Genomic DNA, 413,509 nt, shown 5'->3' with positions numbered 1-413,509 from the left:
GAAGTAGGCTTAATTGGTTTGGGGTAGTAAAAGCCGTAACAAGCAAGCTACACCCCGCTTTTTGTGAATGCAAATCCTTTTTTCCACATTCATTCACATCCTCTAGACCAGGGGTCAGGAACCTTTTTGGCTGAGAGAGCCATAAACGCCACATATTTTAAAATGTAATTCCATGAGAGCCATACAATATGTTTAAAACTAAATACAAGTAAATGTGTGCATTTTATGTAAGATCACACTTTTAAAGTACAATAAGTCTCTGAAAATATTACACCAGGCCTTAAGACACCAATACATCTCCTATTAGGAAAACGGACCAAGTCAGGCTGCTATAGAGTCCTACACAGAAACTACACGCCAGCAGAAAACCTCACCTGAATCACGTGCTGTCCCTCACCTAACATAGAATAAAGAGACCAAAACGCATAACAAGAAGCATGCAGACAAAAACTGAATTGGAAACTGCAACAAGCCAGAGTCTCTGTATGCAGTGTAACAAAGGAAAAAAGAAACATCACACATCCTTATAAAACAAATCAAGAAATATAAAATCATCAGCAGTAAAACTGTACTAACAAAAAGAACATATTTCGAAACAGCTGATGAGTGGAATATCCAATAATTAAAAACTCATATAAAACATTTCCAGATACCAACAAAATATTTCAAAATAGCAGACACAAAGATCCAGTAATGAAAAATAATAAGGATACAAAAATTTTTTTGCTCTGCATACCTGGGAACGTTTGATATCCAGGTGTCCTGAGATTGTTCTGAATTAGCAGGAGGTGGGGTGGTTTGCTTGGAACTTTCTCCTCTCTGTCACATACCAGCGCTCTCTCTCACACTGGCTCTCAATGACACACCTATACACACATGCTCTCAGTCACTCACATATACAAATGTTTTTTCTCTCTCACTTATATAGGCTCTTAATTACACATTTACACACATGCTGTCTATCTTTTCACGCTTACACACACACAGGCTTTCAATCACATAAATACATGCTGTCTTTTTCTCTCACACACAGACTCTCATTCACATGCTTACAAACATGTCCTCTCTTTCTCTCATTTACACACAGGCTCTCAATCACATACTCACATGCTCCCTCACCTAAATCAGCTCTCAATCACACACAGACACACATGGTCTCTCTCTCTCATTTAAACACAGGCTCTCAATCACATACTCACATGCTCCCTCACCTAAATCAGCTCTCAATCACACAGACACACATGGTCTCTCTCTCTCATTTAAACACAGGCTCTCAATCACATACTCACATGCTCCATCACCTAAACCAGCTCTCAATCAGACACAGACACACATGATCTCTCTCTTACTTATACACACAGGCTCTTAATCATACATACACATGATCTCTCTCACACACAAAGGATCTCAATCATACACACATACTCTTTCAAACAAACAGGTTTTCAATTACAAACTTACACATACAGGTTCCCAATGGTAAACTTACATTCATGCTCTCTCTCTCACAGGCAGGATCTCAATCACAGACATACTCTCTTTCACATATACAGGCTCTCAATCATTCACATACATGCAATCTCACTCACACACATACACACACAGGATCTCACAGACACATGCTTGCTCGCTCATTCACTCTCTCTCTCCCCCTCCCCCGGGAACTCGCGGCAGCAGCAGCCACCTCCCAACGCTAACCTCCTTCATTTTCAGCCCTCGCGGAGGCGAAGGCGGAGTCCCATCGGCCGCGGTTGAAGATTTTCATTTTCCTCCGAGCCGCGCTGCAGTCTTCTTCCCGCGCAGGCACCCGATGCTCTCCACTTCCTCTTCCGGGCCGCGGGAAGAAGAGAGCACCGGCGTGCTCTCTTCTTCCCGCGGCCCGGAAGAGGAAGTGGAGAGCATCGGGTGCCTGCGCGGGAAGACCCGCGCAGGCACCCGATGACTCCAGCGCTGGCACCCGGCTGACACCCGATGACTCCCGCGCAGGCACCCGGATGACTCCAGTCGGCGTGCTCTCTTCTCCTCCCCCCCGCGGCCCGGAAGAGGAAGTGGTGAGCATCGGGTGCCTGCGCGGAAGAAGAGACCACGCTAGTGTGGTCTCTTCTTCCCGCGCAGGCACCCGATGCTCTCCACTTCCTCTTCCGGGCCGCGGGGGGGGGGGGAGGAGAAGAGAGCACGCCGGTGCCGCTGACTCCAGCTGTCCTGCCGCGTTCCGCCCGGGCTGACAGCATTTTAAGCCCGGGCGGCGGAGGACCGGGGAGCAGCTGGGTCAGCGGGGAACCGCGAAGTATGGCGACACGTGTCTGCGAGCCAGATGCAGCCCTCAAAAGAGCCATATCTGGCTCGCGAGCCATGGGTTCCCGACCCCTGCTCTAGACTTTATGGATCCACAGTGTTTATCCCACACCCCTTTGAAGTCCTTCACAGTTCTGGTCTTCACCACTTCCTCCGGAAGGGCATTCCAGGCATCCACCACCCTCTCCGTGAAGAAATACTTCCTGACATTGGTTCTGAATCTACCTCCCTGGAGCTTCAAATCGTGACCCCTGGTTCTGCTGATTTTTTTCCAACGGAAAAGGTTTGTCATTGTCTTTGGATCATTAAAACCTTTCAAAAATGACCCTTTCGGTGATCAGGTTGGAAATCCATTTGCCACACTGGGAGCAGGTTGCAACCACACCCAGCTGAACCTCTAAGAGGCTGAAACACTTCTGATTATTAATGCCCTGTTGCACCTTATGGACATGTAGCAATGCGGCTAAACCAGAACTGGATCAGCCTGGGAAGGGTGGAGCAGCGTCAAGTGGCAACCTGAAACACGAACGGAGGAGAGCATGGCAAATACAATGCTAACAATTTGAATGCTCCTGTTTTCCCTTCTTAGTTTTAGCTCCTGTTAGCCTAACCCAAAATGCACATAGCATTTAAGAGACAACCGTGGGAACTTGACTCTGGGGCTGTAAGGTTTTAGGATCTCAGATAGAAACCAGCCTTTTGGAATGAAGTTGCACAGAACAGACACAAGATGCTCCCTTCTGCCAGTCCTAGCCAGAATCGGGCGCAGCGCTTGCAGCTGAATACATCGCTTTCTTTCAGCGGGGGCTTCTCCAGCATAATTCCAGCAGGAGGAGCTCTGTAGTTGTCTATAGCAGCTTGAAGAATTATTTCTGAAACAGGCAAACAGGCAGCTCTGCTGAGTTCAGCTAAGATAATGTCCTGCACTGGAATCAGCCAGAGTGCAATGGGGGAGAGGTTTGCCTCAAAAGCAGGTTTTATCTGTTCTTCGGTGTGTATGTCAGTCACCCCCGAAGTACTCTTAATACAAGGTACAATAAGGGATCACATGCGGAGGGACAATCTGTGTGGACACCCAAGGAAAGGACCCCCGCCCCCGTTAGCTGCGTTAAGGGCAAGGTCTATGAGTCTGTGCCCGCTTTGAACATAGCTGTGCTAATGGTTATTTATTAATTGTTCACCTGTACTCTGCCTTGGTCTCATCAGCAGTCCAGAAATGCAGTCTATAAATTGTAAAATTAAATAAATATATGTAAATTAAGTAGCCCCCCCCTGAAGGTGTGTGATTATTGAGGGTCTGAACTCACTGCCCACCTGGGGATGTGTGGCCCGTGCTTTGGGAAGAGCCACAGTCACCGGCTTAGTGGTAAGAGGATTTCTTTTCATCAGACTTCCCATCATTGGATTCCTGCTCCTTGTTAAGCAGCCTTAGGCCAGCTAAACCAGGGCCTCCCTCCGACTGCAGCCAACATTGAAACTTTGCTGCAAGAAGAAAGCCAATCCTTAGTGCAGAGGAGAGGCAGAACTACAGAGGGATTTCACTTTCTAAAGCATTCGGTTTCAAAAAATGCAGGTAAAAATGTGATTTTTTTCAGTGGAATCCGTATCGGTGGCCAGGGGAATGCAAATTAGGGGATTAAGGACATTCAGGAACCTTTTTCTCCACTTCCAATTATACAAACTGTAAGCTCTTAACAAATAATAAAGAAAATGGGCTACTTTAGAACAACTAATCCCCGTGTTCTCCTTTATATGGGTGAGCGCTGCTCTCTGAATCATGACACAATTGTATCCTGTCATGAGTAGGAGACATTGCTGCTTTAACCATGGACGTTTGTTTCATCAAGTGAGAGTTGGTCACGTGCCTCCTCCCTCTCCCCAAATTACCTTGCAAGAAATACCTTGCCATGCTTTGATTGTAATTGGAAGATGCAGATAAAAAAGATAAACCAGCCATTATCAGAAGCCCTAATCAACACTCAAACTGGTATTAAACCACCTCATTTTATTCTATGACCTACCACTGATATTCTTCATCCTTCCAAGTTAATCTGAAAATTAAAAATGCACGATTCTTCAAAATTGCATATTAGAATATGTCCATCTATTTGCTGGCAAAGGCTGAAGAGAGTAATCGGCTATCTCTGGTGAATTAAACACTACAGACGCGGATCCTGTGAGAGCTTTGAGATCCTTTCTGAGTGGGTGCAAAGCCCCTGTAAAATGCTGCTGCGGAGAAGCAAAGACGAGACATTTTCTCTCTCCTCTCATTACTGTCTTCCAGTCTAACCACCAGGGAACCTCATATGCTGTTACATGTCATAGCTAGGCACAAGCAATATCCACAGTTATATTTAGGAGGAATAAGGCAGAGATTGCAGACTGTAGAGAAGTCTTCTTTTTTAAATCTTGTTTTAGTGGCTGCTTTTTCAGTGACTGATCACAGTAGGCAAGGTTTGGTTGTAACTGTAAATTAGCATAATCTGCCCTGAACTTGTATCTCCAAGCTGCACTGTACTTCAGTCTATGTCCTTTTTTATTACTGGAATTATATTTCATCTGCTCTGTGTCTATTTGCATTTTTCGGTGTCCTGTTTTTCTCATTTTGATTTGTTAAAGTTGCACTTCTGGGTGCCAGGACTTTTCAGTCCTTCATGACTAGATTAAGACTGCTTGATAATGTCAAGCTGACCTGTAGCACTGAGGAAGCTGCTGTGCCAAGGAGCTCAGTTCAGTAGCTGTTATACACAGCGTGGTTTGAGAACATTGGCTTTAAAGTGGCAATCTTTAATGGCTTTCACTTCAGGCTGGGAGGATGTCTGAGAATTGCTCTGTTCTGATAAGGGTTTGTGAGTTCTCATTTCATTTTTTTCCACCCTGGCATTCTCTCTGCTCCATAGGTGAGAGAGGGGCAGGGCATGTGTGCAAGTCTATAGTTGCAGACAGTTCAAACCCTTGCCGTGCAGGACAGTAGAGTCTGCTGTGCGTGTTAACATATTTTAATTAGTTTGCATTGCGTATTGCCATTTTGCTTGGTACTTGTTGCGTAGCACTGCTGAGTGCCACATGTGCGACTGTCTGTCTATTGGGGAGAGGTCCTATGTGTGCGCCCGGTGCAAAGACCTCCTGCTGTCGGAGAACAAGTGCGGTCTCTGAGGCAGGTAGAGAGGTAGAGAGAGGAAATCTTCAGAGGACACACAGCAGGGCGGTTCCGCTGCCACTCTGGCAACCCCCTTTCTGTTTTGGAGGATCAAGGGGATCAGGAAGGAGAGCATCATCTTGTACTTGAAGGAAGTGATCCTGTAGCTATAGGTGGGACCTGCTTTAGAAGCAATGGAATAAATGCACATTTCAAGCCCCCAAGCAAAGAAGGAAGCAGAACGGGGGTGTGTGTGTGGGGGGGGGGGAGGGGATCACCCTCTGATCTGAATCCAGGGAAGTCTAAAGATCCAGGAATGAGGGGGTCATCTTTTTTCCTCTTCCCATCGATATAGCAGTGACTGGAAAAGCACCAGGGACTGCTTGGTCAGAATTTACACTGTTGCACACGGTTAATTACTGACACGCTATGGCCTACTCCTGAGTCTTCTCCCTCCTATCCTTCCCGCTATGGCCCATTCCCTGATCTATCCTTGCTATCTCCCCACCCATGGCCCATTCCTGGGATCTCTTCCTCCTACCTTCCCGCCATGGCCCATTCACTGGTTCTATCTCTGCTAAATCTCGCCTCCCCTCCCCCCATGTCCCATTCCCACCATCTTCCTCACCCCACTATTCCATCCCCATTCCTTATCACATGGGCCTGGTCCCAAACCTGGTGGCAGCAGAAATCTCCAGGCTGTATAAAAAGCTATAAAGTGTTCCCTAAATTCAGCGTGTGGCAGCTGATCAGTGCCAGCCCCTGTTGTGACCTGCAGGTGGCAGTGAACAGCAATATCAGCAAAAATCGGCAGGGGGCTTGTGAACCGACCTGCGATCAAACTCCATGTGGCAGCCCTGCCAATTTCCCTCATTGGTTTCCTGTTACCAGCCTGGCCCTTATCCTAACCTGAGTGGGGAGGTGGGCCCTCGGACAACTTCTTACCTGGATCTCTCCTCTCCCCTGCAATGCCTAGATGTTTTATTTTTTTGTGGGCTAAAGTGTAAAATGTTAATAGTCGTATGGGTCACAGAGATTTTGTAGATTTGTGTGCCATCCATTAAGGCCATAGAGGCACAGGCGTCCGCATAACTGGGCTTATAGCTTCACTAGTTTTGGGCAGCAGCCTCATTTAGTTTTGGTAATTAATTTGACTATTGGAAAGTTTGGTGGTAAGATATGATGGGGTGAAGGGCCTGGGCGTGGGATTCAATGTGGGAATTTAGGTGCTTCTCTACCCAGGATGGGAAAACAACAAGAACGAACTTGGATAAGGAGCAAAATCCAACAAGCGGTCAAGCTTCCTCAGCTGGCAGCTGGGATATATTCTTAGCAGAGTTAAATAAAATAGCGGGCAGGCTGAATAGGTCAATTGCTCTTTGTCTGCTCTCATCATCTGTTATGTTGCTATGATACCTTTCAAAGTACCAACAAAAACAGATGTTCTAGTACACAAGCACTGGAGATCTTGCAGGCCTCTTCTTCGCACGCAGGCCGACTCCTCCAACCTATCCTTGTAGTCCACCAGGAACGTTAAATCATTTTATTGCTGTTCCCTGGACCTTCCCCGTGTCTTTTATGAAGTGTAGGGCTCAAAACTAGGGTCAGATTATGAGATGGCAAAGTGGCAACCTTTGTAGATCTAAATCTACTGAAAAGAGTGCGGCTACAGTAATGTTTTCCTTATGTATATTAACTTCCAGTGCGCGCTGCGCCTGAGCGATGCACGGACTCTGGTCGCTATTTCTGCAGGACTGACACAGAGCTGCCCGTGATCTCTCAAAAGCAGAATCCTAGAGAAAGAATGGCATCCAGTCTTAGGACACCATCATTTATCTCTTCTTACTAGTAAAAGGTGGGCATTGGGTTTGTCAGTTCAGTATTTTAACTTGTGTGTGACCAGGGGGAGGGGGTCTGGTCCATTACGCCATCATGTGTGTGATCATTTTTGTACGTTGAACCCACAGAGACTGCTGTGAGGTTCCAACACCACAATCAGACGCCCTTATTATTTATGTGTCCCAAAAGGGGGCTCTGTGTCTTTTGCGCTAATAGTATTTCAGCCTATATTATTGATGACTAGAATAACATGGATTACATGGAAATATTATAAATCCCAGACAAACCAAATAGGGTTATTGTCTCAAGAAGAAAATTATGTTTTTCTAGTCAGAGTAGCAAGCGATGCGTACTTTAGAAACAGATACTCGCTTCAGCGTCATTAAAACAGAGCATGAAAAAGGGAGGGGGAGGAGGATTTTACCACAGACCCAAACTAAAAGAAAGCCCTTTAGACAGATCAGGCCCCTGATGTGGGGAAGGGGGGGGGGGGCCCCCAATGTCTCAGCGTCAAGGTGCAGGTCAAACATTAGCTTCAAGGGCCACAGAAGTAAAGAGGTGCAGGTCATCGCCACCACTCTTGCATACATTTCCCTTAGGGGTGTGCACAGGACCTTTTTTTTGTTCTGGGGGTTTTGGTTTGTTTTCTTTTTTTTTGTTTCATTTTTTTAAAAACAAAAAAAAAAACCCAACATCAAACAAAATTAAAAAAGCAAAACAAAATGAAAAGAAAATATATCAGGTCTGGGCCTACCACCAAAACCATCCCCCTGCCCTTCCCTGGGCTCTCTTTCCATTACCTCCCCTTCCCCAGTTGGGGAAGAGCAATCCCCAGTCCCCAGTGCTGCCGGCTGACCCGAGGCTGCTGCTGCCATTTGCAGGGCTTGCCGTACCCAAGGCCAGCGCCATTTTATTGTATGGCAAGCGCTGAGACTGGCGCTGGCCTCAGGTTAGCTGGCGCCGTTAGAGTTTAGGCATCGGCAGAGCAGGGGCAACTGGGGGGGGGGGGGTTCGCTCCTGACCAGCTTGCATGGGGTAGGAGGGGCCAGGCGGTGGTGGGGGTGTAATGGGGACAGGGCCCTGAGCAGGGTTTGAGCTTTTTATGATGGCGACAGCAGCAGCAACAGGACCTTTTTTTTTTTCTTCAAAATGAACAAAAAAAAAAACAAAAACAAGCAAACAAAATTGAATTCATTTTCTTTCACTTCGTTTTCAAAGCAAATTGAAAGAAAACAAGAAACTTCATTAAAATTTCCCATTTCATTTGAAAGGAAAGCACATCTCTAATACCCCAAACCTTTCACAAACAGAATGGTTTTCTTATGTAACAGTTATCCTACAGAGCTGAAGTAGGATGAGGGGATATATAGTGCAGCTGTCACCAGATCTAAGCACAGACACTTCTATCTGCGCAGAAAACAAAAAACCCTGTTGAAATACATCATTCACTTCCAACAGTGCCCTTAGTTTAACTTCTTTAGCTTTGTATAGTGAGGGTAGCAATGAGGGGGAAGCGCCATTCTCCCTTTGAGGGAGCTGGGATGGCCGTCCCCTTGTGAAGAAGCAAAGGTCGTTCTCTCCTGAGAGCTTGGCGGGCAGTGGTTTTGGAGTTAGGAGGGAGTATAGGAGCTATTTGACCTGCCCTTGGACTCAGGTGTCACCTGCCTGCAGTTCCTGGGCAAGGTCGAGGAAGCTGCTTCTGCTGTCCTTGGCTGCTGGGTAGGCTTCTGGGTTGGTGGGGGGGGGGTTTTGGGGGGGGGCGGGATTTATGAAGTTTTTTTGTTGTTGTAAGAAGCCTGCAAGACCCCTGGGTGTTACCTGGAGGGAGATCACGGGGAAACCTCTGCCGGGGGGTGGGGGGAGGGGTGCATGGAGAGGGAAGATCTGCCCCCCCCTGTAACCTCCTGGAGGACAGCGCTATGGCGGTGACCCACTGCAAGGACCCGCTGGGGTTTTAACTTATTTTGGAGAAAGAGACTTTTTGGTTAAAAGATCTGGGAGGAGTCATTTGCACTGGTGGAGGAACATCAAGAGCTAAGTGTCCCAAGTGGATCCCTTCCATCTTGGGATTCGGAGGAAGAAAGATCGAGGGAGAGAGACTTTGGAGAACTGTGAGCAAGACCAAGCGTGAATTTCATTTGAGAACCCCCAGTTGGAGTCTTCACCCTGGGACAGAGGAATTTGGGATTCTGTGCATAGCCTGTGTTGTTTGCTTTCCTGGCCAGTTGGAAGGGGGTTTTTCTGCCCAAACAAGGGTACCCGTGCCCACTTGGGAACCTCACTTATTCAGGCCCTGGAGAGTGAGGGTGTCCCTTGCCCTAGCAGAGCTAGAGAGACCCTTGTACAGATCTCTCTCTCTCTTGTGAACTGCGCCATTTACTTTTCCGAGCTCGCCTTCAGTAAAATTTCATTTTGGACATTCATCCAGAGTCTCCTGCACTGTTTGGGAACGAGGCCAGGCATAACTCTCCCAGGGAAAAGTGAGGGTCTCCCCTGCTACCCAAGGCCTAGGAGGAGGAATCCCTCTCACCCCGCCAGTAAAAGGATCCCGCCCTGAGGTGAAAGAGAAAGTAAATCTGAGTCAGCCCCAAAGGAACTAAAAATACTTTAATGGCCCCATTGGTGTTAAGTTGTTACCAGAAGATGGGGGGTTACACATGAATGCATAAAAGCACTAAGATTTAAATATTACAAATGAGCTCTAATCATTTGAATAGTGGGAATCGAAGTTGTAGAACCCTGAAGCCCTGATTATAGTTGCGGTTTTATGAAGAAACATGCACTGAAAAGCGTTCCTGTCTATTGACCGTGCGCAGGTAATGTTGTGTTAGGCATGCGAACACATGATAGAAAATAGCCTGTGGGCGCAGGACCGGCCCTTAGGTGCACAATGGCTGCCAGGTGAGGAGGAGATCTTGCTAATCAATGAGGTGATCAAATATTAAAAAAAACAAACCTTGTTTGGCAAAGCCTGGGCCAAAGTTAATGCATACGAAAAGCAGAAAGTGTGGCAGAGCCCATGCCACTCGCCATAACAACTAGGACATAGAAGAAGTTTGAAAGAAATGGCGAGACCTCTGCAAGGCTAAACAGGTATCTCTCATCTCCCAGCCTCCTTCACGCCAGGAGTCGCCTTCTGAGATGGAGCACCCACGGGTGACGTCACCACTGCAGGGGTTAGCCGGAGTCACAGACAGTGAGCACGTTTGCCACTAGTAGTCATGGCTTGGCTTCCATACACGGTGCTCACGTTTCGCTTTCCCTCACAAGAAAACCTCCAATGCACAAGTCACCCTCAGCAATCTGAGCCAGCATAGCCTCAAGGTGACAAAAAAAAACAAACGTTGGCTCAGGTAGGGGAAGGGCAGGAGCTGCAATCCTCACACATGTCTAACCGTACCTGGAGGGGGGAACAGGGTGAGACTGCCGGAGCCAGGAAGGGGCGGAAAAAGGGAGCGTGAAGAGGGTACAGGAAGGGGACGAGCCTTGAAGTAGGTCCTGGAAAGAACATGTGTGTGAGAGAGGGGCTGTGGGGAAATAAAGTGGATGCCCCCTCCCCCCAATCCACAAACACTATGTGGCTGAGCACAGTTCCCAGGTATGACTTTTGCAGAGAGGTGGGTGCATGGGGGAAGGCTGTGCAAAGAGGAATTGCTTTGTCATCCTGCCTATAAAACTACTTGCACTAGAAAGGTAACAGCCCATGACAGTGTCCTGTCCTTCAAAGTGTGGTATTTTTTGCTGATCCTGTTCCTACAAAGCAAAAAAAAAAACCCAGCGAGCTAGAACAGTTTAGGGCTCCGAAGGAGAAGCATCCAGCTGACAAGACGTGTAAGACCAATGACAAAGGCAGAACAAAGTGTGACAAATACGCAGAAAAATTACCTTAGAAGCTGGCCCTGTGGGGTGAGGAACCTGTGGTGCAAACAGCTGTAGTTAGCAGCTGTGCCAGGTGCAGGAGTGGTAGGCCCGGCGACAAGGACGGCAGGAGGGAGGAAGACTAAGACACAGGTAGGGGAGGTTCAACGCACGCCACTCTCCTGCAGTCTCAGAGCTGGCTTCATGCTTAGGCTCCACACGTGCTCGGAGAATCCAGCTGTGTGGAAAACAGGATCAAGGCTGTGTGCGTACGTTTTCTTAAAGCTTTTCCTGCCCGCAGGAGACAAGAATGCTATGCCGTCTGAATTAGCTGCTGCTCTAAGCAGGCAGCCCACCGGGAGGGTCCAAAGGCAAGCGTGCCTGCAGACCCTCAGCTGGCTTCCATGTTGGCAGAAGATGTTAAGCCCAGCGCAGCTGTTGGATGACTTCAGGCAGAAGGAGGAGGAGGAGGAGGAGGAAGACATCTAAGCATCAGGATGAGCCCGCATGCAGCCTCGTGGATCCATTTAATTTTGAGGATGAGGGCAGAAGCCAGGACTATGCTCCAGTGGCAGTGCCTGATGTGAGTAATAAGATGGACCTGACCTATGGAAACAAAACTCGTGATGCAGACCCGCTGCAAGGTGTGGGCAGCATCAGATCTACCAGGCTGGGACTAAAATGGAGAAAGGGGCTGACGACATGGAGCAAGAGTTGGAGCACTTGTAGTCAGAGCCGAGTACCTCTCCCCACCCCCCACTCCTCCACCTCCTTGTTGACCCACATGGGCCACCATTTCCAGGACGTTTTCCCGTTCCGGAATGTGTACAAAGCCCTCTGCCCCTCCCACCAGGCAAATGTTAGCTCTGACCAAACCCCCTGTGCATCACAGCACGGTGAGGGAACCTTGTGCCAGGACTGCAATGCTGGGAGCAACCACGCAAAAGTAAAAAAAAAAAAAGCCTCTCTATCAATGTGTTTCTGATGCAGACTATCTGGATATGCGACGTGTTCTCTTCTGCAGTCTGGGGACTCTGGCTGAAGCCCTTCAGAAGGAGGCTGCCGATGGGTCTCGGCTAGATTATATAGGATGGAGCAGACCATAAATATGACACAGGTCTTACATATGCCGCAGACCTTGGCGGGATTATACAAGAGAACCCCACCTAATCTGTCCAGGTACCCAAAGCAGCACTTGAGAAGGCCAAAAGTCATAAGGAACATAAGAAATTGCCATACTGGGTCAGACCAAGGGTCCATCAAGCCCAGCATCCTGTTTCCAAGTCCTTTCTGTTAAGGGTCTGTGTGCCTGGTTGCAGCACCCTTCGGCTGGACTCTGGGGGAACGTGATGGGGGACCATGAGCCAGTTTCTCAATGGATCTCCTCTATCATCCATGGGGAAGAAGGCAGATAATATGAGTGTTAGGGAGGCAAAAGGGCAGTGCAATATGGCTGGCCCATTTCTGTTACTTCAATGGTCCTCCTTCCCTGGGCTTGCAAAACATGTTATAGGCATGTACAATAGAGAAGACACAGCAATGCTTAGGTAGAGTGATTGCCAGAGCTCCTGACTTACCTGTAAACCATTCCTCTAATTTCACCATGCTTCAAATGGTCGTGGATGCCTGACTATGAAAGAATATAGGCATCATGGCATGAGGTTTGTCCCCATGGCACAACTTCAGTGATGAGACCTGTGCCATTGAGGACCACCTACATATTCGGGGAGCGAAAGGCTTTGCAGTTGCAGTATCTGGGCTCCCTTCATGAAGATGCCCTGATTGCAATGTGTATGCAATCAATTGCCCCCAAAACTGATGGAAACTGAACAATGTCATAAAATGTTTGTCATTGTTTGCTGCTGGTGATGTATATTTTCAGGGAAAAAAAAAATATTCTCCTGAGAACAGCACTCAGAAACTGAGAAATACGGAGTAAAGTGATCTTGCTGTGACCTCCAGAGTGGTCTGGAAGCTGCCAGTTGGCAAAAGAAACCCCAGGGCTTTTGTGACTTGCCAGTGGCAAGGCATGACTTCTCTGTGCAGACGGACTGCAGGTCCCCTTCTAACTGCTGGCACAGGTATACTAAGGTTTTTTTTATCAAACCTGAACCTGCACAGCCCTTGCTCCTCTCCATGGGCTACCTCCTCCATCTCTATTTCTTCTCCCTCCGCAAATGCAGATTCCACAGAACCCACTCATTAGCAGCACTGTTACCTGCCTCCAGCTCACCCAGAACTTCTACCCAAATACCAGACCCACAGGCCCCCAAACAGCAGACACACACAGACTCACAAATAAAAAAGACAGGCAAACCAGCACACAGCTGACAAACACAAGCAATGAAAGAAAGAGCTGAACTAACAGTACAAAGTGACAATGAATCGCCAACAATCTCCATCACTAACCACCAATCCAACCACACAACGCAGGTAAGTTTTAAATTCTGCAGTTTAAAATCAGTTGTAAAAGTATGCATGGATGTTTGGCATATGCACAAATATCATTTAAAAAAAACTTTGCATACACCTTCAAACCCTGCCTCGGCATGCTCTTGAAATGCCCTGTTTTGGTGTGCAAAGTTTTACACAGGACATCGTAAGTATGAACAGCAAGCACATATTACCGACATTTTGAAAATCTGTTGATCCCGCATAAAGAATACTAGGGCATCCTGGTTCTGGTGTCCTCCAACAGCAGAGATATCCTGGATTATCTGTAGGAAGAACTGTTCTGGCAATTGGTAACAAAACCAACACATGAAAAAGCAATATTAGACCTGGTGCTCATAAAGGGGGAGCATGTTTCTGATGTCATATTAGGGGGGGGTCACCTGGGGTCCAGTGGTCACTGGTTCAGTATTGGAGTCCAGGCAGTGCTGGTTTATTCAAAGGTGAGGGCCTTTTCAGAAAACTAACTGGGTCATTTGTCAATTTGTGTTAGGGCCCTAATGTGTGCGATAACGCCCCAACATACGTGATAAATAATGCAGTGCAAAATGTGTATGCAAATTAGATGATGAGTATTACAGTGGGAGGAGTTTTGGTGTTTATGGAAATGAGGGGCTGCTAGCGCGGAATGCGATAGAGTAATGCACACTAATGTGGGATTTGATGCTGGAAATAGCTACACTTTTTTTTTTGTGGTATAGTGAAAAAAAACTTTTTATCGTGCTCCCATGACTGTTATTGCGGATCGCGGGGATTACGTGGCTATTATTGTACACGATAAAAAGTGGTATTCTATCAGACACACCTACCAGGCCCTCCTGGGCCAATAAAAACACCTTTTTTTATCTGGCCTAACTTCCTAAGACCATATTGTTTGTGGCAAGTTTATTTGTTGGGAGATACTGGATGCTTCAGGAGACTCACCCAGAAAGTAACAACAACCTCAACAACAGGCAAGGGCATTTTCAAGCCCTCCTAGGGAAGTCCCTGCACTGGAGGCTGAGCCTCTGGCCCCGCAGGGTCGGGAGCCCACAGCAGTGCCTGGCACACAAGCGGCCATGACAGGGAGCGCATCTTTCCTCCTGAGCATGATTGCTGGGCATGCTAGAGGACTATGTTGTTTGCAGGTATCACCTCATCTCTCGGGCTATCCTGGAATTATATGAAGAAATCTGAGGGGATTTGGATCTGGTCACATAAAGGTCCCACACTGTGCCTAGCCTTACCAAACTGTTAGCCACCCTGCATTTCATGGCAACCGGCTCCTTCCAAACCAAAGTATGGGTCATGAGATAATGTCCCAAACCATTTTTTCCCGCTGTCTGGACCAGATCATCAGCAGTCTCTGACCGCATTAATCGTTTCATAGCATTTCCTCGGGATAGGCAGGCCTTGATGGACTTGAAGAGAGGCTTTTATGCCTTCGTAAACTTTCCCAATGTTCAAGGAGCTATTGACTGCACTCATGTGGCCATCATTCCACCTCGTGACAGGGAGGAGATGTACCACAACAGGAAGCTCTTCCACTCCATCAACGTGCAAGTGGTCTGTGATGCTTGAATGTGCATCCTCGACGTGGTGGCCAAGTACCCGAGAGCCACACATGATTCCTTTATACTTAGGTAGTCGGGCCTGTGTGAACATTTTGAGGATGGCTTGCACGGTGACGGTTGGGTCATAGGTAAGAGACGCTTCTTTCTGTCTTCCATCTCTGGCTATGTGTTTGTGGCAAATGGCACAGACATGGGGGGGGAGGGGGCTGTGGAGGATGTAACAGCATCGCTTCCATGTCAAGTTTCTTGTACACCTATGTTTGTAGGCCATTGCTCCAGGGCCTGCCTTTGTCTCCCCATACTGCAAGGTCTGCTAATCTTGTGACGGCAAACAATGCACCGGCCCTAAAGCTTGGTGTGTGAGCAGGCACTATACACTTTCTACATGTTCACTTTCAAAAGTGGCCTGTTCCTATCCCCTCCCATTGGAAGCAGTTGAAATATTGCTGGTTAATCACAAACTTGAAGTGTCCACACTGCTGGTACTGCCAGATCATATGTGGCCTGTTAGTGATGGGTCAGCCAGGATGTCGGGCACAGTTTGTTTTGACCATCACACAGCTAAACCAGAAGCAGTGTCCTGTGCATTTTGGGGGCCAGGCATATTACCTGTGTCACGGCTCACAAATTAGTACCTCTGGAAGACATACTGCAGAGCAGACAAGGACTTGCCCAATCACACCATGAGGTAGCGTTTTTTTCTGCTAGGACAGGTGTGGCAGCTCTTATGTGTTTCTTCAAGGTTGGCTGACTGCTACACACCAGTAGCCTTAGCTTGGTTGTGAGGGCCTGACACGCATTTGTTGGAATCAGACATGATTTAGTAGCCCAGAAGGTCTGAGCTACATTTGGCTACTGCTTTCCTGAACATACACTGTCCCAGAACAATGTGGCATGCACTTAGATTAGGGAAATCGTCATTTAAGGCTCAGGCTAAGCTACAAGATACTGTCTTATAGCATGCTGTGGTTTGCCAGCCAGATCTTCAGGTGACTGTGCTATGATTGATGCCTTAAATCTGTCATTGCCGCAGGAGATTCTGGATATGGTTGCAGGACCTGGCTTCTCATCCCTGTTGCCATTCCCAACATGCTAGCCGAGATGAAGTACAATGAGGCCTTATGTGCTACCCGCTGTGTCATCGAATGCACCTTTGGAGTTCTCAAAATTCAATTTCGCTGTTTGGACAAAACGGGTGGAGCTTTAATGTATGCCCCACCCAAAGTTGAAGAGACTTTGGGAACTCCCCCAGGATTCCCCATGTGCCCCCACACAAGCCGAGGACACCACACTGAGTGGCAACCAGCTTTGGCAAAACCTTATACAAGGTTTGCCTGATAGGTGTCACCTACACCATCCCCTTTCAGGGAAGGGAGGCCGGTAGAGTGTTTGCTGCTGCTGCTCTCCTCTGTATTATCTTTCTTTCTCTCACTGCTTCTCTGCGTCAGTGTGTAACAGAAAACACGTATGCCTACTTAGGATTCTCCTTGACAATGGAGCAGTAGACCATACTTGAAAAGAAGGAATCAAAGTAAAGATAACATCAAATACATGTGGCTGCCATTATATGTTCTGCCTGATAGTGAGACTAAAAGAGGCACATGTGGCAAACAATGTACATAGCTTGGCCTAGCTAGCGGCAACTGGCTTGGAGGTCTTCCCTAACGAACCCCGACCTAGCCCTCACATGTGGGTGAGATAGTGCCATAGGTGTGATGGGACCCCAGCTGGGCCTTGAGCATGGAGAGCAACAGCTCTAGAAATGCTCTAAATCTCAATTAGCTCTGAAGCTTAAAGGCACAGCCTAAAGGTACAGGTAGACAGTTTAAGGTTTCAGTGATAGAGTTCCCATTTTACAGCCTCATTCCATAGCTGAGAAACGTGTGCATGTGAAGTTAGGCACCTGTACTGGGGATGCTTAGTGTCACATGGGCATGCCAAGACACAGCTGACAGCACTGCCTCAGCAGTTTCAGAGCCATTTCTGACTAGGGTTACCAAATTAGCTCTAGATTTACAGGACATGTTGATCCAGTCCTAGTCTTACTCCCCTGCATGTAGGTATTCATAGTCTTCGTTTTCCTAGGAAAAGGAATAGGGAAATCAGAACAAGTCCCAGCATGTAATGGGTTAAAACCAGGACTGGGTCAACCTGTCCTGAAAATCAGGAGGCAGTTGGCAACCCTACTGCTGACATCAGAGGGCTCATCTAGCAGGCCTTCACTTATAGCCTTGGCTAAAGCACCTATGCTACATGGTGCCATTCCCACAATGCTCATGGATTCTTCCAAGCTAGCATGCCTCTTTGTGGTTGCATGCACCCTACTACACCTACCTAGGCAAATTGTCAATTATCTTGTGCAGAAGGTGAGGGCCTTGGCTGTTGGGATGTCATATAGGTTTGTTTAGCTTCTCGGGGAGGCTACACAAGGATGCAGGTCCGGCTCTGTGAAGGCAGGATTGGGAATCAGATGGTTTTCTGCCTTCACTTGTATTTTCCAGTCACCTCTGAAATGTCACCATCACAGTATAGTTTCTAATGACTCTAAGAGCACCCACATCTCTCCTAAGCAAAGGTTTATGTCATAGAACCCAACGCTAAAGTGTGTTAGAAGCTCCTGGCTTTGACTGAGCCATCACAGGTAGCCTTAGTCATATATGGAGATGTCAGGGTGCTGCAAGGCCCTTGGCTGTTGTAGTTCACTTATAGTCATGTGGTGCTGCTGTATGTACGTACCCAGAAAATACAGAGAGTAGTTTGCTTTTAACGAGAGCTAGTATCACTTACAGTCCTAATGCAATCTGTGGCCACCCTTAAAGCACATAGGCTGAACACTCCTGGGCTGAACAACTTGCAGATTGTTCATTTTCCAACGTCACTCCCCACCTTTCTGTGGTTTTATGGTTTCAGGCCCTTGCTGATCCACATAGCTCGCAGGACTTGTGGACAATCTGGAAGAGCTGTTGTCCTCTAGGCTGTGCCTCATGTAGTGTTTGTCACTTTTACAGTTAGTGGTGAGCAGGCACGTGTGCTGATAGACTCTCAATGATCAGCTCTGTGTATAGCATAAAGGCTAGAGAAGGTATTGTCAGCAGATGACGTCAGGAGCCAACAAGCTGCTCCATAGTAAACTGGCCACAGTGCTGAATGTATAAGCCAACTGTTCTCAGAGGTCTCATGTGGTTGTCATGATGGCTTATGCCCTTTATGTGTTGGTCTCTTGATGACATGCAATTAGTGCTACCTGAGGCCTTGAGGAGCCCGTGTCAATACCTCAAAGTTAATTTCATATATGCCTCTGATAGATGTCTTTTATGTGGCCAGGTATAGAAAATCTTCTGTGCTGAGTAAAGACTCAGACTACCTCATTAGCAGTTAGAGACAAGCTGCTACAGACCAATGTTGTTTGATGACAAACAGTCCAGGAACATATGCATTGGCCATGTGTAGGTGCACGAAGTGCTACAGGTAGTCAGTACTCAATAGATATGTGTGTCGGTCTGTGTCTCGGTAAGTGACATGTTGTGTTAGCCTCTGTCAATCTCAGTGTCTGGGGGGTGCTGTTGTACGCGTAGGTCCTGCCCTTACCACACCAGTGCATACCCCAGAGCAGGCAGTGTGTGTGCATTCATTTTGTGCGCACTGGCTTTGGACACCAGTGATCCAATACTTCCACTCTTGAGAAGAGGAGCCTCAGAGAGTTGGCCATACGGGCCGCTGTATGAATGGGCTCACCTGCAGTAAGTACTCTTACATTCCCCCTAGGCCGCTCACTGTTTATACCTTGCATTGAGAGAGGGGCAGGGGTGTGAAACTTGCCAGCATCACCCCTTGAATATGCAGTCTAATGTTTCCGTATGAGTTGACATCTGCCTGTAAAGCATATCTTCCATCCCTGCCCCTGAGGCTTTTCCACCTAGTACTTGGAGTAGGCCTAACAGTCCTGTTATTTGGGGGTGTGCAGGGTTCCCAGAGCTCCGGTGCAACAGGAGCAGCTGCAGCTCGCATGGTGTCCAGCTACTCAGCCATACCCTCGAAGACATCTGGTTCCAGCCATTGCACGAGATGCTCCTCCATGGGTGAGAGGATGATGAGACTAGGGGCTCCTCCTCCAGTCCGGTGTATGTATTTATTTTGGCTCGCCACCTTTGCCTTCAACTGCGCTTTGATGTCCCGGTGCCTGTGGGTCACCTGTTCCCCACTGCATTGGACACCACTGTGCCTGGAGATGGCTTGGGCTTTGGTGCACCAGATCTGGCCCTAGACCTCCTTCGAGGTCTTGTCCGCACGGTTGCTGAACAGCATGGCATAATGCTCCAGGATCCCTCCAACGACCATCTCATTGTCCCGCACACTGAACTTGATAGCCCTGAGATGAGGGCGTCCTGCTGCCAGAAAGGGGTGCCACTTCCAGAGAGGTGTCCTCCCTTTCCTCACTCTCCCTCCCACTTCCCTCTCCCCTCCCTTCCTCCCCCTCCTGCCCTGTAAACTCCCTTCCCCTCTGCCTCTCTATATCCCTACCCTGTCATCCTCCTCCCTCCATCCTCACCTGCTTATCCCCTTCCCCAACTCCTTCTATCCCTTCCCTCCTGCCTGTCTCTACTTCTGACCCTGTCCTTACTCCTAATCCTCCTCCTAGCACTTCTGCCATCATCCTCCCCTCGTCCCCCTCCTCTCCCCATGCCTCTCACACTCCATCCTCCTCACTCTTCCACTACCTCCACTCCTCCTCACGCCTCCACCACCATCACTCCTCCACAAAAAAAGACTGACAGACAAATGTGACAAACTAACAAAAACTTTCACACACAGAAAAAATCAAAAGACAAAGGAAAAGAGAAATAGATGAGAAACACAAAACAAAGAACACAACACTCAGAAATCTCTAGCTAAACTCCTACTCCAACCACTGTCCAACAACTCACCTCCTCTTCTCTCTCTCGCATGCCTGACACACCCTCAAAGAGGCAGTTGCAGGAAGCCGGGATGTATAAACTGCAAAAAGTATGCGCCATGCACTAATCAACGCTAGCTACGTAAAATGACGTGCTGATGCAACGCACCACATGATAATGCAACGTGCCTTGCGTAACTTAGCCATGCAATGCGGTAGACAGGAAATTAGCCTAAACATGCCCCTTTTTTTTTTATCATGGGCGCTATTTTTGCTATATTTATAGCATTTTGATAAATCTAGGCCTAACTATAAGAAAGGGGAGTACCTCAGTTATTAACTGGATGGGTTAAGTTAGGGGAAGTAAACGAGCAGTGGGCAAAATTGGCAACAAACCATTTTGTTAGGAAAAGGAAATAAAGGTAAGAGAAAAAGGAGAACACTTTGGTTTCCTAAGGAAGTGGCTGATAAGGTAAGGAAAAGAAGCTTAGCATTCATAAGCTACCAGAGATCATAGAAAGAGGAAGACAAGAACATTATCTGGAAAAGCTAAGAGAAGCTGGGAAAGTAGTCAGGAGAGAAAAGGCACAAATGGAAGAAAAAAATGGCTAAAATGGTAAAAGGGGAGGAGGGATAAGACTTATTTTAGATATATTAATGACCAGAAGAAAATGCAAAAATGGATTTGTAAGACAAAAAAGTGAAAGTGGTGGTGGGAGGCAATGGGTAGAAGCTGATGAGGAAAATGAGGAACAAATTAACAAATATTTCTGTTCAGTGCTCACTGAGGAAGGAATACGATCATAAAAACTTCCACAAACAGGAATGGAAGTGAAGTAAACCTCAATCAATTTTAAGTAGACTATGTTCATGAGATGCTAGCAAAACTAAAAGTAGAAAAAGCAAAAGAGCAATGAAAATCATTTGAAACCCAGGTGGATTTTTCCCTCTTATAAGTTAAGGACCCACCTTTTTAATTCTGGAATTATCATATCATAGGCATTTCATCAACTTAACTTAACTTAACCATTCAGATGTTAAGCTTCTGAAATTTCTGGCGAACTAAAGAGTTTGCTGGCTACATATGTCAGGCTAAAAAATTATATTATCCAAGAAATGAGGTGTAGAAATAAAGAAATCTCACTATAATCTTAAAAAAATGTTATCAGAAAAAAATATTTATATTGTTCATTTTGCTATTTAAAAAAGCTGGTATCAGATATTAATTTGTGCTAAAAGAGGTAATCTATTGCCTTTTGCCTGCAATGGGCTTCAGGCAAAATCAGTTAGAAGAAGCTCATATGCTCTTATGATCAAATCATTTACTAGCTTCTGTATTTTAACTGTAATTGAACCTCCTATTAAAGTGAAAAATGTAGCAAAAAATCCCTCAATTTATCTTATATTTTTGCCGCTTGATTTTTTTCCTCAGATAGTGTTCCTTTCTGTGAATTACTCTTTCAATAATGCCATTATAATGTCCCCCGACAGGGTATTTCAACATGTCAAATGTCTTCATCTGGGATCAATCATTGATAGAGATCACGGAGGGGACGTCTGTCTTGTTCATACATTGAGGAGCAAAAGGATAAGGGTTTGTTTGAAGCAGGCTGCCCCCATCAGGTCAGCTTCACCATATGTATAACCTACTTTGAAAAACCCACACAAAAGATGGGATGACTCTTAAACAATAGAGAATGCTCACCCATCATTTTATGTACTCTGCTAGGGGATTGCATTTCTCATTAATGTATTCTTTCCAATAAAATTACAATGTTTGGCAACACGTATGTGCTAGGTCTTAGGAGATTTTATTACACATTGAAGTTAAGCATTGCATGCATCTATCCTGTTGAGAGGTTCATGTTCCAGGATGTTGATCTTTAGTCTTGTATTGCTAGCAAAACACAAAAACGAATATACACACATAGTTTCTGCCATGTAACTCTAGCTGAAAAACATAGCAGAGGCAAGTTATGTGAGTACTTCTATTCCCATGTAACATGAACAAACCACCTAGGTACTTTCTCTTTGAAAACGGGTTCAACTTACAAGGATATAAAAATAGCTGTGCAGCCAGCTGCAAGGCAGCTTATCGATGTGTAGAAAAGGGACACTGAACTGTTTCAGTTGTGGGTTCTCTGCTTTTCAGGAACTATAATATTCATTCCAATATCAGAAGAAAAATAGACTTCAAAACGCTCTCAGGCCATTATTATCAAGTAGTCAGGTCAGGTGAAACACAGGAGTCGGTGGATAAAGTCGTCTTTGCCTTTCACATGGAAGCCTACTTTTCTGATTGTTTGTCCATATCTCCTGGTTGCTGATGGAACTATAACATTCTTCGTCCAGGTAGTATGCTTAAGACACAAGGAGGTTTTTTGGAGGGATGGGAAGGTGCAACAGCTGCAAGCAGCCATGCATCAGGAAGGCTAGCCTGGGAAAGGAGGGACCACTTACCAGAGAAAATCATAGAAACATAGAAATGACGGCAGAAGAAGACCAATAGGCCCATCCAGTCTGCCCAGCAAGCTTTCATACTTATTTTCTCATACTTATCTGTTACTCCGACCGCTGAGTTCAGGGCCCCACCATTGATGCAGAGAGCAGTGTTGGAGCTGTATCAAAGTGAAGTATAAGGCTTAATGTTTGAGGGAAGTAACCGTTGTATCGAGCAAGTTACCCCAATGTTTATATACTCATAGGGTAGATTTTCAAAGGGTTACGTGCGTAATATATGTGCGTAACCCCCGAAAACCTACCCTTGCACGTGCCAAGCCCATTTTGCATAGGCTCAGCGGCGCGCACAAGCCCCAGGATACGCGTATGTCCCGGGGCTTTGAAAAAGGGGCAGGAAGGGGGCAGGGTGGGGGGCTGGGGGCGGTCCTGAGTCCTCCAGCACAGCGGCCGTGCCGGAGGTTATCATGCTGGCAGCTGGCCGGCGTGCGCAAGATACGCCTGCAAGAGGCAGGTGTAAAAAATAAAATAAGGTAGGGGGGGATCTAGGTAGGGCTGGGGGGTGGGTTAGATAGGGGAAGGGAGGGGAAGGTGGGGGGGACTGAAAGAAAAGTTCCCTCCAAGGCCGCTCCGATTTTGGAGCGGCCTTGGAGGGAACGGGGAAAGCCATCGGGGCTTCCCTTGGGCTCAGCACGCGCAAGGTGCACAAGTGTGCACCCCCTTGCGCACGCTGACCCTGGATTTTGTCATATACGTGCGGCAGCGCACACATGTCATAAAATCGGGTGTTCATTTGTGCGTGCCGGGTAGCGCACACAAATGTACCCCGCGCTTAAGATTTAAAATCTTGCCTATACTGCTCAGATCAATGCCTTGTTAGATGTTGGCTGGATGTAAATCCTATTTCTTCATTCCCCCTGCCATTGAAGCAGTGAGCTGCGCTGGATATGCATTCAAAGTGAAGTATCAGGCTTAATTTGTTAGGGGGAGTAATCACCGCAATAAGCAAGCTACTCCCACGCTTATTTGTTTACCCAGACTGTGCAATTCAGTCCTTTGTTGTCTGAATATTAATCCTCTTTTCTTCATTCCTCTGCCGTTGAAGCAGTGAGCTGCGCTGGATATGCTTTCCAAGTGAAGTAACAGGCTTAAATTGGTTCAGGGTAGTAACCGCCACAACAAGCAAGCTACTCCCACACTTATTTGTTTACCCAGACTGTGCAATTCAATCCTTGTTGGTTGTTGTCTGAATGTAAATCCTCTTATCTTCATTCCCCCCTGGCGTTGAAGCAGAGATAACTTTGAAGCAGAGATTTACACTGGATATGCATTGAAAGTGAAGTATCAGGCTTAATTGGTTTGGGGTAGTAACCGCCACAACAAGCAAGCTACTCCCACGCTTATTATTTACCCAGACTGTGCTACCTTGTTGGTTGTTGCCTGAAATCTGAAATTAATAGTCTCAAAAAGGTATTCCTTTTCAGTAAGTAGAAATGAAAATCTCATCAGAGTTGGATGACTGCTAAAGTCATTTAAAATAAAATTTTGCAAATCATTTTAACAAACATAAAAAATTACCCTGGGAGATAGCAATACATGCTATAAGCATATTGTTGCTTCTTCTCTGGTCATTTGAGATTTTTGTTAGCTCGTTTCGGAAATGTATATTATATATTAAAAATACTTATTTTCTCTTATAGTTTATCTGATGAACGTTTGCCAGATATTGCATGTTTACTTTGTTCTCTAATATATGACCAACTAAATTGACAGAGAATGCTGGTAGTGGGAGATGCTGTTCTCATTGCCATGGAAACCACTTCCACTGTCTAGTTAATAAGAAGCATCAACTGGGTGTAGAACTGGGCTCACAGAATGTTGTGGTTCCAAAAAATGGAGCAAAAAGGCTTAACATGACAATCGACATGTAAATATCCATACTGTAAATATATCTGCATAAAGACAGGAAAAAGGAGGCATATATTTATGAACTATTGAAGAAAAATCAGAAGTAATAGGAAAGCTATTATTTACTTATATCATGGGTTTATATATATATATATACATACTTGTCATTTGCAGTGTGCTTAATTTAACGTAGAAACTGTCCACAGATAAAAATCCTCCATGCCGGTCTAATCTGCTTATCGTCCATACTTGCAGCAGTACAGATCTTACTTGACCTTTGACTCTACCCTAACTTTCCCAATGCAAAGGATCTTCTGTGCTTGTCCTATGTTGCCTTCTTTTTATTTTTTTAATTATTTATTTCATAAACGTTTACAACACAGTAAGGAAAAGAAATCATGTTCTATTACAATGCAATTGTGTAATAGACCTTAATGGATCTAGTTGCACCTATGTTGCATTCTGATACCAAGTCCTAGATTTATCAAATAGAAATGTGTCTTTGCAGGAGATGTCCCTCTATTGCAGGGGGAGTGCCGCGATAGTGGTGCCCCATTCCCGAAAACACATCGCGGCTCCATGGCACATTCTTTTGTATCACGGCCAAACACCAGGACACAAAAGAACGCGGCGAGTAGCCCTTTAAGGCGATGGCGGCTCCAATCTCACACACTGCCATCGTCTTAAAGGGCCACTGGCCACACAAAAATTACCTGCGGAAAAATGGGGAGGTTGAGTGGGGGTCATTGCTGACCCCCGTTTCAACTTGAGGTCATCAGTCGAGATGGCCTTGACTCCCCAAAAATACAAATAAAGGGGTAGATTTTATAAATTTGCGCACACTCGTACTTTTGTTCGTGCACCAGGCACAAACAAGAGTACGCGGGATTTCAGTAGATACGCGCAAAGCCGCACATATCCATTAAAATCCGGGGTTGGCGTGTGCAAGGCTGCCGAAAATCGGCAGCCTGCACGCGCCAAGCCGCGCAGCCTGCCTCCGTTCCCTCCGAGGCCTGCTCCGAAATCGGAGCGGCCTCGGAGGGACCTTTCCTTCGGCCACCTCCCACCTTCCCCTCCCTTCCCCTACCTAACCCATTCCCCCGGCCCTATCTAAACCCCCCCTACCTTTGTTGTATAAGTTACGCCTGCTCGAAGCAGGCGTAACTTGCGCATGTTGGGCCGGCCGCCAGCGCGTCATGGTCCAGTCCGGGGGCTGGCCTGGAGGACTCAGCCACGCTCCCGGAAAGCCCCCGATGACGTGCCGGCCGCGACACGCCCCCGACACGCCCCCCAGGAAAGCCCCGGGACTTACGCGCATCCCAGGGCTTGCACGCGCTGCCGAGCCCACTCAATATAGGCTCGGCGTGCGCAGGGGGAGTTTGGGCCAGGTTTTCGGGGGGTACATGCTTATCATATGCACGTACCCCTTTGAAAATCTGGCCCAAAGTGTATAGCAAGCCACATGGCAGCGGTCCCCCACTCCCTGATATGCCATACCCCTCCTCCAGAAACCCCATTACTTTCTTTACGTGGCATGAGTCTGATCCCTGGACCTTACTCCAGTCACATTGCTAGGGTAGGGTGAGCTCTGTGCCATTTTGGAAAATGGCGCTGACCAGGACGGATGTGAGGGTGCACCCGTCGCCGCCACAGGATCAAGAATAAGGTAAGGGAGTCTCTGGAGGGGGATTATAGCTTTTTGCATGCATTTGCATTATTCAATCATGCAAATTGCACTATCGCAGCAATATTGTGTGATATACGCGATATAATGAGCATTAGAACCTTTTATCGTGCGTTATGGCCCTAATGCAGTTTGAGGAATGACTCTACAAGTTTGCTCCACCATCTTATCTGTGAGTCTGTATTGTTGTCCATAAAATGAGCATATTGTGTGCAGCCACCCCTTTTAAAATATATAATGATTACAGAAACAATAATATCATATGCAAGAAGGGCAAGCACGTTCCATCTTTTAGTTTTTGGCAAGATAAAGCTGTAGGGTTACATTGAGTTTGACTCCATCCGTAGCTTTCTAAGAATAGTGCAAACTGTGAATTTGGCAATATTTTCCACATGCAGGGCCCATCCTTGGGCGGGAGATGAATCGGGGGAAACTGCAGCAGGACCTGCAGTTTGGGGTCCCCCCCACCTCACAGCAGGAGCTCCACCCCTGCACTATATTTTTCAGTCAGCGCACGGGAGCAGCCGCACGTGTCGGCTCATCTGGGCTTCTTAGTTTGGGTGTGATGCTAGGTTATGGGGGGGCACTACAGAAGCCTCTCGATCCACTTAAGGGCCAGATGTACGAAAGCGTTTTTCCCGTAGATGCTATAAACCAGTAATGGCACCCTCATGCACTCAAAGCACGAGCACTTAATAACAGATGATGAGTGTCACCAGAGGAAGATATCTTTAGCCCAGGCCTCTGATTATCAGTGCAATAACGTGGCTAAACAGGAAAGGTATTAAAAATGCCATAGACATTATGGAAAACCCCTGCTAGTGCACCTGGCCCTTGTTTCGTACTGGATGTTTTGAAAAAGACCATTTTCTGCTCTCAAGCAAAATAAAATCTAAAATAAAAAAAGCATGTCTTAATCATTTTATTTAGTCTATGATTTATTTGAAAACCTATTGTTGGTCATAATACTGGTTTAAGGACAAAAGAAAATGTAAGGAAAAAAAAAATCAATTCAAGATCCAGTTGGCTCCACACTGGGATACACGCAGGTAAGTTTTTATTTCTAAAAGGCAGTTTACTTTGTCAAATGAGTATTTCACAAAATGGAGAAAAGAGGTGGCGTGTTCATACGTAACTATTTCCAGGGTTTTATTCCAGGGCTTTCTTACTTTTTGCTCAGAACCAAGTAACATATTGTAGTAGGACCCTTTCTCACTTGGAGACTGATGTACTAGCCCACAGTATTTTCCGTGGCTGTTTTGTGAAAGTTTGCTTCTTTTATGTGCACCCAGCCGTGACAACATGCAAAACATTTCTCTTAAAGGGGATGCAGGGCCAGGCTTGGTTTCAGGCATCAGCAACATATGCAGTTGCCGAAGGCATCAAATACCCAGGCCAAAAAGGAGTGTGCCAAGGAGGAGCCTGCTCTACAATCCACTGCAGGGGGACACTGCTATGGCACTCTGGGAACTTTGGTGGGTAGTAGGGAGAACAGGGCTCCCCCCCCCCACACACACACACATGCACTCTCATCTCCAAGTTCCCCTTCTCTCCCTCCACTGTTCTAATAGGCACAAAACTCTGAAATCCAGCCCTGCGCATTGACCCATCACCCCCTTCTCTGCCCCCTCCTCCTCTCAGCTCCTTTGTCATAAGGAGTGCATGGGGTTAGCCATTTAGCTGGCACAATTTTGAAAAATGGCACCAATAGGACAGGAGTGAATAGGCATCAGAACCCCCCCCAGCTAAGGGGTAAGCTTTGGGAGGTTAAGGAGGTTTGGGGTGCCCCAAGTATGAATGGTACATTTTAGGGGGGGGCAGGGTGTCAAGGGATGAGAGCTTAAGGGATGGAGTTTAACAAGCCCCTGTGTCTTTTTTTTTTTAATCCCATGAGGGAATCTGGGGTCAAGTGGGGGGGCCCCTAGCACTACCAGGTATTTATTACTATGGAGGGGTGGGGAGAAGGCAACAGGTTGCAAGGTACCTTTCAAACACATGCGCCAACTGGCGTAATGCGGACCTCCCTCAGGCTAGCTGCAAAGTATGACTATATCTCTTTGAGGTGTAGTCTTGTTGTTTTTTGCAAACTTGGGGCATAAAGCCTTTTTGCTTGCACATTTTCGCAAAATTGTCCAGTAATGTGCTTGTAGAACCTGAGCGGTGATCCCTCAGGCCTGGAGGCACAAATTTAGTCTGATTCCAGCCTGTTAAAAGCACTTCTATCTTTATTTGGGTAGTTACAGCAAATAAACATTAGTAGACTGTCTCATTTTCAGAACAGTGTACGTTCATTACTCTCAGTTTGTTACCACTTCCCTCAGTATTCACAGATTCGTTACAGCTCAGTGTTTGGATAGCATTATTCTGCAGGAGCTGCCTTCCTCCTGGAGACCCGGGCCTGGTCTGACTATCCCCACCTGGGTCGCAACTCTTATTCCTCCCTGCTGGGCCCCACCCACAGAGTTCTGTCTCATAAGGGGAATTAAGGTGGACCAGAAAACCTAGCCTGGTCCTGCACAGTTTTAAGGGGGAAAATAGGGCCAATGCATCATAGAGCTTCTTTGCATGATTTTGCAATGCTCATTATTGGACAATTTCAATACATTTTCACATGCAGTGGACTACACATAAGTTTACAACCACAAAACCCACTCTTAAGAAATTTCTTATCGCAAAAGAAGCTCGCAAAAAAAATGTATGTGAAATTTTTCACATAAAATCCTGTTTATCCAAAAAAATATTTCACTATTTAGTACATTCGTCTCTCTGTGAGACCATAGGACAAATCCACAGGCACTGAGGCTCATAGTGTTAATTTTTTTGTTTTAATTGGCATTTAATGACTAAGTTAGTATGAAAAGCTTTCACTACCTCTTTAAAGAGATTTCTGAGACATTTTTTGATGATCTTTCCAACTAGATTTGTCAGAGAGAAATTGGTGTTGCCACTTGATGGCTGGAAGTGATTTATTCTGGAATCTCTGTAACTCCCATCAGTAAAACTCCTGCCATTTTTTTTATTAAGTCTGTCCATGCTTGTCGTAAAAGCATTCTGACTCGGGGCACACCAGGTTTTTGTCAGGCAATGAATAAAAGCATACTTTCAGTCAGGCTTCAGGCCTTGGTGCTTTGATGGGTAAGTACAAATGAAGTGAACCATGATAAAGCACTGGGTTTCTGAGGCATTTAAAAAGAAGCAGGGCTTCTCACCCATCGGCACAATGATGCTTAGAGACCGACATCTCGCCCAGATACAAAATTTACGGCAGAGTTATTTTTTTTTCTTTAAGTCATTCATTAGCCGCTTTCCTGGCTTTTCTGCAAAAGCCACTCAAAGCAGTGTACAGCTTTACCAAATAAGAATATATTATTTTATTTCTGCAAGTAGGATGTCAGTGGCAGAGTAAATAAATCCTAAAATGTAAGCATACCTTTCCTTACATTCACATCTTTATTCCCTCCGTCTCACACATGCATTCATTCATGCCTCACCCCCTCACATTTTGTACAGGCATGGAAATGCATAACATCACAAACTGATAAATACTGGCGAATCAATGGGACATGCAATAGACATCCTTAGTACCTTGGCTAGTCCAAACATCACTATCTTCACTTACTGCACTGTGGGGGTCCCCAGGCATTTTATGGGAAGGACCACACTGAATATTTCAAATCACCAAGAGGACCAGGGAAGGGGTTCCCTCTCCGGGCATATCTGTTGAGTGGGTGGAGGCGGGGGCCTCTTGGTGATTTGAAATTCTGGGGAAGGGGGTGCAGAGGTCTCCTGGGTGAGACAAAGAGAGACTGTTAACAGCTTCTGAGAAATCTAGAAATATTATTACAGAAAGTCTGTCTTCCACAGCCCTAGGATCCCTGCCTCCTGCCCCCTCCACACCATCTCTGGCACCTGCCTCCTGCCTGTTCATGGCAGGGAAGTGAAGCAAACATGGGAGAGCTGCAATGAGGGGAGGATAAGGAGAAGTGAAGGATGGACAACAGAGGGCACAAGGGATGGGGTGAAAGTGTGGTGAAAGTTGACATTGGAGGTCTGTGAGAGGTAAAGGATAGGCAAAGATCCAGAGATAAAAAGGCCATATATTCTCTCTCCCCCTCATCTCAGTGCTTACCGCCTTACCCATCCCATGGCTCTTCCCCACCACTATGATCTTTCCATTCAGCTTCCCCCTTCCTTTCCACCCATCAGTCTCTAACTGGCCTCCCACTTGTAGGTTTGATCAGGCCAATGACATCTACAACTTTGGCCATGCTGCCAATCCAAGACCCCCATGGCCTACTTTTGGCTGCACAGGTTGACACAAAACTTGCTTTCTTTCTGTCTGCCGACCCGTAGAGTCTTCTCCTTTGTCTCATGCAGCCGACACCGACTTTTTTTTTTTTTTTTTTTTTTTATCTATGGGGCCTTGCCCCTCCCCCAAACTCTACCCAAAAGCAGTGAGAGCATGTTCAGACGCTACTGCCCGCTCTTAAACATGTGCAGAAATCATTGGTCACACTTTCTCTTGCTGCTGATCTCGTACATCATGAGATCAAGAGCAAAAGGAAGTGCCACCATGGGCTGGATGTGTCTCTAGGGCTGTAGTTTGGGACCCCCTGATATAACACATATTTAACACTCATATTTTAAGCACACATTCTACACTCACACAATAGCTAGTACTATCAGATACATACCAAATACTGTGTTGCACTTTAACACTAATGGTTTCATTTAGGCATTGTGATGAAGCTGGCGTTTGCCTGCTTTGTGATTTGTTGTTTTGTCCTGGGACTGCTTTTCCCCAGAGAGTTTATTTCCTATGAGTTGGCCTGAGGTGATGTTTGACTTCTACACAAAAATTAGGGTTTTCCAATCCATACATACTATATCCTAACCAAAATCTGACCACTGAAAAGCAGGTACAAAGGCTTTTGTATTCATGGACAATCTTCAAAAAGGAGATACTTTCTCCGTGAAAATTGGATACAGGCTCCTTTGCATGTAGGTGAACAGTCTGAAAATTAAATATTTTCAGACTGTTCACCTACATGTAAAGGAGCTATCATTTATTTATTTATTTTATTTTTTCTATACCGACATTCCTGTAAAAATATACAAATCATATCGGTTTACAATGAAACTTCAGCATTCGCTCAGGGGCGGTACAAGGAACATTGGTGCCAGTTAACAGTGGAAACAGGTCAAAAACACATCTTAACATATCATAAAAATAATATAACTCATCTTAACATGTCATAAAATAAAATCCTCTCAAATCATCTCGGTAACAGAAGAGATGGTAGCTAGAGCAAACAGAAGAACTGAGAAGTGGACTAAGGTAGAAGTGCATGTAGAAGTGCATGTATTGGGATATCCTGTTTTTTTAATTTTACTGAAGAATAATTTAATTTTCATATCAACAAGTCTAGTCTAGGAAAGCCAAGTGTGCTACTTTTTATGCAAGATTGTTCCATATTGTGAAGTTCGTGTCAGGATTTGTTTTGGGGCCCCCTCCCACAGGAATTTCGTGTTTCCCACAGTTCGGGGGCCCGATTTTCAGGTTAGTGTGCACTAACGTGGCAGAGTTAGCGTGCACTAACCCAAAAATGAATTTTTTCCAAAAGTTCGGAAAAAATTCAATCATTTTTCGGTTCTCCCAAACCATTCCGAATCAGGCACATTTCCTCAGGAGAAAGATACATCTTTTTAAAGTGCTTGCAGCTTCTAAAATTGTTGCAAGTGTGAGTAATTCAGATTCTGATTGCAGTGGGGGTGACTTTGGTTTTAGGTTTTGCCATCTCTTTCTAAGGCTGGAACCTTGGGGGATGGCCCCCTGCCTCTGCCTCAGACCAGGTGCTTACTGACCCAACCAGGCCTGAATTACAGACTTCTCATCTCACTTTGCTCTTGGTACCTGTAGCTTCAAATGATCACAATCTGATCACTCCAGTGGGAAGTATATTTCCCTAGGCTGCTTCCACCTCTTGTCTGGAGTCTGCATCCTGGCTTCTTATCTTTTGACTGTCGCCTCATGCTCTGTAGCTCTCTGCCTTTCCGAGGCCCCACAGTGTGGCCAGTTTGTGTGCCACTGGACTCCTCCCTCCCCCAGGGCTCCTTCTAGGGACACTCTTTCGTTTCCATGCAGGGTATGGGGGGTTATTCTCAATTTTATTCCAGTCTAGCCTCATTCCTGGGCTGCCATTCCTATCTTCATTCCTGGGTTCTATTCCTCCTGGTTGTTTGACTCTCTCACTGTTCTTACCATCTGTTCTTACCACCAAATGACAGTCCCTTTACAGCACTGAAAGCATAAACTACTGCTAATGACAGAAGCAGTGCTGGAACGCTGGAGTGGGTAAGTGCTGTACCTAGCTCCCGACAGGATGTTTTTGGTATCGGGGGAGGGCTCTGGGCGTGGAGAGTCTAGGGGGAGAGCCTTATTTTATATATATCTTTATTGAACTAGGAAAGGGGTGGAGGGGCCAATTTGTAGACCGAGATATAATTTCAAATTTAGGAGAGGTTTGGGGGGTGGCCCAACAAGGGCCTTTTTTTTTATTTTATTTTGAGGGAAAAGGATCAAGCCACAGGCTTGTTTCCATCTTTTCTCTCCTTGTGAACAAGGCAGTAATAATCATGCTGGATTCAAGGAGTGGTTTCCAACCCAGTTTTACTGATGGCTGATAGAAATTGATAGTCTCTATACAGCTTGTAATGGTTGCATTGTCCAGCTTCACAATTTATGGGTATAATAAATTTGACTCTTCTATTCTAAGTTATCTGATCGGATGATTAAAGCCAATTGTCCTCCTTTTGATCTAGTCCATTTCTTACTGTAAAGTAGTTTAAAGCTTCCGTCTCCATTATTAAATGGAAAAGGTGTGTTCCATGCTAGATGTAAATGACAAGTCCCCATTTCCTACATTTTACTCCTGTTGATCTGCTTTTCTCCTTTTGTCCCTACCGCAGTACCTGAAGGGTACTCTCCAGACGTCTCCTTCTCCTCCTCTGTGAACCTTCTTGAGAAGGCTCAACAACTCTTGTCTCAGACAGCCTCTCAGACAACCCCACACGCAAACAACCTTTCAGGACTCCAGCATCCACTCAACAACGCCTGACTCAACTACTCGACAACTGACTCATCCACTCAACAACTCTTGTCTCAGACAGCCTCTCAGACAACCCCACACGCAGACAACCTTTCAGGACTCCAGCATCCACTCAACAACGCCTGACTCAACTACTCGACAACTGACTCATCCACTCAACAACTCTTGTCTCAGACAGCCTCTCAGACAAACCCCACACGCAGACAACGTTTCAGGACTCCAGCATCCACTCAACAACGCCTGACTCAACTACTCGACAACTGACTCATCCACTCAACAACTCTTGTCTCAGACAGCCTCTCAGACAACCCCACACGCAGACAACCTTTCAGGACTTCAGCATCCACGCAACAACGCCTGACTCAGACAAACAAACTCCTCAGACAACCCCACCATCTTCGCAAATGATGCCAACATTCAATACAAATCAAGCTTCCAATATGCATCCTACCTTCCCAATCCCAATCCTATATCACTGCCTCTCTCAGAAAAGAACACCAACCAGTCAAACATACCATCGTAACCTAAAATCTCTCACACCAATCCTAATCACTCCGATAACCCAGCTCCTAGGACTTACTCTATTACCCTATCACTATTCAATGCGCAATCCTTAACCAAAAAATCACTAATCCTCAACGACTACCTCAATGACTCTAAGCCGGACATCTGCGCAATAACGGAAACCTGGCTGAAACCCTCAGACACCGCAATAATAAACCAACTTCCAACGCAAACGTACGACATATTCTCTCTTCCCAGACTGAAAAAGAGGGGAGGAGGAATCCTCCTTGCAACTAAAAAAGACCTCAGGTTCTCACACCATCCGGTCCACTCCGACACCAAGCTTGAAATCGGCTTCTTCACATCACACCAACTTCAAATCCTTCTCATCTATGCCCCCCCAGGACTATTAGAATCTGATGTCTCACCCTTCATCGAAATAACCACTACACTCATCAACCTAGACACTCCAGCAATAATATTAGGAGATTTCAATCTCCATATAGACAACCCTTCTCCCTCACCAAGCTGCCAAACACTGCTCCTAGCCCTCTCAGCGATGGGCTTCACCCAAACGGTCAACAGTCCTACACATAAAGCAGGTCATATGCTGGACCTGATCTTTATCAACAAAGGCATAAAATCGTCCTCCCCGCCAAAAAAATCTGAAGGTACCTTGGTCAGATCATTCCATGATCTCCACATCATTTCAGCTAGAAAATTCGAGTGCCCCTAACACCCCATCACCTTCCTTTCTCTACAGGAAAGCTTGCCAATCTGATGAACTCACCAAACAATTAACCAATCACCTCACAGATATAGTCCTCTCAGATCCCAACACGGCCCTACGCTCCTGGAATGCAATCACAGAAAACATAGCCAACAAACTTTGCCCTCTAACAACTAAAAAATCACACCCAAACTCCTCCAAAAAACAACCATGGTTCACTAACGAACTCAGAAGGCTCAAACTAAATTAAGACAAAAGGAATCCAACTGGAGAAAAAACCCCCAAACGCCAACACACTCTCAACTTACAAATTCACACTTCATCAGTACAAGCCTCCACATACAAATCAAAGAGAGACTTTTATGCTTCTAAAATCCACAACTTGGTCTTCGACGCCAAAGCCCTATTCAACTATGTATCCACCCTCACCCAAATACCCTCTCCAGAGTGCCCTAGTACCAAGCTCAATCTAAAGCTGAAGAACTTGCACTATTTTTCAAAATAAAATCACGAATCTTCTGACTCAACTTCCTTCCAAAATCGCCCCCCTTCCATCATCTCTACTGCCTCCCATCAAAAACAATCACCTCGTATTCTTGAACCTACCACAGCTGCCCGAAATCCAAACTATCCTTAGAAGAATGAAACCTTCTTCGCACCCAGCGGACCATATCCCTACCAAACTTCTTCTTTCAATCCCAGACACTATATCCAAAACACTGGCAGACATCATCAACTGTTCACTCTCTCAAGGTGCCTTCCCTGAAGACCTCAAACAGGCCCTCTCTCAAACCACTCTTAAAAAAACCAAACTTGGAACCAAATGACCCTAACAATTACCCGACCTATAGCCAATCTTCCTTTCATTGCCAAGATTATGGAAAGGCTGGTGAATTCCCAATTATCAGACTACATTGAAGATAACAAACTGCTATACGCCTCGCAATATGGATTCCGCAAGAACCTAGGCACAGAATCCCTCCTCACCTCCCTCACAGACCTCCTTACTCTTGGCATAGACAAAGGACAATCCTTCATATTGGTCCTTCTAGATCTTTCAGCAGCCTTTGATACCGTCAATCATTCTATTCTCTTAAACCAATTATCTACAATAGGAATTTCTGGATTGGCGCTCTCCTGGTTCAAATCGTTTCTCACTAACAGAGGTTATAAAGTTAAAATCCAAAATAAAGAATCATCACGTTTCGACTCGACCATTGGAGTCCCTCAAGGCTCCTCTTTATCCCCTACACTCTTTAACATTTACCTCATGCCTCTTTGTCAACTCCTCACCAACCTCAACTTAAATCACTTTCTTTATGCAGACGACATACAAATACTGATCCCCATCAAAGAATCTTACTCAAAAACACTTGATTTCTGGGAGTCCTGTCATCAAGAAATCAAAAACCTCCTCAACAGCCTAAATCTGGTTCTTAACTCCAATAAAACAGAACTATTACTCATTTCTCCGGAGAACAACAATCCTTCAACTTGTCTTCCAACCAACCTACAAACTACTCAAGTAAGAGATCTAGGTGTTCTAATTGACAATAAACTAAACTTCAAAGCCCACATAAACAAAACAACCAAAGACTGCTTCTATAAGCTGCATGTTTTAAAAAGAATAAGACCCCTCTTCCACACCAAAGACTTCAGAACCATCCTCCAAGCTCTCATATTCTCCAAATTAGACTATTGTAACTCTACGTTACTTGGCCTCCCCTCCTCCTACACCAAACCGCTCCAAATGGTCCAAAATGCAGCAGCCAGACTACTAACTAACACCAGGAAGAGAGACCATATCTCCCCAGTCCTAAAAGACCTCCACTGGTTACCAATTCATTTCAGAGTAATTTACAAATCTATCACCTTAATATACAAAATCATTCACCAACACACTACAATTGACCTACAAATTCCTTTACGTCCACACATATCCACAAGACCGACCAGAGAAGCTTACAAAGGATGCCTCATTGTTCCACCTACCAAAACCACTAACCACAGTACCTTAAGACACCGAGCCTTCTCCACAGCAGGCCCACAATTATGGAACACTATCCCACCAGATCTCAGAAGTGAGCCATGCCTCCTAACTTTTAGGAAAAGACTTAAGACATGGCTGTTTAGGCAAGCCTTCCCGAACTCCACTTAACACGCCAACCATTAAAGACTCCACTCAGCAACTATATATTTCGGATTATGTATATATACTGTACTATTGTATATAATTAACCTCCTCTCTCTCTCTCTATTTTTCCTCCTCCCAGTTTACAGCCCCTGTTAATTGTAACTGCATCTCTTCATCACGTTTAGTTATGTTCTTGGTTTGTTCTTCACACCCCTGTTTCATGTAAACCGGCATGATGTGAACGCTTTCATGAATGCCGGTATAGAAAAACCTTAAATAAATAAATAAATAAATAAAGGCTGTGGTCCCCCTTGGTGGTGCCACTGTCCTTCTCCTCATCCATGCTCCTCTTCTCCTTCCTAGGAATGAATGTGGATTCATTCCTTTTCTGAGAACATAAATGATCCTAGGGGGTCTTTCTCTGCAAAAGGCACCAGCTCCGCTGATGTTATGTGAGTCCCTGGGCCCCAGGGTAATCAGTTAACATAAACAGAAAAGTCTTACTCAAAAAGGGAACCCACAACAAAAGGAAGGAAAGGTGGAAAATAAAGAAAGGTTTCCAAAACCACGGTAAAGAAGTCGGCAAAAGTGCTCCGTCTCCTGTCTTTTCCCAGGTCTCAGTCCTTCAGATCCCAGAGTCCTTTCCTAGGGAAAACAACCAAAAAGGGAGCAGGAAAGGGACAGGTTGTCCCGAGAAGGGTCACCTAAAAAATCCACACAATAAAATGGTGGCATGGGCTTATATAGGCTAGGAGCTCATCATTTATAGCTCCCACATGGAGAAGCTAATCCCATGCTGAAGCTAACTCTGCCCCCCCCCCCCCCATTCTAAATGGATCATTCCTTCTGGTAGAGATGCTTTAGGTTCTCTTCACATAGAACAACCTCCCAGTGGAGATGACAGAAACAAAAACAACAACAGTTAAGAAAGCACGGGACAACCACAGAGGATCATTAATTGCAAAGAAATGAAGGGAGATTAACTGTGGTCAGTGGAACTATAACAGGGCGTAAAATGGGCAGACTCAATGGTCCTCATCTGTTATATTCTCTATTTCTGTGTTTTTCTAATGGTGAAGAGTGGCAATTATAAGTCGCTTGCGCATAAACACCATTGGCAAAGATATTAAACAGGATTTCCAAATGTTTGGAAAGTTGGTGACCCTGCTTGTGAACTGCTTCCATCTTTTCACATTCTGTATTCAAATTTAAATGAAACTTCACAGAGCAAAGAGTTTTGCATATGACTGCTGTATAAAATATGGAAGTCTGAATACCGAGTTGGCAGATAGCTCATAAACATACTGGTTATGTAAATATTATTCTAGCAACAAAGCTCAAAAGAAAATGTTTATAGAGGACAAATAGTTCTAAAGTAATGTACAGCCAGAGAAACTATTTCCAAATATTATTACACAGACTGAGTTTTGCAGTATTGCTTCCAGATACATTCATCTCTATCAGCCATTCTTCCAACTAACTCCATAACTTCTCCACCAATATTTAGCTAGAAATTAAAGAACCAATAATTATAGAAATTTTTAAGTGTAGTTGCTTCTTAAATTCCTAAAAAAATACAAGTACATTTTAAAGGGACTGTGTGTGCACCCATAAACGTGCATATTGGGCACGTGAGCAAAAATATGCTCGATTTTATATTGTGCGTGCAAGAACATATGTACTATTTAAAATATGATATCTCTCTACTACAAGGCCATCAACACTTGGGAATCCACCTTATCTGCAATTAACAATCTCCTATCCAATATACATCTTGCCCTTAACACTGCCAAAACAGAACTTATGCTCATCACACCACAACATAGCATTGATTTCTCTCACACACCCCCCCCCCCCCCCCACACACACACACGCCTCCCACAGCAATCGCGTTTACACAGCATGTTAGAGACCTTGGTGTCACCCTAGACAACCATATGAGCTTCAAAAAGTGCATCAATTCCACACTTAAAGAGTGCTTCTTCAAACTACATAACCTGAAAAAACTAAAACCCCTCCTCCAACTTTCCGATTTTCGTACAGTACTACAGGCAACCATCTTCTCGAAAATTGACTACTGCAAATTCCTCCTTCTAGGTCTCCCCAAGAATACCATCCACCCACTCCAAATCCTTCAAAATGCTACCGCCCGCATCCTCACCAACACCCATAAAAATGAACACATATCACCCGTTCTCAAGGACTTACACTGGCTCCCCACTGAACACTGTATCCAATACAAAACTCTCTCCATCATCCACAAAGCCCTCCATAACCCCGACATGAATTACTTCAAAGATTCATTAACATTCCACACCTCCGGAAGACCGACCAGAAATCAATACCTGGCAACCCTACGCACACCCTCGCCCAAACTCTACAACTTTGCATCAACAAAAGCTCGATCGCTGTCCATAGCCGGTCCTGCACTATGGAACTCTATGCCAGTTAATCTACACTAGGAATTCTGCCTAAAGAAATTCAAGCAGAAACTAAAGACCTGGCTATTTAAACAGGCATACACTGACACTGGCTGAATCCCCCTCAGGCCCTCTCCTCCTGCTCTCCCACCCCACTCTTTCCCTTCCAGGCCTCCTCCCTCCCACCTCCCACTCTTACAATTTCCTCTCTCCCTCCCATTAATCTTTATCACAGTTTCCTCCAGCCGCTCCTCCCCTCCCTCTCCCAGACCTCCTTACTCTCCATAAAACTCTTAAACTCCGTGCTCCCCCCACCTTCCCCCCTGTCCTAACCTCTAATAAGTCGCTCTTATAAAGAATCTTCTGTTAAATACTGTAAACCAAGCTCATGTAATTCACTTTAAGCTAAGTTCCTGTATTCACATTTATAATTTTTCAAGTTACTCGTATATATGAATAGTTCTCTGTAAAGCGTTATTAAGCCAAGTTCATGTTTTATGTAAACTGATGTGATACTCAAAGTGTATGTCGGTATATAAAAATCTTTAAGTAAATAAATAAATAAATAAATAAATAAATAAATAAATAACATGAGAAAAAGAAAGGCCACTCTGACACTCTATATATATCCCACTGAAAGAGGGGCACTCTCAGCTCAGGGTGGGTTTTGGGAGGGGCAGTGTTACATTGGTCTGCCTAGGGCACAGGGTCTATAGACTCTTGCAACACTACCCGCTCCCCAAAAAAAAACAACCCACCCTGAGTTGAAAATACCCCTCTTACAGTGGGAGATATATAGAGTGTCAGATTGCCCTTTTAAAAGTCTCTCTCTCTCTCACACACACCTTGATGCACACACAGTTTTGTATAGAGCTGTTTTTGCAAAAGCAATGCATTTAAAATCTATCTGATAACTAGAACCACGGGGGCTTACATACTAACTGACCTGAAGAGCCAATTAATGTGAAGTAACTTACCTCTAGCACCTGATCCCTTCAGAAAACCTTCTCTTCTCGCCCTCACTGCTAAACTGGGATGGTGAGGGGGTGGGAATCCCTTGAAGGGGGAGAGAGAAAGCACTCACTCTTTCTTGTCTCTTAAGGCCTCTGGGAACCCATCACAGGCACCATCCACAGGGATTGTTTCATTGAGGGCTTACGGGAGAAGCAAGCAGGATCAGTGGGGAGGAGCTGCTCAATACCTGGTTAGAGGCATCACTCAAGACTTTAGCCTGGGGCCTTTGCATTTAGTATGGTATGCATGTTTTTATTATAATTATGCTAAAGATGGTCTGCTGTTACACCTTCTCTGTCTGGATTTAATTCCTGCAGAATTGGTTTTGGTCCTCCTTGAGCTGAACAGTTCTCCACTATAGGGACGGTTGACACAGCACAGAAAATTAAAATTCTATGTGGAGAATATAGCCAGAGTTATTCAAGTCTGTTAGAATCTGACTGGAGAACATTTGCTTAATCTTTGGAAGCTGTATTCCTTCCAAATGAGAAAGTATTGGTACTATCATATATGTGAATGTGTTGTAAACATACGTGGGCCAAAACTTTCTATGCATGGGTTACTCCACCCTAGGGCACGTAAAATGATGGGAGGATTTTGCCTATTGGAGTAAGTGTCCATCTCCCAAATTTATTTAGCGGATTCAAAGTCATGGGTCTCACACACAGTGAAGTGGACTTGAACAGAGACAGTAGAAGTAGCTCACAACCCTTGAACTGATCAAGGAGAATACCACTCTCCTTCCCTCACTGAAACTCTGGCCCATAAAACCATCCTTCATTGCTGGCGCATTAGGTGGAATCACGCCACTTCTAGATAAACACAACTCTTAATTTTATTTCTGGTTTTAATCCAGCCACTATGGACAGGAAAAGAATAGGCTAGGCATATAAATAGTGAATGCTCAGAAGTCATGGGATACCCCAGTCAGAGCAAATCTTCTCTGAAGTACACCACATGGTACCCACAGGTACCCAAAGTACCATTCTATCAGCCTTCACTTGAATATCAACTAGATCTCCCAACTCCATTTTCCAATCGTTTTGCAGAAATATACATTCCTCATGCTACAGTTCTCTCATTTTAACACCATTAGGTACTCTTTTCTCTCCATATCTCAACCTCTTCACAACCCACTGGATAGATGCATTATTCCCAGATTTCTCTTCATTTTAAACAGCAGACTGAAACCCTTGTGGGAAATGAGGATCATGCTCTCGTGATTTACTCACAACTCCCTCTGCACTTGACATTCCACTCCAATCTCTCCACTTCTCCCTTCCATCCCATAATCCGTCACACTCTGGATCCCTCATGGGGCACTCCTCATCTCAGAATGACCACTCACTCCTTCCTCTTGGCCATTTCCTCAAAAGAAGGAAGCACCTCTTCTTCACCCTTAGCTCCTGGACATTTTCTGGGGGAGGAGGAAAACCTTCCATTCCTTGGCCTTGTGCCTCTTTCCTAGGTGCCCCTGGGTGCAGTCTGAGGGATCAAACGTCCTGCCCAGGTGTTATAGATGGTATGCTGCTCTGCTACTGTCCCATCTGCCTAGTCTCTCTGCCAAACACGCTTTAGTAGGGAACCCTGCAAGGCCCTACATGTTTTATTTTCCACCATAAGATTTACAATCTTTCCTAGGTTTTTTTTTTCCCATTTTGCTTTTCCTTATGTGTATCACATCTCCATCTCTCCCTGCCCTTCCACCTCTGCTGTCTTTTTTTTTTATGAACAAATGTAATGTATTTGATGTTTTAAATTGTGTGTGTCTGCTGTAAACCGTCTAGACGGCCAGACCCTGGCAAATTCGCGGTATATAAAAACTTTTAAAATAAATAATAAAAAAAAACAAACCATTTGTTTCTCTCATTTCATTTTCCTTTTCATTTCTATCTTTCTGCTCTCCAATGCCTCCACTACTATCTCTCTTTTTGTCTGTCTTACACTCTTCCATCATCCGTTTCAATCTCTAACCTCACCCCCTTCATCTCCTCTCCTTCCCCCTTTCTCTCTTGTGATGTCTTGCTTGCCTTTCCCACCTCTCCTCATCTGTCACCCCCTGCTGCTCCCAGCAAGTTCTCAATCTAATCTCGTCTTGGACTCTGAAATGTATCTAAACCCTCTAACTTTCTGCTCTGATTCTGAACCTTCTAGCTCATCCTCTCAGCAATCCCATTCTTAAAATTTACCTCTCAGCGAACACCTCTTCCCTTTTCAGTCCCCTGTTTCCATTTCCTGTTCAGTCTCTCTTCTTTATCTCCATCTCTCCACCCTCCCTGCACTCATCTTCCTCCTACACATACCCACCCTCCTGCCCCCTCCATGCACCCATCTCCATGTGAGCCCCATCTTTACAAGCTTGCTCTCCCCTTCTGCTCCCCACCACAGACCCATCTCTTTCTCTGTAACTCCCTCATCCCACCCTACACCAAACTCAGTTACTCAACTCCTACCCCATACCTCTCTCCCTTTCTGTAATCCCCCCCCCCCAAAGCTGAAGAACCAGCAGGCCAGAGCTGTAGGCCGCTGGGCTGGCAGTATGTACTGCAGAAGCATTGAAAGAGCATGCATGCCTTGCTGTCCCCATGGAGGTCCTGTCTCATCCTCTGCTTGCAGCACCGGGGCTGCATTTCAGAAGCCGGTGCTGTGAGGGAAGGAAGCTGCAGGGCTGCTGTAGGTAGAGTGGACTTGCAATGCTCTTTCCGCATCCCTACAGGGCACGCTGTCAGGCCTGCGGTTCCGCTATTGCAGGAAAACATAAAGTCAGGCCCCACTGCCGCCATTTCTGGTTCACTTGAATTGTTCCTGCCCACCAGGCCAGGCACCACCACCATTGCTATTTGAATAAGGGGAATGACTTCTTTTCTTTTTTTTTTCAACAAGAATAGCTTTCCTTTTTGTTTCCTTCAATTTGAGCTATGCCCCTCTAAATATTAGGGGTGCTCAAGCACTAAAGCACCTATGAAGCTGGCACCTATGTGACGTGATTAGGTATGATATACAGTTTTTAAAAACTTTCATATAGCATCAAAAATATGGGATCTATTTATGCAAGGACATCTTGGATGTTAAATTATGTGCAGCTCTTGAGCTGCTGTAGGGATGTGCTGTCTTCAAAACGGGCAAATCGCAACCTTCATTGTCTCATTTTGTGTCATTTTTTTCATCTGAAACAGCACAAAAAGCAAGAAACGTTTGTTTCATTTCTGCATCTTGGCATGTACTAAAACACAGAAACAAAATGAAAAATGTAGTAAATGAAATGAAAAACAAAACAGAAGCTTTTCCAATTCATAGCCCAAAGCTGCTATACACAAAGAGACCTCTGTACTTTGCAGTTTTTCATATGAGCTTTGTCTATACAGTTCAAGGCTTTAACTGTGAAGATTTAAAAAATGATTTTGAATCAGCCCTGGAATTAGAATGAGCTACAGAATTTTATTTTCCATGAAAGGGAAATAAAAGCTACTTCAGGATCTTTTCAAATATCAATAGAGCATTGAAGAACGCAAAGTAGTTCTGGTGCAGTGAGAGATAATATGGAGTGGTGGTAAAGAAGCAGAGTGGCAATTGTGTCTCTGAAGAGCTAGAATGTTTGCACAATTCATAGCAGCATGATGGCAGATAAAAGCCAAAATGGCCCGTCCAGTCTTCCCAGTTGAGATTCATTCTCTTTTTGGTAGATGTACATATAACATTCCAAAGTGCAACCCAGCACCGACTCCCCCCATGGGACTTCCACCGGATCTTTCCATCCTCCTCTAATAAATGTCTCTGACATGGTCAAGTCCATCATGGTTATCATACTGTTGAGCACCCTGTGCTTTCTTAGAGCTCTGATGAAGACGTTCCTCTGCTGTTTTGGGGTTGTAACTGCTGCTCCGTCCAGGTTTCCCTCCTTGCAAGTGTACCACAGCTGTTTTTAGTTGGAAGTGGAACTGTCACTCTGCACAGATTTTCACAACTTTTTTTTTTTTTGAGAGCCCTGATGCACTTGTACAACTGTAGTTTTGGGTTGTAACTGCTGCTCTGCGTCAGTTATCCCAATGTACTTCACTTCCATTCTTTTACCACTATGCATCCCCAATGCTTATCCCATGCATTTATTTTAATTTTGATACCATTTTTTACTCCTCTACATCTGGAAGGGCATTCCAAGCATCTAGCTCGCTTTCTATGAAAAAGTATTTTCTGACATTGTTCCTGAATCTCCTCCTTCAGAACTTCACATCATGACCTCTAGTTCCACAATTTCCCTTCCATTGAAATGTAGTTATGTTGTAGATGGAATCATTTTGTAAACCTTTCAAAAATGTCCATGTTGATGCACATGGAGGGGAAACAAAATGGCCGCATGACTGAGACACTGACTCCTACTGTTCCTGTCCTATTAGCTTTTTTTTGCCATTTTTTTATTTGTAATGGCTCCAAAGCATAAAGGGAAGGTGAAGGTGTATGCCCCGGGACCTCTTACCTTGAAGGACAGCAGCTTATTACTTCTTTCATGTCTCCTGTTCCTGGTTGGGAGGTGAAGGTTTCGATGTGAGAGTAGACAGAGGAGCATTGACTTCTCCTAGGGAAGAGGTTTCCCTCAGTCCCTGCTGGCAAGCTTCACTGCCGGCTCCCAGATGTGACTCTCTTCTGATGACTGCTGCAGTGTAGAAAGATGATGATCTGGGCATGCATGGAAGGGGGGCGTTAAAGGCTCCGTGTCTAGGGTTCTATCTGGAGGGAGACAAGATATGGTTTCACTGCTGGCTATTTTCTTGGATACTTCAAGGGCAGCAAAGTTGTTTGCAGTCCCAGATCCTGGTATTCTTATGCTCTAGCCATCAAGTGAAAGCTTTCCACCTCCTAAGAAACCAGCAGAGGTAACTTTGGATTCCCTGTGGCAACTGATGTCTAAATTTGACCAGGCCCTGGCTTTGTCAACTAGCAAGTTGGATTCCTTTGTGGAAAAATTGAACCCCTTGGTTAGTTTACATGAAGTTAAATTGGGTGACCATGAGAATAAGCTTACTTTAATACAGCAAGATCTGTCTCAGATGACTTCTATCCAAGCCAAATTAATTCAAGAGTGAAATACTATCTCTAGAAAGGTTGAGTTTCTGGAAATTTCTTCACATCATTTGAATCTCCGCTTTTTGAAAATTCCAAAGATAATTGGAGAACTTCCCATTATGACTTTGCAAAGATATTTTATGGACTTTTTGAAAATTGCTTCAGACTCTTTGCCATCAATTAATAAGGTTATTTTCTTGCCTTCTCCTTCTAGCTCTGCTCCTTCTCTGTCCTTAAATGTTACTCAACTTATTGAATCATCTGGTTATGAGATTATAGATCATGCCACCCTACTTGTTTCTTTTGTTACTGATGGGTACCTCAGCAAAATAATGACTTTATATTTTCATAATCTTAATACCAACTTTCATGGACAGGTCATGTATATTTTTCCAGATCTTTCAAGGACTACTCAGGAGTGGAGAACAGGTTTACTTCTTCTATGAAGGAGGTGTTGGATATAAGTGCTACCTTTATGCTTTACTACCCCTGTAAATGTTGTGTTACTTATCATTCCACTAATTATACTTTCTTTTCTCCTGAGCAGCTCAGAATTTTATTGATGCAAGGAAAGTTTTAATATCTTCCCCTGTCCCCTTAGTGGATCAGTAAAGCTTGCAATTGTTTAGACAGGAGCTAACTCATTGTTATAGTCTTTTCTTTAATATTACTTTGTAACTCCTCATTTTCTTTGCTTCTCCTCTTTTTTCTTGTTCTGAAATGGTTAATTTATGGAGATTATAAAACAAAAAGTACATGTTATTTAGAAGTGTATTAGATATTTTTTTATTGAGAAAGTTGGTTTTTTTTTTTTATAAATTCATTCATTCCTTTCACCACTTGCTATGTTTGTTAGTCTACAGAATAAAATTCAGCCGTAGTATTCTCTTCTATAGAACTCCATATCCTAATATGAAAGCAATTAATGTACACATAGTGGGTAGAGTACAAATATGTGAAACTAGAAACTGCTGGGATTTCCATAATTCAGCATTCACTGTATTATCTTGAGCAAACCACTGAATCTTCCTGTACTCAATTTTGTACCATAAGATCTTTATGGGAAGGCCAGGTTAATTCACCTATGTGAACCTGTTCCTTGTTGAAATACCTACACCATTTTTGACAATAACATTTTGGTCAGCAATACAGTGAAGTGACAGTAAATCTTATCTGATATGTGCATGCTAAAGGTAGACTTCAAAGAGGTTTGATTATTAGATGTACCAGAAGATTATCCTCAATGTATCTAAAATTCTGCAATATTCAAAGGTCTAGGTAACCTCTAGGGACCTTGATTTTATTTTCACCTGGAATATTTTATTTTCCACTGACTTCCTCCCATTTTTGTTCATTATAATAAATACTGATAAATTCCAAGGGAAAATAACACAAAACTGAAAATGAAGGACCCTAGTGTAATGACCCTTGGGGATTCATCAGGCCCCAAGTCTAAGTTCTTTTGAGCTAGGAGCATAGAACTTAGATAACAGAAAGTGAGGTGCACTATTTTGGAGCAGCTTCTCCACTGAGATTGCTGCAATGGCTAGCCTCCGGCTGTTTATAAAAGCATTCTGCAACATTACAAAACATGGCATTTGAATTAGAGGTCTGAGGAATAGGAGCGTTTTCTTAAAGCTTTGCTCCCCTTCTCTTTGTACTAGCCCTCATGCCCAGAACACCACCTGGAGTAGGAAAGGGACCTTCTGGTGCAGGATCCAGCATTTTGTTTAAGGATTTTTGGACTTATACTTTTGAGGTTTCCTTCTATCAGAGCCCTGGAACCCCTAACTGGAGGATGTCGGGGAGTCCAATAGCTAGGCTAGGTCATGAGGTAGGGAAGATTTTGCTGCTCCCCATCCCACAAAAAATGGCTTGGATTAGGGTGACTCGCTGCAGGAGGATTCCAGATGTTTCCATTTTTATGAAGATTTTAACCTTGAGTTACTGGGGAGGAGCTTTGTGGCCCAGCCTTCCTAGTTTAGGACTTTTTGAAAGAGGTTAGGACTTTTCAGCTTGGAGAAGAGATGGCTGAGGGGGGGATATGTTAGAGGTGTTTAAAATCATGAGAGGTCTAGAACGGGTAGATGTGAATCGGTTATTTACTCTTTTGAATATAGAAGGTCTAGGGGGCACTCCATGAAGTTAGCATGTGGCTCATTTAAAACTAATCGGAGAAAGTTCTTTTTCACTCAACGCACAATTAAACTCTGGAATTTGTTGGCAGAGGATGTGGTTAGTGCAGTTAGTATAGCTGTGTTTAAAAAAGGATTGGATAAGTTCTTGGAGGAGAAGTCCATTACCTGCTATTAATTAAGTTGACTTAGAAAATAGCCACTGCTATTACTAGCAACAGTAGCATGGGATAGACTTAGTTTTTGGGAACTTGCCAGGTTCTTATGGCCTGGATTGGCCACTCTTGGAGACAGGATGCTGGGCTTGACTGATTCAGTATGGTATGTTCTTATGTTCTTACCCTGAAGACGGGACATCTGCCATGTTTCTTGCTATCTGGATTTTTCCTGTTTGTCATCTGAAGAGAAGAACTGTGAGTAATACATCTGAGGACCCCTGTCTAGAGTCTTCACCCTGGGAGAGAGGGACTTTTGGGAAACTGAGTAAAGGCTGAGACAATATGGGACAGATTTTTAAAAAGTACGCGCGCTCGTACTTTTGTTCGCTCAACCGGCGCAAACAAAAGTACACCGGATTTTAAAAGATCCGCGCGTAGCTGCGCGCATCTTTTAAAATCCGGGGTCGGTGTGCGCAGCCTGCCTCGGAGGGAACTTTCTTTCCATCGCCCCCCACCTTCCCTTTCCTTCCCTTTCCTTCCCCTACTAGCCCGCCCCCCGGCCCTAACTAATTCCGCCCCCTACCTTTATTTCAAAAGTTATGCCTGCCCGTGCGCCGGCGCACCATGTTCCGGTCCGGGGGCTGGTCTGGAGGCTGCATCCACACCCCTGGAACACCCTGGGCCAGAACCTATGCAATATAGGCTTGGCGAGCGCAGGGGGTGGAAGGGGCAGCTTTTCGGGGGTTACATGCGTATCTTACGAGCGTACCCCTTTGAAAATCTGCCCCTATATTGTTCCACCAGTAATTTGGAAGGAGACATTTCTGCCCGTCTAGGATACCCCATGTCCATCTGGGAAGCCTTGCTTTTCCATACCTTCAGTGGAGGATAAGAGATTTTCCTGGCCCAGATATTGCACAGATAGAGAAAAGATTGGAAACCTGTGATTTCCATCTGTGGTGCCAAGAACTGATGGGAACTGTGCCAATTTTCCATTTAAGAACTTCTGCAGTAAATATTTCATTTGGACACTCATCCTGAGCCTCCAGAGTATTTTGTTGGCACTCACATCCTGCCACTCTGGGCCTTGGAGGATTTATTCCTCCCCCTGCTGCCACCTCCACAGAAGAAGAACCCTGCTGGGGACCACAGGGAACTGTGTGAGAGTGGGGAAAAGACCTGGAAAGTGGCCCCAGGTCCCCTATGTGCCCCTGTCTTCTAAGGCAACCCCCAAGCGAGGGTTTAAGAAAATGTTCAAGGCTGGGTTTTTTTTTCAGCAAGCTTTTAATTTGTAAGTAATGATTTTGGCAAAGGAAGTAGTCACTCTCAGTGCTTGTTATTGTTTGTTATTTTTTTTTATTGCGTGTATTTATTGTAATTGTCTAAAGGCTGAGTGTTTTTATGGAAATCGCCAAGCAATGTTGATAGGCGGTTTCTTAATTTGTAATAAATAAATAAGTCCTGGACATCTCCATCCCATTCCCAAGACTCTTTTTTTTTTACTTTGCTCCCCTCCTTAATGCTTTTACTGCCCCTCGTAAATGCAGAATCCAAGAGCCAGGCCAGGCAAGCGGCACCGCTGTTAAATGAGAAACCGATTTGGATAGATAATGCTGTCTTTCTTTGTCCTGTTCCACCACCTTTATCCCATGCTGAATTCAGTGTAAGTTCTGGAAGTGAAATGTTCTCCCGCTGCTCCATTCTGTGCGATGTTGCTGCAATACAGATTACAGTTTACAGGTTGAAGCTGTCCAGTATTTTTTTTTTTTTGTGATTGCAATGTGATTATAATTCAGAAGCTTTTAGCAAAATAGATCAATAGTTAATTTAGCTCACTGCAGCCTTGTGCACTGTACTTAGTATTTCATTAACATGGGGAGTGGATTACAGGACATGAGGATATCACAATTAATTCTAAATAAGCCAACAAAACCTCTTCATAGGAAATGCACCATTCTGGTTGACCTGTGGAGGGCAGCTGCCAGAGGATTTTACCCAGACAATGAGGGAGTTTCCTGGGTAAATGCCCCATTCCCTCCATCCCCCTCAAACCTCTCCGTGGCTAAATCTTGCTGAGGAATTTCATAAGGTAGCTGTCAGCGGAGAGGGAGGGATGTTCCTGTGAGCAGGATGGGGAGGGGAGGCAGGGCCAGTGCAAGGGTATTAGGAGCCTTAGGCGAACCTTCTGCCTTTTGCCCTCCCCCTCCACCCCCCTCCAGTCCAGGCCCGGCTCCGGCCCCAACCTTATTCAGTCAGACAGGCCCCCTCTCTTACACACACTTAGGTTCCTTGTCTCATTTACACACACGCACCCTTACACAGGCTCCCTCCCTCCCTCTCACTAACACTATTGCTCTCTCGTACACACACAATCCCTCTCACTCACACACACACACACAAAGGCACCGCTTGTGGCCTGCCGAGTTTTTACTCCTCTCGGCCACGAGCAGGATAGGCTCCGCTCGTGGCCCGTTAAGTCTCTACTCCTCTTGGCCGTGAGTAGGATGGGCTCTGCTTGCAGCCCCACATGGCTGATCTTTGCTGCCCCCTAATGGCTGGCGCCCTAGGAAACCGCCTAGTTTTCCTACTGGGATACATCGGCCCTGAGGGGAAGGGAGGAAAAGGAAAGTAGTATGCAGATTTGATTTTCAAAGCACGGCATGGGAGCAAAGCCTACGAGAACTTTTGTACCCACGGACCTTGTTCATGCTAATTGTAGTTTCCAGAGCACTTCCCACCTACCAGACCTGCTTAGAATTATCCCCTCCCCCCCCTTATGAACGCCACTGCTGAAACAATATTAAGCCTTATGCAGAGGGCCATATTCAGAAGCATTTTGGGCGGATAACTCATAGAAACATAGAAATGACAGCAGAAAAGGACCAAATGATCCACTCAGTCTGCCCAGCAAGCTTATGGTAGTATCTGCTGCACTGTGCAGATTACCCTCATGCTTATCAGTTTCCCAGACTGTAAAAGTCAGGGCCCTCGGATGCTGTCCAAATCCAAAAGTATCAGGCTTAATGATTAAGGGTAGTAAAAGCCGCATCAGCAAGTTACCCCCATATTTATTTGTTTCCCAGACGTAAAAGTCGTGGCCCTTGTTGGTTGCTGTCTGAATCCAATTCCCCTTTTCTCACTGCCGTTGAAGCAGAGAGCAATGATGGAGTTGCACTAAGCCTTGATACTGTTATTTGTTAAGGGTAGCAACTACCACTCCAGCAAGTTACCTCCAGTTACCCCCATGCACTCCTTTCTTTAATTCCATTCTCTAGTCCGAAGGGATCTACAGTGTTTATCCCATGCCCTTTTGAATTCCTTCACTGTTTCTGTCTTCACCACCTCCTCCGGAAGGGCATTCCAGGCATTCACCACCCTCTCCATGAAGAAATATTTCCTGACATTGGTTCTGAGTCATCCTCCCTGGAGTTTCACTTCATGACCTCTAGTTCTATTGATTTCTTTCCAATGGAAAAGGTTTGATGATTGTGCATCATTAAAACCTTTCAGGTATCTGAAGGTCTGTATCATATCTCCCCTGTACTTCCTCTCTTCCAGGGTGTACATATTCATATCCTTCAGCCTCTCCTCATAAATCTTCCAATGCTGAGCCCTCACCAATTTGATTGCTCTTCTTTGGACCACCTCTATCCTGTCTGAATTATTTTTGAGATACAGGCAGTACTGAATGCATACTCCAGAGGCCTCACCAAGGTCCTGTACAAGGGCATTATCACCTCTTTTTTTCTCTCTATGCAGCCAGGGCCGGAGGAACCACTAGGCGAGCTAGGCCTGTGCCTAGGGTGCCGCAATTTAGGGGGCGGTGCTGCAGGCGGCAAAATTTTGAAAGGGCAAAAAGTGCCCTTTCAAAATTCTGCCAGCCCTGCCTCACCGTGCCACCCTCCCGATGCCCCCCTTGTGGTCCAGCACAGGGCCCGGGAGCGATCTGCCACTCCCAGGGCCTTGGCTTTCACTAAGCAAAATGGCGCCAGTGGCCTTTAGCCCCTACATGTGACAGGGGCCAACCAATGGCACCAGTAGCCCCTGTCACATGGTTAGGGGCTAAAGGCCACCCGTGCCATTTTGGTTAGTGGCAGCCGAGGCCCCGGGAGCGGCAGATTGCTCCCGGGGCCCCACCTGGACCACCAGGTATTTTGTAAGTTTTCTTTTGGGGGAGGGGGGAGGAGGAGTTGGGGCTGCAGCTGGGGGTGGCGCAAGGCTGAAGGTGCCTAAGGCGCCCAATCCCCTTGCACCGGCCCTGTATGCAGCCCAGCATTCTTCTGGCTTTAGCTGTCGCTTTGTCACATTGCTTTGCCACCTTCAGATCATCAGACACTATCACACCAAGGTCTGCTTTCCAGTCCATGTGCATTAGTCTTTCACTGCCCATCAAATACATCTCTTTTGGATTGCCGCACCCCAGATGCATGACTCTGCACTTCTTGGCATTGAATCCCAGCTGCCAAATCTTCGACCAAGTTTTGTTAAATAACTTTTCATTCTCTCTACTCCTTCAGGCATATCCACTCTGTTGCAGATCTTAGTATCATCCACAAATAGACAAACTTTACCTCGTATCCCTTCCGCCAGGTCACTCACAAATACATTGAACAGAACCGGTCCCAAAACTGATCCCTGTGGCACTCCACTTCACTGTTCTTTTTTCAGAGTAGGTTCTATTTACAATTACACGCTGTCTCCTGTCAGTCAACCAGTTTGCAATCCATTCCTCTACCCTGGCGCCCACTCTCAAGCTTCTCATTGTGTTCATGAGTCTCCTAATTGGGCCGTATCAAAAGCTTTACTATAATCCAAGTAAATCACATCCCATGTTCTTCCCTAATCTAATTTTCTAGTCACCCAATCAAAAAAGTCAACCAGATTTGTCTGGTGAATCCATGCCTCTTCAGGTCAAGCAACCCACCGGATTGTAGATAGTTTATTGTAGGGATGTGAATTGTTTATCTGACGATTGAAAATATCGTCCAATATTTTCAATATTGTCAGATATCGGGGGGTCCCCGATAGCGATACGAAACCCCAAGATTAATTTAGTGGGTTTTCTTATCGTTATGGGGGGGGGGGGTGGGAAGAAAGGACATAACCTAAAAACACAACCTGACCCTTTAAAATGAGTTTGTTGGTATCCCCCCACCCCTCCGGACCCCCCCCCAAACTTTTTAAATACCTGGTGGTCCAGCGTGGGTCCCGGGAGCATTCTCCCGTGCTCGGGCTGTTGGCTGCCACTAATCAAAATGGCGCCAATGGCCCTTTGCTCTTACCATGTGACAGGGGCTATCGGTGCCATTGGTCGGCCCCTGTCACATGGTAGGTGCACTGGATGGCCCGCGCCATTTTTAAAGATGGCGCTGGCCGTCCATTGCTCCTACCATCGGCTCAGGCGCAGCCGATAAAAAAAAACCTGATCGGACTGCAAGATAAAAATTTCACGATGTGAATCGGAACCAGAATCCGAACCGATACTGGTTCTGATTCACATCTCTAGATCATTGGTTCTCAACCTTTTTTCAGCTGGGACACACCTGACAGATGGTTCTCAAGTGCGTGACACACTGAACATGTGACCGTCACGGGACAAAATGTAAATATACATTCTGCATCCTCAGGAACCACATCGACCCCCAAAAATGGGTGCAGAGCAGAACTAGGGCATTACCCGTACAGCTCACGATACAAAAAAAGATATTCTGGATCTGATGACATCTCAGTAAAAGCAAAACAAACTCTCTTTACTGACAAGCACAATACCCCTCCTTATGAAAAGACAATAATTTACCACTACAAATATTTAACCAGGACCTAAACACTAATACACCTCCTATTGGGAAAACAGAGCAAGCCAAGCTGATATAGATTCCCACTTAGAAATAATTGTAAAACTATACTAATAAATGTTACAAAACAGCTGAACAGAATAACATCCAACAATTACAAACTCATAAAAATTAATAAAAATAGTCTAAATATCAAAATATTTCAAACAGCAGACACATCACATAATACCCAATAATTAAAATGGCAGTCAATCAAGAAAAATAAACTTAAAAAGCTGCCTTTACTTACCCTCTCCAGCAACTCTCCTACTCCTTTCCCTTGCAGACCAATAGCACTCACCAGAAGCAGCAGTGGCTGCTGAAACTATGTCCTCACAGTCCTCTTCCTTAGGGCCCACAACCAGTCTCTTTCTCACACAGACCAATAACTTCCCTAACTAGTATCTCTTCCTCACACACACACACACACCAGTCACCTCCCTGACCAGTCTCTCTCAATCACACACATGCTCTGTCACTTACATGCAATCTCACACATACTCTGTCACTTACAACCACACACACTGCCACTCATGCACCCATTGTACCACACACACACACACAAGCTCTCACTCATGCACCCAGGCACCCATTCTACCACACACACACACAAAGCTGCCACTCACCACCCAGGCACCCATTCTACCACAGGCACCCATTCTAATACACACAAAAAGCTGCCACTCATGCACCCAGGCACCCATTCTAAACACACACACACACACACACACACAAAGCTGCCATTGATGCACCCATTCTACCACACACACAAGCTCTCATTCATGCACCCAGGCACCCATTCTACCACACACACACACACACACACAAGCTCTCACTCATGCACCCAGGCACCCATTCTACAACACACACACACACACACACAAGCTCTAACTCATGCACCCATTCTGCCACACACACACACACACACACACACACAAGCTCTCACTCATGCACCCATTCTGCCACACACACACACTCTCACTCATGCACCCAGGCACCCATTCTACCACACACATACAAGCTCTCACTCATGCACCCAGGCACCCATTCTACCACACACACACAAGCTCTCACTCATGCACCCAGGCACCCATTTTACCACACACACACAAGCTCTCACTCATGCACCCAGGCACCCATTCTACACCACACACACAAGCTCTCTCACTCATGCACCCAGGCACCCATTCTACCACACACACACACACACACAAGCTCTCACTCATGCACCCATTCTACCACACACACACACAAGCTCTCACTCATGCACCCATTCTACCACACACACACACAAGCTCTCACTCATGCACCCATTCTACCACACACACACACACAAGCTCTCACTCATGCACCCAGGCACCCATTCTACCACACACACACACACACACACACACAAGCTCTCACTCATGCACCCAGGCACCCATTCTACCACACACACACACACAAGCTCTCACTCATGCACCCAGGCACCCATTCTACCACACACACAAGCTCACATGAAGCCTCTTCTCATTGTTTGGCCCAATAAGACTGGCCTCCACTTCTCAGCCGCCTCTGGCCTGACCTCCCGCGGTGCACAGGGTCTCTCCACTCTTCAGCCGCCGGCAGCGGCGCACAGCGTCTCCTCGTTCTTCGGCCCCGTCGGCGGCAGCGCGCAGCGTCTCTTCCTCCTTCGGCCCCGCCAGCATCAGCGCGCAGGTCTCTCCACTCTTCAGCCGCCACTGGCGCATGCAGCGTCTCTTCCTCCTTCGGCCTCGCCGGCATCGGCGCGCAGGTCTCTCCACTCTTCAGCCGCCACTGGCGCATGCAGCGTCTCTTCCTCCTTCGGCCTCGCCGGCATCGGCGCGCAGGTCTCTCCACTCTTCAGGCCGCTGCTGGCGGCGCGCAGCGTCTCTTCATTCTTCGGCCCCCGCTGGCGTCGGCGCGCAGGTCTCTCTGCTCTTCAACCGCCGGCAGCGGCACACAGCGTCTCTCCATTCTTCAGCCCTGCCCCTGGGGAAAAGGGCAGCACAAGCGGGGCAGTGGAATACCGGGAGCCGCGACACACCTGCTGGTGCTTGGCGACACACTGGTGTGTCGCGACACACCGGTTGAGAACCACTGCTCTAGATGACTATCCTTTCCTTCAGCAGAGTCTCCATTAATTTTCCCACCATTGAGATGAGGCTAACCAGCTTGTAGTTTCCAGCTTCCTCTCTGCTCCCACTCTTGTGAAGTGGGACCACTACTGCTCTCCTCCAATCTTGCGGCACCTCTCCCGTTACCAGGGATCTATTTAACTGGTCCTTCAGCGGACGCACTAGCACACCTCTGAGCTCCCTCAGTATCCTGGGATGAACCTCATCCAGCCCCATGGCCTTGTCCACTTTCAGTTTTCCTAGTGCTTCCCATACATTCTCTTCTGTAAACCGAGTTTCGTCTACTCCACCCCCATCCACAGTCTTGTAGGCTAGCGATGGTCCTCCTCCAGGTGAACACCAAACTGAAGTATTTGTTTAATATTTCGGCCATTTCCTCGCCTCTCTCCACACATTGATTGTTGTCACCTTTCAATTTCACTATACCACTTTGGACCTCTATCCTTTCTCTGATATTTCTGACAAATGTTTTGTCACCTCACTTTTCCTCTTTGGAAATCCTTTCTTCCGCCTGACTTTTTGCTTTCTTGGTTTCTTTCTTCATCTCCCTTAGTTTCACTAGTTAGTCTTCCCTGTGTTCTTCTTTTTGGGATCCTTTATATTTCTTGAACACTGCTCAGAAGTTATCCACTTAGACAAATATTTGGGCACTTAGCTGGCTATATTTTAGCCTGCTAATAAGTTAGCTAGCTAGAATTTAGCCAGCTCAGTTAGGAGTATTTTGGGGATGTAACTGTGAATAGTTGATAGAGCTGGCTAAGTCTGGTTGGGCCAAAGAGCTGTCCTAAAGTTAGTTGGATAAAGTTAGTGCAACTGCACAATTGAATATACCTCCAAAGTTAGCCAGATAAGTTTATTTGGCTAACTATGCTATCCAGACATTGACTGAATATGGACCTCTCACTCTTTATATAGCATCATTCAAACAGTACTTAATAAACAGGAGACCTTATTCAGTACACATTTTTTACGATAGTCACAGAATGTGGGAAAAGTCCTTTTTAAATAAGACCTAGAGAAAGAACAGTCAACTTTGGAATGAGAAAATAGGCAGTGATCATTTGTACGTCACACTGGAAGGGGGGGGGGAGGGGGAAGGTGAGCAAGAGAAATTCAGAAGTGGCAAAAAATTATGCACAGCACAAAATATCCATCAGACAGAGGTGAAGGTCCCCAAACCAACCTGACCTGAGAAAATATAATGCTACAAAGATCATGCATTCTGCCGTACAGGAGAGATTTTATTTGCTTCGTAAAACCTTTTCCATAGAAATGCTCAAGGCAGTGAATACATGACAGTAATGAGATTTCTTGTTGGAAGTAAATCTAATCCTTTCCTTCCTGATGCCGACACATCTTTTTTTTTTTTTTTATGGAAGATTTTTGATTCTGTGCCAGGCACACTTTGGATGCACTGCGATCTGTATAATTCCGTCACTGGCTGTACAAAGCGAGATCTCCAAAGGGCTGGATATTCTAAGGGATTTCTTCTAGACACAAACTATGAGAAACCTCTCAGAAGATCAAGGTCTTAATATGGAGAAAAAAAGAAAGCATTTTTTGTTGTTGTTGTTGTTTATTGAACACTTCACAATCATAAAATAGTTAATTATTGTGCTTTCCAAAAAATGGCTCGAGAGCAATTTTCACATAAAAAAAGAGGCTTCTTTGCTTTTATCCACTGACAGAGAAAGACACTGACACAATCAGATAAGTACAGTTCTAAGCAAAATGGAGATTTTTAACAGGTGCTGTCACCAGAGCTCTCTAACTCCAAACAGATGGACAGAGAGAGAAACTGATTCGTAGTTTTGTCAGACTAGAATTTTAGTAGGGTATATTATAATCCTTATTGGTCCAACTTCAGAATAATCAAAAGATGCAGCACATGAACTTTAAAGAGCACACAGGTCCCTTTTTCAGATATTTAGTTCATTATGTTGGTCCAGCTGGTCTGCTTGGTTTCCTTCTTGTTGCAATACTGTAGACTCTGCTTGATCTCTGCCCTTCCCTTCTCTTCCTCACAACCAAACAGCCTCTGTGCTTACACCATTCTTTTCCGAATTCTATTCCCGTGTTTCTCACTGCTATGAACATTTCAGCTTTCTCCAGGATCAAGACTGCTGAAACTCTGCAATAGTTCTGTTCAGGGGCGTCTCAAGACAACCTGCTGCCTGAGGCAAGGGGTGAGATGGCACCAACCCCAAAGGATGGCATAGGTCAAATTACTGAGGGGGGGGGGGGGGGCAGAGGAGATGTTGCCCCTGGAGCCTGCCCTTTCAGTGTTTTGAAATGCTGGTGAAAGTGGGTGGGTCAGGGTTCCCAGACGTGTGGCAGACAAAGTGTCAGTGATAATATTTCTAGGGAACTGGTAAATCTACCACACTTCCGGGAACCCCACCAACTGCAGGTACAAGGGTATTAGGTGCTCTAGGCCAATCTTACAGCCTGCGCCAGCACACCCCTCCCCCCCCCACACACAATTAAAAATTAAGAGGTAGATCTTTAAAAAGTACACGCGCGCATACTTTTGTTCGCGCAACCGGCGCAACCAGCGCGAACAAAAGTATGCCGGATTTTATAAGATACGCGCGTAGCCACGTGTATCTTATAAAATCCGGGGTCGGTGCGCGCAAGGCTGCGCAAAATCAGCAGCCTGCGCGCGCCGCGCAGCCTGCTTCCGTTCCCTCCGAGGCCACTCCAAAATCGGAGCGGTCTCGGAGGGAACTTTCCTTTCACATCCCCCCCACCTTCCCCTCCCTTCCCCTACCTAACCCACCCCCCGGCCCTACCTAAATCCACCCCCCCCCCCCACCTTTGTTGGGCAAGTTACGCCTGCTTGAAGCAGGCGTAACTTGCGCGCGCCGCCTCGCATCCCCCGGCACAGGCCGCAGTGCCGGGGGACTCGGGACCGCCCTCCTGGCCCGCCCCCGAACCGTCGCCACGCCCCCGGACCCGCCCCGGACCACCCCCTGACAGCGGACATGCCCCTTGGACACGCCCCTCTTGCCCCTTTTACGAAGCCCCGGGACTTACGCGCGTCCCGGGGCTTTGCGCGCGCCTGCGGCCTATGCAAAATAGGCCGCAGGCGCGCAGGGCTTTTAAAATCTAGCCCTAAGCATTTATTTTAAAATGTCTTATTAACCACTTCCCTAACCCAAAAAGGGAGATTTTACATGAAAAATGGCTTTCAAAGTACAGTTTTCTGAGATAAAAATATCACTAATAACAGGTATATTATACTTATATGCACTGCTGTGATGCCAACCAGAAAATTCTGCAAAAAATACACTTGGAACACATAAAATATTAAGCCTAGTATTAAGCATGTTAGGGCAGACTTTCAAAGGGTTACGCATTTAACTTACGTATGTAACCCCGAAAACCTGCTCCTGCGCGCACCGACCCTATTTTGCATAGGCTCGGCGGCACGCGCAAGCCCCGGGATGCGCATATGTCCCGGGGCTTTGAAATAGGGGCGGGAAGGAGGCAGGGGTGTGGCGCTGGTCCAGGGACGGTCCAGAGGAGCTCCGGGGGCGGGACTGAGGCCTCCGGCACAGAGGCTGTGCCGGGGGATGGCGCACAGGCAGCTGGCCGGCGCACACAAGTTGGCAGGCATAAAAAGTGAAACAAGGTGGGGAGGATTTAGCTAGGGCTGGGGAGGTGGGTTAGATAGGGGAAGGGAATGGCCTCGGAGGGAACGGGGAAAGCCATCAGGGCTCCCCTAGGGCTCGGCGTGCACAAGTGTGTATCCCCTTGTGCGCGCCGCCCCTGGATTTTATAACATGTGCGCGGTAGCGCGCGCATGTTATAAAATCGGGTGTATATTTGTGCACGCTGGGTAGCGCCCACAAATGTACCCCGCGCGTGCTTCTTTAAAAATCTACCCCGTTGGGTGTAGGCTAAGCCCTCAGATAGCTAAGAGAAAATTAAATTACGATTACAATGTACTAAACCTCCCATACCAAAATAGCACCAGATGCAAGCACTCAAATAGTAACAACTCTGCCTATGAAAAGGCAACACTGCAAATATTACAACAGGTCCTACAACACCAATATACCTCCTATTAGGAAAATAAAATAAGCCATGCTGCTATAGATTCCTACCCATGAATTATATGCTAGCAGAATACCTCACCTTGATCACACATGTAAAACACAGATAGACCCTTGCCAGGTATAAATAAAAACAGGTTGACAAAAAATGAATTGAAAACTGCAACAAGCCAGGCTCTGTGTGCAGGCAACAATATTCCTTGTTAAACAACAAATATAATCGAGAAATATAAAACATCAACCATACCAATAAAAAGAATAAATATGTCAAATCAGCTGATGAATAATATAATATCCAATAATTAAAAATGTATACAAAAATTAAAAAAATGTACCAAACACCAAGTAAAATATTTCAAAACAGCAGACACATAAAATAACATTTATTTATTTATAACCCACATATTTCATTGCCATGCATGGCAGTTAACATCCGATTATTTAAAACTAATAGGGTTTTAAAAAATCCTCCACTCTCCATTCCTGGGAATTTTTGATTTCCAGTCACCCTGAGATTCCTCTGGATTAGTTGGGGCAGGTGGAGAATGCACAAGCTTTATGCTCTCTTTCTCATATACACATTCTAACATATTTTCATTCTCTCTCACACTTTCATTCTCTCTCACACTCCCACACACCTACATGCTCATTCACTGACTCTGTCCCCCTCATACACATGCACAAATTCTCACTTACGCACTCAGTGGTACTCTCTCCCTCACACTCACACATGCATCTCTCACATTCAGTGGCTGTCTCTGTCTCACACACACAGGCACTCTTTCACGCTAAGTGCTTTCTCTATGTCACACTCACAAGCACTCTCTCATACTTAATGGTTCCCTCTAACACTGCAGCTCTCTCTCTCCCTCACACACACAGGCAATCTCTCACACTCAGTGGCTCTCTCTCGCTCACACACACTCACATACAGATACCCAGGCACACACTCGCACTCAGTAATTTTCTCTCCCACATATACACAGGCACTCTTTCACATTCAGTGACTTTTTCTCCCTCACATTCAGGCACTCTCACACTCAGTGGCTCTCTATCCATCACACATACATTATCTCGTACTCAGTGATCTCTCCCACAACGACATACACACATACATCCTCTCACACTCAGTGGCTCCCTCTCTTTCTGTCATACACATTGGTTCTCTCTCTCTCTTTCTCTCTCCCTCTCTCTCACACACACACACACACACACACACACACACATATATTCAAGGTCTCCCCCTCTCTTATGGGCCTTTTCAGGAGGCCCCACCTGGCCTTTTCTGCAGCTGTCCCATCAAATTTCTTTTTTTGTTGCTGGGGCCATGTCACTGCACCATGGGGTGGGGGTGGGGGGTGGGGGGCTGCATCACTGAGGATGTGCCGCTTTTGATTCTTTCTTCTGCCCATGGTGGTTGGGAACCCCACAGGCACCTTAGAGAAACTGTGCTGCCGGCCCATTGAGGATTCTTTTTTCTGTTTATGGGAAGTAGAAACTCCGCAAGAAGCTCCCTGAAGCTATGCTCTGGTTTTGGACCGAATGCAGGATGAAGCAGCTGCAGCAGGAGTATTGGGGGGGGGGGGGGGGGCTTTTTTTTTTTTTTTGCCATCTCAAAATGTTTTCACCCGAGGTGGCCGCCTTAGCTTACCTCATGATAGAACCATCCAGCACTGTCCACAAAAAATGACAAGTTGGTTCCAAAGTCTCCTGGCAAACAGTGGAAATGGGAGTTGATGCCCAGGTTTCATAGTCCTTCCATCTACAGAGATCCCCTCCCTAAGTCTCCACTAGGTAGGAGTGAGGGTGCAGCAAACCATTGCTATCCAGCCCCTCAGGATACATTTTGGGTTTAGTTTTTGAAAAGAATATGCCGTGCCGGGTCAGACCAAGGCCCATCAAGCCCAGCATCCTGGCTCTGACAGTGGCCAATCCAGGTCGCAGGTACTTGGCAGATCCCATGTTATAGATCTATTTCCTGTTTCTCACTCCCTGGGATAGCAATAGATTTCCCTAGTCTACTGGGCTAATGTCTTATGACTTTTCCTTTAGGAACTTGTTCAAACCTCTCTGCTATGCTAGTTATTTGACCATGTCTTCTGGCAACAAATTCATACAACGTAGTTATGTGGTTGAATGAAAAAGTACTTTCTACCATGTTTTAAATCCATTGGTTGCTAGTTTCATGGCACGTCCCCTTGTTTTAGCATTTTTTGAAAGGGTAAATAGCTATTCTTTAGTTACTCATTCCACCCCATTCGTGATTTAATAAACTTCTATCATGTCCCCTCTCAGCCGTCTCGTTTCCTAGCCCATACAGCCTCTCATCACAGGAGAAATGTTCCACCCCCGTTATCATTTTAGTCGCCCTCTTCTGCACCTTTACTAGTTCCGCTACGTCTTTCGTGAGACGGTTTGACTAGGACGTCACACAATACTTAATGTGCGGTCACACCATGGCTCGATACAGAGGTAATATATTTTCTGTTTTATTTTCCATTCCTTTTCGAATCATTCCTGACAGTCTATTTGCTTTTTTTACTGCTGCCCTACACTGAGCCGAGGATTTCAATGTGTTATCCACCAGGGCGCAAAGGTCCTTTTCCAGGGTGATAACTCCCAATACAGAACCCAGCATTGTGTACCTGGAGTTGGGATTATTTTTACCTACGTGTATCACTTTGCATTTTTCCACATTAAATTTCATTTGCTGCTCAGTTGCCCCTTCTCCCAGTCTCATGAGGTCCCTCTGCAGTACCTCGCAATCTGCTGCTGTTTTGACTACTTTGGGTAATTTTGTGTCATCTGCAAATTTGATCTCACTCATTCCCTTTTCAAGATCATTTATGAACATGTTAAACACCTCACATCACAGTACTGATCCCCGTCGTAGTTTACTAGTGACCTCTCTCCATTTGTAAAACTGACCATTTAGTCCTACCCTCTGTTTCTGGCCTTTTAACTAGTTACCAGTCCACAGTAGGACACTGCCTCCTATCCCAAGACTTTGTAATTTCCTGAGGAATCTCTCAAGGGGGATTTTGTCAAATGCCTTCTAAAAATCTAAATACTCTATATCAACTTGATTCCCCTGGTTGTATCTCCCCCACAGCCAGATATCTGTAGGAGGGGAGAGATGCCTCCCTGATCCAGAACCCAACTGGCCTGGAGGGGTTGGTCTGAGGTCTCAGCTAAGTGAGAGATGTTGACTGAGTTGTTTTTTTTTTGTTTTTTTTTAAACAGCAGTTTGTGGATTCTTGGTCCTGCCTCTGGGAGACTATTTTTCCCATGTCTGGAGGAGATAAGGGAAAAGAGGATCTGTAGGAGGGATAACAATGACTGCCACAATAGAGGTTGTTTGCGTCTTTGAGAAGAGTTTTCTTTTCTTTTTGGAAGGAATATTTGTCCACAGAAGCAGAAACTATAAACAAATTGCAAGAGGAATAGTCAAAAACTGGATTGTCCACAGCAAATATTTTCAATTCCGTTTTATTAAGTCTCAGTAATGTGTCACAAACACAGAATCGCTGAAGTCCAAATAAACAGACCCCCGAACATGGACCATGATCTGAGATAACTGTGTTGGGAGGGACCCCAAATCGGTGCTCACATTCTTACAGGAATGAGTAAAATGACCACCATTCCTGCTCAGTAATCCTTTCATCTGTTTGCTTCATTCTGGACTTTCAAACTGAGAGATCTATTTCAAACATCTGAGAAAAATAATAGCAGACCCGGTACCCTACTAAGAGCCTGGTTTCCACCAATTGGAAGGAAAGGTTTCTTCCTAGTGCTGGCCACCTTGAGGGACATTCACTCAGAGGAGCAGGACTGAGACTGTGGTTAAAGCTTGGATGGGCTGAAGATCAAATGAATGGCTGCCAGGTGATAAACTCTGAAGACTGGTTGCAGTAACATTTTATTTTCGGAACATCCCACTCGCATGTCCACTGACTTATTGCCGCTGAAGCAAAGACATTGCAGCAAATTCAGCAAGCTGTGAGGTTGTCCCCTTGCAGCCTAGGCCCTGCACATGTAACAACCCCTTCCCCTCCCCGTTTTGTAGGATCCATGCCCTGGGATTGAACAGACCATGTGACTGATTACAGGCACTTAGTCCAGAGACTGAGTGTGATCCTGCGCCTTTCAGCTGAAAACCCTGAAGTAGGGGTTACGCATTTTTCATGTACTGCTGGTATACTGCACGATTTGCTTAATGAAAGCATAAATCCTATTATTCATTATGCCGCTGGATTTCAGCCATGAAGAATTTTGAAGCTAAGACCCATACTGTTTAAAAAAATAGAAGTTTTGCAATGGGATCCATCTGGTTACTAGATAAAAAGCATTTCAGCTACACTAATCCTTTAATAATAGACTCTAGGCTTTGGGAAATATGGCAAAGGCAAGAAAATATTATTTTCATTATGTTCCTTTTTACTTTGTAATATTAATTTAGGAAACTTCATTTCATAAAAACCAAAAATATGATGGCCAATAAAGACCTCAAGACCCATCTAGTTTGTCCATATCTTCTTGCCACTGTAATACTATTGACCAGGGGTGGCCAACTCTGGTCCTCAAGAGCCACAAACTGGCCAGGTTTTCAGGATGTCCACAATGCATGAGATGGATGTGCATACATTGACTCCATTGAATGCAAATCTCTCTCATGTATATTCTTTGTGGATAGCCTGAAAACCTGGCCTGTTTGTGGCTCTTGAGGACGAGAATTGCCACCCCTGTTCTAGAGCTCTAGATCACAATAAAAAAAAAAAGAGGCACTAACCACTGGATTCAAGTTTCAACATTATTCAAACAAAAAAATAGGGTTGGCCAGTCCGTTTTGAGCTCTTTTTTTCTGGTATTGCTGGCCTCAGTGCTTTTAATAAGTGATGGAGGTTGATTGCTTGGAGAAGTACCAGTTGATCATTGCTAGCGACTGCAGATAGATGGGTGGGAAGAGATGGCTACAGAGTGGTGGTAATGTTTCAATGAGTTTCTGGCTTGGTGTCTGGGCATCCTTTGATCTTCCCAATACTGGAGCTGCCACTTTGTCTCTGACTTTACCTCCTCTTCTCCTTTGTCAAGGATCCTCTGTGTTCATCCTATATTTTCTTGAATTCTGATATTGCTGCCACCACTGCCTCCCTCCAGCCTCACAACATTACCCTTATTCTCAGTTTTAACTGATCCTGGAAAAAGATTGCCGTAAGATAACTTTGCCTTAATTTTACAAAAGCCGTTCATTTTCCACAGCAGCTTGAGAAATAATTCAACAGCAAGGCTTATTGGAATCTGTGGCTGCAATATTTGAATTCTGTGGTTGATCTGAAGCAGATCTGCAGGGTAAAATCTACCAATATACTGAGTAAATAGTGGAAAATAACTGCGCATGGAGGAAAACATTTTATTTAATAATTTGATGTTGAAAACCATATTACTAACAGCTACTCCGCTGTTTATAGATGACCTAATCATGGATTACATTGGATTTATTTGAAATACTATTCCAGTTTTGGTTGGAGCAAAAGGTGTCTTGACCTGCCCACATTCATTCAACATTAAAAGATTGCAAATGCCGAATACATGTTGTTAAAACAGTACAGTGTATGCCGGATCCATTTGAATCCCAATATCAAAAATAAATTAGCAGAGAAAAGAATAAGGAGGCATTCGCTCATTAATAAGGGAAACGGCGCAAAATCAGTTTTCTACAAATAAATCGGCGCATATGCTTATCATAACAGAATCATAACTGAAAAGTAGACCAAATTTGAGTAAAACAGCTCTCCCAGACAATGGTAAAACTTGCACGCCCTTTCCACGGGTGAAAGTAGGCCGGCTCCGAGGCTGGATTAGGACGGGGAGTGAGAAAACAGCAATGCATGCAGCCTCGCATTTCCAAAACTACGAGCGTCATTTTGAAGGGGGGGGGGGAGGAACCGCAGAAAAGGCAGGTGCAAACCTGTGCTGGAGCTGTCGCCCCTAAGGCAGTTCTCAAAGGGAAATATGCTTGCACTTTCCCTTTATAAGTTAGCACAATGTCCGTAAGTACCTGGCGACTTTGCAAATCGGTAGACTGTTTTCAGAATTGCCCCCAGCAAAAGTAAACGGTTAGGGGTAGATTTTATAAAAGTACGCCGGATTTTAATAGATACGCGCGAAGCCGCGCGTATCTTTTAAACTCCGGGGTCAGCGTGCGCAAGGCTGCGCAAAATCGGCAGCCTGCGCGCGCCGAGCCGCGCAGCCTGCCTCCGTTCCCTCCGAGGCCGCTCCGAAATCGGAGCGGCCTCGGAGGGAACTTTCATTCCACCCCCCCGCACTTTCCCCTCCCTTCCCCTAACTAATCTGCCCCCCGGCCCTAACTAATCCCCCCCCTACCTTTATCACGAAAGTTACGCCTCCCAAGGCAGGCGCGCACTGGGCCGGCTGCCGGTGTGCCATGGTCCGGTCCGGGGGCTGGTCCGGAGGCTGCGGCCACGCCCCCGGAATGCCCCCGATGACGCACCGGCCCCCCAGGAAAGCCCTGGGACTTACGAGCGTCCCGGGGCTCGGCGCGCGCAGGGGGAGCTTGGGGCAGGTTTTCAGAGGGTACGCGCATATCTTACGCGCGTACCCCTTTGAAAATCTGCCCCTTAGTGAATAGAAAACTTTAAGGTTGTTCTATTTCCCTTGTAATAATGGAATATAACAAACGTCAGAATATCGGAAATCTTCACGGTCTTTATTTTTTTTTATGGTTTGTTTTCTGATGTCTGGTTTTGTGCGCTGCCATTGCAGTTCCACCAGCTCAACAAAAAAGCCTGCAGCTCAGATTAATGTTCTTAATCGTAGCCGATGATGCTCGAAGATGGGCTTCTTGATGCTATTCAGGCTGGATACTAGAAACAAAGGAACAATGTTTTTATCTTTTAATGAAGAATGTAAAATTTTTCCTGCGGGTCTGTTTATTGCTTCCAGCAAGTGACAGGGCTGAGACAGTACCAAAAGGTACAATTTACAACCATTTACAAGGGAAACAGTTTTAGGGCTGCAAATTACGAGCCGGATTTTAAAAAGGTTAAGCACGCCGGGCCTATTTTCAAAAGGCCCCGGCGACGCACGTAAAGCCCCAGGACGTGTGTAAGTCCCGGGGCTTTACTAAAGGGGCGGGGCAGTCCAGGGGCGGGGTCAGAGGCTCCAGGCACAGCAGCCATTTGTTGCTGTGCTTGGGTTCGGATGCCGGCAGTTGGCCGGCGCATGCAACTTGCGCCTGGCCAGAGGTAGGCGCAAAAGGTAAATTTTTTTTGGGGGGGGGGTTAGAGTAGGACTAGGGGGAGGAAAGGTTAGGGGAAGGAGTGGGAAGGTCAGGTTAGGGGGAGGGAACAGGGGAAGGCAGCGTGGCTCAGCATGCACAAGGTGCATAATTGTGCATCCCCTTGCGTGCGCCAACCCCCGATTTTATAAATGTATACGCTGGGTAGCGCGCGCACATGTAGGCCACACGTGCTTCTTTTCAAATCTACCCCTACATGCATGTTAATAGCACCAAAGCCACTTCACCCAAAGGCAGTCCTGAGTTTGTGCCTTTATGCATGTGTAACCTCTTTTTGGAGCATTGCTACTCCTCGGGGAACACCACTCATTTATATCCTTTAGGGCTGCTCCAGCTAGCATGTTACATCCCACGCTGACTCTCAGTCCCTGGGGGGATTCTTTTTACGGGGGGAAGCTTTTGTTTATGGTCCAGACGCTGAGAAAAAGGTTGCCTGTGAGTGTGTGTGTGTGTGTGTGTGTGTGTGTGTAGTAATTTGGCGCTTTCCATGAGGTGAGAAACTTTAAAAATGAGTCAGGACCAGGATTGGGTGTAAAATAATAGTTTACTGATTCATAAAGTTAAATAAAGTCCATTTGTCCAAAAAATGAGTGTACATCTGCCTGTTGATACAGGATTTTCATATGGGTAGGTAGGTGTCCTTATTACAGACATCTGGGTAGAGCCCATGGTGATTTTTAAATGTGCTTACTCTCCCAGCGGCTGTGCTGAGGGAATCCTAGTGTTAGGGTCCCCTCTGCATAGCAAATATCCTACGTTTAGTCATCTTCTTCCCCCCCTGGACACCCAGCCTGTGCTGGTCCCTTGCTGTGCAGAAATCCAGATGGGGTCTTCTCTGGTTCTTTCTTCCTTTGATTCAGCTGTTCCTTTATCCTTAACAGTTACTTCAGGGATTTCTCTTGTGGAAAAATCAAGGGATCAGGCTTCTTCTCAGCACTGCAATCCCAAAAACCCTCTCCACTTAACTCAAAGTCCAAAACCACACGTGACAGCATGACTACCACTAGATCTTCCTGGAGTGGTAGTCAAGCTGTCACAGGTGCTTGCCACTTTCAGGGTGTGAATGGGTTCACTGGTCATCAGCCCCTGTACTCTGAGTACGGCCAGCGAGGATGAGTTTCCCCAGAGAAACAGGGTGAATACAGTTCCTTCCACAAACAGAACTCTCCTGGCCTTCACAATCTCCCGCAGCAGGATCCATCACTGGTGCTTGACCACCTAGGGTTTAGAGTAGGCTCACAGGTCTTTGGTCCCATGGTGAGAGCCCTTTTGCTTCTAAAGGGTATCAGGCTGAACAGTCTATTTCTCTGTAACTTAAAATGAGAGGGACCCTCTGGCAGGGATTGCACTATGAGGTGTCTCTCCTAAAAGCTAAACAGAACTGCGGCATCCAATCCAGAGCCTCCAGGTGCGAGGGACTGAGGGGTACGGACGGCTCCTACGAAAAAGGTATGAAGGACAGGGATAGTGGCATCTAGCCAAACCGGGAGAGTCCGCCACATATTTATTCATTCATTTATTTATTTATTTATTTATTTATGTACATGCTTTTATAGACTGGTATTCATCGAAACATCATATCGGTTTACATGGAACAAAACAGCGAAAATACATTAAACAGGGAGTTAAGAACTTGGGGGTATAACTTGTACAGAATTAGCGGAATAAGGTATATACAATAAATACAAGTGTATAGTGATATATACAAGGATACAGTAATATTCATGTATGTTAGGGGTTAATAATTTGGGGGGGTTTAACTAGTGAAGGGGAATACAGGGTACAGTATAGGGGAGGTGGGTGGGCAATTTACAGGGGTACTAATACAAGTACAGTGATGGGGGAGATTTACAGAAGTAATAAAAACAGAACATTAAGGGGAGAGGTTTCAAGTTTTCTATGAGGGTCCAGAATAGAGGTGGGGGGGGGGGGCAGGGGGGTGGTGACTATTCAGGGAAAGCTTGTTTGAATAGCCATATCTTGAGTTTTTTTTTAAATGTTTGTGTGCTTGGCTCTAACCGAAGATCAGTCGGCATGGAGTTCCAGAGGGTGGGTCCAGCAAGAGAGCACGGTCTTTTGTGGTGCAGAGGTGCGTGGACTTGGGGGAGCGGGTATGAATGGTTCCCTTATAGGCGGATCTGGTTGGGCGGTTGGATGTGTGTAGGCGGAGGGAATTGTCAAGCCAGTGAATGTTGTTGTTGTGAATGGTTTTGTGAATGATAGATAGGCTTTTGTAGGTGATACGAAAGGCAATTGGGAGCCAATGAAGTTCCTTGAGGACAGGAGTAATGTGGTCTGTTTTACGGGCGCTTGTTAGAATTCTTGCAGTTGCGTTCTGTAACATTTGGAGGGGTTTAAGGGTTGAGGCGGGGAGGCCTAGTAACAAGGCGTTACAGTAATCAATTTTTGAAAAAATAGTGGATTGGAGGACTGTGTGATAGTCATTAAGGTGGAAAAGTGGTTTGAGCTTTTTGAGTACATGGAGCTTGTAGTAGCATTCTTTTATGGTTGTATTGATGAAGGTTTTTAGGTTGAGTTGGTTGTCGATAATGACACCAAGGTTTCGTACATTTTGCTGGCGGGAGGTAGAAAGGGGGTGGGGGTTGCCATTGGGAGGGGGTGAGGGGTCATTGATATGGATTTGTATTTCTCATTGCTTGGGGAAATCAATGGGAACATCAGAACTAGAAGTTCCTGTGTACAATGCGGTAAGACCAAGAGTGGATCCACCTGTTTGCATGACCTGGGGTGAGGTCGTAACCCTAAGTAATACCACTACATCTATCTACTTATCAGTTTACATTTGATAGCATGTACAATAAAATATTAAGTTCATACCTTGTAAAACTTCTCAACTAGCAACTATCAATGAATTACATTTATATGGATGTCTGGTGTGCATAAGAAAAAATATTCTAAAACTACAGCAGATATTGGAGAACTATTGTCAGCATGCTACCCTACTCCAGATATCTGTATGTATCGTTCTGACATGGTACCAAAGAACAACAGGCTGTGTGGCCACTATTCCCTCAGAATAAACAGTATGAAGAGGGAACCTCTTACCAGCCTGTCACCTTTTGCATGGAGAGTCTGGCAAGGAGATGCACCATGTGTGCCAGAGCAGAGAGGCTAGCATGACCTTTAGTTCCCTTGCCATTTTTCGGAGGCGGTTGCCACTCTTGGCAATGTGACAGGAAGTCATCTTGATTCCTACTACCTCCCATTAGTGTGGAAGAAATGCTAGCACTGGAAATTACTGCTAGCATCCTACACGTTCCTATTCCTTTTTGTATTTTCAATTTTGCAGTCTGGAAGCCTTCAATTTTATGTACATTTTGGGAGAATGGGCCAGGGACATGAAATGAGCTGTGCTTAAAGCAAGCAGACTTTCAATTCGAAGAAATCAGAGTGTGTTCCTTTGGCACTATCCTAATAAAAGTGTGAGATTTTCTTGTCCACTAGCAGGATGGCAGTACATAGGTAGTAAAAATATATGTTCTGTGGCCACTGTAAATACTGTCTAATGTCTTTGGTGCAGTGCCATAAATTTAAAGACAGAAAACACAAGTTATAGCCTGTCTGAACTTCCAAAGTCAGTGCAAGATCGTGTTGGCTAACTTTGAAGGACTTTTATTAAAGTAAGCTCAAAAGTATGAACAATTTATTCAGTCTTACATGCTGCTATGTAGCAAGAAATTCTCATTTTTAATCAACACAAGAACTTCTGCACCTGATAAGAGAGAATGATTTAGTCACAAAAAGACTTTAGAGAAAAACATAAATGTAAAGGTAACAATAGAGCCAGTTGGACACTGTCAAGGCATCAAGGGTCCTTGCATGATGAAAGGAACAATTATAATATCAGGAAAGAGGAGATGCTAGAAAAACTAAAAACGATATGGAATAGGAAGTTACAAGTAGGTAAGAGGATCTTATGTAGATTTACACAAGAAGCTATTTAAGGGAAACAGAAATGATGGGACTCTGAATAAATTTACTTTAAAACGGAGATCAACATTTATCTAGTCTCAATAACAAAGTTCCGGAATAATCTACCATCATAACTGAGGCATCTTTTAAGAGGTTTTTAAGTATAAACTAGACATTTTTAGCTGCTAGATTAAATATTTCGGTTGTCAATCAATGGACAAGTGTTTTGTCCTTTTGTTGGTACATATAGCAAGAGAGAGAGAGGGTACATGTCAGGGGTGACCTTTCGCTCCCTTGCTATGTGGGTTAAAATTTGAGCCAGTGGCTATACGTTCACCTGATATCAGGAGTTCTGTTTAGATCAATTGGAATAAGAGATCTTTCTGTTCGCTGATGATATTTTGTTATTTGTGTCTAATCCAGTAGAGTTCTTGCCTGTGATCTTGCAAATATTTTATGATTTTGGTTTTTTTGCAGGTCTTAGTATTAATTTTCATAAATCTGTGTTATGCTGGAGAAAATCCGGATGTGGATCCTTGAGCCGACCGGCCCGAAGGAACAGTCTGGTAGGCCAGAAACTTCCACTGGCAAAAGGATCTTCACCTGGAAACCCGAGACTCCTCCAGAGGAAGCTGTGGGAGCCCGGGTTGCTAGGACTTAGGAGGCTCCGCCCTGGAAGCCCGAGGTCCCCCAGGAGAAGCCCGTAGGGACCCGGACCGCTGGGACTTAGGTGAGAACGAAGAAACCCAGGAGTGGAATCCGGACTGGAGTCTGGGCAGACAACGAGCAAGCTGAAGTCGGGATCACGGTTCGAGGTCAAGGCAGGCTGAAGACAAGCAGGTCAAATACGAACCGGAGTCAAGGCAGGTAGTAGGCAAGCGGAAGTCAGGCAATCCGAGGTCAAGGCAGGTAGCAGGCAAGCGGAGTCAGGCAATCAGAGGTCAAGGCAGGTAGCAGGCAAGCGGAGTCAGGCAATCAGAGGTCAAGGCAGGTAGCAGGCAAGCGGAGTCAGGCAATCAGAGGTCAAGGCAGGTAGCAGGCAAGCGGAGTCAGGCAATCAGAGATCAAGGCAGGTAGCAGGCAAAGCAGGAGTGCAACTTAAGAACTACAGGAAGTAGAGAACCTCGTTGCAAGGCAAAGAAAGGAAGAGACTGCAGAGCTTTAAATAGCCCTGCAGCGTCTGACGTCAGAGGAGGGAGGAGCCGGGTTTTCCCGCGCTGGTTGCTTTAAAAGCAGAGATCAGTCGCTGCGCGCGGCCTGGGGGCGGGACTGGCCGCGAGGGTACGCCAGCGGCAGCGTGGGAGCCGGAGCATGGCGCCCGAAGACCCTGCAGGCCCGCGGAGGACCGGAACGGCTGAGGAACGCAGCGACCGGGGTCCTGAGGCCGCGGAACGCGGCAGCTCCCCGAGACCCGGGAAGAAGGTAAGGCCTCGGGCGCCAGCGTGGCGACCGAGACCGCAACAGTACCCCCCTCTTACGCCCCCTCCGCCGAGGCCAGGTTTCCCGGGATGGGCCAGATGAAATTGAGTGAGCAAGGATTTGTCCAAGATGTTCCGAGCTGGCTCCCAAGAGTCCTCCTCGGAGCCACACCCCTCCCAAGCCAGTAGGTATTCCCAGCGACGGGCGTGGAAGCGAACGTCCAAGACTTCTCGTACCTGATACGTAGGCTCTGAAGATGTAGGGGAGGATAGCGCATCCGTGGAGGGATGATGGTACCGGGACAGTACCACCGGTTTCACAGCAAAGAGACGTGGAACACGTTGTGGATGCGAAGTGAAGACGGAAGGCGAAGTCTGTAGGAAACGGTCCCAATACGCTCTGCAATCTGAAAAGGCCCACAGTATCGAGGGGGCCAACTTACGAGAACGGTTAGGTAGTTGGAGGTTCCGAGTGCTTAACCACACCTTGGTACTTGGCAGGAAAACTGGCGCTGGCCGTCGATGACGATTGGTAAACTGCTGGGACCTCTTTGCTGCGGTGGTCAGTTTGAGTTGAATCCTCCTCCAGAGATGATGTACTTGCTGCGCCGTGTTTAAGGCAGCAGGTGATGGAATGGAAATCGGAAGCGGCAAAGGAGGTCTTGGGTGACGTCCATACACAATCTGGAAAGGGGTTTGTCCAGTAGCAGCATGAGTATGGTTGTTGTAGGCGAACTCGGCCCAAGGCAGGAGAGAAGTCCAGTTATTCCCCTTTTTCGGAGATAAAACTGTGGAGGAAGGCTTTGAGAGTGCGGTTCGTGCGCTCCGTCTGACCATTAGTCTGGGGGGTAAAAGGCCGTGGATAAATTTAATTGGACCCCAAATTTTTTGCAAAGGGCACGCCAAAAACGAGCCGTAAACTGCGACCCACGATCCGAAACGATACTCTGTGGTAGACCGTGAGCCCGGAAGACGTGTTGTAGTAAACAGGAGTGCGAGTTCAGGTGCAGAGGGCAGCTTAGGCAAGGGTACCAGGCGAATCATCTTAGAGAAACGGTTCTACCGTTACCCAAATCACCGTATTGCCTTCCGAGGGAGGTAGGTCCACTACAAAGTCCGTGGCTATGTGGGACCATGGTTCCACGGGAATAGGCAGTGGCTGCAGGAGGGCCCCAGGGCCGACCACAAGGCGGTTTTTGCCGGGCACATACTGGGCATGAGTCAACATATACTCGGACATCTTGTCGCAGTCGAGGCCACCAATAATAGCGGCTAAGCAAGTCGAGCGTCCTCTCCCTGCCGGCGTGACCTCCTGAAAGCGAGTCATGGGCCCAAGCTAACACCCTTCTGCGATCCTTGTGGGAAACCACCACTCGTCCTAGGGTGGAAACCGTGGTGCTAGCTAACTGGATTTTTGCAGGATCTATAATGTGTTGAGGGAGGTCTTCCTTCTCCTCCTGAAGTTCATAACGGGAGAGTGCGTCAGCCCGTACATTCTTTAATGCGGGTCGGTATTTCAGAATGAAATTAAAGCGGTTAAAGAAAAGGGACCATCGTGCTTGTCGAGGATTAAGACGTTGGGCCTGGTTAAGGAACTCCAGGTTCTTGTGGTCTGTATAAATTATAACCGGATGGAGGGAGCCCTCCAACCACTGTCTCCATTCTTCCAGCGCAAGCCTGACCGCCAGCAGCTCCTTGTCCCCAATACCATAATTGCACTCGGCAGAGGAGAACTTCCTAGAGAAATAGGAGCAGGGTAGGAGATGACCGGAGTTAGAGACTTGTGAGAGGACCGCTCCCACAGCAATGTTGGAGGCATCGACTTCGACAAAGAATGGCCGCGTTGGATCTGGGTGGCGTAAACAGGTATCCTGGAGAAACGCCTCCTTTAACAGTTCGAAAGCCTCACAAGCTCCCTCAGGCCAAAGGCGAGTGTTTGCCCCTTTCCGAGTTAGCGCGGTTAAAGGTGCCACCAAGCGGGAGTACTGAGGAATAAAGTGTCTATAGAAATTGGCAAACCCCAAAAAGCGTTGTAATGCTTTCAACCCCTCAGGTCGGGGCCACTTCTTGATGGCGGATACCTTGCTGGGGTCCATCCGGAAACCTGTAGAAGACACAATAAACCCGAGGAAGGGTAACGACTCTTGTTCAAAGAGACATTTTTCGAATTTAGCGTACAAATGGTGGTCTCGTAGAATCTGGAGTACTTGTCTCACATGTTGCCGATGGGAGGCAAGATCCGGGGAGTGTATGAGAACGTCGTCCAAATAAACGATTACGCAGGAATGCAATAAGTCACGCAGAATCTCATTCATCAAGTGCTGGAAAACAGCGGGAGCGTTGCACAGTCCAAACGGCATTACTAGATATTCATAATGGCCGTCCCGGGTGTTGAACGCCGTCTTCCATTCGTCCCCGGGACGGATTCGAACCAGATTATATGCGCCGCGGAGGTCCAATTTCGTGAAGACTTGGGTTCCTTGGAGTCTGTCCAACAACTCCGGAAGGGGAAGCGGGTACCGGTTCTTCTTGGTGATAGCATTGAGACCACGGTAATCAATGCAAGGCCGCAGGCCTCCATCTTTTTTGGCAACAAAAAAGAAACCTGCTCCGGCGGGAGACTTGGAAGGGCGTATGAAGCCCTTAGCCAGATTCTCGGTGATATATGCGGACATAGCCCGAGTCTCTGGCTGAGACAAAGGATAAACTCGTCCCCGGGGGGGAGTAGTACCTGGAAGCAACTCTATTGCACAGTCAAAAGGTCGGTGTTGCGGCAACAATTCCGCTTTTTCCTTGGAAAAAACATCCTGAAAATCAGCATACGGAGCCGGTAATACCGGTACGGTGTGGGCCAGCGGAATTCGTTGGAATTTTTTCGCTTGGAGGCAGGATTGGAAACACTCCGAACTCCACTGGGTAATCTGAAAATCTTTCCAGCGAATCACAGGAGAGTGTTTCTGAAGCCAGGGTAACCCGAGAACCACCGGATGTACTGCTCTTTCCAACACTAGCAAGGAGATCTCCTCTGTGTGTAACAAGCCTGTCTGCAAAATGAACGGAACGGTCTCGGTGGAGATGCAGCCTGATAAAGGAGTACCCTGAATAGAGGTTATCCGCAAGGCAGGAGTCCTAGGTCGCGTAGGGAGATTCAACTGTTGCACCAATTCCTTGGTAATGAAGTTGCCCCCAGCCCCGGAGTCAACTAGGGCTTGCGTGAGGAAGGAACCACCTGGATATTCCAAAGTTACCGGCATGGTACATTGAGGAGCGGGATTTAGGCAGCCTAGGGGGCACTCCTCCTTTACACCTAGGCGCGGGAGTTTTCCGCCCGTTCCTTACACTGGGCAAGATAGTGGCCCTGTCCCCCACAGTACAGACAAAGTCTCAAGTCCCGGCGTCGCTGCCTTTCTTCGGGTGATAGCGACGAACGACCCACTTGCATGGGCTCGTCGGAGGCAGTTGCAGATGAAGAGGTAGTTCCACGCGACCCCGAACTCGAACTCGAATTTGAGGGCCTGGGAGTCACGGACGTCGAACGCCGGAAAGGACGCCCCTCTTTCGCCCTCTGCTGCAAACGTCGATCAATTCGACCCGCTAAGTCAATGAGGGAACTCAGGGTCTCCGGCAGGTCCCGAGCCGCTAGCTCGTCCTTAATACGACCGGCTAAGCCCTCCAGGAACACGCCCCGGAGAGCCCCATCCTGCCAGCCTACCTCGTGGGCGAGGGTGCGAAAATCCAATGCGTAGTCTGCTAAAGTCCGTGAGCCTTGCCGGAGCTGAAGTAACTCAGAAGTAGCGGAAGCCTGTCGGGCTGGCTCATCAAAGGCCGCTTTGAACTCCTCCACAAAGCGATTCAAGTCCCCCAATGCAGGATCATTATTCTCCCACATGGGGGAAGCCCAATTCAGGGCCCGACCGTCCAGAAGGGCAAAAATGTACGCCACCTTGGTGCCATCAGTAGGAAACTGGTTAGGCAGGAGTGCAAAACGCACATAACATTGATTTAAAAACCCTCGACATGCCTTGGGATCCCCGGCATAGCGAGAGGGCGCTGGAAGTTGCGTAGGGGTCTGGAGGGTTACCAGTGGTGCAGGAGCCGGTGCCGGTACTGGAACGGGCGCGGGTGGATCGGTATCCATGCGAGACGCCAGCCTCTCTACAGTAGCAGCCAGAGAATCCAGGACTTGCTGTTGCTGCACCAACCGCTGGGCCAACCCCGGGATGGCCTGAAGCCCGGCAAGGTCTGCCGGATCCATGGCCTTGCAAACTGTTATGCTGGAGAAAATCCAGATGTGGATCCTTGAGCCGACCGGCCCAAAGGAACAGTCGGTAGGCAGAACTCCCACTGGGCAAAAGGATCTTCACCTGGAAACCCGAGACTCCTCCAGAGGAGCTGTGGGAGCCCGGGTTGCTAGGACTTAGGAGGCTTCGCCCTGGAAGCCCGAGGTCCCCCCAGGAGAAGCCCGTAGGGACCTGGGCCGCTGGGACTTAGGTGAGAACGAAGAAACCCAGGAGTGGAATCCGGACTGGAGTCTGGGCAGACAACGAGCAAGCTGAAGTCGGGATCACGGTCCGAGGTCAAGGCAGGCTGAAGACAAGCAGGTCAAATACGAACCGGAGTCAAGGCAGGTAGTAGGCAAGCGGAGTCAGGCAATCCGAGGTCAAGGCAGGTAGCAGGCAAGCGGAGTCAGGCAATCAGAGGTCAAGGCAGGTAGCAGGCAAGCGGAGTCAGGCAATCAGAGGTCAAGGCAGGTAGCAGGCAAGCGGAGTCAGGCAATCAGAGGTCAAGGCAGGTAGCAGGCAAGCGGAGTCAGGCAATCAGAGGTCAAGGCAGGTAGCAGGCAAGCGGAGTCAGGCAATCAGAGGTCAAGGCAGGTAGTAGGCAAGCGGAGTCAGGCAATCCGAGGTCAAGGCAGGTAGCAGGCAAGCGGAGTCAGGCAATCAGAGGTCAAGGCAGGTAGCAGGCAAAGCAGGAGTGCAACTTAGAACTACAGGAAGTAGAGAACCTCGTTGCAAGGCAAAGAAAGGAAGAGACTGCAGAGCTTAAATAGCCCTGCAGCGTCTGATGTCAGAGGAGGGAGGAGCCGGGTTTTCCCGCGCTGGTTGCTTTAAAAGCAGAGATCAGTCGCGCGCGCGCCTGGGGGCGGGACTGGCCGTGAGGGTACGCCAGCGGCAGCGTGGGAGCCGGAGCATGGCGCCCGAAGACCCTGCAGGCCCGCGGAGGACCGGAACGGCTGAGGAACGCAGCGACCGGGGTCCTGAGGCCGCGGAACGCGGCAGCTCCCCGAGACCCGGGAAGAAGGTAAGGTCTCGGGCGCCAGCGTGGCGACCGAGACCGCAACAATCTGACCCCCTACCTTTAGAAAACTCTGTATGAGTTAATTGGCTAGGTAATATTTCCTTGCAATGGGCCATTACAGATATTACTTATTTAGGGTTGAAATTTTCTCCTTGTGAGACACATTTTTATAAGTTAAATATTATGCCGCTGATATCCTATTTTCAGAGAAAACCGCAAACCTAGATGGTTGGAGCTTCCCTTGTCTTTGTTTGGCAGTGCAGCATTATTGAAAGCTGGCCGTAGAGGCAAAAACTCATAATAACATTTTTTTTTAAATATTTATTTATTTAAAATTATTTTTATACAGCCTAAACAAAGGTTTGTAGAATCTAAGAGGTTTACAAATAAAAAATAGTAGCAATAGAATAATATGAAGCGGTCTTAAAAAAAGATAAGTGTACACACAACAGGGTAAGATTAAAAAAAACATCAAAGTAAACATTTATGAGTGCCAAAAATATAAATACATAATCTAAAAGTAGATATTGAAAGAAAATGATGTTAAAAATATATTTATGTAATCAAGGTCACAGCTTCTTAGAAGTTGATTTGAAACCGGAGGAACATAGGTGTGTTTTTATAGCCTTTTTGAACTCAGTTATATTTGACAGTAGCTGAATGGTGTAAGGGAGTGAGTTCCATAATAGAGGGCCTGCTACTGAAAAAGCGTGTTTTCTCGTTAAATAAAGTCTTGCCGATTTGATTGTGGGAACATCTAAGAGACATTTATCTTGCGAACACAGTTGTCGAGTTGGTTGATAAAGTCTTAGTGAGGAACAGAGCCAAATAGAGGAAGGGTTATAAATCAGGTTGTGAATAGTTGACAAGACCTTAAATTGGATACGTTGTTTAATTGGGAGCCAGTGCAAAGGTTGGAGAATAGGAGTGATATGATCTCTGCGATTTGATTTGAAAATGAGACGAGCAGCAGTATTTTGGATTAATTGGAGTGGGCGAAGTGCAATATCAGAGAGACCTAGATAAAGAGAATTACAGTAGTCTACTCCAGTTAGGATCAGTGCTTGGAGAACAGTATGGAAGTCTGTGGGATATAGCAAAGGTTTTAGTTTTTTTAAAAAGATGTATTTTATAGAAGGATTTTTTCACTACTGTAGAGATCATATTGGACATGGAAAGGTTAGAGTCTAAAATCACTCCAAGATTACGGGCATGATTTACAATTGGAATAGTACAGCTTTCATATATAAATTCTGAGGTTGGACAGCGTGAGGAGTAAGATAGAATAGATAAGTGAATCATTTCTGTCTTTCAGGATTTTAATTTCAAATGGTTATATGTTAGCCATGTATTGATGGCTTTACGGTATAAGGGAATTAGTGAAAAAGTGTTTGTCCATGAAGTTGTATAGGGGACTATGAACTGAATATCATCTACCTATATTTTAAAATTTAGCCATAAGCCGCCTAGTAGATGACAGAGGAAGTAAGTAAATATTAAAAAGGATAGCAGATAAAGAAAAGCCTTGGGGGACACCAGAGTTAGTGTAGTACTATTTAGCAGGAAGCCTGAGAGAGAATCGGTTGGACCATTAGATGATAGAGGGGTTAAAGGGGCATTTAGGGAAGATAAGGCCATCATGGAAGGACTAAATGAATTATTTGCTTCTGTGTTTATTAATAAAGATATTGGGAGATACCTATCCCAGAGATGGTTTTCAAGGTGATGATTCAGATGAACTGAACCAAATCACAGTGAATCTGGAAGATGTAGTGAACTAGATAGACAAATTGAAGAGCAGAAAATCACCTGGACAAATGGAATACACTCCAGGGTTCTAAAAAATGATTTTCATATCTATTACTAATAATTCATGTCCTATGATTAAAATTGTCCATTGTACCTGAAGACAGGAAGGTGGCCAATGTAACCCCGATATTTAAAAGGGGCTCCAGGGGTGATCCAGGAAACTATAGAGCAGTGAGCCAGACTTCAGTGCCAGGAAAAATCATGGAAACTATTATAAAGAACAAAATCACAGAACATACAGATAGACGTGGTTGAATGGGACACAGCCAGCATGGATAAATCCAAAGGAAGTCTTGCCTCATAAATCTGCTACAGTTTTTTTGAAGAGGTGAATAAACATGTGGATAAAGGTAAGCCGGTAGATGTAGTGTATTTGGATTTTCAGAAGGCGTTTGACAAAGTCGCCCATGAGAGGCTCCTAAGAAAATAAAAAAGTCATGGGATAGGAGGCAATGTACTTTTGTTGATTGCAAACTGGTTAAAAGATAGGAAATGGAGAGTAGGATCAGTTTTCTTAGTGGATAGAGGTAAACAGTGGAGTACCTCAGGGAGCTGTACTTGGACCAATGCTTTTTAATATATTTATAAGTGATCTGGAAAGGGGAACAACAAGTGAAGTGATCAAATTTACAGATGAAACAAAATTATTCAGAGTAGTTAAATCACAAGTGGATAGTGATAAATTGCAGGAGGACTTTGCGAGACTGGAAGATTGGGTGTCCAACTGGCAGATAAAATTTAATGTGGTCAAGTGCAAGGTGATGCATATAGGGAAAAATAACTCATGCTCTGGTTACACAATGCTAGGTTTCATGTTAGGAGTTACCACCCAGGAAAAATATCTATGCGTCATAGTGGACAATACATGAAATTGTCAGCACAGTGAGCTGCGGCAATCAAAAAAGCAAACAGAATATTAGGAATTATTAGGAAAGGAATGATGAATAAAACAGAGAATATCTTAATGCCTCTGTATTGCTCCATGGTGAGACCGCACCTTAAGTACTATGTACAATTCTGGTTGCTACATCTCAAAAAATATCTAGATGCACTGGAGAAGGTAAAGAGAAGGGCAACAAAAATAATAAAAGGCATGGAATAGCTCCCCTATGAGGAAAGGTTAAAAAGGTTAGGGCTGTCCAGCTTGGAGAAGAGATGGCTGAGGGGGGGATATAATGGACGGTACAAAATCATGAAAGGATTAGAATGGGTAAATGTGAATCTGTTTACTCTTTCAGATAATACAAGGACACTCCATGAAGTTATCAAGTAGCACATTTAAAACAAATTGGAGGAAATTCTTTTTTACTCAATGCACAAATAAACTCTGGAATTTGTTGCCAGAGGATGCAGTTAGGGCAGTTAGTTTAGCTGGGTTTAAAAAGGTTTTGGAGAAGTTCCTCAAGGAGAAGTCCATAAACTGCTATTAGTTAAGTTGACTTAGGTAACAGCATTAGTAGCTTGGGATCTATTTAATGCTTGGGTACTTGCCAGGTTCTTGTATCCTGAATTGGCCACTGTTGGAAACAGGATGCTGGACTTGATGGACCCTTGGTCTGATCCAGCATGGCAACTTCTTATGTTCTTAGAATACCTGTCCCCATGAGTGTGTATATGTCTCTGGATTGAGCAGGTCAAGGACTTTAATTGACATAATATTGACAAGCTGCTTTTAAGTTCCATGCAAAGATCTACCAGTGAATGCATTATAAATGTTTACTGCTCTTCGAGCCTCCCCCCTCCCCTCCTGAGGACAACCAAGTCTGATGTTGTAGGAAGTGTTTTGGACCAATGGGATCCTTGGAACCACCCAGGAAGCAAGGAGGGTTCTGGCCAATGAGATAGAGGAAAAGAAGAGAAATCCGGGTTTTCTGCTGAAAAGAAGAGATAGAAGCAACAGAGTTCTGGCAGTGAAAGGAGACCAACTTTTGTGTGACTCCATGCAAAACCTCATAGAGAGGTGCTACTCCAAGAGTAGCCCTCCTGAGCACCAGTGAAAAGAAAAGAATCTCTCAAAAGGGGACAAGGTCAAGCTGGGAATAAACTCCTCTCTTGCTGTCCTTCCCCATATCAGGAGGCACTGGCTGCAGTTTCTACTGGAAGAGCCAACAGAGGTAAGTAAACAACCAACAAAACAATCTAAATCCTAACCGTAATAGTGAGAACCAGAGGATTTTCCGTAAAGGTGTATTCTTTCATTGGATGCTACACTGCATGTACTGTGCTAGGAGTTTTAGCCCTACATGTGCAAATACTACAAGTGGGACAGACTGCAGGGGGGATTTCAATCCAGAGAAACCCTCTGTGCTGTAAACTCTGGGACCAAACAGTAGCTGCCTGCTCAAACAAACACGCAGTTTGAACAAGACCCATTTTCACAGGAGGGTCCATATCAACCTGCCACAGCAGCCTTGTGATTGAGGAACTCCAGAACCCTGCCACGTTTTTATTTTCTGGTTTTTCCCTTGTGCATGCACCACCAGGTCTAGGGAAACCATTTTTTATTTCTAGCAGCTTACACTGGGGTTTTGAGGCTGCTTGCATGCCTTGTGCAGTTTCTGGGATTGCCATTGTTATCAAAAGAGACATTCTGCTATTGTTAGAGAAATTTATACATATATATATATATATATATATATATTGCTGCTGTTTTGAATGTCATTGCACATATGTCTCTTTACCTTTGACAAAGAGTAAAATTGTGTTGAAAGTTTCAGTGTGTTGTGGTATATCCTGGGTCACCTGTTCAGGAACAGGGGTATTAACTGCATTGAAAATGGGGTGCCTGGGTCATTTTCCCAGTATCTAAAGAACCCGCAACCCCCATCTGGCCCTATTACACAGGGGCTGGAGGGATCTTCTGCTGCAGGACACCTCCAGCTATTGGTGGTAGGTTTCTTCCCACGTTGCCTAGTGGGGGCACTACACTCACATTTTATACAATCAATGGCAAAACTAGAGCTTGAGTGGGATAGACTAATATCTTTGCTCCATCAAAAATGATGCAACTATACATACAGAGGTCCATGTTCAAAGACATGTAACTGGATAAATCACAAGTTATCCAGCTAAATGACAAATATTTAAATACTGAGTCAGGCATTTCAGGCTTTTTCCAGGGTGGGGTAAAGTTATCTGGGTAACTTACCGGCTAATTCATCAAAATGAGTTATGGTGTTAATGTTGCGTGTCCCGTCTGCGGGCCTACTCACCTTCGCAGAGCTGTTCCTGGACCCGGACCATCCTCGCTCACGGCTGTGGGCAACCGCCTACGATCCCTAGCGCCTGCTGTCTCCTCGGCTGTTCCTGACTCTTCTGCGGACCTCCCCAGTGCCCGGTGGGTCCCCCGCCTGGGCCATGGGGAGACTCCGAAGTCCAGCCTCCTCTGGGCTCTGGCCTAGGCATGCACGCGCATGCCTCTCGCACCTGTAAAGGTGCCACGGCGGGAAACTAGCCCATGGTCCCGGATGATGACATCATCGGGCACTGCTATATAAGGCAAGGCCTGCCACTAGTTCCTTGCCTTGGCTTGTTCGTGTGCTCGTTGCCCTTCGTTCCTGGTTCCTGATCCTGACTTCGTTCCTGGTTCCTGTTCATGATCTGTATCTGGTCCCTTCCTTGCCTTGCTGGACTGACCTTTGGCTTTGACCTTTGCCTTCCAAGACCTTAAGAACGCCTTCCTTTCTGGCCCTTGTTTACACCATCCAGGCCTGAACTGCCCCTTCATTGTTCAGGTGGATGCCTCGGCTATAGGTCCTGGGTGGTTCTAAGCCAATATTCGACCCGCGGAGTTCTTCACCCATGCTTGTTCTACTCCCACAAGTTCTCCCATGCAGAACAAAACTATAGCATAGGGGATAGGGAGTTACTAGCGATCAAGCTTGCCCTTGAAGAGTGGCATCCCTGGTTGGAGGGCACCCAGTTTAAGTTCACCGTTTTTATGGATTATAAGAACCTCGAGCTCAGACATGCCCAGTTCTCAACGTCCACCAGACCCGCTGGGCATTATTCTTTTCGCGCTTCAATTTCGAGCTTTGTTACCATCTGGCGGAGAAGAACCTCCGAGCAGACGCTCTCTCTCATTCCTTCGACCCTGATGATGTTCAAGATGAGCCGAGTCACATCATAGACCCTGCCTGCATTTGTCTATCTACTACTGTCATGGTCCCAGCCGGGAAAACTGTCGTACCTCGCCGGCTCCGAGAAAAGGTCTTGCATTGGGCACCTGACTCCAAGCTAGCCGGTCATCCAGGAAGTGCCCAGACACTATGCCTACTTCAGCACTACTACTGGTGGCCCACCATAGTTTCTGATACTCATGTGTTAGGATTCGTAGGTTAGTGGGCCCTTGGCCCGAGGTGAGAGGTGGTACTGTCCACGGGGAGGAGCCCCGTTGAGCCTCACTGTCGGGAGGCGAGGTCAGAGCTATAGGTAGCACAGCCCAGCAAGTAGGAAGAGAGTAGGAGATTGGGCTGTGGGAGAAAGGAACCAGAAAGGGTTCCCCCTGGTGGTGGAGTGCAAACAGGCCCCGAGGAGCGGGGAGTGCAGAGTGGGTGACCCCGGGGGTGAAGCCACAGAGAGTGTCTGCACAGGAGGGATGACGTAGGTTACCCAAGACACGGGGAACCCAGGGGTCACTAACAATGCAAAGGAACAATAGCCCGAGGAGCAGGGAAGTGTGGTACAGTTTCGGAGTGTAGGCAGAATGCTACCCCAAGGAGTGGGGAGCAAGATGTAGTAGTAGAAACAAGGCGTCGGCCCGAGGAGCGGAAGAGCGCCAAGCAGTCACAGTTCACAAGCGCAGACCCGAGGAACGAGAGGCGCGGCTGGTCCCTAGCAATGGCCGTGGCCCGCGGAGCGGGGTACACCAGCGCTGGTTCTCCACGAAGCAGAATAGTACGGCAACGGTCCGCAGAGAGGGTTACACTGTAGTGGAGACTCACAGGCAGCGTAGTTTGGCAGTGGTCCGCGAAGCAGGGTACACCAAAGTAGAGGCTCATGAGTAGAGTAGTTCAGCAGTGGTCCACGGAGCAGGGAACACTGAAATGGAGGCTCACGAGCAGAGTAGTTCCTGAAACTGCCCCCAAGGAGTGGGGGAAGGTAGACAGCATCCGAGGCGCAAGGCCCTCCGAGGAGCAGATAGCCAGAGACAGGAGCAGGGCCCCCGAGGACTGGGTACCCGAGAGTGTCTCACGCCACGGGAAGCAGGAACCGACATCCGTAGAGAGAGCAGCAGGATTCAACAAGGAGGGAACTCGTTGCCAAGTCGATTAGAGCCAGGCCCCGATGGTGCTTAAGAGTCCAGGGCTAGTGAGGTCATCAAGGGGAGATACCTCTGAGGTTCCCGCCCTGGCGTCCTTAAAGGAGGGCCAAAGAGTGCGCGCACGCACCTAGAGAGGTCCAGGAGAAATATGGCGGTCGGTGGCGTCCTTGCTGCTCTGGAGAGTCCTGAAGCAGAGCCATGAGGGTTGGAGGCGGCTGGCCACAGCCACGAGTCTTCCCATAGGAGAGAGGGCAGTGAGGCACGAAGTGAGTAATAGTGGTCGCAGCTGTCTGCGACCGACGGTCATAACATCGTGCTTATGTGGACTCGTGTACAAATTGCGCCCAGCAAAAGACACCAGTAGGTCAACCTTGGGGTCTCCTTCAGCCATTGCCTGCACCAGAAGAGTCGTGGACTCATTTATCCACAGACTTTGTGGTGGATCTTCCACCGTCAAAGGAGAATATGGTCATCTGGGTCATTGTAGACTGATTCTCCAAAACGGCTCATTTTGTCCCTTTGCCTGCCTTACCATTGGCTCCAAAGCTAGCACGCCTCTTCTTCCAGCATGTGTTTCGCCTTCATGGCCTGCCCACGGATATTGCCTCAGACAGGGATCCCCAGTTTGTCGCCCGCTATTTGCGCTCCTTATGTAAGAAGTTTGGAATCACCAACAGTTTGACCACAGCTTACCATCCTCAGGCTAATGGCCAGGCCGAGTGCACAAATCGCTCACTTAAGAATTTCCTTCGTGCCTACTCAAATGACCAACAGGACAACTGGGCAGAATTATTAGCCTGGGCAGAATTTTCTCACAGCTCCCACACTGCAACAGCCACCGGAGTTTCTCCTTTCTCCATTGTATACGGCAGACAACCTCAGCTTCCACTACCAATTCCACTGTCGGTGCCCTCACCGGCAGCTCAGGCCACAGCAGATGCCCTCCAAGCGCTTTGGACCCAAACGAATCAACGTCTCTGCCAGGCTGCGGCGCGTGCTAAGAAATCTGCTGATGCCCACCGTCGACCGGCTCCAGAGTTCCAGCCAGGCCAAAAGGTTTGGCTAAGCACCCGTTAACATGCAACTTAAACTTCCTTCACAGAGGTTCGCGCCAAGCTATATTGGCCCATTTCCAGTCACCCGGCATGTCGGGCCAGTTACATACCAACTCCGGTTACTACCGAACTTATGAATATATAACTCCTTTCACATGTCTCTGCTCAAATCGGTGGTACTCTCTTGGCCCTCTCGTAAAGCTCCTGCACCTTCCAAGGTTTCCACTGAGACCGATACCATGTATTGTGTACAAGAAGTTCTTGACATCCAGAGAAGAGGCTGCAGTTGGGAGTACCTTCTCTCTTGGGAAGGTTACGGCCCTGAGGAGAACTCCTGGGAGCCTGAAAGTAACATCTTGGACAAGGGACTCCTCCTCCGATTCCATCGTGCCCATCTGGGCAACCAGGCATCCAAGAGAGGAGTGTAAAGGGGGGGGGGGTACTGTTGCGTGTCCCGTCCATGGTAGGCCTGCGACCGGGCCTACTCACCTTCACAGTGCTGCTCCCGGACCTGGACCATCCTCGCTTGCGGCTGTGGGCAGCCGCCTACGCTCCCGAGCACCTGCTGCCTCCTCGGCTGTTCCTGACTCCTCCGCGGACCTCCCCAGTGCCCGGTGGGTCTCCCCGCATGGACCTCGGGGAGACGCAGACGTCCAGCCTCCTCCAGGCCCTGGCCTAGGCGCACCTCTCGCACATTTAAAGGGGCCGTGGCAGGAAACTAGCCCACGGCCCCGGATGATGACATTACTAGTTCCTTGCCTTGGCAACAGGTCTCCATGTTTATTCGTGTGCTCATTGCCCTTCGTTCCTGGTTCCTGGTCCTGACTTCGTTCCTGGTTCTTGTTCCTGATCCATATCTGGTCCCTTCCTTGCCTTGCTGGACTGACCTTTGGCTTTGACCCTTGCTACGTTGGACTATGCTCAGGATTGCCCCTCTGGCTTTGACCCTTGCTACGTTGGACTACGCTCAGGATTGACCCTTTGGCTTTGACCCTTGTTCCATTGGACTCTGTACCTTGTCTTGCTCAGCCGCCTGCCCTGACACCAGCCTGCTTTTGACTACGCCTTCGGTATCTCCCTGGACTTGGCCTTTCAGGCTTCGGCCTCCTATTACCTGGGCGCCACCCGTCTCCACCCTGTTCCATTTGGCGTCCGGGTCTCTGGATCCCTGCCTCATAGAGACCTACGTCGGTCCCTTGAAACCTCTGCTGGTTCCCGGCAACCCTTGCATCTCATCTACTGGGAGTCACCACATGGAGACCCGCCTAAGACTTGCCGGCCCCGGCACCCAAGGGCTCAACCTGCGGGGAACGAGGGCTGGTTTTGGTGAAGCTCCAGTTGGCCTCCGTCTCCTAGTCAGCTCCACCTCCTGACAGTGGGGACCCATGGGGCTTGCCCTATGGGTAGCATCAACCCCACCTCGGGCCAAGGGTCCACCCTCAGTGCAACATTTAACGCACGAGATAACGCGTTAATGCCATAACGCATGGGATAATAGCGCTAGTGCACTGCACAAATGCAAATTTTTGGAAGGGGTGGGATCAGGCTGGATTTAGTAAAATGAGGGGCAATATCACATGGTTTTAACGCTGGAAATAACTACACCTTTTTTCTAGGTGTTAGGCTGTGCGATATTCCTGAAATGGTTCAGAATTGCATTTTGGCCAATTCTGGATGAGAGAGAGAGAGAGAAAGACAGACAAAGTTACCTCATGGTCGATTAGATCTTTTTCAAAGATTTAGAAACACATCTTGTTTACTCTAAATTGGGGTCAGCGTTTCTCTAAATTTCCCTTAAGCCTTCTTCGTTCTTCAATTAAATTTGCCTTTTAAAGGCTAGATTCTTCCCTAGCGCTGAGATCGGCTCATCCTTAGCCAACCTGTGGCTAGCGCCCAACTCACCAAAATAATTTAAATAACGCTTGATGTTTCTATTAGGGATGTGAATCGTGTGATCGATCGTCTTAACGATCGATTTTGGCTAGAGGGGGAGGGAAATCTGATCGTCATGTTGTTTTTTGTTTTTTTTAAATCGTAAAAAATCGTAAATCGGGGGAGGGCGGGAAAACCGGCACACCAAAACAACCCTAAAACCCACCCCGACCCTTTAAAACAAATCCCCCACCCTCCCGATCCCCCCCAAAATGTTTTAAATTACCTGGGGTCCAGTGGGAGGGTCCCAGCGCGATCTCCCGCGATCTCCCGCTCTCGGGCCACGGCTGCGTTAATAGAAATGGCGCCAGTGGCCCTTTGCCCTTACCATAAGACAGGGCAAAGGTAGCGCCGGCGCCATTTTGGTTCCTGTCACCCGACGTCGCTCCCGGACCCCAGCTGGACCCCCAGGGACTTTTGGCCAGCTTGGGGGGGCCTCCTGACCCCCACAAGACTTGCCAAAAGTCCAGCGGGGGTCCGGGAGCAACCTCCTGCACTCGCGCCATATTGCCAATATTCCAAATGGCGCCGGTGTTACTTTTGCCCTCACTATGTCATACGGGGTCAGGAGGCCCCCCCCAAGCTGGCCAAAAGTCCCTGGGGGTCCAGCGGGGGTCCGGGAGCGATCTCCTGCACTCGTGACGTCGGGTGACAGGAACCAAAATGGCGCCGGCGCTACCTTTGCCCTGTCATATGGTAAGGGCAAAGGGCCACCGGCGCCATTTCTATTAACGTAGCCGTAGCCCGAGAGCGGGAGATCGCGGGAGATCGCGGGAGATCGCGCCGGGACCCCCCCTCTGGACCCCAGGTAATTTAAAACATTTTGGGGGGGTTCGGGAGGGTGGGGGATTTGTTTTAAAGGGTCGGGGTGGGTTTTAGGGTTGTTTTGGTGTGCCGGTTTTCCCGCCCTCCCCCGATTTACGATTTTTTGACGATAAATCGGGGGAATTGTTATTGTATCGCGGCTCTAACGATTTTTGACGATTTAAAATATATCTGACGATTGTTTTAAATCGTCAAAAAATGATTCACATCCCTAGTTTCTATATTCCTTTGAACACTTCCCTTCAATAAGTATTTACACACCTGTTCCTTCCTTGATGCCACTACGAATCACACAAGAACAGTGAAGACCTCTCCCTACCATTTACAGTCATCTTTAAAGTTTAATTACATTTGAAGAGTCATCAATTTAAGACTTCCACAGTATCCGGTCCCCCTGACGCAGCTCTGATGTGAAGCACGGCCATGCCGGGGTCCTTGTATTCACACTATAAACCATGATATTTTTGATCAATGTATACCACTGAATTTTCTGTCTCTATAATAAAAAATTCTTCCTACCGAGATGAATTGGCCAGCGATTGATGTCCGCCATGCATTAGTTACATTGCATTAATATATCTGTGCCATAATTTAATGTTCTCAGAATATTCATTGTTTACTAAAAAAGTCTTTTAAAATTTAGCCACATAAAGGATTGCCACGGATGGTGTCATAGCAGTACCCATGGCCACGCCCTTTGATTGTAAAAAATAATCTCTCAAATTTGAAAACATTTTGTCAAAGTTATTTCTGCTGATTCCATAATCAGATGTGTTGGTACACGATTGTGCAAAGTATTAAGAATTCCCTCGATAACAATAAGTGCTTCAATCTGAGATTCTATGTCTAAGCTGACAATCAATGTATCTTCATCTGTAGTATTTAAATTTTCCAAAGTGTTGATTATATCAGCGGAATCCCTTTCATAAGATGGGATACTTGGCACAACGGGTCTAAGGAAATGATCGATAAACATAGAAAGGGGTTTGAGGAGAGAACCAACCGCTGAAATGATAGGCCTGCCTGGTGGATATGTAAGTGATTTATGGGTTTTTGGTAGTATATATATATGGTAGGCATAATTGGGAGGCATACAGTGAGGAAATCTATTTCTTTATCAACTATCCTGCTGTCTTTGCTATTTTAAGAAGAGAATCTATTTCTTGTTTAATCTGATTTGTTGGACCTTTACTCAGTTCTGTGTAAAAGGTGGTATCTGAAAGTTGTCTGTTAATCTCAGATATGTATTTCTTGTGATCCACCTTTATCCACTGGTTTAATCACAATATTGTTGTCTTGACATAATGTATTGATTGCTACCCTTTCTTCTTTACTAATGTTAAAGAATAAATTCCATCTCTGATGTTCTAATTTATTTAAATCTTTCAACACCAGAGTTTCATAGGTATGAATAACTGGATCTGTGGTACCTGTAGGTAACCAGTTACTGGGTCCCTTTACTATATGGTTTACTAAATTGCCTTTACTTTTATCTGAAAACAAAAACTCAATAATCTTAAGTTTCCTTACAAATTGAAAAAGCTCTATCTAGGTGTTGGTTCAAACATTTGATGGGGGGAAGGGCCATAAATCAAAAAATAAATAAAGCAAGAAAAATGGGGTAGCTCACTTAATCACCAACCCATAATTATATAGAAGCTGATACGCATATTAAGACAAGAAACAAAGTAAGAAAGAAATCATGTAGTATAAGAACGAACCTTACCAGATAAAAAAGTAGTCAGGTGGCTAAGTAAAAAGCAAAACAAAATATAATTAACATTATGATATCTGATTAAACACTTAGCAGGATACTTTAAATAGAACAAAGCACCAATCTGGAACACTTTAGGTTTTAACAATAAAAATTGTCTGTGTCTCACTTGTGCAGCACAGCTGTGCTATTTTGAACAAACTGTAGGCTGCGGAGTTGAGACTGGAGTCTGTTGAGCTAAACCTGTGTACAGTGAACCATAATAATCTAGGCAGCTTATAATAACTGCACGTATCACAATGGCAAGGTCATCATGAAAGAAATAAGAGCATAAATTTCTGACAAGATGTAGTTGTGCAAAGCAGGATTTACCTGCATTAGAAGTAGGTATTTATAGCTTCAATTCAGAGTCTAAAATCAACCCTACTGTATGAACCTCTAATTTCCTTGGCACGATAAGGTAATTCTCTTGGTCTCAGATAAGGAAACCTGAGGCAGGAAGCACTTACACATTTTTATAAGGCAACTAGTGCATCTTATCATATGTAATTTTTATTTTTCTCATTTTTATAGAGCACCTCTGGGAGAAACTGTGTTGGCAAAATGCAACAGATTTCAAAAACAATCCATAACTCAGCACAGAGATATAGAAGGTTACGGCTGTCTGGTTCAAAAAATGTTATAGAGTTTCTAATATTCATAAGTCCCAGTGTGCTTTATTCTGACATCTGGCCTTTCCAAAACTAATATGCTTGATGGATTCCCTTTCACAGGTTCTTCTTTGGAACCGAGGATTTTATCTATGTTAAAACATGTGTCTGCAAAATCCCTATAATATGCTCAGTAACATGTAAATCCCACTCGCACCGTGCAATAGCATGATGTCATGGAGTTCACCATACTACAACCCACCAGTGTCCACCCCATATCTGCTGCTAAACTATGCAATATTACATTATTCCCCACTCACTCTGCTGTAAATTTAGAGAAGGCAAGGTTAGTAGAAAATAATTAGTAGCAAAGTCTATTTACTGCTGTAGCTATCGTGATGTGGCTATCAGGTATTCACAGAATTATAATACAAACATCGCACCTCCTACATAAAAACCTCAGGTTCGGTGAATATTGCAGGGGTAACATTTATGGAGGATCCTTTTTCTTGCAAGTAAAGGTTTGGGCCTCCTCTCTCCTATCCTTTATCAAAAATGAAGAAATTGCTATAATGCCAGAAGCTCAGAATGACTTTAAATGTAGTTTGAAGCCAAAGTACAGCTTCCCTTGTGAGATTATAGTCTTATAACATGGTACATCTTTACAGTTAAAGAACGCTACATACATTTCTAAAGGATTATCATTATGGGGCAAGGGTAATGAAGTTCGCTAGGTTTTGCGTACTCTAGTATTTCCATTTTAGTGCACATTTTTGTATGTTAAACTTCCCGATATAAGAAGGGTTTTAGTGCACAATGTGCTTTTCCCATGCAAATGTATGCTAATGACCTGCACATTTTGTTCCTATCAATGCAGTAAAGTGTGCTGAAATTTACAGCACCTTTTTACTTTCCTTATAGTGCTAAAAATTTCAACTTCAAACTCAGTGGTGAAATAAAATTTTTACTTATATTTAACTTTTAATTGGAAGTAAATAGAATTTAAAGAATCAGCCACCCACAGACCTGCGATCCCTAAGTTGGGCACCCTCAAAATCTCTTTCCCTGGGACCTTGAACCTCCAGATCCCTCAGTCCAGGGCCTCCAAGTCTGAGTACATTGAGTCAGGGATCCCTGGGTCCACTATCCTTGAATCTGGGACACCCAAGACCAGGATGCCTGAGTTCTGGGCCTTTACATCTGGGGCCCCCATACCTGGGAAAAATAAGGTCAGGGCCCGCACATCTGGGGAAAAACCCCATCAGGACCCTTTCAACTAGGAAGCCTGAGTCTGAGGTCCCCAAGCCCTGGAGTCAGGTACCCAGGTGCAAGAGACACTGCCCTGGGACTGAGGGCCAGAGAGACTCTGCTTCAGACCCCTCAAGCCATGCTGTGACCAGTGACCCTAGACCTGAGCTAACCTGATACTATTCTGTGCATATGAGCGGTGTTACTGAGTGAGTGGGTAGGTAAAAGGGGATGTGCTGGTGGGTGAGTATTTGTTTATGTACTGCTTCCATTTCTTGCATTGCTCAATGTGATTTACAACATCAAATCATATTACAAAGCAGGAGAGTGGATGGTGTTGAATGGTGATGATTCTGTGACAATGGAGGATGTAAAAGATCAAACTGACAACCTAAAAAGTACCAAATCACTAGGACTGGATGGTATCCACCCCAGAGTCCTGAAAGAACTCAAACATGAAAATGCAAACCTATTACTAGTAATCTGCAACCTACCATTTAAAACAACCACAATACCTGAAGACTGGAGAGTGTCCAATGTAACACCGATCCAGGAATGGTTAGTCTGACATTGGTGCTGGGCAAAATGGTAGAAACTTTTCTTAAAAATAAAGAGGCCCATATTCAGCACCATTTCTCCGGCTAAGTTTGGACTTAGCCGTACAAATGCTGGGATTCAGCCACATGGTTTATTTTAGGGGAAAGTATGAGAGATCATATCACCCCCTGTATTATATGAGCTCACTGGTTGCTGGTTGAATGGTGAATTAAATATAAAGTGGCAATGCTGGTCCATAGAATGTTGGGTCTGGATTCCTTCCCTTGGGTAAATGGAGGGGAGGGGACAATATTCAGCTGCTGAGCAGCTCGGCTAGTTATCCAGATAAAGTTAGCTGCATATGTTTATGCGGCTACCTTTAGGACAGGTCGGTGGCATGACCTGAGTTAGCCGCATAAGTGGCTAACTCCGCTCCTCCCACCCGCCCCCGGAATGCTCCTGACTTATGTGGCTGAGTTCTAACCGCCTAACTCTTTATGAGGCTAGAATTTAGCCGCATACAGCTTTCAGTATTGCTGATTAGCCATTTACACAGATAACTTTTCAGCTATCCATCTAAATGTCTTTTTAATATTGACCTTCGGGTGTATAATCCAACATGCACTCTTCGATGGTCCCAGAGAGGTTTACATGATTTTCCCTCCTCAAAGTTAGTCTGTCTTGCTGAGACCAGGAAATGAATATTTTCGGCTGCTGTTCCGATATTCTGGAATTCCCTGCCAGAAAACTTGAGTTTACTGACATGTTTTGAAACTTTTAAGTTATTATTGAAGACTGTTTTTTAAGCAGGCCTTTTTGTGACTTTGGCTGTTCTGTTCTTTTGCTCATGCTGCTATGAAGAATGGATGTTTTATCTTGGGTTTAAATGATGTACTTACTATGTAAGTTTGTTTTATTATTGTTTTAATTATGTATGATTGGTTGTACGCCATCTGGAGCCTAGGCAGTAAGTGACATACATGCTCAATAAAAATAAAGGATTTGAAAATCCCACTACACTGATTAGCCCCAAGTTAGTTGAATATGTTTTCATGTGGTGTGTGAGAGAGAGTTTTTATGTGTGTGTGAGAGAAAGAGAGAAACTGCCTAGCTATAAGACCCTCATAGTAGTTAGGTATTTATACCTCTATAGGAGGCCCACCTAATTACTCGAGGTGAGGTTTAGGTATTAGTGTAGGGATTAGGGACCACTTTGACATTCAGTGTAAGATGTGCAAACAGAACAGTACACTCTTTTGAAGATTTGAAGTCCTTCGGAGTGAGGAAACTCACACAAAGATGAGATTTGTACATTGTTCTCTCAACCTAGCTTGATGGACTCTCTACTTGGGTAACAAGTAGGGGAATCCAAGATGGCCATACACTAAGGGTGGTGCTCTGTCGATTTTTCCCTTGCCCTTATTTTCTTCCTTTTCCTATTATTTTCTTACCTTTCTTGTTATGGGTAAGAGGACGGGCAAAGCTAGAGCATTACCCGATTTTTCAGCCCAATGGACCAGCATGTTATCCAGAGCCAAGATTCTCTTTCAGGCTCCATTGAAGCGTCCTTGGGCAGCCAGTTGAGAAGTGGTCTTTCGCTGGCAGCCCCCGACCTCGAGTCATTTCTAATTCCGGAGCAGCGACGTGTTCTTCCTCAACCTAGCCCCCCCGCAGGTGATATTGAAGTGATTGCCTTGCTCCTGTCACACCTAGATGACTACACACAGCCGACAGGCTCGGCATCAGGAGATGCCTGTATGGGGGAGACAAGCCTTGGAGATGGTTGTCGGTTGGTTGGGGGAGCTGAATTCCTGCCTGCTTTTTCTTCTTTCATTTTCATTTATTAAAATTTATTAATCGCTTAACGCAAAATAGGTCTAAGCAATTTACAATAAAATATACATAAAACAATTTAATTACATCATATACAAAACAATAAAAAAATAAACCTTCAAAAAACAGCATCAGGACAGAATTAAAAAAAAAAATAATAAATCCCAGGAGGTAGTCTGTATTAAACAAAAGTTATCAGGAACATAACTTAACCATCATCAATTATTCAGAACCCGTCATAGGCATATTGTAGGAGGAAGCTTTTTAATGAGCGCCTGAATTTTTTTAGGTTGTCTTTTCCAGGTAGAAGGAGCAGCTACAGAAAAAGCTGTTTCACGAGTTGAAGAAAGACGAGCAAGATGGACAGAAGGTATGTCAAGTAATCCACGTTGTGATGACCTCAACTCATGAGTAGGCTGATATATTTTTAATAAAGCGTTAGTCCATGGAGGAGAATCAGGACTAAGGAGTTTAAAAACCATCATGGCAATTTTGTAGCAAATACATTCAGAAATTGATAACCATTTTAAATTAAAAAGAGTAGGTGTAATATGATCAAATCATTTTGTATTCGAAACTAGTCTAGCAGCTGAATTAAGTAATAACTGCAAAGGTTGCAAAGTGGATTTAGGTAAACCTAAAAACAAACTATTACAGTAATCAAGATGTGGAAAAATAATGGTTCGTACAATGGTATGAAAGTCAGAATTGTAAAGTAAATGATGTAATCCTGAAATTAGACGTAATTTGAAAAATTCAGTTTCAATGAGTGCTTTAATTTGAGGTTTGAAAGATGACGTGGCGTCAAGAAAGTCGCCAAGACTTTTGATAGGTTTGTTGAGTGTAAACGAGAGTAATGATATCATTCTGAGGCTCAGAATGGGGTCGATGGAGCAGCAAAAGCTCAGTTTTTTTAGTATTAAGAGAAAGTTTATTCTGATGTAACCACTGTTTAATAGTTGTTAAACATAACTGAAGATGTTCTACTGTGTTTTGCCAGGAAGTTTGAACTTTGATGAAGAACTGAATATCGTCCGCATAAATTTTAAACCCGTTCGTAACACTGGCCAACAACTTGGTAATAGGCGCAAGATATACATTAAAAAGCATTGCGGATAACGCAGAATCTTGCTTACTTGACCGCTGAGAATGTTTCCAGAGAGGTAATTTGTACTCCTTTGGTAAATGCCCCTATTATTACATTGGATATAATTTGGGAAGCTAGCTATAGCCAATCTTTCTAATCAGGTTTCACAGTTTGCTTCACAACAGCATGAACTTTCAAATTCATTTCAAGTTTCCCAATCTCAGTTACTTGAAATTAAATCGCAAGTGGACTCTTTGGAGACCAAGGGGGTTGCTTTGCAAAATTCTGTTGACACTATTTTGTCTGGTCATCTGTTTTTACAGAATAAGCTGGAAAATTTGGAAAACATTGAACGTCATCGTAATATCAGGATTATTAACTTTCCAAAAAAAGGCTTACTACTCCAGTGGAGATGTTACGTAGGTATTTTATGGAAATACTATCCATTAAGGAAAATCTGCTTCCACCTTTTCCAAAGCCTATTATCTTCCAGCGAATCTGAAAAGTTTCTCAACCAAATGATATTTCTGCCGATGCTGGTCCTGTTGATTCTTCTCATCTTTCTTCTTTTCTTGAAAATTCAATGGATGAAGCCATTGTGCCTTCCACTTTACTTGTCACCTTCGCTTTGGACTCTGATCAGGACTTTATTTTAAAAAAAAATTTTCGTAAGAGAGATATTTCCTTTTTAGGGCTCAAGATTTGTATGTTCCCAGATGTGTCTAAAGCAACAGTTGCGCTCACTGCCCGCACTGCTTGTGCCAGCCCGGCCCCCTGCAGTCTCCCGCAACGCTGTCAGCTCAACCCCGGACCCTCCGTGCCTTCCGCCAATGGTCTTGTCTCCATGCCGGGCCTTCGGGGTGCAGGACGCTGCCAACCTCCAGGCCTGCCTGGCTTTCTTTCTAGGCACGTGACTTTGGCCTTCCTTTAAAGGGCCAGTGGCGGGAAATTCTCCCGGGACCCACAGGATGTCGTCATCCCACTTGGCCTATTGAGGCCTGCCTCTCCCACTCTTCCAAGGGTGGGTGGCAGGCAGCAATCAGGCATCGTGAGGTCCAGTCCAAAGGTCAAGCCAGGGAAGTCCATCCGAAGGAAGAGGAGGAGGCTGGGGTCAGGAGCAGGCGAAGGAAGGCAAGGCAGGAATAGGAACCGGGCTAGGAACAGGCAGCAAAGACAAAGCAGGAAGCAGGATCCAACGCTGGAGCAGCAAGAGGCTGCCTGCCATCGACCCTTGGAAGAGTGGGAGAGGCAGGCCTAAATAGGCCAAGTGTGATGACGGCATCCTGTGGGTCCCGGGAGAATTTCCCGCCACTGGCCCTTTAAAGGAAGGCCAAAGTCAAGTGCCTAGAAAGAAAGCCAGGCAGGCCCGGAGGTCGGCAGCGTCCTGCACCCCAAAGACCTGTTGCCTCTTGCTGCTCCAGCGTTGGATCCTGCTTCCTGCTTTGTCTTTGCTGCCTGTTCCTAGCCCGGTTCCTGTTCCTGCCTTGCCTTCCTTCGCCTGCTCCTGACCCCAGCCTCCTCCTCTTCCTTCGGATGGACTTCCCTGGCTTGACCTTTGGACCGGACCTCACGTTGCCTGATTGCTGCCTGCCACCGACCCTTGGACCATACCTCACGTTGCCTGATTGCTGCTTGCCACCGACCGTCGGACTGGACATCATGTTGCCTGATTGCCACTTGCCACCGACCACTGGACTAGATCTTGCATCCTCGGCTTCCCATGTCTCCGCAGGGTCCCTCCTAAGCCCAGTTGGTCCCGGCATCCAAAGGTTCAACCCACGGGGAACGGGATTGGTATCAGTGAAATTCCAGCTGGCCCCTGCCTTCTGTCAGCCTCACCTCCTGTCACTGGGAACCTGTGGCAGGCCTTCCTCCCAGGTAGCGTCAATCCCAGCACAGGCCAAGGGTCCACATTTCCCCCGAGGTCACAAGAGATTGCCAAGTCCATGGACCCAGTGGAGGACTCCGCCTTGCAGGCGATCCCCGGTCTGGCCCAGAAAATTCTAGAGCAACAAAGGGCACTGGAGGCTCTGGCGTCCGCGGTAGAGTGGCTCAACTCTTGCTTGGATTCTTCGGTTCCGGCGGCTCCTTCAGTCTCTTCTGCAAGGGGGGTCGTGGCAGTCATGCCCGCGAATTGGCCGGTTCTTCCTCTTACGGTTCCCCCTCGTTTCTCGGGGAATCCGGCGTCGTGTCAAGGATTCCTGAACCAGTGCAGCATGCACTTTATTCTTCAGTCTGCCCTCTTCCCCAACGACCTCACCAAGACCACCTACATCCTCTCCTTGCTGGATGGCAAGGCTCTGGCATGGGCTTCTCCCCTGTGGGAGTGGGTAGATCCGATACTCAGGGAGCTATCCAGCTTCCTTGTTCGGTTCCGTAATGTCTTCGAAGACCCCGGGCGATAGGCCACATCTAGCTCCTTGCTCCTACACCTACGCCAGGGTTCCCGGCCCCTGGTCGACTATGTGATTGAATTCCGGACCTTGGCCACGGAGCTTTACTGGGGCAAGGATTGCCTGTGCTCCATTTTCCTGGATGGTTTCACAGCCCACATAAAGGATGAATTGGCGGCCCGAGGGCTCCCGACTTCCCTCGATGCCCACATCGAATTGACGAGCCTCATCGACCATCATCTTCAGGAGCGGACTAGAGAACAGCAATCCTCTAGGAGATCTTCCTCCACTCTCCTGTGTCTGCAGTGTTCACCATCCCCTGGACAGGCTACTCCACCCAAATCCCCTCCGGAAGAACTGATGCAGTTAGGCCGAGGCAAGTTAGCTCCGGAGGAACGCCGCCGACATCTACGTGCGGGGCTATGTCTCTACTGTGGAGAAGCCGGACACGTCTTTTTTCCTTATTCCCGGTGCGGCCGGGAAATTTCCAGTCCTAGGTGGCAGAGGGGGACTCCTCCTGGGCCTGACACATCCCGATCCCCCTCTCACTCTTCCAGTTTTTCTCAAAGTGGATGCGCAGGAATTTCACACCCTGTCCCTGGGTGGACTCCAGATCTGGGGGCAATTTTATCCTCAAACACCTGGTACAACACATCAAGATTCCTACTCGCCTAACCTCGGTACCTCTTGTACTCTCCTCCATCTCCGGGGAGCCCCACCCGGGCAAAGTCACCCATACCACTGTCCCGCTGATTCTCCATACTGAAAAGACCATAACCTTCCACATCATCGACCGCTCCATCTATCTGGTGGTACTCGGACTGCCCTGATTAAGGAAACACTCGCCTCAATTTGACTGGGCATCTTTTTCAATGAAAAAGGAAATGATGCACAGGAAGCAAACCTTTTTCAGAGGAAACAAGTCATGGTTTGAAGCTGCAGGAAGGCAGACCTGGAAGCAACATCAGGAAGCATTTCTTCAAGGAAAGGTTGATGGCTACATGGCCACGGCTTTCCAGAAGAGGTGGTGGAGACGAAAAAAGATAATGGAATTCATGAAAGCCTGGAATTAACATAGATGATCTCCCTAGTTGTGAAGAAATGTAAACCAACTGTAGTTTATGGCATTGTGGCAGGAATGAGATTAGGCAGACTAGATGGGCCTTACTGCCCTTATCTGCCATCACGCTCCTCTGCACTGCCAGAGTTACAATAGATATTAGGCATGATCTTTCACACAACACTATAAAAACATCAAGCCTCACATATTATACTATGATTAATAGGTATTGGGCTTTGAGCTATTTTCTGGTACAGCTAAAACAGCTCCACTAATTTTTCCTTGGGATTAGCATATGGCCTGTTAACATAAAATGATCAGGATTGAAAGCTCGTAGCACTAACTGTTATTAGACCTCTGTACTCTGGAGACTAGTTGCTCCATTTCCTACAGCTAATCATCAGTTTCTCTAACATAACTCATTAAAACCTCTGGCTTTGTACCAGATGACTCCACACAAGGTCTGTGCTCTCTGCTCACAGGAGCTTTGACTGGATGATCAGCTGGTTTGCTGTAAAATTTCAGACTTAAGGCCATCAATAAAGCCAAACGTATTTGTATAAGCATTCTCAGTAAAAAAAAAATTTTAAAAATGGGTGAATGACCTAATATTCAGAGGATCTGAGTTCAGATCCTGGCCTATATTGTGCTTCTTGCTGGTGCTCGATCCCCGAGGAGGAGAGAGAGAAAACCCAAGCATCCCTTCAGAGTGACAGCTATGAACCAGCCAAAGGGCACTTTGCCAGGATCTCAGGGAAGCTCTGATTTGTGTGTTTCAGCAGGAGAATTGCTGCTATGATCCCTGTAATGCTGGAAGATTGAAGGTAAAGTTGGGTCAAACAATCCAGAAAGTCATGAAAAAAGACCCCACAGCAAGTGCTAAGGTGGTGGGGGAGGAACTTCACAGAAACGGCCCTTAATATCAGCGATGAATTTCATTATCTACAGTAGCGCACATGATTCAGCAATTTAGCCTGCAAAGCTGTCTTTGCCGAGTTGACCTCCTTCATAAAGAGTAAACTTTTGTGCGCAGCTTTGCTCATGCAAAACTTAAGTTCAGATTCATAGTTAATGAGTCGCTGCAATGTAAAATCATGCAAAGCAGTTCATTATTTACATGGAACAAAAGCGCACAAAATTGGCTTTGCAGGCCAGGTTTTGTGAAAAAAGCTACACCTTAATGAGTTGCATTTGCAATATATTGCATAGCTAATTTCTAATTGCTGTTTTTTAGAGATCTACTTCATTTGAAACAAATTGAAAGAAAAATGAATGAAATGTCGCAGATGTTTTATTTTGACACCATTAAAAAAAAAAAAAAACAACAAAAACCCTACTACCATTTTTATGTAGCCCTTCAGCAGGAATTCCCAAACCTGTCTTGGGAAACTCACAGCCAATTGGGTTTTCCGGAGATCCACAATGAATATGCATGAGATAAATTTGCACATATGGTCTCCATTGTATGCAAATATATCTCATACATATTCATTGAGGATCTCCTGAAAACCAGACTGGCTGTGAGATCCCCAGGTCAGGTTTGGGAAGCCCCTGTCTTACAGGCTTTCTCCCACTCCCCACGAGTCCCCTGGGCTCCCTACTGTGGGCCTGTACCTTAAACCAGGTAAGCCCCCACCCAGCATCCAAAGCGTTCCCACCTCCGTGGTGCCTCTTCTCACTCACCATTTGTTTGTAGAGCAAAGATCAGCGCTATTCAGAGAAATGGCACCGGCAGGGCAGGAGTGACGAGCGTTAACTCCTGCTCCCAGAGGATCCAGCTTAAAGTAAGGCAGGGGAAGCCGGGGAGGGCTCCACAAAGGCCTGTAGGAGGGAATCTGAGGAGCCAGTGGATGGTGAGAGAAAGTCAAGAGGGGCTATTTGAAAATAGCGGACGGGGTCTGGTTTTAGTGTGTGGGGAACAACATAAAGAAAGTACCTATGTCAAACAATTCAACACAAAATACAAGACAAACACATAACAAAAAAAATAAAACAAATTTACAAAGCATAAAAAGCACCCAAATTAATCAAGTCTCAGCATAAACTGTCTGGAACAAAAAAGATTTCCCCAGCTTAAGAAAAGCTAAATAACACTGTTGGGCTCTAGTGTGTGGAGGGAGATTGTTCCACAAGCGTGGACCATTACAGTTAAAAGCTCTGTCCTTCGCACAAGAAACAAAAGCACACACATGGATTTTGGTGCTACACTATCTCAGATGCATGCCTCTAAATGAAGGTGGTAGCAGGGAGGCTGCAGTGGGTTTCAGAATGGCTGGAGTAAAAAAAAGGTTTGGGGTTTTTTTTTCCTTTAAGAATTTCAAACATTTTAAAAAAATGTGAATGTTCAGGAGAAACTCTGGGGTCAATTTTTGAATTTAGGACCCTGAAATTGGCCCTTTTTGAAAATGTACTGGGGCTGTGTGTCTAAAGTTAGGCTTCTAGTTTTGTTAGGCTCCAAAACTTAGGGTCTTTAAAAAGCGGGTGGTTAATGGTTATAAGGGTAGAGATAGGCCCTGCAAACAAAGTTAGGAGCTTGGCACTGTTTTTCAGAGATAGGCACCTGAGGACCTAAATCTAGGCAAATGAATAGCAGGCCAACATTTAGGGAACTGAATTTAGGTGAATTTTCAGCTGAAAATCTGCTCCTAAATTTGGCTGATAATTGGGGCCAAATTTCAGCATGTAAATTTAGGAGCGCCGTTGTTTTCAAATATCGTCCCCTCCGTGTCTCAGAGTTCATCTTTATTTTCACCTGCAATATTTGCCGCCCACTCGAAGAATGTATGTGGCTTTTTTTTTTGCGCAGCCGACAGGTGCATTCGAGCAGTTCAACTAGCCCGAGTTATATGATCAGGGCAGTACAACACCTGGCATGAAAATCAAGCAGCCAGAGCTCAAATCAATTACCTGCTCATCTATCGCATGCAGCTCATTACCTGGTAAAACACTACCGGCTCAGTAAAAGAAAAGCAGCAAGCGTATGCATGCTTTGGCGGTGGCACTCGGTGAATGGGCGTCTGTAACCCAAGCAGCTGATGTGACCCCCCCCCCCAGGTTCCCCGTCTGAGGGATGCACGGATGACGCCTGTGGATGCTGAGTGACTCCCCTGCTTCAGACCAGTCCTGCCCTATGGAGCTGCAGCGTAACCGTAACCCGCAGCAGCAGCTCGAGGAATGCAGCAGAGCTCGCAGCCTGCGAGGCAAGAATTTGGCACCCGAGGATACCCCGAGCAGGCTGGGGAGCGCGCTGCCAGCAGCAGGCACTTGCGCGATCGCTGTCTCCCACTGAGCCCCCAGTCATGCTCCGGAGCTGGCAGCTGCCTCTTCACTTCACTCACTATTGCTTCAACTCCACCAGCCATTAGGAGTCGGAGCCTGCTGAGGAGGATGCAAATCAGTTCACAGTAAGGAATCTGGCTAAAGTGCTTTTGGTTTTTTGTTTGTTTTTTTTCTTCTCCCCCCACATTTCTGCCGGCAGCAGTTCCTCAGTGCAGCTGCAGTCCTGGGCAAAACTCGCCTTCGTGATCATGACAGGACTGAGAATGCGTGTCTGAAGAGTCCCGACCGCTGGCGGAATCTTTCACAGACTCTCTTAACAAACAGGAAAGGGCGATTCGATATTTCTTTCCGTTTCAAGGCTTCTCCGCTCGGCATTTCCCAGTCCCAGAGGGTGTGCGAGTCACATCTTGTGCAGTCTGCCTGCACTGATTTGAAATCTGCGACCCAAAGATGAGGGACATGACATTGCTGCCTGGCCAGGAAGGTGCAGCTTTCTGCTTTTAGAGCACTCCGTTCCCTGGATCTGTTTTCGTAAATATCAGCGATACCGCACTAAACGGTTCCAGTGCGAACCCAGGGCGCTCTGCTCTTCCGTTGATGCTAATCTCTTCACTTTATCCCCAGGACTCCTGATTCATTCCTTTACATCCTGCTGCAGACACTTTCCACTCCTTGGAACGGGCACTCCGAGAAAAAACCCCCCCAAAAAACAACCCCTCCAAGCTTTCAGAGAAGCACCGGAGAAGATTGCAGTGCTGGACTGGGAAATAAAGAGCTATTCAAGGAGCGATGCAAGTGTCCATAGCCTGCACGGAACATAACTTGAAGAGTCGCAATGGGGAGGACAGACATATCAGCAAGCAGAACTCCACCACCCCCAATGTGGTCAATGCTGCTCGCGCAAGATTCCGGACAGTGGCCATTATTGCTCGCAGCCTGGGAACATTCACACCTCAGCATCATATCTCCCTCAAAGAATCCACTGCAAAGCAGACTGGCATGAAATATAGGTAACGCAAATCACATTAACTCTCCATGATCTATCAGTTTGTATGTCTGTCCAGCTCCGGGTGCTTGCAAAGCAAGAACCCTGGCTTAAGCTGGCACTGTTTTTCACTGGGATGTTTGAAAGCATATGAAACTGCTGGCAAAGCACTAAAGTTTGAAAAATAAAAATGTTCTGTTGCTTTGGTCACAGTATTCATGTATGCCCAAATATGTATGATGCCAAGCGCATAAATGTTTTTCTTAAGCTAGATTTCCCTTGGGTTTGATCCTTTTATAATTCTATAATTTTAGGAAATATTAAGGGTCTTATTCAGTAAAGATTTTTTTTTTCCATAGGAAAGAATGATAAAAAAAAAAAAGTTCCTTTTGAATAAGGCGGTAAGTCTTTTGGTGAAGCCACAAAGCACACCCTCTCTCAATGCAGTACTTGTGGTCCTCTCTAGCCAGTGGCTGTGTGCCTGTCGTTCCGCTTTAGTGCAGGCGGCTCTGTGCCTATGTCGGGTGTGATAGGGGAAGGCTTTGCTGTGGGTCTGTGCAGAGTGTAGTCTGATGCCTGGGAGAACAGGCCTGCTCTCTGTTAACAGGTAGGGTTTCTAGCCTGGCTCCACTCTGGAAATGCCACCCCGGGCTTCAAAGCGTGTGTGTGCTCTCCATCAGTAAAACAATTTCTTGGTGTAGTTTTATCCCTTGCTCGCCTGGCAGCTCTCCGCTCTGGCCCCGTGCAGTACTTTAGAAAGTTGCTACCCATACCTTAAGTAAAACTATCATGGTATCTGTTTTGCGAAGTAAACGCCCCCACCTCCACCACTCTCTATTTTTTTTTTGTTTTTGTTTTTATAAAGTTTCAACTTGAAGGATGAAATCTACCCTTACTAATAATAACATAAATTGAATGAATGTGCCACACTGATGCAGGGGCTAGTGAAAACCATCCCAAGAGACAAACCCATGTTCAGCTAGAAGCTTCTTTGTGTACAAACCGGTATTACAATTTATATTGTGAGAAAAGTGAACTTTTGTGCTCTGCAAGGCTGTTTGGTGAAGTTTCTCTTCTACCCAATGTATTTTATAGGGCAGAGGGCACATTAGGATTATTCCATTAGGGCCTTTTTCTGTAGACATAAAGTATGCTTATCGGTATATTCATAGTGGGATCTAGTCGGGTTACTGTGGATCTAACTGGCTTGCTCCTAAGGGTAAAGATTTCACCCCCCCCCCCCCCCCCCCCCCCCAGAGTGTCTAAATCTAGCTGCCTGGTTTTACTAGATACAGTTGCTCCAAAAAAACTAGAGGCCCTGCAGGCGTTCTGGGCGGGATAGAGGAAGAATTAGCAAGCTGGCACTGCTTTTCAGTGTTAGTCGGATAGGTTTGCCACCTAACCCTGAGCACACTTAAATCTGGCAGGCTACGTTTTAGCTATTTACAAATGCAACTTGGCGAGCTAGGTGGCGGCTGAACATTATCCTAAAATAGCTGGCTAAAACTTACCTGATTACCTTAGGAGCTCAGAGGTCAGCTGCAAAGGAATCAGCGGCCCTGATATCACACCATGGGTGGTAGAGTTTACTGCTGCTACTATTGATAATTACTAAACCTCTACTAGACACATACAGCCCTGTACAGATACCACATAAGAGCAGACCTTGCCCCATAGAGCTTACAGTCCAGTCAAGACACACATGCAAGATAAGTAAGAGGCTTCAGGAAATGTATTCACTAAAGAAAACCTGCTTAACAAGGCTATGATCAGAGAGCTGCAGGGTGCATTTTTAGGCAGCATTTGAAGAGGGCTAGAGAGGGAGCAGGGCCCACCATGTCAAGAAGGCTGTTCCAAGCATATGGTGCCTGCTCCTTGTGACCTTGGGCAAGTCACTTCCACCTCCATTGCCTCAGGTAGGTTGTGAGCCCTCTGGGGATAAGGAAATATGTACAGGTTTGAAGAGCCAACTAACTTTAGGACAGTTCTCTGAATACCCGAATTAGCCAATTAACTTAAGCCGGCTATCTCAGCTCCTCCCAGTTATGCCCCCATAATGCCCCTAACGCAGCCGGCTAAATTCTTAACCAGCGATCTTATTAGCTGGCTAGATTTTAGCTGGATAAGTGGCCCGATATTTATTTAGCTGGCTAAATTCTGAGATAGCTGGCTAAATGCTTTTGAATATGATCCTCCAAATAAATAAATAAACAAACTGCAAGGTTGGGAGTTGGTAATGCAGGAGAAAGGAACAGATAAAAACAGTTTGTCCAATGAATGGGGTTCACAGGGAGGGGCCAGGTGATGAGATGACTTATTAGAATAAGTAGTGAAGAGTGCTTTTATAAATAATGAAGTATGGACACACAATTGTACCTGTAATTGTAAAGCTTAAGGCTTCTTACAAATGCCATTCATGGTAGAGCCATACACAAGTTAACGTAAAGAGCTCTCATTTCAGTCTCTCTCAAATAATTAATATGTCATGATCCCACAAATCATTTTCCTAATCATTTAAGCAATTAACGGATCATTTTCATTTCTGAATAAAAGCATATTACAACTACGTTCAAATACTCTTGCCTTGCTAGAGATTCATTTTGTGCCAGATATTGGCCATATCCCAAATGTAGCACTATAATTCCTGTGTACTAGGAAAGGGCAAGCTGAAGATTGGAGAAGGGAGGGATAAAAGATCTTTGCACCTATAAGTTTGTGGTTTGGTGGTGGCTCTGGAACTGTACATCGTTCTATAGTTCCAGATACCAGGTGTCAACAGTGATCAGGACTCCCTGTGTCTCCAGAGGCTATAAATGCTGGTTTCATATCAACCCCAGTCCTAACTGCCCTCCTAACTGACCTGGGGTGTGAGAGACCCAAAACAGAAAACAAACCGGGGGCTCTGCATGCAGCTGTTCCTTTGAGCCACTAGACTGGTCCAACACTGTTTTATGCTTGAGAAGGAAGGCTATACCAAGTAAGCTTGATGCATCATAATCGTCCTTATAATACCAAAGTGGTTAAAACAGCAATACTAGCAACTAGGGAGGTACATTTGTTTGAAGTGAATAGGTAAAACATGACAAATGTTGCCGTATTTGTTTCATTTGTGGTCCCCCAAAATGAATGGAGGGGGTCTCACAAATGAAACAAAATATATTCATCTCATTCGTTTCGTTCTCATTTACCTCTATGGCCCATTGAAGTCTATGGCTGTGTACTGCTGAGCAAAAAAACAACAACTGATAACTATAGCAACCAACTCTTGTCTGTGTGACCTCACAGCCTTGTCAGAGCCTTATTAGAGCTGAGGCAGGAAAAGCTGGCAAGGAAACCTCACAAGACAAATCGCAGTAAAACATCTTTCTAAGGGGCCGATGCAATAAAATTTGCGGAAAGCGGGTGCTGACTTTTCAGCGCCCGCTTTCTTAGTGCATGCGTGGCACCTGCAAAGGGGGGCGCCATGCAATAAACAAATGAGGGGTCGCACTAGCAAGGAGGCGCTAAGGTCGTGCTAGCTAATGCGACCCCGCGATTACCAGTGGTCTGCCGGTTATGAACACCGATGCTGATAAACTCGGCATGGGTTTTCATAACTGCAGCCAGCTGGTTATGAAAACGCCTTCAAAGCAGCCGGCAGAGGTTTGTTTTTTTTCTTTTTTTTTAACTTTAAAAAAAGTACAGAAAAGCAGTTTTTTCTGCTTTTCTGTACTTTTTCTCAGTGCGCTCCGCTACTAATGCCTATTGCATTAGGGGGTGGATTAGCGCCTATTTAACCCACGTCCGACAGCGGGTTAAACAGTGCACTCAGCTATGCGCACTGTATTGCATCGGCCCCTAATTTAGCCTATAGCTGCTATCCGGATCAACTGAGCAGGTGCAAGAAGTTCTGTATTTTAGTAGCAGTTTAGTAGCAGTTGCTAGAGAAAGATCCGTGCTGAGAAGTTTTCTCAGAGTTTTAAAAAAGCTTAACTTTTGGATTTGGCACTTATAAAGAGCTGTTTCTTCTCTGTGCTGCAGTGGTCTCTCACACTCACTGTACCAGAAAGAAAAGCAATGCACTGCTGTTGATTTTGATTTTTCTCTTCAATTGAGAGGGTCAGGGTGGGAGACAGTGTTGAAATTGCAGTTGCAGCAGTACTAGTGATTTTTTTTTTGTTTCTATCTGTCTTGACACCAGTGAGATGAGTAATGCACACTCAGAAACTAAACAGAGTCTTACCAGTCTTCCAGTCTTTTTGGTTCTGTTTAACAGTTTGTTGGGTTGTTTTTTTTGAGTGTGGAGTCAGCTCAGATATGCTTTGATAGTGTGGTATATAAATGATTTTAAATATAAATAAAATAAATACAAATAGAGCACACAACACATGTATGTATGTGTGTGTGTGTGTGTGTGTGTGTGTGTTATAGACAGTTCTCCATACAGTATGTGGTACTGTAAGTAGGGGTATAGTTACAGAATCAAATTCATTTGTAATATCCAAACCCGTAGTAAGCAGTGCATGTCAACAAATTCAAGTATATGAGGAAAAGAGAAAGAAGGGTATTTTGCCCGGGTTGGCAGCTTTGGCAGGGGTAGAGGAAGTGGTGCAGCTCCAACTCTCAGTGTATGTCTACAGCAACACTTGAAAAGACACGAGTCCTTTCCTGAAATTGAAGAGACACTTTTTTAGCTGTTGAATGGCAGGATTGGAAAGCACTGGCAGCTGAAGGCAGAAGTTGAAATCTGAAGCCCCTGTCCCACTGCCACCTGTTTATCTCCCTCTTATTTCGGAGCAAAGGAGAAAGGCAGGAGAACCTTCCAAGGCAGACAGTAACAGCGCAGGGGCACGGAAAGGGCGGCAGAAGTACAAGTGCCAAAACCAGCTGCATGCTCCTACACATTGGCTACTGAATCTGAGGCAATGGAGGCTGTATTTTCAACAACTGATTATGAGAAAGAATCTTGTTTGGAATTCCCTGAATCAGAACTTGAATAAAATTTGGGAGAATTAGTCAGTAGCATCTTAGCTTCCAGTTCAGTGATGGGAGAGAGAGAAGAATGAGAATGATGATGATGCTGAGATCAACTCCCAGGAAGAGCAGGCACTGCAGGTGGAGTGTGAGTGATGCCCCTGGCATTTTTCCTCAGGGTTCACCCTCGATTTCAACCTCAGTGCCAGCATCAGCCCCCAAGGATGTAGAGAAGAGATCATGAAAGACAACCCTGATCTGGAAGCATTCATTTTTTATTTATGCATTTTCAATTACATCTCAAGACAATACACTTGGTTTGAAATTCTGTGGCACAAAAGGAAAATATAATTTCACCCAAAATAATACATGATGCAAAAATAAATAGCCACTCTCAAGACCACAATAGAGGGGATATCAAGAACACAACTTACAGAAACAGTAAATTATTACTAATTAAGGTAAAACTGACTTAATGAGGGACATTATCCCATGGGCGGTCATTCGTTCTGCCCTTGACGATTATCAAGCAATGAAGTAGAAACTATTTTACTCATCAGAAAAGTGGACAATTGATGAGCTTGGTAGAAGACATAAGAGGCATTCTGAAATTTCACTATACATTTACAGGGAAACTTAAGTATGAAAAAGGCACCCAGTTCCAAAACCTTTGGCTTCAAAAGCAAGAATTGTTTTCTCCTTTTTTGGGTTTGCTTTGAAAAATCTGGAAATACTGAGACCTTCATATTCAGAAAAAGTTCCTGTCTATGGCGGAAATACATTCTTAGGACCCAGTCCTTATCCAACTCCATTAAAAAGGAAACTAGAAGTCTGGCAGGATTTACCAAATCTTTTTGTGTAGTTTCCAACAAAGCTGTTACATCCAGTGGGGAGCTGGCAATAGGAGATATTTCTACCACTTCGTCCATTTTTCCAATACCCTTCTTTTTTAAAAGAGGGAATATAATATATTTGTGATATAGGTGGTACCGTTTTCTCTGGTATCTTTAAACATTCAATTAAATATCTCCTCCACATTTCTATAGGAGTTACTGTTGGGTCCCTGGGGAAATTTATAAATCGAAGGTTTTTCCCCCTATGTTGATTCTCTTAAGTTTTCCAACCTAGATTGGAACATTTGATTTTCTTTTATTAAATTTAATTGCAAATTTAACACTTTCCCTGTCTCAGTTTCATTAAGTTCGCATTTCTTCTTTATTTCTACCACTTCAGTCTCCACAGATTTAATACGATTATCCAATGTAGAAAAGGTGTTTGAGGTAAATTTAAACTGGGAGACTAAATTCAGATTTAAAACCTGAATAGCTTCCCATAGGGAGTCCAACGTGATGGAAGTAGGTCTTACCAAGTCTATGGGCTGACAAATGACCTGGAGAGTCGATAGTTCCTCTCTTTGCTTGATCACTCCGTCGGCAGAAGAAACCTCCTCCTTTCCTGCCTTCAGATCCAACGTTGTATGGAAAAACACAGAGTCTGGCAGCACAGCAGCGTCTTCCTGGTCTCTCTCGGCCTGCTCTCCCTCGGGCAAGCCCACAGCATGTGCTTCAGCAGGGTTGGAGGGGGGCACCGCTCCTCCGGGGACAAGGTGATTGACAGCTCAGGGAGTGAACCGGCTTCCTCCGCTTGCCGGCTCAGCTCCAGCGAGCTCATTCCCAACTGTAGTCCTTCATGGCAAACGTGAAGATCCATCGGATCCCCAAGTCTCCACTGTCAGTAATTGTAAAGATAACCCCCACTCTCTGGCTCTTCTCTTCCTGCCAGAGTGGTCCATAAAACGACCGGGCTCCGTCTGGTGTCTCACGAGCGGCGAGTCAGAGCGGCCATCTTGATCCCCAGGATCAGCCAGCTGGAAGCATTTCAAAGTACGGGAGGACCTGCATTTTGCTTATTGTGTGCACTGCAGCAAGGATATCAGTCAAGGGATGCAGATAGTATATCTGACAAACGCATGTATACATCACCTGCAGAAGCAGCACCCACTAACATTGACATCAGGGGAAAGTTGCAGTAGTAGCCTGTGGACCCCTACTGCAACTCAAAGTAAAAGCCAGAATAATGGGGTTGAAAAGAGAAGAATTTTTCCCCAGGTTGATCTGATGCCCTCTTCCACCAGATAGGTGTGGATCGCCCCTGAGGCTTCATGATTGGGTAATGATGAGGCAGATGGGACAAATCCAGAAAACCTTCAAGGATACCACAGAGGATGAGAGTTCCAGAAGTGCCATCCTGGACAGAGTAATCCCTATAGTAAATGTTCTAGAGGAAACGTTAGAGGGCTTCCATGACCAAGAAGAAATGTAAGCAGAGATGATGCAGTTTCTGGACACCTTGCAGCAGCAGGTGCAAGAGAGACTGAAACCTCTCACAAAAAAGAATATATACATGCTTGCTACACTTTGTGATCCATGAGTGAAAGGGAGGCTCACCCTCCTGTTGCACCGGAGGTGGACCCTTGGCCTGAGGTTGGGTTGACGCTACCTGTAGGTGGAGCTGGCTGATTGATGGAGACCACCTAGAGCTTCACCAATACCAGCCCTCGTTCCCCGCAGGTTGAGCCCTTGGGTACCGGGGCCGGCTGGACTTAGGTGGGCCTCCGTCCGAGGACTTCCCGGGTATGATGGTGGGATCAGCCAGAGGTCAGCAATGGTAGATAGGATGAGTCCAGACGAGGCAGAGTTCCAGAGACCCAGGTGCCAATGGAGAACGGAAGGCAAGACAGGTGGCGCCTGAGTAAAAGAAGGCCGAAGCCTGAGAGGCCAAGTCCAGAATGAAATCAATAGAGGCGTAGAGGGAGCAGGCTGTGGTCGGGACAGGTGGCAAGCAAGGGCTGGCGATCAAACAAGCACAGGTCAAAACCAGGAGACAGTCTGAGAATGGCCAGACGAAGTAGGGGGTCAAGCCAGTAGTCAATCAGTAGCGTGGTCAGACGAAGCAGGGGTCAAGCCAGAAGTCAATCAGTAGCGTGGTCAGACGAAGCAGGGGTCAAGCCAGAAGTCAATCAGTAGCATAGACAAGCAGGGTAGACACAGAACATAGGAACAGGGACCGGAATGGATGCCAGGAACAAGGCAGGATCAGGAACAGGAACACAGACGAATCGGGAACAAACCGGGAACCAGGAACACAGACGAAGCACTGGAATGAGCAACTAAGCACACGACTAGCGTGGAGACCTGTTGCCAAGGCAAGGAAGCACTGGCTGGGCCCGGCCTTAAGGACCGGGACCCTGTGACATCATCATCCAGGGCCGCGGGGTGGTTTCCCGCCGCGGCCCCTTTAAAGGCAGAACAGATGCGTGCACGCGCGCCTAGGAGGTGGTGTGGCGCAAGATGGCAGCGTCTCCCCGCGGGCCATGCGGGGAGACTCGGCACGGAGCTGGGAGTGCTGGAGGCAGCTCAGGTGCGCAAGCGGCAGCCCACGGCCGGAAGAGAGGCAGAACCGGGAGCTGGAGCAGGCAAACGGGGGTAAGTGGGCCCGGCCGCGGGCCTGCCGCAGCCGGCACATGCAACACCTCCATTCCCAGCATTTCACATTCACGAAGGGAATGTTGGTAACTGGGGTGAAGAGGAGTGCTAGTGGCAGAGGTTAAGTGGGGATGTAGTGCAGGAAAGAGTGGTTACCTCAAGAGAGTAGTGCAAGAAGAAGCAGCATCCTATCAGCCACTACTTCCTCACCCACCTCAATACACCAAAGCCAGATTGCCTGCAAAGAACCATCTTTCCTGACACAGGCCATAGCTAAAGCAGCTGTCAAGAGAGACCTTTGGCCCATTCCAGCAAAGAACATCATAGCAGAAATTTCTGTGAAAAACTATTTCAGAGAGCCCATTGAGGATGTGGACACAGATATGCTGGCATGTTCAGCACACAGGTCTGCAGTCTGGCCTGACCTAGCTAAGGTGGCTCAGTCAGGGGCAGTTCTATAATGAGGCAGGGTGAGGCAGCCGCTTCAGATGGCAAACTTTGGAAGCGGCAAAAACTGCCCCCCCCCCCCCCCCCCAAACTCCTCTAGCGGCCTCCTCACCCTGCCGCCAAAACAGAGAACCGACGCAGAATTACTCCCTCTCTGCACAGCCAGGGTCTCCTCCAACTTTGCCATTTTCTGCGCAGAAAATGGCAATGATGGAGGAGACCCTCGCTCATGGGGAAGATCTCCTGGCATGTCACACAGCGAAGATCTCCCAGAGTGCCGTGCAGCAAAGATCAAGGCCCGGTGAGAGTGAGTGTGTGTAGAGGAATGTGTGTGTGTGTGAGAGATTGTGAGCCTGGGGGTATCAGAGCATGTGTAAGGTGCTTGGAGAGGTGTGAGAGAGAGAGCATGTGTGAGGGTGCTTGGGTGTGAGTGCTGGGAGGGGCGGGATGAGGGGGCACCATCTCATTCCTCACCTCAGGTGGTAGATTGGCTTGAGCTGTCCCTAGCCTCCGTGAGATTTTTTTCTGCGTTGAATGTGTTTTCTCAGTGGCAGGGGACATTGTAGCCCTCATCACTCAAGGCTGGTGCCAGAGTTGATGAAAAAGCTGGTCTTTTTGAAAATCAGCCTTTGCTTGGGTTTCAAGAATTTCCATGTGAATGGCAAGATGAGTGACAGCACCTTAAATGCCTTTCTGCCCCATGCCTGTCTGAAACGCTCCAGCTGTATATCCTTAGAGGTCTTGCTGCTTCTGCTCTGCCTACCTGCCTTGACCCTAATATACCACTTTGGGGGTCCTGCTGTTAATATGCCTTCTTGCCATGTATATTATGTACCAGCATAGGAGTTTTTGTGCCTTTGTGGTCTTGCTTTTTGGTTCACAGTCTGTTTCTTCCACCCTGAGTGTTTTGTCCCCAGAAAAAAAATTTTGAAAAAAGAAAAAAATGACGTTTTTCTTCCCACCCCACCTATGCTACAACGTTAGTCATTATGACATTTTAATAAAGATTAAGATTAGGCGGTCCATAGTCACAAGCCATTTAGATGGTTAACCTAATAGTTAGTTTAAATGGCTTATCCGGCTAAATTCTAGCTGGCTAGATAGAGTTTAGCCAGATAAGTTAGGGGCAGTCCAGAGGCGAAACTGGGAGAAGTTGACTTAGCCAGCTAAGTTAACCGGCTAACTCCAATATTCAGGGTTAGCTGGATGACTTAGCTGGCTAATTCTGGTCAAGCCAAAGAGCTGTCCTAAAGTTAGCTGGTATAGCTAGATGGCTAATTAATTAAGAAAGCCGGCTATATTCGATAGTGTGGCTGCACTGTTGCATATGCCTCCAAAGTTAGCCGGATAAGTTTATCCGGCTAACTTTGCTATCCTGACTGTGTCTGAATGTAGTCCTTAATAAAGATAAAAACCTATTTTATGGTTCTTCATTTTGTTCTACTCCTCTACAATCTCAACCTAGTTCTCCCATCCTGCTTGTTTCTTGGTTATACTGGGGTGTTTTGTCCCCAGGAAAAAATGTGAAAAAAGAAAAAAAATACAAATTTCTCTTCCTATCCCACCTCTTATGGTTTTACATCTTGCTATCGAGCCTGTCTAGGCCTTTTTGATCTGTGATTCCCCACACTGTACACCTTGGTAGTTTAGACATCTTTGTGCTATTTGCAATTCACTGCACTCCATGCTTTGGTGGTTTAGACATCTTTGTGCTGTTTGCGATTTACAGCACTCAATGGCTTAGTGGTTTAAATACCTTGAGCTGTTTATGATAGATTGCACTCCACACCTTGGAGGTATAGATATTTCTGTGCTGTATGCGATTCCCCACACTGTATACTGGGGGATTTGATGCTTTTATGCTGTTAGCGATTTCCTGAACTGTATGCCATGGGGATTTTGATGCCTTTGTGCTATTTGGAATTCCCCATTTTCTACATCCTGGGGGTCTTGCTGCCATTCTGCCTTGCTCCTGATGTACTATCTTGGGCGGGGGGGGGGGGGGGGGAGTCTTGTTGCCACTCTGCCTACCTACCATGCCACAGATGTACCACCATGGGGATTTTACTGCCACTATATCTTACTGCCATACCCCTAATTCTACAACCTGGGTGTCTTTGTGCCATCATGCCTTGCAGCCATGCCCCTGATGCTAAACCTTGGGGGTCTTGCTACCAATCAGCCTGGGTGCCGTACCCCATGCATTACACCTTGGGGGTCTTGCTGCCATACCCCAGGCCCAGACTGTGACTTGATTCTATACCCTTCATGCTAGTCCTTGGGAATTTTGCTGCCACTCAGCCTTGCTTCCATACCACACGCTTTATACCTTGGGGGTCCTGCTGCCGCTCTGTCTTGATGCTCTACCCCTGATATATCACCTTAGGGGGATCTTGCTGCCCATCAGCCTGGTTGCTGTACCCCATACCTTACACCTGAGGGTTCTTGCTACCATGCTGCCTGGATGCTATACTCGTCATGCTACACCTTGGGTTCTTTCTGTCATTCAGCCTTGCTGTCATAACCAGACTTTACACTTTGGGGGTCTTGCTGCATCTCTTCCTTGCTGCCATATCCCAAACTCTTCACTTTGAGGTGTTCTTGCCACTGTGGGTGGCTGCTTTGCTCCTCTCATCGTGCCTTGGAGTCTTCATGCCACTTTTAATGCTGCTTTGTTTCCTTTATCAATGCCTGTGTTTTATTTCTGGCACCTTGGCTGCTTTGTTTCCCTTTCATTGTGCCTTGGTTCATGCCACCTCTGGTGCCACTTTGCCCTCTTGTGCTGCCTTTGGGGGTTCATGCTACTCTTATCATGCACTCCTTTGAAGCCTTGAGGTATTCTTGACACTCTTGCTTTGCTCCAATGATGGTGCCTCTGAGAACTCCTGACACTGCTGGTACCCTTTTGCCTCTTTACTATGCTTTAGGCTATTCATGCCACTTTTTGTGCCATTTTGCCACAGTCTTAGTGCCTTGGAGTTCTCTTTTCCCTTCTGATGTTCTTGACCTGCAAGTTTCATTACGATAAATCTAGAAAGCCCTGGAGACTGTAAGGAGAGTGCATTTCATCTGCCGCCTGGAGCCCTGAACTGCTGGGAGCCTCGCTGAATAACTTTGCCCTGGAGAGGTTCCCTCCCTGGTTGTCACAGGCATCTGATGTCATCCACCTGGGACGCCAGGAGGGGCCATTAAATTTGGACATGCTGCGGCATTTACTGGGACTGTGAGGAGAGTGCATTTCATCTGCTGTCTGGAGCCCTGAACTGCCAGGCACCTCTGTGAACAACTTTGCCTTGGAGCAGTTCCCTCCCTGGTTGTCCTGGGCGTCCGACGTCAACCATGTGGGACACCAGGAGGGGCCTTTAAATTTGGATGTGGCTCTGTTTTATTTTGTGAACTGCAACAAAGATCTTTGGTGCAGTCCTCTTGCCCTTTAGGAGGACTTCTTCAAGTAAGCGCTCTCTCCTTGTTAATTTCTTCTGGTTGTCTCTCTGTTTGGTCCTATGGGGGAAGAAGAGAAAGGGAACTGTGTTGATGTCCCTCCCCCCCCCCCCCCCCCCCCCAATCTTCGAGCTCTCTCTTCAATGTCCGAGCCAACCATTCAAGGTTTTTTTCAACCTTTGAGCTGGAGTATTTCACTTCAGGGTTGGATCAGCTAGGCAAGAGTTCTCCTGTCGCTTCTGGAAATTCTAACTCCCTCACCTCTGACCTCCACCTGCGCTAGAGTCTGTGTTTCCATTTGGTTCTCAGGTGAATCAGGAACAAATGCAAGGTGTTCTGAATGATTCCCAGTGATGCTGTCTCCCCAAGATTTCAATTTGGTCTTCCAATGATTTTTTGGGATCCCCTATTTCTGGCAATTCAACTTCTGCTAATTTCTCTGGGAGACTGAGCAGATCACCATGGAGTCACTATGGACTGCCATTATGGGATTGGAACAATCGTTAGGGTCTAGATTTGATAATGTCACTGCAATTGTTGGTCAAATTCAAAATCAGATTTCTGAGCAAGACCAAGTTATAAAGGGAAATACGCAGTGTATTTCTCTTTTGAAGCAAAAATGTGAATCAGGTAAAAGTGATGTGACTTTGATTAAGGGTCAGGAAGTTTGTCAACATAGATTAGAAGTACTAGAGAATAATTCTAGGAGATTACATTTGAGAATATTAAATTTTCCTAAATCTGTTGAAGGACCTAAATATGTATACCCTGGAGGAGAGAAGGTGCCGGGGAGATATGATACAGACCTTCAGATACCTAAAGGTTTTAAGGATGCACATTTTACAAATCTTTTCCATGGGAAAGAAATCAGTAGAACTAGGGGTCACTAAATGAAACTCCAGGAAGTCAGACTCAGAACCAAAGTCAGGAAATATTTGGTGGATGCCTGGAATGCCCTTCTGGAGGAGGTGCTGAAGACAATAACAGTGAAAGATTTCAAAGGGGCATAGGATAAACACAGTGGATCCCTAAAGGCTAGAAATGAAGAAATGAGTGCATTGGGGGTAACTTGCTAGTGTGGCAGTTACTACCCTTAACTAATAAGCCTTCATACTGTTGATGCAATGTCATCATTGCTCTCTGCTTCAACGGCAGGGGAAAAGAGGAAAAGGGGAATTAGATTCAGATAGCAACCAATGAGGATATTGAATTTGGCAGTCTGTGAAAACAAATAAACATAGAGGTAGTAACTTGCTGATGCAGCTGTTACTACCCTTAAAAATAAGCCTGAAACTCTTGATGCAAATCTAACATTGCTCTCTGCTTCTATGGCAAAAGGTAACGGGGAATTGGACTCAGACAGCAAGCAACAAGGGCCCTGACTTTGACAGTCTGGGAAACTGATAAATATGGGGATGACTTCCATGAGCTTGCTGGGCAGACTGGATGGACAGTTGGTCCTTTTCTGCCATCATTTCTATGTTTCCATATATAATATATGTTTATATTTCTCCTATTGAGTTGCTCAGGAAGTTTTATATTGATGTTCTCAAAGTTCCTCAATCTTCAATCCCACCTATTACTAAAGCTTTCTATTTATCCATAGGCAGGTTCCCTCATCACTTAGTAGTCCTTCTTTACAACCTAATCCCATAGATAATTTGACAGCTATGTTACAGGATTCTCAGATTGAAATTTCTTGTTGTGTTACTTTACTTGTTGTATTTGCCCTTGAACCTGATAAGATACGGGCTTTGAAAATGTTTTTTTTTTTGCTACTGATAAATGTTTTTTAAGCCAACAACTTGCTATATTTCCTGACATCGCTAGAGCGACTCAACTGAGAAGGAAAGCTTTTTTGTTAAAAAGGCAACAAGTGATAGATTTGGGAGCATCATTTCTTCTCCCATTTCCTTGTAAGTGCATTGTTAAACTTGGTACTTTTAAGTATATTTCCTTTGATCCTGATCAATTAAAAGGTTTCTTGCAAAATAGGGAAAGGCTCTCGATTGTACCTCCATAGGCCTGGATTTTCTAAGGTTGCAGACCTTAGAAAATCCAGTGGTAACGGGGGGCGTGGCGAACTGGGGGGTGGGCCTGTGAAAGCCGGCAGCGATCGCACCTCCGCAGTGCTATCGCTGCCGGCTTTCGCAACCAATAGCGCCACCGTGAAAGGTGGTACTATTGGGCGCGATACTGGCAGCGATAACGTGGCCTACCTTATCGCCACCAGCGAAGTAGTCGCGGAGTCCGCCCCAAGGCTGCCCCGACTCCTCCCCTTCCGGAGCGGACTCCGCCCTGATTTATCGTGTGCGATATCGTTGGAAAATGATCCCCTTAATTGGTTATTTATTTCCACTGGTGTCTATGTTAAAACAGGAGTGTAAAGTATGATTGTAGAGCTCTTTTCTCCTTTATTTCTTTTTTCCTTTAGTCTCAGTCCCCTTTTATGGTCTTACTTGACAACCCATTTTATCTTTTTTTTTTTTTTTTGTGAAATTCATATTTTGCCTTTGTTTGGTTGTCATATTTCTTAAATGTCGTATTTATGACTGGAAATGTGTAAAAAACTTGAAAATAAAGAGTAAAAAAAAAAAAGAATTGATTAGAAAACCCCAATTTTGAAGATCAAAATAGGCTGCTTTACTCCCCCCACTGACTTTAATGGGAATCAAAAAACAAATGAAATGAAGAACCGAACATTTTTTTTTTCATTTCAAAAAAGAAATAGAGGCGACCTATAAAATGAATAGATGAACCAAAATGAATAATTTTCCTCTACACATTCCTACTAGCACTGGTGGGTTTAGACAATTCAGTTGGCTGTTAAAATTATTAACATCTGCTTTGACTCGATTTTCTAAAATTTCAGAATATGTAAGTGATTATATAAATTTCTGAGATTTCCTCTTACTTCGCCACTCACATGGTTAGAAAATGGGTATCGTCCTGTGCTGGCCCTGATCAGAACCACATGAATGTACCATGTTGTTATGTGGAAAACGTGAGTAACTGAGGGGGACTTGGGGAAGGAGACCATTTTTTTTTAAAGTGGGCAGCATGTCTAGGATTAATGATGCATAGCCTTATATTTGAGAAAATGCAAAAATGTAAGAAACAAAAATACATAAGAAAAAAAGAAGGGAGACCTAGTAGTAAATCCAAAGAAGGAAGCACTAGCATTTAGAAACAAGTATGCTGATAATTGGAAGAATCTAGCAACTAATCCTAAGGTCAGGTGGCGGGGCCTTAACATCTCTCCCTTCCACCATATTCTTCAGGTTTTCAGTCAGCCAAAAGGCCATGAAGGAAACATCCTCTTGCGTCTTCTTCAGACCTGATGCTGATCTTAGCCAAAAGGCTGAGAAGCACATCAGAGAGAATATGGCAATCTTTTTTTTCCGGCAATATCTCCACTGAATCTATCTATATAAATAAAAATGTAAATGTTCGTTTGTTCAAAATCTTAAATCTCCGAAAGTTCTTCACCGATTGCTTTAAAATTTTGACACAACGTTGCATTCGAATACGCGCGGTTTTATATACCTATATTATATAGATGTCACACCTGTGACAGGTAAAAACATGCTTTTTTGGAAAAAAAGCGCCATCTGTTGGACGTCCAAGCAACACACGATATCTACAATATAAATGGGCTCTGACCCACGGCCCGCAAATGTGCAGTAGAGAGCAGCTCTACCGCGCATGTGCAGACCATAGAGCTCTGCGCTACGTGCTGGGTGTCACAGAGGGGAGGATGAAAGGGCAGACGAGTCGCCACTCTGAGAAACAGCTCAGCCCATTCCTCCCCCGCTGGGGAAGGGGGGAGGGAGTAGGGACTGCTGGACAGTTACACACAGGAGGAGGAAAGGGTAGAAGAGTCGCCGATCCAGTCTATCCACCGCCGGGCAAGGGGGGGAGGGAATTGGGACGGCTGGAGCAGAGCAAATGCAGTAGAAAGCGGCTGTGAAGAGATCACAAGCAGCTGCAGCCTGCAGCAGCCAAAGCGCAAAGAGCTGAACAGAGAACAGCTCGCCCTCCTCCCCCGCCCCCTGAGTCCCGCAGATAAGGAGAAGCCAAGTAAATATCCCGCAACTGTGGGGGGGGGGGGGGAGGGGGAAGGCAGTGCTGTCAGCCCGCCTGTGGTCTCAGCCGCCAAGGGAAGAGTTTACATGGGCATCACTCCAACCCCACTCCCAGCAAAGCACCATGATGAAAGTGAAAGCCAGAGCCCTGCTTCCTCCTCCCTCTCAAGCCCCCGATCAGATTTCTTAAAGGCACAGGTCTGCCAGAAAGAGCAAAGTAAGCTAGGCAACGTGTCCCAAATCTGTTGCAGTGCCTGCCACCTGCCCTTTGCGAGGGGGATGGACGGAGTGTTTTCCTCATTCTCCCAGACACAACTGGCGTGGGAACTTTGCAAGCTCTTGCGAGTGCAGAGCAAAGACTTAGGTGGGGAAGGGACAAACATCCCGCCCATTTTAACTATGTGAGAGAGAAGTGTGGTAATGTGCGCTGAAGGCGAGTGTGAGTGTTAGAGAGAGAGGGAGACTACGTGAGGGATTGCGTATGTGTGTGAGAGGGATTGGGCGTGCGTGTGTGAGGGACAAAGGGAGAGTGCATGTGCAAGAGAGAGAGAGTGAGAGGAAGCCTATGTAGGGGGCTGTATGAGAGAGAGATTCTCTACCCCCCCCCCCCCAGTTCTCCACTTATAGGTTACAGTGGAAGGGATTCAGTGTAGAGGGGAATGGGAGAGCAAAGGAGTTGGGGCCTGTAAGGATAGAGTGAAAGGGATCTGAGCCTGTCCCTCCACTACCAGGGAAGGGGGGAGGAAGTTGGGATGGCAGGACCATTACGCCTCGCGAGATCCCCCTCGGCCACCGCTGCAGCTCCTACCACCACCGCCACCTCTGGCCCTTCATGGTGCGGGGGGGGGGGGGGGGGGGAGCGGAGCAGAGCAAAGACGTAGGAGGAGAGGGGACAAAAATCTTGCCCATTTTAACGGGCTTAACTGCTTGGACTAAATATTTTACGATTCCATTTCAGTGTTTCCGATTGCATTGTTAAATTGAATTTTCATAGATTTCGATTTATTTTCATTTTGATTTACTTATTTCGTGTGACATTGCGTTGGAATTGAGCTGTGTCGTTTACCATACTGTTCATTTAGTGAGTATAGTTTGTTTTTTCTTTTTTCATTCTTTTTCATTTCTACAATTATGCGGTTTACATCTAGACACGGATTGCTTCTCACATGGACAATTATATGTTGCGTGTTCTAGAGTCGGCAAACCAGACAATCTCTATATCTGCACAGACAATGGAACAACAAAAAATATTGTATACCCACAAGCATTGTGAAATTAACCATATTCGAAATGTGCGCTTTCTCTTTTCTTTCTTTTCCATTTAACCAGACTGAGCCACAGCAACGCGTGGCCGGGTACAGCTAGTAAGAAATAAAAGGACACCTCTTACCCCAGTACCTTGCATAGGTAATAGAAGGTATCTCCTGCCCCATGGAAGCTTTCAAACAGTACTCACGCTCCTTTGTTTCTGAGTTTATCCGGAGTTAAAGGTGTTGCGTGAAGTGAGCATGAGGACACTGTAACATGATGTGGCATCGAAAATGTTGATGGACTGCACCTGTAACGATTCTAGAAAGCACTGTCTTCCCAAATTGATATTTCTGCATGTTTTCCCTGAGTTCCAGTAAGCTCATGCATTTCTTCTTGTATTTAAACTGTGCTAGATGGTAGTTGGAAATTTTAGCTCTAGTGCTCATCATTAGGACCACCAAGAAATAGTAAATGGCTTGGGAAAAAACTGTCATCTTAATAGTTATTTATGACTCATTGTATTTCTGTCAGTTTTTAATGACAGATTTCTCTGAATGCTTAGGTGTCACTTTAATTCAGTCACACGTTATAATTTTTAATTTTGATTTTTAAATGCAGATGAACAAATGTGTATGCATGCTGGTAACAGGCAACCACATCTCTCTCTCTCTCTCTCTCTCTCTCACTCTTTCTGCAAACTTCATTTCCTGGTGCTTTTATACTGCTAAATACTTCATTCTCTTAGTTAATGAGTGGATACCAAGGTTAGTAACCAATCCTTTGCAATCATGCTCTGTTTTCAATGTGCCAATTATGTACTGTACATAATCAAATCCAATGACAATTGGAAAGAGAACTAAAAAATCATTGGATCCAGTAAAAAAAAAAAAAAATTCCCCATCCATCTGCTTTGAAGACATAATTTGAAGATTCCTACAGCCAGCTACAATATAAATGCAGCTAACTCCTCTCTAGACTGTATTTGATTATTACAAGCATGAGTCATTATACTGCTACAGCCCTACTGTTCAGATTCTTACATCATTCATATTCTTTAAAAATGCTATTGCTGAAAAATCTTAGATAAACATTTTGTTAACCCTCTTATTCCCTCTTCCATGCAAGCTTAGGCAAAGGGTTTTCATTTCCTTGCAAGCTCTGGACAGTCAGACCTGCTTTACGGCCTTGAAACGTGTTTCACTGGAGATTTTCTTGTGCTGCCTTGTGTTTTTCAGCTACAGTATTAGTGACAAGGTGTGCAGTAGAATTACAAATCTATAGGTAGTTAACAGGAGCACGAAGACTTCAATTATAGAATCCTGCGAACCATTGGTATCGCTTTAAGTCGTTCCACAGCATGTGCAGTGTGGGAACGATCTATCCATGCCAAGAAACTAGATCCTATTCTAAACGCCACCTATTGTAGGATAACATACTATCTAAAACTGCCACCACCAGATGTCTAAAACCACCACTAAGCCACCAGATACTTGGGGGATTGAGATTTTTTTAAAAGTGGGTGAAATGTCTAGGATCAACGATGCATAACCTTATATTTGAGAAAATGCAAAAATGTAAGAAACAAGATATAATAGGAAAAAAAAAGAAGATACCAGGAGGAAGGTAACAAGCTAAAAGAAAAATTCATAGCTGATGAACGACAAAAGGCTTCTGCTATATAGTCACACAGGAATAACCAAACATCTGAAATTGTGACAGTCTTATGGCCAGTGTTGCACCTTTAAAAACAATGGTTGCCAAGACTAGGCACAGGTGAATGCACTGAAATAGATCTGGAACCCCAGGAGGACATTTCTGGACAGGGGGATACAGACTGGTTTACTTGGCAATGCCTGCACCCAGACTGGTGGATCAAAGACTAACATGATCAGATGATGCAAATATACATAAATGCGGCAAAACAGAACATGGAGCACCTACTCATTTGCTGACTCCTGGGGAAACCTGTATGATGGAGGACCTTGCTGCAGCATTTTGGAAAAATATCTAGATATATCTATCTATATTTATTTTAGCAAGATCACAAGAAGAAGCCACAGTAATTTTTCTATAGCCCAGGAGAAGCAATGGACAGTTATAAAGCAGTTCTACACAGTGATGAGGAGAGAGAGAGAGAGAGAATATTAAGTGTTCAACAACAGTACTGTATTTTGCTCCACTCCAGGTTATAGATTAGTTTCTCCTAAAATGCAAGCCAATAGAATAGCAAAAGTAAGAAAATATAAGAAAAGTAGAATTTTAATTGAGTTTTGCTTAAGGAACAATGAGGTTGACACACTAGTTTTAAGGCCAGAAAGAAAGATGAGGAGAATAGTTGTTCGGGCAAGCCAGCAAATGAAAGCATTTGCTATTCAAAGCTGGAGCAGTGGCTGTATGAGACACCAAATAGGAGGGGGGAGGGGGTGAGGGGAAATGGCCATTTATTGTGCCCACCATACTTATCGCTCTATGCATGAGCCTCATTTTCCCTTATTGGACAAGCACAGTTGCTATGGTGACTTTGGTCCCCTATAAAAAAAAAAAAAGGGGGAAACCACACTGAGCATGCTCAGGCCATGATGTCAGTGCACACCTCTATCTCCACACCACCTCATTTTCATATTCTCTGCATATTTATTCATCTTGTATTCCCACATAGGGGAGAAAAACCATATTACAGTCAGAAAAAAAATCACCAATGCCTTAGCAAGCTGCAGGATATAAAAAGCTGCTGGCATGTAAGCTGCAGGGCATAAGGAGTTGCTGGCATATAAGGCCTGATTTGTCCAAATGAACCCCCCCCCCCCCCCCCACTTATTCCCATCTATAAAATATTTATTCTGCATCCTTTATTCATAGCTGTCTTCTCTATGGAGGATGGCACTAGCTCCTTTTCACATGCCATGCAATCCTCAACCCCTACATTCTGTCATGGTCTTAGTCTTGCAACCCCCTTCCACATAACCCAGAAAAACTGAGGGCACTGGACACTGGAGCCTCATATGACACACACAAGGGCTCCAGAACTTCATTACTCTCCATCCCCAGCAATCATGTCATACCAGAGGGAATTATGCCTTCAAAGATCCCCATCCTGCCACTTTCTACAACACAGCCATCATTTATATTGGCTGAGATAGTGCCTTTTAGGCTAGGATTCCCTGCACTCCTCCTGCTATCAGCACTCTGATATAAAATGAATGTTTCTATTTAGGAAGGCAACTCTATCATGAACAATAAATACACACATTTGGAGACCAAAGAATGATTATTACCATCATTTTCCTTGCCCCACTCTATAGCCTGCTATTTGAAATTACCAAAGAGAACAGGATACTTGTCAGCTGTTCCAAGGTGGCACAAACAGACTGGGGCCCTTTACATGCTTGTAATGTACTGGAATATAGTATGAAAATGCAGGCATCACACGCTCATGCTCCTTGTCTGACTGAGAGAACAAGATGGCAGCCAGGGTCAGCCCTTCCCCTGCAATTTCCAGCAGCTACTCACCATCATTCCTATATCATGTCCACTCGGACCACCAAAAATGGGATGAAGAAAACTAGCCTGGTGATTTATCTTCCCAAAACTGGTAGGTTTGGCATGTCTGGCCTCTAAGTTTTCTATGTGAGAAGGGTAGATTCACACATATTGTTTATGGGTCCAATATGTGCTACTAGACTGAGTGGATCTTTTCTATAGACCAACACTAATGAGTGGTCTCTTTTTTGAATGATTTTTCGACTGATTTGGAATCCATGAGGCAACTGTTCCTGGTCTGACAGTAAGAGTGGGGTACCCTGCCTCCCGCACACCAGCAGTGGAGGGGCCTATATTGCCCCATGAATTGATGGAAAATCCCCAGGAATATGAGGATCCAGAAGACCAGCTGTACCTTGTGGAGATGATCCACCCTAGCAGAAGTTGGTTCTGATTGAGCTGGAAGCCAAAAGGAACAGGAGGAAAAAAAATGTAAATGCTTTCACTTGCCTATTGAAAGAAGTACATAACCCACCAGTCAATATTCTAAAAACTGTTTCCAAAAATATGGGGAACCATCCAAGATGCTGAGAAGTTCCTGTGCTACAGTAAGAACATTCTCCACTTCACCACAAAACATCTCATGAACTGGATGGAGGCAATGTCCATACAGGCCTGATCCATATTGAAACATAATGGTAGAAAAAGATGCTACAGCCAATCAAGTCCACCCATCCATACCAACTACTCATCTTTGTAATCCTCTGTATTTATCCCATGCTTTCTTGAATTCACGTACTGTCCTTATCTTCACCACTTCCATAGGGAGGCTGTTGCTTGCATCCATTACCCTCTCTGTAAAGAAATATTTCCTTAGATTTCTCCTGAGTCTACCCCCTTTCACCCTCATTGCATAACACCTCGTTCTAGAGCCTCCTTTTCATTTCAAGAGGCCTGCCTTCTCTGCATGGAGGTATTTAAATGTTTCCATCATATCTCTCCATCCCACCTTTCCTCTTGCTTCGTAACCATATCATCACTGATGGACCCAAGAAGCAAGATAAAGTACATTTGTAAATCTTTAATTTGCAAATGTAAATGTTTGTTTCTATTTGTTAGGCATAAGTCATGTAACTTAATTCTTCTTTCATTCCAATGTATCTGATGCTATGATAATGTATCACAATATTTTTTATTAAATCTGTTGAAATTTTAGTTTAAAAATGTCTGTATATAAAACCTTGCATGAATCAAGATTGAATCAGCATTGTAAACCAATGCTATTATACTGATTGCTTTTGTAATATTTCTATTTTTTTTTATATAAAAAGAAATCAAATACATCTATTTCTCATCCTCTTTTGGCTAAAGCAAGTGTCAGTCCTGGGCTGTGCACTGAGGATGGTCTCTTCTATAGCATAGAAGTATTAATGCCTAACCACCTGATGAAGTCACAAAACAGTGTCAAACCAGGATGATTAAATCTCCCATTAAAAGAAAAAAATCAACAGATTTTCTTTTAAAGCAAGTATCTAATTGCATGTGCAGCTATAAAAATAAAGTCATTAGTTTATATATTTCCTGCAATTCTTAAACCAGTATAATAAATATTAAACTCCTGTATCTCACAAAAATATCATCTTTAAGCTCTCTCCAAACACATGCTTATTGGATAAGCGTTAATTAGGATGAGATGTTTTATCAACATAATTAAATTTCTGAATAGTATATATATATATATATATTTATAATATATACTATATATAATAATATATATATAATAATATAATATATATTATAATACATTATATATATATTATATATAGTAATTATGTATATGTATGTATGTATATATAATTACTATAATACCCCAAAGCTGAAAAAGCACTCGTGCACCAATCCTTAAATACTTAATAAAATATACAAATACTTTATTAGAAAAATAAATTTTATATAAATCTTAAAACATATACAAAACTATCCATGTATTTGTTAGGCTTGGCTCCTCAAGAGGGGAGGAGTTAGCAATCTGTTGTAGATTAGACTGCAGAGTTAGCAATCTGTTGTAGATCTGCTCCTCCAGAGAGGAGGAGTTAGCAATCTATTATAATTCTGCTGCTTGGAGTTAGCTATCTATTATCGAGCTCCTCCTGTAGGGGGGAGTAGTTAGCAGTCTGATATGGTTCTCCTCCTGGAGAGAGAGAGGAGTTAACAATCTGTTATCAGTCCCTGCTGCTATGGATAGCAATCTATTATAAGTCCGCCAGGGAGTTAGCAATTGATTATGGATCACCCTGCCAAAGGGAAGAGCTAACAATTGTAATACTCCGTAGGCGGAGTTAATGATTTGTAGTGGGTTGGCTTCCCACAGAGTGGCAGTCGTATAATACCGCTCTAGTAGTGTAAGGAATGAACACTTGAAGGGAACTGGTGAATCCCTGGGCCGATGGCAGAAGACAGCAATCCCAGGAGGATATCCTGAGAGGGACCACCGGCTAGGCTGGAGTAGGGAGACAAACACAGATAGTTCTTATTTAGACAGGAAGTAGAACCACCAGAGGTGGCAGTAGTGAGCTGATGTGCCCGGCAGAGCTGAAGTCCCTCAGATACTGGAATTGTGGTCTCTGGATTGCTGAGCTGTAGAGAGAGACTATAGGTAGTGAGTAGACAGGGTATGCTGGATACATAGCCAGTAGTAGATGATACACTCACAATGTAGAGATCTGTAATGGCTTGGCTTCTCTGCAACAAAGTCTTCAGTATATTCAGGAACAGGAGCTGTAGGCGAGTGCTGGTTCCTATAAGCAGTCTGAAATGAGAACTCACAGTATCTGTGTAGGAGATGGCTTATGGAAGAGAAGAGTGTCTTTGGAGGGTTTTAGGAACAAAGGCCCTCGTGGAGCAAGTACCGGTTCCTATCTGCAATCTATAATAGTAATGCACAAGATATAGGTATATAATAGCTTCTGAAGTAGAAGAGAGTTGAGAAAGGATTTAGGAACATGGGCCCTCATGGAGTGAGTACGGTTCCTATCTGTAATCCACAATAATGACTCACGATCTCCGTACCTGCGATAACGTCTTAGACTGAAGAGAGTCTTGGAGATTAGGAACATAGGCCCTTGTGGAGCGAGTACCGGTTCCTGTCTGTAATAGAACTCACTGTATTCACGTCTGCGAGCGCTTCCAGGTAGTCAGGAGTCTTCTGAGCATTCAGGAATGTAGGCCTTTGAGAAGCGAGTACCGGATCCCGTTTTAGCAATCTGAAATCAAGAAGAGAGAGAGCGGGGCCCCCGAGGAGCGGGTACCTCTGGTAAGGTGGTGGAGGCAGAGCAGCGGAGAAAGATTCCCCTTGCTAACTCGATTCATAGTTGCAAGCAAAGACCTTTTAAAGTGGAAGCGGATGACGTCACTACGGGGGGACACCCCCGAGGTTCGCGCCCTTGCCGGTACAAACTCTGGAGCACGCGCGCGCCTTTACGTCATCAGGAACATGGCGGATCCGCAGCGTCAGGCCAGCCCAGGGATTCCAGGAAATACGGCGAGGAGAAGCCGCGGCAGCATCTGTCCGTCAGACCTGAAGGGAGTCGCCACTAAGGTAGAGAGGGTGGAGCGAGGGCGAGAACAGGCACGAACGCAACAGTATTAAGGGTTGGTGCATGAGTGCTTTTTCATCTTTGGATTGTTGTAGTGTTATATCAACAGAGCACTTGCAAAATAGTAGGTAAGGTTGTCTGGAATCTTATTTCTCTCTCTCTCACTCACACACTCACACACTCACACACACACACACATGTTTAAAGTTATATTGAATAAAGCTAAATCATACAAAAAAATCAATGTACATTTTTTTCGGAAACATCGTAATCAGTAGACTTATTGTATGTTTACACTGTGTACAATGCTTTCTACATTTTTCCCACTTCAAACAACACCAAATAACATGAAAGCACGCTGTTCCTTTCTCTCCCCCCCTTCCTTCCCATCCCTATGCTGTTGGAGGTTCATGTGTTACTAAAGACAGTATAATAAAACAAACAGAATCCGGAAAACAGTCATTCCTTCGGCTTCTCAGGATATACAGTCTTTACATTATCCTCCCCTTTTCCCTTAAGCTCAAACAATAAATATCAGAGTACATATGAACCCCTCCTCTTAATCTGTAACCTTTACTACTCCCCTAAATCCGTTAATCCCCCAGCTCTGATGTCTGGACTAAGATCATATAACATGGGAATAAAGTAATATAAGGGGTACTACATAATTATAATTAACAGTTAAGGATCAGGCTGCAAGATCGCAACGACAGATTCTATATATATTAGTCCCAAGTATGCAGAAAGGACTTCCTCTGCAGGAAGTCATTTCTGGAGGCTAGATTTTCCATCTGCATCACATTGTTTAGTATATTATGCCAATGCCAAAAGGAAGGAGATGCTTCATCTCTCAAACAGATAATATGTATTTTTTACCGTACAGAAAGGTCTTTCTTTTTCAAATAACCTACCGCCCTTATCTCTCAGTTTCAACAGGGAAATAGTGTCAAATAAAACAATTTCTGCAGCAGCTTGATTACAATAGCTCAACATCTTCCTCCCCCCGCCCCCCCCCCCCCCATAGTCCATAAGCTTCTGCCAAAAGAGCTGAATCTGAAGGCATGCATTAAAGGACCAAGGTGTTGATGGCATTTCCCACAGATTGTGCAAGATTAGCATGGTAAGCACAAGTTTGCGAAATATAAGCTCTCCAATAACATTTATATTATAGATCTTGCAGGTACATGTTCCCTGAGTGCTATCTCTACCTCTTGAAATAACCTAACAATTTGTTTATTGGCAATAAGAAATCTACTGCTACCTGCATCTAGTCTCTGATAGCTGCATTGTACAAATCAACTCCTCTTCATCACTTATACGGTCAAAAATTTGTTAATGAGATCAATTTTACACTGGATTCCTCTGAATGTGTCTGTAATAACACCTCATTAATCAAACCCACCTCCCAAAAACTCACCTCAAATGAAAGTGCCCCCTTATAATGGTCTATATATAGAGAGTATCAGACTGATCCTTATAAACTCTCTCTCTCTCTCTTTGTCACCCACCTAAAAGGAGCAGTGGCACATGTGGAGAGTGCTTTTAAAATCTACCTTTAAGTCTTTAAGGGAAAGACCAATGTCTCCAATTTATCCTAAACCCTGAGATTTCCCCAAATAGGCAACAAAGTGAAGACTTAGGGTTAGTTAAATAAACTAGTATGTCATCTGCAAATGCTGCCATTTTAAAAGTTTGAGACCCAATGGGAATATACTCAACTACCCCCTCTAAATGTATGTATCATAATCTAGGCTCTAAAGAGATGTTTCCCATCCCCTTAGCAATGAGAAACACATGAGAAGTTGTTCCATTAACAGTGATTACAGCTTGGGGATCAGTATAAAGCAACTTGACTATCCTTAAGTTTTCTCCCCTAAATCCCATTTGTTCTACAGTAAAAATACAAGTATTGCCATTCCACGCTATCAAAAGCCTTTTCAGTATCAAAGGTAACCAGTAAAGATAGAATGTCCTGGCCTCTGCATATGTGCATAGCCACCAGAACAGAACAAATATTTGTCAATGCCTATCTACGGTAGATAAAGCCTACTTGACTATCTGAAATCATAGTTGGTAGGGTTGATGCCAGTCTATCTGCTGCTATTTTGGCCAAAAGTTAAAGATCAAAATTCAGGGGAGAGAGAGATTGTGTGAGTCAATGTGACATATATATATATATATAGATATATATGTAAAAGGGGACACTTTCAACTTGGGGTGGGTTTGGAGGGTTGGTTTTACATACACAGTCAGAGGAATTAACTTCAAAATTGATATGACTGATGAATTTCTATCATTTGGATAATGAAAAGGTACCAGCAAGAGGAGTTGATTACTACGAAGTAATCTCTACTGTGATATTTATCGCATGTATTAGGGCCCTAAAGCATTTTGATGAATGACCTGGATAGTTCTCAGCTAAGACCTTATAAAATTCAGCTTTAAACTCATCGGATCCGGGTCTCTTGACTAACTTAGACTTAGTAATTCCTAGAGATATCTCTTCCTTACTCATTGGCATATTTAATTTGTTTAATTGGTCATTTGTTAACTTTGGAAGAGTTGCCTTTTCCAGAAAAGGAGACAATGCTCCAGATTTGTCCTCTGTGAAGAATACAAACATTTATAACACATTTCTAAAATTGTAACTATGCCCTTGTTAGTATTACATATCTTCCTTTTCTCATTTTTTAGAGCAGTTATAAACTTCACTCCTGATGTGATTTTAATCAAGTTAGAAAGTAGCTTCCCAGTTTTATTTCCATACTGAAAGAGCTTACATTTATAATAAAACATTCTTTTTCGAACATTGATGTAGCAGAGAGGCAAGTTCTACCTGAGCAGCTAAAAATTGGTCCCTATTTTCTTTTGTCTGTTGTCATGTTAGATTCCGTTTCTCTTTCCCCAGTTGTTTTTCCAATTGTAAAATTCTTTTATCCAAATTTTTTCCCTTTTATGGTATGTTAATATGTCCACCCTTACAACTACTTTTGCTGTTTCCTAAAACAAAATTGAGTCATTGTAAGGGTAGCAGCAAGGGCAGTCAGAATTTCTGTTTCATAATATTGGTTTCAAGTTTTATGTTTTTTATGAGATATTTATCAATATTTTAAATGTTTTTATGATTTATGTATATTTTAATTTTGTAAGCTGCCACGATTGTGGGAGTGCAAAGTTGATACATATTTTATTTATTTACACTTATTTAACTCAAATTCATCCCATTTCTTTTTGAGAGAGTTATGAAAATCTGGATCATTCACTAAATAAATTGGGAACCTTCACAGTCGGGACTCTCTAGGCTCAGTACTCCAGTTTATCAGGCTCTAGGTCAGTGCATGATTAGAGATCACAATCTCACTGATACCAGAATCAACAATCTTAGAAAAATGGTGCCTGGGAGCCAAGAAATGATCAAACCTTGAAAACACGGCATGAGCTTTAGAAGGATGAGTAAAGTCTTTTTCAAGAAGATGTAGACCTCCCCAAGCACCTACATTCTGCAAGCTGTCTCACAGAAAGGATTTACCCCTCCTAGGATTCAGGTGATCTGTAGAGTGAGTGTTGGATTAATTTTTCTAGGGTTGAGTAATGAACACAGTTGAAGTCCCCACCCACTATCGTACCTCTATCAGCAATTGCTATAGAAAGCTTAACTATCTGAACAAAGAAAGAAAATTCATAATTATTTGAGGGATAAAAATTATGGTGAAACAATTCAGTTATTAGAATCACAAAAATTTCCTCTGGGGTCTTTGATTTCCTGACCGACCCCCAGTGGAATCGATTTATGAACCAATGTAGCAACCCTTGCCTTCTTAGTGTTAGCTGAAGCAGATCTCATTTCTCCTACCCACCAACACTTCAGTTTATTGTGTTCAGTGTCATTCAGATAGGTCTCATATACAGAAACACAATATCAGCCTTTTTTTTTTCTTTAAATAATTTTCTGTCTTTTAATTGCAGAGTTGATCTCTCCCATATTCCACAAGACAAGTTTAACATTACAGTAACTCATTTCCTCAAGGTAATATCAAGATCTTCTCTAGGATTATACCCAAGGCAAGAGTGGGAACCCTCCAACGAAGATTCTCCAGGTTTTAATTTGAACATATAACCACCCACTATTGTAAATGCCTAAACACAACCACTTGGTCATTTCCTGCTTCTTAATCTGAACTCCACCCTCCTCCCTCTCTCTCTCTGCTCCCCCTCCCCTCCGCAACGACACACACACACATTGCTATTGCAAAGAAAGGCCCCATACTTGTGCATTGGAACCTCCACCCCCATCCCTTCTGTATGTTGTGACATAGTGGAATTAATTCTGGCTTAGCTCGCAACAGAAACATCACAGTAATTAAACATTAAAAAAAAAAAGGAAAGGAAAATGGCCTGGTCTTCAGTGTACTGAATCAACTATTGTGCCAAGTAAAAAACAGAGATGGTCAACCCTTTACATAGTAATTTCCACAGAAAGCCAGATAGAAAGGAGTCCAAGAGGTATTTCCAGACCATGAAACCCAATAGCAATCAGAAGGAACACTAAAAGGTGAATTTTAAAAGTCCGACAAGTGCGTTAATTAGGGTATGTGCGAATGTCGGGCTCACCCGCGCCTAGCAGATTTTAAAAGCCGCATGGATATGCGCGCACATCTCGGACGTTTTCAAAAAGGGGCAGGGGAAGCTGAGATGTGCAGATAAATACTTGCGGGATCTGGTGCGCACCGAGGTCCCTTGCTGTGTAAATTTACTTTTGATACAGATATCATGTAAGTTATAAAATAAAGATAAGAACTTAAGAACATAAGAAAATGCCATACAGGGTCAGACCAAGGGTCCATCAAGCCCAGCATCCTGTTTCCAACAGTGGCCAATCCAGGCCATAAGAACCCGGCAAGTACCCAAAAACTAAGTCTATTCCATGTTACCATTGCTAATGGCAGTGGCTATACTCTAAGTGAACTTAATAGCAGGTAATGGACTTCTCCTCCAAGAACTTATCCAATCCTTTTTTAAACACAGCTATACTAACTGCACTAACCACATCCTCTGGCAACAAATTCCAGAGTTTAATTGTGCGTTGAGTAAAAAAGAACTTTCTCCGATTAGTTTTAAATGTGCCCCATGCTAATTTCATGGGGCACATTTAAATAGGCAGATTGGCGGTGTTTTAAGGGTCAGGGATAACTGGGGGGAGTGAAGGCTATCAATCGAGGGGGGGATTGGAAGACCTGTCTTTTAACTGGGAGAACTGGGGAAGAACTGGTAAAAGTGGAAATGGTATCGGCGCGCACCCCTTTTAAAATCACCTGATTTAGGTGGTAGAAGTGGCATTTGCGTGCACTTCCATGCACTCGCTTAAACTTTGGTGCACATGTGTGCACAGCCAGGCTATTTTATACACGTATGCATATACTCACGCAGGTTTTAAAATAGCCGCATCCCTGGGCTCTGGCCAACAAATGTGCACACAAGTGTGCCCGTGCACTGCTTTGAAATGTGATCAGTTTGAAATTTGAAATTTAACAGTACGGATGTCTATTTTTCAAAACGTCATTTCTAACCCTCAGAGAGGTCAATATGACCTCCACTCATCTTCAAATATCCAACGCAAACACTCAGAAATTGCATAAGTCAAGATGCAGCAAATTCAGCAAACTGCAAGGTTATGAGAAAGAGAGGTTCCTAACTCCAACCTGAGCATCTAAAACATTTTCTTAGTGGTGTAAATGAATAGGCATCAAGGAATATATGGAAATATTTCCATCTTTGCTTCTTGTGATACTTCCACCATAACTGAAGCAAGCAAATATATATAAAGAATCCATGTTTTAAAATGTGTTCCGCAAATGAAACCATCTGGTGATGCACAATAAATTGTTCAGAAGAGAACCGGGCCTCTGTGCTGTACTCCCCAAATCCTGGAGTGGAACAATGGACCAGAACCCAGCATTTATATGGAAAGAACAATTCCCCAGAAGTAAAAACAAAAATCAAGAATGAAGGCAACAGGCCTTATAATTATGTTTAATTGGGTGCTCCATTCGCCATATCCATATGCACTTCGTATACAGAGAAAATCTTTCTGAAAATAATAAAATTCACAAAGCATCCACATATATCTGAACATAAGAAGTTGCCATAATGGGTCAGACCAAGGGTCCATCAAGCCCAGTATCCCTTTTCCAACGGCCAATCCAGGCTTCAAGTACCTGGTAAGTACCCAAATAATTAAATTATCCCATGCTACTAATGCCAGTAACAGCAGTGGCTATTCCCTAAGTCAACTTGATTAATAGCAGTGAATGGACTTCTCCAAGAACTTATCCAAACCTTTTTTAAAACCCAGCTACACTAACTTCACTAACCATGACCTCTGGCAACAAATTCCAGAGCTTAATTGTGCGTTGAGTGAAAAAAAACTTTCTCCAATTACTTTCAAATGTGCTACTTGCTAACTTCTAGCAAGTCTTTCTATTATCTGAAAGTGTAAATAACCGATTCACATCTACTCGTTCAAGACCTCTCATGATCTTAAACATCTCTATCATATCCCCCTCAGCCATCTCTTCTCCAAGCTGAACAGCCCTAACCTCTTCAGCCTTTCCTCATAGGGGAGCTGTTCCATTCCCCTTATCATTTTGGTTGCCCTTCTCTGTACCTTCTCCATCGCAATTATATCTTTTTTTGAGATGCGGCGACCAGAATTGTACACAGTATTCAAGGTGCGGTCTCACCATGGAGCGATACAGAGGCATTATTACATTTTCCGTTTTATTCACCATTCCCTTTCTAATAATTCCCAACATTCTGTTTGCTTTTTTGACTGCCGCAGCCCACTGAACCGACGATTTCACTATGGTGCCTAGATCTTTTTCCTGGGTAGTAGCTCCTAATATGGAATTTAACATCGTGTAACTACAGCAAGGGTTATTTTTCCCCAATATGCATCACCTTGCACTTGTTCACATTAAATTTAATCTGCCATTTGGATGCCCAAACTTCCAGTTTCACAAGGTCCTTCTGCAATTTATCACAATCTGCTTGTGTTTTAACCACTGCCATGTGCACTGCAACTTACAATGGTTTTCCTGCCTCCAATCCACTCAAACACCTGGTCCTCGGTCATCGACTGAAACCATTTAGCACCTTTGCTGGAAATTATCCGGCGTTTGGCAGAGCACAGCAACAAATATCAGATTCCCAAACCATGCAGCTTTGAGCACATCTGTGCAAATTTGTGCCAACAGCTTAGCGGAGAGGTCCTGGAATAAGAGTATTTTCACGTCACAGCTGCTTACCTCCACGGATTGCATGCAGTACGACCATTTTTTGAGAAACATTGAAAATCCCGACTATTGCCATCCACAGCCTGTCCATCGAATCCTTGCAAAGGCCTAATGTATGGGCTTGCTTCACCAGTAGTCATCCACGTGCATCAGCAAGGCCCAATTCCTGAGTAAGCCATGTCTCCAAGAAGAGAGGATTCAGGTAAGTCAACGAACCTCAAGTTGTTCCTTCCTGACCTGTTTTCCTAATTGTCCAGCTTATCATCACATTTCTGCTTTTGACTTACTCAGCACCCACCCTCCCGGAGCCTTGCAATTCATTGACTCCACTTCTGACAAGCGTTTTTCACATGTTGTGATGGTAGTGGACCCCTCTTCCAATTAGCCATCTTCTTCTCCTTTTTTTTTTTTTTTTTTTTTTGCTACTCGGGTGGACATTTCTTGTAACTGATGCCTTTCTCGCATTGCTAAGAGATTTCTCTGCCTAAAATAGAAGCTGTCTTGTGAAAGCAAAGGCAGAAGGGGCAGATAGGGCAAGGCAGGCTCCTGAGCAGTGCAGATCACTGCACCATGTCATTTCACTTTTCCAATATTTAATAAATAGCAAAAGGTTATGCCTATTCTAAACTAATCTGACAGGTAAGAAAACTGTCAATATATATATTGTGGATAATTAAATTAATACTGTCAGCTAAATATCAAACATTGAATGTAGGTAGATATCAGTGCTAATGAATTTTTGAGCTCTAGAATCATGAAATGACTTATTAGTAGTCCCTCGACAAATTTTGAAATTGCTTCTCAATCGTTTTTCAACCTTCAACTTGGGTTCAGAAATCCTCAAAGATTCTTTTTTTATATCCTCGAACCCTGTCCTGTTGAATATTGTTTTATCCTCAGACTTTATCTGTAGTTTAGAATAGACATAATCTTTTGTTATGTATTAAATACTGAAAAAAATGAAATAAATAACAAAGAAATATGCTTTTTTTATTAACAGCTTTTGTTTAGGGAATTTTTTGATATAGTACATCATGAAGGCTCACTTTATTGATACACATGGACACTTAATTTGTTGTGCTTGGAGGTGGACCCTTGTCCTGGAGCAGTGGAGAATGGCTCCCTGGTAGGGACCAGGAAGCACCTGCCGACAGGGGGCGGAGCACAGGAGGTCAGATGATGTCACAAGGCAGACAGAGGTCAGGATGCAGGCAGCGGACAGGATGGTCGAGGAACAGGCCGAGGTCAGTACCAGAGAGACAGTCCAAGGGTACTACCTGGGAAGGCGGACAGACAGACGCAGGAACAGAAGGACGCTGGAACAGAAGGACACTGGAACAAGGCTGGAACAAGACTGTGAATGCGGAGGCAAACTAGTACACTTACAGTGCCGACCCGATTGCCAAGGCAAGGAAGTGCAGGCAGGGACTTCCTTATATCGTTCCATCAATCAGGGCTCTCCACGGAGCTAGGACCCGCCCCTGGCCCTACAAGAGGCCGGGTGGTCTGTGCGCGCGTGCGTAGGGGCATGGCCAATGCCACTGGAGATGCCGAACTCCAGCGTGAGGCCTGGTGTGCAGTGGAAGGCCCGGCGACCGCCGCCACGGGATGCCAAGGCCTAGAGGAGCTTGCGGCTGCCACTGGGGAGGCCGACCCTTGACCTGCAGAGGAGCTAGCAAGGTGAGTAGGCCCATGCGCGGGCTGGGCGTGGACGGGGCATGCAACATAATTCAAGTTTTTGTTAGGTTGCAGGTTTATTTATTAATCATGAGGCGGGTCAGACTTGGATACAAAAGGACACACAGTAGTTGCTATTTTGTAGGTTATTCACCTTATTTGTACACTGCTGCACCTAATTGGCTGGCATAAGTGAAATCTGATTTGTCTGTTTGAAGTTTTTGGGTGGGAGGTGGGGGTGAACTGGTGGGGATTTAGAGGGAAGTGCTAGAAGGTCTAGGAGAAATAGAGATGGACTGGGTGAACTGGTGGAGCTGTCGGTGAACTGGTGATTTCAAGTACATGCGTATTTTCAAAATGGTGTATGTGCATACTTTATAAACTACTTCCCTCTGCTTATAAAGTAGGGTTATCACGCATACATGTTATATTATTTTTGTGTCTAAAATATACGCATGCATTTTAATAAAACAGGTAGAGAAAATAAGCGTTTTCATTCCACATTCTGAAACATCGTGTGTACTTTCAGAGCAGAAATATCTGGTATTTTATAAACTGTGCAGTACAGTTTATTAAATACTAGGATAAATCACGGTGCGTCCACTTACACGCAACGCTGTTGGGCACTACATCCAGCACTTATTTTATAAATGCATCCCAGCGTGGTTTGTGCCACAAATAATGGCAGGAGAACCTCAAGGAAACTCATCTTGGGATAATTCTTATGTTAGTCTAATGAAAAAGTAAACAAACAAATAAATAAATAATAGTCTAATGAAATGCCTCAGAACTTGAAAAGAATCCAGATTTCTATGGGACCATTAGAGATCCTAGACATTTGTATTACACAGTAGAGACTGATGCAATAATTTAGCTTTCTAAACTACTTGCACACAATTTTGACAAATTTGTTCCATGAAATTGATGTAGTTTGAGCCACAAAGTTATCTTCTTTCAAGGCACTTGGATACTGGCCGAAATCTGAATTTCCTTTCTTTTCCAGTTTCTGCCATGTCTTCAAAGCAGTGCTGGGCAGACACTACCCCTGGGTGCTGTTAGTGCCAATGCCAAGCTGCCACCCCCCCCCCCCCCCCCAGCAAACCTTCAAGCCCAGCGCTATCATTCTGCCTCCTCCCAGACCTCTGCTCCAGCAATATCCTCCTCCTCACGGTGGCGTGAGTGCAAGGACTGAGCGTTCCGTGAAGGGGGCGGGGCCTGGGAATACCGGCTTAATCCCAGCACTCACTGCACAGTGAGGATCACATCGCGGGAGCAGAGGTCAGGAGGGAAGGGGTAATGGCAATGGCGGTGGGATGGGCACTTTCGAAGGTCCAAAGCGGGCAGTAGAGGGCATGAAATTTGCTGCCCTCCCAATGCAAATGGCGCCCTGAGTGAAAATTGTTGGTGGTGCCCCCCCTCCCCTGCCACACAAAATTGATAGTGCCCCAATCCCCCGGGGCTGACTAGAATTGCACCGGGGTATCATGTTCTTACATTGGCTATTTCTCCTTTCACCTCCAGGAAGCTGACTGGCTCCACTTGATCTGCTGAGGCAGAAGTCTTCCATCTCACCCCCTCCTTTCCTATAACTAAAGTTTGCCTTCCAGTACTCCCTCCCTCAGTTCTTTCTCGTTGGCGCTGTTCAAGCTGCAGTAGGATGGCGGCTGCCATGGCAATGCCAGGCCTGTCTTTGGCCATGGTGAGACGGTGTCTGATGTGGCTGCGCTGGGACTCTCGTTTGGCTGCGGTGCCCAGGGCGCCCCCTCAGTTCACAGCCACCCGGGCAAGTGGCCAGCTCACGCTACCCAAACACCATTTCTGTGACCTCAAAATTTGCCATTCTAGGCAAAGTCCTTGTAGACCTGCTTCAAAGAATGCAACTGAGTATTTTATTCTTCTGGATTTTGCTCTCTTTCCTTCCTACGAGCAAACTTCTTTGAGTGAAATGCTAACTTATCCAATCTTCAAAATCAGTTTTTCAACCTTTTGGTCATCTCTTTATGCATTATTAACAACGTAGCTATGTTTCTTTTATGAGATTATTAGCTATTGGCAGGTAGCTTGCCATGCAACGATTTTTGTCAATTTCTTCTTCGTAGTGCAGCTCTTTTCTGCCTGTGTCTAATGATTACTTGGAAGCGTTAGCTAACAGATTGGGCTGCAATGTGACAAAAATGTTAGACATTTTTTTCTTTTTGTCTTTGAACTGTTTCTTAGACTCTTTTAATGTTTTGGTTTTTTTTAAGAGTGTTAAATCTTGCATGCAAAAGAAAATTGTTACTTCCTAAAGAGAAGACAATGGCAGTGTGAATTTTTAGCAGGCTTCTTGGGAACCTGTGTACATCAGTAGCCAGATGTAACTTCTGCAAGTCTTTTGACGACTGTCTTTTATGGGAGAAACTGACAGCATCGTTGATTAAGAGATGCAAAGCCATAATTAGTAGTCTCTTTTTTTTCCAAAATAGAATGTGTTTGAGAAGTTAAAATTTACAGAGCATCTACATTTTTCTCATTGCATTTATCATCAGTAAGGATTGAGTTGTACAGTGATGGTCATCCCTGTTACGATCCCCCCTGTTGCTGCGCTACAGGTGGTCTCTCACCTTCCTCCGGAGGCCGCTCCGAAGCCAGGGCCTCGCCTGTGTTCCACCCGGGACTTGCTCCAGGGCCTGAGAGGCCTAACTGTGCCTGTGGCTTGCATGCCAGCGTTTGGACTTCCTGTTTGGCGACGCCCTTCTCCTAGGGGCCGGCCCGCAGCTCTCTACACCACTTATGGGGCCAGCGGTGGGCGGTCCTGGCAAGCTCCTCCTAGGGAGTTGCCTACTACCTCCAGTATTTAAGGACTTTCTTGTCATTTGCAACTTGCCTTCGATTGAGCATTACAGTCGCCTGTAACCTTGCCGATCCAGGTCCTCCATGTATTGTTGGCTCCTTGTCCTGACCTTGCTTTGATGTCTGTTCCTGACCTTGCTTTGATGTCTGTTCCTGAAGCTGCCTGATCCTGTTCCTGTTCCAGTTTCGGTTGTTCTGCCCTGTGTCTTCGTCTGGTTCCTGAGCCTTCTGTCCTGTTGGGCCCTGGAGTGGCCAACAGGAGGGATTCGTCCCCCGGGCTCTTGAGCTTCTGTTCCTGCCAGCCGAAGGGGCTTTGGATGTCAGTATCCCAGCATCGGAGTTCCTGCTCGCCTGGACCTTTCCTGCCCTCTTCTACAATGTCTCGCTTCAGCCTTGCCCTGATGTCTCCAACGTCTTGCTTCAGCCTGTCTTGGATGTCTGCTTCAGCCCCCGTCTGACGTCTTCAGTGTAAAGGACTCTGTCTGCCCTCGCCTCTGTCCGGCCTGCTGCCCATTGCCGTTCCCAGCGGCAGGTCCGAAGGGCCGGGAACAGTCGGAGGACCGTTCATCAGTCAACTTCCCCGCGTTGGCTACCATGGGCGTGCAGGTCCGGCTGAGGGTCGGACTCCCTGCTTCTGTACCCGCCTGGCTCACCATGCCTGCTCAGCTCACCTCCCACGGTGTGGCTGGGGCTCCTCCCTAGCTTTCGCCGTGGCCCAAGGGCTCACCACCAGCTCGAGACGACCGTGCCCGCGCGCGCTCGTAACAATCCCCTCTGTTTTGTGGATAAATATAAATGAGTGTTTCTTCATTTTAACACTGCTTATAAAGGACAATTGCTAAAACAAAGGGTATCATTTATGAAAGTCTTACCTGATTTATGGAAGGCATTGAACAGGAGTAAAATCATGGGCTACTGGCACTGAAAAAAATCTTTGTTTTGCTATTCATGCATCAACAATTCTTTCTAAGAACTAGAAGGCTCAGACAAGCCAAACAGATGTAGGAGCTGATGTGCGTGCTTAATACACAGTAAAATGAAGTGCCCTTGGTAAATGGGAGTTACTGTGACCACCAAAATATTTATCATGGTAGCCTATGTAAATATGGTAATGGCCATACTAATGAAGAATAATGAGCTAATTAAATATTCTACCATTATGTACTGAATTGTGATGGTAGTGCAGAATATATCACATGATATTTAAATTAGAAAATAACTTGCCACCTACCATTTGTGCAGATTGCATATGAGAGAAAGGTCCACACCTGATAGGATAATTTCTTTCACTGTCCTAGAGCCTCTTTTTGTGCTCTGGTTACAGTAGCAGAGGAAAATGGATGAAAGAGGGGGAAGGAGCCCAGGACAAGGGAGAAGGGGGGGGGGGGGGGGGGGGGGGGGAAGGTCTCAGCAAGAATTACTTTGATAGGAAGCCAGACAGCCAGTGCACAGCCTAAATTTTTAGGCCCTAGACCACTCCACTACTGGGCCTATTTTTAGGTGGTTTGGAGAAATTCAGGGCTTCATAAGCCAAGCCATTCATAATAAAGGCCCTAATGTTAGCCTAGTTTATGGGGTTAGGGAGGCATTTCCATTTTGTGGGCCCCCGTCTCTTAAATAACAAGAACATTCAATCAAACATATGACCTTCTACAATAAGGGGCAGATTTTTAAAATTACGCGCGGGGGAACATTTGTGAGCACTACCCGGCGCGCACAAATGTACACCCGATTTTATAACATGCGAGCGCTGCCATGTGCATGTTATAAAATCCGGGGTCGGCGCGCAGAAGGGGGTGCACACATGTGCATATCTTGCGCGCGCCGAGCCCTAGGGGAGGCCCGATGGCTTTCCCCGTTCCCACCAAGGCTGCACCGAAATCGGAGCGGCCTTGGAGGGAACTTTTTTTTTGTTTCCCCCCCCCCCCCACCTTTCCCTCCCTTCCCCTATCTAACCCACCCCCCAGCCCTACCTAAATCCCCCCCCCCTTATTTTGTTGAGTTATGCCTGCCTCTGGCAGGCGTAATTTGCGTGCGCTGGCTGTCTGCCAGTGCGGCAGGCCCCAACACAGGCCGCTGTGTCGTGGCGCTCGGCCACGCTCCCGGGCCACCCCCGGACCGTTGCCCCGCCCACGGCCCCGCCCATTTTTGCAAGTCACGGGACATATGCATGTCCCGGGGCTTATGCACGCCACCGAGCTTATACAAAATGGGCTCAGCCCATGCAGGGGGCGGTTTTAAGGGTTACGCACGTAACTTACGCTCGTAACCCTTTAAAAATCCGCCCCTAAGTGTTGTTACATAGCATGGATGGAAAATAGTGCCGACATTTGTAAAAATGAAATACTAAAATAATTGACCATCCTTTTTCATGCAGTATGTGCTCTTAGAAGTAAGATTTAAGACCCGCGTGCAGGCGGATGCGGCGATTTTATAACATACGCGCGTGTTATAAAATTGGCTATACACGCGTACATGTGCACTTGGTATTATATTGACGCGTGCAAGTAAGTGGGGGGAATTTTAGTTGCTACAGGTGCCGACGCAATTACCTCCTTCCCCAGTTTGTTCCCAGTTCGGCCCAGTAAAGGAGAGGACTTCCTAAACCCCCTAGCTAACTTGCCTCCCTTTTACCCTATTAGCCCTGAGCCTTAAAACCCCGCTGACTAGCCTAGTTTTTTTTTGCTACACGACTTAGACGCCGTTCATAGCAGAAGTAAAGTTACGCAGTAGGGGGCCCTGGCACTCATTTGGCGTGTAAATACTTACGTGCAGACTTCATGGTGCAGTTCCGGCCTACCTATGTCCCGTCCATGCCCTGCCCCGCTGCTTTTGGCGAAACATTTTTTTATGCGCATAGCGGGAGATATGCGCGTACCTGTGCGGGTTTTAAAATCCGCATGGCGTGCAGCGCACCAAGTCATGTGCATATCACCTGGCTCCTGTGCGCGTAGGGGTTTTAAAATCTACCAGTTCGTGTTCCCCAATCCTAGGGGGAGAACGAAGAGCATAAGCTGCCTCTTCTTGTGAGTGAACAGAATCTGTAAGTAACTGCAGTTCTTTGCAGGTTACCCCCCTCCCATGCCTTCTGTTACTCCTATGTCCTCATAAACGACTCATCAGGAACTTTAAAAGGCCATGGGATAGGAGGCAGTTTCCGATTATGGCTTGATATCTGGCTAAAGGATAGGAAACAGAGAGTAGGACTGAACAGTCATTTCTCTCAGTTGAAAAAGGTGAATAGTGGAGGGCCCCAGGGATCTGTACTGGGACCAGTGATTTTCATATATTTATAAATGATCTGGAAAAGGAATTGATGAGTGTGAGGGTCAAATTTGCAGTTGGCAAAATTATTCAAAGGTATTAGATTGCGAGCTGATTGTGAGGAACTGCAGGTAGTCTCTGGGAGACTGGGAGACTGGCTGTGTAAATGGTAGATGAAATTTAATGTAGACAAATGCAAACTGATGCAAATAGGAAAAAATAATCCAAACTATAAGGACTGGAAAACAAAGCAGAGGATGTCATAATGCCCCTGTAGTGATCCATGGTGCGACTGCACCTCGAGGATTGTGTGCAGTTCGGGTCAATCCATCTCAAGAAAGATACGGAGGAACTAGAAAAGCTGCAGAGGATGCAATCAATATGATAAAGGGGGTGGAAGGGCTTTCCCATGAGGATAGACTAATTGGGTTAGGTTTCTTCAGATTGGAGAAGAGATGACTAAGATTATTTATTATTTATTTATTTATTATTTATTTATTTATTTAAGATGACAGATCTATAAAATCTTGAGTGGGGTCAAATGGTTAAACAGGGAACAGTTAAGCAGGAAACACTTATTTACTCTTTCGAATAACACTAGGACTAGGGGACACTCCATAAAACTAATAGCACATTTAAAACAAATCAGAAAAAGTATTTTTTTTTTTACTCACCACACAATTAAACTGTGGAATCTGTTGCCAGAGGATGTGGTGAAAGCAGTTAGTGTAGCTGGGTTTGAAAAGGGTTTAGAAACTTTTCTGGAAGAATAGTTCATTAACCATTATTAGGCAGGTAGACTTGGGAAAGCTTCTGCTTATCCCTGATTATGAGCAAGAGGGATTGGGATCTATTCTTTGGAATCCTGCAAGAATTTGTGAGCTGAATTGGCCACTGTCGGAGACAGGATGCTGGGCCTGATGTCTTTGGTCTCACCCAGTATGGCATTTCTTATGCTCTTAAGTTCTTATAATTAGAATACAATGACACAAAATACCTAAAATATTCAAAATTCATGCAAGAACATCCAAATATCAAGAAGAATAATGTGTCCAAGGGAAAGGAGTGGCTCACATTATGAAAATTATCAGTTAATTCAATGACATTCCTAATTTTAATCATCGTCTCCTGGAGTCCATTAATGTGATATTTTTCAATTGTTTTTACTTGCACTTAAACAAATGTTCCATATTTTTCCTGCTATGACCCATGCATCCTGGGGGTGATTTTCAAAAGGCTTTGCAATTGCAAATGTAACTACTATTGTGGCAATTTTCAAAACCATTTACCCACGTAAAGTGCATTTACATAGCTAAAGCCTATGGACAATTTGATAACATGTATTGTAGCAATTTTCAAAAGCCCACTTACTCAGGTAAAGTGCATTTACATGTGGGAAAACCCATTACTATGCGTTTTCATGCCTTTGAAAATCAGGCCCTAGTGTTGGTCACAGCAGGGAATTATATGAAACTAAGAATTTACCTTACAGGACGAACCGTCTTCCTTCGGAACATTTTTCTTAACAGTTGAATGCTGTAGCATGAAGTTTGAATGTTTTTAGGATATTTTTGTCATACAAATGAATTGTACATTATGTGCAAAAAAGAAGGTGTAGAAAAAACAGGAACAAGGCGCGATCAACTGATGTACAGTCTTTTAGGCCTATTGTAGAGAACTGCTGCTGCAGGAAATGAGGAACATATGTTTCAAAGGACAAATGTGGCAATGCACGGCATGAGAGCTCCGAGTGGCAATGCACAGCATGAGAGCTCCGAGTGGTAGTGCACGGCATGAGAGCTCCGAGTGGTAGTGCACGGCATGAGAGCTCCGAGTGGCAATGCACGGCATGAGAGCTCCGAGTGGCAATGCACGGCATGAGAGCTCCGAGTGGCAATGCACGGCATGAGAGCTCCGAGTGGTAGTGCTCCCAACTGCAGTTCATGGCAAGTACTTCTAGGGAAGAAACTGTGTTTTGTCAAGGACTTGGCCTTTTCTTTCCTTAAGGGCTACCTTAGGGGTACTGATGCACCCAAACCACTGTATTTATTTATTTAAAACATTGATTGTCCATTGTAGCAGACTTCCCATGCTAAGCGGATTCCAAAGATAAAATATAATCACACTTAAATATACATAACAAGTTTATAATAAATTAATAACATCAGGCTCATGGATTCCAAAATCTTGTTCTGCTCCTTGGTATGAAACAGGTCTGTGTGGGTTTGTATATGGGTGGAGAAGGGGACTTCGATAGGTGCAGAGCCTCTGTGTCCTACCTCATCACATTGGCGAGGTCAAGCAAGTTGAAGATGCCTTGTTGTTCCCCATGGTCTGCAGGTGGTCAGACATTTGGCTGAGGATAATGTGGACCTGGGTTTAATTTTCATGCAAATGTCTTCCTTCACAAATACCAGATTTGTTTCTCAACCTTGCTTGCACTCCTTGCCTGTGTTTGTTCTATAAGAATCCCAAGTTGCTGGAGAGGCTGGGAGGCGACTGCCTGGGGTTCTAGAGGTGGTGCAGTTCCCATGGGAGGAATGGGCAGCAAATAACTACGAGGTGGAGCCTCCTCTCTTTTCCTCCTCCCCAGGTCCTCTCTTCCACCCTACTTACTCACAATTTTTTCAAACACACACTCGCACACAGATTCTCAACATCCTCACACTAGCGACACACTTGCACTCGGGGCTGTAACTCGGCATTTTAGAATCCAGGGCAGGCAAGTGTATTTGCACACCACTGCCCCCTACCTTGATCCCTGCTCTTTTCCCCCGCTGTCCTTTCTCTAATCTCCAGTCCATTTTTGGTCTCACCCCTCTTCCCACCCTCAACTCCAGAACCTGAATGGTAGGATCATAGTGGCACGCATCTGAACTTCTCATCTGCTTGCTTCCCCTCTCGTTCATCCCAAGTTACGACCCTGCCTAAGCTCCTTGATTACCCCAAAGCTGAAAAAAGGACAAAGACCTGTCCCTGACTTTCAGGCCGATTCAAAAAACGTGGGCTGGGCAGACCAAATGTGCCTTCCTGTCTTTATATGCTATCATATTCTACAGTATATTTCGTTTAAAAAAAAAACCAACCCATATTTTTGAAAGTCAAATGTTTCTATTGATTTTTGGATATTTTGTTTTGCAATTTTCCAAGTGAAGCTTGACTGAAGCCCTGCTCTGACTGTAACCTGATGACCGCTATGGAGAAATATAACACTAATGTGTGCTCTCGGGGATGTGAACAATAAACTGTAATGCTGCTGCCTCTCTTTCCTCTCTCGCACATGCATGCATACATTACCACATGTCAACAAGGAATACAAAGCAATGCAAGTTCAAGGGGCAAAGTGTGTTGGCGTTTATGAATGCATGGTTTTATAGGTGTTGAAAATCATGCTTTTTAATATCAAGATAGCGGCCCCCACCTTCTGTCACATTGCCTTGCCAGCAGCACTCTGCAGATCGTCAGTTTTTAACGTGCTATTTTTTTGTAACGTTACCTGCGGTAAGCGCGCAAAAGTAGTTCATACTAGTGACTCGGCCCTTAAGATGGTGTATTCGACATGTTGCTTCAAGCAGTGCTAGCCTTGCTTTTCATGTCATAATCTTAATGTTGTATGTAAGGTGACACTCATAAATAATAATCAGTGCATTGTAATGTATTTACCTGCTTCTCTTAAGCTATCTTGGGCCCCATTTACTAAGCATTTTTTCCCATAGACACAGAATGGGGAAAAGCGTTAGCAAATCAGAAGGAAGTGAACACCTTTTAGAAATATTTTGTCATTTAATGCTGAGAATGGATACAGCACTGTACAAGATCAGGGTAACTACATCAGTACAGGCATACAATGAAGGATCACCACAAGTCTTACACATAAGGGAGTCTCCAGTTCCAACTGTCTATGGAGCCATTGTATGACAAATAATGCACATAATCAAGGGGGTTATTTTCTAAACGTTGTCGCGTGCGTTAGGGCCTTATCGCATGCGATAAGGCCCTAACGCATGTGATAAACCCCTATCGCACGCGAAAAGGGGCTTTTCGCGTGCGATAGGATGTTAATTAGATGGAGAGGAGGATTCGGGGTGGGGAGGGGAGGAGTCGGGGCGGGGAGGGGGAGGAGTCTGCCACGGCACTGCTGCCGGCGATAATGTGAGGGGCATTATCACCGGCAGTAGCGCGGCAAATAGCGCCACCTTTTACGGTGGCGCTATTTGTGCGAAAGGCTGCAGCTGGCCGCACTGCGGCTGGCAAAATGGCACCGCTGGGGTGCAAACAGCTGCGGCCTTTCGCAGGCCCGCCCCCTTTTACGCTGGATTCCTCATTCTGCGAAGAATGAGGAATCCAGCCCCAAATTTGCTAATTTTTGTGCATGCAATTTTGCATTTTCTAAGGCATGTGTGAAAATCACGCACCGTCACCGATGAGCTGCAGAATCATGCAAATCAGCTCCTTAACTATTTTTGCATACCTACATTTTGCATGGAAAATTGAATAAATTGGCAATTTTCTGTTAAGCATTACTATACCTCTGGGCAGTATAATTAAGTCTTTTTTGCAATAAAATTTGCAATTCTGCATCAAATATGCCCATGAATGTGATTTGTATATCATGCACATTAATTTAATTACATTAAAAAAAAACAAACAACAAAATATTGTGTATTCCACCTTTTCCAACAGTCGGTACAAGGTGGATTCCAACATATGTTGTAAAGTATACTGCTAGCAAAATTACATTTGTACATCAAGTTTTACACATTTTGAAAAGAACATTGCACAGATTTAAAAACAATATGCCATAAGGAATAAATCTGTGAACAATCCATGCTGTAAACTAGCCATGGCAACATTAACATTAAAAAAAAATAAATTTGCAGTATCATAGTAGACCCTATCTCAGTCTCTGAACACCCCACTCACTTGCATAGCTACTAACCTTTCTAACTGCATCCAGTTAATAAGGTAAACCTAAAAAAATAAAAACTAAGGCTGATTGAATAACCAGGTTTCTGTATTGCAACAACAGTAAGCATAATTCTCTTGCCTAGCCCCTAGCAGGTCCAAACACTGCTTCCAGGTTACCAGGCACAGCTTAAAAAACTAGAACTGACTAAATAACCAGACGGCCAATATTCGGAGAGCCCAGTGAGCAGCAAACCTTTCTAGCTGAATATAGTAGTCAGATCGCGCTCTGCATGCAGCTTTATGCAAGGAAGCTTCAGGACTGCGATGTTTTCCAACGGGACTTGTGTGTATAACCTTTAACCAGAGAGTGCCCGATTATGTGCGCTCACTAGCTAAGATTTAGCCCTGCCCTCAGAACGCCTCTTTCGACAGCCTTTTTCGTAAAGATACATTTTTCTGCAGACAAAAATGTAGGCCGTCGGTGAGGAGGGTGGGGAAAGGAAATATCCAAAGCTTGATTTTTGTGTGCGCAACTCAAAAATTTAAAACGCATAAAGGGTTTTTCAATATTGATCTCAAACTGAACATAGCTCTCACTTGCCTTAAACTCCCAGCAGAGCAGATTCCAAAAACTGAATGCTGCTCCTGGAGAAGCCCTTGTCCTGGTTTTATTTGGCCAGAGCACTACAACAGAAGAGACAGCAGAATTCAACCACAATGGCTGGGGAGGCCGATATTTGATCATTTTTTTTCTCTGAGATAAGCTGGTCCTGACTTATGAAGAGCACACAAGACCAGGCATAATAGTTTAAATTGCACAATAAGAAGCCAATGGATCGTCAATAAAAGAGCCAAGGCTCTATACCGTCTAGAACTACAGGTCAACATCCTGGCTCCTGCATTCTGTACAGCTTGTAATCTAGCAATGGGTTGTTAAAGCAAGAAAAAATATCATGTGTTAACAGGCCATCTCTGCAATCTGCAGCACAGGTTAGTACATTCATAGTAACCTAGTAACTTAGGGTTGTATTTACTAATACCGCCTGGCTCTTTGAATCCCGCGGTAACGGGGGACAGGGGGACGAAACAGGGGGGGGCGGTCCTGCGATAGCCGGCAGCAATCGCACCAGATAACTACACCATAAAAGGTGTAGTTATTCGGCACGAAACTGGCAGCGAAAACGCAGCATACCTTTCGCTGTCGGCGGAGTCTTCGCGGCGTCAGCCCTGGTGCCGCCCCGACACCTCCTCTTCCGGGGCTGACGCCACCCCGACTCCGACCCGATCTTGGTATCGCGCGCGATCTGCTTGGAAAACGACCCCCTTAGTAATGATGTCAGAAAACAACTAAACAGTCCATCTAGTCTGCCCTGGAAGCTCCCCATGGCAGTATCCACTGCGCCGTGCAGGCCAGCCCTATGTTTCTCTTAAGGGTGGTAACTTTCACTCTGTGCAGTTCTCCCCAAACCTTATGATAAGGGTAGCAATATTTACAATCAAAACATGCAACTGTCAAACCCATAAAAAATTACTGCTGGTAGCATTTTTATTGGGTGAGGAGTCTTTTTGAAGATTCAGACAAAGCAGCTTGAATCCTTTGCTATGGGACTTGGCTGTAGAAGCAGTCCTGTGCTTTTTCCCTGCATATCAGTACCCCGGACTGTAAAGGTCAAGGCCCATGTTGGTTGTGGTCTGAATACAATTCCCCCTTTTTTCCCCCCGCCGTTGAAATGGAGAGTGATGTTGCCGTTGTGTCAAATGCATCAAGGCTTATTGATTAAGGGTAGTAACTGCCGTTCCGTGCAGGTTACCCCCCCATGCTTATTAGTACCCCAGACCGTAAAAGTCAGAGCCCTTGTTGGCTGTCATCTGGATCCAATTTCCCTCCCCCCCTCCCCTGCTGTTGAAGCGGAGAGCAGTGTTGCAGTTGCATTAAAAGCATCAAGGCTTATTGGTTAAGGGTAGTAATCCCCATGCCTCCTGCTCTGCCGCACCTCTATGTGGGAATACACAGAGACACACAGAGATTTCAGGATGGGTGCAGCTACAGCAGCTGTGTGCTGGTGGTGGTGGACTGAGAGGGGCTGTGAGTATAAGACCACTAATGGAAGAAGTACAACTTTAGACATAAGGACATGCATACTGGACGTTTCTCTTGTTATAAATCATTTCATAAGAATTTGCTATATTTTATGTTTGGCAAAAAAAAAAAAAAAGTCCTCACCATAGAATAAAACGGTGAAAGTATCTACCAAAGAGGGGAAAAGCAACAAAACTTTGCAGAATCAATACCATCTCGATGGCATAATCCTGTGAAATTCATGCAAAACTCTAAATTACACTTCTGTAAGCAGACCTGCAAAAGGCCCAAGTTTTGTTTTATGAATGGCCCACAAAGGCAAACTTACTTACATTTTGGCCCCAGGAAACTTGAAGATGGAAAAAGGGAAGGCCTGTTGAGCAGCCTTTAACACCTCCACCTGCATCATGAGTTTTAATGCACTATCAGCTTTATTGGTTGACTGTATAATTTTATGGTTGAAATGTGTTATGTGTATATGCTGTGCATGCACTAGTGGTTGTACAGGGGTGATTTTTGTTTACATAGTGCTTTTTCTCTTCATCTTGACTCTTGCTTTGTAAGTTTTTGACCTTATATTTCATTATTTCTATATTTAAATCATTGAATTTTGTGAGATTGTTTATGTAATTTATAAACATATCATCTGTTTTAGATATATATACATATTGTCATAGGCAATTTATAGGGCCACACTATGGCACAAAGTCATGTTGCATTTCATACTGGCCTGTATTCAGAATAAGGATAACTTTCAAACAATTCCACATGGCCCCATATATGCACATATATGGGGCCATGTGGAATCTCTGCCCGCCATATGGGGCAGGCGGGCAGAGATCTACTATAGTATTTTATAATCTGTGTATATTAGTCCACGTAGATTATATATGTGTATGTCCACCTAGAACATGTGTGTATGTTTCAATACATGTGAATATTTTGCAATACAATGAAGATGCATACTCTCTCTATTTTATAAATATACTCTCATATATTTTACACATTCTGAACTTCCCCAATTCACCCAGATCTCCCACCCCAAATCAGCAGACAATAGACGAGCTTGATATCAATTGTGCTAGTTAATTAGCAGGTATAAAAATGCGAGAATAAGTTGCCTAATATATTCACGTAAATCTCATAAAATATCAGCTTCCATGCGTACCTCTTGTCCCCTCCCCATTTTGGTACAGGTAAACGTGTGTGCGAAACCAAAAATACTCACATACCTTTGATGTTTATAAAATGGCTACTTATATGCATATATGTTAATTTTACAAGCATAAAACTCCTTTGAAAATGTATTCATATGTGCATAAATCACTGACAAATATATAACTGTTGATGATTTCAGCACATACAATTGTCAACTATTCTGACTGTCATACAATGAACTGGTGGTGGTATTCTAGTTCTCAGGTTATATATGTCCACATTACTCTAATATCCCCCATCTCTACTGGCAGTAATGAGTACCCCGGTGGGCATCCTTAGCAGAGGAAAAAAAGCACTAAATAAGCACAAAGACTGAATTATCCTTTCTCTACAAGAGAGGACTCCAGCACAGCGGCAGTGCAGTGTGTGGGAAGCTTGCACTGCCAGTGCCCGTGCTGTACTTGTTCTGTAAATCAGCAAAGAACTTCAGTTTCTAGTGCTGTCAGATTTGCTTTTAAAATAGACCAAAACAAAAGAAGAAACTTGACTGACATACATCCAAATACAATTAAACACTCCAAGGTCGATATTCAAAACATTTGTCCAGCTAACTTTTGAAGGCAGCCGGACAAAACACAGCCTTTAAAAATTCCCCCACCCATTCATCGACAAATTGTTATTGGGCTAGATCATTACCTACCTAAAATGTAGCCAGATAAAAAAAGGCAGTGGGGTGGGGGTTATCAGTGTTAGCCAGATAACTAAAAAAAAAAAAACCAAAACCTAATGGCCAAGCAGCATCCAATCCTCTGCCTTCTCCCTCCCTATATCTTTTAAAATTGTAGCATCAGCCAAATGCCTCCCCCCAATATCATAAACAATTCTTGGGCCTAGTAGCGCTGATCCCTTTCCCCATTAATAGCTTTATAAAATTGTGTTAAAAATCCCCTCTACCACCTCCCATCCCATCCCATCCCTAAATCCTCAAAAGTGTCTGCTGAATACTAAATGCTGATAGGTCTGACAGCTGCCTGGAATTAGTATTCATTTTTTCTCTTCACTACTGGGCAAAGCAGCTGATCACCATTTGGAGGTCAGTACTGAACAGGGATTGGCTGCTTCCCTCAGTGAGTGCTGAACAGGGATTGGCTGCTTCCCTGTCGCTGAATGTTGAACAGGGATTGGCTGTTTCCCTGTCGCTGAGTCAGGGATTGGATGCTTCCCTGTCGCTGAGTGCTGAACAGGGATTGGCTTTTTCCCTGTCGCTGATGGTTGAACAGGGATCAGTCTGGTACCTGTCAGTAAAGAGACCAATCCCTATTCAGCAAGCTATCAACACTTGATATTCAGCAGAGAGGAGGAGATAACAGCAATTTCCCTGTGCTGGGATTTAGGTTTTTGCTGCCCCCACTTATTCTTGGACTACAACAAAATCCTCTATCTGTCACAGTTCGGCTTCCGCAAATCCCGTAATACAGAATCCCTCCTAATTTCCTTAACAGACTCCATCCTTCTAAATCTCGACAAAAAACAACCATGTCTTCTAATTCTCCTCGACCTATCAGCGACATTTGACTCAGTGAACCACTCAATACTCTTAGATCGACTATCGGACATCGGCATCAAAAGTACCGCCCTCAGCTGGTTCAGATCGTTCCTTCAAAACAGATTCTATAAGGTTAAAATCAACAATAAAGAGTCACACCCCATCAGCTCTACCTTGGGAGTCCCACAAGGATCCTCATTATCGCCAACTCTTTTCAACATATACTTGCTCCCGCTTTGCCAGCTCCTTTCCAAACTAAATCTAACTCATTACTTATACGCAGATGACATCCAAATTCTCATACCGATTACCGACTCACTAGATAAAGCACTGGATTTCTGGAACACCTGCCTTCAATCCATAAACAACCTTCTTACAAGCCTCAATTTGATTCTGAATACTAACAAGACAGAGCTTCTCCTCGTCACCCAAGACGGAAATGACCTAGAGACCAACACACACCCCTCAATTCAACCAGTTTTCTCCCCTCAAGTCAGAAACCTAGGAGTCATCATGGATAACAATCTGAACCTCAAAAGTTTCATCAATAACACCACAAAGGATTGCTTCTTTAAACTTCAAGTCTTAAAACGAATGAGACCCCTCCTCCACTTCCAGGACTTCCGCACAGTTCTCCAGGCAATCATTTTTTCAAAAATCGATTGCTGCAATTCACTCCTCCTCGGCCTCCCTTCCAACACCATCAAACCTTTACAGATGCTGCAGAATGCAACGGCAAGAATTCTGACCAAGACCAACAGAAGAGACCATATTACTCCCATCCTGCGGAATCTCTACTGGCTCCCAATCAAATTCAGGATTTTATACAAAACTCTAACAATCATTCACAAAGCCATTCACAACATCACACCACTGGAACTCAAGATCCCACTTCGACCACGAATACCCTCTAGACTGGTGAGATCAGCGTATAGAGACACCCTCCATGCCCTCCTCATCAAAACATCAATAAGAAAGAGAGCGCTTTCCACATCTGGACCAACTCAATGGAACTCTCTCCCGCCAGATCTCCGGCTCGAAAGATGCACGATTACATTTAAAAAAAGACTCAAAACCTGGCTGTTCACCCAAGCCTTCTCTTGCTCAGACGAACAGTAAAGTCTTTTATACCTCAGAGTCAGTTATGCTGCTCGCCACTAGAACTACATCTCTAGCTTTCTGTTCTTTATGCAGTCGACCTCTTCCAGTTATCCACATGTTAATCCCCATGTTTAAACCATGTTACTTGATCCAAGTTTGCTCATCCTTGTTTTAATGTAATGCATTCTCTTGCAAAAGTTTTTTTGTTATAATGTAAACCGAAGTGATTTGTAACTTGTTACAAGAATATCAGTATATAAGAGTCCTAAATAAATAAACAAATATTTTATGACAGCCTCTTAAGTAGGTTTTTAAATAAAACAGTGGATCAGGGAAAAAGCCAAGATCTCAAATGTATCTTTTGTTTTATGTATCATACTAACAAAATTGAGAGGTGCACCTTCGAGCGTAAGAGCAAGCAACTTAGAGGGGATAGAAACTTCCATGAACTACAAAGCTTCTGTCTTTATTATTAAGAAACAGATTGTTGCGACGCAGCCAGAGATTGACATAGGCAGCCAGGAAGTGTCTCAGCAGTGACAGAGGGATCTGCACGGACTGAAAAAAAAATAGTTGTATGTCTTCGGCATAGATTCTGAATTGAGCCCCGTTAAGAAGAGAAGGCCGAACAGAGAGGGAAAGATTAAATAAGGTGGAAAAGAGTGCAGAGCCCTGAGTCACTCCCATTGTAACCTCATGCCAAGCCTCTCTGCAGGCTGCCTGGAAGGGGAGAGATTGGATTGGGAACAGATCGGCTTTTCTTTGCTCTATTCTGTCCCCTCCCGGCCTCCGCCCTCTCCTCCTGTACCCTGCAGTCTGCCTGGGTGGGGGAGGGGATGGAGCAGGATGCAGAGGCTGTGAATGTGAATGGCACCAACTTCTACCGCCTCCTCCCCCCAGATTTCTAGTACCACCCTAGGCACAGGCCCTAGTGTACCTGTTCCCAAATCCAGCTCTGGTATCTTCTCCTGCTTTGCTTTGGGGGCTATGGGGTGAGGATGGGGACTTTTGGCTACAATTGTTTTTTAAAAGGTAGGGGAGGGGGAGGAGATCCGTGCAGCTCAGGCTGACAATTTTTGTAAGATATTGGGCAGTGGAAGGGGGAGCTACTTGGCCCAATTTTAAAAGATATTGGGGGTGGTGGTGGAGGATGGAATCAGTCGCTGCTCTCTCTCTCTCTCTCTAAGCCAGTGAGTGGCTCTGTGTTACCCAGATAACTTTATCCGGGTAACTATAGCCGAGTATGTTTAGAGGACCCCTTATCGACGTTCTGGCTTACTGAGTATTAACCTCACATATTGCCAAACCAAAATAATGAATCTGATGTGAGATAACTCTGTCTGCAAGGCTGCATTCTGCTGCAGGGTGCCACAGTACTATACTGCCGTCATCTGACGCTGCCTCCCAGCATTTCTGACAACTCAGGAAGAAAGATATGAATGTTTTATGGTATTATAATGTAAACCGCTTGGTTTCTTATGGGATTACAAGCGGCATATGAAATCTAATACATAATAACAATATATGGTGGGGGGGGGGGTTTCCCCTAAAAGTACTTTCTTTTCAATTTTCAGTGGCACTGGTAAGTGTAGGAATGCCAAATGTGATACAGTATTTATTTAAGTGAGCAAGCTGTAGCCTATTCTCCTCCAGGCATTTTTAAGAAGTAAATTTTTATCGGCTCCTTTACAGCAACAAATATTAATGAAGACAGATGCTTTATTTCTTGTGCAGTTTGAGTTTATATTTCATTCCATACCAAGGTGACTGTCTTTGGGCATGAACAGTATGCTGCTGATTCTGCAAAAAAAAAATAAAATATATCAGAGAAGCAAAAAAATTGAACACAGAAGTCAATCCCTCAACCAGCTCCCAATATCGTTTTGTAGTGCGAGTAGAAACGCTGCAGGATGAGAAACTCACAGCATCGAGACCTTTATGAATTATGTGCCGATTAAATTCAAGAGCCGTGGCACTGGGCTGTCCAGAACAAGTGATAATAAAACAAAAAGTAAACAAATAAAAAAAAAATCATTCATGCTACCTCACCAAGAGAAAATGAAGCAAATAAAATAAAATAAACCAGAGATTCAAAGGCTGCACAGTTAGCAATGAAACATGCAAGATACAAAAGTAACAATAACCATAACAATGTGGTTGTAGCAATGTAGAAGTGAAACAATGCAAGTGAGGTGGGGAGGGAATGGCAGTCTCTGCTGGACAGCTTCTATAAATCCCCCGTCACTTTTTCTCCATAATGCTGATCTTTCAATTTTAAACGAGGTTGTTTCTTTCCAACCACTGCTGCTCTGCCTGCGTGTCTCCAAACCCTTCCCCTGTGCTGCTGCGCGCTCTCTCTATATTATTATTCCCATTGCTATTTGAAAATCTTCGGGAAGCCCTCTCCCCAGTGCGCTTAAACAAATACTCCGTGCTTAGCATTTTTAGGACCCGTCCGTCTGAGGTCCAGCTGGTTTTTTCTTCCTGTGCTCTCCAGCTTCCTGCTTTACAACCAGCACATCTATCCTTTTGCCTCCTGGGCAGTAGAAAAATAGCTAGCACAGAGAATATTTAATCAAATAAATATTTGGGATCTCCTTGGGATGTGGGTAAGCACAATCCTTTGAAAAAGAAAGGGCAGGAGAGCCTGGTGTGCAATAAATCAGCTGCCGGGGGCTGCCAGTCTTCCTCATTTTTATTTATTTATTTTTTTGCTGCTCCCATGGAACTGCATAGCTCTGTATCTACCACAGAGCATAAGATTAATCTCTGGCTCAGACAGCAATTAATAAACATAAGTACAGGGTTTTACTACAGATTTACCCCTGCTTAGATAGGCTTTTACACAATCCTCTAGGCAATCACTGCTGTACTTTTTGATAAGTGACTTATTTGCATTTTCTGAGCTAAATGTGGTGAGCCCGCTTCAGTGCAGTAAATGCCGCAGGCCAGAACCGAGGCAGCTTCCTGTCCTGAGCCATGCAAGATTGTGACTTTGGGCGTTTTGCAGCCACCTCGTCCGTCCGGGGAGGTTGATCCTTGCATTTCGTCTCCCACACTTTTTTGCTAATGTGATGGGGATGCTGCATGGGCAAAAAGCGGCCGGAAGGTACAGAGAATAGTGAGACTTTCCCCCGACCCCCTTCAAGATAACATGAAACTGTGAAGAAACTAGGAGACACTGCTGTGGGGTGGGAGGGTAATATGTTTTCCAGGCCAGACCAGCACCTCCCTGGCTGCATGATCAGCATGCTAAATGGGAACTGCAAAACTACCCCCCAAAAAACATAAGGACATTAAACACTGGGGCAAGGGAGGGGCCGTTCTGCAAGGCTCATTAGGCCTGACTGGAAAATTACCTTCCTTGAACGAGGCTGAAAGCAGGAGTGGAATTCCCTGCATTAGAAAAAGGGGCCCTCCCTGGGGCATCTACGTTGGTGGGCGGGAGAAAGCGCACGCGCAGCACGATCTTTTCAAAAAGCGCAAATCAGCAGGAGGAGCGAGCCACACGCAGGCGGGTTTAAGGCCCATGCCATAGTGCAAATTTTCAAAGCAGCCGAGCGATTTTTTTTTTTTTTTTTAATCAGGGTGCAGTAGGCGTCAGGGGCATCTCGCCAGCGATGAGGGGTGAGATGGGGCTCCCCTCCCCCCCAAAAGTATGGCACGGGTCAAATCACCACGATGGCCACCAAGTGGGGGATGGGGGTAGGGGGAGGATTGGAGTCTGCCCTTTCAATGATTTGAAATGCTGGGGAAGTGGGCAGGCAGAGGTCAGAGTTCTCAGAGGAGTGGCAGATAAGATAGGAAGCCGGGAACTCTACCATCTGCTTCCCAACTTTCCCCAGCATTTGTACCCTGGGGATGTGGGAGATGAGTGAATGGCGAGGGTCTGTGCACAGCACTCTCTCTCAGGAATACTGCAAAGGGTATGAGGCTGCTGGGCAAACCTTACAGCTTTGCACCCCTCCCCTCCAGCCCTGACCACACACACAATTAAAAATTATGAATTTATAATAGATTTTATACGAAAAGAGACATTCAAAGTACAGTTTTGTGATATAAAAATCATCACTACCAACAACATGGATATTGTATTTACATGCACTGCTGTGGTAACAATGAGGAAACCCTGCCAGAAAGACACGTAGAGCCCATATGCTATTAGGCCTTTGTAATGTGTGTTGGGTTTGGGCTTGGCCCTCAGAAAGCCATGAATGAAATGAACTACAATTACAATATATTTATTTATTTATTTAACATTTTTCTATACCGAACTTCATGACAAGATTCATATCAGACCGGTTTACATAGAACTTAGGGATTAATTAAACATAACCAAATAACAAGAAGGCCGAAGCGCAGTTACATATAACAGGGAGATGGAACTTGGGGGCAAGAGTAGCCTGGAAATAAAAGGACAGCAAAAAACTAGAGGTTGAGAACATATGTCTATACTGTGGCTGTAACGATATAGTAATATGTATATAGTAATATATATAATATATATATAATATATATAATATATAATAATTTTATTCTCAAAGTAATTGGCGAGTTCTGTGGCTTTGCTGAGTGCTTGGTCGTCTGGAATAGTCAGTGGGGTAGGTTTGGTGAGTGCCGAGACGTATGAGAACAGATAATAATAATAATAAGAGGTGTATTTGTGTTTTAGGGACTGATGTAATATTTGCAGTGCTGCATTTCATGGGTGCTGACATTTAGTGTCATTTTGGTATGGGATGTTTACTATATTACTATATATATATTACTATATAATATATATATATAATATATATATTACTATATAATATATATATAATATATATATATATAATATATATATAATATATATAATATATAATATATAGTAATATATATATAGTAATATAGTAAACATCCCATACCAAAATGACACTAAATGTCAGCACCCATGAAATGCAGCACTGCAAATATTACATCAGTCCCTAAAACACAAATACACCTCTTATTATTATTATTATCTGTTCTCATACGTCTCGGCGCTCACCAAACCTACCCCACTGACTATTCCAGACGACCAAGCACTCAGCAAAGCCACAGAACTCGCTAATTACTTCGAGAATAAAATTATCAAACTAATTAACCCCCTCTCCTCATCCAATTCCCCCCCCCTCTCATCTCCTTCTCAACGTAATGCTACCTTCGAAGTTTTCGAGCCCACTTCATCACTTGAGATAGAAAACATCCTCAAGAAACTCAAACCCTCTTCCCACCCTTCGGACACCATTCTCCCTGACCCACTCATCTCCATCCCGAACACCATTGCTCAGCCCATCTCGGAAATTATCAACTGCTCTCTAAAACAAGGACTAGTTCCAGACACTCTTAAGCTTGCCATTCTAAAACCTGTATTAAAAAAACCTAACTTGTCGACTGCAGACCCTGCGAATTTCCGCCCCATAGCCAACCTGCCTCTTATTGTTAAACTCATAGAAAAAATAGTCAATAAACAACTTTCGGAATACTTGGAGGAACACAAGATTCTAGCCCCATCTCCGGATTCCGCAAAGCACTAAATACAGAATCCCTACTAGTCTCTCACAGACACTCTCATCCTGAACATGGATAAAAGACAACCCTATCTACTGGCTCTCCTAGATCTATCTGCGGCCTTCGACATGGTCAACCATGCAATTCTCCTAGACTGTCTTGCAGACATAGGCATCACTGGAACCGCACTCAGTTGGTTTAAATCCTTCCTTTGCAACAGGTCTTTCAAGGTCAAAATAAACAACAAATTATCTCATCCGGTCAGCTCCAACCTGGGAGTCCCCCAAGGATCTTCCCTCTCACCAACCCTTTTTAACATCTACCTTCTCCCTCTCTGCCACCTTCTCACTAAGCTAAAGATTACACATTACCTCTATGCGGATGACGTACAAATTCTCATCCCGATCACGGAATCTCTACAGAAAACCCTAAGCTTCTGGAATAGCTGCCTCCAGTCAATCAACACTCTTCTCTCCAGTCTCAATCTAGTCCTCAATACCAATAAGACAGAGATCCTCATCATCTCCCAGGATGACAACAACCTTCCCCTCAACAATCTCTTCTCATTTCGCTAACTTTAACCACTCGCCTCATGCGAGAGAACTTGGTGTTCTCTTGGACAAGCAGCTGAACCTTAAAAATTTGTAAACACCACCACCAAGGAATGCTTTTTCAAACTTCAAATCCTAAAAAAGCTTAAACCCCTACTACACTTTCATGACTTCCGAATGGTACTCCAATCCATCATCTTCTCAAAAGTCGACTACTGTAACTCTCTTCTTCTCGGCCTTCCTGCCAATATCATCAAACCCCTACAGATGTTACAGAACTCGGCCGCCAGGATTCTAACTAAAACAAAAAAAAGGGATCACATCACTCCCATCCTCCATAACCTCCATTGGCTTCCTATTAAATTCAGAATCCTCTATAAAGTCCTTACCATAATTCACAAAGCCTTGCACAATCTTTCCCCTCTTGATCTGACCATCCAACTGCGTCCTCATACTTCCACCAGACCTATTAGAAATGCTTATCAAGGCACTTTGTACACCCCTCCAGCAAAATCATCCTTAAGGAAACGAGCCCTATCTACAGCTGGTCCCCCACAATGGAATGCACTCCCTTCGGACCCCCAACAAGAACCATGTCCCCTGTCATTCAAAAAAAAAACTTAAAACGTGGCTTTTCAGACTAGCATTTCCAGATTGATGTCATCCGCTCAGGATCTTGCCTGCTCAGGATCATGCCTGCTTGAACTATTCATTTTACCATACCTTTATTATGTTTCCTTCCACCCGAGACTCACTGTGCCTACCTAGCATCAGAATTTATGCAAGCTCTCCATTACATGAGTAGCTCTCACGAGACATTTTCGCTCCTTCAGTCCTTTATCATCAGATCTAGACCTCTGTCGAAGATCACTTTCAGATTCGCACTTCTACCCAAGTCCCATTGCCAATGGAAGTTCTCCTCCTCCCCCTTTCCCACTTGAACTGACATTTTTCCTCTGGTTCTGAAATTTGTTATTTTGTTATTTACTAAGTATTTATTAAGTATTTATTGAATTTTGTTCACTCCCAGGCTGTATCTCAATGGGCAATCTGGAGTCCTAGTTTCCTAGTTATTTGTATCCCTGCTTGTTCCATGTAACGCTCCCAGCGATGTTAAGTTTATTGTAAACCGGTGTGATTTGTATTCTATACAGGAATGTCGGTATATAAAAGTTAAAAATAAAATTAATAAGAAAATATATTAAGAAAACAGAACAAGACAGACTGCTATAGATCCCTTCATAGAAACTACACAGTAGCAGAATACCTCACCTTCATCACATACCAAAAACACAGACCCTCACCAAATACAGAATAGAGTGACCACAAAGTGTAGAGAAACATGCGAACAAAAACTGTACTGGAAACGGTGAAAAGCCAGACTCTCTATGTAGTGCATCAATGGAAAAACAGAAACATCACCATTCCTCATAAAACAATACAATCAGGAAATATAAAACATCAATCATAATAATAAAACCAAACTAATAAAAAAAATACATATTTCAAGACAGCTGATGAATAGAATAACATTATGTATTTAAATTCATATATAAATTTTTATAAAGTTCCCAAAAACCAATAACATTTTTCAAAATAGCAGACACATCAAATGGCATCCAATAATCATTAAAACTAATAAGGATTTTAAAAAAAAAATCCCAGTTTTCCATATCTGGGAACTTTTAGATTTATTCACCCTGAAATTGTCCTGGATTAGTGGGGGAAGGGGAGCTACACACAAACTTTGCCCACTCTCTCTCATGTACACGCACTTTCTAACACACATATGTTCATTCTCAAAACGCACACTCACCAGGCATACACACTCACATTCGCTCACATGCTCCTACACATGTGCAATTCATATGCTCCCTCTTGATCCACCTTCCCTTCTATTCCTTTGCACTCAACCCCTTCTCTTCCCTTCCTTCTCATCCACTTTCCCCACCATCTCCTCTCACTCAGCCCCTTTTGCGTCCCTTCCCTTCCCTCTCACATTCTTGCCCCTCCTTTTCATTTTTGCTCACCACCCTTTTCCTTCCATCCCACATCATTCACTTATCCCCCCCCCCTCCCAACTCACCCATTCTCTCTCACTCACCCCGCCCCCCCCCCTTCCCTCATACCTCAATCGTTGTGTCTCTTTCCTCCTGGCCATGGGGCCTGTGATCCCCTGCGGGCACATCATAATCCTGCGCCGCCGGCTCGGGCTTCTTTTCCTAACCTGCGGGCATGACTTAATACTGCGCCACCGTCGCTAATGATTTCTGCCCTCGGGATCGAGGAACACCCCCCCCCCCCCACACACACACACACACAGGCACGTCAGAATTCTGCGCCGCTGCCGGTGCTAAGTTTGCTTTCTGCCTGCGGGGCCTGCCACCTGGACTCCCGGAGCACCATTATTTGGGGTGGCTGGTGATTTTTTTTTTTTTTTTTTTGCCTGGGTGTGGATGCAGGTTGAGGCAGCTACCACAGGAGTGTTTTAATGTTTTCGGGGGCACTTTTTGCCCCTCTAAAATTTTGCTGCCTGAAGCCGCTGCCTCACCCTTCCTCATGATAGAACCGCCCCTGGTAGTTGTGTTGAAACTGCCCACATGCATTGCAGCAACCCGGGCTATTTGAAAACAGTCTGCAAAACGTTCAAACGCTTTGAGGTAAAAAGAAGGGGGACTTGGTTGAAACTTTGTCTTGCTTACACATTTTACCAAATCCTAGGACCTGATTCACTGAAGATCTTCTCCCATTCCATCTCTATGGAAAAAAAAAAATTTAAAGCTTCCTGATACGGGCCCATACGCTTCTTATAGTGTATATTTTATTCCTCTCCCTTCTCACGACACTCTCCTCGCCCTGCCACAGTTTTGAAATCAAACACTCATGCTGTGTAATCCAACCTGCAGTTTACTTCTGTATTCTGGCCACATCACCCATAATTCATTCTGCATTGACCTGAAGATAGGAGCATAACTCTCAAAGGCTGATTACAAACGGATCAAGTTAGTCCAATCAAATAGTATTACCTACAGCTAAAAATTGATATTGAAGAAAACTATGTGCCAGCAGAAAGCTCCATGGAGTCATTTGGCTGTCAATCACAGTCATGGCTGACTCCAGATTATGGCATCATGTTTCTGCTTTCTCTACCCCTCTGATGTTTATATGCATGGTCCCTGGTCTCCCATGAATCCACAGTTACTGCTATTAAACATTTATATAGTGCTACAAGACGCACGTAATGCTGTGCACGCAATACATATCAGCAGCTGTAGCAAGAGCCATAAAAGTATGACTTTTGTCAAAGAATTCTCCAGCCCCTGCTACATACCGAGAGACCTGAGGCTGTCTGGGACAAGAGGGTGCACCTCACTCTCCTTCCCCCAACCTGCACTGATCCAGCAGCAGAGGAGGTGAAAGCAGAGACACCTCAGGTCCTGCTGTCCATGGTCCTGCTGGCTCTTTGAATGGAACAGTACTATAGTGTCCTGCATGGTTCAAATTACAAGTCAGAGCCCAGGAAACAGAGGAGGAGAACACAACCTATGGCACTGCTGATCTCCTTTTTCTCCTACTGGCCTGGGGCAAGGGTAAATCATGAGGGATGAAAAGGATCAGCTGAGAGAGAGAGAGATGAGGATGGGGGGAAGATAAGGGATATTGGGAGAGAGAAAGAAGATAAAGGGGGAGGTAGAAAGAGAGGATAGAAGGGGGAAATAGTGGGTAAGGGAGGGATAGAGAGAGAGGATGAGAGAAAGAGGATCAGGGGGGGAATGGGAAAAGGCTACAGAAGGATAGTAGAGAAGGTGGAGAGGATGAGGGAGGGGAAGGGAGAGAACTAGAGAATGGTGGCAGAGAAAGGGGGAAAGGGAGAAGACCAAGGATGAGTGTAAAGAAGGGAGGTCCAGGGATGGGGGACACAGAAGGGGGACACAGAAGGGGAAAATGGGCTGGGATAGCCTGAGGATGAGGAGCAATGAGAAAGATGAGAAGTTGTTGGGGTGAGGCTGGGAGTGATGAGAAGTTGGTGGGGTGAGGCTGGGAGTGATGAGAGATTGGTGGGGTGAGGCTGGGAGTGATGAGAGATTAGTGGGGTGAGGCTGGGAGTTATGAGAAGTTGGTGGGATGAGGCTGGGAGTGATGAGAAGTTGATGGGGTGCGGCTGGGAGTGATGAGAAGTTGGTGGGGTGAGGCTGGGAGTGTTGAGAAATTGGTGGGGTGAGGCTGGGAGTGATGAGGGATTGGTGGGGTGAGGCTGGGAGTGATGAGAGATTAGTGGGGTGAGGCTGGGAGTGATGAGAAGTTGGTGAGGTGAGGCTGGGAGTGATGAGAGATTGTTGGGTGAGGCTGGGAGTGATGACAAGTTGGTGGGGTGAGGCTGGGAGTGATGAGAGATTGGTGGGGTGAAGCTGGGAGTGATGAGAGATTGGTGGGGTGAGGGTTGGATTAGAAGGGGGAAAGGCAAAAGGGATGAGAAGTTGGGGGATAAGGGCTGGATGAGAAGAAAGAATGAGAATGTAATTTAGAAACATAGAAACATAATGGCAGAAAAAGAGCAGATGGCTCATCCAGTCTGCCATCCATCCAATTACTTTAGCATTGTAATTCTCATCACTTCCTTAGAGATCTCCTGAATTTTTCTCATGCTTTCTTGAATTCAGATGCTGTTTTTGTCTTATGACCATATGAGTCCCTCTATGACTGCACTACCTGCTTTGGGCAGGTTGGTGTGCCTCACAACATTTTCATCATTGTAGGCTTGCCTTGGGATTGAGAAGGTTGGGAAACACTGAAATAAAATACCAGAAATATCAGATAGAGTAGAAAATGTATTTAGTCTTTAAAAAAAAAAAAAGTTAACATATTAAAAAATGAACATTGTATGCACATTTATGCAAATGAGTGGCAGAATTGCTGCGGAATTTACCCTTCAGTCACCTCAGGAAACTGGGGGCTGAGCTTTTAGGATAAAGAAAAAAGGAATGATCTCTCTTTCTCTCTCTGTTTCCCTGCACCTAGCCATTAATCAAATGCTATTTGAAGCAGATCCAGAAGGTACAAAATATAAAAGCTCACCAAGACTTTGATTTTCAATTTAAAAACACAGGACTAATGCTTTAAATAAAAGGTGCCTCAGTATTATTATAATAGCATAGTAAATAAATGGCAGGTAAAGACCAATGAGCTCATCTAGTGTGGCCAGCAGAGATTCTGCCTCTGGATTTCCACCATCCTGAGTACACAGATTCCCTTACAGAAACCAATATCAGCTTCCACACGTCCCCCCTCATTTTCCATTTCAGTCCTTCACATCATCCTTTGATTCTTACAACACCAGTACTTTTACCCAGGTCCTCTTTCCATGTTGTTTTGTGATAATCCATGCAGCCAACAAAATTAGTGAGACAATCGTCCCAAATATCTGACATCCCTGTGCTCATTCATGTTCGGGTTTTAACCATGGTCACTCCATCAGGTTACCCTGGATGCCTTGGAAGTCCACTGCAGCCATACCACTGCTGTTTTAGGACCTTAACCACTGCTCCATGCAGCTCACCCACAATTCCTTCTTGGGATTGTTTTGCTAGACCTGCCACCTGCTTCTAATTTATGGATACCCTGGTGGAACAGGTCTTGAAAGCAATGTCCCTTTTTTCTAATGGTTTATTATCCTTAGGAACACATGGACTCCCTTCTATGAGGAATCACCTTTTTTTTATTCTGCTCAGAGTTCATCTTCTCTATCTCATCTATTGTATCTTCCTTTTTTTCAGTGACAACAACTCTCTGCTAAGGATTTGTTTTATTCTGCTTTGAAAATGCTGACTCACATTTCTGCCCTATGTTAACATGAAGGTGTTCTTTAACTTTTTCTTAGAAGAGTTTAGAATGCACACATGCCATGCCCCAGATGTAACACTTTAGGTGTTTTGATTTTAATATGCCTACCTGCTATGCCTATTATGTACCAGCATGGAAATTTTGGTGCCTCCATGTTGTTTGCTGTTTGGATCTCTGCCTACTTCTCCCATCCTATTTGTTGGTTATACTGGGGTGTTTCGTTCCCCTAAAAAAAAAAAAAACAATTTGAGAAAAGGAAATAATACAAGTTTCTCCTCTCACCCTACATCTTTTAGGCTTGTTCTTTTTTGTTCTACCCCTCTACAAACACAGCCAAGTTCTTCCACCCTGTTTGTTTGTTCATTATACTAGGGTGTTTTGTCCCTGGAAAATAAACGTTTAAAAAGAAATAAAAATACAAGTTTTTCTGGTTCTGTTCCTTACTGTTTATTGTACATCTCTAGGATTCCATCCTAATTCTGCCACCCTTTTACTTTCTTGGTTAACCTCGGGTGTATTGTACTGAAAAACCTTCAGTCAGAAGAAAGAAATACAGGCTCAATAGAAAAGATGCACAGGAGAGACCTTTTACATGTTCTGAATGTGGTAAAGGTTTCAGTATTAAGAGAGAGCTAATGCAATAACAGAAAATCAACAAGGGGAAGAGACTGTATTCAGTTATAGACTATGGTAAAAGCTTTTGTAATAAAGCAAACCTCACAAATTACAAGAAAAGCCACACTGTTGAGAGACCATTATTATGTTCTGATTGTGACAAAAGTTGCAATCAAAAAGCAAAATTCACAAGCAACCGAAAATTCTACCCAGCAGCAAAATTTCATTTTCAAGCAGGGAATGTAATAAAATGCTTATGTCACAAAAATACTGGTGACAGATTATTCTCTTATACTAAATCTGACAATGGCAAGACATCATTTATGCCACTCTGCCATGCTGCTATATCCCTCATCCTACACCTTAGGGGTCCTTCTTTCACTCAACATTGCTGCCATAACCAGACTTTGCACCGAGGGTCTTGCTATCACTCTGCCTTGCTGTTATACCTTAGACTCTACACCTTGGTATGTTCTTGTCACTGAGGTGCCTTGATGTACTGATGCCACTTTGTGCAGCTTTGTCCCTCTATCAATGCCATTGGGTTTTTCCTGCTACTTTTCTCCTTTATTCCCCCTTCAAGATGCATTAGGATGTTGATGCCACTCTTGATGCCACTTTGCCTCTCATGCTGCCGTTGAGGCTTTGTGCTACTGATGTGAGTGCCCTTTTTTGAAGCCTTAGGTTGTTCTTCCCATTCTTGCTGTTTCTTTGCTCCTCTGACAGTGCCTTGAGAGCTCCTGCCATAGCTAGTGTCCCTTTTTAATGCCTTAGGCTTTTCATGCCACTTTTGATGCCAATTTGCCACAGTTTTGATGTGTTCCTTCCCCCTTTCTGTTGATGTCTACCCACCAGTTTCATTAGAATTGATAAGAAATGCCCAATTTTGGAGTCCAAAATAGACTGCAAAGCTTCTCCCATTGACTTCAATAGTAAATGAATGAACAAATAAAACAGGGAGAATTTTTTGTTTGTTTGGTAGACTATATTGATCTCATTGCTTACTTTATCATCTTGATCAAGATCCAGGGTGAAGCTGAACTGTGAAAATAGTCATTCCTTCTCAGATTTAAGAGAGATGTTCCTCCATACTGGCATTTGGAGTTTCTTTTTATCCTCAGGAGCACAAAAAGTCTTACATAAATAGGTTGAAAGAACCTTAAGAGGTCAGCTGAGTCCAATCTTCTTCCTATGCTTACTATTTGACCTTGTAATAATTATCCTTCTTATCAATAAGGAACAGCAAATGCATTCCTGCTTTTTAGTGTTGTACACTTTTTAAATAGTATAATTGTCAGTTGGCTGCAAATTGTTTTGCGCCCAAATTGCAATTTTCTCTAAAAGAGAATCCCAAGGAGCTGAGTCCTTCAAGATCTGAAAAGCTGTAAAAAATGTAGTTTTTCAACTTTTCTAATGCACAGCCTCCTTTTCCACAGATTACTGTTTATGGTATCTATAATGGTATTTTACTAGGTCAGATTGAAGCTTACCTTCTGCAGCTCTAGAGACATCATCATGTCATTGATGCAGCGCACTTTGCACTTCAATGAGTACAAAACCTTAACCATCAGTCACAAAATCCTCCACAATGACAAAACCAACTGGCTACCCTCCCCCCTTCTCCTCCATACTCCCACACGGAATCTTTGCTCCTCAAACTCTTCACTCCTACAAACGCCGCCCCCTAAAGCCACTCAATGGATATCTACAAGGGATCGAACTTTTAAAATTGCCGGCCCCACCCTTTGGAACAAACTCCCCACAGAACTAAGAATAGATCCATCCACCCAATCGTTCAAGAAAAATCTTAAGACATGGCTATTCCGCAAAGCTTTCCCAACAACACATGCAAACCAACCCCAAAAACTGGCCCTAACCCTGCAGTCAGGGTAAACACTGCCCTCCACCACCACACCAACAAATCATACCATGCTCCCCTCAACACATTTTCCTCTCCACCATGATCCGTCCAATATAAGTCCCTCATTACTGTCTTTGATACTACATATACTTAAGGTCTCATTACTATCTCTGATACAACATATATCTAATATTAATTATTATTATTCTGTTATTCTAATGTTAATTATTGTTGTTCTATTTTTACTCATGCTGCCTATTCCTTATCTAATATTATTACTCTAATGTTACTCTAATGCTAATTACTGTTACTCTATTTTAATTATGCTGTCCATTCCCCTATCAATATTGATTACTGCCATTACTAGCACTGTTTGTCACTCATGTTACCACTATAACATCATATTACTTTTCTCTAATTGTTTTTGTACCCGGCAAAAGGAAATACCTTTCCTCTTGCACCTTCAAGCTACATGTAAACCGATGTGATGTGTAAATCGAACACCGATATATAAAAACAAATAAAATAAATAAATAAAAATACAGTATTTCAATTTAAGAAGACTAAAGGAGAATAATCCCTCAGACTCTCAACAGGGGCGGCTCAAGGCCTGCGGTGAAGGATGAAATGGTGCCCCTCCCCCCCATGGCCTGGTGCAGGTGAAATCACCGAGGGCCAGGGCAGGGGGAAGGCAGTGGAGGGTGAAGTGACTTGCCCAAGGTCACAAGGAATGGCAATAGGATTTGAACCCTGGCTTCCCTTGTTTGCAGCTTACTGCTTTAACTACTTATTTTTTGGGTCTGTTATTTTTTTGTTCTCAGTTTTTAGTGTCTGTACTAGGGGGCGCCGGAGAAATATGTAATGGGGCAGGGCGGCCTTTGGCCGCCCCACCTCCTGGGTCCAGAAATAGGACTCCTCCATTCCCTATTGCCTGCCTCCCACCCTTCTCCAGGATTTGCCCCCTGGGGGTGTGAGAGGTTGGGGAATGGTGAGAGTCTGTGTGTGTGACTCACTCTCTCTTAGGGCTGATACAAGGGTAGTAGATGCCCTAGAGGCCTAGACAAACCTTACAGCCCTTCATTCCCCCTTCCTTCCCCTCCCCACATAATTAAAACTTATGCATTCTTTTCCATTTTAAAATTTATTAAATTCCCGAACCTAAAAAGGCAGATTGCCTATGGAAAATAGACATTCAAGGTACAATCTTCTGAAGTAAAAATATCACTTACAACATATATATTATATAGGCATACACTGCAAAAAAACACACTTTCAATAATAATAGTTTAATAGACTTAATAAATTACCTTTCTCATAATAATCAAAGCGGTTTACTGGATCCCATATCGTATTAGGCCTATGGTAAAGTGCACTGGGTATGGACTTGGCCCACAGAAAACCAGGAATAAACTGAACTACATTTCCAATATAGTAAGCCTTCCATATCATAATTACCAGTGCTCAACCTATGATAAAGCCATACTGCAAATATTACATCAGGACCTAAACACCAATACACCTCCTATTAGGAAAACAGATTAAAGCCAGGTTGTTGTAAATCCCTACACAGAAACTACATGCTAGCAGAATACCTAAAGCCTCAGTCACACAAGCAGAGCACAAACTCTCACCAAATACAGAATAAAGAGATCATAAAATATAAATTGAAGCATATGACAAAAATTGAACTGGAAATCACAAGAAGCCAAACTCTGTAAGCAATGCAAACACTATCAAGAAATATAAAACATTAAACATATCAATAAAAAAAATGTCAAATCTGCTGATAAATTCAGCCAATTAAAAACGCGTATAAAAATGTTTAAAATATTACCAAACACTAATAAAATATTTCAAAACAGCAGGTACATCACATCCAATAATTAAAACTAATAAGGATAAAAAAAAATCTCCCATTCTCCATACCTGGGAAAGGAAAATTAGTTCTACCTGCTAATTTTCGTTCCTGCAGTACAACAGATCAGTCCAGACTCCTGGGTTTTGCCTCCCTGCCAGCAGATGGAGACAGAGAATGTTTTACTGACACTGCCACTTAACCTCTTGTGCCATCTGCAACTCTTTAGTATTGAACTAAAGAGTTGAACCTCTTGTGCCATCTGCAACTCTTTAGTATTGAACTGTATTATTTAAAGCTTAAGTACAAAACTTACCCCAAAATTTCCAAAACCCAACAAAAAAAAAGTTTCCTCTCTGCATTATATACAACCAGAAATTAGACTGAGCGGACGACGTTCCTCCTCCATAGAAAGGGCGGGTTCTGGACTGATCTGTGCTGTGGTACTACAGGAATGAAAATTAGCAGTAAGAACCAATTTTCCTTTCCCTGTATGTACCCAGATCAGTCCAAACTCCTGGGACTTACCAAAGCTCCCTAAGCTGGGTGGGACCTGTTAAGTCTCATGCAATTCCATATATAAAATCAGTTCAAAAGCTTATAGTCACTTAAATCTGCTCACACTAAGGGGCAGATTTTCAAAGGGTTACGTGCATAACATACGCGCGTAACCCCCGAAAAGCTGCCCCAAGCTGCCCCTGCGCGCGCCGAGTCTATCATGCATAGGCTCGGTGGCGTGCGCAAGCCCTGGGACGTGCGTATGTCCCGGGGCTTCGAAAAAGGGGCGGCCCTGGAGCATTGCTGGGGGCATGACTGCGGTCCAGGGGCGGGGCCGAGTGCTCCAACACAGCGGCCTCTGCCAGGGCATGGCATGCCAGCAGCTGGCCAGTAGGCGTAACTTTTGGAACAAAGGTAAGTGGGGTTTAGGTAGGGCTGGGGGCAGGTTAGGTAGGGGAAGGGAGGGGAAGGTGGGGGGAGGCGGAGGGAATGGAAGAAGGCTGTGCGGCTTGGCGCGTGCAAGTTGCACAATTGTGCACCCCCTTGCACGTGCCGACCCTGGATTTTATAACATGCGCGCGCAGGTGCGCGCGCATGTTATAAAATCGGGCGTAGATTTGTTTGCGCCGGGTTGTGCGAACAAATCTACGCCTGCGCGCAGGTTTTAAGATCTGCCTCTCTGGGTTTATGCCCTGACCACCCCTTAACAAAGATACTCTTTGGAGAAGGACCCTGTCTAGGTTTTCCCCATATTGATACCTGAACTACTCCATGAGGACTCCCTGGTTAGCAAAAGACTTGAAAAATGTTTCCTGACAAATGCAGATGAGCTCCTACTGTGTTCTCTTCAGGCAGCAAGTCAGTACCTGCTCCACTGGTCTGAAAAGTCCTCTATCTGACTTCAGTCAGTAAGAACTACTCTTAAGGCAAATCTTCTCCCTAACTCCCTTTCATCGCTTTTTTACCTCTAGTCCTCTTAGTACCAGTCTTCCCTTGGAATCCTGCAGACTCCCACCTGCACTTCTCTCTCCTGGATGCCTGAGCGCTTTGCCCCTGTGCCTCGGCACAGCCCTAGGAAAGAGGAGGAGAAGAAGAAGAAACAAGAGCCAAAGTGGGCTCATGACTTTTATAGAAGCACAGTCCTCATAAGACGTCTCTCTCTGGGGAAGGTCTGATCACCGCTGCTCCCTCTTCACTACCTCATCATCAAGGGGCCCATGAAGACACCGATACAATTAGTAAGGGGCACGTTTTTGAGACACACAAAAGCTTAGGAAATCAGGAACTACGTAGGAAGTATGGCCCAATGGTTGCGGCATAGGACTATCATTTAAGCAAAGGACTGTGCTGCGGGTTCAAAAGTTGCCACCGACTCTCTGTGACTGTGGGCGAGTCATTTCCCTGTGCTGCTGAGGTCCAGTTGAAAACAAGGTATTTGACTTAACCCAGTCAATAAATGAAGAACTTATTATTATTTGCAATACTGCTATTACTACTATTTTATCATTTCTAAAGCGCTACTAGAAATACGCAGCGCTGTACAGTCCCTACTCCATGGATCTTACAGTCCAGTCAAGACAAACATTTCTTTCGATAAAATAATGTTCCTTGGCGCCTGTTATTGATTTGCTCCCCCAGAGGGGAGGAGCTAGCAATCTGTTATCGATTAGCTCCTCCCGAGGGGAGGAGTAGCAATCTGTTATGGATCTGCTTCCCCAGAGGGGATGAGTTAGCAGAGTGATAGTAATCAGCTCCTCCAGAGGAGAGGAGTTAGCCACCTGATGTAGATCTGTTCCTCCAGAGAGGAGGAGTAGCAGTCTGTTATGGAATCTGCTCTCCCGAGGAGAGTAGCCAGTAGTCCTGTGTACTCTGTAGATGGAATTAGTAATCTGTTGTGGGTTGGCTCCCCACAGAGTGGCAGTCTGTTATGATACTGCTCTAGTAGTGTAAGGAATGAACACTTTAATGTAAATTGGTGAATCCTTGGGCCAATAGCAGATGACAGCACCTCCAGGAGGATATCCTGAGAAGGACCACCGGCTAGGCTGGATTATGGAGACAAACAGACAGTTCTTTATTAGACAGGAAGTAGAACCACCAGAGGTGGCAGTAGTGAGCTGATGTGCACAGCAGGGCTGAAGTCCTTCAGATACTGGAATTTCGATCTCTGGGTGCTGAGCTGTAGAGAGAGACTATAGGTGGGGAGTAGACAAGGTATGCTGGATACATAACCAGTAGTAGATGATACACTCATGATTGTAGATATCTGTAATGGCTTCTATGCAACAGAGAGTCTTCAGTATATTCATGAACAGGAGCCGTAGGCGAATACTGGTTCCTATATGCAGTCTGGAATAAGAACTTACAATATCTGTGTATGAAATGGCTTCTGGAATAGAAGAGACTCTTTGGAGGGTTTTAGGAACATAGGCCCTCGTGGAACGAGTACCGATTCCTATCTGCAATCTGCAATAGTAATTCACAAGATATAGGTAGGTGATAGCTTCTGAGATAGAAGAGAGTTGGTGAAGAGTTTTAGGAACATGGGTCCTCATGGAGCGAGTACCGGTTCCTGTCTGCAATATGAAATAGTAATGCACCAGATATAGGTATGTGATAGCTTCTGAGATAGAAGAGAGTTTTTGAAGGGTTTTAGGAACATGGCCCTCATGGAGCGAGTACCGGTTCCTATCTGCAATAATAACTCACGATCTCCGTACCTGCGATAACGTCTTGGACAGAAGAGAGTCTTCAGAGATTAGGAACATAGGCCCTCGTGGAGCGAGTACCGGTTCCTATCTGTAATAGAACTCACTGTGTTCACGTCTGCGATCGCTTCCAGGCAGTAAGGAGTCTTCTGAGCATTCGGGGACGTAGGCCCTCGAGGAGCGAGTACTGGATCCCGTCTTAGCAGTCTGAAATCAAGACAAGAGAGCGGGGCCCCCGAGGAGCGGGTACACCTAGGTAAGTTTGTGGAGGCAGAACAGCAGAGAGAGATGTCCTCCTTCCCTTGCTAACTCGATTCGTAGTTGCAAGCAAAGACCTTTTAAGTTGGAAGCGGATGACGTCACTACAGGGGGACGCCCCCGAGGTTCGCACCCTTGCCGGTACAAACTCTGGAGCACATGCGCGCTCTTACGTCATCAGGAACATGGCGGATCCGCAGCGTCAGGCCAGCCCGGGGATTCCGGGGAGAATTAGCGAGGAGAAGCCACGGCAGCATCTGTCCGTCAGACCTGAAGGGAGTCGCCACCAAGGTAGAGAGGGTGGAGCGACAGCAAGAACAGGCACGAACGCAACAGCGCCTGGGTTGCGCACCATTAATCTCTTAACTTCATCACAGAATATGCTGATGGAGGGTCCTTGCGCTCATCATTGGAGGTTTTAAGTCTCCAATTGCCTTCTTCCAAAGCCAAAGACTAAGAATGATGGTGAACAGGCTGCTTTTGGAAGAGAAAGTGCTAGAGATGGCATCGGAGAGGGGGACAGGAGTGGTGACTGCAGAAGCTCTGGGCACTTCTGCTTGTGCAGCTGAGTCCCTGCCTGTGCATTCTATTAAAATATTCTGTGAGAGATCAACTTGAGCAATAAAATCTGCCCCAGAATTTTACTTCTTGGAGGGTCAGATGTATTCAAAGGTTTTCTCCACCTGGGGCCTGAATTACTAAGAAATTCTTTTCCCCTCCATTCTCTGTCTAGGCAGTTTCCTTTCTACTTCCAACTTAACTGGAACCAGGGCTGGGATCAAGTACTGTAAGCCTTCATTTGCATACAGAGTTTATTTTAACCCCCACCCAACTTTACCATACAGCAGGGCTTCCCAAACCAGTCTGGGTTTTCAGGATATCCACAATGAATATACATGAGATAGATTTGCCTATGCTGAGTCTCCATGGTATGTAAGAGTGTGTGCACGTGTGCTTGTTTTAAAATTGACCTTTCCGGTGCTAATTAGCCAGCAATATCACTGAGCATAAAATTCCGCCCTCCCCCCAGAATCAGCAGAGGGCCAAAGCAGGCCCATAAGAGTGCTAATCCCTTTCACGTGCTTGCTTATTATTTTCACAGAGCGTGCTGGGCGGGCGCCATAATTGATTTCAAGTCAACTAGCCAGACTTGCTTTTTCATTTCTCCCTGAGGTGCTCTGTTGTCAGATTCCCAATATTTCCCTCTCATTCCACTCCATGGTAGCTTATCACCGAGGTCAGACTTCTTGAAAATTATTGGTTATGATCTTGGCGGGTATATTTATGTATTTATTTTTAACGTAGATGCTGTAAATTGTACTTGACATTCTATCTGAAACACACAGGGCAGGCCACAGATTTTCAGCACATAATGGTTACCAGTCTAATAAATAAGGGTACAGGAATTCTTGTTTTTTGATCAGTAAGCTCTCAGAAATAGAAATGAAAAATCTCTGCCAGGTAAGTGATACTCAAGTAATAATGCACAAGAAGTCGTGGAATATTGTTCTTCTTCAGGAATACTTGGAGAATTCATGTATGATATATGAAATGTTTGCAGACCGGACTCACTCAAAGTATGTTAATATGGTAAGAATAACTGAATATCTCGCATATGGGGGTAGATCTAGCTGCAAATAGATTCCGATAAATCTGAGTCAGTTGCAGCTTCACTCAAAACTACGTATTCATCTAGCTAGGCTCTCTTTGAGTCTGACTCACTACATTTTCTCCCAAAGAAGAGGTAGGTAGATTGATAGTAGCAAGACCTCTAACATGATACATCTGGAGCATGGCAGGTAGGCAGAGCAGTGGTAGCAAAACCCCTAAGGTGGTACATTTGGGACGTGGCAGGTAAGCATGTGGCAGCAAGATCCCTAAGGTGGCACATCTAGGGCATGGAAGGTAGGCATGTGGCAGAAAGATCCCTAAGGTGGTATATCAGGGGCATGGCAGGTAGGAGTGTAGCAGCAACACCCTCAAGGTGATACATCTGGAGCATGGCAGGTTGGTAGAGCAATAGCTTCAAGGTGTATGGGACCAGGCATCTATCGTGGTCCACCTTAAAATCTATAGCGAGAAAGAAAGCTCAATGGGTGGGACCCTGCTGAGCCAGGATAAGAGGGTGAGCTCAGCTGGGAACAGGAAGCTCCATGTCCCCAACACCTTTCACCCATGGATCACAAAATGTAGCAAGCATATATGTATTGTTCTCCGTGAAAGGTTTTAGTCTCTCTTACACCTGCTGCTACAAGAGTCCAGAAACTGCAATACCTCTACTTCCATTCCCCCTTCCTTCAGAATAATTACTATAGGGATGACCCCAGCCAGGATGGTGCTTCTGGAACTCAAATCCTCCGTGGCATCCTTGAAGGGTTTCAGGATTTGTACCAGCTGCCTCATCACTATCCAATCATGATGCCCCAGGGGGGATAGTCCACACCTATCTCTGTTTCCAAAGACAAATCATGAAGGATTGCCTGCTGCTTCAGTAACCTCTGCAACATCATATAGATGAAATTCCAGTGAGTGGCAACATTTTGAATCAGATTCTTGTCAGGCATCCCAAATTCTTCCTGCTTCTTATGGAAAAGCTGCCCTGCCTTCACGCCTCTATGGAAATATCCTGCCATTTTCCTGAACCTCTCTATTAGATTCCTCAGGAATGTATTTCCCTCATCATTGGGCCCCAGCCCCAGGACATTCCTCATTGCCAGGTGTAGCAAGTGTGCAAAGCAACAGATACCATGAAAAACTCCAGTGTCTATTGCCTTTACCATATTTCTACCACGGTCTGTCACAAAGAAACCTGCCTGAAGACTCCTGCCTCTCCGGTCTAGCTGTCAATCCTCCAGCATCTTTCTTATGTCTGATAGAATATTGCATGAGGTATGGGAACTATGCATTAACTGGGTGTGCAGAAAAACCCACCTGCACCCCAATGCTCCATCCCACTATTGCTACTGCCTGTCTCTGCCTCAGCCAGGTCCCACCATTGTGCCATCGGGGAGAGGTAAGAGTGCATAACATTCATGCTGGTTTAGATATTACTGGCAAAATGCATGCTATTCCCCTCTGCTTTGGCCAGCCACACCTGCATACTAATATGGCACTGGTTGTACAGAGAGTGGATGACATTCCTACTAAATGTAGTCCTGGAGGGGACTTTGTAAATGTGGGCTAATTACCTGCAGGGGCTGCTTTTAAAGGGCATTCATTTCCCCAATGTTCCTCATTAGTATTTTAGATGCTGCCTGCCTCTTACCCCCAGACAATGCACCAGACCACCCCATTTCCTCTATGGTGGGTTGCCGCTTTGGACACATGGCTGGGAACTGCTGACCTGCCAACTGCTTGCTGGAAGGGGCCATGGTATCAGCTTGGGGAAAGTCTCTCCCCCTTTTCAATCCCTTTCCTCTAGCTTTTATTTGGTGTGGCAGAAGGGATCCACAGGCTAGTGTTGCCATCCTCCCCTTATGCCAATGCTAGCAGTTGTGAGATGCTGCACTTGCTTCCTTTGACTAATATAATTCCTACAGTGAATACACCAAACAAAATGTGGGTCCTCCCTCACTTTGAAGTGCATCCAGATCAGAGATTTCTTCTGTGAATTCTTCTCCACATCCTAGGGAGCTGATGCTGACACTGGAGTTGAGGTAGAGGGTTGAGCCTGCGGAAAATTTCCAGGGGCATCACTTACACTGCCTGTTCTTGCAGGGGATTGTTCTTATCACCATAGGTATCACCTCTCTCTCTCTCTCTCTCTCTCTCTCTCATTACTGAACTGGAGGCTAATCATCCCACATTTTCTTCAGCTACTAACTCTTCAAGTTCTGATTCAGGGAACTCCAGACAAGATTCTTCCTCAGAATCAGGTATTGAAAATATTGCCTCCATTGCTTCAGAAACAGTAACTGATATAGAGGAGCATGTTGTTGGTTTTGGCTGTTGCACTTTCCCTGTCTCTATCTGTAGCCCTGCCCTGCTGCTGTCTGCCTTGGATGACTCTTCCACCTTTTCCCTCTGCTCTAAAACAGGAGGAAGAGGGACAGACTTCATTGGCATATGCTCTCCAAATTTCAGTTTCTTCTGGGTTGAGTTGCCTTCATCACTTGTTATTCTTGACTGAAAAATATTCTTTTTCAATTTAGGTGCAGGACTGCCTTTTTTATTGCTGCCCTTACCAAAGCTGTAAACCCTGCCAACATGCCCTCCTTTCTCTTTTCCTGACATGATGGAATTTGTTGAAGTGCATTGCCTAGTGGGGGGTTTGGATATTACAAATGAGTTTATTGTCACTGTAACTGTACTCCCACTCACAGTATCACTCACTGTGTGAAGATCTGTCACATATACAAACACTATGTTGTGTATGTGTGTTGTGCTGTGTGCATTATGGCTGACTGACTCCACACACAAAAAACTGTTTAACACTAACAGACAAAAAAGACTGGCTGCCTGGTAAGACTCTTTTCTTCAGTCTCCAAGATCACCTCATTGGTGCCAAGACAGATAGGGACAAAAAAAATCATTAGTACTGCTGCAATCTCTACACTGTCTCCCACCCTGACTGTCTGCCAGTGAAAAGAAAAATCAAAACCTGCAGCAGTGCACCACCTCTTTTTCTGGCACAGTCAGTGTATGAAACCACTGTAGCACAGAGAATAGCAGAAGCAGCCCTTTACCAGTGTCAAATTCAAAAGCTAATCTTTTTTAAAACTTTGTGAGAGATTCTTCTAGCTTATCCTTCTCCAGGAAGAACTAGAGAGAAAATACAGTGATTATTGCATATGCTCAGATTTTATAGTGGGAGGATGTCAGCATTACATAGTCCAGATAGCAGCTATAGTCTAATTTTGAAAGTTGTTTCACTGTGATTTGTCTTATATATGGTTTCCTTGCCAACATGTCCTGCCTTGGCTCTGGAAAAGTGGTGAAGTCACACAGGCAAGAGCTAGTTGCTATAGTTACCATTTTCTTTCAGCAGTAGACATCTATTGTCCATAGAAACTTTTATTTATTTATTTATTTATTTTATTTAAATGTTTTATATACCACACTGTGGGGTAGGAATCTATCCATCTAGGCAGTTTACAAGAAAAACATACACAATATTATAACTTAAATCATTTAAAATACATCACATTTACATTAAGATGCCGAGTCGTGCTAGCAGTTTTAGAGTTCAGAGTAATTAGTTCGTTATTGTAAATTGTATGCACGTGTGAAAAGGTGAGTTTTTAACATTTTCTTAAATTCTCTACGATTTGCTATTAGTCAAATATAATCTAGGAGTGAGTTCCATAACGTCGGACCTGCAACTGAAAAAGCTCGTTTTCGGTCTAGTGCTAAGCTGACAGATTTTATTGAAGGAATTTCCAGGGTACATTTATCTAAGGAGCGGAGCTGTCTTGTGGACCTGTATATTCTCAGTAATGAACATAGCCAGATGGAGTTGGAGTTATATAATAAATTGTGAATAATGGACAAAATTTTATATGTCATATGATACGATATCGGAAGCCAGAGTAATTATTGTAATGTAGGTGTAATATGGTCTCTGCGTGATACATTACATAACATTTGAGCTGTCGCGTTTTGCCCAAGTTGTAGTGGTTGTATTGTCGATTGGGGTAGACGAAGATATAGTGAATTACAGTAATCTAGGGTTGTGAGAATCAAAGCTTGAGTAACTAAACGAAAATCGCTTAGTAATAATAATGGCTTGAGTTTTTTCAGCATATGTATTTTGAAAAAATATTTTTTTACTATTTCTGATATATTATCAGTCATTGATAGTCTGGAGTCAATGGTCACTCCTAAATTCTTTGCATGAGATTTTATAGGAATATGTTGATTCTCAAATGTGAAGGTTTGAGGTGGCTGATGGTTTGAGTCTGGTACTGTTGAAAGATATATTAACTCTGTTTTGTTTGTGTTTAATTTTAACCTGTTGTGAGATAACCATATTTTTATTGTTGTTAGGTAGAGTTGTAATAGAGAAAAGGTTTTAGACCAGGATTCGGTGAAAGGAACTGTAAACTGTATATCGTCTGCGTATATTTTAAAGTTTAAACTTAGACCAGCTAGGAAGCGGCATAGAGGTAGAAGGTATAAGTTGAACAGCAATACAGAAAGTGCCGAGCCTTGTGGTACACCTGTTTTTGTAGTGTACCAGTCAGATTTAAATTTGCCCATTGTGATTCTTTGTGGTTGATTTGCAATGAAAGAGGAGAACCATTGTAGAACTGATCTACTGATGCCAATCTGGGATAAGTTGGAGATTAAGATATCATGAAATGAATGATAAACAGAAACAAATGGGACAAAAAAATGTTTGTTTCATTTGTGGGACTCCTCCATTTGCTTTGGGGGGGTCCATGAATAAAACAAATATGGGCATATTTGTGCTGTTTTGCCCATTCAAACAATTGCACATTCCTACCAATTTATTAGATCAGAGTTTAATCCTTTCACTTTCTCCACATCATATGAATCCCTCTTACTTTCCTAAATAAGCTTTGATTTGAAATGCTTGCAGAATTACAGTGGCATGGCTTTCTGCCTAAAACAGTGGGATGGATTGGCAAAAATACAGCATTCAAGATGGGCAATTTTCTTCCATTTGTTAGCAAAATTGTCAAAAGCACTGATAGTATTAGAGAGAAACCAAGGATATCCATGTGCACTGATGACAGGGATATCTCTAGCTGGGTCCATTTCTATTTTACACAGTTCTTTGAAAGGCATCAATTTTAAACAAATAGTACGTAATATAAGAGACAGTGAGAGGGATTATTACTTGTGCAGGGAATATGATGACAGTGCAGTGCCATTCCACAGTCCTTCACAAGTGAGGAGTGAGAAGTGATGGCATGCAACATGTGCACAAATTCTTGTTATGAATGGTGCTGTAATTGCTCCATAGGAATATTAACAGTGAGATACTTAAAATAGTCATCGTGAGATTCAGTAAATTAGTCCATCTGGTAATTCCAGCAACAAATTAGACAAACACATCACAGGTAGGCATATGACTTTTCTTCACTTAAATTAATAATCTGATTTTTGTAACTAACTGCTAGATGTATGGGCCGTTTGCTCATTTTCTGAAGATTTGCAGACTTTTGATACACATAAGAATGACCATAAGAAAAGGCGTAACTGGGCAATCACACCATAATGTAATTTGCAAAAATGTATATCCCTTCTGCAAAGATCTATCTAAAACAGTGATAGAGAACTCCAATCCTCAAGTGCCACAGATAGGCCAGGTTTTCAGGATATCCACAATGAATATGCATGAGTTAGATTTGTATACAATGGAGGGAGTGCATGCAAATCTCTCTCATGCATATTCATTGTAGATATATTGAAAACCTTGCCTGTTTGTGGCACTCAAGGACTGGAGTTCGCCATCACTGATCTAGAATCAAGATCCGACTACAATGAGAAACTATTTTAGTGGATTCCATGAATTGTCAATCATCGTTATGTAATAATACTTTAATATGAGCATCAAATGATAAGGAAGACATGAAGCTATATTTAAAATATTGGTACAGCCAATTATTAGTACTTTATGATGTCTAGATGGATATTTTGGAAAAAAAATTGTAACTTTTAAAAAGGGAACAATTATTCATTCTAACGACTGACAATGCAATCTCGTTTGAAGTTTTCTAACTCTGTATCATACTTGTCATAGTTTTCCTGTGTTTTTGTTTCTTTTTAAATACTATGAATGCCCTATTACATTTTTTTTAGCTTTGCAAGCTTATGTAGACATTTTTTTGTATTTTTGTCTGTTACTTAATTCCTGGAATTTTGCCCATAATAACACAAACCGCTGCTGGGATTTCATGTGGTGCTGTCATTATCTTTCCCAGCTGAGTGTCTTCTGCTCCCATATTCTCATCGCTTGAAGCCGAGTCATTAAGCACTGTGTGTTAACATTGTGTGGCTAGCACTGAATGTGGTATTTGCTCTTGTATAAGGGCAAACACTAAATTAAGGACCAGATGAACTAAGTCTTTCTCCCGTAGATACAAAATGGGGTAAATACACTAGAACCTCTCAGTGTTTTCACACCCAGTCCTGGAGGTGCACCTAACCTGGTCTGGTTTTCTGCATAGCTATAGTGAATACACGTGAGTGATTTGCATGCACTAGGTCTCTAGTGTATGCAGATATGTCACATGCATATTTATCGTAGCTTTTCAGAAAACCCGACTGGTTAGGAAGGCCTCCACGATCCAGTCATGAACCACTGGCTCATCTGGACCTAAATGGCAAAACAGTTATGTAAGAGGGATCTGTCAAAATATTATATTATAATATCCTCTTGTTTGAGTTTAAGTACTGACTTGCCCCACAGTTTGTCTTTAGTAATAATGTAATTGGAAAGACAGATGCTTTGAAAATGTAATAGAGACATGACAAAACAAGCAATGCTTCACAAATTCAGGACATTACTCTTTCTAACACTTTGAGTACCTACAGTGCAAACATGATGGAGAAGTGCACATGATATGCTTTACATGTCCTCTGGGAACAGCTGTGTAACCCAATTTCATCAAATATGGTGCATATTCTGGTAAAATTGAACATGTCTGTTATGACTTGTAGGTGTGTGGGCCCTGAGCTGAGGTGAGAGATGGTACCGCCCACAGGGAGGAGCCCTGTGAGCCTCACCATTGGGAGATGCAGTCTCAGCGGACTTCAGACACAGCTGTGGAATAGAGTTTTATTATAAAAGTAGAAAAGGTACAGCCCACGGAACGGGGAGGTGCAGGAGGAGGAGATAAGGTCTGAGAAGGAGTACACCCAGTGGCCTGCAACTCAGGGTACACCGAGGGATTCCTCACTCAGAGATGATGTTGTAGTGGCCCGGGTACGGGTACACCGGCGAGGGACCTGTAACGATGAATTGGCAATGACCTGCAGCGCAGGGTATACCGAGGTGGCTCCTCACTAGTGCTGGCACGGTAATGGCCTGAGGTACGGTTTACACCGGAGAGGATCTCACAATAAAGCTGGTTCAATAGTAGTCCGTGGAGTCAAGTTACTCACAGAGTGATAGTTCCAGGAGGGGTCCCGGAGAATGGGAATAGACCACAGTCCAAGGCAGAAGGCCCTCCGAGGAGCGGATAGCCAGAGACGGGGAAGGGCCCCCGAGGAGTGGGTACCCAGAGCGTCTCACGCCGAAGTGCAGGAACTGGAACAGGAAGTCTGTACGAGAGAAGCGGATTTAGCAATGAGGGAACTCCTTGCTAACTCGTTGATAGGCAGGGCCAGGCAGCTTAAGTACAGCAGAGTGTAGGCGTCATCCGGAGGGGACACCCCCGAGGTTCCTGCCATGACGTGCTGAATACTGGCCCACGCGCGCGCACCTAAGTGATCCCATGAGCAAGATGGCGGTCGGCAGCGCCCACGCTGTCCCGGGAACGCGAGGGAGGTTGGTAGCTGGCAGAGGCCGCCACTTTCCCCAATGATGACAGGGTTGCATAAAAAGAGGTGAGCATTAGTGGTCGCAGCCGTCTGAGATCGGGCATAACAATGTCCTTTCTAAAGTAACAGCTTCATATCAGAATAAGATGAAATATCAAATGGTGTGTCACTCTAGTCTTTTGTACAGCATGGGAGGCATCTTCTAATTGTCTACACTGGCTAAAAAAAAAAAAAAAAAGAAGTACAGGGATACTTTTTACCCACTAACTTTAGTCCAGTTTGCAAAGTGAAAGTACTTCTGTAGTACTTTCACTTTGAAATTATCTCAGGAAAACTGCCCACACACACATTTACACTGCTATCATCTTATGTGAGTAGTTTTTCAGAGAAATAATGATGTGTATACCATTGTAGATGTCTCTTCTCACTTCAGGCAGCTACACATGTACTGGCGCAACGTGGACAAGTTTACCCTTACACAGAGACAGCAATGTTCAAAAAGTAGAAATGCCTTTCAAAGACATTGATGAACAATTGGTTAAGCAAATTCTAGGCAGTGAAAAGGAAAGTGATAGAGCTTGGATGCTGCATATTCCCATCTGCAACACCAGTGATCAAAGGGGGAATTTTCCAAAGTGTTTATGCATGTAGATTGTGGTTTTATACTCATAAATAGGTTTTTTGAACATTACCCCAGGGGTTTTATGTGTAAAAGTACACATGGAAGCAATTTGCAGGTACTTATTTACATACTATAAGGAGACATATAATGGAATTACATAGCCTGGGTCTGACTACTCTGGCTAAGTATCAGGCCAATTCAGTAAAGTCAGCGGGAGAGCAGGCAAACGCCTGCTCTTCCGGTGCGCGCACAGGCCACTTGCCTGTGCGCACGAAGCAGTATTTAAATTAGGCCCAGCGTTAAAAACGGGCAAAAGGAGGCGCTAGGGACACTAGCGCGTCCCTAGCTCCTCCTTTTTGACAGGAGCGGTGGCTGTTAGCGGGTTTGACAGCCGATGCTCAATTTTGCCGGTGTCGGTTCTCGAGCCCGCAGACAGCCACGGGCTTGGAAACTGGACGCCGGCAAAATTGAGCATCCAGTTTTCGACCCGAACACCTGCCGACTTCAAATTTATTTTTTTTTTTTTACTTTTTTTAGCCTTCGGGACCTCCAACTTAATATCGCCATGATATTAAGTCGGAGGGTGCACAGAAAAGCAGTTTTTACTTCTTTTCTGTGCACTTTCCCGGTGCCCGAAGAAATTAGCGCCTACCTTTGGGTAGGCGCTAATTTCTGAAAGTAAAATGTGCGGCTTGGCTGCACATTTTACTTACTGAATTGCGTGTGAATACCTAATAGGGCCTTCAACATGCATTTGCATGTTGAGGGCGCTATTAGGTTTGGTGGGTTGGAGGCACGTTTTCCGCCCCTTACTGAATAAGGGGTAAGGGAAAACACACGTCCAATCAAGGGTTAACAATGGGCTCCGTCAGAGCGCACTGTATTGTATCGGCCTGTATGTAATCAGAAGCTAGGCCTTAGTGGATTCAGAGTTCTCACACAGACACACATCACATGACTGTAACAAGATGTAAACACCAGGTTTGCAGGATATGTGGTGAGGGAGTTAGAATTGCAAGAGAAAGCCTTGACTATGTTTTGGGAAAACCACCTGTGTTGCTCACAACACAGTTTCAGATGCACAGACAAAGGGGCTGATGCAAAAAAAAACAAAAAACTGCACTGAAAGCAGCTGCTGAGTGTTCAGGGCCTGCTTTCCTAACATGCCCCCAGACACCTCTCCTGGGGGCACCATGCAATATTATTTATTTTAATTTATATTCTGCTTTTTGCACTTTTTTCAGTGCTTCAAAGTGGATTACATTCAGGTACTGTAGGTATTTCCCTATCCCCAGAGAGCTTACAATCTAAGTTTGTACCTGAGGCAATGGCAGGTAAAGTGACTTGCCCAAGGTCATAAGGAGCAACAGCAGGACACAAACCCTGGTCTCATGGTTCATAGCCCACTGCTTTAACCACTAGGCTATTCCTCCACTCCAACTCAATATTATAATTAGGGGTCATGTCAATGAGGCACTAGGAGTGCACAACCCTAGTGCCTCCTTGACAGCCAGCGCCTAGGAGTGGTTGGCTGTCCGCGGCTGTCCACTGGTTAAGAAAACGGACGCTGAATTTATCGCCGTCCATTTTCCTAATCGCTGCCCAGCCATGGGTTTAGAAAACGGACACTGGTTTACTGAGCATCTGTTTCCTGAACCTGACTGCTGGCACTTTTTTAAAAATTCTTTTTTTAAAATCTTTCGTTCCTCTGGCTTAATATCGCCATGATATTAAGTCAGAGAATGTACAGAAAAGCAGTATTTTATGCTTTCCTGTACAACCTTTTGGGGTGCTCGGAAATTATTGCCTGCTCCAGACAGGCGTTAATTTCTGAGCGCAAAAATGTGCGTATTGGATGCACATTTTTTTTTACTGCATGTGGAGTGAATAACAGCCTCATCGATATACATTTGCATGTAATGATCGCTATTAGTTTCGCCCAGCGTTGGACGCGCATTGAGGAGGTGCTAATCCCCTTATCGCATAAGGGGATTAGTTAGCACCTACACAACTGCGGGTTAAACAGGGCGCTCGGCTGAGCACACTGTATTGCATCGGCCCCAAAATGGGTATAACTAGCAGAGGCAGCGGGGGCAGACGATGAGAGAGAATCCTCACCAACAGAAGCAATTCAGCTGCCCTGATAACCATAAGAAAGTGTTTGTATTACATTATTAATAAAGAAAAAAGAGACCAACATATTCACCACAGGAACAAAAAACACACCACAAAAAAAAGGTGAACAGTCACAGATTTTAACAATTGTAACAATACAAAATACCCAAAACACTTGAAAAACTTCTAAATATACTTTTTAAAAGGCATGAAACAGGGTTTTCAAGCAATAGCAATGCAATCATCCCCACTCCTGTCATTTTCCAACACAGTTTTTTTTAAATGAAAACTTCACCAACATAATATGCTTAATATGACATTAACCCGAAAATTAAAGCTTGGAAAAAGGTGAAAATCAAATTGTCTTTTTATAAAAATACTTAGCTTATCTAATTGGCCAATGTATGACAGTAATGAGTTGGAAATATCGATGTTCAAAACAATACCACTGCCTCAAAATTTGTGACCATTCGCTTTTGTGGTATATTATTACATTATCATTGTAACTATTGTCTTTGCTATATCTGTGCATTCTGTCCTGCTTTCTGGAACGTAACTTAGCATTAATAATAAACATTGTTATCCTGATATTTATTGTGTGTTGACTCAGAGGAAGTGCTCAGATTGTAAGTATGGCATGTTGTGTTTCTGAGTAATGGTTCCCGTTAAGCTGGTAAGGGCCTATAAGATATTGGCTCTGTCTGGGGGTGGCCTGGGGGATACCAAACCATTGTATATTTGGCTTTTTTTCCCCTTTACCACACTCATACAGAGTGAACCTGCAACAAGGCATTCCCTGGAAGGGAGTTGGTGTGGGGAAAACATTTGCACATGTACTTTTGATTTTCGAAAGTATGCATGCAAATGTATACTTGGACATTTACACCTGCTCCCTATAAGGTGGAAATGCGTACACCTGTGACACGCAGATGTATGCACAGTCCTGCTAATTTTCAAAGCAGATTTATGCATACAGATTCGCTTTGAGAATTCAGGGCTGAAGTCTGCATGTACTGTGAACATGGGGGCTTCAGCCCTCAGAGAACTGGTATAAAATTGGGCTTATAATAAATATTAGCATCCTCTTGATGTCAAATCAGAGAAATCTATATGAAGTGATAGTGCCCATAGCAGCAGGCATCATTCTGAGAAAAGTGCCTATGCCAGAATAACATGGGCATAAAGAGGTCAGTTTTCGTTCAAATTTTTATTGCATCATCAGCATGTATTCTACAGTCATATAGCAAGTGCCAAATTTTCAAAGCGGTTGACCTGGTTTAAAAGGGTTTTCCCTCTGTTAATCGTCTGTCTCAAGCCTACCCTCTCCCTCCTTGTAGTAAAAGTGCAGTGTGTGTGTGCTTTACGCCTCACTGAGAGCAAGTGGTTCCTGGGGCCTGTGTTCAGGTCAGGGGAGGAAACGTCAGCGAGCTGGATTGCAGTTTCAAAGCTTTGTGCATACGTTTCCAGGAAAAATAAAAGAAAAAAACTACCTGCAGAACAAGCGGGTGCCAGTGGCCACGTCCTGCCTTGAACTCCCGTCAGGTTTCAAAGAGAGAGTACGTGTGGATTTACGCTTCGGAAACTGATGCCCAGTCTGCCGTGTGTGTGTGCCCCTGCAGTCTTTGTCCCAGTGCGGGCAGCCTGAACACTGCCACCATCACAGCGTGTGTGTGTGTTTGCGTGTAGGTGTGTGTTCATTGTCATCCGGATAATAAGGAAGAACTTTCAGCGCAAGAAATCACGATTGCACATTTTAATGCACCCATTCTAAAGTATTAGTAAGCAACTCTTGGGAGCAGGAAAGGGAAGGAGGGACTGTATAAGCCCTGTTAGTGCTGGCAGGCTGCCGAGATCTGCGGACGCCTGCAGTGCTATAGCAGCCTGTCACCAGCAGCACGGTTTGGGTTTCCATTTACTCAGGTCCAAGAAAAGTGTTTATTTCTCATAATAAATAATGCGGTAAATCGTGCTAAAGCAGAGTCTCAGCTTTTAGTGTTTGAAAGAAGAATGTTATTATAATTCGTGAGCCTGCTCTTCGTACTCCATCAAAAAACATCTTATGAAAGCAGAAGGCTCTTTGTAAGGCATCGAGTGTTCCATTCGCTCTCGGTTCCATGGTGAGAACAAGTTCAAAACCTATACAGATCATGTTCTTACACCAGGGACTCAGTGGCTTCTGTGCCTTTTAGAAACACCCGTGTCTTTATCTTTATTTCCTGTACTTATGAACTAAATGTACTTGACTTGAGCATATTCCCCATTCCACTGCTCACGAAACTGCTCAGTAGTCACTAAATTTCACTTTTGCTGTCACACAGCTCTCGGACCAGCAAATATCAGAAAAAGGACCTTTATATCAGCAGCACTTTTATCCATTTATACCAGACAGGTATATCCAAGCTTTAGTGCAAGTTGTAATCATAGGTTCAAAAAGCAGACTTATTTATACTACTTTTTTAAATATGCATTTTAAAACGTTTTCTTCTTGAACATAGTGTGGGAGTGAGCCCTTAGTGCTGTGGCATAGTTGATGCAGCCTTGTAGGCAAACCTATGAGGCCTACGCCAACAGCTGGCAAACACGCCCCAGCGCAGGAAAGACTGGACCTTCACCCCCGCAGGTTGAGCCCTTGCGTTCTGGCGGCCGGCAGGACTTCGGCGGGTCCCTAGGGCAGTAGTGAGAGCGAGGGTCCAAGAGCTTGCCGGGGTCAGGACAGGCCAAGGGTCGGGGCAGGTGGCAAGCAGCATAGTCAGGTCCAAGGCTGAAAGTCAGTACCAGGAGAACAGGCCGAAGGGCAGGACGAAGACAAGAGAGGAGACACTAGACAAGAAAAGCTGAGCACGGCAAGGCAGGATGAGACAGGCTGGGCAAGGCAAGGTTGGACAAGACGGGAAGACAGGAATGGCTGGAATGCAGGAACAACATGTAGGGCACAAGGCAAGAGACCCTTTGCTGAGGCGTCGGCTGCTCCACAGAAGCCTTAAACAGTGGAGAGCAGTGATGTCATCAAAGGGTGCCAGGGCTGCCTTCCTGCCAGGGGTCCTTTAAGTAGCAGGCAGTCGGGCAGCCCGGAAGAAAAGCCCCATGGCAGCGTCCCACGCCACTCACGGCAGCGATCAGCATCAGGCAGCGAGCAGACTGCAAAAGGATGCCGGGTAGTGTTGGGGTGAGTGCGGTGGTTCATGGGGCTTTCCCGCGAGCCGCGCCAAATGTAACACATAACATTATCTGAATGGTGGAAATGGACTTCACTTTTGAAATTCTGATCAGTCTTTCTATTATTATACATATAGAAATGACGGCAGAAAAGGCCCAAACGGTCCATCTAGTCTGCCCAGCAAACTTATGGGTAGCATCAGCTGCCCGATGGTAGCATCAACCGCCTAATAATGGCATCTGCTGTGCCGTACAAATTACTCCCATACTTGGGCCTGGATTTATCAAAATGCGGTACGTACCGCATGCGATAGCAAAAGGGGCGTGGTTTATGCAAAAATTCAGTTTAATTAGCTATGCTAAGTTAGTGCATATTATATATGAGAGAGAGAGAGCAAGAGAGCGAGAGCCTGGCCGTGATGTCATCCCCAGAGGTAGGTATTTGTATCCCTATGGTAGGCCCACCTAGTAACTCGAGGTGGGGTTTAGGTCTGAGTGTAGGGGGTTAGGGGCCACTTTGACATTCTATGTGACACATACGAACAGAACAGTGGTCTCTTGTGAAGATCTGATGGCCTTCAGAGTGAGGAAACTCACTCCAAGATGAGATTTGGGCAATATTCTCTCCATCTAGCTTGATGTTACCCAGGTAGAGAGTCCATCAAGCTAGGTTGAGAGAACACTGCACAAATCTCATCTTGGAGTGAGTTTCCTCACTCTGAAGGCCATCAGATCTTCACAAGAGACCACTGTTCTGTTCGTACGTGTCACATAGAATGTCAAAGTGGCCCCTAACCCCCTACACTCAGACCTAAACCCCACCTCGAGTTACTAGGTGGGCCTACCATAGGGATACAAATACCTACCTCTGGGGATGACATCACAGCCAGGCTCTCACTCTCTCGCTCTCTCTCTCTCTCCAATTCTCCTCAAATAGGCCTTACAGGAGACATTGCAAAAGGCAATGAAACCTTCACAGCCTAACAGGCATTATGGCTGTGCAATAGCTCTTCACAGACAGGCTAACCCAACTCACTCTCCACTCCTCCTATATTCTGAATTTGCATCACACCATACAATATGGTGCTATTGAATGCGTTAACGGGGCTTTTCGCATGCAATAAGCCCTTAATGCATGCAAAAACGCCTTATCGCATTTTGATAAATGGCCCCCTTAGTTTCCAAACCATCAAAGTCAGGGTTCTTGTTGGTTGCTGTCTAATTCCCCCGTTATCTCTTGCCGATGAAGCAGAGAGCAATATTGGAGTGACATCACAAGTATAAGGCTTATTGGTTAAGGGTAATAACAGCCGCATCAGCAAGTTACCCCCATGCTTATTTGTTTTCCCACACCATAAAATTCAATGTCCTTTTTGGTTGCTATCTGAATCTAATTCCCCTTTACCTATTTTCCCCCTGCTGTTAAAGCAGAGAGCAATAATGAAGTTGCATCAACAGTATGAAGGCTTATTGGTTAAGGGTAGTAACCCTCACACCAGCAAGTTACCCCATGCGCTCTTTTCCTTATCTCCATCCTCTAGCCTTTAGGGATCCACAGTGTTTATCCCATGCCCCTTTGAAATCTTTCACCATTTTTGTCTTCACCACCTTCTCCAGAAGGGCATTCCAGACATCCATCACCCTCTCTATGAAGAAATATTTCCTGACATTGGTTCTGAGTCGTCCTCCCTGGGTTTCATTTCATGACCCATAGTTCTACTGATTTTTTTCCAATGGAGGTTTGTCAATTGTGCATCATTAAAACCTTTTAGGTATCTGAAGGTCTGTATCATATCTCCCCTGCACCTCCTCTTCTCCAGGGTATACATATTTAGGTCCTTCAACCTCTCCTCATAAATCATTTGATAGAGACTCCCCACCATTTTTGTTGCCCTTCTCTGAACTGCCTCCATCCTGTCTCTGTCCCTTTTGAGATATGCTCTCCAGAACTGAACACAATACTCCAGGTGAGGCCTCACCAAGAACCTGTACAAGGGGATTATCACCTCCTTACAGGTTATTCCTATCTCTATGCAGCCCAGCATTCTTCTGGCTTTAGCTATCGCCTTGTCACATTGCTTCACTGTCTTTAGATTACTAGACACTATCACTCCAAGGTCCCTCTCTTAGTCCATGCACAACAGCCCTTCACCCCCCATCATATACAGCTCTTTTGGTTTACCACATCCCAGATGCATGACTCTGCACTTTTTGGCATTGAATCCCAGCTGCCATATCTTCAACCACTGTTCAAGCTTCCTTAAATCATGTCTCATTCTCTTTACTCCTTTCGGCGTGTCCTCTCTAATGCAGATCTTAGTATCATCTGCAGAAAGACAAACTTTACCTTCTATCCCTTCCGCAATGTTGCTCACAAAGATATTGAACAGGACTGGTCCAACACCATTCCTTGCGGCACTCCATTTAACAATGTTCTTTCTTCAGAGTAAGTCCCATTTACCATCACACATTGTCTTCTGTCCGTCAACCAGTTTGTAATCCAGGTCACCACCTTGGTGCTCACTCCCAAGCTTCTCATTTTATTCACAAACCTCCTTTGTGGGACCATATTAAAAACTTTGCTGAAATCCAAGTAGATCACATCAAGCACTCTTCCTCAATCCAATTCTTTAGACACTCAAACAAAAAAGTCAATCAGATTTGTCTGACAGGACCTTCCCTCTGCTGAATCCATGCTGCCTTGGGTCTAGAAGTCCTCCTGATTGTAGATAGTTCACTATTCTTTCCTTCAGCAGGGTCTCCATTACTTTTCCCACGAGCAGGGTGAGGCTAACCGGCCTGTAGTTTCCAGCCTCCTCTCTGCTCCCACTCTTTAGAAGCGGGACCACCACCGCTCTTCTCCACTCACTTGGCACCACTCCTGTTTCCAGGGATCTATTTAACAGGTCATGCAGCGGACCTGCCAGTGCATCTCTGAGCTCTCTCATTATTCTGGGATGAACCTCATCAGGCCCCATGACTTTGTCCACCTTCAGGTTTCCTAACTCTTCCCATACATTTTCTTCTGTAAACAGAGTTTTGTTTATTCCACACCCCTCCATTTTCTTGTTAACTAGCAATGGTCCTTCTCCAGGATCTTCTTTAGTGAACACCAAACTGAAGTATTTAATATTTCTTTGTCTCTCTCCACACATTGATCCTTTTCACCTTTCAATTTCACTGTACCACTTCGTACCTTTCTCCTTTCTCTGATGTATCTGAAAAATGTTTTGTCACCTCACTTTACCCCTTTGGCAATCCTTTCTTCTGCCTGACTTTTTGCTTTCTTGATTACTTTCTTTATCTCCCTCAGTTTCACCAGATATTCTTCCTTGTGTTCCTCTTTTTGGGATCCTTTGTATTTCTTGAACGCTGTTCTTTTTGCTTTTATTTTATCAGCCACCTCCTTTGAGAACCAGATAGGTTTCTTATTTCTCTTGCTTTTGTTTACTTTTCTAACATGTAGATTAGTTGTCTTTGTAATTGCTCCTTTTTAGTTTGACCCACTGTTGTTCCACCTCTCTCATTTTCTCCCCGTCTTCTAGTTCTCCCTCCAGGTACTTCCCCATTTCAACAAAGTCTGTATTTTTGAAATTCAAAACTCGGGTGTTTGTGTGACTTCTCTGTATCCTATTTGCTATATCAAACCATACCGTTTGATGATCACTGGTGCTGAGGTGGACACCCACCCGGACATTAGAGATGCTATCCCCGTTAGTGAGCACTAAGTCGAGTATAACTCCCTCCCTTGTGGGTTCTATTACCATTTGATTGAACAGAGCCCCTTGCAGGGCATCCACTATCCCTCTACTTCTGGTAAATTCCATGGAAGGGATTCTCCAGTCTATGTCTGGCAGATTAAAATCTCTAACAATCAACACTTCTCCCTTCTTTCCCACCTTTTGGATGACTTCAACCAGATCTCTGTCCAGTTTTTCCATTTGAGTCAGAGACCTGTAAACCACTCCAGTAAAAATGGATGTGTTGCGATCCCCCCTGCTGCTGTGCTACAGGAGGTCTCTTACCTTCCTCCAGAGGCCGCTCTGAAGCCAGGGCCTCGCCTACGTTCCATCCGGGACTTGCTCCAGGGCCTGAGAGGCCTAGCTGTGCCTGTGGCTTGCATGCCTCTGTGTTTGGACTTCCTGTCTGGCGACGCCCTTCTTCTAGGGGCTGGCCCGCAGCTCTCTTCCCCAGTTATAGGACCAGCAGTGGGCGGTTCTGGCAAGCTCCTCCCAGGGAGTTGCCTTCTACCTCCAGTATTTAAGGACTTTCTGTTCACTTGCAAAAGGTCTGCGGATTGTGCATTACAGTCGTCTGTAACCGTGCTGATCCAGGTCTTCCGTGATCTCATTTGCTTGATGGATCCCTGTCCAGTGTCTCTGCCTTGATGTCTGATCCTGTTCCTGCCAGCCGTAAGGACTTCGGATGTCAGTATCCCAGCATCGGAGTTCCTGTTCGCCTGGAGTTTCCCTGCACCCTCCTTCTCAGCGTGGTCCGCGACCAGCCTTCCTGGGCTGTGTAGGGCGCGTCTGGGACAGGGTGGTCCGCGACTCAGTCCCACGGGTGGGCTGAGTAGGGCGCCCTGATGGACAGTGCCATGTTTCCGTCCAGCCTTGTCTACAGTGTCTTGCTTCAGCCCTTGCCCGGATGTCTTCATGTCTCTGCCTTGACCTACGTCCTCATCTGGTTCCTGAGCCTTCTGTCCTGTTGGGCCCTGGAGTGGCCAACAGGAGGGATTCGTCCCACGGGCTCTTGAGCTTCTGCCAGCCGAAGGGGCTTCGGATGTGTGTATCCCAGCATCGGAGTTCCTGCTCGCCTGGACCTTTCCTTCTTGCTTCAGCCCTTGCCCTGATGTCTTCAGTGTCTTCCTTCAGCCTGTCTTGGATGTCTGCTTCAGCCCCCGTCTGACGTCTTCTGTATAAGGACTCTGTCTGCCCTTGCCTCTGTCCAGCCTGCTGCCCATTGCCGTTCCCTGCGGCAGGTCCGAAAGGGCCGGGAACAGTCGGAGGACCGTTCATTAGTTAACTTCCCCGTGTTGGCTACCATGGGCATGCAGGTCCGGCTGAGGGTCGGACTCCCTGCTTCTGTTCCTGCCTGCCTGGCTCACCATGCCTGCTCAGCTCACCTCCCACGGTGTGGCTGGGGCTCCTCCCTGGCTTTCGCCGTGGCCCAAGGGCTCACCACCCGCTTACGACGACCGTGCCCGCGCGCGCTCGTAACAGGATGTACCATCTTTTTTTTAGGACGGCCCATAATGCTTCTTCTCTACCCCACCTTCCTTGAATCTTCAATCCAGATTTTATGGCACACCATCAATTCCGAGAGAGGACAAAATTTAACTTAGCAGAGGAGAGTCTAAGAGGGAAGGAGGGGAGATGGGTGGGTGGACGGGAGGAGGGTAGATGGATGGGTGGAGGGAAGGGGGGTACCTGGGAAGATGTGGCAGAATTGTTGGGATTTGAAAGGGTTTAGTTTAATATATTTTTAGTCAGCTAGCTTTTGGTTTTAATGTATTTTAGTCATGTACCATGTTTTGTTTTTAGTATATATGTGTTTGAAGGTTGCTACTGCAACTTCAATCAATGTAAACCGCCTTGAAATGAACTTGAAAGCTGGTATATAAGATTGAATAAATAAATAAATAAATAAATGATTCAAATAGCTTTTTCGATTAAAGGCTGTTTTTCCACCGATCAGCTTGTTTTCCTTTGCTTGTCAGCTCTTTGGATCGGCTTCCGATTTGTTTCCTGGGTCCAATTCATATAAAATCAATGCAGTACCACATTTCAAGATCCACTTATCTCTGCATCAGGGAATAGTTGTGCAAGATCTGCTTATCACTGCTTCAAAAGGCCATCATCTTGAAACTTGCTTTCAGACATGCTCTCAAGCAAACACCATCAGTGGAAATCTGACATCTTTAAATGGACAATGGATTTCCTCTGATGGCATTTGTTTGAAAGCTAGTTTCAAGATGATGGCCTTTTGAAGCAGCAATAAGCAGATCTTGCACAACCTTGGCCCGATGCACAGATAAGTGGATCTCAAAACCTGGTACAGCATCAGTGTTTGATTTATGCATTTTGATCTACTAAGTTTCATTTCATTTCATGTATTATTATTTATCAATTGCTTTCCAGATAAAAATTACCCAAAGCGATATGCACCATAAAATATGAAAATCACATGAAATTCATAAAGCAATCAAAAACAATAAAACAAAATCAGAAAATGCCATATTCCATATACATACTACCCAATTTTTGTCTTCTCTGGATTGAAGACTCAGTAGAAAGACTGATCAGAATTTCAATAAGTGAAATCTATTTCCACCATTAAGATAATGCTATGTTTAAGAAGAAAAAGTTTTTAAATGCATATTTTAAAAAGTAGTATAAATAAGTCTTTTTGGACCTATGAGCACTAAAACTTGGATATATTTGTGGGGTATAAATGGTTAAGTACTGCTGATATGAAGGTCCTTTTTCTGATATTTGCTGATCTGAGAACTGTGTAAAAGCTAAGTCAAATTTTATGTGAATGTTCAGCAATTTCATTATTACATCCACTTGTTGGCTATTTTTTGTGGAATTCATTTGTTGACCCTATTTCAGTGTTACCAGTCCTATACCATGGATCCTGGATCCTATGTATAATTATTTATTTATGTATAAATATGTGTATTCCGCCAACCAATCTACAAATCTCAGCGGATAACAATAATAACATACATAATGTAAATCAACACAACACATAAACCAGTAAAAATATCAAAATACAACCTTTGGTCTGATCTAGTATGGCAGCTCTCATCAGTTTGCAGGCAGCCAACTATCCAGTCTTTTCCTTCATGTCCCAGGAATGGTCCCGGCTTCCCAGCAGTACGTGGCTCTCCTTGGAGGAGTCAGAACCTGTACATAGGCACGCGGAAGATGGGGTGATGGAAGGAACTAAATGGGGGGGGGAGGGTCTTACATGCCCAAGATGGTGGAGTACAAAGGATTCATTAGAATCCACCACAGGTGTAACAGGGAGAGAAAGCTCAAAGACATTCTAGAAAAAAAACCCCCACCTGAGATATGTTCTATTAAGCAACTGCGCTATAATCTGAGTGGGTGTTAAATTAGGGGTTGCTGGTAGTGGGAGCATTTAATCCCTGCCCTGTTCTAGTGTTGTCAAGATACTTGCATGGCGCATCCTGTGGCTGACTGTGCCTAGGAATCCCAGGCCAAAAGAAAATGTGCACCTAAGCTGTTTTCCTGACCTTGCTCCCCCTGTGCTGTACCAGCTAGGGTTAATGGCTAGAAAACAGCAGCTCTGCTCCATTGGTTTTTCCCAGTCTCTTTGCTTCAGCTTGACGCTAGCGCTAGGATCACACCTCCTCAGCTGCATCTGACAATGAATCAGCCTGGAAGGAGGGGTAGCCGGAGGCAGTAATCACCATCTTTAAAGTAAGTCTTGTGACAAGTTAAGAGTCAATTCAGAGGTGAAAACAGAAAACAATGGATAACAAGAGAAGGGAGGATGAGTAGACAATGGGGAAGGCGAGAAAATGAAAGATGGTTGAGGAGAAAAGAGTGAAATAAAATGGCATGCTAAAATTCTACATTTATATTGTAATTATCACTTGAACTTCTAATTTCACATCTGTCTAGTCAAACTGAACTTTTATATAATCACATTTTTAATTGCAAACCCACTATCTTATTCTTTCCTTCTGAGCTTAAGCAAAGAAAGCAGAATAATTAATTAGATTGTTTGGTTAATAGGGGACCTCAATTTAACATTCTTTCTTAGGGGGCCACTTCAATTGGGGGGAATGATTAGTGCTATTTATGAAATGTTTGTGAAAACGTCAGCATTGTGATTTGTCAGATGTCATTTAATCAGGAATTGAAATCTCTTGGGGGGGGGGGAATTGTGGAGTGGTCGTGGAGTTTCCATATAGCAGAGTCCATGGGTACAAATGTGCCAGACCTGTGGATTTTGCACCTACTCAATCACAGTTTAAAGTCCGAGAAGGAAAGGATCTGTGCTTTTCCCATCCCTGGCATCACAGCTTTCTGAGCGTTGCAAAACAGCATGTGCACTTTGTGGACCAGGCGAGGGAAGGGATATTTTCAAATGGGCAGTCTAGCCCCATTAATCATCTTAACGTGGCTAGATGCAGGCAAAACTTGTCCTCTCCATACATAATCGCCATTTCATGATGAACCAATCAATAGCAAGGCAGCCTTAATGATGGAGACATCACGAAGTGCTTTAATTCCTCTGGAATTTCAGCCAAGTTGCTGATTAAATATATATAGTAGGAAAGAAACAATAAGAACATTTTCTAGTTTGAAAGCACAATCAGGCTTTAGTTTTGCTATATCTTATAAGTCCAGTCGCACACTCCAGCGTGCTTGTCAGAATCCATTAATGCGCTGTCATGTGTTACTGGTTATGTACTGGAAGCCTACAAAGGCTTCGCCTGGGAGAAAAGCTGAATTGGGTAACGCTTGAAAAGTCTTTTGTGTTTGATATTTAGCTGCATGTACTTTGAAGCAAATAATTATATGCAAACTGTTTATGTTACCGAATTTCCCAATAACTGAAAACAGGTGCAGAGCGTTTGTGCAGTTCTCAGCCTCTGACGCTACAGCTTCTAATTCATGAGGGGCTGGAATCCACCTCCTACTTGGAGGGGAGAACACCTGACAGAGGAAATCAAAATGCTCAGTTAGATTGTCCATTCCAGCTCTTCCCAGCATGTCTGTCCACTCAGAGGAGATTAGCAAGGGAGCCAAGGTCGGAATCAGGCCCCCTTAGATTTATACTCCTGTTGCCATGTTTCTTTTGGAAGATTAGGCATAAGATGTCTAATGACCTGTACTTGCTTGCTTATTTCACTTTCTTTAATTGAAAAGAGTCCAAAAAATTATACATTTACAAAAGTAACTTCAAAGGAAACAAAGAACAAATAAATATAGTAAATTCTTTGACAGTTAAAAATGCACATCAGTTGCATGGAGACTCAAAGGCAGCTCTAAGAAATCTTCACACTAACGCTTATTGTGCCTTCAGAATAGCCTGCTTTGCATTTATGCCCTAACATGCATGCTAAACAGATCTCAGAAGATGTTAGTGTACACCTACACGCAAAAGAAGGCACATCAGATGCAAATTAGGATTTAGCAGGAACATACTAAGTAATGCATGCCTTTCTCCACATGCTATTTAGCATGTGCTCACTAAGACGGAAAATGTAACAGATACCTATAAGCAGTTAACTTTTTGTCATGCACACTGTGTCTATAAAAAGCTCAGCTACCAATGTAAATTGTGAGTTTCAGGATGAAGGTGATGTGGTTATTCTTGGGATAAGCAGCTTGGAATCTATCTACTCCTGGGGATCCTGCCAGGTACCTGTGACTTGGATCGGCCACTGTTGGAAACAGGATATTGGGCTTGATGGACCCTCGGTCTGACCCAGTAGGGCATGTTCTTATGTTCTTACAGTTGTGGGGTGCAGGAGGAGCTGTAGTATGAGTGGAGAAGGGACAGAGAGACCGGCACAGGTGAGAGACAGAGGAGAAGGTGAGAGCGAGACGGAGAAGGAAGAGGCCAGAGAGAGACAGAGGGAGAAGAGGATGAGTGGAGGGGACACAGAGAAAGAGAAGGAGGGGGAAAGCAAAGAGGGCCAGAGTCACAGGAGGAGGCCAGGAGGGTGACAGATCAGCCTTACTGGGCTGCTAAAGGAAGAGGATGTCCATAGGGATGTGCATTGCACGTTTTTTTTTTCTTCATCTTTTGCTTATTTATTTCAAACAGAAGAAAATTAACAGAAAAATAATCAAATACAAACTAAAAAAAAATGTTTCTAGGGTTTTGCTTCCTTCTTGCATCAACAAAAATATATTATAAAATCCCTGGCACCTTTCTCCCACCCTTCTCACCTACCGTAGTCCAGTTCCTCAGCATCGTGTCCCATTCGTCAGCTCCAAATGGAGCAGGACTATAACCCCTGCTGTTTTGTCGGAATGCTGCTGGCAACCTGAGTCCGCTGCCATTTTGCTGGACGAAATGCACCATGAAAGGGCGCCCACCGTGGGTGACTGGCGCCATTTGGGAAAAATAGCATTGGGGCAGGGGGAACCGACCCATTGACCAGATGGGATAAAGAAACTAGGGAAAGGTGCCAGGGAGGGGCAAAGGGGGTAGAGGAGAGGCGAGAAAAAATTTCATTTGTTTTTCTTTCATTTAGTTTTCAAAGCAAAAGGATATGAAGCAGGAAATTTCCATGAAATTTTATTAACATCTCCTGTTTCCATGGAAAGCGCACTTGAGCTCAAGGTCCATTAAGGCCCTAAATGAGGAGGTAAAGACCTGACCGATCCTCCATCAGGTCTCACGCCACACCTGGCCTTTCCAAACTTGTACCTTGATCGCAGGGATCTTGCTTCTGGGGCTTTTCAGTCCCCAGTGGTTGCAGTTTTCGATGTCTTGGTAGCACTGTCTGATGTGTTTGGTGCTGTGGGTGACTCGGAGCTTGCTGACAGCTGACTCTCTTCTTTGCCATATGCGCTCTTTGGCTGCCAGGGCTTTTTTTTTTTTTTTTCAGTGCAGTCTCCCCAAAGAATGCAATGCATGAGTATCAGCTGCAGGATCTTTGTGTTCTCTTGTTCAATGAAAGCGAAGCATCTGTCGGCGTTGTTGTGCCCCTGCTTCTGGAGCAACTTTTTCCAGCCTCCGGCTCCAATTCCTCCAGCACTTTCCTTCTCCTCATCCTCCCCCCTCATTTCCTGTGTCTCCTGAGACATCTATTCGGGTTGTTCTCTGTTTTCCTTTTATCTCACCTCCTGGGATCTAGTAGTTCTCCTAGGCAACCATCCCATGTGCCAGGCTTGCTTTCATACCAGTTTGAAACAAGAAGGCAAAGCCAAGAGGAAAAGAGGACTATGCATGCGCAGTTTAGCATGTATGTGCTATTTTGTGTAGCATCCACATGCTATCTATCATGCGTACTCTAGTAGCACATAGTGTAGACCCTATGAGGTCCATATTCAGAGGCATTCAGCCAGATAATTCAGAAGTTATCCAGCTAAATGAATATTTGGTCACTTATTTGGCTAAATGTTAGCTGTACATCTTATTATCTGGCTAAAATTTAGCTGGATAATTTAGCCAGAGGCATTTTGGGGAGGAGTTGTGTTAGCTGTATACATTATCTGACTAATTCAGATATCTGACTAATTCAGATATTTAAGTTAGCTGGAAAACTTATCCAGCTAAGTCTGGTTGTGCCGAGGGCTGTCCTAAAGTTAGCAGGATGAAGTTATCCGGCTAACTTTAAGATAGCCAATTATATTCAATAGTGCAGCTGCACTATTGCATATACCTTCAAAGTTAGTCAGATAAGTTTATCTGGCTAACTTTGCTATCCGGATAGTGACTGAATTTGTACCTCAATAATATTTTGGGGTCAGCATACACTTTAATTGTGTGTGCACACTACTGAGGTTAATTTTTAATGCATGTGCTGAACACACATTTTAAAGTTTATGTGCTTTTTTTAAACTCCCGATGCATTTGCATCGAATTAGCTTACTGCATCAGGTATGAAAAAGTAGTTTAAGCTGAGTGTTAAATCTGTGTGCTGAGGCTTCTGGTTATGACATGTGCCTGATCAGATGTCAGGATTGGATAAGTTCTTGGAGGATAAGTCCATTACCTGCTATTAAGTAAGTTGACTTAGAAATAGCCACTGCTATTACTAGAATCAGTAGCATGGGATAGACTTAGTTTTTGGGGTACTTGCCAGGTTCTTATGGCCTGGATTGGCCACTGTTGGAAACGGGATGCTGGGCTTGATGGACCCTTGGTCTGACCCAGTATGGCATGTTCTTATGTTCCCTAAATAAATGATTTAAATGCACTTTTAGGATCTGCCAACTGTTGACAGGTGATCCTAAATTTACTCCTATATAGCCGTATCACTGAAATTGCTGTTTGGAAAACTGATCGCTCAAGGTTATGAGCTCAAAGGTGACAAGGCTGGGCTGAGATAAGAAGCAAGCAGAGGTGAAAATGACGGGAAATGATGGCGCCGACAAAACTCAGGCCAGCATATCAGAAGGGGTTTTACAGAAAATTTCCAAAAGTGTGCAAACGGCATTGGACGAGCAGCTGATCAAAATACAAGCAGCAGTGGAGGACATAAAAGGAGGTTTGGAAGGACAATCAAAACACTTGGACCTAGCGGAGCAACGAATCTCATTGCTGAGTTCCGGGAACAAAATGCGGCACTGGGGGAAAGAATAGAAGACCAAGAAAACCGGAACAGACGAAACAATATTAAAATTGTGGGGCTGCCCGAATCGCTCCGTGAGGAAGAGTTATACAGTTTCGTGGAGAAATGGCTACCCGAACGTTTGGGCCTTACCTTCCCCAGAGATTGCCTGCGTTGCAAGTACGTGCACCGTCTGCGCCCACCTCGAGCAAAGAAGGTAAGCCATGACCAGTGATGGCGCAGATACTTAATTAGGCCTCACAAAACAAAAATCTTCCAGGCATACTGACAAGAGAAGACTGTTGAATATAGGGGCCAAAAATACTCCTTTTTAATGATTTCTCGGCACAAGTGGCTGCCCAGCGTAGGGAGATGAAGGGGCCTTGCTCGGAGCTGTATTGAAGGTGTGTCCGATTTTTGTTGTTATTCCCAGCTAAACTTCATGTCCAGCATGGAAATACAGTGCTCTATTTTTCAAAAAAAGATGAAGCTGAGAGATTTCTAGCATCATTGCCAGCATCAGATGGGGACTGCTAGTGCTTCCTACAATATGAAATAAAGCGTACATATGGGAGGGAAGCAACAGCCATACTCCTTCAAGCATGCCTTACTATGCAGTTCTTACAATTGAGTTATTGTATAGTTGTTTTGGAGGCTCATGATAATCAGTCTGCTGGTCCAATGCCCATCGAAATGGCAGATGAAATTTAATGTGGATAAGTGCAAGGTGATGCATACAGGGAAAAATAACCCATGCTATATTTATACAATGTTAGGTTCCATATTAGGTGCTACCACCCAAGAAAGAGATCTAGGCGTCATAGTGGATAACACATTGAAATCGTTGGTTCAGTGTGCTGCGGCAGTCAAAAAAGCAAACAGAATGTTGGGCATTATTAGAAAGAGAATGGTGAATAAAACGGAAAATGTCATAATGTCTCTGTATCGCTCCATGGTGAGACCGCACCTTGAAAACCGTGTACAATTCTGGTTGCCGCATCTCAAAAAAGTTATAATTGCGATGGAGAAGGTACAGAGAAGGGCGACCAAAATGATAAGGGGAATGGAACAGCTTCCCTATGAGGAAAAATTAAAGAGGTTAGGACTTTTCAGCTTGGAGAAGAGATGGCTGAGGGGGGATATGATAGAGGTGTTTAAAATCATGAGAAGTCTAGAACGGGTAGATGTGAATCGGTTATTTACTCTTTCAGATAATAGAAAGACTAGGGGCACTCCATGAAGTTAGCATGTGGCACATTTAAAACTAATCGGAGAAAGTTCTTTTTCACTCAACGCACAATTAAACTCTGGAATTTGTTGCCAGAAGATGTGGTTAGTGCAGTTAGTATAGTATAACGGTGCTTGTTGTGGTTAGTGCTTGTTAGTATAGTATATATTATAACATGCGTGCGCTGCCCTGCGCGCATGTTATAATATCCAGGGTCGGCATGCACAAGGGGGGTGCACACTTGTGCACCTTGTGCACACTGAGTCCAAGGGGAGCCCCGATGGCTTTCCCTGTTCCCTCCGAGGCCGCTCCGAAATTGGAGCGGCCTCAGAGGGAACTTTCCTTCCGCTCTCCCATTGTCCATTTAAAGATGTCAGATTTCCACTGATGGTGTTTGCTTGAGAGCATGTCTGAAAGCAAGTTTCAAGATGATGGCCTTTTGAAGCAGTGATAAGCAGATCTTGCACAACTATTCCCTGATGCAGAGATAAGTGGATCTTGAAATGTGGTACTGCATTGATTTTATATGAATTGGACCCAGGAAACAAATCGGAAGCCGATCCAAAGAGCTGACAAGCAAAGGAAAACAAGCTGATCGGTGAAAAAACAGCCTTTATTGGAATTGATGGTGTGCCATAAAATCTGGATTGAAGATTCAAGGAAGGTGGGGTAGAGAAGAAGCATTATGGGCCGTCCTAAAAAAAAGATGGTACATCCATTTTTACTGGAGTGGTTTACAGGTCTCTGACTCAAATGGAAAAACTAGACAGAGATCTGGTTGAAGTCATCCAAAAGGTGGGAAAGAAGGGAGAAGTGTTGATTGTTAGAGATTTTAATCTGCCAGACATAGACTGGAGAATCCCTTCCATGGAATTTACCAGAAGTAGAGGGATAGTGGATGCCCTGCAAGGGGCTCTATTCAATCAAATGGTAATAGAACCCACAAGGGAGGGAGTTATACTCGACTTAGTGCTCACTAACGGGGATAGCATCTCTAATGTCCGGGTGGGTGTCCACCTCAGCACCAGTGATCATCAAACGGTATGGTTTGATATAGCAAATAGGTCTTTACGTTCTTTTTAAAAGTCAGGAAGTCTTTTTGCAATCTTAAGTTAGTGGGGAGAGAATCCTACAATTTAGGGCCAGCAATCAAGATGGCTCTTTCTCTCAGTTCAGTCAAGTGTGCAGATCAGACAGATGGAACCGTTAACAAGCCTTTATTCGCTGACCTCAGGTTCTTTTGTAATGAGGCACTTAGCCATTTATTTTATCACTTTGGATTGATTTATTTATGTAATAAACATTACATTTTATAATCAATTCTAAACTTAACCAGGAGCCAATGTAGGGCCATCAAAGTAGGTGTATTGTGATCAAATTTACTTCCGCCAGTTAAAACTCTAGCAGTTGCAATCTGTAGTAACTGTAATGTTAAAGAACTAGCAGGTAAAACATGGAAAAACACGTTACATTAGTCAAGATTTGAGAAAATCAAAGTCTGGAGTACTGTCTGAAAGTCATCATGACATAAAAGGGGCTTCAATCGTTTTAGCATGTGTAGTTTACCATAGCCAGCTCTAATTTTATGCCTAATCTTGTTCTTCAAATTGAGATCGCTATCAATAATTATACCCAAATCTCAGGCTTGGCTTGCCATTTCAATCTGCAGCGTATCCGTTTTGAAAATAGTAATACTTAGTGATGATTTTCTATTAAGTAATAGGGATGTGAATCGTTTTCCATATCGTCTTAACGATAGAAATCGTGTGGCAGGGCAAGAAAATCGTCTTAGGCACGATTTTTTAGTTAAAAAATCGTTAAAAAATCGTTTTTTCCGATTAGTGCGCACTAACTGGGAGTTAGTGCGCACTAACTGAAAATGATACAATTTGACACTTTTCAGGTCAGTTAAGGTCAGTTTAGGAATGAATATGTATTCCTATTGGCTGCCCTCTTATTTATTCATGTTACCAAGTTTCCTACTGACAGTATATGGGGGATGGGAATGGAAACAGTTGGTAGCTTGACAAAACAAGTAATGTGATCAGTCAATGTGACTAGAACTTGTGCCCTAACCCTGATACCAGGGGTATTGTGATCTTCCTGCACACAGTGCCCTATCCCTATTAATACCAGGAGTGTTGTGATCTTCCTGCACACAGTGCCCTATCCCTAATACCAGGGGTGTTGTGATCTTCCTGCACACAGTGCCCTATTCCTGATACTGGGGGTGTTGTGATCTTCCTGCACACAGTGCCCTATTCCTGATACCGGGGGTGTTGTGATCTTCTTGCACACATCCCGATATCAGGGATAGGGCACTGCGTGCAGGAAGATCACAACACTCCTGGTATTAATAGGGATAGGGCACTGCATGCAGGAAGATCACAACACTCCTGGTATTAATAGGGATAGGGCACTGCATGCAGGAAGATCACAACACCCCTGGTATAAGGGATAGGGCACTGTGTGCAGGAAGATCACAATACCCCGGAGGAGTGAGGGTCAGGCAGCTCCCCCCTGTCTGTGAAGCCAGCCTCTCACTAGTAATGCAGGGAGGGAGCTGTCTCAGACTTCACCATCCTCCCCCCCCCCCTTACCCACACACCATTCACTAGCTGGGACATGGGGGAAGTCAGGAGTGAGGGTCAGGCAGCTCCCCCCTGTCTGTGAAGCCAGCCTCTCACTAGTAATGCAGGGAGGGAGCTGTCTCAGACTTCACCATCCACCCCCCCCCCCCCTCACCCACACACCATTCACTAGCTGGGACATGGGGGAAGTCAGGAGTGAGGGACAGGCAGCTCCCCCCTGTCTGTGAAGCCAGCCTCTCACTAGTAATGCAGGGAGGGAGCTGTCTCAGACTTCACCATCCTCCCCCCCCCCCCTCACCCACACACCATTCACTAGCTGGGACATGGGGGAAGTCAGGAGTGAGGGTCAGGCAGCTCCCCCCTGTCTGTGAAGCCAGCCTCTCACTAGTAATGCAGGGAGGGAGCTGTCTCAGACTTCACCATCCTCCCCCCCCCCCCTCACCCACACACCATTCACTATCTGGGACATGGGGGAAGTCAGGAGTGAGGGTCAGGCAGCTCCCCCCTGTCTGCGAAGCCAGCCTCTCACTAGTAATGCAGGGAGGGAGCTGTCTCAGACTTCACCATCCTCCCCCCCCTCACCCACACACCATTCACTAGCTGGGACATGGGGGAAGTCAGGAGTGAGGGTCAGGCAGCTCCCCCCTGTCTGTGAAGCCAGCCTCTCACTAGTAATGCAGGGAGGGAGCTGTCTCAGACTTCACCATCCTCCCCCCCCCCCCTCACCCACACACCATTCACTAGCTGGGACATGGGGGAAGTCAGGAGTGAGGGTCAGGCAGCTCCCCCCTGTCTGTGAAGCCAGCCTCTCACTAGTAATGCAGGGAGGGAGCTGTCTCAGACTTCACCATCCTCCCCCCCCCCCCCCTCACCCACACACCATTCACTAGCTGGGACATGGGGGAAGTCAGGAGTGAGGGTCAGGCAGCTCCCCCCTGTCTGTGAAGCCAGCCTCTCACTAGTAATGCAGGGAGGGAGCTGTCTCAGACTTCACCATCCACCCCCCCCCCCCTCACCCACACACCATTCACTAGCTGGGACATGGGGGAAGTCAGGAGTGAGGGTCAGGCAGCTCCCCCCTGTCTGTGAAGCCAGCCTCTCACTAGTAATGCAGGGAGGGAGCTGTCTCAGACTTCACCATCCTCCCCCCCCCCCCTCACCCACACACCATTCACTAGCTGGGACATGGGGGAAGTCAGGAGTGAGGGTCAGGCAGCTCCCCCCTGTCTGTGAAGCCAGCCTCTCACTAGTAATGCAGGGAGGGAGCTGTCTCAGACTTCACCATCCTCCCCCCCCCCCCCTCACCCACACACCATTCACTAGCTGGGACATGGGGGAAGTCAGGAGTGAGGGTCAGGCAGCTCCCCCCTGTCTGTGAAGCCAGCCTCTCACTAGTAATGCAGGGAGGGAGCTGTCTCAGACTTCACCATCCTCTCCCCCCCCCTCACCCACACACCATTCACTAGCTGGGACATGGGGGAAGTCAGGAGTGAGGGTCAGGCAGCTCCCCCCTGTCTGTGAAGCCAGCCTCTCACTAGTAATGCAGGGAGGGAGCTGTCTCAGACTTCACCATCCTCCCCCCCCCCCCTCACCCACACACCATTCACTAGCTGGGACATGGGGGAAGTCAGGAGTGAGGGTCAGGCAGCTCCCCCCTGTCTGTGAAGTCAGCCTCTCACTAGTAATGCAGGGAGGGAGCTGTCTCAGACTGGTATCAGGGTTAGGGCACTGTGTGCAGGAAGATCACAACACTCCTGGTATTAATAGGGATAGGGCACTGTAAGAGATGACTGTAGTAGATTGAATAAAGATCTGATGTTTCTGCTCTCCTCACACCAAACAAAAACAACACACAAGCAGAGAAGCCCTTCTTACAAAGCTGAGCTAGTGAGTTAAGTAGGAGGAAAAGTAAACATACTGGTGCCAGTGTGGCTACTTAAAAAATACACTTACCAACAATCAATTACATATATTTGAACTGTGTACAGTTCCAGCCAGGACCACCTTTCTAAAATGCACAGTGATTGGCAAATTCAACATGCACTAGCATTTCAGGTGCCTGCTAACAAAAATAATAAACAAACAAGTTCTAGTCACGTGAGTGCTGATCATTACATTACTTTTTTTGTCAAGCTTCCAACTGTTTCCATTTCACATCCCCCCAACCATATTGGTAACATCAATAGATAAGAGCACAGCCAGCCAATAGGAATACATACATACATATTCATTCCTACGTGACCTTTACTGACCTGGGAAGTGTGAACACTTTGTTTCATTTTCTGTTGGTGTTCGTTAGTTTCCAGTTCCATTTCCCATCCCCCCAACCATCACCTCAGTGGTAACCTTGGTAACATCAATAGATAAGAGGGCAGCCAGCCAATAGGAACACATATTCATTCCTAACTGACCTTCAGTGACCTGGAAAGTGTTTATTTGTATCATTTTCAGTTAGTGCGCACTAAATCGAGTTAGTGCGCACTAACGGGGAGTTAGTGCGCACTAACTCGATTTAGTGCGCACTAACACGATTTAACGATTTTTAACGATAAATCGTTAGAATTTCTATTGTATCGTGTTCTATAACGATTTAAGACGATATAAACATTATCGGACGATAATTTTAATTGTTGAAAAACGATTCACATCCCTATTAAGTAAGATAATCTCTGTTTTTTTATTATTCAAGACCAGTCTCGTATGAGACAACAGTTGCCCAATTGCAGAAAAATAGACTCCTATTAGTTTCAAGGTATCCTCAATGGAATCCTTTATAAGCACTAGGAATTGCACATTGTCTGCATAGATATAATGATTAATGAACAATGCCCAAGCCTGATAATAATTTATACAATGGTAACATGTAAATGTTAAAAAGGGTATTGGAAAGTAAAGACCCTTGTGGTACTCCAGAGTCCAATTTTATCTTTTCCTGAAAGAAGCGATCTTTAAGATTGGAGGTGAACCATAACAGGGTGGTGTCTCTAAGGTCGATATCACTTAATCTCTGGATAAGTATATCATGATCTACAGTATCGAATGTGGCTGATAAATAGAGAAAGATTAAAAAGTAAGCCTGGCCATTATCGAATCCTCTTAAAATTGTATCTGTCAATGCCAATAACAGAAATTCAGTATTATTAAACTTTTTAAAACCAAATTGAGAGGGGTAAAGGATGTTATTTATATCAAGGTTGCTAATTGTTTCTGTACTTCTTTATCAATAATCTTTGCAAGTAGTGTGAGGTTCGATATAGGTCTAAAATTATTTAAATCAATAACATCTGAGTTTTTATTTTTTGGAATGGGTCTAACAGAGGCACATTTTAATAAAACAAACACATTGCCTTCAGTAAGAGATAAATTTACAATTTTAACAATAGAACTGACAATTAAATCTATCACTGGTTTTAAAGACTTAATAGGAATAGTATCTAATGGATGATTATAAGGGTTCATCTTCATTAAAATTGAATAAATCTCCAAAGAAGAGGTAAGTTCAAAGGATGTCCATATCATTTGCAATATTGATTGGCAATAGAATTTTTTGTGTTGACGGTGCAGACAAACTGTCTAACAGATCTATAATTTTTTGTTTAAAATAATTAGCAAACTCATCGCACTTTTCTGAGATGCAGCAACCAGAATTGCACACAGAATTCCAGGTGCAGTTTCACCATGAAGCAATACAGAGACATTATGACATCCACTGTTTTATTCGCCATTCCCTTCCTAATAATTCCTAACATTCCCTTTGCTTTTTTGAATTCCACAGCACACTGAGCCAACAATTTCAATGTATTATCCACTTTGACGGCTAGATCTCTTTCCTGGGTGGTAGCTCCTAATATGGAGGGATTGACGGGCTCAGAACTGAATTTTTTAAGATCTTGCAGTGCTCTATACTTCTTTCTCTGGCCGCGTTTTTTAATACCATGATAGACTAAGATCCCTCCCAGCAGATATGAATCAATCAGTTATAGTTGTATTACCAAAGAAAGGAAAGGATCCCTTGGAGGTTAGGTCATACAGAGCCATATCTCTTATAAATGTGGACTTAAAGATCTTAGCTGTGGTTTTGGCTGGTAGAACTTAAGAAATTGCCATGCTGGGTCAGACCAAGGGTCCATCAAGCCCTGCATCCTGGTCTGATTTACGATGATCAAACTGGTTTTGTTAAAGGTCACCATAGTGTCAGGAATGTATGATGTCTCATAGCAGCCCTTACTAATCAATCAGACTTTGACGCCTTGGTCTTGAGTTCAGATGCAGAAAAGGCATTAGACTTGCTGGCCTGGGAGTTCATTTCTGGATATTAACCCAGTATGGCTTTGAGGGAACCTTGATTTTCTTGAATGGTGAATTGTCCCCTTCTTTCCCACTGCAATGTGGGGTAAGGCAAGGGTGCCCTCTTTCCCCCCCCCCCCCCCCACCTTTATTTATTTTGGCGGTTGAGCCACTGGCTATCTGTCTAAGAGAAGAGAAGAATTTTCATGGTCCGACAGTAGGAATCACCAATTAAAAATGGCTATGTTCACTAACGATATTTTACTATTTGTTAGTCAACCGAAAGCATACCTATAAAAGTAGATCTATTCTCTCAATTTCAGAAGATCGCAGGCTTAAAAATAAAATTTAGCAAGTCAGAGGCACTGGCACTTAATTCAAATATAGCGACCCTGTGGGATGATTCCTCCATATTTCCTTCTAAATGGGCTAAAAAAAAATTAAGTATCTGGGAGTGTGGATCCCACGTAAGCTTGCCACTCTCTACAAAGTTAATTTTGCAGATATTTTTTCAAATGTCCCAATTACAGCTCCAATCCTGGTAAACACTACCTCTATCTTTGCTGGGGAGGTATTCTCTGGTTAAGATGGTGATTCTTCCCAAACGTTTGTACAAAATGCAAATGCTTCCCTGCTGGCTTCGGGTGCAGGATTTTAAAAGACTGAGGTCGTCGTTTATTACTTTTATCTGGAATGGGAAGGGAAGGGAGCTCGCATTAGCTGTTCTAAAATATTGGGTGGAAAAGAATATGGGGGAATAGGCTTCTCTGATTTGAGATATTACAATGTAGCCTCTCAATTGTGTTTCCTGGGTGAGTGGATTTCAGATACATACAAATATTGTGAGCAGGGTTTAATTGAAAATATAGTAAGTCCATGGAGCCCTAAGTACCTACTCCACACCACGGATAAGTAAGTAGTTGCTGAAGCTAGTGAATACCAACACCTTGCTAAACCCAGTTGCACTAGCATGGAGATGGCTGAGAAAAGAATGGGGCCGACCGACACACTGCTCATTTTATTTGCCCCTTACTGGTAACAAAGACTTTATGCCAGGAATAGATTATGGGTCTAGTTTTTGTTACTGGAAGAAGTGTGGGATTTCCTGGATTTCTGATTTATATGTGGAAGATAGTCCTACCTGTGCTGCTTTCCTTGCCAGATTCCTCCCTCTCAATGTTTTGCTTTTCTGCAAATTTAGACATTATTTGTCATCAGTGGTTTGGCCCGAAGAGGTGTTTGCTTCCGAATCCTCTTTCGCAACAGATGTGCAAAAGGTACGGGTGAAAGGAAATTCGATCTCAGGATGGCATAAACTGTGTAAGGACCGTTTTTCAAATGCAACTCTTGGCTATGCTCAGCGCATATTGGTCTTCCTAATTTCCCCTGATGACATCAAGAAACGTTTTAAGGCAATTTATCAATATTTTGACTCAGATTTGAGGGAAATGAAATCTGAGTTGCTTCACCATGCATACATTGATGATGTCAAAAGACATAAGATGAAGATTACGGTACATCATCTCCCAAAAGCACCAAATGTGATATGGAAGCCGTTACCCTAATGCACCATTTTGGGTGGTGCCCAGTGCTGCATACTTCTTGGGACAGTTTCAGAAGTGTGCTGGGTCGGATGCACCTCGCCCTGGTGAAATGATCCTGCTGGGAAAATTTCCATACACTGTGAAACATCCGCCCGACGTCACTAAATTTGGCCACCTAGCTCTGGCACTAGCATGTAAATGCATTTTATTCCCCTGGGTGACTTGGGAGCTTCCCACTTTTGATCAATGGCACGGGAAAATGATCCAAGCGGTGCAGGGGGAATGGCTGGACACGAAGCATGCTACATGCTCTGTGACTTCACAATATGTTGGCATTTGAAGGAACTTTTATAGCCAGCTAGTCACCGAAATGAAAAACCATCTCCTGGTCCTGGGAAATTCGAATGACTGAGACACACTGTATGTATTCCTAGTTGCTCAGCAAAAACTGCTTCTTGAGTAATTGCTATTTCTGCTTTAAAAAAAAGAAAGAAAAAACTGTGTCTGCAAGGGACGATAAGGAATTTAAGACGAAAGGATGGGCAAACAAGAGTGTGAGTGTGGTATGTATGGAAGGTATGAATTGAATAATGTATGAAACGGGAACTGGTGTGCATTTGGAGTGAGAGAACCTGTTCAAAAGGATGGGAGGAAAACAACAAAGTACAACTGTAGTGACTTCTGTCCAAGATTTATGTTTCTATACATCATGACTGCTATTTATTATGTTACTGCTGCAATAAGAATTATTTTGGGAAAAAAAACCCCCGTGTGCTGAAATCACTGTGCATAGTGTTCTAACGCCCAGCTTCCTGCATGGGCCTGTGAGAGTGTAATAACTTAGTATTGATTCGACAGTGAAACGGCACTAATGCACGCTTCTTAGAGGTTCATGGAAGGTAATCGTCATCCTTGACTTTCAGAATGTCAGCCTGTGGGATATGAATAGAGATACAATAGTTTTGTTGCTCATTAACTCCTTTTCTTTGCAGGAACCGATAGTTTGAAACTCATTTCACTTGGAACCACCAGGAAGGCAGCTGAACTGCATATGGAATGATTGTGTGTTTTCTAGAATCTTTCAGACACACAAACCATTAGGAGGCCGATATGCAAAACGGTACTTAAGCCGGATAAGTACTACTTATCCGGCTAAGTATTTAACCGGACAATTCAGGGGCGAGGAGTGGGTGTAACAGGGAGGAGTTGTTAGCCAGATAAGATATCTGGCTAACTCCGATATTCAGAGTTAGCCGGTTAATTTAAACAGCTAACGCTGGCTGGCCACAGGACTGTCCTGAAGTTAGCCGGATAAACTGGCTATAACCAGCAGCACTGCTGTGCCACTGAATATACAGCTCTAGTTTATCCGGCTAACTAGCAGAGCTGCAGAGCAGCTGAATATGGTGAACTTTTTCCTATACTGTATATACTAATAGCGAGACTGAATTATTTACTGTCAGATTCTAAGTTCCATCTGAACTTTGTATGTTCTTAAGGGTTTGACATTCCATCCATATTATCAAAGCCATGTATCAGGGAGCATCCATATAACCTCATTAGTAGCTGTGGGCCACCCGCATGATGTGTTACAGTATTGGTATGATGTTCCACTATGGTCTTTTCATCTGAATACTATTTAAAGCAATACCAGCAACTCTCTTTACTGAAATATGCTCAGAGATTTGCTGCTTTTCAACTGATTGTCAAGCAAATCACAACTGCCAGCAATGCTAGAAAAGCATTTTTATCTTTCAATTACCGGGATAATTTATAGATTTACTTTGTTAAACACTCAAATTGTTGCTGATGAAAGAAGCCAGAACGAGTTGGAGAAGTGCATGCTGCCTGCGTAGCACAATCGAGGTACATTGTGTACTGTGGGGCAGTTCCAGGGGCTTCAGAGTCGCGACCGAAGCTGACAGGACCCACTCAAGAGCCCAGTGAGACTTCAGCGGTCTGGGCGGCAGCGAACGGAGCAAGAATGCAGCAAGCCGACAATGGGAGGACTGCGGGCCGTTGTGTACCCACAGAGTGAGATGGCACTTCCAGCTACAGCAGAGAAGGAGAGGGCAGAAACCGCATGCCTGTCACGGACTCCCAATATTGCCTCGAGGCAGCTGCTGTCTCAGAACCAAAGTGCTGCCTGGTGCAGTCCAGGAATCCCCTGTTGGAAGAAAGAGTTTTCACTGGGCCAGGACCTTTTAGTGAAACGTGGCAGCTTCCAAAGCTTTATTGGATCAGTGCTTGCTCTCTGTTTTCCTCCTGAGCTCTGCTCTCATTCACCAGTGGCTGTCCAGCAAGAGGAGGCCGAGTCCTCAGTACTGGCTGGCTTCACACTATTGTGTGCGGGTGTAGGGATGCAGACGCGGAAGGGGCAGCCAACACTTCAGGAAGTGTTAATATGTTTTGAGCCCTTTAGCTTTTTGGTGTTTATTTCAAGAAGGACTAGCAGTTTCACTTTTCATTTTTACAGTGCTTGATTTTTGTTTCAGCGGGGTTTATATTTCATACAGGGAATAGTGAGAGAGCCCCACATCATTGAACTGGGATAGAGTTCCGCATAAACTTGTAGTGAGAGTACGGTGAGAATCTTTTGTGGTCCATCCAATCACTGATAGTTTTTAATTATACCAATTCTTAGGGTAACACATTTATAAAGCACGCGATTCTCAGGTATTTTCTTCTGATCAGCTCTCATGGTTTAGTCTAAGAATTGTTATAATTAAGGACCATAAGTGATTTGATGGACTACATAAGTTTGGCTTATTTAACGAGCTCCGTCTTCCCTGAGTATTCTCGGTGGTATTCCACCCACGGGGGCCTGGCAGCAGGAATGACAGAAATATTTAGCTTGTTACATTTTGCATTAGTCTGATGTCTTCACTGAGGGGGGTGGATGGCAGAGTAAAACGGAGAGGTCGGGGATGCCTGTCAGCAGGACCCTTAGGATAAAGGTTAGTAGCGTTGTGTATGGCTGATGAGAGTAGGTCCTTCCCTGTGGTGGAAAAAGAGGTCCCCTGTGTCTCTTGGCTTTGGTGTGGTGCCCAGATCATGGAGTAGGTTTTGGGGCTGCTTATTGAAACGACTTTAAATCATTTTTCTGGGATATCTCTGTTTGCCTGTGTGCTGTACAATTTGTGTATTATGTTATAGATAATTAATTTTTCTTTAGTCTTTAGGGTGGAGCATTAATCTGAGAATTAATGTTCCATCCAAAGGAACAAATACTAGCTGCCAGGGGGGTTGCAGAATATAAGACCTTTCAAATAAATAAATAAATAAACAGTGTGCCTGTAGGCAGGTGCAGATCACAGTAATGGGTTTTGGTTGCTCTCCTCTATATGAACATGCGTCTATGAATTTTAGTTTGTTCTGTTGTATGTGATGTCATGTAAGTAAATTTGTGACTGCGTCTTGAATTTCATTTTATTAAAAAAAGGGGGAGAATGTAGACTGCCACTGGACCTCTGCTAAGCAGACTGTACCATTAGTGGAGGTGGAGGAAAAGCATGCCAAGTGGTCTCCAGGTCCCTGATGTGAGCTGCTGTGTTGGTTGCTTCTTGTGTCCATAAAAGGGGGGAGAGAATAGATTTCCAGTTTACTTTTCCAAGGAGAAAGAGTTTAGTTATGATGTTCCTGTTTTTTTTTCTCCTTTTAGTAAATCCTTTTTGGACAAAAGGAAAGAGTTTTGCCATCAGACAGTTAATATTTGTATTGAGGGCAGTTTCTTTCCACCCTTCCCTCTACGTTTTTGTTGGAGGAGTAAACTGGAGTTTCTATTGGAATCTCTTACCTCAGGGACTGAAGCTCCTCAGGAACAAGATTGCTCTCTTTCAGGAACCGTAGAGCTTTTTCCTCCTGGACCCTTCCTCTGGGCTCTCGGGTTTCTCAATTCCTGGAATCCTGAACCCCCCCTCTCCTCAGACCCATCCCTGTCCCATGGAGGGATACGGCCTCCAAGTGCCTGCTCTGCAAGGACAGCCACCTGCTTGCCTTCAGCTGGGAACTAAGGCTGATTCTTGACTCCCCCTGCATGACCTGGGCACAGGAATTTTGTTAACTCACAGCCGCCTCCCAGTGGGGAGTGATACACTACATTAACACATCTCCCTACACTTAGCTCACACATAGGAGCAGGGTCTGGATGGAGGCCTCTGACTCATACTGCTGGCAAGCAAACCTGGTGAGGCCACTGATGCCATATGACCAAAGGGCAAACACTGCTAATGAAGGGCAGAACTGGGCACCTGTCATGCTAAAAGGGCAGTTAGGGTTAAGCAGGGTACTGTTCTCTGGTCTTCATATCCCTAAACCTTGTTGGAAAATAGAGTTGCTGAGAATACTTATGTAGCAGGACCCTATTGGTTGGTGTGCTACATTTTGTGTTTGGTTTTTTTTTACTGCATTTATAAAACAATATGAAATGATACAGACTATGGTAAGGGTGATCAGCTCCGCTCCTCAAGAGCCACAAACCGGTCTGGTTTTCAGAATATCCACAATGAATATGCATGAGTTAGATTTGCATGCACTGCCCCCATTGTTTGCAGTAATATCTCATGCATATTCATTATGGATAGCCTGAAAACCAGGCCAATTATGGATAGCCTGAAAACCAGGCTCTTGAGGACCGGAGTTGGCCACCTTTGGACTATTTCACCGACATTTTCTATGTCATTTCAAATGAAAACACATCCCTAAAAAGTGTTTTATTTTGGTGCTGCTGTTATCTCCACTGCGGAATCCTGTGACTCATTCTTTTGTGATTTCGATTTACTTGAGTACTGGTAGCCCAGAAGAACAGAGTGTTTAATAATCTTGAATATAAACCATTATGTGAGGCTCTGAGAGATCCCAGGGTTCTAGATTTGAGGTTTTGGGTCTTTTAATGCATGGTAAAAGAGAAGATTTTGTGCAGGAGTAGAGTGTGATGGTCACAGAGGGCACAAGCAGTAGAAAATATCGCCCTTAAGCTTCTGAGTCAGATCCAAACCAACATCGACCTGACCAATGTATTTTTTGAACCCATAGAGCTGGTACCAGGACCACAAAAACCCAGCAGCGGACCTCTTGTATTTTATGTACATCAAGCTGGGGTTACACAACCTTGAGAGTTAAAAATAAGTAGCACTTAGTTCAATGATGTGGGACTCTCTCATCATTCTCTGTATGAAATATAAACCAGTTAAGTCAATCTTTACATATACATATATGCTTTGGTCCTTATCATGCAAAAGAAAAGATTATATGTATTACGCACAATAATCTCAGAACACAGCATGAAGTACAGTAGAAAAAAAGGGTGGTTAACCATATGATCTGGAAATGCTATCTTCGTCTACTTCTTCAAGGTTGCTCACAAATATATGCCTGGTTGTCCTCCAAAAAGAGCTTCATTTTTCTTCTTCTTTTGTTTCTTTTCTCTTCCCTATTAAGACAGCTAACAGTGGTTTTTATTTTTAATGGGATTCTCATAATGTTAAGCATTTTGATTGTGTGCTCCATAGCTAGAGGATCTAAACTGTTCTGCAGTTTAAACAATAAGAGGATTTAGAATTCCCTAACAAAGCTTTGGCCTATGTGCAGGATGTATATTGTTTCTGTTTTTATTGTTGATACCTATAATTATAAATTTCAAGTATATATTTAAGTGGTCAATGAGCCGAATCCAGATGGGCAGGCCCAGTTTTGGAGAATGAGTGTAAGACTGGCGTATGTGGTCCTTTGGCGTGGATTTTCGGTGGGGGTGTTTGGAGTGCATGCATGTGCTTGTATGTGGGTGTATATGTGTGTGTGAAGTATGGTAATAGCAAGAATTCTGAAATCAAAAGGAAGCAGGCAAAACATTCAAAATATAAAATCTTATCGGTATCATAACTTTGAATAGGGTAAACAGAAGTCAAAACCTTGAGGATAGCTGGATGTTTGGGCTGGGAAACATCCAGAAAACCAATTATTGGGCACAGACTCTGAGCTGACATGGGTCTGGTCCTGTAGGTTTGTTTCAAATAATTTTTTCCTTTCCTTTTTCTGATATAGCGAGGGTAAATATAGCCACATTAAATGCTGATGGCAGACACTCTCCAATATAATGGAAAAAACTATTGAATATGTGTAAGCAATTAAAAACACATACTGTGTTTATTTAAGAACCATTTCTGGCTGATGGGAAGCATTCTGAATTGAAGAGGGAATGGTTTTGGCCATTGAAGCTACTCATTCATGTAGGCAAAAAAGTATAGCTATTCTGATATACGAGTAACTCCCTTTTGTAGTTGACAAACAAATAAAAGATGAAGAAGGGTGCCTTACTATAATGCTGGGAAATCTCTTTATGAACGCAAAATCCTATTATGCAATTCATATGCACCAGACATCTATTGATCTGAGCTTTTTACTAAGATAATTTCAAAAGACCTTCAGTTCCCAGATAATCACTTCATAATAGGGGATGATTTCAAAGTCATTGCAGATCCTAGTAATGACTACAAACCTGCAAAACTTATCAAACCCAGTGAATGTTAACTTGGGAGTGAATCTTATCATATATGAACTAGTGTTGATTGACATATGGCACACACATAACTAAGGTGAATTAGATTTTGCCTTTTACTCACACCCACATAAAAGTTATTCAAAGACTGATTACTTGCTTTTGTAGGAATTGCTGTTTAAAGCAGCAGTAGCGGCAAAAAAAAAAAAAAAAAAAAAAAAAGTTTTTTTCACTCTCAGATCATGCTCCTGTGATGGTGAGCATAGAGCTCGGTGATAGGAGGAATAGGGCATTTAACTGGAAGATGAGCCCAAGTCTGCTTCAAGACTATGTTTTTGGTAAATATTTGAAAGAAAAGTGGGAGGTTTAAATGAGACATAGCAACCAACCCTGTGTTTCACCGCTGTTGGTTTGGGATGCGGGAAAAGCAGTATTTTGTGGAGACATCATCACATATGTAGCCCAGGAAGAACAAAATCCGGGATGTGGAGATCTTGAGATTGACAAAAGTAGTAAAACATACAGCGAGAACAAATGAGCAGGGAGAGAATGGGCTTACCTGATAATGCCTGGGCGGCTTTCAGTCACCTGTTATGCCAGAGGGCAGCAAAATCTATGCAATATTTTCAGTTCAAGCTGTACAAATATGGAAGTAAAGTAGGTAAACTTCTCTCTAGGTTAGTGAAGAGCAGAGGGTATTGCTCTTCTACTACAGGAACAGAAAACAAGAAAGTTAATATGAAATCGTTATCTGAGGAGATATAAAGCAGATTTATGGAGTACTGTGGAGGAAGATATAGCAAGAAATTGGAAGACATACTTTCTTCAATAATTTTGTCTGTCCTAAACTTAAAACAGAAAATAAGAGAGAGAGGTGTCCTGGAAAAGATTCAGAGATCTCTAGTGCAATTTGGAGCCTCAGTGTTGTGCCTGGAGGTGGTCCCTTGTCCTGAGGCAGTGAGGAGCAGTTCCCTGGTCGGGCCCAGGAAGCACCTGCCACCAGGAGGCGGAGCACAGAAGGAGACAGAGGCTCGCTGGAGCTTCACCACTGGGAGCCCGAGGTCTCCCCGGGTGGAGCCCTTTGGGAACCAGGCCACTTGGACTTAGGTGGGCCTCACAGGGTCTCCCAGAAAGGAAGTATAGAGGTGTGTCCACCAGGATCAAGGGTGCGTGGTTGATGTCAAGACTGGAGGCTTGGGGAATCAAGGAAGGCCAGAGCAGTGTCTGCAATGACAAGGCTAGGAGCAGGGCCAGGCTCAAGGAGGCATGGTCAGTGAAAGCAGGGGTCAAGTTCCAAAGGTCAGTCTGAGAGTAGTCAGCCAAAGCAGGGGTCAGGTTCCAGAGATCAGATGTGGTCAAGGAGGCAGGCAAAGGTCAGAATCCGGGCAATGATCAGCGTAGTCAAGAGCAGGCAGAGGTCAGTATCCAGGCGGTGATCAGCGTAGTCAAGAACAGGCAGAGGTCAGTACCAGAGAGTCAGTCCAAGAGGTACTACCTGAGGGAACTCAGGAACAGACAGACGCTGGAACAGAAGGACGCTGGAACAAGGCTGGAACAAGACTGGAACAAGCAATGAGACACTGAAGCAAACTAGTACACACACGGTGTTGACCCGATTGCCAAGGCAAGGAAGTGCAGGTAGGACCTTCTTGATATACTGTGCTCAATCAGGGCACGTTGCGGAGCTTGGACCCTCCCCTGGCACTTTAAGGGGCCAGGCAGTCTGCATGCGCGCTCCTAGGGGCAGGGCCAACATCACGGAGGATGCCGAGCTCCTTCGTGAGGCCTGGTGCGCTGAGGAAGACCCGGCGACCGCTGCCGCGAGACACCGAGGCCTCGAGGAGATAGCTGCAGCTGCGGGAGAGGCCGACCCGGGACCTGCAGAGGAGTTAGGAAGGTGAGCAGGCCCGTGTGTGGGCCGAGCGCGGACGGGACGTGCAACACTCAGGTTGGGGAAGGCCACAGGACTGGATGGTGTGGGGATTAGTGGACTTAAAGCTGATAAATCCTATGGTCAATTCCATAGCGTGCAATCTTCAAAAGTCACTTAACATGAGTAAAGTACATTTACAACTGTAAAATCCTGTAAAAGCTTTAAGGGTGTGAATGCCTTTGAAAATCCGTTCCTAGAGGTCCACGTGCTGGGGCCATTCAAGAATATGTACAATGAAGTACTGAAGCAGGGCTGATTTCCTCTTCCTGAGATGAATCAAGCACTGATTATACAGTTTTACCCAAAAAGAATAGGGACCATTCTGCCCAATTTCATTAATAAATGGCGGACATTTAGATTCTGGCGCCTGTGTTGGCAGCGTCTTAATATCTGAGCTGGTGGTATCAGATCAAACAGGCTTTGTGAAAGGTTGCCACGGTGTTTAAAATGTCAGAAAATTATAGCTGTATTAAACGAGAGCAATTATGATCAAAATAAAGGCATAGTTTTAAGTTTAGATGCCAAGAGCGTTTGACTCATTGATATGGAATGATATGTTTTGGGTCCTGGAAGAATTAGGTTTTGAAGGGCAAATCATAGAATGGCTTAGAGGGCTAAAGAAAACCTCAAGTGCAAGCCGTACTAATCAATGACAAGTTCACCCACAGTTTCAGGTTGCAAGGTGGTGTGCACCAAGGGTGCCCCTTTATCCCCATTGCTATTTATTTTGGCCACTGAGCCCTTGGCAATAAAATTAAGAAATTCTTAACATAGTCCAAGGGATAAAGTGGTAACAACATTTTTAAAATCTGTTTGTTCGCAGACGATATTCTACTATGTGCTGGCGACACACAAAGAGATGTTCCTGAAATGATACAAGTATTCTTCCACTTTGAAAGCTCGGCAAGTTTAAAGATTAACTTTGATAAATCGGAAGCTCTGCCACTGTCACATAAACTAGAGGCAGCATAGCAAGATGAATTCCCTTTTAAATGGGCTAAGGGGAGGATCAAGTACTTGGGAGTCTGGATTCCTAGGGACTTAGGTAAATTATACCCTTTGAACATAAGGGAAACTATTACATGGATTAAATTCTTACTTGCTCTATGGAAAGATCTTCCACGATCCCTTATGGATGCCCTTTTGAAAATGGTGAGAGTGCCAAAAAATACGATACCAACTGCAAATGTTACTCTGTTGCTCAGGGCAGCTTCTGGTGATTTCATTTGGAAAGGGAAAAAGAGCCAGGATAAGTTATGAAAAACTAACAAGACCCAGAGAGCTGGGGAATTAGAGTTGCCAGAGTTCAGAATTTATAATGTAGCGTGCCAGTTGAGTTTCATTTGAGACCGGCACCCAGGCGAGGTCCTTTTCTGCACATCTAGAATGTTAGAAGATATGATTAAGCCATGGTCCCTGCTATACATCATCTATATGAAAGATCCCAAAATGCTCCACAATGTATGGCATAATATGTTGCTTAGGCCAGCTGTGTTGGCATAGAGATGGCATCGAGGATGGAGGGGATTGGAGCACAGCTCATCCCTTTTTATGCCCTTTGCAGGGAATGCAAAGGGCCCCCAGTACAGAGCCCAAAGCGTTCCAGATGTGGGGGATCACTGCAAAGGATTTCAGCACAGAGGAGGACGTTTATTTTTCCTGGGAATTTCAGTAGAAAAATGACTTTTCCTCTGATTTTTCTACTGTTTGCTAGAACAGTTATTTTCCCATTGATTTTTTTTTTTATTAATATAACATTGAAATTCCCAGGAAAAAGAAAATAAAAACTGAAAATGAAGGTTTCTATTTATATACAAAGCTTCTTACAAATTCCGGCCAAATTCAGTGTGCCAAATTCACACTTTGTTGCTTTTTCTATAGAGGAGACATTTTTTGAAATCCTTCAACTGGGTGGAAACGAGAATAAAACTGAAGAGAAAATTTGCAGGTAGAATGCAATTAGCAGGAGAGGTTAAGAATTCAATATTGCACTGGCAATCATTGTGCAAACGAAATATATCAGAAACAAGTTAGGTAGTTCTATGCAAAGATATTTCAGAGAACTGCGCAAACTAAAGACAGATGTTTCTAGAAAGAAAGGAAATTCCGAACATTGCACCATTCTTGTATTGATAATGTTAAAAGGTAACAGAAGATACGGAAAAACTGAAATAAGTGTAAGACTGAACAAAGGAATTTAATGCACAGATTTTTGCTTTGTAACAGACTGGAAAATTTGGGGGATGGTGTATTAAAGAGGTTCCAAGAATGTGTAGGAGTGTCCATCCTATTTAAAGGAGTAATACTGTTATTTAGAGATTTGAACTGTGAAAAGAATGAGGAAAGGACAGAAGCTGTTGTCTATTTGGCTGTTCAAGCTGCATGTAAATGTCTGCTATTGAAGTGGACTGAAGAGGAGCCTTCGAATCTGAATACTTGGTATGACAAAACAATCTAATCGAAGATACTGAATGTGCAAATGTCTAAACGTAAGATGGATGTAGAATATGTAGAAATGTGGACAGGCTTATATGATATGTTACAAAAGGAGGAGAGAGAGAGCCTGCTTGAAGCGGGCACCCAGTAAAATGGCAAACTCCTGGCAAAGTTCAAGTGTGGTATGCAAGGGAATGTGTGTGAATGGATGATAGCTTTTCACGAAAAGGGTGGGCTATTGTTTTACTTTTATGTTAGACTGTTTTTGGCATTTTGATCTTGTTTTAGCATTATGTTTTACATTTATTTATTTATTTATTTATTTTTATATACCGACATTTGATCTCAATTGAGATATCACACCGGTTTACATTCAGGTACTGTAGGTATTTCTCTATCCCCAGAGGGCTTACAATCTAAGTTTTTGTACCTGAGGCAATGGAGGGTAAAGTGACTTGTCCAAGGTCACAAGGAGCGACAGCGAGGGAATGTGTGTGTGTGAATGTGTTACGTGAGCTGACTGAGGGTCGCCCCCGCTGTCAGCCGTCCTTACCTCTGACGCTGGGAGTCACCGGCAAGATGTCTTTCCGGACTGAGACGCGGCAGGCCACCACGCAATGCTGTCTATGCCACACGGGGCATGCTGCTCAGCTAAGTGGATGTGCCTAGGTGCGAGTGCACGGTGCCCAATTCTTAAAGGACCCACGGCGGGAACTCTCTACGACGCTTCTCCCACTGACCCTTTTTAAGCCAGCCTGAACCAGACTCTGATGCCTCTGCAATAGGTCTCCTCTCTTGCGAATAGCTGGTTGAGTTCCTGCGTCCTTGGTTCCTGTGTTCCTGGTTCCATCTTTGGTTCCTATGTTCCTGGCTCTTGCATCCTTGGTCCCTGTGTTCCTAGTTCTTGCAGTCTTTGTCTGGTCTTCTCCTGGTGTTCCTGCTCCCCTGTCTTCGGCTCCCTCCTCCCAGGACTGATTTTCTGGTTTGGGCCTTGGCTTGCTTTGACTCGTCTTCTTCCTAGACTGACTTCTGGCTGACCTCAATCTCCACTCGACTTCACTTGTTCTGCTGCCTGCCCTGACCATGGTTTGTCTTCTCAACTTTGCTTGTTCTGCTGCCTGCCCTGACCATGGTTCGTCTTCACGTGTGCTGTTCTTCTGCCTGCCCCAATCTCAGCCTGCTTGGACCTCCTCTTAGCTTGCTCCTTCTTCGAATACCACGCTTCTCAGAGGCTTGCGCCTAAGTCCAGCTGGTCCCGGAACCCAAGGGCTCAACCTGCAGAGAACGAGGACTGGGTAATGGTGAAGTTCCTGTTAAGCCTCTTTATCTTCCTACCTCCGCCTGCCAACAGCAGGGACCTTCAGGGCCCTGCCCTGTGGGTGGCACTAACTCCACTTCAGCTCAAGGGTCCACCGACATAACAGAATGGATGATAGCTTTTCACAAAAAGGGAAGGCAGGTGGGCTATTATTTTGATTTTATGTCAGACTGTTTTGGGCATTTTGTTCTTGTTTTGGTGAAATGTTTTACATTGAAAAATACTCTGCGGTAACGTGTTGAACACGTGATTTCTTTTGTCTTAGGCGTAACCATGTTCTTTCATGATCCATATATGCTGTCTATTGGGTTTTTTTTGGACCCAGAAACCAATATTTTCTATTTCTGCTGTATTTTACTGCAGTGATATAAAAATAAACTTAAAAAAAAAAGAATTGCTGAGTGCTGCATAATAGAAGGATCAGTGTAGGGAGCAGTGCAGAAAGCCGTGCAGAGGAGTGAGAGAGCTCTGTGACTTCCTAAGTGCTGCTCCTGTAATTGTAAAGAATGGACACCTTTTTCGTGTATTAAAAATTAAACTTGGAAGCTCGACAAGTTTCTGTGCTAGTAGCACAAAAGAAATAAAAGGAGAGGAAAGAAGCTACTTCAGCAAAAGATATTGCAAGTGCAAAGCAAGGAGGAATTAAAGTTATATTTCTTGCAGCATAAATTGCTACCATTTCCTACAAACTGGTCTCTAGCTTTCATGTAAAACAAGGAATGGAGAAATTACTTACCTGATAATTTCGTTTTCCTTAGTGTAGACAGATGTACTCAGGACTAATGGGTATAGTGTACTCCTGATAGCAGTTGGAGACGGATCAGATTTCAATCTGACATCAGCCCCTAGTACATATACCTCTGCAGGAAGTGCAGCTCTTCAGTATTCTCCTCGAAAAGCATTGTGGATATATGTGTGACTGACTAATTTGATTAACTTGATTAACTTTATAATTTGGTTAAACTTTATAACTTGATAAACTTGATCTGGTTGAATTGGCTATAGCTGCAGACCTCCAGAATACTCAACCGGAAAGCGTCGCCACCCGGTAGGGTGGGTGTCCTAGGTGAATGAAAACATGGCTTACCCTTGAATCATTCGAAGTTCCATGTGTAATGGCAGCCAAGAGTGGGATGCTGAGTCCATCTGTCTACACTAAGGAAAACAAAATTATCAGGTAAGTAATTTCTCCATTTCCCAGCGTGTAGCAGATGGACTCAGGACCAATGGGATGTATAAAAGCTACTCCCGAACCGGGTGGGAGGCTGCCCGTGACCCACTTAGTACTGCCCTTGCAAATGCCGTGTCCTCCAGAGCCTGAACATCCAGGTGGTAGAATCTGGAGAAGGTGTGGATGGAGGACCATGTCGCCGCCCTGCAAATCTCGGCGGGCGACAGCATTCTGGTTTCAGCCCAGGACACTGCCTGGGCTCTAGTAGAATGGGCTTTGACCTGTAAAGGCGGTGGCATGCCCGCTTCTACGTAGGCCGCCTTGATAACTTCCTTGATCCAGCGGGCTATGGTTGCCCGTGAGGCCGCTTCCCCTTGTCTTTTCCCACTGTGAAGGACGAATAGGTGGTCCATTTTTCGTATGGGTTCTAACATTTCCAGGTATCTGGATAGGAGTCTGCCGATGTTGAGGTGGCGAAGGCTACGAGCCTCTTCCGAATTCTTCAACTCATCCGGTGATGGTAGCAAGATGGTCTGGTTAAGATGGAAGTGTGACACCACTTTGGGAAGGAACGAAGGGACCGTGCATGGCTGGATGGTTCCTGGGGTGAGCCTGAGGAACGGTTCACGGCAGGACAGTGCTTGTAGTTCTGAGATGCGTCGGGCTGAACAAACCGACAGCAGGAATGCTGTCTTTAAGGTTAACAGGCGGAGGGACAGACCTCGGAGAGGCCTGAAGGAGGTTCCTGCTAGAAAATCCAAGACCAGGTTGAGATTCCAAAGAGGTACCGGCCACTTTAGTGGTGGGCAGATGTGTTTAATTCCTTTCAGGAAGCGTGAGACATCTGGGTGAGAAGCAATGCTGTCGCCCTCGCTCTTGGAGCTGTAGCTTGACAATGCGGCTACCTGTAGCTTGATGGAGTTGAGGGACAGACCCTTCTGTAGTCCGTTCTGCAGGAATTCCAGGATCACGGGAACTTTAATTGAGCGTGGTATGATGTCGTGGTCTTCGCACCAGGCTTCAAATACTCTCCAGATCCTTATGTATGTTAAAGATGTGGAGAACTTGTGAGCTCGGAGTAGGGTGTCAATTACAGCCCCCGAGTATCCGCTCTTTCTCAGGCGAGCCCTCTCAATGACCAGGCCGTAAGAGAGAATTGAGCTGGATCCTCGTGGAGGATCGGTCCTTGTTGAAGCAGGTCTCTGTGTGGAGGCAGTGGCAGGGGGGTCCCTGCTAGTAGTCTTCTCATGTCTGCGTACCACGGTCTTCTTGGCCAGTTCAAGGCCACCAGAAATACTAGTCCCCTGTGAAGCTGTATCTTGTGAATGATTGCCCCCAATAGGGGCCACGGCGGGAAGGCGTATAATAGGGTCCCCTGTGGCCAGGTCTGTACTAGGGCATCGATCCCCTGGGACTGAGGTTCCTGCCTGCGGCTGAAGTACCTGGGTACTTCGGCGTTGGACCGGTTTGCCAGGAGATCTATGTCTGGTGTCCCCCACTGGTTCACTATCATTTGGAACGCCGTGGGCGACAGCTTACATTCTCCTGGGTCTAGACTTTCTCTGCTGAGGTAGTCCGCCGTGATGAGGTCTTTCCCGGCGATGTGGGCGGCTGAGATCTCCTGGAGGTTTACTTCCGCCCACGACATTAGAGGGTCGATTTCCAGAGACACCTGTTGGCTTCTGGTTTCCCCCTGACGGTTGATGTAGGCCACTTTCGTGGCGTTTTCCGACATTACTCTGACCTCTTTGTCTCGGAGCCTGTGAGCGAGACAAGTCTGACCGCCCACGCTTCTAGGCGGTTGATGTTCCATCCCGACTCTTCTGCGTTCCACTGTCCTTGGGCGGTTAACTCCTTGCAGTGTGGTCCCCATCCATGTAGGCTGGCGTCTGTGGTGAGCAGGGTCCAGGTTGGTGAAGACAGCCTTGTCCCCTGGTTCAGGTGGCTGCCCTGCAGCCACCACCGTAACTGGGTCTGGACTCTGCCCAGGAGTGATAGACGGACGGCGTAGTTCCGGGACCGTGGATTCCATCATGTCAGAAGTGAGCGCTGTAGGGGTCTCATGTGAGCTGGCACCCATGGCACTACTTCCAATGTGGATGCCATCAGACCGAGGACTTGTAGGTAATCCCAAGCTGTGGGGCGAGGTTCGCTCAGCAGGGTTTGTAACCGGTTCCTCAGTTTTGATCTCCTTGTGGGGGTCAGGCTGACCTTGTCCTCTTTGGTGTCGAATCGGACTCCCAGGTATTCTAGCAACTGTGTGGGTTGCAAACAACTCTTATTTGTGTTGACCACCTATCCGAGGCTCTCCAGTAGAGATTTGACTCTGTTGGTTGCTTGGTGACTTTCCTCTGGTGATTTTGCCCTGATCAGCCAATCGTCTAGGTAAGGGTGTACGAGGATTCCTTCCTTCCTCAGTGTTGCTGCCACCACCACTATGATCTTGATGAACATCCGGGGTGCTGTGGCTAACCCGAAGGGTAGTGTCCGGAACTGGTCCAGGATTTTGAAGCGTAGGAAGCGCTGATGTTCCTGATGAATCAGGATGTGAAGGTAGGCCTCCAAAAGATCCAGGGATGTGAGGAACTCTCCCGGTTATATCGCCCTTATTACGGAGCATAGGGTTTCCATGCGAAAGCGGGGAATCCTCAGGTGGTGGTTGACCGACTTGAGGTCCAGGATGGGCCTGAATGTCCCCTCTTTCTTGGGGATGATAAATTAATGGAATAATGCCCAGTATTTATTTCTTGTGGGGGCACTGGAGTTATGGCCTTGAGGTCCAGTAGTCTGGTCAGTGTTGTTTCCACTGCCACCCTCTTGGAGGGGTCGTGGCAGTGGGATTCCACGAACTTGTCCGGGGGGGTTCATAGGAAATCCAGGTAGTATCCCTCTCAAATGATGGTTAGGACCCACTTGTCCGAAGTTATCTCGACCCATCTGTGGTAGAATACGGCTAGTCTGCCCCCTATGGCTTCTTCCCTTGAATGGATCGGCTGAATCTCATTGTGGGGTACGGCTGGGCCTGGACCCGAGTTGGTTCTCCTCTTGTTGTGCTTGTTCCGAAAGGACTGGTTCCTGCCCATAGGGCGGGGTGCTTGGTAGTTGCTTCTGTATGGATTGAAGCGCTGTGAACTTCTGCCCCTGGAAGATCGGGGGAAGGGTTGCTGGTTTTTCTTATTCCTGTCCTCCGGTAGTCGCGGTAACGGGGACTCGCCCCATTTGTTAGCCAGTTTCTCTAGTTCGCTGCCGAACAGAAGGGTTCCTTTGAAGGGCATCCTTGTGAGACGCGTCTTGGAAGATGCGTCGGCCGACCAGTTCCGGAGCCAGAGTTGTCTCCTGGCAGCCACAGCTGATGACACTCCTCTGGCCGCTGTGCGCACCAGATCGGAAGCATTGTCCGCAAGGAATGATACTGCTGGTTCCATGGCCTCCCCAGGGGTGTTGTTCCTGGTCTGAGATAGGCAGGCACGTGTCACTATGGTGCAGTAGGCCACTATTTGTAGGGACATAGTGGTGACATCAAAGGACTGTATAAGTATGGATTCAAGACGCCGGTCCTGAGCATCTTTGAGCGCTGCTCCTCCCTCCACTGGGATAGTAGTGCGCTTCGAGATCGCGCAGACCATGGCATCCACTTTTGGGCATGTCAGAAGGTCTTTGGCCGCCGGGTCCAGAGGTTACATGGCTGTCATAGCTCATCCCCCTTTGAATGTGGACTCTGGAGCACTCCATTCCAGGTCAATTAGCTGCTGGGCGGCTTATAAGAGAGGGAAATGGCGAGTGGTTTGGCGGAGTCCCTCTAGCAGGGGATTCGCCTTAGACTCCCCCGAAGCGCCTGTGTCCGGGATAGAGAACTCCTTCAGACTGTGGGTGACCAGGTCTGGGAGCTCGTCCTTGGTGAAGAAGCGTCTCATGGTTCGGTGAGGTTCTGTCCCCGGGGGGAGTTCCCCTTCCTCTAGGGGCTCTGTTTCCTCTTCATAGTTGTCCGTATCCCTATAGGCGGGGCTTCTGGGTGGTGGAAACATTTGTCTAGGCCTAGAGGGCCCTGCGGCATAAGGGTCTTCTGGTGGAGACTGTGGCTGTCTAGCCGGAGGCTCCATCTGCATGTGGATGAAGGTGTGTAGTCCTTTGAAGAATTCCACCAATGAGATAGACGCTGGATCAAAGCTAAGGGGCGTTGAGTCCCTGGGGGTCCCCGTCTGAGGGGGTGTCCTGCTGGAATTTGCGGGGTACACACTGAGGAGCTAGTACTCGGTCCTGGGTGGGACTGGCCCTGGCCTGGATCTCCCAGGACCTCCTCGCACTGGGCACCAGGGCATTGGCCTCTTCGCTTTGTGCGGCTCTGATATGGTATGCTGGGCAGAGGCCTTGAGCCTTGAGCTCCGTTCCCGGTGGTGCCATGGCTATAGGCGCGTTAACCCTTCTTTTTATGCGCTCCGGCACGTCTAAGATGTGCGTGCGGGTTGTGCGCGTAGATGTGCGTCTAAGTCGCAGATATGCGCTCAGCCCGATAAGCGCGCGAGGCGCGTATAACTTATGCACATGGCCCTTGTGCATGTACTTTATGCGCACATGTACCTTGTGTGTGTAACTTTATGTGCACATGTATTTTGTGCGCCTAGTTGGCCTTGTGTGCCCGGATCGAGACGGCGGACAGAACGGCGAATAGGGCCAATATGGTGACGGTGACCATGTGGGCAATATGGCGACTACCTCGGAGGGTCTCCATGTGGGAGGACCCTTGAAACTAACCGGGGCCTGGCCCTGCTAGGGTGGATCAACCTGGCGGTACAGGTCCCGGCCGGCGACCTGTGCGACTCCTCGAACCTCGGAGACTGGAGTCTATGCTGAAGATTTCTACCTTACCTTGTCTTCGGCGCTTCCCGGTTTCATCCCGGGCGGTCTCCAGCTGTGGGGGGTGAGGGCAAATACCTTCACCGCCACGGTCGAGGGTGCACCCGCTGTCTCTCAGCCGCGCCCGAGATCGGGGGCTAGGTCCTTGCTGCGATTCGGCCGCCGGACCGAGGCTCACCTCTGAGGGACCAAGGAAATCACCTCGGGAATTCTCAACTGGGGGAGGGATCCAAGGGTATCACCGCAGGAGAGCGGGGCTCGTCTTCAGAGGTAAGTTTTCTTCCGAATTTGGGTTTTCTTCTTTGAATTTGATCTAACGCTGTGAGAGCGTGCAGATAGTCCCTAACTGCTATGGAGACGGAAAGTACTGAAGAGCTGCACTTCCTGCAGGGGTATATGTACTAGGGGCTGACGTCAGATTGAAATCTGATCCGTCTCCAACTGCTAACAGGAGTACACTATACCCATTGGTCCTGAGTCCATCTGTCTACACTAAGGAAAACGAAATTATCAGGTAAGTAATTTCTCCATTCCTTGTTTTACATGAAAGCTAGAGACCAGTTTGTAGGAAATGGTAGCAATTTATGTTGCAAGAAATATAACTTTAATTCCTCCTTGCTTTGCACTTGCAATATCTTTTGCTGAAGTAGTTTCTTTCCTCTCCTTTTACTTCTTTTGTGCTACTAGCACAGAAACTTGAGCTCCCAGGTACACTATACCCATTGGTCCTGAGTCCATCTGCTACACGCTAGGAAAACCCATATTATGGATGGTTTAAAAAATCTGCAAAAAAAAAAAAAAAGTATTCCTTTACAGTCAAACAAAATCATTCTTGAGCCTGTACAAATAAGTTCAAATGCTTTTGCAGAATCAGAAATCTTTGCAGGCTGTGATATCTTTTACTAGAACAGTGTAAGAAGAGAGAACTTTCTGGAAGCAGCTCTGAATACCCACATTGCTACCTGGTTTGTGCACACTTCAGTACATATGTAGGGATCCTGTTAGTCCCCTACTTGAGACGGGTGAAATAATGTGTACCAATTGGTATGGAAAGAGACTAAGAAATCATATTGTGGGTACAGCTCCCCCTAGGCTTTACTTTCCTGGGTCCAAGAAAAAAGGTGGCAGAATGCTATTCTGCCAGAAATGAAGCCTTCGGTGCTGGTCTGAATTAGCACAAGCTCAAACGTTGTGAGCAGTAGTGCCATTCCTCAAGGCCAGGGTTGAAGCTGTGATAACTGGCAGTACTGCTCACAACTTTCAAACTCGTGCTAATTCAAAGCTTTTTTCGAGTCTGTTCTTCGCTCTGCAGTGTCCGCTTCAGTATTACCTCTTCCCTTCTGTTCCCTGGAGGAGAGGTGAGAGGGGCTGGATTAGGGAGCAGGGTGGCTGTTTTGTTCTCTGTGCGCTCCAGGCTCACCCCCTCTTCTTCTCTTCCTTGCGGGCTGCCTGGCGGGAAGGGGGCTGGAGCAGAAACCCCCCCCTCCCCTTCTGCTTTGCCTCTTAATCCTGAAAAGAAGTGCCTGAACTGCTTTCCAGGCCATTCCCCCCTGGTGGAAGCCTGTGAATGGTATGTCCCTCTGGCATTTATAGCCTGGGCACCATTTTACCTTGCGGATCCCGCTTTTGCTTTTGGAAAGGCAGCATGTCCTGGGCTGCTCTCTGATTTTTCTGTTGATTAACTTCTGTCACCATGGTGCATATTGTTTGGATGGGAGTTTCTTTCCACCCTCCCAAACCACCTTAGAGTCTTTAATTTAATTTTGGAGTTCCGTGGACTCAGTTAAGCTTAATCGAGTTTGCTCCTACTGTCAAATGGAGAGGTTGGTTCCCTTGCAGGAAGAGGAATTTGAGAGCACTGAGATCCAAGGTGAGGATGACTTCCAGCAGTCATCCTGTGTAAGAGGAAGAAGGAGAAAGGGGACAGAAGGAGAGGAGATGGGACCACCTCAATGGCCCATGAGTATGTATTGAAGATCTGGAGATGAGGCGAGAAAGACATCAGCAGTGATACTCCAAGAGGAGGAAGGAGATAGAAGACTAAATAATTTAAAGCACATATTTTATACTTCAAAGACTATGGGAGGGAAGCAGCAAAGCTTTATCTAGAACCCAATGGGATGGAAGAGATCAAATAACTAAAAAAAATTACATTATATGGAACAATATCTGAATTTAAGAAGGACTGTAAGAAGTCACAAACTCACTAAAAGCACTTGTAACAAACTGAAGTGAGGTACACAGCTGTAAAGACTGTAATAATTTACATCTTATCAGTAAAAAGAGAAAAGCTGGAAATCACTAAACAACTCTCCTGGTGTTTCATTGAGTAGTGACTTCATTATTCTCTAAAGCCGTTTTCATCACTGCTGTATACAAGTCTTAAGCAATATGAGGGCCTTAAAAGGAAACTTTCCTCCTGCACAGGAAACCTTGGAGTATAGCTTATGGCATAGGAACAGTGCTCCATCTAAAATAAAATGTGCGATACATCCTCCAGAACCGTTTTCCAGGTTCTACCATTACAGGGCTTACTCATATTTACCTTGCAGCTAATTTTCAAAAGGCGACTTAACAGGTAGTTTTCCTTTACAAAAACTGCCAATAGTGCCAATATACACGTGCGTTATACTCTGCAACCTAAACACACACCCGGGAATGATTCTTTTTAATCCAGCCAAAAGTGTGCCCGCTGTGAAAGTCAAAGTGTGCTTTTAACCGACCATTGGGCCAAAATGCTAATGACTCAATGGAGAGGCTGATCGCACCCTAGATGGGTGAAAAGAGACTAAAAGAAAATCAGAAAATGAGATCCTTTAACTCAGAAAGCCCTCTTCTCCATCTTTGCACACAGCCCCTACATTCAAAACTGACTGTTTTACAATTAGGGATGAAGTGCATAGCTTACATATCATCTTTGTCTCTTCTTTAAATTTAGAAAAGCAAATAACAGACATATCAAGAAAGGTTTTTGCAACTTAGATATCATGCAATAGTTATACCCTTTCTGGAGTCAAATGATTTAAAGTTGGTCACGTAATCTTTATGGGGGGTTAGGGATGTGCATTTGTTTAAAATGAATGTGCATTTTGATCCAAATAAGGACATTTTTGTTTTGTTTTAACACCAAAACAAGTAAAAAAAAAAAAAAAAGCCTTTGAAAATTTTCTAGTTTTTCATTTCAGCATCTAGCATGCACTATTTGCCAAAACTAAGAATCTGATTAAAATGAAAAAAAAAAAATCTCAAAACTAAATTCTGTCCAAAAAATGAGCCATAAACAAAAAAATCGAACCAAACTGAAAATATTGTGCCTGCACATCCCTAGTAATTTTGTAACAAACCGTATATATTTGCAGGCTATTATGCACTCATGTTACCCCGATTTTCAGAGCAAACTTAAGCCTCTCCTCTATGCTTGTAAAAGTCAACGCATACAGTGTGCGTGTGTGTAATTTTATGCACATATCGCTTGCACCATTTTCTAATGGGTCATTTCTATAGGTAAAACCCTACTTTACCCAAAGTCCCTTTGAAATTACCCTTCCTTTGGGTTTTCTTGCCAGATTGATTGCTAAGTTGCAATTAGTCCAAAACTATGCAGCAAGGGCGATAGCAGGAGCAAAATATATATATATATCACCAGTATTAGCTGCCAATCAGCCAATATAGCATTACCCTATAGGCAATTGAGAGGTTCCGGCATACCTAGCTCCTGAATTAGGTTGCTCAGTATACCCCTCTTCACTCTCTTTGATTGTTTTATGCAGCATTACTATAGGAGCCTAACTCTTCCAGTTTCTGCCTTGCGAAGACGAGCTATGGAATATGATTCCTAATTGCTTTATTTGGAGTTGGAGTATCTCCCATTTAGGTATAAACTGTATACTTGGGGTTTGTTAGATGAAAATTTCTCTAAGTGATTTTGGGTTCTATTAAGAAACTGAAATATTTGTACTTTGATTACTGTAATTTCTGTTCTATGTATTGCAAACACCACATTGAACTGTTTGGAGTTTGCGGGGCATATAAGAAAACAAACTGAAATTGAAAATGAATTGCTCTGAAGGGGACAATGTTCAACCAGAGCAATCTACCAGCTAGCTTTCTTTGAAAATTGTCCTCCATGTGTTCTGGGAAGTTTGTGACCTACAGCCACATTGGTTTATTCTCAAAGGAACTTAATGGAAGCTATGTGGCTGCAGCAGATGCATTGTGGTCTGGGCCTACAACCTTCTCAGGCAGGAGTCAATATATATTCAGGTTTGATAGCTGCCAGGCTAATTAAAAGCATATATATAATATATACATACATACATAGATATATAATATTTATATTTGGGGGTCTGGGTGAGGTATCTGTGGGTGGAGTGGAAGATGTTAATCTGCCTATGTACTCTGAATATCTTTTTTCAGTTCCAATGAATATTTTCTTTTATAGCCAACTTCTTTTACAACTGTTGTTATTTAGGATATTTTTTTCACTTTGTGCCGAACAGATGTGAAACATAATTTGGGTGAAATGAGCCCAGTATCGCAAAGGTTTCTGCTGGCTGTTGCCTTTGTATTGAAAATACTTTGTCAAAATCTTTCACACATAATCAACTTAAGGAAAGTCAATTTTAAGTTCCGAAATTAATTGTAATAGTAATGTCTCTCTTTAGGCAAAAGTAGCAGTAAATGATACCTGCCCTGTCTAACCAGTTACAATTCTTCCACTTTGGGTAGATGAGAACATAAATTCCCATACTCAACCCAATGCCAGTTCCCCACTTCCTTTCTTTTACCTCATTTTCCAGCCCTTTTCCTACCACTGCCCTCCATATCAGTCGTGTGTGCTCAATAACTAGGCCTTAAACCCTAAATCCAATTTCCCTCAAGTTGAAGAACCAGAACATAGCCAGGATAAGGAGGAACCAAAATTTTAAAATCCCAAAGCTGTAGCCTCAACAACCATTGTACCTAGGAAGAAGAGAGTAATGTGGCTGGTGGATCACTTCTAAGAGAGATGGAAGCATCCAGAATGTTGTCCTGGGAAGTGTGCTGTCTGCTGGGTGTCAAAACATGAGCCATGGAGAAATTGCAGAAAATCCTCAAACCTACTGACTATTATCCGATACTGCTCATCCATGTTGGCATGAATGATACTGCCAGATTCCATATAGAGCATATCAAAAGTGACCTTGTGGAAGAGAAGGTAAAGCAGACAGGTACCCAAGTGGTATTCTTCTCAGACATCCCAGTCAAGGATAGGCAGGGAAGGCTGTTTTCTGAAGATGAATGAATGGCTGAGTAGATGGAGTTGACAAGAACATTTCATCTTCTTGGATCATGAGATGATGTTTCAAGGACTGCTGAGCAGAGATGGGGTCCATCTGTTGAAGAAGGGGTGCAGCATCTTCCAGAACAGATCGGCTAACCTACTGTGGAGGGCTTTAAACTAGGATTGTTGGGAATAGGTGAACAAATCCCTCACATAAATAAATGTACTCAAGTAAATGAATCGCTAAACACATATGGAGAAATAGGAAAAAGGGCAACATCTAGAAAGCCATGTACACTAATGCTGATAATATGGGAAATAAAGTCCCAGGTCTAGAGGCAGTCAAGGAACAGGCGGACTATATGTAGTACCTATCATGGAGATGTGGCACATGGAAACCATGACCAGGCTACAATCTTTCCAGGAAGGACAGGAAAGGAAGGACGGGAGGAAGATTGACACTATATATAAAAAATAGTAAAGCAACAAAACTGCAGGGTTTTGAGTCACAGTGGGTTAATCTGGAAAGAGGAAATGAAACATCCACTTATATTTTGTTGTGATATACAGACCTCCATCGCAGGCAGAAGTAATGGATAGAGATTTAATAGAGGATACTCACAAAGTTGATATGAAAAGTGAGGTGCTATTGATAGGTAATTTCAATCTGCAGATGTTCATTGAGACATCCCAGTTGCAGTGTCATCTAGAAACAGGAAGATCCTGGATTTTCTGCAGGGAGAACTGTTTGTCAACTGGTAACAGAACCAGAGGCAGATTGGCCTATCGGGGGATTGGGCTTACCCCAGTGGGCCAGTCGCTCCCATCACATGTTTTTTTTGTTTTTTGTTTTTTTAATAAAACTTCCCACCAAAGAAAATGAGATGGGCTGCTACAGCCCTAAGACTGGTCTAAAAGGGTGCATAGAGCCAATGAAGCCGCACTGGAAGTGAGGCCTGTGGGTTGCAGCAGGACTCATTCTGCTGCACCTGAAGAGGTCCTGCAGGGCCACAGCATAGCCCATCCTGCCACGGCATAGAGAGATCCTGTCATGGCCTGAAGAGAGGCCTGCAAGGTCCCGTGGCCCTCCCCTCCTCCCAATGTTGCAGAAGCAACATGGTCTCCTTCCACCTTCCTTTAAGGAGTGAGGACCAGTGCTATGAATCAAAACCGGGAAAGAGAAGGCCCAGAATAAAGAGGGAGGCCTGAAAGGAGTATGTGTGTGAGAGAGATAGACTGCATGTGTAGGTGTGAGATAGAGCCTGTATGTGTGTGTCAGAGCCTGCATGTGTATGAGAGCAACAGAACCTGTATGTGTGTGGGAGAACCTGGTTGTGTATGAGAGCAAGAGTATGTATGAGAGTGAGAGAGCCTGCATATGTGTGAGAGACTGCATATTTATGAGAGAGCAAGTCAGCCTGCATGTGTCTGTGAGAGCGAGAGAGCCTATGTATCTGACAGCATATATGTGAGTGAGAGAGTACCTGTGTGTGTGTGTGTGTGTGTATGTGAGGGGGAAGAGAGGTTAAAGATTATGAGGCTCCCATGACTGGAAATCAAAAAATCCCAGGTATGGAGAGCTGGAGATTTTTAATGCAATTATTTTTAATTTGGAGATGTTATTTTATGTGTCTGCTGTTTGAAATATTTGGTGTTTGGGGAATATTAGAAAAAATTTGAGTAATTTTAATTATTGGATGTTCATTGGCTGTTGCCTGCTTAACATATTTATTCTTTTAATTAGTATGGTTTTAATATTATGAATAATGTTTGATAGCTCTTGAATTTATTGGTTAATGTTTTATGAGGAATGATGATGTTTCTGTTTTTCTATTGTTGCACTGCATAGGGCAGTCAGATTTACTGTGCTTTCCAGAGCATATGTGTGAGTGAAAATGAGTGAACCAGTGAGCAAGCAGGTGAGTGAAGAGAACGAGTGTGCCAGTGAGCATATGTGTGAGCAAGAGGACTATTTAAATCATTGAATATGTGTATGAGCAAGAACGAGTCAGTGAACATGTGTGTGAGCCATTTTGTGAGCCAGTCAGCATGTGTGTGAGAGAAAATATAAGGGAGTTTGTATAAGAATGAACATGTATGTCTGCTAGAGTGTGTGTATAAAATATATGAGAGACAGGAGAAAGTTTGTGCATACCTCCTATCCCTGACTAATCCATAACAATTTCAGGGTGACTGCAGTTTAAAGTTCCCAGGTATGGAGAGCAGGAGATAAATTTTCACCTTAGTTTTAATTATTTGGTATTATTTGATGTGTCTGCTGTTAAAATTAAAAATTTTTTAAAAAAACAACACAATATTGTATGTTTTTAATCCCTTGTTGTTCTATTCATCAGCTGCTTTAAAATATGTTTGAGAGAACGAGAGAGAGAGAGAGAGAGAGACTCGCTATAATGCCATCACACTAGATAGGTATTTATATTATAACACATGTTATAACCTTTGCTTAACAACAGTTTGAATATTGAAACCCTGTTTACCCCCTTATCCCTGTAACCTTATATTTTGTAAACCGTTATGATGGCGTTATTTTGACGTTTCCGAATGACGGCATATACAACTCGTTAAATAAATAAATAAATAAATGAATAAATAAATAGATATATCTCTATGGGAGGCCCACCTAGTAACGCGAGGTGAGGTTTAGGTATTAGTGTAGGGGTTAGGGCCACTTTGACATTCAAAGTGAGATGTACGAACAGAACAGTGCTCTCTTGTGAAGATTTGATGACCTTTGAAGAGAGGAAACTCACACAAAGATGAGATTTGTGCAATGTTCTCTCAACCTAGCTTGATGTTACCCAGGAACATATACAAAACTTTTTTAAACCCAGCTACACTAACTGCCTTAACCATATTCTCTGGCAATGAATTCCAGAGCTTAATTATGTATTGATTAGAAAATAATTTTCTACGATTTATTTTAAATATGTTCTAGTTGGTCTAGAGTTTGGCAGCTAAGATTTAATGCTAAAAAATGCAGAGTCATGCATGTAGGCTGCAAAATTCCAAGGGAGTGGTAAAGTATAGGAGATGAAATTCTTCTATGTACAAAACAAGAGCAGGACTAGGGTTGATTGTATCTGATGATCTTAAGGAGGCCAAGGTGAATAAGGGAATAACAAAAGCCAGACAGATGTGTAACACACTATTGGTTTAGATGTCTCTGATACAGGAGCTACAGCAAAGTTCCAGGGCCACAATTTCTTTCCCCTGATCTCTCAGTTGCACAACACCAGACTTCAGACTTGGGTGTTGGGATTCCACTAGCAGGGAGGAGGATCTAAGCCTCTGGGGCCCACGATGCAGTGGTGGGGATTCAGAATATAGTCTCCCAAATTCAGCCCCTCTCACTCACAGTTCAAGATGTGGCAAGATCTTCCAAAAGGGTGTCTCAGTCCCCATGAGCTTACCTAGTTCTGGGGCTATGCAGCATAACGAGGAAAGTCTGATAAATGCTGGAATGTTAGTAAATGTGTTCCAGACTTGAGCAATAAAGGAAGCTGTTTCAGTTAAATGCACACAATTTACTTATGACAGTTTCTAAAGGACACTGGCAGCTGTAGGGTTAACTGCATAAGGACGAAATATGAAAGCAGAATGCCAGGCTGCTATGTGATTGACTAAGAGGTCACCTGACAACTTTGGCCAATAAGGATCCAGCAGAACTGAGGGAGAAATTCTCCCTCAGTTCTGCTGGATCTCCGCCAATAAAAAAAAGGAAAAGCAGGACACAGACTGTTTCTAGATATCCTGAGAAAGGCTGCAGCCCTTGGTTAGAGAGAGAGAGATTGGTAAGAGAGGAGCCGGGCTGTCAACAGGGAAAACAGATCTGATACCTGCAGCCATGCAGGCCAGTGCAATAAATTGCTCCCAAACTAGCACATGGTTTACTCGTGGTTGAGAGCACATTTTGGGCGCACAATAAAAGCATCTACTGCAGCAAGGAGATTAGCACGTCTTAAATGTGCACCCTAACAAAAGCATAGGGGCGGATTTTAAAACCCCTGCACGCGTAAATCCTGCCGGATTTACGCGCGCAGGGCCCTCGCGCGCCTATTTTGCATAGGCCGCCGGCGCGCGTAAGTCCCGGGGCTTTCGAAACGGGGAGGGAGGGGGCGTGTCCGGGGGCGTTCCCGAAACGACGCAGCGTTTCGGGGGCGGGCTGTGGAGTTTCGGGGGCGGGTCCGGGGGCGTGGCGCCAGCCCGGGGGTGTGGTCGAGGCCTCCGGACCACGCCCCCGGGACCGGAGGACGGAGCGGGGCTGCCAGCGACGCGCGCAAAGTTACGCCTGCTTTTAGTAGGCGTAACTTTGCCGACAAAGGTAAGAGGGAGGTTTAGATAGGGCCGGGGGGGGTGGGTTAGGTAGGGGAAGGGAGGGGAAGGTGGGGGGAGGGCGAAGAAAAGTTCCCTCCGAGGCCGCTCCGAAATCGGAGCGGCCTCGGAGGGAACAGGCAGCGCGCGCTGGGCTTGGCGCACGCAGGTTGCACAAATGTGCACCCCCTTGCACGCGCCGACCCCGGATTTTATAAGATACGCGCGTATCTTATAAAATCTGGTGTACGCACGTATTGTTTTAAAATCCGCCCCATACTGAATAGAACCTAGTGCATTTAAATTCCGTGTAGAGGAAGACATTAGCTATTACCGCCCGATGCAGGAAATTGCTAAGCACCTAATGCACATTTTTTAACGCAGGGAACTTAATTCCAGCCCTAGAGGTGGATTAAAGTTAACTCGCAGCCAAGAGCTCATGAGAAACATAAAACAATATGGTCCTCTGTGTTTGTGATAAATGTGTCCTCCTGCTGTTTAGTATCATACCGACTCTTTAAATTTACTGCTTCCAGTGGAGAAAAATATCTATGATGCCCGGAGCAATGGGTGCCTGATAAAATAACCTCCGACATTAAAATCAGCAAAGTCTATGAACCTCAGCAAAATAAGCAAAAAGAAGTGCGCGCAGAACGGACACTGATATTGAGCATCCATTGCAATGGGTGCCCGATGCAATTTCACTCTCATTTAAATTCTGCATCGGGCACACGGGACATGGATGTGTGCGCGTTAGGAAAACGGGCACTTGATACAAGCGCCCATTTTGAGCACGCGTCTTATTGCATCGGCCTGTCAGAGCATCCAGTTTGGAGCAAGAGGAAGAGAGAGAGAGAGACAAGTCTAGATGACCAGAAAGCAGCAGCAATGTGGTGTCCCCTTCAAGATTCCCCAGCACCAGGTAACTTGGGCTGGACTTTTCTGAAAAGGATTAAGATAAATACAACATAACCTGCCTTAGGGCCTCATTTTCCAATATCGCATTGGTAACGCATTAAGGGGCGTTTCCCATGCCGCGATTTGCGCAAACGTATTTGCGAAAACATCTTCGCGGTGCGCGATAAAACAACCAACGAATCATCGCAGTGCACAAAAGTGTCCAGACAGCCTGTTTTGGGAGAGGGAGAGAGAGAAAGAGAGAGAGAGAGAGAGAGAGAGAGAGAGAGAGAGAGAGAGAGAGAGAGAGATACTTACTATAGTATCGCTTCCCTAGACAGGTATTTGTATCCCTATGAGAGGCCCACCTAGTAACTCGAGGTGGGGATTAGGTAAGAGTGTAGGGGGTTGGGGGCCACTTTCACATTCAACATGAGACATACAAACAGAACAGTGGTCTCTTGTGAAGATTTGCTGGCCTTCGGAGTGAGGAAACTCACTCCAAGATGAGATTTGGACAATGTTCTTTCCACCTAGCTTGATGGACACTCTACCCCCTTAGAGGTGCTCTAGGGAGAGTTGTGGTGAGGTCTTTGCTTGCAGTCTTATAGAAACATAGAAAATGACAGCAGAAAAGGAGGTGGTGGAGACGATATCGGTGAAAGATTTCAAAGGGGCATGGGATAAACACAGTGGATCCCTAAAGGCTAGAGGATGGGAATGAAGAAATGAGTGCATGGGGGTAACTTGCTAGTGTGGCAGTTACTATCCTTAACCAATAAACCTTCATACTGTTGATGCAAATCCATTATTCCTCTCTGTTTTACAGCAGGGGGAAAAGAAGAAAAGGGGAATTAGATTCAGACAGCAACCAACAAGGACATTGGATTTTACTGTCTGGGAAAACAAATAAGCATGGGGGTAACTTGCTGATGCGGTTGTTACTACCCTTACCAATAAGCCTGATACTTGTGATGTCACTCCAATCTTGCTCTCTGCTTCAACAGCAAGAAGTAATGGGGAATTGGACTCAGACAGCAACCAACAAGGACCCTGACTTTGACAGTTTGGCAAACTAAGTAAGGGGGTGACTTGTATGGCGCAGCACATGCTACCATAAGCTTGCTGGGCAGACTGGGTGGGCCTTATAGTTGTAGCAGCTAATTTCCATCTGGAGCACAGAGTCCCTCTGCGGGTACTGCCTGCCAAGACACTGTTCTCAGTGCCAGGGATCTGCAAAATAATTTTAAGTCCAGCCTGCTCCTACAGAGGATTGAGGCTTCACCAGGGAAAATGGAAAAGTGTATATACTGGAGAAATTACACTCTGGATGGCTACATACTGTGTTCATCTAAAGATCCAAGGGCCCTGATGGGGGGTTTTTTCTCTTCTGGATGTGCACATTAATGTAGTGACTGGTTATAAGTAGGGATTAGATCCCTGGTTACTCAGGAGAGAACCTGTCTTGTGGGACATTTACAGTTGTCTGCTTTGGTCAAATAAACATTTGTCATATAAAAATATTATATGGTGAGTTAACTGCCAATATTACTGTATTGTTATACTATCATCATTACTCCATTTATAAGTTATATTTGTTACTTTTATTGCCTGTTTATTACCTTTTCTCTGGTTTATCACAAGTTATTAGTAAAAAATATTCACTTGTCCTTTTTTTTTTGTGTGTGTGGTATGGTACTCAGTGTTGCCAGATGCTAAGAACGTTTAGAGCCCAACCACTTACAAAATCAGGCCCAAACGTAGCCCTAAACTAAAAAGTTGCAAAAAGAATTTTTATTATGCAAGATTGCATACAAATTCCTGCATTGCATGCAGACAAATAACAACGTTTAGAAAAAAATTATAAAAACAATGCTAGAAATGCCTAAAAATCGAGGTTGTTGATGACACTGGTGGCAGAAAGAAGAAAGGAGACCAGAAAGGCGGGTACCACAAAGAGAGGGGCTAATCCTGGTAATATGGACCCTAGAAATCAGCTGAAAGAACAAAGAAAACACAGGACAGGAAGGATCACAACAGAAAGACTGACAGGGCCCTGGGGCGGAACTCTAGAAAGAAGGGAGGGTCAGAAATTCTGCAACCCCAACCTCACTACCTCATTAAATAAGGTGGGGCCCAGAGCACTGCCTGCATGGACTGTGACCACATGTCCATGCATGCAAAACATGTAAAACCAGGACTGGCTCAGTCTGTTGATTCTTCTGAGCAATCAAAAAGTTCACAAGTTCAACGTGTTGGTTCTGGTGAACTTTGGCAAAGCGTAAACAATTTCATCACATCACTCAGGATCCATTGTCCTGCTTGAGATTATGTTGAAGGGCTCAAGGAGTTTCTCCCCCTTCCTGGAGCTGCAGAAAATGAACAACTGTAGGCAAATGCTGCACTGTGCAAACGTTCTGCACAACTTTTGCACAAATGTCCCTCGACTTTTGTTTGAATCAATTCTATTTCTACATCGCAAGTACATTCTTAAACATTATTGAAGAATTAAAGACAGGCACCGCTATTTAGTGTAGATTAGAAAATCAAACCAAGACCTAGGGAAACAAATTTCATTTTTTAAATGCCCATCTTACTGAAGTCCATACTGGGTGGCCCTAGATCTCTATGTAGGCCAAGAGCTGGAAGGGGATGCCTCATCCAGCATGAACCAAGTCCTCTACTTTTCTTTCCAACTGCCCCGTATTATGAAAAATAAGAGTAAGGAAGTGAGGAAGAAGACAGGAAAGAGGAAAAGAAGATACTTTAAAATTAAATACAAATTTCCTCATGTATGTGTATGTGTGGGACATGGAGAAACCTTAGTAAGAACCACCAGTATCACCAGTTACATCAGGATACATTCCAGTTATAAGATACTACAGTGGGAACTGGATAGCCACAAGAGAATCTCACAGCATTACAGAGTCTGTCATCACTAGGTCACCAGTTCCTAGCCAGCTCAGGGCTGGTTGGAACTTAAAAAGGGCAAGATGCTCAAAAAAATGCATACTCCAAAAAAATTAGCCCAAAATCCTGCAATCGAAAAAGGCCAAAAGTTTCCCGCAGCCATTCAGAAAAAGTAGCCTGATTGGCGTGAAAACCACCCATCTGGCAACACTGATGGTACCACAAATAAGGGGTTCCTAAGAAGAGGCACCAAGTATGCTATTGGGGTTGGGGATGCTGCCTCCACCTCTCCAAGTTACAAACCCATAGGTATATTTATCTGTTTCTTCTAAGGTGCTTTCCCCCCTCACTTAGCCTCAGGAAATACAAAATACCTCAGAGAGGGGGGTTACAAATAGGTGTTTACAGAAGGAAGGATCTTACTGAGCTGAGGTCACCAAGAAAGAACACAGCCTGCAGTTCAGTAGTGGTGTTCAATAAAAATAGGTTTACTTCAATTTAAAAAGCAAATCCAGTCCAAGACTGAAAAGGTCGTTAATATAAGAAGCAAAATTGCAACTCCAAGGGCTGTAGTTTCTCTGTCCATAGTGCTCCTCCTCTTCTGATCTGAATCAATGTCCAATATGCTCTCCACTTGAAGCAGCAAAATTCTCCTCTTTCAAAACACATGAAGGGGTAAAAATGAAACAAACGTTCCTGGCTTCAAAACATGATATGAAACTCCTGCAAAAGCATCTATCTCTGTCCCCACTGTTAACTGGTAGCAGGGGGCAAAGAGGCTGAAAATCCAATCCCTCCAGCAAGGTTGTATTGGTCTCATTTTTGGAAACTGGTCAAAAATCAGTGGATACACAATGATTCTCATTTAGTAGTCTTCTGCCCCAATGTTAATTGGTCGCAGGTTGAAACCACTGTGAAAACCAGCCCTTCCAGGGAGGATGTAACTGGCTCTTCTTATAGGAACCTGATCAAAACCACAAAAATGTACATCTTCCTCAGTCCTCTTCAGCTGATAAACTGTAAAGCCTACCAAAACCACTTCTTCACTTGATAAGCCATAAGGCCCACCAGAAACATCTAAAAATCATCTGTGTCAAAATGGTCTCATAACTCTAGATGATTTCCCTTCAAGAGCTTTTCCACCAAGCCTCTATGCAAGATCTTGCTCTGAGCATGCTCACCCCGTATATAAAGGTGATGACTGTCCCAAAAAGGGGAAGGGCCAATCATGAGGAAGGATACCAAAAATGCAAATTCCCAGAAGATTTTCACTAGGGAAACGTTTTAGTGAGGATGTGAAGCCGCTGTCACAGATGCTTAGATGCATAAGGAGAGGAATGATCAGCAAATCAAAGGAGATGATATTGCCCCTGAATAAGTCCCTGGTGAGATTTCATTTAGAATATGGTGAACAGTTTGGGAGACCACACCTTGAAAAGGATATAAGGATATAAGCCGGATGGAGTTGGTCCAGAGGTTGACTATTTAAAAAGTCATTGGTCTTCATTCTAAAACATATGGGGATAGCCTTAAAGATCTAAGCATGTATACGCTAGAGGAGAGATAAGATAGAGACATTTAAATACTTGCAATGGAACGGAAGATCTAGAACAAGGGTCTATGGGATGAATGTAAAATGTAGTAGGCCCAGGACTAATCTAGGAAATATTTCTTTACCTAGAAGGTGGTGGATGTATGGAATGGCCTCCCAGTAGAAGTAGTGGAGATAAGGACAGTATCTGAATTCAAGAAAGCATGAGATATGCACAGGGGATCTCTGAAGGAATGGTAGAGATTGTAGAGATTATAGTTTGTGTGGATGAACAGATTAGATAGGCCATATGATCTTTTTCTGCAATCAAGTTTCTATGTTTCTGAATTCTTTTAGCTTGATAAAATAGTAATCTAGTTCTGTGGAGACAACTCACAACAAGAAAGAGCCACAGATTTTACTGGACAAGTTTTGTTTTCACTTTTAACACTAACTGCTCTTCTCCATCACAGCCTATAAGGAAGATAATTTTATTGCTTAAATAGCCATAAGATGCAAAGTATGATGACAGATTAATTTTATAGAGCAATATACTGCTTTTAAAGCTGCACAAGCTCAAATTGTATTTTAACAACTCATTTGCTTTGGTTGGGAACTAATTTATTTCCTCTCCAGACACTAATATTTCTGCATTTTAAATATGGTATATCCTTCTCTTGAAAACAGGCCTGGATATACATACAGGCAACAGGCCTACTAAGCCTGTGTCTAGGATGTCATAATCTTGGAGGATCACAAGACAAAATCTTGGGAGAGGCAAAGATTTTCATCCTTACTACTCTGCCAACCTTCAGTTCTGCCTCAGACTTCCAATCCTGCTTCCCCTCTCTCTCTCTACACACATTTCCGATCTTGACCCCATGGATCTCCAAGTCAATTTGACTTCCACCTCTCTCTGGCCTAGACCTCTGATCCTCTCTCTCTCCCCCCCCCCCCCAATCCCTTCCCTCTTACCACAGACATCACAGCCAGTGCTGGAAATGGGAGGAGGAGGGCAAATGGGGCACATCAAGAGGAGACAAACTCCAGCATGGAGCTAACATGCAATCACAAATCTTGCGGTGACCCTGCATGGATTTCTTTAAAACAGGAAGCATAGAGGGAAGAAGGAGGGACCTGTGTGCCGGGAGGACTCCAGAGCCGAATGATGCTCGTGCTGCGCCGACGCCAGGAGAGAGAGAGGGAGAGGTCACCTCCCAGTGATGTCAGGACCCTTGGAGGTCCTGACATCACTGGGAGGTGCCCGGAACAACTATAAAGACAGGGCCCAGCGGCGCACAGGTCAGGGAAAAAGGGTTGATGGATGACCACGTTGTACATCTGGGTGAGTCATCCATGAGGACCTGCATGGGGGCTGCTAGTTCACCCTCTGGGATATCATTGAGTCCAGGGCCCTTGCAACCATCCCTCCAACCGTAGCATCACAATTGGATGATTTGACTTTGGCTAGGACAACTGTGGATACCTTTAGAGTAAATCTGCATTCCCCTTCTGAGGAAGGGATCTCTAAGAAGGAGAAATATTTGGGACCAACTTCTGTATTTTCAGTAGTAAAGTATTCCATCTGTGATACCACTTTCCTCAATAATATCCTCTGTGAGTGAATTGGCTGAGGGAATTACAGAGCCAGAGAATGTCACACTTTTAGATGTATGGAGATTGGTCGCTAAGGTTGACAAAAAGATGACTAGGTCAATATCTCAGATTCATACTTTTTCAACTGAAACGAGAGCTAAGCTTGAAGAGCATGATACCAGGTTAAATAATGTGGTGACTTCTATTTCTACATTTAACGCCCAGTTTGTTCCTTTACAAGTTGCCTGTATATCCTTTATTAACGATAACCTTTTTCTTCACAATCAAACTGAGGCGTTAGAAAATGAAATGAGATCTAGTAATTTGCGTTTCTTAAACTTTCCTATCTCTAGGTTACTTTCCTCTAGAGAATTATTTAGAAAATATATTTGTGAAATCTTGTCTTTTGAGGAAGACAAGATTCCAGTCTTATCGAAAATTTATTACCTTCCTAATAAGAAAAAGATCACTGTTCAGGAAGGGGGAATGGACGTTTTAGAGAGTCCTGGCATCTCTACATTTCTTGAAGATTCCACTGATAATATTTTAACTAGAGCTAATTTATTGGTATCATTTTCATTGAAGCAAGATAAAGATTTGGTTTTTTATAAATACTTTCAGAATAAACAATTGGCTTTCTGTGGACAAAAAAATCCAGATCTTTCCAGATGTTTCCAGAGCCACACAGGCACGTCGGAAACTTTTTCTTTCTTACAAACAAAGGGCTCTAGATATAGGTGCCAGTTTCTTTCTCAAATTTCCATGTAAGTGTTTAATAACTTACCAGAATAATACATTTCTTGGATTATTTCATTGTTAAAAATGTTATAATTTAATAAATACTAAATTTAAAAAAAACGAAGCATGTGCAGTAGAAGGGGCTGAGGCTAGCACACCTGTGAGTATACGCTAATGTTGTCTGCTGTTGCTGTTGCCACTGTGGCTGGAAAATGTTTGGCCTGGTGGCCTTGGGTTCCCCAATCAAGGAAATGAGATAGTGGAGGACTTGGGATGGGATAGGGAAACATAGTACATGTGTGAGAGCGAGAGAGAGGGCTGAGTTTGACTTGTCTGATTTTTATTTTCTGCTTTTCAGCATTTCAAAGTGGATTATATTCAGGTACTGGGTGTTGCTAGGCAGGAGAGAACCAGACAGAGAGAGCTGGGTGCTACTGGGCAGGGGGAAGGGGGGACAAGAGAGAGAAAGATGGTTGCTTCTGGGAAAAGGTAGATTTAGACAGAGTGGGAGAGCAGCAGAAAGAGGAGGCTAGGGGGCTATTGAGAGGGGGCTGGGTGCTGCTGGGCAGAGGGGGGAGGACCAGAGAGGGGGTTGGGGGCAGAGTGCTGCTGGGTCAAGGCTCAGGGGAGAGAGAAGCTGGGCAAAGAGTGGGGGAAAGAGGGATGCTGTGCTGGAGCACCAGCACCAAAGGGAAAACTGTGCCAGAGCAGCCTCTGATTAGGCAGGGTGGGCACGTAATTCTGAATATCTGCTTTGGGTGCAGAAAAGGCTGGTTCTGATACTACTGAGGGCTCTGACTTTGCTGTAATTAGAAGGCAGTGAATGCAGAGACTGTCAGTCCAAGGCCTTGCCTCGTGCATGGAAATATGGTGGGGGTGGGGACCCTGCAGTGTTTTTGGATGCAGGACTATGGGCTGTTTCAGTCCCTGCTTTCACTGTATTCTAGCGTAGCAGTAGCGCTACTTTTCTGGGGAAAAAAAAGGTGCCAGCACTCACATGCAGGATGCATGCTATTTTTGAAGGACTACAGGGCAAATCAATCAAGTGGAGGAAAAAGGTGTCAGTGCTCAGTATCGGCAGGTACCCCATGAAAAAAAAGCCTGTGGACAGGGCTGGTGCAAGGGTATTAGGCGCCCTTCTGCCTTGCGCCTGGCCCTGACCTCATTCACTCAGACAGGCCCCCTCTCTTACACACACTTAAGTTCCTTGCCTGATTGACACATGCACCCTTACACAGGCTCCCTCCCTCTCTCTCATTAACACCATTGCTCTCTCATACACACAATCTCTCTCATACACACACACACACACAAACACAAACAAAGGTGCCGCTTGTGGCTTGCTGAGACCCTACTTCTCTTGGCCGCGAGCAGGATGGGTGCTGCTTGCATCCTGCTGAGTCTCTGCTGCTTGCAGCCCACCATTTCTCCACTCATCTCATTTGTGAGCCATGTGGGGCTCCTCTCATGGCCCCACATGGCTGCTCTTTGCCACCCCCTAATGGCTGGCACCTTAGTTGACCACCTAGTTCACCTATTGGGATGCATTGGCCCTGCTTGTGTGGCAGAGCCAGAGGCAAAACTGGAATTCAACTGATGAGATGGGCAGTAAGAGGGAAATGATTCCAGTGGAAGTAGGGAGATTGAATTGGAGCTTTGCAGAGGAACAGGATAATTGTAGGTCCCGGGGGGGGGGGGGGGGGGGCAGGGGAATTAGAGGGCTGGAGTTGGCAGGGTTATTGAAGGTCAATGGGGGAGTTAGAAAAACAGAGGTCCATTAGGAGGGAGGGATGGTTCACAGAAAGGGATTGGGGGGCCAGGCAGTAACCTATCATTAAAATCATCCATTGTACCTGAAGACTGGAGGGTGGCCAATGTAACCCCAATATTTAAAAAAGGCGCCAGGGGCAATCCAGGTAACTGTAGACCAGTGAGCCTGACTTCAGTGCCGGGAAAAATAGTGGAAACTATTCTCAAGATCAAAATCGTAGAGCATATAGAAAGATATGATTTAATGGAACACCGTCAACATGGATTTACCCAAGGGAAGTCTTGCCTAACAAATCTGCTTCATTTTTTTGAAGGGGTTAATAAACATGTGGATAAAGGTGAACCGGTAGATGTAGTATATTTGGATTTTCAGAAGGCATTTGACAAAGTCCCTCTTGAGAGGCTTCTACGAAAACTAAAAAGTCATGGTATAGGAGGTGATGTCCTTTTGTGGATTACAAACTGGTTAAAAGACAGGAAACAGAGAGTAGGATTAAATGGTCAATTTTCTCAGTGGAAAAGGGTAAACAGTGAGGTGCCTCAGGGATCTGTACTTGGACCGGTGCTTTTCAATATATATGTATAAATGATCTGAAAAGGAATACGAAGAGTGAGGTTATCAAATTTGCGGATGATACAAAATTATTCAGAGTAATTAAATCACAAGCGGACTTTGATACATTACAGGAGGACCTTGCAAAACTGGAAGATTGGGCATCCAAATGGCAAATGAAATTTAATGTGGACAAGTGCAAGGTGTTGCATATAGGGAAAAAATAACCCTTGCTGTAGTTACACGATGTTAGGTTCCATATTAGGAGCTACCACCCAGGAAAAAGATCTAGGCATCATAGTGGATAATACTTTAAAATCGTCAGCTCAGTGTGCTGCAGCAGTCAAAAAAGCAAACAGAATGTTAGGAATTATTAGGAAGGGAATGGTTAATAAAACAGAAAATGTCATAATGCCTCTACATCGCTCCATGGTGAGACTGCACCTTGAATACTGTGTACAATTCTGGTCGCCGCATCTCAAAAAAGATATAGTTGCAATGGAGAAGGTACAGAGAAGGGCAACCAAAATGATAAAGGGAATGGAACAGCTCCCCTATGAGGAAAGACTAAAGAGGTTAGGGCTGTTCAGCTTAGAGAAGAGACAGCTGAGGGGGGATATGATAGAGGTCTTTAAGATCATGAGAGGTCTTGAACGAGTAGATGTGACTCGGTTATTTATACTTTCGAATAATAAAAGGACTAGGGGGCATTCCATGAAGTTAGCAAGTACCACATTTAATACTAATTGGATAAAATTCTTTTTCATTCAACGCACAGTAGAGCTCTGGAATTTGTTGCCAGAGGATGTGGTTGGTGCAGTTAGTATAGCTGGGTTCGAAAAAGGTTTGGATAAGTTCTTGGAGGAGAAGTCCATTAACTGCTATTAATCAAGTTTACATAGGGAATAGCCACTGCTATTAATTGCATCAGTAGCATGGGATCTTCTTGGTGTTTGGGTAATTGCCAGGTTCTTGTGGCCTGGTTTGGCCTCTGTTGGAAACAGGATGCTGGGCTTGATGGACCCTTGGTCTGACCCAGCATGGCAAGTTCTTATGTTCTTAACATCACCACAATGGCCTACTATGCAGATGTTTGGGAGGAAAGATAACCTCCTTGATGGAGAGCAGCAATTGAAGTAGAGTCCTCAGAGGAAAGCTAAGTATCAGTCAAGGCAAGAAGATGAAGAGTATGAGAGAAAAGGAGGTCATGAATATAGGAAAGCTTGTTGGAAATGAAGCAGACATTCCACAATGAACATGAAGGGAGGAAAGGAATAGGGATGAATGCACAGATGTGGTGAAAGGTACCTTGGAGGGTCAGGATTGGGATTAGTATTCCCAAATGAGAGGGAAGGGAGGAAGTGGAGAAGATATGTAGAGGTGTGATGATAATGATGACAATTAAATGCTTTCAGGAAGAATGGAGAAGGCTGGATGAGAGAAAGAAAACTTTGAAACTCAAGAGCAGTGAACAGGACAGAAGAGAGAATGGCTGATGAGTGAAGAATAGAGACCGGGGACAGTGAATTTGATGATAGTAGTGATTTGCAGCAGAGGATAAGATAGGGGAGGATTAGCATCAGGAAGAGTAGATGCAGTGGAGCCGTAGACAATAAAGAGAAGGAAAAATGTACTGACCTGAGGTAATGTTATGGTGCACACCTCCTGGCTAGCTGGTAGAAACCTAGGTAGATTGGGGTGTTCTCTGAACACCACCAAAGCAGCTGGAAAAGTATGTAGATGCATTTTAACTTCCTCAATACTTGGCTGACTGCTCAAGAAGTACAGGTCCAAGATGGGTTATAGTGATTTCAAAAAACTACCAAGGAAACTGAGAAAGTATTCAAATGTACTGCATCCTTCTCTATACCTGACTGGCTGGCTGGCTGCTTGGCTTAGGCCAATGGTGGGTTGTGATGACTTCAAAAGTCAGCCACTAAGGAAGCTAGGAAAGGCATGCAGATGTACTGCAATCTTCCCAGTACCTGCCCTGCTGCTCGAGGAGCACAGGATAGAAGCAGCGCAGGCCCAAGGTGGGTTGTGGTGACTTCCGAAATGAAAGGTATACAGATGTACTGCTACCTCCCCCTCCCCCCCCCCCCCCAAGCCTTCCATATTCATATTTTTTATCCATTGTTCACCTGGAGATCACAAGTTATTTAACCTATTCCTGCAAGATGTATTGCCTGCCAGTTAGGGAAAACATCAGTGTCACCTTGTGATAAATATCACCCACTTAATATTCATCTAAAATTCTTTCCATGTTATAAAGCATGTCCGATATTTTAGACTAGAAGCTGACATAGTCCAACTGAATATTAAACTATTGGCCTGAAAAGTAGAACCAAACTCACACCTACAAATGGCCTACATAGGGTCTTATTCCAAAAGGACTTTCCCTCATTCTATGCCTATGGAAAATATCTTAATTGAAAAAGGTTCATAGTTGCCACCATAGGTTGGAATTGAGATGCTGGTATTTTATTATGCAGACAGAACTTGGCCAAATTGCAGGATGATTGGGCCTTTTATATAAATATTAAATGTAACAACTGTAATTTTAATATAGTTTTTGCAACTCGCTTCGAGAAATGTGTTTTAGAATGAAGCAAGACATAAGCTTGTTAACTAAATAATGTTCATAAATAGATACAATTTTTTTTTCAAATGGTCTATTTCAAGAGATATTTTATGTTCATTGGCAGTTTGGGCTGGAGAGAACAGTAGGAATCAAATTGGATCAGAGGTCTCGGAAGAGTGGATTGCAGGTCTAGGACAGGATTGGAAGTCAGTGGGGGTGGCAGAGGGCAGAAACTTTTCCATTCTAGGCACAGGGCTAGTAGGCCCAAGAGCAAACCAGACCTGCCTATGCATAAGATTTCAGATCCTTTGTGGTGTTTGAACCTCACAGGTACTCCCTGGAAGATGATACAGGTCATTGGTGAGGCCGCACCAAAGCTACTGTTTTCAGTTCTGGAGCCGTACCTCAGAAAGGACATAGGGAGGCTAGAGGCATATCTGGGAACATTCAAGACACAGGGAATTTGCATCAACTGTGGGGTCTCTGTGGAAACGCTCTAAAGCCCTGGGCCTCTCTGTTTAGCGCTCCAGTCTCTCCCCTTCAGTAAGCCTGCAAGGAATAGGAGAAGAGGAGGGGGAGGGGTCCTGGAGCACACACATTGCAGGCAGCACGTGGGGAGAACTGAAGAGGAGCTACAACACATACAACTGAGGATAGCAGTGACGGTTTTAAGGTTTTGCCACCCCTAGACAGTTAATACTGTCTCCTCCCCATCAGGTCAGACAACAGGAGGTAGAAAGGTACAGCCCCACAGTTTCCAGCAAAGGCTCAGGGGTAGATTCTATGGGAAAAAAATTGAAAAGCCTAAAGCACATTGACAGACATTTCCATCTTTTTTTTTACATTACAAAAATAAGTTTTCCAACCTTGCTTGTAGCTGTATACTTTATTTTCTTTTTGTTGGATAAGGAAAAGAGATCTCAAATGCCAATACAAGGAGGAGATCTCAGGAATAGGGAGAAGAGACGAAGAAGGTAAGAGGACCAAGGATAGGGTGAGGAAGGGAGGAATGTGAGAAGAAGGTGAGAGGGCTTGGGATGGGGAGAGGAGGAAAATGAGAAGAAAGGATTGGGAATGGGGAAAGAGTAAGAGAGGAGTAGGAATGGGGAGGATGAGAGATGGATAAGATTCGAGGAAGGGGGGAAGATCAGGAATCTGGGATAGAGGAAGGGGAGGAAGGAGCAGAGGAGTTGGGTGGTGGAGTCAAGGATATGGGAAGAAGGGAGAGGTAGGAAGGAAGGGTGGTTCTAGGATCTGGGGGCTAGAATCCAAAATCAAGGGAGAGAGAATCTGAATTGCAGCTAGGGGAGGAAGCAAGTGGCCCTAACATGTTCCAGTCCTGCTCCCCCTTGGATCCCCTCTGTAAACTGCCATCCAAGGTAGCATACACATGCTACCTGCTCCCCACCATCCCCCCCAATCTGGAACAAATCCCTTCTCTCTCACACGACACATACACTATCCTTGCCCCCCCCCCCCCCCCCCCCATCCATTTTCCTCTCTCTTACAGACACACATACCCCTCAGTTGATCTCCTCTCATCCCCCAACCTCTCCCCTTGCTCCTCAATAATCTCCTATTTATCTCCTCTTGACCTCCGGTATCTTGAAGGGCTGAGTCCTAGAGGTTTTCCTACCTTGGTGCCCAGATAGCAGCAGAAGAGAAGACCTGGGCATTTGAAAAGATTTTTGGTGAGAAAGTTTTGGAAGTTAACTTTTGGAAGTTTTATTTAGCAAGGGATTTTTATCATCTTAACCCTTGTTTTATGCTGGTTGCATCAAAGGATTACTCTTCCCGCCAAGGGGAAGGGAGTTTTGAGTTGGACACTGGTTCAGTTGGGAGAAGAACAACTTGGGGATTTACCATGGAAAAAGAGACTATTGTGTTTTTTTGCTCCTGAAGTTGTTTTTAATATTGTCCATACTGGTCGGATCTTAATTTTCAAATTTCTATTTGCACACCATTCTTGGACTCTGTGGTTATTTGCTCTCCACATCCCAAGTGGAAAGACTTCCCACTGACCCGTGACAGGGAAGGGTGGGATGAATGTTATCTTGCTGACTGCATCAGGAGCCCAGGAGGCGGAACCTCCCCCCACTGGATGAACTGCGGTGTCTCCAGGAGCTCTTGTGAGGTGTGTGCAAGAAAAGGAGAGGTCCCACACATAGAAGAGATGCCTGGGGAACCTTGTGACCCCCCCCCCAATTCATTGCACCCCCATGAAGATGGAGGGGGTTTACAAATAGAACATAAACCTGCTTCTCATCAAGCCATACCAGGCTGACATCTCTGTGAAAGTGAAACCAAAAGATCCATACACAATGGCACCTACCTAAAATGTAAAAACAAAATTGCACTTTTGTCTGTTTCAGTCTGCAAACTGATTTGGACTCTGTGTGTGTGTGTTTTAATTAGCTTTCAGCTTCTGTTGTATGTAGGGAATTAGGTTCATGGAAATAAAAAGGCCTTTAAATATGTAAATAAATGATAGTGCTAATATGTAAGACAAAACACGATGTACATCCGGTAACATTATTTAATTGCTGAATTCACAGAAGATGAAGAGAAAATGTTCCAAAAAAAGGAAGTTGCAATGCAGAGACAGTTTCTTTGCACCTTTGAAAACAGTCCAAGTCCATGGCATAGACAAAACTAATGGATTTCACTGCAGTGCTGTGGACAGATTGTTCTAAACTTCATTACGCCTTCCCAGAGCACAGGCCTTTAGGAGGAAGTCTGAACTATCTGTCCATGAAATTCCTGCAGCACCCCCCCCCCCCACACACACACACACACACAACCTTCAGTTCTGTGGTTAAAGAAGACCTTCAAGAACTCTTACAGTTTACATATATTAGACATAGGGGTAATTTTCAAAGCCGCTTTGTGCATAAAAAACAGGAACCCAATTTTGTGCATATATTTCCACGCATAAACTCTCGGGTGGAAGGGTGACAGCTGGTGGAGGGTTTCGAAAGGAGCCCTCATGCCTGGTTCCCAGCCTCTGGACCATGGCTGCAACGACTGGAATAGGGGATTTATTAAAAGAGGGGAAATATCCCTAGATGTTTCTGAATGAAGGCTCATAGCACCATGATCCCAGCCCTGGTGCCAGCTGAGCTAAAGGAAAAAGGGGGGAACTACTAGCCTGAAAAAAGCTCAAGCATTTCTTTGATCTTCATTTGTTGTTTTACAGTCCTAGTGTTATTTAAAAGGGTAAAGAACCGTTCCCTGTTTACTGGTTCCATCCCACTAATGATTTTATAAATCTCTCAATCCTATCTCCACCGCACACTGAACAAAGCTGGTTGCTAATTCTGTTATATGTAAACCGATGAGATGTTCCCAACGTTCGTCGGTGTATAAAAACTGTTAAATTAATTAAATAAATAAATAAATCAATCTCCTCTCAGTCATCTCTTTCCCAAACTGAGCCCTAATGTTTTGCCACCCTTCTCTGTACCTTTTCCATGGCCACTATGACTTTTTGGAAATGGGGTGACCAGAACTGCACACAATTCTCAAGGTGTGGTCATATCATGGATCTATAGAAAGGCATTATGATATTCTCAGGTTTATTCTCTATTCCTTTCTAAATAATTCCTAACATTCTTTTGCCTTTTGGATCGCCACCGCACACTGAAAAGAGATTTCAAGGTATTGCCTACAAGAACTCCTGACATGGAACCCAGCATCATGTACCTATAGCTGGAATTATTTTTTCCCTACAAGTATTACTTTGCACTTGTCCACATTAAATTGCATTTGCCATTTATTAGCCCAGTCTCCTACTCTCACAAGGTCCTTCTTCAGTTCCTCACAATCTGCTGCTGTTTTAATGACTTGAAACAATTTTATATCATCTGCAAATTTGATCACCTCACCCACTGTTCTTTTCTCCAGATCATTTATGGATATGCTAAATAGCACAGGTCCTACTACAGTGTCACTCCACTAACGATCTTTCTCCATCTGGAAAACTGACTATTTAGTCCTACCTTCTGTTTCCTGTCTTTTATCCAGTTACCAGCCCACAACAGCACACTGCCTCCAATCCCATGACCTCCCACTTTCCTGAGTCTCTCATGAGGGACTTTGTCAAATGCCTTCTGAAAATCCAAATATACTGTATTAGGTTTAACCAACTCTAGTCCTCAAGAGCCACAAACAGGCCTGGTTTTCAGGATTTCCACCATGAATATGCATGAGACAGATTTGCATGCACTGCCTCTATTATATGAAAATGTCTCATGCATATTCATGGTGGATATCCTGAAAACCAGACCTGTTTGTGGCCTCTGACTGCTGTGTATCAACCGGCTCACCTTTTATCCACATTGGTAAGGCAAGACTTCTCTTTGCAAAAACAATGTTGACTCTCCCCCATTAAACCATGACGATCTACGTGGTCAGTAATTTTATTTTTAAGAATAATTCCTACCATATTGCACTGCACAGACATCAGGCTCACCAGTCTATAGTTTCCTGGATCACCTCATGGAGCCCTTTTATCTGCCCTGTCAGGTTGATATTTGTACCCTGGTATTAGTGTCCCATTGGTTATCCTCCTTCCGCCAGGACTCTATAGCTTCCTCTAGGGTCATGCATTCTAAGTCTCCAGTCTTGTTTGTCAGATTTCTGGCATTTGCATACATACATTTTAAATATGTACCCACAACTTGCTTATTATGAGATGATATAGGCAATTTGGAGCCATTTTTATCTGCACACTGGGCTTTTTCAGCCTTTACATCCAGCTCTCTATCATGACATTCTAACTACTTAGGACCTGATTTGCTGAGGCTTTTCTCCCGTTCTGTGTCTATGGGGAAAATGCTTAGTAAATGTATTTACTGTCTTTGATTTGTATTCTGCTTTTCAGCCACTTCAAAACAGATTACATTCAGATAATGTAGATATTTTGCTGTCCCAGAGGGCTTATTAAGTTTTGTACCTGAGGCAATAGATGTAAAGTGAATTATCCAAGGTCCCAAGGAGCAGCTGTGGGATTTGAACACTGCCTTCCCTGGTTCATAGCCCCCCTGCTCTAAGCACTCCTCCACTCTTTATTTTGCTCATATCCTTGAAAGATTCCTCCCTCCAAACCATGCACTGTTGAGCAACTATCAACTGTACCCCATGTTCTGGTTTTAAAACTGATCTCTCTCCTTTTCAAAAGTTGGTGCCAGCAGCCTGGTTCCAATTTCCTTAAGGTGGAGCCCATCCCATCATATAAACTGATTAAGGAGTAGGTATGTCTCAGTTTAAAGGTTGTTAAATTTGACTAGGGTATTTACATTTAATTATTGTTTTTAAATTTGTTTTTTAAATTTGATTGCTAGATGACAAATATTAGTGAATGATGAACAACAGGACTAGAATTAGTCACTCACTATAATTAGGGTTAATTAACTGTTACTTTAAATCACTAAGGGGCCGCTACAATACAGTGAACTCAGCTGAGCGCACTATTTAACCAGTGGTTGGACGCGGGTTATGGATGCATGTCCACAACCCCTCATCACATGCAAATGCATGTTGACGAGGCTATTAAATATATTCTCCCCAGATCAAAAAAAAAAATGTATGCCCGACCCACACATTTTTACGCTCAGAAATTGCCTGCCCAGACAGGCGTTAATTTCTGAGCAGCCCAAAAAGTGAACAGAAAAGTGGAAAATACTGCTCAGTTAACAAGCGTACATTTTCTTAACCAATGCCTGTGCACAAGTTAGGAAAACGGACGCTCATAAAAGTGAGCATCCATTTTCCTAACTCGCTGACAGCCACCTCTCCTGGGCGCCCGCTGCTGAGGAGGCACTAGGGGGCGCACATTTGTCCCTGGCGCCTCCTTGGCAGCGCGACCCTCATTTAAATATTTGATCGCACACTCAGGAGAGGTGGCTGGGCGAGCGTTAGGGAAGCGGGCGCTCGACACTGTGCGCCTGTTTCCCACCCAGATTTATTGCATCGCCCCCTCCCCTAACTGGGGGGGGGGGCCGATGCAATAAATCTATATTGTGAAAACTAGAAAGTATAACGTTTGATGAAGATAAAATGAAGAATAACAGAAAGGAGGATTTGTTAAAGCAGCAGTACTAGATTCCTTAAAATATTGGTTTGCTTACTTCTTTCCTGCTGTTCTTCCAGCTCAGACAGCACCCCAGATAGCAGTAGCACTGCATCCTAGATCACAGTCTCTGCTAACAGCATTATAAGATGCTGCCCCGGCTCCTCCTCCTCCTCTATGTACCCCCCCTACAGATTAATGCCTACCCACGCAAATTGACCCATGCCTGTCCTCATGTAAAACTCATCAAGCAACGCTCAGTAAGTTGGATGCATCAAACTATTAATTCGTCTTTGAATGAGGGTCTTTTCCCCATTTAATTAAAAGGTACTATCATTTGTCCTACATTGAAGAAAACAGATCTAAATGCTAACCAATCTGAGAATTTCAGATTGATCTCCAATTTGCCAGGTTGGTAGAACCCACTGTGGAATCCCACCTTCAAGATAACTATTTAGATTCATGTCAGCCAGGGCTTTGCCTGGCACACGGTGCAGGGATGTTATTATGCATGGTAGATGAGTTCTAGATTCTGGAAACTCTGCTATCCTGGTCCTTGCGGATGTGTTAGCAGCCTTTGATATGGTAGACCCCTCAATTTCATTGTGTTGTCTATCGGGTCTGGGCTTGGGTGGCACAATACTCCACTGGTTTGAATTCGTTTTGAAGGATAGATTCCAAAGAGTATTATAGAACAACAAAGGCTCTGTATCTTACTTCTGAAATGGGGTCACTGTGTTCCACCATTTTAGTTAGTGTTTATTTACAATCTTTTGGGGAAATTGTTAGACATTTTATTATTTTATACCAAACTTAGGCCTGGATTTTCTAAGTTCTGCGAACTTAGAAAATCCAGTGGTAACAGGGGGCGGGCCTGCGAAAGCCGGCAGCGATCGCACCTCTGCGGTGCGATCGCTGCCAGCTTTCGCACCCAATAGCGCCATCATAAAAGGTGGTGCTATTGGGCGCGCTACTGGCAGCGAAAAGGGTCCCTTACCTTTTCACCATCAGCAGTGTCTTTGCGGCATCCGCCCCGGTGCCGCCCCGACTCCTCCCCTTCCGGTGCGGACGCCGCCCAGAACCCGCCCCGATTTAGCTATCGCACGCAAAAAGTCCCTTTTCGCGTGCAATCCACATAGAAAATGACCCCCTTAGGCAGATGACATTTAGCTTACTCACAAGTAGGAGAGGACTGCCTGACATCAATAAAGAGATTTAATCATTTAATTGTCTGAAATTGAGAATTGGCTTAGCATAAACAAACTATGCTTAAACCCAGTCAGTTCGGAGGCTGTGAGGGTGAGCAGGAGATCTATACCAGATCCAAACCAACAGGGTCATTTATCAAATAGCATTATGGCGTTTTCGCATGCATTAAGGCATTTTCGCATGCAAAAAATGCCTTAACGCATGCGATAAGCACCGTAACGCATGGTGCGATGCAAATTTTTTAAATGGGCGGGATTGGGGAGGAGTCGGGGACGGGATTTCCACAAAAGTGGGCTGGCTTCACAAAGTGCAAAGCCATAACGCACAATATTGCACAGTTTTAACGCCGAAAATAACTACACCTTTTTCAATTGTGTTAAGCTGTGCGATATCATGCATTATGCCCATAACACAATTTGCGATTTTTTCGCAAATTGCGTTTTGGACAGTTTTAGGCTAGGGAAGGGCCTGAGATGAAGGGGGAGGGAGAGGGGGAAGGAAGAGAGAGAGAGAGAGAGCACCTCTGGGGTGACAGCATATTGATAAATCTAGGCCTAAATTATTTTATTAAATTGAGTTCTACTTCCGTTAAAGAATCAGGTAGTACATTTAAGTGTCCTAATAGCTTCTGCTCTTACAATTTAGTCCACACTAATAAAGGGTTGCAGAAGCTTTACTTTATGCTGTATGCATGCATTTCTGTTGCCATGCTTCAGTCACTGCATTTCCTTTTCTGTGGGGCTTCGGGCTGCCATTGATTCGGAATGCAGCAGGGCGTCTGGTGGCCCAGTGGGGATAGGAAATAGCTCCATTGCCAAAAGCTTTGCTCCAGTTCTGGTTTTGTATATTGTATAAGGTTTAAAATGTTAATGCTAAGCGTTCGAAACAGTGCATGGTTTGGCCATAATAACCTTCTCAAACGTTACCTGCCTGCTAGATCATTGCACTTTGGTCTTTGGAAGCGTGCTTGCAGTTGCCTTCTCAAGCTACAGGGAGGCTGCCGTCAGCTTGGAAAAAATCCTTTGTGACATCTGCGCCTTGTCTCTAGAATGAGTCCCTAGCAGAAGCTTTCTCTTCTGGGGTTCCATCAGAAAGTTAAAATCTGTTTATTTTTTTAATCTAGTCTAGGTTACTTTACTAACGTATATGTAATAGTCATGTTTACATCTGCTTTCATTTTATAATTGGTCTTTTGGTTTCATTTATACTATGTATTTGATTGGCTATTATTAATCGAGTTTAGATTAGTTGAATATACTGTTTCACTGAAAGGCTCTGTTTTTAACATTTATTAATAATTGTATCTAGTGTTTTGTTATTTGTTGTGCCATTTTTGTAAAATGGACGTAGATGAATTAAAGTGCTATTTGTTTACTGCTCCTCGCTTTGAGTGATGGATTCTAGACCAGCTGGTTATAGGAATGTATCGTAAAGAAATAAATCACAGGTTCTATGCTTTCTATTCACTTTTACTGTGGATCATATCAAGCTTCTGCAGTTACAGCAATCCTGGAGAAAAGTGCAATTTTTGTAGACTGTGATACTTTTCCCTGGACCAAAATAAAAATTGTGTTCCACATGAATTGCGAAAAAAAAATTGTGCATCTACTCTGTCAAGTTATGACCTTTTTCTTCCAAAAGGCACATTTATTTATTTATTTATTTATTTATTTATTAGGTTTTATATACCGGGGTTCCTGTATGGGATACAGATCACCTCGGTTTACAGTAAACGTTAACTTTGCTCATGGGCTGTACATAGAACAATAGAAAACAAGAACAGTAGAAAACTTTGCTCGTAGGCGATACCAATACAGGAGATAACGGGAATTGGCACAAACTGGTACAACAGGTACATTAACTTCACTCATGGGCTGTACATAGAGCAATAGGAGCCAAAACAGTAGAAAACTTCGCTCGCAGGTGGAGCAGATAACGGAAGAAACAAGAAATTGACAAAAGCTGGTACAACGGGTACAATTGGTGCAACTGATAGGGAGGAATACAAGAACTGGTCCAGTTAGAATCTAGAAAGAGAGAAAAATAGTAGGGGGCAGGTATTAGCATAGGGGCAGGTATTAGAGTTGGATGTAAAGTAAGGAAAACAAAGGTGGGACCAGACTGGGGAATCCCATTGAGGAAATGGAGGAGGGGTTACTACAAGAGAAAGGCAACAGAAGACAAATGAAGGTGAAGGAGAAAGCTTCATGGAAGCTGATGGGGTAATAATCGCACACACCCAGATGATGAGGGAAGAAACGGGGAGGAGCACGGCTGTTAAAACAGTCCGAATGGGTAATGCTATAATTTAGTGCTGGCAGCAAGCATTAGGATGGGTTGTGATTTATGCTCTCTTCTGTACGTCAATGTGTATTATTAAGAATGGGTTATTTTTCGCTGCTGGGAGCAAGTACTGTACAAATGCTTACAAATAAATTAATTAATTAAGCAATGCACATTAGAAAGCAGGCAGTCGATATTCAGTGCCACTTGCCAATTAATTTCCGACTTAGCCGGCTAAGGGGTACTCTATAAATATTTGGCCACGCTAACCAGCTGCGCCTACCTTTATGAAACTTCTTTCAGATGATCCATTATCATACAAACAGATTTCACTCCCCCCCCCCCTTCTCCCCCCTCCCCTCTCTTTCTAGAGATTTCTTCCTACACCCTACCTTTTTTACCCCCTTCTTACTCTTCCCCTTCCCCTCTGTTTATTTTCTTAAACAGACCTAGGGCACAGCATCTTTCTTTTAATAAGATTTTTGTTTAAGGCTAGCAATCTATCTAGCTATATATCAAGTTTATGTATTTTTAAATCTAATTTTAATTAGATTTTAAATCTAATTTTAAATCTAGTTTTAAAATTAGTTTTAAAACTAATTTTAAATCTAGTTTTTATACTTTGTAAACCGTTTTGACAAAATCTATTTCTAAAAGCGGTATATAAATACTTTAAAATAAATAAATAAATACAATAGCTGTTTATCTGGCTGAACAGTTACCAAAAAAAGGGAGGGCAGGATGCATCTTCCCTAGTATCCAGATAAGTAGGGATATTCAGGCTTATCCGGTTAATGTAACTAGATGAGTTAGATCTGCTCCATAGCCAGGTAAACCGATTCCAACTAAGTAGCAGCAAATACGGGGATATTCAGAAGCGTTGCGGTGCCGCAGTATAACCCCGTGTGCGTTGGCTGGATAAATCTTATCCGGCTGATTGACTTAGCCGGCTGTGTCTGACTGCTGATCTCCCCGTATGTATTTCTCTTTCACATCTCTGGCACCTTTGATGAAAGGGACAGTTTGAATCTCAGTGAATTAGAGTTGTTTGAGTATTGAAATGATAGAGTAGGTGGTTGGATGTAAATCTATAGGGTGACAAAGTAGGTTTCATATTTGAAACCCATTAGCTAACTTGAGAATGTCACAGTTGAATTAATCTTTAAATCAATTCTTATTTCATTTCATTATACGTTGTCCTTTACCCCTAGCACAAAGTTCACTCAAACTGCCTACCTTAAGGGTTCTTCAGCAAATGAGATCTCTGAAATGTTTCAAACATATCAAACAGCAATGCCCTCTTTACATTTGAAGACGGGACCTATTATTTTCAAGATGTTTAGTCATGAGGAAAGAGACTTCCAGTGAAATACACCAGATAAAAACATTTTAGCTGACCAAGCCATATAACGTTCTCATTCACTGCATTCTTTCACTCAGAAATTAGACTTGTTCTTCACAGGTGCCCTTCTCTCTAGTGCGACACCAGTTCCTCTGGGAGTCACCTTCCCAGCCTTAGGAAGTCTCGGGGAAAAAAAATCTCCAGAGCTGTGAGCAGGGAGCAGGATAATCTGTAGAGCTAGAACTGGACCATGGATACCCCCAAGAAATAAACCAAAATGTGTGCTCCTACATAAAAATAGTTTACCGCTGTTGATTCAGAGTAAAACATGGTGAAAGAGCACAGAAAAACAACAATCACAAAGAAGAAGTCACAGTCTCTAATCAGCTCATAACACAAAAATACTTCTTTCCCTTTGCACAGTCTTTTCTTCAGACTACTCTGGTCCTCTTTTTCTTTCCATTTCCAGATTGGGTTCTCCCAATGTCCTGATCAGCTCAAGGAAGAAATCCCTCTGCTTCTGCACACAGGAATCCACCGAGCCCAGGAGCAAGTTAATACTGGCACAGTTTGCCACCTGTTCCAAGCAAGTTCCTACCAGAGTACAAGTAACTATCAGACAAACTATCGTTGGATCCTTTTTCCTCTCAAGCCTCTTGAGATACTGGGAGAGTTTCTCTGCTTGAACTCCTACTTCTCCCCTCTGTAACCCTGGGAGAGAATCACAGCTGCATCTCTGAAAAGTTTTCTTCTAAAACAGGCTTTGGGTAGGAGCCTTCGCAGTGTCTCCTCTCGTGCAATAAGTCAGCCATTCTTGCCCCCCTCGTAAAGATTCAGTGAACTATGCCTCCAGAAGTTGTGACTCTAGTGAACATCCTCATTTTTTGTTGATTATGTTTTGTTTCTAATTTTTTTTATTTATATTATTTTATGTTATTTATGTAATTTTATGTGAATGTTTTATTTTGTACATCGCTTAGGCCTTACAAGTTAAGCGAAAAATAAATGAAAATCCTCATGCTTGCCTGTTTACTCTGGAGGCCCCAGACCAAGGCTCCTCAGGGCTTTTATAGCCTTCTCCGAAACCAAGCCCAAATGGGCTGTAACAAGCTGTCTGTCAAAGTTTATGTAACACCTTCTGACCAAAAGATGACCTTTAGTCACCGGAATCTTCTCACATTCAATGACTCAGACCTATAGGATTGTCCTTAGGAGGAAAATCATCTTAACACAACACAATATCACATTACTTCACTACACTTTTACAGACTTCCCATAAGGGGAAAATCTCCACATTATCATAGCACATCCTTAGACTAGCAACATTTATACTTCTATGGCATACAGGGGCCACACTAGTATCTCTACAGATACTAGGCCCAAATACATTTTAAAGAACAATAAAGAGGGTAAGTTTCAGTGGTGCATGGAATCTTAAAGTTGTGTGTACAAAATATATGCACACTTTAGCCCAAATTTTCAATGATGACTTATTTTCAAAATCACATTTACACACATAAAGCCTCATTTTATATGTGTAAATGCTTCTGACATATGTGTAAATGCTTCTGACAATTCAGCCCCCAAAGAGCACTTATTGATAATGGAAAATATGGAGCATTACATTGAACATTGTGTTACAGTTTATAGATTGCAGCATTATGGCATATGCTCATTCCAGGTCTTATGTCCAGTCAGAATTTGAAAGGTGTTATTTTGTAAGGTACTTTGTCTGACACCTTCATGGAACTGAATGCACTGTAGATTAGGGGTGTTCGCCAAAAAAAAAAAAATTTGTTTTGTACAGCACCTCATTTCATGAGCATGCTATTTTGTGTTTTCCCTGTATCGTTGGAGGAGGTTTCGTTTCCTTATGTAAAAAACAAACAGACCCAGGACCCGCCCACAACCCTTTCCTTTTATTAAAATCCCCCCCACCAGCTGGCCCCACTCGCCCACCAGAGCCCACCCTCCCAAGTCCACCAGGATTCACCAAAATGCCCCTGGTCTAGTGGGGACCGGGGAGCAGCCTCCCTCTCCCGGGCTGCCTTTTGCCCCATTATGTGATAGGGGCTACCAGTGCTATTGGGTAGCCCCTGTCACATGATGGGGCAATGGGCAGTGAGCACCATTTTTCCAATGGGTTCGGCCTGCCATGTGCCCCTTTCATGTGATGGGGGCTGCTGGGCCTGGGAATGGGAGGTTGCTTCCAGGTCCCCACTAGACTACCAGGAACATTTTGGCAAGTCCTGGGTCTCGGGGGTGTGGGCTAGGGTGGGTGAGGGGGTTCAGCTGGTGGAGGGGGGGGTGAATATTTTATTAAAGGGGAAGGGTTGGGGGCGGGTTCTGGGAGTATTTGTTTTTTAAATAAAATATTGTTTTTTGGGTATAAAAAAGAAATGACAAAAAACCCCTCCATGAAATTGTATCTTTTTCTATTGTTTTTTAACTAACAAAATAGGAAATATCATTGTGATTTTCTATCCCATTTCAAACAAATGCACATCCCTACTCTGGGTATTGCAAAAACTCCAAAAATATTTTCATCTTGACATTTTCTGCTAACTGAAGCAACAAGTACTTTGAATTCTGTATGTTATATAGAAATTTACTGATTTTGATTTTTTTTTCTCTTTGCCTATTGTAGGAATCTTGGGAAATCAGGACTAAGAGTATCATGTTTGGGCCTTGGTAAGTTCGAATGAATGTATAAAGGTGAATTTTAAAAGAGATGCGCACTGCGCGCACTAAGTAGCAAATACACAAGCAAATAGTGCTTAATCACGTTTTTGCGAGGTTTATAAACCTCGCACATAACATGCACAAGTATTGGTGTGTGAATAACTCTGTGTGAAAAAAGGGGCAGATTTGGGGTAAGTCAGAGGCATTCTGGAGCGAGATCAACATTTACACACATAAATCCCGATTTTATAATCTGCAAATGCAGCGCGCATTAGGCTGTTATCCGCGCATGTTTACTTACTCTTTATGAGGTGTAAGATAGAATAAAACTCTTTATAACCAAAAACTGACTGGGTGAGGGGTCTGGGTGAACTGGGGGAAGTGAGGACTGAAGATAAACTGGGCAAACTGGTGGACTAATTGGTAAAACTGGAAATTTCCTTTCAATATGGTTATTAGAAAACGTGCTCCCTCGCGTGAGTAAAAGCCAACAAGTCCTAAGGGAAAAACATGAATAATGTTTCCTCATGTAACGGCTTAAAGTTAGGAGCACTCATACAGACGCTGGGCATATTTTACATAATGCATGCGCACTTGCGTGATAACCTATTGTAGTCTGGATTAATTTGCACTTATTTGTGTGAAGCCACTAATTGACTCCTATTATGCACAATTTTTTTCAACCCTGTAATTGGTAGTCTAGTTAATCAAGATTTGAGTTTTGAATAGGTAGAAATTGGGGTAGTTGGTTGTGAAAAACAAATTATCATAGCCCAGCAAGCAAACAAGTGTATAGTTTAAAACCTTAAGCACTGAAATCCAACAAACAATTTTATATTTCAAAATCTTACATACTCACAAGCCAACAAACAAGTTTATAATTTAAAACTTCACTCACACTCAGAAAACAAACAAGTTTCTACTTTAAAACATTAAGCAATCGCTACCCATGAAGAATCTACCATACAGCTTAAGCACAGCCCCCTCTCAGCAAACAGAATATTCTTGAGTATAGAGAAACCTCAGCATTGCCCAGTGCAAGGAGCACTTACATAGGTTAAAGTCTGCATAAAAGATGGGGACTATTTAAAAATATTGGAAGCCCAGATAAAATGCATTCCAAAATGGCACCAGCCACTGAAAGAAGAACAAGCTACTGCCACAATTGCAAAATGGTATAAAAGAGTCTATTAAAGCCCAAAAGACATCTTTTAAAACTGGAAAACAGAACCTAACAAGGAGCTTAGGAAGATGAATAAGCACTGGCAAGTTAGATGTAAAACATTAATAAAGCAGGAAAAGAGAGAATTTGAAGAGAGACTGTCCAAGGAAAGTATTAATAAAAGCTTTTCCAAGTACATTATTTTTTTTTTATTTTAAAAAGTTTGTATACTGCAAATTACAAGATATGTTCTAAGCGAAGTATACCCTTTAACATAAAACATTTAAACAATAGAATCAATAAAATATCAAACAGATAACTATGACATAAAGCATCTTACAATAAGACCCTATGTTATGCTGTCATTATCGATTTTCAAATGCTTCAATAAAAAAATAAGCTTTCAGTTGTTTACAAAATATCTTCACAATATTAATTTACCTTAAATACCTTGGAAGGGCATTCCATAATTGTGGTCCAATGTATGAGAAAGTCCATTTACGCATCTTTGCTAGATGATATTCCCTCAGAGGTGGTATAGACAGAGTTGATCAGCTTCGAAACATAAAGGCCACTTGGGCACATACTTATGTATTAATGATAAAAGTTAAGATGGACCAGTGATATTCAATGCTTTAAAAATCAATAGAAGTACCTTGAATTTAATTCTATATTCTATTGGTAACCAGTGAAGTCGTTGGAGAAGTGAAGTAAAGTGATTTCTGTGATTACAATGTAGTAGCATACGTGCAGTGGAATTCTACAACATCTGTATGGATTTAATATGATACTTAAGTAGCCCAATTAAAAAAGCATTAAAAAAATCTAAAAAGCTTTAGAGTAAGGTATCGCACATGCCAATACACATTTCCATAACCTGTATGAGCAGTTTTAGCTAACATTCTGAAATGGAAAAAAAAACATTAATCATTAAACTTTGTATTTCCTGGTGCCCAGGCCTGGTATATCTTTAAATTATCAGTGCTGGGCTCAGTATTGTTCATGCATAAGAAGAGACAATTGCTTCTCACCATCCTTTCCACAAAAGTGCACTCAGTATGTAAACATGGGAATCATTTGGGCCATTAAAAGACCAGGGGATAAAAGGAGCAATGGGAAAAGATAAAGCCAAAGCAGAACAACTAAATTATTTGTTTTGGTAGAGAGAGAATGTTGGGGGACATACCCATGCCAGAATCATCCTTTCTTGTTGATGACTCAGAAGAACTGAAAGAAATCAGTGTAAATCTTGAAGAAGAACTAGAACAAATTGACAGATTAAATAGTAACAAATCACTGGTACCTGATGGTATTCACCCCAGGGTTTTAAAGGTGCTCCACTATGAAACTGCAAATCTGCTACTGGTATTATGTAACTTATCATTCCAATATGCCTCTGTACAGGAGGACTGAAGGGTAGCCAATGTAAATCCAATTTTCAAAAAGGGCTCTAGGGGTGACAAAAATAACTATAGGCTGGTGAGCCTGACATTGGTGAAAGATATTGTTAAGAAAATTACTAAATATATGGAAAAACATGATTTAATAGGAAAGAGCCAAGATGGATTTAGCAAAGGCAGGTTGTAGCTTACTAATCTAATCGAACTCTTTGAAGGAGTGACCAAACATGTGGACAAAGGTAAGCCAGTCAACATAGTATACCTGGATTTTCAAGAAGGCATTTGGTAAAGTGCTTCAGGAGAGATCCCCTCAAGAAACTGAAGTCACCAAATAGAAGGCAATATCCTACTGTGGTAGGTAACTGGTTAAAAAATAGGAAAAGAGTAGGACTGAATGATCAGTTTTCCCAGTGGAAAGAGGTAAATGGTGGAGTGCCTCAGAGATCCTTAATGGGACTGGTGTTATTTACCTTATTCATTAATGATCCAGAAAAGGGAGCACTGAGTGAGGTGATCAGATCTGCAGATAACACTCAAATATTTAGAGTAGCTAAAACACAAACAAATTGTGAAGAAGGATCTTGCCATACTAGGCAACGGCGTATCTAAATGGCAAAACCTCAAACACTCACAAGCCAGCAAACAAGTTTATATTTTATCATTTTAAGCCATCACTACCAACCAAGAGACAATCCACATTACAGCTTAAGCACAGTCTTCTCAGCAAACAGAATCTCTTTGACTGTAGAGAAATCTCAGTCTTCCCGGTGCAAAGTCTTATTCTCACTGATTGCAACTCCCTCCGGACTAGCAAAAGACATTATTTCTAAATGGCTTTCATCTCTGGAGACTTGGGATAAAGTCATGCCTGGCTTTAAGTGAAATAATTGGATGATGTCAGCCTAATTCCTAATGAACATTTGCCTTCATATAGTATGTGTTATTCTTTGACATTCTGCAATTCAGCACAATGGATGGAAAATGCTGCAGCTGGTACTGCAAGTCAAGATGTAAATTACTGGCTTTTATGCATGAAACTTGGAATGATTTATAATCAGTGGTCATTTCCTAAATAAAAAAAAAAGGCACCAAAAAGGTATCAGTCAGGCCCAACAGCAGCCTCCAGCTTCCATATTTCCCCAATGGAGAAAAGGAAGAAATTTCAAAAAGATTCTGGGTAGATGACCTGTCATGGCCTGCAGAAAATCCACCACTTATAATAAAAATAATTGATTAATACTGACTTATTGTAATGATGGTGGAACCTTGTGCTGTGGCATGATTGACGCATCCCAGTAGGTGAAGCTAGTAGGCCCATGCTGACAGCTGACGAATGGGCCATAGCCTAGGACAAGGCTTGACCTTAACCTATACTAGCCTAGTTTCCCGCAGGTTGAGTCCTTGGGTTACAGGGGCCAGCAGGACTTAAGCAAGGGCGGTTACAGGGGCCAGCAGGACCACAGGGCGGTCAGGATGAGAGTGTCTGGGACCGAGTCAAGGTCAAGGCAGGCAGCAGTCATGCAGTTACCAGAATCAGGCCAAGGATCAGAGCAGGCAGCGGGCAGAGTGTAGAGAAGATCCGTAGCAGAGGTCAATGGCAGGCGGCAGCAGCAGGTCCGAAGCAGAGGTCAGTGACAGGAGGCAGGCAGAAGAGTAGACCAGGTTGGAAGCAGAGTTCAAAGTCAGGCAGAAAGCGAAGGACGGAGACGAGGTGGAACAGGAAGCTGGATCGGACAGGGCGGATTAGACAAGGCAGGGAAGGCTGGATGAGGAACAAGGCTGGAGCAAGGCAGAAACAGGAACGCTGGAACAAGGCAGGATCAGGAACACTGGAGCGATATGCACGGCTGAGAAGCAAGAGGACCTGTTGCTGAAGCAAGGGGAAAAGGCCTCAGCGGTATGGTTGCCAACTGGCTCCAGATTTTTCGGACAGGTTGATCCATTCCAGGTTTTACCCCATTGCATACTCTGACTTATTCTGATTTACCTATTGCATTTCCTAAGAAAATTCACACTATAAGTACTTGAATGCAGAGGAGTACAACCAGGACTGGATCAACCTGTCCTGAAAATCTGGAGCCAGTTGGCAACCTTACTCAGCGGGTTTAAATAGTCTGAAGAGGCTGACATCATTTGAGTGCGCCACATCCAATTTCCTGCCGCAGGGCCTATATTATGCACGCATGCCTAAGGGAGGCAATGGTGGGGTAGCAATAGCACCGTGAGAGCTGCGAGACATGTCGGCATCTTGAGGTGAGTGCGGCCAGCCACTGGACTGTTGCGCGAATGGCCAAACATTACAATTATATTTCAAGCAGAGTCCTGTATGCAGTGGCGTATTAAGGGGGGGGGGGGGGGGGGCAGGGGTGTGGTCCGCCCCGGGTGACAGCCAGGAGGTCAGTGACCACAAGCGGAGCCCATCCCACTCGCGCTAGAAGAAGAGGGAGGCATCCGGGCTGTGAGCATGGGAGCACTGGACGGCCGCCTAGAGGTCCATGGGTCTGGAGCCGGCAACTGCTTAGCCTTTTCTTCTTCCCACCCCTGCGGCCTGGAAGAGGAAGTGGTGGGTCCACGCGGGCAGGAAGAAGGAAAGGTCATGCAGTCACGGCCCGAAGCAGGAGGAAGAGCAACAGCACAGCCCCCACACTCCCCACTGCAGATGCAGGAGGTAGAGCTGCACCAGTCCCCGTGCCGCCTCAAGAAAAATGAAGAGTCCCCGTCTGTCGCAGGGGGCTGAAGGAAGAAATTTCTGCTGTGCTTCTGATGGGGAGCGGGGTAGGAAGTGAGAGAGAGTGTTTTTGTGTCTATGTGTGTGTGTGTGTGTGTGTGTGTGTGTGTGTGTGTATGGAGTGAGGAGGCATGTTTGTGTATGAGAGAGGAAGTTGTGTGCAAGGGTGTGTGAAAGTGTATGCAAGAGAGAGAGAGCCCCTGTGTGAGGGAGAGGGGAACCAGAGATCACTGGGCGGGGGGGGGGGGAGGGAATCTTGGGGTGGGGGATGCCAAAGGAAGTATCCACCTTGGGTGCCAAATACTTTAGGTATGCCACTGCCTGTATGCATTTAAAGGAAGCATGGACCTTACTATCAGGCCGATACAGAAAGAAACGCGGGAGAGCGGGCGCCAGTGCCCTGTGCGCGCGATACAGTAAATAAAATTATGCTAATTAGGGCCCGCGGTAAAAGGAGGGCTAGGGACATTAGCGTGTCCCTAGCGCCTCCTTTTTGACAGAAGCGATGGCTGTCAGCGGGTTTCTATTTATACCAGTGTAAGAGGGGGCAATTTTAACTCTGTGTGGGGTTTGGGGGGGGGGGGGGGGTTACACAGCAGGAGGTACGAACAGCAAAGTTGACATCACTGAAGTTTTTCTGCTGGTTCAGGTAGAGAGTGCATTGTACAAATCAACTCCTTGTAACTTTCATTGATTCAACAGCAAAAAATCTTCAGTAATGTCAATCTTGCTGTCCATATCTTCTACTGTGTATGTAAAGCCACCCCCCCCCCCCCAAACCCCACACCGAGTTAAAAGGGCCCCCTCTCTTAGTGGTATAAATAGTAGAGTTACAGTGTTCTCTTGCACTCTTGCTTTCTCTCAAACAACATATGCAATAAAAACCTTTTCCACATTGTGCTATTTAACACATACCTTACATTGTTATCCATCTAACTCTGATATTCAAAGTTAGCCAGCTAAGTCTGCCTGCATTCATCAATTGTGTAGCTGCACTATTGAATATGCCTCCAAAGTTAGCTGGATAAGTTTAGGGGCCTAAAACATGGGTGACTACTGGAGCAGATTTAGGGAAGTGGTCAAAGTTAGGGACTTGGCACTGATTTTTAGCATTAGGTATCTATTTTATGCTACTAAATATAGGTGAATGAATTGCAGGCCTAAATTTAGGGTCCAAACTTTAGGTGAATTTTCAGCAGATATTTAAAAACAATGAGCTCCTAAATTTCTAAGGGGGGTCATTTATCAAAGTGCTATATGGTGTTTTTGCATACGTTAAGCACCTTTAACGCATGGTGCGATGCAAATGAGAAAAATAGGAAGAGTTTGGGACTCACAGTTTTGCAAAGCCATATTGCATGGCTTTAAGTTGTGATTATATGAGAGAGAGAAAGAGAACCTTAATATCCTCATCCTAGGTAGGTATTTATATCTCTATAGGAGGCCCACCTAGTAACTCGAGGTGAGGTTTAGGTATTAGTGTAGGGGTTAGGGGCCACTTTGACATTCAAAGTGAGACGTACGAACAGAACAGTGCTCTCTTGTGAAGATTTGATGACCTTCAGAGTGAAATCTCATCTGTGGGTGAGTTTCCTCATTCCAAAGGTCATCAAATCTTCACAAGAGAGCACTGTTCTGTTCGTACGTCTCACTTTGAATGTCAAAGTGGCCCCTAACCCCTACACTAATACCTAAACCTCACCTCAAGTTACTAGGTGGGCCTCCTATAGAGGTATAAATACCTACCTAGGATGAGGGCATTATGGCTAGTCTCTCCCTCCCTCCCTCCCCCCTGTGGTTGTAGAAGAACCAGCACCTCCTTATTGACAGCCAACACTTAATTTTACCGGCATCAGTTGTCAAACCCGCTGACAGCCATTGGTTCAGAACATGGACGCCGTCAAAAATTGAGTATCCGTGTTTCAGGCCACAGGCAGATATATATTTTTTTTTTAAGATTTTTTATTTTTTTATATTTTTGGGACTATGATATTAAGTCAGAAGGTGTACAGAAAAGTAGTTTTTTCTGCTTTTCTGTACACTTTCCCAGTGCCAGCCAAAATTAACTCCTGCCTTTGGGCAGGCGTTAATTTCTGAGAGTAAAATGTGCAGCTTGGCTGCACATTTTACTTTCTGTATCAAGCGGGACTAACTAATAGGCTCATCAACATGCATTTTGCCTGTTGAGTGCGCTATTAGTTTCGGGGGGTTGGATGTGTGTTTCCATGTGCTATTACTGTATAAGGGATAATAATAGCACGTTGAAAACGCGCATCCAAAAGGGGGCTAATGGTGCGCTCGGCCTGAGCACACTGTACTGAATCTGCCTGAGTGCAAATTATGATAAACTGCCTATTACCATAAAACATGCCCCTTTTCCTATCACATGCAATATTTAGTGCATTTTGATAAATCCAGGCCTAAGTTAGGTGCCTATTTTCAGCTGAACTTACCCCCTAGATTCATCAAAATGTGATACCTTTTGAATGGATAACACCCACAATAAGGAAAAGGGGCATGGATATGATAATTTAAGAGTTACTGCCCTGTCTTACCACTTCACATAGGTAGGAGGGAGGTGGAGAAGAGAGAGAGAGAGACTGACTCTTTATAAGGCTTCAATAGTAGTCAACTATTTTTACCACTATATGAGGGCCAGCTAGTAACTCAAGGTGAGGATTTGTTGATGGTCTAGAGTCAGTTTTGCATACAGAGTGAGATGAATGAACAGCACAGTAGACCTCGGTGAAGATTTGGAGTGAGAAAGTCAGACTAAGATGAGATTATTTCAGTGTTCTCTTGCCCTAGCTTGATAGTACCCTGGTAGAGAGTCCATCAAGCTAGGGTGAGAGTACATTATAGTAATCTCTTGTGTGACTTTTCTCACTCCAAATCACATCAAATCTTCACCGAGGTCAACTGTGCTGTTCGTATGTCTCACTCTGCATGTAAAACTGGCCCCATAACCCTAGACCACCACCAGATCCTCACCTCGAATTACTAGCTGGCCTTCCTATAGCGGTATAAATAGGTGACTACTATGTGTGCCACCCTAGAGGCTCTCACTCTCTCTCTCTCTCCACTCCACTCCTCCTTCTCCTCTCTCCCCGTGGCCAAAAATGCCCAAAATAGAATTTGTGATATTTATCGCAAATTGTGTTTTGGCCGTTTCGGGTAAATAGCACAGCTTAACGCCAGGAAAATTGTATATTTCCGGTGTTAAACGTGTGCAATAGACTATCGCACAGTGCGATAATGCCCCTCATTTTAATTGATCCTGCCCAATCCCGCCCCTTTGAATAAATTTGTAAAATTTGCATTTGCACTGCGCGTTGTGATAACTATCACGTGCATTATGACGTTATCACATGGGTTAACGCCACAACACATTTTGATGAATGATCCTTTTAGATTCTTAATTTTTCAGTTGAAAATTCACGTACATTTAGGGCCCTAAAACCCTAGACCTGCTATTTATTTACCTAGATTCAGGTTCCTAATTTAGGTGCCTAGATCTGAAAATCAGTGCTAAACGCCTAACTTTGTTTTTATGCTCTAACTCTGCCCCTATAGCCACCCTCTTATAAGGATCCTAAATTTAGGGTTCTAATGAAACTAGGCGTCTAAATTTAGAAACTCAGCCCCAGTAAATTTTCAAAAGGGACAATTTAGGGTCTTCACTCCAAAATTTAGGAGCACAAAGCCTTTGAAGATTGACCCCCGTGGTATCCTAATTTAGGTAGCTAGTAGGCCACTAATTTAGGATTCTTCTGCATTTTCAGCTGAACTTATCTTAGATGTCTAGATTTTCAGCTGAAAAGTCACGCCTAAAACTTAGGCCCTAATTTTAGGTTTGTGATACATTTCCTTAGATTTAGGGCCCTAAATTAGATGCCAATTGCTGAAAATCAATGCTAAACCCTAATTTTTTATGCCCACTGTAAAGCCACCTGTGTAGCCACTCATTTTTAGGCCCCAAAATTTAAGTGCCTAGTAAAACTAGCAACGTAAATTTAGGGACCCATCCCTAGTAAATTTTCAAAAGGGCCAATTTAGAAATATAATTCCAAAAGCTAGAGACCTAAACCCTTTAAAAATCAGCCTGTAGGAGCCTAACCCTTTGAGAATTGGCCCCTAAGTAATTTTCTAACTTTGTGTGTCTTTGTCCATTTTTTGTTCTATTTTGGGGTTTTTGGGTATGGGAAAAGAGATCCTGGGTATTGCTGGGGGAGGAGTGAGATGAGATGGTGCAGGGAGGGGATCTCAGTGTTGGTGAGGAGAGGAAGAGTAGATTTCATGGATAGGGAGGCGAGAGCGAGGGAGAAAAAGGGAGGACTGGGAAGGAGTAAGGAGAAGGAGAGAAAATAAGAGAAAGGAAAGGGATAGATTGGGGGGGAAGAAACAGGAGGGGGTTCCAGAATTAGGAGGCAGAAGGGAGAGGGAGAGAAGTTTCTGGACTGGGCAGACCTAAAGTTAGCTGGGAAAACTTATCTAGCTAGCTCTAAGATAGTGTAGAGACCCTCTAGGTCTCCACTAGTTGGCCTTAGTACTGGGGGTAGCGAGTCAGGAGAAAGGGCAAATCATCCTGAACAGCACCTCCTCTGAGGCTTGCTGGAGTGCTGAGCTCCTGGGTGGATAAGTGGAAGGACTATTGGGGCAGTCTCGAGTTGCAGTTGGGAGAGTCGGGAGGGTGTTTTGTGTTCTCCCCATTTTGGGGCCTTCAGCCTAGAACCTGGGGGTGACCCAGCCCTTGCCAGCTCCTTCACAGGTCTGGAAGGGAGTTTTGGAAAGGGAGGAGAGTTGAAAGAATTTAGATTTTGTTTATTTTTTGTTGTTGTTGTTGTTGTTCTGAGATAGTTTATGAGCTTTCCTTTTGAGACCTGTGCCTGTCTGAGGAGGGTCTGGTTTTCCTGCCTTGGAAGACCAGGAGGGCCCTGTCAATCCTTTCATCCAGTCCAAGAGGGAGAGTACAGCCACCTGAAGTGTCCAGAGAGAGCAACAAGGAGTCATTTTTCAAAGTTTTTGCCTTTTTCTCTCTTGATTTTGGAAAGGAAGTTTTCAGCCGCCCTTCCTTACTCTAAGGCTGAGAAGTTTTAAGAACTCTCTTTCCAGTGGGAGGCCTTTTCTTCAGAGAGGTCTATCACAGCAGTTTTGAAGCAGTGAACCAGAGAAAGGAGTGGTACATTTGGAGACACCCCCCCCCCCCCCCTACAGGACACTTCACCCTGGAACACAGGACACTGAATATTTTTGGAGAAAGCTGTCCTCTCACACAGAGGATGCCCCGGCCCACCTGGGATGCTTATAATTTCCTCTCACTGGAGAGTAAGCAAAGCTCAGGAGTCAGTACTAAGGGGCACTTCCACAGAGTGAGAGTCTGGACACAGAATGTAATCTGGAACAACTTCACTTATGGTCGTTCATTATTTTGAACAAATCAAACTTTAATTTAGAACACCCAACTTAAGTGGCCTGTCTATTCCATTAAACCCACCTACACCGAAGAGCTCATAGCAAGACACAGAGAAGGGATTCTACCTACACACCTTGGGCTTTGAAGAATAGCCTTCCCCTCATTAGACAAGACCCCACACCCCAGGGCAAGAGGACTGGTGACTGTACACCTGGGACTTGGCCTAGGATTTATTGTGGCCCCAGCAAAGTGCAGCAAACATCCTGAAATGGAGTTACTGGGATGGAGTAAGGAGAAGGAAGGAAGAGAAGGGGAAAGGGGTAGGGGGGAATGGGGAAGAGTTCCAGAATTAGGGGACAGAGGTTAGCGGGAGAGAGGTTCCGGGATTGGGCAGTTCTAAGATTAGCTAGAAAAACTTATCCAGGATATGTTTTTCAGCTAAATTTACAAGCCAGCCAGCAGCTGAAAATTACCCCCATTCGTGTGTGTGTGTGTGAGAGAGAGAGAAAAACATAGGGAGGGTTTGTTTGTATATGTAACAGTGAGTTTTTATTTTCTTGTGTGTGTGTGTGTGTGTGTGAGTGTAAGAGGTTGATTTTGTGTGTGTGAGAGATAGAGACAGGAATGGTTCTTTGCACAAGAGAGGAGTTGTTTCTGTATGTGAGTGTGTAAGAGAGAGAAAAGAAGAGAGATAGGAAGTCTGTGTGTGTGTGTGGGTGGGTGTGGGTGGGTGTGTGTGTGTGCCACTGTGTTCCCTTCTCCCTTCAATCTCTCAGCCAGTACTTTTTTTTCTCATTCATTCCCTCCACCGCCTCCCTGGCAGGAGGAGCAGCAATAGGAATGGGAACACACTGGCCACTTCACAGAACGAACACCCACCTCCTTCGCTGCAAGCTGTGAAACGGAAAAGACTGTGCCAGTATCTATCTGTGCAACTACACTAGAACAATAAAAACAACTTGTGATGTGTGGCTGTCTTACAAAGGATTTACCTCAATGGAGGCTCTAATTGATGAATATAAACATACATTGGGTTGGACTGTAGCATGAATGTGAATCATGAATGTGATACTGAGTTGGGTTTTTTTCACATTTTTTATTTTACATTTTTATTCTGCCCTTCCATAATGAGCTGAAGGTGAATTTAACAGCATATGTTTCCGAGCATGGGATGCTACCTTTATTGCAACTTTCAGAATAGCCTTGCTCCCCTTTCCCCCAAAGGAAATGAATGCAAAATACATTTTGATTCACCCTTGTACTACATAAGAACATAAGAAATTGCCATGCTGGGTCAGACCAAGGGTCCATCAAGCCCAGCATCCTGTTTCCAACAGAGGCCAAACCAGGCCACAAGAACCTGGCAATTACTCAAACACTAAGAAGATCCCATGCTACTGATGCAATCAATAGCAGTGGCTATTCCCTAAGTAAACTTGATTAATAGCAGATAATGGACTTCTCTTCCAAGAACTTATCCAAACCTTTTTTGAACCCAGCTACACTAACTGCACTAACTCTTTTATAGTCAGAGCACAATCTTTCACAGATACACAGGGTGTTGTATCTAAAAGCTGCCAATAAAACCGCACCATCTGCAAAGCACAATGACAAACCTGAATCTTGTTGGTTCCATCTATGGTTAGGGATTTGGTGGGCCTGGAAAAAAACCAAAAGGTACTGGGTCAGATTCCCGGTGGGGCCTCCGCCTTCCACTTTTTCCCAATGGGGACAAAGAAGCAAAGTATTCCAGGTTGGGGCCGATGCAATCAAATTTGCGGAAAGCGGGTGCTGACTTTTCAGGGCCCGCTTTCTTAGCACACACATGGTGCCCGCAAGGGGGGCCGCCATGCAATAAACAAATTAGGGGGTCGTGCTAGCAAGAAGGCACGAGGGTCGCTAGCGCGACCTTAGCCTTTCCTTGCTAGCACGACCCCGCGGTTACCGGCGGTCTGCCGGTTATGAACACCGATAAACTCGGCGTCGGTCTTCAAAGCGGCCGGCAGATTTTTTAAAAATTAATACATTTTTAACTTTAAAAAAAGTACAGAAAAGCAGTTTTTTCCTGTTTTTCTGTACTTTTTTTCAGTGCACTCAGATATTAACGCCTGCTCCAGGCAGGCGTTAATATCTGAGCGATAAATGTGCGTCTGAGACGCACATTTATTTTTCTGCATTTGGAGTGAATGAGTAATAGGCTCATCACATGCATTTGCATGTGATGAGCGCTAACTCATTCACTCCGCGTCGGATGCACGTTAAATAGGGGCTAATCTCCCTATTGCATTAGGGGGTGGATTAGCGCCTATTTAACCCGCGTCCGATAGTGGATTAAACAGTGCGCTCAGCGGAGCGTACTGTATTGCATCGGCCCCATTGTTAGTATTGGCTCTGGCACAGCTTCCCTCTGGGCCCTGTGCTAGCAGGATTTTGCCACCCTCCCCCCCCCCCAAAATGTTGCAGCTCTAGGAGACTGCCTAGTTTTCCTAATGGAAGCACCAGCCCTGAGAATTCCCTGTTATATTTGGAGAATGATACGAGAGAGTATAGGAGTGAACACATTTTTTCAGGCCTAGAGGACTAAAGAGAACATCTCTTTATGTTTCTCTTATTTTCTTCTCAGTTTTTTCTCACATTCAGCCTCTTAGGCTAGCACTTATCCCTCCAATTAATTTATATTCCACCTACATATACCAAAATATTGGAGACTCGCAGCTCGGGGTATCTAGCATGAAGCACAGATTCCATGTTTTCTCAGTGTAACTGAACTTCTTGCCTAGTTATATGCTCAGAAGACCAGTGCAGATGGCATTCACAGCTATATCTAAGTGCAAGGGCACTTAAAATAGGAGTTAGTTCCCAGTCAGCCAAATTGCCCTGGCTGCTCTTGCTGCAGACCCTGCCTCAATCCTCGATCTTATTCCTCTCTTGCTCATACCACTGCCCTCTGAATATATCCCCCAGCATACTTGTGTGCTGTCACTGATTTTTGTTACTCTGCCGATAGGCTTTCTGAACAAAAGGTTACTAGATTTTACATGGGTACAAATCTTATACTTTTTCCTTTCTTGCCAAAAGACCTATACGTGCTTTATTATTCTCTTCTGGAAGAATAAAATTACTGTCTCTGCTTTACCCAACAATAGATGCGTGCAAAAAAAGGTTTTGAAATGAAAGTGGCAAAAAGTAGCCAGTCTGAAAGTTTTGTGAAGAATCTTGGATTTTGACTTCATTTGTGATCCAAATTCAAAACCACCACATTTCCCGTCGATAGCAGGCTGCCTCCTCAGTCTCTTTTTTTCTGCGAGCCGAATGCACGCAGGGATTTTTTGTCTCAGTGAAATTTTTTTCTATTTGCGTTTTTTCGTGAGATTTTCCTCACAATGGCACCGAAACTATCTGGTTTCAAATATTGCCAATGCGGTAAAATTATGTCCATCATGGATGGACATAATTACTGCTATATTTGTCTCGGGCCTGATCACGACCAGGGATCTAGTCGTGATTGCGGACGGATGTCCCCCTGAGCGTGCCGACAACGCGCCGAACACATCGACCAATTTAGAACGTCAGGCGCTTATGCCCTGACGCCATCGGCGCAGTCTTCACCGGGCCGGGTAAAGAAGCCGTTGACCCATCAGAAGAGGGCCTCCTCCCTGGGACCACGGGAGAAGCCGCAAATCATAACACCGATGGGGCCCAGGTACACCTTATCTACAGTGCCCAAGAAATCTCAGCAGGGATCGATAATCACTCCCCCTAGTAAAAAACCAAAGTCTTCTGCGTCGTCTGGGTCACAGGGACCTATCCCTGGCTCTTCGCACCCTACGGCGCTGTTACCCTCAAAGCACATGGTGCATGACTGACGCTCGAAGCATTCGACGCATCCGCCGTCCACGGAACCATCGACGCATACATCATCCATGATGCCATCAACGCATGCTGTGCCATCCACAATGCCATCGAAGCATGCTGTGCCATCCACGACACCATCAACGCATGCACCATCACTGAAACACAAGAAAAAGACGCCGCATTCGAAGCACCTTATGGCGCATCCATCACCAGAACCACGCCGCTCACACTCATCTCATACAAAGACGACGCACATGACGCACAAACACAGTCTGGACAAGGAAAAACCAACAGCATCGGTACACTCTGGCCACTTGACTCATTCTCGAGCAACACACACAGATATAGAAGTTGAGTTTCTCTCCGACCCGCCTTCTCCTTCTTCTAAGGCGAGTTCCAACAGTGCCAACTCCATCTATTCAGATATGTCCTCAGTCTCCAAACGGAGAAGCCATTCGCCTATCTTGCAGGAACCATTGTTTAAAAAACAAAAACCTTCACATATTATTCCACCATCGAAGCAGACAGTAGGCGCACATGCTCAGGACATTCTGTTAGCGGCACTGCCTACCTACCCACCTTCTACTGGGCGTCAAACTCCGACGCCACGGGGCACCTTGGCATCAAAGGCCATGTCTCAAATATCCCAGGCATTAACTACCTTTTTCGCAGATCTAGAATCCATGGAAGGAACGAATATTCCACCACCAGATTCACCACCACCATCTCCCCCTCAAGGGAGGTCTCCCACTACTCCACCAAGGGAAGATCATCCTGCGATTCCAGGGCCAGACCACCCTTATAGCCCGGAATTGCTAATAACATCGGTCTCGTCTCCCAATTCCTCCACTGGCATGCTGTCTGACCCACCAGACAGCTTACCAGAACCCTACTCTCCACTGGAGGACCTCACATACTCTAAATTTATCGAGAAAGTGGGAGCACTCCTCAATGTAGAAACAGGGAAAGTATCCAACCCCCATACGGAAACACTTGGTATACTAAAGATATTCGACATGCCTCATGAGCCTACTGCTTTACCACCACATGCAGTTCTAGAAGGCATTCTTCAAAAGATGTGGGAATCGCCCTTTTCCACCCCTTCCACGTCTAGAAAAATGGATTTAAAATTCCATATGAGGAACTCACCAATATATAACTCAGCACAGCTACCCCACAAGTCAATCGTTGTCGAATCCGCAATGTCTAAGGCGAAACGTTCCAAGCTACATGCCAACACGCCGCCTGGTAAGGACAACAAATATCTTGACATGTTTGGGCGAAAATCATACCATGCAGCAATGCTATCATCCAAGATAAGTAATCATCAATTTTATATTACTCAGTACCTCTTCGAATCCTTAAAGAAGTTACGACTACTCTGCCTCGCTGAAGACAATTCATTGCCGCAACCCTTCACAGATATAGAGGAAGGCTTGTGTCATTTATTATGCTCCATTTATGAAAATTTTGAGACATCTGCAAGGACCTCCTTGGCAGTAATCGCGGCTCGTCGCATAGCTTGGCTGCGTGCTAGTGAGATAAGGGACGATGTCCACGAAAAGTTGGCCGATATTCCCTGCAAGGCACAAAACCTTTTTGGAGATCAATTTGCAGAGACTGTTTCAAAACTAAAGAAAAAGAACTTAGTGATGATGTCTCTAACCTCACCTACAGATTACCACTCTACTTCCAAAAAGTATAATCCCTCTTATCGGCGTAGATCATACTCAAGGAGTCAGTTCTAGCCTTATTCCTCTTTCAGGACACAGCCATTTACACAACCAAGGTCTTCTGCTCAACCTTCGCTACCTAGTCAGCATCCACGACAGCAACGACCTTCGAGGCAAGGCTCAGCTCCTCCACAGAAGCAGCCTCCAGCTTTTTGAAATCTGCAAAGCCATCATCACTGCTGCAAATTGGGGGACGCCTACAATACTTTCACAACAATTGGGAATCTATCACTTCAGATTGCTGGGTACTGTAAATCATGTGGTAAGGTTATCAATTACATTTTCTAACCACTTCCCCCTCTGCCTCATATACCACCTCTTCAAGGATTCAAGCATCAGATACCATCTTTGAAAACAGAAGTCTCGGAACGCCTCCTAAACGGATCCATCCAACTACTTCCAACTCATCAGATGGTTCAGGGATTCTACTCCCAATACTTCCTCATCCCCAAGAAATCGGGTGGTCTTCGGCCCATTCTTGATCTGCGGAACCTCAACAAACATATCCAAAAGGAGAAATTCAAAATGACCTCTCTCAAGAACATGCCTCCTCTTCTACAACGGAACAACTGGATGTGTTCCATCGATCTGAAGGATGCATACTCTCACATACCCATGCACCCGTCCTCCTGGCATTTCCTGTGTTTTCGAGTTCAGAACACTCATTACCAGTACAAAGTGCTGCTGTTTGACCTTTCCTTGGCACCCAGAGTGTTCATGAAGTGTCTAGCGGTGGTGGTGGCTCATCTCAGACAACAGTGAATCCAAATTTTATTTATTTTATTTTATTTATTTATTTTAGGCTTTTATATACCAGCATTCATGAAAGAATCACATCATGCTGGTTTACAATTAACAAGGGGGTGGATGAAAACAAGAACATGCAATGAGTGCAAAGAAACCAAGAAGTTACAATAAAACTAGGCTGTTCAACTGGGAGAAGATGGAAAGCTAGAGAGCATTAACAGAACAAGGCATAATTATTTACAGAATGTACAGAATTATTTTTAGAAATCTTTCCTTACCTGGACAATTGGCTTCTAGTAGCCTCAAACCCGGTTACACTCAGAGCCCATATGGCAACCATGTTACAGTGCCTCCATAATCCAGGATTCATCATCAATTACGAAAAATCACATCTCCAACCCACACAACTACTACAGTTCATTGGAGCGGTGATACACACTGTACAGAACAGAGCTTACCTGCCTCAGGACAGGTTACACACTCTATCAGGACTAGCACAACGAATGCACAGTCAAACATGTTCCTCTGCATGACACATTCTCCAACTGCTAGGCCACATGGCAGCCATTCATGTGGTATCTCAAACAAGACTGCACATGTGACAACTGCAATGGGGCCTCAAGCACCAGTGGTGCCAGTACAAACAACCTTTATCCAAAATGGTACAAGTTACCACAATGATGAAGTTAGACATTCGATGGTGGCTCTCCCACTCCAATCTCTCTATGGGTTCCCCATTCAGGACGCTTCCTTATCAAACGATACTCACCACGGATGCCTCCCGGAAGGGTTGGGGAGCACACCTAACAACCTAAAAACTCAAGGTTTGTGGTCCCCCGAGTAATCAAAACTTCACATAAATCTACTTGAACCTTGGGCAATCTGGAAAGCACTCCAAACCTTCTCCACTCAAGTTGCAAGGTACCGGCTCATGATTTATACGGACAACCAAGTGGCCATGTTCTACATAAACAAAGAAGGCAGGTCCGGTTCATGGACTCTCTGCCGAGAAGCCCCTCACATACTTCACTGGGCAGAGTCGATAAACATATCACTCCAAGCTACCTACTTACCAGGTCTAGACAACACCACAGTGGACCGCCTCAGCAGAATCTTCTATCCATACGAATGGATGCTCAATTGGGAAGTGGTGGCAACTTTCTTTCACACGTGTGGCTATCCCACCCTGGACCTGTTTGCAACAGAGGAAAATCGACACGTTCTCCGCTTTTGTTCCATTTATCCCAGCAAACTTCGATACGCTCCGGATGCATTTCTCATTCCAAGGACAGAGGGATTGCTATATGCTTACCCTCCCATTCCTCTTATTTCCAAGACAATTCAAAAGTGTATTCAAGATATAGCAAACATGATTTTAATAGTTCCAGTGTGACCAAGACAGCCATGGTATGCCTATCTCCTCTGTTTATCCATAGCCTCCCCAATTCCTCTGGGAACTGAACCAGACCTACTGACACAGGAAGGGGGTGATCTTCTCCATCCAATGCATCACTCCCTCCACCTAACGGCGTGGAGATTGAACAGCAGATATTAAGTCACCTCGCACTTCCCAGTCATATAGAGGACGTTCTTATTGCTTCCAGGAAGCCTTCCACTAGACATAATTACAAGGGAAAATGGCACCGTTATTCACAATGGTGCAAACATCAGAAACTTAACCCTTTGTCATCAAAAGTGACAGAGATTCTACACTACCTACACCACCTCTATCAGTCTGGTCTCGCTACATCTTCTGTTTGTGTACATATTAGTGAGATTGCCGCATTCCATCACACTGACAAAGGGCTTCCAATTTCACACCACCCTCTGATCTCCAGATTCATGTGTGGACTGCTACACCTATGATCACCAGCACTGAAGCTTCCAGTCCCTTGGGACTTGAACGTCATCCTGGAGCAGTTAATGCTATCTCCATTCGAACCCCTTGACACTTGCCATATAAAATACCTAACCTGGAAAACAGTATTCCTTGTAGCGATTACATCAGCACAGAGAGTCAGCGAATTACAAGCCTTAGTTCACTACCCTTCATACCTCGAATTCTTCCATGACAAAGTAACCCTTTGACCTCATCCTACCTTCTTACCCAAGGTGGTATCTGCGTTCCATTTGAATCAAACTATCACCCTACCAATCTTCAAACCGAAGCCACATCTACATGGCAGGGACCGCCACTTGTATTCCCTGGATTGCAAATGAGCTCTAGCCTACTATAAACAAAGAACAGACTCTCAGACTAGACCTTCTCAGCTTTCCCTTTCCTTCAATCCCAATGCTCCGGGACAACCAGTTTCAAAAAGAACAATTGCCAACTAGTTGTCCCTATGCATCCAATTTTGTTATAACAAACGTTCCATAAAATTGGATAGTAAACCTAAAGCGCATCAGATTAGAGCCACGGCCACATCAGTGCCCACCTCAAAAAAGTACCATTACTGGACATTTGCAAAGCAGCAACGTGGTCTTCCTTACACACATTCATGTTGCACTACTGCCTACAACAACAGTCAACCTCAGAGGCTGCACTTGGTTCAGCAGTCTTGTCCAACCTCCAACACTGATAAGACTATCTACCATCGTAGGGATGGATGTCTTGAACTTTCCCACAAACACTAGTAGGACACCATCCATAGCTTGGGACTCCCATACAGCATGGCTAAATCAGCCTGCTATTGACGGGAAAAAGCAAGTTTGCTTACCCTAAACGGTGTTTCCGTCGATAGCAGATGATTTAGCCATGCGTTCCCACCCTCCTCCCTAGACAGTCTAATAAAAAAAAAAAAGTGTTCAAACACTGTGACTCACTGAGGGAAGCTCCGCCTATGAGGGTGGCGTCGCGCTCCCATACAGCATGGCTAAATCATCTGCTATCGAACACCGTTTAGGGTAAACAAACTTGCTTTTATCAAGTCAGGGGTTTATTTATGCCTTGATTTTTTTTAGATAACTTTATCCCTGTCATAGACAGTGATCCACAAAACAGTGTCTCTCCATCCTTCTTACTTCAAAATACCCAAAAGAGAGCTGGGACATTCAAATACAGTCCATCAGATCTGACTCTTGACCCACATTTACTAGTTATCCACATAGCATTGTAAAGTCTGGAATACAGACCATATCTTCTAAAACAGTCATAGAGAAATAACATTCAAAAGTAAGTGTGAGGAATATGCTTGTGTGGGTTTTCAGGTAATGAAGTTCATGCATATAAAAAACAGGCATCTGTGAAATGTTGTTTGTATATTATTTGATAATCCTTGTTTAGTGTTGTGGTGGATGTTGATAGATGCGCTTAGAACATATGTTGTGACATATGGAACTGCTGAATAAAAATGAACTTTCAAAAAAAAAAAAAAAAAGACCCACCAGCTGAATGTCAGAATGGATGCCTAAGTGGGGACCCAGTTTGACACTTGGGGCAAATTTTTGATAAAGTAGCCAACTGCAAAGCAATGCCTGTAATTCCAAAAACACACATAGCATTCTGATTTTCAAATAGCAAATGCACATACATACCAATATAGTAATGATGGCAGATAAAGACAAATGGTCCACCCAGTCTGCCCAGCAAGCAGTAACTGCCGCTCCATGCAGGTTACTTCGGCGCTATTTATGCAGATAAGTAGTGGCCGCTGAATATGCGTCTACATTCAGCGGCCGCCGCTTAGTCCTTTAAGTTCCTTATACGGCTAAAAGTTATGGGGGGGATTTTAAAAGGGTTACATGCGTAACCCTTAAAAACCCCTTCTGCACGCGCCGAGCCTATTTTACATAGGTTCGGCGGTGCGCACAAGCCCCGAGATGCCCGTATGTCCTGGGGCTTGCAAAAATGGGCAGGGCGTGGGCAGGGTCACGGGCGGGGCCACGGTCCGGGGCATGGCTGGGAGCTTGGCGGCGGTCTGGGGGCGTGGCCGAGTGCCCCGACACAGCGGCCTGTGTCGGGGCCTGCTGCACCGGCAAGTTACGCCTGCCAGAGGCAGGCGTAACTCAACAAAATAAGGTGGGGGGGATTTAGGTAGGGCTGGGGGGTGGGTTAGATAGGGGAAGGGAGGGAAAGGTGGGAGGGGAACACAAAAAAGCCATCGGGCCTCCCCTAGGGCTCGGCGCGTGCAAGGTGCACATGTGTGCAACCCCTTGCGCGCACCGACCCCGGATTTTATAACATGCGCGCGGCAGCGCATGCATGTTATAAAATTGGGTGTACATTTGTGCGCGCCAGGTAGCGCGCACAAATGTACCCCCCGCGCATAATTTTAAAAATCTGCCCCTATGTACACAAAAAGTAGGCATGTACTGGGCAACTCGGGAGCGGAGCAAGTTAGCCATATAACTCCCGTTTTTTATAATTTTATCAATTAAACATCAGGGGGTCATTTATCATTTTGCATTAGGGCCTCTCTCTCTCTTTCTCTTTCTCTCTCTCTCTCCCCCCCCCCCCCCTTCCCCGCCCAAACAACCATTTTCGATAAAAATCTTTTCGGTCAGAAACGTACCTGCGGTTGGGCAGGTGCGATAAATGTATTGCGCTTTGTGGAAATTACCTATACAATGCAGGAGCAGGGAAATTAGCCTAGCCACGCCCCCTTTTTTATTGCAGGTGCTATTTCTACTATATTTATAGCATTTTGATTAATCTAGGCCTTAGCCATTTCTAAGTTACCCAGCTAAGGGGGTCATTTATCAAAATGCACTAAGGCATTTTCGCCTACGTTAAGGGCTTATTGCATGCGAAAAGCCCCGTTAACGCATGTGATAAGCCCTCAACACATGCGAAAATGCCTTAAAACGCATACGATAGCACTTTAACGGTGTGATGCAAATCAGAAAAAGAGGAGGAGTTAGGGACGGGAGTGGGCTGGGTCTACCAGTTTACGAAGTCCTATTGCACGGACTTAACGCCGATTTTAGCTACACCTTTTTCAGTAGCGTTAAGCCGTGCGATAGCTTGCGCTATGGGGCGGTAAGGTGTTGGCGCACTTTGCGATGTCTCCTGAAAGGCCAGTTTTAGTATTTATTTATTTATTTATTTTAATTTCTTTTCCTATACCGATGCTCAAGACTAGGTCTTATCGTACCGGTTTACAATGTAACTGGGGGGAAACCAATTAACATCAAGGTAGAAAGTAAAGTTACATTAAACAGGGAGCATAAAACCTGGGCAATGGAAGACAGTACAGAGTTTAAACTAAGAAACAATTAGAGAGAGATAAATATATAAATCAACAAAAACTGTAAGATACAAAAACATAGGTTTATCCTAGGCAGTTATTAGCCTGGTATGTCCAGAGGGAGAAGGAAAGGGTGAGGTTGGGTGGGGGGAAGGGATTGGGGAGGGGTGGGGGAGTGAGAGTCAGTGATGGTTTGAGGAGATCCTTCAGCGGTAGGCTTCTGCGAAAAGCCAGGTTTTCAATTTCTTTCTGAAAGTTGAATGGCATTGTTCTTGGCGTAAGTCTTGTGGAAGTGAATTCCAATGTAGTGGACCTGCTGTTGAAAGAGCTCGCTTGTGAATAGTGTTGTGGACCGATGATTTGTTGGGGGGGGCCTTGAGCGAACCTTTGTAGGCAGTTCTGATCGGTCTTGCGGAAGTATGTAATTCAAGTGGGAAGGTGAGTTGGAGAGTGGATTGCTGGTAGACTGATTTGTGGATGATGGTGAGAGCCTTGAAAAGTATTCTATATTGGATGGGCAGCCAGTGTAGAATTTTTAGTATTGGTGTGATATGGTCCTTGCGACGAGTGTTTGTAAGGATCCTAGCCGCTGCGTTTTGCAGCATCTGAAAAGGTTTGGTGGACGAAGCGGGCAGACCAAGTAATAGAGCATTACAATAGTCGATCTTTGAAAACAGTATGGCTTGAAGCACCGAACGGAAATCCTTGAAGTGTAAGAGCGGTCTAAGTTGCTTCAGGACCTGTAGCTTGAAGAAGCATTCTTTGGTTGTGGCGTTAATGAATTTTTTGAAATTCATTCTAGAGTCAAGGGTGGCCCCAAGATCTCTGACCTGGTTTGCTAATGGGATGCTAGCATTATTTGCGAGGGGGTTGTTGTCACAAGGGGAGATAACCAGTAGTTCCGTTTTGGAAGTATTTAGGACCAAATTGAGACTCGAGAGCAGAAGGTTGATGGCGTGTAAGCAGTTGTTCCAGAAATTTAGAGTAGAGATGGGGTCTGAGATGGGGATTATGATTTGTACATCGTCCGCGTATATAAAGTGGGTGAGATTGAGACTATTGAGTAGCTGGCATAAAGGGAGTAGATATATATTGAACAGGGTAGGGGAAAGAGACGAACCCTGAGGTACACCTTGGTTTGATGGAATGGAGTGAGATTCTTTGTCATTTATTTTGACTTTGTAGTGTCTGTTGTTCAGAAAGGATGTGAACCAGAGCAGTGCAGAGCCGGATATGCCTATTTCCATTAAGCGGTTAATGAGGATATTGTGGTTTACCGTGTCGAACGCGGCAGAGATGTCGAGAAGGGCTAGCAGGTAAGATTGTCCCTTGTCAAGGCCCATCAGGATGTTGTCCGTTAGAGAAAGAAGGAGGGATTCTGTGTTTAGGCGTTTCCTGAATCCGAATTGAGAGGGGTAGAGAATATTGTGGGAGTCAAGGTAGTCTGTGAGTCGGATGTTGACAAGCTTTTCCATTAGCTTGGCTATAAAAGGTAGGTTTGCAATGGGGCGGAAGTTTGCAGGGTCGGCTGGGTCCAGGTTGGGTTTTTTAAGTAAGGGTTTAAGTGAAGCAATTTTTAAGGAGTCCGGGACCGATCCTTGATTGAGGGAGCAATTTATGATGTCTGCCAGCGGTTTAGCAATGGTGTTAGGGATGGTGAGAAGTAGTTTGGTCGGTATTTGGTCCAGAGGATGAGTGGAAGGTTTCATTTTCTTGATTATTGATTCAATTTCCAGGGAGGATGTCTGTTCAAGAATTTCTAGTGACGGTCTGTGGATATTTGGTGGAGGGTTATTAGTTGCGAGGCTTAATGGTTGCGAAGGGTTTGGAGCCATGTTAGTTGAAGCCAGGGGGGCAAGAAGGTTTTTGATTTTGTTATCAAAAAAGATAGCCAACTCTGTAGATTTGTTCTGGGCTTCTTCTTCTGGGATGGTGAGGGGCATAGGTGTGGTAAGGGCAGCTACATATGAGAACAGAGTTTTAGGGTCATATAAGAAGCCGTGTATTTTTTTTGGCGTAGAAATCTCGTTTGGTGCGGGTAATGGATGTCCTATAGTAGCTCATTGCAGTTTTGTACGAAGCAAGTGAGGAAGGGGAGGAATCTTTCCGCCAGCGTTGTTCTTTGTGTTGTAGATCCTTTTTGAGTTTCCTTAGTTCGGTTGAGAACCAGGGTTTCTTGTTCGTGCGGGCTGGGTTGATAACTTTTGTTGTTACAGGGCAAATTCTGTTAGCTACTGAGTGTGTAATAGTTTGCCAGGAGTTCATAGCGGTATCCGCATCTGAGAAGTCCAGTTTAATTAGTTCTTCGGCCAGGCTGTTGTTGAGAGTGTCCATGGAACAGGGTTTCCTGAACTGGATCGAGGATTTAGTAACAATAGGGGTCAATTTTTGTTTTATATATAATTTTGTAGTTATCATCGAGTGATCTGACCAGGGGATGGGAGAGCAGGAAGGAGGGGTGATGGGCGAGATGGTTTCGTTAGTGAATATCAGGTCAAGCGTGTGTCCTGCCTTGTGTGTGGGGTTGTTTATAATTTGTTTGAATCCCATAGCCTGGAGAGAAAGGAGAAGAGCTTCGCAATTAGATGATAGGGTAGGGGAGTCAACATGGATGTTGAAATCTCCTAAGATAATAGCCGGTGAGTTAGTGTTGATGTGTTTGGCTATGGTTTCGATGAGTGGAGAAGGGTCGGATTCTAGGAGCCCCGGGGGGGCGTAAATAAGGCAGACTTGAAGCTGGGAGGATTTGAATAGTCCGATTTCTAATTTGGTCGTCGATTTGAAGGCTTGTTGGGACAGTCTCAGTTCTTTTTTTGCTATTAACATTATTCCACCCCCTCTTTTTTTAGGTCTGGGGATAGAGAAGATGTCATATTGTTGTGTTGGCAACTGGTTAATAATGGCGGTGTCTGTGTTTTTTAGCCATGTTTCTGTAATGGCACAGATGTCCGGTTGGGTGTCCAGGAGGAGGTCGTTGAGCAAATGAGATTTTTTTGAGAGTGACTGGGAGTTGAAAAGGGTTAAGGTGATTAGAGATAATCCTAGGAATTGTGTTAGAGGGAAGATCATGATTGGAATCAGGGATCTCTTTGATCGTGGATTGAGCACGGGTGTATTCGCTCTGTGGGTGAGTAGGTGAGGGATGATCTGAATGGGGAAAGTTTGTAGCATGCTGTCTTTTTACGAAGAAATTGCAGGTGGATAAGATTGTTGGATGACTACTGGGTGTTGGAGTGGCTTGATGAGTGCTAGATGCTGGATTGACTGGAAGAATGCTGGATGCTGGGGTGACTAGAAGATTGCTAGAGGGATGGTGGAGTGACTGGACGAATGCTGGTTGCTGGAGTGACTGGATGAGTGCTGCTGGAGACTAGATAAGAGCTGCTGGAGACTGGATGAGTGCTGCTGGAGACTGAATGCTGGGGTGACTAGAAGATTGCTAGAGGGATGGTGGAGTGACTGGACGAATGCTGGTTGCTGGAGTGACTGGATGAGTGCTGCTGGAGACTGGATGAGTGCTGCTGGAGGCTGAATGTGCTGCTGGAGACTGGATGAGTGCTGCTGGAGACTGGATGTGCTGCTGGAGGCTGAATGTGCTGCTGGAGACTGGATGAGTGCTGCTGGAGACTGGATGAGTGCTGCTGGAGGCTGAATGTGCTGCTGGAGACTGGATGAGTGCTGCTGGAGACTGGATGTGCTGCTGGAGGCTGAATGTGCTGCTGGAGACTGGATGAGTGCTGCTGGAGACTGGATGTGCTGCTGGAGGCTGAATGAGTGCTGCTGGAGACTGGATGTGCTGCTGGAGACTGGATGTGCTGCTGGAGGCTGAATGTGCTGCTGGAGACTGGATGAGTGCTGCTGGAGACTGGATGTGCTGCTGGAGGCTGAATGAGTGCTGCTGGAGACTGGATGTGCTGCTGGAGGCTGAATGAGTGCTGCTGGAGACTGGATGTGCTGCTGGAGGCTGAATGAGTGCTGCTGGAGACTGGATGTGCTGCTGGAGGCTGAATGAGTGCTGCTGGAGTGGCTAATTAGTTTTAGTAGGTGTGAAGTTCCCAGAGCACCAACCTAGCCATCTGGGGAGGGGGGGGGGGAGAGAGAGAGAGAGAATAGCCATAATGGCCTAACACTAGATAGGTATTTATATCTCTATCAGGCCGATATAGTAAAACCTGCGGGAGAGCGGGCGCTCCGAGGCGAGCGTCCACTCTCCCGACGTGTGCACAGGCACTCTCTTGTGCACGCGATTTAGTATGCAAATGAGGGCCAGGGGTAAAAAGAGACGCTAGGGACACTTGCGCATCCCTAGTGCCTCTTTTTTGACAGGAGCGGCAGCTGTCAGCAAGTTTGACAGCCAACGCTCAATTTTGCCGGCGTCGGTTCTCAAACCCACTGACAGCCACGGGTTCGGAAAACAGACGCCGTCATAATTGAGTGTCCGTCTTCCGACCCACGGGCCGATTTTAAATTTTTTTTTTTAATTTAAAATTTTTTTAAAATTTTGGGGCCTCCGACTTAATATTGCTATGATATCAACTCGGGTACTGGAGCCATCTGGTTATAGATATTAGAATTTAATACCTGTATAGCTTCCCAAATAGAATCTAATGAAATAGCAGCTAGTTTTGGGCAGGCATTAATTTTTGAAAGTAAAATGTGCAGCTTCGCTGCACATTTTGCTTTCTGGATTGCGCGGGAATAACTAATAGGGCCATCCACATGCATTTGCATGTTGTGGGCCCTATTAGTTTTGGGGGGATTGGCCACGCGATTTCGACGCGCTATTACCCCTTACTGTATAAGGGATAAAACTAGAGCGTCGAAAACGTGCTGCCAAACCCGGGCTAACTATGCGCTCCACCGCACTGTACTGTATTGGCCCGTATGGGAGGCCCACCTAGTAACTCGAGGTGAGGTTTAGGTATTAGTGTAGGGGTTAGGGGCCACTTTGACATTCAAAGTGAGACGTACAAACAGAACAGTGCTCTCTATGAAGATTTGATGACCTTCGGAGTGAGGAAACTCACCCAAACATGAGATTTGTGCAATGTTACATCAAGCTAGGTTGCACAAATCGCATCTTTAGGTGAGTTTCCTCACTCCGAAGGTCATCAAATCTTCACAAGAGAGCACTGTTCTGTTCGTACGTCTCACTTTGAATGTCAAAGTGGCCCCTAACCCCTACACTAATACCTAAACCTCACCTCGAGTTACTAGGTGGGCCTCCTATAGAGATATAAATACCTATCTAGTGTTAGGGCATTATGGCTAGTCTCTCTCTCTCTCTCTCTCTCTCACATAAAACACATGATATTTAGTGCATTTTGATAAATTTAGACCTGCTCTATCGGGTGTCTAAACTTAGTCATAAACTTGAGCAGCTAATCTGATGTTTGAAGTTACCCACATAAGTTTCTGTCTAGAGTTAGCCATATAACTTATACAGCTACCTACTGATATTCGGAGTTAGCCGCATCAGGTTATGTCTAACTTCAGACCTGCTGTAAGGGCCATCTAAACGGCCACCTTTAATATCTACTTCTCTAGTTCTAATAAACTATTAACAATGTTTGAGATATTGTATGATGCATATTACATGTCTTTGTATCATAGGGGTACACACATTCTATTTTTATTATATATGTACAGTATATATACAGTATATTAAGGTGCATTTTAAAAGAGATATGCACAAAAATTGGAAGATGCACGCACATAGGCCTGTCCATCCTATTTTATAAACCTTGCACATATGTGCTAAAGTTATACGTCTAACTCGCTCTGCTCCCAATCCGCCCCGTACATGTCTACTTTTTATGTGCGTAACTTTTAGCTTATTAGGGACTTATACAGCTGCATGGCACCTGCTGAATGCAGGCACATAGTCAGCAGCTGCTACTTAGCCGTATAAGCTGATCGCGCTTTGAATGTTGGGCCCAGAGTTTCCAGCTGTTTAGAAAAGCCAATATATGATTATGTTTCTTGGTTGTATATGACTCATATTAACATTTAACACAAACCAAGCTCCATATCCATAGAAATCATTTTTTTTCCAATTCTCTGTTATAACCATTAGCGCTAGTGATAATAGAATATCTAATAATCTCTTAACTTAGGTAGAGTAGCCTAGATCAAGGAGAGCTGAATGGAGGATAACAATTTGAAATGAAAGATCACATTATAGTAATAGAATCCTTCTGAATTCCAGAAAGAATAATTGGACATGAATATACCTTTAGGCTAATTTTACAACAAACGTGCATGTGCCCATACACAAGCGTATCGGCACAAGAGCAAAGATACTCTGAAATTTTAAATCGTGCAGTGCAATGGAAGACCCTCCTCCATTGTGAGGGCATTGTTTTCTGTGATGGAAGGATGTCCATCTTTGCTATTGCCTTCCCCCTCCTATGTAACTCACACCAACATTCTCCACGGCCTAGGCTGCTGCTGCCCCTTTGGCTGTCAATGTTTAATGCCCTCGCTTCTTTTTCCTGGTTACTGTTATCAAGTCCCTCGCTATTCAAGGGTACTGCATGCGAATATTCTTCTACGTTACCCTGCACTAGTTTTCCTGTACCCATTTGCCCAAGAAATGCATAATTCTTTTGTGAAATCAGCGAGTCCTGCTTTGTGCTTATGAAATTATTTAAAAGAAAACCAATAAAGTGGTTGGGTGGAGACAATGTTCTTCAGAAGGCCAATAAATGTTTAAAGATTCAGGCTTTTGCAACTACTCGGTCTGCTTCGGGTTTATCATGTACAAATACTCATGGCCCTTCCTCAGGCAGCCAATTTTTACTGCTATTTACAACCTAACACAGATGGGGGATCATTCGCAACAACATCAATATTGCTAGTTTCCCTGGTCAAGTTCACAGATAAAAAAATATTAAATAACAGCAATTTGCACACAGACCTCTGGGAGACCCTGTTTGTCTCATAATTGTAGATATGAGCACAATTTTTTAAACAGTGTAAACACAGTTTAATGCAGGAGAGAGGGTATAGGGAGATTGCAATTGATCCCGTTCCCCTGACTGTAAGTGTTTGGCAGCCAGGACATTTCAATTATGGGATTTATCTCCTACAGCACTGCACATTGATATCTATATATATATATATATATATTCATTTTAATTGAATGTCTCCACACAGGTAAGGAACCTAGGAATGCTAAAATCAAATCTTTCTTTATGAGCACAAGTAAAAGTGGTTGTGAAGAGCGTATTTTTTTGTAATATAGCCAGATAAGTGTTAAAACGTTAATTATCCAGCTATGTTTAAAATGTATGCCGTGTATCTTTTAGTTACGTGAGCATGTTGTTGGGTAGGCTTAAGTGTATTTTATATCATGTGTGCACAACATAAATGTCATGAATTCTGCTCGCGGGCCTCCCCCGCGAGCAGGATCCTTACCTCCCTGCTGCTGTCTTCCCGATGCGGCCATACACCGCCGACGGCGGGCCTTCTCCGCGGCCGGTGCCTTGGACTCCGTTGCCTTTGCGGCCCGGAGGCCGCCCATTAGCTCTCCTTCTTCACCGCGGCAGAAGCCGCAGACTTTGGACTGCCTCCCCAGCACGGCAGGCCTGCCGCCATGCTTCTTCGCGGCTGGAGCCGCCGCCGAACCCAGCATTATCTTCGCGGCCAGAGGCCGCAATCCCCGGGCTTGCCTAGTGACCAGAGCCGCCTCTGCTTCTTCCTGCAGTGGCAGGAGCCGCTGCCGACGTCGGGGCCTGCTTCTCTGCCCAGCCCTGCTTCGTCCTCGTCGGCATCTGTGCAGGGCTGCTGACCATGGTCCTGCACAGCTTCCTGTTCCTGCTCCTAGGCGTGCGGCCGTGCCTCCTTGCTAGATTTAAAGGGCCCACAGCCGGATATGCCCTAGGCCCTACCTAAGGACTGTTTCCTGTGTCAGCCCTAAAAAGGGCTGCTCCTGCATTTCACCCTTGCCTTGCATCAGAGTTACTTCACTCCTGGAAGTCCATATCTTCCAGCGCTCCGTCAGGTCTCTGTCTTTGTTGGAGCTCCATGTCTCGTCTGTTCTTGTGGTCCGTGTCTTCATCTCCTGAGGTCCCTCGTCCAGGCTTCCTGATGTCTCGCTTCCCGATGTCTCGCTTCCTGATGTTTCAGCCTTCCTGATGTTCCTCTCCAGTGCCTTCCAAGTTCTCCTGACCTGCTAGCTCCATGGTTCTCCGGGTGACAATTACTCCGTCATTGGAGTTGCCTGCAGCTGGATTTGTTTCCTGTGCTCCAGAGTCTTCTTGACCTGCCAGCTCCATGGTTCTCCGGGTGACACTTTTCCGTCATTGGTTGCCTGCAGCTGGATCTGTTTCCTGCGCTCCGGAGTCTTCCTGACCTGCCAGCTCTTGCGGTTCTCCGGGTGACACTGGCTTTGTCATTGGAATCTCGCCTGGGCTGTATCCTCTTCCTGCGCTCGTCCCGCTCCCGCGTGGTCCGTGACCAGTCTTCTTAGGCTGTGTAGGGTGCGCAGTGGGACAGGGTGGTCCGTGACCAGCCCATTGGGTCCGCCCTGAGTAATGGGCTGTGTAGGGTGCCCTGAGAGACAGTGCCAATGTCTAACCTTCCCAGCTTCTCATCTCGTCTAAGAGTCTTCCAAGCTTCTCGTCTTGTCAAGAGTCTTCCAAGATCCTCATCTACTTCCAGTGTCTTCACGTCTCGAGTCCTCTGTGTCACAAGGCCTCCGTCTGCCCTCATCCTCAGTCCGGCCTGCTGCTTCATGCCGTTCCTAAGCGGCAGGTCCGAAAGGCCTGGGAACGGTCGGAAGACTGTTCATCTACCAACATCAACCTGTTGGCTCCGGAAGCATGCAGGTCTGGCAGAGGGTAAGACCTTGTCTCCGTCCATTCTGGGACACACAGCCAATCCTCGGTTCGGTCCTAGATTCGTCTGGGATCGGGCCGAGGCCCAAGGGCACACTAAAACCTCTCAGCTGGGATCACTCCCAAGCGTTCCCAGAAAACATAACAATAAAATACATTAGCATGAGTATACTAAGAGTCACTATGTAAACCTATGCTTAATCTATGCTTAATCTATGTAAATCTATGTAAACCTATGCTAATGGATTCCTTCGCTACTATGTAAACCGGTATGATAACACTAGTTGAACATCAGTATAGAAAAACAGATAAATAAAATAAATAAATAAATGAGCGTATGCGCCCCTAAACATGTATATGCATCCTCATAGTAGGTGTGTATGTAATTTTATGTGTGTATCAATCACACTAGTTTCTAAACGGCTGTTTCTGCAGGACAAGCACAACTTTACCTGCAGAAGTCCCTTTGAAAATTACTCTCCATTTGGGTCTTCCAAATGATCCCCTTTAAGTTGCCTCCCCTCTGTGGGCCCACAGAGTTGAATTAATGCATGAAAGCCTTTAAAAAGGATTAAGAGTAAAGATGTTTATTTTAGACTCTCATTATTATGCGACAAGGTAACCACAGTTACATATTCCAGAGATGTATATTTCCTGCTCAGTACAGTGAGATATGTCTTGAGGGAGGCAGCCAGCAAAAGATTCATTACATAGATGACCAGTGATACTTTCAAAAATCTTATGGCAGGCAATATAGAAGGAAGTCATGCCCTTCAAACTTTACCCTACTGTTTCTCAACCCTGCCCTGGAGGTGATATGTTTTGGTTTTGAAGTGAACCCTGGGCCAAGGTGAGAGGTGTCACCGCCCACAGGGAGGAGCCCCGTGGGCCTCACTGTCAGTAGGCGTGGTCTCAGTAGCTTGAACACAGCTGTAGTATATGCTTTATTATAGGAGAAAAAGAGAGCATAACCCGTGGAGCGGGGATGCGGTAAAGATGCAGTTCTTGAGCAGAACCCATGGAGCGGGTAATACAGTCAAAGTACAGTTCTGGAGCTGTGGGGTGTACCCAGGGTGATACCTCAGATGAGACAATCCGATAGTGGCCCGCAGTGCGGGGTACGCCAGACAGTCTTCCTAATAGAGTAGCAAATACCTCAGGTGTGCAGATCCAGTAGTGGCCTGCAGCACGGGTACGCCGAAGATGACTGAATGAGGTAGATGGTGTTGAGGTAGTCTGAGGTCCTGGAGCTCAGAAGTACTTGAAGATGAAGCAGCAATCTCCTGCAGTGCAGAGCAGATGTAGCAAATCCTGCTGGTGAGAATGCGGTAGTGGCCCGAGGCACGGGGTACACCACAGTGAGTCCCAGCAAGGCTTGGCAGTGGAGAAGTTAGGTGGTACTCACAAGGGTTGGTTCCAGAAGAACAACGCAGGAAGGCCCTCAAAGGAGCAGATAGCCTAGGAACGCAGAAGAGCCCCCGAGGAGTGGGTACTCAGAGCTTTCCCCACCGAGACAGAAACAGGAACCGGAAGTCCAAGGAGAATCGGATTCAGCAACGAGAAGAACTCCTTGCTAACTTGTCTAAGCGTAGGGCCAGTCAGCTTAAATACAGTGAGGCGGTGACGTCATGCGGAGGGGACGCCCCCCGAGGTTCCCGCCATGACGTGTATTAAAGATGGCCCGTGCGCACGCACGTGCTAGGTGACTCCAGGAACAAGATGGCGGTCAGCATCGCCCACACCATCCTGGGGACGCCAGGGAGGTCAGCGTTCACTGGCGGAGGCTGCCACTCTTTCGAGAATTGAAGAAGTAGCAAGAAAAGAGGTGAGCATGAGAGGTCGCAGCCATCTGCAACCGAAGTGCGCAACAGGAGGCAGGATTGGCAGGATTGCCACAATGAATATGTATGAGCTAGATTTGCATACATTAGAGACCCAGTATTTGCAAATCTAGCTCATGCATATTCATTGTGGCAATCCTGAAAACCCAATTAGCTAGATGTGCCTCCAGGACAAGGTTGGAAAACAATGGCTTACTCAACAGCCATAAGGTGATAAGTCAATCCATTGTCCTTATTTTTAGACTGATTCAAACATGTCCTTTTAACTCTGAAAGATGAACCAGCACCAAAAAAGTAGTGCGACAGGAAAGGGAAAAGATATCAGTAACCAGGCTAAAATGGATAGTGTTTTCCTAGGAGTTCAGCTAGGGCAGTGGTTCTCAATCAGCTCCTCAAAGGCCCCCTAATCAGTTTGGTTTTCAGGATGTTCATAATGAATAAGCATAAAGTAGATCTACATATAGTGGAGGCAGTTCAAGCAAATCTATCTCACGCATATGTATTGTGGACATTTTGAAAACCAGCCTGATTGAGCAGATCTATGTCCTTCTCTTCTACCACCAACTTGCAACTCCACCTTCCTGCACCATATACCTGGGATAGATTTCCTGAGTCAGTGTGTGTTGCTCCTTCTCTGGTCCTATTCAAATCCAGTCTAAAGACTCACCTTTTAAATCCTAGTCATTTCTCTATAATAAATATATTTCCATAGACTCTTGTTGGTCATGTGTGTTTTTCTTGACTTGGTTGTATGTTCCATGGAGCAGGGGCTGTCTCTTATGTATATCTGTTCACTGCTGTGTACATCAAATATACTATAGAAATTACAAGTAGTAGTAGTTGTTGTAGTAGGGGAGCTGCTCCTTCAGATCAGAAGTAAAGTCCCTAGTGCAGCATGGGATCTACTTAATGTTTGTGTTCTTGCCAGGTACCTGTGACTTGGATTGGCCACTGTTGGAAACAGGATACTGGGCTTAATGGACCCTTGGTCTGACCCAGTATGGAAAGACTTATGTTCTTATGTTCTTAAAAGCCAGAAGGCCATGGCCAAATTCAGATTCCAAGGTTTCCAGTCAAAGACTAGGATTGTGGAACTGCAGAGTGCTGCACCCTCATAAGCACACACAGCTGAGAGAACAATTTTGCCTGTCACAATACAGTAGATGAAATATTTCTAGCATTCATACTAATCTTCATAAGGTCCATATTTAGCCAGTGTGTGGCTTAGCAAGTGTTATGCCCATTCCCTTCCTATTACTTAGTTGGATAAGTAGTTATGCCAGCTAAGTGGTAGCAGCTGACCTCGGCCAAATGTTTAAAACATGCCACTTAGCCGGAAAAGTCGAACTTATTTGGCTAAGTGGCACTGAATATCAGCCTCCATATATTTAAACATTTGAATTCTACCTCAATAGTATGTTCCTATTTTATCTTTTGCAGAGCGAGGCATCATACAGCTATATAATATTCTTAGTTTAGAACCTATAAATCTGAAAACATCAACATTTAGCTCCTTTAGTGTCATACCCTTTGGATTTTGAGCTCAGATCTGAATAGTATTATCACTATGGCTGCAGAAATCATGAAGACAATTTATATCTTTTAATCTTAATTATAGATCAGATATTTGCTGGGAAAGAGAAGGTAGACTATATCCTCTTGCGCCTGCCTCTATCGCATACAGTATGTGTGAACAGCACTACAGAATGACATATTACCGTGGCAGTCTTATAGCGCCAAATGCTAAATTTACCCTAATGTAGTTACATGTATCTGCATTTATATTTAGCAGATTTGGAAAAAGGTAAATATAGGTGCAAGAACACAAGGCTGTGAGGGAGCACTTTCTCTCAGTAAGCTCTTTGGAGTAAGGACTTGGGCTTCTCTCCCCTTCCCAGAGACAAAGCTTGAAATGTAGCCAGGATGTGACTTCTCTCTTTTTATTTTCACCCAACCGGTCTGCTATGTACAGGTAGGTTACAATTCAGTTCTATAGTCCATGTCATCAAGGCATTCCAGGCATACATATAAGCATTTAAATACCAATCCACATAACTAAATACAGTGAGAAAGCACACCCTGCTTCTATATACTGGCACTCTGCTGAAAACCCCTGATTCTTAAATGGAAACTCTTTAGCAACGTATTCACTTCTCAGGCTATGCGACCCAGAGACTGAGATCTCTCTTCCTGATGGTGTCCCAATCCTTCTTTCTCTCCCGTTGCCCTCCTGCCAGCTGTTTGCTTTATTGCTTTCTTCTTTCATTTTCCTAATGACTTCCATCTAGTTTACCCAGTTCAAAATTCCTTAAAACTCTCAATAGGCTTTGCCCAAGAATAGCATCTATTCATCCTGGTTTCTAGAGCTCCCTCTAGTGGCCAGCTGTCTCTGTTTTGTTGACAACATGTACTGTATGCTTCCTCATAAGGGCCTTATTCAATAAAGATTTTTCCATAAGTTCAGATTGGATGATAGTCCTTTTTTTTAATAAGGCCCTAAGGTTATAGAACAGGACTGTACTGAATAACATAGCCAGAGATTCAGCCAGGGGCTGGCCCAATGTACGGATGTCAAGGTCTGAGAGCAAGTTCACCAGGACTCTTCCTTCTTGGACCACTATTGGGCCTAGATTTTTAATGCAATATTCAGAACACTTTGAAACTTGATAATGCCAATGAGGGTGTCAGACCTTCTACACTCACAATGTTCAGTAGCTGGTATATTATGCATAAATATGTATCGAGTATTTTAATATGAAAACAGGCCATATTACACAATGACAGAATGGGTAAAGTCTCATAGACAAAGCATCCAATATCAGAAAATGTGGCTTTGAAAGGTTTTTCTCCTTGGTGTATGTATTTGGTAGGTTCAGATTATAATGAAGGTTATGTCTATTGCTCTTGTTACAAATGTTTTGCAGCATACAGTGATAAAGGGAGAGACTGAATAAAAAAAAAATAGATCTCCAAGAGACTAAATTGTATGATTTCTTAACCAATTAAATTAAACAAGCATTTTTACAGTGAAACTATTTCTCATTAAAGGCAGTCATTAAGAAAAATTCTAGACACTTGCTGAGCACAATTATTAAACCGTGAAAAGAAATCTTGCAATTAACATATCATTATGTTCATCCTAGGGACCTGGGTCACATTTGGAGGCCAGATATCAGATGAGGTAAGATGTTTTTGGCTTAACTAAAAATATATTTATCCAGCATGCATGTTCAGGCGCAGTAGATATAGAATTATCTTCAACATTGATATCACTGATTAGAAGAATAATACTAGTGTGGATGTGTACTTTTTCATTTTCAAATACTAATGATCATTTAGGTGGACAATTCTATGATGTATGTGAATAGCCCTTATAAGGCTTCTGCTCTTCCCTATATTTAAATTTTAGGGTGCCTCATGAATATTATGGTCTAGGGAGTTAGGGCAGTAAAACAAAAGTTAAGCCATTGTAACCTTCTTCACAGACATTATAAATTCTCTCTATATATAATTTGCTAGGTTTGTGTCCTGCTCACTCATTCACCCTCCAAAACAAATATTTGTGCTGGGTTTTCACGCTATTTATGCACTGATTTGCTTTTCTTAGAGTCTAATGTCAATAACCCAACAAAATTATCCTTTAATAAACTTAATTGAACATGAAAAAATAAACTGATTTTTGCACATTCACGAGTATGCAGTATCTAAAGACAGCTAAATGTAAAGATGGCGAGTTAAAGCATGCATACTTTTAGCCCTATGAATGTTCACTGTGTAAGCTGCTCAGAGCTGTACTGATTGGGTGATATATGAACATTTTAAATATAAATAATTTTTTTAAATAAATAAGAGCACATCAAAGACTGGGTTCACGTGTGCGCATTTGAAATACATCTATGTAGTTTGCATTTGTGCACGAGTGACACTATCGTGTACTAGTAGATTACCACCTCTACATGTTGTTCACAGACAATTATAGTTGCAGTCTGCCCCCTCTACATGTGTATCACTGTTTTTTAACCCAGTTCACCACGAAGTGCACACATACAAAGACAATTTGAATCCTCTACACATACGTGGTTTGAATGCTTTTCATTCCCAACTTTTTCAGCAGTCACACTGGTGTCATTGTAAAGCTCTAGAAGATTGTTTATAAAATAGTGGCAAATTAATTACTCACAAAAATGAATGTGTGCAAGTTAACAAAGTGGAATTTATTTTTGTATCACTGTATACAGCAGATTTTTAAAATACCATACAATTAAAGGAAAGCAAAATAGTTGCAAGTTCTCTACTATAGCCTTTTTCATGCACCTTCATTTTCCCTTAAATGTTTTTGGTCCCAATCCTGCTACCTTAAGAAGAATATATACATATCACCCTTGTCTTTCTTTCAAAGTGAGTATCTACAATATATTTAAAATAAAATAAAACAATAGTGGCCTCTTTTTTTCCAGTTGAAGTGCCCTCCCCTTTTATCTCAGTTTGGTAATGATATGGAAAGGTGTAATATTGTTTATATCAGTTGTGTGGGTGGACTGAATTGAGTGACGATGAATTGGATGCCCAGGCTATCTGCTTTTATATATTTTCTGGAGTGATGCCAGGAGGAGTTTCTGAACATCTTATTATTATCATCATCAGTGGGTGAGTCTGAAAATTAAGCACTTGTCTCTCCCAGTTGGTATGTGGTTGGGGATTCTCTTTCCAAAACTTCCACCTTTACAACCTGGCAGCCCACCTTGAAGGGATGATCTACTGGAGGGTAAGAGCAGAACAGGGAGGAAGAGTAGCCTAGTGGTTAGAGCAGTGGGCTACAAACCAGGAGACCAGGGTTCTAGTTGTGCTGTCATTCCTTGTGACATTGGGAAGTCACTTTAACCTCCATTGTCTCAGGTAAAAACTTACGGGCCGATACAGTAAGGTGCGGTAGAAAGAGGTGCGTTAGTGCCTGGTGCACCTGCGTTTGCCGCACACACAGTTCGGATCACCTACCGCTCGATACTGTATTTAAATGGCATGCAAATGCAAGCCACGTCCATGAAGTGCAATCCATTTTACTGTATAGGCGCTATACAGCGCCTATACAGTATCCTGGATGCGCTGGTACCTGTCATTTCAAATGTCATTTCAAATTTCCTAGGTAAGCAGGAGGAGCTGTGAATAAGGTGAGGCAAACGGGGCGATGCCATCTAGCACCGACAAACGCAACAAGAGGCAAGTTTGTTTGTTGGTTGTTCCTGAGAGAAATTTTGATTTCTGGGTGGCCCAGAACAGGCCAGAACCTCCCAAGAAAACCCTGTATTACTGGAGCCCAATAAATTCTCACAGAAGGCAGCAGCAGGTACTGAAATGGGTTGAAACCCTACATGAACAGAATAGCCAGCAGCTGGGAGTGGTGAACCAGCAGCACGAGGTGCTGACAAGAATGGCCCAAGCAATACAAGCTGCCACAACATGGACAATCCTAGTACCACCAATGTTGTTTAAAATGAAACCTGGTGAAGACCCAGATATATTCTTAAAATGTTTTGAAAGAGACACCCGCATGACTAGCTGGCCAGAAGCCACTTGGACACGTCACTGGCAAATTTACTTCCCGGCAAAAGCCAAGCAGCCTTTCAAGCTGTCAATCCAGTGGAAAAGCCAATTATTCTGCTGTCAAAATCGCATTTCCTGGAAAAAGCAGGTTATATAACAGAATCCTACCAGGAACAGTTCCAAAGGAGTACCATACAACCTGGAGAAACTCCACACTGCCTTTTCCATTGACTAAAAGATGCTGGAGGAAAATGGCCACAGTTAGAGGTAAATACAGGCCTTGATATGTCCAATCTGTTACGAGCGCGCGCGGGCGCGGTCGTCTCGGGCGGGTGGTGAGCCCTTGGGCCACGGCAGGACCCCAGGAGGAGCCCAAGGTCACACCGTGGGAGGTGAACTGAGCAGGCATGGTGAGCCAGGCAGGCAGGAATAGAAGCAGGGAGTCAGGCCCTCAGCCGAACCTGCATGCCCATGGTAGCCAACACGGGGAAGTTGACTAATGAACGGTCCTCCGACTGTTCCCGGCCCTTTCGGACCTGCCGCAGGGAACGGCAATGGGCAGCAGGCCGGACAGAGGCGAGGGCAGACAGAGTCCTTATACAGAAGACGTCAGACGGGGGCTGAAGCAGACACTGTAGACAAGGCTGGACAGAAACATGGCACTGTCCATCAGGGCGCCCTACTCAGCCCACCCGTGGGACTGAGTCGCGGACCACCCTGTCCCAGACGCGCCCTACACAGCCCAGGAAGGCTGGTCGTGGACCACGCTGAGAAGGAGGGTGCAGGGAAGACCCAGGCGAACAGGAACTCCGATGCTGGGATACTCACATCCGAAGTCCTTACGGCTGGCAGGCAGGGAAGCTCCAGAGCCCGGGGGACGAATCCCTCCTGTTGGCCACTCCAGGGCCCAACAGGCCAGAAGGCTCAGGAGCCAGACAGGACGTAGGACAGAACAAGCGGAACTGGATCAGGATCAGGCAGCTTCAGGATCAGACATCAGGAAACACGTCAAGGCAGACATCAGGAAACATGGAGGACCTGGACCGGCAAGGTTACAGACAACTGTAATGCACAATCCGAAGGCCCGGTGCAAGTGAATAGAAAGCTCTTAAATACTGGAGGTAGAAGGCAACTCCCTGGGAGGAGCTTGCCAGGACCGCCCACCGCTGGTCCTATAACTAGGGTAGAGAGCTGCGGGCCAGCCCCTAGGGAAACGGGCGTGGCCGGAAGCAGGAAGTCCAAACACAGAGGCATGCGAGCCACAGGCATGCCTCAGGAGCAGCTAGGCCTCTCAGGCCCTGGAGCAAGTCCCGGATGGAACACAGGCGAGGCCCTGGCTTCAGAGCGGCCTCTGGAGGAAGGTAAGAGACCTCCTGTAGCGCAGCAGCAGGGGGGATCGCAACACAATCAGGTCCTCCTGGAGCAGTTCCTGGATGGGCTGGACTGGCCTAGGAAGAATTGATTATGTTGGTACCCAGAGCTCACCCTAGAAAAAACAATGGAGGTGGTAGACACCTTCCATCAAGCTCAGTTGATACCAGAATTGGTGCAAAGGCTGGAAAGGCAAACTGCACAGGCTCCCTATTATGGCAGTGAGCATACAAGACCCCCCAAAATGGTCCCTTGGGTGGACAGCTCTGCCTCCTTACTCAGGGCACAGCTCTTCACCTTGCCTCATGGGAGGAGAGGGTATTTGGCTAGAGATTGCCAATATCAAGGAAGTAAGGCATGAATGTCAATCTGATAACTTGGCCAGCAATAGAGACTAAAGCATATATAAGGTAGGTCCGCTAAAGCAGGGATGACCATGGAGTCAGAGAAAAAAGGGAGTCTCTGAAGAACCTGGCCACCTGAGTAGCAAGGGTTTGGATATGATTTCCTTTTGCTCACTTTGTACCGGAATGGACATGAAGAAGCATATTGCCCCTATGACAAAGAAGAAAATAAAGAACCCTTTGTATGAAGTGATAAAATTAAAGCAGAACAAGCCCCGCAAGCATACTCCTACTATAAGACAGAAGACCATGCTGACAAGGACTGCCTATGACTTGAGGACCTAGAATGGGAATGTAAGCTAGCAAAGCAGCACAAAGGAAAGCACAGTCAAACAAAAGAAGGGAACAACGAACCCTTTCTAGGAACTGTTGAAATCAAAGCAGATCAAGTCCATGAGGATGAAGAATGGGAGCGCAAATGGGCTCATACTTTTGTAAAAATGCAAAACTGTAACTTGGTATATGGTCCACTTGGGGACTTTTAAATGTTGTGATCCCAGTTGAATTGGATGACTGTCCTTCTGGAGTCTTGATAGATTCAGGGTGCAGCGAGACACTCATTAGGAAGGAGTTTGCTCAGAGACTCTATGTCCATTATGAGAAGAGGTCAACACTCGCTTGTATACACGGGGCCCAGTAACAATACCCTACCTGACCACTATAGCAGAGCAAACCAGGATAGTGGGAGTGCTTCACAAGCTTCCCTACTCAGTTGCTCTGGAGTCATGATTGTCCCCACTTTAAGACTCTGTGGACCTGGTTTATCACTGGATTAACTAAGGCTAAAGAAGACAATGTAGAGGAACTTACTGAGACAAAGAAGGAAAGCAGATAGCTCGTGAATCTTAACTGACTCCCCAGGTTGGGTGGGGAAGGGGAAAACCAGGAAGGTTAGACAGCCCCAGCGTAGGATGGGGAAGGAAAATAGAAATATCTGTTTTCTCAGGAGCATACCCCTAGTAAGGGCAAGCATTCAACTTGAGAGGTTTGAGATGAGGGGGAGAGTATATGAAAGGGTATGCAGAAGAAAATCCCAGAACACCATAAAGAACCAGTGGCAGAGATCTGACACAGTCAACCTTAAACCCAATACAGCAGAGAATCCTGGTTCGGGGAAGAGGTCCCTGAGAAAGGAGTATAACTAGCCAGACCTAGGAAGGAGCAGGAGGTCCAGGGGAGAGAAGAAAGTCTAGAAAAGGCGAAGAGCTAAGAAAACTGAAAATGGACAAAGCCATGGGGCTTGATGAGGTTCATCCCAGAATACTGAGGGAACTCAGAGATGTGCTGGAGGGTCCATTGTGTGACCTGTTCAATAGATCTTTGGAAAAGGGTGTACTGCCTAGTGACTGGAGAAGAGCGGTGGTGGTCCCGCTTCACAAGAGTGGGAGCAGAGAAGAGGCTGGAAACTACAGGCTAGTTTGCATCACCTCGGTGGTGGGAAAATTAATGGAGACTCTGCTGAAAAAAAGGATAGTGAACTATCTACAATCTGGTGGGTTGCTCAATCAGAAGCAGCATGGATTCACCAGGTGAAGGTCCTGTCAGACGAATCTAATTGATTTCTTTGATGGGGTGACTAGAGAACTGATTCAGGGAAGAGCGCTCGATGTAATTTACTTGGATTTTAGTAAAGCGTTTGATACAGTTCCACACAGAAGACATCAACAAAATGAGAAGCTTGGGAGTCAGCTCCAAAGTGTTGGCATAGATTACAAACTGGTTGAGAGATAGAAGACAACGGGTGATGGTAAATGGAACCTACTCTGAAGAGAGAATGGTGTTAAGTGCAGTGCCACAAGGATCGGTGTTGGGACCGGTACTGTTCAACATCTTCGTGAGCGACATTGCGGAAGGGTTAGAAGGTAAAGTTTGTCTATTTGCGGATGATACTAAGATCTACAACAGAGTGGACACGCCGGAAGGAGTTCAGAGAATGAGAAGGGATTTAAGGAAGCTGGAAGAGTGATCAAACATATGGCAGCTGGGATTCAATGCCAAGAAATACAGAGTCATGCATCTGGGGTGTGGTAATCCAAAAGAACTACATGCGTTGGGGGTGAAGGGCTGATGTGTACGGAGCAGGAGAGAGACCTTGGGGTCATAGTGCCTAACGACCTGAAGTCGATGCAGCAGTGTGACAGGGCAATAGCCAAAGCCAGAAGAATGCTGGGCTGCATAGAGAGAAAACTAGTAAGAAAAGGGAAGTGATAATCCCCTTGTACAGGTCCTTGGTGAGGCCTCACCTGGAGTACTGTATTCAGTTCTGGAGACCGTATCTCAAAGGAGACAGAGACAGGATGGAGGCGGTTCAGAGAAGGGCAACCAAAATGGTGGGTGATCTCCATCGAATGACTTATGAGGAGAGGTTAAAGAACCTGAATATGTATACCCTGGAGGAGAGGAGGAGCAGAGGTGATATGATACAGACCTTCAGATACTTGAAAGGTTTTAACGATCCATGGTCATGAACAAACCTTTTCCATTGGAAACAATTTAGTAGAACTAGGGGTCACGATTTGAAACTCCAGGGAGGAAGACTTAGAACCAATGTCAGGAAATATTTCTTCACTGAGAGGGTGGTGGATGCCTGGAATGCCCTTCCGGAGGAAGTGGTGAAGTCTAAAACTGTGAAGGATTTCAAAGGGGCATGGGATAAATACTGTGGACCCCTAAAAGGCTAGAGGATGGGAATAAATAAAAAAGCTAAACCAGCACAGAGCAGCAGTTACTACCCTTAAGAGAAACATGGGGGTAACCTGCATGGAGCGGCAGTTACTACCCTTAAGAGAAACAAGTGGGTAACCTGCACGGAGCGGCAGTTACTACCTTGGGAAGCTTGCAGGGCAGACTAGATGGACCATTTTGGTCTTTTTCTGCTGTCATTACTATGTTACTATGTTATACCAAGATCGCTCACTGTGCCACATAGCATTAAAGATAATGGAACAATGTCTTGTTCTCTTATTATTAAATCATATCTTATCACTGGAATTCAAAGGAGCCAATCAACCGAATGACCATCATTAAAACCTTATAAGGTAGAATCGAAACATAAGACCACATCTGTGGAATTCCCTATTCAGGGAATATTGGTTCATAGATCACCATTTAATCTTTCATAATCTTTGTAAAGCTTGGCTGTTTACATCTGTATTTGGTCCAAATTAGAGTTCCTTCTGTGGACATTTGTAATTGCTTAGAGAGTATGTTGGTTATTTGTATTTTTGCTGAAGTTACGTTTTTTAAGATCATGTGTACATTTTTCATTGTTTTATATTGCACATGAAATGTTATTTATATTTTATGTTGCATATAATGTTACTGTCTAGAGCTCTAGGTTGGAGGGTTGGATCTAAAAATGCGAGAATAAATAAAGATGTCAACTAATAGAAATGATAACTTACCAAAACATACCCCACTCTACACTGGCTGAACAGAGTCAAATTTAAAAATCTAATGCTGCCCTGTTGATAACCATTGTTCATGATCACCTTCTCTCTGGTGCTTCTTGACTTAGTCAAACAACAAAGTTCTTGTTATGACTTTTGTACTTTGTTTTGAGCATATTGATATGAAAAATTGTGTAACAAATTTGGATTTGATTGGATTGCATTCTTGAATGGAGTATTCTTTACCCACAAAATGCAATACCAAAGAAGCTCTCATGTTCTTCTTTTTGCGACAGCTTCGGCATTCAAACAATCTTGTCCATAACTTCTATGTGATTTTCCCTAGATAAATCAAAGGACATGGACAAAAATTATGTAAATGACAAAAGAGTAGTACAGTTAGTATAGTGTTTCAATGCAAATGTTTCACTCGTAGTAAAATTTGCAGTCTTTTGTTTGATCCATATTTGCACAAACAGAACCTCTAATATCTAGAGAATGCTGTCTTGTAGATGTTTGGTTTTTGGTTTTTTTAACTTTTTATTTAAGCAAATTTCAGATTTATTACATCATATATCAAAGTATAAGAGATCTTATAATATAGTTCAATAATAACTTTTAACATTTCTAGGTAAATAGATATTTTAACATAGATCTCTGAAAATACAGGTAGTATAGGGACCAAGATTATATAGGAAATTAAAGGAGCTCAAAACATATAATCAGACAAAAAAATATACCACCACACCCCTGACTTTATAACCCTTCATCCTTTTCCATCTAGGAAACCTCTTAATTGATCTGGTTCATTAAAGATATATCTATTCTCTTGAAATTTTAAACAACATTTACAGGGATATTTCAGGACCATGCTGGCCCCTCGGCTTAAGACTTCAGATATTTGTTTTTGAGGAACACGAGGCTAGTAATTAGAAGGTACCAGACCATCATTAACATTTCTATCCCTTGAAAATATGCCACCCTCAGCTGATCATCAAATAGAGTGTATTGCACTATCACTTGCCAATGTTTAACATTTTACTGAGCTCTACGGAAAAATTGGAAAACACATGTACTCTTATTGGCACTGCTACCTTTTACATGTTGAGTGATCTGTAGGAAATGATCTTTATAAATAAATCATGGCTCTTTATAAGCTTTATCCTCATTCCATAAACCGGTCCAACATCTTTTGCTTTGTTAGAACACAACCTCCTTAATCTAAAAAATTGTCCCAAAGGCATATTACATTTCAAATATCCTGGATGGTGGCTAGGGAAATGTAAAACAGTGATTTATGAATGATGGATGTTCCCTTAATCACACTATCCAAGAAGGATGTGGAAGTGAAATGAAAGTGCATAAAAATTCAGATGTTCACTGCATCCATTTAACCAGCGACGGAACCTCCTTAATTTTTCTACCCTTCCAGTCCCTTTATTAAAAAATGTCATCAAAGAAACCTTTCCAAACAGAGGTTTCTTCAAAAAAAGGAGATTTATAAATTCACGTAGATCCCAATTCCATCCTGCACGTTTGCTACAGCCGGGGCCATTGTGGCACCCATGGTATTTCCTTGAGTCTGTAGAAAGAAGAATCCTTTAAAGTGAAAACAAACTTTTTTTTTAATGCAATAGGTGCCAAAGAATGGGCCAGATTCATTAAGGCTTTTCTCCCATTAGTGACTCAGGTCCAGTGAATGAAACTGATAGAAACGCTGTGCAATCTGAGATGCTTTTCTAATACTGTGGTATATAATGAGGAAACATCAGGCATAATTGAAATGATCTCTTCTGTATTATGGGCATAATTTTATAGCATCCTGCCTAAATTAAGTGGCAAATGCCAGAGCCGTAGCTAGCCTATGGCCGATGTGGCCTCGGCAATCGGCGCCATCCATTAGGGGCACTGTCACGCAAAACCTATAGGCCTCAAGGTTCCTCTTCCCTTCCCTTGCCCTTGCAATAAATAACAACGCGATCCGCAGAGCTTCAAAAATAATTGATCTCCTCCTCCTTCCCTCCTGCCGGGCCAGTGAAGAACAGCACAGCCCACACTCCTGACCCCTCTCTGCCCCGCCCCTGCAATGAAGAGTAACGCTGCCCATAGGGCAGCAAAAAACATCGGCCTCCTTCTCCCCCGCCTCCCTGCTACGGTAGTGCAGAACAGCGCAGACCCAGGGCTGCAAAAAGCATTGGTCTTTTCCTCCCTTTCCCTGCCTGGCAGTCTGGCAGGGCCTCAAGGAGTAGCAATGTGCAGCAGCAGTGTGGCCTGCATGATGTCAAGAAGCAATGATCTCCCTCCCCATGCTTCAGCATACCTGGAAGCTAGATTAGAGAGAGAGTCTATGATAGTATGTGTGTCTGATTCAGCATGTGAGAGAGTCCATGAGTGTATGTGTGTCTGCTTCAGCATGTGAGAGAGAGTCCATGAGTGTATGTGTGTCTGATTCAGCATGTGAGAGAGTGTATAATAGTATGTGTTTCAGCATGTGAGAGAGATTCTATGTGTATGCGTGTCTGATTCAGCATGTGAGAGAGAGTCTGTGTATGTGTGTCTGATTCAGCATGTGAGAGAGAGTCTGTGTATGTGTGTCTGATTCAGCATGTGAGAGTCTATGATAGTATGTGTGTCTGATTCACCATGTGAGAGAGTCTATGATAGTATGTGTGTGATTCAGCATGTGAGAGAGTCTATGAGTGTGTGTGTGTCTGATTCAGCATATGAGTCTATGAGTGTATGTGTCTGATTCAGCATGTGAGAGAGAGTCTGAGTGTATGTGTGTCTGATTCAGCATGTGAGAGTCTATGATAGTATGTGTGTCTGATTCACCATGTGAGAGAGTCTATGATAGTATGTGCATGATTCAGCATGTGAGAGAGTCTATGAGTGTATGTGTGTCTGAGTCAGCATGTGAGAGAGAGTCTATGAGTGTATGTGTGTCTGATTCAGCATGTGAGAGAGGTATGATCTTCTGAGAAAGAGTCTATGTATGTGTATGATTGAGCATGTGAGAGAGTTATGAGTGTGTGTGTGTGTGACTGAGTATATGAAAGAGAATGAATGAGCATATGTATATTTGTATATAGTTGAAATTGAGAGAATGAACAAGTGTGTGTGTGTGTGTGTGTGTATATGATTGAGCATGCATGAGCGAGAGCATATTTGTGTGAATGACGAAGTCTGTGACAGAGTATGTGTATATGATTTATCATGTTACAGAGATTGACAAGTATATGTGTATATATGTGTGTGTGTGTGTGTGTGTGTATATATGGTTGAGTGTGAGAGAGAGAGCACAAATGAGCTTGTGTGTGAGTGTATACAGGTGAGCATGAAAGAGCAAACAAGTATGTATGTGTATATGACTGAGCATGTGTGAAAGAAAGCATGCAGAAAGTTTGTATGCAACAACCCCCTCCTCTCTCCCTGCTAATCCATGACAGTCTCAGGTCATCTGGAAATGAAAATTTCCCAGGTATGGACAGCAGGAGATTTTTTAAATCCTTATTAGTTTTAATTATGGGTGATATTTGATGTATCAGCTGTTTTGAAATATTTTATTGACTTTTGGAAATGGATAGAGATATGAGTTTTTAATTATTGGATGTTCTATCTATCAGCTGTTTTGAAATATTTAAAATTGTTATTAGTATGGTTTTACTATTTATGATTTATGTTTCTTGATTTTATTGTTTGCTGTTTTATGAGGAATGGTGGTATTTCTGTTTTACACCACAAGATGTGGAAAAAATGCAAAACACATGAAATGGTATAAAAAATGAGTGTGTCGCAAGTAATTTAATGGAATGATGATTCATATAGTGACCATAAACAAATGATTATAATGTCAAAAATGTAATTAGTAACAATTGTAAGTAAATGAAATTAGCAATATGTATTAATCCTCCTCTGTCCCCTGACACGGGACCGTGTTTCGCCAAAGCTTCATTGGGAGAAACAAATCTACAAAGAAAATTAGCGTCAAAAAATGTGTTTGTAAATATATTACAATGATCAGACCGGAAATAGGCTGCAGCAAAAGGAAAAAATATTTGATATACATACCACATTGAAGTTATTTGTTAGGATTTGTAGGTTATTGGGCCCTTGGCCCGAGGTGAGAGATGGTACCATCCACGGGGAGGAGCCCCACTGAGCCTCACCGTCGGGAGGCGAGGTCTGAGCAATAGGAGACACAGCCCAGCGAGTACAGGGAGAGCAGGAGACTGGGGTGAGGATGCGGTGGCCAGAATAGGTCCTCCTAGTGGTGAAGTGCTGAGCAGGCCCCGAGGAGCGGGGAATGCAGGCAGGGTATGGAGGAGTGCTAGAGAGGGCGACCCCCAGGGGGCGGAGCCACGGAGAGAGTCAGCAAGGGATGTATGACATAGGCTTACCCGAGACACGGGGAAGCCCAGGGGTCTCTGGCAGTGCAAGAGGACAGGACCCCGAGGAGCGGGGGAGTGCAGTACAGTCTCAGAGATAAGGCAGGATGCTACCCCGAGGAGCGGGGAGCAGGACGTAGTAACACGAATATACAAGGCGCTGCCCCGAGGAGTGGGGGAGCGCGGCACAGTCCCAAAGTTCACAACGCGCTACCCTGAGGAGCGGGGGGCGCGGCTTAGTCACAAGCAAAAGGAAATGGCTCGCGGCGCGGGGTATACTAGCATTAGGTCTCCATGAAGCAGAGTAGTGAGGCAATGGCCCGCAGGGCGGGCTACACCAAAGTAGAGCCTCACGGGTAGAGTAGTTCCGGGAGCAACCCCGAGGAGCTGGCAGACAGCGTCCAAGACACAGGGCCCTCCGAGGAGCGGATAGCCAGAGACAGGAGGAGGGCCCGTGAAGAGCGGGTACCCGAGAGTGTCTCACACCAGGGGGAGCAGGAACCAGGAACCAGCATCCGTAGCGAGAACAGCAGGATTCAGCAAGGAGGGAACTCGTTGCCAAGTCGATTAGAGCCAGGCCCCGATGGTGCTTAAGAGTCCAGGGCTAGTGATGTCATCAAGAGGAGACGCCCCTGAGGTTCCCACCCTGGCGTCCTTAAAGGAGGGCCATAGAGCGCGCAAGCGCGCCTAGGAAGGCCCCGGAGAGACATGGCGGTCGGCAGCGTCCTCACCGCCCTGGAGAGTCCTGGAACGGAGTCATGAGAGTCAGAAACGGCGAGCCACAGGCACGAGTCTTCCCAGAGAGCAGCGACACCCGAAGTGAGTAATAGCGATCGCAGCCGTCTGCGACCAACGGTCATAACATTATTTATTTATACATAGGATGTATTTAATCATTTATATTTAATATATTTTTTGCAGATATTACTTTACGTCCTATGTATAAATAACTTCAATGTGGTATGTATATCAAATATTTTGTCCTTTTGCTGCAGCCTATTTCTGGTCTGTTCATTTTTTTTTTTATGCTAATTTTCTCTGTAGATTTGTTTCTCCCGATGAAGCTTCGGCGAAACATGGTCCCGTGTCGGGGGAAAGAAGAGCTGGTATTTCTGTTTTTCCATAGTTGCACTGCATACAGTCTGGCTTGGTGTGGTTTCCAGTTCAGTTTTTGTCTGCACATTTCTATTTACAGTCTCTCTGTTGGGAATTTGGTGAGGGTCTGTCTGTGTTCGGCATGTGTGAACAAGGTGTGGTGCTCTGCTAGCTTGCAGTTTCTGTGTGGGGATCTATAACAGCCTGGTTTGTTCTGCTTTCTTAATAGGAGGTGTATTGGTGCTTAGGATCTGGTGTAATGTTTGCATTGTTGCCTTTTCGTAGGTAGGATTGAGTGCTGGCAGTTGGTGCTGTTTTGGTATGGGAGGTTTAGTATATTGTAATTGTAGATCAGTTTACTCATGGCTTTCTGAGGGCCAAGCGTACACCTAACATGTGCTACCATAGGCCTAATACTATAATCATTATGGGGAGGGCATAACTGGGAGGGGGTCGACACCTGGTGTTTAGATTGGGTGCCCATGACTGCAGGGCTCTGAAGGGACCAGGACTGACACTGCAATGACTGGATTAAAGAAAGTTGAGGGGCAAAAAAGATCCCTGGGGGTTGTGAATGAAGGCTCCTGGCACCAGGATCTCTCTATTGGTTATGATTAAGCTGGAAGCCCAAAATTGCCGGAGAAAACTGCTTGGTGAAAATAAAACTCAAAGCTCCCTCATTTAACAGTCTCCCAGGTGCCGTGTGTTGTGTTAAGGGTGAGGGTGCACTTTTTTCACTTGGACATAGGTGCCACATGGCCTGCCTAAGGCTCTGGCAAATGTGCACATAGCTTCCACTAGATTTCGAAGCAAACGTATGCACATAAGTTCACTTTGAAAATTATCCCACCAAGTTATCTGGGAAAATTTGCACACGTACGTTTGAACATACAGAAGTACTGAATGCACATGAGCCTAAATCCCTTACGAATTCTGGAGCACATCTCAGTTGGGGTAAACCTGCACGCATGCAGGACATTTGCTTGCAAGTTCTCTCACGTATCGGGTGGACAATCTTATAACAGACAAAGCACCATTTTAGCCAATGCAATGCCTGGGAAAATGACCTTCCCTGTGACTAGAATCACATCTATAAGCAGGTGTCAAAAGTGACCCTTTAAAAGCGAGTCCATCTAAACTGGCAGAGGTGCTAGATGAAGCTGTCATTTGCCAGGGGGGGCTTGTATTCACAGGCCCAATGCTACTGGGTGTGCAAACCATGCAATTGCATGGGGCGGCACACCCAGGAGGGTGGTGGCTGTGAATCTGGAAGGAGGCCCGGGACATGAAGCAGCGAGAGGCCTATACAGCCGCCGGTGGACCCCACTGGTGGCAGAAGAATTGCAGAGGCTCATGCAGCCGCCGGTGGATTCCCATCCCACTGGCAGCGGAAAAAATGCAGAGGTCCTTGTGCTCAGCAGCAGCAGAGGAAATGGGAGCTCATTCTGCGATTCCTTCTTGTGTGCTGCCAGCCCCGCAGTACTCAATACTGGTGGTGCTAGCGCTGCCTGTATGGTCATCTTGTGATGCAGGAGAATAATTTTGAGCATTTAGTCCCACTCTGTTTCCTGCCTTTTATTTATTTATTTAAAAGGTTTTTATATCCCGCCCCCTCTGAATGGTTCGGGGCAGGTTACACAATAACATACATAGTAACGTAAAACATACTAGAATACTAAATAAGAACAAAATTACTTGCTAAAGTCGATAACAGGTGGAATAGTATCAGGAGGAGATGGAGCTAAGACAAAATAGTGCTGCCGGGACAAAGGGCTGGAATTAATCAGAGGTATTAAATGCCTGCTTAAACAGGCAGGTTTTCAATGCACGCTTGAAAAGATTGGGATTATTGATGGTACGGATTGCAACTGGTAATGAATTCCAGTACACTGGCTCCACTATTGAAAAGGCGTATTTGTGGGTCTCAGATAACCGAGCAGTTTTAAGAGAAGGAAAATTGAGTATGTTCTGATTGGCGGAGCAGAGATTATGGACAGGAGTGTGAATCTTTAGAAGCAGTTACCACTCCACAATAGCACCACACAATAGCACCACAATAGTTACCACTCCTTTCCCATGACCTTTTAATTTCCTGAGGACTCTGTAATGGAGGGCTTTGTCAAATGCCTTCTGAAAATTCAAATATACTATATCAACTGGCTGACCTTTATCTACATGTTTATTTATACATTCAAAAAAAAATCTAATAGATTTATCTACCCTTTACTAAAATCTTGTTGACTCTTCCCCATTAAGCCATGTCAATCTACATGCCTAGTAATTTTGATTTAAGAATACCTTCTACCATTTTGCCCTGCACGGACGTCAGGCTCACTGGTCAGGCTCACAGATCCTTCCTGGAGTCCTTTTTAAAAATCAACACTACCTTAGCAACCCTCTAGTCTTCAGGTATTATGATTATTTTAAATGACAGGTTACAGATTTCTAGTAACAGGTTTGCAGTTTCATGCTTGAGTTCTTTCAGGATTTTGGGCGAACACCATCCAGTCCTGGTGATTTTTTACTTCAGGTTATACTTACTCAGTGACTAACTCTAGTTTACTGAACAGAGAAGTTTCCATATACAGAATCATATTAAGAGTTTACTTTCATCCTGAACTTGACATCAATGTAAAGAAAACACTTCTTGCTTTCTGTGATTACATGAGAAGAGAGTTCATATCTGGAATTTTGCATGTTAAGTTTGTTATGAAGCAATTATGAAGTTATTAAAATGATTTAATTTGACAAATGAGACAAATTTGATATGAAAGTCCTAGACCAGTTGTGATGTAAACAACTTTGAGTTTTATTTTCCTAACATAACTTTTATCACCTAAGCGACATTATAAAAAAAACTGCTAAAGGGAGGAAGACATGGAAAAGGGTTTTAATTCTTATATCATGAGAATTGTTTGCTGTCTACCAGATGCTGTTTATATCAATAAACTCTAGGGGAGATGAACTGTAACTGTTTGTGTATGTCAGAAATTACACGTGCAAGTAACAAATGACAGTTGATTTTAAAACCCCTGGCACTGTTCAGTATTCCTTAGCATCAATCACCTGTCCTATCAAAAAGAGTTATTGCAACTGCCAGTCTTTAGCCCACTCCCTCTAGGCGAGGTGCTCAGCAAAGTAAAAGATATTTGAATAATTCACTTTTAGTTTTCTGCTGTTTATTAAGACTTAATGTAAGGAGAGTAATGCAAAATGCACAAAAGTAAAACTGCAAATACAATGAAATCTCAGTCATACGCTGACTAGAAGGTCCATATTGAAAAGCCATTTAGATAGATAATTCAAACGTTATCTATCTAAATGGCAAATTTGGCATATTCAGCCACTTATCCAGGCAATTATAGCTAGATAAATAATTATCTGGCTAGAATTTAGGCAGATAAGTTAGGGGTATTCCAGAGGCACACCTGGGAGGAGCTGAGTTAGATGGATAAAAATATCTAGCTAACTTTCAGGTAGCCAGATATATTCAGCAGTGTGGCTGTGCCACTGAACATATGGGCTAAGTTAGCCAAAAAAAGTTATCTGCTAACTAGCCAAGCCACACAGTGGCCGAAGATGGGCCTCTAGCTCTTAGAAACAGGTCAATAGAAGAAAAGACATTGACGTTTGATCAGAAGTAAGCATATATTACCAAGAGAGTGAAGCTTAGGACTTGGTCCAGCTTGGTAGACACTGTCCTGTTCATATATTCTTAGAGCCCCCTAATCTTTTACTCGGGGCTTCTAGGCCACCTGCCCATCCTCTGCCCTTATATTTTTTTTTTCAAACATTGAGCCTCTTTTGAGTGGATAAGCTCCCATATATTTTAGGAACATCATAGGAACAATCTCTGACAGAGAGAGCATTGAGTTGCACAGTGTGCGTTTCCCCACAGCAAATGCACTCAGGGAGCCATGGGGGGCGCGGGGCGTTGCTGAAAACTTCCAGTGACAGGCTACGTTTCACCTGGCTGCCGCCAATACCCGAAGAGCTCGTTTTATTTCACCTCCAGTGGCAGTTAGCACCCCATCAGATGGCAAGCCCACAATAATTTAAGGCAGAGGATGCCTTTGACATTGGATATATAGCAGATTTGTCTGTTAGATTAGGACACGACCATTTTCAAAGTCCTATAGAGCACCCCTGTATTTTATGTTTTAGTATGTTGCTAATTTTCCATGCAGCACGGTTCCGTATGTGAGCAGATTCCTTATGCTCTGTCCCTTCTGCCATCACCTCGGGCTGTATGTGCGACCTTTCTCTGCCAGCAAGATCCTGGGTGCACCGCTTTCCAAAGTCCTCAGCATCTATAGAATATGTTCTGTGTCCTCACTGGCAATAGTGCAACACATATTGCACGCCAAGGCTTTAACCTGGAAATGTGCTGCTTTTCCTTTAAATGAATATCATGTATACATATTGCTTGTTTATCTTCTTTATTTAGATTTAGCTCATGCCTTATCAAGGTGACTGACATTCATCTGCAGTAGGTATTTCCAGAGAGCTTACAATCTAAGGGCCCTATTTACTAAGCATTTTTCCCAAAGACTAAACCTTTAGAGGTCAAGATTTAATCGCTATCCAGCTGAAGAAGTTAGCCGAATAAACATATCCAGCTAACTTGTCTGGGATATTCAGCAGCCCAGATAACTTAGAGATAGCCAGATGCAGTAAGTTTGTCCAGCTAACTTCAGGCCTGCTCAAAGGCAGTTTATCTGGCAATATCAGGCCCTTAGTAAATAGGCCCCTAAGTATTTTCCTGCTTACAAAAACATAACTTTATTTAAACACAGTGAACTGCCAGTTGTCGGTACAGAATATCCCAGCATAGTCTACTGCACAGCATCTGGGTTTATGGTAGAGAGGATTTTCTCTATTGACTTTACCGATGCCTTTCTTAGCTTATCTATCTATTTACTTCACACAGGTTGCTGAGCAACTAATGACAATTGCATATGAAAATGGGGTAAATCTATTTGATACCGCTGAGGTGTATGCAGCTGGGAAGTAAGTACACATGAATTTATTTATTCTACTACCTTTATTTATCTGATTTATATATAGGGAGGGTAATTTTCAAGCAGCCAGCATAACATAAGATCTGCCTGTATGGTGCACACACAGACTTTGCTGTGTATTTTTAAAGCAGACTTACACACATAAGTTTGCTTAGAAAATCCTCGGGTAATTGGTGGAGTGCAAAGAAACATCTGCTCCAAGCAAGGCATAACTTGTGCATGGTAATTTACATGCATAGCTTTTAAAATCAAAAACTGTACGTGTATTTATTTTATTTATCGCGTTTTATATACCATCATTCGGTATATAACTGTATATCTATATCAAAAACTGTAAGTGTATGTGCTGACTCCGCCCCCCAGCCCTGCCTCTGTGGCGTGCACACGAAGGTAGGTACAAAATGGAGTTACACCCATCCCTTTACGTGCAATGGCCCCTGATTGGAAGAGTATGCTATAAATAATGATGACATTCAAAGCAGATTTAGGCGCATAGACTGGGATTTATGTGCCTAAATTCTTTTGAAAATCAACTGTAAATATATTTGTAAAATGACAGAGAAAAATCACGTGATTTTTCAATATCAGAGGAATGCATCAAAATCCATTAGAAAGTAGTAAGGAGAAAGTAAGTAATCTGGTCCAATCACAACACATGACAAACTGTTCCCGCTCTTTAATGCATGGTTTTAACATCATCACATTTCCAATATCACTAAACCAGCAAACCAAGTCTGCCATCTGTCTACCTGATTTCCGTTTTTGGACTTGATGTAGATAAACGTTATGCAGGTTGAAATTGCAATACCTCTAACTTTTGAAATGTGAAGGAAATTATAACCAGAAAAAGAAGACAAAATACTTTTTTCACTAAGAAGGTGTTGGACTCTTGGAGCAGACTTCTTGCAAAGGTTATAAGAACTGAAACAATGGCAGAATTCAAGCAGAGATCCATATTCAGCGCCTAATATTAGCCAGATGTTTCAGTAGTGATAGCTGAATATCTGATTGGGATCAGCAGCCACCACTTAGCCGGATAGCTTCTTATCCAGCTAAATAGTTAGATGGTTAATGGCGGGCAGGGTATGGGCATAACTTGGAGGAGTTGACTTAACCAAATAGGCTATCCAGCTAACTCCAATATTCAGAGTTAACTGGTCAATTTGTAAACCTGTCCTAAAGTTAGCTATAAAAACCAATCTGGCTAAGGGAGAGAAAGTAAAGAAAGGCAAGCATCATAAACTCAGCACGCAGCACTTAGTTTACGTTGCGCTTAGTTATTTTTATCCAGCATCTCGCTGATAACTTTATATAGAATATGAAGTACAAGAGAGACCTACATGTAAGGTAAACCTTAACAAATGTAGCAAAAGGACAAGTCAAACAAACTCATCATATAATTGTATAATTGAATGCACTTTGTTACCGAACCATTTTGGCACTTTTTATAACGTTTTACCTGGTTTAAATACTTTTTTTTACTATATGTGCCTTCCTGTAAACTGTTGTGATGGTAAATAACTTAACGACAGTATGTAAAAGATTTTAAATAAATAAATAAATAATTGTTAGATAGTTGGGTATATTCGGCGGCACAGCTAAATCTCTTGGCTTAAGTTAGCCAGTTAGGTCTATCCGGCTAAGTAGCTCAGACAGATAACAGCTGAATAGACCTCAAAGGGACCTTAGTGGCTGAAGGTGGAAGAAAATCGTAGATCGATTAAGACCTGTGGCAACACAGTAGGAAGGTGCAGATGGGCTGACTGGTGTAACAAGTGGTCCTTTTCTGCCGACATGTTCTGAGTTTCTAAAGAAAAGCAGCAGAATTACAGCAGAGAGGCATTTTCAGAATTGGTAAATTTATTTTAAATTTTAAGACTATTAAAATTAACAGTACTAGAGTGACATAAGAGATAACTGCATCTGAAATACATACAGATATGAGCTCCTGCATGTGTTATGTTTTAGGAGCTACCTCTAGCTAATTCATGCACAATATATTTCAATATCTTCATATTTTATATGCTTCTTGACCTAAAACTTAAAATGTAACACTAGAACCATTTTGTATGTACAACAACGCAATTCAGGTTCTGCAGTAAATGATTTCCATTCACTTCTTAAGTGCTGAAGACACGCAGAGATCCATATTTAGAGGCATATTTAGATGTTATTCGGCTAAATGCCAACTTTAGAATATTTTGGGCATTTATCCAGCTAAACCTTAGCTGTCCATCTCATTATCTGGTTAAAATTTAGCAGGATAACATGGGGACATTCCGGGGGCATTTCTAGGAGGAGTTATATTAGTCAGATAAATTATCCAGCTAACTCTTGATATTCACAGTTACTGGGATAACATATCTGGCTAGCTCTGGTCGTGCCATAGAACTGTTCTAAATTTAGCCGGATATTCAGTAATGTGGCTGCACCGCTGAATATCCCTCCAAACTTAGCCTGAAAAGTGTATCTGACTAATTTTGCAACCTAGCCTGTGATTGAATAGGGACCTGTCTGTAACATTCAGATTTCTGCTTCACAATGCATCCAGGGCAGGAGTCAGTATCCTTTAATGTACATCCGATCGTACGCTATTGGATATCTGATGCATAGTCAACCCATCAAGAGTCTCATTGGCTAAGCTGTGTACCACATTTTGTTCCCAAAGGAAGGTATTCTAAACCTCAGGTCAACTAATGCTGGGAATGCTGTGAAGGAAAGCTTCCCAGTCCGCAGGCGATAGGGAATTGTGGTCATTGCTTTAGGGCGGAATCTGGTGGCCAGATTCAGGGCCCGTGATTGCAGGGTTCTAGAAGGAGCCTTGGTGCATGGCTCCTAGCCCAGGATTGTCATTGCATTGACCACACTAGGTATGGTGCTGGGGAGAGAGTGATATAAATTAGAGGAACCCCCCCCACCCAGGGCAGTTGTGAATGAAGGCTCACAGCACCAGATCCCAGCCTAGGTTCGACTGTGCTGGAAGTACAAAGGAGCAAGAGGAAACTGCCAGGTCAAAAAGAGTCAGCAGCCAAATCCAAAGCAGGTTTACCAATATCCTAAGACATTGCAAAGGCCTCTAACTCAACTGAAACTTCTACAGAGACAATGAAGCACAAAATAAAAAATAGTAGGAATTACTAGTTCTATTTTAAAAATAACACTTATTGATTTTTCTTTAATTTCCAACCAAAAGCATCCCCGTGTATGCATGAAGAGTAGAATTTTCAAAGCATTTTACCCGGGTAAAAATCCCCACTGATAATTCCCACCATTGCCCCCAGCAGGTAAACGCACCCCTGCTGCTCACAATGCACCATTCTTTCACCTCCCAGCACAAGTAGGAAGAGGTAGGGAGGAGTGAGGTCAAGGGAGACACACACGGGGTTTTCATTTTGAAAGCCCTGCACGTACTTTTACCACACACATCTGCACTCGCTTTAAAGTACTTTCAAATATATGCCAAAAAACGGGAGCGCCACTTGTTGACAACCATACTATATCCCATGAGGGAGCCCCAATACAACGTATGGCAAGGTGAAGGAGGTAGCTGGCCATGAACACCATAGTCTACTGTACTGGAAAGCTGCACAGTACTTGTGTGTATGTCCCTTAAAAAGGGGAAGGCGTGCATAGTTGCTTGGAAAATGTGTGGTTAATATGTTTTGTGCTGTTGCTAATGCTGTGGCCTTGCCGTGGACCCCTGTGAGCCCTGATTCTGTCACTGTCTTTTAATAATCTTGATAACTCTGGCTGGTGGGACTTGCAGAAGTACAAGGTTTTTGTTGCTAAAAGATACCTGGTGTAAGACCCTTCTTTATTTCAAGGTTGGGGGTTTGTTCAAAAGGTGAGTATCAAGGCAGAAGGAAAGGAGAAGCAACCAGAGGAAGGTCACAGAGAGGAAATAAGTTTCGTGTAAAAGAATTTCCTTTCCAGCTTGGCCAAAACAAAACCCTGGCTCTAGGCCCAGTCCAATACACCATCTTCTTGACCATTAATTCTTTATTAAACCATACCGAGAGACTGATGCTCAGCTTCTGGAAAGGCGCCAGAAACTTCTCACATTTTATGTGCCCCATCTTGGGGTGGGGGGTTGGGGTATGTAGACAATATGTACGCATTGATAAACACATGGAAAAGACATTGGGCCTGATATTCAGTGCCACTTAACCATGATAAGTTGGGACTTATCTGGCTAAGTGGCAGTGTTTCAGTATCTGGCCATATTCAACAGCTGCCACATATCTGGCTAAATAGTTATCCATCTAAGTGGTGGGCCGGACAGGGGCTTTCAAGGGAGGATCTGCTTATCTGGATAACTTAGCCAGATACCTTAAGTGGCGATATTCAGACTTATCCGGTTAATTTAGCTGGATAAGTTAGACCTGCTATTGAGCAGGTCTAAAGTTAACCAGATAAACTTATCCGGCTAACTCAATCTTATTGGATATATTCAGCAGCCAGATAAGGACTGAATATAGTCCTCAACAAGTTTTGTAGCTCGAATGAAAACAAAAAAAGAGAGAGACAAAAGTATCCACCCTATCATTTTCATGTCTTCACTGTTGTAGCTATGACACGACCATATCAACACATCATTATGTCAAGGACACCACAGTGATACTGCCTTCCAAAGAATGCACTAATTACAGTGCTTCTGCAATGCATGAAGGCTTTGCCACCTCGGAGACACAGGGGTGCTCTCAGCTGATAGTTTGATTAGTTATTACACTGCCAACTTGTTTGCAGAGCAGAAAAAAGTTCCATGCCAGGAATTTCAAACTGTTAAAGAGTTTTATACAAACCTCTTAAGCAAATGTACAAAACCAGCCAGAGGCTGTAGTATAAGAAAAATCATGAAACCTTAATTCTTTTCAAACAACATGGAAAAAATATTAATGGGTTATATTTTCTCAACAGTTGGGTTTAGGATGTAAATTCAAGTTCGGTACTTTAGGAGTATTTTGTATTAGCGTTAGCAGTGGTGCACAGTCAGTCATAGGGTTACAAATAAGCAATCAGAATTTCAATCCCCACCTGTAATCCAGGTAGTCCCCCAAAGACTGGGTTTGTTAGAGCGTGATCACTAACCACTCTTATGCAAACTCAGGAAACACAGGAGAGAATTATAGAAATGTGATGGCAGAGTCTGCTCATCCACATCAACTGATTCAGCTCTACAGTCCCTACCATTTCTTCAGAAATCCCACGCTTTCTTGAATTCAGGTACTGTCCTTGTCCCTACCAACTCCGCTGGGAGGGTGTTCCATGCATCCACCACCCTCTCGGTAAAGAAATATTTCCTTAAATTACTCCTAAAACTAACCACTTTCACCCTCATCCCATGGCCCCTCATTCTAGAGCCTCCTTTCCATTGAAAGAGGCTCATCTCCTGTGCTTGGAGATATTTAAATATCTCTATCATATCTCCCCTATCACGCCTTTCCTCTAGTCTAGGGCATATATGTTTAGACCTTTAAGTCTGTCCCCATGTGCTTTAGAACAAAGACCACTGATCATTTTAGTAGCCACCTTCTGGGCTGACTCCAACCTGTTTATCTCCTTTTCAAGGTGCGGTCTAAAAGGCATCTAAATATGGACCTCTTTAATTTTAATTAGCTCCTCATGAACACACTTTTCTGATAATCGATTGAGGTTTACCTCACTTCCAGGCCTATTTGTGTTTGTCTTATATGGTCTTGCCCCTGTCAGACAGTTTTAAGGAACAGGCATTCAACTCTTGAGGAGGCTTGGGAATTTTGCAGACTAGATGTCGATCTTATTCTCATTTCACTTTTGTCTTGTAAGCAAATTCATTTGAATATCAGATTCCTTTGCACAGCTCTTCTGAGCCTCTCTTGGATCTCAGCCATTTTGCCCAGTAAAGATTAGGGGAGTGCAGGCCAGAGGATTTTTTTTCTTTTATGAGGGCTTTCTGGCCAAATTCTGTTTAGTTACCGGGGGTGGGGGGGGAAGGATTTCTTTTGTTTTGTAGTTGTTTTTCTTTTTCATTTCGGGAAATAAAGCACACCATCTGCAAATAGTGCGCACTACTCAGAAATGGTGTCTGGTATTTGCAGTTAGTGCGTGCTATTTTCCCAAGTGAAAAAAAAGAAATACAAATCTGAATTTTGGTTGGATTTTGGTTTTGTTTCATTTGTAAACAAAATTAAGTAAGGTGTTAGGTTGCATTTTTCATTTTCTTTGCAAATGGATGTACATCCTTAGTTCAGAGCTTCTCTCATTTGCCCTCTATCAGGAGCATTCACTATGCATGGGACTAATTGAAAAGTTTTTCATTTTTCCTGAAACCAAGGACATACCTGTAAAAATAGAAAATAATAAAAAAAATAAGGCCCTGCTACTTGTCTGATGAAATGGAATATAATATATTTCAATTGACTCCGTTTTGGTTGAAATACTGATTTGCTGAACTACTGCATATCTCAACCTTCTGCTTTTAAAATGCAACGCTGGAGCACCATCAGCTCAGAGTGTTATGAGGTGGAATATGGAAACAAAGCAGAAAAGATACAGGTGCATGGGAACAGGGTTTTTAGAACTTCTAAAGCTAGAAATGGTGATTTCCAAGTAATGCACAACTGCATAATCTACTTCAGTTTAAAGGAATTCTGTCCATTAACATGCAACTGCACATATTTTTGTTAAAAAGGGTACTATAAATAAACCCAGTAATCACGTATCAATGAAGACTGATTTGAGAAACAGCTTTTCTTTTTTTAAAAAAAAAAAACCTCAGTCTTTCCCTTCCTACTGCAGGCCTTGAATGTTGATTTCTGAAGTCACTGCAGGAATGTAGCTCCATATATGGATGTGCAGTGATGTCACTGCAGGAATTTCCTGCCTGCAGTGTTATTAAGAGCCAAGTTCCTGCCGCTGTAGCACTGCAGAAAAAAAGAATATTTGAAAAATGTCTGCTTTTTACAACATTTTAGTTTCAAGAATAAGTCTCTTTTGTTAAATGATTACAGTGTTTATTTATAATATTATTCTTAAAAAAAAAAAAAAAAAAAAAGAAATCTGTGGTAATCTGCCTTTAAGCATGGTAAAGGGAGAATTTAGTGTATTTATGTGTTCATTTATTGACAGAGCTGAGGTGATACTGGGAAACATAATCAGAAAAAAAAGCTGGCGGTAAGATAACACATTTAATTTATTTTCTTTTAAAACACAGTGCAACATTTTGTGTTACAGAATTTGTTGTTTGCGATACCATACAATGATACTGAAATGCCATTATGATAAATTAAATATAATGAATAAGCTACATCTCTTATCTGTATTTGCTAAAATATTGAAGGAATTAGGTGGATTCTAACTAAACTATGAACTTTGCTTGAAGATTTTACAAAAGGAAAAGTCAAACTATGGTTATTGAACTATTAAGGTAGGGGTGGCCAACCTTTCACGTAGCTAGAACCACAAAACTAGAATTCAAGAGTATCACTGTAGAGTAGTAGGGCGGGTGACTGCCCAAAAATCCCCTCCTCCTAAGAAAGGGCTAATGCTCTCATCCACCCCCTCATCCCTACCAGTCTCTCTCTCGCTCTCCTTCCTGTTTCCACCAGTCTTTCATCCACCCTTTCCTTACCAGTCTCTCACTCACTCTCTCTCCCTATCATGTCCTCTCTCTCTTCCCCCTCTGTCGCTACAGTCCCTCTCTTTCTCAACTTATTCTACCAGCTTCTCTCTCTGTCTCAGTCTGTCTCCACCAGTTTCTGCTCTCTCCTTCCCAGTCCCATCACTCACCCTATCCTCACCAGTCTCTCTCTCTCTCTTCCTCTCCCATCCTGTCCCCATCAGTCTTTCTTTCTCTCTTCTCTCATCTGGTGACCACCAGTTTCTTACTCTCTATCACCCTCTCCCACTATTCTCTCACCCTCTCCCCAGCAGTGAAGGGCATTTCCCCCTACCCCCTAGGTCTGGCTTAAGCTTCTTGAACAGCTTTGGGACTATAAAGGCATTTAACTTCCACCCGTGGGCTGGCTGCTAAGAAGGGGGAGAATGTTTCAGGTTCGCTTTGTGTGTGTTTGTGTGTGTGTGTGTGTGGTAAAGGAAGGAATAAATACACACAAGGCCAGTATCCCCCAAACACGTCCCACCCTGGATAGGACCTACCACTCTAAGACCTTACCTCCCTTACAGGACCCGTTATTTAAGGCAACACAAAGCCATATTCACACAATAGGTACCAGGATAACAGTGGTTATTATTAATGATAAGCTATGTTCCAGAAAGCAAGACAGAATACAGAGATATAGCAAAGGCAATAGTTACAAAGATAATAATGTAGTATAAATACTTTCTTATGGTTATTAGGGCAGCTGAATTGCTGCTGTCAATGAAGATTCTCTCTCACTGTCTGTCTCTCTACCATTTCCCTCCCCTTCCTCCTGTTAGTTTTACTCTTTCCATCTGCATATCTGAAACCATGTTGTGAGAAAGGCAGACAGTTTCCCAAAAATCCCAGAAGATTCCCAGGCTTTCTCTTGCAATACTAATTCGCTCACCACAGATTCTGCAACCTGATGTTTACATTTTCTGTTCTCATACTTGTTATAGTCACATGATATGTTACAAGTTCACATGATATGTAACAAGCTCACACCAGTCCCAGTATTCTTCATATGTATTTAATTTATAGTGTTATCGCTGTCTCTCTACTTCCTGGCTACTCTAGCCCCCAAGTTTAATCTCCTTGTTATATGTAACTTTGCTTTGGCCTACTTGTTATTTGGTTTATTATCTGGTTATTTATTATTTAGTTAGACCCTAAGTTCCATGTAAACCGGTTTGATATGAATCCTTTTCATGAAGGTCGGTATAGAAAAATGTTAAATAAATAATAAATAAATAAATATGTGTCTGGGTGAAAACTTTGAATCCATTAAGGCCTAACTTCTAAATATATCCATAGCCAGAATAGTCAGACTCAGCCCAAGTAATTCCATTATGGAAGACTGCTGTTTTCAGAAGGCAGACAACTCACCTATGCCTTGCCCCTGTGTGCATCAGCAATCAGCAGTGCAGGAGTAGATATCTTCACTGATGATCCGCAGTTTGTACTTCAAAGATCCGCATGCAGCTCATAATACAACAGTTGCCACCCCTGTATTAAAGTGCTTTCAGGAGTAATTACATATCAGTTGTGTAGTAAAAATAGCTTATCAAAGCCTATGTATACTATAAAGCATGCATGTCAGCTGAATGTAGATAAAGCAAATCTATTAGCCAAAACTGAACAGTTTTCAGAGCCAGAAAAGTTGATGCCCTGGGCAAACCTTCAACCTTATGCATCTCATCCCCCCCCCCCAGGACTTACCTACCACCCAATTACATCAAGAATCAGTCTTAGTTTAGTTTATACCACCTTTCAGAAACAATCAAAATGGTTTACAATAAATATCTTCTTCACCCTCTCCTCTCCTCCTCATGCTTGGGCCTGAGTGGGAACAACAGAAAACCGATCTGCTGGTTCCCGCTCCTCCCCACCTCTCTGCCTTCTCTGTACAGGCACCGCAAGCATTTTTCCACAACTTAAAGCAGTCAGTTCCTACTGCTAATCTCGCAAAACAAGAGGTCAGCATCAGGACGTGCTAGCCGCAGATTCTGAACACGCTCGTGTGCCATCACAGAGAAGGCAGAGTAGCGGGGAGCAAGGTTAGGTTTCAATTGCCCTGGCCCGGCTAACTCCTCCTCTGTGGCTGGTGGGGCCTGGGGGAGCCCTGCCAGCGCCGCTGATTTGATGCTGGTGCTCCTTGGCATCTTCAGTTGACAGGCACTGGAGAACCCCGCCAGACCCACTGCTGTGATGATAGCGCTCCTCCTCATCTTCAGCCTTCCTCAGTGCAGCGTTTCTGCTGCCTTCATATTTTTGCTCTCTAGGTAAGTGCTTAGTTCGCCTAATGGCAACACCAGCCCTCACAGTTTTTATTTTGTATTTGATTGTTAAGCATCACATATGCTGGCTTTTTCTATATGGTTTTACATTTTTTACTTGTTTCCTACCAGGCATCATTTGTGTTCGTATATCTATCTATATATATATAGAGACAGAGAGGTGACTGATAGGAAAAGTATAAAACATTTTAATATAAACAGGGCTTCTGATTTTAGGTGTTTATAAATTATAAATGTAGGTGTTTATTTTCCAGCTAATTAGGGTTTCTTTGGGAATGCCAAAAGTTGGTGTTTATTGGTGTTTTTGTGGCACAGATGATGTTTACAGTTGAATCAAATACATAGATTTGTGCAACTGAGGAGTCAGCGTGGAGAAAGCACAAAAGCAAAACAGAGGATCCAGGGTAGGGAAAGGAGGGGTACTAGGAGAAGGGGTGTCTTTCTGGTGTTTAATAAACACCTGTTTTATATTTTTCACATTGGGGTGTTTTATTGGGGTTTAGCGGTTAGAACTTAAAATCAGAAGCCCTAACTATGGTAAGTTCATGGTTCCCTCTAGGCATCAGGGCACTCATATATTTTATTCAAATAAGACTTTCCAACACCTTCTTTATTAAACTTTTCTCAATAAGAGACAACATTCATGGGACAAGTTTTGAAAAACTGCAATTGACTGCACAATATAACAGCTTGAGTCACCCAAAACATGGGCTTAGAATACTTTTTGACATGATCGCAGCTAAATCGGAAACTTGGATGAATAAGAGCAGTCTTAAACTATGTTGAAAACCACACCTCAGAGGCCTAGCCTGTCTCAGGAAATTTGCATTAACCCCTCCTTACTTGCTCGTATTGATCTGAAATGCATAATACATTATCAGACTCATTACAAGGCGCATGACCCTTATTAACCCTTTTAAGACATCATCAACAACTGGAACTGGACAGAGGAAGCTCTGAGCATGCATGGACAATGTCAGCTTGATCGAAGGCAAGAAACCAAAGGACCTTCCGTATGCTTCAATCATGTCATTACCTTTTTAAAACGTGCTGCAAGCAAGAGTGTGCAGGGCAGTCTTTTGAAAACAATGTTCCTCTGATGATGCATGTTACGTCATTTCATGCTGTTTTCAAATGTATAAAGCAAAAAAAATTCTCATTTTGTGTTATATTGGGATTTCAGCTCACACTAAAACCTTTAAGGTGAATTTTAAAAGCCCGATGCACGCATCGATTAGAGGATGCATGAATATGTCGGGTCGGCACGCACCGAGCAGATTTTAAAAGCCGCCCGGATATGCACGTAAACATTAGGGATGTGAATCGTTTTTTGACGATTTAAAATATCGTCCGATATTTTTTTAAATCGTCAAAAATCGTTAAAGAGTGCGATACAATAGAAATTCCCCCGATTTATCGTGAAAAATCGTTAATCGGGTTTGTGTCCACTAACGGGAGTTATTTGGGGGGAGGGCGGGAAAACCGGCACACCAAAACAACCCCTAAACCCACCCCGACCCTTTAAAATAATCCCTTACCTTCCCCCACCCTCCCAAACCCCCCCAAAACGTTTTAAAATCACCTGGTGGTCCAGTGGAAGCCCCGGGACCGATCGCCCGCTCTCGGGCCGTCGGCTGCCACTAATAAAAATGGCGCCGATGGCCCGATAAAAAAAAAACCCACCCTGACCCTTTAAAACTGACCCCTTAGCCTCCCCCACCCTCCCGACCCCCCCCCCCCCCCAAAACGTTTTTAAATTACCTGGTGGTCCAGTGGGGGCGCGGGGAGCGATCTCCCGCTCTCGAGCCAACGGCTGCCACTAATAAAAATGGCGCCGATGGCCCTTTGCCCTTACCATGTGACAGGGTATCCATGCCATTGGCCGGCCCCTGTCACATGGTAGGAGCACTGGATGGCCGGCGCCATCTTTAAAGGGTTTGTGTCCACTAACGGGAGTTATTTGGGGGGAGGGCAGGAAAACCGGCACACCAAAACAACCCGGCACTGGATGGCCGGCGCCATCTTTAAAGATGGCGCCAGCCATCCAGTGCTCCCACCATGTGACAGGGGCCGGCCAATGGCACGGATACCCTGTCACATGGTAAGGGCAAAGGGCCATCGGTGCCAATTTTTTTAGTGCAGCCGACGGCCCGAGAGCGGGAGATTGCTCCCCGCGCCCCCACTGGACCACCAGGTAATTTAAAAACATTTTTGGGGGGGTGGGGAGGGTGGGGGCGGCTAAGGGGTCAGTTTTAAAGGGTCAGGGTGGGTTTTTTGTTTATCGGATCGGGCGCAGCCGATAAACAAAAAACCAATCGGGCCGGACGATAAAAATTATAAGATTTGAATTGGAACCTGAACCGAACCGATTCCGGTTCCGATTCACATCTCTAGTAAACATCACTGCACGCACAAATGAAATGTTTTCAAAAAGGGGGTGGGGCATGACTGGAGCACAGGCTTTCCAGGTTTTTAACCTAAAATGTATTCACTTGCCTCCATGGCATGTAAATTTATCTCATACATATTCATGGTGGATATCCTGAAAACCGGACTGGCTAGGGGTCCTCCAGGACAGGTTTGGGAACCACAGCGGGAACATTGGTTGTGACTCCCTTGGATGGGGTAAGATTGGGTCCAGAGAAGGTGAGGGGGATACAGGAAAGCCCGGTAATGGTGGTGGGAGAGGGAATTTATTTATTTTGGTGGCACTTCAAGTTTTTGGTAGCCATGAAGAAGGAGGAGCCTGGGCCATTCCTTTTTTTTTTTTTTGTTCAGCTAAACAAAACAAACCATAATAAACATCAAACAAAAAGAAAGACTGAAACAAAGAAAAAAAAATCTAAATAAAATGTAAAGTTTTTTGGTGCACACTGCTAGTATTTTCCAGGATTAGGGCACCGAACCTCTGTGATGAGAGAAGCACAAATCATCTTCTTTTTCACTGTTAAGTACTCCATAATCCAAGTTCTTTGACAGACATATTTTCCTCCAAGTTATAACGCTTTTTTCTCAGTTATAATCCAGGTTTGTATTATCAGAGATTTCCATGGTAACCGGCCTTTATGAGATTTTGGAACATGGTGTGAAGTCAAAGACAGAACTTCTAGGCCTGGAGTGAGCAGTTTTCCTACAACAGAATGCATGTTTTTGTTTTAATATTGAAATGGCAAGCTAAGATTTAATTTTAACACAAACCAGTAAACTCTGCCTCTTAAACAATATTGCTTTGTTGCTGTTTCTCTCCCTTCTGCAGGAGATCCAGTCTGGTCATAACAACCAAACTGTACTGGGGCGGAAAGTAAGTTTTCAGAACCCTTGTTTTTCACAGTTCATGCTGTTTTCGCTGTTTGACGCTTCCAGGGCTTAATTTGCGGGAGGGAATGGCCTGGAACGCAGTTCTGCCACTTCCTTTCAGATTTAAGAGGCATAGCAGCGGGCGTGGTCTGCTCCAGCACCTCCCCCTTCAGGCAGCCTACAGGGAAAAGGAGACGAGTGGGTGAGCCTGGAGCAGACAGAGCAGCCACTCTTCTCCCTAATCCAGCCCCTTCCCTCCTCTTCTACAGGGATCCGGAAGAGGCTGCAGAGCAAAAAACCAGACACAAAAAGGAGTTGAATTATCACACGTTTTAGACTTGCTTGCAGTAGTGCCAGGGATCATGGCTTCAGCCCTTGCCTTGATAAGCACTGCACCTCACCATTTTCAAACCTGTGCTCATTCAGACCCTTTTTGTGTCTGTTACCCCGTGCGTAATTTCTGGAACAACCGGGAATGGCATTCTGCCACCTTTTTCCCAGGACACAAGGAAACAAAGCAGAGCCAAGAGTGTAAATCAGTTTCAGTTCCCTGCAGAAATGGAGCAGAGCCAGTGCTGGCAGGATAATTTCTGGCCCCAGAGAGACAGCAGATCAGAGAGTGTTGGGGCTGCTTACCTCCAGACGAGATTTTTTTTTTTGCAGTTTCTTGGCACATTTGAAAGGAGAGGATGAGGAAGGGCGAAGAGACCAGGAGCTGAATGCCTTTCAGCCCCACTGCTTCTGCTACTACAGGGTGTGCACACGTATGTGTGTGTGTGTGTGTAAGAGAGAGTGCACATCCAGCCGCTCACCCAGGTCACGTCCATCCCCACTGCCTCCCACTCTGCTTCCCCGACCCCTACCCACGCCACAGTTCCACTTCCTTTTTTTGTACAAATTAAGCCCTGGACTCTTCGTAATTTAGCATAACCAGATGCTATTCAAGATCTTAAAACCAGAGTTTGCTGACTCTCGTCACTTTGAATATATATTCAGTGTTATAACTTCTTACCAAGTCCTCCCAGCAGTATGGGTTCTGGGGGTAGGAGAGGGTATGAAGGAAGAAGTCGCTGACCTGGAAGAGCAGCTGATTGCCATGGGACAGGCTTTTGGACTGGCTGCTACTGCTTCCAAGCGGAGTCAAACCCCACTGGATCTTCTTAAGGGGGCGTTCCCGCTCTCATATCGTCTGAGGAGGATCCCCCACACCCTGGCTCCGATGGCCCTCTCCAAAATTGTCACTTGGGGGAACTTAGTTTGAACTTAGGCCACTGTATGGGTTTTTCAATAAATCCTCTATGGCTAGCAGGATAGTAAATTGTAGGGGAGGAACCTTTAAAAAATGTCATCGCATTTTCATATTTGGCCCGTGGGTGGGCTATTTTGGGTCCACCCTGGATCTTTTCTTTTTTTTTTTTTGTTTACCTGTTTTAGTTGTCTTTAAAAAATAAAACAGAACCCACCAGCCCTTCCCATTTATTAAAATATGGACCACACACACACACACACAGAACCCCCCCGCCCATCCTAGCCTACCCTCCTGACCCCCCCCCCCCCCAGGACTCATCAGAAATCATTGGGGGTTTAAAGGGGGACCTGGGAACGACTTCCCACTCCCAGACCAGGGGCTGCCCAAAATGGTGCCGGCCGCCCTTTGCCCCTACCTTGTGACACGGGCTACCAGTGCCATTGGAAAGCCCCTGTCACATGGTAGGGGCAAAGGGCGGCAGGCACCATTTTGACTAAGGGCAGCTGCCAGCCCGGGAGTGGAAGGTCACTCTCAGGCTCCTCCGCTAGACGCCCAGGGATATTTGGTGACCTCCTGTGGGGGTCAGGAAGATGGGCAGGAGGTTCCGTGTATGGGAAGGTTCCATATTAATAAATAGGAAGAGCTGGGAAGTGTTCTGGAGGGGTTTTTTAACCTGCTTTCTTTTTAAACACTCCCCCCCCACACACAGACACACACAAATGATAGAAAAATTTTCGTGTGATTTTTCCTATCATGTTTTTTTATTCCCAAAATGCAATGAAATAGGAAATAACGTGTTTATTTCCTATTTCATTACAAACAACTGCCCACCTCTGTTAAATAATACAAAAAACATTGAATCCTTCAGGTATAACACAGAGAAGCACAACGAGCATATCAGTTTAAATAATTTATGGCATGAAATGTCCATCCAAGGGCTCTCATATCATGCTTGGGAGGGTTACAGTGCTACACAGAAGAAAGTCAAGCAAGCAGCAGCAAACCAAGGCTGAATGTATTCATCTTGGATCTGAGCCCTAAGCTGTAGCACAGATTCCCTCCACACACACACACACACACACACACAGTGAAATAAGATCAAACTTGTTCAAGACACTGTAAAATAAGAGCCCCTACTGTATCTGCTGCAAGCGAAATAGAAATCAATGGTCTTTTATCTGGGATGGAAACCTGCTCCGGAATTAGCTCGCCTGGAGTCCTGATGCTGTCCCAGTGCCAGAACAACGATGGGGAGAGGTTTGGCTAGGACTCTCTTTTTTTATTCTGTAATCTGTTCCGACCAGTGGGTTTTCCCTGCCACAGTGCTTTGCTTTCTGAAGCCCAAAGGGTCTTTATGTGAAGAAAAAAAATAGACTGCTTGCATACCTTGGAGCAAAACGTATGAAACCTGTCCTGATTTCCGTGAGTTCTGAGCCAAAGGATCTTATCATTAAAAATAAAATCAGATTTCTTCCTATTTCTACAAGACATTCAGTTACAGACTGAACAGGTCATGGCTTCCCAGGTATAATAAAGCTATGAACAATAGTCAGAAATACTGCATTATAACAAATGCCTAACTTTACATTTTTATTATCAATAGGAAACCTTAGAGTGAAAAATACCTTATACCAAAAACAATTTCATTCTGATCTTCAGAAAATATGCTTTTTTTTTTTTTTTTTTTTAGCAAAGACACATTTTGCAAAGAAGGAGCTCATATGAAAAGTACTGGGACTGCACAATATTGTCTCAAGATGTATGTCCTATTATAATGTGCTTATATATTTGTAATCATTGGGCTTGGATTGTCCCAAGTCCACCAACTTTTATATTTTTTATAAGAATATTTTTTATTGCAAATAAAATAGCCACAGAGGTCAAAATAAAATAAAGACCGGTACTTATCTCAGGTCACAGGGAATTAATACACAAAGGTGAACGTCCATTGACACCTGTTCCACAGGAGTGCTCAGATCTCAAAAGTCAAACCAAACTTGAGCTTCTATGTGAAATGTTCTGCAGCCAACCCAACACTGCAGCATTTTGAATGATATAGCTTTCTTCAGGGGCTGATTAGAAAATACTGTGATGTGGATAATTTATCTGTTACTTGTCCAAGTTAGAGCATTTCCACCTGGCTAGAACTGCTTAACTCTTGGGGGAAACCCTCTATCGCTGTGGCACCTATGGTATGAGACGACTGTGGTTTCCCTTTGAAAAGGAGCTTGCAGGTCCATGGGTGCAAAGCACCTGCAAGCTGCTCAGGGATTTTGAAAATTGCTCCCATAACATGCACTTTGAAATGATGAATTTGTGTGTCTTCGTGTGCATTAAAATAAACAGGAAGGTTACGATGTGGAGAGCAATAATGCTGATGATGCTCGTTTACATTTTCACTGAAATGTTGTTGAATCTGTTCTGTGCTTTGAGATCCTCAAAATATCTCTGCTCAGTGCTCTGTTACACTTGCTGGTTTCTAAGTGCCGGAATGCTGCAGCAGCCTGGATCTCCAAAAGCGTGCTATTGTCTGTGAATAATCTAAAGTGTATTTAAATATTTATTTAGAGCTGAAACCGAAAGAGGACTTTCAAGAAAACACATCATCGAAGGTAGGTCCCTTAATATTTCAAGTGCCAGCAAACCATCAAGTTTTTCTGTGTCACATTATGACTCAATATAGCTCAGGCTTGAGGAGTCAATGTTTTGTTTAACAACAACAAAAAATTGCTTTCTGGATGTCACACTGGGCCATGACATGGAACCTAACTCCTTGTCACTTCCATCAGCTCTCTACCAATCTGCTTGAAATGTAAAGAACTACTACTGTATGATACCGTGTTATGGCCGCCTTGCTTTGTCACATGATCATTGTTTTCATGATACAATTTTATTTATAAAGCAGATTTCAAAACAATTGATTTGAGTAGAGGCAACACAATAGTTCAGAAGGGCCATCCAAAGTTTAGGTACCCCCAAAGCGAAGGTTTGGGGCAATGTTTCCTCTAATTTTTTAAATGCCGTGTGCTCCAATATATTCTTTTTGTGCAATGTTTTATAAACCGTGTTCAGATTTTTACACTATGAGCCAGCATAATGCAAATAATATCAAGATTTCTTGTGCGCTCTTGGGCAGATTTTCAAAGACTACGTGCGTAACCCGAGGAAATCTGCCCCTGCGCGCGCTGAGCCTATTTTGCATAGGCTCAGCGGCGCGCGCAAGCCCCGGGACACGTATATGTCCCGGGGCTTGCCAAAATGGGCAGTTCGGGGGAGTGGTCAGGGGGCTTGGTGTCGGCTCGGGGGCGTGTTCAGGGGCATGGTGGCAGTCCGGGGCGGTCCAGGGGCGATTTCGGAGCGGCCTCGGAGGGAACGGGCAGCGCGCGCAGGGCTCGGCGCACGCAAGGTGCACAAATGTGCACCCCCTTGCGCGCGCCGACCCCGGATTTTAAAAGATACGCGCGGCTTCGCGCGTATCTATTGAAATCCAGCGTACTTTTGTTTGCACCTGGTGCGCGAACAAAAGTACACACTCGCGCATTTTTTTTTTAAATGTACCCCACTATGTTTTGCTGTGTCGCAGGGCTCATGACTCATGTGCACATGCACACAGCTTAGAGAGAATAGTGTTTGGGCCAGCACAGAATAACCATGAGGAAAGTATGGTACCAGGACTTCGGGTGATTATAAGGCATGAGTCAAGGTCATCAGATAGATTCTCATCAAGAATTATGACCCCCTCCCAGTCTACAATAGTATTAGAAACTAAAACCAGCAGATCGCATAGTAGTCTAGTCCAGTTCTCTCTCTTTTTTTTTTTTTTTTTAGCTTCCATTTTTAAATATTCTGGCCTTAATTTATTTTGGATTCATTGATTCAGGCTTTCCCAATAAACAACATCGTAATGTGTGGCTAAGTAAAAACGTTTTTTCAGAGCCATTTTAACGGAGCTGTCCAAGGTACTGAACCAGAACACCACAGCTCAGCATTCTTCGAGGTAAGAATGAATGGAACAGATCTGTGTCTGAATCTCTCAGCTGACCTAAAGCTGGAATAGCCGTGCTAATTGAAACTCAGTCCATGAATGTCAGTTTTAGCAACTGGAACAGCTCTGCCTCTTTCAGTGTTCCCAAACGTCACAGAATCATTTTCTGATCCAAAAAGCGACATATCTCATGGTACCTATTACTGTGTAAGAACACACAGATCTCAAATCACAATCTATACTATACAGTGCCATTAACTTTAAGATGAAAGAAATCCACAGCAGATCCACTAATCTGCCACAGTTAGCTGTGAGTTTCTGCTTCAACTCCACGGAAGCAAAGGGGCCATTCCTGAGCGAACTCAAATCTGCAGTCTGCTAGAGACTGGCATCAGCTTAAAGCAGACAGCACTGAACATGCCGCTGTACTGACGTGGAACAATGAGATTATTGATTTGTCTCACAATTAAGATTTACTGAGGTGTATGCAAAGTCCCTAAGTTCCTCAGTTCATGCAGCACGATTCATTTTATGTGCTGGTGAAATGGCTTCTTTTTGCTTCCAGCCCGGTGGCTCGGTGACAGCACTGAACAAAGGCACGCAAAGGGCCGCCAGCTCAATTCCTGGATCAGATCTATCATAGCCTGAGTCAGCTGGGGAAGGGGGATGCCATGGGGGAGGAAAGGAATCCTGGTCATCAATAAGGGTATCATCTGCTGGCTGAATTTAGAGCCTGTGCTATAAGATTCTGGAAGGAGCACAGGAACAGAGTTCTGACCTCAGGCCCATTCCTGCAATGACCAGACCTGGAACAGTGAGAAAAAAATCCCTTGGTAGTTGTGAATTGAAGGCTCATGGCACCAGGATCTCAGAGCTGCTTCCAACTGAGCAGGAAGAAGAAGGAGAAAGGAGGGCGTACCAGATTTTTAAAAAAAATGCTTTCTTTGGCATTGATAATTAGGAGGTTTGGAATGAAAACAGCTGTGTTCTGTGGGTTGCACTGCTGCATGCAAGCGGTGAAACACAACAGGTGAGGTTAGTATTCAGCACTGTTTCCATAGGGAGAAAAACAAGAGTATGTGTGTGTGGGGGAGGGGGAGGGGGATGATGAAGCTTTTACTGCTGGAAGGAATTGCTCAAAATGGTAATAAGGAAACCAAGCAATTAGATGGAAAAGTATAGATATGAGCCGTGCAGGAAATAAGGTGCTGTGCAAGTGGAAACAAATTAAGAGTTTTATTACACCAGGGGGATGATGAAAGCTGCAGGCCATCTTGTGGCATTTACCAACCCAAATAATAGATTCAACTGATTCCCACTAAGAGCCTCAGCAATTCCATAGTGACATAGTAGATGATGGCAAAGGCCAAGGGGGCCCATCAAGCCTGCCCACTTATCTCAGCTGCCTGCCCTGGCAGCTTGACCGCTGGCAGGATATCGCTCCTTAGATTAGCTGGAGTGGAACACGGAAGAACTCCTGGGGGCTGCCCGAACCGGTGAAAAGCAGCCGCCTGCCGGGGTAACATTAATACCACCTCATTACAGGTAATGCCACTACTTCTGTTGTACAGTACTACAATTGCAGGTGTGCATTTAAAAGCAACTACGTCCACTCTATACCCCACCCATAGGTGTTTCACTGAAGCGTCTGCTCCTTTTGCAGCTGTTTCCATGTCTTATGATCTAGCCACAGTAATAAGAAACCCACTGAAAAAAAAAAAACAGCTGGCCCCAAACCCAGGCAGGCGCAGAGGGGTTTCCGTCTTTCATTTATCTGACGCCTAACCCTGCAGCTGAAGGCGATGGACGGCGTAGCAAAAACAAAGGAAATCCTTTAAGCAACCAAAATACGAATGTAGCCAACGGTAACAGCGTTGGCTAATTACAGCCACAATAATACGACCAAGCCAATCTCTAACAGAAAATGCAACTCAGCACAGCCAGCTAGCTGCAAAGGCCAGAGCAAAAATGAGGCAGCAGCCATCCTGCCCTCCGTCACCCTCTTGCCCACAGATCAATAACAAAATTACAGTCCTAACGTGGGATTTACGAAAATGCCAGGCTGAAACAAAAAATGAGCTCTCCACAACTGCCTCAGTTTCTTATAATTCCCTTCCAGTCTGAAGCTCTCTAGAGAGCCGAGTTCCACACAGCATCAGAGCAGCAGGGGTTTTCTGCCTGCTGTTCCACCAAAGTGACAGCGTCATTACTGAACTTCAAAACAGACTCGGAAAAGAACCTCAAACCTCTTGCCTTGATTTTCCTACAAGCGCCCCTAATTCCAAACAGAGCTACTCTGAAATACTTTGGTGGTGCTGTGCATGCTGGAGATGGTTATCGCTTTTCCTATAACACAGTGGTTCTCAACAGATGTGTCAGGAGGTCCTGGGAGGTGGGTCACAGGGCCAGCAGATGGCTGCCTCCTTATCAGCCCAGGTGGGAGTTGGTTGACTTCTCTCACACTGGGCCTGATGGGAGGCTGCTCTCACTTCCTTCTCCTCTTTCTGGCCCAGTGGGAGGCTGTTTCCTCCTTCAATCAGATCAGAGCGAGACATTGTCAGCTCCTGCTGTTCTGGGCCCCGACGGGCCATAATCTTTATCTTCCCCTGCTGAGTCTGGGAGTGAGGCTGCTGCTGATGATCTCTTCACCCTGTGGAGGCTGGGGAGAGGAGGTTGGGGATGCTGGGAAGATGAAGGTGGAATGGAGAGGAAGTGTGGGGGGTGCTGAGCAGGAAGGGATGCAACACAGGGGGTCGGGGGGGGGGGGGAGCTGGGCAGGGAGGGGCTAGGGAGAGTCAAGCAGGGGAGAGAGGGAGCACAGGGAAGAGGATATGGGGGAGCGGGAATACTGGGCAGGGATGAAAGGGAGTAATTGAAAGGGAGTAATTGAAAGGGAGTAATTGGGAAAAGTGGAGATATGGAGGGAGAATGACAAAGTGTACAAGAACCATAATATGTCTGTTTGGGGAATGTGCATTTCTTCTATCTTTGTACTTTGCTTAATGTAGGAGGAAATGTATTGCTGTTTCTAGCTCTCCAGTTTTGCACTGCATGCAGTGCCTTTTTGGGGTTTCCATTCCAGTTTTTGTCTCCACGTTTGTAATTTGTGGTCTTTTATTCTGTATTTGGTGAAGGTTGGACCTGCATGTGTGAGTGAGGTGAGGTATTTTACTAGTAGTTAGGGTTTGTATCGGTCTTATTCGTTGCATTTTCTCATTCTCAGTAGGACATGCACTGGTGCTGCACTGCTGCCTTTTCATAGGTAGGGATATTGCTGTCTGAGTTCTTGGAGTTAGTATTGCTATGGTATGGCAGGTTTGCTACACACGTCTGAGTGGGGGGGGGGGGGGTGGTTCAGATTTTGTATATTTACAATGCGCCTGGAGATAAGGGAGTTTGTATTTCTGTTACTGAGGCAGTACCAGAATCAGAATATATTTTTATATGGTGCGTTGTATGGGGAAATCACCTCTGCATCCATTGTTTTGGGGACCTGGGGAGGGGGGGCGCAGGTTCCTATGGATGCAGAGTATATGTTTACATTAAGCCCCATGAATGTCAGGTGCTCAGTGTCTCACGCCTGTAAGCTTTATCTGCCAGGTGTGTCCCAGTAGAAAAAAGGTTGAGAACCACTGATTTAATGTAAGAGCCAAAGGAGAACATGGTTATACAAAAGTCTACGCCCTGCTCTTCAGGAGCACTAATTTTATTAAAAGGGGCACCTTAAGGAGGGTCTGGCAAGACAGGAAGTTCTTTGTATAGTAGAGCAACAGTGGGATAAACTAAAAGGAGCTATAGAAAGGCCAAGAGATCTTTATGTTAAAGTAGATAAGAAAAAGAGGTGGCTGAAAAAGTAAGAGGGAAAAGATTAGTATTCAAAGAGTACAAAGAATCTCAGAAGGAGGAGCATAGGGAAGAATATCTGGAAAAGCTGAAAGAAACAGGAAAGATATTCAGGATGGCAAAGGGACGAGCTGGTAAAGCAAGGTGGCAAGTGAAAGGAAGGAGTGCAGAGGCGGGATTGTAAGGCTGGAAAACTGTGTGGAGGGAAATGATGAAAAAGCAGAAATGCTTGGTATGTACTGAAGACAGGATTCGAGAAGAAGGATTGCCAACTGTTGGCAGGGGTAGCTATGATATGGGATAGATACCACCTCATTTACAGACGAAAGGGTTGTTTGGTACAAGCAAAACTGCAAGTGGACAAAACTATGGGACCATACGGGATAAATCCCAAGATATCAAGGGAGCTCAGAGAGGTTCTGGAAGGTCTGCTGAAGGATCTGTCCAATAGATATTTGAAGACAAAAGTGGTCCCGTGAGACTGGAGAAGGGCAGATGTTGTCCCTCGTCACAGAGGCATTCAAACACTGCACGGAGCGGCAGTAGCCACAGAGGCATTCACAGAGCGGGATGCCAGTGGCCAGTAGTTGGTGTTCCACCTTCACGGAGCGGAAGGATGGAGGGCTGCTATCTCCAAAAAAAACAAAAAAACAAAAAAAATAAAAACAGGGGTGGGTAAGAGTATGGGGTAAGGGTGTGGCCTACTTGTTACAGCAGTTGCTACCCCTAATTGAGCTGGACGTTCACTTGGATGCAGATACGGCGCTGCTCTCTAAATTGGTGGTGGGGTGGAGGGGAATTAGGGCTGGAGGGTACTGGAAGCCAATAGTAACAGGTGGGAGAGAAAAAAAAAAGGGGAAAAAATGGATAAAGTGCGTAGCTTGCTGGGCAGACTAGATGGGCCATTTGGTCTTCTTCTGCCATCATTTCTATGTTTCTATGTTTCTATGTCATAAAAATGGTAAGACAGAAGAAGCTGGAAAGTCTTACCTCAGTGGTGAGATAATTATTGGAGACTCTACTGAAGGAAAGGTGAGAGAAGTCTCTGGAGCAGGCCTTCCCAAACGTATTCTGGGGACCCCACAGTCAGTTGGGTTTTCAGGATATCCACAATGAATATGTATGAGATAAATTTGCATATACTGAGTCTCCATGGTATGCAAATCTATCTTATGCATATTCATTGTGGATATCCTGAAAACCAGGCCTGTTTGTGGCTCTTGAGGACTGGAGTTGGCCAATCCTGAGTAGACTGAAGGATCCCAGGCAACAGGGGCTGCTCAAGGCAATCTACTGCCTGAGGCAAGAAAAAAAAAACTGCCCCCCACACAAAGGCATGGTGCAGGTCAAATCACAGAGAGAGCGGGGGAGGGGGGTTATCCCACTTGGAGTCTAGCCCTCTTGGTGATTTGAAATGCTTGGGAAGGGGGGGTGCGAGGGTCAGGGTTCCCAGAGGAGTGGCAGATAGAGTGGTCCTCAAAAAGCTATGAATAAACTGAATTACAAATTACAATACAGTAAATCTCCCATACCAAAACAGCACTAACTGCCAGAGTTCAAACAGTATCAATCCTACCCATGGAAAGCAACACTGCAAATATTACATCAAGCCCTAAAACACCATTACACCTCCTATTAGGAAAGCAGAATGAGCCAGGAACATAAGAACATAAGAAGTTGCCATACTTGGTCAGATTGAGGGTCCATCAAGTCCAGCAATGACCAATCCAGGATACAAGCACCTGTCAAGTACCCAAACATTAAATAGATCCCATGCTACTGATGCCAGTAATAGCAATGGCTATTCCCTAAGGGGCAGATTTTAATACCAACATGCGGGCGTAGATTTGTGCGCATAACCCAGCACGCACAAATCTATGCCCGATTTTATAACATGCCCTAGGGGAGCCCCAATGGCTTTCCCTGTTTCCTCCAAGGCCGCTCCGAAATCGGAGCAGCCACGGAGGGAACTTTCCTTCCGCCTCCCCCCCCACCTTTCCCTCCCTTCCCCTACCTAGCCTGCCCCCTAGCCCTACCTAACCCCCCCCCCCCCCGACCTTTATTTTACATGTTCGCCTGCCTCTGGGCAGGCGTAGGTTGCGTGCGCCGGCCAAGTCCCGGCGCGCGATCCCCCAGCCTAGCGGCCCTATGAAGGCCTCTGGCCACACCCCTGCCCCGGACTGCCCATGCCCTGCCCCTTTTTTCAAGCCCCGGGACATACGCGGTAGGGATGTGAATCGTGTCCTCGATCGTCTTAACGATCGATTTCGGCTGGGAGGGGGAGGGAATCGTATTGTTGCCGTTTGGGGGGGTAAAATATCGTGAAAAATCGTGAAAAATCTAAAAATCTAAAAATCGCAAAACCGGCACATTAAAACCCCCTAAAACCCACCCCCGACCCTTTAAATTAAATCCCCCACCCTCCCGAACCCCCCCCAAATGAGTTAAATAACCTGCAGGTCCAGCGGCGGTCCGGAACGGCAGCGGTCCGGAACGGGCTCCTGCTCCTGAATCTTGTTGTCTTCAGCCGGCGCCATTTTCCAAAATGGCGCCGAAAAATGGCGGCGGCCATAGACGAACACGATTGGACGGCAGGAGGTCCTTCCGGCCCCCCGCTGGACTTTTGGCAAGTCTCGTGGGGGTCAGGAGGCCCCCCACAAGCTGGCCAAAAGTTCCTGGAGGTCCAGCGGGGTCAGGGAGCGATTTCCCGCCGCGAATCGTTTTCGTACGGAAAATGGCGCCGGCAGGAGATCGACTGCAGGAGGTCGTTCAGCGAGGGTTCCGGCGCCTCGCTGAACGACCTCCTGCAGTCGATCTCCTGCCGGTGCCATTTTCCGTACGAAAACGATTCGCGGCGGGAAATCGCTCCCTGACCCCCGCTGGACCTCCAGGAACTTTTGGCCAGCTTGTGGGGGGCCTCCTGACCCCCACGAGACTTGCCAAAAGTCCAGCGGGGGTCCGGAAGGACCTCCTGCCGTCCAATCGTGTTCGTCTATGGCCGCCGCCATTTTTCGGCGCCATTTTGGAAAATGGCGCCGGCTGAAGACAACAAGATTCAGGAGCAGGAGCCCGTTCCGGACCGCTGCCGTTCCGGACCGCCTCTGGACCCGCAGGTTATTTAACTCATTTGGGGGGGGGTTCGGGAGGGTGGGGGATTTAATTTAAAGGGTCGGGGGTGGGTTTTAGGGGGTTTTAGTGTGCCGGCTCACGATTCTAACGATTTATAACGATAAATCGTTAGAATCTCTATTGTATTGTGTTCCATAACGGTTTAAGACGATATTAAAATTATCGGACGATAATTTTAATCGTCCTAAAACGATTCACATCCCTAATACGCGGGGCTTTTAAAATCTGCCCCTAAGTCAATTTGACTAATAACAGTTTATGGACTTCTCCTCCAGGACCTTGTCCAAACCTTTTTTGAACCCAGCTATACTAACTGCCTTAATCACTTCCTCTGGCAACAAATTCCAGAGCTTAATTGTGCGTTGAGTGAAAAAGAATTTTCTCTGATGTGTTTTAATTATGCTACTTGCTAACTTCACAGAATGCCCCCTAGTTCTTGTATTATCTGAAAGAGTAAGCAACCGATTCACATTTACCCATTCTAGGCCTCTCATGATTATGTAGACCTCCATCATATCTCTCCTTAGCCATCTCTGGTCCAAGCTGAACAGCCCTAACCTCTTTAGCCTTTCCTACTCTCAACCAATTGCGATGCATTTTTCACCTCCCTCTCGGCCATGGGCTTCAAACAAATTATTAACAAGCCCACCCATAAAGCTGGTCACACCCTAGACCTTATCTTCATAAACTCTGGCTTCACACACTCTACCCCTCCCGAATGCGTCCCAGTCCCCTGGTCAGACCATTCACTGATCTCCACCACCCTCACGATGAAAGAAAGTCGTACTTCTCACCCCCCAGCAATCTACATTTCACTATAGGAGATAGTGCACCCCTGATGTCCTCAGCGAACACCTAGCCAAAGAACTCCCTAACCTAGACGTCTCAAACCCCAACTTGGCCCTACTCTCATGGCACAGCATCACAGAATCGGTGGCTAACAAATTATGCCCTCTGTCAACCAAAAAAATCATTCCGGATTTGAACAGAAAACCTTGGTTCTCCAATGAACTCCGAAAACTGAAACAAAACCTCAGACAGAAAGAGAACAAATGGCACAAAGCCCCCTGCCCCAGCACATTATCTGCCTACAAATCCGCCCTCCACTTCTACAGGAACTCCACTCTATGAACAAAAAGAGATTTCTACGTGCACAGAATTCACGACCTAGTATTCGATGCCAAGGCCCTATTCTCCTATGTATTTGATCTAACAAAAACCACCACCCCCTCCATCCCAGACGACCAAGCACAATCTAAGGCCAATGAACTTGCAACCTTCTTCCAGAGCAAAATCTTCAACATTCTATCACTCCTGTCCCCCAGCTCTACCTCAACTCCTATCCCCATCTCCCCTTCCTCTAACACGGGACCCTCATTTGAATCTACATCCGCCCTGGAGATTGAATCCCTAATAAAGAGAATGAAACCCTCTACCCATCCTTTCGACCATATCCCGACTAAACTTCTCCTATCGGTGCCGGACACCATCTCCAAGCATCTGGCTGATATTATAAACTGCTCGCTATCACAAGGAATTTTCCCTGATGTTCTAAAACTAGCCTCTCTCAAACCCCTTCTTAAGAAACCGAACCTAGATCCCAAGGAACCCAACAATTCCGTCCCATCTCCAATCTGCCTTTTGTCGCTAAGATTATGAAAAAACTAGTCAACACCCAACTGTCAGATTATCTTGAAGACCATAAAATACTTCACCCTACTCAATATGGATTCCGCAAATCGCTAAGCACCGAAACCCTCCTCATTTCCCTCACAGACCACCTCATCATGGGCTTGGAAACAGGACACTCCTTCCTACTAGTACTTCTTGACATTTCAGCGGCTTTTGACACGGTGAACCATTCCATTCTCCTAAATCGACTATCTGACATTGGGATAACAGGAACGGCCTTCAGATGGTTCGATTCCTTTCTCAGTAATAGAGGCTACAAAGTCAAAATCAACAACAAAGAGTCCCCACGCATCAATTCATCACTAGGAGTACCTCAGGGCTCATCCCTGTCCCCAACTCTCTTCAATATCTACCTCATTCCCCTCTGCCAGCTGCTAACAAACCTAAAATTAAAACACTATCTTTACGCTGATGATGTACAAATTCTGATCCCTATAACTGAATCCCTCACGAAAACACTTAAGTTCTGGGACAGCTGCCTCCAAGATATCAAACTCCTCCTCAACAGTCTAAACCTTGTACTGAACTCTGCTAAGACGGAACTTCTCCTTATATGTCCTGACTACAGCGATACCCTGCAGCGGACCCACCCAATCACACTGGTCACCCAAGCAAGAGATCTTGGAGTAATAATTGAAAACCATCTGAATTTTAATTGTTTGATTAATTGTCATCAATCAAACAACCAAGGACTGCTTCTACAAACTACAGATGCTAAAAAGACTTAAACCTCTTCTTCACTTTCATGACTTCAGAACTGTCCTCCAGGCGATTATATTCTCTAAGTTAGACTACTGCAACTCTATTCTGCTAGGTCTCCCTGCCTCATCCACCAAACCTTTCAGATGTTATAGTTACCTTCTGCTACTAGCTTCTCTCTCCCCAGTTCCAGTACCCTTGTTTTAATGTAACTTTTGCCTTTTCCGCTATGTTAATGTTATTGTTATAACCCCCTGTTCACTGTAAACCAATATGATATGATCTGTATCATGAATGTCGGTATAAAAAAAGCACTAAATAAATAAATAAATAATAGGGGAGCCATTCCATCCCCTTCATCATTTTGGTTGCCCTTCTCTGTATTTTCTGCAGTCAATTATATCTTTTTTGAGATGTGGCAACCAGAACTGAACTCAGTATTCAAGGTGTGGTCTTACAATGGTGCAATAAAGAGGCATTATGACATTCTCTGTTTTATTCATCATTCCCTTCCTAATAATTCCTAACATTCTGTTTGCTTTTTTGACCACCACAGCACATTGAGCCAGCAATTTCAATGTATTGTCCACTATGATACCTGCATCTGTTTCCTGAGTGGTAACTCCTAACATGAAATCCAAAATCATGTATTTACAGCATGAGTTATTTTCCCCTATATGCATTACCTTGCACTTGTCCACATTAAATTATCTGCCATTTGGATTTCCAATCTTCCAGTCTCGCAAGGTCCTCCTGCAATTTATCACAGTCCGCTTGTGATTTAACTGTCATCTGCAAATCTGATCACTTCACTCATCCTTCCCCTTTGTAGATCACATATAAATATCTGGATCCCTACACAGAAAGTACACACTAGCAGAATACTCCACCTCAGTCACACATGCAGAACATAACAGATCCTCACCAAATACAGAATAGGGAGGCCATAAACTATAAATAGAAACATGCAGACAAAACTGAACTGGAAACCACAACAAAGCCAGACAAGCAGTACAGCAATGGAAAAAGACAAACATCTTATAAAACATAGAACAATAAAATCACAAACTATAAAACAGCTGATGAATAGAGCATCCAATAATCAAAAATTGAAAAAGTTTTAAACATTTCCCTAATACCTATAAAATATTTTAAACCAGCAGGCACATGAAATACCATCCAATAATTAAAAAGAATAAATGATTAAAAATAATTCTCCTGCTCTCCATACCTAGGAACTGTTGATTCCAGTTACCCTGAAATTGGTGTGGATTAGTCAGAGGTGGTGACGTGCACAAACCTTCTTCTCTCTCTCATATACAGACCACTCTGGAACACACACATGTTAATTCTTACACACACTCTCTCATATGCTCACTCACAAACACTCCCTGACACTCACACACGCTGTCTTTCTGACTTGTTCACACATATACACTCACTGCTCGCACACATGCTCTCATGCCCATACACATAAACTTGCTCACCGACTTTCACATATGCTGTCTCTTATCTTCACATACACACTCACTTGTTCACTGACACACGTATTGTCATGCTCACAGTTGCACATGCTCATTGACTCATGCATTCTCACAGCACTCACTGGCACACACACACTCTCACTCTCACTCTCATTGACTCAGGTGCTTTCTCTCTCTCTCTTCTTCCCTCTGAATAAATAAAAAAAATTAGTTTTTACTTACATTTGTGGTAAGGGGGCCGAAACAACCAACACAAACCCCATGATCCTGCCGCCTGGCTTACCGGGCATGCCCGAAGCCCCGATAAGCCAATCCAACCCTGTGTGGCGGTTCTTTCTTTCTTGCTGCCCACAGGGAGCGAGCTGAGTGCCTTCCTCTACTGCCTGGATTCCCTGCTCAGCTGGTCCTTTTCCCAGAGCTCTCATTGGATCTTGCCTTCTTCCTAGGACCTAATTCTTCCATCTCCATGACTCATCCCAGAGGCCCATGCCTAAGACCAGCCGGCCCCAGCACTCGAGGGCTCAACCTTAGGGGAATCTGGGCTGATATTGGTGAAGTTCCTGTTGGGCCTCTGCCTCAGTAAACTCCTCCTGCCGATAGTGGGGACCTGTAGGTACAGCACCAATTCCCTCCTTGGCCCAAAGGTCTACTGCGCCAACACAAAAAAAAGTTTTCATCCTTATACTGACAGCAGTCATACAATTTTTCAAAATTGGCAATAGAGGTTACTGCATCCTGGTCCAAAGGAACAATAATTTGGACATCGGCCATATAAATGAATGGAGAAAAAAACAAAGGAACGCATAATACCCCCAAGAAGGGCTAAATAAACATTAAACAAAAGGGGTGAAGGGGATGAATCTTGAGGAACCCCAAAGAATGTCTTACCTATCCTTGAGCAAAGTTCCTGAAAGGATACCCTATGTGTCCTACTCTGTAAATAACAAGATATCCACTTTAAAACAGTGCCATCTGGTCCCAAGGATTGACAAAGAGTGATCAAAGTTTAATGGTCCACCAGGTCAAAAGCACTTAACAGCTCAAGAAGAATCAACAAAACAGTATTTCCCTTATCCAGAAAAGGTAGCATTGAGTCCACCACGTCTACTATGATAGACTCAGTGCTACATCCTCTCCTAAAGCCAACCTGGGCTAAATCTAATTTATCTGTTTCTTCCAGAAACTCAGAAATGAACTTTTTTTAATACCATTGTAGAAGATTTGCCATGGGTCTGTAACTAGCACATGCCCTACAATCTACATTCTCATTCTTCAGGATGAGGACAATCAAAGCCTTTTTTTCAAAATCTCAAGAACCTTACCCTGGGAACGAGAAGCATTAATAAAATTTATAAGCCCATACGGGACAGAATAAGGTAACAAGCCAATCAAGTAAGATGGGCAAGAATCTAACAAAGGTTTTGAATTCTTAATTCACTTTATTCACAAGGGACCAAATCTCAACAAGAGAGGTAAGTTCAAATTCACATAATTTATCTGGCTTCTCAGAAGAAACCAATAGATTTTCTCCAGAGAATCCTTCACTCTCATAGGCGGGGGGGGGATGATATAAAGAGGATATATATTCAGACAACCAACAAGCATTGAATTGCCCAGGCAGGGTAAACAAGCATGGGAGTAGCTTGCTTATTACGGCGGTTACTACCACAAACCAATTAGCTAGTTACTTCACTTAGATGCAGCTTCAGCACCGCTCTCTACATCAATGGTGGGGGTGGAAGGGAATTGGAACCAAAAAGTTACCAATAAGGGCCCTGACTTCAACGGTCAGAGTAACAGATAAGTATGAAAACAATTAGGTGTGAAAGCTTGCTGGGCAGACTGGATGGGCCGTTTGGTCTTCTTCTGCTGTCACTTCTATATAAGGATAAGGAATTCTGTTTAAATTCGTTAGCTGTGGTGAATAAACTCTCGTTCCTAAAAAGAATTTGAGACACTGAGGTCCTAAGTTTGAGAACCTTTTCCTCAAAACATAAAAAAAATGAGAATTGGCTACTAGTAAATGGTCATAGATTAATCTCTGTTGTCACCCCCTAGTATAGAATCAAGTAGCTAAAAAATAATTTTAGGATCATGATAAGTTTCTACAATGATGTCAGAAATCTGCCTCCCTTGCCAATAAATTCATTTGTGGTTATTTGCCACAGCTTTTAGCCTTTTGCCATTTGAAATCACTTAAGGTTTAAGGCTTTAAATCAATTTCCCTGAAAGAAAGACTGTCTTTTCATTACTGTCATCCTAGAGCTGAATTAGGCAGGGAGAAGGATCCCAGGTGAATTAAGCTGTCACTCATTCTCTTCTTTCTCATATTACGTGGGTGACACAGCAATGAATGAAAAAAGACAGGAGACAGGAGAACAGGGTAATGTTTGTACAGCAACCACACGCAATATGATCCCTGGCGGTGCCCTGAGCTGGTATGTGACATAACAGGACACCACTTCGGGCCACAGGAGCCAGGAGGCATGATAGCTCTCGGAAACTGTAGCAGCCGAAGAGAGAACACCAAAGTCACCTTGAGGACTCTCTTTATTTTTGCATCAGATGGACATGAGAGGTCATTTTTCAAAAGCTTTTCATGCGGGTAAATACCAGTTTGCCCACGTGAAAGGGCTGTCTGCAAACTGACCATGCTTAACCTAGCTGAAAGTATCCACGGGGCTCCACAGCACCGAGTTAAGGGGGAGGGGTGATCCCGAAGATTTTTTTTTTTTTAATGCGGAATTAGGAAATTATGTGCCTGCTTTGCATTTTCAAATGTCCAGGTGCTATTTTCTAGTCAAATGTAGCCCCCACAAAAAACATGTGAAAAGTCCACAGGTCATTTGTAACCATGGGCAATTTGCAAAGGAAAAATACATGTTTATTTTGGGGCTTTTGATGTTGTTGTTTTCAAGGGAGGGGTGTTTTCAGCTCATTTAATGGGAGATTTATCAAGCTGCAGTACGGTTATAATGCGTGTTAAACAGCGTATATCGTGCAATATCATGCGCTGTTTGTGATAATTCCCTCCCCTATTCCAATGAGCTGCTGTGCATGACATTTGCGTGCATGAATTTTGCAACTCCATGTAAAGCAGCTCATACATAGGTAATCCTAGGTAAATAAAATAATGCAGCTGACTTAGAAATGTGTCAGTTTTATCTATACCTTTCCTAAAATAGCTAATCTACAACAGGAACATCGAGAGTCTAATGCAGGTCCCAATGCTCCCACGGTAGATTTAAACAGCTTGTTACACGTGCCGTCCGTGGCAGACCTGCGGCGCAGCCCCCTCACCTTCTTACATGGACTCCAGCTCCTGGTTCCTCCTCGCTGGCAGCGGTGGGCTGCCTGCTCCGACCTCAGGCCGCCTCCGGTGTTTCCGGCTCTGCCGTGGTCCCCAGTGTTGCCAGTCAAGATGCCATTGCTCATCGGGCCTCTCCGCTTGGTCTGCGGAGAGACGCCGCCACCCGCACCACACCCCCACCCTAGGAGCAAGTGTGCGCATCGCTAATTCCTTTAAAGGGCCCACGGCCGGAATCTGGCCGTGGCTCTGGATGACAACATCAGACTCTCCAGTGTATTTAAGCTCAGGCCTCGCTCCATAGCATTGCCTTTGCAACAGGTCTCCTCGTACTCCTCGTACTCGTTGCTGATAGAGAATCCTCTCTATTCCTTGTTCCTGACCTTCGTTGTTCCCGGTTCCTGTCTTCACCGTTCCTGCCCTGTCTATGTTTCAGACTGACTCTACGGATATCGACTTTGCTTTGTTTCACTTCAGCCTATCTCCAGACCCAGACCTCTGCTACGCCTGACTTCTCTACTGCCTATCTCCAGACCCAGACCTCTGCTACGCCCGACTACTCTATTGCCTATCTCCAGACCCAGACCTCTGCTACGCCTGACTACTCTATTGCTTATCTCCAGACCCAGACCTCTGCTACGCCTGACTATGCCAGACTTCTCCGTGATCAGACCATCGCCTTGATTGACTAAGCTTTAGACTTCTCTGTATTCAGAATTCCAATTGCTTGACACCACCTCTGCTTGCCGCCGGGCCTGATCCAAGCCTGTTATTGATGCCTCTCCTAGCCTAGTCCCTCGATGTGGACTTATCAGACTTCAGCCTATCTTTGCTCGAGCGCCTCCAGTTACTCTCCGTTCCGTTGATGCCCGAGTTCCAGTACCGTACCCAGTCCAGAGTAGGACTACGCCATCTATCGACTGCTGTCTCTGGGCTGAACCGACTTATCTCACAAACCAACCTCGAGGCCCACCTAAGTCCTGCCAGCCCCGGCACCCAAAGGCTCAACCCATGGGGAACGAGGGCTGGTATAGACCTCTACCTCCAGTCCACTCCACCTGTCAATGGTGGGGACCCGTAGGTCCTCACCTACGGGTTGCATCAACCCTACCTCAGCCCAAGGGTCCACCTCCAATGCAACACAGCTCAGCTGTTAAAAAAAAAAAAGAGAAAATTTGTAAAAAAAAAAAAAAAAAAAAGGGTCCAGGGGCCAAACGACCCCCCCCCCCTACCCTGGGGTTGCCAATTGAGTGGTCCCATCCAATAAAGTGTAAAAATAGACTGGCATGTTCAAACGACAACGGCACAACCCCCTTCACATAGGATAAATTCAGGCCTCGGGGTGGCCCCCACCCCTCCTTTCCATAAAAAATATACAAGATTGGGCCCCCTCCAAACCCCTTCCCCAAAAAACAACATTGGAGTATAATAATCAGCCCTTCCCCCTGCACCCTTCAAATCCAGAAAAAGAATCACTGGTGTATAATGAACCCTCCCCTCCCCCCCCCCTCCCCCCCAATTAACTCAAATCAAGGCTTGCTATTGGGCAAAAAGGCCCAGGGCACCATATAGCCCCAGGCCTGGTTGGCGCCATTTTCCAAAATGGCGCCGATCTGACCTTGCCCTGTGACTGGACCACGGCTGGGTTCAGATTTACAAGATGGGTCAATCCAGTCCTGATTTTATTAATTTATTTATAAGCAATTATTTACCCATTAAAGAAAGGAATACAAACCCCATACAGTAAATGCATGTTAAAAAAAAAGAAAAATGAATTATTTGCTTATCCCATTCATAATAAATCCACAATTGAAGAGGAGATTCCAAAAGCAATGAAAAACAGGAAATAACTGAAATTTAGTCCAATCAAACCAGACCAGATAATAGGAAATAATGCCCAACTTTCCAAAGAAGACAGAGGGGCACTCTAACGTCTGCCCATGGAATCTAAAAGCAATACCAAGCTGTTCTGGATCTGTTTCTGATAATTAGCTTTGCACTTGCAGGGGTAATTCTAAGAAAGACAGCTCCCAGAGAAGCAACTTAAGGTTTTAAGGATTAAAAACTTTCAGGCCTTATTTACTAAGTGTTATGAACCCTCCTGTAGCGGTGCTACGGGAGGCTCCTTACCTCTTCCTGGAGGCCGCTCCGAAGCCGGGGTCTCGCCTGCAAGCTGACCGGGATTTGCTCCGGGGCCTGGGAGGCCTCTGTGTTCTTGGGGCCTGCCTGGGGCTGATTGTGTTTGCATAGACTTCCTGGTTTGGGCCACGCCCTTCTCCTTAGGGGCCGGCCCACAGCACTTCTCCGTAGTTATAGGGCCAGCTAGGTGTGGGCCATCCAAACTCCTCCCAGGGAGTCGCCGGTCTGCAGCCCTATAAAAGGACTTCAACTTCCAGTCAGCCTTTGCCTTGCATCAAAGTTGCTTCACTCTGGAGGCTCCTGCCTGCCAGAGCTCCGTCAGGTCTTCTTTGTCTTCTCCATGGCGTTCTTGTTGTTTCGTCTCGTCATGCCGTCATGTTCATGCCTGAGGTCCCTGTCCAGGTGTTTCGTCTTGATCCTCCATTTCTTGATGTCCCAGGTTCCTTGATGTCCTGCTCCTGTGTCTTCGTCTTCAGTGCTCTTGAGCCTTCTGGTACCTGTTAGGCCGGGGGTCCCTAGGATGATGTGTGCCCGAGTGTGGACTAGCCTACAGGTGGACTGGTGTCCTGTGCTCCTGAGCCGTCATGTCCTGCCAGCTGTTGGTGGAGCTTCGGACGACATCGGCTCCGTCGTTGGAGTTCTGCTTTGACTGGATCCTTCCCTGCGCTCGTCCCGCTCCCAGCGTGGTCCATGACCAGCCTCCTCGGGCTGTGTAGGGCGCGCAGTGGGACAGGGTGGTCCGCGACTCAGTCCCGCGGGTGGGCTGAGTAGGGCACCCTGAGAGACAGTGCCAATGTCCTTCCGCCTAGCTTCTCGTCTTGTCTGGACTTCATCAGTTCCTCGTCTTGTCCTGGATGCCGTTGCATCACTCTTGGTATCATGTCTTGTTCCTGATGTTGTCATATCGACCCTGGTCCGGGATGCGATTGCATCGACCACTGGTCCATGATGTCTTCGCATCAGCTTGGTGTCAAGTCTTCGTCCGCAATGCCGTTGCATCGACTCTGTTGTCAAGTCTTCGTCCGCGATGCCGTTGCATCGATCCTGATGTCATGTCTTCGTGTCAAGGCCCATCTACCCTCGACCTCAGGCCAGGCCTGCTGCTCCATGCTGTTTCATGCAGCAGGTCCGAAAGGGCTCGGAATGGTCGAAGGACCATTCAATTTCCAACATCATCATGTTGTTGGTCTTGGGAGCTTGCCGGCCTGGCAGAGGGTAAGATCGTCAGCCTTGCTGGAACATGCCGTCAACCCTCAGTTCGGTCCTGAATCCGTCTGGGGCGGGCTGAAGCCCAAGGGCACAGTAAACCCCAGCGGGGATCGCTCCGTAGCACCCCCGTTACGTAACACTAAGCATTTTTCCCATTGATGCAGAATGTGAGAAAAGCCTCAGTAAATCAAGCCCTTTCTCTATGCTCTTGGGTCTCCTATGGTACATCAACCTAATAAAGAAGCTTGACCGACGTGCCGCAAATGCGCAGTAGAGAGCAGCTCTACTGCGCATGTGCAGGCGAGCACATCGGTCACAGCAGAGCGTCAGCTGTTTGAAAACATGGCGGCAGCAAGGAGCTGTAGCAGCGGCATCGGTGAGGGGCGGTAGAGGGCGGCAGCATCGGCGAGGGGCGGTAGAGGCGGCGGCGGCGGCAGAATCGGTGAGGGGCGGTAGAGGCGGCAGCGGCGAGGGGCGGTAGAGGTGGTGGCGAGCAGTAGTGGCCTCGGCGAGAAGCAGCGAACCCGGTGGTGAAGGAGGAGAGAGTGAGAGTGAGGAGAGGTGGGAGAGGGTGGGAGAGATGGTGAGAGTGAGGGGAGGGGTGGGAGAGGGTGGGAGGGATGGTGAGAGTGAGGGGAGGGGTGGGAGGGTGAGAGTGGGAGGGGTGAGTGGGAGGGAGGGTGAGTGAGAGGGGTGGGTGGAAGGGAGGAGAGAGTGAGAGGGAGGGGTGGGAGGGTCAGAGTAGCCCTTTGTTACGGGCTGCGAGCGTCAGCTGGATATCAACATGGCGGTGACAAGGAGCGGCAGCAAACTCTGTGGGGAGGGAGGAGAGAGTGAGAGGAGGGAGGTGAGAGGGAGGAGAGAGTGAGAGGAGAGAGTGGGAGGGAGGGAGGAGAGAGTGGGAGGGAGGAGAGTGGGAGAGAGGGGAGGGAGGTAGGTGTGGGAGAAAGGGGAGGGAGGTGAGAAGTGGGGAGAGTGAGGGGAAAGGGAGAATGAGGGGGAGGGTGAGAGACAGAGGGATGTGAGTAAGTGGAAGGGTAAGAAGTTGTGGAGCAGAGAAAAAGGGAGTGGGGGAGGGCTGAGGGAGAGGGGATGGGATTGAGAGAGGGTGGGGAGTGACTGAGGGAAGGGGAGGGAGATGAGAGTGAGGGAGGGAGGCAGTGGGAGTCAGAGGGTGAGTAAGACTGAGTGGAGGGAAGGGGGTGAGTGAACGAGGGGAAGGGGGAGTGAGGGAGAAAAAGTGTAGAAGGGTGCTGTGTTCGAAAATGGACTGAAAAAAAATTTAATGTAGCCCGTTTTAACGAACTTAACGGCTTGTCGGGTAATATTTTAACCACATGGCAAAGAAATGGTTTGCCACAAAGAGAAAACAAAAATTTAAAAATCCCTGCAAGATCAGAATCCTAAAGCAAAGTCACCAACAATGTAATGTTATCCATATTAGCTGGCAATAACTCAGAAGAAATATCCTCCAAAGGCTGATCTGCCTTCATATACTTTACATCACATTGATCAACATTGCCGTTTCCTGAACCTTGCCCTTTCTTCCTTGGTAAATAATTGGCTTGAAGCACAGGTGGCAAAGCCGCTTCATGAATTTCCAAAATCCCTTTTAAATAGCTTTTAAACAAATCTGCTCTCCAAACATTTGCCAGCCAGCCTTTGAAAATTAATCAGGCAGAAACTAATTTTTTTTAAATATTCTCAGTAGCTTCTAACTTATGATGAAGCGTCGCTTATCTCCATCAATTACATTACAAACATCTTTATCTTTATTGGCATTTATAAACCGCTCTCTCTCGTAGCTCAGAGTTGTTCACATCTTAAAACATTCATAATAAACAGACTAAAAAACACTTGATAGAAAAACTAAAATGCACAGATCCATAAAATAAACAATTAAAGATAAAATAAAAGGTTGTCAAAATGCACATTTAAACTAAAAACTCTTCATATAGAAGTTAAAATACTGAACTGTTTAAGGTAAGTATCTAGCTGACAAAGACATTATCTAAATGCAGATTCAAACAAATGAGTCTTTAACGTTTTCTTAAAGGTCTTTCAACAGGAAAGAAGGCCACAATTTACAAGAAAGAGAGTTCCAAAAAGTTGGAGCTGCTATTTAAAATGCGCGCCCCCAGGTCTCATCCATCCGAGCAGAGCGCATTGATGGAAGATCAAGCAGTCCTTGCTCTCAAGGTCACAAGGCATGGGTGGGACTGTGGACTGGTAGGAGAGTGTTAACCTGTGGAAGAGAAGCCTAAATTCAGGAGATTATGGGCTAAGACAACTATAGAGGATTCTTTCATGGACTGCTAGCCAATGTACTTTCATCAGTACAGGAGAGATGTGGTCGTGCATAGATCATCCGGATATCAGTCTTGCTGCTGCATTCTGCAATAATTGCAGGGTCTTTATTGCTGGCACAGTAAGCCCAATATAAAATGAGTTACAGACGTCTGTTGATGGTAAAATCAGTGCCTGGATGACACATCTAAATTCTGATGGTGCCAGGAGGGGTTTAAGGTTATGGAGAGTGTGCAACTTTAAAAAAAAAAACCCAGCATGAATGACTGATTTAATTTGGCTATTAAATGTCAGAGCGGGGTCAGTCTGAAAAGCCAGACATCAATAATAGAGGAAACTTTAGCTTCACAAGAAACAACTTTCTCATCAAGTTTTCCTTCACATATAATAATAATACGTCAGGTCAGGTCGTGGGCCACAGAGCACATGAGTCCCCATGACTTCCAGGGATTCCCGCACAGGGGGGGGGGGGGGGGGGAATGAAAGTCTTTTAAAGGGTTTTGTCTCTGTATGGGTCTCTTCTGCCCATCAGTCAGCCACACCAAACATCACTCCAAAAGCTGCTGTTTCCTGGTGGCAGGAAAAGAAACCCAAGGCCATCAGTACACTGGACGCAAACCTCCAGATACAAAAGCACAGTCTCTTCCACAGACTCCTCACCACAAAGGTAACCTCTCTGGGGCAGATACCTTCCACCCTGGACCCTCCCGGTTCCTTTCTGTTTTCTTCTTGGATGAGTTTCTGGCTGAATGGCTTGAAAAGGAAATTACTCTGTGCATTTTCCCAGGCAGACCGTTCTCCCTCAGGGCTCCCTGGTACCCTCATCCAAAATTCCTTTCTCTCTCTCTCTCTGGTCTCCTCAGAGTCTGATGTTTCCTCAGGAACACTTTTTCCAAACTCTCTCTGGACTCCCAACAATTCTCCTTCTTGGAACCCTAAACTTCTTCTTCAGACACTGTCGCTGTGAGGGAACAGACCCACCAAGTGGCCTTTGCAAGGAGGGGCACCTGCTCCTTCAGCTCTCGACGCCCTCTATGTCCCTCTGTTAACCCACAGACCCCTCCCAATGGGGGGTGGTACACTACAATGACACACCTACAATACACTGACCACACACATTGGGGCAGGGTCTGAAGGAGATCTCTAAATCAGCGGTGCACCCCCCGGTGGGGGGGGCGCGATTGAGATTCCAGGGGACTGCAAATGTCGTACCATGGGGGAAGTGCATTCAGCCGCCAGTGGACCCGATACCACCAGCGACTGAAAGAGACAGCGGCCCATGCAGCTGCCAGTGGACCTCATCCCACCAGCAGGCTGAGCAGAGAAGGACACTCTGTCTGTGCAGGCCCACGGTATTCGAATTTGCGAGATTAGCACTTTCTGTATGTTGGTCTCACAGGGCACGAAATCAGCATGGAGGAAGTGTTAGTCCTACCAATTTTTTATATCGCGGGGCCTGCACAGAGGGGGAGAACGGGCAGTGCCAGAAGCAGTGATCAGGGATCGGCTCCTCCCTAACAGCCACGAGACGGAAGTGACAGCATCAGCAGGAATGAGAGAGGCTCCAAGGCTGCTGGCAAAACAAAGAGAGGGGGCCTGCCTTTGATGTATGTGTGTGAGAGAGAGAATGAGTGCCTGTCTGGATTGTGTGTATGTGTGAGAGAGAATGAGTGCCTGCCTGGATTCTGTGTATGTGTGAGAGAGAATGAGTGCCTGCTCTGGAGTCTGTCTGATGTGTGTGTGTGTGTGTGTGAGAGAGAATGAGTGCTTGTCTGGATTCTGTGTATGTGTGAGAGAGAATGAGTGCCTGCTCGGGAGTCTGTCTGTGTGTGTGTGTGTGAGAGAGAGAATGAGTGCCTGCCTGGAGTCTGTGTATGTGTGAGAGAGAATGAGTGCCTGCTCGGGAGTCTGTCTGTGTGTGTGTGTGAGAGAGAGAATGAGTGCCTGCCTGGAGTCTGTGTGTGTGAGAGAGAAAATGAGTGGATGCCTGCCTGGAGTCTGTGTGTGTGTGTGTGTGTGTGTGTGTGTGAGAGAGAGAGAGAATGACTGGATGCCTGCCTGGAGATCTGTGTGGGTGAGAGCTTGTGTGTGTATGAGGGAATCTGAGGGAGTAAGAGCTTTTGTGTTCATGGGGAGAGGGACTTAGTGCCTATGTATGAGAGTGTTTTGGTATGTATGAGATCATGTATGTATATGTATGTGTGAGAGAAAGAACATACGAGTGTGTGTGTATGAACAAGAGAGGATCCTCGATAATCTCAGTGTGACTGGAAATCAAGTTCCCAGGTATGAACAGTAAGGGCTTTTTTTATCCTCATTAGTTTTAATTATTGGGTGTTATATGATATGTGCGCTTGTGGGAACGAACAGTGATTCCCACAGGCCTGGAGGCATAAATTCAGTCTGACTCCAGCCTTTCTTAACACAATAGCTTTATTACAGCTTCACACATACACAACAGTAGCCTGCCTCTTCCTTCAGACAGTGTACTGGATTACTCACAGTTTCAGTACTGCTTCCCTCAGTTCTCACAGTTCTGCTTCGGCACAGCTCAGTGGTTGGACAGAGTTACTTTACAGGAGCTGCTTTCATCCTGGAGACCTGGGCCTGGTCTGGTTATCCTCTGCTGGATCCCAGCTCTTATTCCCCAGTCTCTGGCCTCTGAGCCCCACCTGCCCTGCAGGATCCTGCCCATAGAGCATTCTCTCCTTAAGCATCTAGCCTGCACAGGTAAATAGGGGAATACTAGGGGTGCTACCTAACATATCCTTCCCCTCAGCTTGGATCCATCAGGTCAAGGGTCCCTATACCCTCCTGGATCCCATTCAGGAGAGTCCAAGACTTCCCAGTCCCCTTCGTCTGGCTTCCCATCAGCTACACTTGAGAACAGGGACCTCATGAGATGCTCACCCCATCTGTTAGAGTTACCCTCGACAGCGTCACGACCACCACTCAGTGTGCTGTTCATGCAGTGCTCTTCCCAGTCCTTTAACTAACTCCTTTGCTGGCTCCGGGTTCGAATTCCATCTTGATGGAGCTTTATGGACCGACTGGGGAACCACCAGAGCACGTTCCTCCCTAACCTGCTGCATCTCATTCCCGGCATCTGATGTACAGCCTCTCCTTGGCTCCTCTGTATCCTCAGTTGCTGTAGTCTCCTCAGTCACAAGCCGAGGAGTAGAGCAAGGCCACAAAGCTCCAGCAGAATCTTCATTCAACACGGATGAAACAGGTGGTATTTGTCTTAAATATTTAGAAGGCTGCATTGCAACAGGGCTGGGAGCCAGAGATGAGACAGAGGATGATGTTAAGAAACTTTAAACCTCCCTCCCACTGGCCTTCAGTCCTAGCAAAATCTTCTTCATGAAGAAAGAAAGAATGGATGTCTGGTGCAACTCCAACGCTGAGAGGAAGAAATCCCTTTTTTTTAATCCATATTGCCACTAGGAAATAGAACAGGATTGAGAAGATCATCAGACTGGCGTGCAAAGCAAGCATTAGCCATCTTAGAATCTGCCTCCACCTCCCTAGTTATGGTTTTACCCCATTGCATGCAGGGACTTGTAGTTCTGATTTCCCTATTGCAGTCCCTAAGAAAAGCAAGACTACAAGCCCAGCATACAATAGGGTAAAACCAGCCTGTCCCAAAAACCAGCCTGTCCCAAAAATCTGTAGCCAGTTGGCAGCCCTAGTCAAGTGAATGCTCTGCAGTATTTCCGAGTTTGCCAAGAAATCTACTTAAATCTGTCTTCAAGAAGTTTGCTTTAGTCTAGTTTCCTTGCAGTTTCTGCAGCAAAAATAAAGCCGATCGTCTTGGTTTTCTTTATGAAGCAGCACTGATTATCGTTTCTCAAAAAAAAAAAAAATTGCAACTATTTATGGCTAGCAGAACGCTTTGTGTCCTTTGCAGAAGCGTTTAAAATTAATGCTGAGCCTGGTTTCAGACGTCACTGCTGGAGAGCACAGGAAAGGATTATGGAAAATCTGTGAATGCTGTGATTTTTCCATGATGTTATTTACAGAAACCTACAAATTGAAGATAATTCAGATTTGAAAAAAATATATTTTTGAATTAGGAAAGTGAATTACAATGGAAGTTTATTTTATCATAATCAACAATATCTTATTAGATAAAATAATTGAACAGTGCTTGGATTACTTGGCAACAATGCATCTTGTGTTAAAAAAAAAAGGAGCAGGAATGAAATCAACCTAAATATTGGAGTATGGCTCACTTACCCAAAGGCATGCCCCCAAGCTTCAATTTTTCTCTTCTCTTAAGTGTATTTCCCACTCATGTAATGTTCCCATGACACCCAGTCAAGCAGGGTTCTCTTGCCGGAGCTGCAGCCCTCAATGTGCTGGTGAAAGGTATTGAGCCACATCTCTTCTGATCTTCTTCTGAGTCCTCTCCCCCCCCCCCCCCCCCCCCTGCATTTCCAGTGGCTTTCTATGGATATAACTTTCATCTCTCCTTTCCAAGTGTCTAAACCACAGAAGACTACTCCTTTCTGTGATCTTAGCCACTTTCAGTCTTTCCCTGATTCCTTTGTTCCTGATCTTTCTCACTTCCTGTCACTACAAGTATCCAGCATATCATGCTTACCTCTATCATACCCATTGCACTGAAACTTCATACTGATTGTTCTTTTAACTATTTTATTTGTTTTCCAAGTAAAACCTACCTTTCATTCATTCTGAGACATGAAAGAGGTAAGGTATCTCTGGAGGCAAATTTTTTTTTTTTTTTTTTGGCCTGTCAGTTTAGTCCTGCTCCTTTGGGTTTCCAGTTCAGTCAGAAACCTAAAAAGTGGTTTCTGACTGAACTGGTATAATGCCAGAAGTGGTATAGTGAAATAGAAAAGTGGCAAGGAGCGATGTGTGGAGAGAAAAGAAGAAATGGCAGAAATATTTAAAACATTCTTCAGTTCGATGTTCACTAAGAAGGATCATTGCTGGCTGACAAGACCATAGATGGGGGTGGAGTAGACGAAACTCTGTTTACAGAAGAGAATGTATGGGAAGAGCTAAGCAAACTGAAAATGTACAAGGCCATGGGGCTAGATGAGATACATCCCAGGATTCTGAGGGAGCCCTGAGATGTGCTGGCGGGTCCACTGTGTGACCTGTTTAATAGATTCCTGGAAATGGGAGCGGTGCCCCGGGATTGGAGAAGAGCAGTGGTGGTCCCACTTCACAAGAATGGTAGCAGAGAGAAGGCTGGAAACTGTAGGCCAGTTAGCCTCACCTCGGTGGTGGAAAAATTAATGAGACTCTGCTGAAGGAAAGGATAGTGAACTTTCTACAATCCAGTGAGTTGCTGGACCTGAGGCAGCATGGATTCACCAGGAGAAGGTCATGTCAGACAAATATGATTAATTTATTTTATTGGGTGACTAGAGAATTAGATAAAGGAAGAGCGCTCAATGTGATCTACTTGGATTTCAGCAAAGCTTTTGATATGGTCCCACATAGGAGGCTTGTGAATAAAATGAGAAGCTTGGTAGTGAGCACTAGAGATGTGCAATTGTTTATCACGAATTAGGCAATTACAAAGAAATTGCCTAATTCGTCCTGGTTCGGGGGCCCCGAAACCCGAAAAGGATTTTCACCGAACTTCGGGGAAAATCCATTTTTCGGGTTTGTATGGGGAGAGAGGCACTTTTTTTTTTTTTAAATTAAAAACCACCCCAAACATTAACATTAACTATAATAACACACCCCCCCATCCTGATCCCTCCCCAAGACTTACCAACATCCCTGGTGGTCCAGCGGGGTCCTGGGTGCCATTTGTCCCTCCGTGGCGTGCCCAGTGTGCTAGTGCTAGCCACACTCAAAATGGTGCCGAATAGCCTCTGAACTACTATGTCACAGGGGCTACCGGCGCCATTGGTCAGCCCCTGTCACATGGTAGGAGAACCGACCAATGGCGCCGAAAGCCCCTGTGACATAGTATGGGCAAAGGCTATCGGCGCCATTTTGATTATTGGCAGCCGACGACGACATCGCTCCAGGACCTCCGCTGGACCCCCAGGGATTATTGGCAAGCTTTTTGGCCAGCTTGGGGGGGCCTCCTGACCCCCCCCCAAGGCTTGCCAATAATCCCTGGGGGTCCAGCGGGGGTCCTGGAGCGATGTCGTCGTCGGCTGCCAATAATCAAAATGGCGCCGATAGCCTTTGCCCATACTATGTCACTGGGGCTTTCGGCGCCATTGGTCGGTTCTCCTACCATGTGACAGGGGCTGACCAATGGCGCCGGTAGCCCCTGTGACATAGTAGTTCAGAGGCTATTCGGCACCATTTTGAGTGTGGCTAGCACTAGCACACTGGGCACGGCACGGAGGGACAAATGGCACCCGGGACCCCGCTGGACCACCAGGGATGTTGGTAAGTCTTGGGGAGGGATCGGGATGGGGGGGGTGTATGTAATGTATTAAAATTAATTTAAATGCGTGGGGTGGGGTTTTTTTAGCTTTGTTTTCCCGTGTCGTTTTTTGGGCCCGGTTTCGGTTTTCCCCGTTTAGTTTTGTTTTTTTTTCAAAAAAACTAAACGATAAAAACCGAACTTTACCACGAAGTATCCGAGTCAAAAAACGACCTGGTAGCAAAACACGAAGCACATCTCTAGTGAGCACCAAGGTGGTGATATGGATTACAAACTGGTTGACTGATAGGAGACAGCGTGTAATGGTAAATGAAACCTACCCTGAAGAGAGATCAATGTGCAATGCCACAGGGATCGGTGTCTATTTGCAGATGATACTAAGATCTGCAACAGAACAGACATGCCTGAAGGAGTAGAGAGAATGAAAAGTGATTGAAGAACGCTTGAAGAGTAATCGAAGATTTGGCAACTGGGATTTAATGCCAAGAAGTACAGAATCATGCATCTGGGATACAGTAATCTAAAAGAGCTGTATGTGATGGGGAATTGGATCAGAGAGGCATCTTGGGGTAATAGTGTCTGGTGATCTGAAAATGGCAAAGCAATGTGACAAGGTGATAGCTAAAGCTAGAACAGTGCTGGGCTGCATAAAGAGAGGAATAACCAGTAAGAAAAAGGAGGTGATAATGCCTTTGTACAGGTCCTTGGTGTATAAGTCCAAAGCATGTTCAGTTATGGAGCCTGTATCCCAAAAAGCAAAGAGACAGGATGGAGAGTGACCAAAATGGTGATCTAGAGAAGGGTGACCAAAATGGTAGCCTTATGAGGAGCCTTATGAGGAGGCTTAAGGATCTGAATATGTATATCCTGGAAGGGAGGGGTGCAGGGGAGATACGATACACACCTTCAAATATCTAAAAGGTTTTAATGATGCAAAAACTTTGAACCTTTTCCATTGGAAAGAAACAATAGAACTAGGGCAGGGGTCAGGAACCTTTTTGGCTGAGAGAGCCATAAACGCCACATATTTTAAAATGTAATTCCATGAGAGCCATACAATATGTTTAAAACTAAATACAAGTAAATGTGTGCATTTTATGTAAGATCACACTTTTAAAGTACAATAAGTCTCTGAAAATATTACACCAGGCCTTAAGACACCAATACATCTCCTATTAGGAAAACGGACCAAGTCAGGCTGCTATAGAGTCCTACACAGAAACTACACGCCAGCAGAAAACCTCACCTGAATCACGTGCTGTCCCTCACCTAACATAGAATAAAGAGACCAAAACGCATAACAAGAAGCATGCAGAAAAAACTGAATTGGAAACTGCAACAAGCCAGAGTCTCTGTATGCAGTGTAACAAAGGAAAAAAGAAACATCACACATCCTTATAAAACAAATCAAGAAATATAAAATCATCAGCAGTAAAACTGTACTAACAAAAAGAACATATTTCGAAACAGCTGATGAGTGGAATATCCAATAATTAAAAACTCATATAAAACATTTCCAGATACCAACAAAATATTTCAAAATAGCAGACACAAAGATCCAGTAATGAAAAATAATAAGGATACAAAAATTTTTTTGCTCTGCATACCTGGGAGCGTTTGATATCCAGGTGTCCTGAGATTGTTCTGAATTAGCAGGAGGTGGGGTGGTTTGCTTGGAACTTTCTCCTCTCTCAGTCACATACCAGCGCTCTCTCTCACACTGGCTCTCAATGACACACCTATACACACATGCTCTCAGTCACTCACATATACAAATGTTTTTTCTCTCTCACTTATATAGGCTCTTAATTACACATTTACACACATGCTGTCTATCTTTTCACGCTTACACACACACAGGCTTTCAATCAAATAAATACATGCTGTCTTTTTCTCTCACACACAGACTCTCATTCACATGCTTACAAACATGTCCTCTCTTTCTCTCATTTACACACAGGCTCTCAATCACATACTCACATGCTCCCTCACCTAAATCAGCTCTCAATCACACACAGACACACATGGTCTCTCTCTCTCATTTAAACACAGGCTCTCAATCACATACTCACATGCTCCCTCACCTAAATCAGCTCTCAATCACACAGACACACATGGTCTCTCTCTCTCATTTAAACACAGGCTCTCAATCACATACTCACATGCTCCATCACCTAAACCAGCTGTCAATCAGACACAGACACACATGATCTCTCTCTTACTTATACACACAGGCTCTTAATCATACATACACATGATCTCTCTCACACACAAAGGATCTCAATCATACACACATACTCTTTCACACAAACAGGTTTTCAATTACAAACTTACACATACAGGTTCCCAATGGTAAACTTACATTCATGCTCTCTCTCTCACAGGCAGGATCTCAATCACAGACATACTCTCTTTCACATATACAGGCTCTCAATCATTCACATACATGCAATCTCTCACTCACACACACAGGATCTCAAACACACATGCTTGCTCGCTCATTCACTCTCTCTCCCCCCCCCCCCCCCCCCCCCCGGGAACTCGCTGCAGCAGCAGCCACCTCCCAACGCTAACCTCCTTCATTTTCAGCCCTCGCGGAGGCGAAGGCGGAGTCCCATCGGCCGCGGTTGAAGATTTTCATTTTCCTCCGAGCCGCGCTGCAGTCTTCTTCCCGTCGGACACTAGCGTGCCTGCGCGGGTCTTCCCGCGCAGGCACCCGATGCTCTCCACTTCCTCTTCCGGGCCGCGGGAAGAAGAGAGCACCGGCGTGCTCTCTTCTTCCCGCGGCCCGGAAGAGGAAGTGGAGAGCATCGGGTGCCTGCGCGCAGGCACCCGATGACTCCAGCGCTGGCACCCGGCTGACACACGATGACTCCCGCGCAGGCACCCCGGATGACTCCAGTCGGCGTGCTCTCTTCTCCTCCCCCCGCGGCCCGGAAGAGGAAGTGGTGAGCATCGGGTGCCTGCGCGGAAGAAGAGACCCACGCTAGTGTGGTCTCTTCTTCCCGCGCAGGCACCCGATGCTCTCCACTTCCTCTTCCGGGCCGCGGGGGGGGGAGGAGAAGAGAGCACGCCGGTGCCGCTGACTCCAGCTGTCCTGCCGCGTTCCGCCCGGGCTGACAGCATTTTAAGCCCGGGCGGCGGAGGACCGGGGAGCAGCTGGGTCAGCGGGGAACCGCGAAGTATGGCGACACTTGTCTGCGAGCCAGATGCAGCCCTCAAAAGAGCCATATCTGGCTCGCGAGCCATGGGTTCCCGACCCCTGAACTAGGGGGTCACAAAATAAAACTCCAGGGGGATGACTCAGAACCAACATCAGGAAATATTTCTTCATGGAGAGGGTGGTGGATGCCTGGTTGCCCTTCTGGAGGAGGTGGTGAAGATGAAAACAGTCAAGGAATTCAAAGGGGAAAGGGATAAACACAATAGATCTCTAAAAGCTATGGGACAGAATTTTAAAAAAGCGTGCAGGTGGCATGTGATGAAGTGACCCAGTTTCCCCCTTTTTTACATGTGCACAACCAGGCATTTAACTGGTCCACTTTAACTCCTACAAAGGGAGAGAGCTCTGTGGGTGGGACCCTGCTGGGAGGGAAATAAGAATGTGAGCCCAGCTGAGGTCAGGAGCCCCTATGTCTCCAGGAGAAGGCAGCTCCTGAAATATTTCTTACCTATCTAGAAGGTATTGTAAATACACTGCAAAGGTAGGCAGTCTACTGGTATTTACTGTTTATATGAATAAAAGTTAAGTTGCAAGAAGAAAAACTGGAGTCAGCATGTTTCCTGACTCCAGAGAGTGAAATTTTGTTCAGCCATCCTCACATATGGCATCAGGTCGTGGATTTTTTCTAAGCTTGGCACAGAAAAAAAAAAGTCTCCAGAGGAGAACATTGAAAGAAAGTGCTTTGTGTTTGGCCTGCCAAGAAGTTGGAGGCAAAGCAGTGCTCTTAGAAGGCTGTATAAGAGCACAGAAGTGAAGCAGTTGAAAATTGTGTGGCTCAGGGAGCACACAGAAGCAAAATAGAGAAAAGGGAAAAAGGTTTTGGAAACCCTGCCTAAGCAAGGGGGCTGGGAAAGAAGAAAATCAGTGCTACTAGGGCTCCAGAGTACTGAAAGTTAAAAGCTTGCTGACTCAAAGAAGAGCACACAAGAAAAAAAAAAAAAGCTGAAACTGCCTTAAAAAAGTGTCAGGGGCCCTGAAGAAAGTCAGGTTTAGTGTTTTTCAGCAGGTTAAGGAGACAAGCGCCACCTGGAATTAGGGCTTGTTCTCAGTGTAGTTAGCACTGGACATGCAGGAGGTTTTGTTTTTTTTTCTTTTTGTTACCTTTATATAGAAAAAAAGGAAAGAAAGTAGTGGTATAAAGAAGCTGTGCAGAGACAGGGTGTAGTCCCTGTAGAGACTGCAGCTGCCAGAGGCCTAGGCAGTACTACAGAAAACCTGGTCTGGAGACAGTGGTAATACTGAACTACAGGTGAAGGAAGAGAAGCCAGACTGCTTTGGATAAGTGAGCATCCATATACTTCATTTGATAGAAGTTCCCCACACTCGAGAGCTGGATGAGAGGAAGAACCTGAGGCTGGAGGTGTGGCAGCTGGAAAGGCCAGAGGAACCCACTCCCAGATTCAGTAGATGCTCAGAGAGAGGAATGGTTACAGACAGTAGTTGAAGTATAGGGCCACAGAGTTGGATCAAGTGGAAAGCGAGATGTGGCAATGTGCTCTTGAGGGACCGAGGGGCAGAGTTAAGGTTGGAGATGCTGCCAGGAGCCAAGAAATAGGTGCTATGGAAATCCCAGAGAGAGAGGCTGCGGAGATCCTTGAGAGAGGTACCACAGAGAGTCCGGAGGAAGTACAGCAACTGAGTGAGACATCTGATTGTGGCTCATCACTTCTAAGAGACTCCACTCTAGAGAGGGTTGAAAGCAGCAAAAGGGCTGAAGTCAACACAGATTCTGAGTAACTCTGGAGAAGGCAACACAGACAGTCCAGAAGGGGGAAGTACTGAATGGCCTGCGGGAGGCAGCACCGAGTGGCCAGAGGAAGGCAGCATTAAGGAGCCTGAGAGAGGTGCTGCCAGGGGCCTGATGGGAGTGCCACAGAGGCCATGGGAACCCCAGCGATGGAGAACTCAGATGGAGACACAGTTAAAAGCCAGAAGGAAAGGGCCATAGAGAGCCCTGAGAAAGCGAGTGTAGAGACCCCAGTGAGAAGGGCTACAGAGAAGCCAAATAGAGGTGCTGCTGTGGAGAGCTTAGATGGAGACATGGCTAAGAATCCAGAAGGAGGATAAATGGAGAGTCCTGAGAAAGGGAGCGTAGAGACCCCTGTGTGAGGGGCTACAGAGGCGCCAATGCATGGCACTATAGAGAAACAAGATACAGGCACTGCAGCGAGGTCACAGGGAGGTGCTGCAGCTGGCAAAGTCACAAGAGTCTTACTCGAATGAAGGACTATGGATGGACATTGGGAAAAGGGCACAGTGGATGGCATGAATGCTGACTGGGGTAATCCTAATGTGTGGGGATGAGACAGACTCTAGAACCATGATCTCAAGCCTAGCTGGTGGAGGCCAAATGAAGGGATTTGGGGATGTGAGGCACTTCACTGGATGGCATCCAGGGGGAGTGAAAAACGCTGAGACAATGGATCCAAGCTGAGTGGGGGGGGGGGGGGTAATGTGATGAAGTGACCCTGTTTCCCCCCCACCCCCCTTTTTGCATGTGTGGGACCAGGTATTTGGCCTGGTCCACCTTAACTGCTAAAGAGGGGGAGTCTATGGGCGGGACCCTGCTAGGAGGGGAATAAGAATGTGAACCCAACTGGGATCAGGCGGCCTCTATATCTCCAGGAGAAGGCAGCTCCTGAAATATTTCTGACCTAAGTGGAAAGTATTGTAAGTACACAGAAAAGATAGGCAGTCTCCTGGTGTATTATTTGCTGTTTGTGTGAATAAAAGTTAAGTTGCAAGAAGAAAATCTGGAATCAGCATGTTTCCTGACTCCAGAGAGCAAAGTTTTGCTCAGCCATCCTCACAGGGGGAATCTTGCTGACAACTCTGGTTACTACCCTTAGTAGAAGGCATGGAGATTACTACCCTTAACCAATATACCTTAATGCTTTTAATGTAACAGCAACATTGCTCCCTGCTTAGATCTGGCAGGGGAGAAAAGAGGAATTGGGTTCAGACGACAACCAAGAGGGCCCAGACTTCTACAGTCTGGGATACTAATATGCAGAAATAAGAGGAAAAGGACTGCTTCTACGCCAGGTCCTAGAGGAAATGAAGAAAGCATGCATGGAGGTATTTGCTGGTGCAGCAGTTACCCTCAGCAGGAGGCATGGAGATTACTACCCTTAACCAATAAGCCTTGATGCTTTTAATGCAACTGCAACATTGTTCCCCATTTTGATGTCAAGGGGAAAAAGGGAATTGGATTCAGACAACAACCAAGAGGTCCCTGACTTCTATGGTCTGAGTTATTGATCTGCAGACATAAGAGAAAAAGCACAGGACTGCTTCTATGGCCAAGTCCAGAAGCAAAGCATGTCAAGCAGCTCTGTCTGAATTTTCAAGAAAGCTCATCACCCAGTAAAAAATGTTGCTAGCTGCAATTTTTATGGGTTACCATAAGATTTGGGGATAAATGCATGGAGCGGCAGTTACTACCTTAAGCCTGCTGGGCAGACTGGATGGACTATTTGGTCCTTTTCGGCTGTCTTTACTATTGTACTATGTTATGGCTGGGAAACATGCGTCTTCATTCGCAACTACCCAGTAATTCACTTCACCCGGTAATTCACTTCACCCGGTAATTGCAGCCTCAGTCTTTGTAGGGCAAGAGGACACAAAGTGACTAAGAGGAAATGATAATAGATGTTAGATATTATTAAATAGTCCTTAACTAATATTAATGTGAATCGAAAGAGTTGCACCCTTAATTATGAAATGCACTAAATTATTGCAGCCATTCCCTGTAATAAAGCTGCCATGTCCATGAGATTGTGAGTCTCAAAGGTAAAAGAAGGGAATATGTAGAGGCTGACAAGGAGAAGGCAGAATTGCTTAATAAATAGTTTTGTTCAGTATTCAATGAAGAAGGGCTTGGAATAGGACAAGAGAAAACTGCCACAAATAGGAAAGGAATTGAGGTACACCTTAAACAATTTTCAGAAGACCATTTGCAAAGTTCTACCAAAACCAAAAGTAGATAAATCAATGGGGCCAGATGGGATATACTGAGGGTATTAAGGGATCTTAAGGACATTCTGACAACTCTACTGTTTGACTTTTTCAATGTTTCTTTAGAGTCAGTAGTAGTTCAAAAAGACTGGAGATAGCAGATGTGGTTCCTCTTCACAAAAGTGGAAGTAAGGAGGAGTCTGGGAACTATAGGCTGGTTAGTCTGATCTCCATGGTGAGTAAATTAATGGAATTTCTGTAATGCAGTTTCTGGAATCCAATGAATTATAGAATCTGAGGTAGCATAGCTTTACCAGAGATAGGTCTTGTCAGGCAAATCTAATCAATTTCTTTGATTGTGTTGTGTGGCCAGAGTCTCAGATCAGAGGAGAGTGCTAGTTGTAGTGTACTTGGATTTCAGTAAGGCCTTTGGTACAGTTCCACATCGATGACTTATTAAAAAAAAACCTGAGTGGCCTTGGTATGGGCCCTAAAATGACTTAGAAATTGATTGAGTAGGAAGCAACAAAGGTTATTGGTAATTGGAGTTCACTCCACAAAAAGGGGAGTTAAGAACATAAGCAATGCCATGCTGAGTCACCGAAGGTCCATTGAGCCCAGCCTGACAGTAGCCCATCTGGGTCACCCGACAGATCCAGAAAAGTAATGTAGATCTATTTTTGGTTACTTACACCCAAAGATAGCAATAGCTTTCCTTATTTTACCTGGCTAATGTTACCAGTGGTGTGCCACAGGGATAGGTCCTCATTCTAGCTCTGTTCAGCATTTTCATAAGTGATATTGTAGAAAGACTCTCGGGAAAGTTGTGCCTTTTTGCAGATGATTTTGCTTTTATTTTTATTTTTTTGCATTTATATGCCGCTATATCCATTGTTCTATGTAACTTACATAAGAACATCCATAATAAAACATCTAAAATAACATAAAATAATACGGACTTGTACAGTCAAACAATATTATAATAACAAGCAGAGCACATTATCATGAAAGGTGCTGGTTGTATCGAATCCTCAATCATTTGTGATATCTGCCCAGATTGGGTACCAGCCAGATGGCAGATTAAAAGTTTTCCAATATAGGCCTTCAACAGTTTTTTAAAGGTCTTAATACATGTTTCTTTCTGTAATGCAATTGGAAGCTGGTTCCATTACATAAAGGAGTCTTTCCCTTGACTGCCAACCTCACTAAATGATTGTTCAGTATATTAACACTGGTCTGCTGATCTTAAATTTTGTGTAGGATGATAAGTCTTAAGCATAAAACTGATACTAACAAGAGCATCATTGCTTATAGCCTTAAATACCATCAACAAGATTTTGAATTATATTCTCCATTCAACTGGAAGCCAGTGTAGAGAATACAATATTGGAGAGATGTGTTCATATCTTCATGAGCCTGTGAGCATCCTGGCTGCCAAATTTTGAATAATTTGCAGAAACTTTAAGGTATTTTTTGGGTAACCCGAGGTAGATTGAGTTGCAATAGTCTATTTGAGATAATTAGCAAATCTGGGGCTGCTCTAAAATCCTTTATCTCGAAAAACTATTTGAATTTTCTTAAGATTCAGAATTTCCAGAGTAGTTGTTGCACAATCTTCCTGAGATAGGATTTAAACAAAAGGCTTGGGTCAAAAATGACACCCCCCCCCCCCCCCAAACAGATTTTAGGCTTCAGAAAAGGATAGAATAGCCCTGGAAAGTGGTGTGCTGGGTAATTGATGGGTGAACGATACTAATTCTTCAACAGGTTAGATACCCTATAAGATGTCAAAAATATAAGGAAAGATCTAGTGAAGCTTGAGGAATGGTCTTGAGCAAAGGTGGCCAACTCCAGTCCTCAAGAGCCACAAATATGCCAGGTTTTCAGGATAGCCACAATGAATATGCTGGAGATAGATTGCATACAGTGGAGGCAATGCATGCAGATTTATCCCATGCATATTCATTGTGGCTATCCTAAAATCCAGACATTTGTGGCTCTTAAGGACCAGGGTTGCCCATGGTCACGCCTGGGATCTTGGGGGGGGGGGGGGGGGGTCGTTTCTGATCATCTTAAGATCACCAAACAAGTAGATAAGGCAACAGCAAAAGCCAGCAGGTTGCTTGGGTGCACAGAGAGAGGAATAGCCAGCAGGAAAAAGGAGGTGATCATGCCTTTGTATAAGTCTTTGCTGAGAGACCTCATTTGGAGTACTGTGTACAGTTCTGGAGACCACACTTTAAAAAAAATAGATACCTAGTGTAGTTGGTTCCGAGGCCAGCTTCTAAAAGTGTCAATGGTCTTTATCATAAAGCATATGGGGATAGCCATAAACAGCTACAATTGTTTACCCTTGAGGAAAGGAGGGAAAGGGGAGATATGATGTAGACATTTAAATTCCTTCAAGGCATAAATGCAGAAGAGGTGGGCCTCTTTCAATGGAAGGGAGGTTCTATAATGAGGGTAGAATCAAGAGTAACCTAAGAAGATATTTCTTTACAGAAAGGATGATGGATGCATGGCTCAGCCTCCCTGAGGAGGTGGTAGAGACAAGGACAGTGTCAGAATTCAAGAGGACAGGAGACAAGTACAGAAGATCTGTGAGGGAGAGGAAGGGACTATATAACTGAGAAGGAGATGTGGATGGGCAGGTTGGAAGGGCCATCTGGTTATTATCTGCCATCATGTTTTCTGTTTCTATGACTATGCAGAAGGTTTGATAAAAGAGAAGATTGCCTAGGTATTATTGTGAAGGTAATGCAAGAGCCCGAATATCCACTCTAATGTCACTCAATCTTAGTGCAAGGAAGCTCAAAATAAGAAGACCATGTTAAAACAGTTAAATGAATACTATGAGCTTCTTATAATGCACTATCATATAACGCATCAGCAAGCCTTGATGGCGTACCCTTCTGAGCACGGGCCACCTGGACCTCTACATCATGTGCGTCAAAAAGATTTTTTTAAGTTCAGTTTCTCTTTGCATTTAAAAATTCAATTGTGGAGTTATGACACTAAGATCTTGGCTTGACACAGGCCGATGCTTCGCTGTATGCTTTGCCAGGAGCACTTAGATCGTACTGTCAACTCAGATCACTCGCAATATTCTTTTCTCCTTTCACAAAATTCTTAAATGTAGACAATTTCCATAATTTCTGGACATGAATGTCTCGCCATGCTGTCGAGAAAATGAACTTAAAAAAATCTTTTTGACGCATATGATGTAGAGGTCTGGATGGCCCGTGCTCAGAAGGGTACACCGTCAAGGCTTGCTGATGCATTTTAAGAAGCTCATAGTATTCATTTAACAGTTTTAACATGGTCTTCTTATTTTGAGCTTCCTTGCACCAGGTATTACTGTCACAGCACTAATCCCCGAGTACCTCCCTGCAGAAGGGTATCGTGAGCACATTCGGCACCTCAGTAATTTAGGTGACCAAGAAAGTTCAGCCGGGATGTTTTAGACTTTTATGTGCCAAGCTGTACAAGATTATAAGAATAAAGGTGGTTGTTTTTTTATTAGAAATAGTGTCAGGAATTAGGAACCATAGCTAAGATCTATATTACGCACAGAGATTTTTAATGCAATGAAGCTTTACAATTAGCTGCCGAGTGAGAAAACAAAACCAAACATAGTTTACTGCCATTTAAGTAAGTAATCCCTATGCATCTACAGGAATCAGCGTGCTGCTCAGCTTCATCTGAAAAGCAGATTGTAATGGGAGAACCGGCATAGCAAACAAAACCATTAATTACCACTTAAAAGTTGTTTTAAATATAAGGGTGTAAAGAACACACTGAGTTTCGACTGGTAGGGGCCATCAGTGAGTATGAGAGCCTCAGTTTTCTTTGCTGCGTTCCTTCCCTTAATGTATTCCATTCTCTCGTAAATGTGTTGGGTAAGGAGACCATCTGTCAGAGTAATAGGACACTTAATGTAGTTTTTACATCCAAGATTTTAAGTAAGCTAATATTTTCAGTTGCTTGTCTGTGCTGATAAAATCAGCAGTCAGTCAGAATATCAGGTTTCTTCTTCTCTGTAGTTTCATTTCTGAAAGCATTCCCCTCCCCCTTCACTTGTTGCCTGCTCCTGCCCTGCCCCTCCATTTGCCACCCATTCCTCTCCTCTCACCTCCTTCCCCCTTTCACCCCATCCATTCCTCCCCATTTTTCCCGGGTTCAGGGTATTCCTTTCCTCCCTCTCCCCTCCCTTCCACGCCGCCACACCCCAAGTGACTAGGGGTCGCCAAATGGCTCCATTTGTTTATGCCATTCTGAGCCAGGCCTGGTTTTTTGCTCCAGAGCATGCACGGATCTGTATACCTGCTTTACATAGGGAACTGAACCAGGACCTCAAGTCCCTGAATTCAGTGGCGTAAGACCAGCTCTGCTAGAACTGCAGGGTATTTTCCTTTGAAAATGAAAAGGGGGGAGTCAGCTGGCACCCCTGCCAGGGGCAGAAACAAAACCAAAATTGCTTTAATTGGATGAAAGCTGAGAGAAGTTAGCACTTTGAATAGTTCCCCCGAAGGCAATCTCCAAGGACGGAGCTACTGAACACATGCCTCCTCTAATTAGAAGTTTAATTTAAAAGCTATTTTTGACAAAGCCTTGGATTCTGTATGAAGTCTGCCTCTGCCTTTCTATCATGGCGTAATGTCACAGAACAATTGTATAACCTACCTAGGGTTATACCAGATACTAAGGGATTCCTGGCACTTATCAGTGGGTTCTGAAAAGTGATAAAGCAGGTTGTGTAGTGCATCAGGCTCGGGCATTTCTCAACAATTCTCCTTGCTGGACAAGAAAAGTTTCCCCTCCTGAAGCATGAACAGACATCCTTCCTAAGTGGCATGGCTTCTTCTTGTATTCTAGCACCTGGCCTGCAGATACATACATCTCAGGCAAGCCAAAACGCTGGAATAAGGATTTAGTTCACGGCCTGGTCTGTTGGTTCCAATAATGCCAACATTTATTTAACATAAAGCCAAGGGTCTTCAACACCTTCATTTCCACAGCAAGAATTAACAGCCAGCAGTACAAATAAAACTCTTTAACACCAAAACATATTCCTCAGAAATGGGAATCCCATCACTAGCAGGCATCCAGAATAGTCCATAAGCAAGAAATACTTCACCTACTCCAAATCAGAAGTTAGCAAACAAAAGTATGAGACTTCCACAGGGCAGGCTGTTCCCTTGGGTGGAGGCCCCACGATTCCTCCCAAGGGCTCTTCTAAAAGAAGCTACATCCTAAGCTTATGGGTGGCATTTTAGATTTACTCCCTCCATGGAAAATGGGGTTGCCTCTATTAGTTTCTGCACCAGGAAGCAAAATACCAACAATCATGCAAAAGAACAAGGATAGATAAAAATTTAAAAAGCTGGACAAAAAGACGCATGCAGTCCTGCAAGTCTCACCCTTTATGCTAGTAGGTGCACTGCATGAAATCATCAAGGTTAAATGTAAAAACACACACAATATATATATTTATTTTAAAAAATGCTTCTTAATTGCCTTCCTGATTTCATCTCTCAAAGCAATTTACAACAAAAATTAAAACAATATATCATAAACAGCAAATGAATACATTAAAATCATATATCATAAAACCATTCATCCAGCAGACCAATATTAGCTAAGAATCTTTCTCCCCTATTGCTAATCACTCATCAAGCCAATGACTTGAGCCAAGTTTTTAATTTCTTTCGAAAACTCAAAGTTTCCTTCTCTTCCCTCAGATCTCTTGGTAGACTACTCCACATGCCTGGCACCATAAAGGAGAATAATCTATTTGCTATCCATTGCTGTTGAAACCTTTTTATTACCTCTGGAAGTTGTAATAAATGTCTGTTCACTGACTTCAAATTCCTCCATTTCATGCCAGTTTAATTCACCTCTCAAATGTGGTAGACACTGACCATGCAAAATCTTAAATGCCATCAATAGTACCTTACTTACAGTGTTCCCTCACCGGGCGCCAATGTAGGCCCGACAGTAATGGGGCAGCTGAAGCTCTTCTTGTACTACCAGTGACTATACGGGCTGTAGTATTCTGGATCACTTGAAGCCTTCATGTCATTTTTGATGGGAGACCCATAAACAATGCATTACAACAGTTGATATGAGATAGTACAAGGGCATAAGCCACCAATTTCAGCATACTCCAATCCAGATAAAATCGAAGTTGTTGCACCAACTTTACCTTCAAATGGATATTGTGAGATCTTTGATAGATGTGGCTGTCTAACTTCAAATATGAGTCTAACACGATACCCAATGACTTAACATTCTCTTTTGGTTCCAATTCCATCCCCTGCAATTTAATACCCTTCGTGATTTTTCCTACCCCCAACCATAAGACCTCCGACTTATTGGTATTCAGGATCAAATTTCTTGCCCCTACCCATTCAGTTACTTTATGTAAGCACTGATTTATATGTAGAGAAGATTCCTCCAGATTTTGACTCAACGGTGCCAAGATCTGGATATCATCAACATAGATGCATATTGTAAAGCCTGCTTCCCGCACAATACTCCCAATCTGCCACATAAAAATGTTAAACCGCGGTGGAGGAACCCCAGTTCTCCTCTTTTAAGCTTGATGGTGTTCCCTGAAACATCACTATCTGTTTTCTCCCTTGTAAAAAAAATTATAAGCCAAGTAATCACCAGACTTCTCAGCCCCAGCAATTCACATCTCTGTAACAATATTTTATGATCAACCAGATCAAATGCTTTTGAAAGATCTAATAATATTAAAAGTGTATTTTCTCCCCTATCTAAACCAGATACAACATCCTCCTTCAAGGAGACCATCAAGACCTCTGTTCTACAGTTCTTCCTAAATCCTCCTTGCGCTGGATCCAAAGCATCAGTATTTCCCAGAGAGGTGGAAATTTGCTTAGTAACTGCCTTTTCCCATCACCTTAGCCACAAAAAGTAAATTAGATATAGGACCATAGTTACTACACAGCCTTGGATCCAATTTATCTTATTTCTACTGGAGCGAAATAATCGTAGTTTTGCACATTTAAGGAACTACCCAATGTCTAAAAAACCAGTTAATGAAACTCAATAAGCAGCTCAGCACATGATCCGAGCAATCTCTGATTAACAACTGTGGACAAGGGAGAAGTAAATAACTTGCTGGTCTGATCGTAGCTAAAATTTGTTTCAGCTCAGACACGGTAAGACTATTGAAATTCTCCATAACTCCCCCCATCCCCCCATCTGTCTTCCAACTATTACTAAACGCAATGGTCTATTATTTTCAACTTTCTCACTTATTTCTTTCTTTAAGCTCTCAACTTTGTCTTTAAAGCTTCAGCATCTGGAATATCTTCGTAAACTACCACTTGAGGAGATTTAGCCCCTAATAGTGAATTTACCACCCCAAATAAAGCTCTAGGATTGTTCCCCGTAAATTTTACTAGCGATGTATAATATTTTCTTTTAGCAGCAAGTAATTGACAAAAGTATTCTGTAACACTTTTACGCCCTACAATCTTCTCCTCCATCTTTTCAGTATGCACCCACCGCCTCTCTAATCGACAGCATTCTCTTTTTAACTACATCAATTCCCTCAGATACCATGGGGATACTCCCCACCATCCACCACTGAAAAAATTACAGCTGTTTTCTATGAGTAGAAGTTAAGCGTGGATAAGGTAGAGGTTAAGCATAAGCCATCTGGGACCAGCATCTCATTTGTAAAGCAAAGTCCTCTTCTCCAATGTATGTTTCTGGTCATAGACAGTGATATTTCAGAGCTGTTCTCTTTCCTGAGGCGCACTACCAATCTTTTTGTTCCTGTTTCTAACAAACACATTTTGTTTTCCCACTACTTATAGGACTTAAGGCTTCTCTTCAGAGACTGCAGCTGGAGTATGTGGATGTTGTTTTTGCAAATCGACCAGACAGCAATACCCCCATGGAAGGTTAGTGAGAGCTTTTTTATTTTTTTTATGTATTGATTGATTTTCATGTAATAAATGCAGGAATACATTTCTTGCCTGAAAAAACAGCATCATGAAAGAAACATTATGAGCATAGAATAAATTATATGGTAATAAAAGAATAAACTTGTTGCTACAACCAGAGCATAATTGACGGGGAAAGAATTCTATGAAAGAGGAATTTAGAAAGACAAAGGCACAGAGAGCCCTAACAATCCCTAGTATATATAGCTAGGCTGGAGGGACAGATTAGTGAGAGCTTTAAGCATAAACCTTATAGTAATTGATTCTAGCTCCTGGGCCTATCACTCATAATAGAAAATGAAAGTGTCTTTCATTATTGAGGTAAGACAGATTGAAGCAGGCACGTCCCAGGAGTATGTTATTTATTTAATCACACGTAAACCAAATTCATTGCCTTGGAATCAGTTTAGCTTTCTTTCCCTACAGAAATCTTGCATGGTCTGCTATCCCAAGCTTGATATTTCTTTCTCAGACTCCACCAAATAACTCCTGTCGGCATTTGAATCTTGCAGCTTGTGCTTACTTCATTTTAAAAGTCGATCCTTCCTGGCTGGAAGTGAGGCTCCGGGTTTGGTTTCTCTCCTGCCATAATAAAGCTTCACAGAGAACCTTGGAAGATGAGAACTTGGATTCCAAAATGACTCCATAGTTTTGTATGTTAATGGGCAATTTAAAAAAATAGATCATGACTCAGATCTAGAAGCAGGTATCCGGATGAATGTGGGTACTGCAACAAGTCTTCCAGCATTTCTGCTTTTGTCCATTGAAATTATGATGTCCCCTTGATTCCTAAAACACCAAAAAGTCTTCTCAGAATATGGTTTTACTCTTCTGTGGTTTTCCATGAACCTGATCCCTAAAGCTGCTGATGTCAAGGGGTTCTTTACTATTGGGGTTTAAATTCCAAATGCTTGTTTTTGAATGTGCTTGGTTCACAGCCATTGTATCCTTTAAAATCTGCTGTGCCATCTGTCTGCCCTGTGATATTTGGCATCCATATTACATTGCACAACTCCTGTGGGGAAAAGGAAAACCCTGGTATCACTGCCCCTTCCATGGCAATTTCCAAAAGGTTCCCAGGGCAGTGCCAAACATGGCCACTCCGTTGCACGTTCATAGCACTGTATACAGTAAACCACTCAGAATGAGCGAGGGTGACCTGCCAAAAACCCAAGGCAATTCCATGCTGCAAATATGGAGTTACAATGGACTGTCCTACCTGCAAAGGTTCGATATGTCCGGCAGTCTACCACAGTGTAGTAGCTGATAACTAGGACAACTGTCAAAGGTCTCCACACGATGGCTAAACTTGTTCACACATATAAAACGGCCTTTTGAAAATGACCCCGCCTCCCTCTCAACGTGCACACTTGTTACTGGTGGGGGGGGGGAGGGGGCGGGGTTAGGCCAGGGGAGGCAAAGTCTGTGCAGCGATTGCATTTTGAAATTCCCCATCGCGTACGCAATTCAGGTACGCGGTGTTAAAACACAGGTGCAAAGTCCATGGATGTTTCCTGTGCCTGAAGTGTGCATGCTGGCCTGCATTTTCAAAGGAAATATCTGCAGGGTATGTTCCTTTGAAAATGAACTTGCCGGACCTATAAACTGCAGCAAAGATTCTGAAAATTGCCCTCAATATATGGAATATGTGCTGTATAGCTATATATATATATATATATATATATATACATATATATATATGCACTATAAGTAAATTTACATACACTGTACCCTATACAGTACATATTGCACCTATGTTATATATATATATATATATATATATATATGCACTATAAGTAAATTTACATACACTGTACCCTGTACTGTACATATTACACCTATGTTATAGTAAAATTTATTTTTACTTTACTGACTTCATTATTTTTAGCAAGGGTGCTGTCCATTTCCTCCCATCATATTTACTGCACACAGGCTTGAAGGGGTCGAACCAGCAATGTGGACAGAGCGAGGATACATTAGATCTTTTCTTATTTTTGGGTGGTTTTTGCCTGCCCAATCTAAAATACTTATGAAACTATTCAAGATATTTCGGCATCCCAAAAGCACAACAGGTTATTTTTCCAATGATTTCCAAACACCTATTAGAAAATCTCAGCCTGGCCAGAATAACGTGTTAGGGGAGCTCTCACATGCAAATAGCCAGATGCAGCAAAAGAAATTGCAATGACGATATCTCAGGAAGAGACCATGACTTCAGAAATAGACAGTGACATCAGGATGCAGTCATCCAGCACTCAGACTGCAACAGGGAGACAGCACATAGGGAGCAGAAAGTCATGTAGCAGGCAAATGAATAGCTCACGACTCTGATACGGTCACTTGGAAAAAGGAGCACGTCATAAGTTTGAATAACACTTGTAATGGAATTAGGTGGAATATCTCATTCACAGCCTCTGTCAAAATAATCCCTTAAAATAATCATCACATTACACTTATATAGTCCCACGTCTATCAGTATCATATTTTTCAACAGAATGTTTTTAAATGAAAATACAAACTTATCTGTGTCAGCAGCTGCATTTGAACTCCATTAATGAGAAAAACCCGATGCTGGCCATGGATCCAAACAAGCCTTCCAACAGGGCTACATCACTGCTTCCTCAATGGGCCACCACAGTTTCTCCAAATGACATTGTGGAAATATTTGTTGTTATTGGCCAATATGACCTAAAACCATCCAGTGACATAAGTAATTAGAATGTAAGCTTCTCCTGAGTTTCTCATAAACGCTGGCTCTAACAGAAATGCAAAGTACTCAATTCCTATGGAATACTGAAATGGGAACATTAAAAAAGTAGAATAACTGGACCCAGAATTAAATTAAAGAATACCATTTGAGTTCCTCATTTAACCCTGAAGGGACTGCTCATCATAAGTTGAAGATCCATAATTGTTCTCGGTAGTTTAACCTGAAGGAATGCTAGCAGATCAATTCAAACAAAAGCACTTTGCAAACTAGAGCAACCAGGGTTTCAGCTAACCTTCCTTAGCAAGTGTTTCATTGCCAAAAATTATGAAAAACAAAGTCTTCCAAAAACCAAAAGTTGGGACTATTTGACTTTCAAGCTTTTTTTTTTTCCCATGAAAATTTAAGGTCTTACTACTCTGATTTCTAAAGCTATATGCATACTTCCAAATTTGAAAGCAAGGAATTTTTTCATTTTCCTAGAGCTTGGGACACCCTTAGGCTATCAGTAACAGTGAAGGATAAAATAGTTCTGTTCCTGCTGGCCCGAGTTTAAAAAAACAAACAAAAAAAAATTCAGGGAATCCCCAGGTCAGATTCAGGAAGCGATGTTGACAAGACAATGTGTCCATGTGCTGCCTGACAGAAATACGAGGAGATCTGTTTTCAAAGAGGGTCAGCATGGAAGATCTGCTAGGATGAAAACTGCACCTCTCAGAGAGCCTAAAAAATATGGGGTAGATTTTTAAAAAATACGCGCTTGTCCATGTGCGCGTGCTACCTGGAAGCGTGCACATGGACGTGTGATTTTATAACATGCGCGCGCTGGCGCACGCATGTTATAAAATCCCGAGTGGCCCCACGCACAAGGAGGGATAGAAATTAGCTAAGTTGCGTGGCGACGAGATCGGGGCTCCCCCAGTTCCCTCCCAGTCTGCTCCAATTAAGGCACGCCCCCCCCCCCATGCCTACCCTAGATACCCCCAATTTTTTTAATTTACCTTTTGCTCCTCCAAAAGGAGCAGTAGCAGGTTGTGCGTGCCGGCACGCGATCCCCCAGCAAAGCGGCATTTCAAGGCCTCCGGCCCCTACCGTGGGCCAAAGCGCACGCTGTGCTTCAAGTCCCATCCTCCAGCAGTGAGAGCGCTCACCCTCCAGGGCCCCCCCCCCCCATGCTGGGTTTCAAGTCCTGCCTTTCACACACACACACACACACACACACACCCAAGCTGCCAAAGAACCTGCCGTCTGGGGCCGCAAATTCCTTTGAAGCGGGCTCTGTCCCACCAAAAGCTCCCCTGGCCCTGCACAAAAGCAGAGGTGCAGAGGGCGGGAGCCTCGGTGAGCTGCTGCTGAAGGAGAGAGAAGCCCGGGGCCTCCACCCCTGAGGATAAATGCCCGTGCAATGGGGAGGGGGGAAGGGAGATTCTTGGCAGGGTGGGGTAGGGGGTAAGAGGGACGTGTTAGGCAGGGGATGGGGACAGAGAAGGGGGGATGCTGCTGAGTAGCTGGTTGGGAGAATCTGGCCTCTGTCCACCAAAATAAACTCTGGTATTTACCCGGAAAAAAATCATGTTTTTGTTCTGGTCAAAATAAACCCTGCTAAATTCCCAGGAAAACCAAAGAAGAATAAAAACCAAAAATGAAGGTCCCTACAAATCTTTTACGGCCCCCATCGGTGTGCAGTCCGCAGCCGGGGATGGGAGTTGCATGCGTAAGCGCTGAGCACATTTTCAAACACCAAGCATCCTTGTAGTTTCTCGGGAGGAGGAGGGAGGGGGCCGTGTTTCCAAATGGGGTTGGTTTTTTTGCACCTCATTCATACTCCAGGGTATGAATGAGGTGCCATTCACTGCTAGTGCACTGCTAGTGCTCATCTTAACACTCGCATTGAGCCATAGAGAGCCACTTCCTGGAGTTCATGGGGTGTGATATGTACAGGCAATGTGTCCATGTGCTCCGGGGAGTTCTTCTTAATCAGGCTGGTGGCGCTCGAGACTATTTCTGCATCTTTCTGCCACCTTTTCCTGGTCTCTGATTGCCTCCCTAACTCTCTCCATATCTTCCACCGAATAATAATGCTTTGGCGCCGACGCTTCTATCAGCAGTGCTCTTCTTCTGTTCTTCTCCTTTACCAGCTTTCCAGCGTTAAGCTATGGGAATGTCCCAGGAAACCAGGTCTCTGCTTTTAAAATTCACTGCCAGTTACACAAGTACAAAAGTATCTGCCTACCTTGCAGTTAGCCACCTCACTGAAAACTGGCCCCACACTGGTAAATAAATACAAGCAGAGAGCAAATATATAAATGTTGTAGTAACCCACGAGCAGATGAGGTAGCACAACCTAGTGCAAGTATTCCCAAGATTTCTTAGGCTCTGTCGCTCCCTTAAAAAGTAATGAACCAGAATATTGCATTTTCTGGTGCTTTTTCTTCCTCTGTATTCTCTTCTTTGTTAGTGAATTGTACTGCAGGTGAAGGTCATTTACCAAATGATCAAGGTTATCCTTGTTGCAAGAATACCTACCTGGGAAAATCCCTTTTCAGCTTTTCAGCATGAAAGATGCCAATTGAAGTGAATCACTGTTTTCAGAATCAAATGCCTTCCTGCCAGTTTGCTGGGACATTTTTTGCAAAAGCACATCTTGTGCCCAAGTATTTAATTGCCTGTAGCAGGCACGCCTTGTTAAATATCTGACACAGAGGAGTGAAGTCTGAAAGCCCAGGGTCAGACTGGCGCCACAGCAGTAGTGCTGCGCATCGCCATGCGGAAAGCCTCTGGTTCGATCCTTGCGCTAGATCTTCTGCACCCTGGGACAACGGGAGCTAAAAGAAGCTAATGAGGCAGCCTTCGCAACCCCAGGAGGGGAGGGAGACACGGTCGTTGTTAGGGGCAACACCTACAGGGACCGGGACGGATCCCAGGTGCATGGATCCTGGCCTCAGGACTGTTGTTGCAAGGTCCAGGCTAGGATGGAGGCTCTACTGGAAAACATCCCCCGGCTGGTTGTGTATGAAGGCTCCCGGCACCAGTGTTCCAGCATCGATTCTAACTGAGCTGAAGAAGAAAGCGGGGACTACCAGGCTGGGAAAGGAGAGTGAAACCCATTGAATGGCGCCCAGGCATTAGGACTCCCCAAAGCATGAGGAAATATTAATGCAATCATCCTTTCTTCTGTCAGCCCCAACCAAGATGAATGGAAAATATATAGGAGAAAAGGACAAAGCTCATCTGCTTCGGTTTCTCTTTTTTGACCTGTATGAAAGATGTTGGGGATTCTGGGCTTTATAATCTGCCAGGAGTTTGCTCCTGAAGTGACCGCGGTAGTTTCAGGTCTACTGGCAATTCCATTGTAAGCCACGTTTTCCAGGAGCTGTGACTCATTCATAGTGAAGTGTGTTGAGTCGTACTTTGTCTACAAGCCGTTAGCTTGAATTCCATTTGTCTTCTCACAGATCTAACAATATTGGAGCAGTTTCAGCGCATCCAGGGCTTTTTTGGCATGATGTCGCTATGCATGGCTTTAATGCTTAAACAGCAATACCAGGCAAAATTAAAATTTCATGCAATTAAGACTAATATTATTAAAGCATAAGAAAATCACTAGTCCTCTTTTTTTTAATTAAGGGCTGTCTTTAGGGGGAAAGAGCATTTTCCATTCAAACAATCTGAAGCTGGTACAACGTCCAACAGCATCCCCCTGTCGTGCTTAATCCGTCTACCTATCTTATCCTAGCTCAAGCCACCAGTAAGGAAAGGCTTCAAGAACTGGTACCATTCTTGTGCAAGTTAGCCATTGGTGGCAGATCTGAACATTTGCTTTTCGAATACAAAGCCCTGGAAAGGTTTTATCTGGTAACTGACAAAAAATATCTAAAGCTGGCCCAGCCTGCAGATCAACTGCCATGCAGCAGGTCCCCGACTCCATCTCCGAGTTGGGTCTTCTTCTTCCCGGCTCAGCTGGAGGCACCATTCACACATTCACAGCCCCCAAGCTGGGGATGGGGTGGAGGGAAAAGAAGGGGCGTCATGGTCCACGACGGCAGCGTTCCAAAAGGTGTCCGGGTGCATGGCCCCCAGCCCAGGACCATCACTGCAATGACCAAGTTAGGTAAGTTGGGTGTGGAGAGAGGAAATGCCCCCAGGCAGGTGTGAAAGAAACACTGGAACATGGAACAGGACGGCAGATGATACTATACGGCCCATTTGTCTGCCCATCCACAATTTCTGTTGGCTTTATAGTCTTCTCCTCTCCCTCCGGGATCCTCTCTTGAATTCTGACACTGCCCTTGTCTCTACCGCCTTCGCAGCAAAGCTCTTCTATGCATCCACCACCCTCTTTGTAAAGAAAGATTTCCTTAGATTACTCCTGAGTCTTCCCCTTTCACCCTCACCCCATGACCCCTCGTTCTAGAGTCTCCTTTATGTTGAAGGAGAGAGACCTGCCTCCTGTGCATTTATTCCTTGGAGATATTTAAACATCTCTATATTATATCTTCCCTTTCTCTCCTTCCTTCTAGGATAATCATGTTTAGGTAAAGATCTAAACATGTACATCTTAACACTTTATGATATTGGCCATTTTAGTAGCTGCCCCTTAGACTACTCTATTCGGTTTTTATCCTTTAGAAGGTGCAGTATCCAGAATAGTACAAACTACTCCAAATGAGGTCTAACCAGAGACTTGTACTGAGACTTATCACTGCCTTTTTCCTGCTGGCTGTTCCTCTCCCTCGATGCCCAAGCATCCATCTGGCTTTTGCTGTCGCCTTGTCTACCTGTTTGGCCACTTTAAGATCATCAGATATGATCACCCCCAGATCCTGCTCTTGTTTTGAACACAAAAGAACTTCACCCCCTAAACTGTACTGCTGCCTTGGGTTTTTGCAACCCAAATGTATGACCCTGCATGGTGCCAGATCACAGCCCTGGTTCCTACTGAGGAAAGTGCCAGGTCAACAAAAAACTATGGTAATCTAAAGCTGGTCTGACACCTCCTGAATATGTTTTTGGGTTTTTTTTGTAGGAATTCCTGTCCATAGTATTTTCTAGATGTAATTGCTTCAGCCTTCCAATCGCGTCTGATGAAGGGACCTAGGTGGTCTCAAAAGCTCACGAACTACAAAATGTTTTTTAATTAGTCTCATAAATATCATCATCCACAAAGAATTCAATGAAATATCTAATATGTTGAATTAATCAATACAAATGTGCAGTAATAAGTCCACCACTGCTGGCATCCCACTCACCATTCTCCCCATTCTGGCTAGACACTGCAGGAGGCTGACTTAAAAAGAGTGCTAACTCTGAATTGCCTTCTAAAGGGGCCTTAAGGTAACTTTAATCTACTATTATTGTGCACTTAATGTACATAATTCTTTTTATTAGTAAACCGATATCCTTTAGTTTGCGGACAAAACAGATGATACTTATGACTCACATATTGGTTACCAAAATTAGGTTAACACGTACAACACCTGCATGGCAACACCCAGCACAGTAAAATCTACAATACAGTCAGAATAAAATAAGGTTTATAGTATGCTGTGACAGAGTTTATATCCCACAGGGAGAGGAAGGGTAGACATAAGCTGGACAAGCAAAAGTGCAGGCAGTATGATAGGATATCCCCCAAACATAGACGTAGTAAGAGTCCGCCTCATCTAAGTAAACTGGGATTGCAAACCATATGAAAATAACAAGCTTCTGGATTTCAAGTATGTACAGAAGAATATCTGTCCATTTGTGCAGGTTAACCGCATCACAAGCAAAGAGATCAAAGATTATGTTAACAGAGATTTAACTTTATTTGAAAATTGTTCATTTAGAAAGATTGCTCCCAGGGTCTTATCTCTGCACTATACAAGATTTTATTGGATAGCAATTCAGATTTAAAAAAACCCAAAATATAAAATGCTGCAGTCAATGGGAAACAAGAGCTACGCTGCTGCTTCTCCCAATCTCATGTCCTGAATTTCTGTAATGTGCTCCCCCCGCCCTCGCCATGAGCAAAACAAGCGACTTCTTGCTTTTGAGCTCTTTCTCTCTTTGCCCCATTCTCTGTTTATACCCTGCCTATCCACCTTTACGTCTAAACTTAAAGTTCACTTCTTTCACCTTGCATTTACCTAATCCATCCACCAGCGTTCGCTTTGTACCAGAACAATTGCCATTTTATCAATCTGCAAGGCGCCCTGCCCAAGAGCAACATATAAACAGAGTAAAAAAGTGAATAAAATACAGCTGAGTGACAATGGGATGTTACAGGGCAGTGCTGCAAAATCTTCAGTATGTACCTCCCACATGCAGATCCTAATAAAATCCTCTTCGGGTGGTTCATCTCTGTCAAGACATCACCAGCTTTACACAGCTTGTTCCCCATGAGTTGCAGGGAAGAGGATTTCAAGCTTCATATTTGGTGGCTTTGTCCAGTTACCTCGCAATTCTGAGGGAACCTGAAGGACCACCTACAGTTCATTAAGAAAGGCCAGCTTGGCTCTAGATTCAGGACTGTTAATGCCAGGAGCCCCAGTAAATGGGAGCCTGTGACGTCAAGAAGCAAACTCCCATCTCGCTTATCGATTGTAGCAAGATGTGCGGTTTCTGCATAGCAGAAACAATGGAATGCGTCAAACATAGACAACTGGATTTGAAAGCTTGAGAGAGAATGGTTCTGGAAACAATAGATATAGGGAAGAATGGAAATGTGGCAGCTTTTTAGGGGTTGATTTTCAAAAGATTTGGCCAGCCAACATTGAGAATTAGCCTCTTTATACCTAAGTTCTTGGAGATTTTCTCCCCACCTAAATCACAATGTCAACCTCATTAATTGCAGTCCACATAGGATGCAGACAGGGAAGGAAAAACGTCCTGCATGCCATTGTCTGATTTCTGGAATCGCTTTCAGTTTCTTTCTTAGCGAGGGCAATGTTCAGCCAAAACATTTTCCCCCAGTAAACAGTTTCGAAATTAGCCCTCTTCTGCCTGGCTAAAAGCACACATGGGTTTTTCCAACACACATACGTTTAGCAGGACTGTGAGGAGGCATTCTAAGGGCGGGCTCAGTAGCCGAAGGAGAACAACCTGCACGCATGACATCTGCCCTAGTCCGTGTGCTATTCAACCCTTGCAGCCACCCACAAAAAAGAGTAGGTACAAAGCCTATGGGTACTTTTAGCGTAGATCTTTCATGCTTATATTGCCACAAAGAAATAACATACAGGCCGATTCAGTAAACTGTGCGGGAGAGCCGGCGCTCCAAGGCGAGTGCCCGCTCTCCCAACGCTCGCCCAGGCCACTCTCCTGGGCACGTGATTCAGTATTCAAATAAGGAGGTGCTAGGGACACTAGCGCGTCCCTAACGCCTCCTTATTGGCGGAAGCGGTGGCTGTCAGCGGGTTTGAAAGCCAACGCTTAATTTTACCGGTGTCGGTTGTCGAACCCGCTGACAGTCACGGGTTCGGAACACGGACGCCGGCAAAATTTAGCATCCGTTTTCCAACCCGCGGGCAGATTTTTTTTTTTTTTTTTAATTTTTGGAGCCTCCGACTTAATATCGCTATGATATTAAGTCAGAGGGTGTAGAGAAAAGCAGTTTTTTCTGCTTTTCTGTACACTTGCCTGGTGCCGGCCAAAATTAACTCCTGCCTTTGGTAGGAGTTAATTTCTGAAAGTAAAATGTGCAGCTTGGCCGCACATTTTACTTTCTGTATTGAGCGTGACTAACTAATAGGCTCATCAACATGCATTTGCATGTGATGTGCGCTATTAGTTTCGGGGGGGGGGGGGGTTGGCTGGCTGCGTGTTTTCCACGCGCTATTACCCCTTACTGTATAAGGGGTAATAATAGCGCGTCGAAAATGCTCGTCCAAACAGGGGCTAACAGTGCGCTCAGCCTGAGCGCACCGTACTGAATTGGCCTGATAGGTAGGTTCTCTTAGAAAACGGGCATAAAATACATGCACTAAAAGCCTCCACTTTCTTTAGAAGCATTTGGACTATTGTCCTTTCCATTACCTTCACTTCATTTTTCAGAAAGTTCTTTTCTTTGTCTTGGGTGATTAATAAGTTGCTGTCATTCATTCTGACATTATAGCAAAGGGGAATAGATGTTTAAGTGTTTAGACAACCTAAACCTATTCTATATCCTCTCTCCCTCCCTCTCTCTCTCTCTCTCTCTCTCTGTTCTAACTATGTCCTAGCTCTGTCTCTCTCCCCGTTATGTCTAATTTCACATGTTTTCCTTTGGACCAGGCTTCTCTATGGACCAAGCTGTCCCAATTCTTGCAAATTCTGCTGAAGAAATTAGACAAGGTTCAAGAACAACAGCCTGAAGCAGATGCCTAGTAGTCCAATTAAGCCCTCCGTAGCAGATTTTGTTTCTCTGCAAAAACAAAAGAAAGCTCTTATGTCATTAGCACATGTATTCCAATTAGAAAATATTTTTTCCCCTGTAGCCTGTTCTGTTAGGTAGGAGGTTGGCGTGGGAAGGGGGAGGACAGTGCTGCCAGTTTAAATGGCAGAAGAACCAAGTGTGCCTTGGAGTTGTAGAACAGACATCTCATAGTTTATGGAAGCTCCAGCAGCTTCACTACCACCTGCAATATCAGCCACATGGCTCATATAATTAGTATGGGATGTTAGTCAACTTTACATACTCTACCCTACAATCAAGTTTTCTAGATGCTTCTTGCTATATAAAGTAAGTAGTAATCATATCTGTTCAGGACACAGAGTGTGACTTCATGTCCCACCTCCTCTCCCTAGGAGTGCAAAGATCTTTCTTCTGCTGCTGATCTACTGTATCTGTCCATTGACTTTTCTTATGCATTACATGCCACGCTTAAGGGCAAATGCCCAGAGATCTTCTGATAGGTGCTTTCAAAACTGAAATCAAATGTCATGAGACAAAAAGTTGCAGCCTCTAGCTTCTGTGTGCCTTTTGGTAGTTGGCGAAAGTCAAACAATAGAGGATTTGTTGATTCCTGCAACATTATGGCTTCCAATTGAATCAAGAAGCTTTAAAAGCTTCACAGTAGCATGCTCGCCTGCCAAGCAGAAACACATGCTCATGTTTATCTTTAGAACTCGCATTCCCCGAAGACTATCACAGATTTCATGCATCCAGGCCTATGCAGAAGAGAGCATGCTGATTGCATCGCTCCCTACTCACTGCAAGCTCCTCCAATGCAGATGTTAGTGCAATCTCATTACTGTTATTACTTCTATTGTCCAGCAAGGCCATGGGGACACAGGCAGCTGGATGTTTCAGCCACGGTCTCATTAGTTGTAGTAGCCACTTAGATGATTACAAAGTTTGATGGTAAGACGTGTGGACAGAGGGCCTGCTTGTGTTGGATTAAGTTTGGGAACTTGGAGCCTATATTTTGGCCTGCTGTTAATCTGCCTAGATTTAGAAGCCTACGCTAAGTGCCTAGCGCTGAAAATCAGTGCTAAGCACTTAACTTCCCCTCCCCCAGTAACTCCACCCCCAGTTTTTAAGCTTCTAAATTTAGGCACTCAGTCCTAGTCATTTTTCAAAGGGGCCAATTTGGATGCTCTACCCCCAAAGATAGGCACCTAAACCCTTTGAAAAATCACCCCTTTGTTACTAAGTAACTATATGAGATTGCCATAAGTATCAACAAGAGGAAAAAAGGGATTAATAAGAGAACATGGATCGTGATGAAATTCTGCGGCTAGTGCATAACATGAAGATGTAAGTAGCATCCAGACGAAGTGATTTCTTTGGTGTTTAAAAAGAATACAAAAATGCTAATTGCAATTCTAATAGCCTTGTGAAAATGTGCACGTTTCAGTGTGAATAAGAAACGTGCCAGATATCTCTTTTTACAATACTGCCATCTTGTGTTCTTACAAAATTATCTTCAGAAGTGAACTGTATTGATCGCTTATGAAACTAAAACATCACATTAGGAACAAAGGAGGAGCAGTGAAAGGTTTGGAAAGTCAGTGGATCTTGCCTGGACCTGACTTAAAGCCGACTGATTCAGGAGTTTATAAGCAGGGCGGTCGCAGGACAAAATGGCTCACAGACTGGAAAGGGCATTGTGGCTCCCAGAGGCACTTGGCCCTTCTTGCCCACCCCTTGCCATGGTCCTGGATATGGGGGGGGGGGGGACGTCGATTTTCAATATCCCACAGATTGGATAAGACGGCGTTCAGCCACACTTACCCAAGATTTGAGTGGGTAGATTTAGGATGGCTAATTGTGTGGCCAGGTTAGCCAACTAAATTTAGCGGGTTAGCGTGGAATATGTGTCAACAGCTTTTAACAATATGAGCTATAATGTATGAGGCTTCCTACGTGAATGCTGTATAACATAATGCATCTTAGAACTAAGGGTTAATGGTTTATGTGTTTGTTTTATTATGTATTGCTTTTACTGTAATCCACATTGAACAACATGGAAATTGCAGAATAGAAAATGGTTTTAGCCAAGATGAGATTGCAGGTTATCAGTCCTCACCTGGATGGATTTCTCTTTATTCTTGTTCCAGAAATTGTCCGAGCAATGACCTACGTAATAAACCAGGGAATGGCAATGTACTGGGGAACGTCACGCTGGAATGCTATGGAGATCATGGTAAGGGAACTTTAATAAAATACTCTAAGCAGGATGCTGCTTCACTGTTTTTATCGGCATGCCTACTGAGTGAGGATTAATGAGAGGAAACACATTTTAAGTATGTGATCTATAGAAAGTTGGCATTGTTGGATGAGAAGAGCTCAGGACCTTAAGCTTCTCAACCACATCTCCCTGTAGGAGACCAAAAAGATCACAACCCCCCATCGGGTTTTCAGTATAACAGGGAAACCTGGATATTAATTAATAATAAACCTTGGATATTGTGCTGAAAAGTTCTCTTCTCACTTCTGAAGATGGTGTCCAAACGTGTATGCAGGCTTTGGTCACATCATCACTCGATTATTATAATGTATTGCACATTGGCCTTCCTCAGTCAGCCCTGAAGGTGCGTCACATGGTCCAAAATGCAGCTGCCCAAGTTGAGTCCGGAGCATGAGTTTGCGACCATATAACACCGATTTTGTTTAGGCCGCTTTGGCGTCTTGTTATTTGGAGTACTGAGTTTTCAGTAATGCTGGTTTTGAAGGCTATGTACAGTCTGGCTCCTAGGTGTTTTAATTCGGTTTTAAAGATTCATTTTGTAATTTATTGGCCGTTCTCCTCGGCAAAGCAGGTGAGATTAGCCCAGTCTTGAGAAGGGTTATTTAACTGTGGTGTGGTTGGGTCCCGTGTCTCTGGAACTCACTTCCAAAAGACCCGAAAGCAGAAACTTCTGTGATTGGGTTTCCAAAACTTGTTGAAATCTCCTCTCTGCGGGCAGGTGTTCCATGAATTAGTCTGAGAGATCTTTCCCTGCACTCAGGCAGTCATAACTGGAGGGTGGCTGGCAGCTGCTGGGAATAAATTGTATTGTTGCTGCTATTTTGATCCTGCTTTAGTTATCAGTTTGCCTTTTATGATTCTGTTTTGTTTGTGTCTTACTTGTTTTTATTTTGAGTAGATATTTCATGACTGTGGTATTGCTATTTGCCTAGAACGGGGCAATAGTGCAGGGTTAAATTATTTTTTAAAGAAGCAAGCTGAATAAACAAAAAAAAAAATCATGTACGGTTTCCTCCATGACAGTGGGGAGCCAGTATTTTAGGGGATGGTTTTTGTTAAGATGACTGAGGGGTTGTACTCTGGAGTTAGGCGTGCAAAGTAGGCCTTCCACTGAAATGTTAAAGGGAGACCATTGGTTGTTTTATGCATTTGTCCACCAGCTTTATGTTTCTTTTATTGATTCTGTTTTAGTGTACTCCATTTTCAGTTGCTGTAGAAGAACTATAATACCAAATAAATAAAGGCAGGCAGCCAGGATAGCAGTTTAATCGCCATGCTAGAGACTGCAACTTTAACTAGCATCGTAGCCTATTTACAAAAATGCATTACGTGCTGACGAGTGTTGTTAGTAAACAGACGCTGTTAAAATGAATGCATAATACATTTTAGCAAATAGGCCCCTAAGTGTGAAATCCCACCAAACGTTCATAAGACAAGGGGACTTACCCATAGCAAGGCAGGGCGTTTTCCCCTAACTTGTGCGGACGGTGCATACACTTCCCGAAGCGTAGCCATGTTAATCTGTATTAGCAAAAACGGCATAGAGGCTGGTGGGAGATTTATCGAGGCATAAGCTTTTGAAGATAGGAAACATATTAGTACACATGCAGCTGTTTATAGCACTGCTGACTTATCTGCAGAGGGACAATGGACATTTTTATAAGAAGTTGCAGGACGTCCAACCTGCAAATAAATGTAGCTTTCTATTGGAATGCTGAAGAAAACAGGTCAACTTCTTCTCATCAGAAATCAATGAAATTTACTGAGGCCTTGGGGATAAAGTTCAAGAAAAAATGATTATTGTGATGCCTAGGTGTGTTAAATAAATATCCATCAGATCAATTGTAGCCAGTACACCATCGTATTCAATTTTCTCCACAGGAGGCTTATTCTGTAGCAAGGCAGTTTAATATGATCCCTCCGGTATGTGAACAGGCTGAATACCATCTCTTCCAAAGAGAAAAAGTGGAGGTGCAGCTTCCGGAACTGTACCACAAAATAGGTGATGTAAATATATTTGTGTTATCAAATGGCATTGTGTACTGAAAAATAACATATATTGCTATGGGCATCAGCTATTCACTCACAGAAGGAACTGGAGGTGACTTAGTAAAACTTGAACGTTTACTGTTAACATCAGTACTTACAACAACCTGACTCTCCCGGTAATCCCCCCTCTTTACTTCCAGGGTCATTCCCACAAGGCCACCTAGTTAAACACGTAAACAAAAATTGGAGCCATTAAAAAAATGTGGAAACATTATTCCAAATGCCGTGAATTCTTGTATTGCACGTCAATGCTTATAACATGAAACGTTACTCATAATGTTACTTAGCTGCACATCAACGCTATATCTTGAATCTCCTCAACACTTGTAAGATGGTTTGGTAGCGCTTCCTTTTCCCCAACATGGCCAGGTTTCAGATTCAGTCCTTCTTCAGGGGTCCGGGCTCACCAAATAACCGGAAATTCTCCCGTTGTTCACGTTGTTTGATTATGTGTTTAACATTTTTTGAGTCTCACTGACCTAAAGAAAAAAACAGGGGATGGTGGTATGTTGATGGTTACAAGAGTGGGTCACCTGGTTGGTACCTTCATACATTTATATGAAACTACCAATTCCTTCATTATAATTTTTCAAGATATATATTTGTCTGATTAAAAAAATTTTCTGAAAATATAAAAAAATATTTTTATTAACAAATGTGTTTATATGAGTTGATTTTGGTACATTGAAAATTATCCTGGCAAAACCACACACACACAATTACTCCTGCTGCTTGGCACACATAGTCTTACTGAGAAAGTTTACATATATATTTTATTAAATCAAAAAATAAGCACACAAATCCCAGTCCACCCAAACTCTAGCCCCAGAATGTCTCTCCCCTAGGCGTGTAATAGTATATGCATTTAGGGGTAGATTTTAAAAAGGTCTGCGTGGGCATACATGTGCGCGCGCTACCCAGCGGGCGCACATGTACACCTGATTTTATAACTTGCGCAGGCGGGCGCAAGTTATAAAATCAGGGGGCAGCACGCACAAGGGGGTGCACAATTGTTCACCTTGCATGCGCCGAGCAGCACTGCCTTCCCCCATTCCCTTCCCCCTAACCTGACCTTCTCACCCCTTCCCCTAACCTTTTCTCCCCCTAGCCCTACTCTAACCCCCCGCAAATTTTTATTTTACCTTTTGCGCCTGCCTCTGGGCAGGCGCAAGTTGCATGCGCCGTCAGGCTGCCGGCACGCGATCCCTCGACACAGCGGCAATGGCCGCTGTGTTGCAGGCCTCTGGCCCCGCCCCAGACCGCCCCGCCCCGGACCGCCCCTTTAGTAAAGCCCCAGGACGTACACGCGTCCCGGGGCTTTACACGCATCACTGGGCCTTTTTAAAATCCAGCCCATAGTGTGTGTGTGCATGCGTGCATGTGTAATTTTATGTGCATATCAATCGCAGAATTTTCTAAAGGCCCATAGAAGTCCCTTTGAAAATTTCCCTCCCTATGTATAGAATATCCAATTCAGATTAGAAAATGCATTCTTCGTGCTGTACCATTCACTGAAAAGTTTGCTCCATGACAAATGGAATGGCATCTCTTACCACTAACCTACGGCCATCAGTGCAGCTCCTGTGGAATGGTCGTCCTACCATCATCTCGATAGCTTGCCAGCAGGAAGATCATCAAAAGGGTTTCAAAACATTTCAGTAGATGCCCCTGCACCTTGATATTTTTCACTTAAAAAAAAAAGTGTAGCAACTATTACTTTACATTTAGGATTTGTTTACATATCATGAATTCCTTTAATTTGAATTTGTCATTAAGTACTTTGTCAATGCAAGTCTTTAGAAAAGACTACTAGACTTTAGAAAAGACTTCTGAGAATACTTGTGTAACCCTTAGCAGGGTCGTTAGTCCCAAGACCATACAAACTAATTCAGGGATGATCCGGCTAGCAAATTCCATCCCATGCTTGACTCCTGATCCCTGCGGGAGGGGGTGAGGATTCTATTTATAGGGCGGAAGCTCTCACTTATGGCCCAGATGATGTTGTGCTGCTCCCAGTGTGTGCGGAGGACTATAAGTGCATGAAGGCTATGAAAAATCAGATAGGACCAGGGTCTGGGTGTTAAAATAAAGTTTACTGATTGGTAATCAAAAATTAAAGTCCATTTGTCACCAATGTTGAAGTTATATTTGACTGATGGTACATGAATGATTTTCCTCTGTAGGTAGGTGTCCTTTATTCAGACCTCTAGGTAGAGCCCCCATGGTGATTTTAATTGTACAAAGCTCACCCAGGATTTTCTGGGAATTCTAGAGGAGGGGTCCCCAACTTCACAGCAAAAATCCTACCTTAGGTCATCATCTCCTCGGACACCCAATCCATCCTGGTCCTGATCTCGTTCTTCCTTCCTTAGTCGATATTATTTTCTGGGGGGAATTCTCGTGGGGAAAAGTCAAATGGGATCAGGCTACCTCAGCATTGCATCCCAGTGGGGCCCCCTCCCAAAAACCTCCCCACTCTATTCAAGTCCAAAAACAACTGGATACATCTTCAGCCTTCACTGTCTCTCACAGCAGGATCCAGCACTGGTGCTTGCCCACCTCGGGTTCAGAGGAGGCTCTCAGGTCTTTGGTCCTCTAGTGAGAGCCCTTTTGCCCTTAAAGAGTATCAGGCTTAAAATCTCTCTCTCTCTCTCTCTCTCTCTCTCTCTCTCTGTAAATTAGTAAGAGAAGGATCCTCTGGCAGGAATTGCACAGTGAGATATCACTTCTAACAGAAACTCCATTTGGGTGAAGCTGGGAGGCCTCACCAGAATATAAAACCTAACCATCCTTACTGTTCAAAGGCTTCCTCAAACTGATCCCAAAGTGTTCTAAAATGGCTGGGCTAAATAGGGTTCAGGCATCCAATCCAGACCCTCCAGGTGGGAGAGACTGAGTGGATGAATGGCTTCTTCTAAAGTGTGTCATATCCAGGGACAGTGACCTCTGGTGGCCAGACCGGGCGGAGTCTGCCACACTTGGGCACATACTTGTAATCACCGGTTCACTGACACCTTCACCCATTCACCCTGACCCCCACTTCACCCATACCTCCCACACAAAAACTGCAAACAAGTATAATTTCACTTCCTCAACTTAATTAGCGAATATAAAAAGCATGTGAAGGAGTTGGGCTATGAATGCACAAATGCCACTTACAAAATGCTAACGTCTGCGCAAGCCTTTGAATCCTGCTGCAAAACGCCCCTAAACCATCCCTTTTTTCTTCTCCTTCACATTTACACACAGCACTGATAGCAGGCGTATACGTCGGGCTCTTGCAAAATATTACTTATGCATGTTCATCCTACTTACATGCGTAAACATATGGAAAATCTATCCCTGCTTTTTGCGGTGTTGTCTCGTCTAGCTAACCTTCTGACCCTCTGCTTTGACTGGCCATAATAATATCCAATGGCATTGGTCTAAAAAAGTAAAATAATAGGCTCTGATAGCTCAAGGAAAGTCTTTTAGAATTCAGACCACAGGCTGATATTCCGTCATTGCTCCACCCACTAGAACCTGCCTCTGAGGGGATAAGGGTGGCAACATTGCCAACTCATTACATTGTATATTCAATCAAAAGCCATTGTTATGCTTGTACAGGGGGCTAACAGCTTTTTTCATTAGCAGAAATGGGGCTTTTCCTAATGTTAAATTGTGAACTGTAAAGGAAGTAAGTGGTCCAAGGAAGCAAACCGGTAACCGATCCAATGTGACGAACAACAGAAGAATGAAAGGATGGATCGGTAAAAATGGACTTTTATTGGAACTTGCCCGACTCTGGCCGAGTTTCGCTCTGCCGAGCTGCCTCAGGGGCTGTGGCACATAAATATAAACAATTAAAAATGCACACAAACATAAATATTTGTATAAACATATGACTTATGATATAAAACATATTCAAAAAAATATATTAAAAGAATATATTAAATAGTAAAAACACTTAAACATGGAGACAGTGCTTGTTTTGTGTGCATAAGATGATGATGTTACATAAAAAGTTACGTATTTGAGAGTACAGATACTGTGGCTGAAACATCAATTAAAAAGCGGAGTGGAAACAAGTCTTACAAAGGACATGGTCTATAATGATTGTTGCACAATGCACTTCATCAAACAGCATATGGCTGATACATGCAAAATTTGTAACAAACAATAAAATATATTATTGAGGAGGTCAATGTGTATAATTAATAAGAAAAATAAAAAAATATATAAAAAATATGTAAAGATGGCAAACTAAATCTTGTACCTTGTTGAGCCAGAAACTTGGCTCTATATACTTGTGCTGATTTCCTAGGATGAAGGAATATGAGTGAACACACCGAATCCGGGCTTGTCACTTGTAATTCATCAATCACTTGTGTGAACAGTATTGAAGCAATTCTTATGGAACAAAAATTCTTAATTACCTTAGTTATCAAGAATAGGTATAAATAAAAAATGAACACATGCATTCGTCAGACTACAAATCTGAATGACTTCATTCTGAAATTGATACTGACATCTTGTATCATTATTATTAAGCTGTTATATGTCTTTCAACTGATCACAAATCGATAAGGAGTTAACGGTAAAAAAGATGAATGAATAGTGAACCTTACTGCATGTGAATGCAAGCAATAATTTTTAAATTTTTAATTTTTACAGTGTGTTAAATCTTGATCCGGTAGATACCAGGAACAAATCAAAGATGAAGTTAAAAGCAATACAATAATAAATTTCGCTACAAAATGAACAAATGAATAAAAACAGCTTCGATACAATAGTGCTCCCTAGAACATAAATAGCTAAAATCCACTTCGATACAATGCTAACAATACTTCTTATCAACAGTATGTAGAAAATTCAAAACGAATGATATGCGGGGAGACGTGTGCCAAAGCAATGTAATAATGAAAATGATGCGCTGGACAATAGTTAAATTCCTAATATATAAAAGTGCATAAGTCAAACAGCATATTGTGGCTGTCCGCGAATATGCATCCATCGGAAGCTGTGTCACAATGAATACCGAACAAAAATGATGGAATCACTAACTGTTAAATCTAATGTATAAAAGTGCTAAAGTGGGGCAGCATGCAGATAATATCCAAGCGCAAGAAACTATGTCATATTAAGTATGCGCTTAAGCAGACAAAAATATATATAAGAATGAAATCGCTAGCTATTGAAACTAAAAAGAACACAATCACTAATATTTTACCTTTGTTGAACTTGCACCGGTCACATACTGCTCTGACAAACACTGCAAGAACCAGTTAGTACCTGTATTGGACCTTTATTTTTCCCGCTTCTCACTCGAAATCACGCGAGAATAGACACATGTGTGGACTGATTGGCTCATAGACATTGTGGATAATGAGAGACTTAACTAGACCGGTGTGTAAAAAAAATGGATTTAGTTTGCCATCTTTACATATTTTTTATATATTTTTTTATTTTTCTTATTAATTATACACATTGACCTCCTCAATAATATATTTTATTGTTTGTTACAAATTTTGCATGTATCAGCCATATGCTGTTTGATGAAGTGCATTGTGCAACAATCATTATAGACCATGTCCTTTGTAAGACTTGTTTCCACTCCGCTTTTTAATTGATGTTTCAGCCACAGTATCTGTACTCTCAAATACGTAACTTTTTATGTAACATCATCATCTTATGCACACAAAACAAGCACTGTCTCCATGTTTAAGTGTTTTTACTATTTAATATATTCTTTTAATATATTTTTTTGAATATGTTTTATATCATAAGTCATATGTTTATACAAATATTTATGTTTGTGTGCATTTTTAATTGTTTATATTTATGTGCCACAGCCCCTGAGGCAGCTCGGCAGAGCGAAACTCGGCCAGAGTCGGGCAAGTTCCAATAAAAGTCCATTTTTACCGATCCATCCTTTCAAGGAAGTAAGTGGTAAATGTGTTCACTGCAGTTAAAAAATAAAGGGGTCGATGTAGTAACTCGCAGTTGTCTCCACGGGAATGGCCTATACTGTCAGACGTTTGTCTCGCAGTGCTGGAATAGTCGCATGTTATGCAAATGGCTCCTTGTGGCAACTTCCATGCAAAAAAAAAAAAAAGGTTACATTGAATCACCAGTTTGCTGATTTGCATGATTTTGCAGTGCATGAACGATCTGGCATACAGTTTGCGAAGAGCTGTACAAATGAAAAACATTGTGTGCAAAAATGCCAAGTAACGTGGCATTTGTTGGCATCTTGTGTTTGCTATCCTGTTTGCGAGCCCCAAAGTGTATAAAATCCAATATTTAATATGGCAAATTGTTTATAGTCTGCATGCTTACTCTGCAGGGGTTGGCGCTATGACTTGGTCTCCTCTTGCCTGTGGTATTATCTCAGGGAAATATGAAAATGGTGTTCCGGAAAGCTCCAGAGCGTCACTGAAGGTATAACCAGCTCATTTTCTTTCAAAAAGTGATCTTTTCCCCAAAGGCTACGTGACGTGTAAACCAACTCCTTGCCAAGAGGTTTCTTCTATTTTGTATCCGTGGGAAGGATGCTTGCATGAAGGCCCACAATCACTTTTCTCCCCAAATCTCTTTGGAATCGTGTTCACTAAGAAGCCAATTAATAAGTCGATGGATGGCTACATTTTCACTTTTAAAGGGAAAAAGCTCCCAAGAAAAGTACAAGCTAACCAATCTGTGACTCGGCTCCTAAAGATGTTTTAAATTGGCACAAAATATGAAAAAATACTTTCCAGCCTAATTCTTTTTATAGATATAATATTTGCAAACTGCTACATGGAATTCCCGTGTTTGCTTTGGGCGTCCCCTGCAAGCCACGTTACAGAGAGAAGAAACCATTTCAATACTCACCAAAACTTTCACTGTAATGTATCTGACAAAAAAAACATCATGCACTTCAAGACTAAGTTTACATAAAACTTTACCTCTTGACTGTCCTTGGACTGACAATATATCTAATAAAGAGAAGTCTTTTTGATGTACAGGCGCTAATCTGCCAAGTGTTCAAAACTCAATGACTTTGCTGTAGGAAGACAATATAGGAATCCTGCTGACCCCATAGTCAGTTGGGTTTTCAGGATATTCTCAATGATTATGCATGAGATAAATTTGCATATACTGGTTCTCCAAGGTAACAAAGATATCTCATGCATATTCATTATGGATATCCTGAAAACTCAACTGACTGTGGGGTCCATAGGCCAAGTAGGGCCATCGTAAGGAATGGGCAAGCCAGGTGACTGCTTGAGGGAGTGCCAAGCCTGAAGGGCACCCCCTCTACCTCTCCTCCCTTCTCCCTCTCATTGTCCCCATGGTTCAGTCATCAGCTGTATGAACCATGCAGGGCTCCATTGATACAGAGCGCCATGTGTTTCAAATAGGTGAACAGTGAACCGTGCTGTCCCAGCAAAAAATACAAAGTTGCCGGCACTAGGCCAAGAGGAGCAGCCAGCAAGAAGAAGAGCGGTGCATAGGGACTAGGGGGTGGGGAAAGAGAGCAGGGGACTCCCAGGGCTGTTATCAGCGAGTATCAGCACAGCAGCACTGGAGAACGGGAGAAAGAAATCCTCCCCAGCTAGCCTCAATATCAGAGATGAACCTTCCCCCTAATCACCCAGGGCTCTATTTCACCCAGTGATGGTCCCATGGATAGGGTATTTGGTGCCCCAGGCAAACCTTGGGTCATGTACCCCCTCGCCAAGTTACCCATTAGTGGTAGTGGCTCCAGCACAGCACTCCCTTCTTTGGAGGTGGTAGTTCTGGCGCAGCTCCCCTCTGGGCCTCATGCGGGTTGGATTTTGCTGCCCCCCCCACACACACACTCATATTTGGCATTCTGGGTGACTGCCTATTTGGCTTAATGGATGCACCAGCCCTGCTAGAGGACAGGCTTGGGAGCCACTGCTTTATAGCTCTGTGAGCTGGAAGTGTTAGGTAATAACCTAAGTTACACTGGAAGTGGCCGGGATCGCAGAGAACAGCGATCCCGGCACGGAGAAGGGGGGGACAGTTTGGCAGGTAACGGAGGGGTGGGAGGGAGTCAGATTGGAGTGGGGGAGGGGGTGATGTGGAGGGGGGAAGAAGAAGAGGGAAATTAAAATGTATTTTTTTTAGCAGGGAGGGAAGGGAGAGTCCCGGGCCAGTGGCAATGATTTTATAGCAAGTCTGAAAGATTTAAAGGGTTTGGCAGGTTTTAGGGAATGCAGAGAGCAGCAGGCCTAAACTTATCCAGCTAACCTAATCGAATACACCCGCTATTCAGCTAGATTAGCTGGATAACAATCCATCCCCAGAACGCCCCTGAAATACCCCTTTTTATCCAGCTAAATTATAGCTGCGTTATCCGTCTAAATGGCTTTTGAATATGGATCTCCTAGTGACCAGTGGATCTCCTAATGACCAGTAGCTCTCTAGAAGGGAGAAGAGGAGGGCTAAGGGTAGTTGTGACAGAAATCTCATTGGGCCCTTCTGACTGAGCTGGAAGCGCCAAGGAACAGGAGGAAGATGCAGCATTTGCCACCCCCGACCCCACACCCCCACACAGAACAACCACACCCTTGAGGTGACAGCACTTTCTGCATATTCCAGTAACCTCTCAGTTACATGTGCTTAATATCTAGTGCTACCAGTGGCTGAAGGACAAAATTTTAAGCGAAGAAGGAAGAAGACAGAGAACAAAGCTGAAAGACCTCTCCCCCGTCGCAGAACGACTTGGATGCACCCTGCCTCAGTTAGCAGTAGGTAAGAGGAAGATGATTCCAATGAACTCCAGATGAGACTCTCTTGGGGTAGGGAGGACACAGCTCCTGGGTCCTGCCCCGGAACATTAGAGATCCTCTTCAGGGTGAAAGAGCAAAGGTAGTGTTACTATCCTGCACGGGGGTTCTTCATTAAATGTAGCTTGCACAAATGCCTTAGCAGCTTGACCCAGCTGTGTACTCATCTCGGCCTAGGCACTTACTTTCTGATGTGGCCATGTATAGACATGGATGATAATATAAAATTGTGCAGTTTGGGCTGCATGTACCCATAATTGGAACTTAGAAAATAGCAAACACAGATAGCAACTTTGGCAAATATAAATACTAATATTTAATTTAAAAAATATTAGAATTTGATCAGTCATGTCAACCCCTTATCTGATGCATGTATTAGAGAGATTAAAAAAAAAAAGACAACAAAAATTTCATTTTAAACAAGAACAGAAACCTGTAGATACCTTTATTATTTTCTGGTTGGTCCAGAGTTATTTTGGATAAATTACTTTCCTCCAGAACTCTGTTGCAGCCCTAAGTAACAATGTCCCCTGAAACTGTTTACTGATAAGTCAAAATGTTCTAAAATAATTTAATATTTTGATTGTAAAACAAAATCAAACAATAATTTACTTGTTAAAGACAAGTAATAATGTATGAACATTAAAATTCATTTTATAGATCTAATAAGATGCTAAAAAATAACAACAAAATGAAACACATTTTATGGCATGTATGTTGCAATAAGTGTCAAATGCTACTTCTTCTGGATGCCAGTGATTAGCTGAAACCGAAAAAGAAATTTTAAAAAGGAGATTTAATGTAGCATATAGTCTAAACCACCAATCAAGTGGGAAACAGCTCTTTATTTTTATTCTGGCTTTCAGGCACTTCAAAATGGGTTACATTTAGGTACTGCAGGTAGTTCCCTGTCCCCAGTTGAGGCTTGATTTACTAAGGCTTTTCTCCCATTCTGTAGCCATGGGAAAAATGTGTAATAAATGAGGCCCATAGTTTGCACTTGAGGCACATAAGGGGGAAGTGATTTGCCTATGGGATTTCAACTCTGGCTTCTCTAGTTTGCAGCCCACTGCTCCTCCAATTTTGTTAACATCCGCTGCAAGTGAGTAGCTTTTCAGATTCTGAGGGCCGAACTTGGAATTAAGGATGGTGTTTCACACAAGGTTAGGGCCCTTTTATGAACAACTCTCCTCACAGTTCCTCTAGAGCAATGGTTCTCAACCAACCCAGTCCTCAAAACACACTCAGCCAATATCCAGCAAAGTATGCAAAAATATCTCATGCGGGCTCACTGTGGATATCCTGAAAACCCAACTAGTCAGGCAGCCCCCAACACCAGGCTTGAGGGCTACTGCCCCCGTGGACTGCCTGACTAGTTGGGTTTTCAGGATATCCACAGTGAGCACGCATGAGATATTTTTGCATATTTCATTTCCTGAAGACATCATGCTTTTTTTGAGGACAAAGATCCCTATGATAAGTCTTTGAAGACAGCATCTAAAGTAGGAGTCCCATCATTATCATAAAAAAAAAAAAAATCCTGTCGCACATCAGACCACTATTTGTTATCTTGAAACACCTCGAGTTCTTTTTCCTCCTTCACAGTGGCCCAGCAAAAGAAGCAAGAAAGCACCTTTTGGTCAGAAGCTATTAATCATTTTTAAATTTGCTGCTTCAGGGCTTTGCTTCAGACCCTGTTTGAAACTGAGCAGCTTGCTCATCTAAAATAAAAGGTCTCATACAACTGAGCTGATTCAAAGGCAGCCCCAGAGCTGTTAAAACAACTGACTAGAATTTCCACAAGAATGTAACCATCACCACTGAAAAAAAATGACTTGCATCTTATGGCTTATTTCTCTTCTCTTTAAAAGAATCTGAAAATAAGTGAGGGTTACGTACATGAGAAGTCCTCTGCATTTCTCCATGATGTGATCTCATCACCACATCTCAAAAAAGATATAGCAGAATTAGAAAAGGTACAGAGAAGAGCAGCTAAGTGAATGGAACGATCCCCTTACGAGGAAAGGCTAAAGAGGATAGGACTCTTAAGCTTGGAGAAGAGATGGCTGAGGAGAGATATGATAGAGATTTATAAAATAATGAGTGGAATGGAACGAGTCAACGTTAATCAATTGTTTTCTCTTTCAAAGAGTACAAAGACCAGGGGACACACAATGAAGTTACTAGGTGATACATTTAAAACTAATAGGAGAAAATATTTTTTTTACTCAACACATAATTAAGCTCTGGAATTCATTGCCAGAGGATGTGGTGAAAGCTATTAGTGTAGCTGCGTTTAAAAAAAGGTTTGGACAAGTTTCTGGAGGAAAAGTTCCTTAACCATTGTTAAGGAAGAGTTGCAGAAATCCACTGTTCATTCTTGGGACAAGCAGCTTGTAATCTATCTACTACCCCTTGGGATCCTGCCTGGTACTTGTGACTTGGATTGGCCACTGTTGGAAACAGGATACTGGGCTTGATGGACTCTTGGCCTGACCCGGTGTAACAAGTAAACCTTCCACAGCACATATTCTTATTCATCTGAAAAGCTGTAGAAGAGCCATAGCTCCCATCATTTTATTCTCATTTTTTAAATTAGACATGGAGTCCACAGACATGGAACAGGATGCCAAGTGGACTTTCTTTTTAGATATATGCTTTATTATATACTCTTCCTGCTTCAAACCGCCACGCTCTTTCTTCTGATACTTCCAACTTAAACATGGAAATATTACAAAGGAGAGTACACTCTTCAGTCAGTAATGAGGAACTCCTCACAGTAAGGGTTACTAGTAGGGATGTGAATCGTTTTTCTGACGGATGAAAATATCGTAAGATATTTTCTCATCCATCAGGTATCGGGGTGTCCCCGAAAGCGATAGGAAGACCCCACAAAATTTTCGTGGTTTTCTTATCGTTTTTGGGGGGGGGCAGGAAGAAAGGGCACACAGAAAAACAACCCCCAAACCTACCCCGACCCTTTAAATCAAATTATTTAGAATCCCCCACCCTCCCAACCCCCCAAAACTTTTCTAAAGTACCTGGTGGTCCAGCGGGGGTCCCGGGAGCGATCTCCCGCTCTTGGGCCGTCGACTGCCACTAATCAAAATGGCGCCGATGGCCCTTTGTCCTTACCATGTGACAGGGGCTATCGGTGCCATTGGCCGGCCCCTATCACATGGTAGGAGCAATGGATGGCTCGCCATATTTATGCTTTGGTTTATAAACTTAAGAAGCTTCCCCGTGACTAGAAGAGCTACAAATCTCTACCACGGGGTAGGTCAGTTTTACATTAGTGGGAAGGCAATGTTATGATGAGGTAGATTGGCTTCTTGGGCTCAATCAGCACTAAAAACATAATCTAGATGACAAGCATTAGGGAAAGATTCCCTATGAAGATATAATAGTGCTTATCATAAAAACCCAGTCAGATTTATTTTTTAGTCTCTTGTGCAGATTCAGAAATCTGTTTCATGTCCTGCTGTGGATACCCCAACAATACTAGTAAATAAAGCCCTTACAGGTTTATTTGGATTAACTTCAAACCTTCTGCAGAAAAAGGTTCTAGCCTTCAACCTGAAGCACAATTAAATGCAACAAATTCTATCTACAAGTCCATTTGCTAAGAGCAGTTCATGTGTTCTCCCTAGCTTGGTGTCTGCGAAACGAAGGGGTGAGCTCCGTTCTTCTGGGATCATCCAATCCAGAGCAACTTATAGAGAACCTGGGCGCAATTCAGGCAAGTAGACTCGAGATCCTCCTACTCGTGACTTTACTATATCCAAAAAATGTTGCCACATGGTGACAGTGTAGGCCTGAATCCAATCAGGACTTACGATGGAAAGGAAAAGTAGGGGAATGCATCTTGAGGGGTTTAAACTTGACCAGCAATGCTGAGATGGGACTCCCAGAAATAACTGCGACTGACTTTTGGGGCTCTGTAGTCTAGATCTGAGATGCTTGAGCAGTTTCTGTTCCGAAGGGGAAAAATTCTTCTTTAGTTTAGTCACTGGGAACCCAAAATTATTAAAGATAGGGTTCCGTGACACTGCCCCACTGTTTTAAAGCTGAATTGGGCAAGAAACAGCTAGGGCCTGCACTGCAGGCAACACATATTTATCCTGGTCCCACGGCTAGAGGTTTTCCCCATTCTAACCCAGTTCTATCTGCTATCGCCTATGTCATTGCATTATAAAGAGGTACTAAAGATAAGCAATCAGTAGCAAGAGTTACACATTTGCACAACACTGAAATACTTTATTTATTTTGAGGGAATTCTGCGATAAAACTGAAATGTTTTTAACATTTCCAAACATCACAGCAAAACACTCAGAGGTCGACATTCAAAGGGTTTGTTCAGCTAACTCTCTGACGTTACCTGGACTAAATATTTCCACCTGCTTCCTCATTGCCTGGACAAAATTTTAGCGGGGTAAAAAACAGCAGGCATTGGGGGCAGGGGATTAGAACTAAACTGTAGCAGATGAGATGAGATATTCAGTGCTGCCTGGATAAATCTGGTTGGAAAAATAACTGACCTAAAGTTACCTGGTGAGTCGGGTGTACTCAGCGGAATACTTATTCCAGGCATGTTCCACTGAGCAACTGGAGAAAGTTACCCACTCACGGCCCCCTGAATATCAACCTTATACTCCCAACATTTTAAGCAGCAGTATGTACTGGATTCTTTAACATGCTGACATGCCATTGTCTTTGCTTTCATTGTGAGTCTTGTTTTTTTGATCCTACACCAAAGCCTCTTTTTTTTTTTCTGTGCATTTTCTTTTAGTGTGTGTGCTATTTCAAAATAGCATGTGCACTAAAAAAATTGAGGCACACTAAATTTTGAAGCAGCACATGCTGAAATGAAACTGTCAGATATGAAACAAAAAAAAAAAAAGAAAAATTCAAACTTTTCACCCTGCACATCCCTAATATTTTCATATATTTCCATGCTTTTTTGGAATAAAAAGTGGGCATCTTGCATAATAGTAATAGCTTGTTTTTTAAATGTATCTTCACCCGAGCCTTCATTTTATGTGCATTTGCAGAATTCATGACTGACGTGTCAGTGCCACACCTGCATGGAAGTACTAAGATTCATAATATAAATGTGATACATCTCAAAACCTGTCAGCTTTTATCCTTTCTCAGGGATGAAATACAAACCCGAGTGAAAAGCAAGGGGGAGGGGGATCCTGGTCTTCCTCTTAACATCCAAACTCCAAATAGAAATGCTTGCTAGTATGATTGCCTTCAATTCTGTTGCCAAAATCCTGCTCAAGTAGTTTGACTTAAGGCAAATTATTGCAATCTTTTCTGAAGAAGGAAACGTTTGCAATCTCAGCTGCCTTCATGCATTACCTGGCCTGGGAGAAACTGAAGCAGCTGTCCATGGATAAAACAATCAGTAAATGGGTGCATGCAGTCTGTAGCGAATGTGATTGGCGCAGGTGTTAAAAATTGATATTGCATAATATCAGATAACAAGCCTGTTTGAACATAACCCTAACACCAGCTTGGTAAAAATCTGCTCTATCTGCACCATCCAAACATCTATGGTATCTGCACCTGCTCGCCTAGAATTCTTCTTATCAAATGACTTTTGTAGGAACCAGTAGTTTATTTCTGTTTTTTCTCTTCCAGGTGCTTCCAAAGATGACATCCCATGTTGTGAGTGAGCTCGATAGCATACTGGGGAATAAGCCATACAGTAAAAAAGACTACCGCTCCTAATGCAATGCATGACTAAGTGGGACTGCATGGCTCTCATCATTCTAAAACAGTGCCCTGTAAATAGTCCTGGATCAATCTCCGGGCATTGGAATCATTCAGCAACTTGCTGCACTCTCCTGTTGTTGCTGGATTTTTCCAAGCTGTCCGCTGTGGCCACCACTGAGCATCCACCTTCGAAAGCACATTTGAGAACTCTTAAAACCAAGAGAGCCCCTGCCCCACCACTCCCATGGTATTTATTTTCATATGACAGAGTCATTGAATTTTTAATTCCTTCTTACTTGCTCAGCAGGGCCGGTGCAAGAGTATTTGGTGCCCTAGGCAAACCTTCGGTCATGCACCTGGCCACTGGCCCTTGTGCTGGTGGCATTTTGCTGTCCCCACAATTTTGGTGATCTAGCACCAGCCCTGCTGCTCAGAGAAAGACACAATATGTGCACTAAACTTACATCATTTGCATTCTTGGTGGTAAAATACCGTACACAGATTTTTTTTTTTTCAAAATTGCTGAAAGCTGTGATTTAAGGTAACAAAGACACTTTGCACTGTGGAATTCTCCAGCTAAAATGCACTGCGCCGGTGTACGCAAGCTTCATGTTCAGCTATGGTGGAACTTGGACAGTCACCTGGCTGAAAGCAGACAGGTGAAAACAAATCATGCAGACATGAGCTGCTGAGGCACCTTCTCTCACTCTCTCTCTCTGAGAATTTTGCATGCTCCCAGTCACTCCCTGCTAAGAAACATTAGGAATGCAGGTCATCGATAGCGACTGTTGCCAGAGAATTTATAGAGAAAACCAATTGCATTTCACATACTTGTAAATCAGGGATAAAAGTCCCCTCAGGGCTGAATTATGTGTCTTTTATAAGGGGCATAGGCAGGAAAACTACAGATGGTTTGCTGATTCCCTCCCCTCCTCCCCATGACTCATATTGCAGTGTCAAACAGCTGGTGCAGCTGCATTTACAGAAGGGGGGGATCAGTGATCAAATGCTAGTTTGCCTATATCTTATTAGGGTCTGCTTTTCTGCTCTGTATCTTTTGCACAGCTATGGCAAACTTAAAAACACATGGGAGCTTTAGATATTAAAGGTTCTGTTGCACTTCTATACTGTAAAATATATTGCTATTAAAATATTTCCTGTAAAATGTATGCTAAGCTACAGTGAATGTTTGCTACTTTAGAGGGTATTTTTAAAAGACATTAACATGTTTTGATGATCTGGATACATCAATATACAGCTGATGCTGGTAAACAATCTTGCGTTACATCTTTATGAACATGATCGTCAACCATGCAGGCAGAAGGGAGCACTATGAGTCCAATGGAATAAGGATTGCTGAGCAGAGCTCACAGTTTAACCCTCCGCTGTGTGCACAATTTTTATGCCCAAACTTTACTGCTGATGCACCAAGAAGCTCCTGTCAATGAAGGCATTCATTATTACTCCCCAATACAGAGAGGTGCGCTGGGAATTTAACTCCTAGACCGAGAGGAGGTAAAGTTTCCAGGGCTAAGATTAGTCTATGGGCAGAGGCTAGAGTTCTGGCCCTGGGACCTTTAGTGGGGATTTTAGGCACAGAAAACATGCACTTTTTTTTTGTGTGCATCAAGCATATTTTCTGCATCAAATCATGTTTTTATGCACACTAAGCATTTTCTATATGCACATTTTCAGGCTTGTGCACATTTTTTTTTACTCCTGATGCATTAGCATGCCATTAGCTTACTATCAGGCCGATAGAGTAAGGACGCGGAAGAAAGAGTGTGGTAGTGCCGGGCGCACCCTCAATTGCCGCACACACAGTCCGGATCACATACCGCTCGATACAGTATTTAAATGGCATGCAAATGCAAGCCGCGTCCAAAAAGCGCAATCCATTTTATTGTATAGAGCGCTATACACCGCCTATACAGTATTTATTTTATTTATTTATTTTTAATTTTTATATACCGAGGTTCTTGTATCAGATACAAATCACTCCGGTTTACATAAAACCGGAGTGATTTTACATAAAAAGTATCCTAGGTGCGCTGGTACCTGTCATTTCAAATGTCATTTGAAATGACATTTGAAATGACAGGTACCAGGAAGTGGATACAGGAGAAGGGCTGGTGCAGTTTCTGTTGTCCTGTGCAAATGATTGCTTCACTGCCTGACCCCCTCACCCCCCGGGACAAGACCTTTAGAGGAGCCAGGATTGGGCAAACTTTCCCCCAGCCCCTGCTCACCTGACCTGGCCGCGTCCATGGGTGCCGGTCTCCCGTGCGGGCGCGCTGACAGCTCTGGAGCAGCCCCAGTCCTCTCTCCCCTCCTCCCGAGCGGCTTCAGCAGCAGCCGGGGTGGATCGGGTGCTCCCCATGCGAGGCGCGGCTTCCAGCAGCCCCTGCCGGAGAAGGTGCATGAACGCCCACCTGTACGTGCATGAGCGCACGCCGTGACCTCGGACGTCCAGCCGGGCGCTCAGGTCACGGCGTGCGCTCATGCACCTTCTCCGGCGAGGGCTGCTGGAAGCCGCCTCGCATGGGGAGCGCCCGATCCACCCCCGGCTGCTGCTGAAGCCGCTCAGGAGGAGGGGAGAGAGGACTGGGGCTGCTCCGGAGCTGTCAGCACGCCCGCACGGGAGACCGGCACCCATGGATGTGACCAGGGCAGGTGAGCGGGGGCTGGGGGAAAGTTTGCCCGATCCTGGCTCCTCTAAAGGTCTTGTCCCGGGGGGGTGAGGGGGTCAGGCAGTGAAGCAATCATTTGCATGCGCTCATGCACCTTCTCCGGCGGGGGCTGCTGGAAGCCGCCTCGCATGGGGAGCGCCCGATCCGCCCCGGGCTGCTGAAGCCTCACAGGAAAAGTTTGCCCATGAAATTTCGTCTCTCTCTGCCGGGGCTTGCCTGATGCTCCACACTAACTCAGGGGTAAGGGTAGGCGGTAAATTAGCAGGTTAAACGCGCGGCAAAACTGCAGGTTAAAAAGGCGATAATCGGGGCGCACATTACTGGATGGGAGGGAATAGCTAATCCGATCGTTTACATCTCATATACATGCCACGGGCGGAAAGGGTTACCCGTTGATTTCAAGAAGTGGTAAGGATGGGTTAAAAGGGATAGTGAATCGCGGGTTGGACTTACGCAGCCAAATTGTGGGTACAAAATGGGTTAGAAGCAGGGTAACAGCGGCCGCGCTTTACTGTATCGGCCTGTATATCAGGAGTTAAAAATATTTTAGTGTACCGTAGTGAAAGACGGCAGCTAAAGACCAAAAATGGTCAGTACAGTCTGCGCAGCCCGTTATTTGTTTGGGTAGCAGTGTGCATTTTATTTCAGTGCACAATTTTAACACTCCACTTATTACATCAGCCTTTAATGTCTGCATGTAAAAACAGTGAAGTAGCGAGGTACGAGACAATCCCTTTATAAGGCTAAAAATGTTGGAAGATGCAGTTTGGGGACGTTTCCATCCTCAGGCAATATCTGACGACAATGCATTAATTCTACTGCAAGATACAAAGTTGCCCCTGCTATAAAGACAGAAGAGGCGACTAGGGCAGTGGAATAATTAAGGGCAGTAAGATGCTCATTGCTTTTTAAACACATTGCCTTTTTTTCTGGCATTGCAACTCGTGAAAGAAAGGAAGTGGTCTTCTCTAGCTCAAGCTTCCATGTGCTGATGCTTGCCACAGAGACCACGATTTGGGGGTGTGACTATTGATAGCGCTACAAAATCACCACTGTTTTCCCGATTTCTGCTTTGTTATGGACAGACCATCGGATTGGTTTTGGGCCACACTAGCAGGAGAGAATGATAGACTTGAGGGGGGCACAGAAGGCAAAGCATGAAAGTAAAAGGGAGGAGGACATACTGTAGGAGTGAAAGAGAGGGTGACCTCCACTTTGCACAAAATAATCTCCATTTTTAAGAACAGAACTGAAGGAGCAGCCCGTGGCTCAGTGGCAGTGCTGAGAACAGTTATGCACGATACCTAGAGCAGGTCCCGGGTTACCTTCCTTTCCTGGCCATAGCATCAACACTCAAAGCCACCAGCGCAGAGAGGCTCAGCTACTGCTCCATGGCAAGACCTAAGAGGCCAGATTTCAGGGGCACATTAGCTGAGCTCCAGCGGCAGTCGCAACTTGTTGCTGCAAGTGCTGAACTGAGCTGGAGGCAGGAATGTAATACAGAGAAGGGAACAGAGGGAAATGCAAGTGTCTTTTGTACAGCACAAAAAATACTGCAGGTTGAGTATTTCTAGATATTCAAACATTCATGCAGCTTATAGAAAGGTGGAAGAACATGTCAAACATTCTATAAGATTTTGTTCTAGCTACATGTTTTTTTTCTGCTCTCCCTACTGTCCAGGGCATATGTAGTCCCATGAATGTGTGCTGTGTGTTGAAGATGAGAGACTGATATGTAGAAAAGGGTTAATTTGCATGTGGCATGGAACTGTGTATCAGATGTGACTGAACTGAGTATGTGCAAGATAAAGATGTAAATGTAGCAAGAACTAGGTTTTGCTTAAAACAAGGCATTGTTTGAAAACAGTTGATGAGATTCTAGCCATTAGGAGAGGCAAATTTTTCAGTTGGCTTTTAAAAATGATTTTTGCAAGGAAATCATGACATGGGTGCCCTCGCATTACAGTTCAGCGTGCATGTTAAGCATGCTCAAAAGTTAGCGCACTATCCCTTAAGGCCCTAGAGTGCATGCAGAACAGGACCCCACTGATTTGCAGGGCATAGCTCAACCTGTCATGGGCCAGTGCCAATTTGATGATCATCACCAGCTGAAAGGGGGGGGGGGGGGGAGTGAAAGGAGCACAGCCTTATTGCTTGCAAAAATCATAAAAGGTGTAAGCCTAGGGGGTACAAGGATCCTCCAGGAAGGCAGGTCTTACGGGTGTCCAGGTGTGGTGGGAGGGACTCCATGGCCTCTTGATTTTCATGCCAGGCAGTGTGCATATATGTTGGGCCGGGCATCTGCCTTTCCATGGGAGGAAACGTAATCCTATCCTTTCAGTTTCAGCTGGTTGGTCTAGAGTATTTCTAACATGTACACTAACATTTATTTGGTTACTGAACACACAGCGCATGCACATTGTGGCTTTTTAGTAGCACGTAC

General features: G+C 44.4%; 1 protein-coding gene and 1 long non-coding RNA gene across 2 annotated transcripts; one reads left to right on the top strand and one right to left on the bottom strand.

The window, feature by feature from the left end:
• The first annotated feature begins 101,692 nt into the window (after positions 1-101,692).
• Positions 101,693-408,615, top strand: KCNAB1 (potassium voltage-gated channel subfamily A member regulatory beta subunit 1). The gene is made up of 15 exons (XM_029616487.1): positions 101,693-102,150; positions 102,650-103,035; positions 264,517-264,560; positions 300,603-300,640; positions 318,575-318,654; positions 325,773-325,817; positions 331,840-331,884; positions 335,698-335,741; positions 378,342-378,428; positions 391,699-391,784; positions 393,711-393,831; positions 400,204-400,298; positions 402,500-402,620; positions 406,306-406,394; positions 408,302-408,615. The coding sequence occupies exons 2-15, from the start codon at positions 102,815-102,817 to the stop codon at positions 408,389-408,391; spliced, it is 1,206 nt and encodes a 401-aa protein (XP_029472347.1). The 5' UTR covers positions 101,693-102,150; positions 102,650-102,814; the 3' UTR covers positions 408,392-408,615.
• LOC115099131 lies at positions 397,645-399,195 on the bottom strand. The gene is made up of 3 exons (XR_003858689.1): positions 399,088-399,195; positions 398,134-398,267; positions 397,645-397,697 (listed from the first exon to the last, which is right to left on the bottom strand). It is a non-coding gene; the product is annotated as an uncharacterized LOC115099131 (long non-coding RNA).
• Positions 408,616-413,509: the final 4,894 nt, after the last annotated feature.

This window comes from Rhinatrema bivittatum, chromosome 9, assembly GCF_901001135.1.
Source record: "Rhinatrema bivittatum chromosome 9, aRhiBiv1.1, whole genome shotgun sequence".
NCBI lineage: Eukaryota > Metazoa > Chordata > Amphibia > Gymnophiona > Rhinatrematidae > Rhinatrema > Rhinatrema bivittatum.
The sequence above is the reverse complement of the archived record's forward strand: the minus strand, read 5'-3'. Positions and strand labels throughout refer to the sequence as shown.

What these genes read in the sequence shown, in the direction of transcription:
- KCNAB1 (XM_029616487.1), top strand. Translation starts at nt 102,815, where the DNA reads ATGCAAGTGTCCATAGCCTGCACGGAACATAACTTGAAGAGTCGCAAT. An exon ending in CAGACTGGCATGAAATATAG is followed by an intron (nt 103,036 to 264,516) that starts GTAACGCAAATC and finishes TGCCTATTGTAG; the next exon opens with GAATCTTGGGAAATCAGGAC. An exon ending in CAGCAATACCCCCATGGAAG is followed by an intron (nt 378,429 to 391,698) that starts GTTAGTGAGAGC and finishes TTCTTGTTCCAG; the next exon opens with AAATTGTCCGAGCAATGACC.